The following is a 517,694-nucleotide window of genomic DNA, read 5'->3' on the forward strand; positions in this document are numbered from 1 at the left end:
AGTGGTAGAACACACAGTCTGGGTTCAATCCCTAGTAATAAAAAAAAAGTCTCCATCTTTCTTTCTAGTCTACCATACTCAGCTTATTGGCATATCGCTCAGGTTTTGCCTTACATATTTATCAGAAGGTGGCTGCAAAGGCAAGCAAGATAATGCCTTTCTGTTTTTGTGTGTCCCGTTGAACAGCAAGGAAAACTTTCCTAGGAGTCCCCCATCAAAGGACTACTCACTGGTCATGCACAGTGGTGCATAGTCATGGCTAAACCAGTCGCTAGCAAGAGAAAGGTGATTGACAGAATTAGTTTAGATCATCAGTTCACAAAGTAAGATATAGATCAGCAACAAGGCCTGGGATTTGCTATAAAGGCAGTTATTGGGCATGACTCCCCAAATCAGGGGTTGGGCGTTCTGCAATCTGTCAGTTTTTTAAATAAATCCTCCAGGCAATTCCAGTGCAAGATAAAACTTGATTTAGAAAAATCAGAACTCACACCTGAGCTGGAAGTAGATCTACCTTTTCCAAGGCTTTTGAATACCTGAAGAAAAATCAGGATTCTCTAGCAAAAAGGAGGACAGTAACTTTGCGATACTTTCAAATTCTTGGAGGCTACATAGAGTCATCCTCAGTCATACCCCCCAACCCAGTGACAAGGTCTCCAAAAGTCCCACCCCCATGACTGTAGTGTCATGTCTAATGCAACACCGCAGACAACCATCAGCCTCATGAGGACAGGACTCTGGTCTGCTTTACTCATCATTCTACCCAAGCCCCCACCTGTAGTGTGCCGAGCACAAAGTAGGCACCCAAGTTTTCCTAAATCACAAAAATGTTCTATTTTGGTCCAATGGAAGGGAGGGGATTCTAGAAGCAGGAAAATCTGGAAATGCACATTGACTCTTGCCCTCATTTGGAACTGTACCTAACATCAACCCCTTAAGCTTTTCCTTTGGAACTAAACCTCCTTAACTCACGTAATCTTCAACATATTCTTTCCTTTTACCCAATAGGAATGATTAAGATTCAAAAAAACTCCGTCATTTTAGTCAGCTTTTTCACTACTGTGACTTAAAGACCCAGAACAACTGCAGAGAAGGAAAAGTTTGTTTGGGGGTTCACAGTTTCAGAGGTCTCAGTCCATGGACCATCGGCTCCATTCCTCAGGGCTTAAGGTGAGGCTGAACATCATGGCAGAAGAGTGTGTCAGAGAGAAGCAGAGAAAGAGATCACTTGCCAAATACAAATATATTCCCCAAAGCCACACCCCCACTGACCCACCTCCTCCAGCCATACCCCACCTGCCTTCAATTACCACTCAATTAATCCCATCAGGTGATTAATTCACTGATTGGGTTAAGGCTCTCACAACCCAACTTTTCTCCTCTAAACCTTCTTGCATTGTCTCACACATGAGTTTTTTGGAGACACCTCACATCTAAACCATAACATTGTGCCCCAGACCCCACAAAAGCTTATTTATGACCATCTCACAATGCAAAACACATTTTGCTTATTTCCAAGAGTCTCCATAGTCTCAACAATTCCAAGATTGCCCGAATTCCAATCCGAAGTCTCCTCTGAGGCTCAGGGCAAGCTTGCATTGAGAGTGCCTGTAAAAATCAAGAGCAATTTACAAGCATCCAGTAAATAAAGGTAAGAGTAAACATTTCCATTCACACATACACACAAAAAAATAGGGGCATAGAAAGAAGGGATGGAACTGAAATCCAGCTGGGCAAACAAGTCTTGTAGCTCCACGTCTGGCACCTGGGGTACAGGTATCATGATGTTCTGCCAAAGGGCTTGTGTACTTCTGCCCCTGTGGCTTTGTTGGTTGCAGTCCAAGTAGCCTTTCTGTTGGCTTGTCTGCTCGATTCCTGCAGCTTTCCTGGGATGATGGCCCACGTTACTGGCATTTCTTAATCCCGGGGGTTTCCACTGCATCTTCGGCTTCCTCCTCACATCTCCACACTTTGCCCTCTCAGGAGGTGCCCGCAAGGACTCAGACCCTGCTACACTTTGCCTGGCCTCTCAGGCCTTCCTTTGAAATCTTGGTGGAAGCCTCCATGATCCCCTAAGTCCAGCATCCTGCATTCCTGCAGAACCAGCACCACGTGGTCAACACCAAGGTCTACTGTCATCTCGAACAGTAGCCAAGCCTCCAGGGACACTGGTTGCATCAGTGTCCATGTGCCTGGGTAGCTGAGCACCTTGAAAAAACTTCCTAGGCCCCTGTGCAAGAAGGGTTCCTTCTCAAGAGAATTTTTACTTTTAATTCCTTGAGCCTGAGATGGGTGTGCTCTTGCTAGCTCCTGAGATGCCCTCAAGCTATATTTTCTTATTTTCTCTGGGCAAAGTCTTCAGGATTTCTCTAGTGGCAGTAATGTCTTTAAAACTGCAACTTCCTCAGCCCTAGTTTTACTTCTGCCTTTCAAGTCCAAGTTTTTCAACTCTTTCTGCTCTGCTTTCTGCTCCTGATTATCACAATAAACTTGGCTAAAAGTCGCTAGCAATACCTATACCACTTCCTGAAAGCTATGCTGCCTAGATATTTCTTCCACCAGATTAAGAAGTTCATTGCTTTTAAAATCAACCTCACAGGACACATGCATAATGCAGACAATTTCTCAGTCAGAATATAACACAAATGGCCTCTACTTTAAATTCCAATAGAGTCTTCCTTTTCTGAACCCTCTTGAGCCCTGTCTTCACTGTCCACAATTCTTTTGGCATTCTGGCCTGAGTTCCCACAGAATCAGCCATTTAGCTCCACTTACAACAATCGAAAGCATTTCCAGCTTGCAGTGCTACACATCTCAAAATTTACCCAACAAGTTCCGTAAAGCTCCAAATGCTTATGAACCACATGGTCAGGTTAGTCACAGCAACAACCCCAACTCTTGGTACCAATTTTTGTTTTAGGCAGTTCTTTTGCTTCTATGACTAAAAGATCTGATCAGAATAATTGTAGGGGAGGAAAAGTTTGTTTTAGGGCTCACAGTTTTAGAGGTCTCAGTGTATAGACAGCAGGCTCCATTCCTTGGGGCTCAAGGTAAGGCTGAACATCATGGCAGAAGAATGTGGCAGAGGGAAGCTGCTCACATAATGATCAGAAAGCAGGGAGAGAGATTGACCTTGCCAAATACAAAAAATATATACAAATGCCCACCTCCTCCAGCCACACCCCACCTGCCTCCAGTTACCACTCAATCCCATCAGGTAAATAATTCACTGATTGGGTTGAGGCTCTCACAACCCAATCCTTTCTCCTCTAAACCTTCTTGCATTATCTCACACATGAGCTTTTGGGGAACACCTCACACCCAAACCATAACATTCATTTAAAGAACATAAAGATGGAAGTCTCTAGTTTGATCACAGTTTACATACAAAATGGTAGCCTGATTTGGCTAGAATCTGTTGCAATGTAGATAGGAGTTCAGTGCTGGGTCCTGTTTAGACTGCATTTCTCACTTTCTAATGGTGTGGCTTTGGGAAAGTAACTTTGCTTTTTAAGCCTCTGTTTCCTTACCATTAAAATGAACTCACACCCGTTCCTGTTCCATGAGATTATTGTGAGGCTTAAGATAATCTATGGATGGCACTCAGCATGGAGTCTGGAGTCCTGAGTAAGCCAGCAAATACGTTTCTGGAAAAAAAATCAACAACTTGGGGAAATGTTGGTGAGAATGCTTCGAACATGAGTACCCTTTCTTCAAACTTATAAGGCACTGTCACCGTCTAGCTAATGAGAAAGTTCAGAGGATGTTAGCAGTTTACTGCCCAATGAGCTTGGAAGCCAAGCCATACTTTTGCCATGTAGAAGGACATGGTGGAAAGAAAGTATGGTGTCTCTATAAGAGCATGGATTTAAAGCCCCAAGACCTGGCTCAGTCACAGATCAAGGCTTTTTAACCATTCTGAGCTTCAGTTTCTGTGTTTTGAAACATGAAAATTAATCTTGCCTGCCTGCTCACCCCACCAAGCTCACAGGCTTAACCCTGAAGCCAGGCAGCTTGAGAGCCGGATCCGAGTGCCATCACACACCCTCTCACTGTGGTATCACTCTTCCCCACCCTCAGGCTCTTCTGTCCAATCTCTTTATAATGCACAAGACTCTTGGTGCCTCCAAAAACACTTCTTGCCCTACTTTCTCCTAGGTAATCACATCCACTCTGGCTTCTGTCAACAAATCCAAATTATCCACAAGGTCCTGTAAGCTACCTAATGCGCTGTAACAAATCCCTTGTGCTTAACCTGGCCCATGATCTAGTACCCTAAGTCAGGTCCCTTGACTCCACCATTTGGCTTCATAAAACTCTCACATCCACTGTACTAGCATCACATTAAAAGATTTTAAAAATTCAGATTAATTAAAGGACTTCATCCCATTTTTCTTTATTTCTCTCCGTTCCTCGACACATTTTATAGTGTTACTACATGAATTCAATATACCATGTTTTAAAGACAGTATCATACTCTATATTGTTATTCTACAGCCTATTTTTTAAAAGAATTCACATTTACACATATAGATCTACTTCATCCTTTTTAACTGTGCTGAAATGTTTTGTTTAGTAATTAATCCTTTTTTGCTACTAGTAGGAATTAGAATCATTTCTTTCTTTTTCACTGATATCAACATTTACATGGACATATTCATTAAAGTCTGGAAATGGAATTCCTAGATCACAGAGGCACACAAAATCAGTCTTATTAGATGAAAGTTCCTGTTACTCCACATCCTCATCAACACTTGGCATCAGTTTAAATATTTTTGCTCAAGAATGATCTATTTTTCTTTTAGTTCACATTTCATTGATTACTGTTGAAGTTGAATGTGTTAACAGCAACTTAATTATCTTCTATGAATTGGTCATTCATAACTTTTACCTTTATTGAGCCATTTCCTCTACATCTACTAATTTTTTGACTATTTTATTTTATTTTATTGTTTTGTTTTGTTTTATGGTGCAGGGGATCGAACCCAGGGATTGAGTCGTGCTAGACAATCACTCTACCACTAACCTATATCCCCAGCCCTATTGGAGTTCCTTATAAATTCCAAACTGTTTCTTCATAGTCATGTGCAATGTATGTATTTTCTTCCACTATCAATGGTCAATTGGTTCCTTTATAGTTTGTGCTTTATATATCTTATTTATACAATTTATCCTAATGCCCAAATCATAAAGCTATTTTCCTTATATTTTTTGTAAAATTTCCACACTTTTAACATTTATGCCTGGAATTATGAACCAAAGTAGGGATTAGTGTCATTTATTGAAAAGAGTAGTGCTGTCAATATTGTAAGCCAGAAAAACATATGGCTGTTGAGCACTCAAAATGTGATTTGTCTAAAACCAGATGTATTGTTAAGAATAGATACATACCAGACATCCAAGACATAGTACCAAAATGTCAAATATGTCTATACTTTTACAAGGATTTACATGTTGCAATATTTTGAATATTTGATACTAAATATATCGTGAAAATTTATTTCACATGTTGCTTTTTACTTTTTGAAATGTGTCTGTTAGAAAATTTTTAATTACAAATGGGGCTCACTTTATGTTGCTATTGGATAGCTTGGGAATAGATCATCTTTCCCCAAAATGAGAGGGCTCTCCTAGTTTGTCATAAATGGAACTTCCATAATTTCATGAGTCTGTTTCAGGACTCTCTACTTCGACCTCTTGGTCATTTTATCTACCACTGTACCAGTACCAAATTATCCTAAATTTTATGACTTTATAGAGAGTCCTAAAATCACATTGCCATTCTTGTTTCTTTTCTTCAGTACTTTCTTTGTTCTTAGTTGGTTCGAATTCATATCCCACATGAATTCTAGGACCACCTAGTCTAGACTTATCATCCCCTCCCCAAACAAGACCTACCAGGATTTTAATTAAAATGACACTTGATTTCAATATGGGGGAGAATGGACATTTGAATTCACAAATATGGTAGTGTTCTCCTTTTATTTGGGTCTCCTCTTGCACTTATCAATAGCATTTTATGATTTCCTGAACATGATATATGCTCATCTCTTACAGTATTTATTCCTAGATACTTGATCATAGATTATTTCTAATACACTTTCTAAAGGATTGTTATAGATATCAGGAATTCTGCTAATTTATGTATATATAATTAATCTTATACATATTAATCTTAATCTTATATTCTGCTAATTTACATATATATGAAACTGAACAAGCTTATTAGTTTTAACAGTTTATCTTAAGATCATCTCGGATTTCTATATAATTAAATTGTGGACACTTTGTCCCTTTCTTTCCAATTCTCCTGCCTTTTTTCTTCTTTTTGTCTTACCACAGTGCCTAGTACCTCCAGAGACGAAGCAGCTGACCTCACCTTGCTTCTGACTTGAATGAGAATATATCTAAAATTCCAGTTAAATGGTGTGGGTTGTAATCTCCACATTCATATTCCTCAGACTTGGTGTGTGTCAGAGTCACCTGGAAAACTAAAAAGAGCACAGATGTCAGTTTCATTGAAAACGAAGCAGGCCTGGACCTCTGTGTTCTTAGCAGGTTTCTCAAGTGCTTCTGCTGCCCACCAAAGAAAAAGAACCTCCCTCTGTTCTTCAAGAACACACTTAATGGTATGAAAGTGTCTTGGGCACTTGACTAAGGGCTTTTTTTCTGAAATCTCTTAAGATAACCTTTAGATCACATTTTCTTCTAACCCTGCATATTACATAGATTTTGTCAGGTTAAGTCACTCTTACACTTTTAGAAAATATTTTACACTATAGTACTTAGTCTGCTTTTTATATGGTGCTTTAAACATTTATGTATCTAGTTCTTTCTTTCTCTCTATTTTATTTTTAAATTTTACAACAGAGCTGGGGACATAGCTCAGCGATAGAACCCTTGCCTCGCATGCCTGTGGTCTTGAGTCAGATCCCCAGCACTGCAAAAAAATGAAAAATTACATCAAGCTTCATATATATAATTGGTTTATGACCACAGAGGTGCATGGCTTTCTCTATTTTTGCTTTTTCTGAAAGAGTCTGAATAAGATTGGGGAAGTAGCTCGGACGGGGTTCTACTACAAGTGTCAGAAAACCCAAATTGCAATAAATGAAACAAAACAGAAGCTTATCTCTACTCGTGTAGAATTCCAAAGCAGGTGGTGGGGTCTGATGGGGCAGTTCCACAGCACCAGGGACCAGTTTCTTCTATGGGGTGGTCGCTCAGGAGGTCACCTGCCTGCGGCTCCCTCACCAACACTGCCTCCTCCTACCACCTGCATTTAACTCTCTTCACCATCCCAGATGCTGGGACCTCCCAGCCTGAACTGGGTCTTCTTCACATCTAAGCCCTCTGGGGTTCCACTAGGCCCACAGCAACGCACACACTCTACACCAATAGTGCCCCCACCACCACGGCCCCCTACTCACTCCACCAGCAAGCCCTGTGCCTTAGACTCTTCCAGGCCTGAGTCAGGCGCCTCCCTCTGCATCCCCCATCCTCAAGAACACACATCAAGCTCTCAGACGAGCTCTGAGGAACCTCCAATCTTGGGCTTCCCCTCACTGAAGAGCACTACCATGGTACTCAAAAGAAATCTCTCTCAAGATAAATGCCATCGAATTTCTTGCTCACTCTTCTACTTTTCCCCTTATACACTCTCAAGGTGGACAAGGAGGCAAGCATCACAGAAACTGTTTTCATACGCTCAGTTCTTTCACAGTTGGGCTCCCATCTCTTACCCTTGCTCTTTGGGGTCTTAGCTGAAACTTGGCTACGACCAGAAAAGTCCCATTTAAACGCCTATAATGAAAATATATCATTAATGGGAATAGGTTATCCTGAAAATCAGAGAAAAGTAGAGTTTTAAAATAAATATTCAAGCAAATTTTAAGACAATCTAGTTGAAGGAAATTAACAGAAGTGCAAATTTGCTTGATAAATTACTATCTACTACCAAATGCTATCAGATCACTCAATCATTTTGAACTGATCATTTCAGAAAAAATCTGAAAATAACATAATGCCTATCAGCATTGGACTTATTAAATCACTCATGATATTGTACATGGTGGATACTAGTCAATCATTTAAAAAATATTTTTCTATGTTTATTAACTTAGGAATGGTTCTCAATTTTAACAATGAAAGAACATGCAGATTATGACTCTGTCCTTGTGTTTAAAAGTGCCATCCCGTGCACCTAGTTCTTGCAATGTGAAGGAAGGAATAAGCTCACACAGCCATCCCGAGAGGTCCTGGGAAAAGGCCTACCCCTTAGGGGTGTCAATCCACCCAGGGTCCTCACAACACTCCAGCCCATGCCCCTTCCTGTGAGGGAAAACTGGGTCATCTTGCGGTTAAAGGGAGGAAGCCAGACAACCACAAGGGGAATTCAAGACCACAAAAGGAAAAGTCCCCAATGTTGGGCATGCACAATAGCCCAAGGGACTAACCTAAAGTTAACTTGCTGCTAGTTAACATATCATTAGTATTGTGGTTTGCTCACCTGTGCATTTTCCCAGGGAAAAATAGAAACTTATCTATGGGCAGTAGAAAAGAAATTATATAAAATTCAGCTGTCAATCAAGGTGTCAATCAACCCCAGATCCACCCAGGGGAGAAGGGGGAGAACTAGCACAGCCCAATAAAAGCCAGCTCCACTGTAAACGGGGCCCTGAGCTATTGGGCAGCTCAGCCCACTCTGCTCTCTGAATCTTACCTTCACTTTGAATAAACTTCTACCTTGTCTGTTAAGCTCCCACATCTTACTCAATTCTTTGTTCCACATACCAAGAACCTGGATATGGGACCCTCTAGGAACCACTGCCCTTGCAATGGTAACAATCCTTGACCCTTTCAATTCTCCTGCATACCATAAGCAGACCATCAGCAAAAGCCTAGTGGCTTTCTGTACTTCAGAACATGTGGAGTTCCTCGACTTCCAATGGGGTTATGTCCCAATTAGTCTATGGTATCTTGAAAATGTTGTAAGTGGAAAATTAATTTAATCCTCCTGATCTACCCAATATCACACCTTAGCAACTCGGTACCTGTGTGTTCCCTCATAATTGTGCAATGACAAGGAGATGCAGCTGGATACTACTGCCAAGCATCAGGAGAGAGGATATTCTGCCTAACACTAGCCTGAGAAAAGACACAAATTAAATACAGGTTCTACTAAAAGCTTGTACTATTGTAAAGTCAAAAAAATTTAGGTTAAACCATCATAAGTTGGGACCATCTATATTCACAACCTTACCATTTTCACTGTTTCCACTTTCTATTACCCATTTGGTCCAAATCACCATCATCTCTCCTGCGATACATGTAACACCCTCTTAACTTAGTTTCTCCCTGTGTTAGTCAGATTTCTGTCACTGTGACAAAATAACTGAGAAAATCAACTTACAAGAGTTATCTTGGTTCATGGTTTCAAAGGTTTCAGTTCATGGTAACTTGACCCTTGAACCTTGGTAAGACAGAACATCATGGTGGGGAGCATGTGGTGGAACAAAGCTTCTCACTTCATGACAGCAGGAAACAGAAAGAGAGGGAGCATGTCCAGTACAAAATAGACCCTTCAAAGTCACACCCCTACCTCTCCCAACTTGATTCCTACTCCTCAACTTCCCGCTATCTACCAAAGGCACCACCAGCTAAAGACAAAGCCTTCAACAAATGAACATTTGGAGAACATTCCAGATCCAAAGGACACCTCTCCCTTACCCCCCATTCTGCCCCAAGAGTTGATGTCAACAGTGAGTGGAGGGATTAGCTTAAAACTTATCAGATCCTGTCACTGCTAGCCTAAAACCCTCTACTGGTTTTTCATCTCCCTCAGAATGAAAGTCAAAGTCTTCACAGTAGTACCCAAGACCTATGTACATGACTTCTCTGGATCCCCACAAATTCTCCGACCTCCTCTCCTACTTTGAGCCCCCATCACTGTGTCTCAGACTCATTTAGATCCTTCTGCTGCCTCTCAAACATGCTAAGCACACACCTGCTTTAGCGCACCTCGCCCATTCCTCTTCCTTCCACCTGAAATGCTCTTCCCCCATTTATAGTGATTACTCTTATGGTTTAGATGGGAGGTATCCTCCAAAAGCTCATGTGTGAGACAATGCAAGAGAGTTTAGAAGAGAAATGACTGGGTTATGAGAATCTTAACCTAATCAGCACATTAATCCACTGGTGGGTCACTATGGGCATGCTTTTGGGGTTTATAGTTTGTCCCTGTTGAGTAGAGTGTTTCTCTCTCTCTCTCTCCCTCTCTCTCTCCCCTTCCTAGTGCTGCCGTGTCCCCAGCTCCTTTCCTCCACCACAACTCTCAACCATGACATTCTGCCTCCTCTCAGGCACCAAGCAATGAAGTCAGTCATCTGTGGACTGAGACCTCTGAATCAAGATCTCCTTCTCAAAGTACCTAGTAAAGAGGCATATTGGCCAGCAGCCCAGATGGATATGCTACTGGTGGGCAGGGAACGGCCCTATGTTGCTCTTTGTTTTACAGGAGAAGGTGAAAGTGACTCCTATGGTTTGGATGCTGAGAGGCTTCCAGAAGCCCACATGTTAAAGCTTATCCCCCAGGGCGATGCTGTTGGGAGGTGGTGGAAACTTGAGGGATGGGATCTAGTCCTTAGATCATTGGGGGTGTGCCTTCTAGGGAGACTCTAAGACCCCCAACGCCTTCCTCTTCCTCTTCCTACTTTTTGCTCACTGGTCATGAGGCATTCTAACTCCATTTATAACTAAGAGCTTAGTTTGTAATAGGCAATGAGATTTAAGACAGTACAAAATGTGAACACAGAAACAAAATTGCTAAGAAAGTCAGGACCTTTGAAAAGAACCACAATCCAGGTAAACAAAGACTAGGAAAAATGTTGCCTTTTGGAAAAAGAGTAGGTGGGTTAAAAAAAAAAAAAGTAGACTAGCCACCCAAAATCAAACCTGTGACTCATGCAGTTTTGAGGTTTAAATTTATACTCCCCATTGGAAGGAGAAAACCTAAGTAGAGAAACCAATACAAGAATGGGCCTGGGCTGACGGTATTTCCAAGTCCCAGAAAAAAGAGGGATACATAATGATATAGACCACACAAAACTCCCATGGGGGCAGAAAATTAGCCCTGTCAATGATAAGCTCACAGGGCTGGGGATGTAGCTCAGTGGTAAAGTGTCCCTAGGTTCAGTACCTAGTACTACGAAACAAATAAATAAATAAGCTCACAATAAAAAATCAAAACTGAGAAAAAGAGCTAAAATGAGCACAGCACGAACAAGCAGATACAGTGAATTGTAGAATTAACCCTCGGCAGAAGAAAGTTTTGGGATAACAATCCTAAACATTGTAAGATAAGTACATTGAAAATGATCAAAGATATAACAAAAAAATAGACCGTAAGAGAATAAAAACATAAAACGGGTAGAGTTGAAAATAGTGAATATAATTCTTAAATAGTGAAATTAAATATTTAATTAACATATTAAACTGAAGATTGACCTTTAGTGAAGAGGTGGATATGAGGAAATGAAACAGAAAGCAAGATAGAGGAACATAATGGAGGGTGTAAGCCAGGGTATGAATAGGATATAGGATACAAAAGAGAGAAAGAAGAAGAAGGAAAAGGAGAAGGGGGGAGGAGGAGAAGGAAGAGGAGGTTTAGGAGGAGGAGGAAGAGGAAGGAAGAGGAGGAGGAGGAAGAAGAAGAGCAGCCAGGTGAAGTGTTGCATGACCTTAATATCAGCAGCTTGGGAGGCTGAGGCAGAAGGATCACAAGTTTGAGGCCAGCCTCAGCAACTTAGTGAGGCCCTAAGCAATGCAACAAGATCCTGTCTCTAAATAAACTATATAAAGGGGGTGGGGATGTGACTCAGTGGTTAAGTGCCCCTGGGTTCAATACTGGTACCAAAAAAAGAAGAAGGAAGAAGAAAAGGAGGAGGAGGAGAAGGAAAAGAAGAAGAAGGAGGTGGGGAGGAGGAAAGAAAAGAGAAGAGAAGAGAAAAAAGAAAAGGAAGGAAGGAAGAAATGAAGGGAGGGAGGGAGGTGGAACTCAAAATCAGAAGAGAAGCAAAGGAACTTTCCAAAATAAGGGGTAAATGAGATCCCAGGAAGATGACTGGGTGCCTGCCTGTCGTGGAGGGCAAACAGTCCAGACAGGAACTGTGCAACCCAAGGGTCAGACGCATGGACCATTGCCACGCCATGCCTTCTGCTGCTCCACCTGATAATGTGCTCCACCAAAACAGGTGAGTCCACCAAGAAAGAGGGAGGCTCAAAATCCAGGAGCTAGTGGATCCAACTGAAGGAGCTACCAGGGAGAAGATGGGCAGCCAGCCAGGGGAGAATCAGCCCACAGTGGAAGAGAAAGGAGGTATCTAGGAGCCACGTTCCCAAGAAAACCAAAGTGGAGCACGGAGGTTGTGAATGTGACTGAACTTGTAGAAAAGTGAACCAAGAAGCCCCTGGAAGGTGTAGAAAGAGTGAGAAATAGGACAAAGATAGACTAATTGAAAGGAAAACAAGACCATTGTTAATTCAAGAAAAGAAACCAAGTGAGAAAGTAAATGTACATTTGCACAGCAGTGTTTAGCCTGAACAATATTTGCATAAGCACAAAGATATAAACACGGACTCGTGAAGTCAACAAGAGCTGACATACAATATTCTCCAGTGGGCACATGGGAGGGGGAGCAGATGTCATGGTGGCGCAAGAGATCGGAATCCTTAATGCGCAATAGAACACTCACCAGATGGTTAATATTGGTAAATCAAAAGAAAGCGCAATACTCCTATTATTGAGAAATATGGAGATCTATAAGTGCAGAAGTAAAAAGCCAAAACCATTGGAGGTGGCAAATAAAGAGGATGGAAGGAAGGAATGAGTAAGAAACCTCAGTAATTTGCTATAAGCCATTTAATGACAGCTGACTCTTACACTTATGTACATATATCTCTTTAACGAAATTTTAAAAATTGGAAACAAGAAACAGGGCCATGTTGTCTGAAACGGCAGAGTTGTGACACTCATGTTCCTTCCCTCCCCAGGTGTAACTTAGCCATGCAGGTTATACATTGAGATGCCAGGAGTTAATGGAGCAGCACATTCGCGACATATTCCCTGGCTCGTGCCCTTGGTCACAGTCTGGTAGTGACCTCACTTCTAAGGGGTGCGTCTCGCAATCTGTTGATCCCTTTCTTGGAGCGTTGCTTTCAAGCTTGACCGAGCACACTTCCTCCTTTAACTGTAGGTAATGCAATTTTGGTGCTGAAGGATAAATAGCATTCTTGAATCGCGGACAGAAAGCTTCTGTTTGATTTGATTTAGTCATTCAGCATGTTCCTGAAAACAGATTCAGAACAAATTGTTGTATATTAAATGTTCTACAGTAAATTTGAACCTTATGTTCTTGAGGGTAGGGGACAATGCCTTTCAAGACTTTCTGCCATTACCTATAAAGAGCCCCCGAATAGAACTGACTGATAAAATGACAGAATTTCCCAACACAACCAGCGAAAGAAGTTAGTGAAGGAAAAACAAGCATTTATTTACTGACTATTATGTGGCAAGCACTCCACTGGACACCAAATTAAATGTATTGCCTATTAATCCTGGCCACTACCCAGAGGAGGGGATAGAATTATCCCCACTTTACGAATTAGGAAACCAGAGCGTAAAGATATCAACTAATTTTCCCAAAGCCACACAGTTAGTAATTCAAACCAACCATCAAGTCTATTCACAAGAAATGTATATAATTATAATTCCCATAGTTAATTTGAGCTTTGAGTCTTCTGTTATTCCGTAGGGTTTAATATTTAAGCAACCACATGTGATTTAGCATTGTTTTAAGTAGAAAAACTAGAAGACAATGACCTAAGTAGAATTTCTAAAGTATGGCTATCTTTATTGATATAATAGCCTTGATACCAACAAATATTTACTGATCTAATGATTAATTAAATGGCAATATGAGATTTAAATAGCCATATCAGAAGAACACTCTATTATAGGGACAAAGTAAATCCGACCAAATCAAAATAACTCTACCTCTTATGTTCTATAACCTTGAGAAAATTACTTCAGCTTTGTAAGATAAAACTGTAAGACTAATAGTACCCATCTCTCAAATTGGTCATTCAAAGTGAAAATAGCTGCTGGATGTGGTAGTGCACACCTGTGATCCCAGTGACTCAGGAGGCTGAGGCAGGAGGATAGCAAGTTTGAGGCCAGCCTCAGCAGTTTAGCAAGGGCCTAAGCAACTTATTGAAACCCTGTCTCAAAATGAAAAAGAAAAGGGACTGGAGATGTGGCTCAGTGGTTAAGAACTCCTGGGTTCAATCCCCATTACCAAAAAGAAAAAAAAAAAGTGAAAACAGACCACAGTAAGAATTCGAAACGTACTATTATTATAAAGGATTCATAGCTGAAGCTGAAGTAGTTCTTCTTAATATGTAAGTGAAATTACATCAAGTTCATAGCCTGAAAATTCACCACCCCAAGTGCACATATGACATCTGCCTGTGTTTGAACTGAGCAGAGATGAGCTCCCCAAACTTTGCTATGCCTCCCCTGACATCCATGGACTGGGAAAGCAGCTATCCTCAAGGATCCCTTGTGCTGTGAGTTTGACAATGGCCTTGATAAAGGTGAGGAAACCAAAAGATCACTTCCTGCATCATGTTACCCATTCATCAGATATCCCCCTTCTACCTGTGCTCAGGTGACGTAAGGTGCTGACCCATCGACCAACCACAAAAGAGAAAATACAACCTGGCCGATGGAGCATGACCAGACCAACACTTTGAAAAGGGAAATTAACAAAGGCAGAGAGCAGGTCACCTCTTCAAGGAGCGAGGCTACCCCGTCCTGTCCTGGAGTCAGGTGACCAGTTAGAGAACATTGCCTTAGATGACAGCACATGACTTTTACTTACATCAGTGACTTTCTAAAGTAAAAAAGTTGAATGATCTCTGTTTCCTAAGAGAGCCCGGATGTCTTGTGCAGCCGTGTTCCAGGATTTCATGTCCTCCAGCTTATTCATTTATTCCCAAGTTTATTATTTAATACAAATTCAGCAACCATCCTCTGGTCTCACATTATTCTACCCTGTCAACCTCCCACCACCTGACTGCTTCTCCTTCAAAGGGCATTTCAATATGAGAGTGTTTTTCCAATGTGCTACCAACAAAAACAAAAACTTACCAGGTGCCTGGATCTAGCCACTGTGCTCATATGTCGGAATTGAAGAAAATCAAGCTATTGTTACACAGAATGGCAAATCTGAATTGCACGTCATTGCCACTGTTATTGCATTCATAACTACGCACTCTTTGGTAACTCCTTTGACACTTCTGAGCACTACTATTGGTGGGCACCGTGTCTGGTGTTCAGGGTTCATTGGTGACATGGTGCTTATGGAGGGACACACAACCTGGCTATGAGACATGTCCCTGCACTCTGAAACCAGTCTTTTGAGGTGAAGTGCTGACTCTGAAAATGACAAGCTAAGTGATTTTGGCAAAGTTCTTAGTATCTCAATTTCTTGTTCTATAATAATAACACTATCTATTTCAGAGGGCCTTTAGGAGGACTAAAGAATTTCATATTTATATTGTGCTTATTAGGTTTATGTAGCTTACTATGGGACTGTCTGGTACATAGGAAGTTTTATCAGATAAAATGAATGATCATTAAACAAAATGGAACTTATTTTCTAGTGAAGTCAAATGATTAAATAAGAAAGTTCAATTGGAATGAACAGCAAGCAAACCATTTGCAATATAATTAAAACATACTCATTTTTGGTAATGGCAGACTAGATTATTTGGATAAATTCTCCCCCTGAAAACAATTGAAGACAGAAAAAATTTCCATTTTGGTAGCCTCTTGGAGCGAAAGGGAAAGAATTTTAAGCCTAGGACTCACCCACAGTACAGAGATTCATTGAAGATTCTGCCCTCACTGAGTTAAGGTCCCAAAGGGGCATGATGACTTCCCCATGAGCAGAAGTACTCTATGCCCATCTCTCCATGGGTCTGCGTGGACAGCTAAGTTGCTTTGGCACAGAAAAGACCTGGGGGTAGAGAGGGAATACATTAGTAGACTTGCCCCTGGGTGGCAGTGACCATGGGCCAGTATTCACATGAATCTGTTGTTTTCATCACCAAAAAACAAAAAACAAAAAGAACCCTCGAACTATGAACATAAATGTCTGGTTGGTTCCCTAAGCTCTTGAAAGTTCTTTATAGAGTAATTCATTTTTGTTGAAGGCCTTCAGTTTTCCCTACAAATAATTCTTTGAGTAAAATGAGAAATACACAATTGTATTCAAGAACACCAAGAAATAGGACCCTACGAGTGGGAACTGGCAGAAGAAAACGAAAGAAATAGACCTTTAAAGACTTCTGATTTTTGAATTATCAGATACAGAGCATACATTAACTATGTTTGTTATGTTTAAAGAAGAAAACCCAAGTTTAAATATCTTCAAGGAATAGAAAATGGTAGTGAACTGAATATTTGAAATAAAGCTAAATAGAACATTTAGAAGAAAACTGTCAAAATGCATAAATTAATGGAGAGACTTACTGTTTTAGAAATAGCAAAAGAAAGCTTTGGTGAATTGCCATATAGATCAAAAGGAATCATCTAGAATGCATCACAGTGGGTAAAAACTGTGAAATAAAAGGTAAGTTAAGAAGCATGGTAGGGCAGACTAAGGACAATCAAATGTTTAATTGGAATTCCAGAGAGAAAGAAGAGAGACTGATACACAGATAATATTTGAAGAAGACAGTGACTAAAATTTTTCTAAAAGCAACAATCCCAAACATTATAAAAATAAAAAGAAATCCACAAGAATACATATCACAATGATCCTGGAGAAACCCTAAGGCAAAAAGATAAATCTAAAAAGCAGCAGAGTTTTGTTTTGTTTTGTTTTCCAAAGACCAATTATCTTCTAAAGAAGGGACAGATTGACAGTTAACATCTCAACAGAAAAAGGTAACTAAAAAACTGTGGAATAATATATACTCAAAGGAAGGAAAGAAAATAACTGCCAACCTAAAATTCTATACAAACAAAGATACCTTGCAAGAATTAGAACAAAATATCAGGCAAAACATGAAGAGCTTACTACCAGCAGATTTTTACTAAAGGAAAATTGACAGGCTGCATTTCAGAGAGACATGTCCCCAGATAGAAAGTATGAGATGTGAGAGGAAATAAGAGTGAAAATAGAATAAAAGTAAACCATCAATTGGATAAAACAATGAAAAACAATCTTAATATAATAATTGCACCATAAAAGCATAACATAGCTTGGTTGGGGCTGAGGAAATTGTGGAGAAAATAAAAGATTTCATTGAGGTAACAGAGTTGGGTGTGGCTGGAGGGCAGAGACTGGTGGAGTCAGGAGGAATGAGGTGGAACTGAAGAATTAGATTGTGTAGTTCATGCAGAATAACATCACATGGGCCTGGAGGGTCATGCCAGGTGTTCATCCCAAGTACAAGAGGGCATCATTGTAAGTTGCAAGCAGGGAGGAGGTTGTTCAATGAATACTCTGGGCTCCATACAGCTACAGGATGAAGCGGGGCAGGAGTAAATAGAGGGTGTCCACTTAGGTTACTTTTGAAGTTCTGATTGGGAGATGATGACAGTTTAGATTATGGAGAACAATGAAAATGGGGGATTGTGGATGGGAGCAAGAAGCATTTAGGACATAACACTGACGGAGTTTGAGACACACTGGATACGAGAGCGAGTGGAGGAAGGAACTGAAGACACTGCTATGTCCACCCAAAACCCACATGTTGAAACCTAATCCACAATACAGTGGTGGGGCCTCTGGAGGTGGAAACTTTGGGAGATGATCAGGTTGGTCTTCAGGGCTGAGTCACAAATGGGATTCATACCCCTATGAAAGAGACCCTAGGGAGCTCCCGCACCCTCTGCCACACGGGTACAGTGAGAAGATACCATCTATGAGCCAGGAGTTCACCAGACACTATACCTGGTGGTACCTGCTCTTGGACCTCCCAGCTTCCGGAACTGTGAGAAATAAATTCATGTTATTTATAAACCATGGAGTCTGTGTTATTTTGTTATAACAGCCCAAAGGAACTGAGATGGACACCTTGGTTTCTGGTTTGTACCACTTCATAGATGCAGAGCCCTTCACTCAGACAGAGCATTCTGCAATAAAGGCAGTGATATGCATGGGAGATGAGGTTGGGAGGATGTATTTTACACTTATTTAGCTCCATGTGCCCTGAAGATAGTCACGCAGAAATCCCAAAGGACTGTGTAAATACTCAGGCCTGGAATTCAGAGGTGAGTCCAGAGCTAAAAATACAAATACAGAGTCACCCTCATGTACGTGGTACCTGAAGCCTTGGGCACAGCAAAGGTGATCAGAAAAGGACTTGGGACTTAACCTCAAGAAATCTAACATCGTGAAGTGTTTGTAAGCTCCAGTTCTTGCATCAGGTTGCCTCATCCTGAGTCCTGGCTCTGCCTCCAGGGGTTGTCTCGCTCTGACTGTCATGGCACTTAGAATAGCTAGTAATTGCTGTGAGTGTTGAACAAAACAATACATAGGAAGTACCTATCATGATATCCATCTCAAGGTAAGAGCTCAAAAATCTCAGCTTGTGTTGACAATATCAATGAGAAAGAAGAGAATGAACTGGCAAAGGAAATAGGAAGGAACAGCCACGGTGACAAAGAAGAAAATTTGGTATAGTGAATGTTTTAAGGAATTGTCACCTGCATTGACGTTGCAGAGGGGTAGAAAGGATGAAGACTGATAAATGGTCTCAAAATCCAAAATCCAGGAACTTAGAGAAGCCATGTTAGTGGAAGCGGTGGGCAGATGCCAGATAGCAGTAGGTCAGAATGAGAAAAGTTTTATCTCCAGGAATCGCAGACAACATATCTGAGACCTGGGCTAACTAGGATGATGGGTTCCAACAAGAGGGTGGACGGCCAAGGAGTGTGCTGGAAGAAAGAGGCTCCAGCAGATACACACCACCACTCTCCTGCAGAATGGCTGCCTGGAGAAGTAGCGAGGTCCTGGACACCTGCACTCTTTATGAAGAAACTGGATGGCTATTTGGTGAAGTGTGGACAGAGACACTGAGAACTTCCAAACCTACGATTCATCAAAAGGGACTATGGAGACAAAAGGACAAAAGGTGTGCCGGCAGAAAGAGTCAGCTGGTGTGGACCAGACAGTGAAGAGACTGCACTGGATCACTCTGCAAATGCTTAGACATGTGCTCAGGGCAAATATGGACAACTGAAATGATCAGCAGCACTCTGTGACGACAGTTTGGGAACTTCTAGCTACACATTCAGTTAGTCTAGAGAGTACTGGGGGAGATGCTATAAGAAGTGGATCCCAATTCTATGCTTGGCTGCGATGCCTACTGTCTAAAAGTTTATAAAGTTGCCCATTCCCACTACAGAAGTTTCAAAGTAAGATAAGTGATTTCCCAGCCTCTCATACACGGTCAGTTTTGCTAGGAGAGCAAAAGCCAGGACTGACCTCTAAAAACTTGATTTTAATTCTTAGTAATCAATGCTTCCTTTCCTAAGAATTCATTCTCTATTGTCTTTGAGGGCAATTATTTATTCATTTAGAGGTTTATCTGGGAAAGCTGTGATTTAATTTAAAACAGAAGAAAAGCCTCCATATTCAAATCAGCAACACATTTTTGAAAAATAAAGAGGACAAGACAAAATATTTTAAAATGTAAGCCATGTCCAGTCTGAGCCTACTATTAATTGGATAGATAAATCAACTTTTAAAAACATCTTCCCTGTGGGATGTCTGACTGAACAACACAAAACTGTACGAACAGACCAAGCGCTCTTTCTAGAAATGGCCAGTGTGATTCCTGGATCTGCAGCTAGAGAATGATAACTGTATTTTTAACTCCATGATCGTGTGTGTGCGTGCACACACCTTGAATGCATGTGTGTATATATTTTGGCATAGGGAGGTTATGAAAAATTTTATGGATTCAAATAGGTCCAAATCGGACACAATGGTGCATGCCTATAATCCCAGCAGCTCAGGAGGCTGAAGCAGGAGGATCACAAGTTCAAAGTCAGCCTCAGCAATTTAGCAAGGCCCTGAGCAACTCAGAAAGATCCTGTCTCTAAATAAAATATAAAAAGGGCTAGGGTTGTGGCCCAGTGGTTAAGCGCCTCTAGGTTCAATCCCTGGTGCCAAAACCAAACAAACAAAAACCAAATTGCTATGATGCCTGGACAGTCTGATGCTCACCTTTTGGACTTGCTCCAGGCTCCTTCTCCCATGCTCTGCACCCTTTCTTTTACCTCTTCCTTCCCTAACCTACACACCTTTCCAATGACAGTGCCCTGTTTCACAGATACTTTCTCTTCCTCTATAAACTTGTCCTCCACTAAATAGTTCACTAAATCTTCCATCTATTGTGAAGAAAATTTCAGAATGGTCTCCAAAAATGTGACATTACTTTTCCTCTTTTTTTGAACAATAGCATGTTTTCTTGTAACTATACTAGTCTGTATCAAGTGGGAATGTGTTTGGCTGCTACTAACTGAAAATTGTGTTAGATTTGTGGTTAAATCAAAAAGATAAGTACTATCTCACTGAAGAAGGAATCAGGAGTAGGTGGTTCTAGGGTTCTTTCAGGGGCTTTCTGGTATCATGTAGGACCAAGATACTTTTCATACTCCCATGCCATCATTCTTAGACATGTTGCCTTTGGCCTCATTGTTGCAATATGGCTGCTGCAATGCCCCAGACTCACATCTTTACACAGTGATTAAATGCAAGAACCGAGCATGTAGCAAAAGATGTTTTTCTTTCTGCCTGTGTTTGAGAAGAAGCATTTCCTTAAGTCTTTCTTATAGCTCCATGGCCAAAACTGGATCTCATCACCACTACCTTGCAAGGAAATTTGTGAAAAATCTCTCTTTTAAGTCTCTAGTTAAACTCAGTCTCCTCTTTTGTATGAATCAAATGAAATAGTGTTCTATTTATTGTATATCCAATAGCTCTTTGCATCCATCTAATTCTATTCACCCCCTACTGCCACCACTGTCCTGCAGCTATCAGTATATCCCATGTGAACTATTCCAACAGTTCCTAACTGATCTCCCTCTAGCTCCACCTCTACCTGCTTCATCTGCCCTTAACACACAACCACCTACTGAGATGTGTTCATGCAAATCTCATAATGTCACCAGCTCCTTAGCGGGTATTGATCTGAATGATCTGGTCACACTCAGCTTTCCAGCCTCATCTCCCAGCTCTCTCAGCACTCAGATCATACCTGCCTGCTCTCTGCCCCTCAAGAATCCCCATACCTCAAGGCTTCTGCACATGCTCACTCTTCCCTACCTCAGTTCATTTCTCCTTAGCTTTATGTCTCCATGTAAATGTCTTCAGCATATGCAAGGGTTATTTCTATAACAATGTCTTTCTGCTATGCCTAGATTGCAAATTATTTGAGTGAGGCATTGCATCTTTCACTACTTTGGTACTGCAGAAAGTCCTCAGAACAAAGATATTCAGTCATCAGTTAGTTGCTCCATACCCAGTCCCTAGGAGTTATGCTCACACGAATGGACGCACAAGGAACATCAAAATAGTTCTTCGAAATAGAAGAGCTTCTTGCAGGAAGAAGCTGCACCGCCTTTCATTGGCAAATATGTCCGAGGTCAATACCTCCTGATAAACTAACAAAAAAGCTGATACGTGACCAGGAGCCAAAGCACCTCGTGGGTCCAAGCCGGCTCTGCCACGCATCAGCGGGCACCTCCGAGAAACCTTTTAACCTTCTCGAGCTGGAGTTTCCTTGCCTGTCAAATGAGGATAATAATAGGACTTACCTCCTAAATTCGTGTGAGATTTAAATGAGTTAATCTACAGAAAGCGCTTGGAACAGCACCCGGATGGCAATAGCAAGCTGGTTAATGTTACAGCTTTTTAACTAAGGGCGCCTGAAACTCCCCAACATTTTGCCCAAGTGTGAATCAGCTCCTGTGAGTCACAAAACTTGGGACTCCTGGACCCAGAGAGCAGTGGACCGGGGCGGGGTAGAAATCCGGGTAGGGGCAAAGGGAGAGTGCCGCTGCATGTATTCAGTGGAGCCCACCTCCTGTCTCGGTCTCCGGTTCTCAAGCCGCCACCATTTACTACCAAGAAGGAGTGGGTCCAGCAAGCGGCGCAGCACAGCTTTTCTCCAATCAGACTCCACAAGGGTGGCGCCACGTCTGCGTCCTGATCCAATCTCGTCCCCTGAAGGGCGGGAACGCGAAGTGCCTACCTGCACCTGTGGCAGCGGTGACCGCCTCCTGTTCCACCGCCCCCCACCCTCCCGCTGCCGCTGGGTTCTGGTTTCTCCAATCACTTGGCGAATAACCAGCAGGTGGGCAGATGTCTTTTCGTGTTCCTACCGACGCGTAGGAAGGCTTAATGCGCCAGAGCGAGCAGCTGGGGTCCCACCTCTGGGCGCTTCCCGAACGGTTCTATCCGGGAAGAGGGACTCGCCCAAGAATGTAAGGCTACTAATCGGGAAAGGCTACTTAGGTTTTCACCTGGGGCAAAGAATCTGACAGTCCCTCGGACCCGACCTGAGCCCGAGGCTGCCTCGGCACCGCGCAGAAGTTAGAGGTGCCAGAGGAGACCAGCAGCAGCAGCACTCAGCTAAGCTTCGCTGCAGAGATTCTATTTGATACAAATTTCCAGCTGCTGAATCCCTCCAAGACCTTGCGAAGGGACACCGCGCCCCAACTTCAGGTACCCACGAGCGTGCCTTCTTAGTGCTCTCGGTCGTGAGTGTTGAGCCGGCGCCGGGTGTCCAGGAACCAAGCAGGTGAGCTACCGGGGCGGTTTTGCTTCCGCCCAGACAGAACCTGGAGGCTCGATATCACCCTGGGGTGCTGCCCCGCGCCACCCAGTCCTTCGCCTCCTGGAACCGAAGGAGAAATTGTGAGCTGAGCGCGTTCAAGAACTGCACTCTTCAGACCTTTGCGTAATTTGCAAATTTTTCCTTGCCCAATTTACACAATGCTTTTTCGTGCACACAAAGTTGATAGTTCTGGAAATTCTGAAGAAAAAAGTGTAGAGGACCGAAAGCTGCGCCGGGACCGCCCACCACCACCATTAGTAAATAACTTGGGGGAGGGGGTACTTTTCTGATCTGCAAAGTTGTAGGGAGTAGGATGTTTGCAGATCCCACTGCCAATTGTGCTTGAGGGCGTGGGTGCCTTCTGTACCGAAAGAACTTTGGGGCGTTTTTTCTTATTGTTTTCAAAGTCCCAGCCCAAGTGTGCCCTGGGGGCATCCTGGGGAGGCGTTGGTGGCCACGGTTTTGGGGAGCATCCGAGGCCGCTGCGCCGCCTTCCACAGGCTCTGGGACTTCCTCTCCCGGGCAGTTCCGGGAGGCGAACGACTAAAAACAAACAGCTGAAGTTTCTCCTGCGCGCTGGCAAATCCCAGGAGCTCTGGGCGCGTGGGCTGGGAGCGAGCGGAGCAGAAACCTGGAAATGAGCCGCGGCTCAAGCGAATCCTACGCATTCGTGGTAGTAGTGCTGGATAGACAGTGTACAGAAAGTGGGCAGAGAATTCTCGCTTCCAATATTAGCAGCTAAGTGTTAATCAGCAGCTTTTTTGCTCCGCAGAGGGGCTATTAAAAGCTTGGAGAGAAAGAAAATCGTGTTGGAGTTCGTAGTTGAGCCCTCTCTGCTTTGGAGGATGAAATTGCGCAAGGAAAAGAACAGAAACCTTTAACTTGTAACTAAAATTCTCCATAGTTGAGTTGCATGGTACAGACAGACAACTCGGTGCGTAATTGACACAGAACTAAGGGAAGAGGGAGAAAGGACGTCTGCCTCTTGACCTCATCTCAGCCGTAGGCGGTGGCGACCTTTATGAAAACGCCAGATTGGTCACTGGGGAATCAAAGGAAGAGTAGGATGAGAGTTTTCAAGGGAAGTTAGTCTAGACATGCTACTCTGAAAATCACAAGGCAGAAGTGGTTAAAAGCTGAGTTTTAAAGAAGCAAAACAAACAAGCAGTATGAGCTTGTCCTTTTTCTTACTGGGATATAAGTTCCCCGTATTATCACATCGAAAAAGATTCTGAAATAAGAGTGTATAGGGGAAAACCTTTGAGGGAAATTTGGGTCTATTTGATCGTGGAATAAAAGCTCATTATTCAACTATAGCCCACTGCTCGGTTCCGAGCGCCCTCCCTCTCCAGGTGCTCCTCCCAAGAGAGGTCATTAGCCAAGGTGGATCGCTAATGGGCGTCCATCTACAGTCAGTGTGGACAGGACAGGCCATTTTCCCTCTCGAGCCGGATTGATCCAGATGGCTGGGACATGCCCGGGTGCCCTTCGCACGGTGACCACTGCGCTCTCCCTGGAGGTGAGGCAAAGGTTGAGGCCGGGGAGCTCAAGGATCTGCCTGGAGATCTGGTGGTAGTGCCCTGGAGGTCAGTAGTCCGCCGGCACCGTAGGAGGGCGCGGCGGTGCCTCCTGTGGGCTTTGCGGCTCAGAGCTTGGGGAGCTCAGAACTCCACCGGGTGCCATGCCGAGCACAGGGGAGAAAAGGAGATTAGGGACAATTGTGACTTAGACCAACCCAAAAACCAAGTTTTGTTTTCTTCCCCAGTATAGGAATTGCTTCGGCTCCCATCCCGCAGCCCGCGTGGGAGAAGCCTGGGAAAGAGGTGGGGAGAGACCGTCGGGAGAGAGGGCCACTGCTGTTGAAGCCCTTCCCCAGGCGGGACGCCACAGTCCCCCGCCGGCGGGCCATGGCCGACAGCGGCGGCACGGGTAGCTCTGGGCCCTGGTGGAAATCGCTAACCAACAGCAAGAAGAAAAGCAAGGAAGCCCCCGTCGGGGCGCAGCCTCTGGCTCAACCGGCCCCCGGGGAGGCCAGCCCGCCCAGCCTAGACTGGACTAGCAGCTCCCGAGAGAACCAACACCCCAACGTCCTCGCGGGTGCTGGCGAACCCCCCAGGCCAGACAAATTGTGCGGGGAGAAATCCGGCAATAGCCGCCGCAATTTGAAGATCTCGAGGTCTGGCCGCTTTAAGGAGAAGAGGAAAGTGCGCGCCACGCTGCTTCCGGAGGGAGACAGGTCCCCAGAGGAGGCGGACTTCCCTGATGACGCCCAGGAGGACAAGCAATAGTCGGAGTGAGCGCTCTAAGGCTTGTCTCTTTCCCACTATGACCCCAGTTCCCAGTTCTAAACCTGAGAATTCTGACCCGCCCTTCTACTTGGTGACTCACCCCACCAAATTCATAATATTCACCAGAGGCCTCCAAGATTTTATTTTTCTGGAAATTGAAGTGTCAATTGAGTTCTCAATATTTCATGACTCAAAGATGCATTAAGTATTTATTTGTGGTAAGAGAAGATACATGCCTCTGAGGAAGTTGGCGTAATTATTTTTTTCCAGGGAGATGTTCTGGGGCCTTGCCCTGTTCTTGTTATCTGTGGGAGTCAGAGTGATGGAGGGGGTCTTCTTTCAGAAAAAGTAGCCGAACTTGAACTCTGCAGCCTTCAAATGAGGCTGCTCTTACTGAAGATTTTGAAGACTTTCGTGAAGGGCAGACTGCAGTGCTGTTTTTAAGGCCTGAGAAATGTACTTCAGGGATACTTCCATAGACTTGCATCTTAAGTGAAGGGGTGGGGAGAGAAGAAGCATTAAGTAGAAGCATTTCAAAGTGAGGCAGTATTGCTTCAAAGATGGAACTACAAAACCCTACCACCTGTTTTAGTGTGGACTATTAAAATTGTTGCACTGTAAGCCTTAAGGTGACTTTTGTATTTTTTTTTCCATTCCCAAACTGAAATTCATCATACTTAAAAGCAGGCATGCAAAGTCCGGGTGACAGAGTTAATCATTTGCCACACAACATAGCAGCTACTGTAGGAAAACTGCAGGGAAGAGAACATTTCGAGAAACTAGCAACATCCGAACTGGAACCAGTAAACCAGATATTCCAATTTACTAACCAAATTCAAGGAAGGGAGTTATTGATTCCTTATTCCTAAATTCTCCTTTTACTTCAGTGCATTTTCATAGAGTAAGTCACAATACATTCTTTTCAGCATTCACTCTTAATCTTACCAACAATTGTCTGAAAGTATTTAAACAAATGGACTAAACTCAGTTTGTGCAAGGCTACTTTCCCCCTACCCTTTCACTTCTAAAGCTTATTTCTTTAAAGTCTGTAATTTATCTAGTTTCAAGGGCTTTAGATCTAGCAACCTAAATATTCTTAATAAAAATCTGCAGGTTTGCTTTTATTATGAACTTCAAGAAGAAGGGTAAATGAATATGATTTGCTTTCAGCAAATTACAAGAGAGTTATTATTGTGGTTGTTAAGGGGCACTAAGATCTTTTTCGATTACAATTCAGTTCATTTTTAAACACCCAGAAATGCATACCACAGAAATTACATTGATCAAATGTATGTCATTTTAGACAATGACAAGCTGCTCACTTTGTATGTATAGGGAAGCTGGTTTTTGTTTCTGTCTCATTAATAATTTATAAAATAGCTAAACATGTTGATTGTTTAAGGGAATTTAACAAAGAAATTTGATGAGGATAGCTAAAAGGAATTTAAATTAATGACTCAAGATTGGATACCAGCAGAATAATAGAGTGAACCATTTGATATGAGAGTTTACACATACCAAAGAACTTACTCTGGAGGAAATTGTTTACCTGGAGATTATAAATACCTTATATTAAAAGAGAAAGCATGTGGGAGTGTTTTGTTTTGTGGTGGTTTTGTGTCTGTGTGTTTTTAGGCATGAAAGACTTTTTTTGTTATATATTTAGACCCAAAAGTATGTGACCAAATTCTCATCCGGGTGGAATTTCTGGATGAGGAAGACTTTACATTAATTTTAAGTGGGCCTATGGTCCCTAGACTCTGATGAATGAGAACTTGGAGTGGACAGAAGTAGTTCGCGGTCAAGTGGGGAATTGTGGACTGGGAGCAAGGACAGCAGACGTTATATTAGGATCAAGAAAACCTTAATAAGGTATTTTAATTTTACTCCATTGAAAATAATGAAAAGGAGTAGGTAACTATCCAGAATGTTCTCTCTCTCTCCAGGAAGACCAATAGATTAGTACAGTACCTTTGAATAAAATTAAATCTGCAATTGTCTAATTTTAAAAACTTATACTAACTCTTTAATATACCATTTTATTGTTTAATTTTTTTTTCTTCAAAATTCCTCTAAATCCACAAAATATTGGTATTTTCCCAGCTTCTGTGTCTAGTTTTGGATCCCATTCAAGTCTCCAGTTGCTGCAGATATCCAATAGCAGACATTGAGTAGTGGAACTTATTAACATGACATCTTTACCCCACTCTTCTGAAAGAAAACCATGCTAATGGCAGTTATGACAGTGAATGCAATTCACAGTCTGCCATTGAGGTTTGTAATTACATCGTTTTAAAACAGTCCTAAATTATGCAGCGGGAAGAATACACTGATTTAATCCCAACTCAGGGAAATAGGAAACCAAGCGAAATTGGTGGGATAATAAGATAACATAATTTGACTAAGTGTCTTGCTGGAGATTTATGTGCTTTACAATCAATTAATTACATTCCCATAATGATCATAGATTTTTAAGACTTTTAAACCTTGAGATAATTTATAGTAAGTAAACATAAAATGTTGGTGAATTAAAATCAGAATTCATTAAAGAATTTTGTTTTCTTTAAACCCCTTTACACAATGAAATTTTACTCACAAATTTGGAAAACATTAAGGGGATTTCAATGCTATGCTTCCAAATGATGTAGGAAAAAAAAAAAAAAAAAAAAAGACAAAAATCCAGTGGTCTGTTTGCCAAATACTGTTATAACTATGATGATTATATACACAGGGTACTTTTTGCCTCATTGACTCTGCTTGTAAAGTTGGTGGCTGAGCAGTGACTCATGTTACAGGACACCTGAATGTCCCTTTGTGTTTGTGCTTAAGTTGTTCATCCCATTCGGACTTGCATTTCAAGAGCGCAGACTCAATTTTGCATACACAGAATGGTCTGGTTCAGCGTTAACATCTGGATTTTTTTCTTTGAAAACATGATGTGAATTCAATGCTAGGCCTGCCAGACCTTAGAAGGGAAATATAAACCTAATAAGCACTGGTTAAGACTTGTCAAAAAAAATTATTTTCTTGCGATACAGAGAACATCATTTTGTTGACTCAAAATAAATAAATGATAACAAATGAACAGAAAAGATTTCAAATAAAAGTGAATGGACACTAATAGCCAGGAATCGCAAAGACCTTTTATGAAAAAAGAGAAAGTATATTGTTTTCCCTAGCTGAGAAGTATCGGCCATATCAGAAGCCAGCACACACACACACACACACAAAAGAAACTAGCTTGACAGATAGAGTAAAGAAAACTAAACTTTTAAAACCTATTTTATTGCTGGCGGATTTTACTTTAACTCTACAAAAATTTAGGGGATTTTTTCTTGGGGTGAGTTCAAGTTTATCTTGCAGCAAGTAAAAAGTGAGATAAGAGTATCATTCACTGGTATGTTCACAGAAGAGACATCCAGTAATAGGAGTCTGAACCTAGACTAACCTAGACTAGAACCTGGTCTGAACCTAGACTAGGACAAGTATAGCACCCAAGGCAAAATTTGTCATCGATGAGCTGGCTGTCATGCTGCATGGTTCTCCTTGCCTGTTCGCTGTACTCCCTGGCCCCATCTCACCTTACCCCTGAGCCATCGCACATGCCTTTCTCTGAGGTTCAAGGAAGTGGAAGATGGAGTGCCAGGACGCCCAGGGGCCTTCCCCAGCCTGCTGTAGGCACCACAAGCATTTTGCCAACCTCTTTGTGAAAAGATGACCCTGCAGATTTGAAACATGGGATGCTTCCTTCATGGTGAACAAAGATTACCACTGAAGAGATGGAATGTCGGCAGACCTCACAGGCCCTACCTTAGCAGAGGACAGTTGAACATTTGAATAAAATGAATAGAAGGGTAATAGCTGGAGACCATGATAAATAAGACTGATGGCAGAATATAAGCAATCCTTACAGATAGGCAAAGCAAGGAATGTGACCGAATTGTTCTGCAGCTGAAACTATAGGCTCATAATCATCATGTCGAAGTTGTTAGCATAACCTCATGCAATAATAAGATCCAGAGTGCAGTGTCTTATCTCTGGGGTGTGGGACACAACTGTTTACCCAAGAGATAAAAATTTCTGGCCCCAAACCACAAAAGATTCAGGTTGGAGAAGCTGAAGATTTCTAGCCCTGAGTAGATTGACCTGCTTGTTGAATAGAGGGTTGGAGATCAATATGAAGTCTCCTGTGCTTTTTTTTTTTTTTTTAAGAAGGAATTTCCTCTGAGATAAAAGCACCCTGGATCATACATTACTTTCTAGCAGTCCGTTGATAAACACAACTGTTGATTCTCACCCTCTGAGGATGGCAGTAGAAAGCTCCTGCACTTTCTAGTCCCCTCTCCTATTTGCTCTTGAAGAAGTCTTAAGTGACCTGGGTGTTTGTTTACAATATAAAATAAAGGGATGGAGTTTATATTGCAGCACTAGAACTGTCTTTTAGTATGCTGCTGTTTTAAGCAACTGGTTGTAAAAGTTAACTCCTACTGTGTTCATTGTTTACTTTAAAACAGAAGGCTCCAGCTGTCCCATACTGATTGCTCAGCAGGGAGGCAGGAGGGAAGGCCAAGAAATACACAGCGATGATACAGATGCTGCCACCGCCATGTTGTCATTTGATCTGGCAGTTGAGGTAATCCTGCTACATAGGAATATTGAGCTCATCAATCATGTTCAGAACCAAACCATAGCAATGACTTCTCATTATAGGGTATTTGTATTAAAAAAAAGTGTGCTTTAGGGCTGGGGTTGTAATCCAGTGGGAGAGCTAGTAAGCATGCAAAGTCCTGGTTGGATCACCGGGCCTGCAAAAAACAAAACAAAGTATACTTGCTTATCTATTTTTTCATTTTGTCCTTATAATTAGTTCTCAGACAATCCAAAACCTGGTTGTCTATTCTTATTTAAACTAAATTTTTCCATTCCCATTGATGTCGTCTGAGGTCAGAAATGCATTCCTTTAAAGCACAGGAACCTGGAAACATCCATTTCTTTACTCTTGTTCATCCTCTGTCTAAAATCCTGCAGGGTAAGGCCAAGCATCCATGTCAGCCATTCAGTATGACTGACACTTCCCCCAGAGTGGTTTTGCCTTGTCATGTCTGAAGACGTCTGTCTATTTTGTTGCCTCTGTTTAGCATATTCTATCCCTGCCTGGAAAGCCCTTAGTCAGCCGTCAGGACTTGGAGTTTCTTCGCATTAGCTGTGGTTTGGAGCTCCAATGCCTCCCAGAAGCCCGTATGTTGAAGGCTTGGTCCTCAACATGTGGTACTTCTGGGAGGTGATGGAACTTTTAGAAAGTGAGGCCTACTGAAAGGAAGGTCACTAGGGAGCATGTCCTTAAGGGGCTATCGGGACCTCAACCCCTTCCTATTTCTGTCCCTTTGTTTCCCAGTCACCGAGATGAGGAACCTTTTCTGCCACAAACTCCCCACTGTGATATGCTGCTTTGCCACAGTTCTAAAAGTAGCAGGGCTAAACGATCAAGGACTGAAACCTCTGAAACCATGAGCTTTGCAAAATAAACCTTTCCTTTCCTCCTTAAAGTCAATTATCTCAGGTATTTTGTCACAGTGACAGAAAGTTCACTGAGAGACCACTTAACTCTCACACACCTCCATTCTTCCTGGCATTGCTGATGGCTTTACTGGACACATTCAAACCTGTTCACCCACCACCAACAACCACATTCAATGTGTGGATAGGGACACATGTCTCCCTGTCCTTTTGGGTATGAAGCTCAGGGAAATTTAAGAGACAATGATCATTCTTTGTGTACCTTCATGAACTCCTGGTTAATCTACAGGGGTCCATTGATCCTTCAACTAGTACAAGCAACTAGCACATAGATCTCAGAAGGGCCACCTTCTTTTCTTTTCTCTGGGGAGGCACCTGTGTTTGACAGGTAGAAGAAATTTCTGAGAATTGTGAATCAGTGAGAGTCCAATTAGGAGAAAGAAACCACACAGTAATCTGAACCAGGAATATTTAATATAAAGAACTATTACCCATAACAGGGTTTGAAGTAACAAGGGTTTGGTCACTAAGAAGTAAAGGGAACCCTAAAGAATATAGAAATAGATGTCAATGAGAAGCCACTGTCCCTTGGGCTGAGACATAGCACTCAAGGCAGATCCCCCCATCCCTTCATCTCCCTAGGTCTTTTTGGAAAAGGCACAACCATGACTCACTGATTGGTGGAGAAGTCTCTGTGGTGCCCTATCAGCAGAAGTTGCTGGAAATCCATCCTTTAGACCTGGTGACTAAAGCTTTAATCACTGAATGATCTGAACGCTGTGGAGAAGATATCCTAGGAAACATTCCTGAGTGAAGACAGCTGGGGAGGACATTGGTATTTCTTCAGGCTAGCCTACATCATTTCATAACTTCTCCTTCTGGTTGATACCCTCTTAGGAAACGGTGCCCTCGAGATAGTCTGAAATCATTGACCGAGCTTTACGGGCTCTTTGCTAGGCCAGCCTCTGCCCATTTCTCCCATTCTCTACACTCTCCACTGCAGCCAAAGCAAGCTCCTTTCAGTTCACTGACCACTGTTCTCTCTTCCACCTCCAGGTTTTAGAACACATTCCACCCGCTACCCGGGAACCCTCCTGGGGATCAGGTTCTCAGGGGCCTGGGAGTCAGGGACTCTTCACATATGCTTTTTCTTTGCAGACTCTCAGTGATTTTGAGGATACTTCTGCCGCTTGAGCAACCATAAGGAAATGGAACTTGCGTGGAGTTACATCACTTCTCCAGTTCCTTTGGCTTAGTCAGTCAGTGGAGGAGAGAGCAGCAGTTCAGTGTTTGCACCAACCAAGTGCACATGCAGAGCCTGTCTGTCCCTGAGATACTACACAGGCTAGCAGAAGCCCCAGTAACACCTGCTGCTTTTATTTTCACTCCTGAATAATGAGTTGAGGGTGCCTAAAGGAATTATTTCAGGGGTTTCCTCTGAAAATAATTTGAGGACTGTGGATACAGCTCGCAGGCAGAGTACCTGCCTGCAAGCCTGAGGCTCAGGGTGTCACTTCTAATATTGCAGGAAAAAAAAAAAAAATTCAGAATTTAGAGATCCTACTTCCTAGGCATCCCAAGAAGTCTGCCTTTAGAAAACTGTGGTTATGTCTTAGCTCCAAAAATTCAAGGACAGGTAACACAGAGGAGGGTCTAGGAGATAAAGAAGGAAAATAGACCACAGATTCTGACCCTGTGATGACAAAGGAGAGTTGGATTCTGGACTGTCATCTTTATGCTCAAGAGTGGATTCTGAGTCTGGGATTGTTTAATGAATGTTTGAAGTGAATACACTGGTTAGTGAATCCACCCCTACAGGAGGGTGAAATAGAGACATGAAGAGGCATCTGCTTGGGGGGGAATGGAGTGGTAAGTTTCAGGAATGCCTGGGGCTGACTTGGGGTACTTAGTGGGATATTACCTTGCCAGTTATAAAACCTCCAAAGCCCTGGGAATGACCATTCTCCTGGCATTTCTGATCCTAGAGACAGAAGTCCAGGAAGCAGCCTCATCCTCCCAATCTACAGGTTTGCTCAAGCTGTCCATCTCTGCCCAGTGGGTACGGATTTGGCAGTGGGAGAGGTTTGCAGAGTCAATCAGGGTGGCTAGTGAGTCAGGGTTCAGGAAGCTCCTTGATGGTTCCCTGTGGGGTTTTGAAGCTCTTGGGCTTTGGTAGACCATCTTTTACAGGAATGCTGTCTCAGCCTGAGTTTGCAGAGGGCTATGGGATTGATTGAAGGCAATCACTCACATCTTTACCCTTGGATGTATTCTGTGTTTTTTACACTGAGGCCAACTCTCAGGGATTCCATGGGGAAGTTCAGAGATTGAGAGAGAGGGAGCACAGGCAGACACAAAGTTGGAGGAACAGCCCAATAAGGACTCAAGAGGCCCAAGAGTTCTGAAAGGAGCCAGGCCCAGTGACCCATGCCTATAATCCCAGCTACAGGGGGAGGCTAAGGCAGGAGGATCATGAGTTCAATACCAATTTAGGCAATTAAGTGAGGCCCTAAGCAACTTAGTAAGACCCTATTTCTAAATAAAATATAAAAAGGGCTGGGGATGTGGTTCAGTGATTTAGTGCCCCTGAGTTCAATCCCTGGTATCAATAAATACATAAATAAGTAAATAAAAATTTAAAAAGAGGTCTGAAAGGAAGTACCTTAGCATCCACACCTTTCCCAATTAGCTGTAACCAGAAAAGTAGGCTGTCTCTGGACCTGCCACAACCAACACTATTAGCACCAGAAAGTACTCAGAGGAAGGAAGCCACTTCTTTTTGGTCCACAGAGGCACAGAGTTAGGGGTTCTCAGGGATTAAGAATAGAATTTTACCCGTTGCACCCTTTAGTTGTAAGCTCATTTAGTTATTTTATTTTTGTAATATAATATCTAATTTCTGAGTTCTATAATTTTAGTGCAATTCAGCAACAATCCATTGAATACACAGTACGCAGAAGACCCAGGGAGAGAAAAATGAAGAGGACAAAGATGTTAGTGTTTCACATTCATCATAAGTTTAAGCCCTAACTGTATCATTTATATATTCATTTATTTACTCACCAAATGTTTACTGAGTTTGTTTATTCTTATAATTATTCTATGCACCTATTAGGTACAACAAAATTAAAGATTCAGAAAAACAATAGGACCTTAAGTTTGCCCTATAATGCAGTACAATAAGAACAATAATAGTTTGGAGACTGGTGTCCACCCCTCAACCTCTTTGACTTCTCGATGATTCCCTGAAATGTGCTGCACTGTGCAATTTGCCTTGTTCTCAGATGGGACTGGCCAGTCCATCTGCTCCCACAGCCTTCCCTCTCTTTATGACAATCGTCAATGAGGGAGTGAGGCTGCTCCTTGTAAATTTTGTGTCAACAAAGGTGATCATGGTGTGCTCCTCTGTCAACCTGTTGTAGAGGAAGGTCACTGAACACTGATCCATTTTTAGGATCCATGAAAAGTTTGTTGCTGAAACTACAGATCTGCCCACCCAGGTGGCTCCTCCCCTGAATCAGCAGCCCACCTGCTCCCTTGGTCTTTTGGGGAAGTGCTGAGTATGGGTGACACGTCCTCCAAACCCAGCCTGATTTGCATCCCTTCTTTCTTCTATTCATTCAACCATCCAACTTCCTGTTTTTTGAACTCACTGAATGGGGCACTCATTCAAATATTTATTTTCAAGCTCTTTTTGCTATGAAAATGCAGTGTTGCCATCTGAACCATGACTGCTTCTCTGGTTAGTCATAAGATTTACAGGCCTTCATGGGAATTCCATGGGGGAAATGTGCCATGTAGAGGCATCTACATTCCCATTCTACTTTACTTGCTACCTAAGACATAGTCAGTGCTGCCACAAAGCAGGACAGAAAGCCAATCATAGTCAACATTCCATAGGACTTGATGGTTCCAGAAGCACTTTCACATGCATGATTTTATGTGACCCATAAAAAAGCTGCAGTGTTAGATTATTATTCCTATATACATACCCCTTTGATCCATGACCTTAAAGATCTCCCTTTCAAGATGTGGCATCTGTTTCTCAGCACTAATCTGTGGGTTTAGTCTCATAAATTGCTGTGACCAAAAGAATGTGGTAGAATTGATAGTTCATGTGTATTAGTCTGCTCTAGCTGCTATAACAAAACACTACTGACTGGGTGAATTAAATAACAAAAAATGTATTCTCTCACAGTTCTAGAGGCTGGAAGTACAAGATCAAAGCATCACAGGGCTGAGTTCTGTTGAGGCCTCTCTTCCTGGCTTGCAGATGGCTGCCTTTTCATTGTGTCCCACCCTCTGTACGTGTGCCGAGATCCCTGATGTCTCTTCTTCTTAAAGGATATCAATCCTATTGGATTAGAAGTCCAAACTTATGATCTCATTTAACCTTTATTTTCTTCTCACCAGTCCCTGTCCCTAAATACAATCACATCAGGGGGTTAGAGCTTCCACATACTGATTTTGGGGTGACGCAATTCTGTAGCTAATGCCAAATCTAGGTTTCAAGGGGATTTGTCAGCTTCCACTTTCTCATTATCCTACCCCCAACTTGAGACAACACTGCCAGAGGAGAGACGGATAAGTTGCCCGTGAGGCCCTCTGACACTATCTGGCTAGAGAGTACCTAGATGAGACCAGAACCACCCAGCTGAACCCTGTCTAAATTGGTGAACTGCAGAATTGTTCCCAGATTTAATTGGTGGCGTTTTAAGCCACTAAGTTTTAGAGTAGTTTGTTAAGCTAACTGATTTGCCAAATGTAACTTTTCATTTTGTTGACCAAAAAATGGAATCTCAAACAAATTCAGTGATCACCCCAAGACTTTATTGCTCATTGATGCTAAAAGGTTGAGTCTATAGAATTCCTAACTTTACTTTCCTCATTCTCCTCTGATACCACTCCAAGAGAGACTTAGAGTCTGGAAACACAAATACATTGAAATACTGCAGCTGATGATGAAGCTTTTCCTGGCAAATCAATTCCATTGCTAATTGGTTGAACTTTAGGGAAAGTGAGTGAGTGAGGAGTGAGAGAGAGAGAAAGAGAGAGAGAGAGAGAGAGAGAGAGAGAGAGAGAGAGAGAGTGTGTGTGTGTGTGTGTGTGTGTGTGTGTGTGTGTGCATGGTGAATGCATGTACCTGCATTTCCTCTTTAGGGTACCCAGAGTTTGTCAGGCTCTTGGGTGCCAAGTGCAGGCAGGTTCCTGAGTCTAGCCTCGTAACTGTATGTCTGTCCATGTAGCCCCTCATGGGCAGTGAATGGCTATCCTAGCTGTGTTGGATTTGGGCCTGCATGTTTATGTCAACTGGACATCCACCACCTCTGGGTAAGAGTGAACTTTTGCTTCAGTATGCCCCTTACCTAACCTTTCCATGACTTGCTGATGCTGCTAGAGAAGCTGAGGCAAGAAACAGCAGCACTGCAGAGAAGCACTCACTGTCTGGAAGACGATGGCAGTTTGAGAAGAGTGACAGTCAAGGACAATAAAGGAAAGTTGGAGTCACAGGACCTTGTGAGGATTTCCAGTCCATGGAGCCCCTTCCTCCACTAACAGTCCTAACCCCCGCCTCCTTTACAGCATTTTTGGTTACTTTTAATATTCTGCTTCTTACTGCTTTATACAATAATATGAAATAAAATCCTAAAAGTGAGCATGTTGGCTCAAAGAACATATATTTCACAATTTCTATAGAACAACTGTATACATACTGTCAAATTGTCTCCATAAGTTTGTACCCATACACTCCATGAGCAATGTATGAAAGTGCTATTTCCCCACAGCCTCATCAAGAGAGTTTTGATTTTTAGCTACCTAATAGGTAAGACCTGTCTGTGCTCTGAGACATACAAATCCCAGAGAAGTTTTACTTTGCATTTCTCTTATTATGAGCGAGCTATAGCATCTCTTGAAACATTTAATTTCTGTGACTTTTTATATGAACTCTCTGTTCATACCCTTTATCCATTTTTCCAACTTTATTGGTTTAATTTAATCATGAGATGGGCCAGTCTTGTTTCATCAGCTAGTTTCCTTTTAACCACATTTACTACATTAATATTGTTATTGTTATTATTATTGTTATTATTTTGCAGTACTGGGGATTGAACCCAGGGGCACTCTACCACTGAGCTACATCCCCATTCTTTATTTATTTTTTATTTGAGGCAGAGTCCAACTAAGTTGCTGAAGCTGGTCATGAACTTAATATCCTTCTACTTCAGCCTCATTAGACACTAGGATTAAGGCATGTATTACCACTTACATTATCATATTATTACATTATTAAACTTACATTATTACTTTATTCTTTACCTTTTCTGTAGGGTGGTGTTTTGTGGGGTTCTGTTGCTGTGTTTGTTTTAGAATGTGTCGTGGATCTCCAGTGGGATCATCAGCTTCCTAAGTACAGTACCAAAGGACTGTGCTTACTTCTTCCAGGTTCTGTTGTCGTGTGAGGTTAAGTAACATTCATCCCAATAGCTACTGAGCTTACAAATGAGTGAGTGAAGAACTGAATGTGATCTGGAAATCAGAATCTCATCCATAAGGCTCCCCTCCTCCGCAAAGATACATCCTTACCCCCAGAACCTATGAATATGACCTTTCTTGGGAAAAGAATTTTTACAATTATAATTAAGGATCTTAAAATGAGCTCATTCTATATAATCTAAGTAGGTTCTGCATAATTATTCCAACTGTTAGCAGAGGACAGATGCACAGAGAGCTGCGGAGAAGGCCATGAGCTGGCGGAGGCAGAGACTGGAGTTCAGCATCCATAGCCCAAGGAATGCCTGGAGCCATCAGATGCTGCAAGAGGCAAGGACAGAGTCTCCCCTGGAGCCTTGAGAGAAGTGTGGCCTTGCCAATACATCAGTGTCCTCCAGAACTGTGAGAATAAATTTGTGTTGCTTTAAGCCACCAAGTTTGTGCTAATCTGTTACGGCAGCCCTAGGAAACTAACATATCACCCTTCACTTTTTTTGTCCCCTCTTTGTTACCTTCAGTAAGTATTTATTATTCTGCTGACTAGCTGTGAGAGGAGGAAAGGAATAAAGGAGGCAGAAAAAGCACAAAAGAGGAGGGAAAATGTGAGGCTGGGGTGTGGTGGAAAGTTCCCATTAGAAGAGAAGGAAGAAGGAAGAGAGGAAGAATGAATGGAAGGAAGGAAGGAAGGAAAGATGGGAAGGAAGGAGGGAGAGAGGAAGGAAGGAAGGAAAGGATGGGGTTGGCCCTTTCTTTGTCTTCTTCTTGTCCCCACAGCCCCTCTCCCTCATCATCTCCCAGTCCACTTAGACAATATGCCACACTAAGCAAGTTCATATTTGTGCTCTTCAGATTTTCTTTCCCATGTCACTTTTCTGTATTCCAATCTGCAGGCACCAGTCAAAGGGTTAGGAGTTGAACAGAGATATAAGCCCGTCCCAAAAGCTCCCCCTCCACATTCCACCAGTTACCCTGAAGAGTGGCAGAGACCCACGCCATTCCCCAGGGCAGGGTCCCGCAACCCAGGCAGGCACCCAAGCTGACGCCGCCTCCAGCACCCACTTGGAATGCTTCTGCGGTCACATCGCCCCACTCTCTCTGCCACCCACAACGTGAGTGAATTAAACAAAGACAGCGAATTGCAAAGCGAGCCCTCCAAACAAATCCAGGGTAGGAGGCTGTCCCGATTTTTGTTTTTCTGGGTTTGACTGGAGGGCCTCTGCGCTGCCTCTAGTGGTCGCTGGGAGTAATGCGTCCCTAAAGGACCACAGGTGCAATGGCGGTTGGTTGACTTTATATCTGTGAACACCACTTGGGGGTCATATGTGCCATCCTCTGCCCACTGGACATTGCAAATACCCACCGTATTTTGAAAATTTCCTTTGTATTTTATCTAGGTTTTTTGATCATTTTTACAGAGAGAAGATTTTTAACCATTTTAAAGTCAGTTTTATTTTATTTGGTAATCTCCCACTATTTTTTAAAATTATATTTAAGTTTATATACCATAAAATTCATCTGGGGTGCTGAGGATGTAATTCAGTGGGAGAGTACTTGCATAGCCCGTGTGAGCCCTTGTATTCGATTTCCAATACTAAAACTTTAAAAAAAAAATTTTTTTTTAAACTCTTAAGGTGTACAGTTCTGTGAGTTTGGGCAAATTCAAATGTTGTAACAACCACCCCAATCAGGAAACAGGACAGTTTTCACTCTACAGAAAATTTCCCCACCCTGCATCTTTGTAGTCGAATCCTCCCTGTTCCCTCAAACCCTAGTAATCACTGATACTATTTCTTCACTATAGTGTTGTTTCTTCCAGAATGTCTTATAAATGGAATCCTACCATCTGCTACTTTTTGAGCCTTGTTTCTTTCACTTAGCATACTACACAGATTATCATAATACATCCATGCTGAGAGTGTCAACAGTTCTTTTTTTTTTTTTTTTTAATGTTGGCTGGTGGTGTTCAGTTTAGTGGATGTATCATTGTTGATCCATGTCCCATTGAAGGGTATTTGGATCATTTCCAGGTTTTTGCAATTATGAACGATGCTGCTATAATTATTTTAGTACAGCTTTTTGTCTGAAATGAAGTTTTCATTTCTCTAAAGTAAATACATAGAACAAGTACATGTTTAAATTTATGAGAAATTGCCAAACTGCTTGCTACAGTTGCTATACCATTTTGTATTCTCACTAGTTACGTATGAGAGTTCTTTGCCAGTACTTGATATTGTCAGGTTTTGTAGTAATATTTTAAAAGACATGTAAAGGGTTCTTATCTCTGTAGTTTAAATTTGCATTTCCCTGGTGACTAATAATGTTGAACGTATTTCCATGGACTTTTTACTATATATATCTTTCTTGGTAAAGCGTCCAAATCTTTTGGGCACTCCCTCACACACATTTTTTTTTTTTTTTTTTTTAGTTTGTTTTCTTCTTGTTGAGTTTTAAAAGTTCTTTGTATATTCTGGAAATAATTCCTTTGTCAGATATATGATTTGCAAACATTTTCTTCCACTCTGTAGCTTGCCCTTCATCTTCTTAACAGTGTCTTTCACAGAGTAAAGGTGAATTCTGGTTCAGCAAATTTTTCTTGTTTGTATTAGACTTTCAATGTCATTTCTAAGAACTCTTCACCAAAACTAACCTTATGAACATTTTCTCTTATTTTTTCTTCTAAAAGTTTTGTACTTTAAGAAAAAAAAAAAGTTTTGTACTTTCATGTTTAACCTTTAGATCTAGGTACCATTTAAATTACTTTTTCCTCGTGGTAGGAAGTATACATTGACATTATATATATATCTATATAAAGATGTAGATATATAGATATGTAGATACCCATACATATATGCCTGTTTGTTCAATTGTTCTAGCACCAGCTGCTGAAGATCCTGTGCTTCCTCAATTGAATTATCTTTGCTCCTTTGTCAAAAGAATAAGTTGGAGCTGAGCATGGTGGCACATACCTATAATCCCAGCAACTCAGGAGACTGAGACAGAAAGATCACAAGTTCTAGATTCACAAGTCAATCTAGGCAACTGAGTGAGACCCTCAGCAACTTAGCAAGACCTTGTCTCAAAACAAAAAATAAAAAAGACTAGGGCTGTAGTTCAGTGGTAAAGTGCCCCAGGGTTCAATCCCCTATACCAATAAATAAATAAGTAACTGGACACATTGGCCAGGGTTCAATCCCCTATACCAATAAATAAATAAGTAACTGGACGCATTGGTAAGAGAGTACCTTTGGACTGTATTCTGCTGGTTGATCTATATTCTTTTGTCTATCCTCTTGTGAATAACATGTTGACTTATCACTATGACTTCATGTAGATCTTAAAATCAGGCAGCATAAATGTCCCAACTTTTTTTTCAAAGTTAAAATGTTTATTCTAGTTCCTTTGATTTTCCATACAAATTTTAGAATCATAATGTCAATAATGAAAAAGAATTCTGCTGGGATTTTTATTGGAATTATAATAAAGCAATAGATCAATTTGGGGAGAATTAGTATATTAACAATATTTAGTCTTCCAGAAAAATAGCACAATCTCTCTTTATGTTTGAGTTCTTTCCTTAAGTGGTTCAACATTCAGGTTTTGCAAATAATTTGTTATATTTATAACTAAATATTTTGGTTTGGGGAGCTATTGATAAATGTGATTTTTAAATTTCAAATTATTCATTAATATTGTATAGAAACATTACATCCTGTGGCAGCCTGTGACTTGAAGACTTCAAAATTCTCTTATTAGTTATAGAAGTTTTTTATTTTCTGTTTTTTATTTTTTGTTTTGTTTTTGTATATTCCTTCCTTTAATTTCAGATGTAGAAAACCATGATTTTTACAAATAGTGAGAATTTTATTATTTCTTTTCCAATCTATATATCCTTTCCTACCCTTTTTTACTCTAACTTGGATTTCTAGTATGCTCTTAAACAGAAGTGGTGAGAATCTTATTCCAATTTTAAACTCTGCCCCAATCTTCAGGCAAAGTACTTTTCACCACTATGTGTGATTTAGTTGTAGTTTTAGTAGGTGCCTTTTATCATGTTAAGAAAATTCCCTTCAAGTTTGTTGATTTTATCATCAATACGTATTGAATTTGTCAAAATTTCCTGCATTTGTGGATATGATCATGTCACTATTTTTCAATATAAATCCATATTACCTAATATTTGAAGGACGAACAAGACTTACATTCTTAAGATAAACCCTGTTTACTCATGCTCTTCTCTTCCTGAGCTACCTCCACTCCTACTCCCCAAGCTGACCTACTCCAGCTCCTTCTGTTTGGAGACAGTGACCTGAATGGTTAATGATTTGCCCAGGATCAAGCAGTTAGTGGAATTGTTGATTTTAAAACCCCCTGTCCTACAGAAAGAAATAAAAATAGGCATTGGGCTGGGGATATAGGCCAGTGATAGAGTACTTGCCTAGCATGCATAGGTCCCAAGTTTGATTCCCAGCACCATTAGAGAGAGAGAAGAGAGAGAGAGAATGGATCTCCTTCAAGATCCACTTCTTAGCCGGGTGCGGTGGTGCACATCTGTTATCTCAGCAGCTCTGGAGACTAAGGCAGGAGGAACTTGTGTTCAAAGTCAGCCTCAGCGATTTAGTGAGGCCTAAGCAATTCAGTGAGACTCTGTCTCTAAGTAAAATACAAAATAAGGCTGGGGATGTGGCTCAGTGCTTAAGTACCCCTGAGTTCAATCCCTAATACAAAAAAAAAAAAAAAAAGAAAAGAAAGAAAAAGAAATCCACCTCTTCAGAGAAGAGTCTGCCCAAAGATTTGAAAAGCAGTATAGTGTAGTGGTTCAGAGCTGAGACTCTGAAACCAGACCACCCTGTTTTAAATCCTGACTGTGTGACCTTGGGCAAGTTATCTACCTCCTTAAGTTTGTTTTCCCATGAATAAGTTCTAGATTTACTGGAATATCTAATGGCCACCTAAAACTCAACACGACACAACAAAAGGCTCTTTTTCCTTCAACCGAAAACTACTCCTCCTCTTCTGTTTCCAGTTTCAACAAATGCCAACCTCAACTCCCAGGAATCGGAACCAGACACTTGGTAGATACCTTTCTCCCTCCATCTTCCTCACCCCACATTTGATCAACATCAAAACCACCAAGTCTATATCCTAAATATCACTCGAATCAAATCACATGTTATCCATTTCCAGGTATTCCTCTAGTGTCAGGCTATGGTTGCTTTTTGTTTTTTTCCAAATGGCTACAAGTTTTCTCATTGTTATTATGATTAAAATAAATTCATGATTTACAGAAAATGTTAAGCATAATATCTAGACAATAGCATTAATTTTTATTATTTAATACTCATCAAAATATTTATGAACACATAAATCTACAATGTAACATAACAAACAAAAACATAAAATACTGAGCATTTACAGGTACACGTGGATTTCCTAATGTTTTCTGCCCCAAAGTCTGATATTCTTAGGGAAGAGCAAAAACTTACTGAAAGTGACTCATGTACTCTGTTGATTCAATACAGCAAAGGTCAAAGATTACTCTATGTATTTAAAAGTTCTTTCTGTGAGCAAATCATTTAAACTTCAACCACACCTTAACAATCCCAAGAAAAGATACATTCTTGATTGATAAGCAGCTTGTAAAAGGGATCCTTATCTTACTTAATTCTCTATCTTACTTTGAACACAGCATTAAATGGCAAAGTTCTTGTTCTGAGAATGATTCGCTCTTCTATTAAGTTTGGAAAAGCAAGTTAATTATGATTGAGTTTTAAGATGATACAAGATCACACTAAGTGACCCTTGATTTAAAGTCTTGACTTTCTGAAGCAGAAAAATTAGCTAAACTGTTTTGTGAAATATTAATTTCTTTAGACTAATGCAGAAACATACTTAAGATAAATACTGAAGACTTCTTTTCCATGGGGGAATAAGAACTTGAAATTTTCCCTGTTTAGGTATATCTAAGGAGAAATTATAGATTTGGGATTCACAATGGACTCCATCGGAATTTATTCCCCATTGGCATAACTGAATGATAAAAATAAATCATAAAAAGCACTATTTCTATACAAACTCTCTTTTGTTTCACAAGAAAAAACTTATGTTGAATATTCATAAAATTTGTCTTATTAATTTGACTCCCATGAAGCAAGATTACAGGTATGTCGTCTTTTGTTCCATACCTAGAACTCTGAGTGATTTGAAAATGTTCTTTTGTGGAACCATAACCTCTACATTTCAAGACCCTTAGGAAACATTCCTCCTCAAAGTCATGTATCTATAGGAATGCCTCATTTTACTAAGCTATAAGTTAAGGAACATCTGAATGTATAAAACAGATGGCAGGGACAGATTATTTATTATTACCAAAAAAATTCTTTACATTACAAGTGTCACCAAAACTATTCTTAAATTTGAACTACCACAGTTTCTGTCGGTGCAAAGAATATATAGGGGTGAGGGCCCCAAAATGAAGAGAGCAAAGCCCCAAGTTGTAGATGAATATATAAGTAAATAAAAATGGTTCGACATTATAATGTAAAGCTATTGGGAAAACATGACTTGCTTTGTCAAATGTTGATTTGCATAGGAGATGGTAGAACATCTAGTGAAAGGAAGTACATAATTCTTTCATAGCAGATTAAATGTTTGGAAGATTTTGCCCCCTGCTAAAAATCCAAATCTAATCAGGAGAAAAATATAAACACTTTAAAAATAGACATGTTCCGATGTTTATTAAGCGAATAGTTTATTTCTACCCAATCTTGTTTTACAAAGAGTGTTGAAGAGCTTGTAAAAATTTTAAGAATAGGCCAGGAACAGCGGAGCATGCCTGTAATCCCAGCTACTTGGGAGGCTAAAACAGGAAGATTGGCAAGTTCAAGGTCAGCCTGGGCAATTTAGCAAGATCCTAGCTGGGGATAGAATGCTTGCCTAGCACATGCAAGGTCCTGGTTTTAATCCCCAATACAAAAAAGAAAAATTACAAAAACCATAAAATAAGCATTTAGGCACCTAGGGAGAAACAATCAGTGTTATAGTGATCTATTTAATAAATGCTTTCTGATTTCATTTGGTAACTGATTACTGAAAGAAAAGTAACAGACTCTAATCTGCAGGACAGACATACAGGAACACATCAGGGGTTGCTGCTTATGAGGGAGGGGCAGTTTTTATAGTTTCTAAAAATGATTCTAAAACAAATCAATAAAAAATATGATATCAATTAACTCGGGTCGCCACACAATTCTCCATCTAGTTCGTAAAATATAAATTAGTCTTTACCTTTGAGTGACATGGAAAGACATTTATTTTCTCATTTCCTAAAATGTAGAGCATAGTTTTCAAGAATATAATTTGAGAATATTAAATTATTAACCTACTTTGAGCTCCAAATTATTATCAAACTCAGGGTGCCCGCACACCCTTGTTCTGTCTTCTAGGCTGTGTGCCTACAAAGGAACAGGGGCTGGATGATATTTTTTGAATGCATGAATTGATAAGTTACCAATACCTAAAATCTCTGAGAATGGCCAGGAGAAAAACTAGCAAACAGAACCGGAAGTGACTATTATTCTATCCAGAGTCGGGTATATATTCCTTTGGACATTTTTCAGGGTCTCAAGCACTTGAGAAGTCTTGCTAACATCAAGATGACTGGGAAAACCTCAAGATGACCCTTAGCCGTCCAGCTAGAAGCATGGAGTCTGGGAATTTTCCGCCTGAGAATGAGTCTAAGGAATACTCTGCCCCACCTCAACTTTTACAGATAGGAAGATTCATTCCCACTTGGGTGGTTTGCCTGCTTGACGTATTTATTTACCATCATGGGTGAAAACAACCTCCTCTATCCCCAGCATCCCCTGAATCTCCTCACCACATATGCTGCTTTTTATAAGGTGATTTAACTATGAAGTTGACTAAATAAGAAATGACAACATGGTCTTTTTTATTTCAATTATTTTTTTTAAACTGATACATATCTTACTTTGTGATTACTTCTGTTTACTCAATGTCTTTCCCAGATTCAAGATAGATAGCAATCTGTCTTGTAAAGTAGATAGATCTGAGAAATGGAAGATGCCTGGAAGCTCCTGGCGGGCAATTGCTGTGCCTGATAAATGAATCTGACAGGTGTCTTGCTCTGCAGGGAGTGAATTTGGGAGGATTCAGGTTGGACTTCCAGAAAGGCAGTGCTAGTCTGCAGGAGGGTCTGATTCAGGCAGTTTGAGTTGGTGATTAAGGGAACTGGTAAGTTGCTTGAAGATATATTGCCAAAGCAATTTGGACCAAATGTTATGGTAAAAAGTCCATTTATTAAGGAGATAACAAACTCCTGGGCAGATTTCTGGAATGAAAATGTTGCTTGGAATGTAGTCATAGTCCAAGTAAATGTTTTGCGGTAACATTCGCAAACTATTACAGCCTACATACTCCCACTCTTCCAAACAGTAGTTAAGTAACATTTTTATGTTGGTACAAATTAATACTAATCAAAAATATGGCTAGCTGAACAAAAGATCAATTATAGGATCTTTCAGCCACATTTAATAAAAATGTACTTTATTGACTGGTGATTGTTTTCTCTAAGTATTATTATCATTAATTATTATTTGGTACTGAGGATTGAACCCAGGGCTACTCTACACTGAGCTCCATCACAGCCCTTTTCAGTTTTTATTTTGAGACAGGGTCTCACTAAATTACTGAGGCTGGCCTAGAACTTGCAGTCCTCCTGCCTCAGCCTCCTGAGTCATTTGGATGACAGGCACGTGCCACCACACCACCTCCAAGTATCATTTATTAATGAATAATATACAATTAAGTTTTTAAGGCCTTGATGAATTAGAACAGGACATTGTACAAATACTTCTATTGGTATATGTACTATTTCATATAAACATGCACCTGATTCTTGCTTCTCTTAGTAGTTATGTTCTAAAAGAGGACTGTCTTACTGAAAAAAGGGTTAGGTTCCTGTGTGCCTTTTGTCACAGCATGTTGTCAGCTGATTAATGCATAACTTCCTTTTATGTGCACTTTCATCTAAACAATTCCTATTCCCTATACATTGTTGATTTGTTGACATGGAACTCACAGCCAGCAGCACTAACCCGTGCCTGAATGAAGCTCATGTAGCACATTTTTCTCTTCGAGGCCCATGGCAGCCCCCTTGCTCTCTGGAGCTCTGGTCTGCACTTTGACATTGTGCGTGGGGGCCACCTGAAACAGTGAAATCACCCGCAGAAAGCACAAAAATGTGAATCGTGAGGCACCAATAAACTAGGAAAAAGACATTTGTTTCTCCTACGGGAAGTGGTACCAGAAAGCAGAGCCCCACTTGGCCACCCTCAGCACTGGAATGTAAGTGCACAGGGGTGACAAATTTTTCAATGCTCTGCACATGTCTGTGAATGACTCCCACAGGGCCATGAGAATGGACTCTAGGGCTACAAATAAAGTTTAGCAAGCAAGTGAATTCACAAATATAGGGTCTCTGAATAATGAGGATCCACCAAACACATGTACTATGTGCATTCAGTTATGTGCATGTATTTTTATATGGATATTTCTCTGATAACCAAATAACTTTGGGTCAGTATTATTGGCAGTTGTGATGATTTGAGCCACAGTGTCATTTCTAAAATGTAACAAAAGCTTGTTATTCTTACCTAGCAAGTGGAATATTTGTGTACCCCCTGCCTTTGGGGAGCAATTGTGGAGCTATAAAGTGTCCACTTCTCCTATTCCTGAAGATTCTTGAGCCCCTCAAAGACCACCCCATTTCTCTATGATATGCTTCAATGAAAAAATGCTAAATTTCTCTTTTTGAAAGTTGAAGAAAATCTGAAACTCAAAAACCTCCTCTATCTTGCCCTTGTCAGAAGCTGACTGTGGCTTTTTGTGTCTCTTGGCATGAACCCATGGGGACAGGGTGGGGCATGTAGACTTTGGATCTACTTATTGCCTGGATTTCCTGAGTGATCTTCAGCTGTAAAGTGAGGATAATAACATCTATCTCATGGTGGAGTTGTGAAAAGTACCAGCAATTGTGCATTTTATTCTTTTCATTCATAGAAGCAATAACAGTCACACTCAATATGGATCATATATCGAAGTCAACCCCCAAAGGAATTCCAGGGCAATTTAACAAAATAAACATCTCTGGTGGTCACACCAGAGTTGAACTGCTGAGCTGAGTGTCCAGCACGGCGGTCCAGCGCTACTGAAGCACCTTGCCATCCATGTGCTCCAGCCGTGGCATGCCACAGTCTCCTTAGCACACTCATGTCCTAATCACCAGCAGGCCATCAAAGCCATCAGCTCTCCCCAGAACATTAACTGCTGCCCCACCCTCTGCAGAGCTCTGGTGGTCAAGGTCCAAGTAAAGGACTCTTCAAAGAACTGATCACAGGCTGCAGCGGAGGAAGGCAAGCTCGGTGCCAGCGAGACTCCTCCCATGCCCCTTCTCTCCGTCGCCCACTCCTCTCGGTTTTGCGCCACTTTTTGCTTTCACACCACGGTTCCCAGCTATTGAGTCTTCATCTGCTCTGTTGGTAAAACACAGAGGATAGAAAATGTTGAAGCCAAAGAGTTGTGATGGGAAGAGAAAGTTATCCAAAAAAGGGGGCAGAGATTGGAAGAGAAACACATACAGACACATAGAAATACATAATATGCTAGCAAACATATGTCACCAGGTATAGAATAGACATAGAGACTGGGCCAGGCATTTGCTATGGGCATTTACCAGAAAATAAAAGTTTACAATGACGTGAAGTCACATTCTCTGCGCAAAGGTGGGAGGGACCCACAAACAAAACAGGTAGCAGCCTTGCATGACCCTGAAAGGCCGGGTGGCAATTTGATCAGCATGCAGCCCTGACAGTTCATTCTGTCACAGAATCACTCATCCATCACAGGCCACCTGTGGTCTTTGCTTTTGGCGAGCTCATTGTCTAGAAACATCAGCTTTTTCTTTTTTTATTGGCACCAGGGAATGAACCCAGGGACACTCAACACCTACCTAAACCGTATCCCCAGCCTCTGACCTTTTTTTTTTTTTAAATTTTGAGACAGAGTCTCACTAAGTTGCTGAGGCTGGCTTTGAAATTCTCCCTCAGCCATGATTTCTTTAGAGACTTCCAGCATTTCCCACCTCAAGAATTCTATAATTCTTTAACTACATTTGGAGTGAACAGACACTTGGCAGGCACACTGTGGTGCAATCCTACTTCCTCCTTAAATATCAAAATATCAAAATGGTAAACAGCCAGCGTGAACCCTATCATGAGCCCTTAACTCTCCGGAGCCCAGGACCTCCCCAAGATCCAACAACTGAAGAGTTAACGTCTGTCCCAGGCCAGGACCTCCAGGAGCTGCCTCCCATCACCAGCAGCATCCAGCATCCTTCCATTTAATTAGCCCCAGGGTTTTACCTATCGCTAAATACTTTTAATATCACTCATCCCTATTTCAGTATCTCTCAAACTTGTTAAACTTCATGAAAAAATGCCCTGCCTATGTAGTCTTTGACTCCCACACTATTTTGGGAAGGAATTCAATGAAAACAATTGAGTATTTTGTATGAACAAATGAGAGGGGGAACAGTCGTGTATTTGTCCACCTACAATAGAAAATTAGATGATTGTTGCATGAAACACAAACACAACACGCGTCTCAAAAATCTAGTTACTAGAGTATCATACACCCCAAAACCACTGATAAAAATATTCGCCACACTACTCACTGTGGAATTAACTAAACTACCTACAACAAACTAAAACTTGAAGTTAAACAACAGTAATATATAATTAGAAAACAAAAATATCAATTAAAAATTACAATTGCCTCTAGACAGAATGCTACTCAGAAAGTCTCCTCTCTGAATTGTGGGAATCTTCAAGTTCTGCATGCCACATTCATGGCAGAGGCAATTTCCTTGCAAGCATTGTGTGGCAATGACTTTGACAGAGGACTGAATGAGAGTACTCAGTCAACCGGAGTAGGAGGAAGGAAATCTGCCATTCTAAGTACCATCGATGTTTCTGCTCCACACTTGAAGCGGGTAACTATGGAATTCTTCTTAGGATAAGACAATATTTTGATGGTGTTCCGCTTACTCTTACTGTGAGTCAGGACGCTTTGAATAGAGCAGGGCTAGCATTTCTTCTGTGATTAAAGATGCACATTTGTCATGCTGAGAGTTCCTGAGGTTTCCCTAGCCTGCGTAAGATGTGGAATTGGGGACCAGGGAGTGGATACTCAGTAAAGACTGAATCTGGGAGAAGAGGCTCTGATCTGCAGCTAGCAGATCCTGGCAACTTGAGGAAAAACCACACCGACAAGGAGAGGCACAATGTTTGTGACAGTCACATGCAGATGCTCTATTGCTGGCTTCCCTTTTCTGCCCTGGGAAATCCCTTGTGAGCTCTGATCTTTAGTCAAGTCTATTGTGCCACAGCCTTGCTCGGTGTTCCCTGTGGACTCTGGAAGGGGCTGTAGAGAGGTCCTCAGCTTACAAAGTGGTGGTCTGATGGCCCAAAGGAACCATCAAGAAGTTGGAGCAGCTGAGCAAAACGAAAGGTCATATGAGACAAACAGAGACTCTTGGGAGGACCTTCTGAAGGGACTTGACTTGGATTTGAAAGACTGGAAAACATGGAGAAACTTGAATATACCTAAAAATAGTCCAATTTGATTTACAAATATCAAATTGTAATAAGCCATAATTTATGTAAGTTACCTGTTGCATGGAACTAAACTCTTACATAAAAACGAAAGAGCATGGAAATCCACATCAGTCTTCATAAACACCAAAACCCAAACCAAAGTCTTCCTTTTCTTCTCCTGGTCAGTGTCCCTCAGACCTGCCATTTCACAGATGGTCCCCCACACACTTAAGGAGCCATTGGGATAAATACCTTAGTCCTAGCCATCGTGAAGAGCAGAAGAGGTAAGTGCTGAAGTCAGCCATGACCATAAAACCATAGCATTTTTGTTTTTTCTTATCACTAGGTAAATATACTTTCTTATAGTTTTGAAAAATATTAAAATGTATAAAGAAAGTTTTGAAATCACCTATAAATTTCATCTCCCAAAGTCACAATAATATATCTGTACATTTCTTCCAGGCTTTTTTCTATTTTAAATACAAAACCAGTAAGGTATATTTTTTTCTTTACTTACTATGTAATGAATGTTTCTATCAGTAGAAATCCTTTGGAGGGCTGGGTGGTAGGTCAGTAGTAAAGTGCTTACCTACCATATGCAAGGCCACGGGTTTGATCCCAATATGACCAAACAATTAAGTAAATATAAATGTAAATATAATTTTTAAAAATTCTTTGGAAATAGAATTTGCCTTGGCTATGTAGTATTTTATTGTATGAAATTTATTGAATACATAGGTTACTTCCAAGTTTTCAGGATTACAAATATATCCATAAATATACACAAATAACATGAAACAGGAGCTCATAGCATTTGAAGTACAAACAATAAAAAAATCCAAATTTATTAATACGAAAGAATTGCACATTAAAAATACAAGTCATTACTGTCATTCATAAATTGTAAAACTTAAAACATCTGAGTATCTCTCATGTTCATGTAGAAATGGAAAATCAACAGTCTCAAAAACTAGACAGAAAAAATGGGGATGTAGTTCAGTGTCAGAGTGCTTCCCTAGCATGTGTAAGATCCTGGGTTCAACCCCCAGTATCACACACACACACACACACACACACACACACACACACACACACAAATCCAGAAGAAAAAAAAACTAAATAGAAATATATATTAATATATTACAACTGCAATGTTGTTTGTAAATAGAAAACTGGAAATAATCCGGGAGGTCCACTTATAGGGGATTTGATCAATTTAAATATTTAAATTATGGTACATTCCTACAAACAAACATTATGGAGTCTTTAGAAAGAATAAGAGACTATATATACACACAAACACACACAGACACACTCACATGGAAAGCTATTGATGCATTATATATTGATACAAAGTTAAAAATTAAAAGGATAGTGCAAATACTTTGTACTCTCCACACAAGCTCCATTTAGTGTAGGGAGCTGATTAGTTCCTAGAAATGGGAACCCTAGTTGAATCAGCTGATTCTACAAGTCAGGACAGCCCTGCCTTTAGGGAGAAACATGTCTTGCATTCTATGCCGACAATTGCTTTTCTTGCTCCTTAAATTTCCTGAATTAATGGCAGGGTTCCAGCTATGGTTCATGTAGCTTAAGTCCATTCTTCCAAGTTAAGGTCTGGTTTATGATGCCCTTCACAATGTCAAAGAATTTCCACAATTACTAATTTTCCTGTTCATGTTGGTCCTGTTTCCTCTGCCATTTCTATTAAAGTACCTTGAACACTTGCAACACTGCCATTTGATAAGCCAGCATGATTGTCTTCTTTTGCTTCCTTGGACTAGGTGTGACAATTTCACCTGTAAACACTTTGCTAATCAATAGCAGAAAAAGAATTGCCGTATTATATAACAGTTATGGAGCTTTCACTGGCCGAAAGCAGTTGCAATAAGAGGTCTCACTGGCCAAGAATGTGCAATCAAATCTGCTCTTCTGACTCTCCGTGGCTGAGAGCATAGAACTATGCAGAGTATGGGAAAAGTCCATCATAGCATACTGTAATGCACATATATATTTATGACAATATTTGAGAGACAAATAATTTTATTTCAATTATACTTAAGGTAGATTAAATGAGATGTTTCTATAACCCCACTTTTGGAAAAATATATAGTATTACTTAATGTTAACTTGCACAACATTTGGAGAAAATCATGTCAACCAAATAGTTCTTATATCTACATTATGAGAATATCCCACAATTTTGCTTTTTACATTTTATATTGATGTACTATTTGAATATTTTATAGTGAACGTGATTACTTTTTAATTTTTTTTTTAATTTTTACAGACTGCATTTTGATTCATTGTACACAAATGGGGTACAATTTTTCATTTCTATACACAATGTAGATTATACACAATGTAGATTCATACCATCTGTGTAATCATACATGTACACAGGGTAATAATGTCTGTCTCAGTCCACTATCTTTCCTTCCCCCACATCCTCCCACCCCTTTTCCCACTACATGATTCAAAGTTCCTTCATTCTTCTCTTACTCCCCTGCCACTGCCCGCCCCCCCCCCCTGCCCCGTTTATGTATCATCATCCACTTATCAGAGAAAACATGCGGCTTTTGGTTTTTTGGAATTGGCTTATTTCACTTACATGATATTTTACAACTCCATCCATTTACCTGCAAATGCCATAATTTTATTCTTCTTTATGGCTGAGTAATATTCCATTGTGTATATATACCCCAGTTTCTTTATCCATTCATCTATTGAAGGGCATCTAGGTTGGTCCCACAACCTAGTCATTGTGAATTGAGATTTTATAAACATTGATGTGGCTGTGTTACTGTAGTATGCTAATTTTAAGTCCTTTGGGTATAAACGGAGGAGTGGGATAGCTGGGTCAAATGGTGGGTCCATTCCAAGATTTCTGAGGAATCTCCATACTGCTTTCCAGAGTGGTTGCACCAATTTGCAACTCCATCAGCAATGTAACAGTGTGCCTTTTTCCCTTTATTCACATCAACACTTATTCATGCTTGTGTTCTTGATAATAGCCATCCTAATTGGAGTAAGATGAAATCTTAGGGTGGTTTTGATTTGCATTTCTCTAATTACTAGAGATGATGAGCACTTTTTCATATATTTGTTGATCACCTGTACATCTTCTTCTGTGAAGTGTCTGCTCAATTCCTTAGCCCATTTATTGATTGTGTTCTTTGTATTTTTGAAAGTAAAGTTTTTTTGAGCCCTTTATAAATTTTGGAGATTAGTGCTCTATCTGAAGTGTGTGTGGTAAAGATTTTCTCCCACTCTGTAGGCTGTCTTTTCACATTATTGATTGTTTCCTTTGCTGAGAAAAAGCTTTTTAGTTTGAATCCATCTCTTTTATTGATTCTTGCTTTTATTTCTTGCATTCTGAGGGTCTTGTTAAGGAAGTCTGGTCCTAAGCCATCATGACGAAGATTTGGACCTACTTTTTCTTCTATTTGGTGAAGAGTCTCAGGTCTAATTCCTAAATCCTTGATCCATCTTGAGTTGAGTTTTGTGTAGGGTGAGAAATAGAGATTTAATTTCATTTTAATGCATATGGATTTCCAGTTTTGCCAGCACCATTTGTTGAAGAAGCTATCTTTTTTCCATTGTATGTTTTTGTCTAGTGTGAGATTTCTATACTTACATGACTTTGTCTCTGTTTCTTCTATCCTGTACCATAGGTCTACCTATCTATTTTGGTGCCAATACCAGAGCATGATTACTTTTAAAAGCACAAAAAGCAATAAAGATTCTAAAACCATCTTCTTTTTTGTGGTACTGGGGATTGATCCCAGGGCCTTGCACTTGTGGGGCAAGAACTCAACCACTGAACTAAATCCCCAGCCCTTCTTTCTTTTAAATTTTAAGACAAGGTCTCGCTAAGTTGCAGAGAATGGTCTCAAATTTGCAATCCTCCTGCCTCAGTAGCTGGGATTACTGGCATGCACCTCTGGGCCTGGCTTTTTAAAACCATTTTCATAAACAACCTTGTATAATTCTTTGTGCCCAGTTCTGATTATTTCATCATGACAAATTCCTGAGAATGGGATTTTGTATTCAAAGATCAGCAATCTGAAAGGCCCCTGATACCTCGAACTGGTGTTTTCCACGATGTGGGCCACTTCACACTTCTATAAGCAGTTATCCATTCATTCATTCACTTATTCATGCCCTCAACAAATTTTTTATGTCTATTTATTAAGCCTCTTGTGTGCCTGCTACTCTGCCTGGAGCGGGGGTTACCGTTACATGCAATTCAGACTCAATCTGGACTTTGTAGATTACAGAGGTTTTAATCAAATGTAAAAATTTTAAAACTGCAATACATGCTAGGAAAGTAAAAATGCTATGAAAACCCATGATGGAGGTGATAGGGAGAAGGGTTGAATCCAAGGAAGAAGGATCCAGCCCCCTCAAAGTCCCTGAGTGCGGAGGGAGCAGAGTACATTGAAGAAAGGGGGATCCTGGGGCTAGCATGCAAGGGGCGCAGGGACTGATGGAACTGATTTGATCAGATTAATGTTCAGCAAGTGTTCATTCCCAGGTCCTCAGGCTGTGGGATGCGCTATATTCCCCTGCCCGCTGCCCGTTGCTTTTGGTCATGTGGCCATGCCCTTTGACTAGCAGTTGTGACATACAGTGAAGGCTCAAGAATGCGTCTGGAGGGTGGAGTTTAGATCTATGAGGTCTCTGTGAAAAGAGTATGCCTGAACGGCCAGTTGTCCACAAAAGAATGAGAGATGTTGCCATCGCTGTTGACCTGAGGCATAGAGTCTGGAGCAGAGCCACCCAGCTGTCCCACAGACCTGTGAGTCAGTTTATGCTATGGAGTATGAGGACAGTTTGTTATGCAGCAATAACTGATTGATACAAGACCTGAGTTCCACATTTAATAGGATATATACTATATATCTCATATATATCATGTATCATCTATATATTTATCATCTAATGACTTCTCTGCTTAGTATATTTCTTCAGATTTTTTTAAACAATATGTTCTTGTTTTGCTTTTTTTAAAAAAATATATTTTTAGTTGTAGATGGACACAATATCTTTATTTTTTTGTTTATTTTTGTGTGGTGCTGAGGATCGAACCCAGTGCCTCATACTTGCAAGGCGAGCATGCTAGATATATCTGTATATATGTTAAAATCATATGGCTGCTGGGTGAGCCATATTAGAGGGATTAGAGGGGTCTAAGAGAAGCCATGGAAAATGAGAGAAGAAGCTATAGCTATAGTCCAAATGAAAGGTGATGATGATTTGTTGGGGTTATCATGCCTATTGTTTTACAATTATGAAGATAGCAGATAATAGTTTTTTCTAAAATTGTTGTTGTTTTAAGTTTTTTCTTGCTCCTGTCCACTGAGCTACACTCCCTGCCCTTTTCATGTTTACTTTAAGACAGGGTTGCATTAATTTGCCCAGGTGACCTTGAACTTGTGACATTCCGCCTAGCCTTTCAAGTCACTGGGATTATATGAGTGTGCCACCACTCCTGGCTTGGTTTAATTTATTGACTTTATGAAATTAAAATCGGGAACCCTAATATATTCCCTAAATTTGGGGAAAGATGTTTTACTTACCTATGAAGCCCCAAATATGACAACCCTTTAAAATTTTTGTAAATTTAATTTTAATTAAAAAATAATTGGGTATAATAAGAGGTTCAATGTGATATAGGGAAGCAAAATAAATATCTACCAATGGAAGAAAGAATAAAGAAAATGTGGTGTAGAGACACCATGGAATGCTGCTCATCCTTTAAACAGAAGGGAATTCTGTCATCTGTGACAACATGGATGAACTTGGAGGATGTCATGCGAAGTGAAATAAGTCAGGTACAGAAAGACAAACACTAAGACCTCAAAAGATCAAAGATCTCTTTTAGATATAGAATCTAAAAAAGTCAGTCCTGTGGAAACAGAGTAGAAAGACAGTTATCAGAGGGATCAGGAAGAGGGAGACTTTGATCAAAGGCCACAGAGTTTTAGCTGAGATGGAGGAGGAAGTTTTAGTGACCTATTGTACTCCATCATGATGACCATTAATTAAAATATGTTGTACATTTCACAGCCACTAAAAGAATAGAATCTTAAGGATCAGTTGATGAGGTGATGTGTATGTTAAACATCTCGATCGCATCTCTCTGCAGACTCTACAAAGACCAAAACATCCCATGACGCCCCACAAGCCTCTGTCTTTCCACTTCCTGTCTCTGTCTTTTCTTGGCCTGTTCACTGAAGCGTCTTCCCACACATCTCTCACGGGGGTGGTGTCAAGTCGTTTTCTGGAGTTTTCTCCTGTTGATGATATATTATTTCACAGTCAAGGTGTTTCCCAGACTTGTGAGAAGTGTGTCCCTTTTCCCCTGCTGCCGTGTACTTGAGAGACCAGGAGGTGTCTTTAACAATGGTCAGGTCCTCAGATGAATTCTGGTCCTGCACAACGTCACATTGGATGCTGGGTGATGTTCTTGGCTCCTGCACCATTTCGCATACCTTGTACCTATTTACCTTGTGTCACTCTGCCAGACCTCAGGCTACCTGGCCCTGTCCTGGTTCTTGCTATTCATCTCAGAAGGTGTTGCCTTTGCATAAAGGAGGCACTTGATTTTCTCAGTTAAGTTGCTAAAGACTCCGATTTTCTGAGTTGGCGAGCAATTATGTGACAAAATGCTTTCCTGCTTCAGTGTAGGCTGGCTGGTTTGCTGTTTCAGAAAACACAGCTCCATGGGCCTTGAAATTAGTACAGATTCCGGCTATTTTGGCAATACTGAGACAGGCAGGCTTAGTTTTGGGTTGTTTTCCACATTTTTGATGGTAAAGGAGTAAGATTGCATCAGGGACTTACAGGCATTTAAAAATCATCAACTCCTTTCCTTTGTTTGATGGGGAACTATAATCTGATTGCATCTGTCCTGAACCTCTCCAGCAGTTTAAGTGCCTGGCATCCATTAATATGGGGAGATAGGTTTAATGTAAGTAAGGTTCACTTTTCTTTCATTATCCCAATGGTGTAGGACACATAGGACTGTCAATCAACTGGTGCACATATTCGAATTGTTTCCTGTCAGTCTGGTGCACGGGAAGCAAGTAACCCATCTACTGGGTAAACTGGGTAACCATCCAGCACTTATATCCTTCTGGGACTTTGCCCAGATATGGAGTACCCACTGTTACTGTGTCACATAGATCAGTTAAGTTCTTTTTTAAAATAAAATTTTTTTAGTTGTCAATGAACCTTTATTTTAATTTGTGTATTTATATGTGGTGCTGAGAATCAAACCCAGTGCCTCACACATGCTAGGTAAGCACTCTAGCACTAAGTCACAACTCCAGCTCTCAGTTAAATTCTCAATGAGTTAGTTTAAATAAAGATTATGGGAGCTGTAAATATTTTGATTCAGGTTCTCGACTGAGGAATTAAGGCTGCAGAAAAGTAGCCTCTGAAATGAGCACTTTTTAACCATACTTACCCTTTTATTGAGCTCATACTAAGTACCAGGTGCCAAGCATATGATATATGCATTACACCATTTAATCCTGAAAATAAATCTGGCTGATTTGTATTATTATCTCCAGTTACAGATAAAGAACAAAGATTCAAATCAGATAAGTCTCTTTCTAAAGTCACCCTGCCTATAAATAGCAGAGTGGGAACCACATTATACTCATGAGTCTTCTTAAACTCTATCCCAACTTATTCACATTTTAAAAAATGTAATGGGGGCCCCATTTTATCTGTGGATAGAATAGGAGTTAAATAAAATGGGATGCTTCTTAAGAGTAAGATGGCAGACCCACAGAACCAGCAGGCAAGTGGAACGGGCCCTGTACCTGCAGTGCTCTGTCTAACCTTATTCCAGTAGAGAACTGCGACCTGCATTGGCACTCAGGACAGATGTTTAAAATTACAGCACTGGGAGCAAAGTTAGAGTGGCCTCCGACAGAGTCATTTCATCTTATGGCTGAGAACACTCAGAGACAGCAATGTCAAGGAGCATGCTAAGGCATGTTAGCTAGCGGGTGCTGCAAATGAAAGAGCTCAGACTAGAGTTCACATCTCCTGGCCCCCACTTGGGGCTTATCCACAGTGCCGTACTAACGCCTCTGAAAGGAACCTTTCCCTTTGTTCTAGTTCCAACTTCTTCCTAAAATCTGCACGACAAATGCACAAATGATGGCTGATTTCCTCTTCGCTTTTGTGCGCTAGATCCTAACCAGGTTACTTTCCAGCCTCACAAAAAGCAGGTACAAACCAATATAAACCGAATGCTCTATTTAAAACGAGATGTTTGCAGAAGAAGAAGAAATTTATTATGAAGCCCTGAAAAGAAACACACGCCTACAGTACACAGGGTGAGTCAGAGGGTGTGGTGAGAGCAAAACAGAAAACTGCTAATCACTCAGCAAGCCAAACAAAGCAAAGCCGCTCCGGAAACGCCATTCTTCTTGTTCAAGGACAAAGGCTAATAGGGATCTGGTGCTTCGAGGCTGGTGCTTCATCCCCTGCAAGGAAGAGGTCATGAGTGGAGCTAAGTGCACAGTGCTGACAACATCGCAGTGGCCCCTGGGTGGCCTGCCCTCGCCTCCACTCGGCCCCCTCTGCTTAGGCCTGGGCTACATCAGGCCTGCGTCCCTGCAGTGGCCTCGGAAATGGCCTCCCTGCTAAGTCATCATCCGCAACCGGGGATTTGTCAAATTAATGCTGATTTGTCAGGTCAAGCCAGGCAGCAATATTTCCCTGTATCTCTCAGGCAAAGTCCACGATCCTTAGCTGCACCAAAGAACTGCTTTGGTCTGGCCGGCTGGTTTATCATTTTCTGATCCAGGAGTCCTCATTCTACTGATTGGTCTTCTCAGTGTGTGCAAAGTGTGCATTGCACATTGCTGTCACCACTCTACTGGAAATTCCCAACACCCCACCCCCTGCCTCTGCATATTTCTGTGCCCTTCCCAAACACTCAGGCCCATCTCAGCACCACTTATGAGGCTTTCCCTGAGCATCCTAGCATGGGGGAGACTCCTGGAGCATCCCAACTCCTGGCACTTTGCTGCAGGTTCCCTCCCACCTACAGCACCTCATTAAATCTACGCAACAATCCCGGGGGCAAGTGTTGATATCTTGGTGCAAGTGACAGCAACCCCAATTCTAGCTGGATTAACACATGAAAAAGTTCTTGTTTCACTGAAGTGAAAATTCTAGGGAAAGGGATGGCTCCATCGATGCCACCAGCAACCATCTGTCTTCATCTCCTGGCTCCGTTTCTGCAGAGTGTCCAGAGAAGCCCCGGGCTGTCATCCCGCAACACCCAAGCTGGCGGGACGCAGTGAGACTCTTCCCCAGACTTCCCAGCTGAGGTCTCATTGTGATGCTATGTCTCTAAATAAGTCATCAGGACATATCCGAGGCAGTCATTGTGACCAGAGGAATGGGATTTGTGATTGGCTTTGCCTGGTTTCCTCTGTCCTGCTCCTGCGGCCCCCTCGAGGGACAGAGCCCAACCTGGGGGAAGAAGCGATTCTGGAAAGGGAAAGAGTTGCTGGAAAACCAAAAAACATACTTCATAAAGGATCCAGGGAGAATTTTGACATTTAGTGAAATAAAGTAGACCAGCAGGGACTTTATTTTACTAAAAATAAAGTGATTCCCACTATCCAGATAGCATGGGAAATATCTATAATAATCAGTTGAATAATAGGTAACCAGCTGGAGGTTGGCTACCAGCAAAGGTTTCTCACAGTTGTCTCCAGTTGCATTAGACATGAAACAAACTCTTGTTTCCAGGTCAACTCAAAAAGCATTCTCCAAGACCTTCTAAACTCAGATTTTCTTTTAGTGTTGGAATTAGTACAAAAATAGAATAAATTATAAATAAATTTGGTTGTATACCTCAAAGAATTATCTGAAAATCTGAGAAGATTTTTAAAAATTAATTCCAATCTTCTATATAATAGTCCCTCTTTATCTGCAGTTTCAGTTTTTGTGGTTTAACTACATGTAGTCAACCATGGTCTGAAAATATAAAACAGAAAATTCCAAAAGAAAGCAATTCATCAATTTCAAATTGCATGCCTTTCTGAGTGGTGTGATACAATCTCATCCCTCTCCACCACCCTGGATGTCAATCATCCCTTTGTCCAATGTATCCACACTGTATAGGCTACCTGCCTGTCAGTTACTCAGTGGCCATCTCAGATATAAGGTCAACTGTTGTGGTATCTTAATGCTTGTATTCAAGTAATTCTTTTTGAGAGAAAGAGCAAAAAAGGAAGAGAGACCATGTTCACATAATTTGTATTACAATATAGTGTTATAGTTTTTCAATTTATTATTATTGCTATTAATCTCTTACTAGGTCTAATTTATAAATTAAATCCAATCATAGGTATGTATCTATAAGAAAAACATAGAATGCATAGGATTTGTTATTATCCACTGTTTCAGGCATTCACTGTGAGTCTTGGAAACTCTAAGAGGTAACTACTGTATTTGGAATCAGAGTTTCTGCCTCGTTACCCAGCATAGGGCAGTTGCGAAGTCAATTTGCATGCCTTGGGCTTTGCTAGTGCTTCTTGCCAAGAGGGGGTGGTTCTTTCTTTACTTGTATATGTTTTACTTTTGTTTTTGTTTTTGTTTTGTATTGGGGGTTGAACCCAGGGATGCTTTACCACTGAGCTACAATCCCAGTCCTATTTATTTATTTATTTATTTACTTACTTACTTATTTTTGCAGTGCTGAGGATTGAACCCAGGGCCCTGTGCTTGGGAGGCAAACACTCTACCAACTGAGCTATATCTCCAGTCCCTATTTTTTATTTTGAGACAAGGGGACTTAGGTTGCTGAGGGTCTTGCTAAGTTGCCAAGACAGGCCTTGAACTTGTGATCCTCCTGCTTCAGTTTCTCAAATCACTGGAATCACAGACAGGCACTGCCATGCCCAGTTCTTGTGTGTGCTTTAGCTTCTGACTAATTCAGCACTTTTTCTTGTGGTTGAGTCAGATTTTATCACACAATTTCTCATCCCTCTGCAAATTGCCTTTCAAAATTAATACTAAATTGACTTGTATAAAAAAGCACATGAATTAGTTCATATGTTCACAGACTAATATATTTGCTAAGGGTTCTTGCAAAATATTGCAAAAATGCAAAACAAGTCTTCTAAATCATAATGATGGAAACACTAATGGCTCTGTGTCAGGCACTGGACTAAGCCCTTTAGTCTACTACTTTTTTACAGATACCTTCTGAGGTACATGCTTAACTCGACTCCACCTAAGAGATTAAAGAACTATTTGCAAAGATTAAATCAGTTACCTAAGTCCACCAGGCCAGGATTCAAATCCATACTGTCTGCCTTCTTCACAAATATTCTAGAAAATGTGTCAGTGCCATCTGAACCAGCTTTCATGACAATGACACACACGGAAACAATAACATCCATGCAGTGATGAAGATAATGGGGAAGAAAAGTTCTGCGATGTTCACACACTGGCATAAGCAGCTTGCTTTCCCCCAGACTCAGGAGAATCTGATCCTTCATGCTCTTAGACTTAGTTAATTGCAAATATTCAGACAGTCACAAGTTCGACCCATTCTGCAAGTGGAAGCAAATAAAGTTGGCCTCCTTTCCTTTTTTGACTTCGATTTCCCATGCAGTAAACGCCCAGTCTCTCCTCTTCTCTCCTCTTCCACCACCAGCACTGAGGAGGTGAAATCTGCTAAAGGGAGTGTAAGAGGCAGGGGTGTGGGTCGCTGCCTCTCTTCCTTGTACCCACCTTCAGCCACCCATTCAGACCACAAAGGGAGGGGGTGTCAACAAAGAAGGCCTGGAGGCTTATCATAGCTGGGCCCATCCTTCATGCTTTGAGAAACATGGTAGCATCAGAGGAGACATAAGGTCATCTGAGAGACCTTCTTGCTCAGTGCAGGACACACCCTTCTCCTCAGCATACTAACAAATAAAGCATTAAAACTATGGCCTACGTCCTTCCAGGGACAGGCAGCTCACTGTCTTAAAGCATTAGCCTTGAGTCTTAAAAGTACTCATAACAAATTTGGATGGTGTAGAGGAAAATGGGGTGGGAGGGTGTGGGGGACAGAAAGATAGTAGAATAAAACAAATGGTATTACCCTACGTATATTTATGATTACATGAATGGTGTGAATCTACATCATGTACAACCATAGAAATGAAAAGTTGTACCCCATTTGTGTACCATGAATCAAAATGCAGTCTGTAAAAATAAAAAAATTTAATAAAAAAAAATTTTTTAAAAAGTACTCATATCCCCTGCCTTCTTCCTCAAAATGATCAGTGTGAAAAACATACTCCAGACCTGTCAGTGACCCTCAACTGTGCTCTCACTTAGCTACTTCTGCAACACAGTGTGGGGAAGGGATCTGAGACAGTGAAAAGTAACTGAGTAAGGTGCCCATCTTTACCCAACTTGCATTTATCTCCAGCATTCACAGGCTGGGTGGCCAGGCACCTTAGCCAGCTCTCTCAGTACTGTCCTCTAAGCTCTTGGTTTGCAAAGGAAAGGGGTCCTCTTTTGGCTTCTCAGCATGTTTAACAATTTTTGTTTAACAAAAATTAAGCCCTTGGTTTTTTAGTGGAATAGGAACTCACTTCCCTTCCCCCTCTCCCCACCCAGCTCCTCTGCCTTTCTCCACCCCTCCCTCTTTTCTCAGAGGCCCTTCCTTTGTTACCTATCTCTCTCCTTATTCTCTTTCATCTCTCTGTCTTCCCATAGATTAGATTCCATACTGCTCATCCTGCAGATGTAGGTGGAATATGTGCTTTGGTGGTAGAGTGATGAAAGTTCTAATAATTTGTCCCAAAATGACTGGACCTAAGCCAGTGAGAGTGGAATCCACATACTGGAACACTAACACTTAGAAAATCATAAGGAGATGGGATGGTGGGGAATTCCAGGACATCTAAAGATGGCAGGTGAAGGATTCCCCCAAACGAGTGCCACCTAGTGGCTTGCTGGAGTAAGGCAACAGCAGCTAGGGGAAGGTCCTGTCTTGTATTGTAAATGCATTGTTCTCCTCAAAGAGCTGCAGGCACAATCTGTCTTGAGTGAGGCATGGTGGAATTAAGGAATGTGTGGGGCTGGGATTCTAACCCTCACCTATCTTACTCCGAAGCTACTACTCTGCATAACACACACCAAAGAAACTGCAAAGGTACACATTTGCACTTTATATGATTTCTGTGCTAGAATTTAGTAGGAGTAGTATTTACTTTTTGATGATTTTTGAGTAGATACCCAGATGATCAGGAATGGTGTAAGAGGAAGATTTCACAAATATAAATTTGGACAGTAACACACAGTGTACATAAATGGCTATTTCCATAGTTTAAATTGACAGAAATAATTCACATCCGTTTATAGAAAAAGTAGTATTTGCCCGATTCATCACTTTCCAAGAGGAAAGAATTTTGACATTTCTGGTCCCAGAATTGGGGTAAAATGTTGTCCATGAACAGTGAAAAGAATGTGCCCCCTCCGCCATTGTCTCTTTTGAGACTACTAAGTTCAATTAAATGTCAACATGTATCATAAAATAATCAACACACACCAAAAAAGCTGCTTTTGAAGAAATGCTGTTGAAGTGTATTAAATTTAAACAGCAAAAGTCTGTCACATAAATGAAGCCAGCGATCCCCTCAGAAGACCCTCAGGAGGATGTACTGGTGTCCCCCACAGTCTTTGAACTAAATGTGAGAGTCATTCCTTTAAGGGACCCGCCTGAGATAAGAAAGGGGAGGAGAAAAAGCGGATGGGCCCTCCAGTCACCACCATGAGGTCTCAAGGACTTGTCTGACTGGCCTGCACAGGCAGACGCAGGAATGGCTCTTCCATCCAGCAAAAACCAGCAAACTTGCAGGGCCTCAATGCATATTTGCAACTGTTCCCTGTCCCCCGGGGAGGGCACATCTTCCTCGTTATGCTTGTGTTAACAGCGTGAAGCAGGGGGTTAGTGCTATTGCTCTGCTTGGAAAGGAAATTCACCCATTGATGGTGGGAAAAATTCCTTACAGATGGATTCTTTGGGTCTTGATTTTCCAGAGACTCCCTACCAGGGTGAACAGAAGGTCACTTTTCTTCTACCCATGTACAACAGACTTTGATATGACATGAAAAAGAGACTACTGGTAACTTTCATTTTCTAAATTCCAGGGAAATCCAGACCTGATTTACTAATGATACCATCACGCCACACATCAGATGAACTTTGATGCTTGAAATAAAGTTCTCCAATTTCTCACTGGTGTGTGAGAGAGAAGGGGGAGGGCAGGGGGAAAAATTGAGAGAGACAGAGATCAACAGAGAGAAAATGCAAGACAATAATCCAGCTGACTCGTGAGATTTAATAAAGGGACGGGGGGCAGGATGCAGAAAGAAACAAGCATAAAGAAAACGGCCAGCATCTCCTGGTGGGCAGTGACCAACCGGGGTCCATATTGAGAATTCACTGTGATGTGCTCATCTCCTTGGACAGGTGGTGCGTAGGCTGCTGATTTTGAAGCCCCTGAGCACCTCTTGGGTAAACCCTGCAAGCAAGGCCATGGGGGGCGGGGGGAGAAGGGAAGGGAAGGGAAGGGGAGGGGAGGGGAGGGGAAGAAGAAGGGAAGGGAAGGGAAAGAGAGAGGAAGAAGAAGGCAAAGAAGGACTAGAAAGATATGGGAAGGATGGAGAGTGTGGAGAGAGGGAGGCTGGAGAAGAAAGGGAAGGGGAAAGCTGAGAAGAAGAAGAAAGGAAGACACATAAAGAGCGCGAGGAAGGGAAAGCGGGAAGGAATAGAGGAAAAGAAGCAAAGAGAGAACCAAGAAGCCTATGGCGCCCCTCTCTTGGACAGTCACCCTGGCGGGGCGGGTGTCCCAGATGCATGGTAATGAAGCCTGGAGGCTGGGAATCTCGGTGTCCTGCAGGCGGACTGGTCTCGGGTTTCCCGTGCTGGCTGGCCGTGGCCTCTGGGGTCCCTGGGAGCAGGCACGCTGCCTGGCCTCCTGTCAGGCCTCCCTTGTTCTGGTGCACTGGACACGCCCTCCTGGGCTTCAGGATGGCCAGGCCGTGGGAAGGCAGTGAGAAGGCCCCCCGGTGTGGGGCTTGGGTTTCCAGCTCCGCCGCCCAGGTTGGGAGAACCTCCGTGGGAGGGTCGGGTGTCCAGCCCTTGGGAGGACGCGAAGAGGCAGAAGCAGAATGGCAGGCTGACCAAAGAGAAGCTCCTGGGCTTTACTGTCTCCGCTTTCTTCCCATCAATAAGAACTCTTTCCCCCTTTCATTGGTGTGATCAAAATGAGACAGATGCTGCCCCGCCATGATTTGTGTGGAAACAAGAACTTTCTTCTTCTTTCTTCCCACGCCCCGCCCCCAACAGTTTACAAGAACTGTTGGCTCAAACCTTCAGAAAGTTTATTCAAAAGCCAATCTGACCACGAATCAGAGAGAACAAAAGATATTTAAAAGGAGAGAGGTTAAAAGAGAGACAAAGAGAGTAATTTGTCAAAAGGTTAGGACACAGACTATTTATATATCAGGTACCAGCTTTAGCCACACAGAAAATAAGGCAAGGGGAGAGGGATTTTTCTCCAGTCCTGTCTCTTTTGTGCATTAAATCCCAAGAAACTATTCCATCGAGTCCTAACATTTCAAAGCCAGAAGGGACTTTAAGCTTTTCACGTTAAGGTTATGAAAACTGAAGCCAGGAAATAAATCTGGGGCAGAACTGCTTTCCCAAGATGGTGACACTTCAGTGGGACACTCCTTGATTGCAAGGACTCAGGTGGCTGAATGGGTCAGTGTTGCAGTGACAGTGAGACTGAATTCCTCAGACCACTTTTTGTTTTGAGACAGACAAAGGGAAGGAGAGGGCAAGGTCTACTCACATGGGCTCTTCTACTCTGCAGCAGAACATCACAGAGCCTGCCTGCAGTGCCAGATACCTACCAGCTGCTAATGGTCTGTAGATCCCTCTGGGGCAAGGGGGACAGGGGCTTCCTTTATGCACCATGTGACCTTGGGGAAGTGCCCTAACATTTCTGACCTCAGTTTCCTCATCTGTAAAATGATGCCATTGGACTCCTATGGGGGCAGTATGGATGCTCTTCTACTTATGAGGGGTCATGTCCCAGTAAACTTGTCATAAGCTCAGAAAAACGAAAATGCACTTAATCGACCTGACCTACAGGATATCACAGCTTAGTCACGCAGCACACCGTAGGGTGTCGTTTTCCAGCATGGTGATCTTGGGGCGACAGGGTGCTGCAGCTCCTGGTGCTCCCAGCATGGAGATAGGGGCCATATTGCATATCACCAGGTAAAGAAAACCACAGAATCCAAAGTGCAGTTTCTTCAGAATACCTGCTGCTCTCACACCGTCACAAAGTCAAAAATTGACATGAATCCAAGACACAGCATTTTAATTGTCACATAAATAATAAACATTTAGTCTTGATGCCAGTCGCTTTCCTCGTGAGGGTGCCAGCTCCTTTTACTTGGAATGTGGTAAGGCCTGTTTGTATTCCCTGTGATCCATATATGCCTGCGAAGAATGAAGGAATTTTAAAATCCTCAGGCCAAGTCCTTCCAAACTGCCCTCTATATTTTGCTTTTACTGAGGCTATCTATAACTAATATTTGGCTTTTAATGTCTCTTCACAGAAAAATTTGGCATGTGACAAAATGCCTATAAAGTGGGAAAGGGGGTAAATATCAGTCAGCCTCCACTGGCTCCTGTCTCACTGGGAGTAGAAGTCCAAGCCATGACAATGGCCTGAAAGGCCACACAGGATCTGCTGAGCCCCCACCTGGAGCTCAGCTCCTGTTGCTCTCTTTTCTTCTCCACTCATGCTATTGACTTAACTCTAGCTCCTCACTCTTCCTTGGGCACACCTGGCAGGCTTCCACCCCAGGACCTTTGCACCTGCTGTTCCCTCAGCCAGAAATTCTATTCCCCCATTGGCTCTTCTCCCTCACTCTCTCATATCACCATCTCAGTAGTGCCTCCTATGTACATCAGGTTTAAAATGGTTCCACCTTAACCCCCAACCCCCAGCACTTTCTTCTCAGCTGTAGATCTCATCTCTTCTAATAGACCATATATTTTACTTATATTGTTGCTGGTCTACCCCTTCCTTCACTGGAATGTAATTTTCACGAGGTCATAAAGTTTTGTCCATCATATCACTGCCATTTCCCTGGCAACCAAAACAGGGCTTAGCATACAGTAGACACTCAACACACACTTAGGCTTAGCATACAGTAGACACTCAACACATACTTAGGCTTAGCATACAGTAGACACTCAACACATACTTGTTAAATGTATGAGCCTTGTATTTATGACACTGCTTATTTTGTCTCACTCAACTCCATAGAGAATCAGGTGGAGAGAAGGAAGGAAAGAAGGCAGACAGGCAGGTTGGCTCACATTTATTGAATAGTCCCAGGAGCTAACTGGATGTTCTGGTCTGGATATGGTTCCTGTGTTGGAAGGTTGGTCTCCGGTGGGGTGATGGTACTGAGTGGTGTATGTGTAGGAGGTGGAGTCGAGGGAGAGTGGGTTAGGTCACTGGAGGTGCCGCCCTGAGAAGGGAGGAACATAGTTCCTGCAAGAGCAAGTTGCCCCTCTCTACTCTCTGACTTCCTCTCTCATCATGTGATCTCTTCCTCACACATGTGCTCCCACCATGATGCCACCATATTGTGGTAAGTCAAAGGGTCCCTCATCAGAGGCCAAACAGATAGGGCCCACCAATCTTGGAATTTCAGCCTCTAAAACTATTAACTAAACAAACCTCTTTTCTTTATAATGTTCCCAGTCTCTGGTATTTTATTATAGGAACACAAAAGAGACTAATATATTCATTCATTTTCTCCTTAAGACAGACAGTTCTAAAATTAAGATTATAATTTCCCTTTCTTTGTTTCTTTCCTTTGAACCCTGGAAGGACTTTGGGCCTCTTCTTTTTTGTAACTGTACTTAATTCTGAAGAGCTCTCATCCAGTCTTGTGGCCTCAAATGTCATCCACACCTTGATGATTACCAAATAAACCTCAAACTTTACATATCTAAAATCAAACCCTTGAGTCGAACACCACCACCACCTACCCTAAAACTTTTCCCTCTCAGAAAAGATGAAATCCATTCTTTGGGTTATTCACACTCAAAATGTGGAAGTCAGCCTTGATTCCTCTCTTTTCTCAGTCCCCATACCTAGAGGTGTCAGATTTAGATTAAAAAAAAAAAAAAAAAAGACATCCTGCATTCTACCTCTCCTCCCACATCCAAAATCTGGGTAATTCTATGTATCTACAAAATATGACCTGAGTCCAACCACTCTCCACCACCAACACCCCTGCCATCTGCTCCACCCCAGCCTCCCAAATGGTCTCCCTACTCCTACCTTTGCCCTTGATATCCATCTCCTGACAGCACTCGGAGTGATCCTTTTAAAGGGAAAATGAAATCATGTCACTCATCTACTTAATCCCTCCAGTCGCCTCCCATGTGGCTAAGTTAGAATCCAAAGTCCTCATGTCCGCCATGGACACGGCCTTTGTGCTCCGCCCCCTCCCCTGTTCCTCTCTGGTTTCATCTCCCACTACCTGCTGGTGCTAACAGGCCTCCTGCCATTTCCTGAATGCAACAGCCACCCCTTCCCTCCAGGCTTCTATAGCAACTTTACCTTTCCCTGGCCTGCAGCCCTCTTTCCCCAGATGTGTCTCCATGGTTCTTGCCTTCATTTCATTCTCTGCTCAAATGTCACCTCCCTGACCAATCCCACTCCCTTTGATTTATTTATTTATTTATTTTTTTAGATAGGGTCTCATGTCTGCCCAGGCTGACCTCCAACTAATAGGCTCAAGTGATTCCCTGTCTCAACTCCCACATGCTGGGACTGCAGGTGCATGCTGCCTAATCGTGCCCTCTTAAATAGCAAAACCCTCCGATCATTCGTTCTTCTCATTTATTATCCTCTGATTCTTTGCTCTTTCATCCCAACATACGTTTCTTTGTCTCCTGTTCCAGAATATATCTGTGGCAATAACAGAGATTGGTGGTTTTATTCACAGTCTCCCTCCAGGGCCAAACCAATGCTGGTACCTAGAAGATACTCACTTAGCCTCTGTTGAGTGATTAAACCTTCACGCCCTTGTGGGAAAACTGAAGTAGAGAAAAGCTGATTGTCTTAACTAAAGTTGGTAAATCCTCAAAGATCTCTACTCTTGTCAAAACTTTCAGTGTGAGATCTCATTTGTTTGCAGCAGGTCTCTGAATTAAGGAAGGACAGTCTTAACCCCATAGAACAGATGAGGAAACCGAGACCCTAAGTTTTCAGATCATCACCCTGATAGTAAATCCTAGGCTGTCTACAAGTCTAAATCCTTCTTGTGTGCTTTTTTCACTTTCTTCAATCCCCATACGTGTTTTAGGTCTTGTATTTTTCTTTAAATTATATTCTCAAACCACCCTCTCGCAGGTCAAAGGTGAAGTTGCCTGGCCAGGAGCATGCACGTCCATTTCACCTTAGATAACTTGAAACCCCTTCTGCCTATCCAAGATTCCTTAAGCCTCAGATAACATAAACATATCACCGTGAGCAACTCCTCGGTAATGCCTTTCGCGTGCCTAGTGAAAGCAAAAACTACTCTCCAAGAGAACATGCTAAGATTCCTTCTAAGTGAGTATGTTCTGGATCTGTTTGCTGCTTGTTTGTCCATTCTATCAAGCACTTATTATGTCTACCAGCTAGGGTGAGAAACTGTCACAGTTTGCCCAGAACCCAGGGACTTACCAGGGACACTAGACTTTCGGTGCTAAAGCTGGGAAAGTTTCAAGCAAACCAGGAAGAGTTGATCATCCCAATAGGCTGAGCTTTTGGGGAATTTTCTTTTTGTCAATTTTTTTAAAAAATTCTACCTTAGGGTGAACGAGGGTTCTCCAAAATGTCCACATCTCAATCCCCCAAACCTGTCAATACATTATCTCATATGGCCAGATGGACTGTGCAGATGTGATCAAGTTATGGATCTGAGCTGGGAAGATCATCCTGTACCATCCTGGGGGCCTCGAGTGGAAGACAAAGCAGACAAAGCAGGCAAAGCCATGGTGGACCAGGGTGAGGTAGGCCCTGTGACCACAGAGCAGAGGCTGGAGTGGCGGCCTTTGAAGATGGCGGCCTCTCGAAGGCGAGAAGGCAAGGAAACACCTTCTTCCCACACGTGCAGAAGGATCAGAGCCCTGCCAACGCCATTGTTGTAGAGTTCTGACTTCCAGAAAAGTAGGAAGCTTAATTCATGATGTTGTGACCTAGCAACCGCACAGCGCGTCTCTCTGCACCTTTTCTAGCACAGTTCCCCCCTCACCACAACTAGGAAATGTCCTCTGCTTCTTAAAAAATTAATTTTTATTTGTTCTAATTAGTTATAATTGACAGTAGAATGCATTTTGACTCATTGTACACAAATGGAGCATGACTTTTCATTTCCCTGGTTGTACACGATGTAGTCACACCATTTGTGCAATCATACGTGTACCTAGGGTAATGATATCTGTCTCACTCCACCATCTTTCCCACTCCCCTGCTCCCTCCCCTCCCCGCACTCACCTCTGCCCAATCCAAAGTTCCTCCAGTCTTCTCTTGCTCCCTCCTCCCATTATGGATCGGCAACATCCACTTATCAGAGAAAACATTTGGCCTTTGGTTTTTTGGGCTTGACTTATTTTGCTTAACATGATATTCCCCAACTCCATCCATTTACCTGCAAGTGCCATAATTATATTCTTCTTTAAGGCTGAGTAATATTCCACTGTTTAGTATATACCACAATTTTTTTTTTTTTTATCCATTAAGGACATCTAGGTTGGTGTCCTCTGCTTTTGAGGACTCATGTGATTATATCAGCCCACCAAATAATCCAGAATGATCCTTTAACTTAAGTTAAGCTGGTTAGCAACCTTAATTCCATCTAAAAATCCAGTTCCCTTTTGCCATCCAACATAACATAGGCACAGGTTTTGGTGATTGGGAGGTAGACATATGGAGAGTGTGGAGGGGTATAGCTGCTACCCTACACAGAAATCCCAAGCAACACCCTTCACCCTGGTAAGTGAAAATGCATGTCCAGATGAAAAGGTATCCTTACATGATTATAGTATCTTTATATGCTATTATCAAAAGCTGGAAGCCACCCGGTGTACTTCTACTGATAAGCAGATTATTTTACAAAACTGTGATGCAACTTTGCATGACACTGTACTCAGCTCAAATGAGTGGATCATCAGTACATGCAGCACATGGATGGAACACGGGTGCATGATGCTGCGGGAGGACCCCTTGAACATGCTATTCTGATAACTGTGAGACTACGCAGGCAGCAAACAGGACAGTGGTTGCCAGGAGCTGGGATTGGAGTAAGATTGGGGTGACTGCAGAGGGACTTGAAGGGACATTTGGGGATGGTAGAAATGTTCTATATCTTGATTATGGTGATGGGTTCACAAGTGAATGGGTTTGTCAAAACCCATAGAACCATACGGTAAACAGGGGTCATTCTGCTATATGTAAATTAGATATCCATAAACCTGAATTTTAAATGGGATATTTTGGTGGGAGGGAAGGAAACTCTGGATGACATGTGGTACTTGGGTGGGTGTCTGTTGTCCTGGAGAGGGACACACCAGGACTATTTCCTAACGTGTGTGATAAGAGGTAGAGGTGATTGGCTGCACTGTGACTTTCATGGGCCACCTCCTCCGTTAAAAAAAAAAAAAAGTTAAAGATTATGTTTTATGACTACATGGATGTAACTTTTGCTTCTGATTTTAGAAGAAATTAGAACTTTTTCATAGATCCCTAAAAGTGGTGAACCTTCCCACTGTGCCTGGTGGGAAAGTCCACCCTGGGTGAGACCCAACAAAATGGCTGAGCAGGCGTGGGAATGGTACACTCAGTTCCTAGAGCTGCCATGGATTTTTCAATAGTTCCCAAAAAACTAGCTAACCTCTCCCAGTCTCAGTTCCCCAATGAGCAAAGAAGGAAGAAAAATTCAGCATTCACTTAAAACATATTCCTAAGGTCACAGATATTAAAAATTTATTCAACAAATATTTGCTCTGTATCAGGTACTATGTGCTAGATGGGGAAATCCAAGATCAATCCTATGCAGTCCCTAACCTGAATTCCCTCGAAAGAACACTCTATCATTAAATATGTACAAAACAGGAGATTCTTTAAAAATCACTTGCTTTTCCTTTGTTTTTTAAATTGTTCCTTCAAATATGGATCCGTCTACATGTATATATTCAGGGAATGGCCACAAAGGTTTAGTTACAAGTATAAATTCTGGAGAAATCGTGCATTTCTAGTGGGAGATTTCTTTCAACAGTTCCTGTGATATTTCCTACAGTGTTATGTGTCCATAACTGTTTATGAAATGTCTCCATAAGTCAGTGCATGCCATATATTATGGTTTAGACACAAAGTGTCTCCCAAGAGCTCATGTGAGACAATCAAGAAAGTTTAGAGGTGAGATGATCAGGTTATAAGAATCTTAACCTAATCAGCTCATTAATCTCCTGACAGGGATTGAATGGGTAGTAACTGAAGGCAGGTAGAGGTGGTTGGAGGAGAAGGTGATTGGGGGTGTGCTTTTGGGGTTCATATTTTGTCCTTGGTGAGAGGAAAAGTCTCTCTCTCTCTTTCTCTCTCTCTCTCTCTCTCTCTGCTTCCTATCACCATGTCCTGAACTACTTTCCTCCACCACACCCTTCTGCCATGATGTTCTGCCTCATCTTGGGCCCAGAGCAATGGAGTTGGCTGTCTATGGACTGAGACCTCTGAAATTGTGAGCCTCCAATAAACTTTTCTTCCTCTAAAATTTTTCTTGTCAGGCCTTTTGGTCACAGCAGCAAAAAGCTGACTGTAACACCACATTGACATTTCCTTTCAGTCCATTCTTTGAGAATTGAATTAATGATAGTGGTAGTGGGCACAGAACATGCATGATTGAAGGAAAAATCTTTTACCTAAGAAATATCTCCTTTGCTGGCCTCGACCCACCCCTGACCTGCAGACCATCCTTTCATTTGAGTTAAATATTGAATTTTCCCTCTGAAATCTCTTTGAAAGTTCAGATACTCCCTCTACCTCTTAAGAATTGAGAATTGAGAACCAAGAATTGGAGAGAGAGCAGGACCACAAGAGGAGGAAGCACCAGAAGGAAGTCTGAGACAACCTTCAGCCCACCCACCACCATCAGAGCCTCATCCTTGTCTTGACACCAATTCCTTGTGATTTAGCCCCAAATACTTAACCCTTGGCACCTGTGCTGAAGATCTGGGTTGTCCGAGGAGTCTTCTGTGTCAATCTCATTTAAAACCTTACTGTCTTAATGCAGCAATAACAAACTCCTTAAATCCCATTTATGGTGTTTCATCCTATTGTGAGAAATCCTGCAATATGTATAATCAGAATGGGAGATTACACTCTATTTATGTATGATCTATCAAAATGTACAAATGCATTCTACTGTCATGTACAACTAGTTAGAACAAATAAAATAATTTAAAAATTTTAAAAAAGAAATTACCTACGTGTACAACTTCTGCACACACTACTTTTATGAGTTTTTTCTCCAGCAAATATAAGTTTAGAAGACCTCAAAAAGTATAGCTTATTTTTTTTCAAATAGGTAACACCTTAAATAGTTGATTCTTCTATTACTTTAATCGCTAATCTGTTTCTCTTAGTAATTGATCCCTTTGAAACTCATACTTTTACACATCAATCACTCATTTAAAATTATTCTTTTCTTTCCTGCCCACTAGTTATCACGTCCTTGATTTCTTCAGGTGAAGCAGAATGTTGCTGAGGCCGGTTCTGAAGGTCTTATTACATGATATGCATTATGCTCAGAGCAGAGTTTGAAACTTTTACCAAAACAAACAAACAAAAAAAAGTAGTATTTCTCATCAGACAAGTTTTATAACCCTAACAACTACAAAAGTATACGTTTAACTCTTCTTAATAGAACAGCTCTTTATATTTCTTTGTGGCCTTTCAACTCTTCAGGCGTTTGCACGGTTTCAACTTCCGTAACTGGAGATTCCCAGGCCACTGCAACCTGAGCGGGAATGAGAGGGCGTGGCTTAGTCCGGACTGAGATTTTCCAGCCCTTCTCCCTAAATCATCTGGCCTTGAGACAGCTCCTGGGGCGAGGCGGGCCTGTTTATGGGCTGCTGGCGAGAAAGTCTCCTTTCTACGGCTGGTGACCCATGATCTGTGTTCCCAGGCTGATGACTCAGGGGAGCAGATAATGACACTCGCTGCTGCTCTGGAGGGCTCCTGTCGGCTTAATTAGACAGAGAGAGACGCAGCGGGCGGGAGGGCTGCACCTCATACTGGAACAAAGCGGTTAGGTGAGCTCGGGGAGGAAGGAGGCGCTGGCTTGGACTCCAGAAGAGAGAATAGAGGAGCTGGGCCGTGGAACTGGCCCTAGGCAAAGGGACAAACAGGGAAAGGCCACTCTGTACCATTCCCTCTGGCCCTGATTGAACATTATGTTCACCTGGGGAGATCAAAAAAAAATATCAATGATGACCCAACCTCCAGAGTTTCTGGTTTAATTGGCCTAGGTTGGGGCTGGACAAAGACATTTAAAAATATTCCCCAGAGAAGGTTAGAATGAAGCCTGTGGATTCGAGTTGAACATATTAGGATGGATTTGTTTATATTAAAATAAACACAGATTCATATATGGATGTGCTCATGGGTGGATAGGCATATGTATTTCCTGGTTTCATCCTCCGAGTGGACCCAGAACCAGTGACAACCCAGTGTTAGGAGACACCCTCCAGGGAAGGAAGCAAGACTCCCTGAAGAAATGGTGAGTTCTGAGGACTGACACAGGGAAACTACGATATTAATCTGGAGCATCTTTGTAGTACCGTGGTCCCCTCTCCCCTGGGAAGACAGCTTCCAAGATGGCAGGGGTGCCTGAACCCAATATATAAATGTATAGTTTACAAATTAGGCACATAAAAGATTAACAACCAAAACAACACAAAACCCTGTGTTCAAACCCCAGCAATGCCAAAAATAAAATAAAATATAAAATAAACAATCACTAAAAACAAAACAGAACGATTATAATAATGGTCTGTAATAAAAGTTAAATGAATGTGGTCTCTCTCTCCAGACATCTCACTGTATTGCACTCACCCTCGTTGTGATGATGACGTGAGATTATACAGTGCCTAGGTGATGAGATGAAGTGACATGAAAGACCTAGGCACTCAGATGTACTGTTAAGCTACTCAGGATCACTTGAACACAAGCACTGTGGCACTTCGACAGTTGAGATTTCATAACCAAGATGGCTACTAAGGAACTATCAGGCAGGTTGCATATACATGTGGACATGTCACATAAAGGGAAGATTCATGTCCCAGGTAGGAAGGAGCAGGATGTTGAGCGAATTTATCCCACTCTTCAGAAAGGAACACAACTTACAATTTATGACTTGTTTGCTTCTGTGATTTTCCATTTAATATCATCAGACTGTGATTAACCACGAGTAACTGAAACTTTGGGAAGTAAAACTCAGATTAGGGGTGACTACTGTACCAGAAAGCAGTTTTTTAAAAAAATATATGGGGACGAAAAGTGAGCGGCACAGGTCAAGAGAACATCAGGGCCAGCCTGAAAGAGCTCCCAATGGCCTAAGTTGGAATAATTTGAGCAACAAAATTTAAAAAAAAAATTTTTTTTAATAATAACCCAAAGCCTAAAATAAATATCACTGAGTTTATACAAATCTAAATACATGATTTAAAAAGTAAATAAGTGGGGAAAAGGGGAAATTCTTCCTTACAAACAGAATTGCAAATAATGAATGTGAAAAAATAGGGGCAACAGGAAACTGCCTTTCCGACGCCAAAGTAATAATTGCTGTAGACAAGATTCATAGGCGAATGTTAAAATCACTGGGCAAAACAGGGTAAACCTCAAAGTGTTTCCCTAAAAATATTTATTAGCTATTGTGCTGGATTTAACACATCACAGTTTTTAACTTATTTATGTATCCCTCCAAAAGGGGAGGCTTAGTTCCCTATCCCTGGAGTGTGGGTGGGACTTGAGGACTCACTGACTGGTATGTATGGAAAGGAAAGAGCAGTAATCTGTAGCAGAGAAGCTGGGACACACCATGACCAAGTGACCAAGTGAACATCACCAGAGGTAAGCAGTACATGTTGCTGATATAAGGCACCAGGAAGGGCACGTAACCTTGGTGGTATTCTTCCCCCAAGTCCATAACCCCAGGCTAGCCATGAGAATTCATCAGACCAATCTGAGGGAATTGCACATGACACCTGAGGAGTGATTCCAATGAGCCTCCAGGGTCGCAAAGTCCTGTGGAAGGAAAAGGCAGAAATGTGAGCTGAGTCACAAAGTGATGAAAGGCCATCATCCATTTGAGGAGAATGATGAGGAATTTGTTATGGTAACCTTCTTCTGTAGTGGACACCATGAGGGATGGTGGAAAAGAAGGGAAGAGGGGCAGCAGGATTTGACTACAAATAGTCTTTTTTGTTATTGTTGTTAATCAGCATTTGTTTACAGTAGTTGAATAACAATATCAAACTACAATAAGGAATGAGCAGTTAACATTGAAAAAAAAAAACTGATGACATTCAGTTTCATCATTTGGCAGTTGGTGGAAAACACAATTCTTTCAGAGGTGTAGAAAGAGAGCCACTCAAGTCTGTTTAGGTGTAATGATTTCATTTGCTTTGTCTTATAAATAGTCTTATACACTGTTGGTCTTGGGAAGCCATTATAATGTTTTAGACAAGATGTCATTGAATCTCATATTTGGAGTTAGTTTTTAAATTGTTCTACTGTTACTTAAATGCTTCATAACAGCAGTGATCATTTAAAACATCATGCACATTTATTCTTTGAAGGATGTGGATTTACGTGTGGATGACATCAGAACAATATTTTGGAAAACATTTGTGTTTTTCTTTGTATGTTTCTGCAGAGTACCACACTGACCCTAGTTAGATATCCTAGGAAGGGCCTGGGAAGAGTTAGAACTATAATAGAAATACAACAGGAAAGGAAGAGTTGAAGATAAGCTTCCTACAGGCAAGGAAGGATTTTGTAAAATCATAATTTGCAAGCAAGACTGAGTCAAGACTGGTTGGCGAGACCATGGAGTTCATTGTAATGTAACTCCAGCCCAGAAAGGAAGAAAAAAGACATGTCCAGCCCTGTAGTCCCAGGAGTGACCTTTCAGTAGCTAGTTTTAAATTTTTCCGGAAGCAGATCTCTAGTAGAGGTGTGATCTTCCTCTGAGCCTTTACGACGATGTTTCTTGGGAAAGACGTGGGCAGGATCAAACAGTCATTGATCCTGTGTGCTGGAGTTGCCTAGAATGAGTAGATATGGGTCAGGACAACTCAGTTTCCCAAAGAAACAAGACTCCCTTCCATATCAATTCCCTCTCACAGACTGAATCTTGTTTTTCTTCTCTCTCTCTCTCTCTCTCTCTCTTTTTTTTTTTTTTTTTTTTTGGCAACTGGGATTGAACCCCAGGGTACTGAACCACTGAACCACATCCCCAGCCCTTTTTACTTTTAATTTAGAGACAGGGCCTTGCTAAGTTGCTTAAGGCCTGACAAAGTTGCTACAGCTAGCTTTGAACTTGTGATCCTCCTGCCTCTGCCTCCCAAGCTGCTAGGATTAGAAGCGGGCACTGCCACACCCAGCTTTGAATCCTGATTCTTTCTTTCTTTCTTTCTTTCTTTTTTTTAATATTGTTTAGTTGTAGATGGACCCAATGCCTTTATTTTATTTATTTATTTTTATGTGGTGCTGAGGTTCAAACCCAGTGCCTCACACATGCCACAACCTGAATCCTCTTTCTTAAAGGGATGCCCAGGAGCTTCTTGTTGATGATATCAGACAACTATTGCATGACTGGTTCCTGTCTAATTGTTAAAAGTATCCATCAACAGAAATCTAGTTAACTCAAACTGGGGCCAAACATACAACAGAATATTACATAATCATTATGTATGATGATAGGGATAATTTTGACTTGGAAAGATTTCTATAAATATCTTGAGTGAAAAGAAATAAATTCCACATAAGTACGCACTAATTCATGGAAATAATATTATATAAATTGTGCCTGAGAGTGTGCCTACATACGTGCACAGAGGATCATATGGAAAGATACTCATTAGCTTAACATCTGGTACCTCTGAGAGATGGTGTTTTGATTTGGTTTTACTTTTTCCTTTGGGCTTTTTGTACCACTTTTTTATTATAAGTTTACATTTTTTAAAAATATATTTTAGTTGTAGATGGACCCAATACTTTTATTTTTATGGTGCTGAGGATCAAACCCAGGACCTCTATCACTGAGCTACTACCCCAGCCCCTATATTTTATTTTTATTATCAGAAAAACAAACTATTTTCATTTTGAAGCAAAGTACATCTCAAAAAACTCGTAGTATTCTGAATATTTCTCATGTCAACAATTATGATTTCAAATAACTACTAACATTTTTAAAATAAAACTTAAAATTCGATCATTAAATTAAATATATAATTAAAAACAGTATTTTTATACAGTTGCACTATAGTTTATGTAAGATGTCTCTAGCTTCAGGCATTTGAGTCATTTTAAATTTTTGATAAGTGAATGGATACGTTTCTTGATATACATATAAATCCTTGAGTTTCTGACTAGCTCATTGGAATATAGAGAAAAATTTACGGAAATAAAATACATTTTACAAATATGATCAGATTGTCTACGTTCTAATTAGAGGATTTTTATCTAGCTTTATTTGTATATTATCTTTTTAAAAAACTTTGCCATTCATAATTTAAAAAATAGCTACTCAGGAGGTTGAGGCAGGAGGATCATTTGCACCCAGGAGTTTAGGGTCAGCCAGGGCAACTTGGCAAAATCCCATCTTAAAATCTGAACTAAATGAACAAACAAAAAAAAACAATTTTGTTTTCATGTGGGTTTGTTTAGTTCCTGGGGAGGCCGGAACTACTATTTTTTTTTATAAAATATTAAATTTATAAATTATCTTTTCATGGCCTTTATTAATTTCAATTTAAATTGAGGAAGAAAAGTCATTGATTTATATGAAATCTTTTCTATCCTAAGGCCATGAGCTCACTTCTATAATTTTGCAAACATTTAGTTGATTTTATAGTCTTTAAATTTTTTATTGTGTTTGATATAGTTTTAAAAATACATATAAAAGCAATACGTGGCTTTTGTGGTCAAATCTATTGCATATTTTTTTTTTCGTAATATTTTTCCATTGATTTTTTTATGCCTGAAAAGTCCTTCCACATTCCAGACTCAGATAGTCAGTGACATAGTCTTCTTCATTTGACAGCTTACTTATTTCTATGCAGTTTTTTTGATATACATTTATTTTGATGTTTGCTATGGGATGAGGGTCTAAATTATTTTTTCCCAAATAGTTAACCTCCTTTGAGATACTCAGTTATTATTTCTACTATGTCTATTACCTAGGTGTTGGAGTTATATCTTCCAGAATAATTTGGAGCAGTTTATAGTTCATTGTTTGCTAAGAGCAGCTTATAGAAAAATTCAAACCGCCATCAACTCTTAGCCCCTCACTTTGTTCCACACCTGTGCTACCTGCCTGTTCCCAACTACAGTGAGCCACACTTCAGCACTCTCTTTCCCTGGGTGGATTTCAATATTTTAAATTGCAGCCCTGGAGTAGAGCAGAGACAGTACTGAGTGGGAGTGCAACGACTGGCTGCCTCAGAGTCGTCCTTGTGCCTTACAGAGGGAACTCACAGGTGTCCACATTGAAGATTCCAAATCTCGGCTTGCATGGACTCCTCATAGGCATCAGTTCTCTTAGACATTTGGGTTCATAAAACTGCTTGAATGGGACAGAGCTATTGTGTTTTTTATTTATTTATTTTATTTTTAATTTTATTATTTATTTATTTTTTATTTATTTATTTTATTGTGTTTTTTGTGTGTGTTTATTGAATGGGACAGCTATTGTGTTTAATTCCTGGGCAGTGGTAATTTGCAACTGATTTCACAAATAGTTTTCTGACTAGTTTAGAAAATATGTGCTTTGGGGAATGGGGGATGTGGGTCGCACATCTCTCTGCCTAATTACCTTCTTTACCCAGAAGTCCAGTAATATTTTCATACTTAACCTATTTATTTCATTTGAATCAACCCTTTATAGAGTCCCTCACACTTGTTTTTCCAATGACCATGTACTAAACCTGATCTGTATGTAAAATATGCAAAGCATCCTACAACTCTTTTGCTTTGCTATTCATAAACTTGGAATTTTTAACCTGGTATTTTTGCCTAAAAATTAACAACATTTTAATCCTTATAGGTACTGTAAATTTACTTCGAGGTAATTTTATCAAAGGAGACAAAGCAGAGATTCCACACTTTAAATGATAATTCTCTTTATTTCTTAAAGGGCTTTCTTACTCAAAATAACTCTTCATCATAAATTTTCCAAAAAACATAAATTTTTGTGAAAAAAAATGTGTGTTACATTCTAATGTGGGTCTAATTCTTCATGAGTCTTTAATAACTATCCAATTCCAGAGGTTGCCAAAAATAACGCATTAGCACCATGGCATTGTTTTGCCTCAGCAGGATCTCCTGCACTCTGTGGCTACTTTTCTTCTGAGTGGAGTACAATTTCTCCTTAGTGAATTCATCTTTTAATGGACTTGCTTGTGTACTCTAGCAAAATAACCCAACTCAGCTCTGATCCACCCTCTGTAAGTGACTAGAGATAAGTGCATCTTAATGCACTTGTGAATATTCCGCTCTAATGTGCTCATCAGTCACAAATAAGCAGCAGAATCAACCTGCCCTTGGGACTGCAAAGTCCAGATTTTTGACTCTATGCACAATCTTGTGTGGCTCTTGATTCACCTGACTCCTCAATGACTCTAATTAGCCTTGTAAATGGACTAAAGGTAAAAGAATTAACAGGCTTTTCTGACATCTCTCATCCGTGGTGTGTTCCTTCCTTCCTCTCACCAAATGTTGAGAAACTTAACTGAGTTGGAAAAGTGGCTTCAGCTGTTGCCCCTGGCACTGTGCTCCATTCTCCTTGGCTCTGGATTCCTGTTTCCTTGGTCTTTTTCAAGACACCTCTCCAGGACCCCAACACCCCATCCAGTGCATATATCATTGCCTCTGACCCTGAGCCTAGCTGGGTGTCCACCCATTATGTTCTTGCTCATCCCAACTCTGCTTAAGAGGCCACAAATGATGATAATGGACATGCTTTCAAGGCCACAAGTTGTGTCAGAGCTAGATATGCATCATTTCTTAAAAATAGATAGTATAGGTTTTTCTATTATTTAGGAAAGAAAGAAAACCCAAAGTGCTTCTCAGACAAAAAGTATACTTTAAAAGTTGGCATTAAAAGTAAAATCCATATAAAGCTATAGAGCTAGACTTGTGTAATTTTTTTTAATCCAAACAGGTTTTTGTATTAGAACCTGTCGTTCTGGTCGGTAATAATCAGAATACCTAGTTGATTTCTAATTATAGAAAGTTACACTTATTTTTTAATTTTAGAAATTAATCCTACAAATGACTTAGAGCAGTCATCTTCAAAGTATGTTCTGCAAGCTGGTGCCGACCCAGAGAAGTACAGAAACTGAGAGATGATACCAAGTTTTGGCAAGGATGTGTAGCAACTGAAGCTCTTACCTCCACATAGCTAGTGGAAATGCAAGCTAGTAAAGTCACTTTGGAAAACAGGATTGGTAGTTTTTTACAAAGTTAAAAAGTACATGTATCATACAGCCCGGCTACCCTACTCAAGAGAAGTAACATTATATGTGCATACGAAGACATATATAGAAGCAACTAGCAACAACCCAAATTTCTATAAACTGGTAAGTGCATACCAATTGTAGTATATTCATCTTATAGAAGATTGCACAGCAATAAAAGGGAATGAAATGATATAAATGACTACATTGATGAGTATCAAAGACATTATTTTAGGTGAAAGAAGTCAAACCCAAAAGTCTACATACATATGGTATTATTCCATTTATGTGAAATTCTATTAAAGGTAAAATGAAGACTGGGGATATAGCTCAGCTGGTAAGAGTGCTTGCCTTGCAAGGCCCTGGGTTCAATCCCAAGCACCACACACACACACACACACAAAGGTAAAACAACAGTGATAGAAAGCAAATTAGTGGTAACTAGGGTGGGAGAGCAAGGTGAAGGGAATAGATTGCAAAGGGACAAGAAGGACTTTTTAGGAAGATACAGGAATTCTACATCTTGATGTTGGTGGAGATTAAATGTCTGCATACAATAATCAAGTTCATCTGACAGCACTCTTAGAGTGGATGCATTTTTTTGTACATACATTATACCTCAATAAAATCAAGAACAAAGGAAGGGAGGGAGGAAAGAAGGGAGTATGCACTGAAAATAGGAAATATTTCCAGAAGTAAATGAGCTGATTTGAAGGGAAGAAAGAAAATTTCACTAGGTTCCAGTAGGAGATAATTTTGAGTCACGATCAATAAGCCTGAAGTGGAATGTTTTCATTTTATGTTCATCACAATGAGTTCCAAAACATCTTTGTAACACAAACGTGGGGTGTCAGGACCAACAGTACATTTCATTCTTGCCACATTATGTCAGACCCTGTGAGTCAGGAGCCCTGCTTGACCTGGGGATGTTAGAACCTTATCCACAATGTGCTATAGATGCCTTCAGAGCAAACCTTCAGGACGTGATCCTCTCTGAAAACAAAATGTTATTCTTACTGTAACACTTATTTTGTTTTTCATTTTACCAGCACCTCAGAGATTAGCAACAAAAACTTAATGTTTCCATCGATGGATCAAGGCTGTTTCCATGGCAACACCTCTAATTCTCATGAATTGCAATTTTATGTCAATTTACTATTAATGGAAGACAAAACAAAAGCAAGCAGTTAGAACCGAAAGCTTAGTGCCATGATTTATCAGCAGAGTAAGGACAAAGGGGACTCTGTCATATGCAAGGATTTTAATGTTTAGTGGACCATGAGATTGTTTAGCACTTAACCATTTCATACATATGATTGCATAGAGTCTTTGAGCTAAAACAGACCTCAAAAGTCATCTAGAGTCCGTTGTCTTAAAGTCACGCAAACTCAGTCTCAGAATAGGGAAGAATTAAATGAAGATCATTGACTGGTAAGGGGCAGAGTCAAGACCAGAATCAGGATGCAGAATTTAAACCTGGGGTTTGCATTTCTCACAACATATTGTCTCTTCCTTTTGTTAACTCCAACAACTGAAGCTTAGCTAAATACTTTATTTGTGGAAATCCACTGGGCTGAATACAAGAGTTTCTCAACCTGTTCTTCCAACAAGGAAACTGATCCCATCAATCATGGCCAAGCAGGACCATTGCCTATAACTGAGCAGTAAAATTAGCAAGCCTGTGTCTGCCAAGTCCCAACTGCGGAAAGCAGACCCCACCCTAGGGATTTTATTCAAATTGAGATTTAATATAGAGTATTAGATGCGTATGAAATTGGTGGAAGGACTGGAGGAGCAGACTCAGGGCAGATCCTCAGGGATGATGCCCAGAACTTGGCAGAACAGATCCAGCAGGGAAGCCTCTGTTCCAACCAGGAAGGCAGAAAATCAATAGGCTGCCACTGGAAGTATTGATTCCAAGAAAATGCCAGTACAGATAAGATTCAGGATCAAATAAGAGTCTCTGGTATCCACACTACAACACGAATCTGAAGGCCAAACATTGACCCACCTCTGGGGTAAAAACAGAAACAGAAATAAAAAAACCCTGGATTCTATGACCATACCTGACATCAGAAAACAGCCCAAAAAAGCAACAGGAAAATGCCTCAAACTAATTTCTACCTTTCTGTTTCCAGAGAATACATCTCATTGGTAGGACCTAATTTGCACCCAGAACCTTAGCTGCAGGGAAGTTTAGAATTGTATTTGTTTCTATCTGTTTATTTGCTTAACCTTCCAATATCTTCTGTACTGGAAGGTCACTGAAATGAGGAGGGAATAAATGCTGAGTTTCAGTTGACTATATCCGTGTGATGGAATTTTCTTGAATATAGTCCAGTTGTCTAGTTAGTATAAATTCACAACAGTTTGGAGCATTAGGGAAGCAGAACACCTTGAGTGGTAAGAGTCAAGTCAAAGAATACCCTGACCCACCTCCAAAAGGAGGGAATATAAAGTGACCCAGACACCTCAGAGAGCATTTGGCAGAGTGGATTAAAAATGTTAAAGCATGTCATCTATGGCTCAGCAATTCTCTTTTTCTTACTTAGAGAAACAATTGCACACATGCACAAGAAAGCATGCACGAGAATGTTAAATTCAAATCATTTTCAGTGGTTAAAAAAATAAGTTAGGGTTACCATACTATTCATCACTAAGATAAAGACTGTATAAATGATATAAAACCTTTCCTAGGAAATTAGTGTAACAGTTAAAAGATGAGATGCCCTACCACTGAAGGACCTCCAGGACATACTGTAGAATGTAACAAGTTAGTTGTAGTATATGCTCTGCGTTGTTATTTACACTGGAAAAAAAGAGAACAACTCACAAAATGATTAATGAAGTTTTACAGGCACATATTTCTGCTACTTCAGTGATTTACCAAAAAAATAATTTACAAAGAACTGGTCAGCACCAAGTCCTAGGATCTTGAACCTCAGACAGATCAAGGATATGATGAGGTCAGAGTGATGGAGGATTCATGAAATTTACAGGGGAAAGGGAATTCCTGTCCTCCGTAATCCTCTACAGGTGTAATGGAGGGGCTTTGACAGAAAACCTGTTCAGGGAGGGAACAGAGCAGACCAGGGTACAAGTCATACCCAGGAAACTTCAGGTGGAAAACAACTACCTAAAGTGCTTTGTGCAGGAGCCAGAGAAACTTGCTGCGTTAGGAAAAGCCCCTGTCTCAGTATGTGGGGGGGAAAGGATGAATGAGAGTTTTCTTGATCTGGAATAGCAAGGTGGGAGAGAGAGCTTTGAAGTTCTGCCCAAGCAGACCCACCTGTAAGGATGAGGGTGATAGATGTGAGTGATGGGAACATAAGGCTAAGGGAATAATTCTATAAAATGAGCCCACTCTGCTGGCCCCCACATGATTTCTCTTCCAAGAAGCAATTTCCCTGCACCTCTGCCTGGCCTAAGTGAACAGGATATATCACATTCCTCAGCAAATCACCTGTTATCTGCAGGAGAAATGCCGGCCCGAAATAATGTCAATAAGAGGAATCCAAGTTACCCTGAAGGGAAGACTTTTGTGACTTCTACAGACCAGATCCCAGAACCCAGGGAGATAAGGATTATTCCTCCTAACCATAAAATCTGTAAGAATTTATGGTTAAGAATCCAATTAGAACTCGTCAGCATGGGCCAAAGTGGCCTAGAGTTTCCATGGCAGTGGGGACTTGAAAGTTGGATATCATCTTGATGTCAGTCAAAAGGCAAGAGGTGGGCCTGAATGGAGACTCTCTAGAAACTTCTCTGGGATCCCCAATAAGCTGGAGTGCAGGAAAGGTACACTGCCCTTCTCTCTGAGAGGACCCACTGTCTCCCTTCAATAAATTCATTCCTGTTACTCTGAGCAACATGTCTGAAATCCTTCTGACTTGATCACAAGAACGGGGTTTGAAGAGAGGGAGTTTTCATGCTGCCTCGGTTTTTGGGAAGGCCCAGCCCTGTTACAGAGGAAACATGGTGGGAAGAGGCAACCCAGGGAGCAACACCTGGGGCAGCAGGAGAGCCGCTCCAGATCTCTGGAGGGTTAAACCAGGGTGGATTCATTTCTTAGGGCTGACATAACAAAGAACCACAAATCCAATGACTTAAAACAAGAGAAATTTATTGTTTCGCCATTTTAGAAGTCCAAAATCACAGTGTCAGTAAGTCCATGCTTCCCTCCAAAATCTCTAGGGAAGAATTTTTCCTTGCCTCTTTCTAACTGTTAGTGGCTGCCAACAAAACTTGGTGTTCTTTGGTGGCAGAATGACCCTAATCTCTACCTCCATCTTCCCCCAGCCTTATCTCTCCTGTGTGTTTCCTCTGCACTTTCAAATGTCTTTTCTTCTAAGGATACCAGTCATTGGATTTCAGACCCATCCTAGTCCAGTAGGACCTCATTTTAATTTGATTATATCTGCAAAGACCCTTTTCCCAAATGAAACCACACTCCTAGATGCTGTGCCTAGGATTTTAACATATCTTTTAGGGAGACAGAATTCAACCCCAAATGTGAGGAAAGTTAGCCAAGTCAGGGAGAGCCAGCTGTGAAGCTAGCCTGGGTGAGCTCAGGAACACCCAAGAGGGGACAACTATCTAGTCCCCTTGTATTTCCTCCCTGAAGCAGATGGGGACTGGTAAGGAGCAGGACAGATTGTTGCACATCTTTTCTCCGAGGCGGACAACCACTAACTACAGCTTTAGTGGGAGAAAGAAGATTCGTCTTCAAATGAAAACTAAAGTGTTCATTAATAACTTGTGCTGACATTCCAAAAAACTTATTTTGGAAAATTTCAAGCATACACAAAAGAGAAAATAAAAGAGTGAATTCCATCACCTATCTTCAGCAATTTAATAATAACCAGTTTGGGTTTGTTTTTTTTTGGGGGGGGGGAGTGCTGGGGATCAAACCCAGGGCCTTGTGCTTACAAGGCAAGCACTCTACCAACTGAGCTATCTCCCCAGCCCCCAGTTTGGAGTTTTTATTTAAATCTATACGCTCATCCACTTCTCCCTCCCCCCCAGATGATTTTGAAGCAAATCCTAGATATTCTATAATCAGAGAAAGTTCATCCAATGCTATTTCAACCTATGACCCTGAAAAATAAAAACTTTTTTAAAAAACAAATCATAACCCAATATCATTATTACACACACAAAACTTAATCTCTTAATAACAGGAAATATCTGCTGAATGATGAAGTGAACCTCTTGACTGTATAAAATGTTTCATATATTTTCTTTGTTGAATCTACAGATTCCTCTCTTCCCCTTTTTCCCTTTAATTTTATTTTTTTTATAAAGAAACCGAGTCTCTCCCATCGTGGGTCCCTTGTCTAGGTTACTCATTACATCCCCATGGTGTTATTTGACAAGTTCTTCTCCCCAAGTCCCTGTGTTTGCTATAGTGTGGATGTTAGATCTAGAGGCCATTGGAATCATTTGAGAGCTCTTAAACTGAAGCCCCGGTGAACCCCAGACCTTGTGGGGTTGAAGCTGAAGCATTAGAATGATGTTTCAAATCACACCAGGGTGCGACTAACAATGAAAACTACTTATCAAGAGTTTTGATGCTATTTAGATTCAGGGGTTTTTTTTCCTTGTGACATAGAACGTTGTTTGTTGTGTACTTTACACAGGACTGTTCAAATTTCCAAACTGATTTTCTGTTTTATGACAAAGTGAATTTAGAAGTATCCATTACCTAAGACTGATCAGAGAGCCCTGAGGGTAGCCCTGTTTTTTCATCTAGTGGCAGAACGATTACCCTCACTGGACAAGTTCTAACGGAGCAATGGGAGGGAAAATAAAATGCGTTTGATCATGTCACAAATTGTCCTTGATCAATGAGCCAGTACCACATAAATGGAGAGAAAATTATCTAAAAGGGCACACACAAAACCAATCCCAGTGATTTACTTCTGGAAAGTGATGGGTTTTGATGTGGAAGCAGTAGGTGGTGTGTAAGTGTCCATGAGAATTTTAACTTTATCTCCAACATTTAAATTTTAGATATTTAAATTAATATAAGCATATATTAATTGCATAAGTAAATTTGCTGAAAACAAAGAAATATATTTTTTCCATATTTTTATTGGTGCATATAATTGTACATGATGGCAGGTCTCATTGTTACATTTTCCTATATGCACACAATTTATCAATAATTAGGCTAATATCATTTCCCAGTATATCCCCTTTCTGCCCCTCTTCCTCCCCTGGTCTCTTTCCTCTACTCTACTGATCTCCCATTGATTTTCATGAGATCCCCTTCTGATCTTTCTTTTTCTTTTTCTTCTTTAGCTTCCACATATGAGAGAAAATATATGACCCTTGACTTTCTCATTTGGCTTATTTCACTTAACGTAATGATTTTAACTTCCATCTATTTCCTGCAAGTGACATGATTTCATTCTTCTTTATAGCTAAATAAAATTCCATTGTGCACACATAGCACATTTTCTTTATCCATTCACCTATTAACAGATACCTAGGCTGGTCCCATAGTTTGGTTATTGTGAACTGTGCTGCTATAAACACAGGTATGCTTATATCACTACAGGATGCTCATTTTAATTATTTTTTGACTTGTTTATTTTTCCACATTTTTATTGGTGCATTATAGTTGTACAAAATGGTGGGATTTGTTTTTAGACTCACACATGTATACAATATAATAATATAATTTGGTCAAAATCATCCCCCAGTATTTCCACTGTCCCTTTCCCAGATTTTAATTCTTTAGGATAAATACCAAGGAGTGGTATTTGGGGGTCATATAGTAGCTTCATTCCTCATCTTTTAAGGACCGTATATACTGATTTCCATAGTGGTTGTACCAATTTACAATCCCACCAACAGTGTACAATGTTCCTTTTACTCCACTTGCTCTCTCACATTTATTAATATTTGTATTCTCAAAGGCTACCATTCTGACTGGAGTGAGATAAAACCTCAGGGTAGTTTTGATTTGCATTTCCCAAATTGCTAAAGATGTTGAATTTTTCTCATCTATTTGTTGGTCATTTGTATTTCTTCTTTTGAGAAGTTCCTGTTTAATTCATTTGCCCATTTATTAATTGGGATTTTGGGGGTGTTAAATTATATATATATATATATATATATATATATATATATATATATATATATATATAAATCCAGAATATATATATGTATATTCTGGATGTCAATCCTCTGTCAGAGGAGTCACTGGCAAAGATTTTTCTCCCATTCTGTAGGTTCTCTCTTCACATTCTCAATTGTTTTCTTTACTGCACAGAAGCTTTTAATTTGATATCATTCCATTTGTGAACTCTTGTCATTATTTCCTGAGCTTCAGGGGTCCTACTGAAAAAGTTGTTGCCTGTGCCTGTATGTTGGAGTGTTGACCCTTTCTCCTTCAAGGAGTTCCAGAGGTCTACTTCCTAGGTCTTTGATTCATTTTGAGTTGGCTTTTGTGCAGGGTTAAGAGATAAGGGTCTCGTCTCTTTTCTTCTACATAGGGATGGCCAGTTTCCCCAGCATTATTTGTTAACAAAGGAAAGATTTTTAACTTTTAACTTTCTTACTTTTACAATATAAAAATATTATTATATTATATTTTTATATTATTTTTATATTATTATACTTGTTATAGAAAATCTGAAAAATATGGGAAGAAAAAAAGACAGCTACAAATTCCCCTTCCAAAAATGACCATTGTTAACATTTGATATACTTCCTCTAGACTTTATTTTTACATATTTTTAAAATTAATTTATTTCAAACAATAACACCTTCCTTGATTTTTTAATCATCCTCTTCCTGGCCACTAGTCCTCTGCTTGGAAAATCTCAATAATGCCTAATAATTATTATTTTGTTAATATATTATAACAATTAACATTTATCTTAAATGTTTTGTTAGGTAAAATTCTCACAAACACTTGAAGCAATGTGTTGTTTTATTGATCTCATTTTATAGGTGAGGAAACTGGTGCTTGGAGAAGATATGTGGCTTGCCCACAGATAGCAATGTCCTATCACTTTTTCTAGCTAGAGGCTGGGATGACGCTGGCCCAGGAAGCTTCTCCTCCCTGAAGTTGCCAGTCTTCCAGAATCAAGAGCCCTGCAGGTCTTGGTGTGCAATTCAGTGGTAGAGTGCCTGCCTGGTATGCATGAGGTCCTGGGTTCCAATCCCAGAACCAAAAACAACAACAGAAAAAAAATAAATAAAAATAAAAATGAGTGCTGCAAAGTCCTAAGTTAAAGTGAGCCAGGAGTAATTACCAGAGAAGGATGAGAGCTCAGAAGCTACTGTCAAACGCCACCAAACAGTCAAGAGATGAGAGCAGGGATGAATTGTGGAAACCATGGAAGTTTCTAGCCTAACACTTGGGGCATGACTGTACTTGGTCTTCCCAGATGGGCCAGATGTGAGTGGAGGAATCAGGAACTGAAGTCCATCCATCTCAATGTACTGCTTAATACAGAGGCCAAATAAATGCATCCCTTTTTCTTTGATTCTTTTACCATTGAATTGTCATAGAACATCTGTTGATCTGTCCTTCCTTCCCTCCCTGCCTACTCTCTAGGAAGAACCAAACAGCTGACTATAAAGGATAGTGCCTTTTCCTGGGTTCTCTGGAGTACATAAAGCCATTTCCTCCTGCCTGTTATGATGAACTATTGCTGGTGACTTCTGACCTATGGATTTGACACCTAGCAAGAGATTTATTGTATTTATTTAAGAGTTTGAAAGATATGCTTCTAATTATATACTGTAGCACTAGCCAATGTCTGTTTTTTTTCACCCATATTTGCATTACATTTACCACTGAAAGAATAAAAACAAATTGAAAGATGAAGAAAAGAAACCTGAATCTATAAAAAAAGCAGAAAACTTCAAGAATATTTGAAGAAATAGAGATGCTACTTATTTGAAGATAATTTTATTTTTTAATATGGGCAGCAGCTAGCCTACCAGTGTTTTAAGGTGTTTTCTCTGTTGTCAAAAGACCTATTTCATACAACTGGCAGCAGAGGGCGCTCGTCTTACAGGTTAGTTTCTATCTGAACTTTTCATAAAGAAAAACACTTGTTAAAATGCCTGTGTATGTTAAAGTTTATAGCTTCTTAAAATGTGTGTGTGTGTGTGTGTGTGTGTGTGTGTAAAACCAAAGAGAGAAGGTGATAGATAGAGAGATAGATAGATGATAGACCCATAGATGAGATAGAGATTACTTTTGTGGCTCCTCCCCTGTCCAACAACTCTGAAACCATGTGTTGTTTTGCTCAGCTTTTTTTCTGCTTTCACCAAAAGACCCGACAAGAACAGAAGGATTCGAGGAGGAAAAGTTTATATTGGTTTGTGGTTTCAGAGAGCTCAGTCCATAGACAGCTGACTCCACAGCTTGCACCCCAGGTGAGGCAGAACATCATGGCAAAAGGATGTGGAGGAGGAAAGCAGCACAGGACATGACAACCAGGAAGCAGAGAGACGATTCACTCACCCGGGACAAAATATAAACCCCAAAGCCATGTCCCAGTGACCTACCTCCTGCAGCCACACCCTACCTGCCTACAGGTACCCCCCAATTAATCCACATCAATGGATTAACCGACTGATTAGGTTACTATTCTAATGATCTAATCATTTCACCTGTGAAGTTCTCGCATTGTCTCACACATGAGCTTTTGGGAAACACCTTGTATCCAAACATAACAATTATGTTCCCTTGAATAATCGACGCTTTCTGTTTTCTTGTTAAGTATGTTACTTTTCTGTTTCACCATGGAAACTTTCCTTGGTGAGCTCAGAAAGCTGGAGCTCTGGAGAACTGCCCTCCCACTCTCCAGGGCATGCACTTTCTCCTGGGGTCTTCTCTGGAGGGCCACAGTCATTTCTGGAGCTTGTCCAGGAAAGAAAAGTAGATCTGTTTCCTCTTGCTATGGTTTTTGTTACGCTGTCTGTGCAAGTTGCCCTAACACACCTTCCCCCTTTCTTTTTCCTTGTCTCCCCTCTTCTCCCATATCTCCCTTCTTCCAAACCTTTCTTCAGTGTTCCATGCTGTCATGTTCTCTATCTCGAGTTCATATGCATCACCAGCTAAGCTGTATGCCTGTGGCAGCCAGCCTACAAGATGCCCCATGGCACAGTCAGCTTTTTTGCCACTGTGACTAAAAGACCTGACAAGAGAAATTTTAGAGGAGGAAAAATTTATTTTTGGCCATGGTTTCAGAAGTCTCCATCCGTAGACAGCCTGGTCACTTCCTTAGGGCTCAATATAAGGCAAAACATCATGGTGGAAGAGTGGGTGGAGGAAAGTAGCTCAGGATATGGCCAGAAAGCAGAGAAAGACTCCACTTGCCAGATAAAAAAGACATACTGTGATGGACTGACAGATCTGGCTCCATGAGATTGTTATAGGCCAGACAGACTCCATTTTGCTCTGAGACTCCATGTTATGTAGGAAATAAACTTCTCCAGTGGGAACACCCCACCTCTGTCCCCATCATCAGTTACTTAGCACGACATGTTTAGCAATACAAAATGACAATTCTTATGTAATGAAAAATTGCTCTCTTTTTATCCCTATTGCTCCTATCCAATGTAAATGGTAATTGTGTGGATGTTAGTAACCCTTCTTTGGTTTGTACCTAGGTGACCCTCTTCCCCCTCTGTTGATGATCTCATGATGTTAGTCTGTAATTTCAAATCATAGCACCAGACACTTATGATTAATGTAAATTTTGGTATAAGAACCCCTACAACCCTGTGGTAGGGGCTGTTCTCCCAATAGCCATTTTTTCGGGGCATTGTGTGAGATAGTCAGCCAACTGGCTTAATAAAGACTCTCAAATTTGGACTTCTCAGTGGTGATCAGTTTGTTCTTAAGTTGCACCCCATAACAATACCCCAAAGGCACATCCCCAATGGCCCAACTCCTCCAGCTACAGCCTACCCACCTTCAGTTTCCACTCAGTTAATGCTATTAGGGGATTAATTCACTGATTGGGTTAATACTCTCATAACCCAATTGTTTCTCTTCTAAACCTTCTTGCACTGCCTCACACATGAGCTTTTGGGGGACACCTCTCATCCAAACCATAACACTCCATGATCTCCACGTTCTTGTTCGTACACCCTTAAATATTGCCCTCCTACATGAAGCAGAGTTAACCTGTATTACCATTAGGATATTATGGGAATGAAGGCACGTGACTTCCAAAGTTAAGATCACAAAGAACATATGCTTTCCACCTTGCTCTCTCTTGGATCCCTGAGCCTGCTACCATATTGTAAGGATGCACAAGTAGTCCTGTGGAGGGTCCATGTGTCAAGGAACTAAGTTCTGCCAACAGTCAACAGTACCTTCCCATGTGAGTACCAACCTTGTGAACAAGCCACCTTTAAATTTCCCAGCCCCAGGTCTTTAACCCTAAGAAACCCTGCAACCTCCTAAGAAACCCTGAGCCAAAAGCACCCAGCAAAGTAGCTTCTGAGTTTCCAACTCACAGAAACTGTGTGATAATAAATGTTTGTTGTTTTAAGATAGTAAGTAGGTTTGGCATAATTTGCCTTGCAACAATAAAAATTAAGACTCTTTTCATCATGGTTGACAACACTCATAGCACCGCCTGTCTGTGGTTTCACATCCTTGTGGTTAAAGCTCTCCAATGGCTTATCACTAATTTTGGGATAAAAAAACCAAACCTTTCCACATAGCTTAAGTCTTTCCAGATCTGGCTCCTGCGTGCCTCCCAGCCTCACCCGGCCCACTCTGCCTTTCCTCCCCCATCTCTCTGACTACTCTGAAACACACAGCATCTCCCTGCATGTGGATGGATAAAATTGCCAGATAAAATAGAGTTTGCCCAGTGAAATTTGAATTTCAGATAAACAACGAATAATGGGTATGGTTATACAATATATGGGACATACCTATACTAAAAATATCATATGGAACCTACCAATTCTATAAAGCTATCCTGTTGTTTATCTGAAAATCATATTTCACAGGGCATCCTGTACTTTTAGGTGTTAAATCTGGCAACCCTGCAGATGTGAGCTGATTTCTCTCAGCTCCTACTCATTCACCAGCTGGGTTGCTGCAGCTCCCCTGGTTAACTTCCTGTCCTGTAAGATTCTAGAAAGAAATCTGCACCTCTAGAAAGCCCACACTGGTTCCCCCCACTTCACACAAATCCCTAGGACAGTTCTGATGAGCCTGTTGCAGGTTCCCACCCGAGCCTATCACGGCTTCTCACATCACATATGCCATTACGGCGGTCTTCCTCATCCAGGAGGGGTACATTCCAAAACCCACCAGGAATGCCTGAAACCACCGATAGCACTGGATCCTATGTAGACTGTTTCTTGTATGCATACATACCTATAATAAAGTTTAATTTATAATTTTGGCACAGTAAGAGATTAACAACCACAAGTGATAAAAAAAAGAACAAATATAACAATATACCATGATAAAAATATGTGAATGTGGTCCCTCCCCCTTTGTTGGATCAAGACTAACATTTTCTGATTGCAGTTGTCCCTGGGTAATTGAAACTGTAGAAAGTGAAACTGAAGATCAGGCAGGAACACTGTGTTCATTTTCTCATCTTCGGTCCTAGATTCTGAACTCTTATCTTACCATACTGCCTCTGTGTGAAAAGCATGGTGTGATCGTGTTTTACAATTACTGAGCATTTACTGTAAGCTGGTCACTGTTCGAAGATGTTTCACATATTAATTTGTGAATCTTCATATCAAGGCAAAGGTGATGCCAGGCTGGGCTCAGGATGCTGAGGCAGGAGGATAGTGAGTTCAAAGTCAGTCTCAACAACTTAGCAAGGCCCTAAGCAATTCAGCAAGACCCTGTCTCTAAATAAAATATAAAAAAGGCTGGAGATGGGACTCAGTGGTTAAGTGCCCCTGGGTTCAATCCACAGTACCAAAAAAAAAAAAAAAAAAAAAAAAAAAAAAAAAAAAAAAAAAAAAAAAGGACAAAAGAAGTACTAGTAATTACCCAGTTTTACTGTGAGAAACTGAAGCCCAAAGAGGTTATGCACCTTCCCCAGGGGTATTCAACAATGGCACCAAGGTTGCTGTTCAAACCCAGGTGTCCAATTCCAGAGCCCAACTTCTCATGATAAGCTAAAGATACTGCCTCTATATGGTGGCTGATGAGTGTTTGATGAATGAATGTGAAAACTAATTATCTAAATCAGCTAGCTAAGTGCCTTCAAAGAAGACTCCTCTGCCTCTACCCCTCCCAACTCTCTCCATCCCCTACTGCCTAACACAAAGATGGTACTTCCTCAAGGGTGAAGGGCAAAGAACTCTTTTGGTCTGTTTTTCCATCTTCAATTCCTGCCCACAGATCCAGGGTACCCCTGTGTACCACACTTCCCTAAGGAAAAAGGGATCTGAGCTATGCCTTAGGAATATAAACCAAGAGAGTGCTGTGGTTAATAGCATGAATTCTAGAGCAAAACTTGCCCAGCTCAGATCTCAACTCTACTATTGACCAGCTGGATGATTTTGTACGAGGCTCCAGGACTTAGATTCTTCATCTGACCAGTGCAAACGATAGTTTTTAATTCATAGAGTGTTGTTAAGGATTAAATGAAATTAAAGAAAGAAAACACACCAGCACAGGTCCTGAAACAGCATGTACTTAATAAATGTCCACTGTGAGCATTGTAATTATTATTCCACTCAGCCAGAGAGCAGACATCTGCAGACTCAGGCACCCCCATGATCTTTCGTGACTTCCTTGGCCTCCTTCCCCTATGCAGTTTCAGACAGGGGTTAGAGAGCTGGATCTGCATCCATATCCTTTGGAGTTTTAAAACCAAGGTCCAGGGAGGAAGGCTGCCACACAGCCCAGAGGCAGCTAGACTATGGCAAGAGTAGCCTGCTTCCTGCCCTGCTGGGTAGAGCTGGGTGGCTGCTATTTGATCTAGAACCACAGGTCAGAAGCTGCTGTGATCCTGGGCAGCTACCCCAGGAGAAGCCATTGTGTCCACAGAGAAGCAATGCATTCTCACTCTTAGGGGCATTTTTATTGTCATATTTTAATTATACATAATTGTGGTATTCATTGCAACATATTCAAACATGCATCTAACATAGTCTGGTCAATTTCATTCCCCAGTATCTCCTTCTTCCTTTCTCTCCTTCTTCCCACTTTTCCTCTTCCTCTACTATATGAATCCCTTCTATTTTCATGAGACGCCCCCTATTGGTTTTTTCCCTTTTTTCTCTCTAGATTCCACATATGAGAGAAAATATATGACCCTTGACTTTCTGAGTCTGACTTATTTCACTTAGCATGATATTCTCCAGTTCCATCCATTTTCCTGCAAAAGACATAATTTCATTTTTCTTTAGAGCTAAATAAAACTCCATTATGCATATATACCACATTTTCTTTATCCATTCATTTGTTGACAGAGACCTAGGCTGGTTCCATAGTGTGGCTATTGGGAATTGTGCTGCTATGTATATGGGTATGTATGTAGCACTATAGTATTCTGACTTTAATTATTTTGAATAAATACCAAGGAATGGTATACTCCTAGCCTAACTTAATCATTGGGATACCCATGATGAGATTGATGGTTAACATTTTTTAGCATGCTAGATACTGTGCTGACATGTGTAACCTCGCCTCACTTAATCCCCATAATAATACTGTAAGATTTGGTACCATTATTATCCCTATTGTATGGATAAGAAAACTAAGCAATTACTGTAAGTCAGGCAACTAGTAAGGGAAAAACCAGATTTTTAATTCTACACTATGGTATGGACATAGAGTCTTCAGTGATCCCAATACCTGCAGCCCCAAGTTCCTGTGACAAACCTACCTCACAGTTCTTCCAGTGGATCCTGATGACAAAATACATTTGCAGAGTTGAGACCCTTGTCTATTGCAATGTTGGCTGCACAGGTGATCACCTGGGAAGCTGATTTACTGAGCTGCTCCAGATAAAATGAATTAAAATTTCAAGAGGGTCGAACAAAAAAGCATTGGCTATTTTGTAAGGTTTTTCTAGATGATTCCAACAGGCAGCCAGAGTTGAGAGCCACTCTTCTTGAGTCATTTCCAATGGATGTTGATGCAGAAGAATCTGGTGTAAAAAATTGACCACCATAGCAAGAAGGTGCTGTGAAGTCACATAAAGAGACAACAGATCCAGAATTACACAGAGGGCCAAGTTGCAGGGACTTATGGATAGAAGCATGGTCAAGAGTAGCATCAAGACCATGACTTGGGTCAAAGGCACTGAGCTTAGATAATGGTCAGGATAAAGGTGGCTTTCCTCCAAACTAGAATGTACCGGGTTGTACTGTGATAACATAAACATGTAGGACATGTTCCTGGCTCTTGCCACGGTGCAGCCACAACGATCCACCTACCCCTCTATGCTTTATAGTATGCTAGGAAACTACGTGGGAAAAATAGACCAGGGCTACTCAGTGGGCAATCATGGCAGTTACAACTCAAGATGGCTGTAGTCATGTCAAGCCTACTGTCTACGGATGTGTTTAAACAGAAATTCCTAAGACCCTAATATAAGAACTCTAATCAGAATAGTTTCTGCTCCTCCCCCTCCAACAGCAGTCTCTGAACAAATAGTGGAGGTAAGGATATTACATAGGTCTCAGAACTTCCCTTTATGTGTCTATCATACATACATTGTATAATTGACTCATACTAAGGTAGATGTAAGTGCTTCCCTCCGATCCTTAAAGAAAAAACACCCCCAGGTGCCTCCTGCACTCGCAGGAAGCTACAAGTCAACACCTCAGACACCAACTTGACTCACTGTAGCCCCAATCCTGGGAGGTCACACCAATGGATTATAATAATTTCTATTTACATAGGTATAACTTTCATCTGTTATGGGTTCTTTGGATACAAGCAATAGAAATCAACTCTGGCTTAGGTTGAGAAAATAAATTATTGAAAACACATGAAGTGGGTCATAGAATCCAAGGAAAGGCAGTGACTTTGGTAAAGAAAAGAATTGGGTGCCTGTAAGAATCAAGGAGACAGAACCTCTTCAAGAAACCCATGCTGGTTTCTACCATCTGACCCTATTCTCAAGATTAATTCCATGATAAGAGACTAAATTTGGCTCCTTGGCACCATGGCTTCCCAAAGCGCAGCTGGGATGCTGTATCAGAGGGACCTGTTACAATGCTGGGCTGGCAAAGCCATTGGATGTTCATTCTAGCACTGTGCCATTTACAAGGAGATTTTACATATTGAAAGTAACATCCTGTGAGACGGGAGATGAAGGGCATTTTCAGTCCAGGAAACCTATGTCCTGATGGCTAATTCCTTAATATTAGTGATAAGTATTTCATAAAAATTCTAAAAGCACTATACATATATAGTTTGTTATTATAATGTGGGTTTGCAAATCAGAGAGATCATACCTATTTGAATTGCCTATGACTATATGTGCAGAAGCAGAGCCAGGAAGAAATTTGTGCAGCCTGAGTCTCTATTATGGTTTGAATCTATAACATCTTCCAAAGGCTCCTGTGTTGAATGCCTGATCCCCAATGGAGCAATGTTCAGAGGTGGGGTTCTTGGAAAGTGATTGGATCATGAAGCCTCTGACCTCATGGATGGATCTGTCCATTGACAGGTTCATAGCTTGATGGCATCATTGGGAGGTGGTGGAAACTTTAGGAGGTGGGGTCTATTCGGAGGAAGTAGGGCCCTGGGAGCATGCCCTGGAAGCATGTATGCTGTCCCCAACACCTCTCTCTATCTTCTCCCTGCTTCTGGGGTACCATGGGGTAAACAGTTTTGCTCTACCACAATCTTCTGCCATGATTTCTGCCTTACCACAGGCCCATAAACAATGGAGCCAGTCAACTATGGACTGAAATCTCTGAAATCATGAGTCAAATTAATCTTTCATCCTTTAAATTGATTTTCTCAGGTATTTTATCACAGCAATAAAAAGCTGACTAACAAAGTCTCCAAGTTTAGCTCCTACTTGTGTCACCATCATCTGTATCTTATCAAACACTTCAGGTCAGACCATTTCTTAGCAGTCAGTCTTACACTGAAAGGCAACACAGTTAGTAGTTAAGAACACAGTGCTGGAGCCACACCACCTAGGTTAAGCACCTGGCTCTGCTATTTTCTATTTGTGTGACTTGGAGAAGATGTTTAACCTCCCTATATTTCAGTGTGACATAAATGCAAAATGAAGGTGATAATAAACTAATACTTGCCATACAGAAATATTGTAAATGGTAAAAGAGTTAATATCAACGAAGTACTTTTTTTTTTGGTATTTGATCCCTAGTAAGTATTTGTATTAGTCTGCTTTTTGTTGCTAGAACAAAATAACTTAGACTGATTATTTTATAAAGAAAAGAGGTTTATTTAGCTCACAGTTTTGGAAGCTGAAAGTCCAAACACTATGGCATTGGCTCCAGTGAGGTCCCCTTTAGTTACATCACAACAAGCCATGTGCAAGAGGGAGAGATTACATGACAGGACAGAAGTCAGAAAGCTTCAAGGGTTAGGCTTGCTCTTTCGTAACAATGCACACTTGCAACAACTAACTCACTCTGAGAGACCAACATTAATCCTCCTGTGGGCAATGCTCCCAATGACCTAATTACCTTCTACTAGGCCCCACCTTTTAAAGTTCCACCCTCTCTTAAAATCACCACCTTGGGGACCAAGCATCCAACACCTGATCCTTTGGAGGACACATTCAAAGCATATTGAAACCATGGTATTACTCATAAGTGTTTGCTGTTATTAGTATATCATGGTTCATAGTTATTCATGAAGAGAATTTCCAGGAGATGATAACTAGTAACCTGTTCCCATTTATAAAGTTGGATGTTTAGAGCAAACCTTTCCTGAGGTCATATACCAAAGTTCTCTGGGAGTGGAGTACAGAGTTGATGATTATCCATTGCTCTTTCCTTCATCTTTCCCTCACTTCTTTTGGCCCATCCCACTGCCTTTCTGCTGTGATTAACTAGTATAACATGACAATTCCCAAAGCTGATCCCAGGTGATGGTTCACAACATATATAGCCTATTTATCTATGAAGATAAAGGTCAGCTAAAAGCCTCCTCCTCATGTGACCAGCCCCTTCTGCCTTGGTAGTTCCATGATTTAGAGGGACGAGCACCCTGAAGTAACATATAGTCATTACCTCTCTTCCTCCCCTCCATCACTCTCTCCCACAATCTTCCCAACTTCTTCCTCCACCTGGGGTACCATAATTATAAAATAAAAAATTCAGGACACCCTGTTAAGTTTGAATTTCAGGAAAACAATGGTTGCTTTTGTATGTGTAGTTTATCTGGAATTCAGATTTATCCAGGTGTCTTGTATTTTATCTGGTACCATTACACTAACCCACCATGAACACAAATACCAATAGGCTTTCTAAATGATAGGGTAACTGCAGCCCTACCCAACCCTATCTAGGATCCAGGATGCCAAAAGGCTTACTTCTGTTGAAGTCATATCTGCCAAGTGAAACAAAGCACATTTCCTGGCAACATAATCCCACAGGATGCTAGTAAATTAGCGACTTATGCTCAAATAAATTTGGGAAACTCTGCATTCTCTTTAACTCCAGTCACTTCCAGTCCAGCAGATTATTCTTGTCCAGTATTTTGGTTCTATCTTGTTTTATTATCTATGTAATAATAGTAATAGTATTTTGTATGCTTTATTACATGTAGTATGAAATGATAAATAACAGATTATATAACATATACTGTTATCTACGTAATAAATATAAATTTCACATTACAGATTTATGCAGTAAAATGGTTTAGATTTACCACCTTTTTAACCAATTTCTTTGCTCATCATTCTCTCTTGAATTTCAGACTTTTTTTCTAAAGTCAGTTTTTCTCTTTGAAAAATGTATCATTTTAGTGAAAAAGAAATAAAGTTCCTTTCAGTGAAAATTTGCTGGGGGCGAAAACTTAGTTCTGTATATTTTTAAATATCTGTATTTCACCTTCTTTCTTGCAAGATAGTTTGAGCACACAATTCTGTGTTGATAATTGTTTTCCCCTCACCATCTCACTCAGCTTTCCATTGTTTTCCAGCTTTGGTGTTGTGGTTGAAAATTCTGCTCTCATGCTGCCAATCTGATTTGCCATTTCTTTGTACATAAACCTGTATTTTATCTCTGACAAATAAAGATCTTTTGTCTTCATAGTTGTTCTGTCCAGCGGAACCAGCACAGAGAAAAGAGACACCACCAATCTTTAGTTGACAACATTTATTGCGTCCTCCCTTTTTTCCTGCCTCCTTAGTTCTGCCACTATCTCCCTTCTCCTGCCCTCTCCCTCTCTCCTCCCCTAGGCTCCTAGCTTATCAGTCAATTATAGCAAAGCTTTCTCTCACGCAGGAGAGAATCCAGAGGAATGTCAGCATAGCACTATATGGATCACGAGCTGTCCACGCCCGGCATGATATTGGATAGCCAATCCTAGAGCCTGGCGTTAACACGTCATAAGTCTCCAAGGAACTAGTAGGCAAGCAACCTTTTTGGGTACTTCCTTATTTTGGTAGCCAGTGCCCTTTGGCTCACTGCCAGGCACCATCTTGTCCAAGATGGCCCTCAACACATACTCTCATTATTATAGGTTTAGGCATGGATTTATTTAGTTAAGTATGCTTAGGATTCATTCTGATTCTGAATCTATAGATTAGTATCTTCCATTAACTCCAGATTGTTTTCTGCCATTGCCCATTCACATAATATCTTCTTTATCTATTCTCTTCCTATATACTCCTATTTGACATAGTAATGCGTACACATTCTCTTTTCTTTTTAAATTCTCCATGTTTCTGTCTCTGTGCTGTGGCAGGATAGTTTCTTCGGATCTATCTTCTTGTTTACAAACTCTATTGTTAGCAACGTCTTACCTGCTGTTCAATCTGAACATTGGATTTTGATTTCAATAATGATGTTTCTGATTTCTAGAAATTCTATTTGTTTCCTTTTCATATCTGCCTGATCTTTTTTAAAGCACATTTTATTAGCATGTATTAATTGTGAAAATCAATGGGTTTCACTATGACATTTCATAATGCATGTATTGTGCTTTGATCATATCCACCCTACTTTCTCTCCTATCTTGTCCTTCCCTCTTTAATCCTCCTTTCAAATTCATTTTATTCCTTGTTCATGCTTTTTACTCTCTTTTCTTTCTTTAAGTAATTTAAATATTTTAATCTTACATTTTATATCCAATTGTTCTAATATCTAAAATTATTGAGTATAAACGTTTGATGCTAATCATTTCTGCACACTCACAACAGATGGTTTCCTTAAGGGTTTTGTAATTTTGGATTTTGATCTCTTATTTAATGGGTTTTGTATGTGTGCATATTTAAAAACTTCCATAGAGAATTAGTCCGTTCAGAAGGAATTTTTGTTTGGTTGTTCCAGGCACTCTAGAACTTTACAATCTGAAAGCATATTGTTAAGTTTTTTGCCTTGTGATTCTCAGATGATAAAGGTTGTCCATGATTATGAAATACATTGGGAAACTTTTCCCCATATCTATAATATCAATCAAGACAGAAACATTTCCTCATCTTCCACCTTTTCTGTCAAAGAATTTCTTCCTAGTTTTCTCTTTCACCTGATAAAGTAGCCATATGAAGATCCAAACTTAGCACAGAGGTCTCAGTACCAAGCCCTATTCCTCATGCAGCTACAAAAACTCAGAGTGCTGGATTTCCATGATTGAAAACTCTCTCAGCTCAGACACAACTGTATACACTAGTTTACTATACTACTTCCTGTCTCTTTTTTTTCCCCTGAAAATCTTCCTAGTTTTGCTCAACTGTGCATATAAAATCATATATTTATTCAGAACTTTTCAGTATGTTGTGCAGTGGATTTTTTTTAGGATGCCCAATTCAATGTTACTGGAAAATAGAGTCCTAAATTGCATTCTGTACCTCACTCTTAGAGGTTTGTTGATGGCAGTGCATTGTGAGGTACTGAAGTCAATAAACCAATGAAGCCTTACGTCAGTATTTCTTGAATGTTTTGTTGACCCTGCAACCTTTTGTTCAAATAATACCTACCCTTAAGAGCTAGTAATTCCTGGAACATTCTTTAGGAAACACTGATCTAATGATTTAAATAGAGATAGTAAGTGAGTCTGCCTGCTAATAGACAGAGGTCCTTCTTGATAAACTTGGGGAATTGCCAAGAAGAACCCTGCAAACTAACTGTCTTTTCATTCATGTAAGTTGTGGGGATTTTTGTTATGCTATGGGTTGGGGAGTTTCATTTTGTTTTGTTTTGTTTTGGTCCTAGAAGCACTGTGCACATTTGCACCCCTTTGGCCAGTGCACAGAGCTAATGTTATCTTTCTTTACACAGGAAGGAAAGGAAGTACTTTCCATTCTAGTCCTTGTTTTCATACCCAAAAGTTTCCATGGTTTTATTCTGGGTGCTAAAACTTTCCAAACCCAGTGTCATGCAGTAAATTTGGTGGAACAGTTGTATAAAATCTGTTCTGCCATTTTTGAATAAGGAAACTTATTATATTTATTTTTAGACCATAAAACGTCTATTTTTCTGACAGCTCAGGAACAACCGACATTGAAATAGAACTTCACATAGAGCTACTTCTGATTGAAGGACAGAAGTTAAGCTAGCTCTCCAAAAGTTGAAAAAGTTTAAATGAGCTGCCTAAACAGAACATAATCCTACACAATGCTCAATTGAGTCATGGTGAATTAATATGGACATGTCATAAAATTCTTTCAATGTAGAGCACAGATATTCCAAGTGCTCTGGGGCAAGATTTTTCTAAATTATAGAGTTACGCAGTTAGGGAAATTCATTCTATGCAGAAGAACACATTGCTTTGGAACCTAATATAATGTGATGCCAAAATTTAAATTTATATAGGAAATAAATAGGAAAGACCATATTTTATTAAGAAATGTTTTAATTGTTTGAATGGTTACAGTAAAAGATATCAGAAGGCTAGAGAATGAACTGGAGGTCTTTTTAGACCTAGAGTCTGCCTTTAAATTTTCTTCACTGCATTTATACTGCAGATTTACTAAACAAGCTTCTAGAAAAACATAATCCCCAAAAGAAAGACCAATAAATAGCCAATTAATTAGTCAACGCCTATTAAACAGTTTTGCTCTTCAAGGAATTCAAGAAGCGATGGTTCCTCCCTTAGAAAGTTTCCAATGTAATTTTGGAAGTATGTATTTGTGAAAAGCTAAAAAAAGAGACATCTCCTTTTTCACAGGTGTTGGTATAACACCCCTGACAAAGTTTCTCTGAACTTCCAGTTGAAATGCCTGTGAAGATGCAGACATCTTCATAGACAAGTGAAAACTCAGGACACAAAGAAAACCAAAAACCAAAAACTTTCAGCATATGATCCTCCAATTACTGAAAATAATACTAAAGCTACAGTTTTTTAGAAGTGCTTAGTTGTCTTCCTGCACTCCATTGCATGAAACCACAAAAACAGCCCACTCAAAGATGTCCCACCTTGGCCTGAAGAACCAGAAGCATAGGATCAGGAAAACACCATGAAATCCAGGCAGCCCTGTCTAGTGGGTGCATATCCCCTTTGGGATTGATGAGAGTACCATTACCAACCCCCAACCTCACCCTACCACTTGTCTTTTAAATGCACCTGACATTGCAATTCCAAGAACACAGACAGCAGAAGAGGTAGGAAAGAGCAGCCCTGGTACATGCCATCCTGGGAAGTGTGATGTCCAATAGTTGTGGGAATCCTGACTGTAATTGAGGCAGGAAAGTTATGTGTTTCATGTGCTCCATTGGAGACTCAGGCAGTGAAGTTAGGCAGTCTCTCCTTAGGGCGGAGAAAAATAGATGTAAAAGATATAGGCCTACTAAATTCTAGGATTTAGACAGAGAATATTTTGAAGATAGGTAGATGAGGGGCAAAGGGATCTGAAAATGTAGTATAAAATAAAGGGAAGGCTTTGATGGCCAGGTGAACAAAGGCAAATATAGTGATCACCCTATGTCCATAAGTTCCACACCAGGTTCAACCAAACTTAAATGGAAAATACTTGGGGGAAAAAAATGCATCTGTACTAAACATGTACTGACTTTTATTCTTGTCATCTTTCCCCAAACAATATACTGTAACAACTATTTATATAGCATTTACATAGTATTAGGTACGGTAAGTAATCTAGAGATGATTCAAAGCATACAGGGGAATGTGCATAGTGTATATACAAATACTATGCCATTATAGAAGAGACTTGAGCATTCATAGATTTTAGTATCCCTGGGGATCCTAGAACAACCCCCCCCTCAAATACCAAGGAAGGACTGTACTAAATATCACGTGATATGAATCATGGAACAGGCTTTCATGGGACAAAATTACATGTCCAACAAAAAGAAGCATCAGTTGCCCCTCCACCCCGTTCTCTTATCATCCTGTGGAGAGAAGCAAGGTTGCCAGACATATAACAAACATATTTATGGGCTAGAGGAGGGACTCTGCCTCTCTGCTCCTTTATCTTTCCATAATGAAAATATGAGGAAAATCTTGTAGGTGAGGAATAAACTATTGGGGTATAAGTGCCAAACATTTTGTATGCAAAAGCAGTCCTGCAGACAATTGTCAGAAAACTCAGGCACTCAGTACCAGGAAATCTTGTGAGAAGTTAGATTCGGACTGCTGGAAGAAAGGACACCCAGTCCAAAGTGAGACCAAGTTAGCCCAGTCCTAGGTTTCCCACTACCACTCAGCCTAAGCTTTTGGGGTCTTATAACAAGTAGCACTGTTTGTCTTTCTTCAAGAATCTACCCTGCAGTGGGCGTGGTAGTACATGCCTGTAATTCCAGCAGCTCGGGAGGCTGAGGCAGGAGGATTGAGAGTTTAAGACCAGTCTCAGCAACTTAGCAAGGCCCTAAGCAACTTAGAAAGATCCTGCCTCAAAACAAAATTTTTAAAAGGGCTGGGGGTGTGGCTCAGTGGTTAAGCACTCCTGGATTCAATCCCTGGTAAAAAAAAAAATATGTATATATAAAAGATACCCTGTGACCCTAGACACAAATGAAACATAAACCTGTCCACTGGAGAAAGAAAAATGAAATTTTCAATGAGGTTTTCCACATTTTTAACACCGACAAAGGAGACATTTGCGGAGAGAATTTTTCATTGCATACCATAATCCTTCTTGGCAGTTTTGAACCGTGTTGAGCTTGTATTCAGTAAGCTACTGTGGGCATGAGAACCACGTGGGTCTGTAGATTTCTCATCTGAATATTCTATTTAGGTGTGATCTTTCTCTTCATATGGCCATGTGCATAGATCAAGCTCATGGCTGAGTTGTATTTGTTATCATAAGGCATCTCACTTGTTGGTGCCCTTAATGATTCATTCCTGATTGACGTAGTGGTCTGATTATACAGCAGGTCCTCCAAGAATAACTCATGAGCCTATGTAGAGGTATATTTCAGTCAATATAGCTAGGAGCATCTCTTAAAATTCCACCCATTTTCCAGTTCAGTATTCCACGGGACTTGTCCACATGGAGAGTGGCTGTCCTATTGTTATCACAGCTTTCTTGTCAGGAGATGAATCCTGCATTTGAGACTCCCACTCCCACAGCTGCTCCAGGTGGGAACATCAAAATGTCTACTGGACGAATAGCCACTGGCTCATGGATTTGACTGAAGACTTGAGACCAGATTTGACCTTCAGTTGGATAAAACATTCAATTTCATAATGGAATTTTCTTGGCATTTTCTCACTTCACATGTCGTAGGTTCAAAAATAGGACGGGTTGTCAGTTCAGAGTGTCACTTTTTTTTCTTTAGTGACACAATCTGTCGCTATTAAATGAAGTTCAGAAATAGGGTTGAACTATTCCACAATGGAGGGAAGTCTCAAAGTGTGAAGAGTTAAAGACCAGAAAATACTAGTAGAAAGTAGAATCTCATGGCCAAAAGCAAGAATCTGTGAGATAAGTGCTATCGTTTGGACTTGTCCTTCAAAAAGCAGGGTCGGCGGGAGGAAAGGGCATGGGGAATTACTGGGGAATGAAATCTACCAAATTATGATATGTCCATGAACAAATATACCACAATGAATACATATATGAATGAATGTATGTATATATATTCAATTATAACACACTAATTAACAAAACAGTAATAGAAGGGAGATCAATAGAGTATAGCAAGTGGACCTGGGGAGGGCAGAGGAGAGGGAAAGGGAAGGTACTGGGTAATAAAATTGATCAAATTATGTTATACGCAAATACAAATAGGGTATAATGAATTCCACTATTATGTATAATTAGAATGCACCAATTTAAAAAAAATTTTTTTAACTTACACATTAAAAACAATTCCCCATGCAACAGTGCTGGGAGGTGGGGCTTAATGAAAGATGGTTAGGCTCTGCCCTCAACAGATTGATGCCATTTTCACAGGAACGGGTTCACTGTAAAATGAAGAATGCAGGTTCCCTCTACCCGCTACTTCCCACCCCCTCACCCCTGCTCTTTCAGCTCCCACTGTGTGACTAAGTAGCAAGAAGGCCCTTGTCCCATGCCAGCTCCTCCCTCTTGGCATTCTCAGCCTGTGCAACAGTGAGCTAATAAATTTCCATTCTTCATAAATTATGCAGCCTCAGGTATTCTGTTACAGAAGCACAAAATGCAATCAGTTAAGGGTGCATGTAACTTCCAAGGTCTGGAGGGCCCAGGAGCAGAGATTGTGTTAGTGCTCCCTAGACTGCCTCTGGGACTTCTCATTGCAGGGAGACTTTTTTTTTTTTTTGGTACTGGGGATTGAACTCAGGGCGCTTAACCACTGAACCACATCCCCAGCCCTATTTTGTATTTTATTTATAGACAGGGTCTCACTGAGTTGCTTAGTGCCTTTGCTGAAGCTGACTCTGAACTCATAATCCTCCTGCCTCAGCCTCTGCTGCACGGAGTATGTAAATCTGCCTGTCTGCCTGGTGAAGTGTCACAGATGACTTAGTAAAATCATCTATGTGTGATGTGTTGTAAACAACCCAGGTATGAAGGGTCTTTCTTTGCAACTCATAGCTGTAAAGTTGACAGTGTGTCTCTGGCCATTGTCGAATATCTTTTTGCTCTGCTAAGTCCCCCCCAAGAAAGACACCTGGAAACTGAGGTTGTGCACTATCTTCTGAGTCAGGGCCCAGCCATCTATGGATAGCATCGTTTGACCAGCAAAAACAGTTTTCATAGGGGAGCCATGATTAAGATGTCATGAATTTAGTAGACTACGTGAAACTCAGATAGCTGCTCACAGTATTAGGAATCGAAGCTATTTCTAGGGAATGCAAATGTCTTCGTAACGGAATAGGAAGAGTGCACTACACGCCCTGTTAAATAAAAGCAGAGTGCCTTCATCTACTTCCTAAAGACATAGGGAGAGGCAAAATCAGCATTAAAAGTTGCCTACAAAACATAGATAGTGGCTTCAATCAGTTGGATAATTCTTACATGACCTGCTCTTTATTTAGTTCTTGTTATCCACAGCCAGGCATTAAACCCCATCTCATCTCCAGCTTTTTTGATCAACCAAACCAGACCGTAGAGAGTGGGCATTTAAACTTAGCCTAGATTTACACACGTACGATTGTGATGGTAATATCAGACCTGATTGTGAAATGAAATTACAAAAACATTACGGTACGAGTTCAATGCCTGGGGAAAGGGTCAGTTCCCCTCCCCTTTCTTAGGCTTTCCCAGGAAGGTCCCTACCTTTCTCATTGTCAATAACTGCCCTAAGAGTCTGACTACTCCCTCCTGAAATATAATAGATGTCTGTGAAAAGAGCTGTTTCCTCTTATCTGTTCTGTGAGCATGCTTTATGTTAGAGACCCTGCACAGGACTTCAGCCGCATAGATTAGGAAGTTTTTTTTAAAAAAGAGGAAAATTCCCAATGATAGGATGAGTCTAAGATGACATCAAATAACCTATAAATATTGTAAGAAATTGTGGATCAGGGCTCATAATTTGGAGTTTTTATTTTCCTCTGGCCTGCCGGCATAAAATAAAGTTCTAAGTGCTGCTTGCTGCTTCTCTAACAGTCCATTTCCTGCAACATGAGAAGAATGATTCCTTTATCCAGGTCAGCTATGTGATTCTGCTTCAAATGCAGTCTCCTTTTTAGCATAGTGTATAGGTAACTTCCAGGAATAAAAACAATGGTAGTGGCCATAGAAAAGCAATTACATGGGTGCTCACTTAGCACCCGTGCCCATTCCACTTATACAGCGTGACAAAGAAATGGCAAATATGGTTCAAATAAGCAGGCATACTCAGTCATAAAAAAAGAATGACTTTATGACTTTTGCGGGTAGATGGATGGATTTGGAGACAATCATGCTAAGTGAAATAAGTCAATTCCCAAAAACCAAAAGTCGAATGTTCTCTGTGATACGCAGATGATAACAAGTAACAGAGGGTTGGGGGGAAGAGTGGAAGTTCAGTGGATTAGACAAAGGGGAATGAGGCGGGTGGGAATCAGAAAGACAGTAGCATGAATCAGACATAACTTTCATATGTTCATATGAAACTCCACATCATGTACAACCACAAGAATGGGATCCTAATTAGAATAAGTTTTACTGCATGTATGTATAATATGTCAAAATATACTGTACTGTCATATATATCTAGAAAGAATAAATAATAAAAATAAATAAATATTTTCTAAAAGTAAAATAAAATACATTGGTTGAAATTCAAAACGACAAAAACAATTCTATTTCTCTGGAGAGCCCTAAATAATACAACCTCTTTCCCTGTTGTTACTTCCATAGATTAAAAAAATATATATAGCGATAAAATTAAAAACTGGGCTGCTATGCTGAGGACTCCTATTTCCACATTCCACTTTAAGGTGAAGCATATATTGCCTAAAAATATTATTGCACACTTTAAGTACTCCCAGAACAAAGGAGTAGAGACAGGTTTGCCATATGGCGACCTCCATAAATATTTTGAGTGGATGAATAAATAGATGCTCGACTGCTCATAAGATATACCTCTCCTGGACATTATTTTGGGGGGAAGGGAATACTTGAAGACATATTCTAGCCAAATCATAGATTAATGAAAATTAGCATAGTGAGAATAGAAAATTATATTTTGGGATGATAAGGAGATCTGCCCTTCAGATTCATTTGAATTATGTATTTCCAGATACATTCCACAGTCTCAGAACAACATCTGCCCTTGTGTTATTTCAACTTACCAGTCTTCTTATTCCTCTCTTCCTTGTTCAGTATGAGGATACATGTCTTGAACCATAGTCTCTACCCAAAAAGACCGATGGAATCTCTTGACTTGTTTGATGATTATTTAAAACAATAGCTGCTATTGTTCTTCCAGAACTTGCTAACAATGGCTAAGTTTTTACTCTGTGTCAGAAGAAGTACTCAACAAAAAGTCTTTTTCCCCTCTCCAATAAAAGAAGAATTACATAGAATGACATAATGGACATTTGTATAGCTGAGCAATTTGAATAATGCTATTTTGCAACTTCAAAAGTTATTGTAAATGATTCTAAAGTGTCTTTTAATTTGAGAAAATTCAACAAGTCACCCAAGGGCAGTTGCCACCTGCCATCAGATCTTTCTCCACACCCTCTGTGGGATTTTTCAGTACTTCCTGGGTAACTGGACTTTAAAATACACCAAATATGATCTTGAGTGTGTAAAATCTGTGAAGAAGAAAGAGAAACATATCCAAACATGCATGGAGCAATTATTCCTATATATTGGGAATTTGGGAGATTAAATATTTTTTTCTACTTTTTTATTTTCAAATGAACATTTTTTGCAATCATTACAAATCAGTGTTCTTTTAACAAAATCAGAACATATGTATGTTCATATTAACCAAGGGGAAAAAAAGAAATATATTAACAGAAAGAGGACCAGAAGGAAATATTTCAGAATTTAATGTTCTCTGCATGATTTAATTTTGTTTCTGTCTTTACATGTTTTCCAAATTTTCTATAATTAACAGAGTATGTACTAATTTTTAATGTGAAAAAAATCACTCTGTTTTCTTAAATAGCAATTGATTAATATAAGGCACCAAATGCCAAAACATGGGGGGAAAGCATTCAAAAACAAGCTAGCTTATCGGAGGGATGTTCACTGTGGCCTATGTATGAGGAATGGCCTCCTGGGAGACAATTTTTGCTGGGATTGAAGTAGGAACAGGTGTGACTGGAAGAGAAGGGAATAGGGTATCCCAGGCCAGTGTAGTGTGCTGCTCACAGGGTGCAGGTAAGACTTTTTGACCGGAGCAAAAGCTCGTTCAGGGCAATGATGGGGAATGAGCATGAAGCTGGGCTCCATTTACCTGGGCTGGACTGTGGGACCCAGTGAAGCACCTTGAGTTTATTCCAAAAGCACAACATTACTTTATGCCATGAATGCCCAAAGCAGGCCAGGAGATGATCTGCAGCTACATTCAGGTAGTTGTTTCCTTCAACCACTGACCCAGGTTCAAAGTCAACAAGACATCCTTTCTACTCTGAGACCTATATTCCACCTCCTGCTGCCTTCTCTTTAGTAATTCTTCCTCTCTGCCCAAGGCACTTGACTTCCTGGCTCCACTCAGGATTTTCCCCCTGTAGTAAGTTCCCTTCTTTATAAAACCATCCCATGCGCTTCCTCCCACCCACCCTCATCCAAGAGCAAATTTTCTTCCCTTGGTGTTATTGATGGATAATAAATTACCCAGTTCTAGGTATTATGTTATTCATAATAACAGAGAAATTACTTATAAGGTTAACATTTACTATTCATATTTTTAAAGAGGTGCTTGTTAACCGATTGTGTTTAGAACAACAGAGGAAGGGAGGTAAACATTTTTGTGTTATTTGCCTCATCTTCAAATTAATAAAGCCACCAGCTCAACAATAACTTTTAAATCCTTGCAAATTCAAGACTGAGGGCTGTATGAAGCAAGATCCAAGGGAGCCCCCAAGTCCATGCCTATTCCAGGTAGGGCTGATGCTGGCCCATGAGAGTCTCATGTAATAACTCAGCTGATCAAGGCTGGTAAGTGGTGGTTTTGAAAAAAAAAAAAAAAAAAAAAAGTGCCTGCAGTTTAAGGGTCCCAGACAGAGAGAATTGAGACTTCCTTTGACCTCCAGAGGCAGGTCATGTACTTTCCCACTTACCCTACCACCCACCTGTTCAGAGTGCACTCCATCTCACCCTGGGCCCACAGCAGGAAGGAGGAGGAAGGAAAGATGTGTGTGGGACAGCACTCTGTGAGCTGGAGGGGGTGGCAGGGTGATATGTGGAACAGATGCAGGGGCTGGTTATTATTAGTGCCCTCGGTAAACAGGAGAGCTGCTTATACAAGAATGGAATCAGCTGTTTTTGAACTGGGGCAAGTTCCAAGAATGACTGCCTCCACTCTCCTCCCAACTTGATCTGACTCCCTGAAACTTGGAAACCACCTCCCCTGCTTCTAATTTCTCCATCCTCAGTCTATTTGCTACAGCCAGATATGATAATAACAACAACAATAAGAAGAAGAAACATACTAATAATTACTGCTGGGACTAATCATTCCAGAAACACTTCTAAGACTTCATATATAACAATTTTCCTTGCAACCAACCTCTGATGGAGGGGCTGATGTTGCAACTGTTCTACAGATGACAATCCTGAAGCCCAAATAGTTTAGGTGACTTGCCAAAGACCACACAACTGATAGGTGGCAAGACGGATTTGAATCTGTGTGCTGTTCCTAACTATTGTGATATACCACCTTAATTGCTTAGTGCCATTGAACTTTGCTTTCACCGTGTGTGCAAGGAACTTGGGCTTCATAATTCACAGGGAGCAGAGTTCAAACTTCCCAGGTTGAGAGTAAGGTGCTTTCCTACTCTGACATCATCCTACATATCCAGCCTCTTCTCTGGCTCTCATGCTCCGGCCAAATGGAGCTCTTCAGAATCCCCTGGCATCCTTGCAAGTTCGGCTCTTTCTCACCATCCCTTCTCCTCTCCTGCAGCTCAGTGGAAAGCCTGCCTTCCCCATTCTGTCCCCCCGGGTCTGGGACCAAGCTTTTAAAAAGAAAAGCTACACACAAAGGACACTCTGTTATTATTCACTTACTTTATCTTTTCCTCACATCTGACGGCTCATGATTCCCCACATTGAGAAACCCTTATCTGACCCCACCAGACTGGCTAGGTATCTGGCCCTTCCTCCAGGAATTAAATTGGCAAAACTCTGTATCTATTTTAGTACAATCCATTAAAGTCCTTTTAAAACATGATGCCTCTAAGACTCTCTGGACAAATAGATCAATAAAATCTCAAGAGTTTGATTGAACCATCCCCATCTCAAGAAACACCTTGATTGATCTGTCAACAGTATCTATCCAATCATTTGGGTTTCTGATTCCTTCCACTAATGTCTCGCTAGGACTCACATTACAGGACCCTCTGCCACCTGCTGGGTATCTCCAGATTCTTTGTCTTAACTCTGCATCTGAGTCACTTGGGGATTCTGATTAAGGCAGTTTGGGTGAGGCCTAAAATTCTGCCTTCCTGTCAAGCTCTCAGGTGATGCCAGTGCTGGCCTGTGCACCAAAATCAACATAATGCCAACTCAGTATTGTGGAACCAACTCTGTTTTGCTCTGCCAGGTTGGGCACAATTAAGGGGCTGCCCCCAGGTTGTCTCCTGGATGACCCTGATCCACCTGGGAAAACCCTCTCATTTGGTAAAATCTGTAATCCCAGTTGCCACCTTGTTATGGTTTGGATCTGGAATGTGCCCCAAAGTTTTATATGTTGAAGACTTGATCTCCAGTGCAGCAATGTTCAGAGGTGGGGCTTTGGGCAAGTGATTGGTTCATGGGTACTCTAACCTCATCAGTGGATTAATTCACTTGACAGATTCATAATTTGTATGGACCATTGGGAAATGGTAGAAACTGTAGGAAGTGGGACCTAGTTGAAGAGATTGGGTCTTGGGGACATTACCTTGGGGACTATATCTTGTTCCTGTTCCTTTACTCCCACTCTGCTTCCCAGCTACCATGAGGTGAGCAACTTTCATCCACCATGTCATTCCACCATCTTGTTTCTCTGCCTTGGAGATGGCTGATCATGGATCAAGACCTCTAAACTTATGAGACAAAATAAAGCTTTCTGCCTATGAGTTGTTTCTCTCAAGTATTTTGTCCTCGTGATAGAAAGCTGACTAAAACACTTCATGCCTTCTCCTTCTGTGATGTCATCCTCCTCCTACAACAGCACCCAACCACCATCTATGTTTCCCCTCTTTGTGGTACACACTTCCCATGACAGTGAGCCACCATCTATGGTTTCTCTTTCTACAGTTTCAGTTATCATTATAAACTGTGGCCTTAAAGTAGTAAAAGAAAAAATGCAGAAATAATAAATTCAGAGGTTTAAAATTGTGTGCCCTTCAAATAGAATGAGGAAATCTCTGCCATTCTGCTGGGGACATCAATCATCCCTTTGTCCAGCATATCCACACTGTGTATGCTGCCTGCCTGTTAGTCACTTAGCAGCCATCTTGGTTATGGGATTGACTGTGGCATTGCCGTGCTTGTGTTCAAGTAGTGCTTATTCTACTTAATAATGGCCCCATAGCGCAAGAATAGTGATACTGGCAATTCAGATATGCCAAAGAGAAACTCTAAGGTGCTTTCTTTAATTGAAAAGGTAGACATTCATTATAGGCAAATAAGTATGGCAAAAGCACAGTTCAGTGTAGATAAGGTTTGTTACTATCCTCAGTTTCAGGAATTCACATTGTTCTCAGAACACGTCCCCCTCAAATAAGGAAAACTACTTTATTTCCTCTCCTCCTTCTGCCTTTGATCCATAACAGTCAAGAACCCACAACAGTGCTGGTCGGATGGGCTCCCCACTAAACAAGTGCAGTATGTGTTTCCTACTACCCAGAGTCTGTGATTATAATAATGTCTACACACAATTTTTAGCCAATCTGAAGGTTGCTTACTCTCGTGGGATGTGTGTACCACAAAGAAGGGAAACACGTGGGAAGAGAATCAGCAAAAAAGCTCAGGAGAACATTCTGTACTTCATGTTTTATTTGATTATTTATTATAAGCATCATTATTCTTCCCTGTAATCTTGAGAGAAAAGAGAACATACAATTGGAACTGAGGGATGTTAACAGAGTCCTGGGGAAGCCTCCAGGAGCTCACCACCAGGAGGACTGTCACGCTGTCGAAGACTGGGGAGTGGAGGACAGCCTCGAAAACTCCCACCACCTCCAGCTGGGCTGCCCACGCCTGGCAGCCAGCGAGGTCACCTCAGGGGTTCCTCCTTCATTACCACCTGACACTGTGATGCTGAAACTTTTTTAATTTAAGGAGCCCTTTTGGTAATCTGAATCTGAGGAAAGGCAGATCCTCGGTAGGCCTGAAGGCTCAGGTAGACACTGTCTCCTTAAAATTTTAGGGGTTTGCAGGCTTTTCAAAGACATGAAAAGCAAATTTAAAAGTAGCCATCTGAGGGCTGGGGAGATAGCTCAGCTGGTAGAGTGCTTGCCTTGCAAGCAGCCATCTGAGACAAGTACAAAAGAGCAATGCTCAAGGAAATTGTCTGGAAATGAGAAGTTGAACCATTTAGTGCAGAGAACATTCAGTGTGAAGTTATAAGGTCTGAATTCACATACAGATTCACCATTACTAGCTTGTGAATTTGAAGGTACCTGCTAGATATAGACAAGCAAAAAATGTTAGAGGAACATAGCACTCTGCTCTGGGATGCACCATGGCCTCCTAAAAGGAAGGCTCTTTCTCAGAACAGGTAACTGCATGTCCCTGTTCAAGTAGGAGCAACTTTGTCCTTGTCATGACTCCTGGCTAGTTAACAGCAGGGTCATCTGCCTCATTCAACGGGTCCTGATTGGCCTGGGGCAGACCAACACACCTTCCTCAACACCCTGGGAAAATCACTTGTGGCCAGACTGTCCTGTAAAGCCCCAAGGAGCTGAAGGCCTAAGGTGGTGGAGAGATTTTCTTATAAGTACTATATGAAGTCCTTGCTAAAAATGCAACTGAAGAACAATTGTATTTCTATACCAAAGGTTTTTTTAAAAATACTTCAAGTGGGAAAGTCAAGGTTTCAAAGAGCATAATGATTGGCTGTTTATCTCCATTACCCTCTGCTTCTGCTACATCTGTGAACATGTTCTGACCTCAGACTGTGGGTGGGAATGCAGCAAGGATGCTGCCTGTGCATTAGTGTGTGTCTGGAAACTAGCCTGGAGCGCTTTGGAAACTCTGCCAAGATGACACAAATAGCATATAGCCTCCCTTGGAATCTCAACTTGAAAATGGCACCGTAAATCTTTGAATTAAAAGATTTGAGAATGTTTTAAACCATTTGACAGGTTTTACTAGAAAGAGAAGTTGCAATGGGTAAATGAGAAAAATTTATCTGAGGTAGATTGTAGACTTCAGTGTGAAAGCAAAACAAGTTTCTAGAAGAAAATAGAGGAGATATCTTTATGGCTACCTTAGTCTGTTTGTGCTACTAGAACAAAATATCACAGATCATGTGATTTATGAAGCACTAAAACCAATTTATCATAATTCTGGAGGCTCAACTCAATTCAGCGAGTTCAAGTGGAAGGCACCAGCAGCAGATTCAGTATCTGGTGAGAGCTCAGTCTCTGCTTTCAAGATGGTGCCTTGATGCTACACCCTCTGAGGTGACAAAGGCTGTTATCAGAAAGTGAAGCCTTGGGGAGATAATTAGGTCTTGAGGGTAGAGGTCTCAGGAATGGGATTAGTGCCTTAGAAAAAGAAACACAAGAAAAAGGATCCGTGTCTTGGCTATGTGATGATACATCCAGAAAACTGCCATCTACAAACCAGGAAGAGAGCCCTCACCAGATACTAAATTGGCCAGTACCTTAAACTTGGACTTCCCAGCACCCAGAATTGTGAGAAATTAGTCTGTTGCTCAAATTACTCTATCTGTTGTATTTTGTTATAGCAGCCAGAACTGACTTAGACTGTAAGGATTTAAAAAAAAAAAAAAGTGAGCAATGGTTGGGGAGGTGATTATCAAGTCTCTCTTACACTTGAACCCATTTAAGGCTATTTGTTAATGCCTAGAAACTCTAGCTTGCCTTTGCACAGTCCTTCTCTCCTTGTTACATGTTTCTTTATTTCCTTCTTTCCCTTAACTTGAAATTTCTGGGTCTGGAGACATTGATGTGGTTCAACGGCCCCCTCCTCAAGTTCCTAATCAATTTTTATTAATTCAGGGATATAAACAAAGACATACAGAAGCAGGTCAAAGGATTTATCCTTTATTACTGCAAGATGCATGCCTAAGCAGTCTCTTGTCATGGTGATACAAATTTCTTTGTCAAAAGATACTCAGGATTACTATAGACTGAAATGGGATCTTTTACTCTATTTGCTCTTTCTCAAGCATAAATGCTCATGACTATTATCTCATTTAGTAAATTACCTTCGTTCCTTCCTCAAACCCATCATTTGGTTATTCTGCAGCGCTCCTGGTGCTGAATTCCTCCTGCCGTTCTTGATGCCCCTGCACCTGCACAGCCTTTACAAGCCACTGGTGCTCACAGTGACATGAGTTCCTGGTTCAGCTAATGGCATCATCTGCCAAGGCGTTTGGGAATATTGGATCGCAGCATCCTTTCACAACCTGTGAGTATGTTCTGTGCTTAGGGTTAGAGATACAGTTTTAGAAAGTAATATTTCAAATCCAGTTAATCTCAATTTTCTTTAGATTTCATGTGTAGTGTGCTCAAATTCATGTGGATTATCTTCCTGAGCAGGTCCTTCTGTTTTGGTAATGCTTCCAAGCAGTGGAAGGAAAGATAAATTTGTACACAAGACCATTTCTGGGAAATTTATTATAATTTTTTTTTGCATCTCATACATCTTGCTGATCTCCATCAACAAGCAGAACCTGCAATCCCAAGTAGAACTTTCTTCCTTCTTGTTTTGTTCTAACCAGATTTATAAGAATTGGCTCTCCCCTCTGGCAGACACCACTTACTGTCTACTCAGTATTCATTTTCCTGTGACACCAACCCACTCCTTCTCTGAAGGCAATACGCTGATTTTGCTCCAGGGAATACAGTAGTCTCTCCTTATCTACAATTTTACTTTCTGCAGTTTCCCCCTAAACTCTTTTCCTTCATTAACTGTTCTCTGAAAATATTAAGTGGAAAATTCCAGAAATAAATCGCAAGTTTTAAATTGTGCACTGGTCCGAGTAATGTGATGAAAACTCTCCTGATCCTGCTCCATTCTCCCTGGGATATAATTATCCCTTTGTCCAGATTATCTACCCCACCCACCCATTAGGCACTTGGTAGCCATCTTGATAATCAGATTGACCACTCCAATAACTTAGTGTCTGTATACAGGGTCTGGTACTATTCACCATTTCAAGAATTTGCTGGGAATCTTAGAATGTATCCCCTGCACATAAGAGGGGACTCTAGTACTATGCAGTGCATTTACACCAAGCATAGCAATTTCATTCCCTCTGGCCTTTGACGGGTCTAGGGCTGGCCAAGTGGCCCAGTTCTGCCACTGTGGTATACACGACATCTGCTTGATGGAGCTTCAGGAAGAGTGGTTTTTTCTTGTTAGAAAGATCAAGCTTGCTTGTCATGGTCTTTTGCCCCTTTGCTGTAAGTTTTCTTCCTTTCTCCTTTTTCCTGTCTGGAACACAATGTGATGCTATAGCTGTAGTAGCCACTATGTGACCAAAAGAAAACAACCAGAGAAATGTGGACATATCAGTCTTAATATTGTCAAACTGTTAGGTCAATATCAGGGAACTACCTAACTCTGGACTTCCTGTTATGTGAACATCTAATGGTTTAGGCCTCTCTAGGTGGTCTTCTGTTACCTGCAGTCAAAGGCACTCCTAGCAGATGTGGACATGAGGAAGGAATTCACATTGAGCACCTTCTGAATATCAGGGAGTGGATCATTTTCTACAGGTCAGTTCTTGCTCCTCAGCCCTATGAAATGGCTCTTAGTATTTCTGTTTACAGAGTATGACACAGAAAAGATAGACCCCAGATGAAATCCAGCCCTGTCTGACTCTAGTGTCCCTGGTTACCCCAACAGACTTCCAGCTAAAGTAGGTGGAAACTTGTCCTATTTTGGCTAAAATTTGAGCCTATGTGTATAGTTTGAGGTAGGGAAATGTAGATATCAGTTTTTGTTTTCTTTTATTATTATTATTATTATTTCAGATAGTGATAAACACTGTGAAAAAATTTAGAAGAAATTACAGATGGAGTGCTCCTGGAGAATGACCATAGTGACTTCAGATAGGGGCATCAGAAAAGTTTATATGAGAAGATAGTAATTGAGTAGAATCCTGAATAGTAAGAAGGAGCCAATCCGTCAAGATTTGGAGGCAAGTATTCCAGACAATGAAAACAGCATGTGCAAAGGCCCCAAGGTGTTAACAAAACTGATGTGTGACTGTATAATGAGTCAGGAGGCAGGAGATGAAGTTGAGAGGCAGAAAGGTCAGATGACCTAGAGTCTTATGGACCATGGAAAAGAGTCTGAAAGGCACTGGAAGGTTTTATGAAGGTCGGTGACTTGAACTGATTTATCTTTTGAAAAGACTAGTTTGCAGTTTTGTGGAGAATAACAGTATGGAGGCCAAGAATGGAGGCAGGGAGGTGAGAGATGAAGGTGTCCCAGAACAGGGCAGTAAATAATGAAGGTAGGAAAAGTGGTAGAATTAGGGTAAATTTTGAAGGTAGAACTAACAGAGCTTGATTTGGAGCCAGGGGGTTAAAGAGGAAGCAACGATAATCCCTAAGCAGCTGTGGGAAGCAGAGAGAATAGTGACACACAGGAAGAAAGGGAAAAGTCAGCCTCTTGGCTTTGCGTTTATCTACACAGAACAGTGTGAGCACATTCCCGTGATCTCAGGAGGCCATGGGAGGATGCTAGGACACTCTTTGTATCCTATTTGCTGGGCTGAGAGAAGGCTAAGGGACCTTTGTGGGAGGACACTGTGAAAGGGACAGGACTTAGGAACAAGAGTTCCCTTTGGGACCTGTAATCTTTGAGATGCTTATAAAATGTTATGGCTTGGATGTGAGGTGTTCTCCAAAAGCTCACGTGTGAGACAGTGCAAGAAGGTTCAGAGGAGAAATGATTGGGTTGTGAGAGTCTTAACCCAATCAGTGAATTAACCGCCTGGCAGGGATTAAGTGAGTGGTAACTGAAGTGGTAGGGTGTGTCTGGAGGAGGTGGGGATGGGGGGTGACCATAGGGTATACATTTGTATCTGGTAAGTGGGTTTCTCTTTCTGCTTTCTGATCATCGTGGGAACTGCTTCCCTCTGCCAACTTCTCCCGTCATTCCACCGCACGGCAAGCCCTGAGGAATAGGAACTGGCCTTCTATGGACTAAGTCCTCTGAAACCATGAGCCCCTAAATAAATCTTTCCTCCTTTACAGTTGTTCTGGTTGGGCCCTTTCATCACGGCAGCAAAAAAAGTTAACTAAAACTAGAAAACATGCATATGGAGATGCTGATGGGGAAGTTAACTAATGTAACAACATTATTAGACATAAGGCTTTTTCTTAATTGTTTCTGTGCTTCACACTCATCTTGTGAATTCAACAGCTGCTACTGAACAGTTGCTGTCACCAACCTCAGAAATCCAGATAAAGGAAACTTATCCAAAATAGAGTCACTTGCCCCAGATCCCACAGTAGGGTACACAGGTAGCAACCAGAGGCATGAAATAGGGACTTGAAATTCTAAGCCCAAGGCTCCTCCACGCACCCCCTGGGCCCACCCAGCACTGGGTTCCCTGGGGAGAGCTTCCAGTCACTTTCTCTACAGGTGCAAATCCAGAGCAGAGGAAGGGACTGCTGTGGAGCCCTGGGACTTACTCGGGCCAGGCCACTAAGCTTCTCTGGGGCTCTTCTCTGGGCAACCTCAATCCCTTCTTAAGGAGAAGAAGACGAGATTTTTTTCTTATGGACTAATGAGATTTTCACCTCTGTTTTAAGTTATTAAATCCAAAAAGCTTTCAATTTTAGAGCAAAGATTGATTCTTTCCTATTACAGCTCTTGAGGCTTTTTGTTTTTTTGTTTTTTAAAGTTGACACTACCTGACCATAAAGAAAATATGCTCTAATGTTCTTGTGAAGAGGAAAGAGAAACTGCTCAGTTTTTAGGTTGGAGAAAGAGCAGCTGCCAACAAGCCCATTAAGGCTCCTGCCTGGGGTTATTTAACCTATAATGATTTCTTTAAAAGCTCCTGGATGCCTCTGTGGTGGAAAACCGTGAATCCTGCCATTACTCAAACTGAGACTGAACCGTGGTTCCATCTTCTGAGGGCAGCTAGGCAGAAATAGTAGCAGATAAAGATGGATGTCAGAGCTGGGAGCAGGCTAAGGTCTTCAGAAGGAGGAGAATGACACCCAGGAACAAAGAGAAGGCCAGACATTTATCTTCTGGTTTATTTTCACAGAATGGTGTAAGCAAAGTGCTTGTGATCTTAGGGGGTCTATAAAAGAACACCAAGACACGGGTTACACCCCCTCAGTGGGTGGATATTCCAAGAGGGAAGGTAAACAGCAAACTGGGCAGCATTTGAAGCTCAGTTTCAAAGGAACATTTTTCTTTTACACATTTCACTGGGGTACACAATACAGATTTCCATCCTCTGTTCTGTCTTTTTCCCTGTTTTTCTCCCAGATAATTTCAGTGAGAAAAAAATCTGACTCCTCTAACAAAATGCACTGTGTTGATGTTCTAAGCTTGAAGAGTGCTTCTTTCTTTGGCTTTCCCATCTCTCAATCTTGTCTTTTGAGTTATACAAAACCTGCTATTATCCAAGGGATTTTTGCTCATTGAGCTTTAATCTTTGTGCAATTTATGAACAATTTTAATAATGTGTCTGATTCACTGGGTCAGGAAACACCCGGGTGTTGCCCACTGAACAATCCTGAAGATCCTGGATTGCTCTGAAGTTCTTTCCTCTTCTCCTGCCCTGTTTGTTTCAGAGGGGAGGGAAAGGACAATCCTATTCTCTGGATTACAGGTCACATCTCCCCCCACCAAAGAACTCAAAGTTCAGAAACACCAATCAACTCTGCAAATTTTCGCTTGGCACAGCCTCCTCAATCAAGGAAAACTTTGTATGAAGGATGGGTGAATAGGGAATGGAGAAGACACTGGAGGAATTGATTTCCATTAATCCTAAAGCACCCAAGCTTCTATGATTTTTGGATAATTATTTGTAAATAACCATAAATATGTTATCAAGATGGAAGCCCAGCAATAACAAACCTAAGTGAGCACTTGTGTTTTTTAAACGGGGCACAGATCATTTGTTAGGTTGGCTAATTCACTGCTGCCTCCTTGGCCCCTTAGAATTTTCTCCTCACATTAATTCAACTAACTCATGTGAAGACTGCATTGCCTCTCACATCTACTTCCCGTGTGCTCTCTCATTTCTTTATCGTGACATTACAGGGGCCAACATTATCTGTTTCCTAGATGAGCAAATCAAGGCTCAAGGAAGTGATACCCACCAGTGATGAAGATCAATCAGGGCCTTGTTCCATTTCACCCAGATGTGAAGATTGAACACCCGAGAATCGCCGAGGCAAGTGTAGAAAGCAATTTTTGTTTAAAGGATAGAACAGAGACAGACTTCTCTGCAGAGAAGGGTTTCAGAGCTGGTATCCAAAGAAGTGGGGGTGTCCTGCCCCTTTTATACATTTTATAATTCCTTTGTTCTCATGCTTTCCTTCTCCCGTTTGTCACAGGAAAGCAGGGAGCTGAAACTCCAAGCCTCGTTTTTATGTTCTGACAAAATAAAATTGAAAGTCAGACACCAAAAGTCATGCAAGAGGACTGTCAGGGCTGGGTGGCGCATGCCTATAATTCCAGTGGCTTGGGAGGCTGAGACAGGAGGATGGAGACTTCAAAGCCAGACTCAGCAAAAGCAAGGCAGTAAGCAACTCAGTGAGACCCTGTCTCTAAATAAAATACAAAATAGGGTTGGGGATGTGGCTCAGTGGTCCAGTGTCCCTGAGTTCAATCCCTGGTACAGAGAGAGAGAGAGAGAGAGAGAGAGAGAGAGAGAGAGAGAGAGAGAACTTTAGGCAAAAGTAAAGTCAAAGCAAAGTGAAGCTTAAGCAGAAAGCACTCTTAAGACAGAGAGTGGGCCCCATCTTGGAGCACACTGTCTCCAAGTTTATTACTGTTTGATGGTTACCAGGGGAACTGGGGACCACATTCTGTACTCTTTGCCAATCAGGTTTTCAACTCCTCCTTCACAGTGAAGTTTTTGACCTTAGTTGATCCTCTTGGAGCTGCCTGGTGGCCATCCAATTTAGGGGGCTCCATCTCCAAGTCAATCCCACTTTAATGTAGGCACTGGGGTCAATAACTGGTCAGAAAACATTAGTGCACCTGTGCTGCTAAAGGAACCTCCCTCCCCAGCTAAATGGAGACACCTATAGCCATTATTCCTATCTTCACATCAACATCAGTGGACCATGTCAAGAGTTAGTCCCATTAATCTTTTTCTCCTGACCTGCTTTTCAACTACCTTTCGTCCTTCTGTTTATTTTCTACAAATTAACTACCATGAAGACCCTAAAGTAATTTAAAGAACACGTGTGACCTTGCCTTCATTGCACTGCTCATTGCTAGCTTCTACCTGACACCTTGTCTTGCCTCTCTTCTCCCCATCCTGTCTACTTGACCGAAAGGTGGGTGGGCCAAAAGGCGAAGGTGGAGTGATCCAGGGGCTGGAGTGAGGCTTCCCAGGGGTAGCCAGCAGGAAGGGACCAGCTCAGGAGGCATTAATTGACAATTTTTACAACTCTCTGCATGGAGGAACAATTCCTGGGGCAGGTTTCCGTAGCAACAGGTTGGAGGAGGAAGGAAAGGGCTTTGGAGATGTCAGCATTTGATTTCCTTTCCTTTCCAACCAGCCCCCATCTTCCTGATTGGACCCAATTATTGATTACCTACGTTGACTGCCGTTTGTCCCCTGAATTCAGAAGGACTGGAAATTAAGACAGAAACCAAATTTTAGGTTTCGATGTTGAAACCTACATGCGTCTCCTCATTACATGGAGTCAGCTAGGTACAGTTTCAGCTTGTCTGAAAATTCTTTAATAAGAGATGTTTTTGAGACTTTTTTTTTTAAGTTCAAGCTAATATGGTGATGGTTGGTCTCATTCCTTAAGAGGTAGAGTGCACTGATTGTAAGTCTGCAAATTATTAATTTCATAAAAATAAGAGCAGGGGATACTGTGAGGTTTATTGTACCCAAAGACTAGCAGCTGCCTGCACAGGAAGGTAAGCAATCAATATTGAATGAATGAATGAATGGGTAGTTACTAAAATACAGCATTGTCGTGGTTTGGATGTAAGGTGTCCCCCAAAAGCTCATGTGTGAGACAATGCAAAAACATTCAGAGGTGGAATAATTGGGTCATGAAAGTCTTCACCCAATCAGTGAATTAATCCCCTAATGGGGCTTAACTGAGTGGTAGAGTGTGGCTGGAGGAGGTGGGCATTAGGGGCGTGACTCTGCGTATACATTTTGTATCTGGCCAGTGGAGTCTCTCTCTGCTTTCTGATCATCATGTGAGCTGTGTCCCTCTGCCACACTCTTCCACCATGATGTTCAGCCTCACTTCCAGCCCTGAGAAATGGAGCCAGTTGCCTATGGACGGAGACCTCTGAAACTGTGAGCCCCAAAATAAACTTTTCCTCCTCCACAATTGTTCTTGTTGGGTCCTTCAGTCACGGCAGTGAAAAAGCTGACGAAAACAAGCATTATTTTCTTTTAAAAAACAATTGAGATAAAATTAAATCCCATTTTGAAAAAATATAAATATTAGTAAATATATATAAGGGAAATAATATAGAAAAATATATTCCAAACTTTTAACATCTGATGCAACAGGATTAAGAAGGCAATACAAATAAAAATAAAACACATTAAAGTATCTTTGTGCTGCAAATGGACCCAGAGATATATTTTTAAATCCCAGATCCTCACCATCCATAGTATGATTTTGAGAAAAGTCACCTAACCCCTTTCTCTAATTTTTCTCATCAATGAATGGGGACAATGAGCACAGTGTACACTTCACAGTATTGCCATCACTGATGGAATGAAACAATGCCTATGACATGCCCAGCACACAATCAGTTATCCTTGCTATTGTTATCACTTTATGACCATCTCCTGCCAATGCACATCTCTATAAACAGAAGGTCACCATATCATGACTCACCTCCACCAGCAGATATAATAGAGAGTTTATTGCAATTGCAAAAATCAATAGCATTAAACACAGGAAATGTGAGAACTAGAACATTGGTCTCTTCATCTCTTAACCCCCAAAAGAAGAGGCAAGGGAAGTGCTGAGATCATAGTTACATGGAAGAGGAAGAAGGTGACCTGCCTCCAATTCATCCAGCTGTGCCAATGGCAGACCGAGAGATGGCACCACTAACTGCCTTTGGTTTGACCCCGTCTACTTATTTTCTGGCTTATGTTTGTGGAGGTAGGAGACCAACTTACATTTTACCTGCCAAATACTCTCCAGGTATTTAAGGTTAAATTATAAATAAGTCAATCCCAAAAAACCAAAGGTCCAATGTTTTCCATGATAAGTGGAGAATGATATATATAATGGGGGTGGAGGGTGGAGGGAGTGAGAGAAGAATGGAGGAACTTTAGATTATGTAGAAGGAAATGAGGGGAATGAAAAATGGTGGAATGAGACAGACATCATTATCCTATGTACATGTATGATTATACGAATGGTATGAATCTACTCGTGTACAACCATAGAAACGAAATGACGTACCCCATTTGTGTACAATGAATCAAAATGCAGTCTGTAAAAAAATCAAAAAATAAAGAAAGAAAGAAAAAAAGGTTAAATTATTTTTCACTAACATCTAGAAGCAAATCAAAAAAGTATAGTAATGAAATTTAATTTCATTATTTTCTGTTTTTTAATGATCAAGAAAATCAGGGACATTCCAGCATTGGGACAACAGACCCCATGGAGGGTGGAAGAGAAGGTGAGAGTTTCAACATAGTGGGAGGTTGGTAAATCTGCATATAGAACAGTAGGGTGTCCCTTTCCTCCTCAGATCCCAGAATTTCCGGTCAGGTTGACTTATTCCCATGGGAGGTTGGAAGACCTTTTCTAGAAAAATGCAACAGACTTAGAGAAAAATATCTTCAAATGATGATATCAGGGGATCATCCACCTAAGGACTGCATTCTTCCTGGTCCCCTGCAGAGAAAGACTCACTCATTATCAAGGCTTACAGGCAGAAGCGGAGCTGCCAGCTGGCACACAGACTTCTTCAATATGACTTGACAACAAAGGTAGCCTAGTATTCCAGGAAGGCCTCTAAAGTGAAAAAAAGAGACACACAAAAAACAGCAAAAAGGATCTTGGGAACATAGAAGCAATGCTGGAAACAGGAGAAAATTTGTCCTGCCACTCTCATGCACACCAAAAAATAAAACAAAACAAAACAAAAAAATCAGAGGTAAAAGAAGATATCACATCCAAGAAATAAAAGCAATCATGTAACCAGAAAAAAAAACTCTGAGAAATGAAAAAGTTTCAAGGAAAGCCCCAGGAAAATGCACCAAAAAGCAGAGAAAACAATGTTAAATGTTAAAATTACAGTATCTGTCTAGGTGTCTGTACCAAATAAAACTAGGTTTGTCCATATATGTATATATGTGTGTTTGTGTGTGTGTATTATTACTTATCAAAGGTACAAGAGTTTATTTTCTCTTAAATGAAGACAGGTAGGCAGAGGTTAATATGGCAGCTCCACAGAAACTTCTAGGCAAGTATTTTGTTCTGCCTTTTTTGTGACTTCTATAATCAAATTCACTTAATAGTTTAAGATAGCTGCTGGAGCTCTGGCCATCATGTCTACTTTCCATCATCAAAAAGGAAGAAGTCTGGAAGGACACTAATCTTAAGTGAGCCAGTTCCAAAGGCAATTTTCCAAGAAACCCTGTATCAATGCCCTGTATCTTTTGTCCAGAATTTAGCTACTTCATCTCATTTAATTGCAAAGGAATCTAAGAATGTATTCTTTTATCTGGAAACTTTGGCATAAACACTAATAAATATTTTCTGACAAAGGAAGAAGGGGATGATTTAAATACTTAGGCAATTAGCAGTCTCTAACAAGTTCCAATTTTTGATTAATAGGAAGTCTACAAAGGGTGAACTGAGAAAATGGATGGGAAGAAATCACTCACAAATACTCAGAATTAGGATCAGGAAATTGTTTCCATATAGATTACCTTGTAGCAAGCATAGTGAATGAGAAAGGAGCCCACCCAGGCCCATGTTTGCAATATGTCAGATTGTTGGACTTAGAAGATCCAATGTAAGTTCACAAACAGAGAATCAGGGCTAAGAATGGCAACAGACTTCTGCACCATACCACTGGGAACCAGAAGGCAATGGGGGAAGCACTGTCAAATTCTGAGAAAACTGACTTCATCCTAGAGTTCCATATCTGGAAAAACTAATGATCAAACATGTAGATAGTTTCAACTATTGAAGAATGTGCTGGGGGGAAAAATCAAGAAAGGGGAGGATATGGGATCCAGGAAACAGGAGAGCCAGCATGGGAGGCGGGGCAGGGAAGTTCCAGGAGGACAGCTGTTCAGCAGACCCACAGAGCAACCATCCCAGATGCAGTAGGAGAAAAAAATGGACAGAGAATTGAAAATTTGCACTGAGAAACTGTAGGAGAGCATAAGAAAGTTTTAGAGTAGACACAAAGAAAACTAAGCAAACATTTAAAAAAGTGAAGCAATTACGAAAGTTAAATCCTCATCTACCATGATGGAAGTCAGCATAACGTCTGAAAGATTAACTGAGAGATGGAAGTTTATGCATATTTTTAAAAATGTGGACACAGTCAAGAAGATAAAAGACTAAAAGAGTTGAGAATAGTTGCTTCTGCAGGAGAGGAAGAGGGCAACCAGAACAAGGAAATTCTTGTTTTTTATATAAGCACATCAGCACTCTTTAAACAATGTGCATTATCTTTGATGTTTTAAAAATAAATTTTTTAAAAATACTTTTTTTACTTGTTGATGGACCTACACTCCATTCATTTATCCATATGCGATGCTGAGAATCAAACTCAGTGCATCACACATGCTAGGCTATCGCTCTACCACTGAACCACAACCCCAGCCCCAGAACAATTTTTTTAACAATGAAAATAACCATGTTGTTGTTCTTCTACTAAATTATCCGAACTACTTCAATGCCATTCTCCATTGGAATGAGATTAATAAAATAAATTAATAGATGCAGTACCATTAAGCTTATCTGTATAAGGGCTTCAATGCTCTATCCACTAATCCTATAGATTCTAGAAATCAAGATTTTCTCAAGTTTTATTTATCTCAATCTCAGCACCCACAAGAAATGCCATTTTATCTCAGAAAGGCAGGCACCGGCAGCACACACGCATAAACAGATGGCGTTTCTATCCATTTTCACTTATTCAATTTGAAGGTTTTAGAACAAAAGATACACTGGAATGGTTTACTAAGCACCAGACTGTTAAATTCCTGAGTCCTTAGAAACCCAGTTTAACTGCTGATGGGGTGGGGGGAAGCCAAAATGCATTAATGAGATAAATCGTAGAGAGAAAGAGTCTGTCAAATTGAAACAGGGAAGGAGACAGCTAACAAAACATCTCTCCCAAGATAGGTATTATTTGAAAACTCATGGTGTTAAGTTTGTCACTAAGAAATTCAGCTAGTCAGAGAAGCATTTTGCTGATCTGACAAAGACAGGCCCACACGTGTGTACTGGGTTGTTTTACTTGCGCCCAGGTGCCCAGGTGTTCCCTTTCCTTCCTGCTCTCTCTGAAAGCGCAGGTGATTGAAGAGTCCAGGGAGATTTCCTCCCATTTCGCAAGGAACCAAAGACTCTCAGTGGGCCTTTGAAGAGGTGAGCAACACCCTGTTTCTAAGTTGGGGTTCCATGCTGATCCCAATCAGGAGAAAGAGCCGGGAGGGTTCCATTCTACCATAATGGAGCTCCATGCCCTTCCTTTCCTTCTGGCTTGTGACCTGACCCCTAGTGAAATGTTTTATTTTATAGATGCAGACTTTTCTTTTGCTACTAGGAGCTAGCCCTCAGTCTCAGTTCAAATAAACACTGGAGTTTTAAAATCAAGGTGCCCTCAAGAATAACAATCATTCCCAGGTGAACCATCAAATGAGGAATGAACTTTCACAAAGCTTTGGGTTCTTGAGTCTCCCCATTCTCACCTTTGGAGTCTGCTCATGCTGTGATATGAAGCGAAGAAACCAGAACAGGTGTGTTTGGATATATTATATAGTTGGTGTGTGTGTTTCAGAGAAAAGCATTCAAAAACCGTCAATGGAACTGAAGATGTAGTTCAGTGATAGAACACCTACATAGCAGGTGTGAGGCCCCAGGTTCAATCTCAGCACCACAAGTGAAAACAAAAGCACTAAAACAACAGAAAACCAATGTCTACATTTACCTGTGTATTGTGGGATAATTACGTGTTATACGTAAATTTGCTTCTTTGTAATTTCTGAACTTTCCAAATTGTCTCTGCAAGGAGACAAGAAACATATATCACTTTATCATGAAAAACAAAATTAAACATACCTTGAATGAAACTTTTTTTTTTTTCTATTTAAAGCAAAAGCAGATACAGTCCCTGCCTGCCTGGGGAGTAGGAGGAGCAGGAATGGGAGCTTGTTAATGCAGTTGCAATCATACAGTTGTATTAGTCCATTTTGTGTTCCTGTAACAGAATACCTGATGAAGGGAAATGTATAAAGAAAATAGGTTTATTTGGCTTACGGTTCTAATGGTTAGAAAAACCAAACAGCATGATATTTGCATCACAACATGCCAAATGACATCATATGGTGGCAGCACACACAAGAATGATCACACGGTAAGAGAGGACTCAAGAAAGCAAGTGGGGTCCAGGATTGATCTTTTATAACAATCTGCCCTCTTGAGAACTAATCCACTCCAATGAGCCTTAAATCCTTCTGCAAGACCAGCATTAATCCCTTCACAAGGATGGTCTTGCCCTAATCACTTTCTGCTGGGCCAAACTTTTAAAGGTCCCACTACCTTTCAGTACCATTCATTACAGTGGGGACCAAACTTCCAGCACGTGTGGAAAAAACACTTTCAAACTACAGCAATGTCTTCATTCGCCCACTGAGTTCTGTTCTCAGAGGCAGCGTTGGGGAGTGGCTAAGAGCAGAAGCCAGGGCTGACACTTGGCTACTGTGAGAATGAAATCAGTCGACACAAGAAAGGTGCTTAGAACAGTGATTGACACCTAGGTAGGCACATCTGTCTGATCGATTTAGTTATTATTTTCATTACTCTAAATGGCCTTTCCCCACCCCTTCAGTTCTTTTCCTCTCCAAGACCATGAGCAATTGTTTTTTTGCCCTAAAGGAACTTCCAGGTACATTTTAAACCTGTTCATATCTATGTTATAATGCAGCTCTTGGATGTGTGGAGATATACTGGAAGTTACACACTGAAATTCCTTTGCATTTTTTCTGCAGGACCACATGGTCTTTGCTATCATAATCTGGCTTGGCTGCTGATATTTCATTCCTCACCAAGCTTTTCCAGGGTCATTCCTTCCCCCTTCTCCTCTAAGTGCTTCCTGACTATTCTGCTTGAACGGCCAAGAAGAAGGATAAATATTTTCAGCTGATTAGCATGTACTTTGATTTATGATCATCTCCTTTCAAGCATTTTCAAAATACAGTCTCTATTCTTACTAAGCTGTAGAAACAAGTGGACAATGCCATTGGACAAGCATGCTATTCTTTTATTCTATGTGACACAATATCTTCCTTCAACCTTATATGATCTCTGTACAACGCATACCAGCATTGAGGTGGGGGTGAGGCTGTGACAGAGAAACACACAGCTAAATTTATATTTGAACTTGCTACCAAAATGTTAAAATTTGTCTTTTTGAGAACTGACAGACCAAGTCCTGGCTCTGTCACCCGGAAGACCCACCTTTCTAACATTCTCTGTTGTTGTTAAGTAATAATTGAGCACCATGTGACCTGCCGCCCTTGTTATCATCTTAATGTGCAGAATGCCAAGACATTCAAGAACAGTTGATTCCTGACCATCCCTACAAACGCATCTCTGTTTAGGGAGTTGAAGCACAGACAGCCCCAAATAGCAGAACAATCTCCAGCGTGTCTGTTTAACCTTGGTCTAGTTTTTTGTTTTAACATTTGGAATGTGTGGGGCTGTTGTTCTGAACTTTGCTCCACTATTAAATAAAAAAAAAAGCTACAAAGTTACAAAGTAGAGATCTGGTTCAGGATTGCTCAGAAAGGATTTGCTTTCATATTCTATTACTCTGTTCCTAGGGGCCCCCGCATTACTTCACACCATGCAAGGCCAGTTGGAGTCCCTTCTTACCAATGGAAATAAAGCATCCACTTCAGCTGACTTGTCACCTCTAAGCTGTGGTCTTTCTGGTGCAGGATTTTCTTGAATGTGTGAGAAAAAGAGGGCTAGATACTCAATTCAAGATTTATGGATTGTTGACTTATTGAGTGATACCTAATATGTGCCGAGTGCTTGTGACACTTGGACCTTGACACCATTTCTGCCCTCAGGATACAAATCAAAAGTCATGAGTCACGCTATGAGTGCTGAAGTAGAAATAGGGAGAGAGTGTTAAGAGCTCAGAGGGCCATGAGGTTAAAGCTTTCTTGGAGTAGGGAGCCTTGACATTGAAGGAGGAGGAGGTTTTACAGACATGGGGATGGCTTGGGTAAAAGCAGAGTCAGGAGAGCACAGGTGAATCCAGAGGTTCCTGTCCTTGGGGACAGTGGAACCCAGTGTGATGCTGGGAAGAGAGAAGGAACCCAGGATGAGACAGGGATCCGTCTTTGGGGTCTTTATAAATAACACTAAGTACTTGGGCTTTATCCTGAGATCAAAAGAAAGCAATGGAAGAATTTTAAGCAGATGAGTTAGATGACTAAACTTTCACTTTAGAAAGATGATTACAGCTGCAGATAGAGCAAATGGTTGGGAGGATGGGCTAGAACACTGGAGCCAGTAAGCCTAGTGTGGAGGTGATGGCAAGAGACCAGCCCTGAATTAAAGCAGTGGCTGCAGGAGACAGCATGGAACAGAGGCATCTGGGAGGCAGAGTGAGAAAGGTTTTGTGATGAATCAGAAGGCAGTGGTCAACATCAGTCCCACCTGGTTTGGAACTTGACAGAATCAGTGTTAGTGTCACTAGGAGATTCGAGGAATCCAGAAGAAGGCTGGAATCCTCTTAAAAGGGCTTCCATCATGACATGATAGCTCCTACCAGGATGGAGGTCACAGTGGGCACAACAAAGCTGAGATGTCATAAGGCAAGCATTCACTCGCACATCCAGTGACTGACCCCAGGCTGTGCAGGGAGAGGACAGGCTGGCGCATGGTGGCAAAATAAGAGGATTGGTTTCCATTCACAGTCTTTCTCACCAGCCCTAGGATTTTTGCAAGCCTATTAATGCCTGAGTTTCCTTTTCCTGATTGCATATGGCGACCAAACCCTCCACTGGTGGTGTATGATCACTGTGATAACCCGAGAAAAGCCCTTAACAACTGCAGGTCACTACAACCCAAACAACCATTTCAACCAAGAAGAGGAGAGGAAAGTTTACCTTGTGGGCAATGGACCAGGACACTACAGCAGAGCCCCAAAATGACAGGTGAAGAAAACAAATCTTAGAGGGTGACAGACCTGTAAAGAAGTGAAGAGAGGACACAGGAATCCATCACCCCTTATTCCTCCACTACACTGACAATCCCTTTACCATGCTGTAAAATGAGATGATCTTTTTGTAGAGAAAGAAAAATGCTCTGAAATAGCACAGGTTGTAATGTGGAAATAGTTATCAGGAATGTTTCTCATTTTAAATAATAATTATCTTTTAGTAGGTGTTTATACTGAGTGCAGATTAATTAAAACAGTTAGAGCTCCTTACGTTTCTGTGACCCCTAATAGTAAAACGAAGTGCATTCAATTTTAGGAATTTCATAGAATCTACCTCTTAGTATTCAGCCATTGACACTCAGGCGCAGTAGAAATTATCGCACCCAATTCAGAAGAGAGAACTGAGATTTTGAGGATCTAACAAGCTATTGATAGAACGAAATTCATGCAGGTAGTTGGCAACAGCTTAATCCATATCTTTTAAGGTCCACACTTTTATGCTATTTTATGTTATTTGTTTAGAAGGATCAAAATTCTTGAAAACTTCATAAAATATTGCTCACCAAATCCTTTCTCAGTTTCTCTGAGAAGGAATTTCAGAGAATTCCTTGTTCCATGTGCAACTCTCTTGGTTTCCTAAATTTCAAAACCCTTTTCTCCACTGGCTATTTTCTCTTAACCACATGTTAGGAGCAACACTTCCTTTTGAGTCTTCCTCCCCTTGTGAATATGACCCTGCCTGCCTTTCTGTTCTTGGTCAAGGTTTTTGTAAAATCAGTGCACACCGCACCCAGTGTGTTCCCAGCTTCCCCCATTCCTTTTCACATCACAGTCCCCTAAGGTCAGGTTTCTGCTCACTGTGCAACACTGAACTTATAAATACTATAACTACCAGTGACCTTTTCCTGTTATCACAGTATTTGACCATTGAATGTGGCACCTTCATGCAGCATGATACTATGCATAGGTCATGTCTTCTCTCCTCCTTGGTTTCTGCAGCCTCATTCTCTCTGGGACCTTCTCTTTCTCTCTCCCATCTGCTGTTTCTTTCTTTCCTTTCCTTTCTTTTTTTTTTTCTTTTAGTATCAGGGATTGAATCCAGGGGCGCTTAACCACTGAACCACAACTCCAGTCCTTGTTTATATTTTATTTAGAGACAGGGTCTTGCTGAGTTGCTTAGGGCCTCACTAAATTGCTGAAGTTGGCTTTGAATTCATAATCCTCCTGCCTCAGTCTCTGGAGTTGTTGGGATTACAGATGTGCCCCACCACACCTGGATCTCCCATCTTCTTTGAAGATTGATTCCTCTCTCCCTGCCTTTTCAGTAAACTTCTGTGTTCTCCACAGTTTTCTACCTTCCTATCTTCTCACTCCATAAGTGAGCAAGGTAGACCTCAACTTTTGTATTCTAGCACATTCTGGAAAAATAGAATTTTTGGAAGCAGCATGGTGAAATGAAAATTGCATCCAAAATTAATGAATTACCCGCTTGGTCTCCTTTTGGCACGGAGCTGCTGATTGAGTAGAATCCCTGCTCTCTTTTGTCTCCTGCACTCTGAAGTTAAGTATCTCAGCCCAGGAACCTGTGCAACCTCAGCCTGATGCTCAGTGATGGCCTCCATGGCCCTTGACTCACCAGTCGAAGATGGATCCTTCTCTCTGTGCAGGCACTTAACAGAAGGCTCCATTCTGCATTCTGCCTAGCAGGTTCCCTGTACCTGGGTTGTGCTGCCTGGAGAGCCACTTCCATAGACACACTCCTCAAAGGTTTATTATCATTATTATTATTGTGCAAAATGCACATAACATAAAATTCACCCTTTAAACCATGTAAAAGCGTACACATAAGTGGCACTAAGTACTTTCAAAATTAGTGTGCAACACCACCTGTTTACAGAACACTTTTATTCCCCTCATTGGAGACCCTGTTCCTTTGAATAGTCACTCTCTGAAGCCCCCACCCCCGTTCCTAGCAGTCACTGTCTCTAGTGAATTGCCTCTTCTGCACACCGGGGCACTTCATGTAAATGGATTCATACAATGTGTGCCTTTTTTGATTGACTTTTCTCACCTAGCATAATGTTTACAAGGTTTATCCATGTTGGAGCACATATCAACATGTTTTCTTTTTATTTCTGAATAATATTTGATTGCATGGACATATTATATTTTGTGAAGCCATTCATCTCCTGATGGAAATGTGAGTTGTATTCACCTTTTGGCTATATGGCTAATGTTGCTATGAAAATTCACATACAATAGTTCCCATTATCTACAGTTTCCCTTTCTGAGGTTTCAGTCACCTTAGTCAACTGCAGTCTGAAAATACAAAATGGAAAACTCGAGAAATAAACAATGCATAAGTGTTTGAATAATCCTTATTTTACTTAGTAATAGCTCCAAAACACAAGACTAATCATGTTGACAATTTTAGTATAGTATGTTGTTATAACTAATCTGTAAGTTATTATTGATAATCTCTTATTGTACCTAATTTGTAAATTAAACTTTATCATAGATTTGTATGTTTAGGAAAAAACATACTAAATATAGGGTTTGATACTATTGCAGTTCCAGACACTCACTGGGGGTCTTAAATATATCTCCCAGCACTATGCTTGGACTTTCAGCTTCTAAAACCATGAGCTAATCAATCCTCTTTTCTTGACAGGTACACAGCCCTTGGGTTTTTCATTATAGTGAAGAAAACCAGACTAATATTCCTGCTAAGAGGTTTCTGTGGATGGCCTAAAGGGAGGCACTGTGCTCTGGTTCTGGCAGTGCAGACAGACAGATTCAACACATAAGGTCTGACATCTAAAGTTGAAATGGGTGGGGAGATGGGCAACACTGAAGGTAGGTTAGGCTTGGGAGGAAGACTGTAAGTTTGGATTTAGATATGGGCAGTTTGAGGCTCCTTGACCATCAAGCTCTTTCAAACTCTGTTCCCTGAAATGCTCTTCCTTCCCCGGTTTTCCAGTAGGAGAAATGTATGTTCATCCATGCAAGTTCAGCTCAGATATCACTGTCTCCCTTCTACCTTACCTCTCCATTCATCCAGAGCAGATTCCTCTACATAGACTTGCAATACTCTATTTGCAAGCTTGTATCATCTACTAAGCTGAGGGCTCCCTGGAGGCAGGGCTGTGAATCCATCTTTACACCCTTGGCACCAGTGCCCTATCACCGTGAAATAGCTGATTTATAAATACATGAGGAATGGAAGTGATACATGCCAACATTTAAGACTTCTATAGTGTGTGCTCTTGAAAAGCTCAAAAAGTTACAGAACAGACATAAGTGAGCATTTGCAAGCAGAAGGTGTGGAAGGTGAGCTATCGCAGGTATCTGGTGGAGGAGTATAGGAAGATTTTTTTTTTTTTTTTTCAGGAAGCAGAGGTTTATTCTGCAACACGGAGGAAATGTACTTTGCCCACCTGATTTTGCCCTTTACCAGGTCACTACATTTTGTTGCAAGGTTAGAGACCCCAATTTCCATAGCATAAATAAACAGGAGCTATATTTTCTCACATAAGGAACAGTCCAGAGGTGGAGAGTTGCTGGCTTTGGTTCAAGTATCTAACAACCACACTGACTCTATTTTCCTCTCTTTTGTCCTGATTATATTGACCTTTTGGCCTCATGTTCATTGCCTTGTGGTTGCCATTTGGGTTTGAGGCATAAAGTGATTGGGAAATGGAAGAATGGAGCCAGAAACCCCAGCCTAGCCTCTCTTTCAACTCATTGGCCCAAACTGGGTCAATGACTTCCTTAATTTTAAGAAAGGTTTGGCAATCAGGAATGGGATTGTCATGGTTGTCTTTGACCAGTCATGATCCAGGGTTCTGGCCATAGAGAAGAAGCAGAGAATGGTTTAGTTATTGGGAAGGTGACTCCAGGGTCTGCCACTGAACAAATATCTACCAGGAATAGGTAGGGTCTTCTCAAAGTAACATACATGCTGGTGGAGCTAGGTGGGAATCAATCCTCCTGTAACGTCCAAGAGGCTATCAGCAGGAATACTGCATATGGATATGAGACACCGGGCACTTGAATAAAAGGTCTTGTGAAGCTCTCAACCACAAATGACCCCATTTTCTGGATCCCTCACTTACCCCCTTTCCATCCCTTTGAACCAGGTATTTAAAAAAATAAATCAATACATGCCAGCACCTATTCATTTCATAAATAGCAGCCTTCCCATTCAACTAGCTCATGGTTGGGCTGCTCAGCAGAAGACCTGATGGGAACTCTCCAGGCCCACAGAAATAACTTCTCTGCAAATTCACCTTTTCTTCCTTGTTGAATCAGAACACTAGTAGTTAAGTCTTCAATGAGAATGAACATTAAGAGCCCAGAGGAGAATTCCTAGATAAATGCTTTGGATTTTTTTCTCACCCAAAATGGCTTGTGACTTTTCGATTGGAGCATGTTCTTCAGGTTTCATGTCTGTGATCATGTAGTATGGCATACAGGAGGAAGGGACGGGAGGGGGACAGGACAAAAGGAGGGAAACAGGTGCCCACTCACTACTGCAATATGCCCTTTTCACCTAAATCAAGAGAGAAAAGCACGTTCTTGGCAAGACAGGAGTGAAAGACATCCTGAGTGTAATATTAATCTTTGCTATAAACATAAGCCTACACACTGTCAGGCTATAAACATGAGTAATTAAGAAAGTAGTTGAGGGCTGCCTGGGGAGCATGCAGTGACAGCAGCTGCTACACTTCTGAACCTGAAGACAGGTTGCAATTCTTGTGTGAGAGCCCTGTTGTTGGCATTGATGGCTCCCTTACATGTGTTCCCAGGAACTTCTACAAGCCTCCAAGGAGCATGGAGCTCAGGTCTCTCCTCCACTCCAGACCTTCTCAGTTAAGAGTGAACTTCCCTCCCACACCAGCACACCCTGATGGCCCTGTAGGACATCTGGCTCATAGATACTCAAACACTCAAGAAAGAGTCAAGAGTCCAGAAGCACACCCTTAGCTGGCAGGAATGCCCAGGAGATAAAAGACAGGGAATGCTGACCAAACCTTTAGTGCACTTGGTGTAATAGAGTACACACAGCTTCAGACACAGACCTGCATCCTGCAAGGGTTTGAGTGAACATGAAGTGTGACAGGGATTTGCTGGACACACCCAAGTTTCTCTGGCTCCTCAGGCTTACTCGAGTTTTCAAAGTGCTTTCTCTTTCCTTTTACCCGAGTCCAAAGACAACTACCTCCTCAATTCACCCAGTTAATTCCGCTCACCCTAAGTTCTTGGTGACATCAACTCCTGAAGAAGTCTTCTCTGACCTGTCCCTTCTATGTGCGCTCAAGAGACCCCTGGACCAACCCCGTTTGATTCTGTCTTCTAACTACCTATTTGTTGATTCCCCTTTCTAGACCTCGAACTCCGTGAAGGCAAGAAGCTACCTTGTTCCCTCTTTTGTCCCCATTCTGGAGCTCAGTAAGGGCTCGGAATTTTTTTGGAATAAATCGAAGGAGTGGCGTGTCCCTAGAGTGGCGGGGCTGGGCCCTGGGTCTTTGGCACCAACAGCCCCTATCTGGGGAAGTCCAGTCCTAGGCCCCCACTCTCCTCCCGGCTCAGACTTGGGACTCTACCTGGGAGGCGCGCCGCGCGGCTGGGACCCGCCTCCTGGGTGCCACAGCGACCCCGCCTTCCCGGGCCGAGTCTCTGCACTAGGCGGCCGCGGCTCCCGGGCAGGAGCCCCCGAGCAGGTGGGGGCGGCGGCCCCGCCTCCGCGTCCCGGCAGCACCAGAGCTGGCGGCCGGGGAGCGAGCTGGGCGCACCGAGTGCAGCACCGAGCGCCGCGCGGCCTCAGCGGCGTCGCCTGGAGCACCGGCGCTGCGGGACGGAGCCCGGAGCGGGAAGGCAGCGGGGAAGGCGGCCCCAGCTGGAGTCCAGACTGGTCCCCGGCACAGCCATCGACAGGTAGCGGCTCCGCGCGCGTGTCCGGGTCGGTGCCCGAGGGGGAAAGGGTGAGTCCTCGGCGGCCGCTCAGGCCAATCCCGAGGCGGAGTGGCCTCGGGCGGAGGCAACGGTGAGCGTGTACGCCAGTGCCGAGGGGACCGCGCCAGGCTGCAGCCCCCGGTTCGGGCCGCCATCTGGGCGCTGCTCTGCGCTGCCCTAGTGCCCGCCACCGTCTCCCCGCCGCGCCACTCAAACCCGGCCAGAAGGGGACCGCGGAGAGAACAAGGTCACGGTGGGGTTGCCTGCTGACCTCCCGGGACCCGAGTCCCCAGTGAACAGCCCCTGGTACTAAGGCCTCCTCGGCCTGGTCCTTCGAGAAGCTCTTGGTTCCCCGCTTCACCCCCAGAACAAAAGACGGGACTCGCTGGGGTGGGGGTTGTCGCGGGAAGGCTGGGCTGAATAAAGAAGAGCTAGTAAATTGCAGAGCCGTAGGTGGCTTTGAGAATACAGAAGTAGCCTCCAGAAAGAAAACCAACTCCGGACACGTGAAGTGACTTGCCCAAGGTCACACAGCTCGTGGTGACAGCGGGGAATAACGCTCAGGTGTCCGGACTCATCTCCCGAAGCTCATTTCCAAGCTTGGGGCCAGTAGTCCGTCTAGTCCAGCGGTTTACATCTGGCCACAGTGGAGCTTTAAAGTCCTCTGGAGGGGTCAGGGAGAAGGTGGCAGAAAAAAATCTCCCACTATATCCCACCGGGAGCCTAGAGGGAACAGAGTTGGAGCAGGGCACCCGGGCCCAGACCCCGTGTGCTGGTAGCCACTGGCTCTCAGAAACAGCGCCTTGTAAGGGTGGCTTGCCGGGTGCGTGGGTGCGCCCGCGGGGTGCATCGGGGCAGCGTGGGGACCATCCGGGCAGCGTGGGGACCGAATGTGCGCTGCTCCCTGGAAAGTAGTTCTGCTGGAAGAGGCCAGGAGAGCTGTTCCAGGAGAGCTATTCCAGGAGCTCTGGGACAGATCAGCAACATCCCTGACATTCAGGGCGCTTTGTGATCCACCGCATTCGGAAGGAAAGTTACTATGTAGCAGGAAGTTGGGTGACATTCGCTTCTCTGAGCTGTAAATGAGGGCCTTTGTTTGGCACGACCTGTATGATTTGGAAAGTTTGTGCTTCTCAGTCTTCTCCTTGTCAGAATTTTTTGTCACTTTATAGAGAGAATTAGAAGCGTATATCTTTAAGTCAGCGTTTAATAGTTATCACAGAGACTCCAAGCTTCTCAAAAACATTTGGGGTGGGAAGTGCCGCTGGAGAAGTGGCTCAGTGGTAGAGCACTTTCTTGGCATGTTTGAGTTCCTGGGTTTGATCCCCAGCCCTGAATTTGCGGTGGGAGAGGGGCGGGGGAGTGAGGTGTTGAGTGGGGGGTAAGCGCTAGACAAATCTAACACATAGCAAGTAGAGGTCAGAAGAGGGGCTGCCTTTGGACTTTGTTATTGACCTGGGCAGGGCATAAGGGAGGCTCCCTACCTTGACCTAAGTAGTGGTCACACATGAGTGCATGTAAAAATTTATGAAGTTATGCCTTATGCCCTTGAGACTTGTGCATTAGACTTTTGTAAGTTTACCTCAAAACAAAGTAAATAAAGATTTAATGCTAAAATCCACTTACTATGGTAGCACAAAGATTGCTTTAGTTTTCCAACTAATGTATTTTAGAGATACATTTAAAAACTACAAAATCAACTCAGAAAAAAAAGGCGGGGAGATAACAAGGAAGTAAAGGAAAGTTAAGAAATAACGGGAAATGGCACATATAATGTAGAGTGCTTTACAAATGCCTGCACACATTACCTCATATGATTCACAGCAGTTCTCCTTTTGTACAGAAGACAAAATAAAAAGTGACAGCGGGGATAAGAATCTGAGGATGTGGACTTAAAAATCTAGGCATGCACCATAAACAGGCAATTTGGGGGCACCCCCGTCAGGGCAGAGTGTTAAGGGTGACAGTGACTTGTAGGCCAACTTCTAAGGGCTGTAGGACTGCCATGCCCCCTCTTTGAGTTCCTTCCAGGAGTTTCTGTTTTCGGGCAATTGTGAGTGTAGCATTGTGTTACACGAAGTTAGCCAGCAGCAGAAGGGATGGAGGAAGTGTGTGTGTCTAAGAACATACAGTTTTAGGAACAGGAGAAAGCCAGCTGGTCCAGCCTGGCACCGCTCTTTTTTGGAGATTTATTGTTCAGAAATCATATAGTACAAGTTGTGATTTTGCAGTCACTCCAACACACACACACACACACACACACACACATACACACAGAACAAAGACCTTGAAAAGAAAAGATCTGAGAAATCCAAAAGGGATTAATAATCAAGGAAAATATGGAATTTTCACCAGGGAGCAACAGTCAACTTTTCCTGCATTTTAGAAATTCATAAATATATGTTTATTAATGCTAAAGTTTTAAAAATCGACAAAAATAACTGAGCAGAAGGAAGGAAATTTGTTTTCTAACAATTATGTTATAAATATACATTAACTGGAGTGCAGAAATATTTGAAACTTTAGGGTACACAACATTACATCTAGGGAGAAATCCTGAGAAATTTGTCCTAATGTGTATTCTAATAATTTTATTCTTCTGCCTAAAATATGGAACTTAAAGAAGTAGAAACATGTTAGTTTTACCAGCCAGTTTCAAATTGCAGAGTTGAATGCTTGGCTTAATCCTGGAATTAAAAGTTTGGTGTAAAGACCCTAGGTTAAGTGGGGCAACTATAGTGGTATCTCTGGGTGAGTCCCCTCAGCTGAGTGCCATCAAATGTGATCATGCATCACAAAGTTATCTTTAGGAAAGTTTTGCCTTGTCACTGTAGTGTTCCTGCCATCTGGCTGCTGGAATATTTAGAAAGGAATCGTAATATTTGACTGACTTTGCTGATGGCCTGACAAAACAAACTTGAAGAGGGAACTATTAAATAAGAGTTCAAGTTGGTGAGAAAATGATTAATTACTTCTAATTTTGCCACTGCACAAAACCAGAGAGACACATAACTCCCCAGCGGATGCCAGGCAGGTGGAGCTCATAAATGTTCTCAATGGCTTCAGCCACTAAGGCACTGGGAACTCCCCTTTTGCAATTTGAGGAGACTCTCCAACTGTTCAAGGGTGAATCCCCCTCTGTTAGGCAGCCAGGCATTGTGCGATGAACTGCAGCATTCAAGTGCCAAAGAGATAAGGTGAAACAGAGCAAATGGGGCAAAAATACTGAGCAGGCATTATGTGATCCAGGCAGTGTGGGGGAGGATGTTCCAGTGCATCTTGAAGGAGTATTCATCCTGTGTGGGCGAGATATTCCAGTAAGTCTGTGAATCTAGGTTGGTGGATCCAGAGGAGAGGCCTGCCTGTGGACTGTAAGTTAGAGTCAGCTCCAGGGTTAGCTGAGAGGAGGCAGCAGCCAGCCTCAGAAATTTGAGTTCCTGGGAACCGGCATCCATGTGAGTACATGTGTATATCAGAGCAAGACCCTGGCTGCCATCCACTGATCCTTTAGAGCTAATGGCTAACTGATATTTGGGCTAGGCTAAGAGCTTCTTATGTAGAAAATCATCACAAGGGAGCTAAGTCTTCTTATTCCTGTTATTAAAGGGAACCAAGAGGCCAAGGGCTAGACTACTTTCAGACTGATCCTGTCATGCCCTGTTCTGTTCTCCTGTCAGTCTTCTCATCCTAATCCCATGATGCCCTTAACCTCCCTGGCTCTCCCTTGTAGCACTTGAGTTCCTGGAGGGAAGATGCTATGTCCACTTTTTCTCTGTTTCCATCTCTTGCACCATGCCTGGCAGATGACAAGTACTCCCTAAAAGCTATTGAATGAATAGATGAGTGAGCGAATGTATCTTTAACAGTGTTCCAAGATCAAAAGCCAGTTATTTTTTGGACTATCTATTGTTTTGACTTTCACTGTCTCATCCTCTCTGTTGATATGGATCCTCTGGCATGATTCTATGGATGAGATGGATAATATGTTTCTCCTGAAAATGCTGAGCTCAGCCTATAAAGTCAGAAGGCCTCTACTTCTTTAAGAAATTCAACATTATTTTTCTTTTGTATAAGTTACATAATTCAGATAATTTGAGTTTGAGTCTTGCATTTATCATTTATTTGCTGTATGATCTTAGATTATTTAGCCTCTGTGTGCTTCAGTTTTCTCATCTATAAAATGAGAATAATAAAAGTACTCAATTTAAGGTAAATAAGATAAGCTCAAGTCTTAGAGCAGTGCCTCATTCATAGCAATGTTCAATAAATTAGTAATATTTTTGTTATGATGATAAGCTGGTGCTTTAAAAAGTTATTTGCCGGGGCTGGGGAGATAGCTCAGTCAGTAGAGTGCTTGCCTTGTAAGCACAAGGCCCTGGGTTCGATCCCCAGCACCGCAAAAAAAAAAAAAAAAAAAAAAAAAAAAAAAGTTATTTGCCTAAATAGTCTTTATTCTATAAAGCCTTTAAAGAGTTTATAAAATTAGACATTAAACAACCTAAACTTAATAGATAATAAACTGGACTAAAGAGAATACCTGAGTAGAAAGTGAGACAGAATCAGAGATAATTTAGAGAACAAGAATATACGAGGTGAAAATAGTTTCCAGAAATGGGATTAAAATTTTGCCAGAGCTTCCCAGCAGCCAAAACAAAAAGGGAAACACAAAAAGTTACCCGATCCACAATGACCATGAGATAAAAGCAGCAGATCGTTTACACAGGCTTTTTCTGGTCCTGAAACCTGGGATAGCTTTCTCCTGGCAGGTCTTCAAAGCAGTCGCTGTTGCCATAGAGATCCAAGTCTTCCACATCATCCCTGTCTAATGGACAATGAAAGTTTTGTGGCAGAAGACAGTGTTTCCTAAAATTTTATTCACATAATCCCACAGCACTGACCCATAAAGCTCTTCTATGAGGGACTGAAACACCATGGGCCAGAGGCTTGCTATTTTCTTAGCTATGCTTACTAGGTGCCTGAAAGAATAGGATAAGTCTTGCAAAACAGGTGGACAATCTCATCTTCAAGAACCTTTGTCTGACCGAAGCTATTTAAATAAGCCAGATTTGCTTATATCATCTACAAAAAGCCGGAGGGTGTCATTGTCATATATACTCAGAGATAGATGGTCGTGTATTCATGAATGTTCTTGATACTGGTAATTCATAGTTTCCCTTTAGATGCAAATTCTTATCACCCTATTTGGAAAAAGAATACAATGCTAGTAAAAGAAATGATATTGAATTTTTAAACATTTTTTATAACTGAAATAATAATGATCCTGTTGTTTTAGCCTGCTTCTCCCTTTCTCTGTGTATCTTTCTATCTATATAGATGTATATGTAAATACATTTAGAGATATTTAGATTCCTATCTATATATGTGTGTGTGTATCACCATATGATTCATATCCCTTGTGATTGCATTCAACTGCCAAAGAAAGCAAAAACAGTGTACACATCTGAATTTACCTTCAACAGATAAGAGTTTATTTGTCACGTGGAACTAGACTCTCAAGAGTGGAAGTCTGGCTGGTGCAGGAGTTCACATGGTGCTATCAGAGATCAGCCCCTTTCTTCCATCTTCCTATTTCTCCATCCTTTAACCTGTAGGACTTAATCCTAAATCTGGTTGCTTCATGGTCACAAGATGACTTCTGTATCTCTGGGCTTATTTCTATAGTCTAGGCAAGAAGAAAGAGAAGATGCAAATAGCTAAAGAGCAAAGGCCATTCTAGTAGGGAATTTTTCCTTTTATTGAGAAAATAATATCCTCTCCAGACTTCCACTTGTATTTCATTGGCCAAAGCATTGTCACAGGGTTGCTCCAAATGTAAGACAGTCTGAGAAATCGAATATTTTTAGCTGGGTAAACTGCAACACCCCCAAATTAGGGACTCTGTTATGAGGAGGAAGAGGAAATGGTTATTGAGAAGGCAACTAGCAGTATCAGCCACCTGACTGCCATTATTAGCCATGTTCCTGACTTAATTAGAAATTAAAGAAGGTGACTCAGTAATTTTAAATGTTATACTTTTATAGATCTTCATGGAATTAGCACTAGAGAAGGAAATAGACCCCTCTGCATATGTGAACATTCCTGAATCACCGTGTGGGTCCTGTTCCTTTTCTGAATGTCAAATCTACATTTCCATTTGCCAAAAGCACCTCAAATTCACTGTGTTTCTAATTAAACTCACTGCTCCCTGCCGGTTCATCACCAACACCCATTTTCTCCTGCTTTTCCTTGGTTAGCACAGAATTGTTTTGCAAGGAACCCTGGACTTATCCTGGGCTCTTCCTTCTCCCCCATCCCAGATGTCCAATCTGATTTCCTCCTTGATTCTGGCCCATTACTGTTAATCTAATTCAAATTAACATTCCGCTTTGCTTATGTGGATCCCCCAATGGGTCTGTTTGCTGTTTTTTCTCCCTACAATTCATTTTCCATGGTAGCCCCCAGGATGCTGATTTGAAATCATAGATGTCTAAAAATGTCTGTCTTTTTTGAAAGAAAATTATTAACACATATTGATTGTGCAAATTAGTGGGATTCCCTGAAATACGTCTATGCACATATACATTGTCCACTGACCTAAAACCCTACAAAATAAATCCCAGACCCCAGCTCCATGATAGACTGGCTGTGGTCCCCGCACCATAGACCCTTCCACTGGTACCCAGCACAGCACTTCTAGTGGCCCTCTGCAACCCCTGCTGTCATGGAGGTCCTGGCCCAGAGGGTCCTTTCTTGTGCTTTTTACCTGTGATCCATGGAAGCAATTACTTACCTTTTCATTCATGTGTCCGAAGCACTCTATATTTCTATTGATATTTTTTGCTCTGGATTCTCTTTTGCCTGCCATTAATAATGATGTGCCCATTTGTTTGTTGTTTTAAATAACAACTTCATTAAGATAGAATTCAGATACCTTCCAGTTCATCTTTTTCAAGTGTACAGTCTCAGTGGTTTTTAGAATATTCAGTCTTACAGCCATCACAGTGATTTCAAGCCATTTCCATCCCAAAGAGAAACCTATGACTACCAAGAGTCTACTTTTGATTTCTATGGACTATTCCAGATATTTCATATAAATAGAATCATACAGATGTGGCCTTTTGTGATGGACTTCTTTCCCTTAGCATAAAGTTTTTAAGCTCCAGGCATACTGTAGCAGGTATCAGTTCTTCATTTCTTTCCTTGCCGGAAAAAAATGCCATCGTGTGACCTACAGCATTTTGCTTTTCCAGTTGCAAGTTGAGGAACAGCTGCATTGTGTGCATATTTGGTTTATTTTGTAGAATGCTCTTGTGAGTGTTCAAGTACAGGTTTTTGTGTGGTCATGTTTGCACTCTCTTCAGTAGATACCCAGGAGCAGAATTGCCTGAGTCTCATGGTGACTCTGTTTCATGTTGAAGAACTGCCAATCTTTTCCAAATTGACTGCACCATTTACCAGCAGTGTATGAAGATTTTGCACCAGTATTTAGTGTTTGAGTATTATTTTCAACTTTTAAACATTATTTTGTTTTAGCAGTGTTTCTTGTAAAGAAGATATGACTGATTTAAGAAAAACAATTTAAATAACTCATTTTAGTAAAAGAATCTAATTGTCTGCAGTTATTGCAACTGCTGATACAATGGGATTTATTTTGGTTTTGCCTACTATTTGCTTTATTGTTACATCTTTTTTCCTCCTCTTTTAAAAATATTTTTAGTTGTATATGGACACAATACCTTTATTTTATTGATTTAGTTTCATGTGGTGCTGGAGGATTGAACCCTGTGCCTCACACATGCTCAGCAAGTGCTCTACCACTGAGCCACAACCCTAGCCCTCCTCCTCCTCCTCCTTTTTTTTTTTCTTCATTTTTTTTCCTTTTTCCTGGGAAAGTGCCCAGCACATAGTAATTCTCAATAAGTAAGTGTCAACTGTTACAAACTGTCATTTGTGGACAGAAACATGTATTTATTAATTTATTCATGTTTATTTATTATCTGCTAATCAAGTCTGTAGGTTCACTTGGTGACTGGTACAGTGCCTAACATACAGAGTTCTGTAAATATATGTTGTATACATATATCAAATTACCACACTATCCTCCCTAAATATGTACAATTATTATATATCAATAAAAATAATAAATATTTACTGTTTTGTGTGAACTACCCAGAGACAGATGGGCTTGGCTAGGGGAATAATGGAAAGAGCAGACCTGGGATCAGACTCACTCAGTTCCATCTGGTTTTGTCACAGCCTGGTTATCTGAGCAGGGTGGGTATATCTTTGAGTCCTCATTTCCTCATCTGTGAAATGGAAATGATAGTATCTGTCAACCGAAGGTGTTTAGAGGGATGAAGGTGATTATGCGAATGATGATCAATTTGTGTAGGGAGCATAGTCTAGACCATGTGAGCTATTGTGTTTGTTGAACTGTCCATCAGGTTTTTCTTTTGCAGTGCTGGGGATCAAACCCAAGGCTTTTCTCACACTTGCAAATCTTTTACCCTTGAGCTATCCTTCCAGCCCCAGTGTCCTTCAGTATTAAGACACCAACCAGGGTCTGCCCAGGGAATAAAGTCATAGAGAAAAATGAAACTGATCCCTTTACTATATGTTTAATATAAATTACAACTGCCATATGAGAGGAGGGGACATTTCCTCTCTTGTGTGGGAAAAGTCAGGGGAAAAACCAAAGGTGTGCTTCCTGTTTCTTCTTAATGTTACAAAATGTTAAGTCTCCAGTGTGTTCCTTAGAGCTGTTTTCTATTCTAACATTCTTTCAAAAACTGAATGAAATATTTTTGCTTCAATTATGCTGCTTTACAGCAATTCAGAGGAAAGATAAATAGCTTCAGAAATAGGTAAGATAAAGAGAGGAAAAGTACAAAACACACACACACACACACACACACACACACAAAGAAATATGTAAGACGATTACCTAAAACATGACAAATGAGCAAACATTTTTCCTGAGTTTAATTCACCTTCCTCACACTTTAACAGCTTTTGCATTCATTGTTGTGCTGGTTTTTACTGGAATGTACATGCCCTACGGTTTCAGAACTTCACCGGCAGACTTCTAGAAGGAAGACTAAGTATCCCGGGTTCAGGCACAATGTTGTGCCTTCCTGGTGTTCACGGATGAGCAATGAGTTTTAAATGATGGTGTTTGATATTATTTACATTAATCACATATGCCAAAGAATGACAAGCCAGAATACCTGCCTGTAGGACCTCCAGTATTCTTGTGGCTGGGGAAACAAAGCCACCAGTTGTTATTTCAGTCCTGCTCGCCTCTTGGCCATCATCCGTTCTTGCATTTAATGAATGGCAAGGATCAGTTACAGCTGGAACCAATTCACAAATGATTCATGCCCAATCAAGAAGCATGTTTTAAAGCCATTCTAACTGTGTCTTAGCCATGTGTTAACAGAAGAGTTAAATCTTAGGGGTTGGTTTGGGAAGAATTATTTTATTTCACTCTTGCCTGTTTTCTAGTGCACTTGGTCAGCTGCCTTTGACACTTGTAGGGGGCTGTGGTGGTGGTTTCAGATGGTGCAGAAGTCTGTGCAGGGACAGCACCATGAAGCCCACCCTTAACTCGTGCTACTGCTCTTGACAGCTCTAGCAGACCAAATCCTCCAGACAAATTTCACTTCTTTCTTTATTCATTTGTGTTTACGTTTTAGGCATGCAGAGGTCTCCTAAGTCAAGTAGCACAAAGCATTTTAAGCAATTGTTGACAATTCTTCCAAAGAAGTAGTTCTCTGAATTATCAATACTGAATTTTTAGGTTCCTAATTAATTTTTGGAATATATCATAGTGCACATGACGCATACTTCAAAAAGTGTGATAAGAAGGTACACTGTGAAGTCTTTCTCACACTCCATTTTCAGGCCACCTAGTTGTTAAGGGTTTTTCCAGATAATTTCTACGTTTATAAGTATACATACACACACATGTACACACACACACACACACACACACACACAAATAAAGAAACACCCAGTTTATATACATTTTCTGCTGCCTGCTTTTTTCACTTAATATAACCTGGAGACCGTTTCATACTGGTACACATAGAGTTACTGCATTCTTCTGAACACTATCTAATATGCCATCCTAGGGTATGAATTGTAATTTAATATTTTGGTTCCCAGTTGATAGGAATATAGATTATTTATCCTCTTACACTGTTAAAAATACTGAAATGAACATCACTGCATTTCTCACAGGTCTAAGTATATCAGAAAGATTAATTCCTAAAATTTAAAAGCGCATGTTAAAATTTTGATACATTTGTCCATTACCCTTTATACAGCTTTACTAATTTATATTTCCATTAATAATTATGAGAGTGATTCCCTACGCTCTCTCCAACACATATTTATCAGACTTTTGAGCTTTGCCATTCTGATTGGTAAAAAGGGTATTTTATTGTGGTTTTGACTTGCATAATAAGGTAGAACATCTTCAATGTGTGTTAATGCCATTTATATGTCCTCAGCTATGAACTGTTTAGGCCCCTTGTACATTTTTATTGAACTATTGATCTGTATTATAGGGTTTACAGGAACACCTTATATAGGAAATAAAACATCCATTTTACTATAATTTTTAAAATTTACTGTAATTGCCTTCCCACTTGTGGTATGATTTTCCTCCAATTTATAGTGTGACTTTTAGCTTTGTTTGTTGTTTTGTGTATGTATATATTAGTTTGCAGAAAATTTTTATAACTTTTAGAAAAGTCATTTTGACATTGAGGTTTTTTTTTTTTTAATTCACCCATATTTTGTTTTAGTAGAATTATAATTTCCTTTTATAGAAATTAAAATTTTGATACTTTGGAATTTATTTTGGTATAAGGCATAAGATCTTTACATTGATATCTAACTTTATTTTTTCCAGATAGCTATCCAGTTTTCTCAATAATTTATATTGAATAACTTCCTCCCACCCCCACATACTATTTTTTATCATAGCCAACTTCCTAAAATACTTAGATCTATTTTTGGGCTTTTGGTTTCATTACCTCACCAATTCTTAATATACCAGTACCAAATTTTTTTTTTTTTTTTTTTTTTTTTTTGTGGTGCTGGGGATTGAACCTGGGGCTTTGGTGCTTGCAAGGCAAGCACTCTACCAACTGAGCTATATCCCCAGCCCCATATTGTTTTAATGAGTGTGGCTTTATTATTTGTTTGTTATTCAGTGATTTTAGTTTTCCATGTGAACTTTGGAATCCATTAGCCTACTTTTAAAAAGCAAGCAAGTCGGTATAGTTATTATGTTCACCTTAAATTTATAGATATAGAGAAAATTAGCATTTGTATGATTTATTCTTTCTAATCGAGTAAAATATGTTTTTTTCCATGTTTTGTTTCTCAGTAATGTTTTAAATTTTTATTTCACATATTTCATTAAATTTATACTTAGGTATCCTTTTTTTAAAGTTACTATTATGAACACAATTATTTCTTCATAATATTATCTAGCAGTTATTGTTTATATACAGAGATAAATTATGGATTTTGTTTATTGTTTTCGAAGAGCCACTTTTAAAATTCTATTATGATTTGAAATAATTTTTCTATTGAGTCTCTCAGATTTTTCATGTACATTGCCATATCATTTTGGGAAAAATGATAATTGAGCCTCCTTCTTTCCAATTAGTATGTATTTTCTTTCTTTTATCTAATTGAATTGGCCACTGTGTCTAAGATGATGATATATAATTGTGGTAACAGTCTACATTCTTGTCTTGTTCCTAACTTTAATTGAAACTTATTTAGTCTTTCCCCATTTACCATGATGTATTTTGAAATATGTCATACATATCTGGGGCAGCTCTGGAGATGATCTTACGATTTTCTTTTACTATCCCCAGCATGGTGAATCATATCTGTTTTAGTCAGCTATTTTGCTGCTGTGACTAAAGGACCCAACCAAAACAACTGTAACGGAGGAAGGGTTTATTAGAGGTCTCATGGTTTTAGAGGTCTCAATCTGTAGACAGCAGTCTCCATTCCTCGCGGCTCCAGGTGAGGGAGAACATCATGGTGGAAGAGTGTGGCAGAGGGATACAGCTCACATGGTGATCTGGAAGCAGAGGTTCTACTCGCCAGATATAAATATATACCAAAAGCCATGCCCCAATTCCCGCCTCCTCCAGCCACACCCTACCACTTCAGTTACCACTCAGTTAATCCCTATCAGGGGATCAAATCACTGATTGGGTTAAGACTCTCACAACCCAATCATTTCTCCTCTGAACCTTCTTGCACTGTCTCACATGTGAGCTTTTAGGGGATACCTCACATTCAAACCATAACAATATCAGTAGATTTTCTGGCAAGAAAATACCCTTGCCTTTGAACTATAGTTAGCTGATGTGTGTTATTTTCAGTGTGTTGCAGAATTCTGGGTTTGGGCATTTTTTGGGGCAGGGTGGTGCTGGGGATTGAACTCAGGGCACTTGGTCACTGAGCCACAGCCCCAGCTCTATTTTGTGTTTTCTTTAGAGACAGGGTCTCACTGAGTTGCTTAGTGCCTTGCTTTTGCTGAGGATGGCTTTGAACTCTCAATCCTCCTGCATCAGCCTCCAAGCCACTGGGATTACAGGTGTGCACCACCATGCCCTACAGAATTCCGATTATTAATACTTAATATTTTGGTCCTTTATATTAATAAGTGAGATTGGTCAATAGGGTCTTTTATCTTTTTCTTTTTCTTTCTTTCTTTCTTTTTTTTTTTTTTTTTTTCCTTTTCTTTTTCTGTTTTGTCTTGGTTCTGTTTTTGCCAGGTTGGGGTCTGACTGCTGACTGACTGTAAAGGAACTTCTCGGTATAGGCTGGGTGGAATCCTGCTCCTGGGGGCCCTTATGCTTCTTGGTGGTGGATCTTGGACCATTTTCGCTGTTTCTTCTGTTGAGATTTTCTCTCTTGTCTTGGTCACTTTAGTAAGTCACATTTCACTAGAGAGTGGTCCATCTCAATCCAGGTTTTCTGATTTAAACCAAATCTTAATATCTTTTATAGCTGTCATTACTTCCCCATTCTTGTCTTATTTCTGTATGTTTGCGCCTTCTCTTTCTTCCCATTTTTTAATTAGATGATTACTTATTTTATTGTTTTCTGTTTTTCAGGGAATTAGCTTTTGGACTTACTAGCTCTAACATTTGTCTTTTTCCTAATGCCTAAATATCTTGTTTTCACATTCATAAGTAGAAGTTAATTCCTTCCTTTCTTATGCTTCCTTTAGGTTATATTATTGTTATTCACACTTCCTGGGAGATTTTCAGTCTTTGTTTTATAGATGGCATTACTTATAGCTAGGACTTGCTCTGAATGTTACCTGAGCTGTGTTCCAAAGTACGCAATGTTTTTATTAATTTTCTCCAGTGTTTTTTTAATTTTTGCTTTTACATCTTCTATGTAACTAGGAGTCATTTTATCATTTCAGAGTTTCTAGGTGATAGTGTTTTAAAGTTTTCCTTGCATTTTTTTCACTTATTAGGTTTCTGAACACAATGTTATCAGTTGTTTCTAGTTTTTAGTTGTCAAATAGATTTTCTTAGTGCTGTTTACAGCTAATGTATAGTATTTAGGGGACTGCTTTAGGAACACTGTAAAATAACACAAATCTATTTTCAGGATATACTATCTTCTTCTTTTCTAACTTTCAAATAATTTATCTCAGCATTTTGATGTGAATGTTATTTTTCTAATATTTACATCTTGATCTTTCAGTTTACTTGACTTAGACTCGCAAATATGCATGATTGGTTAGATATTTTCACTACCCACTTAATAGCTAGGAAATAAATATACATTTGTTCTCTATTTTATCTTCCTTTTTACTGCTAATTCTTGCTATTTATACCTTTTTATTTTGCCTTATTAATAATTGTATTTTTTCTATTACCATAACTTAAGAGGTGTTTTAGTCTTGGTCCTATGGTTAATTCAATACTCAGAGCCCTGTCTTTGGCTTTTTTCCCTTTTCAACTCTCACTTGGGTAAGGCTTTTCCTATAGGAATATCATCAATAAAAATTCAGGAACATGAAGGAGGATTGGAAAAGGAAAGACAGTGGAATGTATCTGACATAACTTTCCTATGTTCGTATGTGAATACGCCACACTAAATCTCACCCTCGTGCACCTCCACAAGACTTGGGTCCTAATTAGATTAAGATATATTTCCACACTTGTATAATTATATCAAAATGGACTCTACTGTCATGTAATAACTAAAAAGAACCAATTCAATCAAAAGGATTCAGAAGCATAAATTCTGCATGTTGCATGTTTAAAAGCATTTACCACTTACCTTTTTACTATAATGACAGTTTGACTAGGTATAAACTTTTGGTCTTATTTCCCTGGATTATTACTAATATCACTGTATTACTTTTCCCAGGTATCATGTACTTTTTTAATGTATAAAATTATGTCTTATTTTTGAAAAGGTTTCTTAAATTTTGTATTTGGAATTATATATCTTTTCTCTTCCAATGATTTTTGTGTTTTATTCAGGAAAATCAAGGATCATTGTTGTTTGTCTTCCATATCTATCAGTTTCTCTCTAAACTTTTTGAATTCCCCGTCCATTTCCATTCCATCCTCTTGGTTTTCCTCAGTGGTACCCAGTATGTCTTCAGCACCCACCGGTGTCTTTGGGCTTCTTCTAGTGTGGTCTTCATTTTTCTCTCTCACTTAGGCTGCTTTATGTTTTATCTTCTGTTACCTTGTTTATCTTACCGGAGTCCTTATCTCTTTTCTTTGAGTCCTAATTTTCAAGGGTTAATTGTTTTATTAAATTCTTTGGATTAATAATTAGATGTCACAACTTTTATCTGCTTCACTGTAGTATTTTTCCTGATAAGAGTTCCTCACCTGTTCTTGGTCCTATTCTGTTCCTCATTATTTTTTCTTAGATTCTCTGCCTAGATCTCATACTTGTTCCCTTTTTCATTATTCATCTTAGGAGATGAATTCTTCTTGGACCAACTATTTACAGATTTACTTGAGGGAAAGACCAGGGCAGGTTCTAGATCAGCAAGAATTCTCTTTGGCTCAGGAAGGTGCTCTTTGAAACAAAGTGGGGAGCCAGGAGAAGGGAAGGGGGCAGGAGGAGGTAAAGAGGGAAGGAGAGCGGAAAAGAGAGAAGAGAGGGAGAGAGAGGTGTTTATTACAGGACTCTTATTGAAATGTGTATTTATGCTGGTGTGGTGCTGCAAACATGCCTGTAATCACAGCTACTTGGGAGACTGAGACAGGAGGATGGCAAGTTCAAGGCTACCCAAGCAACTTAGCAAGACCTATCTCAAAACAAAAGGTAAAAAGGGGCTGAGGATGTGGCTTAGTGTTTACCCCTCTACTGGGGGGAGGCAGGAGAAGAAATGCAAATTTGTGTGTGTGCATGCAATTAATTTTGGACCTTCTGGTGCCCAGCCAGCAGACAGATGTGGGCAGCTTTGAGGATGCTCATGATCCATGCTGTCCTTAGCCTGCCTCATTTCTAGGGTGTACCTACTGAAATCGCTTGCCTTTGTCACTGGCGTGCTCCCTGGGGCGGGGGGGTCGAGGGTCTGATTCTCTCCTGCTGCATCCCACATACTCTGCTCCTTTATTCTAGGAGAATAGTGCTGTGCAGGCTTTGTCTGAAGCCTGAAGCCACAGGTGCACCCTCTGCCTCTTACCCATCCCCATGTTTTATCATCCCAGGCAACGACAGGCCTGGCTCATTTACTGAAGTTCACTCTTAATAGAAATCTAGATTACCAAAGAAAGTGAGTTTATAGTTCTGATTTTTCCTTCCCTTATTATTTTGAAATGATTTTTAAGAAAGGGAAGGGGACAGGGATATTTTTACTCCAGCATCATAAAATAGGAAGACCTTCTTGAATTTAGCTTTATTTTGAAAAATGGGCTTCTTTCATTTAAAAGGCAAAATAAAGCAAGCTGCCTCCTCTCTGCTGCCTTTTTAGTCGACCACTTTCATTTCCACAAAGCCACCACATCATGTCTTAGGAAAATTATGTTTGAAAGAACTTAGTTTTTAATCAAGATGCTGTGCTATTTTTAATTTCCTTACTATTTATGTCGGGCCTGTATTCATTTGCTTCTCACACCTCTGCAAATTAGGAAAGAAGAAAACTCTTTGCCTTTTAAGATGGAGAAATAGCTGGGCATGAAGGCCAGAACTAGGTTCTGTTCTCCTGTACCTCACTCTTCTCTTTGATTACATTGTTTTCCAGTGTGCCAGATGAGTCCTTTGTAGTGAGAGAACCCAATATTCAAAATACATTTCCCACACTGATAATCAGGCCACCATTGGCCAGGAACTTCTGCATGTCTCTTGCCTTCTTACTGTAGTATACCATAACGTCTCTAATAATCACTAAGATTATTTTATCAGTAGACTCACAGGTAGAGCTTTCATAATGAGATGCTGCCAAGTATAGCTCCATCTTTTGCTATCTATCTCTCTCTCTATATATATGCACACACATATATCACGGATGTTTCATTGCCTAGATTTATAAATATCTCAATATCAAGGCAATTAGATTTGGCATTTGGGCATTACCTTTGGCCTTGGCAATACCAAGATACTTAAGATATAGTCTCCATCTTTGAGCTGTTGAGGAACCCATGGTTCACTGAAGGGAGATACACAGAATTAGAAAAAGACTATATCTGCTTTGCACCATAATAGAAGTGTCCAAAGAATACTGTAGGTTCATTTATCTCTGCCAAAGAGAGAAAACAATTTGCACAAAGAAGCTGGCACTGGAGCAGGGTTTTAAAGGGTGATTAGGAATTTTCTGGGTGGTGAAAGCCATGACATGCAGGCTAAATAGCATGGACAAATTCATAGAGAAAAGGTATGAGTCTTAGTCCATTTTCCATTGCTCTAACACAGTACCTGAGGCTGGATAAGTTACAAAGAGAAGAGTTCTGGAGGCAGGGAAGTTGATGATCAGGCAACTGTATCTGACAAGGGCTTCAGTCTGTGTTATTATATGGCAGATGACATCACATGGTGAGAAAGCAAGTGGACAAAGGAGGCTGACCTGCTTTATGACCTTGCTGTCACAGTAACTAATCCAATCCCACCGTATCTGATGCATCTCTGTGAGATGGGCATTAATGCCTTCAGACGGCAGTGCTCCCTTAACTTACTCGTCTTCCACTAGGCCCCATTCTGAAGGGTCCCGCCATGTCCTAATACCATTACACTGGGGACCAGGCTTCCAACACACGGACCCTTTGGGGCAGACCATATCCAATCCATATCAGTACCTATGAAAATATCAACATTGTATTGTGGGTGAAGTGTAGAAGCTCCAAATGGAGTAGAGAACGAGATGCCCAGTTTTACTCCAAGGCAAAGAGCCTGGAGAAGAGAACATTTCCCACCTGGGTGTGATGTCTTGGAGTCTGAGAGGTGACAGCTGCCAATCAGGCTATCAGGCTTTGCTGTGGATGAACTTTGCTGGCTGCCACAGGAAGGAATCTGCCTAGTGACTGAGATGAAGGTGGCTCCCCATGGCAACCTGAGATCCTAGCATAACTTCAAACTGGATAAGGGACCGGTGGTGCCAGATTCTCCTTGGTCCTTCTTTGGCCCAAAGCAGGATAATCAGGGATAATGAGAAAGCATGCAAGCTCATCTAATGTCCCATGTGTAACACTTGAAAAGAAAGATTTTGTCTTTTTATTTTTTTTCCTGCCTGGGTACTGGGGATTGAACTCAGGGGCACTGACCACTGAGCCACATTCCCAGTCCTATTTTGTATTTTATTTAGAGACAGGGTCTCACTGAGTTGCTTAGGGCCTTGCTAAATTGCTGAGGTTGGCTTTGAACTCTTGATCCTCCTGCCTCAGCCTCCCGAGCCGCTGCAGGTTTTGTCTTTCTGTACCCTGTGCCACAGCGTTTACTCAGTGGTTCTCCAAAGGGCATTTCAGGAGTACTCACAATCCTAACTGAAGGGTACCACTTAGTCTGAAGAAAATAGAAAATACCCTCCTTATAAATCTAACATGGTAAAATAAAGAGGCGACCTTTCATTTTGTAAAGTGACTCATTATGTTGTAATATTGATTGTAGATTTCCATTGAAAAAATCCACCTCTTTCTATCAAGGTACACCTCTACTTTCCAAAACTAGAATTGCCATTTTTTTGGAGGCATAGTTGTTACGTAAGACAAAGCTTATTTATAAATATGTGATTAATACCATGTATTTTTAATAAACCCAGTTCCTCTTTTAGTTAATTTAAGGGCAAGGGGGAAAAAGACAGGAAACCAATATTTTCTCCTTTTACCCTTGGGAACTGCACACACAATGATTTTTATGGCTTTCTACCTTGATTTAAATGCTTGAGTCAGTGATAAATATTATCAATATCTCCATTACTCCCTTCATCAAATGCTGTTCAAATATTATAATGAATTCAGTAATGAACTGGGAACAGATTTGCATTTCAGGAAGTCTTATAAAAGGAAACGAATTTGTAAGCTCCTTATGGGTGTGACACAGGGTTCACATTAGATCATGGCTGCCATGTGTCTTTGTTTTGGAATTCACACGGACAGTCCCATCCGTCCCTGGCACGGCGGCTGATGAATGACTACAGCACCCGGGTAGCGCTGAGCCGATTTCACTTCAGGACCCTGTGTCTGGGCCAGTGTTTTTTTAGGAGTCGCTCCTGCCCTTTGCGTGAGAGGAGGGTGGGCACGGGCACTCAGCTGGTTTCCCTTTCCCTGTCATAGGTCATTTCCAATTCAAAGTGCAGTCTGATATTCTCATGGACCCAGCCTGCTGAAAGTAAATGAATCTTTTCTGTAGAGGACACAATTGCTGACTTATGGGGCAGAGGTTTCATCATCCTAGATATTCCAGAGCAGGAACCCTTAGTTGGCATTCAAATTCCTTGCTGGTAAGATATTCCCAAAGATTCTGACTGTGTGGGCTGGGGTGGAGGAGCCTGTGCCCTTCTGACAAGCTTCCACCTTCTAGAGCTTCTCCAGGGGTGGTTCCCAGAGCAGCTGTGTTGGCCTCACCTGGGGGAGCCTGTTGGAAATGCAGAACTCCAGGCCCACCACAGACCCACTGGTCCCACTGAGTTGGAACCTGCTTTTAACAAGCCCCCTGGGGTGTTCTTCCTCCATTAAAGATTGGTAAACGCTGCTCTGGATCCTTCTCCAGAGCTCTGCTTAGCTCCACGGGGAAACTTGACAGGGAAGGTGGGTAAACATTTTTATATTAATAATTATTGTTTATGTGTTTATTTTATGTATTTATTTATTTATTTTGCTATATTGGGGATGAGACCCAGGGCTTTACAGACACTGGGCAAGTGCTCTGCCACTGAGCTACATCCCCAGCCCTTTTTTATTTTATTTTAAAAAAATTTTATTGTTTCATTTTAGTTATACACAACAGTAGAATCCATTTTGATGTAAGTATGCAAGAATGGGATTTATCTTATTCTCATTCAGACCCTGTACCTCTCCTTGCCCGTACCTCTCCCCACCCACTGCTCCCTTCCCTTTTATTGCTCTTTCTGCCATTTACCCATAGTTGTTATTATTTTTAAATTAATTTCTTGTGAATGTACCTGATGGTGGGATTCACTGTGGTGTATTCTTACATGCATGTAGGGAAGAGATGTCAGATTCATTCTGCTGTCTCTCCTGTTCCCATCCCCCTCCCTTCCCTTCATTCCCTTTTGTCTACTCCACTGAACTTCTCTTCTTTCCACCTCCCTTATTGTGGGTTAGCTTCCATGTATCGGAGAGAACATTCAACCTTTGATTTTTTTGGGCCGCCCTTATTTCACTTAACATGATTTATCGGCAACTATCATAACATCATTCTTCTTTATGCCCAGCCCTTTTTTAAAGAAGTTTTATTTTGAGACAGGTTCTCACTGAGTTGCCACTGGTGTCTTCAAATTTGCAATTCTCCTGCCTCTGTCTTCCGAGTAGCTGGGATTATAGGCATATACCACTGTGCCCGGCTATTGTATTTATTCTTATTATTACCTTCCATTTATGACAAATGGTGTTATTTTACCATTTATGGTTGAAATTTAAAGTTTCTTTTTAAAAATAAACTTATTTACCTAAAAGCATGAGTTTACTTGCAGTAAGTGTTAAATAAACATAAGTTCAGGTGGTGTGTGAATGTCACAGAAACTATAAGTCTTATGTTACAAGTGACTTAAATTAGCATGGTGCTTAGGAGCCTGGTTTCTGGAGCCAGACACCCTGAGTTTGAGTATCAGCTCCTCCACTAATTCACTGTGTGACTGAGGGCAATATTCTTAACCTCTCTGTTCCTCAATTCCCTCATCTGAAGAATGCAGATAATCCTCACATCTATCTCACTGAACTCTACAGTGTTTAAATGAGTTACTGTGTAAAAAGCGGTAAGCATGGTGCCCATCCCGAAGTAATGGTGTGTCCGGGATAATTCCTTTTACTATTGTTGAGAACAAGAATGCTCTGGGATTTTTTTATCCTGCACTTATTTCCCTCTGCTCTGTTACCTATACTCAGGCCAATTTGCCCCACTTCCCAAAAACAAGTTCAGGATTTTTCTACCACAGAGGGTGAGAACAGCGGCTTCCACATGGCCAGGGGAGGACAGTCCCACCTGGGAGCAGTGGCAGGTGGCCGAGGCTCCTGGGTGGGAGTTGGGGAGCCTGCTGCCTCCGAGTCTGCTCACTGAATGCTGAGGAAGTGACCGCTCATGTCACTTTCACCATCACCTGGAGAGAAGGTTTAAAAGATAAAACTCCTTTATAACTTGTAATTTTGAAACTGCTACATGTATTCTGAGAGGCCACGTGCTTTGCACCTGGACTTGTGGGCTGTGCTTTCCTGGCTGCAGGGCACCTTGGATAAATACATTGGAACGACTGATCCTTAATGTGGTGGGACTCTGGGAGACATCACGTGAGCTGGGGATGCCTGGGGTTCATTCACCTTGGTTAGTTTAAGGGCGAGAAAACCTCTGTTCTTTTCTCTAATTTCACAGCCAAAAATACCAAGAACTCGGCAGGACCCTATGGAGCTATAAGAAATTAGAAACGCACTGAGGACCTTAACTTCAGATCCCTGTTGAGATATATTTTTAGAACCAACAAAAGATGCTTTTGTGAAATGGTAGCCATAATTTTTCTTGCTTTTTAAAAAAAAAAAGCACATGTTCTATTTGTGAGCAGCTGTAATCTGACAGACTACTCTTGGGGAGAAAAATTCTTCAACATTTTGATGAGAGCAACCAGTGTATAAAATTGTGTACTGTGGGTTATTTCCTTCTGAGATAGCTCAAAGCACAGTTGGAATAGAGATATTTATAACTTTCTATATTAACAAGCTTGGCAAGCCCAGCCCACATTTATTTCTGAATGGGCATGGATGGGCTGATCAGGTAGGGAAAGAAGGAAACCAGGAGAGTAAGAGGAAGAATCATTCATCACCTGCATCAAGAGAGAGGGTTCACACCCCCCATGCCAAAAGAGCTCCCAATAAAGAGGTCACACTACGGCAGTCTGTGAGCTCTGTGTGACCTGTCAACATGTTCCGTTAGCACTCTGGGGCTTAAAAATGCTTTTCAGAGCTGGCAATGTAGCTCAGTGACTGAGTGATTGCCTAGCATATATAAGGCCCTGGGTTCAATCCCCAGGACCACCAAAAAAATAAAATAAAATAAAGCCAAATAAATGCTTCTGGAGTTACATGGAGATGCCCTTCATATCCTTGAGTTTTACACCTGCTGATTAAACCAACCATGAATTGAAAATACTTGGAGAAAACATTGCATCCATACTGAACATAATGCAGACTTTTCCCCTTATCTTTAGTTCTTAAACTATACAGGGCAACAACTATTTATGTGGCATTTACATTGTATTAGGCATTATAAGTAATCTAGAAATGATTCAGAGTATATGGTTGAATGTGCATAGGTTATATGTAAATACTGTGCCATTATAGAGAAGGAATTTGAGCATCTGAGGATTCTATTATCTGTGAGGGCTCCGAGGACCAGTCGCCCAGAGGTACCAAGGGACAACTGTACTTACCCATATTTAAAAATTGAATTTTACATAAAAATCTGGATATGGAACTTTTCCTTGGGGAAAATAAAAGAGAATTGGCCAAAACTGGGCTTGCATTCCCATGGAACATCACGTCAGTCTGCTCCAGACCCAGGCCTTGCCCATTAGCCTCGTCCCCTCTACCCTGTTCATTTGTAATCTACCATACCCCTGGGTCAGTGCTCCTCCACTGCAGGGGATGCTGGGAAAAGGAACTCCTCGCTTCTGGCTGGCTCACAATGTGAGAAATTCCTCAGGTGTAGGAAAAGCGGCTAAACATGGTGGGTGGCCACAAGACAAATGTCCACCCCAACCCAAGGAAGGAGACACTTGCAGAATAGTTGAGCACCATCTAAGCCCCTGTGTTCCCAGCCTTCTCCTCTTCTTTCCCCTACGTGCAGAGCCCTGTAGCTGGCCTGTGCACTCGCACTTCTGTCTCTGCTTGTAAACCACTCCTGCTAACTAGAGCAGAACCCATAGACACCTGTGTGCCTGTTGAAAAATGCAGTGGCTTCGTTTATTAAACCCCTTCTCCAGTTTGAAATGATGATGGCATTCCTCAGCAACCCCTACCTCTCCAGTGGGTGTTTATCCTACTCCTACTTTTATTCTGGTTATTCATGGTGGTGATGGGGATTGATACGGCATCCAGTGAAGTGCCTGCTGTCAGGACCTGCACTACCTTCTCTGCAGAGAGGATTTGTACTATGGTCTTTATTGAAACCTGACAGCGAACTATTAATTAAACATTCTAGCTCCTGTTTTACAAAAAAAGTGAAGGCCACTAAACTTAAGTAACTTGTCATGCTACTGAGAATAAGCAAGGAAACCCAGTTCTTTCTGACTCTAAGACCATCACTGTCCCTGTGTTCAGGCCCTCACCTGGGAGTGTGTGTTGGTTGTTCCCTTATCATTCTCTAATAGTGCTTAAATATCTGATGTGCATTTTGATGCTGTTTTTCAGTTATTTCATGAGTTTAGAGAAAGTACAAAAGCCTTTGAGAATCTGGCTTTTTAAAAAATCCTAAACATTTTAAATATTTCAGAACAAAATAATATTTTTAAATGGGTCGGTAGAGCACAAAGCATCAGAGAGCTCATGGGTACAGCCTGTAACTTCCTGGAGCTCTGTATTCTTGTCAGATCTTAACAAATACTTCTCTAGATAATTGCTTAATTATTATATCTGTCAAGAAAAAAGCTTTCACAGCCATCAAGTACTGCATATAAAAATACCCTTTAATCCCAGACATGGAAAAACCATTCCCTGTGATTTCAGTGAGACAGAATCCCAGTGGTACCTAATCATTCTGAGATTCCTAAGGACAAAACTAGATGGAGAACAAGGGCCCATGGGGAGAAGTGAGGGGAAAGATTGTTCTCACCTTTGTGTCCTTTCCATTGCATGGACCCCCCAAATATTTTAAGTTTTTGCAAAATGGAAGCAGAGAAGGAATGAAGTCTGAATAATGCCAATTTAATAAAATAATGTGGTGCCATAGAAATGAATTCAATAGACTGTACTTTCAACTCAGCTTTGCTGCTGCTCTCTCTGAAATGTATTAGAGGAGATAAAATGTCCTTATCTGTTACATGGAAATGTCAGCACCTACTATGATTGATGAGAGAATTCAATGAAACAATGTATTCAAAGTCCCTAATGCTGTGCTGAGCACTTACTAGAGGTTCCAACTGTTATATAGCTGATCCTCATTTGCAGATTTCATTTTTGCAAATGCACCTACTTGCTAAAATGTTTTTGTGACTCTAAAATCAGTGCTTATGGTGCTTTTGTGGTCATTCACAGACATGGGAAAAGTGGTAAAAATATAAGTCACCCAACATGCATATTCCCAGCTGAAGTGGGACAAGGTGACACTCTGTCTTCTTGCTTTAGCTCTTATACCATAAACAAGCTCTCAGGCTATTTCATGCCTCATTTTAAAAATGTTTGTGCCTTTTCTGTTTAGCAAAGCATAGTGCTGATGTGCTGCCTAGTGTTGTAAGCCCAAGAAAGCTGTATGTGCCCTAGGGAGAAAAGCATTCAGACATGAGACATTGTGCTGTTGGCCATGAGTCCTGTTGTTCTGCTCAGGTCCCTAATTCAGATGATGCCCACCCATATTGTTGAGGGATATCTTTGTTCAGTCTGCAGATTGAAATACTAACCTCTTTCAGAAAGAACTTCACAGACATACTCAGAAATAATGTTCTGCCAGCTATCTGGGACTCCCTCAGCCCAGTCAAGTGGACACATGAAATTAACCATCACACTCAGTGTTTTTTATGACTATGGAGAGAGTGTAACGAGGGTGACCAATAAGAATTGACTGTATTCTATACAGTTCTATGTTAGATAGGTTAAATATTAGTGACTAACAAATTAACTCCAACATCTCAATGGCTTAAAACAATAAAAGTTTATTTTTTCACATCTATAAAGTCTCATCAGGTGTTTGAAAGGTGAAACAGGAGCCCATACTCCTTTCATCTTGTGTCTCTGCCAACTTTGCTTTCAGCCATGGATAGAGAAAGGAGTCTCGGGTAGAAGGCCTTATGAGCCAGCCCAGAAGTAGAGCACCTCACCTGTGCTTGCATTCTATTGGCCAGAGCTCAATCACATGGTTACACCTACCTGCAAGGGAGGCTGGGAAATGAAACTGAGCTGTGTGCTGAGGGAGTTTATGAATAGCTCTGCCTTAGTTTTTCTTAGAAGTTATTTCCTATGGTCATTTTTCCTGAGGTAAAAGTCAAAACCCTTAGGTAAACAGCCTTTAAGTTTTTTTTAGGTTTTTCTTCACTAGGGAAAGCAGATCTGGCCCTCTCATGTGTCTTAGCTAAAAGATGAAGTCCTTACGTAATGAGACCTCTCTATAGTCCTTTATTCTATTAATATTTCAGTCAAACCTTTAATCCCTGACTGAAAATATTTTTGCCACCGAACAAAAGATTATATAAAGAATATGCCCAATGTCTCTGTGAAAGAAAATGTCAAATACAAATAGCTGATAATGTATACTTGTTTCAATTAAATTTTGAGCCTACATCCAAGTTGCTTTAGTTGCTGCAAAATGGTAGCTTCATCTGACCCTATATTATTGTATTTATCAGGTTGTGAAAAAAATAACATTGACACTCCTTAGAAAAAGCATGCACTACCTCTGATCTCCCTACTCTGTTTTACTATGGCTTTATGCTGTGGACTATGATAATTTTTTCCGTCTTTCTATTTTCATTTTAATATTGACGAAAGAGGCAGTAACAATGTTTATCAGGCACCCACCTCCTCTTTAGAGTGAATATTATATGAGAAAAGTGTAGTCATAAATGATCACCTACTTGGAATTCTTAGGAAATTCCATGCATCTCCTTAGACTTCTTAGGAAAATTATCATGAATTTTCCCCCAAAGTTGCACTTACCTGTATATTTTATTTCATTTATAACTTTTATATAATTTTAGAGAATTTTTAACCCTGCTGAAAAGAGGCCAATATCATATGATCAGCAGTTCCATGCCTGGGTATAACCTAAAAGAATCAAAATCAAGGTCCTAAGGAGATATTTGTATACCAATGACTGTAGCAGCATTTTTCACAATGCCAAAAAATCCAAGCAATCCAGGTATTCACCAGTAGATGATTGGTTAAACAAAATGTGGTATCGACATATAATGGAATAATCAGAATGAGTTTCTGATACATGCTACAACATGAATGAACATAGAAAACATTATGCTAAGTGAAATAATTCAGACTCGGTCAAATATTGTATGGTCCCACATAAGTGAAGTACTTAGAATAGGCAAATTCATGGTATGGAAAGTAGAACAGAGTGCATGGGGAAGCCAATGGGAAGTTATTGTTTAATGGGTAGAGTTTTTCTTTGGGATGGTGGAAAATATTTGGGAAAGGATAGTGGTCATGGTTGCAAAGCCTTGCAAATGTATTTAATGCCACTGAATGGTGTACTTAAAAATAATTAAAATAATACATTTTATATTGTTTATATTTTGCCACAGTAAATAACATATTGGAAAGAGACTGGACTTTGAGCCTTTAAGCCTGGGTTCCAGTCCCAGGTCAACCAATGGATATGACTTTGGGCAAAGAACTTCAAGTCTCAGAGTGGCATGTTGCTTACCTATAAAAGTGGAAATGTTACTATTGACCTTAGAGGATTGTTGTGGAAATTAATGTGATTGGCCTGTCACATAATAGGTACTGTGTAAAAAGATAAAGAGAACTAACATATTAAGCAAGCAAAATCCAGTAGACTGTGTTAAGGTTACAGTGTCAGAATTGTGGGGGTTCTTTAATATAGGTTTTTAGTCCTTACAGTGTGTCTTGACATGGGTTCCAAGATATGCATCCAGACACACATGTGCTTGCAGACAAGTTCATTTATCTGGAGGTTAGATAACCAACCATATCTACTATTTGAATCAGAACCTTATTTGCAAAATCACTCCAAAAGCCCTTGGTCTGGCAAATGCCAGATTAAAGTCTATGCAGAGGAGAGGTGCATGCCCATATCAAGATGGTTGTGCAGAAACTATGACACAGGGACAACAAGGGAAGTCAGATCTGACAGGAGAGAAAGAGGCAGGAGAATGACTAACGCCCCTCCTAAGCCTTGCTTCAGGCTGGAGTCACGAGTAATGTTAAGCCTGTGACATTCAGAAAAGGTTAAATTTCATTCTGTTTGCTCTGCTTAGGAAGATAGGAACCTATGCAGAATGCATCAAAAAGGATAAAACTGCAGGTTCAATGCTAATAATGTAGATTTCAGTTTTCCAGAAAAATCATTATAGAATGAAGTGTGGCTGTTTATATATTCAATGTTAATTGAGACACAAATAGCTAAATTCTATCAGCTTTATCACCTAATTATCTCTAGAATCCGGTCAGTTTTGTCAGTTTCCAGCATTTAGCAAGAGGCCAGCCTTGTAGGGGGTCCTGTGAATGAATGAATGAATGAATGGATGGATTGAATTGAACTAATGAACAAGCGAAAGAACAAAACCGTCTAAAATATGCATGTATTTGCATGTAAGGAAAGGCATCCATGTTTAAAACTAACCCTCCCCCCCCCCCCTTTTTTTTCTTTTTCTTTTTCAGAGCAGAAACCTTTCTCTTGGGACCATTCATAAGCAAGAGACACCAACACTGCCATGCCCGTGCCGCCGCCACCCCCCACCTCCTCTGCCTCCACCTCCCCCGCCTCTGGGAGCTCCTCCCCCGCCTCTTGGAGCTCCTCCCCCTCCCCCACCACCAGCACCTCCGGTAAGACCAATTTATTTTCTGTCAGGTTTGCTGTGGATCACCGGCTGCTTGGATACACAAGAGGGGAAGGTTCTCAATGTTCAGAAGCAGCCACTGTCTAGCTCCACTGTGGCAGCTTCAGGATCTGATTCCAAACCAACCTGGGCCAGGTACCTGTCTCCCCAATTCCTGAGCAACACCCACCTCCACTGTACTGTTGGCTCATGTTCCCATCATTTCCCTCTAATTCCTGCTGCTTGGTACAGGCTTCTCAAGTCTCCCTAAAAGCCTTTCCAAATCACTGGGAGGTCTCACGTGCGAGGCCTTGCCAAAGCACACAGCTGAGGACGCATTGCAAAATCAAGTTCCGGTGGTAATTGGGAAGGTGATAATGATACGTTGGCCTTCAGTCCACTGGTTCTAGGTTCAGACAAGTCAAGTGTCTTGTGAAATACCACAATGAAATATAAATCTCTAAGTAAAACTTCCCTGTCTTCACAAGACTGAATTCCTTCTGTTTCAGTTTGTGCTGCTGGACACTCTCTTGGTTTCACAGTTTGGTTTAGATTAGGAAGGGCCACAGAGGGTGGTCCTTTTGTTTTAGATCAAGGATTCTCAATCTTGGCACTACTGATATTTGGGACCAGATAATTCTTGTTGGAGGAATGGGCTGTCCTGTGCATTTTAGGATACTTAACCACATCCCTAGCCTCTGCCTACCAGATGCCAGTAGAACCCCTCAAATGTGGCAATAAAAAATGTCCCCAGATAGTGCCAAATGTCCCCTGGTGGGGGACAAAATATATAGAAAGAACAGGAATAAATATTAAAGTTTCACTGCTGAATTCAACCCCACACAGTGGAATTCAGTCACCTTACATAAGGTCATAAACAGTTTATAAGTGAAGGAAACATACATAAATTATCATATGGATCCTAAACAGACTTGCTACCACTGAGGAACAGCCTATAATAATTTAAAATATGATGATACAGGGTGAATCATCAGAATAAATGAACTTACCAAAACACGTTATTGGTGATTTGCGGAAATGATCTATTTTAAACCTCGATGGTGACCCATAAATACCTGGGACTCAATAAATGTTGAACAAGTCTTTCTGCTTACATTTTTTTTTTTTTTTTTTTTTTTTTTTTGTGGTGCTGGGGATCGAACCCAGGGCCTTGGGCTTGCAAGGCAAGCACTCTACCAACTGAGCTATCTCTCCAGCCCCCTGAACAAATCTTTCTGGAGTGTTCTCTAGTAGATAAAATAAGCCTGAATGAATTTCCCCTGATTTTACTTTTAAAATTAATTTAAGAATTTAACCCTAAAAAAGCTAAAAGGAATTTATACAAGGATATGGACAACAATGTTCTTTATTCTAGTGGAAAAAAAAATAGATCTTAAGTGGTTTATGAGAACTAAATGTGTTGTTATACTATTAATTAAAAATTTCATTATGTGATGATGTTAATTAAAAATTACATCTATGCTGATTATGAAAAGGTAAGATAAAATGATGAATTAACAACATACTTTTGCATATAATGAAATCAGCTATAAATACCAAAGATCAAAGAAATTCAATAATGCTGATAATAAATTTTAATATTTTGTTAGGGACTCTGTTTTCTTTAAAGATGCTAACATTCAAAATAAATAAACATAACTCTATTTGATTAGCATTTTGCATTCCCTTCCTTATTTTTTTTTCAACCCTCCCCCATTTTGGGCCATCTATCTTATAGAGGAACAGGTCAACTTAGGAGAAAACTAACCACATACATTTAAATATTCTTTGAAACATTTTTCTGCAAGCTTGGAAAAATATTTACAATACACATTAAAGACAAAAATTAATGTCCTTAGTATATGAAGAGCTCTTACAGATCAGTGCAAAAAGGGTGAATAGAGAAATGGGCGCAGAATATGATGGAGCAGAGGAGAAACAAATATTTTGACCTTATTATGGTTGAATCAATGCAAATTAAACCTGCAAGTTGAGCTTACCTAATACAAAAGCCTGGTATCCAAAATGCTCCCCATGGAAATTTATGTCATTTTTAAGCATTATCATGATGCTCACAATGTTTTGGGTTTTGCAGCATTTCAGATTTGGGAATTTTTTATTAGTAATGCTCAACCAGTATAGTCTATGCAAATATTTCAAAATCTAAAAGCATCAGAAATCTGAAACCCTCTGGTCCCAGCATTTCAGGTAAGGGATGTTCAGTTTGTAATGAGAAACTATTTGCCTCTATCAGTTTGATAATAGTACATCTTAAATGTTCACTGGAGTGTTAGGAACCAGGCTCTTATAACTCCTAGTGGGGGCAAAAAATGTTATAATTCCATAAGACACAGTGTATCAATAACGACCAAACCCTTCAGAAAATGAATATACTCTATGACCTGGTTTCACCTCAAGCAGTTTTTCTTTAAGTATTAATGAAATCATTACTTATAATAGGAACATAAAGAAAGAAAAGAACCTAAAATTCTAATTTCCAATTAAATAAATAAATTATCATATAATCCACAAAAATGGTCTGTATCAGGCAGCCATTAAAGTCATATTCAAATTATTTTACAACTTCCAGTGTATAATTTATTCAGCAAGGACCATCCATGAAAGCTGAAATCATTTCTTGAAAGGTTGTTTGGGTTTTCAGGATGTTCTCAGGACCCCAACTGTCAACCACAGATGGCTTTTTTTTTTCTGTGTTGGAGATCCAACCCAGTGGCCTTGTGTGTATGGGAGCCCAGTACTCTACAGCTGAGCTATGCCCCGGCCCCTTTTTGGGGGGAAGGGGTTACAGATTACTTCTAATGACAAAGGGGAAAATGTCCCTTTAAAATGGATCAAACTTAGTGTCAGCTGTAGAGGAATGACTGATAGCACAAACCATTTGCTATGATACATTGAGAACTACACAGCATCTCCCTGTAGTAATCTGCCAAAAATGAATGTACTCAAGAGCAAACATTTAGACACATCCAGAATATGGGACATTCTACACTAGAGTCTGGCAAGCTGGAGCCCATGGCCCAAATCCATACACATCACCCATTTTCTTACAGCCCTTGAGCTAAGAATGGCTTTTACATTTCCAAATATCTGGGGAAAAAAATCAAAAGAAAAGTAAAATTTCATGGCGCATGAAAATTATATGGAATTTCAGCCCTTAAATAGAGTTAATTGGAGCCCAGCCATGCGCCTTCATTTACATATTGTCTATGGCTGTTTTTATGCTACAGAGGCAGAAATACCAATTAAGGAAAACATGTTTTCCCCTCCCCAAACAATTCCATTCTTCTAACTAATAGACATTTATTTTAAAAACTGACTCAATTATTATTACCATATTTTGAATTTTGTTGATAAATATTTTGTGGAAATTTGTTTGCTCTTTTGTTATATAAGTATATACACATTATCCTTGATTTTGCCTCTTGGCTGACAGTGCCTAAAATATTTACTGTCTGGCCCACTCCAGAAAAGGTTTGCCAACACCTGTCCCACAGCCAGATGGCCTGGCTCAGCCTTCCACACATCATTAGCAACCAGCGGTCTTGGTATACTTGCATCAAATCTTGTGGCTCGTGTGCTTCTTGTCTCAGGGGCTTTCCATTCCCTCTCAACTGTGGCCCACCCCACCCTACCTGCGCTGGCCCCTGCCTGCCTCTCCTACTGAGCCCCTCTCCTGGGGTCTCCCACCTCAGATCTTTGGCATGGCTGTCCTTTCTATCTGCAAGGCCCTTTCTGCTGCACTCAGCTCAGAGGTCACTTCCTCCTAGTCCACAATGGCTTTAAACATATTTTTAAACCCTCCTTTGGGGCAGTGGCCCCTCTTTAACTCTGGTTTTATTTGATTGCTGTTTGCATTTGATGTTTTGTCATCTTTTGTGTCCCTTATACCTGGCTTGAAATAAGCAAGAATGAACGAGTCTCTGTGTGAATAGGGTTTGGAAATGGAGTTGAAGTTTTTCATAATCAGTGTTCAGGACTTCAAACATTGATGCTGTTGAAGAAATGATTACTCAGTGGTACTTGTTAAAGCACAGTAAAGAAGCACAGGGCTGGGGAGATAGCTCAGTTGATAGGTGCTTGTCTCACAAGCACAAGGCCCTGGGTTCAATCCCCAGCACTGCCAAAAAGAAATGAAGACTGTATTCAGACCATAGTGACAGGCACCGTTGCAATGTGCAATGGGTGTTTCCCATCAGAGAGAGAGAGATTGGGCTCAACTGAATACAGCGTGAGCAAGTGGGAATTTGTGAACAAGGAAACATCAGGATTGAGAGAGTTTCAGGCTTAACCAACCTAATAGGATTCTTGCTGAGGACAGGCCAGGTTGATCAGACCCCAGCGAGGGGAAGGTAGAGACTGGAAGAGCATTGTCTGAACTAACTTAGCCAAGTTCTTAGCCCAAACTGGATTTTGCAGGGTAGCCTGACCACAGTTGGGGCAAGCAGAAAATTCCCCCCACCTCTTCGCTCCCCACCTTCCTGTCTCCATCCTCCCACCTCTGATGCACATCTTCCCTTTTCCCAAGAATGTGGGAGCAGAGGAGGGAGAAGGGTCAGGGGGCCTGCTGGAGCTCTGGGGTGAGTTCTCTAGGGCCAGACAGCTCTGCCATCCTGTTTCATACCTTTTCCTGCAGCTGATTTCCCTGTCTTTCCAGCACTACTCCTTTGTCTCAGGCTTTCAAAATCCAGTAACAACATCAAAATTGCCCTCATGGTGCGTTGGTCCTCTTATACTTAAATTATTGTTGCTTTGTTACCAAATTTTAGTTTTTAACATATCTAAAGAAAATATAATGGGTTTGATTTTTAAAATGCAGCAGAATTTTACTGAACTTTTGCTTTCAAATGTTCTTTGACCTCTCCTGTTCAAGTGTCCTTGGACCTAGTATGCAAGCTGGGTGAATCAGCTCCTTGAGGGCCTGAGTTGTTTTCTTGCCAAAATCCCATTTGACACGCGTCAAATCCCATTGGTACACTCTGTCCAAGAGGAAGCAAATGTAGTCACACATCAGCTGATAAATTTTGGAGTTGGTTTGCCCAGGCAGAACCTGACAGGTTCATGGTCACAGCATGTGTGTTTATTTATAAAATAGATTTGAGGATTTGTGTGGTATTATTTTTTAATGTTGCTGTTCAGGCTTAAATATCCTCAGAAGGAAGCGGTTATCCTAGGGTTGGCCATACTTATTGTTAACTGGCTTGTAATCACTGCTTTACCATGAAAAGCAGCACTCTAATGAGCAGGACACCATGGTGCTGTATATTTCTGCCTGCTGTTTTGGGGGATAATCATTAATACAGATGCTGAGGAGAAATTACAATGAGAGGTCTATCCTGGCCCCTCACTATTCTGCTCCCTCAAGGTGTTTGCCAGTCTTTGTTTGCATTCAGGAAACTCGGTGGCATAGCTTTTCTCCATGGAGTCTAAGAATTGCATGATTTATGGGAAAAGTAGATTTTGCAGTGCTGGAAATACCAGCTGTGACTTGCATAGGGAGGTTTTCCCACCACCTCTAGCGTGCAGAGGCTCATGATATAGGACAACATGCCAATCTGTGAAAGGCATTGTGGAAAATGCAGTGTTCTCTGAAGTCCCGTGGGAGACTTGGAGGCTTGTGTTCACTCTTGTTAAAAAAAGAAGTGGAGGTGAAGTGCGCTCAGTGGAAGGGCGCTTAGCGGAATTGCATATTATACTAAGTTCTGTAATTTGCATGTTTACTGGTGCATGTGGAATAATGAACGGCTTAAAAATTCTTAAATACTGTCACTCACGTAGGTTCTCCTGATGCTCCGGTGCTTTGGTGAGTGTTGCTAATGAGAGATTGGAGATGCTTACCAGGGATCGACAGTGGCCATTGGAATGAGGTTTTTGCATGATGCTATGCTATTAAGATCATATTAAGTTGACGTTTGGTCTCTGCTTACCAGTTTGCAAAACTATCCCTTTGTCTTCAAGTCATTTTAAAACCTGATTCTCCCTCTCTGTCAGCTTGCTCCGGGAGCAGCAACCCTGCCTTAGTGAAAACAGAGCCTGTCTTGGCAACAGATCGCCTGTCTGTAAGAGAGAGAGGTGTGTCAGGACCTGTCACTCATACTTCCAAAGGGCCATTCAGGATGGTATTGAAATGTATTTTTCCTGTCACAGCTGTGAGGTGGGCGGGGTGGCAGGGACAAAAAGGAAAAAGCTTCCAGTGGGTGTAGGAGGCGGTGATTATGCACTAATAATGTCTAGGACTCTGCCAGAAAGCCTGGGCGCCCTTGTGAAAGGCCTTTCTCAAGTGTCATAGGAGCTGTGGAGCAGGAGCTGCTCTCACGCATCTGAGCAACCCAGGGCTGTGGCAAGAAGGTGACATGGGGTACGATGCCAGAGGGTGACCCTTGGAAGTGGCCCGGTTCTGAAGTGATGATTCCTGGCAGCAGCTTTTACACCTGAACCTTCTGGCTCTTTGCCTTTGAAATGCCTTTAAAATTCCAGCACAACTAAGGATTCTTGGACAACTGCCGGGAGCCTTTCCTCCCTCCTCAAGTGTGATTTTTCAATTGTGCCTGGTGCTATTAGGAGGGTCACCATGGTTTGGAGCCCAAGTCTTTGGGGCCACATGTCCTGTCCCCCAACTGCTCTTGCCTCCTTCACCTTTCTTGTCATAAAAAGAAAAACAAAGCAAAACAAAAAAATCCCACGAAGCGCAGGTTGCCGCAAGCAAAGAGCCAGGCAGCCTCAACCAGGTAGAAGAGACTGCAGTGAGACAGGGGCACTGGCTCACCAGGCTCATCTGTGTGGACAGGACATCTCTGCTGCCAGCAGTCCGTGGGTCCTATCTCCTAGAATGTTGAATAAAAGGACAGGTATGTGAAGTGAGAAAAACAGGGTACATTAGAGCAATGTGGCCCCAACTGTATACAGGAAAACATACCTGCTCAGGTGAGCTCAGATAGACTGTGAGGACATAGAACTTTGATGTCCTCGCTGGGTTTCCCAGGTGGGAGAGGAGCATTAGGTGATTTTTATTTTCTTTTTTGTGTGATTCTGCATTTTTCAAATATCTACATGGAATCTTTTTAATTTTATAATTTTAAATTTTTTTTAAAGAATGATCTCTTGCCAGTTGACTGAGTTGGACTGAATTATAGTAGTATACAGCAATAATCATAAACATGACCTAAATAGCTATTGTGCCTCAGGTACTATGCTAAAATTCTAAATTCTAAATTTGTATTTATACACCAGTGAGGTCAGCACTGATAGTGCCATTTTACAGATGAGGGAACTGAGGCACAGAGAGGGAGGTGACTCACAGAGGCACACAGCTAGTAACTGGGCAGAGTGTGGTTTGAACTCCAGCAGAAGGGCACCAGCTCTGAACTGGTAGGCCAGCTGCTCTTTGATATAAATTCAAAGGGCATTGAGTCTACTGGGATTCTCAGGGAAGCAATTCTCAGGCATTTCTTCTACCTATTTGAATCTAAAAACCAGAAAATCAGTGGATCCCATTCTCCAAACCCTGGACACATCTTCCAGATTTCCTTCCTTTATACCTAAGCTGCTCCTATGACTGTTCTTTTCTTTTTCTTTGTGAATCCATTGTTTTCCCCCACTTGCTCTGTTGGTTTCCCCCTTTAAACAGAAAAAGAATCGCAAGTTTCCATTTGAATTAAACCCATGGTTTACAGCAAAGAATCAACATCCAGGAGTGACCACAATGCAGAGGAACTCAGTTTTATCTTGTCTTCAGCTTACAGCTGCCTGGAGATGAGCTCAGAAAGATAGGGTCTCTGATGCTAGTAATGCTGGGCACACAGTGGGGACAGTAAATGCCACTTAAGCTCAGTTCAGAAGACCATGTTCTTAACCTTGACCGACCATCATGCAAGCTTACTGAGCTTTGGTTGCACAGAATTCCTGGGTCTCTGCCTTAGAAGAGTTTAGAACCTGAATCCAGATAACCCTGGGCTTGTCATGGATTACTGCTCAGTCATGGAAATGTTGAGTAGAGAATTGGATTCTCAGACCAGGGTTTTGAAGGTTCTATTGCCTCTTCATTGATTCCCTCCTGAGAGTTTCTTGAAGTGTCATCATTAAAGAGCCCTCTTGACCTCTGAATTAGCCATCTCACATCTTCCTATATATACTTGCTTCTTTGATCATTTGAGCTCTCTCCTGAACAAACAAATCAGATGAGTAATGAAAGAGGGTCTTGGGGCCAGTGGTCACAAGTAACTAGAGAGTGACCCGGGTCTGTGCCTAGGTCAGTGCCGGGGCATAGTAGGAGCTGACTTCCTGAGCTGCTAAGTTTGCTGAAGACCCTGTAAGTCTCTAGGCAAACCTGCTATGACCAAGCAGCCACTACTTTATGTCTTCCCCTTGACTAAGGCTCGAGAGCCAGTGCAGGTTCTGTGCTATGTTACATAAGGACACCCTCAATACATTCAAATTGCAGTAAGAACATTTTATGAAGAAGTTCAATTTAGGGGCAGCAACAATTAGCATTTAGAGCTTTTATTTTAAAAGCTCTAAAGTATCCTTTGGCACAACTTCCCCATTCCAATCTGCTATTGTTCTCTAAAAGAGTAGATCCTGTACCTTTGCTTTTCAATAGACAGTTAAAAACTCACAGAAAGTACACAGTGTACCTGATTTGTAGATGGTAGTAATAGATTTCCATCTGGTAGCAATAGATTTCCATTTTAATAAGACCTGCTCACAATAGAGGAGTTGTAATGTGTTTTTCAGGCTGGTGGAAGCAGGAGTCTACCTGTGCAGTGTATAGGGTCTAAAACTCAAAGGAATAAAAGCATGTTTGTGTCCTACATCCCACGGTTCAGCACTTCCTGTTTCAGTCAGGATCATGCAATGAAGCAGCATAGTATGTTTAAAAAAAAAAAAAAAAAGACATAGAGTTTACAGTTATGCTGATTAGAAATTGAATCCCAGATATGCTGTTATTTCCTATCTATATAATATCAAGTGAATTACTTAATAACTCTGGGCTTAAGTTTCCTCATCTGTTAGTGGGAATTATAATGGCCACTTACTAGGGCAGATTGCCCCTAGCATAGAAGTCTCATGAAGGGAGGCACTTTTGTCTGTTTTGCTCACAATGCGTCCTCAACACTTGGGTAGCACCTGTCTCATGGTGACCTCTGAAAATAGGTGTGAATAAAGGAATCATGGCAATTTTGAGAGGATTCAATAAGCTAACAAGAGCAGCTGTTGTTTACAAAGTGCCTGCTTAATAAATGGTAGCTACTATTATTTCAGAGACCAGAAAACAACTGGACAAATCTTGGACTGACACACTCAAATCAAGAGGTCAGTGCAAGGCAGAGGTCAGACACCAGAAGTGAAGATCAAGATGGGGAGCTTGAGTTATCTACAGAGGGAGGGTCAGTTCAGTGTTCTAAAACTAGCCCCAAAACAGGGAAGCAGAAGTTACCCCCTGCAGGTTTTCTGGGCTTCCAAACCCACTCTGCCAATACCTGCTCCCGCAGGCAGAGTCTCGGGAATTAATGGTTTCCCTTCTCTTTTATTCTGTGGACTAAACTGAGGGGACCTAAGTCCACAAGAATTGCAGGAGCGACGTGGAATCAGCCACAGGTCAGAACACCTGGCCTCAGCTGGGGTGACCCACAATGTATGCATGGATATCTGGGGTGTCCTTTAGCGTCCACTTCAGAGAAATAATTGCATGGTTCAAATATTTAAAACATTTGAGGAGGCTTTGCTTTCCCAGCTGCCATTAGATTTGTCATTTGATGAGCAGCTTTGGCAGCAGCAGACCAAGAGGCTGAAGGGAGGGACACACATTTCCTTGGAAGGTTTAATGGTGACGCCTGTGGAGAATTCTAAATCGCTTGGCTCCCAGCCCCTCTCTAAAGCAGAGGACGTAGTTGTTCGGGTCTCATGGCAGCTCCAGGAAGCTGAAATTCAAATGCTATGGCTTGGTCTGCTCTGCCTGAGCAAAACATTCATTTAAAACTAATCAGGGAAGACAGTAGAATGGATCGGACAGAACTTTGCTATGTTTATATATGAATACACAGCTAGCGTAACTCCACGTCATGTTCAACCACTAGAATGGGACCCTATTTAGAATAAGTTACACTCCATGTATGTATAATATGTCAAAATACACTCTGCTATCTTGTATATCTGAAAAGTACAAATAAAAAATGTTTAAAAAGTTTGTAAAAACTAATCAGGAAAATTTGAACACAGGATATTTTCTTTATATTGGTTGATATAAGGAAATTAAAGTTAATTTTATGGCTAATTTTATTTTATTTTATTGAATAATATTGTTATTGTTTAAGAGTTATTTTCTTTTATAATAAACACTTAACTATTTGTGGAAGATCCAGTGTTGGATGTATGTTTTGAATAAGCAGAGATTTGGTGGAGGGAAGTGATTGGTTGCGAGCTGATAACCATTGACACTGGATGGTGGTACCGGGGGGCAATCATACTTCACACCATTTCTGTATTTTAACAATTGTCTGTAACTAAGAAAAAAACTTTAATAAACATTAACAAACTCTCATGTAGTTCAAAATATAGGTGAATGGACAGAACCAGGGAGTTCTGTGGCAAGCTTTCACTAATTCAGAAGGACATTTGAGATCGAATATTACAGGCTTTTCAGTTTTACAAAATGGCATCCACATTAGCAAGGGTTTTCTGCTGGAAATTCTGTAGGACACTAAGATTTGTTCCCAGTACTCCCCTGCACCATCTGATTCCCATTTTGCTGGGAATTCCTAAGCGGGTTTTAGCTCTACCTACAGCTGAAGGGTTGGCTCCTCTGGGTGGAGAAATGCAGGGGCTTGGGTTTCCCTCCCAGGCAACTTTGAGCAGGAATTCCAGAAGCTCTGGGCTCCCTATCACAGCCTCCCCTTTTTTATTCAAATAAACCTTGAGACCAGGCGAAGCTCAGATAACAATGTCTTATGAAACTGTTGCATTTCCTGTTCTCTGGCTGGTCCGAGGACATCCAGCACTAACTGGTGTTCTCTCCTTAGATAAAGCATAGAGGACAGGGGAGAAAATCATTAAAGCAGTTCTCCCCGTCAGCAACTCTCCTTAAGCCCAAGGTCGCCGAATATGGAAGAATTTTCACCTTCAGCATTTTCTCATTTCTGACAAAATGCCTCTTGTGACTGGTTAGTGGGAAAGCAAACTGTGAGATAAAACCTCTGAGGGTAGAGATAGCTGGCATAAGTGTGTGTTATGGAGGTGTGTGTGTGTGTGTGTGTGTGAATGCATACAGTATAATTATATATATTTTACATATATAATGTTAATGAAGAACCTGAGGCAATCATCAAAGGGAAAAGAGGTTCCTGATTGTGCTGGTGAAGGATCTTAGCATGGATGGATGTATATTCCAGAACAGATACATAGTAGGAGAGTTTTCTAGGAAATAAATCTAAGGCAGTGCTTAAAAATTACTTAAGAGCTAAGAGATATCAGAAAAATATTTTGTATTTTCTTCTGAGTTGTTTCCCCCTACCCCCATTTTCCATCTTGCTCATTTTTCAGCTACGTGTAAACTCACATACTAGTTCCTCTTTACCTTTTGGGGTTGTCACTTTAGCTCAATCTCCTCTTCCTTTCCTAATCAGGTTTTCAGTTGAATCATCCATTCCTGCCTCATGTGGGAAAAACCATGACTGCTCCTCCTCACCAGGACCATTCAACACCATTCCCTGCCCACCACTGGCTCGTGTCCAAATGAATGATAGAGTTTTGTGTTCAAGGCATAAAATTTCCATTGGCGACAGTGCTGGTCTTCCCTGTTTGTCTTGGATAAACAGTACTCAAGCAATGGACCTGGAAGGCACTGTCAACTTTGTGAAGTTCAATGTTATTTCTTCTGGCTGTACTTTGGCAGGACCAGCCATGTGGCTATATGTGCATGAAAGCTGGGCCAACTCTCGTGTCCCAGGAGCTGAGCTTCCTCACATGAGCCTCACCAGTGCCCTCTGTGTAACCTTGGGATTCTCTGACCTTCGCCTCTCAGGCCCTGGCTGTAGGACAGATGAGGGGCACTGTTGATTTTCTTTTTGCTTCATTCTGCTTGGATTCCATTTCATTCTACTTGTTGCTAGGTAATGCTTGAAGAGAAAAGCTATTCTAAAGCTTTAAATGTGTTCTTCATAGACTGGATTCTAAATTGTAAAAATCAGGGGAGGCTGGATGAGGGGAGAAGACGTGAACACAGTACACTAGCTCCTAGGCTTGTGTGAGAAACCGTGTGAAAACTCTTTAAAACTCATGCAAATTCACACATGCTCTTGTTCTCTGGGGAAATTAGCTAAAATATGGCAGCGGTATCAGGACACATTATTCTGGAACATGTTGCTTTATGGCCCAGATGCCAGGAGAACCCAAACCAGCAAGAATCAACTCAGCCTGGGTACCCTGATACGCTGCTTTGATTGATGCCCAGAGCACTAACCCACAGGGACTTCTGGCCCACTATAATTTCTGGAATGTAGCCATCTTACCTGAAGGCAGGGCATCTTACCAAGCCTCTTGTTCTCTTTGCTGCCAAATATAGTTACCCTGCTCAGGGTTTCTGACACAAACCCACTGATAATTCTGAGATAAGAATTTGAATGCATGTCGTTTATTTGGGGACTCCATCCTGCTGGGAATCCCTGGGTGACTTTGCTGAGCCTTCCTTGAGTGCCCACCAACTTTGTCCCTCCACAGCACTTCCGGCAGTCCATCTGTCCATCTAGGAGTTCCTCTGGCAGAGACCAGAGCAGTTAGCCCAGAGGGCCATTGTCCAAACCAGGCTTGGGGCTAGGCTGGGCAGCTCTGCATGGGACACCCACAGCATCTGCCAGTCACACTTACCACCAAGGCAGATTCAGAGGTGGGGAAACCAAGGCACAGCAAGGTTAAGTACTGGCTCAGTCACCCAGCTGGTAGAATCTTTAGGATCCTTCCCCTGCATTCTGTCCCTTCTACCTCATTGTCTCCTGGACTGCAGTTGTGGCAGAGATGGCTAGGGAACCCCCTAAAACTGGGAGTAAGCCTGGCCACAATGGCCTTCTCTGATAGTGCAGCTCCAATGGGACCTTTGTATGGCTGATATACCCCCTTCTTTCAGCATAGTGGCTAAGATTTCTGAGAAGGCTGCATACGTTTCCATCCAAGTTGTGTGGCCTTGGAAAGCCAAATAACTTAAGTTTTCAGTGCTTAGAATGCTTTCTATTATGTTATGGTCACTATGAGGACAAATCAACGCATGTGTAGTGCTTATCAGGAAGTAAGGAACATAAAAGTGTTCATTGTTGAGAATATTTTACATGTGGGTGCTCTTTTCCATTTTGCTAATATTTTCTTGGCTTTGGAATTAATGTGAATATGTGTAAAAGTGCACACGTCACTGTAGCAGGCATGTCTGACAGGCATCTGGCCAAGACCAAACACCGTTACACTTGAGATGACTTATTGATCGCCTGTCTTCGCTGCTGTTGGTAAACTCCCTGAGGAAGGAGCTTGCCTTGCCCTTCCCAGCATCAGCAGTGTGAGTGAGTCGGGGGCCCAGTCTGGGGAGCTGCTCAGGAGATGAGTGATGGATGACTGAGAGCACTTCCCCTCCGGTTGCTGGGGATCCCAGCGGTCATGTGGCATAGCCACACCACTACTACTGGTGCCACCAATGTAAAAGAGAATTTAAGGGGTTACACCAAAAATGCACTTCTCCTACAATTTTCTCTGTATGTGTAGAACACTTTCCTAAAGCTCTGAACAGAATTTTTAGCTGTGGCTGAATTTCAATCTCAAGTGAGATGAAATTGGAAGCTAAACTAAGGAGGGAGGCATCCATATGTGCAGTGTTGACATCTACCACTAACTCTCAGTACTAATGTTTTATTATGGGGTAGCACTGTGTGGTAAGAGGGGGACTGATTTTAACATCTCTTTGAACCCTTGATACACTGTTGACGATGGGTCAGTTACAAATTGAAGGATCCAGTCTTACAGATGAGGAATTCAGACCCACTGAGGTGTGCAAATGACACCACACCAGAATTAACCTGGTTGAGCCGCTTATTCACAATTATCAAGTTCTTTTCGATCTATGTCAGAGGCACCAGTAGTGGCAGCCTCACCACCATGTCGCAGACCCCACATGTTATGGGCTGAAATTATGCCTTCTTCCATCAACACATTCACATGTTGAAGTCCTAATCTCAGTCCCTCCAAATAGGACTGTATTTGGAGATGAGGTCTTTGAAGAGGTAATTAAGGTAACATAAGGCTGGTGGGGGAGGCCCTAATCCACCAAAACTGGTTTTCTCCAGAGGAGACTCGGACATATACACAAACACACAGGAAAGATCCCGTGAGACCCGAGAGAAGATGGCCATCCACAAACCCTGGAGTGTGACCTCTGAAGGAATTAACCTGGCTGACACCTTAATCTTGGACTTCTACTCTCCAGAACTGTAAGAAAACAAAAATCCTGCTGTTCAAGCCACCTAGTCTGTGGTGCTTTGTCGCAGCAGCCCAAGCAGAGCACCTGGAATGGCAGACATGTGCACACCCACTCCTGATTCCATCAACTGCTCCGGACACCTGAGGAAAGGCCCCCTAGGGCACCTGTGTTTCCAGATATGGCCATCTCAAACAGAAGGTGCAGCTTGTGTGTACTCTCCTGTGCTGCTTTGTGTTCAAAACCCCAAGTTTCTGTGCTGTTTTGTTGCGTTTTCTTATTTTACCTAATGTTTAGAAAAATGCAGAATCTCTGATTCCAAGACCAGGTTCAGGCCTTTGTTTCTAATTACATAAATGCTGAGTGTATTGCAGCAGTAATGCATTTCAGAATTAATGGACAGATAGCTGCTATTTCTAGAAGCTTAAATGGAGAGTCGTGTCAATTCCTTGCAACCCGGTATCACTTTAACATCCATTATAGGATGGTCTTTCAGCAAGCACAAAGCAATTTGCCTGGTTTACCTGCCACACCGCAGCTGCTGCCTCCCTTCTTGAGGCTCCCTGTTCTTGACGGATGTTGGCTGAAGTGATGGGGCTGGGCTGCGGCTGGATGGGAAGGGCAGAGCCAGGGGAAGCTTCAGCAGGTCATTCTGCAGACCTGGAGTTGCAAAAGTACAACACGTACCGCAGAAAACTTGAGACATGAGGGTAACCTATCTGCTTTTTATAAGTGATCTCACTTCTTCCATTTATATTTGTATTTTTGTCTCCTTCACCTTTCTTCACTCTTCCTAGAGTTGCTTTACTGCCTTATCTCTGTTGCCAGAGATAGCAAATTAAAAATGTAGGACACTCAGTTAAATTAGAATTTCAGAGAAAAATTATTTGAGTGTAAATATGGAGCCAATGTGTCATAGTTATACTAAAATTTTTTTATTGTTCATCTGAAATTGTAATTTAGCTGGATATCTTATATTTTACCTGGCAACCTGATCTGTTTCTCAGTATACCACTTGTGTGTTTCTCTTATGTGAATGTCTGTAGAGGTAGCTATAGAGACAGAGGGAAAGATATCTTCTTCACAGACCAGTTTCTTTCCCCGGGAACCTATAACACATTCCCCACTTTCAGTCTTCCTCCCTTCCTTCCTTCTTTCCTTCCTTCCTTCTTTTCTTTCTTTCTTTCTTTCTTTCTTTTTATTTATTTATTTATTTATTTATTTATTTATTTATTTATTGGTACTGGGGATTGAACCCAGGGGCACTTAACCACTGAGCTACATCCTCCACCCTTTTTTGTATTTGATTTAGAAACAGGGCCTCACGAAGTTGCTGAGGCTGGCTTTGAACTTGCAATCCTCCTGCCTCAGCCTTCTGAGTCACTGGGATTACAGACATGCACCACCATGCCTGGCTCCCACCTTCATTCTTATCCTGGAGAGACTTCAAACATTTCTCCCATCTGTTCAATTATTTTCATTCCTTCCCCTATTGAATATCTCCTTAATCAATCTTTTAAACTATAATTTGAAGAAGTTTGAGAAATAAATGTTTTTTCACTCTCTTCATATTCCCTTAATAAATCTGAAAAATCTACCAATTTATGGGCATAATTTATTCTAATATCTGGGGTTTGTTGCAGATCATGATGGTAGGCTGCAGTTTCTACCCTCAGATTAGACATATTAAAAGGCAAGAATACAAAATAATATATATTAGTTACAATCAAGAATGAAGTGGAGGGAGAGGGGGACCTGGGTCATAAGGGACTTCAATCATTTCTGTACCTGGTTTAAATGACTATCTTCCTCACCAGAGTGGAGGGCAGGGCAGGGAGGTGAGGGCACTCACTCTGGGTACTCACCTCCTTAACTTTGCTCCCTAAGCACCTCCCTCACCTCACCTTTGATCCAGCCTGTGACATAGTACAATTGAACTTTGTCCCCCATAACCTGGCATTTCACAAGCTGAATGAAGCTGTATTGAAAGAAAGAAAGAAAGAAAGAAAGAAAGAAAGAAAGAAAGAAAGAAAGAAAGAAAGAAAGAAAGAAAGAAAGAAAGAAAAAAAGAAAGAAAGAGAAAGAAAGAAAGAAAGAAAGAAAGAAAGAAAGAAAGAAAGAAAGAAAGAAAGAAAGGAAGGAAGGAAGGAAGGAAGGAAGGAAGGAAGGAAGGAAGGAAGGAAGGAAGGGAAAGGAAGAAAGATAGGAAGGATAGAAGGAAGGAAGGAAGGAAGGAAGGAAGGAAGGAAAATCATGGCAACATTTTGGAAGATTTACTTTTCTTGATTTTGATTTATGTTCCACCTCATTCCACAAAAAGCTGAGACCACCATTTTTTAAAATTCTCCTTCCAAAAGTTCTTCTAAATTCTTTCCATAGCACGCGCTTCTACAGATTTTTTTTTTTTTCTAGCTTGTGAGTTTTCTGATTCACTTTTTAACGAAATTAATCAGGAGTCCATCAGTTCAGCAACAGTACACACCTTCCAGATTTCCAATTCTCATGGACCAGCTTCTGGCCATTGGTATTACCTGGGATTTCCACCATCCCCCTGACCCAGTGACTTCAGTGACAGGTTGTTTTCATATTACACTTTGCTCTAATATGTTTCCAAATAAACATTGGAATGTACCTGTGTGTATGTGATTTACTTTTAGTAGACTTTATTTTTAGAACAGTTTTAATTCACAGCAAAATTGAGCAGAAAGTACAGAATTCTCACATACTCCCTGTCCCCCACGCACAACCTCGCCCACCATGAACATCAGAATTTTTATCAAAAGGAAATGTAAATTCTGTGTTTTGTTAAAGAGTCATCAACTTCAAAACCATTCTTTTGATGGTGTTTTTACTCATATGAATAGCATAAGTACAAAAGATTACTAGGATTTTTAAAAATGTGGTTTCTTTAAAAATGTGTGTGTATTACTTTTCTATAATTGGTGTCTTATATTTCTATAACATAGTCATGTTTTCTGCCAGTACAAATAGTTTTGGTTCTTGAAATTAAATATACTAGAGATCAGAATAGTAGCTGGCACATCAAAAGTAGTTGATGTTTATTCTGATATTCTAATACCTTAAGATCTTGGGACTTCAGAGGCTTAAGTGATGTTTTTCCCACGAAGGACTATACCCTCTTCCTTCCAGGGTGGGGTTAACCTCACCAACATGCCAGGAAGGCAGAGAACCATTGGAAGGACCGCCAAAGAGGACATGTCTCTTTGGGGGAAGTGACGGTTTCATCAGCATGCCAACCTGGTTACATACGGCCTCAGTCAGCAGGTCTAATTTTAGGAGGTGCAAGACAAAAATACAGTGTAGAGGATTGAACTAAAAATAGCCCCCCCCCTTACCCTGCTACCATCCACTTCCTCAGAGGGTTGGAGTGTTCCCAGGAAGCCAAGTTCTCTCCCTGCTACAGGCATTCCATGATTACAGAGAACAATGAAAGCCTCGACCTGAGTCACTGCAGCTGTCTCGACCTTCAGTTTTCTTCTGCTCTCCTCCAGAATTGAATCCAATTGAACAGCTGCTTCTGTATTTTTCAGGGAGGGTTTGCACTGGCCCTAGTTTATTAAAAATATACAAGGAGTGTCATTAATGAGAGTATGTTGTATGAGGCACATTTGGGGTGTAACCATGAGCCCCTCCTGCCATTCTTCAGGGAAAAATATTTGTTTTTATTTTTAATTTACACTGTATTTTTCACATTGGAGAATGAGTTTTATTTTAGTCAATTTTTAAGGGTTAAATATGCATAAGACATTGTGCTGAGTACTGGAAGGATGGATTGAGACATAATTTCTACTTCATGGAGCCTACATGGGGGAGCCAGATGCATGTCAAGATGGGAAATAGATGCTCTCTGCAGCTGCAGCAGAATTGCTCAGGGGGCTGCCTTTGGAGAAACATCTTAATAAACTGCAGGAGGGAACCATTGGAACCTGAGGGCTGCAGCAGGCAACAATAAGGACAGCTTATCTGCACCTCCCGAGGCAAAGGGGGGAATTTGCTCCTGGCATGAAAGGTGAAGACAGTGAAGAGAGGGTAAGAGAGAGGAGTCTGACACTGATTTGAGGCTGGTGACTGAGAGGATCCTGGGCCAGATGAAATTCTCCTGTGTTGGGATGATGATCAAAGGTCATTTGAAGGTCAGGGATGCCCCTTGCTTAGTGGGAGATTGTTGTTGATGCCTGAGGTGGAAAGCTTTTCTCCACCCATCTGGCAGTAAATCTCCTATGCTCTATGTGGATTTTTTTGTCGGGGGGCTTCATTTTGTTTAATTTGGTGGGAGGAGTATCACTGAAGGCTTCAAGCCATGTTTCTGAGACCATAAGTAATAGAGCAGAGACCGGTGTTTGAAGGTAGGAACCTGGAAGCAAACATACCCCTGAAACATAAGTCCCCTGAACTTGCAGAAATCTTTGGAGACTTTGGGCTTCCTGAGGACATCCAGTAGGGCATCTGAGCAAGCCTCCTCTACCTCTCAGGGTCAGAAACTCCAACTCTATCTGCTTTACTGGATTAACGTGTGAAATATGAGACTTATAACAAGAGAGTAAGAGTGGAAATGAGAAGAAGAAAATAATTCATTCTAACTCTTGGATCAGTGTTAAGTTCTGTCAAAGGGCCTCTGTACCTGGGCCTGGGAAGGTGAAGGTGATTTCAAGATACAGAGTTGGAGGAGGAGGCTGTATCAGACTGAGGAAGTGCATGAGAATTGGCCTTGAGACACCAAGTGTGTGAACAGCACAGGGAATGAGCGTGTGACTGGGATGTAGTGTAGCGGGGTGGCTGGGCTATGATCAGATCCAGGAGCCCTTCAACACTCTGCCAAGTGAGTTTTACCTAATTCTGTGGATGACTGATCTAGATCTAGAGAAGAAAATTGGAGAAACAACATGAAAGTTTAATTGCAGGGATAGGAGAACATTCAACTCCATGACTCCCGGCCTTCTCACTTCCACCTACGCTCCTGAAGGACGGCCTACTTGCCATGACTGAGATCTGAGCTGAGGTTTAAGTGGTGTGGGTGAGAATTGGAGAGAGTGAACACAAGAAGCAGTGGCGGGACTAGAGAGGGTGGTAGGAATTGGAGATGTGTTTTGGAGAGAGTTGATAGGAGGTAAAACTGACGAATTATTGATACAGGCAGTTGTTGGTTTCGAGTATTGTTGGTTTCAAGTGTGGTCGACTGAAGGGATATTGCTGAGATCCATATTACAAGAGGAATAACAGGTGTCAGGAATGTGTGCATGTTGTGAATGTATGTGTATGCATGCACATGTGTTTGGTAGGTTGTGTGGTGGAGATGATGTGTTTATTTTGGATGTTGTTATGGTTTGTATGTGAGGTGTCGCCCAAAAGCTCATATGTGATACAATGCAAGAGGGTTCGGAGGGGAAATGATTAGATCGTGAGTGCCTTAAACTAATCAGTGAATTAATCCCCTGATAGGGGTTAACTGAAGTGATAGGGTGTGGCTGGATGGAGGAGGTGGGAATTGGGGGTGGGGCTTTGGGGTATATATTTGTATCTGGCCAGGGGAGTCTCTCTCTGCTTCCTGATCACCATGTGAGCGCTTCCCTCTGCCACATTGTTCTACCATGATGTCCTGCCTCATCTTGAGCCCCAAGAAATGGAGCCTCCTGTCTATGGTTTGAGACCTCTGAAACCATGAGCCCCTAAATAAACCTTTCCTCCTCTACGGTTGTCCTGGTCGGGTCTTTCAGTTGCAGCAGCGAAAAAGCTGACTAAAACAGATGTGTTGAATTTTACAGTGCTAGTGGGACGTTTATTTGGAGATGTTCAGCAGCCAGTTGGAAACATAAACCCAGAAGCTGCAAACTCAGCTCCTTCTGAAATGAATTGTCTGTGTTGCATAAATGCCATTGAGGCCCAAAGATGGCAGAAATAGACTTCAGGTGTCTCTATTCTGCTGACGTATTTCCAGTCCCTACCCAGAAAGTAGTGCGCAGAGGTGTTTGGCTGCCCTTGTTCTTGTCTCTGCCCACAGGAGATGCTCAGCAAATACTTTTGCGAGTAAGGGAGAACGATAACCTCAGTTTGGCAATGCTAGGAGGAACAGGAGAGTTTATACTTTTCTTGCATATTCTGCATGGAGCTATCTAACTTATTATATTTACTTGCACTTGACCTTCCATATGGACATATGTATATGGATGTACCAAATATTCTTTTAAAAAGAAAAGAAATACAACTCTGCAAAATAAGTTTGAAAAAATACATAAGGAAAAAGGATGGGGGGTATTGCAATCTTAAGCCTGCCTTCCTGCAGGTTTCCTTTTTTTCTCTTTGTTTTGACCTACAAACATAAATTTGTGCTACCTTTCATTTGTCATATGTTGTATATTTTTATAGATACTTCCCTCCTAAAAAAACAACAATCTAAGGCTGTTTGTGGAGAGAACTTTAGAACAAAACGTTGTGCTTAATAAATCCAGAAAGTCAAATAAATATAGACTGAATTCCTGGTGTCCCTAGGCTTCTGTGGTGGAAAACAAAGGAACTGACAATTGCCCCTCTGGGCTGTTGTGAGACCCATATGTCATATATGTAATATAAAGCTGATACTCCACTTCCCAACCACTTGTCAATCTGTGCTCTGCCCGCCTCCTATGTTACAGGAATTCCCAGCCTCCCCACCACCTGTCAATCTGCGCTCTGCCCGCCTCTTACATATAGGAATTTCTGGCTTAAGCTGTCCCCATTTTCCTGCTTCCCACGTTAGGTCCTAACATGCTAAATAGCTATTGGTTCATCAGTCAGCTTGCAAGTATTCTCCTCCGCTACTGGTTCCTTCCAGTCCGGGGGATTCCAATATCTGGGAGAAGCGCACACGCCATCTTTCTCTTTTTTCCTTTCTTTTCACCCTGGAGCAGATGTGTTAGTTGTCCGCATAATAGCGGTGCATTTTTCTGGGAGCTATTGGCAAGCCGCAACTGAGACGAGCGAGCGGGCAGCAGTTCAGCGGGATTGCGGCCTTGGGTCCCAAGCTGCCTTACAATATACATATAGAAAGACTTGGAAGCTGCAAATGTTTATATAGGGCTGTGTCACTGTTGTTTGGAAAGAATTGGCAGGTGAAAGACCCCTAGAGTTTTCAGAAAGCACTTCATGGAAAAGGTATATTTGAGTCCGACAGAGCCATTGTACATCCTTAACCAGAGGAGGGACTGATGACATTCATGGAAGATTTATCTGGTTGTTTTGCAGTAATTCAGCCACGTAGTGATTGAAGGATCTGGGGGTTGCCGGATGGGAGCAAGATGTCATTCTAGTACCCCTTGGTGTCCCTGAAGGACATAATCCCAGGAGATGTGTTCTTCCCAGAGCACGTTCATACTAACTCCTTGGCCAGTGGTAACTTCTGGCCCATTAAACTGTTCCACAAAGGCCCCACATGCATATAGATGAGACCTTTAGGCAACTGATTTTAAGTTCAAGATGAGGATGGAAAATGTATGACATGGTTGTTTTGGATGTTGAAATGTTAATGGTTCACCCTGACCCTGGGACACTGGTAAGGGTGGTCACTTGGGCTGGGAAGAACCTGACCATTCATTGACCTGAGATTATATTTATTATATTATATTATATTATATTATATTATATTATATTATATTATTTTCACTGTTCTGCAAATGAACAGAGATCAGAACTTAGTGAATGGCCCAGTGGGCATGGCAAATCAATGCATATCCATGGTTTTTTTAAAAAATGTAGTAGCATAGAAAGTGGTAATGACGGGGAACAAAAGTATGTAGTTGAAACTATTTTGAGTGAGTTAGGTGTGTGCTTTTTTTGACTTTTGGAGTATAAGAGATGATAAACTTGTTAAGGTGTGTAGAGTTAAAATTGTAATCTCTAAATAATACAGCAACACTGTTCTTTATTACACTGAGACACCATCTATTGACTTGCTGCTATGAGAGATGAGGATTTAACTCCCTTCTATCACCCCTCACCTGCTCCTCCCCTCTTCTTCCTTATTTTGGTTCTTACAGCACTATTTTTGACTTCCTTTCCTGGTTGCCTTTGATCTTTAAATAATGCACTTAAACCTCCATTGTTTGTAGTCAGCATTTGACTGTGTGCTCTGACCCTTTCTTATGTGCCCCTACCCTTTGCTCCATCTCTTTTCCATTTTCCATTGGCCAAATTTTCTCAGCTATATATTCTTTTTATTTTTCAAATTTGCATATGGTAAGATTGACTTTCTCAGGGAGGGTAACAGGTCTACGAATTATAATGTATGCATGGATTGGTGCACTGTAAGTATACAGTACATTTCCATGGCTCCCAAAGCTCTCTGGTGCCACCCCTTTGAAGTCACACCCTTCTTCCATCGGTAATCCCTGGCGGCCACTTGTCTTCCTTTTTATTTTCTCATTAGTATTACAATGATGGACATTGTCCACAGTTTGTTAATCTATTTACCTGCTTAATTCATTCAGGTGATTTCCAGATTTTGGTGATTATGAATAAAGTTAATAAAAATATTTGTGTATAGGTTTTTGTGTGGACCTAAGTCTTTATTTTTCCAGGGTAAACACCTAGCAGTGAGATTACGGGTTATACATTAAGTGTATGTCTAACTTTATGAGAAAATGCCAACCTGTTTGCCAGAGTGGCTGTGATGCTTCACAGTCCCACCATCGATGTTTGAGGGTTCCAGTTGTGCTGCGTTGTTTTCTGCACCTAATAGTGTCAGGCGCTTTTCTGTTTCTTTGTAGTTTTGGTTAATTGATTTGGATTTTACTGTTTAGCCATTCTAATAGGTATGCAGTAGTCTCCCATCATGGTTTAATCTGCATCCTTAATGACTAATGATAGCAAACATCTTCTGTATATCCTTTTTGGTGAAATATCTGTTTAAGTCTTTTGTCGTTTATGTTAGCTGGGGTTTTTGTTTTCTTATTGTTGAGTTTTGAGAGTTCTTTATATATTCTAGATACAAGTCCTTTATTGCATACAAAATTTTTTCTTCCAGTCTGTAGTTTGTCTTTTCATCTTGTTAACAGTCTTTCCCAAAACAAGTTTAAATGTTTTATAGAGTCCAACTTTGTAATTTTTTTTCTTTAATGGGGTGTGGCTTTTATGTCTTATCTAAGAACTCTTTGCCTAACTCCAAATCACAAAGAATTCTCCTTTATTTTCCTCTAAAAAATACTACAATTTTATATTTTATATTTAGATCTGTGATCAATTTTAGGGTAATTTCTACAAGGTCTGAGGCTTAGGCTGAGTTTTGTTTTTTTGCATATGAGTGTCCAGTTGTTCCAACCTTTGTTCTGAAGTCTATCCTTTCTTCATGAAACTACTTTATGTCTTTGTCAAAAATTCATTGACCATATTGGGGTGGCCCTATTTCTGAACTCTCTCATCTGTTCCATTGATCTGTGTGTCTATCCCTTTGACAGCACAGGATCACCTTGACTACTGCAGTTTATAGTTAGTCCTAAAATCAGGTACTACAAGTCCTCCAACTTCACTTTTCTTTTGCAAGCCATTTTGTCTATTCCAGTTCCTTTGCCTTTTTATACACATTTTAGAGTCAGCACACCTACATATATTTTAAAATCTGAGTGGGATTTTGATTAGAATTGCATCGAATTTATAGATCAACCTAGGGAGAATGAGCATCTTTACTATGTTGAATCCTCCAGTTCATGAACACCACAAGTTTCTTCATTTATTTAAGAATTCTTCCTTTCATCAACATTCTGTGGTTTTTAAAAAATCCATGTCCTATGTCTCAAATGCATTGGAGTCTTTTAAGCTTGTACATTATTATTGGATGCAAATGATGTTCTTTTTCACTTGTAGTTGGAATTACCTGGTGAAGTTGTCCCTTCAGAAGAAGGCTATAGTAAAACCATAACATTGCATTGTTAAAATCTTATGAAAGATATGTATGGAAAAATGTACACCCTGAACATTCTGAAAAGAATCATTAAAATAAATTTACAAGCCAAAAAAAAATCCATGTCCTGTACATTTTTTGATTAACAATTTTAAGTTTTTTTTAAAAAAATTGATTTCCAGTTGTTTATTTCTAGGATATAGAAATATGATGGATTTTGTGTTGACCTTGTATCTACTCTAACCTTACTAACTCACTAGAAGTTTCCTAAATAGAAAATCATGCTGCCTGAGAACAGCTTCAGTTTTTATACCCTCCTTTCCAATCTGTATGCTGTTTATTTCTTTGTCTTATCTTATTGCACTTACTAGAATTTGCATTATGATGTCAAATAAGATTGATGAGAGGGAACATCCTTGCTTTGCTTCTGGTCTTAAGAGGATATACTCCTCCTTCAAGTATGATGTTTTAGTGTTTTCATTGATGCCCTCTATCAGGATGATGAAGTTCCCTCCATTCTTTGTTTGGTGAGTTTTTATCATGAATGGATGTTGGATTTTGTCAGGTGCTTTTTCAGCATTGGTTGATGGAATCATGTGATTTTTGATTGTCCTTCGTGGAACCAGATATTCCTATATTGCATTCCCAGAATAAACCCCACTTAGTGTAGTCTATTGATCTAAATATTGCTGGATTCTATCAACTTCTTTATAGTTAAGGATAATAACATGTGTCTTCTATCATAGTTTAGTATTTCCTGCTTTGTCTCCAAAAGTTGAAAATTCCTGAAAAACAGCATTTTCAGGATTATAAAATACAAATATTATGCATATGGAACCCAGTAGGATTGTATACTTGCATTTCCCTCTGTGTGACCTAAGTACTCTTAACGTTTTAATCATATGGTAACTCCTTTCTTGTCCTATTAAGTTGCTCAAAGTCAGTGTCTTTCCTGGACAATATCCTCGTTTTCCTGGAATTACGAATTCTCTTTGTTTTAACTAGGGGAAGAGAGGAGACAGTCTTTCTTCCTTTGATACCTAGCATCAGCCAGTTTTTTACACGTTCTCTTGCTTGGAATCTATTCCATTCTTTTCCCATCTAAATTGGTTGTTTCCTAGGCCTGCTACACAGCTGTCATCCAGTGATTTCGTTTTTCTTTTTTTAAATCCCTGTCTTTATTCCAGAGAATGTGAGCTTTAAAACAGGAAAAGGTAGGAGTGTGTCGGGAACTATTAGAGCTGATATTAATAGCTAACATTTATTAATTACTAGGTGCCAAGCACTGTTTTAAACTCATTATATGGATTACCTCATTTAATCCTCACCACAATTTATGTGGCAGTTGTTATTCTCTTTCCAGTTTTACAGATGAGAAAATGGAGGCCTGCAGAGGTCAGGTAACTTACCTTAATTTATGCCACTAATAAATAATAGATCCAGGATCTGATTCAGGATGGTGGAACTCCAAGCTGGGCTCCGTGGTGCATGCCTGTAATCCCGATGGCTAGGGAGGCTGAGGCAGGAGGATGGTGAGTTCAAAGCCAGCCTCAGCAACTTAGCCAGACTCTAAGCAACTCAGCAAGACCCTGTCTCTAATTAAAATATTAAAAAGGGCTGGGGATGTGGCTCAGTGGTTAAGCACTCCAGGGTTCAATCCCTGCTACCAAAAAAAAAAAAGATGGTGGGACTACAGAGTCCACATTTTCAGTGCAAAGGACTGTGTCTTTTGATGGAAAACTGATGGAAGGGGTTGTTTGTTTTGTTTTCTTCGGGTACTAGGGAATTAAACTCAGCAGGACTTAACTACTGAGTTGCCAAGGCTGCCTTTGAACTTGCAACACTCTGCCTCAGCCTCCTGAGTCACTGGATTACAGGCAAGCACCACTGCGCCAGCCAGGGGAGGGGTTCTTAACCCACCAAGAACACTTGACAACTGGCAAACTGAACCCAGTTGCTTCCTTAAGTGAAAACTCAGTGAGAAGAGTAAATAAAGGACCTAAGCTCTGCTCTTCCCCCTTACCACACTGCCTGCTTAACTGCTGGCTGGCAAATATGTTGTCAGCAGCCCAAATAGCACCCAGAGCAGTGGCTCAGGAAGACCAGAGGAAGTCTAGGCGCAGATCACGGCGACAAGAAGGGGCGTGGAGGATCACCTGAAAACAAAAGGACGGTGTGGGGCCAGATAGGAAAGGAAGGCCTCCATTCTCTTTTTTCTTTTTTCCTTTTCCCCTTCTCTCTCCTTTTCCCACCCCTGGTCCCTTTCTTCTGCTCAACCCCCTTTGATTTTTCATAATATCCTTGTCACCCCACCTTTCTTTTCTTTTTTTCCTCTCTAGCTTCCACATATAAAACATACAACCCTTGACCTTTAGCATAATGTTTTCAAGTTCCATCCATTTTCCTGCAAAAAACATAATTTCATTCTTTTTTATGGCTGAATAAAATTCCATCGTGTGTGTGTGTGTGTGTGTGTGTGTATATATATATATATATATATATATATATATATATATATATACCGTATTTCTTTATCAATTTATTCATTGATGGACACCTAGTCAAGTTCCATAATTTGGCTATTGTGAATCGCACTGCTATAAACACGGTTACATGTATCACTATATTATGATGACTTTAATTCTTTAGGATAAATACCAAGAAGTATAGCTGGGTCATATGATGGTTCTGTGCCTAGTCTTTTGAAGAAACTCCATACTGATTTCCATAGTGGTTGTACTAATTTGCAAATCCACTAACAGTGCAAAAGTTCCTTTTTCTCCACATCTTCTCCAGTATTTATCATCATTTGTATTTTCAGTGACTGCCATTCTTACAAGTGTGAGGTGAAATCTCAGTATAGTTTTGATTTGCATTTCCCTAATCGCTAATGATGTTGAACATTTTTTCACATATTTATTGACTATCTGTATTTCTTCTCTTGAGAAGTGTCTGTTTAGTTCACTTGCCCATTTATTAATTGAGGTGAGGGGTTTTTGGTGTTACGTTTTTTAATTCTTTATATATTCTGGTTATTAATCCTCTGTCAGAAGAGTAGATAGCAGAGATTTTCTCCCATTCTGTAGGTTCTCTCTTCACATTCCTGGTTGTTTCCTTTACTGAACAGAAGCTTTTTAATTAGATACCATTCCATTTATTAATTCTTGTCATTATTTCCTGAGCCTTAGAGGTCCTACTGAGAAAGTCGTTGCCTATGCCTATATGCTGGAGTGTTGACCCTACATTTTCTTCCAGGAGTTGCATAGTTTCTGGTCTAATTCCTAGGTCTTTGATCCATTTTGAGTTGATACTTGTGCAGAATGAAAGATAAGGGTCTAATTGCATTCTTCACATACGGATAACCAGTTCTCCCAGCACCATTTGTTAAAGAGGCTGTTTTTCTCCAGTAGTGTGTTTCGGACACCTTTGTCAAGGATCGTAGGACTGTAGAGATGTGGGTTTGTCTCTGTGTCTTCTATTCTGAACCACTAGACCATGTGTCTGTTTTTACTCAAGTACCATGCAGTTTTTGTTACTACAGTTCTGTAGTATAGTTGGAAGTCAGGCATTATGAGGCCTCCAGCATTGCTTTTTTAACTGAGAATTGCTTTGACTATTCTGAGTCCTTTATTCTTCCAAATGAATTTTAGGACTGTTGTTTTCTACCTCTGTGAAGAATGTCATTGGTATTTTGATGGGGATTGCACTGACTCTGTAGGTTGGAAAGGCCTCCATTCTTCATCAACAGTGCCCAGAACTGGAGTGAGAACCCAGGGTGATGGCAGAATTTCGAAGCATGTGTGCCGGGCAGTCCAGATCTGTGGCTCCAGGGGGCTAGCCCAGAGAGGTCTGGAATCAGGCTTTGAAACGGATGAGAATCCCACGGGTGCCAAGAATCCCTTCTTGGCAGAGCTACAGATCATTATTTTGCTAGGATCCAATCCAAGCCCAGATTCAGAGACTTCTATTGAATTCTTCATGCAAAAGACCTAGAAAAGTGACTGTGAGAAAAAGAAGTCTAAATCCACTTACGTTAGCATCTCTAACTGACACAATACTTTGAAAACATCTCACACTTGCCAGAAGTTCTGAGATTTCCCCCCACTTAGTTATTTTTGTTGCCTTTGTCTCCTTTTATGTGTGAGCAATGTTCATGATCCCCATTATTTCAGAATCAACATGAGGAAGCTTTTGCTGAAAGCCCTACATTTTACCCTCCAGCCAGCAGGGAGGGTTGAAAGGAGAATTGGGATCCAACTCTGGAAAGAAAGAGGTGGACCAGTAAGGTTGGTGCATAAGAGGTTCTGTGATACCTGACAAGGGAGTTTCAGGTACAGATGGTTTACAGTCGAGGGTATCAGCCACACAGTATAGGGTTACTCTGTGCAGTTTCCATTTGAAGTGCCCCCAGTCCTCCCTGGCCAAGGTAGCTGCTGACTCACATTTAATGCATTAACCAGGCTCTTTTCCTTTTTGGCCATCCATTCTGACCCTGGAAGAGGCTAGCACTTAGCTCCTGTGGTCCCAGCTGCTTCTCTCTCACTCTCTCTCTCTCTCTCTCTCTCTCTCTCTCTCTCTCTCTCTCTGTCACACACACACACACACACACACACACACACACACACACACACAACCACAACCCTTCCTTTTCCTTCTCTGATGTCTCCTCCCTGCCTGCTCCTTCCTACTCTGGCTCCTTGTGAAGCAGCATCTTCCCTGGTTCCAGGCCAGAAGGCAGTTGTTCTTTTCCATGCACCCAGCTGCAGGCCTGCCCTGCATTTCCTGGGTGGTGACATTGCAGAGTTAGTGGTTAAGAGAGCTATCCTGACCCCGGCTTACCTCTCAGCTCTAGGCTTCCTCCCGGTAGGTAGTCTGCTTCACCTCTGTGCCTCATCTGTCAAGTGGACAGAATTCTTATCACCAGGACCTCCATCGTAGGGTTGATCAAGGGCTTTCATAATGAGTTAATTCTCTCAAGGAACTTGGGGCAAGGCCTGACACATTCAAATGCCTTCCCATTACTTTTTGTTATTGTGATGTTGTCATTGTCACCCCTTGCATGTCGCCGCCTGTTTTAGTCAACTTTTTTGTTGCTGTGCCAAAGGACCTGACCAGGACAACTATAGAGGAGGAAGAGTTTATTTGGAGGCTCAGGGTTTCAGCGGTCTCAGTCCCTAGATAATAGGCTCTATTCCATGGGGCTCTAGGTGAGGCAGGACATCATGGTGGAAGAGTGTGGAGGAGGGAAGCAGCTCACATGATGATCAGGAAGCAGAGAGAGAAAGAGATTCCACGCACCAGGTACAAAATATATACCCAAAGGCCACACCCCCAATGACACTCCTCCAGCAACACCCACCTGCCTTCAATTTCCGCTCAGTTAACCCCATTGGGGATTAATGCACTGATTAGGCTAAGGCTATAACCCAATCATTCCTCCTCTAAACCTTCTTGCATTGTCTCACACATGCACTTTTGGGGGACACCACATCTAAACCATAACACAGCCCCCTTGTTAATGCCCTTCCCCAGACTCCAAAACCACCTGTGTGTGCACACTAGAGTAGAGGAGGAGCTGGGTCCTCCCAAAAGCTTGGCTACTTCCAATGAGAGAGAGGAAGGAGCCGCAGGTATCCTCGAGGGTTCAAGCTTGGATGAATGAGAGAGACGTTTAGAAGTGGGAATGCTGGAGCTGGAGCCAAGAGCAGGAATTAAGGACGGCGGTATTATTTCATTAGTTTGAAAATTAATCAGCCAGGAGTGGGGTGTGTTTCTTTGTGGTAGCACTTTTTGCCTGAAGCAAAGAAGAAGCTATGGAACCTCACCAGTTTTTGAGATACTGTTCAAACTGTGACTTATTTATTATCTCTTCCTCATGCTGTACCTCGACTCTTAGCCTCAGCACTTTTGAAATTTATTTTTTATTTTTTTATTTTTTGAGTTAATGAGGTGGTTCTTTGCAGGCCCAACATGGGTTTTTTTATTCAAATTTTACTCATAATTTAAAATTTAGACTTAAAAACCTGGGAATATTGCCATCATTGAAAATAAGAGTGATGACAAATTGAATTCACACTTGCAGGGGTAGAGTGGCCAAGGGAGGGAAAGTGAGAGGACCATCTGGAAGAACCAGGGCTGAGATGCCCTCACAGGACAGCAGCTTCCCTTCCCACACCTGCATGTTTTGTGGGAGCGGAAGGGTGTCAGAGTCAAAGATCAGGGGCTAAGGGCTACGTGGAATTCATTTCAATCAAACACTGATAGATTCTGCATGTAGTTAAAGGCACGGGGGCTGCATTCCCTGGCAGTAAAAAAGGCAAGTGGCTTAGTTTCTACTCTTAAAAACAAGGGACAAGACCAATATGTAAAAATTGTAATATTGGACAAGATATGAGTACTGTCATGAAGAGTCACAAATGATGTGCTTTGGTAGTAGGAAAAATTTAATTGAGGAAGTTTTAAAAAACAGACTTTGTAAACTGGTCTTGCTATGGAGATTAAGAGGGAAGTAAAAGGTTTGGGAAATATGGCAGGACTAGGGTGAGGGCGTCCCCAGAAGAGACAGGAGCCTGAGCAAGGACTGCAAAGCAGGAAACAAGAAACACTGGAGGAATCTAGAAGGGAGGCCTGTCACAGCCTGGGAAGGCTACCTGGGGCAGTAGGATTGGTTCCTCATTTTGGTTAACAGTGGAGAGCCACAAGGGCATTTTTGGGAAGGGAAACCAGATGATCAGTGCTTCAAAGATGATCCTCTGAAGGCAATCTCAAAGGTGGATTGAGATTCTAGTTTGGGAGACCAGCTTGGATCAAAAAAATAAAGTATGAGAAACACACACACACACACACACACACACACACATGTATAAACCTATATATATCCACAAATATATATATAAATGTGTATATGTATATATACTATATAAAAACACAAATGGAATACCACACATACACACTCATGCACACATGTGTACATACACTCTCTGAGAACAAGATCCTGGCAGTCTTACCCCTACACACCCCTGGCAGTCAGCACTCAAATCTTAACTATTATTGGGTTACATCAGTAACTAAGTAGTTTTCTCTACTGATTTCTATTAACCATCATTCAAGTCCCCTCTCTCCAGAAGTTTCCATGAACTACTTATGAATTCATTTTATCATTTAAAACTAATAACCATCACATGAATTTAAAGACGTGCTCTTGTCTGGTATCCTACCCACCACCTATATGTTTATTGCCTTTCTGAATTTGTGGCTCTGAGGTAGTTGAATCTTTAATCCCTGCCTCTTACCCTGTCTCTGCTGGCCTTGTTTGTACAAGGCCAAATCCCTCTCCATACATCTTCATTCTATTCTTTCCATCCCTGACATGTATTCTCCTACTTTTCTAATTATTCCCCATTGAAGGGAGTTTGAATTCGTATTAGAATTAAAATTCTCATGGTTTCTAAAATTAAGTGCTGAAATTTATCCCCAGAGTGTAGTTTGTTTTTAGAGAGGGACTGCAAATGCTCCATAACACTAGTTTATAACATGAGTTAGAAAAATGCCATCATTCATAGATAAACACAGGGTAGCAAGAGAAAACGGGGGTCAAGGCCAGCCAGTGATGTGAATGAGGACTTCGCATGTGTCATTCTGAGTGAGATGGAAAGCCACTGCAGGGCACGAGTGGAGTGACATGACCTGGATGGCAGATGCTCTGCTGAAGGTGAGTGTTGCTCCAGGAACAGACAGGGCTCTTCATCTGGCCTTCCTGGAGCCACAGACTCCTTGGAAGATTGCCAAGAGACAAGTGTGAAAAGAGCAAAGAGATTTGCTCGAGCCAAGTTCCAGAGATGAACACCAGTGTGGAATGGAAAGTCTGAACTGGTCCCTAAAGGCCTTATGCAGCTTGAGGGGATTCCAGTGAGTTCCTCAGAGCAGGGCGGAGCCAGCAAAGAGTTTTGTAGAGGAGAATGACATGGTAAATGAGATGTCCCTTAAAAGAATCAGGCTGCTATGTGGAGGAGAGCAAAACAAGAGGTAGGAAGAGCTGGTGATGGACCGCATCATTAAGACAGCATCACAGGGATGGAGGAGAGGGGCCAGAATCTGGAGAAATCACTCAGGAAAAAGGAACCCGAGTTTGAGATGGGCTGGCTGCTGGGAACGAGACAGCAAGAGGTAGTGCCACATGTAACAATCCAAGTCGTACCAGTGGCTGAGATAAACTGGATGGACTTTTTTTTTTTTTCTTTTATGGGTGTAAAGAACAGGACCAGACTTACCTATAGCCTGCAGCCTCAGTGAAGAGCCCCTAATTCTGCTTTACCTCCAGATAAGAGAAGCAGACCAACATGAGAAAGCTCTGCTCACAGGTCTGTAGACATATTGCTTTAAAACATCAGGCTTTACAAAAGGAGGTTAGAGGGTCCATTCATTTCGCTCATGGATTTGAATTGCAACTTGAAGTTCTAAAAATGAGACACAGAACTGTTAGATCTCAATATGCCTTATTCTCGAACAGCTTGACTCCTGCACATTTGGGACACAGGGAACATTCTGTCAGGCCCAACAGGAGAGAGTTCATTTTTTTTCTGAAAATATTTCAGTCTCTCTTCTGGATCCTAGGTTCCCTGTGTTCTATGTAAAGACAGTAGCAGCAGGCAGGAGACTCTGCCATTCTGGCATGTCCTTGTGATTCAGACTCAGGAATGAACTGCAAGTACCCTGGCTGCTGACACCAGTCTGTGTCAAGTGTGAGAAGGGGTCGACTGAGGGTAGGTGATGAGCAAGCCACATGCCTGGAAACCCAGGCACTCATGTTGGGTTTAACAGCCACCTTGGAGACCGTGAAACTGTGTTAGACAGACTGGGTTTGGATCATCTTTGAGAGCAATAACCTGCTTGATTTGTATCAACTGGCTCGATTTTTATTAGCATTTTTCACAGAAACCAGTATCAGATGCAGGAATGGCATATGGTGGCAAGGTGGCAAATAGCAGGGGACATGCATTTCAAGCAGTATGGTGGCTGACTCATTGGTTGGAATGACAAGCCCTTATAAATGCAAAGGCCTTATAACTTGTCAAGATAAGAGGAAAGGCACATTGCCAATTAATCCTACCCTTGGCTTTGTTAGTGATGTCATTTGATTTCGATGTTTCTAACCTTACTGACTCACTTCAGTTTTTCCACCTTTACACCAAAGGGGATGAGCTAATGTGCATTTTTTGCATCTTTTCAAATCCTGGGCTGTTTCTTTTGAAGCTTGTTGTAGGGAAACTGAGTGAACCAAAGCTTCGTGTGGAACCCAGCAAATCTTCATACTCAATAATGTTAACAAGAGTAACCTCTGAACTAATGTCTTGTTTTTTTATATGTTTTTGTTTTTTGGTGTACATAGTTCAGTGGGAAAAGTATCCCAGAGTGGCTTTCTTTCCCTTGATGATGTTTGGTAAATTTGCCAGTGATCAGAATTTGCATAGAATAAACATCCAGGGAATATTTAGGAATCTTCTCTTATGTTTCTGCATCCTGTAACCACAGTAACAAGAATTCTTAGGGTTGTAGAAGATTTTTTTGAAAAGAAAATTATGGTTGAATTGTTGATAAATATTACAGGTGGAGTAAGAACGACTCTCATTGGGTATTATGATCTTTGATGTGAGAATGAGTACGTCCTCTTGTAGAAAACCCCTTAAGTCTAAATATCCATGGACACCTTAGCCACAGAGTTCTTAAGTCTTCCATGCCTCACAGGGGAGGAGAGGGTTGAAGGATACCAGGTGATGGGGAGCCCCCTAGCGGGAAATCACCAAGGCAGACTCTGGAGCAGGAAAAAACTAGAAGTCAAAGGAGAAGGAATGTTAAATTTAGGGCAGAGCTGAACTGGTAGTGTAAAGGTGATGTGACTTCCATGTATTTCTGCTGATGTTGTGGTACAGCAAAATGGCGACTTTAGCAGTTTAAGAGCTGCCAGGCTGTGGTTTTGCATACTGACACACAGCAGCTCTGCATACTGACATTTTAACCATAGAAACTTGCAGTGGCTAACGGGTACCTGTAACAGATAAGGCAATAGCAGAAGCAGGAAACAAAGCAACAGGGACAGAACAATACCCCTTTAGGCTTAGTGCAGTTCAGTTCCCTAAGCTGTGTGAGCTAAGAATCCCTAGGCTGTTGACAAGCTTGCATTCGTATAAAGAATGTAGAATGCACCCTGTAATAGAACTGCACTCCCTTGCCCAAATTTACCCAAAATTTGCTTATGTATTAAAGTAAAAGCCCTGCTGTGCTCAGGGCTCAGACTTTGGGAATTATCCCTCTGGGCAGTGGCACCACAAATAGTGTTGATTCCAGGTCTCTGAGTCCTGACCCCCATTTCCCTCTACAGTGCGGAACATGTTCAATAACAAATTGGTCATGTAGAACCACCAGGAACTTGCTGAGGCATGTTCTCAGTGGTACTAAGATAAAAACCACTATTTCCGTGCAGCATTCCTCACAGCCCTCACCTGCAACCTGGGAGGGGCAAGATCAGGGATTGGGGCACACTGTGGTAAGAAACAGGCAATTGAGGGTGAGTTGGACGAGGGAACCCCTCTCCCAGGGGCAGTGACAGGTGGGGTTTTCTCTGCATTCCAGGTGCTTCTTTAAATAGAAAATGTGCCTTGTGAACCCTGGCCTGAGTTGGACCATGAATATCTTTATAATTCACTGCCATCTGTCTTATGCCCAGGAAGAATCTGATGAAACACTGCCTCTACTGTGTCCCTGACCATCATACACAGGAGATTGTAATGCCAAATTTATACAAAACAAAAAATTTAATACCCTCTTGCTGAGGGTTATGGTATTTCTGTTGATCCCTTACTTAAAAGTAAAATGAAAGAAGAGTTTTAAAATCTTAAACTTTGCAGTGCAAAAATGACTTCTGATATCAATGGTTTTAGAGGATATTTTTAAAACATGTTGTATGGAAAATACCCTGCTGTCTGTGTGCAGTTAGATATTCATTCTATACATATCTATGTCCATATTTAAATCTGCCCAACAGATTAGGGTCGGACCATTTGCTCAGAGGTGTCTTAATGACCATCATCTATAAGCCCATCTCAAAAATCATGTTTGCAGGCGACAAGATCCATACGGCGAAGCTCGTGCCTTTCAAAGCCAGCATAAGATTCATAACCTGAACTTGGTCAGCCAGTGAAAATGTGGACTCAGCACATTTAAATCCAAACCACACTGGCCTTTACTTCTAGTCTGAGACACTACAGGGTCCCTGAGTTTCTAGTCAGCAAGACTGTTTTGCCCTTTGCTGAACAGAAAATAGCTATAGCAAGGATTTATAAATCCCAGTTACATGTCAGGGGCCATCCTAGGTTCACATCTTCCCTGAAGACTGCTGGACCTGATACATGTGGCCATATCTGAACCCTCTGTGGACTTCCTCTCTGTGGGACTCAATGGGTGCTCTGTCGTATGCTGCATTATAGGATGGCTAAACTCCGTCTGTGCCTGTGACCTGTGTCCTTGAGACAAGGACAGTGTCTTACACCTCCTGGGTGGAGTTCACTCCTTCATTCATTCACATGAACAGAAAACAGTTCTTGAGCCTATCTCAGGCCAGGTCTTGTTCTACTCTGTGCGGATATACTAATAGAGAGAGTTTAGGACTAATGAACATTAAACTCAACCAGGACTGAAAATTTTTCACAATGGAGAGATAACTATAAACATGTATGCCCTGATAAATGTGACAGAGGAAAATGAAACAGCACCCTAAGACAGAACAGTTCATGATCCTGTTTAAGTTGGGGAGCCGAAAAGACTTCCAAAATGGTAATATTTAAACTGAAACCCAAAGAAACATGGTATTCCCTTCAGTAGAGTCTAAAAAGTATTTCTTGCCTTGAAAAGTGTTTAATGGCCTCTAAGTTCTCATGGTATAAATGTCCCAAGAGCAGCGAATCCTCCTGGCTGTGCCTCTCAGTGCAGGCCCCAGCCCTCCCCTTTGCCAACCTCCCACACCTTTTATCTGGCACTTACTGGTTCTGACAATCCGTGGACACTCCTGCCTTGTGTCAGCTCAGGTGGTGACTAGAAGGGAAACTGTTGGATCTCAGGACTACTTGCAGAATTAGGACAAAGTTGTTCTTGCTAAGATACTTATGAAGCATTTGAGCAGTCTCTAGGACACATATCCTCAAGATGACTGGTGACCTTGATCGCTAATGTTGCAAAGTGAAAAGGACGTGGCCTTTGGGATTCAGCCCATTTAGGGTTGAACCCTAATCCCAGAACCTCAAACAGATGATTTCATAGACTGGGTTTCTTCCTCTGTGAAAGGAGGACAAGGTCTCTTGAAAAGCACAAGGATTTGTAAGGACTGATATGACACATCCAGGCACAGAGAAAACAGTCACTTAGTCACTGTAGCCTTGCCCCCTGCCCCCGCTTTCTCTGACCCCTCTGGGCCCCAGTTTCTGTGGAACTCCCCAGATCTCTCTGCTCCAAAATCACATGAAGATCACCATCACCCTCCTCAAAACCAGTTCCCAGAGTCCAAATCTGCTTCAGTTAAGGGACATAACAGGCCCATGATGGGCCACCTGGGCCCCAACAGTGGAAGGATGTGAGCACTGAAGTGCTGAGCAGGCCCTCAGTACTGCTCAGGGTAGTCCAGGGCCAAATGACACAGGAGCATCTCTCATCAACCAGGGAGGGAAAGTCAAGAATTTGGTCCAGTGGGGATCTGGGGACAACAGGTTGAGAGATCATTCAGAACCTGGGAGCAGGGAGTAGAGACAGACAGACGGAAGTCCAAGTGTGTGGGTGGGGCTTACTAGGAAGGGGGAAAGGGGGCTATGAGTGAGGGCTCCCTGAGGCCTCCAGGACCTCATGCACAAGATGGGCACATGACTTGAGCCCACTAAAAGAAAGAGGCCATGCTAGGCTCCGGGGACAGAGGTGTGGGCAGGGCCGAGGCAGTCTCCAGTGATAGCTGCAGGTAACCACCTCAATAAGGTCAGCTTTGGGGAGAAGGGATGGAAGTGGGAACTCCCAGCAGACAGTGTGTTGTGCTCCTCTGCAAATATTATATGCCATTACGGTCAAACCTCTTCTTCCTTTACAGGTCAGCACCGACACTTCGGGCTTGAGAAAGCCAGATCTGAAAGGTCGGAGTGCCCTGTTGGCTGATATCCAGCAAGGAACTCGCCTGCGAAAGGTCACACAGATCAATGATCGCAGTGCCCCACAAATTGAGAGTAAGCAGGCAGTTCAATCAGGCCTACCACGAGCCCAGAGCAGGGCTGCAGGGCAGGACACACCAGGCCGTCTCAGACCTGCTCAGTGGACAGGCAGAATGGGCAGGAGAGTCAGAGATGGTTTAGAGAGCACCTTCCATCACTTTCCAAAGGCTAAAAGTTAAAAAACAAAGCAAAACAAAAACTCCATGGTAGGTTAACTTTTTTTTTCATTGTTTAATATACACATAACACAACTTACCAATTCTATCACTTTAAAATGTTGAGTGGCATTTACTATATCCACAATGCTGTTGGAATCATTCCCTACATCTAGTTCCAGAACATTTTTATTACCCCAAAAAGGAAACCTCATACTCACCATCAGTCACACCCCGCCCAGCCCCTGGCAGCCACTAACCTGCCTTCTGCCTCTGTGGATGTGCCGCTTCTGGTAATTTCACAGGAATGGAATCATGTCCTGTGTGGCCTTTTATGACTGGCTTCTCAGCACAGCATTTTCAAGCTCCATCCATATCACTACTTCAGTCCTTTCACAAGTTCTTCGTATGTATATACCACATTTTGTGTATCCATCACGGGGTAACATAAAGATCACTTACCCTGTCCCAACATGGTCCTCGAAGTTAATGATAGAAGATAAAGATCTCAACATAAAAAAAGTGGAGTTTTTGTTTTTCATAAGGAAAAAGATGTGTTCAAAATTCTATCTCACAAGCTCATATGACTGTAGCCTTCCATTCCAGAACATAATAGGAAAAGAAGGAGACTGTGCACAGGTCAGATAACTCATGTTGAATTCTGCTTCTGCCACCAGGGGACCTCTTGTTGTTGGGTTTTTTGTTTGTTTGTTTGTTTGTTTGTTTGTTTTTGATGCTGGGAATAGAACCTAGGCTCCACCACTAGAGCACCCCCATGCACCCCCAGCCCCAGGGAACTACTTTGAGTCTCAGTTAGTTCATCTAGAAAATGAAGGAGATAATAACACCTGCTCTTTTTTGGAGGAAGGGTCAAAATTACAGAAGGTTGAATTAATAAATGCAGAATTATTTAGTAATGTAAGGTATTATGTCTTCATATATTTTGCAATGATGTAAATGAAGGTAATTCTCAAAGCTAGTCCTAAAAACCTAATTGTATCTCATATGATAATGCACAAAGATAGACACGTTTTTAAAGAAGCATTTTCAACATTGATTATAATAAAAATTAGTTTCCATTTAGACCCACTGTCTACTTGGCTAAGCTCAATTAACAGATTAATCCATTTTATTGGAACACCCACTTTCTAATGACTCCAGTAAGTAACATGGATTTATTGATACTCAGAATAATCTGTCCACTTTGATCCACCAGTGGGCACTGTGTCCTAACTTCTCCCTGCTAATATTAGTTTCACTGTCTGCCAGTGATTCTTGCCTCAGCTGAATATCTTCTCAGGTTCTGCAGTTGGCAATCACACACATCTAGAAGGCTGGAGTTAATGATGCCCAGGCTTTCGGGCTTCCTGATCCACAGAAAAAAAAGTTTAGGCAGGCATAGGGTGGGCCCAGCTCCTGAGAACTGGGGGAAAGGAATATTCTGAAGCAGAAATCATTGCAGACCTTTACTTCCCGCTTGTACTTCTGGTCAACACCCTGTGTTGAAGTTAAGATGGCTGATTGAATCAAATCAAATTTCTGTCTAGTCCTCCCAATGCCAAGCTGAAAACAGAACCAACTCGGCACCTGCCCTGTTCAGGTTTTCTAATTTGCAGTGTACTGCTGCTGCTCCCGTGGGTATCCACCAAATGGTAGAGTCCAGGTCCCTTTATTTGTTACTCTTCAGGATGGTTGACCACAAATGGTCAGCTCTTTGGCAGGGCTGGAGAGGGCAGCAGACATACCTAGGCACATAAGTTTGCCGAGTATCCAGGCACTTGGGGAATATGCTGAGTGCAAGGGTGACACTAGGGAGGGGACAATGGGAAGCTGCTGAAACAGTGTGAAACCATTGACCAGAGTGAGAACAAGCTGCTCAGCCCTGCTCAGAAGTCCTCTCTACTTGCCTCTTCTCTCTGAAGGTTCCAAAGGAACCAACAAAGAAGGAGGAGGCTCTACCAATTCCCGAGGAGGAAACACACCCCCAGCCCTGGGAGATCTCTTTGCTGGTGGCTTTCCTGTGTTGCGACCAACAGGCCAGAGGGATGTAGCAGGTAAGGAAGAATTTGAACTAGCTACCTCATAATCTAAATCTCCTTAACTTGTGGAACTGGGCAATCCACATGTGCCAGTAAGTGACATATGTTTTATAACAGTCATATTATATATTCGGAAACTTAAAAACTGGAAGTTTCCAAAGCACAGAATTGTTCCTGAGGAATCTTTCAAATTATCACCCTATTTAAATTACTGCAAAAATTGAAAAGCAACTTGTATTATTTAGTAATGATGTGATGATGGCCCAGACTATACAGACAAAAGGTGCAAATCATACTAGATCATAATGACATCACTGTGGACTCAGTAACAACGTGTGAGTTGTAATGGTTTTCAGTCATTGTATCAGTTAGGCATAGCTATGTAACAAAACACTGAAACTTAAGAGTCTTGAATGACCATTTATTATTTAGCCTCTAATTTGGTGGGTTAGCAATCTGGAATGATCTCAGCTAGACTCCCTCAGCATCTACAAACCTGCAGGTTAGGTAGATGGCTTTGCTTTATCATAGATTTCTCCTGTTTTTCCTGTCTATGAAACTTCAGCTGTAACAACTGGCTTGACTCACCTCAGATCCACGTGGTCTCCTAGTCTCCAGCAGGTTGTTCAGGGACTTATCATGGTGGTGGCAGGATTCCAAATGAAAAGGAAGATGTGTATAAAGTCCCTTGAGGCTTAGTCTTGGAAGCTACTGAGAAGTAACTTGGAAGTCTAGGAAGTGTTAATTCCTATCACATCCAAAGCAAGTGACAAAGATGGGGAAATAGACTTCATCTCTTGATATCATATTTGATCATATTAAAAGATTATGTTAATAGTCAATCATATTCAAAGATTGCAGAATTAGGCATGAGAAGGTAATTGAGGCCATTATTGCAGTCAGTCCATGGCAGTTATGTGTGCTTTAGTGGGCACGGGATGTTTATAACGTTTGCATTTTCCTGTTATTGTGCTCTTTAGTCAACAAGCTGAATAAACTCCAGGGATATCATTAACCCAGGGAGTGTCAGGCCCCAGACATTCCTGGTACCTGATCTTCCACCATGTGAGCAGAAAGCAGAGGATTTTGTACTCCTAACAGACTCACTTTCAGGGTTTTTGAATCTTGGATAATGACATCCTCAATCAGTTAAAAAGTTTGTATTGGTTATTCAGGAATAAACTCTGTTCTGTGTTTTAAATGTATGATTTTAAATCTCCTTCAGCAACTAGGCATATAGGTAGACCCTGACTCATTTAGGGAGCTGCCTGGGTTCTCCACCATCATCTCTGTGTACTATGGGAACAGGTTTCAGAACTTTTAGGCTGCATTCTCTGAGCTGATCCCTGCCCTAGACAGCACATAAAATGTAGATCCTGTCCCTGGAAAGACCAGGTAGGAGCTTTCTACTCCTGGGCATGGTTAGCCAGCTATTGTGGTAGTGCCTGCTGGCCTCTGGAATTAAGTTCATGCATCACTACAATGATATGTCTTCCAGAATCATCTCAAAGAAAATCTTCAATAGAGGTATGACATCATCATCTGCCTTAAGAACAATTGTGCTGTAGTAGTATTGTCCAGGTGACTGTCACATCATAGCCAGAGGGCCACTAGTGTGAAAACCCAGATTCTGCACTCCTGCCCACTTAGCTTCTGACCCCAGAGGCACTTCTTCCAAGCCTATTGGCCTGGCTTTTGACATCAAGTCCTTTAGGAATGATTTGTACCTGTTTGGGGGAAACACTGGAGATTAATATGGAATGAAAAGCTCCAGAACCCCTCAATAGACACTGGGGTTTATAATCTGAAACAAAAACTCCTGTGCTGCAGCACCCAGGAAGTTGTATGTGTGAGAAGCAAGCATTTTTTTCAAGTGTTTTCCACCTATTGTCATATAAAATATAGGGGTACTGAAATAGGGGGAAATGAGTTCCCCAGAACTCCTTTGAGGGAGTACTATATTTGGAAAAAATATTTGAATATGCCTCCTGAGAGGACAGTGACACTCCCTCTGATAGCAGCCTCCCTTAAGACTATATTTAATGTGGAGGGCAAGTGTTTCCCTGCTGATTTCCCTTATGTATTCAGGGAATCATGACTCTTAGATTTGCAATATAGAAACAAAGGATGTCCTTCATAAAATGCTGGCAGTAAGGAAAACCTCCCTAGCCAGGAGTTTGGACTTGGTGTACCTAAGGATCCAAACTAGAGCACAAGGGCCACTGTACCTGGCAGGTAAAGGTGAATGGATGTGTGGAGTCTTGAGATGAAGAAGGGTACAGGTCAAATCAGTCTTGTGCCCTGGGCTGGAAGCTGGGCAGGCTATTGGCAGGTGAGGACAGAAGAGGAAGACTACAGTTAGACCTGGGCTTGTCTGGAGGACAGCTCCTTGATGCTCAGAAGGACCTTGGTGCTCATCCAGCTGGCCTTTATTTATGACAGGTGCTGCACCTGAGGTTTCCCAAAGAACTTGCAGAAAAACAACCGTGCAGCTCTCTGACATCCTGGATAAGGGTGTCCTGAGTGCCGCCCACACTCTTGAGGCTTCTTCCTTCCTCTGCTGCTGAGCTAACCCAGAATTTGTTTCACTTCTAGGTGGCAAGACAGGGCAGGCCCCTGGCTCAAGAGCACCTTCTCCCCGGCTTCCCACAAAAACCATCAGTGGCCCGCTCAACCCCCCTGCATCTCCCAGGCTAGGCAATGCCTCTGAGGCCCACGGCGCTACCAGGATAGTCCCTCCGCGCCCCAATGTGCCCGCCCCACCTCCGCCTCCTCCGCCCCTACCCCCACCGCTACCACCGTCTTCCCCCACCAAAGCCTCGCTGGTGTCCCCACCCGGCCCACCGACCAAAGGGAGCTCTCCTGCAGCTGCACCCTCTGTCCCGTGTCCGCCGCCGCCACCACCGCCTCCGCCACTTCCCCCGACCCCACCCCCTCTGCCCCCGTCGTCGGTGCTGAGTGACAAGGCAGTGAGACCTCCCCTGGCCCCCTTGCACCTCCCGCCCATCCCGCCCCCGCTCCCTCTCCTCCCACCCTGTGGGTATCCAGGACTCAATGCGGAGCCTGCCAGCCCCGCGCAAGAGGTGCCGGAGCCTCCCGCCCCTCCGCCACCGCCACCGCCACCCCCACCCCCGCCGCCCCCGCTCCCCCTGCATGCTTCCTGTTCGCCCAGGGCTTCTGTACCAGCGCCCCCCTTGCCCGGCGCTAATAACAGCAGCGAAACCCCTCCCCCGCTGCCCCCCAAGTCCCCCAGCTTTCAGGCCCAACAGCAGAAGGCCAGCGTGCAGGGCTTGCCGGCACCGCCCGGCCCTCCGGGATCTCAGCCGCTCCTGCAGAAGAGGAGGTTTTGCCGAGGCCCAGGTAAAGCAGCCCTGTCTGTGGAGCCACATGGGAACCTTGGCATGGCCCCAATCTTAGAATCTTGTTTAGTGCAGAGCTACTCAGTGTCTCTGGTAGGACACAAGAAAACCTTGTCCTTCTATGGGACTTCATTGTTGGAGGTTTTCATTATAGAGCTGCAAAGCAAGGGCAAGGGGGAATAGGAGACTTGCCCCAGATCATGCAGATGGTAAGCCAGGGATTCTGGCTGTGATCCTCTTGCCATCACTGGCTGGGACCCTGGGCAACCACTTTGCCTGTCTGTGCCGCCTTCTCTGTAAGATGGGGACAGCAATCTTTCTACCTCCTGGGGTTGTAAAGATTGAGGCCTTGTATGCATAGTGCTTGGAACAGGGAAAGAAACAGTGACCTCTAGAGAAGGGTTTTTTGTTCTTACTGTAGACCTTCTGTCTCCAGATCTACTCCTTGGGATGGGGCAGCTTATTTCCCAGCCCAGGTCTCTGGTGTAGTCTTCTCTTGAGCTATTCCAGTGTGGCTCCCAGCCTGAATCTTCACCGACCCTCAGCAGATTGGATTCACATTCTGCCTTTTGGCAGGTTCCTAGCTGACTGGAGAAAACAGAGCCTGTATCTTCAGCCAAAGAGTAAAAATAATTCTTCACATACAGAGCAGGGAGGATTGTGAATTGAGTGTTGATGGCTCATGACTGACTTCACTGGTCCCTGTGGTGGTAGACTTCATGCACCACAGGAAAGTGCCACCACACATCCTCACACGCACGTGCATCCACATACACAGCTCATAAACACAACCACACGCACTCTCTCAACCTTACACACAAATACCCTAATAAATGCACACTACATACACCTATATACATACATACTTAACACACATACAACTCCCCCCCACGTATCCTTGCACATATTTTTTGTTCTGTCAGTAAATCTTTTGATGCAGCAAGTTTCAAAATGTATTTTCCTGAATTAAAAACAATACCAGCTTATTGTAAAGCAAATAGAAATAACATCACCTAGAGAGGAAAACTGTCATCTGGATGTCATTGTCATTTTTTCTGACTACACGTACATTTACATGCTTAATACCACTTTGTACATACAATTTTGGTTTTTTTATTTAATACTATATTTTAGTTAAAACTGATTAAACTGATTAAGTTTTGTCAAATTATTAAAATTTGTAAGTAAATTAAAATGATAATGGGTACGTACTAATGCTCTTAGTTTTGGATATTAAAGTTGATATCCATTTTTGTTATTATGAATAATATTGTAGGAAATACTTTTATAGAGATTTTAATCTATATTTTGGATAATCTGTAAAGGATAGGTTCCTAAAAGAGATTTCCTAACACAAAGGGCAAGGATATTTTTAAGACTATTGATCAGAAGATATAAGATTTTTGTTTTTTTGTTTTGGGGTGTTTGGTTTGGTTTGGTTTGGTACTGGGGATTGAACTCAGGGGCACTTGACCTCTGAGCCACATCCCCAGCCCTCTCACTGAGTTGCTTAGCGCCTCGCTGTTGCTGAGGCTGGCTTTGAACTTGTGATTCTCCTGCCTCAGCCTCTCAAGCCACTGGGATTACAGGCAAGCGCTGACTAAGATAAGGTTTTAATCATTCTTCTTTTAACTGACTGGTCACGAGGAAGCCCTTCATTAAGAGTGGTGAGCCCTTCTGATATCTGTGATTTTAAATGTTCATGATGGAGTGGGAAGAAAAGCATGTTTTGGATTTGGAGAGATTTGAGTTCAAATCCTGGCTTCCCAACACACTCCTGTGTGATCTGATGCTGGTTACTTGGTGTTTTTGTTATTTTTAATCTCTATTTAAAAAAAATTTTTTTTTAGTTGTAGATGGACACAATGCCTTCATTTATTTTTATGTGGTGCTGAGGATCAAACCCAATGCCCCTTACACATGCCAGGCAAGTGCCCTACCATGGAGCCACAACCCTAGACCTCTTGATTTTATTTTTAACACTGACAAATGGGAATAATGATGATAGCGCCTTTCACAGGGCATTGCTGTGACTACGCAGTGAGGGCCTGCATGTCGCCGGTGGCAGCCTGTTACTTTCTTCCTTTCTTCTTCCTTCCCACAAGGAGGGGCAAGTTCCCATCCAGAGGAGGGTTAGTAGTTCCTTTAGCCCTTTAGTCTCCTTGTGGGATCAAATAACTGCTAGGTGCTAGGAAGAGAAGAGGGAGGGAAAGGAGTCTGGGAAGGAGAGGGTGGATGGGCAGGCCCTGCGGAGAGAGCAGAAGCTCAGAGATCACCACAGCTACTGCCGGCACCCCATCTGCTCCAGAAGGCTTGTCGGGCCTCTCCCTCGGTGTCTTCTGGAAGTGAAACTTGATTTCACATATAAAACGAGGATAACGTCTACTTCAGCCCAACTTGGGGGAAGGGAAAGAGGTTGTAAGTGTGAGCTTCTAGCACCGGGAATGGTGGCGTACTGGCATTGTTTCAGGCAGCTGAGTGATGGTGGCAATGTCACTGAGGAAATGAGCAACTGTGGAATACCTGTAGGGAGGAGCTGGACAGTGGGCTGTTGACTACCAAGGGTCACACGGAAAAGCATTGGCAGAGGAGGACAGGAGCCTCTGACCAAGTGACCAGGGAAGGCTTGAGGATGTAGGTTGGATTTGAGTTGGGCCCTGGTGATCGGAAAGGATTTAGATTGGACCTGCAGGAGAACCAGCAGTTTGCAATGCAGACGAGCTGGTGGGGGCAGAATCGAGGGTAGGAACATGCCCCTACCACTCATTCTTCTGGCTTCCCTCTGGGCCCTACATAGCAACTACCTTTGCTGTTCCTGTCACTCTGCAGTGGGTCCCTTCCTTCAGCTATACCATCTTTTAATGAGGGTCATATCATCATTAATATTATCACAACAACTATTGAGCACTTACTGTATATCACTTGACTCAAATCTACTTATTCAGTCCTCTTGACCCTAGGAGATAGGTGTTCTAGTATTCCCATATTACAGATAAGAAAATCGAGGTACAAAAAAGCCGTTATTTATCCCAGTGGGAAAACCAAGATCCAGTCCCAGTTTGATTCAAGCATTTGCCCTTTCATTCATAATATTGTAATATCTCCAGAGATCTAAACATCTAATCTCTCACATAAAGTTATAACCTCACTGTCCTCGTTCCTAACTCTGAATGCCCTGTCATCTTCCATATAAGGGACCAGTGGGGGAAAGCTAAATCCACCTCCAGCACCCCCTGCAAGATCACCCACCACAGAGCTTTCAAGCAAGAGCCAGCAGAACTCTGCCTGGACGCCCACCCAGCAGCCCGGAGGTCAGCTGAGGAATGGAAGCCTACACATCACTGGTAAGTGGGGTGCACACCTGTGGGGTTGGTGCCATGAGGACTTGATTTCCCCTGGCCCCCAGAGAGAGCTCGTGTGCTTTCCAGTGAACTGTGGGCTCACACAAACACAGGACAGCATACAGGGCCTATGAATTAGGGTTTCTTCCACCACTTTCTGGATGGTTCCAGGGCCCACTCTCCAGACTTTTGATTCAGATTAGAGAACAGAAAGAAAACGAGCATTTAAGCCATGCACGTGGGTGTGTGCATGCGTGCGTGCATGTGTGTGCAGGAAGGATACATGAGCCTGAGAAGCCAGAGTGATTGGGATATGGGCAAAGAGTGCGTGGAAGGCCCACGAGGTAGCGGGACAATTGGAGCAAAACTATGGAGGCAGGAAGTTAAAGCCATCTGGAGTCAGATGTAACCGCAACCTCTGCCCCACCCTGTGTGCTGGGCTATGGTCAGACACAAGACCCAGGTCACGAGGCAGGAGTCAGCCCATGGAAGAGCAACGTGACCACTCCTCTCTGCACCAGGAGCTCACTTCTGTCCCCTTAGGAGCTTCCTTAAGCTGTGGGTTGGAGTAAGTTTGGTGCGTGTTGGGAAATGACTGTTGATCTCACTCTCCTGCTTGCCCTCCTCCCAGCCAAGCAGTAAATGTGCAAGGTGGATAGATGTCTTTGGGCAGAATGGCCCTGCCATCAACATCTTCACACCAAGCAGGCAGAGCACAGTGCATTCGCTCAGAGTGACATGTGTTCTCCTGGAATGATCCAACTTGGGGCCCGCCAGTAACCCAAGTAAACTTTACCATTTCCCGTGTGTGCAGATGACTTCGAGTCTAAATTCACGTTCCATTCTGTGGAAGACTTCCCCCCTCCAGACGAATATAAACCATGCCAGAAGATTTACCCCAGCAAAGTCCCCCGAAGTAAGTACCACCTTGACAAGACTCCCAGCTTTGCCTGACACTCCAAAAGTAGGTGCTCTGTGTGTATTGATTGACCAGATACTGCCTGAAGGATGACATCATGATTTTACTGTCCTGCTGCAAGGATGCAGTAAGTGTATACTTCTGGAAGTTTCAGAATATGTATTTGTCCTTGCACTTAGAGTTCATTTGGAGGTTTTGTTTTTGTTTTTGTTTTTTACACAACACCAGGGTTAACTGTCATCAGATTTGAATGCCTAAATTTACCATACATCCCTGTCTTCCCTGGGACTTTCGACTAGGGAACTAAAAACCCCCAAACAACACTGAAATGGGATACAGGGACTTTACATGAAAAGCTGGGAAAGAAATAGAATCCCTCCAATTCAGAATTCTGACAAACCATGAAAAGGAAAATATCCTTAGGTCAATGGTTCTCAACCATGGCTACCTGTTAGAATGACCTAGGAGCTTTTTCAAAAGTCCTGAACTCCAGGCTGCCTCTAATCAAAATATCCAGGGTAGGACCCAGATGTCACTATTTTTTAAAACTGCCAGGTGATTCTGGTGTACAGTCAAGACTCAGCCAGGAGAAGGCTTCCTGCTGACTTCATAGTGTGATCAGGCTCCAAGAGAGGCTTTACCTCAGCTTACCTGTTCAGCCTTGGGAAGAGAGGAGGAGACTGAGGTCAGAACAGCAGGGAAGCAAGAGAAAAGCAAGGGTGGGGTATTGACCACAGTGTTGCTGCCCGCTACTTAAATTGAGCCAGTTCTTATGTAGTGCTGAGCCAGTCAGGTTGGGCAAGCGGTAGTAGGAGGGGGCAGATTCAACAATATGGGGTGAGAGTTGGATGTGTTCCTACCCTGCCACCTAAGTAAGGACCCCATCCCACTCGCCTGAGCACCCTAATGAAACAACATTAGAATCCAGGACTAACTTGAAACCAGGAATTTGGGACCCAGGCTCAGTGACCTTGACCTCTCAGAAGGGCCTTGGTGAGGTCCCTTCTGCAGCTTCCTGAGGAGCAGAGATGCTCCAGCCTGCTCTCTTCAGAGCAGGTGGGCTTGCAGCACCAGCCTAAGCAGAGTTTCCTCTGCTGGCTATGGGACCGCATGTCAGAGAGGGGGGCCTTGTGTCCTCTTTTATTTATTTTTTTATTGTTTTAAAATATTGTTTTAGTTGTCAATGGATTTTTTATTTTATTTATTTATTTATATGTGGTGCTAAGTATCAAACCCAGGGCCTCACATACACCAGGCAAGCGCTCTACCATTGAGCCACAACTCCAGCCCCTTGTATTCTCTTTTAATCACATGTAAATACCACTTTTCTGACTTGAGAGAAAGGGAGAGGATTGGTATAAGGCACATGGGGGAGAAACCCTGTCCCTTTAGGGTTCAAAAGGACTGAAGAGCCAGCAGTGGGAGGAGGCAGGTGCTGCATGGGTCTCCCGTTCCTGCTCAGTTCAGCAAATGTGTCCACACTGCCCTTGCGCAGCAGGCACCCTGCAGGCACCAGAGGCTGCAGTCAGAAGCAAGGTTCCCACCGTGCACACTCCTGAGAAATGAGTGAGAAGTAGGCACAACACATGAGAGCGCCTTCCTGACTGACGGCTGGAGCTGAGGGCACTGGGGGAGGGAGTAGAAGGCAGGTCACACGGCCTAGAGAGAGGGCACTGCTTGCATGTGCCCAGGGGAGAGCATGATGGCACCGGTGCATTTAGGAACCATTAAGTCCCCCAGGATACACTAAGCATAAGGTGCCCCACTGGGTAAGGCCACACAGGCTCCCAGAGGTGACAAGTTGGGGAGTGTCCTTAAGTAACACCCCTTTCCTCATCTTGTGAAATAAGCAAATAATCTTGTGAAATGAGGTATCCGAGGAAGACTTCGGGGTCTCTGTTCTCACTGGGCATGACTTAGGAAGTCAGCAATGGCAGACATCACCCTGCCCACTGTGCCTGAGAATAGGACAGCTGTACTCCATGACCCCCTTCAGGGCACAGTTGGCAGTCTAGGCTCTGTGCCCTGTCTCGAGAAATGTTTGCATCAGTGCCCACCCCAAAAGTAATCCCCTGTTGTTCAGAAAGGAACAGTAAAAAAAAAAAAAAAAAAAAAAAAAAAGCCTGCTAAATAAACTGACATCCTACAGACTAGAAAGGTAAACTGCAATTTCAAAAATAAGGTAACTAAGGATATTATCCCTTTTGTCACATTCCTAGTTCCAAATGTGAGTACAGATTAAAGACATATTATGGAATTAATGTTTAATACCTTGAATTTTTATTAATCATTGATTGAAGTTAAAAAACCAGCAGACATAAGCATATTTAGCAGAGAAAATTTGAAAGGCTAATAATCATTGAACTAGTGACATAAAATGTTGATGTAAGACATTGAATGAACTATTTTGTTATAAAGACAAAAGATACAGAAATACAAGTTAGTTTCCTTGAAGATGCTGTTATTCATAGTTGTATTAGTGAAGGTTCTTTTTCATTAGATCTTTACCTGATAATTAAACAATTTCTTACTAAATTGTTTAAACCCTAATTTGTTTGTAAGTAAAAATAAAGCATTACCACCATGACCAAAAAAAAATAATAAGATAACTATTTTAGATTGATATGGAATCAGTGGACATGAAATAATTCAGTAGACTCCCTCAAAATTAAATGAGCATAATTCCTGCTGTCCCTGTGAGCCACAGGGGAGAGCCTTGTTAATGATGTTAGTGTGAGACAGCTGTGGGTTACACCCATCTGATCACATTTCTCTGTTTCTCACAAGTCTTCCTCTTGCTCACTATTGAACTGATTCCCCCAGATATTAGAATTTTTAAGGTCTGGGAGTCAGTGTTGTTTCTGTGAGATGCATAGGTTCTCATGCTCAGAAGTGGTGGTGCTCACTCTGTCTCATCCTGCTTGTTTTCTCCCTGTCCTTCCAGAGTACACACACACACACACACACACACACACACACCAGAGTACACAAATACCCTAATACTTAGCTTTTCCAGTAGACATATTCACTGTCTCTGCTCTGCAGTTAATGGCTGTTTTTTCCCCCACTGGTAAGATGATTTTGTCTAGTTATTTAAATATTTTAGTAATGCATTAGTGTTCTCCAGTGATTTAAATATAAAATAACTATATGACCTGTGTTAGTCAGTTTTCCTTTACTGTAATACAGTAACCAAGATAATCAATTAAAGAGAGAAAAAAATTATTTGGCTTACAATTTCAGAGGTTTCAGTCCATGATTGATTGGTCCAGTGCTTTTGGGTTCATGGTAAGGCAGCACATTATCACAGGAAGCTGGTGGTGGAACAAAGCTGCTCCTCTCATGGCAGCCAGGGTCTTTCTCAAGAGACCAGGGTCCATAGTCCCCTTTAAGGGCACACCCTTATGACCTAAGTCTTCCCACTAGATTTAATCTCCTAAAGGTTTCTGCCAAACCCCAAGAACACCACAGGCTGAGGACCAGACCTTGAAGACTTGGGCCTAAGTGGAACTTTCCATATCCAACCCATCAATTATCATTATAGAAGGACCCATCAATTCCTCTCCTGGGTATATACCCCAAAGAATTTCAAGCTAGTGTTAAAAAAAAAACACTATGCTATGATTGCTGTACAGAAACATTCATAGCGACATAATTCACAATAGCCAAAAGGTGGAAACAGCCGATGAATTGATAAACAATGCATGATTGTCCTGTAACTAGAAATGGTTCAGCAATAAGAAGGAATGAAGGACTGAGACACGCTACAACATGGATGGCACTTGAAAACATGCTCAGTGAAAGAAACCAAACACGGCCACCACAATTGTAGGATTCCATTTATGTGAAATGTCCAAAATAGGCAAATCCATAGAGTCAGAAAGTTAGATTAGGCATTCCAGGGACTGGGGGATGGAAAATGGGGAGTGACTGCTAATGGGCATGGAGTTTCCTTTTGGGGTGGTGAAAATGTTCCAAACTCCAGAATGCTTTTCATCTTATAGAACCAAAACTCTACACCCATGGAATCATGACCCCACATTTCCCTCTTCCCCAGCCCCTGGCAACCACCATTCTACTTTCTGTCTCTATGATGTTGAGTACGCTAAGTACTTCCCATAAGCAGAATCATACAGTATTTGCTTTTTTGTTACAGGCTTTTTGACTTAGCATGATGTCCTCAAAGTTCCTCTATGTTGTAATTTGTTAGAATGTCCTTCCTTTTTAAGGCAGAACAATATATATGTATATATATGTACACATACACAGACACACTCATATACGTACACATATATACCACATTTTGTTTATCCATCCATCTATTGCTGGACGATTGTGTTCTGCTACATTTTAGCTATTGAAAATACTATTGCTGTGAACAGAGCTATACAAATATCTCCTTAAGACCCTGATTTCAAATTCTTTTGAGTATATATCTCAAAGTAGAATTGCTGGGTCATATGGTAATTCTATTTTTAATTGATTGAGGAACCGCCCTACCAGTTCCCATAGCAGCTCCCCCATTTTACATTTTCACCAAAAGCACATAAGGGTTCCAATTTTTCCATATCCTCATCAGCACTTGTTTTCACTCTTAAATTTTAATTTTATTTCATAGTAGACATTGTAGTGAGGGCAAAGTGGTATCTGATCTCTTGCCTCTTCTTCTACCCCGACCCTGGCCAAAGCCACTAGAATTTCCTTCCCAAATTACCACAGGAAACTGCTAACAGGCTTCTCTGCTTCCCACTGTAGCACGAGTGATATGTCTAAAGCCCAGGCCCAGCCAAGCTGCCCTCTGCCCCAGATCCTCCAGTAAATTCCCATCTTGCTCTAAATCAATGAGAAATTTTTATCATGGCTCAAACTGTCCCTCTCCTCTTTCACCATTATTCTCCCACCTTACTTTGTTCTAATACCACCTCAATTTCTAGAACATTCCAAGCACAATTCTACCTCTGGGTTCTTTGCATCTGTTTTTCCTTATGTATGAGACATTTTCCTAAGATAGCCACAGACTTATTCTCTACTTCCTCTGGATCTTTGATCAAATGGTACCTGTCTCTATCAGCTCAGGCTGCCAAAACAAAATAGCATAGACTGGCTGGCTTAACAGACATGTATTTTCTCACTGTTTAGAAGCTGGAAAGATTAGGGTGCTGGCTGATTCAGTTTCTGGTGAGACCTCTCTTCCTGCTTTGCAGAGAACCACCTTCTCACTATACGCACATGGTAGAGGAAGAACACACTTTCTAGCATCTTGTCTTGCGAGGGCACTAATCCCACATGGGACCCACCCTCATGACCTCATCTAACCCTCATCACCTCCCAGAGGCACATCTGCCAATACCATCCCACTGGGCGTTGAGATTTCAGCCTGTGATTTTGGGGGGAACACAGTTCAGTTCATAGCAGTCAGTACCTTATCAGACAATCTTTGCCTGATGTAAAATTGTAGCTCTCTCTGGCCCATCTCTTTTCATTCTCTTCACACTGTTTTTAAATAGTCTTCAAGGTATTTATCACCTCCTGTCATGTGCTGTGTTTACCTGCCCCTTGTCTGTCTTCCCAGAACAGACCTGAATGGCAGAGATGGCACCAATTTTGTGCCTTATGCCCTGGCCCATCTCAGAATGGAGTCATGCATGCACTAAGTAAATACTTGTTGAGTAAAATAAAAAGGCTCACTCGTATATACATTACTAAACCATTTACAGAATAAAACATTTGGATATATTACAAATCTCCATCAATGGAGTTTAAAAAATTAAAACAGAGCCACAAGATGGAAAACCAAGAAACCATTAAAAAAGTGTTGCCAAATATTCAGCAACACTGGGAAAATGTTAACACCACCTTGTTGAATAAAATAATACCAGAAAGTATACAAAAAATAAATATAATTTGTTTGTTTGTTTTTGAACACAGGGGCAGTTAACCACTGAGCTACATCCCCAGCCTTTTAAAAAGTTTTACTTTATTTTATTTTACTTATTTTATTTTTTTATTTTATTTTATTTTATTTTATTTTATTTTATTTTATTTTATTTTTTTGCGGTGCTGGGGATCAAACCCAGGGCCTTGTGCTTGCGAGGCAGGCACTTATTTTACTTATTTATTTATTTATTTGGTAGGGGAGTACCAGGGATTGAAACCAGGGCACTAGACCACTGAGTCACATTCCCAGTCCTGTTTTTGTATTTTATTTAGAGACAGGGTCTCACTGAGTTGCTTAGCACCTCACTTTTGCTGAGGCTGGCTTTGAACTCGAGATACTCCTGCCTCAGCCTCCCAAGCTGCTGGGATTACAGGCATGTGCTTACTGTGCCCAGTTTACATTTTTTATTTTGAGACAGGGTCTCATTGAGTTGCTTAGGCTTGACTAAACTGCTGAGATTTTGAACTTGTGATCCTCCTGCCTCAGCCTCCTGAGCCGTTGGGATTACTGGCGTGTGCCTCCACATCCAGTTTATGGTCTCAATTTTTTAAAAAATAAATTAACGTGTGTCTGTGGAGAGAAAGAGAATTTGATCAAATAGAGAGACCAGAAATATGAACGGTGCTTGTCACTCAGTGGTTGTCTGTGGTTCTGAATTCTTTTGATAAGTGAATATTGCTTTCAGTAATCATTAGAACTTTTAAATTGCAAATTATTGGAAAGAAGAGGATTAGCCCACCCACAGGTCCAAGCACCTGTGGAGGACCAGAGGCTTGTGGCATGTAGGGTGACCTCTCTCAGGGTGGGCGGAGTCCAGAGGGATGTGCTCAAGGAAGGGACAGTGAGTCTCCTGGGCCAGTCAGTTCTATGACAACAGTGACAGTGGGAAAGGATGAAAAAGGCCAGATGGAAGGTCTAGATCCAATGGAACCCATCATTCCCTTCGCTTAGAGATTACGGGGAGGCCCTTTGGGGCCACCTGCCTTCATGTACAGCTGGAGAAACCGAGGCAGAAGTACAGCGGCCTGCCTCTGCTGCCTGTGGTCAGGCTAGTTCAGATCTCCGCTCCACGTCCAGTGCTCTTTGCATCTCAGCACACTGTCTCCTCTCTTTACTGCCATGGTGGACCACGGTGTGGACAGATCATTGGCCCTGCGCCCATCATTTGGTCTGCTCCTCACAGGAGTCTGCCTTTCTCAAGTCCACCTTCCCAGTTCCCGGGAATTGCACTCCAAGGCCAGTAGAAGAATCTCCAGGAGGCCCTGCCTTAATGGCCAGCCAAGTTTGTAAATCCTTTCTGGACACTCTCCAAGGCCTACGTATCCATCCTCATATCACTTGGCTACAGAATGGATTTTGGAGAAAGGTACAAGGCATGCTTGGTTTGCACATGAGAAAGAACAAGTCTGGACGCCGTCTTGGCCCTGGGTCCTGTTCCTTCAGCCCCAGCACAGACCTTCCCTTTTCAACCCCGCAGGGCAGCACAGAGCAGCCTCTCCCACCAGGGCTGCTGCTCCCGTGTTCCTCCCAGCACTCTCGCATCCCCAGTTCATTAGCAGGGAAGCAGAGCCTTCTGTTTGCAGGAGATGGCAGCAAAGGCAGCAGCATTCACTGCGGGCTCTGCCAGTGCAGGGGACTGGAGATGGGGAAGAAATGTAGAAAGATTTCTTTTCTTTTCTTTTCTTTTTTTTTTTTTTTGCAGCGCTGGGGATTGAACCCAGGGCCCTGCTTGCTAGGCAAGCACTCTACCAACTGAGCTATCCCTCCAGCCCTAAAAAGATTTCTTATTGTGAGCTCTAGTACCAAAAGTTTGAAAACTGTAGTTTGGGTGAATATGAAATGCCTTTCCATGGAGAATAACTCGTGTGATACACTGTTTCAGCAGAATGGCCCCACTTGATGAATTCCAGAAGGTTCTAGTGGCATTTCATAAGGGGAAATCCCTTCAAAGCCATCTTTGAATCCAAAGCGCTCTGTCTAACCTGACAATATCCCCGCCACTGACTTCTAGCCCCAGTGAAATGCCTCTTGCGTTAAGACCCGAGTAGCCCTTTCTGTTTTATGGAGAAACTGGTTCTCTTTTAACCTCTCTGCTCTTGTTTCCAAGCATCTTTATGAAAACAAGGAAGAACTGCTTACCTGGGGAAGTCTGTTTCACTGCCCAGTGATTTTCAAACGGGGAGATGTTGGCCCCCAGGGGCCAGTCAGCCATGTCTAGAGTCAGGTTTGGGTTTACAGTTGGGCATGGGCTTGGGGCAGGGGTGGACAGGAGTTTCCTAAATCAAAGAACAGTCATTTCCAAGGTTGTCCTCGCTCAGTGAATTAGATCAGGGGCTGTCTTGTCAGTACCTTTTTACTCAAACTGTCTAAAAATCTGAGATTCCTACATTGTTTGCTCCAAAATACCTGTATTCTAGAACCAGTGCACTCATTAATTTAAAAAATGTTTTAATGAAAGTTACAGTTCCCATTTTATTAATGTTTTGTTAAGTTTCAGAGACCCCTCTGAGTGATAGCTCATTTTTAAAACCATACCTTACAAAGTTGTCACAATGGCTTATGTATGCTCATCACAGAAAACTTCGGGAATATTTCTTAAGGGGAATTTTTAAAAAATAATAATTCTACTCAAGAGGAAACATTTTCATTTGTTAGTTGTGTTTTTAGTGAATTTTAAAAATAATTGAAGGCTTCTATTTTTAAAAATATATATATTTAGATATTGATAGACCTTTATTTTATTCATTTATTTACATGTGGTGCTGAGGATCGAACCCAGTGCCTCACACTTGCTAGGCATATACTCTAACACTGAGCCACAAACCCAGCCCTAGACTGTTCTATTTATATAGTTTTGTCCCACCAAATTAAGACTTTGTAAAAAGATAGCTGCCTAGTACTCCATTGTATGTTACTGAACCCTAGATTACCTAGAACCCTTTGTTGAACACAGGTTATTATCAGTTTTTCAGTATCATAAATAATTTGTGATAATTGTTTCTTCATTTCTTGCTGCTTTTCAAGTAGCACGGGAACTTGGACTGTCCTAGGGGTTTTGGGACATGGGTATAACTGACCCTGGCATGGTACCTGGCACACTGCAGATGGGTATAGCTGGAGGTCATGGGGTGCCATGAGTCAGGAAGTACTAACAGGTTTAAAGGTGATGGGCCTCACGTGGTACTCTGCACAGCGCATAGGATAATAACAACCCTGTGTCTGTGGCCTGTGGCCTAGAACGCCAGGCGGAAGCACACTCTAGGACCAGAAGCCCAGTGGTCTCAGGTTTGGGGGCTCATGTTGTCCTGGTGCTCAGCGGGTTTCTTGGTGAAATGCGCACAGCCCTCCCTGGGCCATTTGATGGTGAGATCTTTCTTGTTTCTCGCAGGCCGCACACCTGGTCCCTGGCTCCAGGCTGAGGCAGCTGGACAGAGCCCGGATGACATCAAAGGCAGAAATGCTCAGGTAACACAGCCCTCAAGGAAAGCCAGGAATTCTCCTGGGGAGCACAGAAATGCTGGGAAGAGTTCCTCAGACTAGTTTTCTTCGGGAAAAGTCATTTTGGCATGCCTTTGTTTCAAGCCAGAATGAAATACTCAGAATTCAAGCTGTGCAGTCTGGAAGGGGCCCCAGGATCACCACCACATGCAGAGGCAAGCTGAGCCTCTGAGAACCCCTTTGGACTCATTCTGTTGTCATCACCACTGTCACTGCCCATTCTTCCCTGAATAGAATGGTTTGAGAAGCCTGTGAGAAAAGCCCGATAACATTTATAAAATCGAACTCAGTGTTCCCTCTCACCTGTAGAACACATGGTTTCTTTTAGTGCCCTTAGAGTTTTTCCCTCCGTCAATATTATAATTGATCTTGGCCAGATTTACTCACAAGCCAAGTCCTGGTGACTAAAGGAAATTGACACAGCCAGGAGGGAGACCACACCAGTGCTTGTGTGCTAAGGCAGTCTTGGAAGAAATGCCCTTGTTCTCACCCCATGCGACTGAGACAAAAGTGTCTCCTAACCTGGGCAGAAGTGACATTTCTCACTGTACAGAATGGAGTTTCACATTTAAAAGTCCTTTGTTTCTTTGAAACCTGTACACTCCTCCTCTAGCCACCTCCTCTTTCAGAGTTCTGTGTAACAGACCACAGGCTGGCTTGCTGTTACCCTGGGTCATCTGCAGCTGTATGGAGCGTGAAGGAAAGTACCTAAGAAGGAAGGGCCTAGATTCCCAAAAGCCAGGGTAGTCCCTGGGACAGGTGGTACTTCCTCTAGCAAACAAGCATTCCCCTTTTCTAACAGTAGCTAACCCAAGAGTAGCAATGCTGGTTCTCAGATGATCCCAGGTTTTAACAGGTGTACAATTGTAGCTAAAGAAGCATGTGTACATAAGAAAGAAAGAGAAGAGGAAGAGAATGCACAGAATTGTTAATAGGTGGAGAGGATTCTGGGGAATGATAGGATAAGAAACACTGGAATCTGTCTCCCCACCTGGACAACAACTGTACTGGCAGAATCCATCGGAAGGAACGGTGTGGAACTCTGGGTCTACTGAAGGCTTGCAAGGTCCAGGGGATGTTTGGAGAATAAATCAGAGTTGCTTTTGGTCAACTTGTAACAGTAGCAGTTGCCCGCCCCCACCCGGCCTCACAGCAGGCAGCCATGCACGTTCTTGGAGTAACTTGCACACAGTTTGGGGGAGCCAAGAACGGCAAAGAAAGAAAAAGAAAAAATACCCCCATTCTCCACATGTTGTGGATCTGGGCTTGATGGCCCACTGCTGCTTCTGAGAACAAGGGTGCAGATAAAGAGGTAGCATCCACCACTGCACCTCCTCCCACTGCCTCAGGTCCCTCTGCTCCTGGCTGAAGCAGCTTCCAGGAGAATCTTCTTCCCTTCATTTTTCTCTGTTTCCACTTTTGGAGGCAAAACCTTAAAGACCATGACCTTCGAAAGCAACTTCATATGTGGGGGAAATTAGGAATAACAATGTATGCTCAAGGGAAAAAGGCACAGGCTCCAAAAGGCCCGAGAAGACCTTAAATTGACACCTTGAGCTGATTTTGGGTAGGATAACTTACAAAATAATAAGATAAAAATAAAATAAAAATGATAACGAATACCCCTAGCAAACTCTGGGGAAGGAGAAGGATCTGCTTCCCAGTGTTACAGCACTGTTTGATTCAAATGTATAGTTTCCAACAACAACAACAACAACAAAAAATCAGCAAAAAGCATCTTTGAAAACCAGTTGATGATAGATCTATTAGACAAAGAGTTTAAAACACCAGTTTTAAAAATGTTCATACTGGGCATGCTGACACATGCCTGTAATCCCAGTGATGTGGGAGGCTAAAATAGGAGGATAGCAAATCCAAGGCCAGCCTCAGCAACTTAGTGATGCCCTAAGCAGCTTAGTGAGAACCTGTCTCAAAATAAAAAATTTTAAAAAGGGTTGGGGATACAGCTCAGTGGTAAAATGCCCCTGGATTCAATCCCCACTACAAAAAAAAAAAAAAAAAGGCAACTCTTAAATTGCTCAAAATGGTAAAGGAAGATGTAGAGAAATTCAAGCAAATCATATATGAACAAAATGGAAATATCAATAAAGAGAAAGAAAACAAAGAAATTCTGAAGATGAAAAATACAACTGAAATGGAAAAAAAATCACTAGAGGAAATGAAAGGCAGACTTGAGCCAGCAAAAAAAAAAAAAAAGAATCAGTGAACTTGAAGAAAGGACAGTCAAAATTATAAAGTCTGAAGAACAAAAGGAAAAAACACTAAAAGTGATCAGAGCCCATCAGAGCTATGTTCCCAGGAAGAGGAGAGGGGCATAGAAAGAATATTTGAAGAAATAAAAGCTGAAACTTCACAAATTTGATTAGATGCATGAATATAAACATCCAAGCAGCTCAATAAACTCTAAGATGAACTCATAGAGTCTCACATTAAGACACACCATAATAAGACTTTTGAAGAAAAGGAAATCTTGAAAGCAATAAGAGAATTGACTTGTCACATACAAGGCATCCTCAACAAGGTTATCAGCAGATTTCTCATTAGAACTTCGGAGGGGAGAAGATGGTAAGCTGGTATATTGAAAGTATTCAAAAAAGAAAAAAGCTGTCAAATAGTCAACTAAGAATCCTATATTTGGGAAAACTGTCTGTAGAAGATGATCACTGCTTTTTACTTTCTTCCTAGTGTACCTCTGCAATTTTCACATTTTCCACAAGGAATTTGTGATCAGAAAAATAGAGTCAGCATCGTAATCATAGTCCCATATATTTACGTGACTCTTTACAGTTTTTAGTTGGTTTATATACATTATCTCATTTGATCCTTTTAATAACCTGGTGATCAAGCTTGCAGAGACACTTTTTTGGGTTGGTGACGGGGAGGTACCAGGGATTGAACTCAGGGGCACTCAACCACTGAGCCACATCCCCAGCCCTATTTTGTATTTTATTTAGAGACAGAGTCTCACTGAGTTGCTTAGCACCTTGCTGATGCTGAGGCTGGCTTTGAAGTCTCCATCCTCCTGCCTCATCCTCCTGGGCCGAGCCGCTGGGATTACAGGCGTGCACCATCACGCCCGGCTGGAGAGACACTTTTGATGCTATTTTTTTCTTTTCAGTTCTGGAGATAGAACCCAAGGCCTCACATATGCTAGGCAAGTGCTTTACCACTGAGCTACACTCCCAGCCCCAATGTCATTTTTACAAAAGAGAAAACTGTGCTCTAGCAGGCTGAGGGGCTTGCCCCAGGTCACATGCCCAGACCTTCTGACCTCCCTCTGGTGTTCTTAACACTATACATCACTGCTCTTCCTGGCACCGTAGAAGAACCTTTCACACTGTCAAGGTGCAAGGCTAGGTGGACCATCATGCAGGATTTGGTCCCCACACACCTAAATCACTCCAGACTGACGCTTTTTGTCTCTGCCATGACAGTCCATTCAAGGGCGGATTAAAAGTCTCCTTTGGGTATCCCACTGAGATCTCTCATGGCTCCCTGGAGATAATCCTCATTCATTTTCACTCTGGTGAGACACAAAGCAGTGCCCAAAGAAACCTGTGGGCTTTAGCCAGCAAATAGTGCCCCAGGGAGTGCTCTCTCCTTTATGGATGCTGGGCTGCAAGTTGGAGGGCCTGAATCCCCCTTTTCCGGTGCCCTGACCTGGTACCTCCAGCATGTTCGTGACTTTCCCTGAACTTTCTGCAGTCAATTGCTGGTTCTTGGTCCTATAAATGTTTGTAAGTCAGCATTAGGCTGCCACGCATCATCAACTTCATATCCTATTTGCCACCACGACACCTTGGGTAAAAAACTGCTCCTTACACGTGATGGGACCTTCTTCCCAGCTTTGGTGGCCTTGGGTGGATGAGGAAAAGCTGTTTTGTTCACCCTAGGGTGCAGTGAGTCTTCTAGCCTACCTGTAATCTTCTGTCATGTTTCCACAGTTATCTCTAAAAACACTCCGGTGAGAAGATGGATGAAGCCAAGGTCCAGGGGTTCCATGTCACAGGATGGCCACCCCCGGAGAATGTGTCAGGCCCCACCATACTCACGCTGTATTCAGTTGACGAACAGGCTCTGAATGGAGCACTTATTTATTGTAAATACGTGGTTTGCACGGGCTTTAAAGCAGTTGACTTTGAGTTATTTGAGTAATATTTTTAAAAACAACCACCATTTCCCCATTATTTAAAATGTATCTTGGCATTTGTCTGTACAGACAGAGCCCTGTCCCACTCCATTGTGTCTATCCTGTGACTGTACATATGCTTGCAGGCTGGCCCTTCCTAGATTCTGAACCATTTTAGAGCGTCCTTAGTTTGTAGGTGATCCCAAAGTCCAGAGTATTCACAACAGCTTCTTATTGGCATGACTTTATATCCTCATTGCACCAACTGCAAAATCAAACCAAATAATGCCTTATAAACGATGCAGCTCAGAGGAAGTAGTGTGTGCCCACACCCGACGGTGCCGCGCAGCCTCCGGTGAGTGAGATGTCATGTCTCACTTGCAGTCTGCAGTACAGGGATGTCTTTTTGCTGCCTAATGTAAATATACCACACTGTAAAGGCAGGAGAGGGCTCGGCCCCTCCACTGCCTTCCACAGGGCCCTTTTGTAACTGAATTATCCTACAAGTAGCCAATGCTCTTACTGTTTACAGTGCTCCTAGTGCCCATGTCTCTGTCACTTCCCTCCTGTTCCTCCAAGTTCCCAGTCCCATCCTGGTAGCCCAGAGAAGGTCAGCTTTAGGAGATTTGGGTATTTTTTTTTTCCTTTAGGAAAAAACATACACTAGTCATGATTATCGTGAACTGCTAATTCTATCCCAGAGGTGTCCAGCCCCCCAGCCAAGCAAAGATTTCCTTGGAAAATATGACAAGGGTAGAACAAAATGTCTGGTGAATTATATGCCTCAAGTACCTGGCCACCACACCGCCACAACCCGAGGAATCTGGGAACCACCGGGGGCCACACCCAACTCCCTTCCCAGCAGAGGGAGGATGTTACTGGCCCATAGCTTCCCTGAGATGAGTGCACATTCAGCTCCTTGAATATGCAGGTTCCAACTGGGCTAGAGCTACTCCTCACCTTTTCCTTGAGCAGCAAAGGCACCCAGGTGGGTTTTTGCTGACCTCGAATGCTCCCTATCCTTGAGGCAGCGAACACTGAGACAGATGAAGGAGAGAGTAGGAGGAAACAGGGGAGGGAGAAGAAGAAGGTAGTGGAAAACAGGTTTGCTTTGGAACAATCCACTCAGTTCCTCATGGCTTCAGGATGCAGGTGAGCAGGATTTGGCCAACGTGACTGCAGACACCTTGCTGTGGTCTGGAGTCAGTCAGGCTGTGTCCTACATCAGTGTGTGCTTTCCCGTTCCCCACAGGAGAAACGGAGTCAGCGTCAAGTTCACATCTCTGGGGATGACTCAGGCCAAATAGTCTCAGCTAAAATCCTTGATAAAGAAGCTTTCTCAGGCTTTTTGCATTATTGACTTGTTGTATTAGTTCTGGAAGTTTACCAAAAGGTCAGGATATCATTTTGGGGACAGTATCCACTCTGCCTTCCTTCCAGTTGCATAAGATACTTTTAAGAGCTTTCATTTTCCTGATGGAGAAGGCCCTAGACGGTTCCACTTTGCCGTGGACTGCTGGCCCCGGTGAGGCGTTCGTAAGTTCTTCTGCACTACTGGGATAGAAAGTTAAAATAAAACCATTCAAGGACAGAGGGAAGGAAGGAGCAGAAACCAAAAATGGCAAATAAGGAGCAACCTCAGGAATCTGGCATCATGCGTGTCCTCAAGACCTGTCACTGAACGCACGCCCTCCAAGCTCGGGCAGTGTACAGGCTGAGCCCCTTGACCGTGGACTCATCAGAGAGGCGTCCCTGCCACCTCCCATATCCTCACTGACCCTGATGTCTGTGACTCTCCCTGTGTTTCACCTGTATTTTATATTTATTGATGCCTTCCTCTGCAGATTCCTTTCTTTGTACTTAATAAACTGACTTTAATAAGTGGAAATGCTTCTGAGGTCATTTCCTAGTGAAAACCCATCTATGGTCACCAGAACTGATCTAAGCCAATTTTTTAATAGTATGTGTTTATGTGTAATGATCACATTTGAGTACTAAGCCAAACATTTTTAAGGATTAGAAGGACTTCTCAGAACACAAAGCAAAATGGATGTTTACTTGGGCCCAGTACTTGCTCTAACACACTGTGTTGGAAACAGATCCTTTCTTGGTTGAGCTGACTAATTTTCTGAGTGTTTGGTTAAACCAAGCTGGGGGCAGGGGTTTTCAGATGTGTTTTATTTTTTAAATTTTTTGTAGTTGTAGATGGGCGAATGCCTTTGTTTTTATTTGTTTATTTTTATGTGGTTCTAAGGATCAAACCCAGTGTTAAGGATCGAACCCAGTGTCTCACACATGCCAGGCAGGTGCTCTGTCACTGAGCCACGACCCCTCAGAGTGGTTTTTAAAAGTAGGTAACACTAGCCAAGTGTGGTGGTATGCACCTGTAATTCCAGCAACTGGGGAGGCTGAGGCAGAAGGATCTCAAGCTTAAGGCCAGCTTCAGCAACTTAGTGAGGCTCTAAGTAACTCAGCAAGATCCTGTCTCAAAATTAAAAAATAAAAAGGGCTGAGGATGTAGCTAAGTGGCAAAGCTCCAGGGTTCAATCCCCAGTACCAATAAATAAATAAATAATAAAAAAAAGTAGATAACACTGTATTTATTCAGTTTTACTTATATAGAATGGGCAGAATGTACTGCTTTTAAATTCTGCTAATGTGTATTAAAATGGAAAAAGCTTTCAGCACCTGCCCTCCCCTAATTCAGCAAACCCCTCCAAAGAGCCTCCTGTGTGAAGCAGAATCATCTCAATTTCCATTATAGTGTTTTAGGTCTGGATCCTGCTACAGGAGAGATGTGGTTTACCTGCTAGGTGAGCTGGCTCAGAACAAGAGCTTAGTAAACAAACACAGAACTGGGTCTCTTTCATCTCTTATGAATTTGGGGAAGCAAATTACTTTGTGCTTTTGTTGCATCATATGAAGACATGAATGCATACCTGGGCCTATAGAGGTGAAGTCACATAGAGGTGAGCAGGCCCTGACCTTTGGGGTCACAGCAGTCAGGGAAGGGCACACCCCACCCTCTGAGGAGCCACCAGTTTGCGCATTTCATGCTCGGTCACAAACAGAGCTTTGCTGGCTGTATCCCAGCCGCTCCCTTTAGTCATTGGCTGAGCTGCTAGGACCACGCTTCGCTAGCTCTGCTGTTGGATAACAAAGCAGGAGAGGTAATTAAAATTCATAGATGTTCCAAAAATAAATTTCATCTAGAAACTAATTTGAAAGCTAGTTACTACACACTTTGCATCCTAATGAGTTAAGGAGCTGACTTTTTTGTCTGCTGCCATATTGGTGGAGGCACCAAGAAGCTCTTTAGTGACCGAAAAGGCCAGTGTGCATGGGGAAGAAAAGCAAGGGCCCAGGAGAATCTACAAAGTAGACGATGAACTCCAAAGTCCAGGCAGGTGGTAAAGGAGCTCTCCACTGAGGCACCTCTTAGGAGATCAAGAATGGGAGAGGTAGGCCTCAGAAAGGTGAGAGGAGCAACTTCATGAGAGAGCTGTTCATTCCAGGAGCTCTTCCAAGAGTGAGTTCCGGATTCTCAGACAGTGCCTCAGAAGGCTTGGCACCCTTCATGAACCCATTCTGTCACGGGTGAATTGTGTCCCCACAATCCTGACCTCTAGTATATCTTAGGATGGTTTCTGATTTGGAAATAGGGTCACTGCAGATGTAATTAGTTTAAATGAGGTCAGACTGGAGTAGGCCCTAAATTCAATATGGCTGGTTTCCTTATAAAAAGGGAAAGTGGGACATAGCCACACACAGAGGATAATGAGGAACAAAGGGAAAGCAGCACTTGTGGTAATGCCAAAGACTTCCAACAAAGCAAGAGAAGCTGGTCAAGCGACATGGAACAGATTCCCTCTCATGGCCTTCAGATGACACCAACCCTGCAGACACTAGGATCTCACACATCACATCTAGGCCCCAAAGCCATGGAACAATAAATTTCTCCTGCTTACACCACCCAGTCTGTGGTACTTTGTTACAGCAATCCTAGCAAACTCATACATACTCTTGGAACTTCTCAGGAGTGTGTTATGTTAATGAAAAAAATAGGTGGGAATAAAATTTAAAGTAGCAGTTCCTTATGTCAATGGAGCAGTCATGTAATCCAACCTTGTCCCAGGTCACTTGTTGCAAGTGTCTTAGTTCCGTTTTCCTGAACAAGACAGTTAGTTGTGTTTTGTCTGCCGTAAGAGCAGAGATGACTTTCTTCTTGAGAGGCATCCTTGTGTCATGGAGCTACTAACCTTTAGAATAAGGAGAGTTGGCATAGATAGCACCAGCTTTTTTTTCTTTTTGAAGAAAATTGTGGTAAAATACACATAAAATTTGCCATCTTGTTTTTCGTGTTCAGTATAACTGAAGTGCACCCACAGTGTTATGCAGCCACTACCACCTCCCAGCTCCAGAACTCATCTTGTAGAGCTTTAGCTCTGTACCCATTACACAACAATCCCCTCTTTCTTCCTCCTCCCGGCTAGAAACAACCATCCTTCCACTTTCTGGACCTAGATCTGACAACTCTAGGTACTTCATGTAAATAGAATCATATACTTCCTCCTGTAACTCATTTATTTTACTCAGCATAATGTCCTGAATGTTCATATGTGTGGTAGCATGTGTCAGAATTTCCTTCCCTTTTTAAAAGCTGAGGAATATTCTATTGTGTGGTTATACCGCATTTTGTTTATCCATCCAAACATCTATGGATATGTGACTACACCTTTCAGCTATTGTGAATAATGCCACTATGAACTGGAAGGTACAAATATCTTTTTTGGACCCTGCACCTTTTGTAAAGATGCTTAGAATTGCTGGGTCACTTGGCAGTCACTTTTTAAAAAAGACTTTTAGCAACCTCTGTACCATTTTGTACAATGGATACACCATCCTGCATTCCCATCAATAGTGTACAAAGGATCCTGTTGCTTCACAACCTCATCAACACCCGTTACTTTTTTTTAAGTTGCAATCCTGATGGGTGTGACTTGATTTCTCACTGTAATTTTGTTTATTTTTAAAAAGTGAATTTATCCAAAGAATGGTACCTAATTACAGGAAACTGCTGAACTGATTGGTTTTTCTGAAGATCTCCTGCAGAAAACATCCCCTTCCATACATTTTCTGTGTTGTGACTGATGCCAGCATTTGTTCATGAAACACAAGACAGAAGAGGCCACTAGACATTAACTTCAGTATTTTTTTTATTGTATGCTTGATGCATTTAGAGACAATCCCAAGGGCAAGCACTGGATAAGGGGACATTACCTGGTTTGTAGATATTTGTACAAAAGACTGTTAAGACTACATGGTCAGTTCCCACCACAAGAAACAAAGACTTTCTTTTTATTATTCCCTGCCAGTAGCATTTTCCAGCTAACACATTTAAACTCTCACAACATGATTGCAAACATGTATGTATTGGTTCCCACAAGAATTCTGCATGTGATATCTCAAGATGTTTGGCGTCAATCAGATAAAGCACATTTTGACACAAACCTTAGGAGGGGAGTGGGGACTTAGGACTGTGTGGAATGAAATGTCACAGCTACAGGAAGCATACAGAACTGGGACAGCGGGCATGTGGCCTGCTACTTGTCCCCCTCCATGAGAGTGTGCCAGTGAAGTGGGTCCCCTCACTTTCTTCTCCCTGTGCTTCCTAAAGCTAAGAGCTCAGCTGAAGACCTCTCCAATAAAGGAATACAGACCTCATGACAGACACAGGGTCCCACCTGACTTCCCTGCTGTCATTCAGAGCTATGTGTCACCTGTACTGAGGTGGGTTGTTAGGACACACAGTCATCTGCCTGGTCGACAATTACATTTTATACCTAATGACTCACCCAATAGTAAAGGAACTTCGCTGCTAAGATCTAAGAGGTATACACCTACTGTTAGCTTGTAGGGTAGCTCCTAATAATAACACCGGGTCTTACATTACAGGGCACTAATGAATCTCCATGATTTTGATTACGTCCTTATTCTACCTAAGGTTCAAGTCACCTCCAAAAATGAAAGCACTATTATTTCTGCTTTGCTCATTTACTTTCACTGGAGTGTCTGCCCTTGATCTGAGGGCTGTCTTCACCTATGGTAAATCCCACCTAATAGACAAGACTAACTAGCTTATGATAGGTTACAGGGGAGGTGGGGGAGAGATTCTGTCCTTTATGGCCATGACTTCTTTCTGCACAAAGCATGCACTGGTGCCCCCACCCATCTTAAAAGATATTGAAATGGTATTTAGGAAGCTATTTACACACGGTGACCTTTAAACATTAGTTTCACATTTCATCTTGAATATTCATTTTCCCTATATAGCCTTCAGAAAAGCAATCCCTGGAAAAGAAATTATCCATGTACTAAGCATTCTTCCAAAGCAAAATCTTTTAAGAACATTTAAAAGCAAACATTCCCCCTACAACAACCTACTCAAAATTCAACAACATATTTCTGACTGGTGTCACTAAACGTGAGTACAGCCACATCAACAGATTCCTTGCTCTCATTGTCTTTTCCCACCCTTCCCAAATGCACAAAGAACCTGAGCACTGCTAATCGGGTTTGACTGTTCACATACCACCTCCATTGCCTGATGGGAGGCACCAGGCCCCACACAGAGGACGTGCACGCCCTCTAGTGGTAAGATGCAACATTACAGCTGTGGCTGATGTACAGTTGGCCCTTCCCTGCTATGTCCAAAACAGAAGTAGCCACTGTTCCCCCACTGCATGACTGGCTGGGTAATGACATCAAGTTGCTAGGGTCATCTGTGACCTGGGTCATAGTAATGAAAGAAGGTCTTGGTGTATTTGCACTAGACTTCAATCAAATCCTGTATCACCTCGACTATCTCAGACAGGTCAGGTCTGATAAAATGTTTCCTAAGATGTGCAGGTGAGACCATGCATTGAAAGAGAGGCTTTCTGCAACACCTTGTTTTAAATAACCACTCGTCAGGTAGACTTTGGAAGGGATAGGTGCCTACATCATTCTCGAACTCTATCCTTTTCACCCTTAGCAGCTACAGACAGTTCTACAATGGCCACTCCATCTAAGAGGAGACCCTCAATTCATCAACAGTGAAAGCCCAAGTCAAACCTACACTACAAGCCACCACTACTAGCTGCCATAATTTTTGTCAGCTGAAACAGTCTTCCCATCTGCAGTTAGTGATTTTACATACAGAATTTACAAAACTGCTGAACGGAAAATTCAGGCAAATCTATAACCACACTCTTAAAGGAGAGTTGGTAGAAAGAAAAGATTGGTTCCCATAAAACTTCTGAGGTTGAGGACAAGGCTCAGTGGTAGAGAGTGCTTGAGAGTGTTTGCCTCGCATGCTCAAGGCTGCAGGTTCCATCCCCAGCACAAAAAAAAAAAAAAAAAAAAAAAAAAAAGGAAAAGAAAATCATTAAAAATCTCTGATCCTTGACATTCCCAACCACATAATGAGAGGCTGTATCTCTTCCATCCCTCATGGACATAGCTGCTGAGGAATGACTAATCGAGTCATTTCCAAGTCTACTGATTCAATATTCCCATTTGCTAGAATCATATCAAGGATGATGAAGCATTATTGGGCCCAAATGGCACTCTCCCACTGGCTGCCCTATTCACACACACTCCTATCAGTCATCTCTGTCCCCTTGCCATTTCAGGAGTTGCAGAAGAGTTTCAATAAATGTAGGTAAGCTCCACCACCTCCCACCCACTTCCACTACCGTCTGGAAGAAACTGCAGGGCATGAGGACTAAGGGGGAAGATCCAGGAGGTCACCTGCTTCAGACACAACAGATTCTGACAGGCTGGGCAGGAGGGTTGGGGTTGGACTGTGACCCTGCAGAAAAGTGCTCTTGTATCTGTCTGTCACCTTCTTGCCCTCTGAATGCCCACTCCAGAGCCCACCTGGTCTTCCTCGCATGCTTTTCTATGCTCTATAGTGGGTCAAATCCTTTATGTGGATATGATGTTGGAAGCAGATCAGCTTAATTAGAGTCTCTCTGCTGAGATAAAGTAGCAACTGCTCGAATTCCAGCGACTTCAACTGCAATCTAAACAGTCAAGTTTTTTTTCCTTTTCTTTCCCTCATTAGCTGAGAGTCACAGTTGTATGGGGTGGGACTGTGCCGCAGGTCCACTGAATGAATCCTGGATTAGATGTTGGTAACTAGACCAGGAGTCGTCCCTACACAAGGCCACGCGTACATGGTGGGTGCACCACTCTGTAGGGAGAGCAGCATGCCTTTGGGGAGACTCACTTGGCGATCCTTTGAGGTCACTGGCATGGCTTCCTGCATCTCTAAGGTGTAGGCTCTGGCTAACAGGGCTGCCCAGCCTCCTGCACATGACGCAGAGCTGGGTTCACCATACGCGAGTACAACACATGCAATCTGCCCTTTGGGGATCATGGGCACTGTGACAGAGCTGGGGCTGCTTAGAGGCCCCTTTATTCCCTCCCATTGGCTTTGTTCCCCAGGGAACACCTGTGGAAAGTGTAGTGTACACAGGCATGTGCCCAAGTGAAGGGCAGTCAGGGCAGTTCTCCCTCCAGTCCACACACAGGAGCCTGTGTGGGCAGACAAACACCTTTTGTCAACCTGGAAGAAATGGGTACTGAAAGACTAAGACTTCAAAAGAGCTTGCTTTTCCCACCAACTCAGCACTGTGGAGCCTGTCTTTCAAGGCTCCATGAACTCTAGTCCTGCAAAAGGCTAATGTGTCCATTGTCACTGAAATACAAGAATAGCAGCTTCAGATCCACAATTTGTCACACAACTGAACGAGAGGCAAGGGGGATACATGTTACATAGCAAAGGAAGGGGACCTACAACGACTGAGAAGGGGACATTTAGAGAGACAAGGTAACAGTTGGATCTGGCTTCAGAAAAGGAGACCACCTGATAACTTTCTCATTTTACTCAAACAGGAGAGTGGTTTGTTTTGCTGGTAATTTAGTCAGGTGGGAAGTTTTAAATAAGAAGGGGAAAGGGAATGCTTACTTCACTTAAAGAACTTAATCTCTGTGTCAACACAGTCATAGAAAAGGTCCCCCACCTCGGCGGGGTCTGGGGGCTCGGGACTGCTCAGGATTTCTTCCATGGCTTCCAGGCCTTGCTTCTCCAGCTCCAGCATGGTCTTCCTCAGCACTCGACCCTGCTCCTGAGGAAGGACATGGCCACGTCACAGTCAGCAAAACAGTGGGGATCCTGGTCGTGGACATGGAGCCCCGGGGGTTCAGCTGACTTCCTGCTCACAGTCCCATTCGCCCACTCTGATCCATTCCTAAACCACTGCCACAAGGACTGTTCTAGAATGTGGCTCTGTCACTAGCCTGCTCAGAACACTTACATAGCTCCTCAATGCCTTCACGATAAAATCCAGACTCCTGACTGGCATTCAGGGAAGGCCCTGGTGAAATTGGAGGTCTTGTGGCCTGCCCTCTTGCCTAACCTCTTCCTCTTCTTCAGCCAGACTGAATCAACTGCACTCCTCTATCCCATAATACTTCTTCCCATGGTACAAGTGACTCTGCCTTCTAGTAGGTCCTTCCCTTCGTCAACACCTGGGCAACTTGTGCCCATCTTCAGACCTCCCTGGGAGGCCTTCCCTCTGGACCCCACTGGACGGTGTCTTTGCTCCTGCCATGGCTGCCATCTTCTGTCTTGTGATGGCTTCCCACATGGCTGTGTCCCCCATTCAATTATGATCTCCTAAGGAGCAGGAATTGGGCTTACTGGTGCCATCCAATGGCTGGGAGATAGCAGATATGCTGCAAAGATGTTTAATGCTCAATGAATGTCTATCCCCTGGCCACTCTTTTTCTGAGATGGTAAGAGCTCTTTTTCCAAGTAGGACTCTCTCATTCACAGTGGGTGACAGTGAAAGCTTTCATTTGCCTAGTTAATCCTAGAAGTGAGAAGAGAACCACTCTCCTTACTCATCCACTACTTCCTGACTCAACCCTAGTCATTTCTAAATTTCAAAACTCACTAATCTCATGGGTTCATCTGAACACACAGTCCTATCTACCCCTACATTCTCATTGCTCGATAGCCACAAAATCAGATACCAGTCAGTGACATTTTGAGTCTACCTGGGGCTCACTGTCATCCACTTAGAAAATAAGCCCTGTCAGAAACTTTACTGACTAAGCTTTGATGATAGAAAAAGTTTCACCTTAAAAAAGTACTTTTTTAAAAAAACCTGGGAACTTAGCCAGGCATGGTCCCACATGCCTGTAATCCCAGTGGCTTGGGAGGCTGAGGTAGGAGGATCACAGGTTCAAAGACAGCCTCAGCAATTTAGCAAAGCGGTGGCGGGGGTGGGGAATGTGGCTCAGAGCTCAGTGGTTAAGAGCCACTGGTTTAATCCCTGGGGAAAAAAAAAAAAAAAGAAAGAAAAAGAAAGAAAGAAAGAAAGAGAAAAAAACAGGGAATTTGAAAATCTTTTTCTAAATAATATTGGTAGTATAGAAAAAGAGACCCAATATAAAAGTTAGTACATTTACACTGTCATGCAACCACCACCACCAACCATCTCCAGAATGTTTTTGGAGAATTACTTTTGGAAATGACAAATGATTGCATCTTTAAATAAAGCACTGCCAATCAAGCATGGCTTCCAGCCCTAAAAGTTTGCAACGAATTTTTAGAAAGCACAGAAGCAGTTTTCCCTTCTAGAACTGCACATCTCTATTCCTTCTAAGTCAACAGTAAATGAGAAAGAGAGATTCTTAGCCCACTGAGTTCCAGAACATCAAAAGTAGAGGCTTTGTTTTACTTGGCTTCAAGAGACTGGGCAGGAAAATGAACACCAGCGTTCTAGGAAGGCCTGGGGAAGCTGGCCTTCTGGAGACCTTCCAAGCAGGAGAGGAGGCTAAGAGCCTCTCTGCCTCCTTCCTTCATGACCTCGCCACCCCCACCCCAGACCCTCACCCAGGCTCACCTGGTCACTCTCGATGACAGCACGTGCCCACTCGTGGGCCTTGTAGAGCTCATGCCGGCGGTCAGGTTTCTCCTGGAACCGAGGTTCCTTTTTAGCAGGGTCTTCGTCCCCAAAACAGGGAGACTGTGCTTTGGGAACGAGTTTTACATCATCAACAAAGATGAAAGGCTTGAAAATGGACCTGGAGAGAGAGGAGAGCCAGCCTGAGCTTGGGGCGTGAGGATATCCAGAGACTGTCTTTTAATTCAGCAATCATTTTCAGAGCCAATGCGTGGTGCGTGTACGTGCAGCTTTTAGTAGCTATTTTAATAAAACTAACTGCCATTTACAAGTTGCAAATTTTTCTATTTACAGAGAGGAGATACCAAAGCAGACTTTTCTGTCCTGGAAAGAGCACTTGAGAGGACTCTTTCAGTTGTATAAAGTGAGGCAAAAAGAGATGCATGGTGTTCAGGTAAAAGGGTGGAATGGGCCATCCATTTGAGACAAAAGGTCTGCCCCTTTCTCTTCTGGAAAGGAAGGATCTTTTGGCTTTGAGATTCTCACTGAAAAATCTTTGTAATATCTCTCACAGTCTCAAGGAGGGGGCAGATTAAGAGAGATGAAGCAGAAGTTCCTGGAGACCCCGAGGGGACATCTGCAGAGAAGCAGAAGTCCAGTTGTAGGGAAGCAGGTGCTGGACTTAGTCGGGGGCTGAAACCTCTTTACTCTTTGATCTAGCTCTTCTGGCAGACAGATGTGTCTTGGGGCACATTGCTGCATGCAGGCGTGCATGTGTGAGTACCCTTGTGTATGTCTCTCACAAGTCATCACACACACCCCCACCAAGAGAGCCAGGCATGTCAAGAGCTGAGTGTGGCCTGGTATTCCAGGCCAGTGCCACAGCTGATTAGCACTGGGAAGGAGACTTGTTCTCCCCTCTCCACACTCAGAGAAGACACTGCTGGGCAGAGGGGCACTGCTGGTAGGTATGGGCACTGCAGGATGCGAGGGCACCCTGATGTCAGTGGAGCCGTGAGGCAGCGCCTGCAGTAACAATAATCACACGCACATCCCACGTGTGATCCATTTATCAGTTGGACTTTTCTTCTCCCCTCCGTGGATACACCTTGTCCCAGTCTAAGGAATTTCCACTGGGTTGGAAGTGAGCTTGGATGTTGACTCCCTCAGCCCGGAGGTGTATGGGATGCGAGGTAGCCAGAGCAACCTTGCCATTGGGTCCTGCAAATACTTTCATGTGCACCATGATCTAAAAAGGATGGGGGATCGGTTACTTTTGCTCCCCCAAATATAATTCTGCTGAAGCAGAATCTGCATTTTAACAAGATCCCTGGGATTCAGAACATCCAAGTCTGAGAAGCACAGCAGAGAAGGTAGTAGGAAGTAACCTCCATGTTAGTTCCCTGAGGTGACCATGCAAAAGGGCTTGAGAGAGCACAGACACTGGTCACAACATCTAAATGAACCTGAATGTCAAAGGCAATGAGAATTTGCACCCCAAGGTGATGGAGTAAGTGGTACTAGTTAAGGATGCCTGTCAAGGACTCTGTCAGCCTCTGCACGTGATATGCATACATATCGTACGTATGGGAGAATGGTCCCCTCCTCAGTCCTAATGCTGGCAAACACAAGGTATGTCAGGATCAAGGCACATCCCTCCCTAGCCACCATCAAAGAAGTCACCCAAGGCATAGGGAAGCTACTTACACAGAGGGAAGACACACTTCCACCTCCTACGGCCTCTTGGAAACAGATTGCTCCTTTTCCCTTTTACTGACTGTTGGATATGAAAAATGAATTAATGCAAAACTTCAAACTATCTAAACCAATTCTAATTACCTGGGAAGGGGGAGAAAGAGTGTGCCCAGTTTAAAAGGGCATCCAGAGCTGTCTCTGGGTACCTCTGGTCTAGAACAACACAGCGACATCACAACAAGCAAGAGTCCTATCCAATCCTGCAGGACAAGACAGCACTAGGGGTGTTCTGAAAAGCCAGTGACCACCACACAGGAGTTGGCACACAATGGTGAGTGGGCTCCTTGGCTGGCAGAGAGACTCTTCTGCCAACAGGGGCCTGGAGGCCTGGTCCCAAGCCCATTCAGTCCGCACCTACTCGGGCCCAGGGCTCTGCACTGGGCAGAGTTAGTGACAGCGTGGCTCCCCGGGGCATGGTGCTCTGCAGTGGTGCAGGCCCCAGCACCAGCAGCCAAGGGAGTTGCAGGCTCCAGCAGAGCCCACTAAGCCTGGGCTACAGGGGGCGCCTTGGAGAGGAGTCCCCTGTCTCCCCACCCCAGGCCACGATGATGTTCACCTGTGACACGCTCCTTACAGGCTCCCACAGCACCTTTGTTCTCTAGCATTTAAAGCTGGAGTGGGAGTGACCGCCTCTCTCCTGCCTTGTCATTTCTGGAACCCAGTGCCTGGCTAACCATGTGTCTCTTCTGACACACTGACCTCAAGGGAGAACCCTGCCTGCCACAGGGGCTGGAAGGAGACATCTTGGCAGCACCTGCTGGACTGAGCTGCCTTATAACAGGTGGGGCAAAGAACGAAACTGGGACAGGAATGGGGACATGAGTACTCTTGCTGCCTCTGACCAGCTGGGAGCTGATGTTTACCTTTTCCAGCGCTCACCCAGACTAAAGTGATCCCTGTGGTCCCTTCCAGCTTCTATATCATGAGACCTATGAACTTGGGGCTCCAACTTCAAGTTCATGTCCCCCACAGTCATGGTCTTCTGTACCCAATATATAGGATACTGGTAGTAAAGAATCAGAATGCTCTGTTTGATAGAATTTCAAACCCAGTCCATGCTCACTGGAATATGGAGATTAGTTTAATTAATGACAATGTCTAGCAGCTTTTCTAAAATAAGAGGTACTTACTGTATGTTCAGCCCTCCCATCTATCAGTTCTATCTTAAAAATAAAAATATAAGCAGGTGCCCATAATATTTTAAGCAGCCAAAACTTTCCAAAAACTTTTTTCAAAGTCCATAAGGAAGTCTGCATCCTCAACTGCTAAAAATACAAGGCATACATTTGTCAAGGTGTTTGAAGGAAGAATTTTTGAGATTCAGTAAATTATACAAATAATAAAATTTTTAAATAAAATTATTACAGAATAAGTAATAAAATGATTGTTGATAATAAACTGCAATAATATTAGTATGAATTTCAATGAGAACTTGGAGATTATCTGTAATTCAGGTTTGATCATTCGTGCCTATGTACTGTATCCCCAAAAGGGGAACATGGCTAACTCTGTGGCTCCAAACATTGTGACTTCTTTCCAATCCTTATTGAAAATCATATTAAAAATCCAAATACATCAGCTGGGATTGTGGCTCAGTGGTAGAGCGCTTGCCTAGCACGTGTGAGCCACTGGGTTCAATCCTTAGCACCATATAAAAAATAAAGTTATTTTTAAAAAGACATCATTAACAAATTTTTTTTAAAAATCCACATCAATAAGGAGCTACTCTGGCATGTTCCCAACTTGAACCTCAGATGACAGCCTCTTTGATTCCACTTAGATGTATGGCAACTGACGACCCAGAAAATGACTTGACCAAGGTCACATATCCAACTAGTGTCAAAGCTAAAACCGGGTGGTGGCCACTCCTCCTAGCCACCTTTCCAGGAAGAGGCCCACTTCATCGTATGTGGAGTAACCCAAAGGGTCCTGTGGTTGGCCCTAAGGTGGGACACAGCAGAGAGGGCTCCAGAAAGCTCACTGTGCTTCTGTCCACAGGGCTGACTCTGAGAATGATCTTCAGAAAGGTCACCTATTCGGGAGCTCATCTTGTCACTCAGTCCCTCCACAGTAGAGTTTGACATGAATATAAGATGTTAAGTTCAAAGGGAGAAAGTGCTTCCAATGGCCAAGGGCGTCATAGGACTGGTTTATGAGGAGGTTTGAACCAGGGGAGCTACTTTAAAGAGACTCTAGCGAGGGACACTCAAGCCAACGAGATCATAAGCAACATTAAAGGGAGCCATGTTCATGTCACCTTCAGCTCTCAATGAGACAGGTCTGAGGTCTGAGGCACACAGTCTCATGACACCCAGCACAGCACGGTTTTACAAGATCTGACTCAGAGATGTGCCGAAGTTTAGCTTTGTGTGACACTTTGAACCCAGTCAAGAAACATCTCCACTGATGGCACCTTTGCCTTATCTGCCTATTTTTCCTTCCAGAACCTTTCAAAGGATGCACCAAACCAGTGTTAAAAAAAAAATCTGTTTTCCCATAATTTTTCTCATTTGGAAGAACACCAAAATTATGATGAAAATCCCTAATATTTTACAGCATAGCACAATTTTCAAAGTGTCCGCATTTGTGTCCAACAGCTCTGCTCTTCACGAATTCATCCTTCCTTCATTCAGCAAATATGGGTTGAACCCAACCAGTAGTCACCAGCACTAGGGATACAGCAGTGAACACACGGGGTAAAAACTTCTGTCCCATTTTATACGTGAACTTGCAACTCACAAGAGGTTCACAGAAACTTAGTGCTTTGTCCAAAATCACATTTCTAAAAAGTAGCAGATCTACAACTAAACTCAGACCTTCCAAATCCAAAGTCTGTTTTCCCCACCACCTCCCACCCTTATATATTACTATTGATGTTTTTCATATGCATTGTGCTACTGCAAAAAAGAAGGACTTTTTGTGTTCTGGGACTTGGGATTTTATCATCTGCAGTCAGTCAACTCTTGTAGCTGCAAATGTGGCTCTGTTCTTGCTGAAGATGCGGACACTCGCCAAGCAACAAAACTAGGCTGGTTGTGTAAACCAGAATCCCTGCAAATCCACTGAGGGTCAATAGTCACTGAAGGAAAAATATAGGCTCCCACTCAGATGAATCTGCTATACCCTATGGAAGGAGTTTGTAATAACTGGTTTCCCATAACATGCAGGTGTCCCTCTGAGTGGTTCATCTCTGGGCCATTCCAGCTCTAGTGTGACAATACATCATTTGAATCATATTGTCAGAGTCATACCTGGCTGAGAGCAAAACCTGTCAGTGAAGAGAATTTTAGAGAATTTTTTGGAGCATAAGATAACCTTGGCAATGGTGAGTTGCATCCAGAAGCTTGAGAGGTTTGGAAAGTCAAAAGTGGAGGGTGGAGAGAGAAGCAGCATGGGAAAAATTCAGAATGAAAGGAGGGGAGGGAGCCATCTGCACTGGGCTCTCAGGTACCCTCTGTCTATCTGCAGGTCATGCCCCGTGTGGCTGCCAAGGCTGAACTAGGCTGCCCCAGCCTCCCAGTGTTTTCTTCCATAACAAAAAGGCACTCCCTGTAGCTAACATTGGAAAGATCCAGATGAAACAGTCTTCGCCCATCTGATTTAGCCTCTCAAGGTGAGTGCACCGGGAGAAGACAATGAAACAAAGAAAAGTCAGAGGGAAAGAGAGGGAGGGAGGGGAGACGCCCGCCACCACCACGCCTGCCACCAGTTAAAGTAGGTTAAGTTACCTTTTCTAACCCTTTCGATTTACCAATCCTGTATCTTTGATTATTAATAAGTGAGGACCTCTCAGTGCTGTGCTGGTCTGACAACTGCATCTCTGAAAAAAATAAGATTTATGGTGTTTTTTGTTGAATTCTTTGGTATAAATACTCCCTCTGTGACCCATTTCAAGCTAACGGTGGCATCACGGAACATGATCAGCTCTCCTTGCCTGGAGCACACTCTAAGACGCTACCTCTTACACTGTCTCAAAATGGCAAGCCACCTCTCTGAGTATTCTCTCTCCCAGTTCTTCACATCAACAAAACTCCCACAAGTACTGGCTTCCTATACAATGGCTTCCAAAGGTCAGAACCAGTATACTACATTCTCTCAGTGTCACTGTATTAGTGATCAAGGCACCAACTGACCCAAGAGAATATGAATATGATGGAGAATGATGGGGTGTGTCTTCTCTATAAAGCTGATTCAATAACTTTTCCTGTCCCTCAATCATTCAAACTCCAAGTTTTGTATATCTTTCCAACTCTCAAACTTGCAAGGTATTTGGTACATAATAAGAAGGAAGCAGAGCCATGTGTGGTAACACACACCTGTAATCCCAGTGGCGCAGGAAGCTGAAGCGGGAGGATCGAGAGTTCAAAGCCAACCTCAGCAATTTAGCAAGGCCCTAAGCAACTCAGTGAGACCCTGTCTCTAAATAAAATACAAAATTGGAATGGGGATGGGACTCAGTGGTGAGTGCTCCTGAGTTCAATCCCCAGTAACCTTCCCCTCCCCCCAAAAATAAAAAGGAAACAGAAAAGGAGGAGGGGAAAAGTAGACATGGGAGTAAGTCATTTCAAGAAAAAGATCTATACTGTGAGCAAAGGACAGAGACGTGTCCAAGGAGACAGAATAATAGAAGATCATGGTTCTGATATTAACTGGGAAGGATAAACAAAACAGTCTTGCTCTTGATCTAATCTTCTGCAAGTCCACTACTTTGAAACTATCTCCCTGAAATGTCTCTCTTACATTTTTAGCACTGGCAGGAGTCAGCTAAGACCTCCTCAAAATGTTACTACCTAAAAACCTAAGAGTAGGTAATTATGCTTCTGCCGACAAAATGCACAATGTTGAACATGCCCAATTACACAGAAACATCGAAATGTTGAATAGGGAAAAAAATAACCTATGACAGTTCTACAGTCACGGTAGGAGACACAGCCCATTTAACCAGGGAAGATAAAAATGAATGTCTTCCAGAAGGGCCTTAATCTTCTACAAGGTCTTTTCAATTAATTTAACCATGAATAATTTTCTTTTTGAATTACTTGAAATTTTCCATGTTAAATATCAGAAGGTTATTTGAGAAATAGCCCATTTCTGTAATTAGATTAAGCCCTGTACTTCAGCCTGGGAAATAAAATTCCTGTATATTCGTGTCCTGACAACACAAAGCCCTGGATCCTAAGTAGAGTTAAAGCAAGTATCTGAGACATCAGAGACAAGAGGGGGTTGGTTCAGTCCAATCAACTCATGTTTCCGAAAGAATAATGTCCAAATACTTTAGCAGAACATTCCAGATGCTTCGAAATAGAACCCAAATGCTCTCATGTACCCCGTAGACCAGTAGAGCCCTCACAAGACACCTCTGAGACATTGGTGCTAAGGGAGAAAACAGGTCAGTCTGTCAGCCGGGAGGGAGGCAGAAGTCCCAAATCTGGAACCAAGTTGTGGGTGGAAGGTGGGCCCATGGAACCAAGGGTTCAGAACTGGGAGATCAACCCAAGAGAAAGCAGTTGGGATCAAAGAGGAGGAGCACCCAGAGAGGTTGCCAGAACACTGCAGAATGGTTGAGGCTCACTGTTAGAGGCCAGTGTAGGGACCACATGAGGGCGGCTGGACTTGTTTATGGAGGAGGAAGAGACAGTAACCTGATCTCAGGTCTCATCTACAAGAAGAAGCACGTCCATCAGCCTGTGTTATGAACCTTCATGCTTCTGTACCTTTGCACATGCAGTTCTTCTACCCAGAATGCTATTCCTGCTTTTTGTACCTAATAAACTCTCACTTGTCCCACAGGGCTCACCACTCCTCTGTGAAGTTCTTCCCTGCACCACCACATCTGTGCACCTCTTTCCTTCTACACATCTCATTCCTAGTACTGAACAAGCACAATATTTGGTATGCAGTAGTACTTAACAAGTTTGTGTTGAGCAAATGAAAAATTTAAATTCAGTTTACACTAAATTCAATCGTCTATCTTGTTAGAAGGTTCTACTGATATTGGCAATAGTTTAAAAAATGAGGCTAAGGGCTGGGAAGATAGCTCAGTCGGTAGAGTGCTTGCCTTGCAAGCACAAGGTCCTGGGTTCGATCCCCAGCACCGCAAAAAAAAAAAAAAAAAAAAAAAAAAAAAATGAGGCTAAAGGGTCAGAAGATGTGCTTCCCTCTTCCCCTGAGTCATCTAAGAGAAAGAGAGAAAGAAGGAAGGAAAGAGAAAAAGAAGAAAGGCGAGAGAGAGAGAGAAAGAAAAAAGAAAGAGTCCTTTGCTAGACACAATCCTTGTCTTACATTCCTGAGACAAGAGGAGAATAAATATTTTCAGCTGCAAAAGGAATGAAATTTAACAGCAGCAGATTCTTTGTGGAAGTGAATTCAAAGGTTTAATAACTGACATTCAAAAAATGATAATAGTTCTTAGCCAACAAAACACCTGAAAACACCAGAGAACTGAGTGAAGCAGTCAATCTTCTGGAGTTTTTCATGCTGAGAATCGGACTTACCTGACAGATTCAAGGTCCACCTTGAAGATTCTGATACAAGAGGTTTGGGTCAAGGCATCTGTGTTTTCCAACCCCCCCCCCCCACAAGCTACTGTAATAGTGAATGGAGTTGGAAGGCACTGAATGATCACTTCTAAGCTACTAATGATGTGACCGGTGGTATACACAACTGAACATTAAAGGGGGTAGATCAGAGATAACCTTCATTAACAATAGTTAAGCCTATCATGTCCTTACTGGGATCACCTCATGTGGTCTTCCCAACAAGCATGTAAAGGTAGGGGCTAGTATTATTCCCACTGCACAGTTATAGGAACGGGAGCTTAGGGAGGCTAAGTAGCTTATGCAGCTACTAGGTGACAGAAGTGGGATTCGAAATCCTGACTGATCATTCTAGAGGCTGTGTTCTTATAACCATTGTACAATATTGTCTTTTTGCTGAAGTATTTGGGAAGAAAGCAACCTCCTAAAACACAATGTTTTAATTAAAGTTGCTTCAATCTGTATCACCTCTGGACCATTCTGTCCAATAACTCACAGGAACTGTTCTTTTGATAAGTCTTGGCTATTCCTCTTTCTCTCTGTCCCTCTCACTGTCTTTTGCTCATTTCTGTATCCCTCATCTATAGCACAATGTTTGACCCATTACACATACTCAGTAACTACCTGATGAATTTAAACACAGTTCTGTGATTGCAATAAATACTATGTGACTAAGCACTTCACTTATTCACAGCTCCTGTGCTACCCTACCCACATGGAAACTGACTGAAAACTGTGACTGAGCGACCCCTGAGGAAGACACGGCCAGCATGAACACACTGACGAATGAGCTTCCAAGGGATGTACATGCTTTCTGACTCTGTGACTGTGTCTTGAACAAACCTGGAAGGATCTGGGGTCCCAGTGAAGTAGTGAATGCACGGTGAGCTTCTGTTCTGAGGCAGGACAGATACTATACTGGCTGTGGTGAGGAAAGATTCAGAGTCTATGCAGACTCCACTGGCTTTGTCCCGTAAGATGTCAATCATTGTCTGTACAGTGATGCTTTCTGGAAAAAAGAGATATGGAAAGCAGGAATGTAACTGTGGCAGGTTGCTAACCAAAACCCATTCACTCCTTTTTTTAATTAATAAGTTCCTCAAATTAAAGCTGGGAACATAACTACCCAATGACAGAATATATTCCCCAGCTTTCTTTGTGACTAGGTCTGGTCATGTGGTCAATTCTGACGAAATGGGAGGTCAGTAGAAATGGTGTGTGCAACTTTCTGGTCACATCCACATCCTTTTCTTTCACTTTTCTCCCTTCTTGCTAGCTGGAAGATACCAAATCAGACCACAAATGGAAGTCCAGTCCTAAACTCTCCATATATATCTGGACTATAATATGGGAAAGGAAGAACTTCCATTTTCTTCATGCCCCATTAATTTGGAGTATCTCTCTTACAGCATTTAGCTATGCCTTATCTAGTACAGTAACTCAATATATATCCATAAGGAAGTGTATTCAGTCTGGACACAGACACCCAAGCTAGTGCTGTTTGGGGTCAATACTAAATTTGGAGAAAAACCTCTCTGTAGTCAAAAATATACACACAGAGAGAGGCATTTAGAATATTTGGAGGCTTTAAGATTATTGTCTCTGAATTCGGATGAATGAATAAACAAGTCCTTGAAATGGGTGTGGTGACACATGCCTATAATCCCAGTGGCTTGAGAAGCAGAGGCAGGAGGATTGAGAGTTCAAAGCCAGGCTCAGAACTTAGCAAGGCCCTAAGCAACTTAGCAAAGTCCTGTCTCTAAATAAAATATAAGAAAGGAGCTGGGGATATGGTTCAGTGGTTAAGTACCCCTGGGTTCAATTCCTGGTACCCCCCTCAAAAAAAAAAATACTTGCATATATGAGATCCCACATCCACATATTCCCCTCTGGTTATAATTCATTAAAATACTACTTCAGTTCGTGTTCCCGAAGATGGAATCAAAACGTCAAACAGGAAGAGAATTTGCAAGTGCAATGCCTATCCTCTTTATAAATCTCTATTTACAACATGTCACAACTAAAAATATTTTAAATGTCTTTGATTTTTAATTTTTTAACTATCCAGTGTTCAAACTTTCTTACTCAAAAAGAAGGTATTAATTTGGAGTTTTTCATTTGTTCGTTGTGGGGGTTGCAGGGCTGGAGTTGGACCCCAGGGTCGTGAGAACGAAAGCTAAGCATGGGCTCTACCACTCTGCTACATCTCCATCCTGGTGTAGGATTTGAATCGGAATCCAACAGGTTGGCAATATCTCTTGAATATTTTAATCCCTGCCTCTTGATTTCTCTTCTTGCACCTTATTTGTCATAGAAATCAGGTCATTCTTCCCGGAGAGTTTCAAACAGGCTGGACTTGCAGATGGTATCCCCCGGGTGTTACTGAAGATGTTTCTCTCTCCTTTGCATTTCCTATACCTATAACCTGGAGGTTTCCTATAACCAGAAGTTTCATCAGATTGAAGGATGCTGTTTTGGTAAGAACTACTTAATAACTTTTATCAAGCTAGTTTTGATTTAATTAAAAATCTTTAGAATTTCTTTTTCTGATTCCCATTTTAAAATGAATACTTTCTTACCTTCCTATTCAGAATATATTACTTAAGTTTCACAGCAAAAGCCCTATAGTTTTTTTCAAGATTAGAGAACAAGAAACTTTCTTGAAGGACCAAATAGATATTATTTTAGGTTTATGGACCATATGATCTCATTTTAACTTCCCTATTACAATGGCTCATATTCACCATTACAGCATGAAGTCATGTATCATTTATGTCTATAAACAGTACATAAAAAACTGGTGTGCGCTCTAGCTTGGATCTTGAATGTCCCCAAAGGCCCTTGTGTTGAGGGCTTGGTTTCCAGCCTGCAGTGTTATTGGGAGGTGGTGGAACCTTTAGGAAGTGGGGCCTCATGGAAAGAAATTAGATCACTGAGGGCATGCCCTGAAAAGGATATTGAGACCCTGACCCCTCCCCTGTCATGACTGCCCCATCAACACACGCAACACACAAGCATTTCCTAGCTGCCATGAGGTGAGCACTTGCCATGTGCTCTCACATCGATGTGCTCTCACACCAACAAAAGCAACACCAAAAGCAACAGAGCTATAATGGTTAATTTAAATTGTCAACTTGATTGGATTAAGAGATGCCAATGATTAAGAGGCCTCCTGGTATGTCCATGAGGGTGTGTCTAGGAATGACTGGAATGTGGGAAAGTGAACAGAAGTGGAGACTTTCCCTAAGCGTGGGCAGCATCACCCAATAGGATGGAATAAAAGCTGGAAGAACAAGAAAGCAGATGCAGATGCAAGCTCGGCTCTTCTTGAATGGGTTCTTGATCGCTGCTTTGATTGTCTGAGGATATCATACTCTCCCTTTGTCACTCTTCCAAAGTGGATGCTGCTAGGGATTCTCCATGGAATTTCCAGAAGCCTTGGTCTTGGACCAGGGTTGATACCTGTTGATCCTTCTTGTTCCGGGGCTTCCATGTCTTGTACTGCACCGCTGCTGGTTCCTCCAGTTCTCTAGCTGCAGACGGCCATTTTGGACTATCCAGCTTCTGGTTCTGTAAGCCAATCTAATAAATCCCCCTTTTTATAATCATACTTCCTGTTGATTCTGTTCCTCTAGAGAACCCTGACTAATACAGGAGCCAACTGACCATGGACTGAAACTTCTGAAACTACAAGCCAAAATAAATCTTTCCTCCTTATAAGTTGTTTATCTCAGGTATTTTGTCACAGTGACAAAAAGATGATTAACATAGTGTGACTGTGTTCTAGTTAAATTTCATTTACAAAAACAGGTAGCTGCCGCAGGATATAAATTTGCTGACATCAGTTCTAACTGATCAAAAGTTTGACTGTCAAAATATATGTACAACTAGGAAATATAAAAGGTGACCAATGTGGGTGTTTTGGAAAAGTTTCTTCTCAGGCACAAAAATGATAAGCTATCTAATCACCACACTTACCTAAATATGGATTCTGATTAAGTCAGTAACTGGGTGGCAGAGAGAGGGTTTATGAAGAGGATTCAAGACAACTCTACTCAACAAAGGTTCATAGAACCAAGGACTATGCAAGCATCAAAGAGGATCCTCAGATGAGTAAAAGATAACACCCCTGCCATCAAGGCCCAGCAGACCAATGGGGCTGAGAAAGCAGAAAATATGAGGGGCAAATAATCCAAATATATAACTGAGCTATAAGGAGTATACTTACGTGCAATAAGTATCACAAAAGACCACACGATAACATCAATGTTCAAAGGAGAAATAACATCAATAAAATAAGGACCTCCATGGGCAAGAAAGCATTGTGTAACGATAAGTGCAAGTTGCCTCCTTGCTAGGGGAATTTTGGTACAAGTTGGTCTTTACATCTAAAGTCTATCCTTCACCCTCTCCTCTTTGCTCACCATTCCAAACCCAGACTCGTGCTCCTCAATAGCTATAAGCCAAGTGTGAGAAGAGGGATGGTAAGGGGCAGACCAACTCACCTTCTTGCTTTTCTAAGCTGTCTTTGCCTGCACAGCAGTCTAGATGGTCATCCGCTGGAGAAAAAATCTGGGAAAAATTGAACTCGTCCTCTCCCGTCCACCAGCCTTGACTCTGAGCGTAAGTCCTGAGTTCAGGATGTTCCGCGTCCATCTTCGTAGTGAGGGAAAGCTGATTGCAGATGCACTTCACTCCCTCTGCAGAGTGTAAAGCAAGTACCCGTAGGAAGACTTAATCATGATATGGAAATTCATAGAGAATCCTTCCCTGGAATACTGACTTTACAGGAAGGAATCAATTCAAATTTTGAAGTGAGAAACACAATCCTTGGTTCTCTTTCTAGTTCCACCAGTCCTGAGCGGCATCATCAAATTTTAAATGAGTAACAACTTTATTGCTCTGAAATTCACAGTCAAAACAAAATACACAAGGCCCTTCCTTCTAAGTAAACACAAGTGTGCATTACCTACAAGAGAAGTGAAAGGTTCTTTCAAAGAGGTAGTGCTAACAAGACTTAAAATTTTCTCCACAGAGATGCTCTGTAGCATCCACAGATTCCCCCTCCCCAGATACTTCTTTGTTCAAAATTTTTCAACATTTAGAAAAACATGTGGCAATGATAATAAATCATTTCAAAACAAGGGAATGGCTGGACTCAGTGGCACATGCCTATAATCCAAGCAGCTCGGGAGGCTGAGACAGGAGGATCTCAGGTTCAAAGCCAGCCTCAGCAACTTAGAAAGATTGGCAAGACTGTAAGCAACTGAGTGAGACCTGTCTCAAAATTTAAATAAATAAAAAAATCTAATAAAGTACTAGTATCAATCCTTGGTACAAAAAAAAAAAAAAAAGGCAAGGGAATGTACTTGTAAACATATGTGTGTCTGTGTGAAAAATCTATGGAAATTCTTTTTCTCATAAATAAGTGCATAGCTAAATGAACTCAGAATCAGAAAGGCCTGCCCTCTGACTATACTCTCCCTTAATGAATGAGGGTTAGGTGAGAAATCCTCCCAACTGGCAGCCTTGCTCTGTTTCCTCCATTTCTGTATTTGCAGCCTAAGCTGCAAACACACAGAGAGCGACTTGGCCTTCAAGCTTCAAGATGCTGTTCAGAGTGCAAATGCTAAGTTATTGGGGATAGTGTAAAAGGCCCATTCATAGTTGCTGCTCCCAAGGAGCATGCTGAGCTTCCAAATTCTTGGATAACAATGTGGGAGAAAGCAAGTCGGTCTAAACTCTAATCTGCTATACGGTCATAACTTCCTGAAACCCAGTCCCTAGAGGCAGGATCAGTGCTGGGCTGAGTACTCCCAAAATGTTTGCTTCACTGATTGACACTTTCAAAATAAGCACTCCTGGCTGATAGGCACTGGTCCTTTTCCATTTATTTTTTCAGAGGGTACCACAAATGTCCAATTATAAATAATTTAGGGATTTTTAAAAATTATGTTAGCCTAAACTGGTGATTTTTATATCATTCATACTAAGTTATTTTTTTAAAAAAGCTCTTGTAAACAACTCCACAGATGTTACTTTCCTAGCAGGCTAATTTATAGTAGACATTTGCTTTTAAGAATCACCATTTGGAGAACAGAGTGCATTAATCCTACTGCAATCGATCACACTGCTGCTGGGATCAGAGGACATGAAATCGATGAGTCCAAGAAATGGTTGTGTATTTTTAAATTTAAATGTTTGCTGAAAGACAACATTCATTTTGTGGAGATGGATTTTTTAAGCTATATTTTGAAGGGGCTCAGCTTTTGAAATGCAGCTATTGATCAAAATATCTTTGATCCTACTTAAAAGCAATATGACTGCTTTGAACCATTCAGTAGGAAAACATCATCTTAGGAGGTGTTATGGTTTGGATGTGAGGTGTCCCCAAAAGCTCACATGTGAGACAATGCAGGAAGATTCAGAGGAGATATAATTGGGTTGTAAGAGTCTTAACCCAATCAGTGGTAGGGTGTGGCTGGAGGAGGTGGGAATTGAGGTTTGGCTATTGGGTATACATTTTGTATCTGGAAAGTGGAGTCTCTCTCTGCTTCCCTCCACCACCCTCTCCCACCATGATGCTCAGCCTTACCTTGAGCCCTGAGGAATGGAGCCAGCCTTCTATGCACTAAGACCTCTGAAACCATGAGCCCTCAAATAAACCTTTCCTCCTTTACAGTTGTGCTGGCAGGTCATTTAGTCACAGCAGCAAAATAACTGACTAAAACAGAAGGGTTTTATAGAAAGAAGTTCAAAGTTCCTGCACTGAGGGAGAGGTGGAGACCTGATGGGCCACACACGTTGCCTTTGTTTTAAAAATACTGAAAGAGCTGGGCAAAGTGGACATAGGACCTGCTGGCTCCCTACTAGGCACAGAGGGTGGAGAAATTCCTCGTGGTTGCTGATGGGACCCCTAACCCATTCGATTTCCTTATGGGAATAAGGAAATGCCACTCCCTTATCCGGGCAGACTCAGCCTTCACACAGTTTGACCAGGAAACCACAGTCCAGATTTCTCTGCCTCTATGGGGCAACTCTGTAAGGAGTTCAACGTGTCCATCATCCAGAGAAGCCCTGATGACTGGATTTTGTGCACAGCAAACAAGCTTGACTTCCAATTACTGTGCCAGCTCTGCTTCTAACTCAGGTCAGATTTAGCTCCATTCACCCCTAAGGCAAACAGGTTTCACCCCAACATCATTTCTGATTAACTGGTAAATTAGGTTGAAAAAATACATAAGCCAACTGTAGGTTCAATAAGAGAAGTGTGCGGGAATCGACTAGCCATGTCTTCGTGGGCATATGAGGGCAGTGCATGGCCATGTATTTCTCATTCTGTCCTAAGGAATGTAAGAGCATGTCACCAGTCAATTCTCAGAACTCTTGGGAGCACTTTAACCCATTCTGGGATCCCATCCATCTAGAATGTAATAGTGCTGAGATACTGATTCAAGTCACCATTCCCATCTCTATTGCTGTACTGTCTTAGAAGCCAGGGCCATAGAGCAGCAAATTTATGGGCACAAAATTCTTTTGTGAGGATCACCAAGTTCTCTGCTGTTTTAGGAACACTGCCTCAGAGAGAAATGGCCTGGTTGGCCCAGAGTCTTCACTCAATGGTCCTTACATAGATCCAAACTCCTTTTTTAGAGGAACATTCTAAGCACAAACAGCTACAAGGGGCTGTACCTGCTTCTAACTCAGGTCAACTCCCTGTTAAAGGGATTCGCTGACCTATTCTGAACGACTACCATTCCCTTGGTTGATAGAGTAACAGTTCGAGTCATGCAACAGCCTGTAGTCAGAATAGGGCCCTGCCCAGAAAGCAAACAGGAAACAGGAAATGTTAGGGATGTGCTTCCCAAGTGCGAGCATCCCTTCACTCTGGATTCAGGAGACTCCAGGTCCATCTTCAGAAACAGATACCCAGAGTGAGAGGTGTGCCCAGTATGAAGAGCCAGCACAGATAGGCTCTGCATGGTAACATGATTTCTCTGGGTCTGGTACTGTAGGTTCAGCAACATCCATCTCAGTCTTTCATGACCTCAAAACTTGATGATGCATAACCACTCACCTGTGATTTTCTCAGCAGCCCAGTACTTCCCTACGGTCTCAAGCACCCAGGCTTCTTCCCGATCCACAAGCAGATACGCACTTTGGAAGCTATGGCAGGAGTTCGCATCTTCATAATAATTCCCACCTTGTCCATGTTCTTCCAACAAAGAGACGATGACATCTAAGGCTTCTTTAGCTGTTGCCCCTCTTTCTAAACCAAGCCTGAAGCAAGGAAACGAGAAGCGTGCCTCAGTCATTTCATACCACTTGATTACTGTCATAGCAACCAAAGACCAGGACAAGGCTCAGGCATGAAGCGCGCCAATGCCTCTACTCAGAATATCTCTACCACACATTTGGTTACAAATGGACAAAACAGCCCCCTTCTGCACAGACAGAATCAAGAACCAGTGTCTTTTCCCTCTGAAAGGAAGGTCAGTCCTCTCTTTCTCTGTGCTGACTCTGTCTCCCATGAATCTGTCTGAACCTTAGTAAGACCCCTTTTCTGTGCCCTATGCTGCCTCCTGATTCCTGCCCAGGCAAAAGGAAATCTCTGCCCAGTCCAGCTTTGCTCTCCCTCATTCTACACCAGGTATTTTGGTTACTGCTATGTCCTGTTTTTGTCCTTCAAAATTCATATGTTGCAACCCTATCACCCAATATGATGATACTAGGCAGTGGGGCCTTAGGGACCTGATTAAATCATTGAGGTGGGGGGCTGAGATTAGTGCCCTATGAAAGAGGCTCAGAGAGCTGCCTTGCCCCATCCACCATGTGAGGATACAGCAAGAAGGCACTATTTATGAGTCAGATATGAGTTCACACTAGACACCAAATGTTGGCACCTTGAACTTAGACTTCCCAGCTCCCAAACTAAGAGCAATAAACTTCTGTTGTTTATAAGGATCCTATTTATAGTATTTGTTTCACAGTCTGAATGGCCTAAGACAATTAGATCTCATTAGAAACGGGTATCTGGTTAGGACATGGACCATCATTTTTCTACATATGTTCCTCTTATTAGCCTACTTCTATTAGTGTGGCTTACAACTTCAGTTATCAAAAGAACACACACTCCTTCTGAAGTGAGACATCCATCCTGGTCCTTCCAATTAATAAAACTTTTAGAGAGAGTACAGATACTGCCCTGTGTTTGACCACAGGCAATCTACATAATATATTTGAACTTCAGCTTTATAACATCTGTAAAATCAGTTCCTATGTCACTGGGTTACTATGAAGATGGCTTTCATGAGATAACGAATATGAAAATAGATGGCTTGGGGCTGGGGATGTGGCTCAGTGGTAGAGCATTTGTCTGGCATGCATGAGGTCCTGGGTTCGATGCCCAGCACTGCAAAAGAAAAAGCAAATGGCACTAGTTCCTAGGAGCAAATAAGTGATGAGTAGATTTCAGGAGGCAGAACATCATGGCAGAGAAATCTACAATTCAGAGATAAAGAATCAACTTCTAGTTGTGGTGTAGCTACTCACTGGCAGTATGATCTTAAGTAACATCATCTTTTCAAACCTTTATTTTCTTATTGGTAAAGTAAAAACAGTCCTACCTCCCTCCTTGGGCTGGTATGAAAAAAAATGGTATATCATATGTACTCAGTTCATTTATTCATCTCATCATTCAAAGTGTAATTCTGCGGGCAAGAACTCAAGAGTCTTACAGCAAAGCTACTAAGATGGTAGTACAAGCCTATTCTTTGTGAATTTTCAACATGAGAAGTAATAGCTATTAAAATTCACCCAATTCAGTGTTTTCTGAAGGAGCATGCCACTGTGCTGTCACGGAGAAGAAAAGATAATGTAGCCACAAGCTATGGACTTATTCTTGTAACAGGCTTACTTTCATAGTCGATTTATTACATACCAATTCATTTGAAATTTCTCATTCTAAGCTCACCTAAGAAGACTTGGCTGCAAAGCTCTGATCTACAAAGCTGAACCCTAATGCCTTAGGAGAGTGATAAAAAAGAAATAAATAAACCTGATCCTTTTGCGGTTCATAAGCATGGGGATTGGGTTTGCACACTGCTGTCTGAGATGCGCCTCCCTCAAACCTTGTTACCACATTGGCACATTACTTGTCTCATGTGAACAAAAGAAAAAAAGAGCAAGCTCACTGGAAGATAGAATTAAGCTGACTTTTCCCTGGTCAGCATTGTCTCCTTCAAAGAGGAGCAGCAAGAGTGAGTGCTCATCTTATCTGGAGGATCCAAAGCCAACCAGTGGGCTATGAGACCTTCGTCACCCAGAACTGCACTCTGGAGGACCTCCTTCCTCCTTTCCAGGATCCCTGGTGGGCCCTGGTCACAATGCTCTCTACACACTCTCCAGCAGATTCTGCTCCTAGGACCTTCGCAGGGCCCCAAATGACTCATGCAAATCTACGTAGGGACATGAGAACATCTAGCCATGTGCGGTAGCCCTATCTGTAGAGGCTGCGACCTCTCTAATGCTCTCTGGATATTCGGCCCATTTACATTCCTTGGAAACCCCCAATATGTGCACTTGCCTTCACCCTGCCTTGGATGCCCTACATGCAGAGCAGGACCTCAGCACCCCACTACAGACATAATTGTGATCTCACCCTCCTACTCCTCTGACCAGGACCGTGGGTGCTCCTTGGACTCACATGACCATCTCCAGCTGGTCTCCCAACCATGGGATGAGAACAGGACCACCAGCTCCTAGTGCAAGGCCATGAAGAACATCAGGGTTCTGTACTCTCCCCCTGAGATTGAGACACGCAGGTGAATCCCATGTCACTGAGTGCAGAGGAGATGCCGAGACCAGACTTGTGATAATCCCAGGACACACATCACCCAACATCCAGAGGCCCATTTTAAAACTGTTTTCAACTGTCTTGCCTCCTAGATGGAGTAGATTCATGTGATTCCAGATGAGAAAAGCACTTTTCTAGCCCCAGGGCCTGATTTCACTTCCACTGCCACCCCTTAGCCTGGGCAAGACCAGGATGGGGAAGAGGATAAAATTAAATAAGCCCAGGTTATAGTCTCATTCTGACATCTACTTTGAGAGCAACTCAGATCCTTCCAAGCTGTGTGCTTTGTCCAGGATGTTCTGGGTCTGACAGTTAGCGGCTCCTAAATGTAATTCCTAGTTTTATGGGGAAATCTTTATTTGGGGCCTATGGTCTTCTCACAGATATGTCATCTAGCCCCACCCAATCCTAATAGGTTTACACCTCTCATTGAGGAAGAAGAGAAACACCTGCACTTTCTCTGCTTAAAGGCCCTTTGTTTAAGAACTCTGCATATCTTTTCAATATCTGTGCTTCTAGAGATAAGAGGAACCCTGTCCCTTTGTATGCCAAATAGGATAAAACTAAATTATAGCTAAATTTACTATGGATGTATAATTGTTGCCCTGAGGAAAGAAATGAAAACAGTCGATACCCCTCCCCTTAGCCTGGTGTTCTTAGAGGACTCTGCCAAGTACCTTCCTTCTTCCCACAATCAACAAGTCCAGGTACCCTCTGGGGTCATAGCTGCTACGGTTTATATGTGAGGTGTCTACCCCAAAGCTCATGTGAGACAGTGCAAGAAAATTTAGAGAAGCAGTGATTGAGTTATGAAAGCCTTAACCTAATCAGTATGTTAATTAAGGCTGTGATATGGATTAACAGGGTGGATTAACTGGGTGGTAACTGTAGACTGAAAGGGTGTGGCTGGAGAGATGGGTCAATGGGGGTGTGCTTTTGGGGGTTTATATTCTGCCCCTGATAAACAGAGCTTTTTCTCTGCTGCTAGTGGCTATGTCCTGAGTTGTTTAGTGAGCCATTTATGGACTAAGAACTCCGAAACCATGAGCCAAATAAACTTTTCCTCCTCTAATTGTTCTTGTCAGATCTTTGGGGGATAGGAGCTAAAAATCTGACTGAACAATAGACTTCTGGACACTGGAAAATTCCCAGTCTTCAGCCAGAGGGCCGGAAGTAGGAAGGTAAGGTTGTGAACAGAATGTACATGTCTCCCTACCCCCATTTGTATGTTGAAGCTAACCCCCAATGTGATGGTATTTAGAGGTGCCTTTGGGAGGTGATTAGGTCGTGAGGGTGGAGCCTTTGTGATGATATTAGGGCCCTTGTCAAAGAGACACCAGATCTTTTCCTCTCTCTGCCGTCTGCCATGTAAGGGCACAAAGAGCAGACAGTGTCTGCAAACCAGAAAGTGGGTGCTCACCAGACACCGGATGTGTGGGCACCCTGATCTTGAACTTCCCAGCCTCCAGAAGAGAAATAAACATCTGTTGTTTAAACTCCCTAGTCTATGGCACATTTATCACAGCAGCCCATATCAACTAAGAAAGGTGACATTTAAGTGAATGTTAAGTGGTGCATTGATTTGGGAATTTAAAACTTGCGGAGACTCATGGTTTTGGACTGCATTCGTGCACTAGGCTTCACCAGTTCAGACCAGACCAGAAAAACTGAAAGCAAAACTGAAGATTTGATGGGCGCAATAGGGCACACCTGTAATCCCAGCAGCTCCAAAGGCTGAGGCAAGCAGATCACAAGTTCAAAGCCAGCCTCAGGAATTTAGCAAGGTCCTAACAATTCAACAAGACTCTGTCTGTAAATAAAATGTCAAAAAGGGCTGGGGATGTGGCTCAGTGGTTAAGCACCCCAGGTTCAATTCCTATACCAAGGGGTGGTGGGGGGCGGGACTGAAGCTTTAAGGGAGCACAGAGGACACAAAATAGTCTAGTTTTTCATTAAAACAATAGATTCCAGTCTGCCTGAATCAGCAAAACAAGGAAGTCCCTTCTGCTTTCACACTTACAAAAAAGTAACCTGAAATAACCTAATAATAACCAATCCATTTTTCCCCTGCTGTTCTGTTTCCTTGTTTCCATTTTATGAATCCCACTGTTCTGCTATTGCTTCATGGGAACTCTTATTCCATTTTGCAGAATGAAGACTGCCCTGATTCCTGCATCACAAATAAATGCCAACTCGACCTAAAACTAAATTTGCCATAATTTTGACATTTGGCAGAGGGAACGGTGTGTGATCTTTAGCCTCATCTCCACTTCTCAATGTCCTGAGCTTCCTGTCTCATTAGAGGGGGACTGTGATCTAATGCGGAGAGGAGTGATCCACCTGAGGTTAGCAGGTCCTGGTATCTCTCGCTTAGCCACCTTCTAGCTGTGGAGCTGGGGGCAAGTCCTTAAGCTCCAGTTTCCTCACCTACCAAATGTAAGTAAACAGACCAACCTCAATGGTTGGTTGTGAGAAAAGAATGAAATATATGCAAGTATGTCTTCCTAGAGTGGTCAGGAAGGAGTAACTAATGGCCGTTTTTCCTCCTACGGACAGCGACTAGCCTCCCTTCAAATCACCTGTGTGTTTCCATGTTTGTGAACAACCTAAAGATAAACTACAGGCCTTTCCAAATTTTCACACTGGTTTCTTTCCAAGGACTTTTGTGTTTTTCAACATGCTGAGGGGCTGATGGGATGTGTCCAGAATTATAAGATGTTCTGAAATACTGAGATTGACTGGGGTTTTGTGCCAATGTTAAACATGAATAGGAGAAGCAAAAGTCGATCGGCAGAAAAAGAAAATAAAGGAGTTATTGCAAAGGGAAGAGACTTGGAACACTGAAGGAATGGGGTGACCTGCCCAAACCAGCCGTATCAGTGTCACCAAGGAAAATGCTAAATAAACCCTCTACTTTTGCTTGCTCTTAATTGACTTTAAAAAACACAGTAATTCTGGAGGACACGCAGCTAGGCAATAACATTATTAATCTCCCATTGGCTTTGCTGTAGATAATACCTGTGGGTTATGATGGCAACGGTTGTCTAGATTACCCTTCAGGGACCCAAGACCCACTTTTGCTGAAAGCACCGACTCTTCACTTGGGCCTACAGATATTGGATGGGTAACTGGGATGGGATTAAAAGGACTGGCATCTCTGTCTTCCTATTGCATCTCTCTCCTTTGTTGCCTCAACTTCTGAGCCTGATTCTACTCAGCCCTGCTGAGAACATTGGAGAAAAGTTTTGTGCAAAGTATAATACAGGGTTGGACTAACCTAGACTTGCCTGGTTGCTCTCAGTCTCTCCACTTAAAGGCTAAAGGCACCTATCAATACCATGACCAGAAGTATTAGATCACGAAAGGAGTGAAAAGAGGTAGCACCCGAGTTCCTGGTAGATATCTCTGCCTATTCCCAGAAAATAAAGGAATATTCCTCCCCTTCCTCATCCTATCCCTCTCTCTCATTATTCTTCTTATATCTGTAGCCCCTCGAACTTGGAGTTGAGAAAATGAATTGTGAGCAAAGCCCCCTCTTTTCCATTCTTGGTCACTGAATAAAGTCCTTCTCTCTCCCCAGCAGTCAACTCTCAGACATGATTCTTCCATGGGTCCAGCCTCCAAAGCTGGATCCAGTAACACCAGCTCAAAGAGCAGACGGTTAAATTTCAGGAATTTTGAACCAATTGTTAAGCAACTGATAGCTTGAAATCTGTCCTGGTGGGAGCTTTACATCACAGGAAGTAAAAAGGCCACAAATCAGGGCTGCCCCTCCCCTCAGTTGATTATTAAACATTTCCCAGCATACATCAGACTAATGGATCCTAAAAGCTTCCAAGTCCTCATAGGTGCAGAAGCCCACATGCATTATCATGACAAACAGACCCTGGATTGAAAGAGACATGTTGACATCCAGAAAATAAATTCCCATCTTCATGTTAGCACCTGTCAGCTGCTTGACACTTAGAACCAACTTCACGAACATGCAGAAATGTCTGTGTCTATGAACCTGTTCTCGGGGTTGGAGATAGGAATGGGGGAACTGGTTGACAGAGTCTCACAGAGATCTGTGGATAGTAAAAATAAAAAACAAAACAAAGAAATAAAAAACAAAGCTTGGCTTTTAGCATCAGCTTCAGTAGAGTATTGAAGCTACTGCCTAATGCTTGCATTCCCTCGAGTCTCTAAGAAACACATACGAACTGTACCTTTATTTTAAACCCAGTGTCTATTAGAATGCTACAGTCATTCATTTATGTCTCTTTGAACTGAGGTTGAGGAGACCTATGGGGGAACTGCTTTATTTTGTTAATATTCCACCACAGTCTAGCAGATACTTGGAGCGTAAAATGGAAACAGCCTCCTCTCACAGGAGCTGTCCAGGAAAGAAATGGCATCCAAGCACAGAGGACATGCAAGGACAGAGGAAGTGGGGTGATACAGCGTTACCTCATACAGTAATACCTAGGGGGACACTGAGTCTGACATTGAAAGGATGGAACCAACCCCCAGCAAGGTCCTCCTACAGCAGGGCTTCTCTGTCTTTGTTGCGCTTCAGACCCTTCTGGGGTCTGATTGCTGGCCCCACCCCCAGATTCAGCAGAGGTCTGGTGGATACTGTTAATATCAAATAGGTTCCCAGGCCACATGTGCCCACCGTTCACACTGAGAACCAGTGCTCTAGAACCTGGCCACTCAAACTGTCATTGGTAAATGGTCAGTGGTCATCGTTAATATCTCCTGGAGCTTCCTACAAATTCACACAGGAACACTTCTGGTGCAGGAGTCACTTCCAGAATTTGGTTGGTCTGAAATGGTCCCTTAGAATCTCACCAGGCTTGGCTGAACTGATCCTAGTCAGTTTAAAGCCGAGACCAGACCCTGAACTTGAAGATCCATGCAAGGTGCAGATAACAGAGGCCTCACTCTGAAGATCCCACCTGTCACAGGATCCTCATCGCTCCTTTTTACTGCAGAAGCTACACATGGCTAGCCAGGGCAAGAGTTAAAATTAAATGGCTAAAGTTTAGCTCTTACCCTGTCATCTACTACTGCCATGTTATTATTCCAGGCCTTGCTAGCTATCACAACGCCAATTATGTACCAAATTTATCTTCTCTGTCTATATCCCTCAGTCTTGCAGAGAGATCCAAGTCAAACACACCTCCTCAAAGCATCCCAAATGTGCCCAGTCTGTGACAATCTCTGAACATCCGGCAGTGCTTGCTGATCAGACACACTTTGAGAGCCAGTGCCCTAGAACCTGTTTCACTGCTTGTACCCTGGAATTCTGTGCCACCCATGTAACATCAAATCTCAGATCTCCTGAGTCACCTCTCCCATGCTGTCATCTCTAACATTGTTCATACAATTTGCATTGCTTAATTTTTTATCTTCTTTCTGAAACCACATTAAAATCTCATTGAGGCTTTGAGCTTCTTTATGTACTCAGAGTTTAGCACAAAGCAGATATTCAGTAAACTCCTGTTGCCTTATTGGTTGATAATCTTGAAAAGATCAATCTGAAGCTTGCAAGAAAAAAGCATTCTCAATGGCACTTGCTGGTAAATGGATGGAAATGGAGAAAACCATGCTAAGTGAAATAAGCCAGACTCAGAAAATTAATGGTCGAATATTTTCTCTCGTATGTGGAAGCTAGAGTCAAAAAAAAGGAAAGTTTAGTCACTTATTCAAAATTCAATTGTTGATCACCCATTAGGTGCAAGACCCACAGTTCCCACTGCTTGTGGTGTGGGGCCAATAGTGGGGAACAGGCAGAGGACCAAACAGACAAAGATCCCTGCCTATCCAGCTTCCACATCCAGTTCCTTCTGGTACATGCTGGCTGGGAGAGGGGGGAAAGAAAGAAAAGAGACAACTGAGAGTTAGAAGGTGAAGGAGGGAAGGCATCTCTGTTGTTGTTGTTGTTATTGGTTTTTCTTTTATATTTTGTGTGTTTCATATATCTTTTCTTTGACACATTATATATTTCAAATACAATACAGTTTATCCATTTAAACTATATGGTTCAATGGTTTTAGTCCATTCATAAAATTGTGCAACTATTGCCATGATTCAAGTATAGAACATTTTCAAATGTCCCCAAAAGAAACTTCACACCCCTTGGGAATCACTCTCCACTCCTCACCTCCACCCCAACCTAGGCAACCACTAATCTACTTCCTGCATCTGGATTTCCCTCTTCTATATATTTCATACAAATGGAATCATACAACATATGACTTTTGTGTCTGGCTTCTTTCACTTGGTACATGTTTTCAATATCATCATGAAGCATAGGATGATACTTGATTCTTTTTTATTGATGAAAAATATTCCATTTTAACCTATTCTTTTTTTCCTACCATCTGAAGGTTTCTATCAAAAAGGACACGTCATCTTTGGGAGGGTTATGTTACCAAATATGAAATTCAGGAGGAAGTAAATCCCATCCCCATTGTTCAGTCTGGGCAGTTGTTTCAAAGAATCACCATGCAGTACCTGACCAGATCCATCCCCAGTAAGGCTTCCGTCTCAGCAGCTGGTTCTCTGGCGTTGACGGCTTCATTGGCTATGCACACACCATGTTCATTGGCTCCCATTTCTGCCCCCCAGAGCCAGGCAGGTCTGCTTATCACTATGGCATGTGTCCTTGGAACTTGGTCAATTGAAATGTAAGTGCACTAAAAAATGAACACAAGAAAGAAAGCACCATCACCCATTGGGTAACACGTGGTTTCCACCTTGACCCTCACAATGGACCATGACATCAGTCACAAACAGAGCCAAACTATAAAAGACCTTACAAACACCCAGCTTTAAAAGATACGTGGAGTTGCAATGCAGCTCAAAGGTTTCCATGGTGAGCTCAGTCTGTTTGGTTCAAGCCAATCTATTCATAGTGCTTCCATATCTGTGATCATCCTGCACCAGGTTGCCAGTCAATCTCAGATACTCTGTGTCTGGCCATCTCCATAGCCACAGATGACCACCAGCATTTCAAATGAACATAGCTATTAATTTTCATTTGCAAAAGTCCTGACGGATCTGGGGTTTCTAAACTTTTTTGAAAGTAAGGAGCTCTTTCTTCAAAAGAAACCTCACCCAGAAGCCTGGCACAGAAAGCAGCTCAAAGGGAAAATGCTTTGTTTAGAGAAGGAAAATTCCCTGAGACCCCAACAATAATTCCTAGAATTTCCCAGAACACAGTTTGACAACCTACATTATTGTAGTAGTGGCAGAAAACAGAGAAATGATAATAATATTGGCAAAGAACTATGGCATTACAACATCCACCTCCTCACACACTCTTTTCAGTCTGTGCCACTGGATTCTCACACTACGGCAGTGAGCAGGCCCACAGAGGTGTGTCTCTAGCTACTGTCAGCAACACAGTACGTGCCACTTAGACTTACACATCTTAACCTTCTCCGGACTGCCGTGTCTTTACCTATGGGAGCTAATTTAGATTAAACTATTTCTTCCAAAATATTTTAAACTGCAAAACACTTGCTTCATAAAAACTCTTACACAGAAGCAGAAATACAAAAAAAAAATTGATCAAAGGTGAGCTGTGGCAAAAAGATGAGAGGTGTGGGACCAGTTCAAGTGGGGACATACTCAGATCCTTGCTTGCTTCTTCTTCCTTCTCCCCACCCTGTGGCCCACGGGGCATTAGGCTGTCTAAGGCCCCACATGACTCTGGCATTCTGTGAGCCTATGACACATGACACCCTCTCTGTGTAGTAGATGCAGTGTGAGCCACTAAATTGCAAAGAGCTCTTGAACTCCCAGGGCCTTGGCCTTTTTTTTTTTTTTTTTTTTTTTTTTTTTTTTTTTTAGTTCAAGACAACTCTATCGACTGAATGTAACCCAGAAAGCTATTCTGCATTGATTTCCTGTAATCTCTGCTACTCAGGTAAAAGCTGAAATCCACATAGCACACACACTGGTTGGTCAGGTGACATCTATATCTACACAATCCATGTCATGGGTTGCTCTGCACTGGGGGGATGTTAGTTCACTTGATGCATAGTTGTAAACTGCAAGCTAATTAAGTCCAGGGCTTGCCAAGAAACCCTTGAGGTTTTTGGTGGCAAATGGACAATAAAACATATTCTTGAAATGTTTTCCTCCATTCAGTTCCCAAAATTTATTTATTTTCACCTAGAGAAAAAGGCCAGCCAAATCAGGAATTACAACTATGTTCCTTGAGATTGTGTAAGTGGAACTGAAGTTTCTATCTTAAATTTGCATTCCTCTGTGTTAAAAAAATAGTAATAATTCAGGCATTGCTGTGGTTTGGATGTGGAAAGACCCCCTAAAGGCCCATGTGTTGAAGGCTTGATCCCCAGGGTGATGCTACTGGGAGATAATGGGACTTTAAGAGGTGGGGCTGATGGGTGGTCTTTAGGTCACTGGGGGTGTGCTTTTGAAGAGGACTGTGGGACCCCATCATCTTACTCTATCTCTTTTGCTCTCTGGCTCTTGAAGTAAGCCATTTTCCTCTGTCACACCTTCCTGCCATGATGAGTTAGCTGTCTTATCACAGGCCCAAAGCAACAGGGCAAACCAATCATGGGCTGGAGCCTCCAAAACTGTGAGCTCAAATAACCCTTTTCTCTATAAAATTAAGTGTCTCAAGTATTTGTTATCGAGATGAAAAGTTGACTAAGACAGGCATTGGCCAAAATTTTCCAAAATCCCTGTCTCCCCAAGGAGCACAAGGGACAAATTTTGTCTCAAAAAGAAAGAATAGGGCTGGGGATATGGCTCAGTTGGTAGAGTGCCTGCCTTGCAAGCATAAGGCCCTGGGTTCAATCCCCAGCACTGCAAAAAAAAAAAAAAAAAAAAAAAAAAAAAAAAAAAGAAAGAAAGAATAGGGAAGGAATCACAGCTTCTTAAAAAAGATTTATCATAATTTTTTGAAAGGCAGGAAAAAAAGTAGAAATAGGAAATGGTTTTACTGATTTGTCCTCAAATTCATTTGTACACATTTATACCCATTTTACCAATTATTTATAGAGCACCCACTACACTCAAAGTATTTTGTGCCAAGTGTTGCTGGCAGAAAATCAATGAGGATGGCCAGTTTCTGTCCTTTGGTTGGGAAAGGAGGAGAAAGAACACACACACAAATTGTGTAACTGCCACAACAACTCCAGTGTCACTGAAGCCTGTCCTTTTCATATTCACGGGATCTTGCCCCCTTCTTCTTATCAACCCTATTCTGCTTTGTTTTTATTTTTCCCATTCCATTCATTCCACTTACCCACCGGTAAAATATTACAGAGCTGACCTATACTATCTCCCCCAGCTAGAATGTAAGCTTCAGAAAGAAGGGAGAAGTCTTTGTCGTTTAGTTCAAGTTCATATCAAGGCTGGTCCACAGTGGGCACCAGTAAGATTTTTAATGGATGGATGGGTGGGTGGGTGGGTAGATGGATGGATGGATGGACGGATGGATTGTAAAGGTCTAAAGGAGTATGATAAAGGTCCAAAGGAAAGAGGGAACACATCTAAGGGCCCAGAGGTTTTATCAAGTGGTGACATTTGAGTTGATCTTGAAAAAAACGGGTCAGACATCAAGATATTCCAGACAGTCAGGCGTGGTGGTGTAAGTCCATAATCCCAGCAGCTCTGGAGGCTGAAGCAGGAGGATCTCAAGTTCAAAACCAGTCTCAGCAATGTAGCAAGGCCCTAAGCAACTTAGCGAGACCCTGTCTTAAAATAAAAAATAAAAAGGGCAAGGATGTGGCTCAGTGGTAAAACACACCTGGGTTCAATCCCTGGTACAAAAAAAAAAAAAAAAAAAATAACCCGGATATATTCCAGACAGAGCAAAGCACCTAAGAAAAGATAGAAGCGGGATGTTTGCGGTACATTCATGGTCCCAGGAGGTCTCCACTGTGCTGCAGAGGGCAACATCTCTGACGACACTGAGGCACAGAACTGCAATGGCTCAACAAGGATTGATAAAAATGTTGCACATTGAATCAAAAGGACCAGATGGCCCTTGTGGGAGTTCAAACTGTATGCAGCCAACCTGACAATTTCCAGGCCAAATTGAGAATGATGAGGAAGGAAGGGGATCCCCGAATAGCCAGATGGGCCAGATCAGCCCCTCATAAGCCACAGAACTGAAAGCCAAAGTGGCCAAATCCCCCTCACGAGCTGGGAGCCTCAGGGAGCCTGTAACACATGCCCCTGGTGGCCTCTTTGTCATGGACCACAGAAGCCTGGGCCTAACAAGGGCCCTTCTGTGACAGTTATTCATGCCCACTCCATTGTGTTTTAAATCTGGCTAATCACAGTCACCTCTGGGGACTGGGGGCAGGGAGGGGAGGGATGAACATTTTACCCTCATTGCATGGCTTACTTAAAATCCCACTTTCGGATCAAATCTTACCAACTGCTGAAATTTACACCAGAGGTAATCAGCTAAACTTTGTAAAGCCAGCCATCTAGAACATAAACTCCACAGTCTTTTCTTTCTTTCTTTTTTTTTTTTTTTTTCAATAATTCACTGACCTTGGCAACTGCTACATTATTAATGAGGCAGAGACAAGTGGGATTTGAGGTAGCAGAGGAGGTTTCGACGGGAGAAAACATTCATCGAGCACCTGAAATCTTTCAGAGTGGAAAAAACAATTGAGTGCCCCAAATCAAAATTCCTAGATAAAAAAAAAAAAAATTCCTAGATAAATTTCTATTACCAAAAAAAAAGGAAAGTGTTCAGCACTTAGATGAATCTTTAGAGGTGGTTGCCATCACAGCTCTGGTTATTAATCCATTCAAGTGAACTGTGAAAAGGGATGAGCAATTTGTCTTGCTTTCCCATGGCTATTCCCTGCCTTTCAGAAAACAAATCTGTCAGCAAGTGTGACTTTTGGGTGCCAGAGCCTCATAATAATGTAAGAATGCCCACAGCAGGGAGGGAGTGTGGTAAGGTATACCTCCAAATGTCAACTCTACCTAATATGAACCCTGGGATTTTAAAGGACTGTCCTGTCCTGAGCCTGCCCCTCTCCTGTGGCTGCAGGGGACACCTGCCATGTTGGATGGTGGAAAAGATGAGCTTTGAAAAGGCCCTACAGACAAAGACAAAAGCCATGACCCTGCAGAGCAAGCCCTTTATTGTTCTTCCGGATTGGGTCAAAAATGAAAAGCAGGATCAGCTTCCTGCCGGCGCCTACAGTGCCCCACGTCCCAGCCACACTATTTGTGAACATCGCCCAGTGAAAGGCGGAGTAGATGCTCACACAATAGGCGCTTCAGCTAATGAAATGCAACCATTGTGCCTCTCCTACTGTACTCAGATGGTGAACACAACCCTGGCACCACCAGCGAAAACCATCATGGGATGCATTGATGAGTCAGTCAAACTTCTTAGAGTGAAAAGAGAACAGGCAGGGGCATGGGAGGCTTCAGAGAAATGGCTCTAGTGTTAGGAAAAATTCAACTCCAAAGCAGCCTGCTCATGATCACTGAGGGTTTTTTTTTTTTTTTTTTTTTGCTGTTCGTTTTTAAATTTTTTATCCCTGTGTGTGCCCACTATTTGACTGGTTTTGTGTCCTTAAAGTTTATAAGAGTCTAAATAAAAACTAAAGAAGGTGGTGAGATCAGAGAGCAACACCATTGACTACACTTTAGAACTGCTTTCTATTTCACTAAAGCTTTAAGAGATCTCTGGGAATGGGCCGTGCAGAGTCCTGGGGTCAGGAGTAGGTTTGGGAAAGGAGACTTGCTGCCAAGTCACATTCTCATAGAAGTCAGACAATGCTTCTGGTTTCACACAGCTCCTGGTCCAGGTGCCGAAGAGCAGAAAACAGACAGAAAGGAAGAACAGTATATAGTCTGCCCATGGAGCTCTGCTTAGCTCACTCTGATACTAGAACCTCTGTGCTTTTCCATTGTGAGAAATATTCGGCTGGGGAGATAGCTCAGCTGGTATAGTGCTTGCCTCACAAGCACAAGGCCCTGAGTTTGATCCCCAGTACCGCAAAAAAAAAAAAAAAATTCCCTCAGAATTAAAATTCAGGACTCTACCCCCCCCCACACACACACACATCCCACAAATACAGCCTCCATCAGAATAATATTTTTCTAACAATGCTTTCAAGTCATTGCTAATTCTAAATTTTCTATTCTTCTCATAAATATTTTCACTGGTGAAAAAAAGGGAAATGACCTACCAAAAGCCTGCATCAAATCATGAGAATATGAAGTCCACAGAACACTTCATATAGTGAAAAACAGACATAAATTAAAATTAATTTTCAAGGAATGGAAAACAATGAGGGAGGAAAATAATGGAACTGAGATTTATTAACAAATAGTAACAGACTCCTTCAAAAAATACTATGTGTCAAAACTAACCTTGCTATCAAGGGTTCTCTCTGTCTCCATAAACTGGTATGATTAGCCTCTTGGGCACCAAGTGTAAAAAATGTAAACTTTAGCTGAAATCCATTGCTTCTCTGGAATAATATTCTAATAATGGTTCAATGTGTTTTCTAAATGGAAGGTTTAACCACATAAGAATAGACCTATACCATCTGTGGGTGTGTAAGCATGTATGAACACACATGCGCGCAGGCGCACACACACACACACACACACACACACACAGAGCACATCATAACCCAGGAAGTTTTCATCTGCTTCCTCAACTTCCCCACATCCAGAGAGAAGAACTGTAATTGGAGTTAAGTTGAGGTGAGTTTTGTGATGCACAGTGGTACAGCATCCTCAGAAAGAAAAGACAGGCTTTCAAAGCTAGATACATATTTATCCATCTGACTTGAAACCCAAAAAGAAGTTGTTAAAAAAAAACAAAACAGAATTCACATGGGAAAGACTAAAGAATATAAAATTAAGACGTTCCAATCTGCCAACTCTGCAGCTGAACAAAAACACACGGTGTAATTTTAGAAACTGAGCAACTCGGTGCTGAAGGATCTTATTGCTTGTTCTTCCAGTCTCAAGCAAAGTGAACTTGACATATGGTACGTGAGGGGGCTGACGGATGGAGGATGAAGGGCGGGTGAGTGGTCAAGGTGGAAGGGATGCCACCGGAAGGATGGGCCAGTGGGAAGGATGAGTGGATGATAAGCCATCAGGATGACTCTTTGCGTAGGGCTATTCTCTGTATATGAGTTCCTGGGACCGCAACAGTCCAGTGTGAGTTTTTGAGGGAATTCTCAGGAGCTGTGTTTAGAGTATCATGAAATGATTGAGGAATATATGGGTTCTTAAGGGAAGTTCTTACTGCTCAGAGTTTTTAAAAAATGTGTATGCTAATGGTGCTTTTCTGAAAGTTATATGATAGTAACTGTGGCTCATACACCCAAATATGGAAGGAACCCATCCATCATTTTGTCCTTGGGACAGGACAGAATGGAGACAGATGTAACTATAAGGGAGTTAAATGGTAAGATTAAATTTGAAAAGCAGACTCAGAAGCATGTGCTAAAGATACGAGTTTGGGCACTGACACCTGGAGTCACAGAGTCTCTCAGGACTAGTCAATTATTTAAAAACAAAAGAAAAAAGAAAAAAATCCCTCTCTTCATAACATTTTCTTTAAAGCTTACAAATTGCTCTCACATGTCACCTTACATGTCTCACAAAAACCCAATGCAAGAGAGCTATTAGGACTCCCGTCTGGCAAATGAGGAAAGTGAGTTTCAGAAAAGTTCAAAGGTCCAAAACACAGTAAGAAGGAGAGCAGGATAGGAACCCAGGACCCCTGACTGTGGGTCAGAACTCATGCACCTGGTTTTGGGTCCTGGTAAATTTCAATTGCTTTATAATATTAGGACATGAATAACATGCTGCATGTTCTCAAAGAGGTGGCAGGCTAGCAGAAGGAGGGTAGATTAGTGATGGGGCCTTGAAGGATACCTAGGAATCTACCAAGTGGACGAAATGAGGAGAGGAAGGACTTTTTCAGCAAAGGATAGAAAAAGCAAAAGCGCAGAGAAATGCAAGTATGCTGTTTGTTCTAGAAATGGCAAGCAGTTAAGCATAGCTGGGGCCTTGGGTACAAGCTAGAAGAGAACAACTAAGAATGAAGATAGCAAAGTAAGCAGGAAATTATACAACCTTTATCGAGGTCAATTATTACAAAAGCTCTACAGTATGACCCAGTACCAAACTACCCCTAATCACATAAGAGAGCAAGAGTTAGCCTAGAGCACACCTGAATGATAATACAACACTCGGTAACAGGTAAAGGAATCTAGTGTATTCCCTAAGATGACTGCAGCCATGAGAGTAGAACCTGAGGTGCTATTTAGCCTATTCCCCCCCACCAAAAAGGAGCAAACTTTTCCGAAATACTTATTTCAGACATGATTATAAATGGCCTATGTATAAAATTGTAGATACTATGACTACTTAAAAAGTATCCCAAAGTTTAGAGGTATAGAACAACCATTTATTAAGTTCAGGTATGCCATGGGTCAGAAATGTACACAGGAAACAGCAGGGATGGTGTGTCTCTACTCTGTAGAGTCTGGGGCCTGGAAACATCCAGAAGGTCTTTCACTCACACGTCCAGCAATTGATGCTGGTTGTTGACTAGGTAGGGAACCTCAGCTCTTCTCCAGGTAGGCCCCTCCCTGTGGTTTATATATATGGAAAAGTCTGTGTTCCCCCCACCATGTTAAGACAATAGTCCAGAGATACCAACAGACAGTTAGATGGAAGCTATGTCCTTTACAACCTAACCCTGAAAGGTACATAGCATTACCTTCACATGCTCCACAGGTGAGAGCAATCACTAAGGTATGTGTGGTGGGAGTGAAGGATGTAGACCCCATCTGCCCTTCTCCCTAGGAGGAGTGCCCCTCACACTGTAAGAAGTGCTTGTAAGATGAGATTTGGTGCAGTCGACTTTGGGAAATTAAATCCGCCTGTGTGAAAATAAGAGTTTGTTTATATGTTCTCTCAGGGGCAAAAATAGAATTATTCAGGGAAGACAGGAAAAGTCAGTAACAACTCAAGTCAGCAAACTTCACTCACACAGAGTCTACTCAGGGAAAGAGGAACACTACACCCAAGTGACACAGATATTCATATACGGATAAAAACCCACTGAACCTAACATGCTCACCAAAGAACCCAGCACTCTTTTCCCACATCAAAGACTCGCTGCAGTCTAGGGGCTTGGACTGAGTTAGCAGCTTAACACAAGAGGCATGCAGTTCTGGTGAAAGCCCTGTGGGACACAGTCCGCCACTGCTCCGTCCACAGACAGCCTGCACCTAGTCACCCTCAACTCTGCCTGTTCACTCCAGTGTCTTTGTCAAATTCATCCAAAGTAAGCAGCTCTTCATAGAATTCTGTTGCTCTTAGGTGCTGATTTATGCTTTCAAAGGATCGAAACAGTGATTTAATATTCAGAAAAGAAAACACTGTACACATTGATGCACTCATTTAAAACCGAACATGATGACCAGAAAAATCCATTTATTTTAAAAGTCATAGGACACTAAAGAGTAGAGGAAAGGAAAGAGTTTATTCATTTACTAGCCCTAATATTTTTCTCCAAATTCTCCATCCTTAAAAAACAACAAATGCTTATTTGTTAGTTGTGTGTGCTCATGCATAAACACACACACACACACACACACACACACACACACACACACACACACCTAAATAAATATACCATAACTGGAAAGTTATTTCTTGAATCAAACATGGCTCAATTTACCAGATGAATAGAAAGAAAAAACTAGGTTATTAGATTATTTCCTTAATCATGAAAAGATCTTCAACAAAACTTAATACATATTCCTGAGTTGTTGTTTATAACACTCAAAATAGGAGTTCATGTAGATCTTTTAACATGATCAAACAACATAAATCTTGGTCCCAAAGTCATCATCTTACTTAATAGGGAAGTGCTAGAGGCAACCCCACTCAGTTCAGGAACAAAAGCAAAGACATTCACTATCTCCATTACTATTTAACATGGAATTTAAGATATGAGTCAAAGCAATCAGACAAGAAAACAAATAGAGATGAAAGAGAACTGAAGTATCATTATTTGGAGATGATATAACAATACACCTGGAAACCCCAAGAGAATCTGTAATAAAAGAGAATACAACCAATAAAAGAGTTTGGTAATATAACAAATTAATTAAGATAGCCTTCATGAAAACTTGACAACACACTCTAGGAATATGCAAAAACAGGTGCTGTCATACATTACTGGTGGGAATGCAAAATGGCAAACTTTCTGAGAAAGGAAGTTTGACATTATTTGACAAAATTACATACTTATTTACCTTGAAACCCAGTATTACCATTCCTAGGCATCTATCCCTCAGAGAGACTGATAAAAAAAGTATATTTGTTAAAGCACTCCAAACAGGAATTGATGGATAATTTTTAACATGACAAAAATAAATAAAGCAAGACTAGATACTATGGTAGATGCATATGGCTATTTTTCATTTCAGCACTCTTTATAAAAGCAAAAGAATGGAAAACAACCCAAATGTCCAGCAGCAATATGGGGTGGATTAAATGGAACACTATGCAGCTGTAAATAAGGAATGAAGAATACATGTATATACTGTATGCCCTAATCCCCAAGATAGGATTTTAGTTGGAAAAATAAATGGATAGAAGTGTATATGACACACTACTGTTAATCTAAGAAAGGAGGAAAGGTACCTGGAAAAATATGCATGTGTAGGTATGAATTTTACATATATGTAAATTTTTAATTAAACAGATAAACCAAAAATCTTCTAAAACATGGTTAACTGTGGAGGAAAAAGAAAATGGACTAAAAGAGACAAGGATAGTCATTATTCTTTAGTTATACCTTTTTAAAGATTTGACTTTGGAACCATGTAAAATTGTACTTCATTATAAAACAAGGACCACAGGGAACACAGAATTCTCCACTAACCCTTGTTTTTAAGACTGTGAGCAAACGTGGATGAAAAGGGAATCAGCAGAAATAACCCGACAATGTGACAGATGAGCAGACTTCTAAGAAAAAAGTTGGTGACTGGAGGTAGAGCCAAAGTGTCAGCAAGGGGGGAAACCAAGATGGCGCGCATGACTTACCTCAACCTTGCTCTCTGGTTCATGATCAGCGGCGGAGAAATATACAACCTCCTGCACCTCATCTCTGGGCCGGGCTGAATTTTTCCCAAACACCACCAGACCATCCTTAGCACGCGGCGGGAAGGCCACAAAGCAGTAACTTGGAGGAGCTCCGGCCATCCTGAAAAGAGAGCAACGTGAGAATAGGAGCGGACCTGACCGGGAACCTTCCAAGGGCAAGTTCCGCAAACGCATTTCACCAGCCGCGACAGAGTCACCCTGTACGCAGTGAGCTCATGAATAGATCCCAGTTGGCAATGAAGGCGGGGTGCCTGGAGTCGAACCACAGAGTCACAGAGACCAGATATTGTTGCTCAGACTCGCAACACACCACGGTGGCAGCCAAAAGTGCAGTGGCGTAGGAGAAAGGAAAAGGGGTTATTGTTCCAGGCAGCACACACACACACACACACACACACACACACACACACACACTGCAATCTGTCACACGAATATATGAATTAACAAGTATACAGTCATCCCTGAGTATTCAGGGGAGTTGGTTCCAGGACCCCTCACTGATAACAAAACCAAAGCTACTCAGTTTCCTTAGATGAAATGATGTCTATTATTCGCATATAACCGACCCACATCATCCCGCACATTTGAAATCATTTCTAGATTATTTATAATACCTAATAAGATGTGGATGCTATGTAAATACTTCATATACTATATTATGTAAAGACTAATAAGAAAAAGAGCCTTTATGTGTTTATTGAAGATGCACAACCCACCAATGCTGTATTTTGGATCCACGGTTGGTTGAATGCACAGATGTGGGAACCTACAGATACAGTGGGTTGGCAGTAATCTGTCACAGTGCACTACAGGGGTTCCTCAGATCTAGGTCAGATTTGGGGGTGTGATGAGGAAATGGATCTGATGATAAACTGAAAGATATCACCTGCCCCTTTAAAAATACAGTATTATTCTATCTCAATGACATAATATTCAGTGGCTCCTGGGCTGGCTAGGTCTCTTCTAAATGACCACTGTGCATCTTCACTTCTTCATTCCTCCTTCCTTCCTAAATGCTCTCCTCCTTGCCCCAAGGAAAAATTCTTCCATGCCCAGAGTTTCTCTTGTCAACTATATACCAATAAGCTACACAGTTAATTTCAACTCAGTTCTCAATCTGAGTTCCCAATCCACAGACCCAACTGTTTCTCTGATATTCAAAGCTGATTTCATCCTTTTCCCCAAATAGGGGCCCTTTCCAACCTTCCCTCTCAGAGGCCAGCTCTATCACCTATCCCATTAGAGTATCTGGAATTCAGGAATCATCTTTGCTATCTGCTTCTCCCTTTCCAACCTGTCACCAAATCTCATACATTCAATCTCCTAAATCTCTATGGAAACTAGATACTTCCCTCCATCCCTACTGCTACCATTTTACACCAAGTTACCATCATTTCCAGTCTGGATCACGCAGTAGCCTTTTAAGGGGTTGCTTATAAAACATCTATTATTCCCCCTCCAAAACATCCTCCACATTGCAGCCAAAGAGATCTTTGCAGAAGGAGGATTTGATCACGTATTTCTGCTTAAAATACTTTCCGAGGCTGCCCACCACTCTTAGAATAAACAAACTCACTCTCACAACTCCAGAGCACAGGCCTTTTTCCACTTCCCCCATTACCCTCAGGGCCTTTGCACATGCTCTGCATTTTTACCTAAGGATTTCTTTCCCTGCTTCCTTACACCAAAACAATTTACCTAGTTTCTTCTGCAGGCTCACATACCAGTTCAAATGTCACTGTAATTTATGTCACTATACCATACAGTCTCACAGAATATTGTTCTTTTCCTGTGCCTGAATTATTTGTGTAATTGCTTTATTACTAAAAATTAATATTCACTTTCTCCTTCCTCCCCTCTCCAAAAAAACTCAGCAATTTGAAAGCAGGAACCGTGTCTTTTCTTGCACACCCCTGTAAACCCAGCTCTACACAGTCTTATGCAGAACAGATGTTCAAGAAAGAACAGATTTCCTAATATCTCACAAACTGAAGATGATTCTACAACTCTCTTTCCTCACCACCATGCCTCTGCACCTGGCCTGAAAGCCCTTTGCTTAGTCTTTATGTCATTCAGAATCTGATTCAAAATGGCTTTTTTTCAGGAAGATTTCTATAAAAGACTCTTGTTATTTATTCAGCATCCATAAGCACTAATGCATTCCATTTGTTCTAGAATAATGCACTTTTTGTTGCTTGTAAATATATGTCTTTGTTTCTAAAAGCTCCCTGAAGGCAGGACCTATGCCATCCAACTACAGAAGTCCCTTCTCCGACCCCACATTATAGGCACCCAACAACATTCCCTATTGAACCAACTATATTGTATTTCCATCATCAATTACTCAATTGGAACATTTTTCTTCTTTTCTTCCTTTTTTTTCTTTATTCCTTTCCTTTTTTTTTTTTTTTTTTTTGTGTCTGTGAGTCCAAAATAGAAGTGATCAGTAAATCAGTGTTTTCAGAACAGTACTAGAGGGCTGGGGAGATAGCTCAGCTGGTAGAGTGCTTGCCTTGCAAGCACAAGGCCCTGAGTTTGATCCCTAGTACTGCACCAAAAAAAAAAAAAAAAAAAAGAACAGTACTAGACTGGATCCAAAGCTCAGGTCCACCACCTACTAGCTGTGTGACCTTGAGCAAGTCATTTTACCTCTCTGAGCCTGGGTTTCCTCTTCTGGAAATGTTTTGGCCCGGCCCACAGGTTCCTATGAATATCAAATAAAATTATATTTGAGAACGTATCTTGCAAACTTTGGAGGCTTTATAAGTGGAAGATACTCTGGGTTTTGACTTGTAAAACGGGGCAGCATCTCAAGATTTCTGCTAAGCAGGCCATCTAAAATTGACTTGCCTCATTCATACCTAGAGTAGTTACCAAATCGTAGAGTTAGCAACAGTCTGTTTGGAAACCTCTCTGTGGGAACAATTTCAATGTCCAGGTGACTTCAGGCTCATCTGTATATGTCCATACAGGGCTGACAGTTTCCCTCCTCTCACATTGTTTATGGAAGCCTCCTCCCCAGGGTGCAGAGAAATGGTAGAGCCCTTCCCCAACTCTGAAAACCATTCTCTCCTAGCTCAGAGAAATACTCCTTTTCACTCTGTGAAAAAGAAAAGCCAGGAAGATAAAGTCTTCTCTTAACCTTCCCCAGGTGCACAAAAAACTGCCTCATCTGAGAGTGATAAGCCAAGAATCTGCATGTGGGGGCAGAAGGCAGTTGCCTTGCTTTAGGCAAAGCAACAGAACTTCCCTTCCTCCCATCACCGAGCCATTTCAAAAGGGCTGGTGTCTCATCCAGGAACAGAGCCTCATTTTATTCGATCCTGAAAAATGGTAGGAATCCACTGGTCTTGCATTTACAAGAGTCATCTGTAGAAAATAAACCAAACCCACAGGGTCTTTGACAAGCACCTATTCTTCAGCTGGCATCTGCTTGGTCAACAAATCAGCTAGGTCACTTGACCAGGACAAGGACATAGGCAGCAGAAGCCCAGGGACAGGAGGAAGCAGGATTTCAAAGTCTGTTAGGGGAAAAAGAAAACAACCTTAGATAGACAAGCAATGTGCATCACAACCAGCCATAAACTAGTAGAGTCTAACAGTCCATTTGCTTTGGCTGAGTCCCCAGGCTACTCACTGACTAACCTCAGAGATGAGCTTTTTTTTTTTGACTCTGGATAAGCATAGTTCAAAAAAACTTTCTATGGTGATGGAAATGTCCAATCTCTGCTCTCCAATATGATGACAACTAACCTAATGTGACTTTGGAAGTGTTATTAGTATGAATGAGGAACTGACTTTTCAATTTTATTCAGATCATTAATTATTTTACATATAAGTAGCCGCATGTGGCTTGTAAGAACCCAACTGGGCAGGGCAGCAATACCATTTCCCACAGAAATTCAGAAATGAAAATTTCCATAGACAGGCTTCAGAAGATCCCAAAGCACTTATTTGTGAAATCCCCACTTTCTCTAGGAACAAAATGTACTATCATCCACAAAAACTGAATTAGCAAAGAGGAGGGAACACACTTCTGGAAGACTGGAAAAACTAAGGATTAGGAAGCAGCTACTGGGTTCACCAAGCCAAGTTAGTTTACAGAAGCTCCTTCCTTCAGGAGCTAAAAGTCGTAACTCTAGATGCCAATTCCATTTCTCCTGATATGAGTCTCCTAATTCTACCTCTGAATCTACCAGGAAAGTGGTTCTCATTTCCTCCTGGAAATCTTTTTTTACCTCTTCAGTCAATTCCTCTCTCTGGTTCCTAAATGAATTTTGGATACCTTCACTTTTCTTCAGGATCTTCAGCCATCTCCTCAAAGAAGGTATCTCCCTTCCTAATCCACAAATGAAAGATAGGTGAGGGGGTGGGAGACTGTTGCAGGAAGAGGGTGTGCAGGTGGGCTGCAGTATTATGCTGTAGGCCTGACGCTTAACCTCCAAGTCAGCATCTTCCAAACTGTATATTACAGCCCTCATGTGGGTTACAAAGTCCACTGAGTGCATAAGAATGATATTTTCTTGGAAAAATATTTTTAGAAAGAATATAGGTATCTGCTGGGCACAGTGGTACACACCTGTAATCCCAACCATTCAGGAGGCTGAAGCAGGAGAAACACAGGTTCAAAGCCAACCTCAGCAATTAGTGAGGCCCTAAGCAAGGAAGTGAGACTCTGTCTCAAAATAAAAAAAATAAAAAGGGCTAGGGATGTGGCTCAGTGGTTAAGCATCCCTGGGTTCAATCCCCAGTACCCAAAAATTTTTAAAAAGAAAGAGTATAGGTATCTCACAGAGTGAGGGCTAAGTATTGACATAAGCAACTCTATGTTAGGCTATATACATCTGTTTACATGAATGTATGTAAGATAATGGATAGAGGCTAAGCATTTTTCTCTCTTACTGTGGGTCTCAAGGAAAAAGCCTTAAAAGCAGTAGATTTAAAGGGCAGGCCTACTGAATAAGGCTGCTTTGTGGAAAATGCCAATTAGGATTCTTGCCAGGTTAGCAATAAACTAACAGTTCTAATTAATGAGACACTCCAATTTAACTTCCAGCAGTGGTTAAGCTGACAGGAATTTCCTAAGAAGTTCTCACTGAGCATGTTTGAAAGTGCATTTCTCTGTAATTTGGACTGTATATTTATGTTCTCTAAGTTCTGCAACTGAAATTATTTTTAATGTTGCATGCTCTTGGAGGAGGGGGGAGATTAAAAGATGGCAGGTTGGGATAAGGATGTAAATTGGAAATAAGAAAACATCTTGTTGCTGCTATCATTTTTGTGGAGGACAAAAGAAGTCAGATAATTCATTAGCTGGCAGGGTATGAATAAAATATCTACCAGTCCCCACCCCCAGTCCGTTTTCAGGGTAAGCCACCAGTTTTTTGCACTAACCACTTTCTGAAATGTTAGAAATATTCTATCTGTGCCATCTAATATGGTAGCCACTAGCCACCTATGGCTACTGAGAACTTGAAATGTGGCTGGTGCAACTGAAATACTGAATTTCTTCTTCTCCTTTTAATTATTTTCGTCATGCTGGGGATTGAACCCAGGGCCTTCTGCATGCTGGGCAAGCACTCTACCACTGAGTAATAACCCCAGCCCAAGAACTGAAGCTTAAATTAATTTAAAACAGGGGTCAGGGTATAGCTCAGGGGTACCATGCATACTTAGCAAGTGCAAGGCCCTGGACTCAATACCCAGCATGGCAAAATGATAATAATTAAATTAAATGAAACAGCTGCTACAATTTGGATCTTAAATGGCCCCCCAAAGGCCTATGTGTTAAAGGTTCAGTCCACAGCTTGGGAAGTGGTGAAAACTTACGAGGCAGAACCTAATAGAAGGTTTTAGCTTATTGAAGGCATGCCATCAAAGGCTCCATGGGACCTTGGTCTCTTTCTCCCTCTCTTTTGTTTCCCAGTCAAGAAATGAGTAGCTCTGCTCCATCATGGGTTCCTCACCATGATGTGTTGCCTCACTACAGGTCCAAAAGTAACAGGGATGACCAACCATGTACTGAAACCTCCAAAACCATGAACCAAAATAAATTTTCTTTCTCTATAAGCTGATGATCTCAGGTACTTGTGAGACTAATGGAAAGCTGACTAACACAACAGCTGACATCATGCTGGGTTAAACAGGCCAGTCACAGTACAGGTTGAGTATCTCCTATCAGAAATGTCTGGTACCAGAAGTGTTTCAGATTTCAGATGTTTTCAGAATTGGGGATATTTGCACTTATACATTGGAAGTATCTTGGGGATGGAACCCAAGTCTAATACAAAGTTCACTTATGTTTATTTACATAGCCTGAAAGTCATTTTACACAGTGCTTTCGTGTGCCAGTGTTTTGGCTATGACCCATCATCTAAGGTCAGGTGTGGAATTTTCCACTTGTGGTTTTGTGGCAGAACTCAAAAAATATTAGATTTCAAATTTCAGATTTTTTAGAAAACACATACAACCTGTACTATGTGCGTTCATCTATAGAAGCTACCTAGAGGGGTCAAACAAACAGAAACAGAAAGCAGAGAGGTGGTTGCCAGGGTCTGGGAGAAGAAGGGAGGAGGGATTTGCTATTTAATGGGTACAGAGTTTCAGTTCTACGAGAGGAAAAAGTTCTGGAGATTGCCTTTACAACACTGTAAATATATTTAACACTACTGAATTGTACAATTAGAAATGGCTAATATGATCAATTTTATGTTATGCATTTTTTATCACAATTTAAAATTTAAAAACATTAAATAGTGACATATGGCTAAGAGTTATGGCATCGGACCACACTGCTTCCCTGTGGTAGTGTCTCCCTAAGCTCAGTCTCTAACCACCATGGACTTACCTGGGGATTCATGGCTTCCTCTGGGAACAAGGTCTTGGTACTCTCCTGGAGTTCACTGCAAAGGAGCTGCTGCTCCAACACTCACCCTGACTGGTGGCAAGAGGATTGCCTTTGGGCTTGTGGGACTGGAGTGCTGTACTCCTGTAGCTAGGAGACCACTGGCAGAATGTCTAGACAAGGAGGGAGGAAGCTGCATGGGAGAAAAGGTCTTTGTCCTCAAGTTCAGTGAGGAGTTATTGAAGGCAGGAATGCTCTGGGGCTGGGTAGGGGTTTTCTTTGCATGACTGCCAAACTGCCCTGCCCCTTTATCTCAATGAAGCTAAAGTGACCCTCATCAGTAACCTTAGTCAGTAATAAGAAAGCGTTGAGATGCCAGAGAGGAAGAAAATGACTGTCTATGTGAGCTATGGTCTTGTTAACGGCCCTGCAAATAACTGTGACAAACTTCCTTTCCTGACACAAATGAAACCAACTCCCAAGCGAGGATTCCCTTCTTTCCATCCCCGCAGCTGTACTAAGTTTAAGTTCAATATCTGTGAATTACCACTTTCCGGAATAGTAAAGCAAGGATTTTATTTATTGATAAACTCACTTTGAAAATTATTCACATCCCTGTTGAACTGAAAATGAGACAAATGATACTCATTTATAAATTGATTTTTCTGTCATATAGCTGCTATTGAAATCGTGAGGAATAATCAAGTGTTTAGGGAAGAAATTATCTAACTAAAAATTGGGATATAAATGCCAGCTGATGAAAACTGTATATCTAAATTAGCTCAGACTCACAAAGCACCGCCTAAGTCAGCTCTACTAAGTATTTCTTTGAAAGTTAAGATAGTAGAGCATAAAGTTTTTTGTCTCTACAGCCAAGAATTTCCAGCTCTGAACAGTCAATCCCTTGATTGAGGAACTATCAAGAGAAACCATATAGGATATTAAGTAATGTTAGTTCTCTGACACTAACAAATACTTGAGATAATCAACTTATAAAGAGAAAAGTTCTATTTGGCTCACAGTTTTGGAGGTTTCAGTCCAAGATCTGTTGGCCCTGTTGCTTTTGGGCCTCTGGCAAGGGAGTGCACCATGGCAGGAGCATGTGACACAGCAAAACTACTCACTTCATGGCTGGGAATCGAAAAAGGAAAGACAGAAGGGTTGGATTCCCATTATCCCCCTCAAGGGCACACCCCTGGTGACCTAAGACCTCTCTCTGGGCCCCAGCTCATAATGGTTCCACCACCTCCCCGTAGCACTGAGCTGGGGAATTAGTCTTTAAACACCTGGGTCTTTGGGGAACATTCCATATGCAAGTCATAGCATTAAGCAGATGCTGGAGCCCCCCTGGGTTCAAATCTCAGCCATGTCCCTGTCCCAAGCCTTTCATAAACAGGGACAGTGAGATTGCGCACTCCTCCCAGGGTTTCCATGAGATCTAAATGGCACTTGCTAGTACCAAGAGCTCCAAATACCATCTAACCACATGGAGAAAGTGAGGGAAGGATGCATTCCACAGCCTGTTCCGGTGTCAAAGTCTATTTGTTCAGATTTCAGAAATACTGTTTTTCCTTGAAATATCTAAGTGCCCCTTCGCCTTCTGAATGTTTGCTTCATTGTCATTCCCCAGCATCAAGGGCAATAGCCACCTGACGGTTAGCCTCTGGGTCTTACATGCAAGACTTCAACAGACATACCTCCCAGCAACCTGGTATAGGATAGGGGGAAGAGGCAAGCTGTAGGTTTGCTTGGCCCAAAGTGTTACCCTAGATAGTGTTCTTAAGAAACCTGAATTAGCAGCTACCATTTTAAAATCTAGAGATTTCTCAAAGACATTAAGTATTTGTCCTCTGCTGACAACTCAGAGATCTGGCAACACCAAGGCACATCCTGTGTGACAGTAAGACCATGTGGGTAGTGGCTCCTCTCAACAGGGCCTGTACTTGTCCAGACTCTGCACTCTCTGACACTGAGGCCAGAGGACTAAAGTTTATCACCTGTGCACAGTTGTACTTATTTATTGCCTGCCTGGCTCTTTGCCCCAGGGGCAAAAGAATGTCAGGCTTTAGAGACACAGACCCTAGCTCCTAAACTGACTCAACCCACTAATTTTGAGCCTGAGTTTCCTCATGTGGAAATGGGACTGAGTACCTGCATACAAATACAGCACTTGGGTTTATATGTGAGCATATGGAAAGCATCCAGCCCTGTGGCTGTATACAGCAGGCACTCAAGGAACATTTGCATTCTCTTCCTACTCCTCATTGGTGATGCATTTGCCAGGTCTATACCAATCCCTGCTACCATCCTTCCCCACTCTCACCATTGGATGGCCCTATTCACATTCCCAGGTACAACTGAAATGTATTACAAGGCTCAACCTCTCGATCTAATTATCAACTATCAAAGTCTACAGATGACACCCTAAGATGCCATCAACAAAATCAAGACTATGGGAAACTACAGAACAAAGCTGGCTTCTTCTTCAACAGCAACAATTAAAAAAAGAAACCGCAGGGGGAAAAAAAAAAAAAAAGAAAGCGTCAGAGAACAAAGTTATTTAAGAGACACACCAACCAATTGCAACGAATGGAACATATTTGGATCCTGATTTGAACAAACCGAACAAACGTTTTACAAGGCAGCTAGGATAATGTGAACATTGGATAGGTATTTATTAGATGATTAATATTTTAGATAGGAACATGACGTCCATGAACGAGTCCATGTCTTGAAAAGACACACACTGAAATAGTTCCATGAGGAAGAACACAATGGAAGTAACACAGGGTGGGGTGATGGGGTGACAGGGCAAGGTCACAGATCAAACAGGACCGGTTATGAAATAAAAACTCTTAGAGTTGGGTGATAGTTGGGGCTGGGGTTGTGGTTCAGTGGGAGAGCCCTTACCTGGAACGCGTGAGGCACTAGGTTCAATCCTCAGCACCACGTAAAAATAAAATAAAGGTATTGTGTCCACCTACAACTAAAAATTATATATTTAAAAAAAAGAGTTGGAGGGTGGGTAGGTACACGGGGTTTACTCTATTGTTCTCTTTGCTTTTGTAGATTCTTGAAATTTTCTATTTCAATAATAGCACACAAGATGCTTACAGTTATTTTAAGGTTGGAGATAGTACTGGGTATTTTCTTAGAATGTCCACTGGCAGCTTACTTGTCGACTCAGATACTTGAGGAAGGAAGCTAGGGCTCAGAAGGATGGGGTGAGGTTCTGGAGGGACTTGGAATGTTCCTGCACTAGAAGAGACGAGCCTCAGTTCTCTTTCTAGTTGCATTTCCTTTTTTTCTTAGAGTTTTAAGACATTTATCTCTGCTCATCAGACCACAAGCGCCATGAGGCAAGGATCATGTAAATCCTTACTTCCCAGGCACCTCACACAGAGACTGGCACAGAACAAGATCAAACTATATGTTTGTCGAGCAAATGAAAGAAAGAACGCTATCTATATTTCATCTTCAGTGCAAGAAAAAGATCAGCAGAATCCAGTTTTGACAAGGTGTTCCAAGACTGCAGTTCAGTTCACGATATTCAGATCTGGCCAAGCATCAAGTGGTCTGGGGAGCTTGTTAAAATGGCAGATTCCAAGACACCTCTCCTCGGGATTCTGTTCAGCAGGTCTGAGCTGAGATCACAGGAAGGATATTTTCAACAAACCCAAGTTATTCTGAGGCAACCAATTCAAACTGGTGTGTAATATCCTCAGACAGAGGTTTTTAACATCTTTGTCTTTCAAAAGTATTATTCATTTTTTCTGCTTAGTTCTTTTATTCACTGTAGAAACGTTCGACACAACAAAACAGAGAGATCCAACAAATCCCCTAGAGGCATCCAGCAACCTCAAGAGCCACCAGCTTATTTTAAGGAAACCTTTTAATTGTATCTGAATTCGGAAATAGCCCTGGCAGCAATACCCTCTTAGAGATGGACGTGGCTGAAGCCTTGACCCAGGTTAATTTAAAAAAGAGAGGTTTGGGGTTTTATCCCTCTTCTGGTGTGACAGAGTTGCAGTTGTGTTTTCTCCATCCCTGTGGCTTGAGAACTGGAGAATTAAACTACATAATAATCAGGAAGATTTGCATAACTGTTATTTGAATGTCTTACATTACTTTCTTCACTATTTTAAAGACTCAACGTCCTGTTTGACCTTTTCTTTTTTCTCCCCACCCCCATGGAACCTAGGACTCCACACGGGCAAAGAGCATGCTGTACCCCAAACTCCACCCCAGCCCTCAAGCCCCCATCCAGCTCTTTAAGAAGGCCTTTTTGAGTCGGGCATGGTGGCGCAGGAAGCTGAGGCAGGAGGACTGTGGCTTCAAAGACAGTCTCAGCACTTAGCCAGGCTGGAAGCAACCTAGTGAGACCCTGTCGCAAAATAGAAAATAAAAAGGACTGCGGGGCTGGGGAGATAGCTCAGTTGGTAGAGTGCTTGCCTTGGAAGCACAAGGCCCTGGGTTCAATCCCTAGCACCGCCAAAAAAAAAAAAAAAAAAAAAAAAAAAAAGCCTTTTTGAAAAACATCTCCCTTTAACATAGATGCCAAGTAGATACTTTGGTGACTACCATGACTCTCCTGCCTTGGACAGAAAGTAAGAATTTGAGCTAAAAAAAAGATTTAATACTATTTTAAGTAACCAAGAATTTCTAAATGGCTTGGACTTAACAAAAACTATTCTTCAGATACTGGTTTTTTGATGATTAAAATCAAAACTAATTCGTTATTGAACTCCAAAAATATAATCTGAGAAAAGGAGATATAGCTCAAAGGTCGAGTGCTTGCCTAGTAAGTGCGAGGTCCTGGGTTCAATCCCCAGGACCATAAAAAAACAAACAAAAAATCCTATAATTTAGATGATTAAAGACAGGAAAATCTTTAAACTTGAAAAACCAAAATACCAGGAAATCAGTGACTACTCAACTTGACCATAACCCCTGATAATTTAATGGATTCTGTTAGTATTCCTCCACACCCTGCAAATACACCCACTTACACGGTCATAAGAATAGAAAATATATTTATGATATGTAATTCACTATTTATACATATTGTGGAAAGTTAGGACATATATCAACACATGAGGGAAAGCTAATGAAATGAAAAGAGGTCACACAAATGTACATATGGTATAAGTTAATTTATGCATGTTATCTATAAAGATGCCACAGAAAATCATAACAAAATGCAACAAAAATATTTGGAATAGTAATAAGATCAGTGGATCATAGTTTTGTAAACAATTTCTTAACCTCTATATATGCAAGCGTTTTCAAATTTTCCACATGAAAATAAAGAATCTATAATAAAAATAATTTTAAAAACCAGGACAGTTGCAATCAAAATAATCTGTCATTCAACTCACTGTAGCTAACAAATATGGCCCTATAATAGGGCAGAGACTTAGAGTTGGAGGATAATTCCCACAGCTCAACTAGGGCATATGCATGACATTTACTTTTTAGCCACATTCAATTCTGCCTAATTTGCAAGATATGGCCACAATGAGAAATTTAAATTAGCAAAACATCTAATTTAATGTCTCGTTTCAAGTGACAGACTACTAACTAAGGAAATGTAGTTTTCTATAATACAATGAAATGTTGTGCTTCAAAATCTATTATCTAGGGCTGGGGTTGTGGCTCAATAGCAGAGCCCTTGCCTAGTGTGTGAGGCACTGGGTTCAATTCTCAGCACTGCATGTAAATAAATAAATAAGATAAAGGTCCAAAAAATAAAATAAAGGTCCAGGGCTGGGGTTGTGGCTCTTTAGTAGACCACTTGCCTAGCATGTGTGAAGCACTGGGTTTGATTCTCAGCACCACATATAAAAAAATGAAAAAAAAAAAAAAAAAGGTCTATCAATATCTAAAAATAAATAAATAAATATTTTTAAAATAAAGTGTATCAACAGTAATAAAAATAGTTTTTAAAAAAATCTACTATATACTTGTAGGTAACTATTACTTTACCAAAGTATTTTTCAAGTCCACGAAAATATTTTGTATGATGTTTCCCAATTTTTCAAAGTCAATTTTTTTATGGTCAAAATAGACTCTACTGTCATGTATAATTATAAAGAATAAATAAAAATAATTTTTTCGTGGACACACCCATAAAGTCATTGCACATGGCTAGGGAAAAATATGTAATGAAAATATGTAATGTAGTGACATTTTCAATGAATTTGTATGTACTCAATGACCACAGAATCTCTATATACTTGAAAAATATCTGTCTCATTATTCTGTGCATATCCAATGTTGGGGCAACCTGAATTCAAGGATCACAGGCAAAAACTCCCCCACCTCCTGTGCTCCTCTACCCACTCTCTGGTGCACTTAAAATATGATTCCATGTTTTAAAAAGGCAAGCTGCATGAATATCCACCACGCAAGGCTCTTTTAAGAGACTCTGAAGTGAAGGAAAGAGAAGAGATAAACTGAATGACATTCATTCCTCCTGAATACTTTTTTTTTTTAATTCAGGAAGTAGACAACTTAAGTAGGATTCATTTTTCACTCAAGCCAGCCAAATTAGAAAAACATGGTTAGATCAAGTTCACTGCAAGGAAGATGCTCTCCTGCAAATGACAGGTTGAAGGACAGTTCTCCATCTTTCACAGGAAATGAAGGAACGAAAGAAAACAGGAATGAAGGAAGAGGGAAGAAAGAAAACCCTTGTACCACATTAGTGATGTAGTTAGTCGTACAGGGTCAGGATAATCACTCTAAGAAGCTACATGAAGGCTGAGAAAGTCAGGGAGACGCACATTATGGGTGCTCTTCCTCCATTACTCAGTTCTTCATCTGTGAAATGGGGCTATGATGTCTACCATGCCTACTTATGGAGATTAAATGAGATAATGTGTAAAGAACATATGAAATAAAGGTACATTAGTGAAAAGTTTGTTCCTTGATCTTGTTCTTAAAGAGCAGAATCCTGGAAGTAAAGAAAGAAGAATGTGTGTTGAAAATAGGCAGGCCTGTGGTTAGCTGCCAAAAGCATTCTCTGTGGGAAAACTTTGGGAACTACTAAGGGAGCTGCATCTAGGGTCCTTTCATTTCTCTCTGTTCTCATTTCTGATATTGCTGCCACTGTGTCCACTAATCTGGCAAGGGTGCTTTGAATTATGACCTTCCTCTCCCCACCATCTGTTTTCCTCTCCCATCTAAACAGCGCATTGTCTATTCTGATCTCTTTCCTTTAATGTGATTTGATATGTACCTGTTAACTCTGTGAAATGGGATTTTAAAACCATCTTCCCATTCCCTCTTAAAATGGAAGTTGATTATTTAACTCTGTCGCTGTAAAAAATATATATAGCTTAAACATCCATTCCCCACAGAAGAAATAAAGTAATAAATTATAAATCCTGCTGGTATAAAACCAGAGGATTACTTTATGTTTAGCAGAATGAAATTAAAAACCACTTTGTCAAGATCCATTAATGCTCGAGCTATTTGCTGTGTTTTACCATGAGCAAATTTATCCCGTTTTATTATGAAAAAGGACTCCATATTCACCCGTATGAATATATTAGTATATATGAGCGTACTTGTGATTTATGAAACTACAATTATATACAATGTATAGGTAGGTTGACAGACAAGGAATTGGCAGTATTAACATCTCATTGAGAGTTGGGAATGGGAGTGAGGGTAGGGATATAGAAATAGAAACTTCAAATTTCACTGTATCTAGTTACATAATTAAACATTTTTTACAGCAAGGTCATATTACTTAATTGGCTTTTTAATTATTTTTTAATCTGATAATTTTAGTGACTGAGAACACTTTAAGACATTCATTAACTCTTTCAGGTCACTGGGGCCTTACTAAGTACAATAAAAAATACACTAAGGCTTCACTTTGAGAGAGAAAACAAAGCTATTCGGGAGAGTTTTGATTACTATGAAATTTTAATTAGGATTTCTAAGAGGTCAGATGAATTACCCACATGTATTTTGAACCTCTAACCATGTACAAGCACTGTGCTCAACGCAAGGGGAAATGGGCTAAGAGGTTTTCAGGATCCTTAGAAAGAAGAGCTGCTCACTACTCAACCAAGAGAGGAAGGGGTCACCAGGCGTAAAACATTGTTATGAACGTCTGTGGGAGCTCTCCAGATGCCTTGCCCAACTCAGGGGCGCTTAGGCACTGGGAGATTGAAGTTAGCTATACAATCAGTAAGATAGAGGAGGGGCCCTGAATCATTCCCAGCTTCAGGTGAGGCTGGAGTTAGGAACCCCCTCCCCCCTCCCCTCCCTTTCCTGGCTTCCTGACATTCCATCCAGTCACTTCAGCCCCTGGGTGATGACATGGGGAGCTTCTGAGTAAGGGAGAACAGGCAGATGTGACTAACACACAAGTCACTTCATAACCATGCCTAAGAGCTGCTGAGAAGAACCCTGCACAAAAGGCTCAGACCCATCTGGGTGGAGGAAAAGTCCTGAACACCACTCAGCACTGGCTAGGTGGAAGTGCTAGGGGCTGTGGAGGATCTATCTAGGACACAAAGCAAGTGATACTCTGCCTCACCCCAATGACTCTTTGCTACACTTCCGGGCTCTACCATTGGTTTATTTCCCAAGCCAAACTGTTTCTGTTATGTGTGCGGGGATGGGGATCAAACTCAGGGCCTTAGCACATGCTAGGTAAGTACACTACCACTGAGCTAGAATCCCAACCCAAACTTCTCTTTAAGTTGGCAAAGTACTTCCAGAGATCCTCTGGACCTGTAAGCAGAATTAAACTGAATTTATAGATTTGTTTGATGGGGGAAACTAACATAACCATTATCATACAATCTAAAATTTTACCTTAGAACGTTAAGTATTCACTATGTGCTTAATGATATTATACTGCTAAACAATATGTATAAATAAATGTGTATAATCACTTAATCTTCATAATAACTCCATTCTGCAGGTGGCATTTCCACTTCACAGATGAGAAAACTGAGGTTAAGAATGGTGAAATAACTTACCCCAGTTATATTAACAAGAAAGGATTACAGAGGGAATTCAGACTCCAAAGTGCCCCTAACAACAAGGCTACCCAAACTCCATCCAGCCAAGAGCAGGAAGTGTTTTATCCCTAATGTAAGTTTTCCTTGGGTCCATCATTAGAGTTCTGCATTTCTCATTATCTCCTCATGTGCTGATAAATTTACTGGAGAGATGCTCAAATCCTCAATGAAGAAAACTAAGGCTCTATGGGGACAGAGAGGATCTGAATGGCGGGGAAATATTCCTGTTCTTTGCTGGAAAGAACCAGTTACAAAGAAGTGTCAGTCCTCCTTAAAGTAATCTGTAGAGTCAATAGGGCAGCAATCAGCACACAAATAGAACTTTTGGAGAAAATACGTCAAAAATGATCTTGAGGGCTAGAGGTATAACTCACTGGTAGTGGACAAGCTTAGCATGTTCAAGACCTTGAGTTCAGCATTGCCAAAAAAAAAAAAAAAAAAAAAAATTCATCTGCAAAAGATATGTGGGATTAACCAACAAGTTTCAGAAACAAAATCGATGAGAAATGATTAGCCCCACATGACATTAAACTACACTGCAAAGTTTCAGAATTTCAGTATTAAGATAGTTTGATACTGTGGGTAAAAATACATTAACAGAGTAGAAAGCCCAAAAATAGAGCTATAAAACATAGAAAATAAATATACAATGAAGTCCAAATTTGAGGTAAAAGGTGTATGAAACAAAAGGATGATGCTGGGAGATGGAAACAGGGAAAGAATTTTTCCCAGTCACAAACTCACTGTCATCCAAACTAAGTTACTCTAATTCAAAAATTTTAATTTTTACAAAATGAAGCTATACAATGTAAAACATCTGGATAAAATTTTAAAATACTATTAGGAAGGGAAAAACCCTACCTAAGCAAGCAAAAATAAATAAATAAATAAAACCAAAAACTCACAAAGGAAAATTATAAAGACTTAATTGTAAAATAGTTTAAACTTCTTAAGAAATAAAACTTTTTAAATGAAATACTGGGAAATGCATTTGTAACATCCATCCAAAGGAAATACTTTCCTTTATATATAAAGAGTTCTTGCAAATCAGTAAGAAAAAGATCACCCCAAAGGAAAATTATGCCAAGTACAGAAACACTACCAGGTAGTGAAGCACATCTGTAATCCCAGGGACTCAGGAGGCTGAAGCAGAAATATCACAAGTTTCAGGCCAGCCTTAGCAACTTACCAAGACCCTGTCTCAAAATTAAAAGGGTTAAGAATGTAGTTCAGTAGTAGTGTGCCCCTGGATTCATTCTCCAGTACTGCACAAACCCAAACCCACACACAATTTCTAGCTCTTTCACAGATCTGGGGTTACTAATTTATGACTCAGAAAATTCAAATTATAAGGATTCAAATTATAGAAAAAGCATCTGACTTCAGTACAGCTTCAAAGTTATTTTAAAATAGGCTTATTATTTACTTTAAAATTAGATACATTCAAAAAATTAGATATATATGACCCATTTTAGGTTTTTTTTTTAAGAAAAAAAATTAACTTAATGGTTCTCTCCACAAACACAGCTATTTTTTTAGTCAAAGAATGCACTTATTACCATAAAGATTTTGGTTAAAAATAAGGTTGTGATTCTTAACCACAGATGCAGACTCATCACTAAAAAACGTGAATGTGAAGTAGCTCAAGAATTTAAATGGGCTTGAATTAAGAAACTAAGGCATGGTGCCTTTAAATACCTATGGGTTTTAAAATTCAGGTTACAGTTTGCTCAGTGTTCGCTATCCTAATAATGACAAATTTGCCCTTTCCCCTCAGACTTTAAAAGGTGGCATAAGGAACTCTGAACTGAGAGTAACAGGACCTGGATTTGAGTCCTTCTGGTCAGCTGCCAGCCAACTATAAGGCCTTGATGGTCCATCAGCCCTGCTTCCCTATTGTAAAAAGGAGGTTCCCAACCAGCTTGCTTAGGATGCCTCCCGCTCCTCCACTCCTGACCTTCAGTCTCATCTTCCCACCTGCTTCCTCATCTCCTTCCTAAAAGACAAGATGGCTGGCAGAACAGTAATGAAAAAGGAAAGGAAAGCTACTTTAAAAAGAGAGAGAGATCCTAAAATGAGTCACCTTTCAAGAATTTGCCATTCTCTGGTGCCTGGGTGCTTGCTCATGATGCTATATCAGCTGTTCCAAAGAAACTTGCTATTTGTATTTGTTTTGTGCACTGTTCTTGGATTGTGTTTACACTACACATCCATTTCTTTTAGGAGCATCTTGTAGGTACAAGACATTTAAGTTATGCATCAAAAAGACATCAGCAGCCACACAGTTGTCTTTAGTTAAGCCTGAAGAAAATCAAATCAAAATCTGAGTTATGGTTAGGTTTTGTACCAGTTTTTGACAAGTTAGGGGAAATAATTACCCAAACTTCTCCCTTTCTCCCTAGGACCCTGCCACATGCTAAAATCTTAACCAGTTCTATGAATCACTTACTACCTGATACCCAAGAGAGCCTCCCCTCTCGTTGATTCCCTCACCAAGGCTTAAGTCACGGGGCAGCTGCTGTTGGCTGTGGTCTGTGCTGCTTCCCCGCCTGGCCTGATTTTTCATGCTGCCATTTTAAATTAACATAGGTTTCATCTGCAAGTAATGCGTCTTCAAGTCAGGCCTGTATCACAGTAGACACCCACCACCGCCGCCACCACCACGAAACTGGACACAAGCCTAATTCAAGACACCTGCAAACTAATACTAAACACAAAAGCCATGTCATTTAACAGAACCCTACTGAGTCAGTTTTGTGTCACAGAAAATAACAGTTTCCTTAGATGCAAATGGGGGTAATGGGCATTTTTATCCCTAAATACAAGTTCTCACTAATTCTCTAAAATTCAATCGTCTCCCGTGCTTTGCAGACCTCACGAGTGAGTGATATGCCCAGACAGAAAAGCAAAAAAAGTGATGTGCCCAGACAGAAGAGGCAAAGATAAACTGAGGTGGACAATCATCTCAGAAATACACCAGTGCCCTTCACCCGTAGAGGCTCTGGAACCAGCACGTTAACCTGCCTTGACTCCTCTCCCACCCAGGAACGCCCGGGTGCGGCTCGGGGGAAGTTGAGTCAAGAGCTGCGCACCGCCAGCCTAGACAAGAGCGACAGCGCGCGCAGGCCCTTAAAGGGAGGACAGATCCCGACACCGTTCGGCTGTAGCAGACAGGGTGGACGCAGGGGGCAGAGCTGGGCCAAGGGCAGCCGCCCCGCCACGCAGTCGTGTTCGCAGCCAGGCTGCCGGCGCGGCAGGTGCGTTAGCTCGGAGAAGATGCCAGGCTCGCTCCTCCACCCACGCTGCGACGGAGCGAGCCCGGAACCCCGAATCCCCGAATCCCGCGAGGGACCCCAAGGGTGGAGAAATGGGGGGCGCACAGTCACACATGCAGGGGGTTGCAACTTGGTTGCCAGGAAAGAAAACGGGAAAAGCAGCCGAGAGATGTTATGAGTTAAAGGCAGGTGAAGGGAAGGAAAGGATTGGGGTGCGGAGGGCGGGGTGGGGGGCCGGTTCCAAACAGGCTGCCGTGCCTGCACCCCGGGGTGGGGCGTCCCTCTCCTTCGACTCCGCATTCCCCAAGCCGAAGTCACCTCGACCCTTAGCCGAGGCCACCTCTCTTCCGATCCCCGAGATTCCCCAGCCTGAGCCAACACTGGAGGGCAAAAGGCCCCGGGTACACTACCAGCAGGCTCGAAGGGGCAGCGGCAGGCGACCCGACGCTGGGGACTGCGATGGCGGATGGGAGTGAAACCCGCCCGGGGAAGCGCCGCTGCAAAGGCCCTGAGCTCCCAGTCGTGGCCCGCCGCAGCTCTCACCTGCGGGGCCGCGGGATCCGGCTCGGCCCTGCGGTGCGTCGCTGTGACCGCGGAGGGTGCGAGTGCGCAGCGGCCAGATTACTGCGGCGACATCGGGGGCTGCTGCTGCAGTGTCGGAGGCGGCCGCCGGGCGCTTCCCCCTTCTTAGACTCCCGGCTCTCAGCCCAGCCGCCCCTGCTAACAGCTGGCCGGGATCACGTGACTGTTGGGGCCCACCCTCCGCGTCTCAGCGCTCTGGGCCCTGGGGCCCCGCCGCACCCGCCACGTCTTGCTGCGGGGGCCGCAGCGCTGAGCTCCACCTGGGAGGTGGGGGGCCAGGGAGCGGGCGGAACGACTGAGGGGTCAGATAACGCCCCAGAGAGTGGCTCCCTCGGCTTGATTTTTATTTCTTGATCACAACTCTACCGAAAGGAAGAACCCGGGCTTTAAGAAGACAGCTTCCTCCCGGCCCCTTCTCCCTGACCCCGCGGTTTGGTTGCAACATCCCGGCCTCTGCACCTAAGCAAGAGTTCCCAGCGGAGGAATGTGTTCTGCAACCGCTTGACTCCACCAAGTCGACTCCCTGGTTTTAAGGAATCATATTGATAACGGCAGACTTCATGAAGCCTGCCACTTGGACACTGTGGCCCAAAGAGTTTAATTAACTCTTTCAAGGTAACATAGCAAGTAGGAAAGCCAGAGTTCCATGCTGGGGTTAATAAATTTGTACGGGGCCGGGGGTGCGCGTCAAGGTCGTGGTCAAGACATGATAATCCATCTGTTGCCAAACAAGACTCTACGTTTTTTAAATTAGTAAGAAAAAAACACGTCTAAGGATATGAAAAGAATTCACAGGAAAATGAATGTGATACGACCCAGTAGCATGAGAAGATAATTGAGCTCATATACCTGCAAACCAAATATAAAAAGTAGGATTTCCTACCTGTCAGATTAGCAAAAATGAAAGTTTTATACCATCGAGGGCAATTTGGCAATATCTCTCAAAATAACAAATGCATGTATAGTCTTTGACCCAATTATTCCACTTCTGGAAGTTATCCTCGGGATGTACTGGCATAGGTGTGAAATGAGTGCAAGGTCATCCATTGCAACAGTACTTTGCTAGCAAAGATCGGAAACCCAAGCCCATGAAAAGAAGGCCGTTCAAATAAATTACTGCTCATCAATACCATGGAAGGCTATCCTGCTTTAAAAAAATTTTTTTTTCCTTTGAGGATGATCTCTGGCTGATTAAAAAAATTTTTTCAACCTATACTAAGCGAAAGGGTTTTTTTTTTTTTTTAAACAAAAATGGTGCAGAACATAGAACATTGTGTGTCTTAACATTTGTTAGAAGAAAAAAATCTTATGCCTGTACTTTTATATTCAAAATCAGAGACTGTCTCCTGTGTTTTCAAATGGTAGAATCTCTTTGGAAGGATACATAAGAAACTGTAAGAGTAAATGGGAGGAGGAGGGAGTTGGGTGAGAGGTTGCTAAGGAAGGAGGGAGACTTTTTCCCATGTGCTTTCAATATTGTGCCTTATTTGAGACTCGCCCACAAGTAAACAGATAATGGGAGAGGACTGAGGAAATGAGCGTAGATACTACAGACAAAGCACTCTTAGAGCACAAAGGTGTCTTGGTTGTTCTTTTACCCCAACCAAGAAAATTGAACCCATTAACTTTAAATAATCAGCATTAAAACTACAAAAGGGCTTGTTCCTAGGGTCTGGCCCAGATGTCCTGAATTCAGAGTCTCTAGGGCTGGAGCCAGGGAATTTGCATTTTTTTTTTTTTTCCGAGTTCTTCAGTTGTTTCTCTTACTCATTAAAGTCCCAGGGTCACTGTTTTAAATGTCCAGTTTAAAAGCATGCCATAAGTCACCATCACTATAAAAGCAAATGCAATCTATGCCTTTCTGTGTTCATTGGGTGTCACTTCTCATGAAAAGGACAGCACCTGCACACCATGCTGTCCTTTGATGGCAACCATGACCTCAGGACACACACAGTGAGGCTGGCTAACCTACCTCCTTCCCTGAAATCTTTAAAGCCTGTTGCTGTGTCCCCACGTGTCTATAGAGGCTAAGGCCAGGAGAAGAGAAAACATAGAGGCAGTCCCCAGGCTCAGCACCAGGAAGCCTATTGCATGGTATTATTAACATTTATTAAGTAGCAGCAGTAGCTTCTCATGTCTTAGAATAGGAGATACAGACCCTACTGCCATTCAAGCCACACAAATGAGAGAGAAGAGAACAGAACAATCCCAAACCTACGAAGAACATCAAGAAATATTAGTGAGGGTTTTAATGACTGGCCTCTATCCATTATGTGAGGTTTATCTACAGGTAGATTACAAGGTTTTGTGAGCTAGATTGCAAGGAAAAAATTGCATTCAAGAACATGCAGTTGTTACACAGTCGTTAATATTCCATCTAGCCATGTTCAAAGACGTAAGAGCTAACAAATAAAATTACACCACATTTTCTTTTATTTTTTTTCCCCCCACACAAGTAGGTAAATATTTCTCTTTTTTAGGGATAGGATGGTGATTTCAAGCACAGTTAGGGATACCCATAGAATCTCCTTCTGGGGAAAACTGTTTGGATTATTTACAAACAGTATGGTGAAAATAAGATTACTGGGAAAACCTAAAATATTTGATCCTGTCAGGTTTGAAAAGTATCAGAACTATGTCTTCCTATATCCTCCCTCTTCCCATTTTGGATGACTTAAGAACTTACATAAGCCAAGTGCACGCCTGTGAGGCGACTCTGGAGCCTGAGGCTGGAGGATTGCAAGTCCGAGGCCAGCCTCAGCAACTTGGTAAGACCCTAAGCAGCTTATTGAGACCCTGTCTCAAATTTAAAAACAATAAAGACTGGGGATATAGCTCAGTGGTAAAGCACCCCTGGGTTCAATCCAATACCAAAAACAAAAGAAAAAAAGCCTAGAAAAATTAAAGAAAAGGCATTGACACTAATGGAAACTGTCTATGCTAAAAGAAAGTTCTTCATAAATGCCATTTATCATGTTGAGGAACTTCTTTTCCTACTTTGCTGAGAGATGTGTTTGGATTTTTTTCCTTATGTTTATCACTCTTAGGGTTCATTGAGGTTCTTGGATCTGCAGGCTTATAATTTTCATCAATTGGCCATTGGTTCTTCAAGTATTTCTGGCATTGCAGCATCTCCTACCAAATTCAGGGATTCCAATGACACATATATTTGATATTTTCTCACAGGTCACTGAGGTTCTGTTCTGCCTTTTTTTTTTTTTTCAGTTTCTTTTTCTCTCTCCTTCCTTTTGAATAATTTCTCTTGGTATTTATTCAAAGTTTACTTTTCTTCCATAGAATCTTATCTGCTATAAATATCATCAATGAGATTTTTATAGTAGTAGTTTATTTTTCATCTCCTGGGGTTCTATTTGGTTCTTTTTATGTCACCCATTCTTCTCACATTATATGTGCTTTCCTTTAAATACCTGTTCCTAGTTATACTATTTTAATAGCTGTTTTAAAGTCCTTATATGCAGGCCAGGGCTGGAACTCAGTGGCAAAGCACTTGACCAGCATGTGTGAGGCTCTGGTTTTGATCCTTAGCACCACATAAGAAAATAAGTAAATAAACAAATAAAATAAAGGCATTCTGTCCATCTACAACTACAAAGAATTTTTTAAAAGTCCTTATATGCTAATTTTATAACTTCTATCAATTTTAACCTGTTTTTATTCCCTCACTCATCTTGTAATTTAGATGCCAGACTAAGTGAATTTTGTGTTGTAAATGATAAGACTTTTTTAAAGCGGTGTTGGTGTGGATGTGGGGGAAAAGGTACACTTGCACATTGCTGGTGGAGTTGCAAATTGGTGCAGTCACTCTGGAAAGCAGTATGGAGATTCCTCAGAAAACTTGGAATGGACCTACCTTTTGACCCAGTTATCCCACTCCTCGGTTTATACCCAAAGGACTTAAAATCAGCATACTACAGTGATGCAGCCACATCAATGTTTATAGCAGCTCAATTCACAATAGCTAGATTGTGGAACCAACCTAGGTGCCCTTCAACAAATAAATGGACAAAGAAACTGTAGTATATATACACAATGGAATATTATTCAGCCATAAAGAAGAATAAAATTATGGCATTTGCAGGTAAATGAATGGAATTGGAGAATATCATGCTAAACGAAATAAGCTAATCCCAAAAAAACAAAGGCTGAATGTTTACCCTGATAAGTGAAGGATGATACATAATGGGGGTAAAGGGGTTGGGGGTAAGAGAAAAATGGAGGAAATTTGGATTAACGTAGAGGGAAATGAGAGGGAGAGAGGGCAGAGGTATGAAAAATGGTGGAATGAGACAGATTCATTACCCTATGTACATGTATGATTACATGGATGGTGTGAATCTACATTGTGTACAACCGTAGAAACAGAAAGTTGTACGCCATTTGTGTACAATGAATCAAAGTGCAAACTTTAAAAATAAAAAAAATATATTTTGAAAGGTGTTGGCCTTTTTCTAGTTGTCTATTACTTAAGAATTAGCTGGATCCATTTGAAGCTTGCTTATAAACTGTTTAGCTTTAGTCCTACTACAGTTCAACTCACTTAGGGTCTCTTATGAATGTACCACATGATGAGTAAGTTGATTCTGGTTGGCAGAAATTTGAACATTTCCCAGTTTTGTGTGAGCTCAAGGAATTATTTGATTTATAACTCCTACTAATTATTCTTTACTCAGAAGTTGTTCTTTGACCAGCCTGTAGAGTTTCACTATATGCAGGTTGCTAGTTTGTCAGTGACTCCACAAAACCCTTAAGCAGGGCTGGGGAGATAGCTCAGCTGGTAGAGTGCTCACCTTGCAAGCACTTAGGCCCTGGGTTCAATCCCCAGCACCACAAAAAAAAAAAAAAAAAAAAAAAAAACCCTTAAGCAAATTTCCCAAGTTCTTTCTCTGTTTAATCTTCTCCTCTCCTGGCTGCTGCCCACAAATTCTAGTTGCCCTGACTTCCCTGAACCCTAATCCATTTCTTCAACTCATCCAGACAATAGGGCTCTGTTTAGTTTCCCTTTCTTTTATTTGTCCATTTCAGGTGTTTTGTTTTGGCATTTGTGTGTTTTGCGACTAGGTCTAACTATGTTGCCCAGGCTGGTCTCAGATTCTTGGGCTCAAGGGATCCTTCTGCCTCAGTCTCCTGAGAAGCTGGGACTACAGTTGTGCACCACCACACCTGGTTCGTTTCCCTTGCCCCCAACGGGGGCCATTGCTGGCTTTAACTCATTTGTCTTTTCTCATTGGAATCACAATCCCTCTTTGCCTGTTGTCCAGCATCTGACAACAGTAGTTTCACATATTTGGCTGACTTTCTAGTTGTTCATAATAGCTAGTCCCACGACTACTTTTCCTTCACAGCCAGATGTGAAAGTAAAGAAATACAAATTTTTTAAAAAATTTATTTAGTGCATTATAGCAATGCATAATATTAGAATTTACTTTGGCATAATTATACAAGCATGGAATTTAATTTGCTCCAATTTAGTCTCTAGTACTTTCCATTTTCCTCCCTTCCTCCCTCTCCCTATTCCCTTTCCTGTATTCTACTGGTCTTTCTTCTATTTATTCATATATTTTTAAAAATTAGTACATTACAGATAGACATAAGGATTAAATTCACTGTGGTATATTCATGTATGTATATAGATACCATAGTTTGGTCAGTTTCATTCCACTATTTAGGAACACTAATCTTAATGCCTTAAATGGAAGCAAATATTCTGATGTAGGCTCAGATCCATTATTTTAAGAATTACAAATTCATAGTCCACTTATGGAACTTCTCAACATTGCAATTTAATAAGAAATGTTTAGCCAACACTTAGACCAGGAATTGCACTATTGCTACAAGGATTTTAAAAAAGAATACCACATGGGCTGGGGATATAACTCAGTTGGTAGAGTGCTTGCCTCACAGGCACAAGGCCCTGGGTTCAATTCCCAGTACCACCAGAATAAAAAAGCATACCATAACCCTTCCTCTCAATAAGTCAAAGATAAGCCAGGAAATTAATTAAGAGTAGAGGTAGTATGACCATCCCTCAGTATCCATGGGCAATTAGTTCCAGGACACCCCACAGATGTCAAAATCTACAAATTCTCAAATCCCTTATTTAAAATGGCATATTATTGCTTCTTGGCTTTTTGGCTAACATCAAATATCGGGTCTGTTCTTATCAGTTTAATAACTGATACAACTTCTACCTGAGGACAATATATTAAATAGATTTTTTAAGCAAGGAGATGGAATGTTCCATGCATTGACCTGGTACTTCAGTACCTCCAGGAATAGTGCACCACACCTCACTCTTGTGTTTGTTAAAAGCAGGTTATTATCTTTCCTTCTTGTCTTCATGTCTCCTTTTTCTGTCATTTTCCTCTTCTTGTGATCCTTTTCTCACTTCAAGCTGACAGGGTTTACGAATGGTTTGTTAGTAGGAGAAGTTTAAAAAATAAAATGGCATAGAGTTTGCTATACACATTTTCCTCTATACTTTAAATTACATCTAGACTATAATATTTAATACAACATAAATGCTATGTAAATGTTGTTATACAAGCAATCAGCAAACATATGGAAAAATGTTCAACATCTCTAGTAATAAGAGAAATGCAAATCAAAACCACCCTAAGATTCCATCTCACCCCAATTAGAATGGCAATTATCAAGAATACAACCAACAACAGGTGTTGGCGAGGATGTGGGGAGAAAGGTACACTCTTACATTGCTGGTGGGGCTGCAAATTAGTGCAGCCACTCTGGAAAGCAGTGTGGAGACTCCTTAGAAAACTTGGAATGGAAACACCATTTGACCCAGCTATCCCACTCCTTGGCCTATACCCAAAGGACTTAAAATCAGCATATTACAGAGATACAGCCACATCAATGTTCATAGCTGCTCAGTTCACAATAGCCAGATTGTGGAACCAACCTAGATGTCCTTCAATTGATGAATGGATAAAGAAAATGTGGTATATATATACAATGGAATATTACTCAGCCATAAAGAACGATAAAATTATGGCATTTGCAGGCAAATGGATGAAACTGGAGAATATCATGCTAAGTGAGATAAGCCAATCTCAAAAAACCAAAGGAAGAATGATATCGCTAATAAGTGGATGATGACACATAATGGGGGGTGGGAAGGGTTAGTGTTGGGGTTGGAGTTGGGTTTAGGGAGGGGGGCAGGAATAGAGGAAGGAAGGACTGTATAGATGGAGGGGTAGGGTGGGAGGGGAGGGGGGGGAAGGGAAAAAATGGCAGAATGAATCAAACAACATTACCCTATGTAGATTTATGATTACACAAATGGTATGCCTTTACGCCATGTACAGACAGAGAAACAACATGTATCCCATTTGTTTACAATTTTATAAAAAAAAAAAAAAAAAGATGTCATAAAAAAAAAAAAAAATAGTTGTTATACTCTATTGTTGAAAGAATAATGGCAAGAAAAGATCTGTATATCCTCAGTACCGAGTTCTAAAAATAATTTCCATCTTCAGTTGGTTGAATCCAAAGATATTGAATCCAAGGATGCAGAGAACCAACTCTGTATGCATATATTTATTATGTATTGCTGTCAGAGTAACACAAAGAGTTATGCATAGATAAAGACATTGATCTAGCATATTGGGAAATGTAAACATGTTTAAAAGGAGGTTGTAAATGAGGTCGCCCAAACCCAGACCATTTAAAAAGTTATTAACGATAATTTTACCTTTTCTTCTAATGAGCATTAATGATGGTCTAAAGAACCCTAATGCATTGATTTTGAGGAGCTTGAAATACATACGTGTAATTGAGAAATGCCTTTAGCATATTGCATACAGAGGTGTTTTTCCACTTACTGCTTCTTTTAGCATATAATAGTAGGAGGAAGAAAAAAATATCTGTCATTGAGCAAATCTCCTGGGGATGAACTAGACAATGTTATGCGAAGGAGACACTTAAGGTATGGGTAAGAAAGCTTTCTAATTGCCTTGCGAGTAATCTTATGAGAATCAAAAGAAGGAGCTGACAGTAAAGCCAGGGAAAGATGAGAAAAAAAAGCACTAGTCAAGATTAGTCAGCCACCTCTCTCCATCCTTTGACAACCATGTTTAGGAGGTTTTTTTTTTTTTTTTTTTTTTTTTCTGAATTTGGTTACCATAGTAACAGACCTTTAAAATGCCCTCAAGTCAATTTACAGAATTGCTGCCCATGTTGAGTATAGGCAACACAAAGAGATTAAGTTGTTAAAATCTATTTTTAAATTATCATATCATTTAAATGATCCATCAAGTTTTTGGATATATAATTTAGACAACCATGAATTGCATTTTGGCAAAAGGAATTTTAAAATCCTATCCATTATTATTAGATGATGGTTTTAGAAGTTCAATTATTAAAATATGTCATTTCAATGAATGACTCCTATTTAATTTTAAATAAGATAGAGATCGTGAATGCTCTGGACCTAGTTTTTAAAAAAAATACATTTATTATTATGCTTCATAGTCATTGGTGCACTTTTAGGAGTCATTCATGGCTTTAAATAATTGTGCAGATGATTTTAAAGGGAATTGCGGAGACTTGATCTTGTGATCATCAAAAAGCAGACTAAATGGTCAGACTTTGGAGTTTCAACCTAACCCTTCTTGGCATCACTCTTGCTAGGCCAGTACTGCATCTCCAGTCCTGATTTTTTAAAAAATGTGTACACATGTGGAAAAGGTCTGCCTAATGTATGTACAGTTGTAAAAAAATTTTTTTTAAAAATTTTTGAAAATTTAAAAATTCTAGTTACATTTGAGGCTGCTGTTTTTTTATTTATTTCATTGTATTTATTTTGGTACTCAGGATCGAACACAGGGGCACTTTACCACTGAGCTACATCCCTAGTCTTTCTTATTTTTTATTTTGAGACAAGGTCTGGCTAAGTTGCCAAGGCTGGCCTTGACCTTGTGATCTGCCTTAGCCCCCCAAGTTGCTAGGGGATTACAGATATGTGCCAGTCACAATGTCTGGCTGCCATTTTTAGCAAATGAAAGTTTATTAAGAATTGTACAAGTTGAACCTCTTTTATTGGCAATTTTAATATCACTGCTCACTTGAGATTTTATAGTGGTTACTATTAGTTAGTTTCAAGTTCTTCAGAGAACTAAACTGAAGTTCTGTCTAAATTGGTGTAGGAATTTGGGGTTCAGTAAAGGAAAAACTTCTTTCATGCTTTGAGTGATTAAACAATGCACCCACCTATTTGGAGAATTATGAAATTTTTCTGACTCTAGAGAAAGAGTATTTTATATTGAGCACTCATTTATTTTCCATAAATCACCAAACAACTGATATTATTTTATTTGAATTACCTGACTCTGAGAATTGTGAGTAACATAGATAAATAGAAATATTTTAGTTTTGAAGTTCCTTATTTTTCCTTACTTTTATTTTCATTGACTTTCTACCTTTAGTCATAAACCTAGCCTTGGGTGATGAAAGTGTATTATAATTGTGTTGCTACATTACAATTTATTGAACTATAAACATCACTGTAATTCATATTAACTTTATAAAAATAAAATAAATTCACTCCCCCAAAAAAGAAAAATTTGAAAACTATTGAACACACCCAGCTCAGAGGAAATTGGTGAGTGATAGAATTAACAGTCTTGAAGGTGTGAGTGCTATAGTAACAAAGTATTAGAAAAAAATCCAAGTAGAGTTGATTTTCTGCTCAGTCTCAATTAACTTGAGTAGGCTGCTTAATTTTATTTACAGATTATGACACGAAACAGAAAACCTTGGCTACTACTAGACTTTGCTACCACTATGTGACAAGGGGGAAAATAGTTCATGACATCCCATGAGGGAGTACATACCTTAGAAAATGTAACCAAAATAAAAAAATAAAAATAAATAAAAAAAAAACTTAAGTAAATATTCTCAAGAAATTCCTTTTTTTTTTTTTTTTTGTGGTGCTGGGAATTGAACCCGTGGTCTTGTGCTTGCAAGTCAAGCACTTTACCAACTGAGCTATCTCCCCAGTCCTCAAGAAATTCTTGAGATGAAGACAGCAGGAGAGAAAATTATTCTCTGGAGAAAATTGGCAATTTCAATTGCGAATTTCTTTGCAAGATCTTTTTAAAGTTTTTTTTGTTTTGTTTTTATTTTCTTGTAAGTAAAATGGTGCCTCTTATTTAAAAGCAAATCTCCCTGTATTTGTACTACTGTTTCTCTTGGTTACGCTACATAAATTTGGTTACTGAGTCAATTAAATTTAGCTACTAAAGAACCACTTTAAAATCAGAAATGTCTTAAACAGAAGAAAAATAGTGGTGCAACAATTCTAAGGGATACAATCATAATGGGAAAGAATCACCAATATGTGGTTAGATATTGTAATGTCCTACTCTCCTAACCAGAAGTAAAAGAGAGGTTGAGTTAAATTAACATAACATGCACTCTGACAGAGTAAGTACAATAAATAAATGAGAAAATGCTGTCTATGAAATTGGAACTGAGCCCCAAACGTTCTCCTGACCCTTACTTCATTCTTTATAGTAATGGAAACTATCCCTCAGTACCTCAATTTATATTGTGCATGCATCTAGTTTTACTGCAACTGTTTACAAGAGAAGAAATTATCTTTATTTTACTGCAGGGTGGAATTTTTAATTAATGAAATGACTTGTAAATGCCCAGAAATCCCCATGTGGGATATAATTTAGCTGCTACTAGAGACCAAAGGGACACCATTCATTTTATTCAGGAATTTTAGAGAAAACCCTCAGCAAATATCTCATGTCACTTGTTTTAAGATCTCAGAAAACAAGATTGATGTTAGTCCAACTTGCAGGCAGGCACTTAGATTGGATTTATAGATTACAGGCTGACTCATACTCATGAGAGTCATCCTTTTTATTCCAGAGTCTTATTAGCAGTTCAGGAAAAACACACACACACACACACACACACACACACACACACAGTGGTCAACAAATGAATCCAGGTGTGTATGCTGCTGGTCTGCCAGACTTCAACTGTTTTTATCTCTTTCCTTAGCAATAATCTAATGATAACAAAATGAGCCATTGAATTTCTTCAGTAAAACCCAAGCTAAGGCAGGGACATGGGTGTTGTTGGTTTTATATGAAGAACTACCTGTACTAGGAATTCTACTTAGGAGTGAAACAGAAATGTGAGCTAAGAATAACAGGCTCCAAATGGACACAAGGAATTTTAACTGTATTTTAACTGATTCTGATTAATTCTTGGATCTGACCCATGAATTTGCATTTTAAACCACTTACTAGTTGAAGCTCCAAAGAAGCTCCAAAAAACATAAAGATACGTTTTCAGAGAGGGAGAATCATGGACTAGAGAAAGTATTTCAATTATCTTTGGTACAAAACTACAAATACATAGTATATACACAGGATATGCTGCAGTTTGGACATGCCTTATCCAAAATGTTTAGGACCAAAAGTATTTCAAATTTCAGTTTTTTTTGTTTTTTTAATGGTAGAATGTTTGTATAGGTTTTACTGGTTAAGCAATACTAATCTAAAAATCACAGGTCCAAATGCTCCAAAATCCTAAACTTTTTGAATATCACGTTAACACATTCTCTCTCAGGAGAACAGCTTATTTTTCTCTTAAATCTGACTGTACAAATGACTGGATTACAGATAATTCTGAAAAATATTGAAGAGTAAGTTGGGGGAAATTTTGGTGTTCTTTTCTCTCTCCTAGTAGGGAATATGTCCACAAAAACAAACTTACTGACCATTTAACTTTTTGCTCTATGAATTTAGTCATAGAAAATTTATTACTCTGGGAAAATAGTTATCTCCACAAAATTTATCTTTTTCACTGTATATCCATTTTTAGGTATAATTCATTGCATAAAGCTTTTTGAAAGAAAGAATATTCACAGAAGAGTAAAATAAAAAATACTATATTCAAGGGCAGGAAACTACTAAAGTTATCTTTCAAATGAAGGTTTTTGGATTATCTGCATCAGCTTCAACTAGTAAGTGGTTTAAAATGCAAATTCATGGGCCAGATCCAAGAATTATTCAGACTCTCTGGGGAGAAGGTTTAGCAATCTTTTTTTCACACGTCCTGTGTGATTCTAGTATATCCTAAACTGAGAATCACTGCTACATTTCTGCCACCTTAGGAACCAAGGCATACCTTTCTTTGAATTTGAGGACTGAGCTATGAAACCAATGTTTGCTAAGGTATCTTTCCACAGTCACCCTGAAGTAAGGAAATGGAGGGGGCAGAGGCAATGATGATAAAAACCAAAAGAGTATTTTATGTTATTTGCATTGTGGGGGATCAAATGGCAAGCATTCCATCACTAAACTACACCCCAAAAGCAGAGAGAAAAGAATTTCCCTTCAAATGAGACTCTGCATTCATAGGTAAGAATATGTGAATTATCATGTAACGCCACAAGAATGGGAAATTATACTCCATGTATATATAATCTGTCAAAATACATTCTACTGTCATAGATAACTAACAAGAACAAATAAAAACATTTAAAAAAATATGTGGATTTTTGTACTAAAACGAGTATAAAAATTCTAAAAATAAGAATACTACGGAAATTAAGTGACAAAAGAACTATAATACTAATGTTTTCAAATGGGCATATGAATTTATAATCATGTTTGAAATTTTAGATTTTGATTCAAATTGAAGTGGGCGAGAAACAAAAACAAAACAAAATTAAAAACTCGTGTTCAAGTGCTCTGCATCTCTGAGAAAAAAAGTAGTTCTTCTTTATTTTTTACTAGGTTATTATGACAATGCTAACTTGCTTTTTTAATATAAAGGTGAGAGTATTTTTTCCCCCAGAGCGAGACATCAAATTTCTTCTCCTCTTGCAATTTCCAAGCACTAAGAAGTCACCCACACTCAATTCAGAGGGGGAGGACAGCATGTGGATATTTAAATAGCATTATAGATGTAAGCAATATCCTGCATCATGAGTAAGAAGCAAAGTACAAATTCATTTACACATGAAAAGATCCACATGGCTGATTGCTTCATCTGAACCAGACATCAGGTTTTTTTATTAGTTTTATGACAACCCAGCATTTCAATTAATCATATAAGACATTTTATAGCACTAATTTTTTCACTAGGCATAAATCATCATAATGCCCACATGCTATACATACAATAAAATCTCAAACCAAAATAAGCACCATCTTCTCCTCTCCCCCAAAACTAACCCATGCTAAAAATTCACTCAATTAACACCCTTAATGCCCAAGGTTTAATTCTAATTTCAAAACAACTTAAACCATGGCTGACAAAATACCTAAGCAAAGTAGATAATCAAAAGCATACTCGGTCACTGTACCTCTTTCTTCCTACTATCTATCCATCTTTCCTCACTTACTTGACATAAATCCCAGAATGACAACTAAGAGGGAATGGAGGTGTAGATCAGTGATATAGAATGTGCTTGGCATTTTTTTTTTCTTTTTAAATTTTTTTTTTTTTTTTTAGCTGTAGGTGGACACAATACCTTTATCTTATTTTTGTACGTGGTCCTGAGGATCGAACTCAGGGCCTCACGCATGCTAGGCATGCGCTCTACTGCTGAGCCACAACCCCAGTCCTGCTTGGCATTTTTTGCAAGGCCCTGGGTTCAATCCCCACCACCAAAATAAATAAATGAATGAATGAATAAATAAATAAATAAATGAATACAGGAAAAAGAGAATTAATAAAGTTGCTGAAGAGATTGGTCCTTTAAGAATTTTTCATGCCTGACATGGTGACCTATCCCTGTAATCCCAGCAACTTAAACAGGAAAATCATAAATTTGAAGCTAGTCCGGGCAACTCAGTGAGACTCTGTCTCAAAATAAAATTACAAAAGAAACAGCTAATGGATGTAGCTCAGTGATAGAGCATTTGCCTAGCATGCACAAGGCCCAGTACTGCAAAGAGAAAGAAAGAAACATAAAACAAAACCCAAGAATTTTCCCAAGTCAATTATTTCCCAAATAAACTTTATTTTGAAAAAATACTACAACATAGTCATATAAATTTAAATATGACACACAGAACAGTATCAGTGAGTCAAATTATATACATGTGAAGTCACAGTTCATGTCTGATCATTCCCACTTAATCGAAGGGTACAAAGGTATAGCTAAACCCAAAATGCAGACAACTTAAACACAACCAGTCTTGTGTCCAAATGTTTAGATGAGAATTGAGATGAATTCACGCAAGATAAAGAAATATGCTTCCCAAATAATCAAAATTCATCTTACTTTTCTTGCTCTCACATAGATGGCATTAGTAATGTCTATACAAAGTAGTGCCATAGGACAAGCTACTTTTCTTCCTCTGTGATACGACATAACGCTTTCTGTGTCTTGACTCACAACCTCTCCAGGTGCAGAAAATGACTTAATAATTTTCAAGATAGAAGTGATTTATTCAGAGCCGGGCGCAATTGCCCACACCTGTAATCCCAGCAGCTGGGGAGGTTGAGGCAGGAGGATTGCGAGTTCAAAGCCAGCCTCAGCAAAAATGAGGTGCTTAGCAACTCAGTGAGACTCTGCCTCTAGATAAAATATAAAATAGGGCCGGGGAAATGGCTCAGTGGTCGAGTTCCAGGTACTAAAAACAGAAGTGATTTATTAAGAGAAAGTTGTTGTAGTTTATATTCTTCTAAGAATTCCATGTGTTATTGAGAAAAATATCAATATATAATCAGTGAAAGCAGTGGATATATGGTGTAATTGTTCATAATCCTTTTAAAAAGTGGAAGTAAATAGGAATAAAAGAACTAAGGCAATATACACCTGGAACTTCTCATTGTTTGGGGTGTCTGAGGCAATTCAGAGTTAACCCCATGATTATTCTGTGAAATCAGAGTCATTCCTGAATCATGGGGGAAATTCTAATGCTCCAAAAACAATCAGGGAACCAGTTTCAAAGGATAAGGACCTAAAGACAAACAACAGACAAACTTAAGAGAATTAGGTGCAATGGATTCAAACAGACTTACCACTTTTTCATTAGTAGAGGGCAGTAGAAAGACACTGAACTTGGAGACTGAAAAATGGTTCTACAGATTAACTGTTGACCTTGGACATAATAAGCAATGTCTTGGAATGACAATTTTCTTATTTCTAAAGTAGAAACTGTAAGATACACCAGTCTTTTTCACAGACTTCAGAGCAACAAGAATCAAAGACAACATAATGCACTTGAGGAAAGGAGAGTAAAGCTCAGTGGCGGAGAGCCTGCCTCGCATGTGGACATCCTGGGTTCTACAACCAGCACCACACATGCAAACTAATAATAATAATGCACTTGATGATTTTGTAAACTATGAAGGATTATTCCTAGTAAATGGAGATCTGGGGGCTTCTTTCTTAAATATTAAGGATAGAGGCCAATTTGAGATAATATTATAAAATCATCACTTTTTAAACCCAGGACAGGTGTCTATTCAATAGTAGCTGCTATAGGTTGGCCTCATTTTTTGATGAGGCAGAAATGGGAAAAATTTGGTTGGCTTATTAATTTCTCTCATAATACAATATTATTACAGTATAATAAAATAGCTGTACACTGTATTCATTAAAGAACCAGGAGAGGAATCTGCTAGCTTTAAAAAGTAAACTTTGGATATAATACAAACTTTTTACCACAACTACAGTATTTTGATACATTTTATTACAAATAAACAAACATATACATGATTTGTCCATTTATCTTAATAGGCCATTAGTCACTAGGAGCCGGAGTTTATGAAGCCTGGGCCCTGGACAGAATATTTCAATGCACACCTATTCCTAAGTAATTAACTCTTACTCACTTCAGCATAGCACACCTCCTTAGTAAAACAGCAGCTGTTAACAAATAAAAGTTCACCATTTTCATTCTGTCCTCAAGCAGAGACTCAGAAGCTGTTAAAGACAAACAATTTCATTATAACCTATAAACAGCAAGCCTTGGGTTATTGCAAAAGGCTTTGCAAAAATGTCAGTGTCCAACTTTGAGAAAATAGAGGGAAGCAAAAATAAAGGGTGCTGATTTGTACTATAGACTGGTCTCATGCTGTGCCATGTTCCCAGTTGCAATATTTTAAAAATTGCAACTAAGCGAGTAAAAGGTGGCTTCCTATGTGAAAGTGCAAAATGGCCCAGAAGTCTTCTATTCAAATAGAAGACAAATTAGTTATTCCTTCCCAATAACTGACCCCAAAGAAATGGGTACTTAGAAACCCTAAGGAGGGCTGGGGAGATAGCTCAGCTGGTAGAGTGCTTGCCTCACAAACACAAGGCCCTGAGTTCAATCCCCAGTACTGCAAAAGAAAAAAAAAAGAAAAGAAACCCTAAGGAGTTCTTTATATCAGTAAGAAAAATAATATAAAAATAAAAAAAGAGAACAGAATATTGTTAAAAAATAAACTTTTCTGGACAATAGCCTTCTCTCTTTTTTTTTTAATTTTTAGTTGAAAATGGACACAATACCTTTATTTTATTTTTTTGTGGTGCTGAGGATTGAACCTGGTGCCTCACATGTTTGAGGCAAGCGCTCTACCACTGAGCTACAGCCCCAACAGCCTTCTCTTTAAAGATGGATGTTATACAACATTGGCAGACACATCTCTACAACTCGTCATGTTTATATGTAAATTCTCTGGCAGATATAAATCCATCTTTGTCTTCATCTTCTTTATCAAAAATATCTTCCACCAAAACATCATGATGACTTTCATTCACCACTGCACCATGCTTTTCAAACTCCTTCTTTAAATACACTTTAACCTACAAAATAACAGATCCCGTAAGCAACTTTGATTCAGAAGATACCACACCGTGCTAATCAATATCATAAACATTGACTGCCAGTTCATTTAAATATATATACAAAGTGACAAACAATTTCTTTATGCTTTATTGCACTAGTAAAAGAATTTTAAGAATTTTTCCCCTTAAAAACTGTTGTTACACTACAATAGCACACACACAAAATATTGCTCAGAGGCAAAGATAAAGCTTATACATACAAACCTTACATCAAATGTAAGGTTTTTATTATCTGAAACACACACCATGAACACATATTACCTGCTTTTTTGTTTGCTTGTATCAAGCTGGAGAATTTTATTCCTATAATTTTACGCTAGAAAGTTGATATTTAATTTCTTGGTTTTTTTTTTTTTTTTTTTTTTTTTTGGTGCTGGGGATTGAACCCAGGGCCTTAAACATGTGAGGTAAGCACGCTACCAACTGAATTATATCCCCAGCCCAACATTTAATTTCTTTTTTTTTTTTTTTGGGTGCTGGGGACTGAACCCAGGGCCTTGTGCTTACAAAGCAAGCACTCTACCGACTGAGCTATCTCCCCAGCCCCAACATTTAATTTCTTAATCCACAGTTAGCAACTAATTTATAAACAATTTTATTTGTTGTTTTTAGATATACCTTGCAGTAGAGTGCATTTTGACATATTATACATATATGAAGTACGAACCATTCCAAGTAGGATACCATTCTTGTGGTTATACATAATGTGGAGTTTCACGGGGTTGTGTATTCATATATAAGCAAAGGAAAGTTATGTCTCATTCATTCTATTGTCTTTCCTATTCCCATTCCCCTCTCTATTTTCTTCATTCTCTTTTTCTAATTCAGTGAATTCCTATTCTTCTCTCTCTAACCTCCCTTGTTGTAGGTTAGTATCTACATACCAGAGAGAATATTCGGGATTTGGTTTTTTGGGACTGACTTATTTCACTTAGCATGATATTCTCCAGTTCCACCCATTTACTGGCAAATGCCATAATTTCATTCCTCTTTATGGCTGAGTAATATTCTACTGCAAACATTTTTAAACCTTAAATTGTACATTAAGATCCTATGACCCCAAATTTATCACTCCCCTTCAAGTCTGAAGAAAAATATTAATTTATTAAGTTCCATACACAGCACAGTCCCACTGACATACATTAAGTACTGAAGTCCTACATTTATTCTTATAATTAAGAATCATTAGTATCAAACTAGCCTGAAACCTGATTATGTTCCTGGCTTAGGATATCTGTAGTAAATCTGTAAATCCACACTAAGACACCACATTAAACTAGGATGTATAAAACTTATTAAAAATATTTCAAAACAGTAAAATTGACATTAAAATTTTATGAAATTTGGGGATTGGGGATATAGTTCAGTGGGAGTGCACTTATTTAGCACACTCAAGGCCCAGCTCCACAAAAGAAAAAAATTTTTTACTAAATTTCAGCTTTATAATATTTTATTCAACTAAACTTTCAAAATATCTGAATTAATTGGTAAGAATAACAGGTTAGTATTTTTTTAAGTTTGACTAGCATTTAAAAATGGTTATGAAATTACTATAACTTTTAAAATGTCAAAGTATGCTATGGATTTTTCATTTTTCTGCTCGACTTGGCTAATACCATCTATGGAAAAACACCAAAACTGTTGAATAAAATATACTTTTAACTCAACAGGTACTTGGTTAATTTCCCTGAACTTCTCTACATCACTACCAAAATCTTCCAGGAATTTTTCATTTGTTTATTTTTAGTTCCGGGGATTAAACCCAGGGGCCCACACACACTAGGCAAGTGCTCTACACTGAGCTACATTCCCCAGCTTTCTTCTAGGAATTTTTAAGATTTGATGAACTATAGTTCTAGTTCACAAAACTGTAGTTTTATAGTTTAACTTATGAAGAGGAAAAAAATGCTCATATAATAACTTCTTGTGTCTTCTTTTGGACCCTCAATAACCAAAGAAAATTTTAAACAAATTATGCGACATGTTTCCTGACTTAATAAAAAGCTACACTTCCCATTATCCAAACTAAGAAATATTATAGAAATCAAAAGTTATTCATTCTGAAGTATCCATATATGTCTGTTGGTAGGTTCTCTCAGAATCTTTCCAAATTTTTATGAACAAGAGATTTTAATTACCTATGTACAAGAATCAAATTAAATAAGGAAAAACTTATTTTGCAAAAATAGGGCTGGGAGTGTAACTCAGTGGTAGAGCACTTGCCTAGTATGCATGTGGTTCTGGATTTGATGCTCAGCACTGCAAAATACAAAATAAAAATAAAAATTAATTAATTAAATTAAACGGCTTTCCAATATGTTTGATAAAAACAAGCTATTCATTTTCATTTGCGTTCCCCTGAAGACACTATTGAAATTTGTCCAATTTATTTTTTCCTATGTGGTCAACCATGGAATTCTTTGGAATGGTTGGGAGGTGCGTTTGTTTTTTGTTCTTATTTGTGTATTTTTTTGTTTGTTTTGGTGCTAGGGATTGAAGCCAGGGCCTTTTGTATGCTAAACATAGGTTCTGCCCCTGAACTCTGCCTGAACTCCAGATTTTTTTTCTTTTTTTTTTGATGTGTGTGGGATTGAACCCAGGACCTTGCACAATGCTAGACAAGTTTTCTCCCACTGAATTACATTCCTAGTCCTTTTAATATTTTATTTCAGGCAGGGTCTTACTAAGTTTCCCAGGCTAGCCTTAAGTTTGAGATCCTCCTGTCTCAAATTCAAGATCCGTCTGCCTCATCCTCCTGAGTAGCTGAGATTACAAGTGCATACCATCATCTTTGTTTTTTTTTTTTTTTTTTTTTTTTTTTGAGTGCTGGGGATCGAACCCAGGGCTTTGTGCTGACAAGGCAAGCACTCTACCGACTGAGCTATCTCCCCAGCCCCTATACCATCACCTTTGGATCTCAAAATGTTTTAAAATTGGTTATGGTTAGAGTTATGATGTCTGTTTGGACCCCGCTCTCCTTTACTGTTTGGAAGTGGTTTTGGTATCAGCATCTTACTAAGAATAGTAGTCTCGTTGCCAGGTCTTTTCTCTCATCAAATTCTTCTACTGCTCATATGGTTTTAAAATAATACTGATTAGCCAGGTATAGTGGCACATGCCCATAATCCCAGCAATTCTAGAGGCTAAGGCAGGAGGTTCACAAGTTCAAGGTCAGTTTGGGTAATTTAATAAGAACCTGTTTCAAAATAAAAGGGGCTGCAAGGAAGCTCAGAGGTAGAGCACCCTGGGTTTTATTTCCCAGTACCACCAAAAAAAAAAAAAAAAAAAAAAAAAAAAAAAAGCCTACTATTTCCAGAATCTTGTCCACATCCACAGAAAGCTCAGCAAACCACTGTCTGGTATCCTTCTGCTGTACAACCCTGGCTACATGTATGTAAGCTAAAGCTATGATGAAAGGAGGCCCAGTAGGCAAGGATTCACTCTGTAAGCATTGCTCACTATCTTCCATGCAAAGGGGGCAATATGTCTTCTTGGCCCATGTTCTGCAAAGGTCTCTAAGGTTGATACACTATCAAGAATAATCTATTGGGCCTGTAATCCCAGTAGCTCAGGAGGCTGAGGTGAAGGATGCAAGTTCAAAGCAAGCCTAAGAAATTTAGTGAGACCATGTCTCGAGAGGAAAAAAAAAAAAGGCTGGGGATATAGCTCCACAATTGAGTACCCCTCAGTTCAATCCCCCATACAAAACAAAAAGAATAATGCATTGGTTCTAAAAGAAAGAATTTACATTCTAATGTATGATTCATTCTATAAAGAGATTTCTTTGGAAAGGCATATGAAAATATGATTTTGAATACAGAAGTAGCAGCAAAAATCAATCTTGTGTGTAAGACTACTCCACATTACTTTCAGTGCCAAAAACACACATGTAGGAGTCTTTAATACAGGATCTACAATTTTTAGAGAATATCTGGCACAGAACCTCTTGAAATAAAACATTGTAGTGGCAATAACTTTTTTCTTAATTTAAGATGTTCCCCTAATGCTTGCATAACATGTGTAAAATATATTTACAATTTCCAATATTTCTCTGAAACGTAAAGATCTTTTTGTATTCCTTCAACAGATGGTGTTTATCCAAAATCCACTGCATAAACAGGAGCTCTGCTAAAAGGCACCTGCCAAGGAGTGGCCTGCAGAGTGACCATAGACCCAGCCTGTCCAGTAACGCTTCTCCTCTACCAGCTTGGCTTGGTGACAAATCCATAGTGCCTGTTCTTAATCTGAATCTAAATAAAGCTGAGCATTTGGAAGACAGCTGTCTTTCGATCCATTGAATTAACTAGATCTTCTTTTCTATCAAGAGTCAGAAGTTCAGACGCTCCTCCTAAAAGCAGATTAAATGTGACTCTTTTTCACTTGAATAAGTAAGTGTCTAAGAATAGAAGGAACTGTGGGCCTGACTGATCATGCAGTACTGACTGAGCCTAATCATGATATTCCAGTCTCAAAAATTAGAGCAAAGTCTAATCAGATAAGTGCCTAGGCTATAATTTTTCATTTTCATTAAGATGTTTAAAAATATAAACAAAACACTGCTCCCCATGCCTCACTAGATTCACCATAATGCAATTCAACCTGTATTATTATTATTATTATTATTTTTTTTTTTTTTTGTGGTGCTGGGGATCGAACCCAGGGCCTTGTGCTTGCAAGGCAGGCACTCTACCGACTGAGCTATATCCCCAGCCCCCAACCTGTATTATTTTTAATAATACATACTCTGCCTATGTAGACCATCAGTTTCAACTCCTTCTCGCTGACCCCCAATATGCAAACATATGTTGCATGTTTAAGTGGCTTAAAACGGTTTACAAAAAAGGAAAAAGGATGATGAAACTTGATGGATTAATGTAGACTCTATCTCCAGGGTATATTATATGAATAAAACAAATTGTTAAACAGTATGTATAATGTGCTACCTCTGATGTTAAAAAGAGGAAAATAAGAATATGCATTTGCATAAAAGAACACTGGAAGGATGCACTAGAAACCAATGAAATTAGATGCTGTGGGGAATCACAGGGAAGAGGAAGACAGGGGTAGGGAGAGATCTCTGATTAAATATTTTACATTGGGTTTATTTTTTAACCATGTGAATGTGTCATATATTCAAAAATTTTAATGAAAAGGATTATAATTTATCTTGGATAGGAAAAAAAGGGCATATGAATGATAGCACTAAGTGTGTGATAAATTTAGTGACTGCCAATCATGACTCCAGGGTTCATAAAAATTTGACTTATTTGAGACTTAATCATTTCCTGGCCATTAGAATAAAATTGACCAAAGTATAAAAAAAGACTTGATATCTGACCAGCTGGGCCAGCATGGAGGGTGTAAGTAGGTAGAAAATAACAACAAAAAATAACTCAGGGACAAATATCTACCTCTACTTCTTCTGTGGCATCCAGGTTAAGACAGGTATGTGCAGTGATGACTGCAAAAACAGAGGTACAGAGGGAATCCCCTTCCTCCCACTCAAATACAGGGACTTGGGGTAGCTGAGGACAGTCCTATGCTTGGGAAAACCCAGCTCCTTTTTCCAGGTGCAAAGCTGAACAAAACTAGACATACAAATTGCTTGCTGCTAATCTCAAGGAAATTACTACAAAATGCATTTAACAGTCAGTCTGCAGTTTTAAACAGAAACGGTCCACATGAGATACTTTTCAAAACATCTGTTTCCTATGCAGTAACTCCAGATTGGAACTGTGTTAGCAACTTTCGAAGACTCAAGGTGAGAACAAGACACTGAATTCCAAGCACTAGGGAAAAAGAAAAAAGCAAAAGATTGAATGTTTATTTTTCTTTTGGCAGGAGTGGGGATAGAATCTGGGCCATCTAGCTTCTACCCCTGAGCTACATTCCCAGTCCTGAATGGTGCTTTTTAATTCTCAATATATTTCTTCCAAAACAACAATTTTCCGTGAAAAAGTCAACTTTCACGGCATGAGTATTTTAGACAACTTATAAATAAAATTTTACCTGAATAAAAATAAAATTTCCTTAAAAATATATTTACAAAAAACTGAGCCACCAAAACAAAACAAATAAAAAGTAGACGTATAGGCAGAAGGAAGGGTCACCTCATGTTTAGAGAGTTTCCAGTCATCATTGAGATCCATTTCTTGGAATGATTCATGTGATCTTGGTCCATTTCGAATTTCTAAGAGATCGATGTTGAATATCAATGTACTCTCTGGGGGAATTTTACCTAACATTAAGAAAGAGATAGGAAGATTTTATTTAAAATATATAAAAGTTTTAATAACAGGAAAGTTATGGTACTGTACAAAATATTTTTTAACTGAATTAAATGAAAAACTTACCTAAGATTGTCACATATAATGAATATTACTTGTACTCTAGTTAGATTTCACTCAAATAGAATAGAGTAAGGAAGGAATAATCAAAACTATAGCCAAAGCATCCTATTTTTGGCTTAACATTTAAAAGGAAAAAAGCATATATATGTACATATATGCACATGTACCCAATAGCCTGGAAACTAAATTTAAAACATAACTAAGATATTATGTATGATATGTCAAGAATAACTTAAAGGGCCTTGAATAATTCAAGTTAATTATTTTACAAGTGATTTACTAACTTCTAGGTAAGAAAGTCCTGACATACAAGTTCCTACTATGGTCTATCATTTTTACTATAGGAAGACAGTTTATAATTGAGGGAGCTCTGGTGTCAGACTGTCTGAAATTGAAGTTTACATCAGCTCATCTCTAAGTCTCAGTTCCTGCATCTGTAAAATACAGATGATTATATCATCTACCTTAGAAGTCTGTTGGGAGGATGAAGGGAGAAAATCCATACAATAAAATAAAATATTCAACATTATGCTTGATAAATAGTAAATTCACAATGCATGTTACTAGATATAATTTTCTAACAGCCTTTAAAAAGAATGCAGGAAGGTTCAACATTTTTAAAAAGTTAGGAAGCACCCCCTCTGATATAGAACATCATACATAAGTTGCAGACATGTTGAAGAAATTAAAATGAACTTTTGAGAAGGGAGATAACAATGAAAAGATAAAAGTGAAAAGAGCTTTGTTAAAGTCTCAGGGTACTGAAGAGCAATATCAAACCCTGTTGGGAAGCAGGGACAATTGATTTTTGAAACTTATTAACTTTTCACTATATTTAACATAAGGGTTTGGGTCAACTTGTTAAGAGTTTCTTAGTTGCTCCCCCAACTCTTATATTTCCATAAAAGAGCATTTGCAAGTTTTAAAGAGACAACATTTACATTGTTATCATTCCAGCTTACCTTTCCAGCTGGAGACAGAGAAGGGACATGCACTACTAGATCGGTGAGAAAACTGGTATCTTTCCAAGGAGGCATGCAAGCATGTACTAAAAGACTAAAAATTAGTGTTAAATACATATTAGGTGAATTAGTTTCACAGCACTCAGTTTGAAGGAGATGACTTAAATTTAGATCTCTACATGTTATGAAACAAAGTTGAGTTAAATACAGTATGGAGAAAGAGTAATAGACTAATTCTACATATATAAATATTAAAGTTGAGTCAATAAAGACACAGGATAGTGAAAGAATATTTTTAAGCATTAGAGAAACATTTTCTAGATACTGAATTTTCTTCTCTAAAGAGGGCTATAATTAAAATAAAAACTGAGTTTGGCTAGTAAATCCTATCCTATGAGTATAACTTCCATTTTAGAACATGTCATAATTCAGATCAAGCACCTATAGCTTCCTTCTCAAGACACTGAGGATAGGAACCCTGATCCCCACTTTAATGGTTAAGCTTAGACCTAAGAATGCTTTGAAATCTATATCATACCAGAGTGGTTCTCTATTTGGTTCTGAGAGCTACTTAATTTTTTTCTTTATTATATAGCTCATACTTGCTCATTGTAGAGAAATAGGAAGAGAGAACCAGAAGTAAATATAACTCCCAGTATCACAGTCCATTGTTAACATTTTTATTTCCTTATAATTCTTTCTTTGTGTGTATAGTTTTTCCTATATTATTATTATTGTAGTATATATACTATAGATTTTCTTTCATATCGCATACATGTTGATATAATTTTTAAAAAATCTTGGAAAATGCCATTTTTTAGGAACTGGAGTATATTTAATTTTGTTAAACTCTTATCATTACATACTTAGCTTGGTTCTAATTTTTTGGTACTAGAAACAGCAGTGATGGATCCCTCTTTACAAATCTTTCTTTTAATACCTGATTATACCCTCAGATCACATTCTAACACAAGAATTATAGAACTAACACATACAAACATCTAAAGGCAGCTTGGTACAAATCACCAAGTGGCCCTTTAGAAACTGTACGGGTTCCCACTTGAACGCCACGTGCATGTATCTGCCCTGGAACAAACTGGTAAGAAGAACAAACTTGGACCAGTCAGTTGACTTTGCTTCTGCTTTGTGACAGAGAGAGAATTGATTCACTTCAAGTTACACCTTTATTTTTAAATAAATTACTAAAACTTTTATAAATACATTTTCAAATGAGAATAAAAAGAACCCCTAATAATTGCTATGCTGTGGAGACTTACATATGTATTGTTGTAAGTCACATACAATCCATATGTAAAATTATAATCAATGCCTTCATAATCTATATTTCAAACGTTGGACTCATCAAAACACTTATGTTAAGTGGTATTTCTTTTTTCAATGTTAAACAAATTGGTGAGTTTCAGTTTGGGAGGATGAAAAAGTTCAGGAGATACATAGCAATGATATTTGCACAATGATGTTAATGCCATTGAACTTTGTACTTTAAAATGGTTCAAATCGTAAATTGTGTATATTTTACCACAATTTTAAAAAACTACCATATTGGTGGTTTACTATTAGTATTAATAGAGTTCAAGGTTCCAGAACTTCATTTCATCGTTAGTGCAGTTGTCCATTTTGATGTTATGACCTTAATTGGTCATTTCAAGTGACTTTCAAGACATAATCATATTTCATAAAGGAATATAGATAGCCCTCTATTTCTAGGGAAAAGAAAAACACATAGTAGTTACTCTAACTTCTGCCTCCGAATGCACAGAAGAACTCTAGTGCTATAGGAAGAAAAGTCAAAACGTTATTACCTTTTCCTTCTTTTCCATATCCTAGGGCAGGAGGAATGATGAGCTTTCTCTTCTCTCCTACACACATTCCCTTTAAGCCCTGGTCCCAGCCTTTGAGAGCCTCCAGGATGCCCAAGGTAAACCAAATGGGTTGACCATTGTTATGTTTATGACTATGAGAGAAAGAAAACACATTAGATTTTTTTTTCTCCCAGTTCTGGGAACTGAACTCAGGACCTCATGCAAACTAGGCAAAAACTCTACATATTAGAACTGGTTAGTAACTCCTTTAAAAAAAAATTGTATGATTCACTTATTCCTACTAAGCATCAGAAATTAATAAAAACAGCTATTCTTTATTTGCCTACACACATCCCTAACTTCATAGTAATTCAATCTACTACCCATCTTTCTTGATGCAAATTTCATACAGTTGACTCATCTTGAGAAGGGCAGAGGGAATAATAATAATAATGAACAACTGTTTGTACATTTACTGTATACAAGGTTTTATTCTAAATTTGCCTCTTTTAATTCTAACAATGATCCCATAATTGATAGGTATCCTTGGGGGACTGCTTCCAGGACCCATCCCTCTACCTCTACCTTCCCCCTGATGCCAAAGGATGTTCAAGTCTGTAGTTTTTGCATATAACCTACTGTATACTTTAAATCATCTCTAGATTACCATAATACCTAATAGAAACATAATGCTAAGTAAATAGTTGTTATATTGTATTGTTTAGGGAATAATGACAAGAAAAAAATTCTGAACATGTTCATACAGACCTACTCTTTTTCATATATTTTTGATCCATGATTGGTTTAATCTGGGGATGTAGAACCTGCAGACAGGGCCAACTGTACCATTATAACCCCCTTGTATAAAGAAGGAAATGGAGGTTAAGTGTGCCAATATTTGATCTTAAATATTCCTAACTCCAAAGATTAAGGTCTTAGCCACAAAGTTATGCTTTCCAGGAAGGCCACTGGGTTGCAGTGGAAAATGGCTGCAATGGGGAAGGAGGATAAGAGCCTAAGGACAATTTGCCACCAACACATGTGGGTCCCTGTGCACATGGACACAGAGAGAGACAGGAGCACAGCATTTTATTTCCTGCCTTCAAATCTGGAAGATATGCAGCCTCTCATGGTTCTGATAGGTGGGAAAAGATGCTCTTCATCCCCGAGACCTCGCTCACACCCAAGCCTAATTATTTCTCCAAGGGTCCACATGGGGCTTTGAGAGGAACCAGGAATGGTGACTCCTCAAGCTCTGGAGAGGAAGAAAATAGTAAAGATGTTTGCTACATGAATCATCAGACAGGCCAGCCTAAGAAAACCAACCTTCTGAGCTCCGGAGAACCTCAAGGGCTGAGTATGTCTGAGTCCCAAATACTCCCTTTTAGTACAATAAGCAAACTGCTCTATTCAAAGATAATCCCATAGGTGGGAATAATAAGTCATTCTACTAGGTTTGTGGGTACCATGGTTGCAAAATCTTGGTAAATGCCATTTCTTCCTCTTTTCTGGTCAAAGAAACAAAATATCAACTTTAGAAAATTTGGAAAGGCTAGGAAAAGAATAAAGAAGGAGGAAACAATCTACTATGCAACTCTTAACTTCATTTGGACACATTTCTTCATAAGGCTAAGCTATTTACTGTATATACTATGGTTCTAGAAACAGCAAACATGCTTTACAGGCTGATCATTTCATAACAGAGTTAGCATCTTCTGACTACTTATATGTAGGCTGTAAGACAACAATCCTCTCACCAGGTTCTAGAACATTAATAGTAAACTGCTAAATAATGTCTCATGGCTACCACCAAAATCAGCCCCAGTTTTTGGTCCTATGACCTGAAATAAATTAGACCAGGTCTAAAAAAAAATTAGGCTAGAAATAAGATGTAACTTAAGGCTGCCTCCACCACCTCAGGGATGGGAAGTGAGCCATAGGGGTCCCAGTGTGAGTGAGTCTGTGAGAAGGGCCAACAGCCATTGGCACTGCACTGGGGTAAAAGCGTGGTGGCCACCAAGGATTTCTGATGGCTTATATATCTCATACAGACATACATTTAAAATCCAATAAGAGATACTCTGGTTTCTCTTCAGATCGTATTAATCTTTCGCCTTTTACTAAAATCCAACAAGACACAGCAAAATCCATCTTGAGTACATGAGAGAGCCAGGATAAAGAGGATGTAAGATGAAGCCGGAACCAAGGTGGCTTTAACTAAGGGAGCAGATCCAGCTGAGCTCAGAACAAGATATTTGAAGCCATGGAGTCCTGTGAGGCAGCCTCAGCAGGAATGACACTCATGCATACCAGATACCTCACAAGCTCGTTTTCTTGGTTTCTTAGACTTCTACTTACTTGGTGGTGGGCAGTGAATGATTAATATAATAAAAGTCTCCTTCAAGTCAGCATATTTAAGTTATTGGATTGAAATTACTCAAAAAAAGAAAAGTCACTTTTATAAAGATAATAAAAGCAAAAAACGTGGACTTTTCTAAATTTTGAAAAGGCAGTCATGCTGACTGGAATGGGGAGTCAAGATATCAAGTTGATATCTTGATGTTTACAGATGTGGGCTAGAAGGTTATTAATTCTACGAGCCTCCCTTTTCTCATCAAAATGTGTTAGTATTAAAAAGAAAATTGAGGGCTGGAGATATAGCTCAGTGATAGAGCCCTTGTCTGACATGTCCTAGGCCCTGGGTTTGATCCTCAGCACTGCAAGAACAAAATGGAACAGCAAGAGCAAAAAGATGGAGACATAAGGGAATTCAAATACTGACAGGATATTTGATACTAAAGTATTCTATTAATTGATTTTAAGCTGAATAATGACATTGTTCTGAGAAATACAGAGCCTATCAGAGAAAGACACTGAAACATTTTCAGATGATACCATGATGTCTGAGGTTTGTTTTTTAAATAATCCAAATTTGGTGAGGTAGAGAGAATGAATGGGCATTATGATAATAATGTTTGAAATTGGAAATTAGAATATTGGGATTATTATCCTGTTTTCTGTACTTTGCATATGTTGGAACATTTTCATAATAAAAAGTTACAAAAACTAAAAAAAAAATGTAACTTAAAATTTAAAATGCTATATTACAATGTTGTTTAATGTTCACTGTGGCACTGGCCTTGTTGAGAAGAAAGAACAGTTGAGAATTCTATGCCAAGCCATCTTTTTACAACTTTTTATCTGAGTTTACAGGATTCACAGAGGACAGAGGAGTGTCATTCAATTTCCTGCACAAGAGCACATCTGAAGGTCCAGTAAAAGCAGGATATCCAAAACCAGGACTAGGATGGGCCTTTTAGCTTCGCTGTTGTAGTTCATGTTATTCCTTCTGCCTGCAATGTCCTTCTCTTTTCCTTCTTCTGGTAAACAGCCATTTTTCAAGGCCCATCTCAATTATGGTCTCTGGGAAGTCTCTCCTCCCATCTCCTAGAGTATAACTAATTTCAGGCTCTCCTATACTTGTTAGCACTCTGAATGTTTCATACTCTCTCTCACTGAGTCATTTGTCTTCCTCTCCTTTGTATACTACTAGAGGGCAAAAACCTGCTTCTAGTAATCTCTGCATCTCCAGGACCCTACTTATAGCCATTCAATGAGTTTGACAGATGGATAAATGAATGAATGGGTTAGGATGATTAGAGGTCAACATTTTTGAATTGTCTTAGTCTGTAGCACAGGGCCTGACAAGAAGGAAATGGCCACTTAACACTTCTGGAATGAAACAAATGGAAGCAATGCCTAATTGGAAATCGTTACACTCGGAAACCTGTTCCATGTTGCAATTTGTTTATGGAACAGACAAGACAGTGTAACCAACTGAAAATCCTTCATGTAAGACTTTCATAATTACACCTGCCTCATAACTAAGGTCTGATTTTCAGAAGCAAATGACTATTGAAATCATGGTCCTTGACTAAAATGTCATCAGCGAAAACAAAAGTTAAATAGGTCAATGAAATAGCATTAGTATGTTTTATAAACAGGCAAATAAATGATTGTGTATTTGACTCTTGAAGCTGCAATGAAGTTTTAAGCAACTATCACCCGCACCAAATTAAAAATGGAATCGATCCATTTTCCCTAAGGAACACATTTTGAGACATGAAAATTCTTTTAAGCCCAAATACACCCCTGGACATTTCCGCAAAATTTCAGATTCTAGTTATAATTTTTGTAATAGAAAGTAAACAGTTTTATCCAGACCACATGTTCCCAATAAGTCCTTCAAAGGCCTCATTATATAGAATTGGCTTTAGACAATTTTCTTTCTCCAAAGAAGGGAATCAGACATTTCGGTTTTTTGAAGAGAGAGGTAGAATCAACTACACCCAACCTTTCCTGCAGGAGAGCTGGAGTAGGTCGGTGGGTTCTTTATTATTTTACCTGCTAGGCATAATTACTTACGTGGAGTGAAATAAGGAGCCGTCCTTTTCTAAGTAGCCCTCATAGTGGACCAACATCAAATCCCCTCCTTTCGTTTTGCGATGGCAGATGAACGGCTTCTGGAGAATTTCAATTTTCACTTCTGGCTCAGGGATCAGAGCCCCACTCAAAGAGGTGACCAACAGTGTCAAGACCGCATTCCTCAAGAAAAACCTCATGTTGGAGCTGGAAAGAAGTCCCTACGAAAACAGAGAAAGGGCCCCTGACTTCATGGAGTTAAAATACAGCTGAAGGATTAGGGCCAAGGACCTCTGGCAAGTTCAGGACTCCCCCCTTCTTCGAAGACGTGGCACTTTACTACCAACAACTTTCCCACGCACTGTGAGCTCACCTTTAAAGAGTTAAACCCTTAGCGGGACCTGAATGGTTCTTACAATGCGTCCTTTTGGTGAGGGCGGTCTCCCATTGGCTAACCGTACTGTCGCTCAGTCGCCTCTCAAGCCAATGACGAGGCCACTGTGTAATTCACAGTTTGGTTGAGCCTGGCAACCACCAGGCGGCGAACCTTCCCGAGTGGTCCTAGAACCTGGAGAATCCAAGAATTCAATTATCCCTGACTTTGGGAGAGGGGTGCGGCGCGGAGCTAACCAGAGGAGGTAATATTTACCTCTGTAAAGTAGCCCTGCTGAGCGAGGTAGGAAGCGTCTGGGGCCAGGTGACACCATAGAGGTTTCAGGAAAGACTCGTTTACTCTCGCCGTTGGAAAGCGGCCCCCGCAAGATTCCAAAAATCTAAGTCTCCTGCTATTGCTTATTCATTTTCCGTATAAATTGTTAAGACTTACAAGGTGCTTTAGGCTATGTAAAGCGCATTCCCGGCGCATGACTCTTACTACAACCAGTAAGACAAGTTCTTTTTTCCCTACCTAGGAAATAAATTTAGGCTAGGAGAGGTTATCTGTGATGCTTAAAAGTCACTAGATTCCAGAGCATTTGAGCTCCGTCTTCAAACTGTATCTGATTCCTTCCACAACACCGCATAAAGTTATGGTTGCTAACAATTTATCATGTAAGTGATCTTAGTGTAGACAGTAAATAATGGATAAGGACGTGTAGACTTACATTTTAAAGAATAAATAGTAATCACGGTTAGGAATTACACACCCTCCTCTTAGTTTAAATAATCTAGTTCTACATAATTCGCCTGATTCAAATGCAATACATGTTCATTGTAGTCAATTTAGAAGAAACTGGAAAGTACCAAAGTAGGATTTTAAGATAAAATACAGGAGACGAATATTTGAATTTCAGATAAGTAACCAATAATTGTTATGTATTTTTACTAAATCTGGCAACCTCAGGCTAAGGGAAAAGAATCATCCACAATTAATCATTTTAACATTTTGGTGCTTGCTTCTGTGACATTATAATTAAAGCAATATATGGATAATATTGTACACATTTTCTCGTTCCACTTGGTCTATGATTAGCATTTTTCCTGGTCAAATATTCTTAGAATAGTGCATTTTCACACTTTTTTTTGGGGGGGGGGGCGCTGGGGATCGGACCCAGGGCCTTGTGCTTACAAGGCAAGCACTCTACCAACTGAGTTATCGCCCCAGCCCCATTTTCACACTTTTATGTACTAAGAATTCCCCCAGGGAGATCTTGTTGACATGCAGATATTTTGTTTCCGAAGGTCTGGGTTAGGTGCAACATTCTGCATTTCTAACAAGCTCCTAGGTGGTGTCAAGTCAAGGGTACAAGGACCACACTTCCGCACCTATTTTACACTGACCTAACAGTATTCTATCTTGAAATTCCCATATCCTCGGCCCAGGAAATGGGTCATTCGCCCTATTGTTGGGCACCTCAAGTGTGTGCGGAATCAGACAACCTTGAAGTTAAGAATTGGACCATTGGGGAGTAGAAGTCAGGGGATAGCCTAAGGAGACCCTCAAACATGGCAAGCTGCACCCTACCCATGTAAAATGCATTTAAAATCAACTTTGTCTCACACTGGTCTCAGAGACCTCTCTCCTCAACCATCGCCGGCTCGCACGCCAGCCCTCCCGCACTCAATTTCCCTGCGAGCCTCTCCCGCAACGTCAACCCGACGCCACCGCCGCGGCGAAATCCCGGAGTGGATTTTGGGATCATGCGCACGAGCGGCGCACTGGGCATGCGCAAGCGCGATCCGGCCGGGTGGGTCGCGGGCTCAGGTAGCGCGCGGTGACTGCCGGCTATAGCCGCGACCCGGGTCGTACTCGCCGCACATTGGAGGCTTTGGCCGCCGCTCGAGCCTGCCCGACGCCTTGGCCCCCTTGTGGACGGCGTTCCGGCCCCACCACCTGGACCCACCGGCCGGCCGCTACCTCTGGCACCCAGGCCGTCGCAGTGACCCCGCCCCCGGGCCGAGGATGTGAGGCGGGCCGGGCGTCCCCGCACCAGGCCCGGGCGCCGGCAGTGGGCGTCTGGGCCTCGCCGGGCAATGGCCCTGCTGCCGGTTCTCCTCGCCTCCTGGGCCCGGGGCCAGTGAGGCGGCCGGCGGGCGTGGGCGAGCGGCCCCGTCGCGGCGCGGGCGCCATGGAGGGCGTGCTGTACAAGTGGACCAACTATCTGAGCGGTGAGTGGCCGGGCCGGGGGCGCGCCAGGGGCCGGTCCTTTGTCTGAGCGGCCGGGGGCGACGGGCGGACGCGCCTTGTGGGGTCGCAGTCGCCGCCCCTCCGGACACCGCCGAGAGTGGCACGGACCCGGCGTCTCTCCCAGAGCAGTTCTCTCATAGGACCGTGACCTCCCTGCGGTTCGGATACGACCCTCTCCGGGGCTGGGTGAGAGCTTCACGGAAAGCTACAGAAGACCAGGCTTTGAGGTGCCTTGAATGGCACGATGCCACCGGGAAGAAGGCGCTAACAGCGGTTCTGGGATCCTCTGGGAGACTCCCGCATTGTAGCCAGGGAGCAGGAATCGCCCGGCTCCCAGCCAGATTTCACACAAATGCCATCAGTCACCTGGAATTCCAGGGGTGAAAGGTCTCACATAAGTCTCCAGTGCATGCACTTTGACTTTGTCACCGTTGGAGTCATCTGCGATTACCCGATTGCAATTCAACAGTATGCCTGAGGTTTTTTATTTTCTCACTGAGCATTTCCTTTGTTTTTACAGACTCAGAAACTACCCTAAAATGAATGCAAATATGAGCAGGTGTTTCCTTACCCTGCTGAGCGGAATGGCTTAAAAAATGGTACACTCTTTCCAGTTTCTGGAAGTACTTTATTCATGTCTCAGAAAGGTTGGAACTACTGTTTAGCTGTGAATGATGATTGAAAATGAGCACTTTTATTATTTGAGTAACCACTATTTAACTTAAAAATTAAATATGCTGGAAACTGTTAGACTCTTCTTTGCAGTTAAACGTTTTGTTTTGGAAAATGGGCAATTTTAATGCCAATGTGTTTGAAACCAGATATGTTCTCAGTTTCTGGTAGAATAGGGGAGATTTCCCCACTTTTTCTTGGGACAGTTGTTTAAAGGTTGTAGTGTGTTGATGCTCTGGGTGTTTTAAGAAAGATGAGTGTGCCTGAGGGGATCGATTGGCATGTAAACTTTGAGGAGGTCACAGCACACAGCACAGACAAAAGTCCACCTGTTGGGTGTACCCAGAATCTTTTCCCTTTGCATAATATGTAGTTAGTAGTGAGTTCTGTTTATTCTTCCTGTATAATTACTAGAGAGATCACTAGAGTGAATATGTTTATGGCCTCTTCTTCAAGGACCTCCACTCATGTCAGCTTTTAGATTAGATGAGATGTGAATAACTCAAAGCTGGGCTTCAGTTTGGTGAACACCAGCAGCTGTTTAAGCACTGTGTTAATCTAAGAGGAGGAGGCTTGGCCAGGCAATTTTCCCTTTGAAGTCTCCCTAAGCTGAGATGTGTGGATCTTATGTCCTTGAATCAAATCAAATTGCTGGTCCTTGACCCCTTTCTCTCACACAGGTTTTTTGTCTTTTTTCTTTCATTCTCAGCATTCATCCTTTCTTCATACCTTTCTTCCACCTCCCTTTCCTTTTAAAAGCTTTTCTTCCTTTTTTCCCCTCTTCCTTTCTCTATGAAAAGTTATGTCCCTTAGTACAATACCTATATCCTGACAGTGAAATGCCTTTTACATTGTTTTCCAGATTGTCCTTGTATAACCCTCATTAAAGCAAGATTTCTCTAAAAGAATCTTTTGGAATCTTTGTCACACAATGCGCATATCATCTGTTCTGTTGGAAAAGAGTTCATGTTATCAGGTGCCAGGGTAGAAACTTTAAAGGGGCTCTGGAGCCATTGCCAGAGGTAGCTGATGGTTTGCTCTATTTTGGGGGGTTGCAGGAATCTAGTGCTAGACAAGTGCTCTATTACTGAGCTACATCCCCAGTCCTTTTTATTTTAGAGTCAGAGTTTTGCTAAGTTTTCCAGGTTGGCCTCTGATTTTTCGGCTCATCTTCTGGAGTAACTGAGATTACAGGCATCTGCCACTGAACCCAGCTCAGAGGCAGCTGTCTTTACATTATGCTGCACGTTCCTTTGACTTACGTGCCCACTTCTTGTGGCCATGCTATTCATACAAGTCCATCACACCATTGGCTACTTTTCTGGATGTACTTAGAATAATGGTTCAGCACATTTTCTTTCATTAGGAGATAAATTTACTTTGGAGAAGATTGGTAATAGCCTAGGAGGATCATATGAATTCTTGTTTATTCCACTCTCCTTTGCTAGTGGGTCTCCCAAAAAGAACATGCTTGTCAGTGACAAACTTTGATGGCAATATCACTACTTTTTCTTCTTCTGAAGCTTATTTTTTAAATTAATTTTTTTCTTGTGATTTTGTACACAGTAACTTTAAAATGTATATAATCCAAGTCCAAGATTATGTCCATTCTGGATTTTTTTTCTCCAAAGGATTATAACCTATGCTTCTTTTAAAATAGCTTATATGTTTCTGTCATGTGGATAGCTTAATATGGAATACTTTGTGTCAAATTGGAGTGGAGAAATTAAATCAGTTTATCACTTGATCCTTAAATCCTTGGAGAATGTTAGCCCCCCCCCTTTTTTTGGGGGGTGCTGGGGATCGAACCCAGGCTTTAACGAAGAACCTTCCAAGCATAAGGAATGCCAGTGTCAAGTCCCCAAACCAGGACAGAGATCAGTGGATTTGAGGAAAGAAAAGCAGACCCATCTGACTGGAGAATTGAGAAGAGCACAAAAACTACACAGATGCCGGGGTGTGTGGGAGACCCAATATTATGGGGCCTCATTGGCTGATTAAAACATTGTGGTGTGATTGTGTATACATATTGTGTACATATGTGAGAGAAGAGTGGTGAAATTTAAACAAGTTTACTCTTTTTGCAGTGTAGAAAGTTTTGTGGTCCCTTCTTTGTATCTCTCCTGCATTTATTATGTTTTACCAAACATTATAGTTCTTTTGTGAGTCTTTTGAATTAAACTTATAGGTATTGATTACTGAAAGTTAGAAACATTAAACCCTAAGAATGGCATCTAAATAGTTTGCATGAATATACCTTTAAAGTGCAGAAACAGATAAAAAGTAGTCTCCTTTTCACTCAGTTGCCAGACATATTTATGTATACCCTGTGCTCCTTCAATGAAAAATGGAAAAGAAGAAACAAAAAGCAACTTCTTAGCCATCTGTCTTTTGAAGGGCAGAATAGTGGACATTCTGGATTTAGTTTGAATGTCTCTTCAGATGTTAGATCTCTCAGTCTAAGATGCAAAGGAAATAAATTAAACATTTTACAGACACCCATATTTTGTGACATACACAATATGCTACTGTAGCTACTATATGCTTATTTATTTTTTTAATATTTCAAGACCTAAAATTTAGTCAAGGAATATTATATGTGCAAGGCTATACATTAATGCTGTAGAATTCTGGCCCAGGAGTCAGAGACCTGAAATTGAATACTATCTCCATCACTGCTGACTGCTCTCACTTTATCATTTTGAGCTGTAGTGTTTTCCTACATAAAAATAATAAATTTACCAGTTCATGATTATTAGCACTTAAGAGTGTGCCAGCCACTATTCTAAACATTTTACATATATTAGTTAATTTGATTTTTGTAGCAGTTTTCAGAAGCAGTTGTCTTTATTATCCCTATTTTCCAAATGAAGACATATTGAGTGACAGAGCAGTGGAATGAGCCCCGGCTCACACATAAGTGACTCCAGAGTCAGTGCTCCATTACATAATACTTTTAATGGTCCTTGCTGCTAGATCATTATATAATTCTTGTTGATGCATAATGTACCTATATTTGAAGTATGTTTGACCTAGAATATAAGGCTAGTTGGGGATAGGAGGTGGAGAGGAGTTCAGGAGTGAGGAAGGCTTCGAATGCCCAATATTGTGCCTATGCTTTGCCACAAGGAGATTTTTTGAGTTGGGTTTTTCACTTTGCAGTTTTAAGTCCCTTTCCTGCAGACAGGAGGGCTGCTGCTAAGCACTCCAGCCAGTTGCATACTTCCTGAGTGTATCTAGCAGATTAGGGCACAAGTACATTGTAGCACTGCATTTCAAACATAACAAAAACTTCAATCATGCTGACCAGGTGTTTGTCATTGAGAAGGTGCTATAATTTTGCTCCCCACCCCCCTGCAGCTGGAGAAAGGTGTCACTTGTCCTATATGTTTGTGCTGTGTAAACAGTGCCAGGAATACATCTAGAATATGAATGATTCAGAACAGGATACAACTACTGGTCAATGTTTTCTGTTGTAGTTTTAGCATCTTTATTGAGTTAATAATACAGGTATCATAAAATTGACCATTCTTAATAATACAGGTACCATAAAATTGACCATTTTATATATGCAGAGTACAAACCATTACCACAGTTTTAGAGCATTTTCATTGTTCTAAAAAGAAACCCCATTAGAAATCACTCACATACCCTGCCCTTTTCTCTGAGCAGTCTCTAATCTGTTTGCATCAATTTGCCTATTTTAGTATAAATGGAATTATAAAACATACATATGGTCTTTATCTCTAGTTTCTTTTCCTTGGCATGATTTTTTTTTTTTTTGGTTTACCTATGTTGGAGCATGTATCAGTACTTCATTCCTTTTTATTGCCAAATAATATTCTGTTGTATATATGTATACCACATTTGCTTATCCATCCTTCAGTTTATGGACATTTAGGTTATTCTCTTTGGGGGGCTATTAAGAACAGCATTTCAGTGAATATGTATAAGTTTTTATGTTTTCATGTCTCTTTGGCTATGTATCTAGGAATAGAATTTTTGAGTCATATGGTAACTCTTTGTTTAACAATTTGAGGAACTGTCAAATTATTTTCCAAATAATGGTTTATTGCTAAACCATTTTAGCAGTCAAAGATTCAGTTTCTTCATATCCTTGATGATACTTATTATTGATTTTTTTTTGTTATAGCTTATCAGTGTATATGAAATGGTTTGTGGTTTTGATTTATATTTTCCTAATGATATTGATCATCTTTTCATTTGCTTTTAAGCCATTTGTATATTTTCTTTGGTGAAATGTTTATTCACATCCTTTGCCAATTTGTTAATTGAGTTATTTTTTCATTGTGGAGTTGCAAGAACTCTTTATTCTAAATATAAGTTTTTTATATAATATATGATTGTGATACAGTACATGATGTGCAGGTATTTTATTCTGTAGGTTTTTTTTCATTTTCTTGATAGTATCATTTACAGCACAGAAATTTTAAATATTGAAGTAGACCAATTTATAAAATTTTTCCTTTTATTGCTTATCATATATTAAGAAACCATTGCCTCATCTGAGGTCATGAAGTTTTAGTCCTGTGTTCTTTCTTTTATAGTTTCAGCTTTTGCCTTTAGATCTTAGATCCATTTTGAATTAATTTTTGTGTATGATGTGTGATGTGAGGTTGGAGTACAAGTTCATTTTTATTTTATTTTTTATTTTTTGGTACTGGAATTGAACCCAAGGTTGCTTAACCACTGAGCCACATCCTTGTTCTTTTTTGTATTTTATTTAGAGGCAGGTGCTCACTGAGTTGCTTAGGGCCTCGGTAAGTTCCTGAACCTGGCTTTGAACTTAAGATCCTCTTGCTTCAGCCTCCTGAGCCACTGGAATTATAGGCATGGGCCACCGTGCCTGGCATGAGTTCATTCTTTCCGGTGTAGCCATCTGGTGGTTAACTTTTACCCATGGAATTCCTGGTTTTAGTGACAGTAAGTTAGTTAGCTTTCCAACACTATGATGAAATGCCTGAGAAATCAACATATAAAGAGAAAAGATTTATTTTAGTATTGGAGGTTCCCATCCATGATCGATTGTCCCTATTGCTTTAGGCCTGAGGTAAGGCAGCATGTCATAGTAGGAGCATGTGGCAGATGAAAACTGCTTACTTCATGACCAGTAAGTAAAACAAGAGGGAACCAGGGTTCCACAGTCTCCTTCAATGTCATGCCTGCAGGTTTTCACATGCCCCCTTGGGGTCCAAGCCTTTGTTATGTGAACATTTGGGATCATTGAAGAAGCAAACTAATAACAGAGTTACAGGCCAGAATATTGAAGTGTTTATGTGCAAAAGGTTGAAGTCAACCCTGAGTTCAGACCTTTGCTTTACTATTTTCTAGTGCTGCCACCCTCACCAAGTTACTTAATCTGCCTGAATTTCAGTTTTAAAATAACAGCAATAATAATAGGCATACCTAGGTTTGTTAAGAAGATGAAATTGATAGTATATATGAACCTGCCTGGTACATAGTTCACTTAAGGATAGGTTAATTAAATAATTGTTTTGATTAAAGATGCCTGGAAAATTCAGTCTGTGTATTCAGCTTTCTCTGTGGAAACTGTGGCTCATGACTTCTGAGACTATATATATCCTGAATTCCTTAAATATTCCCTTGGAAATCAGAGCTTTATAAATTATAAAAGAAAAGATCCAAATAAACCATCAAAAATTTGTACTTGACTCTACAGTTATGTGACAATCATATGATTCTCTTTGGATGACTCATAATTATACATCATGTAATTTCACATTCCATTGGTTTGTGCTTCTGCCTTCAGAAAAAAATTAATAATTTAAGGAACTTAAGAGATGTGATACCATGGTCTCATTGTCACCCCATCAAAAGTGGCACTAGTTTTCCCTCTGATCTGATGTGCGATATGGTCAGATGCTGGGAATGATCCATAGATTCCTTTATGTTCGTTGCAGTGGTGAAGACTGGGGATCTTTGTTCTTAGGCTGCACCCTCAGTGTTTTACCCTTACCACTTCCTGTTATCATTACTTTCCATTAGGAATAGATTTGAGACAGTCAGAAAATCAAACTTTGGAGCTATTGTTGTACACAAAATAGATGAATGAAACAACAGGGAGGGCATGTCCAAAAAAATAGTGTGATGCTTAGGTGTTTCTCTTCTTGGATTCAATTTCAAGTTTGCCTGTGAATTGTACGGCAGCACCAGAGAAGATAGAGATGATGGAAAATACATAGAGAGTACTCATAAGAGAGAGGGCTGACCTTTCTTAGTATTAAGTCACATCAAAGAATGCAAAATATTTGCTTGAGAATCCACTCCATTTCCTTCAGATAGAATTGTTCCTGTATAATCCAAGACAAAATTGCTCTGTGTTGATTTTTAAATGCCAGAGAAATTGTTTTACCAATCTACTTTCAACACTGACTAGTATCCCTTTTCTTTTATTCATTCATTCAAGAAATATTCAGCACCACTTGTCAGACCCTGGATGCATGTTGGAGATACTGCTTGGAGTAGAATGTGATCTTTGAGCTAAAGAAGATTGTAATCTAGTGGAAATCCTTCCAAAGAATGAAATGCACTTCCAGTTAAATTTTGTGATTTTGACTTGGCAATGACTTAGAGGGAGTACATTGCATATAACTGGTCCCTAGAGGAGGTTAGGTGTCGACTTTGACCTTCTGTTGCCTTTACTGGAATTTTAAAGGCAAATTTGGGGCACATTCTGACAGGCTGGAATGTTAAAAGTCTTTAGTCATCCACCTTAACATTGAAGATGTCCTTTTGCTTTTATCCCTGTATATTGGCCTGTATATTTGACTTGGACGGACTTCAGTCCTTCAACATTTGAGGCCAGTGTAAGCATCCATCTCTCTGTTTATAAATTGGAAAATAATGCCCAAAGGAATTAAGTGACTTGCTCAAGATGGCACATGTGGATGCTGTAAGTCTAAACTTGAACCAAAGTTTTCCTGACTCTAAGTAAGATGCTGGTGGGACATACAAGAAACACGTTCCAGAAAAAAATACCCAGTTTTGTTGTCCAGAGTACATAGAAGTGATTTTACAGCACTCTCTAACAGAAGGTTCTGAAGAGAATTTCCTACAATCATAATTATAGTCTCCTCACCATCTGTAAACCTGACTTCCCACTAGACTGCCAATTCTTGAGGGCTAGAATCCTCTTTTCTCTATTCTCCCAGCCTAGCGAATTATAACTGCTCAGAGAATGCTATGTGTATTAATTAATGTAAGTTAGAAGTCTGTAATTTAGCTAATGCTTGGTTACATGTTATGATGAGGGGTGTTTCTTCTTTCTTCCCTCTTCCCTAGCTATAGTAAAAATGTTACTGACTGACCTGGCAAAGGAATCCAAGTCTTTGCTATCCACTGCCTTGTCCAGCTCCACTAGGATAGCTGAGATGGAGGGAGGTTCTGATGCCATGAGGTGTGACTGAACTCCAAGGTTGGACTTTGGAAACCAGTGCGGTGATGGAAGTCAGGGGTCACAGTATATCGATAACTGTGCTTTTCTGCAATTTGAAGTGGTAGGTTTTGCTGGGTTCAGTGGTACATGCTTATAATCTCAGCTAATTGGGAGGCTGAGGCAGGAGGATTGCAAGTTGGAGGCCAGCCCCAACAATTTAGCAAGATCCTGTCTCAGAATACACTCTGGGGAGGAGGGGTAGGAAAGAGGAGGCACTGGAGACTGAAATGGAGCAAATTAAATTCCATGTGTGTATGATTGTCAAAATGAACCCAACTATTATGTGTAACTATAATACACTAATAAAAGCATTTAAAAAACATTGGGGGTATTTCAGCAAAGGAATAGCACAAGGGAATTTGGGGAGTAGTAGGTAATGGAATTTTTCTGTGTCTTGATTATTGTGGTACTTATTAGAGTACTATGCATTTATTGAAACTTGGAATGGTTTGCCAAAGAATGAATTTTATTTTATGTAAATTTTAAAATATTTTAAGTATCTGTTGTCATGAGCAAGCTGTGCCATTAACATGGACTGGAAATGTTTGTGTCTTTCCACAATGTCAGAATTTGTTGAATAACAATAAATTCACAAACTATATCACTCATTGGTTGTAGTTTACCAAGTATTGAGTACTCATAGGTCACTTGGTAGCTATGAGCTGGGCAATAGCATCAATAGCATATTCTTTTATTCCAGTATTATTAGTTTCTGTAAAGAACAATTTACATAATGATATATAGGTTACAGAAATGCTAAGAAAGGGTTAATAGTGGCCACAGAGTTTCAGGAGGACATAATGAGTAAAGGCAAAAGAGAGAAATGCAAAAAATGTCACTGCAGGTGGGCAGAGAAGATTAGGAACCGGTCAGAACTTGTTCAGGGCACGGAGCTGTCAGGGTGTGGAATTTATTTTAGACCAGCATCTGGACAGCAAGCATTTTCAAGGTGGGCCATGTCAAGCATGAGATGGAGATGAGCTGAGCCTCACCCCTACCTGAGGACAGAGTTGGAAGTTCCTTTTTTGTCAATCTCCGAAGCATTCACTTGATGATCTGAAATTGGTTGGTGTGCCACTGGTATCCATCCAGTCCTGCGGTGTTTCTCTTTTTATAGGTCTCAAGTGAGGGGGTAGCATCAGTTGGTTGTTTGGTGTGTTCAATAAGCTCATAGGCCTGGTTTCTCTGATATGGGTTTGATATACCCATGTATTCATGTGATTCTGATTTAATTTGAAACGTTTACAGGTGCTCATTTTTTAATAGCACAATTAATTTGTCAGATTGTGCCTTAAGATTATACTGTGCAGCTGATGGTTGTTTACTTGTATAAACAAGGGGTACAGTCATTCTACCTTGGCATGTATCCAGAATGAAATAATTCACAGCAAACTACTGCTTCATAAAGTAGAGTAACTCAGGGTTAAGCACAGCCTGAAAACTGCTGTTCTACACATCGGAGCAACTCAACAGGGCACAGCCTGCTCTCCATATCTATGTAATGGAGTCCATATGTCCCCCTTTATAGTGATGTGTTTGGAAGAACTACTTGTCACAAGGCTGCTGGGAGGGAAAAAAAGAAGCAAATCTACAGTATTTTTTAGTCATAAGTGGTGTGACTCATAAGTCACATTTTCTTTAGGAAATAAGAACATTTCTATTTTGAAATTTTGATTTTAAAATAGTAGTTTTTGTTGGGAATAAAAACAAAGAAATTTTAGTACAAAATGAACGTGAGCAATACCAATTTAGATCCAAATATAAGTGCATAATTTGAAGAAAATTATGCTCATTGAAAAAAATACATATTGTTTAACACTATTTGAATTTAAAATCGTTTCTGGTTTAGTGACAGGTGCCTGTAGTCACAGTTACTCAGTTCCTGGGGATGCTCAGGCAAGTGGATCACTTGAGTTCAGAAGTAGAAGACCAGCCTGGGCAACATAATATGACTCTGTCTCTAGTAAATTTTGCAAGTGGTTGCTAGTGGTATTGTAGAAAGATATTCGCACTATGTGAGAAAAGAACAAGCTTGTAGCAGTTTTGAAATAATGATCTTCAGATATTTCTAAATTTCATTAATAATGTTTGAGGATGTTTTGTCTCTTTCAGAGTATTTATATTTTTCACTTCTTTTGTTAATTTTTTTCTGAATAGTATATTATTTTTGGATTATTATTATTTTGGATTTCTTTTTTTTAAATACTTTTTTAGTTGTTAGTCAACCTTTATTTTCAAAATTTATTTATTTATTTGCAGTGCTGAGAATCGAACCCGGTGCCTCACACATGCTAGGCAAGCACTCTACCACTGAACTACAGTCCCAGCGCCTGGATTTGTTTTCTTAAATTTCATTTTCAGATTGTTCATTGCAACTATGCAGAACTAAAATTGATATTTATATATAATGTCTTGCTGAACTTGTTTCTAATTATTTTGTTTTTAGTAGATGGCATGAGTTTGTTTTTGTTTTAAATATATAGAAGAATGTCTGTGAATAGAACTAGATTTGCTCTATCCTTTCCAATTTGGATTAATGTCTTTTATTTCATCTTTCTTGCCTACTTGCCCTGGCTACACCTCTAGTCAGTGTTTAATAGAAGTGGTGAGAGCAAACATCCTTGTCTTGTTTCTAATCTTAGGAGGAAAGATCCTCTCTTTCCACCATCATATGTGTTAGCTATGGGTTTTTTGTAGATGTTAAGGTTGAGTCCTTTCTCTCCCTAGTATGTTGGGTGTTTTTTATTATGAAAAGAGGTTACCTTTTGTCAAGTGGGTTTTTTTTTTTGGTATATGTAGTGAGATGATTATATGATAATTTAGAATTCTTTTGCTTGAAGAAAACACCCAGTTCAGACAGTCTTAAAATAAAAAGGGGCATTTATTGGCTTACTTAATTGAAAAGTACCAAAGGATTTCTTACCTTCAGGCATAACAGTGTGATTGAGGGACTCAATCACTGTCATCCAGTTTTGCCCTTTTCTCCCTCTGCCCCCCAAATCCCCCAATTCCTTTTTCTTTTTATGTGCAAATCATGTTTAGGTCTCATGTGATGGCACAATCACTGCCAGCAGCTCCAGGCAAACATCCTTAAGACCAAAGAAAAAAGAGACTGTCTCTAGTTCTTTCTGTCTTTCCCCAGTCCAAGCAAATGTCTCAGCATTTTCTCTGGTTGCCCATTCTGAGAGTGACATTGAGGCCAGGCTGGAGCTGCTCAACCCCACCCCAAACTACATGGATGAAGTGTGGAGAGGGGGTTTTCAGCAACAGAAGTATGCTGGGTGGATGCTGAATTACCATAAATAAATGTCATGTATACTTTCTATAGTGAAATAATCCAGGATAATAAAAAGTATATGAAATCATCATTTATATGTTTTTAGTTTTCCTTTATGCCATACCTGGCAGTGGTAGTTGATATGATCTAAAATTATTTCTGCTTATTATTGTTTCCTGTCTAATCCTTCCAAGCAGGAAGTTTGATATCACATACCATCTTTTTTTTTTTTTTTTTGGTACTGAAGCCAGGGGTGCTTAACCACTGAGCCATATCCCCAGCCCTCTTTTATATTTCATTTAGCGACAGGGTCTCACTAAATTGCTTAGAGCCTCACTAAGTTGCTGAGGCTGACTTCGAATTTGAGATTCTCCTGCTTCAGCCTCCTGCGGGTTTACAGGTATGCTACCATGCATGCCCAGTCATATTCCGTCTTTTAATAGAGGATAGCAATAAAGAGGGTGGGGATTGAATAGGAAGCTTTCTTAGTCCAGTGGTAATCTAAGGGAGCAGGGACTGGTACTGATTCACAGTTTTCATATGCCCTTTTGTTACCTTTAATATTTTATCATTTCCAAGGTAACTGCAGATAAATTTAAAACAAGAAGTAGATTAATGGCCTCTTTATCATCCATTCCCTTTTTCCTTTGCTTTTTTCATTGCTGGACTGTATTCCTGTTTGCCCAGTATAACACATTACAAAAGAACTATCTCAGTACTAATCTGGACTCTCTATCACTCTGCATTTAAATCTTGTCTAATGAGAATGAGAATTCTGTGGTCTCTTTATGTGCTTTGGAAACTCTAGGAACTTTTTGCAGAAAAGTGTTTTCTTTTTTTTTTTTTTATTGTGAACAAATGGGATACATGTTGTTTCTCTGTTTGTACATGGCGTAAAGGCATACCATTTGTGTAATCATAAATTTACATAGGGTAATGTTGTTTGATTCATTCTGTTTTTTTTTCCCTTCCCCCCCACCCCTCCCACCCCTCTTTTCCCTCTATACAGTCCTTCCTTTCTCCATTCTTGCCCCGCTCCCTAACCCTAACTCTAACCCTAACCCCAACCCCTTCCACCCCCATTATGTGTCATCATCCACTTATTAGCGATATCATTTGTCCTTTGGTTTTTTGAGATTGGCTTATCTCACTTAGCATGATATTCTCCAATTTCATCCATTTGCCTGCAAATGCCATAATTTTATCATTCTTTATGACTGAGTAATATTCCATTGTATATATATATACCACAGTTTCTTTATCCATTCATCAATTGAAGGACATCTAGGTTGGTTCCACAATCTGGCTATTGTGAACTGAGCAGCTATGAACATTGATGTGGCTGTATCTCTGTAGTAACGCTGATTTTAAGTCCTTTGGGTATAGGCCAAGGAGTGGGATAGCTGGGTCAAATGGTGGTTCCATTCCAAGTTTTCTAAGGAGTCTCCACACTGCTTTCCAGAGTGGCTGCACTAATTTGCAGCCCCACCAGCAATGTATGAGTGTACCTTTCTCCCCACATCCTTGCCAACACCTGTTGTTGCTTGTATTCTTGATAATCACCATTCTAATTGGGGTGAGATGGAATCTTAGGGTGGTTTTGATTTGCATTTCTCTTATTACTAGAGATGTTGAACATTTTTCCATATGTTTGTTGATTGCTTGTAGATCTTCTGTGAAGTGTCTATTCATTTCCTTAGCCCATTTGTCGATTGGATTATTTGCATTCTTGGTGTAGAGTTTTTTGAGTTCTTTATAGATTCTGGAGATTAGTGCTCTATCTGAAGTCTGATTAGCAAAGATTTTCTCCCACTCTGTAGGCTCTTTCTTCACATTGCTGATAGTTTCCTTTGCTGAGAGAAAGCTTTTTAGTTTGAATCTATCCCAGTTATTGATTCTTGCTTTTATTTCTTGTGCTATGGGAGTCCTGTTGAGGAACTCTGGTCCTAAGCTGACATGTTGAAGCTCTGGACCTACTTTTTCTTCTATAAGATGCAAGGTCTCTGGTCTGATTCCGAGGTCCTTAATCCATTTTGAGTTTAGTTTCATGCACGGTGAGAGATATGGGTTTAGTTTCATTCTGTTGCATATGGATTTCCAATTCTCCCAGCACCATTTGTTGAAGAGGCTATCTTTTCTCCATTGCATATTTTTGGCCCCTTTGTCTAGTATGAGAAAATTGTATTTATTTGGGTTTGTGTCCGTGTCCTCTATTCTGTACCATTGATCTACCTGTTTATTTTGGTACCAATACCATGCCGTTTTTGTTACTATTGCTTTGTAGTAGAGTTGAAGATCTGGTATTGCGATACCCCCTGCTTCACTCTTTCTGCCAAGGATTGCTTTAGCTATTCTGGGTTTTTTATTCTTCCACATGAATTTCATAATTGCTTGCTCTATTTCTGCAAGGTACATCATTGGGATTTTAAGTGGAATTGCATTGAATCTGTATAGCACTTTTGGTAGTATGGCCATTTTGACAATATTAATTCTTCCTATCCAAGAACATGGGAGATCTTTCCATCTTCTAAGGTTTCCTTTAATTTCTTTCTTTACTGTTCTGTAGTTCTCATTGTAGAGGTCTTTCACCTCTTTTGTGAGATTGATTCCCAAGTATTTTATTTTTTTTGGTGCTATTGTGAATGGGGTAGTTTTCCTAATTTCTCTTTCTGAAGATTCATCACTTATGTATAAAAATGCATTAGATTTATGTGCATTGACGTTATATCCTGCTACTTTACTGAATTCACTTATGAGTTCTAAAAGTTTTCTGGTGTAATTTCCTGGTTCCTCTAAGTATATAATCATATCATCAGCAAATAGGGATAGTTTGAGTTCTTCTTTTCCTATTCGTATCCCTTTAATTTCTTTGGTCTGTCTAATTGCTCTGGCTAGAGTTTCGAGGATGATATTGAATAGAAGTGGTGAAAGAGGGCATCCCTGCCTTGTTCCAGTTTTTAGGGGGAATGCTTTCAGTTTTTCACCATTTAGAATGATATTAGCCATGGGCTTAGCATAGATGGCCTTTACAATGTTAAGGAATGTTCCCACTATCCCAATTTTTTCTAGTGTTTTGAGCATGAAGGGTGCTGTATTTTATCAAATGCTTTTTCTGCATCTATTGAAATAATCATGTGATTCTTGACTTTAAGTCTATTGATATGGTGAATTATATTTATTGATTTCCTGATGTTGAACCAACCTTGCATCCCTGGGATGAAACCCACTTGATCATGGTGCACTATCTTTTTAATATGTTTTTGTATGCGATTTGCTAAAATTTTGTTTAGAATTTTTGCATCAATGTTCATTAAGAATATTGGTCTGAAATTTTCTTTCCTCGATGTGTCTCTGTCTGGTTTAGGTATCAGGGTAATATTGGCTTCATAGAATGAGTTTGGGAGGGTTCCCTCCTCTTCTATTTTATGGAATACTTTGAGAAGTATTGGGATGAGCTCTTCTTTAAAGGTTTTGTAGAACTCGACTGAGAACCCATCTGATCCTGGACTTTTCTTTGTCGGTAGACTTTTGATGACTTCTTCTATTTTGTTACTTGAAATTGGTCTATTTAAATTGTGTATGTCCTCCTTGTTCAGTTTAGGCAATTCATATGTCTCTAGAAACCTGTTGATGTCTTTGAAATTTTCTATTTTGTTGGAGTATAGATTTTCAAAATAGCTTCTAATTATGTTTTTTATTTCAGTCGTGTCTGTTGTGATATTTCCTTGTTCATTCCGAATTTTAGTGATTTGGGTTTTCTCTTGTCTTCTCTTTGTTACTGTGGCTAAAGGTTTATCAATTTTGTTTATTTTTTCAAAGAACCAACTATTTATTTTGTCAATTTTTTGTATTGTTTCTTTTGTTTCAATTTCTTTGATTTCAGCGCTGAGTTTAACTATTTCCTGTCTTCTACTACTTTTGGTGTTGATCTGTTCTTCTTTTTCTAGGGCTTTGAGCTGTAGTGTTAGGTCGTTTATTTGTTGAGTTTTACTTCTTTTATTAAATGCGCTCCATGAAATAAATTTTCCTCTAAGTACTGCTTTCCAGTGTGGAGATTCCTCAGAAAGCTTGGAATGGAAACACCATTTGACCCAGCTATCCCACTCCTTGGCCTATACCCAAAGGACTTAAAATCAGCATACTACAGAGATACAGCCACATCAATGTTCATTGCTGCTCAATTCACCATAGCCAGATTGTGGAACCAACCTAGATGCCCTTCAGTTGATGAATGGATAAAGAAACTGTGGCATATTTATACAATGGAATATTACTCCGCAATGAAGAATGATAAAATTATGGCATTTGTAGGCAAATGGACGAAATTGGAGAATATCATGCTAAGTGAGATAAGCCAATCTCAAAAAACTAAAGGACGAATGATCTCACTGATAAGTGGATGAGGACATATAATGGGGGTTGGGAGGGGTTAGCATTAGGTTTAGGGTTAGGTTTAGAGTTAGGCTAAGGAGAGCAGTAAGAATGAAGGAAAGAAAGACTGTATAGAGGGAAAAGAGGGGTGGGAGGGGTGGGGGGGAAGGGAAAAAAATAAACATCATTACCCTATGTAAACGTTAAAATAAATAAACAAAAACAAAAAAAAAAAAGTACTGCTTTCATAGTGTCCCAGGGATTTTGATGTTTCTTTGTTCTCATTTACCTCTAAGAATTTTTTAATTTCCTTCCTAATATCTTCTGTTATCCATTCATCATATAATAGCATATTGTTTAATCTCCAGGTGTTGGAGTAGTTTCTGCTTTTTACTCTTTCATTTATTTCTAATCCATTATGATCTGATAGAATACAAGGTAGTATCTCTATCTTCTTCTATTTGCTAACATTAGCTTTGTGGCATAATATATGGTCTATTTAGAGAAGGATCCATGTGCTGCTGAGAAGAAAATGTATTCGCTCGTTTGGATGGTATATTCTATAAATGTCTGTTAAGTCTAAATTATTGATTGTGTTATTGAGATCTATGGTTTCTTTGTTCAATTTTTGTTTGGAAGATCTGTCCAGTGGTGAGAGAGGTGTGTTAAAATCACCTAGTATTATTGTGTTATGGTCTATTTGGTTTCTAAAATTGAGAAGGATTTGTTTGACATACATGGATGAGCCACTGTTTGGGGCATAGATGTTTATGATTGTTATATCTTGCTGATTTATGCTTCCCTTAAGCAGTATGAAATGTCCTTCTTTATCCCTTCTGACTAACTTTGGCTTGAAGTCCACATTATCTGAAATGAGGATGGATACTCCAATTTTTTTGCTGAATCCATGTGCATGGTATGTTTTCCCCCATCCTTTCACCTTTAGTCTATGGGTATTTCTTTCTATGAGGTGAGTCTCTTGCAGGCAACATATTGTTGGATCTTTCTTTTTAATCCAATCTGCCAGTCTATGTCTTTTGATTGATGAATTCAGGCCATTAACATTCAGGGTTATTATTGAGGTATGATTTGTATTCCCAGTCATTTGGTTCATTTTTTAAAATTTTATTTATTTATTTATTTTTTTGATACAACTTGGTTCCTCCTTTATTTGACAGTTCCTTTAGGATAATTCCTCCCTTTGCTGATTTGCTTCTTTGTTTTTTATCTCTTCCTTATGGAATATTTTGCTGAGAATGTTCTGTAATGCTGGCTTTCTTTTTGTAAATTCTTTAGCTTTTGTTTATCATGGAATGATTTTATTTCATCGTCAAATATGAAGGTAAGTTTTGCTGGGTATAAGATTCTTGGTTGGCATCCATTTTCTTTCAGAGCTTGAAAAATGTTGTTCCAGGCCCTTCTAGCTTTTAGGATCTGGATTGAAAAATCTGCTGATGTCCGTATAGGTTTCCCCCTGAATGTAATTTGGTTCTTTTCTCTCACAGCCTTTAAAATTCTGTCTTTATTTTGTATGTTAGGTATTTTCGTTATAATGTGCCTTGGTGTGGGTTTGTTGTAATTTTGTGTATTTGGAGTCCTATAAGCCTCTTGAACTTGATTTTCCATTTCATTCTTCAGATTTGGGAAATTTTCTGATACTATTTCATTGAATAGATTGTTCATTCCTTTGGTTTGTTTCTCTAAGCCTTCCTCAATCCCAATAATTCTTAAATTTGGCCTTTTCGTGATATCCCATAGTTCTTGGAGATTCTGTTCATGATTTCTTACTATCTTCTCTGTTTGTTCAACTTTATTTTCAAGGTTAAATATTTTGTCTTCAGTATCTGAGGTTCTGTCTTCCAGGTGTTCTATCCTATTGGTTATGCTTTCTATGGAGTTCTTAATTTGGTTTATTGTTTCCTTCATTTCAAGGATTTCTGTTTGGTTTTTTTTTCAATATCTCTAACTCTTTATTGAAATGATCTTTTGCTTCCTGAATTTGCTCTTTTAACTGTTGATTGGTGGGATCATTCAATGCTTGCATTTGCTCTTTCATCTCATCATTCAGTGCCTGCATTTGCTCTTTCATCTCATCATTTGCTTCCCTTATGTTAATTATGTACATTCTGAACTCCCTTTCTGTCATTTCTTCTGCCATGCTGTCGTTGGATTTTATTGATGTAACATTTATATTTGTTTGGGGCATTTTCTTCCCTTGTTTTCTCATATTGTTCAGGAATCAGTGGGTCATTAAGATATTGCAGATTTCCTCTATTGACTTATAATGTCCCTGAATATTGCTAGTATATCCCCTCTTATCCTTCAGTAACCTGAAGTCTTGGAGGAAGTTGATAATGCGGTGCTCCACAAGGAAGCTGCCTCTCTAGGGGTGGTGACCTTCAGGTGGGGTATATTCCCTGATAGTGGGCAGAGGTGCCTCCACTTGTTGACCAATGGTCATCCAAAGGGGAACTAGGCTGCTGGCTGAGGCAAGGCCTGTTTGTGCCTGTGTCTCTGGTTTTACCGTCCTTGTGGGAAAACCTCACCCGGCGGGGAAGACTTACCCGGTAGGGAGGTCTCACTGGTCAGTTCCCCTCCTAGAGGTTCCCCTCAATCTATAACTACCGCCTCGGCTGGGCTGTCTTCCTCTGCAAAGTTCCCAGGGGCCCGGACCTACCTCCTGGGCCTGGGAGCCTCACCCTTCGCAGACGCGTCTCCTTAGGCTGCCTCTCCTCAGAGAATCTTCCCACAGTCCTGGAAACTTCACTCCGCCCTAAGCGTGTCTCTGTTTGGCTCTTCCACCAAGAAGCCGCCTAGGTCCTGGGACCTGCTCTGCACCTAATCACCTGGCTATGCGGCCCCTCCTCTGAGCAGCCACCTGGAGCCCCATACAGTCACTCCGAGTCCCAGCGACCTGCCATACGCCTCTTCCTCTGGACAGCTGCCCGGTGTTCCAGCGTGGTCACTGGGAGTCCAAGCAACTCACTTCACGTCTCCTCCTCCTGCCAACCACCCCTAGCCCTAGGCAGTCATTCCGAGTCCAAGTGACCCGCCCTGTTCCTCCTCCTCCTCGGGGTAGCCCCCCGGGTGTTCAGGAGCGGTCGCTCCGAAACCAAGCGACCCACCGCGCTCCTCCTCCGGGCAGACCACTGGTGTTCAGGAGTGGTTGCTTTGAGTCCAAACAACTCACCACTTGCCTCTTCCTCTGAGCAGCCACCCGGAGCTCTGATGCAGTCACTCCTAGTCCAAGTGACCTGCTGCGCTCCTCCTCTTCCTCCGGGCAACCCCCCGGTGTTCAGAAGCAGTTGCTCCAAGCGTTGTGCTGAGCCGCCTCCTTGCTGAGCAACTCTACTTCACAGAGTTCCCTGCGTTCCGAGGCTACCGCCCCATTCGGGACGCCTCCCCAACGGGAGAGACTCACCCGGCGGCTTTGAGTTGGTCCCAAGTCTCTCACTATCTCCTCTTTTGAATCCTGTGTCCTGAAGCAACATGAAATGCAGCCACCCTCTAGTCCGCCATCTTGAAAAAATGAAAAGTGTTTTCTTGATCACAGTTTCTATAGTTCCAACCTATAGAATAAAATAGTGATGTATTGAACTTCCCCTTGTACGATTATAACTTCATCTAGATAAATATAGAACCTGTTATAAGGAAGGTATTGTTTCAGTTACTATTATAGTTTACTAACTACTTTAAAAACTTCCTGTGGCTGTGTTTTGTCGGGGAAATAAGGCCATTTAGCATTTTTCAGTTTTCTGAGTTTAATACATTTTTTCATTTTTAAGACACTTTCTCCCTACCTGTCAACAATTGAAATTGCATCTTGTGATCAGTACCATATCGTTGTTTAATTGGCAGGGCTTTTTTCTTTCTTATTACATAAAATAATGGTATGTCTTAAAATTGGTGATGTGATTGTTAATTTTATATGTCTGTTTGACTGGACCACAGGTGCCCATACATTTGATAAACATTATGCTGAATGGATCTGTGTTTCTGGATGAGATGAACGTTTGATTTAATAGACCAAGTAAAATAGATTGCCCTTCAAGTGTTGATGGGCCTCAACTAGTCAGTTGCAGATTAGAACAAATAATAAAAGGAAACTCGTGCCCAACTGCCTAGAACTGGGACCTTAGACTTCGTTGTAAACTAAAATATTGGCTCTTTTGGGTCTGTAGCTTGCTGACTTAGATTTTGGGGCTTAACCTAAAGTTGTATATGAGCCAGTGTTTCATAATAAATCTGTTTATATGTATTTGCATGTACATCTTTTTGGTTCTTTTTCTCTGGAAAATGCTAATACAAATAAAATTTGATAAAATACAGTAATTGAGGGACTGAAAGTATAGTTCACTGGTAAAGTACTTGCCTAGCATGCAAGTGGGTGTGGGTTCAATCCCCAGAACTCAAAACAAAACAAAACAGTAATTGAGGATGCTCTGAATGTCTTCTACACAAAAGGTGTGGTGGATTTGGAGAGCATTCACACCAGCCAAAGTCATGGAAGTTGAACTGTGAGGGAAAAGATACTATAAAGATGCTTTGGTTCTATTCCAGGGTAGTTTTCTGGAAATGAGGAGCCAAGGTATAGGAGCTTTTGTGCCAGAAGGGGCAGAGTAGACAGTTTTCTTCCTAGCACTGCAATATAAAATACTGGGTGTGCTGGGTTAGATTTCTTTATCTATGAATGAACTGGTTGGACGAAGGGTTTTTGAAGATCTCTTCCACTTACCAGGTTCTCAGAAATCAGTTTTTTTTTTTTTTTCCAGTGAGTGCAGAGTACTTATACCTTATAGTGTATTTATACCTTATAATGTATAAATAATCAGACTCTCTTGCACAAGGCTGAAACATCAATAATATCAGATTCCAGGGCAACTGACTCTGCATAAGAACATAATCTGATGATGGATTGGGTTTTCTAGGTTGCAATGTTTGTGCCAAAAATGGTGGCCTTCGAGATTGAGTTTCTGTTGAATTTGAAGCCATGTTGAAGAAGCAGCATTTTCTGAAGTAAAAATTTACAGGTTCATCCCAAAAGGTTTGCAAGATAAGGACTGACTTAGATCAGTATGGAAATTTTAAGGCCGTAGGGCTTTTGACATCCAATAAAGGATCTAGATTCCCTAAGAAGGAAGTCCTCAATATAAAATGTGACAAGAGGGCCATAAGCTTTAGAAAAGATTACTTTTCTTTTGTGAGAAAGGGTTATGGGGTAGGATATTTCAGTCCAAATATTATGGGAGAGTAGATGTTGAAAATTAGTGTTATTCAGTTTTGTTTAAGGAAGTGAGAGACATGGTACCTGGCAGGCCTCAGTATTCTGGTTCCTAGAAAAGCAGACTCTGATGAAGGAAGTGGTGAATGGAACATCTTGCCTGCCCATCTGACTCACTTTAGTATTGACCAATCCGCCTTCTGATCACAATTGTAGGTTCCCCAAATCATAATCTTAGCCCAGGGATGCTCCAGAACATACAGTAATCCCCTGTATATAATTATAATAAACAGATTTCAATTGGACCTCAGCTGGTATCTTACCCACTGTTGTGTGATGCTGTTCCCAAGGGTCCATCAGATGTCTGTACCTGCACAGGACCTGGGGCTCTGCTTATAGCCTCACTGACTTTCTCTCTGGCTGCATGAGCCACAGTACAATCCCATGAGAGAAGTATATCCCTAAAGGGCTATTATGGCATTTCAGAGAGAGGAAAAAAAAATCTATGCCTGAACAAAGACCTAAAAGGCTTATGCAGAGATAGTTAGAAATGACATTTTATGAAGAACCATTTCAGAATATACAAATTTTATTTGTTTGGATATAACGTGTGAAAGAGGATTAGATAAGTTGTTTGTTTTTACTGTATGTGCTTTGTCCCTAAATTCTGTAAAATTGACATGATTGGCGTTAACCTTGAATAATTTAAGATCGGTCTGTTTTGATGGATCAAATACTAAATAGTTAAGTTCAATGAAGTTACTTTTTGCAAAGGGTTGTTAAGACTCAAGGCAGGCTTACAGGTCCACATACTGTATGATCTTTGTTGAGAGGCGTTCTTATCTTTGTTGTCTCATTTTTAAGTTGTGGATGTTTTCTCTTAATCAAAAGAGAGGTGATAACAATGATGTTCAGGGCACAATAATATTTGCTTTAGAAAAGTTAAAAGTCATATACTAAGGGGTTAGTGGTGTTCCTCTATTGGTAGAGCACTTGCCTAGCATGCACAAGTCCTTGCTTTCAATCCCCAGCACTGGGGGGAAAAAAGGTCACATTACTTGTATTATATGAGGAAAACAAAGAGAATAAAACTCACCTGTGAATCCTGTTACTGAGAAAATCATCACTATACCTTTTACTGATCTTTCCAGACTTCTGTGCCTCATGTGTCTAAAAATATGCCTTGAATGGGTGGGGGGGGTCCTCTGTTTTTAATTTTACAAAAATAAAGCGAACATACAGGTCTTTTAAATCTACATCTCTTAGAATTCCCATTGCAATAAAAGGCTCTTTTCCACTGAGACCTGGTATTTTATGTTAGGCCCTACTTTCTGTGTCAAGGTAGGTACTTCACATGCAGGCATTAATTACTGTGGTGCTCTTGTTTCTGCTTTCAGGTTGGCAGCCTCGATGGTTCCTTCTCTGTGGGGGAATATTATCCTATTATGATTCTCCTGAAGATGCCTGGAAAGGTTGCAAAGGGAGCATCCAAATGGCAGTCTGTGAAATTCAAGGTGAGAAATAAGCAGCTTGCTAGTTTTTTCTGTCTCCCAGAAAAAAATAAAGCACTAACTTCTACCTGCTTTTCTCTGTGCTCCTGCAATAGAGACCAGCTATGTAGTGTTATGTCCCAAAGGAAAGGCTTGCAAATACAACTTAAAATTGCAGTCAACTCTTGCAAGGAGATTGGTTAAGAGGTGGTCACAATAAATGAGAACAAAGGTATCAGCTAGCGCTCATTCTTTAGTCACCTGCCCACTTCAGGCCAGTGGCTATTTGCAGAACTTATTTAAGTCTTTTTACTGCAGCATCAAACACTTCTGTGTTTAACAAGATGAATACACACACACATATGCATGCATGCATACCCATGCCTGGTCTGTGCTTAGCACTCAAAATAAGCAAAAGTCTAACAGACTGGCATACATCTTTATGTCTTGGTTTTGGAATCTTGAAAACTGATGATCATATCTGACTAAAAAGAAAAACAGATGAGAATTGGGAAGGAAGGATGGAGAATGTGGTTAAAATGTGGTTTGTATTTCTTCTTCTAAAAGGTTCTGAGAGAATTTGTGTGTGTGTGTGTGTGTGTGTGTGTGCGTGTACGTGTGCGTGTGTGCATGTGTGCATGCATGTGTGCGTGCGTATGTGTGTATGTGATGTGTAGTATTGAGAATTGAACCCGGGGTGCTCTGTCATAGAGCTACATCCCCAGCCTTTTTTATTTTTTATTTTGAGACAGGACTTCACTAAGTTGCCCAGACTGGCTTTGAAATTGATATCCTCCTACCTCAGCCTCCCAAGTAGCTGAAGTTATATGAAATGCCACCATAATCTGCCTGTGGGGGAATTCTTACACTTTTGGTCTGACTTGTCAAGAGAAGTAGAAGACAAAAAAATTATTGTGTTCTTGATTTCTTCCCAATAAAACCAGGAATATAAAGAACATACCCTTGCTCATTGGCATGGTTTTTTTTTTTTGTTTGTTTGTTTGTTTTGTGGCAGGGGAGGTTACTGGGGATTGAATTCAGGGCACTCAACCATTGAGCCACATCCCCAGTCCTATTTTGTATTTTATTTAGAGGCAGGATCTCACTGAGTTGCTTAGTGCCTCGCTTTTGCTGAATCTGGCTTTGAAATTGAAATCCTCCTGCCTCAGCCTCCCTAGCCACTGGGATTACAGGCATGCCCTCTTGCCTGGCATGTTTTTAAATTTGTTTTATGTGACTTTAACAAAATGCCTGAGACTAGGAATATATAAGAAAAGAGATTTATTTAGCTAACAGTTTTGGGGGCTGGAAGTCCAGAGTGTCATGCTGGTATTGGCAAGGGCCCCCTTAACTGCATCACATCATGGTAGGATCTTGTACAAGAGGAAGAGATCATATGGTGAAATGGGAAGCCAGAGAGACTGGGAATGGACAGGTTTTGTTCTCTTGTAACAACCATCTTGCAATTACTGACCAGGGTATCATGAGAACTATATTAATGCCTTCTGAGAGGATAGTTCTCCCAGTGACTTCAATTAAGTTCTACTTTTCACTGGTTCTACTGTCTCTTAATATCACCATACTGGGGACCCAGGTTCCAACAAATGTACCTTTTGGAGACAAATCACATCTAAACTATAGCATGCAAGTCTTTTGGGCCCTAAAGTAATATACTTTACACACATACAAGTAAAAAGAAAGATTCCCTCTCAATTCTGATAAATGATCAATTTAACCCAAAAGTTAAAATACATGACTCAAAAAAAAAAAAAAAAAAAAAGATAGGGTGGAGGCTACCTAGACTGGTCTCTGACTACCTAGACTGGTCTCTGACTTCCTTCTGCCTTGCTCCCAGTTCATTCTGTAGATAATACGCGCATGGACCTGATAATCCCTGGGGAACAGTATTTCTACTTGAAGGCCAGAAGTGTAGCTGAGAGACAGCGGTGGCTGGTGGCCCTGGGATCAGCCAAGGCTTGCCTGACAGACAGCAGGACCCAGAAGGAGAAAGGCAAGTATGGATTGAACTTTAATCTGGGAACCTTAGAATCACCTACTGGCATCTCTGGGTTCCTGTTATTTGTTATCTTGCCCTGATCACCTAGGCAACATTTTGTGTCACTTAAATGCTGTGTTTCTCAGTAGAGCTTAAATCAGGGTCCATACCTAACGCTTTTTTCTTGGCATGTGGAAAGAGTGCAGGCTTTCAAGTTAGACACAACTACATTCAAATGATGTCTTCATAGTTTATTGACTGTGTAACTTGGCATGATCACTTAGCCTTTCTGAGCCTCAATTATCTTATTGTTTAAAAAGAGGTCATATCTACCTTAATATGTGAGGATTAGTGATATGAAATGGTGTAGGGTCCTACCAGATACAAAGTTGACCTTGGGGAAGAATTACTGAGCCAGAGATACTTTGGTTGGTTCAGGGTGTTTTCTACTAGTTATACCCTGCTGTCTCTTACCTCTGCCTAAGGTGGGATGGATACTTAATCGTGAGATTGCTGTTACTGATGCTCATTAACTTGACATGATTAGACCTCCTGAGAACTGTGGTGCAACTTTCTTTTTCTACAGGGGCAGGAGTATCAGGGCTTACTGCCTAAGTCCTGGGTGCTATTGTTCCAGCCTTGTAGCTGTGTATGTACAATTGAAGAGAGTGACTGGGAGAAGAGGATGGAAAGAAGTATATCAGGCAGTGTTTCTGATGACAGTTGTAGCAGATATGTCTCATTCTTCATGTAGACCTCGTAAAATTATCTCTTTATTTATTTTTTTATTTTTTATTTTTTAGTTGTAGGTGGACACAACATATTTTATTTATTTTTATGTGGTGCTGAGGACCGAACCCAGTGCCTTGCATGTGTGAGGCAGTCGCTCTACCACTGAGCTACCGTCCCAGCCCCTTTATTGGTTATTTTAATGCTAAATTCTAGAGGCTGTCAGCTTTGACTCAGAGCAGGTGGTAATGTGCAACATTTTCATGGAGAGGGAAGAGAGGTGGTAGTAATTTTATCTGAACCCTCAGTGCCAGGGTGGCTAGATATGGCCTTGCTGATAATGGCTGAGTACAATTAGTGTTGACAGGTAGCATGGTGAACCAGTCCTCAGACAGAATAATAAGCAGTGTTCTTGGTGGTAATTGGACATTACAGATCTTTGTTTCCCAGTTAATAGCAGAGCAGTGCAATAGCAGGTAGATTGCTCTGACCCCATCTTAAGCAGAGGGAGAACACTGTTTTACAGAACTGAGACTAAAACTCTGAACCCTAACTATGCTCCCAGTAGTGATAGGAGTGGGTCAGACAAAACGTTGTCCCCTCTTTTTGTACTAGTGATTGTTAATGTGTCTGAAAAATAATGCATATTACTAAAAAACTGGATATGTCCTTTCTCTGATTTTCTTGCTTCTAAATCTTTACCTATCAGATCTGTAATTCATACTTAAACCTCTGATTTAGGGCACAGGTTATATATTCCACTTCTATACAGAATACTAACTAGGAAATTGGTTATTCATTCTGGTAACTACATTACCATCATTTCATTATTTAGAATTTGCTGAGAATACTGAAAACTTGAAAACCAAAATGTCGGAACTAAGACTCTACTGTGACCTCCTTGTTCAGCAAGTAGATAAAACAAAAGAAGTGACCACAACTGGTGTTTCTAATTCTGAGGGTAAAATATTATCTTAGTAATATTATTGATAGTATACATGAAAAATAGCACCAGATTGCTTACAGGTGATGCTTATTTTCATGTAATCCCTGACTACCTTGTTATTTACTATTTTAGGAGAAAAAGTACCACAACTCAACACAGAAATGTATGCATTATAGCATATGGGATCATATAGTTTTTCTTACTGGAATTTCTTCAGGATAATTAATTGATAACATTTGGAACTTTTACCTTTAGTACTGACATACTAAAGTATGTTTCTCCCCAGTTTACATGACTTTGTTGTTGTTGTTTTGTTTTGTTTGGTACTGGGTATTGCACTCAGGGGTGCTCTACCACTGAACCACACCCTCAGCCCTTTTTATTATTTTGAGACAGGGTCTTGCTAAGTTGCCCAGACTGGCCTTGAACTTGGCAGTTCTCCTGCCTCAACTTCCCATGTGGCTAGGATTATCAGCGTATGCCACCATGCCTTGCCCCACTTTACATCCTTTGTAAAAATGGAATCTTACCGTCTTGCAGAACCATATTGTAGTTGTGTCTACTAAGATGTCAGCATAGTGTCTGTCAGCAGTGTGTCTGTCTTCTTTGATGGGAGTGACAGGATTTTACATATCAACAGTAAATATTGTCTTTTGGAATAGACCAGTACTTTCAGAGATGGAGACACAGTTTGGTTCCTCTCTATCATTAGCAAGAACTGCATTTTTTAACATTGATTAATAAAATTGTCATTCACTTACCTTGAAACATAAGTGATCTCTCTTGTGTTAAGCTATTAAATGGCCTACATAAACCAGAGAGCATCTCTGCTTTGCTTTCAAGTTATAATCTGACAACTGATATCTACAACGTGAAGAATCTGCAGATTATTTAGTGGTTTTAATTCATTTTTTTAGGTAATAGAACACCATGCTACTAGTAATACATCTTTGAGGTCTTTCTAAAAAAAAAGGCTATTTAACTTACTTTCATTCACTTCCTTTTGGGCTCTCTCATTTATTCATCAGCTGCCTGTTATGTATAGATGCTTTGCTGGCAGGGGGTGGGAAGGGAGGACCAAAAACCATTTTAGTCCTGTTCCTACAAAGTTTGTAGTTTAGAGCAGTGATTGTCAACTCAGAGCAGCTGTGCCCACCAGGAAACATTTGGTAATATCTAGAACATGATTGAAAGAGTACCACTGGCATCTAGTGGGTAGAAGCCAGGATGCTGCTTAACATCTTTAAATGGGCAGAAGGGTTGTGCCCTGCCCTTGTACACACAGGCCCCCCAAATTAGCCAGCCCAAAATATCATTGGTGCTGAGTTGAGAAGCCTTGGTTTTAGAGAAGGGAAAATATGAATGTAGCAGTCTTTAATTTCAAGAAAGAAAGTGCTTATGGAAGTGCTGTGGGAACTTGTTTATGAACAGTATTGTCCACAACCAACATCATCACCTGGGAGCTTATTAGACATACAAAGGCGAGAAAAATAGACCACTAAGATGTCTCCTGATTCTCCAGATAGTGTGTGGCCTCATTTTCCAGAACAACTTACTAATACCAATATCCAGAAGAAAAATGCCCTGAATAAATAAACTTTACACTGAAGAAATAAACTAACTCACGGGAAAAAAATCAATTAGGTTTTTAAAGGAATTCTAATTGTTGAAACCTTGTGGATTCTTCCATACTGAAAGCAGATGATCTGTTTTACTGGAAGCTCCACAGTACTTCTGTGCCCAGCACTTGGCACAGTGCTCTTATAATGTTATTGAGCAGAAAGAAGTTCTTGCCTTTATATGGAGCAGTGGTTGAGTGTGAAGGGTAAAATAGAACATGAGGTCTGTGTATGGTAAATAGATAAATTGGGCTAGCTCAGAATTATTTTTAAATAATTGACACACATTTTTGTTCAGCAAAATAAGTGGGTACATTATTATTATTTTGTGGATAAAAATCTGTAAAGGCATAACACAGTTGGACTTTGTCTTTTTTGGCAAGACAAAACATCTCTAGTAATTAGAGAAATGCAAATTAAAACAACTCTAAGATTTCATTTTATTCCAATTAGAATGGTTATTATTAAGAACACAAGCAATAATAGGTGTTGGCGTGGATGTGGGGAAAGAGGCACACTTGCACATTGCTGGTGGAGTTGCAAATTGGTGCAGCTACTCTGGAAAGCAGTATGGAGAGTCCTCAGAAAACTTGGAATGGACCCACCTTTTGGCCCAGTTATCCCACTCCTCAGTTTATATCCAAAGGACTTAAAATCAGCATACTACAGTAACACAGTCACGTCAATGTTTATAGCAGCTCAATTCACAATGGCTAGATTGTGGAACCAACCTAGATTCCCTTCAACAGATGAATGGATAAAGAAACCGTGGTATATATACACAATGGAGTATTATTCAGCCATAAAGAATAAAATTATGGCATTTACAGGTAAATGGATGGAATTGGAGAATATCATACTAAGTGAAATAAGCCAATTCCAAAAACCAAAGGCTAAATGTTTTCTCTGATAAGTGGATGATGATACATAATGGGGGTGGGGGGTAAGAGAAGAATGGAGGAATTGATTATGTAGAGAGAAAGAAGAGGGGGAAAGGGGCAAGGGTATGAAAGATGGTGGAATGAGACATACATCATTCTCCTATATACATGTATGATTACACGGATGATGTGAATCTACATCATGTTCAACCATAGAACGAAAAATTGTACCCCACTTGTGTGATGAATCAAAATGCAGTCTGTAAAAAACAAATTAATTAATTAAAAAAAAAAAGAGTCTTCCACTTTGGTCATTTTGTAGGAGGGAATTGATGTGGGAACTCTGCTGAAATCGACCTGCAATACTTTTCTGAAGACCTTGGAAGAATGCATGCAGATTGCAAATGCAGCCTTCACCTCTGAGCTGCTTTATCGTACTCCCCCAGGATCACCGCAACTGGCCATGCTCAAGTCCAGCAAGGTAAAAAGTCTAGTTCAGTTTGGCTGCATCAGCGTATAACGAAAAATTGAAAAGTAATATCCTTTGGTGACTGATGAAGACTTTTTAGAGGACTATTTTATTTCTAATTTTTGTATGTCCTCAGTCCCCCATATCTAGTAAGTTATTTTTGGCAGTTTGACCACATGTGCACAGGTATCTCTAATTTAGCCCTTTCTCTCCAACCCCCCTGTAAATGAGTCTTGCTAGAATTGTGGTGGCCTTCTTACTACCTTCAACCTGACTCTTCCAGTCAGCTGACAATATTTCTATTAATGTAGTATAAATTGGCCTGTTTTACCTAAACTTTTCAGTGATTCCTTCATTGCCTTTAGGTTAAAGACAAAACTTTTTAGCCCCTTCTCACATCATCAACCTCTTTTCCTAACATTTCCTGGCATGAGTGTATTGCCTGTCATCATCCCCACACCTTTATGTTGTTTCACATTTCTGAGAATGCCCATCTCACTCTTTCCCAGGACAGCTCCTATTCATCTTCCCAAAATTCCTAGGTTGTCTTAAGGGTTCCTCCTTCTCATATCTCCCTATTTTAGCTCTGTTCTCTGTTGAAGCTACCTTAAGGGAAGGGATTGCCTGGTGTTTGTTTACCTTCCTACTTCATATGTTGTAACAATACTTTGCCATAGTTTGCTGTGTATTAACATTTAATTAGCATAGCTGAAATTTCAAAGAAACCCACTCACCAGGACTTTGGCTCTGATAATTAGGACTTTGAAAAAGGCCACCTTTCTTTTCCTTAAAAATTCGGGTACCTGTGTTTCATTTAATAAGATGGGCTAGTTGGTATCAACTCCATTTTAGGAAGACCTAAAATGACTATTGATAGGTGGGGTGATATTATGTTATGGTCATATTTAGCACTTTTGTGTGTGATAGAATTCTAAATGATACTCCATTGGAAATAAACTTTATTTCTTTGCTTCTTTTAAAGATGAAACATCCAGTTGTACCAATTCACAATTCATTGGAAAGGTATGTAACATTTTTTGTTCTTTCAAAAAAAATAGTTATTGTTATTCTTTGTTTAAAAAAAGGGAATGATTTTTTGATCTTATGTTGGTTTTTCTTGTGATTTGAGATGTACCAGACTTTCTTCTTTTGGGTGAGCCTGAAGCAATGCAGACATTTAGCACTAATGGGAAAGTGTTGGTATTTGCTCTAGGATATAGATCATATTCAGTAACTTTTTAATCTTTCTGGAGTTAATGAAGGTTAGATCTTCTTTTTAAGAGGAATTAAATATTGACTTAATATTTGCTTTTATCCAGAAACATGTTATTCTGTTTCGTTTAGAAATAAAAAACCTTAAGTGATTTTTATAGGTTGAAAACTTCACTTAATATCAAAATCTAAACTATTTCTATTCTTCCAAATGCTCTTTCAATTAAAAAAAAACTTAAAAAAAAAAAGTACACTCTGGGCTGGAGATGTAGCTTAGCAGTAAAGCACTTAACTTGTCTGGCATGTGTGAGGCCTTGGGTTCATCCTCAGCACCACAAAAAAAGGTACACATTTACATAGTCACTGGGTCTTTATTTATGTTGTATAGGCATTCCCATGTATTGATACAATCCAGATATTTGTCCTTTCAAATTATTACTTAATAGTACATCTTTATATACTGTTTTTTACTTCTTATAAGAATTATTCCCAATTTGGTTGTTCTCTAGTTTTCTAAATTTTTCTACTAGAAAGCTCTCTGTAGATTTTTTTTAATTTTATTTTTTAGATATTGCCTCTGCATACCCCCATATTTTTAATTGCTAGATTGAAATAGTGGTTTTTAGAAAATAACAAATGCTTTCCTAGAGTTACCGTAGCTTGAATCCTTTCCCGTTATTTTTATATTTTTGTTCTGATTTCTAATTTGGTTAAGTATAATTCCCTATAATAAGATATTAACAGAGAGAAATAATTATTTCATTTGAATGTTGAATAACTTATTCTGTTACCCTAAAATGTGACAGATCCCTCAAGATGTGTTTGGGTCCTCCTTGAGATGTAGGTTAAGGAATACTCTCTGCTGACCCCAGCATGTGGCTTCTAGACAATAACCGCTAAGCAAACATTTGGAAGTGGTTAGAGGTGTTGAGAAAAAGCCTCCCAGCAGGGAGTTGAAGAAGGTCGAAAAGTGTTAAATGTGGCACCTGGAGAAAGCTGATTGGAAACCAGAGAGCTGTCAATGACTATTTCCTGATGCTGGTAGGGACAGAAAGATTGGTTCACTTCAGGGTACAGGAAGAACCATTAGTGACTCTTTGATTTCTACCACAGATACTTGCCTTGATGTCTGTGGGAGGCTAAGAGGTTTGACTTTGTTTAACAGTTCTTTTAATCAATGTTGAAAGGATTTGGTGATTGTGAACCCTTCCCCCATCCCTCAGAATTAACCTATGGCCTGGGCAACCTATGACAAATCACTGGACTTTTGGTTTTTTTTCTTTATAAAAAATTTTAGGCAAATGGAACTGAACACTTGTGAAAATGGATCTTTAAATATGGAAATAAATGGTGATGAAGATATCCTAAAGAAAAATAAGAGCTCCTTATATTCAAAATCTTCAGAGATAGACTGCAGCATATCAAGTGAAGAAAATACAGAGGATAATATAACAGGTAAAAACAAAAATAAAATTTGAAACAAACACTGAACAATAGAAGATTTGGGGTTTTGATTTATAGCCATGATGTGGCACTTGATAGGGATTAGCCTCAAGGCGGTGTGCTGGGTATTTCTTAAAGAGCATGTTCGCTCAGTAAGACAGGTCACTTGACTGAACAACATTCTGCCATCCCATCTGAGCAGTGTTGATGAGAAAACAAAGAGGAAGTTTCCTGCCTAGTGTTCTTAGCTGGGATGTTCATTGGCTTCAGTGAGCAGTTTTAGATGGTATGAGTATTTCATTGACCCTTCATGGTATGTCTGAAAGTCTTTTGAACTTAGACTATAATGTCAGGCTTAAAAGTGTATGAAATTAGGGAAGTTCAGGTTTTCATTCTCCTGGTTTCTGGTGGGTCTGAGGGTGTCAGAATTCACCAAGCACCAGTCTTTCTTTCTTCTTAAGGCCCAATTTAAGGCACTGTCCTTGCTTTTAAATTAGCTAATTTCATTGGCATTAATCACTAAAAACTCACTCTTCAGAGCAGAGATAAACCATATTAAAGGTTTTAACTGTTTTAAGTGCTTATTAATAATTCAAAAATACAATTTAAAAAACATTTCTTCCCAAATCTGTCCTGAAATAAGAGACCAATTTTTTTTCAGGTTGTTGGGAGAAAAGAAAAAGATGTTAATCCTAGAATGTCTTTTTTAAAAAAAATTTTTTGTTGTTGTAGATGGACACAATACCTTTATTTTATTATTATTTATTTTGTATGGTGCTAAGGATTTCACATGTGCTAAGGATTTCAGTGCTTCACATGTGTTAGGCAAGTGCTCTACCACTGAGCTACACCCCCAGCCCCAATCCTAAAAAATCTTAGTTGTTAATTTAAGAAAAGTAATGCATACAACATTGAAGTCTTATCTCTTAAGTAAATGATAAAGAGAAAAAAATTTTATCAGAACATTGTCATATTTTGTACCCAATAATTTTACTTCTAGGAATTTGTCTTTAAGAAATTATCAGATTTAAGGGCAAAGATGCATAATGTTCATTATGACATTGCAGTCAATTCTTATTATTTGTTTTATAAAGTAAGGCAAATACTGAGTTTGCAAATAGTTCTATTTTTCATAAGAGAAATACAGAGTTAGCTTTCTGCAGGCCTCTAGTCACATTTATATCAACCCATCAATACATAACCATGTTTTATGTGTATTTCTGTTTAAAGACACTTTTTAAATATGTATTGTTGATTTATTAACATTGAACTCACAACCAATAGCACTATGAGTCATGCCTGAATGAAGCTTATCTAAACATATATTTTTGTCCATAAACTGCATCACAGCTTATGTACAACACTAGACTGTGTTGTATTTGGGGGGCCCTTTAAACAGCAGAATCAACAAAAAATACCCTAACATGCAAAAAACATGGCACTAAATAAAGATATTTGTTTATAGTATGAGAACTGAAATAAGGCAGAGCATCACCTTGTTTCATCTCAGCCTGGAATGTGCATATTAGGTGACAAGTTTTTCACCACTCTGCATATAACCACAAATGACTGAAAAAGTGCTACAAATATTGATTTAGGAATTACATGTGGTTTTTATAAGTAGGTAAATTCACAAATAGAATATGTGGATTATCTGAGGATTGTCTACATATATAATAGTAAAATTTTAGGACTACCAAAATGTCCTTCACATGGTCATGATGCAGAGTTACGTGGTCATAAAAATCAAGTTTTTGAAGAATATTAAATAATGAAATGTTCATAAAACACTGTTCATTGAAAACAAGCAGGATACCAATCAATTCTTTAAGCCCAATTTTTTGTTTGTAATAAATATTTCACTAATTTTTATTTCTCTACATTTTTCCAATGTACCAGAAATTTTATACCAATGTCTTTGTATTTTTATAATAAGTGTATAATGAGTAGTAATAGGTATCCTCTACTTTGCATTCCAAGGTGAAATAATGAAGAAAATGGAGAGAAAAACCTGGGAAATGACAATGATTTAGCACAACCTGGATCAGATTCCTCAGTTGCTCTCCAGAATCCCTCTGGGAAGAAGGCAAAGAAGTTTATCCCAACTTTCTTTAGTACCATGAACACCAGGTACTACCTCCCTCTCTAAAATCTCTGACACCTGAACACCAGTTTCTCTTCTGTAAAATCAGTCATAGTGGTCCTTTTGGGTGATGTGTGTTCTAAGAGAACAGAGTATGGTATATTAGGTATCTGCTTTACTATTTACCTTAAAAATGAATGAGAAGGAATTGGATTGTGTCTAATCTTAACAAATTTTAGCTTGCTTGGTGAGTATCTTTGGAAAATTATTTTAATGGACCACTTATAATTACAAAAAAAATCACTGTGGCATTTCCATGAAATCAGACCATGTGGTTTGCCCTGTAGAAAGCAGCTGTTTCTAAAACTGTCTCTGAACTGCAGAGTACTGATGTTGTATTTTCAATCTCCATATCACCAAATTGTTTAGCTTTAGTGACATTGAACTTCTGGAAGACAGTGGGATTCCCACAGAAGCATTCTTGGCATCATGTTATGCTGTGGTTCCAGTATTAGGTAAGAAGATTGTTGCAGTTACCTTATTCATTAGCTTCTAGAATTTGTCTCTACTTAACATTGAACTGACAACCAACAGTACTATTAAGTCATACCTGAATGAAATGTATCTGAAATACACATTTTGTCCATAAGCCACATAACAGTCTTCTTACGCTTATGTACACTAACAGCACTGTATTTGGGGGCCCTTTAAACAGCAAAATCAACAAAAAAATACCCTAACATGCAAAAAACATGGCACTAAATAAGGATTTTTTTATAATATGAGAATCGCAGTTATTTTTCAGTAGAAATATCCTGGACTGTATGTAAAATAAAACATGTATGGCCTTAAGCATTATTGCATACTCTCATTTCATTTGTAATTATGATCAAATAGTGAACTTAGAATAGTGTAATAAAAAAATTCTGCTTTTTGGAAAGTACACCTAAAAGAGAAAGTAGTTGAGGAACAGGCCTTTAAATTTATTGGTACTATGAAAAAAAAAATTTTACCAGTAAAAACATTCTTTCGAAGATTAAAAAAATATTACATATATAAATTTGCTTAAGCTCAAATTTGCTTAATATAAAATTGGTAATACCAGGGATCACTAATGTGTTGAAATTTGCTGTATAACCCACTTAACTATGTACATTTTTAAATTGAGGTGTATCTTCCATAGAACATAAAAGCTATGATTCAGTCAGTTTTCAAAGTGCACCTAATCTATGAAAAAGCCACATCCCTATCAAAATAAAGAACATTTTCATCACTTCAGGACATTCTTTGTGCCAGTTTGTCCTCTGTGCACTACTCAGCCCAAGGTGATTGTTTCATTGATTTCCATTGCCATGTTAGTTTTGCCTATTCTAAACTTTATATAAAAGTACTTTTTTGCATCTGGCTTTCCCTGCTTTTGTGTAGTTTTTGAGATTCATCTTTGTTGGATTTATCAGTTGTTCTTTGCATTTCATTGCTAAGTAGGACTCCTTTAAATGAATACACAATTTTTAAAATTCCTTCTATTGATGGACATTTGGGTAGTTTGCGTTATAAGTAAAGTTGCTCTGAACATTTTTGTGTCTGGGCATACATTTAATTTCTCTTGAGTAAATATCTTGGACCAGAATTGCTGGTTACTAAGTTTAACTTTATTATAATCTGCCAGTTTATACAGTGGCACAATTGTACACTTCCAACAGCAGCGGATGAACATTCTAGTTTCTGTACATCTTTACTAGCTTTGGGTGATGTCAGTATTTTTGGTTTTAGCCATTCTTGTGTTTAATACTATCTCATTGTGACTTTAATTTGCATTTCCCTGATGGCTAATGATGTTGAATACTTTTTCATGTAATTATTGGCAATTGCTGTATCTTCTGTGAAGTTTCTTTTTGCATCTTCAACCCATTTTAAACAGTTAGCTATTTTTCTTTTCTTATTGAGTTGCCTTATATATTCTGAATAAAATTTCATTGTAGACCTATACTTTTTGAATATTTTCCCTCAGGCTATGACTTGCCTTTTTCTTTTTTATGATATCTTTGAAAAGCAGAAGTTTTTAGTTTTTGACGGAGTCCAACCTGTTCTTTGTAGCTAATGTTTTTCAGTGTCCTAAGAAACCTTACTTACCACAACCAAAGGTCATAAAGATATTCTCTTATGTATTCTTCTGGACTCTTTAATTTTTACATTTGTATCCCTAATCCATCTTGGAATTACTTTTTGTATGAGGTAGGGAATTGAGTTTCATTTTTGTTTCCTCATGATAATCTGGCTGTTCAAAAATCATTCATCAAAAACCCATTATTTCCCTTTTACATTGCTCTGGCATCTTTGTTGAAAACTAGTTTGCCTTATAAAAATCTTTTTCTTGATTTTTTTTCTGTTCCAGTGATCTATTTTGTATTTCGTTATGCCAGTTCTACAGTGTCTTAATTACCATAAGCTTAAAATCAGAGGATTTTCTTTTCAAGATTGTTATGGCAATTCTAGGTCCTTTACATGTCTATATAAATTTTAGCTTTTAAACTTGTATTAAAAAGCCCTTCTGGGTTTTGATTTAGGATCACATTATATTGTAAACCATTTAAGGGAAAATTGATACCTTGAACAACACTGAGTCTTCTAGTCCTTGGGCATGCCATATATATATATATATATAATGTCAAGATTATGAAGTTTATTTCATAAAATTATTTAGAAGCAAAAATTAAAGTTGTTGGGGAAAATCTTTTAAATTTATGTTACCATACGCACACACACACACATACTCACATCTCCATTAACTTAAGTCATCTTTGTTTTCTCTAAAACTGTTTTGTAAAGTTCTATCTTTATTAGGAATAAATGTTAGAATTTATGTTTTGATGCTGTTATAAAAATGTTTTATTTCATTTTCTGATTATTCATTGATAGCATGTAAATAGATTTTTGTATGCTTTAGAGTTATTTTTATAATCATGAATGAGCTAATTTTATCAAATACTTTAGTTAATTGTAATCATTGTGTATTTTTCTTGTTATTTATTATTGGGATGAATTACCTATTAGATTCTTTAATTCTATTGCTGTTTCTATTATCTTGCTATTTATTTTGTTTTCCTATCTGATCTTTGTTCCTTGTGTACTTTCCTAATTTTTTGCCAGCAAATCTTTTTTTTTTTGTTCTTTTAGTATACTATTTTATTCCTCCTTGGGTTTTTTTAGCTACCTGTCTTTTTTTGGAACTCCATTCTTTTCTGACTTTTTAACTATACTCCTTTGTAGTAAAAATTTATATTTGGTAAATAGTTAAATTTAGTAAATTATACTTAGCAGAGTTAAATTTATTAAAAATATTTCATCTAACAGAAATAGTATTCAAACCACATATGTAATTTTAAGTTTTCTACAAGGTACATTAGAATAGTAAAGTAAAAGTTAATCTTAATAACATATTCTAAATATAGTGTATCCAAAATATCATGTCAACATGTGGTCAGTATTAAATAATCATTAATGAGATATGTTGCATACTTTCTTCGGTACTAGGCCTTCAAAATCTGGTATGTGTTTTATATTAAGTATAGACTAAGCTGCATTGTAAGTGCTAAATATTCACATATCTTGTTAGTTACCATATTAGGCAGTGCAGCACTAAGGATTTCAAATATGTATTCTAAATTTATAAGATTATCTTCATCTCACCTGCCACTTAGGACCTTGTTATAGGTATTCACCTCATAGTAGTGAACTAGAAAAAGATGATAAGTGTCAAGCTTTTGAAGTTTATATTTAGAAAATGATTTAGAAGCAAAAATTAAAGTTCTTGGAGAAAAGACCTAAATTTATTATTACCATAAAATATTTCCTATGAAAAATTTTAAAAGATACTTTTCACTTGAAAAATTACTTTTTCAACATGTTTTTATTCTTCTTCCAGACAAACTTGGTCCGACAGTGTTTGCTCCTGTTAAATGGATCTTGTCGGAAATATTAAGGTGAGTATACTGGCTGATCTCTGAGAAAACTTGCAAACATTTTAAATACTTTTGTGTTTGCTAAGAATAAATCAAAAGTTTTAAAAGGTAATCTAGCTCTTTAACAGAGCAAGTATCTGTCTACTTCCAGTTGGAATGCTTAGTAAGGGAATGAAAAGTAAACCTTTATTGTATATGAAAGCAAGTTTTTTACAGGTGGAACTAGATTTCCTTTCCATACCTGTAGCATGGATTAGTGGAGAAATACTCATATCTCAACAATGATTCTGTGCATTTTAGATTTAAACAAGATAGTTACGTATTTTTTTTCCAAAAGTTTATTACTGAAAACAGCTATTAATGGTCTGGTTCTCAATAGGCCCAACTTCCAGGTTCAGCTGTGGAAGCATCAGCAACTCACTGATTCTTTTTGAGCCTCCTTCCCAGTAAATTGAGGGAATGGTATATATGACTTACAACTTTTAAAGTTCAAATCCTTTTTTTAGATATAGATTGAATATTACCTTCTGAGAATACAGTACCCAATAAAAATCTGTGGTTTTCATCACTCACTAAGATACTGCTCTTTGAGGAAGCAGTGTAAGGAATTTCTGTAGTTAAACATTTCCTTACTGTCATTTGGAGGGACTAGTTGCTTGAAATCTCATTCAAACAAATGATTATTTAGTTTTATACTCAAGATGAAAATTTTAATCAAACACAGCTGTAAGGGAGATTCTGAGGCAGGAAAAAAAATTACTTCAGGAATAATACTTCAAAACCTTGGGACTGTTTTAATCCCAGCATAAGCCTTATAGAAATCTCAAACAGAAAAGCAAACAAAAAACCCACATTGCTTTGAAAACATAAGGAAGGGGGTCTTATTTTCATTTCTTAGAGCCTTCTTGACAAATGCGTAATTCTTAATAACTATACTGATTTGCTTGACAACTTTAATATTTTTAACTTGGGTTGTTTCCATTTTTCCTTCAGAAAGTAAATCAGAAGTATATAACCAACAAGGAAGAATTTACTACCCTCCAGAAGATAGTGCTACATGAAGTAGAGGCGGATGTAGCTCAGGTTAGGAACTCAGCTACTGAAGCCCTCTTGTGGCTGAAGAGGTGAGGCAGTTGCGGTGGGGCAGGAAATAAATCCAGCTTTGTTAAAATGTTACCAGCAAGAAAATTGTTGTATAAAGGATACTACTTCAGAATAAAGACTCAAATCAAATTTTATAGGCTTTTTTAGAAGGGCTAATGAATAGAACACCAGGGTTTTTGTGTGCATCCCTCTTGATGATAATAAGTATTATAATATTAATAGTATATATAAGATAGGAATCTTAAAGGACAGGAAAGCCAACTGATCTATCTTGCAGTTGTTGGCTTTCCAACTTTAGTGACATTAGAATCTCCTGGAGGGTTTGTTAAAAATACTGGACTCAGAACCAGAGTTTTCGATTCCCTAAGTCTGAGGTGGGACCCCAGAATTTGGATTTCTAATAGATTTCCGAATGATGCTAAAGCCACCATCCTGTGACCACACATTTTGAAGACCACTGCCTTAGTTTTATCAGATGGGGTAAGGGGTCCAGAGCATCCTGAAGAGAAATGTCAGGGGAGAAACTCAGAAAGGATCACCATATGATTTTACCTATTACTGCTATGCCCAAGATATTACTGAAGTAGAAGCTGGTGTCTGCCATTTCTTTATACTCATTCAATGTAAGTGAACTTCAAAAATAATAATTTTTCCTCTTTTTTTTATTTTAGAGGTCTCAAATTTTTAAAGGGGTTTTTGACAGAAGTGAAAAATGGAGAAAAGGATATTCAGACAGCCCTGAGTAAGTGATGTTGAATAGGCTTTGGAATTGAGACCCCTGGAAGAAGAGATGGGGAACAGGGAGAATTTCTGCTTTTCAGGATTTGACTTCTCTTTTCTTATTTCATTATTATTCATTGTTTACTTCCTATATGTGTTATTTAAAGAAGACCCATGAGACTTAGTAATCTAGTAATCTTGGTAATTTAGTAATCTAGTTTTAATTTACTAAAAATCAATGCTTTAAGGAAGCACTGAATTGATGGAAAGCCATTCTGTAGTCTTAATGGGAATCATGGAATTTGCTCTGGTGTGAGATTAAGGGCTGGTTACCTCCTGTACTCCTCAGGCATTCTATGTGTCCTATTTTGTCATGGTAGAACTGAGACTGAGAGGAAGGAGACTTGGTTGTGGTAACTGCAATAAGTTGTTTAATAAACATTGGATAGAAGGGTGGGTAGGTGGATACATCTACCAGGCCAGTTTTGGAAAATGTTAAGATTTGGAAGCGTCCTTATTAAGATCCTAATGGAATGCTGAACTGTCACCTTGGCTTATAGGAGATTCTTCCAGCATGGACCTTGAGGGAGAAAATGAGATTCCATATTATTTTGAAACCCCTATTATTATAATGTAGAGATGTACACAGCCAAGTGCTAAAATAGCTATGATTATAAACAGTGAAATGAATCAACTGATGCTTCTGGAGGGGAAGGGGAGTCAGTGTTCTCTGACGTTTCTCAGTTTTACAGATATCTTCTGCCTCCCTCTGTTAATCCTCCTCTGGGCCGTGAATCCCAGGATTCTGACCTGTTTTGATTTCCCCAGACCATACCATCTGAAATGCTGGTGTACCATAAAACAGTCAGTGTTGACATCTTTGTAGAAGATAACTTAATCCTCACATAAATCTGTTTTTGCATAATAGGGAACCAGAATTATTAATAATTAAAATGCTTGCTTCAGGTCCCCAGGTCACTTTGGGATCCTTGCCTCAAAAGACTGGAAGATTTCTCCTACAAAGGGTCTTTACCATCCCTGTACTACCTGCGTATTTGAGTTCCCCACATATCCCTGAATTTCTAAAATAGCCTCAATTATTTTCTCCCCTGTGCATCCCGATTTTAACTAATAAAAGTTTATTCACCATATCTGTGCATACCACCTAGCCAGCATCTATAGAACTTGATGGCATGTGGAACTACTAGGATCATGGGTTTTGGAGTGACTCTGGATTCTACTGCTTATTAGTAGTGCACCCCTAGACAAGTTACTTAATCTCTCTGTGCCTTAGTTTCCTCATTATAAAATTGGAACCACCGTGCTATTGCCCTAATAAGATCGTTGTAAAGAATTACATAGGTTCATGCATATGAAAAAATTAGGACAGTGTTGGGCACATAGTAGGCACTCAGTATAGTTAACTTCTATTATTGTTTACATTTTTATCTTCCTTGTCATCACATAAGTTGATAATCTACCAGGAAATGGGGCTTATTTGTCCCAAATCAGTTTATAAAACTCAGATACCACACTAGAAAGTTCTTTTCAGAACAATTTCGTAGTATGGAAACATTGGAAAGATGACTTCTCCACTGGTAGGATTCTGACCTGTTTTGATTTCCCCAGGCCATACCATCTGGAAATGCTGGTGTACCATAAAACAGTCAGTGTTGACATCTTTGTAGAAGATAACTTAATCCTCACATAAATCTGTTTTTGCAGGAGGTTTGGTATTCAGTACTGTGTGCTTCTTGCTTTGGTAGGGCTGAGAGGAGGAGGGCATTGCTAATCTCAGGTGGCCCATGTTGGAGCTCTGGTAAACTAGTACCCAGCTTAACCCCGGGACGCTAGTAATGTAAAGAAGGTCTTTGACTCTAGAGGTGGAAAGGAAATTGAGGATATACCTTGTTTGCTCTACTCCTACCCCTGTCCCAGTTTGGTACCTTTTTCTTCTCTAGTTCCTACCTTTTACTTGATTTGGAGACTAATTCCATGCGATGTTGACTATGAAAAGAGGGAAGATTTTGAAGGGCAAATGTTGCTTTGTGCTTGAAATAATCATAGCTAATCTTTGCTCTTTCTTCCCTTTCTTCCCCTTCAGCAGTGTTTTCAATGGAAAGGAAAAGGGGATTGTGAAATTGACATTTTCATCCTGATGTTCAGGCTCACATTAAAGAAGATTTTCTTTCTTAAAATTGTGTCTTTGATTTTAGTATCCCAAATTTCTTGCCCCTAGTCAGTGTGTGGAGATAAAGGGCCCCTAACTTACCTTCTTCCAACCCCTCCAGATTCAGGCACATAAGCTCTGTGCAACTGGTTTTTATGAAAATTGTTTATGTAATAGCTGTTCACACCCCATAGGCTCCTTGCACATATTTTTTTCCAGGATAATGACTTTTCCTCATTTTAAAGTCAAGTCTTTTACAAGTGGAACTGATATTTTTTCTAAAATGACAGAGTGTTGGTATATAGGTAAAAGAGAGTACATGTGCAATTTTTATGCCACATATAGGCAGATTATCATGCTTTTTAAAATTCTGTAATTGATTATTGTGGTAATACTACTGTTGAAGACTACCACTTATAACTACTACACTAAGTTCTTGGTAAACATTTCATTTAATCTTACAAATAATTCTCCCTTTATAGTGAATAAACTGAGGTTTTTGAAAAGAGAAGTACCTTCCTTAGGGTTTCTAAATCTAGATCAGTGGTTCTCAAGCTGGTCCAAGAACAGTAGTATTTTCATTACTTTGAAACTTACTAGAAGTACAGACCATCAATCTCCACCCCCACCTGCTGAGTCAGAAACTCCAAGGTGGGACCTAGTAGCCATGTGTTAACAAGTCATCCAGGGTAATTCTAATCCGTGCCAAAGTTAGAGACCTACTCATCTAGGCAGGCTATTGAAGTTCACCTGCCATTTGGCTACATCTTGATTATTTGGGAAAAAAAATTTTTTTTTCTACCTCTGAGAGATTAATAAGCAGGACTTAAAGTGCTAAAGTTAGTCACAGCATCAGTCAATTTTGCCTCCTTTCCATCATAATTAGATAGCTTTCCAATAAAAGACTGCTTAGGATAGGTTTTGAGGTATATGCTCATAAAACTTGTAGTCTTAGTGGTTTTAGAGATGGGAGATGATATGTCAAAGTTCTCAATGACACAGTGGAAACCTTAATTTCTGTTACCTTTCTGGAAAAGGCATCCGTTTTTACTGTATTGCTGCAGTGCTATGACCTGGAACAGTTCCCAGCACCCGAAAGGACGCCTTAGGCTTTACACAGCTCCTTTGTACACTTGAGCCACACTTGAATCCCCATTATGGTGATCAGAGCAGAACCTTTGGGTAGTTGCTCTGTATCCTTAATACCCCATGCCATTCACTGGAAGTCTTTTTAAGGAAGGAATTCAGTTCACAGGGCAGATATGTTTAATAGTCTGCCCTATGACTGAGACTCTTCATTTGCAGATGCCACATCAAAAAGAGGTTTTGAAAAGCATCCTTGTAAGTGGAAGGAGCAGAAGTTGCTCTGGCATTTCATGCACCATTGTATTAAATGTTATGTGCTCTGCACTGTTCATTCAGCAGGATAGCATATTGCCATGTCTCTCACCTCAGAATGATTCCATAAATGTCAAGTAAAAATTAACCAACCAAGATCTCTAGCACAGAACAGGAAAAAAAATTTTAAAGGATGCTTAGTCATGTATTTAATGTGAAAAGCTTTCACAGACAAAGAGAGCTAAATGAGAGAAAGAACTCAATCAGATATTTAACATTAGAACATAACTTGACTAATTATTCCAGAAATACTGAGGAATGTGAATCAAGTTATGTCCAGAACCACTCACAGTATGTGCCTGACCTGGTTAGATTGGCTTAGTGCACAAGTTTTAGTCTTGATAGTGTCTGAAATTAGCAAAAAGGCATCTCTGGACCATTGTTTACATCTCTCCACTGATTATTGAGTTGTTTCTTCATACAACCCATTATAAGGAATTCATAGGGTACTTTCTTAGCTCCTTGGTTTTTTTAAAATTACAACACATTCCAGACATTTAACAAAATCTGTACCACTTCACTAATATATTATTCATGTGCCCCCTTTAAACCCACTACTTTCGTTGTTTTCAAGAGAAGATCATCTTAAATTTGGTTGTGTATCATTATATAATACTTTTTATGTTTTTATTATATATTTATGTGTTCACAACAGTGTCTAGAATTGGGCTCTGTGTTTTAAGCTCATATATATGGTGTCATGTTGTACCCATTCTTCCTTTATCACTTGGTGCTGTTTTTTAGATTCATCCACTCTGTGCTATAGTCCTGGACTCATTCATTTTTTCTTCTATCTGACCTTCCATTGTATGAATACATCACAGTTTAAAAAAACTAATATACTGTAGATGGACACTTAAATTTTCATGATTTCCAGTTTTCATGATTGCAAACAGTGCTACAGTATACATATTCCTTGTATATGTGTTCTTGGTCATATAGCAAGTAATATCTGCCCAGCATAGTGAGTATGCTTATTACTAAGGGTGTCCAACGGCAAGGGGTGGGGTGATCTGACTTTCTGCAGACCCGTAATTCACTGGGCTTTTCTGACTGAGAAACTGTGCTGCTAGAGTAGTGGTTCCCAAACTTGACAGTATATTAGCATTGTGAAAGGCTCTTTAAAACATAGAGTGCTGCCAGGCATGGTGTCACACACCTATAATCCTAGCTACTTGAATGATTGATGCAGGAGAATTGCAAGTTCAAGGCCAGCCTGGGCAACTAGTGAGACTGTCTGCAAAAATTTTTTTAAAAAGTCTGGGGATGTAGCTCAGGGGTAGAGCACTTGACTAGAGCATGTGAAGACTGGGGTTCAATTCCCAGTACTAAAAATAAAAAAGTACAAATTGCTCTATAGGTTTGGATTGAGGTCTAGACTGCATTTCTAACAAATTCCCTATGATGCTGAGGCTGCTGGTGTGGGAACCACACTCTGAGAGCTGCGCTCTAGTATATAATAGAATTGAAATGGACGAACCACATTGCTAGATACTGTCAAATTGATCTCCAAAGTCTGTCATTACTACCACTAGAGTAGTCAGGGTTTCCCATGTTCTTGCTAACACTTGTCATTGACAGACTTTTTAATTTGTGCCTGATGGTTATGGTTATAAAATTATGGATATCACCAAAAATAGGGCTAGGAAATAGTCTGGGGTCAAAACTGTTCTTAGATTACTAATAAGGTTGAGCAGCCTTTATATTTTTCACTGGAAATTTGATTTCCTCCTCAGTGGATTGTCTGTTCATATACTTTGTCCATTTTTCTGTTAAGTTTTCTTTTCCCCATGGAAATTTGTTATATTTTCTCAATATTGGTCTTTTTCAAGCTATGAGTTATGTCTTATGTCCATCTGTGGCATTTCTTTTCTCTTCATTTAGAATGTATTTTGTTATACAGAGGTTTTGGATTTTATGTAACCAAACATGTAATTCATTTCATTTATGGTTTGTATTTTTTTTTTTTTTTTTTTTTTTGGGTTCTGGGGATCGAACCCGGGCCTTGTGCTTACAAGGTAAGCACTCTATCATTTATGGTTTGTATTTTTATATCTTGTGTAAGAAATTGCCTTCCTTCCTTAAGGTTCCAAAGATGTTCTCCAATACTCAAAAGTTTTGCAGGTTTGCTTTTCATCTCTGGAATTTGTTTTGAGAATTATGTAAGGTAGATCTGTAATTTGATAATTCCCCATCAGAAATTCACTTGTCTTGGCATCCATCATTTTATTAGATCACCCCTCCTTTCCCCATTAGTATATAATACCAGCCCTGTCATACATGTAGATCTGTTCTAGACTCTGTATTCTGACCCATTATTTTTCATCCTTGTTTTTTTGTAAGAAGAATTCTCACAGAGCAAATGTTCATAGTGTTTTTTATGTTTTTTTTTTTTTTTTTTGCGATGCTGGGGTTTGAACCCAGGTCCTTGTGCTTGACTGGCAAGCATTGTATGAACTGAGCTATATCCCCAGCCCATTCATACTGTTTTAATTGAGCAACTGGACTCATCTGTGTAGTAGTTTTAGGACCTCAGGGCAGATTCATTTCCCCAGGGCCCATGTGTTCCCATCAAGACTCCTGGCATGCTTGTCTGCCTGCTTTCAGACCTCTCCTACTTCCTGATTTTTGCCTGTGGACAGTCTGGTTTAGCACATTTGCAGAGCTGAGATGATTGTTATTTCCTGAGCTCAGAGAATAACTCTACCCTTCCTGGCTTTGGTTTTCTTCTTTCAGATTCCTTAAGGTTAGATTTGTATTTCTCCTTTGACCTCCCTACAACTCTATGTAACTTTACCAGTTACAGGTTTACAATAGACAAGTACTCTCCTGTGTACAATTCTTAGACAAAGTAGTTGTCTACTCAGAGTAAGTAATGAAAGATTATTCTCACTTAGAATACTGTAAAAAGTTTTTGGCATAGTTTCATAAGTACCTTGTAAGATGTTTCTGAGTTAATAGTAAAGAAATCAAGTCTCTGCTGTTTCCATGACCAGAATAAGGTGTTCTTTCTGGAAATACCTAGGGAAAACCTTCTTTGTAATTTTCATTATTTCTTTTCACAGAGAATAAACATTATTTTTTTGGGAGACTGGTTTGGTTTTACACAAATGCCCCAGGTTCTCATTGCTTTTAGCTTTGTGATCTTGGGCAAGTCACTGCCTTCTTGGTCTTCTGTTTTTTCATTTGTGAAAGAAACAGAATTGGACAAGGTGATCGTTCAAGTCTTCCTCCTCAGAAATGTTGATTCAGTCTTTGGGGAACTGACATCTCTAAGAATTGGAAGGAAGGTATCATTTATGTCTTCAGAAGCCAAAAATAATCTCAATTATAGAACATGCATTATGATAATGAATGGGTATTACAGTGAAGATTAATGTATTTCATTATCTAATCTTCTGAAGGTAACCAAAATAGGTCAGGCTTAGACTTCATCTTATTTTAATGCAGCCTCATGTGACAGGGATATTTGCAGCCCTAGAAACCAGCTAAGTACTTTTGGCATTTAAAAAAAATGAGTTTTAGTTTATTTGTTGATTTTTAAATTTCAGTAGTGGCCTTCTTGGATCTGAATTAAGACTCAGACTAAATTCTACGACTCCGTCTTCTGTTAGGCCATCTCACTCAGATCTTTCATGTGGGACTTTCCTGTGTCAAGATGCAGACATAAGGAACAGCTGCTTCTTCTGGTATGGCCAGTTGGAAGGGCACAGGGCACAGGTGGTGCTCTGTACACACACACATTCCCTTATCCTTAGGCCAGGCTTTCCACACTGGATCATGATACCCTGTCATCTTCCTATCCTTTTCAAGCAGGGCATGGAGAAGGGGCCCCAGGCTTTTGAATGGTTGACCTGAATGGAAAAGTGTAGCAAAGGTGTAAAGTCTCTGAGGTTGATGTAGCACTGAGTCAAGACCCTTTTTCACAGGCAGTTTGTCTGTCAGGTAGCTTTGTAGCTAAAGTCTCAGAAACTAGACAGCCATTTCTTCTACATACTATAAAGAAGTGTGTCTCATCTTTTGACTTCCTTACTACAGTTCCAAATCAGAATGATAGTGACTTTGTTAACAGAGGAAATAATACTCTCTATAGGAAAAAATTTTCCTATAAAAAAATATTTCCCCAGAATGCCCACTGTGGTTAAGTCTGAGAGAAATGGTTATAGGCTTCTTTAGTTCCCTCCTATTTTTGCACTTTGCATATTTTCTACAATGAACATACATTACTTGTGAAATTTTTTTTTAAATTATATTTTTCAAAACTGCCACTATGCTTTAGGTAAAAGTTCAAAATTGTTAACATGGTAGGTAAAGGTCCTCACAGTTTGGCCCCAGCCTACTTCCCCAGCCCCAATGCCCAGCATGCCATGAGCTGTCCCAACTCCATGATGCTTCCTCTGTCTGCAGCCATCTACTGCCTTCTCTACCCTACCCAGCCTTCAAGACTCAAGAATTCTCTGTCCATATGCCTTTAGACTGTGTTAGAATCTGTTCCTGCAACATATGTACAAATCTGTACTGTAGCAATTAAAACTTTATATAATAATGATTTGTTAATGGCCAGCTCCCTTATAAATCCATCAATTTCTTGAATTCAAGAGATTGACTAGGTTTAAAGCTGCTGAGGATCCTGTTGCTTTGCACAGTATGCAGAGGGTAGTAGGCTCACACTAAATTTTTATTAAATGAAGCAGCTGTTTGTCATAGATAATGTAGCAGATTTTAGTGTATTTATAATGGCATTTAATGTCCTGCCTGGGTTAGGAACACAAGAAAGCAAGGAGTCCCACTATCTTACCTTTAGGATGTTTTCTTTTGACCTATATGCTCTCTTGCCAGCCCAGTTGGCTTCTCAGATGCTTGAAATGGTTGGGAATTATGGTTGTCTTGCTGGTGTTTCTCAGTGGCTGTGTTTGATATTCTCTATCTGTATTACACACTTGTGTAATATAGAAATCCTTTTCTCAGAAATCCTTTCCTCAAGTTTTTCTTCACTAAGGTCCGTGTACCATTGAAAATTTCCCTGACACCATATGTCTCATAGAATCAGCTAGATGAGCAGCTTACATTGAAGATGGACGTTTTCAACCATGCCCTGGTCTACTCACACTGCTTTCCTAAAGAAAAATAAATAAATGTAATCTTTGTTTCTCTTTGAGCTGTTTCTAAAGTCTTTTCCACACTTGAATTTAATTCTTTATCACTTCTACTTGAGCTTTACCACAGTGAATGCTGGCATTTCAGCCTGTTTCTAATACCTTAGATGGCATGGGAAATCTGTTGTTTTAGTTCAAATATACAGTCTTCATATAAAATACATTGCAGCATATTTAAATAGAGATTCTTTTACATAAAATGTAATTGTGTTTTATGAAAATTCAAATTATGTTAAATTGAATAAAGCCTTATCCAAATTTTTAAAGTAAAAGTTGACTGGAATTACATAATTTCAAACCTGTACGGCTTGAGTAAACTGTAAAGTATGTAAACTGTGACCGCATAGCAGTAAGTACCATTTTAGCCAGAACACAAATATCTGACTTCTTTAGCAGTGTCCTGTGAACTACATTACTTTTCACTGCTTAGAAACTTGTACCTGTGGTTATAGTGTTTGCTTTTCTATGATTTTAACATCTACTCTGGTTATAATTGAAAATACTTTTAGCTTATTACAGTCTCACCTGGGCACTCATTAAATCATGGTTAGTACTTGTGCTGATGCTAAAACTAACACATAAAAATAAATAAGTTTAGAATAGAGAATTTAGTTGTAGTAGGGTAAAACATGAAGAACAAGAGGGTCAGACAGCCCCCATGATATACTGTACTATAATTTAGAAATGAGCATTCCATAAACTGTTGGAGAGGATACTCAGAAGTAAGATAGAACATTAAATAAAAATAGATGCCTCCGGAGAATGAATTCATTCCTGCGGGGAAATAAATTTTGAATTTTGCACACATCAAATTATTCAAATCTTCAGGAACACATCCCTTGTTTAAAATGCAGTCATCTTGTTCCTAGGATTCTCTCTCTCTCTTTTTTTAATTAAAATTATTGCATACCAGTTTTTAAGTCTCATTTGAGACAAAAATAATAGGTTGTTATCTTTAAAGTATGAAATATTAATGACTTTTATTAATAGGTCTCACCAGTTACTTCATAACTAACTTAATAACTTCAATCCATTCTTCCCATAACATTTTTGTTTGCTTCATTTTTGTTGTTGTTGTTAGTGGTGGTGAGACAGGGTCTTATTGTGCTGCTCAGGTTGTCTTCAGATCTCTGAGCTCAAGTGAACCTTAGGAAGCTCGAACTAGGGGCACACTATCACACCTAGCTTTTCCATGACATTTTAAAAGGTTTCTACCTTTAGTACTGTATATCCAGGGTTTTAGGGGCAAACATTTGGCATCCCAAAATAGCATATTAGAATTAAAAGGAACCTTAGAAATCATTTTGTAAAAGAGGAAACAGATGGTTAAAAGGGCAGCTAAGGGATTGAACTGTATTTAGTTTCAATTTTTCAATATCCTTTCTTCCCTCCTTATTTATTTGTATGTATTGAACTTTCCCACTATGATAATAAACTAAAAGTTAAGATATGTTGATCCAGGATAAGAATGGAAGTATCTATTTTTCTTTAAAAAAAAAAAATGTGAATCTAAGGAGGAAAAAGGAAAAGAAATGTGGAGGGTGGAGTGAATCTCATGATAATCTAAAGGAGATCAGATCGTAGAATAGAGGAAAGGGACCAGGAAGAGAGAGGAGGGGACGACTGGCCAAATTATATTGTTATGTTGTGTGCATGTATGAATATGTAACAACAAATCCTACCATTATGTACAACTATAATGCATCAATAAAATAATGTGAAAATTAAAAAATAAATCCACTGGGTTTTAGCCTATGTATAAACTTTTGGGATACAAAATCGTATGATTAGATTTTTTTTCATCAGTCTTAATACCAATAGGATCATGATACAGCATGCACTAAAAGCACATTATACAAATATCACATCAAATTCCAATGCAGACATTTCTTACTGAGTTGTTTTTCTTTTCAAGATAACGCGTATGGTAAAACATTACGGCAACACCACGGCTGGGTAGTTCGAGGGGTTTTTGCGGTAAGTGGTCTCTCTACCCCCTAATGATCATGTGGTCAGAAGTGAGATATTGTGTTTGTGTGTTGGTGTTTCTGTTTGCTTTATTTTTGAGAATAATAAATTTTGCTTATTTATGTTTATAGGCCTTTGGTTTGCAGAAATGTCAGCAATAAAAAGTGTCTAGAATACCAAAGACTATTAAAAATATAAATAAAAGAGTATGTTTTGCCCAGTCCAGTTCCAATGACCTTGTGGAGATTTGTCTCCAAAGCGGTTGCCTTTCTGGTAAGCTAGTAAAAAAGCTCCAGTGTTCATGCAGAGAGAGGTACACAGCAAATGATGCATTCAAGATGACGAATTCAAGCTAATAGCTCCCTCTGCTGCTTGGTGTATTCAATCCTATTAATTCTCAGATCTTAGTTGTCTTTTTTTCCCCCAAAATTTTATTTTTGAATTTTAACTTCATTGGGTGTGCCAGCAGGCTGGGCTAGACACATCTTTTGCATAGTTATTTATTGTGAAGATATTATTATTCGTGTGTTTTGGCTCCTGTTGCCTACCCTCTTCCTTCCCAGCATTTTTAACTAGAAAGAACATAAACCTGAGACTCACAGTACCCTGGACAAATCACTTAGCAGGAGTAGGTAGTCCCTTTATGTCAGTGATAATGCTCATTCTCCCTACATGGAGGAAGGGTCGATCTTAGTCAAATGTAGTCGTGAAAAGGCAGAGTCGTGTGTTTGAACATTAGGAAATTTAGTAGATTGTGAGTGTTCTGTGGAATGCTGGGCGAATGAAATAACCTTGCAGATGATGTCTTTTACACATTTAAAGCATACATCATTTGCCTAAGATAAGAAGTTTGTCATAATTTATTCCTTCCCCTTTCTTTAGCAAAGAACGTAGAAAGAATGTACAGTGCAAGAAATCAAGTATTAATGGAAATAAGATATTTTTTGAAAGCATGGAGGTGCCTAGTTCCATTTCCTGAATTTCAGTGTTCAGCACTGAAATAGGTGCTGAACCATTTGCAGCTACAAACTGCCCACACTTACCTTCAGTGCATGTTTAATAATCATAATAATAACTATCCCATAGCTATTGGATGCCTGTTATCTACAGGCAATGTGCCAATTACTTTCTCTTTCATGTTCATTATCTTTGTTAATCCTGAGGATTAACTCCCACTATTTTGTAAATTCAGAACAATTCATTCTAGTCCCAAAGTGAACTGTGGGAGAGCCTATGTCTAAACCTAAGTCTGCTATCTCCAAGGCTAGTACTTATTCCCATCACAGCCCTCTGCAGGGAAGATCAAATAATTGAGAAACTGCACAGTCCTGACTCCTGAGTTCTCTTAGTGAGATGATTAAATTTTTACAAGAAACAAATGTTGGGTGTTTGGTGTGGTTTTTATTTGTTTTGTTTTGTTTCAGCATAAAAGGCAAAGTTTAATCCTGAAATATTGATGATTCAAGAGATGTTGACAATAAGAAGATATCTGTAGTTAGAAATTTATCATAAGCATGAGTCTTTTAAAAAGTTCTTTTTAACTTATTTTTTCAAATTTACACTCAAAAAAGTTTTAGAAATCATGGAAAATAGAAAGGGAAAATTTTAAATGTCCTATTTTTCATTTTTAAGATGTTTAGGTTTTATCTACTTAGCTTTTATTTTCTTATGTTTTAATTTATGTATTCTTTTAAATATTGATCTATTTAATCTAGATAATATATTTCTTAGATAATATATTTACTATTACTTAGATAATATTTTTCTATTATAGGTGTTTATATATCTACCTGTATATCTCATATGTAATAATTTATGTACTTTGTATATGTATATATATTTTTTCTACATTTAGCTTGTGTAATTTTGTATCCTTTCTCCCCACTTAGTAGCTTGTCATGACTATTTTAAATGCCATAAAAGTCTGAGAAAGGCACTAACTATTCTTAGTGACTGTGAAGTCACTATAAGTATAATAGTTTATTTGCCCAGTGCTCTATGTTAGAAACTTAAGCTTCTTCTGAGTTTCTTCTTAGAAACAAAGCATCTGTTCACATAAAATTTTGGCTAAAACCCTTGTTTCCTTAAAGTAGGTCTGTCAAAGAGTTTCTGTCTAATACCAAAACTGCATCCACAACTTAGGGTTTTGAGCATTTGCCATACACTCAATGCTGTTTTAAGTAGTTAGCAGACATAAGGTTATTAATCTCCTAAGTCTGAGATCAAGTTTCTTTTCCCTGCTATAGATAGAGAATCCAGAGACACGGAGGTGAGATAATATGCACACAGTTGTAGAGTAATAATATTTCGAAGGGTTTTAAAGTTGTTGGTTTGTAAGAAAATAGATTATATTGAGCATTTGGAAACAGCCTTATGAATAGAGGAGTTAAATCTGTAGCTTGATTGCCCACCCTTTCAGCCTACTATTATTCCCCATATCATCCCTACTTTGAAGGTTTATTGAACTTTATAACATGCTAATTAGCATCACTGAGTTCATCCTAACTCATCTCAGTTGTTCAGGGAAACCTCTTTTCCATTTAAGGAATTTGACTCATTAACCAGCCTAATAATGAACTTTTATTTTCAAGCAATTAGTCTCCTAAACTAATGCCAAACCAGGCTCTGCCTCCAACTTGTTCACTAACCAGCCATCATTTGATCTTTTCTGTTTCCTCTTCAGCCAGACAAGAAAAGTGAACTCCAGCATTAACTCTGTCTTTCCTTTCTAGAATGTTGTTTTGTCTGGGTGTAGAAGTCTTGGTTAATAATCATTCTCCCTAAGAACTTGGAAAGCATTATTCTATTACCCTCCAGCTTCCAGTGTCACTATTAGAAAATTTGATGTCATTCCTATTCCATTATATAGAAACTGTTCTTTGTCCCCTTCAGAATGGTTTCAAAATCTTTTGTCTTCACACCTTAAAATCTCATGATAAACCTTTTTTTCTTTATCATTCTTCATGCTCCAAACTTAGTTAGGATGTTTAAATTGGAAGACTCCTTCAGTTCTGGAAGATTTTTTCACATTGTGTTTTTGGAGAACTGTCTTCTCTTTATTTTCTGTTCTTTCTCTTGTACTCATACCATTATTCAAGTATTTATTATGTTCCAGGCCACGGACCAAACACTTTATATATATCCCACTGATCCTTAATATAAGGAAAGTGATATTAACCTTCTTCTACAGGTGAGAAAAGTGAAGTTCTAGGAGTTAAGCATTTTTCTTGAATTCCTCAAGCAAATATGTGAAAGTTTTTTAGATTCAGGTCCAGGTCTACCTCAACTAGGCCTATGCTTAACCACTCCATGATTATGCCAGTCATTCTCTTCCTGCAGACATGGGGAGGATCCATTGTCAAAGTCTTCCAAAGTGTAAGGAAGATCAGGAGAGCAATTATAGAACAATAGTTGTGAATCCCTATTCATCTCAGGACAGCCAACCTAGTGGATATCAGAAAGCAAATTTTAGCAAGCTTCAGAAATGAACTCCTAAGGGAGGGAGAGGAGAATAAGGAGCCTGGGAAATATCTCATTAGGAAGTGGCATGGTGTGGTGGTGTGTGGCACAGAGCACAGAAGTGATCCTAAGGTCAGATCCTGGCCCAGGTACTCATTAACCGTTTGATGTGCATCTGTAGAATGAGGATATAAACCATGTAGAGTTCTTACAGAGATTAACTGGAATAAAATATGTTAAAGCATCAGTACATAAATAAACTTATCCTCCTTTTTAGAAAATATTCAAGGTGGCAGAGAAAACATTTTCCATGTGGGGGGAAATAGGAAATGTACAAAGAAATGCATAGGGTTGTGTGAGATACAAGCAGGAGAGTGAGGGGCCCTGGAAAACTGAAACATGGGAGCAGAAACATACAGCTACATACATACGGGTCAGTTTTGAGGATTTGAGGTGAATGGTCTGGATCACACTGTGAACTAGAAGGGAACTTTTCTCAAACTTGTTGTCTCTTGATATTCACTTTCTTGGTATTATTCATCATTAAGGACTGCACAAGTACCTATTTGCCTCTTCTAGCCTTAAAGTTATATGACTTTGAATGTAAGACGTAGTTTAGAGAACTCATGAATTTGAAGGATGTCATATTTCTTTACCCTTTCCCTCCTCAGCTCTTTGTACATGTGTGTATGCATGCATGTGAATGTGCATAAATATATGAGAGATAGTCCTGATGCAGATTCTCACAGGTGATTCTTTTTCAGTTAGCTCTGAGGGCAGCGCCATCCTATGAAGATTTTGTAGCTGCTTTAACCATAAAGGAAGGTGACCACCAGAAAGAAGCTTTCAGTATTGGAATGCAGAGGGACCTCAGCCTTTACCTCCCTGCCATGGAAAAGCAGCTGGCCATACTGGACACTTTATACGAGGTACATGGACTGGAGTCTGATGAGGTGGTGTGACGACTGCAGGACAGCGCCTCCTAACTTCAGGGAATAAAGTTTGCTAAAGAATTGTGTTGCCCTACTTAATTTCCAGCAACAGCTTCAATCCTCTCCAACCCCTTTCCTTGGGGGGATAGAGAAGAGGAGGCAAAACCCAGTGCTTTTTATATATAATTTTTAAAAATATATGTGTTTTGTGTGTTTAAAAATCGAGGTGCTATATATTTCAGTTCAATGGACCTACTGGAAACCAAATCATAGCTGTTACAGACTTGAACAGCAAGTAATAAGAGCAGATTTGACAATTTAGTTTGTTGGCATTGTTTTGTATTGTTTGTTTTAGTTTTAAAGGGACACCCAAACCTAAGCTATAAATGAGCAAATTCTGTACCAAGGATAAGTCAGTCAATGTTTAAATTCCTTAGAATTAGAATGAGCACTTGGAGTGTAAGCCTCTTTGTTGAAGCAATTACAATGTAGAATTTGCTATCTGTAGATGTTTTCAGTGAATTCTCTTCTCAAGTGAAAAGGTTCAGTCATTGCTGTGACCAGGAGATTGTTGGAAGACACAAACAAGGACTGCCATCCCCATTAATAGGTTAGAAGACTGTGGCTCCATGAGCTGAGTGGTGTGCCCTATGCCCACTCTGGATGACAGTGGTAGTGGTGGGCCAGGTCATTCAAAATGACACCTACCTAGTGCCCCCCTCTTTGCCAGCCTGTTTCCTATGCATTATCTCAATTGGACATTACAACACAAAGTTGACACATCAGGGAATTTTTTTCCCACTTCAAAAGTAAAATTTAGAGGTAAAAGGATCTGTTTATGGTTGTCTCTTAAGTAGAGGAGCCAGATGATTTCAAAGTGGACCGCCTCTGTATTAGAGTCAGATGTAGAGTACTTATTCAAGAACATTCCCAGGATACCTGAAGAACCCAAATCTGGGGTTAGGACTGAGGAATCTGCATTTGGATAAATTTCCCAAGTGATTCTTATGCACACAAAGTTGAAGACCATTCAATTAAATTCGAGTTTTCATAATTCCCAGTCTTTTTCAAGAACTACATTTGTCCTTTGTAAAAGAGAAAAAGGCTCATCATTTAAGTAATGATAGTAAATAATAGTTAAATGGAGAGCAGGTTTACTCAACAACATTTTTAACTGAGCTAGCATTAGCACCGAATCTTGGCCTAACATTCAGTGGCTATGACTCTAGAATCTCCTCCCTCATTGAGTTCAGCTTAATGACCAAGAGTACGGAACAAACTAAATGCAGCTGCTTATCAATCTTAAAAGCTTTGGATGATGTCAGAATTTACAGATGGGACTTGAGAATTTCATAAAACAACCTTGGGTGGACATTGTTCTACAAAGTGTGATCCCCAAACAGGGGCCCTCATCTCCAAGTGGTAGGCCAATCTGCTTGGATTGTGCATAGGAGAGAAGCCATGAGTGCCTTCTCCATCAGAGGCTACTTCCTTCTGGTAACAGAAAGGGAAGTTCCAGCACAAGGTAGTTCCCATGATGAGGTCCTTTGAGGGACATAAGTGAATGGAGCAGCTGTGGATGATGCTCTTCTTGCTATAGACCCCTAGTGCAGGAAGATCATCTCCTTAGCAGAGAGCTTCATATATGAAGGGGTACTGATTTCATCTGTTCATTAATTAATTGAAATTAATGAAGCAAGTAGGGTTCTCTGATAGACTGAGGTAGGAAGAGGATTGCTTGAGCCCAGGAGTTAAAGACCAACTTGAGCATCATAGCGAGACCCCACCATCCCAGAAGAAAAGTTAAATCAGATTTTTTTTAAAAATTAAGCAGGTATTTCATCTACATAAGAACTTTTGGAAAATACTTAAATTTAGAAAAGCAGCTTCATATGTTTTAAGACCAGGGATAAAAAGGGCGATAAAATGATATTGATTGTATTGTATTTTAACATTTGCTGTCAGCAACTGCTAAGGTGTATACATTATTTTCCTCCACTTATGTGAGTTCTTTGTATGAATCTCATTCTCTGACTGAGATGAATAAGAGGGTGGGGTTAGGGGACAATTTAGACCTCCTGTGATTGAAATAACTTCCTAAAAGGGAAAAGAAAAAGCAGTCTTTGCTTGTACTCTGAGGAAAGATGCTTTAGGCACCATGCCAGTTGATGTTGTGAAGTACGACTGTTCTAAGCAACTGCTGGTGCTCCTCATCACCTCAGGTGAACTCTTGTGGTCTCTTGGAAAGGAGGTGAGTGCTTTGAAAATAACCTCAGGTTGTTGTCAAGGCTCTGAGTGCACACAAAGGAAAGCTGCTGTTTCACATTTTTATAGGTACTGTATAGGTGTTTATGACTCAGGTTTTGGAGGAAGAGGAGTTTAATATTATCTCGGGCCATTGGGAACCCAGATCAGACAGAATAGCTTGTATAACTTGAATAAGTTCCAGCTTCCAAACACCCCTTTTCCAGCCCTGTTCCTCACTGGAGCATTAAGTTTGCTAAGATGTGTAAAACTTAAATAAAACAGTATTTTATTTTTTGGTAAACCTCATAGTAAACAACAAATGCAGCAAAATTGGAACTTCCTCCTGGATCTGTGGTATTTGTTTCTTCATTTTAGTTAAGATATAATTTATACTGATTTGCAATTATTTTTCTAAGAAGGAGACAATGAGAAAAGATACTTAAAGTTTTCTCCCATAGTACTACAAGAGTTCTGGAACAACACCTAAGCTTTTTTTCACCCTGACAGTGAGAGATGCAAACTCTAGTATATTTGTTGAAAGAGTAGTCCTTCTTTTACTGCTCAGAACACTTTTAGGATTACTATTCTAGTATAACCTTTAGAGAGAACCTAAAGAAAAGGAGGTGTCTTACTAGATATTAACAGAAGCAAATAAGCAGCATTACTGACCTGTTGTTGAACAATTCACACACTCGATTTCATCAATCCTCAACTCGTGGAAGCCAACCTTTGCCTTCACCAGGGATCAGTGGTGTTTGTAGTGTTGAATAAAGCTTTTTAAGGATGGCAAGTCTTATCCTTTGAAAGCAAATCTGATTCATTACAGTTAATACTGTGAAAAATGGTAAATTGAAGGGGTACCTTTTGGGGTCTAAACCAACTTTATCTATAAGAAGGAGGTGATTTTTTGGTGAGCTCTTGATCCAGCTCTGAAGGAAGTTCCAGAAGGGGACTCTAAGAATACTGAGCCCCTTGGCCCCATGGAATGGACTTTAGGAATTTACACATCCACTACACATTTGGGAATTCACACATTCATTAGGATATATAAGTAGTGGCTTGAGTTGCCTTCTCATTATTATTTGTGTATCATTCTGAAAATGAAAGCTTCCCCCATTATTCCTGATGGAGACATCTGAATTCCACAGTTCAATCTTGTGGCTTTTCTCTCTTCTTTAATACTAAAAATCCTCAGCAGTGCTCCCATTAACATACCAAATCTATCCCCACTTCTAGTTGTTGGACCAGTAACAGTTTCTAGCCTAGGGAGGCATTTGGCACTAATCTAGCCAGGCTGCAGGAACTTTGGGCAGAACCCCCTTTCCATTTATAACTGTAGTGCAGCTAATGCCACAGTGTGTAATACCTGAGAGGCCAGCTGGTATCGGGTGGTGCCACTGGGGAAGTTTGCATCTTTTGATTATTCCAAATACATCACCAGAAAGTTAATGCTTCATATTTTTAGAAGTGTTTTTAATTAAGAAAATGTGTGCTTGGGACCAGTAAATAAAGTATACATCGTTAACTTTGAGGAAAAGAGCTGAAGTAAGAAGTTTTTATAAGCCAAGCATATGTATGCCTGTAATCCCAGCTACTCAGGAGACTGAGGCAGGAGGCTGACAAGTTCAAATCCAGCCTGGGCAACTGAGCAAGACCCTGTCTCAAAATATAAAGGACTGGGGATTTAGCTCAGTGGTAGAAGAGCACTTGCCTAGCATGTGGGAGGCCTTGGGTTCAATCTCTATGACTGAAAGAAAAAAAATTTTTAAATAAAGGAAACAATCTGATGAAAATCATCTATGAAGAACTGTCAGATAAAGCAATAGAGTCAGAGGGTCATGACACACTGATGTGAGGCATTTTGGAAACTTTCTGAAGGAACTTTTTTCCTTTAAATTTTTTCCCCCTCTTAGATTACCATGTCCTATTGGAACTTGGTTATATAATGGTGCATTTCTGAATTATTGATTAAAATCAGTTGCTTCTGATTTTAGTCATGGGTTTTACAACTGTTCAGCTTCCTTACCCTCACATTTCATTTCTTTTAAATACCAACCTTTTTTAAATGTTAAAGTTTTTAGATGTAGAATTTATAAGTAAGTAAAGCAAATTTTAAGCCATTGTTCAGTTAGGTGAGCTAATGTGTTTGGTCTTAGAGGGCCTGACTTTAGATGCTTTGTGATATTTTACAGTCTGTGCACACTATTCGGTGTGTACAGCACAACCTCTATCCCTGTGAACTGCATATAGAATGCTTTATTTAGAAATACATTCTTCTTCTGTATGACCCTTTGTAATCTGCAGTTGCTTACTCAGGGGTTTCATAGTAGTGACAAAATATATTCACTAGCTATCTAATGGTATTTTTAAGACTGTTTATAGTACAAGATCACTATGGGTCCTTTCAACAATTCTATAAACATACTGTTCACTAGGCCTTCCTTGTAAATGTTCCCAGTTCCCATTCTGTCTCAGTCAGTGGTCCTACGGCAGTGACCATTTGCATGATTTCTTGTTGCATTGCTACATTCAGGCATTCCAGGGCATGATGAAACAGTCATTGATGGTGCCTCTCTGGTACAGTTGACGCATGCATTGCTCTCTTTCCTCCACTGTTTTTATATAGCTTTTAATTAAAAGGAAAAACATACCACTAATCTGCAATACAAAATTTTTCAAATTTCTTTGGATACTATTATGAATCATTTCTCTTTCAGATTTAAAAATGTTTTCATCTAAGCTGTGTGAGAACATAAGAACAAAATCCTGCTTGTTTTAAATGTTTTGTATATTTAAAGTATGGTCAGTATTTTCTCCCTGTACCTTATAAACAGACCACCCTGGGGTGGTCACTGCCCCTTGCATAGCTAATCTCATCCACACAGATGCCTGTGTATGTGTCTATTCACAGGTGTACATGGAGTCAGTTATGATAAGAAGGGTGATCTACAAGGCTGATGAGCCAGTTTCATGGCATGTTTAATGTATAACTCCCTTGTGTCATGAGAACTTCACTAGAATGTCATTAAACAGCCCAACTACCTCATGTGAAATCGGCTGTGGACAATCTGTGTTAGATGAGAAATGTGTTCAAATAAATTTATTCTGGTTAATAGATTGAACAAAATGATGTCTATATAAAGAAAAAACAGGTTAGACCAGATGCCAAAGGCTAAAAATGTACATAGATTTCCTTGGATTAATTTTTAAGTCAGTATTTAATTTTACACCTAGTATTTGTATGAATGTTTGTGGTTTCATAGATCCGTGCACTTTGAATATCTGTCACATGCAGTCTTATGTTACCGTACTTGTCTTTTCAGCATTTTGAATGAGCATCGTATTGCCAGTAGAAAGCAAGATAAACTACAAAAGTGTCCAATGGATTGTTGACCTTTTAATTTAATGGATCTTGACTTAGACTATAACGTGTTGGAGCCTTTTTAGGACCAACTGATGAATGAGAATTTCATGTTTAGGTTTGCGTTGCCTCTCTGTCCAAGTTATTCTGTATCTCATGGGGAGGGGAAACCGGGGAGGGCTTTCCTTTTTTGAAAAATGTTTGAAACTGTGTCAGATTTTATATTGGTTAGTTATAATAAACTTATTTTTAAAGTATTTATTAAGGGTTTCTCAAATATTTTTGTGTGGTTTTTTGCTTACTTGAGTCTGCCAATAAGTATCATTCATGGAATACACATGCCTTGGGGGCCTCATCCTAAGACCTTGAAAATATAGCACAGTTGCTTTTCCTCATAACTCTGTAGGGCAAGTACTGTTTTTATCCTCAAGTTACAGGTGAGAAAAGAGGCACAAATTGGGAAACTCCTTGCCTAAGACCTACATCCCATGAATCCTGGATCCAGGCTACAAATCCAGGCTGCCCAGCTTCAAATCTTGATAAAACTGTTTAAAACCTCAACAAAAGATAATTTCAAAGCATCAAACAGCCACCGTAATGACATTGCCTTGGGTATTCTAAGCATTCTGGTAAGACTAGCTCCTTTCAAGGTAGTTCTGTCCTTTGGCCTGATTTAATTCTGTTTTCAGAGAAACCACAAATGCAAAACAAATAATAGATGAAATTGCTAAGCATAGTGTCTGAGTGATTGTGTGTTTAGTTTACATTCAATAACAGACACTTTTTTTTTTTTTCCTGAATCATTTGAATGCCAAAGTAGTCAGTAGAACCTGTTCTCTGAGTAGATTCTCAGAGAATCTTCCTACCATTGCCCACTTGGGTCCTCTTTAGACACCTCTTTAAGAATTAGGGATGGGAGGGATTAAAGAGAGGGAAACTGAGGAATCAGGCAGAATTAGGTACTTGAGAAAAAAGGGCATATTAAGTTTGGGGCTTGGGTGGCCATGTGCCCAAGAAAAGAGAAAGCAAATAGAGGATGCTGCAGCAAGCAAGAAGCAAAGAGAAGGAACCTGTAGTCTCAGGGAGCCATTTCCCTTCCTGGTTCCAGCCTTCAGGAAGCCATGTCCCCTGTCCCAGAATTCTTTTACTGGGAAATGTGTACCTTACAATATGCTGCTCTGACCTTTTTACTTGTTCTGATTTTAGTGGTCTTCTGCCCCTTGAAACAATGACTATAACAAACTTATCATTGTTCCACATGGAGTATGGGCAGAATTTAAAGAAAAATTAAGATGGAGTACATCGAGGAATCACCACCATCCTCCTCACTATAAAATGGAAGTGCTGAACCTGAAGTCAGTGTATATTGATTTTGCTTATTCTAAGTTATGGGCAGCCTCCCAATACACACTGAACCCCACCATCTTTTTTTCCCAATGATGTTAATGTTACTATCAATACTGTCAGCACAAGCTGTGTGAGAACTGGCCTTCTACCTCCTGCTTCTCCATACCTGGGTGCAGTCGAGATGGTAGGTACCATCTTGAGAACCATGCAAAGACAGGTTTTCAGGAGGATGGTTAGAGCTGATTTCAGAAAGAACACGATTGAATTTCTGTCCTGCCTTTCAGTGGGGAGGGGTAATGAGGGACCAACTAAGAAAATTGTGGCTGTATTTGTCACTTTCTATTACTCTAGAATCTGCTAATACTGATGCATTTCCTGTCTATCATCATTCTACAAGAACTTGGACACACCAGGAAAATTTGTGCTCTATGACAGTGATGGAGAAACTCAAAGAGTAAGACAAATGGAACCATCCTAGAGCTGATGTCCTTACATTCATATAAGCAGATCAGAAGAGCTGCCCGTGACCCTTTCTTTCTGGGCACGCATTACACATCCCACCACTGTCAAGGTTGTTCTCTCCAGAGGCACAAAATGGAGTTGGTGCCTCTGGAGCAGCCTGGTTCAGGTTAATGGAGAATTGATGAATATTGGTGATTTGACGAAAGCACTGACAGATCACATTTCAGGTGGTTTACTGTATGAACATACCTCCTTCCTTAAGAACAGAGTTGTCATATCTTTGCTGGCACTTGTGCTTGGGCAGTTGTAGGACCTTTTGTTTAGGCTTGAGATTCTAATTTGTTGAAATGATGTTTAGGTATTTTAAATGCCTCAAATCCTTTATGAGATCACCTTAGTTGGTGAACTCTAAGCCTTCTCTTTTTCCTGATCATCGTGCTTCACTGACCAAACCTGTTCCCCAGGGGACTATGGGATGACCTGCACCTAGCACTTGATTTAGACCTGGCTCTCCACAAACTTGCTAACTCTGTGACCACATGTCTTCAGACACCAGGTTCCCTGCAGACTACCCTGACGTTACACTTGAGGTGCAGGCCACCTGCCTTCTGATCATCTTTCCTTAGATGTCCTTCACCAAAACACCAGCTTCCAAGCCAATGGCATCACCATTATTCTAGACTCTAGGGCAAAAATTCAGATGCTCCACAATCCTTTCTTCCTTCCTTCTCTCTGTACCCACTTTGTCTTCAGAGCCTGCCTCAGCCTCCACTCTCAGCGCGATGGCTACAACCTTGATCTTTGAATTCTCTGCTTTTCCAACCTGACTCTGAGGTTGCCCCCTTGTGACTCCATGCCATGATTCAAGTCCTTTTATAAATTTGGAAGGCCCCATAAGCTTTCCCCTTTCCCATTCCTGGAAGCACTTCAAAAACTCCCTAGACACCCAAAATCTCAACCATCAACTTAACCTCCAAACACCCACTTCATTCTAAATGATACCTGTAAATTAGAACTTAGGGGCAGGAAAGACTCCCAGGTGATTGGACTAGTTCTTTTGTGTTGTGTTCTAGTTATTGGCATAGCTACCGCTCCCATTAAATTGTGAACTTCACCTTCAAGTCAGTGAACCCAGCATCTGGCAGTGCCTTCCCTGTTCATGGTTGGATTCCAGAGCTGTTTCAGAAGTTGGGGTTCCCCAGACAGTGTTCCCTGGTTCTGTCAGATATATTGGTTATCCAACTACATAAAGATATCCTGAAACAAAGCCAGGCACATCTCTTCTGTTCCCTCCTACTTACTTGGTCAAGAAATGCTTAAAGTGACAGAGTACTCAGAGTATTAATAATTGTGTTTTCAAAAATACTTTGTTGTTGCACATATAATGTGTTTGTATAAGTGATGCTTATAGGTATCAAACTATAAAAACTTAGATATTCAGGTCCACATCAGTTCTTAGCTGTATACAGTTAGAATTACTAGAAGAACTTTTAAAACCAGCAAATCAAAATATGGTGATGTCTGGACCTCTCCAGGTTGAATCAGTCTCAGGAATGTGGCCTGTCCCTAATTTTGTTAAAATTTCCCCAGTGATGCTAAAGTGCAGCCCAGAGTGAGTCCCCAGGGCTAGTTTAGTCCTTTAAAATTGTACCCTGGGATCTTTTCAGGTAAAAAAGGTCAGATCACAGAATCCCCGCCCCCGAAAGCCTAACAAAACAACCAAAATAAATAAAAAGTTAAAGTAAAAGCCAAAGTCAAGAATCACATGATTATTTCAATAGATGCAGAAAAAGCATTTGATAAAATACAGCATCCCTTCATGCTCAAAACACTAGAAAAAATAGGGATAGTGGGAACATTCCTTAACATTGTAAAGGCCATCTATGCTAAGCCCATGGCTAATATCATTCTAAATGGTGAAAAACTGAAAGCATTCCCCCTAAAAACTGGAACAAGGCAGGGATGCCCTCTTTCACCACTTCTATTCAATATCGTCCTCGAAACTCTAGCCAGAGCAATTAAACAGACCAAAGAAATTAAAGGGATACGAATTGGAAAAGAAGAACTCAAACTATCCCTATTTGCTGATGATATGATTATATACTTAGAGGAACCAGGAAATTCCACCAGAAAACTTTTAGAACTCATAAGTGAATTCAGTAAAGTAGCGGGATATAACGTCAATGCACATAAATCTAATGCATTTTTATACATAAGTGATGAATCTTCAGAAAGAGAAATTAGGAAAACTACCCCATTCACAATAGCACCAAAAAAAATAAAATACTTGGGAATCAATCTCACAAAAGAGGTGAAAGACCTCTACAATGAGAACTACAGAACAGTAAAGAAAGAAATTAAAGGAAACCTTAGAAGATGGAAAGATCTCCCATGTTCTTGGATAGGAAGAATTAATATTGTCAAAATGGCCATACTACCAAAAGTGCTATACAGATTCAATGCAATTCCACTTAAAATCCCAATGATGTATCTTACAGAAATAGAGCAAGCAATTATGAAATTCATGTGGAAGAATAAAAAACCCAGAATAGCTAAAGCAATCCTTGGCAGAAAGAGTGAAGCAGGGGGTATTGCAATACCAGATCTTCAACTCTACTACAAAGCAGTAGTAACAAAAACGGCATGGTATTGGTACCAAAATAAACAGGTAGATCAATGGTACAGAATAGAGGACACGGACACAAACCCAAATAAATACAATTTTCTCATACTAGACAAAGGGGCCAAAAATATGCAATGGAGAAAAGATAGCCTCTTCAACAAATGGTGCTGGGAGAATTGGAAATCCATATGCAACAGAATGAAACTAAACCCATATCTCTCACCGTGCATGAAACTAAACTCAAAATGGATTAAGGACCTCGGAATCAGACCAGAGACCTTGCATCTTATAGAAGAAAAAGTAGGTCCAGAGCTTCAACATGTCAGCTTAGGACCAGAGTTCCTCAACAGGACTCCCATAGCACAAGAAATAAAAGCAAGAATCAATAACTGGGATAGATTCAAACTAAAAAGCTTTCTCTCAGCAAAGGAAACTATCAGCAATGCGAAGAAAGAGCCTACAGAGTGGGAGAAAATCTTTGCCAATCAGACTTCAGATAGAGCACTAATCTCCGGAATCTATAAAGAACTCAAAAAACTCTACACCAAGAATGCAAATAATCCAATCGACAAATGGGCTAAGGAAATGAACAGACACTTCACAGAAGAAGATCTACAAGCAATCAACAAACATATGGAAAAATGTTCAACATCTCTAGTAATAAGAGAAATGCAAATCAAAACCACCCTAAGATTCCATCTCACCCCAATTAGAATGGTGATTATCAAGAATACAAGCAACAACAGGTGTTGGTGAGGATGTGGGGAGAAAGGTACACTCATACATTGCTGGTGGGGCTGCAAATTAGTGCAGCCACTCTGGAAAGCAGTGTGGAGATTCCTTAGAAAACTTGGAATGGAACCACCATTTGACCCAGCTATCCCACTCCTTGGCCTATACCCAAAGGACTTAAAATCAGCGTTACTACAGAGATACAGCCACATCAATGTTCATAGCTGCTCAGTTCACAATAGCCAGATTGTGGAACCAACCTACATGTCCTTCAATTGATGAATGGATAAAGAAACTGTGGTATATATATATATATACATACAATGGAATATTACTCAGCCATAAAGAATGACAAAATTATGGCATTTGCAGGCAAATGGATGAAATTGGAGAATATCATGCTAAGTGAGATAAGCCAATCTCAAAAAACCAAAGGACAAATGATATCGCTAATAAGTGGATGATGACACATAATTGGGGGTGGGAGGGGTTAGTGTTAGGGTTAGAGTTAGGGTTAGGGAGGGGGGCAAGAATGGAGAAAGGAAGGACTGTATAGAGGGAAAAGAGGGGTGGTAGGGGTTGGGGGAAGGGAAAAAATAACAGAATGAATCAACATTACCCTATGTAAATTTATGATTACACAAATGGTATGCCTTTACGCCATGTACAGACAGAGAAACAACATGTATCCCATTTGTTTACAATAAAAAATAATAATAAATAAAAAAAAAGTAAAAGCCAATTTTAATAAATTCACCAGCGATTAAGCAATGGAAGAAATCCAACCTTGTCCTTGTGCCCTAAATCTCTTCTACAGATAATAGCCAAAGAGATAGACCCAATTTTCTAGCAAGGAAGAACAACTTACTCCCATCCCCCACTAGGGAATTGGTAAAATCCAGAATCTTCATTACAATGTCAGGTTCTCGAAGTTGATTGATGAGTTGGGGAAGGATGGGAATCCTTATCTCTTCCTTCCTCTTGAAGGGACTTATTGTGGAGCAGGTTCGAGGTGGGGTGAGAGTGTTTTCAAGGTAGGTGGGAAGAATTTACCAAGAACAGATGGATCAAACAAGGAGCAAGAAGTAGCTCATTCCTGAATCAAGAGAAAACCTTCATCCAAGGGTCTCTCCCACGTTATGTAGTCAGTATCCTTCCTCTCCATTCGGCATTCACTCTGATGCAAGATTTAATGAGAGTATTAGAACATGGTGGAGTCCAGTCCCTATGGCAAAAGCCTTTTGCTGTGGTTTAGATCTTGAATGTCTCACAAGGCCCACATGTTAAAAGCTGTTGGGAGCTGGTAGAATCTTTAAGAGGTGGAGCCCAGTGGGAGATTTTTAGGTCACTGAGGGTGGGCCCTTGAAGGGGATTGTGAGACCTCGGTCTCTTCCTCTTCTCTGTTCCCTGATTTGTGACTGCTTCCTGCCTCTGCTCCACCACACACTCCTGCCTTGATGTGCTGCCCTGCCACAGGCCCAGTCCAACAGAGCCAAGCAACAATGTACTGAAACCCTGAACCAAAAGAAATCTTTTCTCCTTTTAAGCTGTTTATCTCAGGCACTTTGTCACAGCAACAGAAAGCTAATGCACTTTAAAACTCCTGTCAAGTTACTTTTAATTTTATCTCACCACATTTTTTTCACTGATAATTTCTTTTATAAGCTGCCATTCCTTTACCCACACAGAGATATTACTCATCTAAACATCCCATTTTATATAACTCAGAAGTGTTGTAACATTTTTGGGGGGCCTAAGGAAAAAAATTGAACACCCATATGATACCTAGAGACTTGCTGAGTGCTCTGAAACAAATGAAAAGTGGGGATGGGGGAGCCATTTGGAGTAGCTGACAGCCCTCTTAAAAGAAGCCAGAAAGACTCTTAGCAACATGGGAATTCTGCACATGAATTGGCTGCAGTCCATCGGAGGAGCTGAAAGGTTTCTTTCTTTGTGCTGCTGTGAGTTTGGAAATGAAATGTCAGCCCTTTCCCTGCCCAAGTGAAATTGCCAGGCAATAGAGCTGTAGCTCAGGATCCGCTTATGCTGATCAAACCCAGCCAGCCGGCCATGACTGATGAGAGAATGGAGCTGTGAGCTCTGTTCAGTGAGCATTTGTTCCAAGACCATTTGGCATTGTGTTTGTGAAAAACAAAGGAAGCCCTATGTTCTCTTGTAGCATGTGTAAGAGCAGCTCAGGACCCTCTCTTTCTCTGTGTCCCACAAAGTTTTAGAAAACCCCCAATTCTCACTTTGGAAAATCCTAAATCCTCATCTTGACATGGGTATGGAAAGACAGAATGTGGGACTGCCAGACTTCCTCCTCCACAGCGGGACTCACAGCTATCATGAGGCTGCAATACGCATCAGACTGGGAGTTGAGCGTGACATGGTAGCACAGTGCCTGCACAGGGTGAGAGCTCTGGAAATGGTACCGGCCCCAGTGGCCTGTGCCTACGGTCCAAGCTATGTGGAGGCTGAGGCAGGAGGATCTCTTGAGCTCAAGACTTGGAGACCAACCTGGGCAACATAATGAGACCCTGTCTTTAAAAAAAAATAAAATAAAAAAATAAAACCTCAGAAAACCATGGTGGTGGGCTGGGGCGATAGCTCAGTTGGTAGAGTGCATTCCTTGCAAGCACGAGGCCCTGGATTCAATCCCCAGTACCGCAAAAAGAAAAAAAAAAGAAAGAAAGAAAACCATGGTGGTAGTAAAAACAATTACTATTCTACTATTATATACAAAGGAGGTACAGCTCCATCATGCCTGGGGTTTTCCTGGCCGAGTAAGTCTTTTCTTATTTGGGTCTCTTGTCCCTGCTCTTACAGAGCACCACTGTCCTTAGACTCTCCACTCTGCACTACATGTCATGCCACCTTCAAGGACAACCTCACCTAATTAATCCCTATGTGAACACCACACCTCCTCCTTGCCTGAGCCTCAGAGCCAGCTATGATGCCTGACAGCTGTATCCCAGTTGAAGGAGTCCAGAAGAACAGCTAACTAGGGATGAGTAGGCCTGACACTTTCCTCAGAACTCTGCTCTCTGTGTTCCAGAGGACATCTGATGTATTTTGTGTCCTCTCCTCCCCTCTCACCCTGGAACACACTCCTTTCTTTGAGTTCGCCCCTTCCCCACTCCTTGAGTTCAGATTGGCCTACCAGTCACAGTCCCCAGGTCTCTAGCAGCAGTGGGCATGTAATCCAGAACAGGCCTGTCCTGGGTGTTCCCGGGGACCGCATGTCTGGAGACCAAGAGAGGGTGTCCTTTCTTCTAGGGCTACTAAACTGGAGTGGCACAACCCATCTACAGCCTGCCTGCTCTGCTCCACAGAGATCTGCGGGAGGAGGAAACGAAGACAACATGAAGAGCTGAGATCGCAGCCCAGAGGAACAGCAACCTCGAGCGAGGGAGCATGTGGATGTGGAGCAGATCCTGCGTGGGGCCGGCTGCATGCCTCCTTCCCAGTTGCATAAGTCCACAAATCCCACCTCATTTAAATCTCATTGTAATGGGGTTTTGTCAGTTGTAACCAGAAGAAGTCTGAAATTTTTTCCTGTTAATCCAAGGCATTTGCTTTTGGCCAGGTTAGCAAATTCTTTCTCCATCTTTCTACCTCCATTTAATATATGGCCATTTTTTTTAATGGTGGAATTAATAGAAGAAAATTAGTGCCAGCTGGGGATCTGATTTAAGTAACAACTATTTGGTTCTGCTAAACTGGGCTAAGTTTTGGGGTTCTGTAAATGTTTGCCTCCTTTCTAAATAACAATTATATTATTCCTGAATACTTAGATACTATCAAGCATGTGAACACCTTTGTAAGATTATTTCATTTAACCCTCAGTGTGAAGGGAATACTATTATTAACTGCATTCATAAGTACAAAAGGACTTAGCAATGGTGCTTGTTTTGCCCAAGGTGAGTGCCACAGCTCATGAGGTAGAACAGACCATGGTGGGAGTCAGACAGGTGGCTCTAGAGACTGTCTTTACAGCTGTGTTGTAGGATATAGGATAGTACAGAGACTTTGGAATCAGACAGACTTGGGGTCAAATCCCAGCCCTGCCACATCCTCACTGTGGGGCTTTGAGCACATTAGCAAACTTCTCTGAGCTTCACTGTAACTGAGATACAAGCTGAGCATCCCTAAGCTACAAACCTGGAATTTAAAATACTTTAAAATCTGGAAACTTTTGAGAGCTGACATGACAACCCCAAGCAGAAGATTCTCCACCTGACCTCATAACGATTTTTGCAAGGCCTAAATGAGGCCATGTTGTCAGGGGCGGGCTCTGAGGGCCCCAGAGCCACACCGTGGCCTGATCTCTAAGATGGCGCCTGGCAGCTTGCCAGACATAGCTGCACTCATAAACAAGTTTTAGGAAGTAACTCTGGTTGGTTTGTTGTACATGAGGCGATCCTGGTATCTGCCTGGAGACTGTTCCTTGATAGGCTGACTTTCCTGGTAGTCTACTCTCTGATAGGCTGATGTTCTCAATATAAGTCTGAGACTTGTGGAATAAAGCTTCTTTTGGTTCCTGTGATCAAGAAGAGCGTACGCGTTGTGATCGTCCCCGCGGGCAGTGGGCGATCATACCATGTATGTGAATTCCTGGGTCTGTTGCCTTTCTCACCCAGACAGGCAAAAGCATGGTGATTTCATCGTGGACCCCCATGCAGTGGGTGCCGAGCTGTACGCAGGTCCTTGGTAGTTGTGAGGGTAGAAACTGCACTGGCTGTGGAATGGTCAGAACTGGATTCTGGTCTTTCCCTTGTCATCACCACATGGGTCACTAACCCATGATTCTGTGCCTGGGACAGGGGAAGTAGTAGTTAGGTTGTGATGGGGGTGGTGAGGGAGGGCTCCTGCATGTTTCTCAGAACACCCCATCTGCAACTAGACACACAGGAAATGACACTCGCAGGAGAGACATCTTTGGATTCGTCATGGATGTCATCCCTTTATTACACTTAGTGCTTTTCTGAGTTCCGTTTAGTCGTTTGACTTCATCTGCCAAATATTCAGGATTGGTAGGAGAGTAAGTTTCTATTTTTAAAAATTACTTAATTATCTCAAATTTTAGAATAAAATATTTAATCACATATCAAAGCAGAGAATTTTCTCTCTGAAATAGACCCTTGTCAGTTCCCTGCATTTTAAGACACATCTGTCCACAAAGGTATCTTCACCCCAGGCAAGAAATGACACTGTGAAAAAATGAATACCTCTGGTCTGTGGGTCCCCATGTCAGGTGGATTGCAGACACAGGAATGCATTAGAAACACCTCACACTCCAGGAATTTGCAGGCTAATGATGGGCATACACATGTTTTTTAATGACTGTGCTATAATAGGATATGATGCAGACTTAGAAGTAAAAGCTTTGGGAATCCAGAACAGTGAGTATGACCTTTTAATTGAGAAGCATAGAACAAATGCTCCTTGTGCATTCGGAATGGTGTGCCAGTTAGACTTTCAGCTGCAAGGGACAGAACACCTGAGCAACACTATTAATTGATTCAACCTCATGGTTGTTTGTAGAACAAAACACTACATCCATTTGCAGAATATGCTTTTTTTTTTTTTTTTTTAAAGTGGGGATTGAACCTAGGAGTGCTCAACCACTGAGCCACATCCCCAGCCCTTTCTATTTTATATTTTGAGACAGGGACTCACTAAGTTGCTCAGGGCCTCACTAAGTTGCTGAGGCTGACTTTGAACTTGAGCTCCTCCTGCCTCAACATCCCAAGCCACTGTACACATTCTTTTCAACTACACGTGGAACACTCACCAAATTAAACTATATGCTGGACCTTAAGAGTTTGAAATGCTGCTCTGAAGAAGAATTCTGGAAAGAGGAGAGTGGCTGCAGCGTAATTCTGAAGGAGATGGAATAACCAGATAACAAAACCAAAAATTCATGAACAACTTTTACTACACATCAGATATTTATTTCCTAAGGCAATATCAAACTGCCACAAACTAGGTGACTGAATACAAAAGAAATGTATCCTCTCACAGGTCTGGAGGCTAGATGTCTGAAATCGAGGTGTTGGGCAGGCCCATCCATCTCTGAAGGCCCCAGAGAAGAATCCTTCCTTACCTCTTTTTATCTTCCAGTGTGCCTTGGCTCTCCTTAGCATCCCTTGGCTTGTGGCAACATCGCTCCCATCTCTGTGTCCATCTTTACATGACCATCTTCTCCCTGGCTCTCCAAATCTCTCTTCATAGGACATCAGGATTGGATTTAACCACACCCCCACAATTCAGTATGACCTCATCTTAATTTCATGGAAGTTAAGATCAAAAAAGAAATTCTTATATTTCCAAATAAGGACACATTCACAAGTACCAGAGATTAGGGTTTAAATATATCTTTTGGAAAGACAACCTAATCCACAACACTCAGATGTCATTAAACCCAGCAATATAATGAAAGTTTTTCTCCCCAAATCAGGAACAAGGTAAAGATATCTGCCCCTAGCACACCATTTCTATTCATTATTAAGTTCAGGTCCTAGCCAGTTCAGTAAAGTAAGAAAAGAAAAGATACACAGATTGAAAAGGAAGAAATAAAACCTTTTATTTGCAAATTTTATGTATAAATAAAGGCCTGAAGATTGTACAAAAACTACTAGAGCTAATAGCTGAATATAGAATGTTTACAGGATATAAGATGAATGTAGACAATAAATTGTAGGAGCCAGGCATGTCCATGCACGCCTATAATTGTAGGCACTCAGGAGGCTGAGGCAGAAGGATAGCATGTTCAAGTTTAGATCAATCTGGGAAATTTAGCAAAATTTAGCAAAAATAAAATAAAAAGGGCTGAGGACATAACTCATTGATAGAGCACTTGCCTAGCATGTGTGAGACCCTGAGTTCAATCTTGATACAGAAAGAGAGAGAAAAGAAAAGAAAGAAAATTGCATTTCTATATACTAGGGGGAAAAATAAACAATTAAAAATAAAATTTGGGGGAAATGCCATATTAAATAGCATAAAATCCTTCTAAATGTTTGGACTTTCATAACAAAAGAGAATAGACTGGGTGGCTTTTCAAGAACAGAAATTTATTGCTCATGTTTTGGAATCTGGGAAGTCTGAGATCAGGGTGGCAGCATGTTGGGTTCTGGTGAAGGCCTGGTTCCAGCTCATGGGGTGGCTGTCGTCTCTGTGTCCTCACACAGAGGAAGGAACCAGCAAGCTCCCTTGGGTCCCTTTCATAAGGGTATACCCCCATTCGAGACTGCTCTGATCCAATCAGATCCCAAAGGTCCGGCTCTTAATACCATCATGTTGGAGGTTAGCATTTCAACATATGCATTTGGGAGAAAGCAAACATTCAGACTATGACAAAAATCCATAAAATAATCAGGGAAAATTTAATAAATTATATATAAAACCACTGTGCCGAAAGCTATGAAACATTTCTTAGAGAAGTAGAGAAGACGTAAAAAAAATTTAGAAGGTACACCACACTCATGGGTTAGAAGATCCAAACTGATAACGCCTGTCTGTTCTTCACCAATCGATCTAAAGATTCAGTGCAATCCCAATGGAAACACCAGTGGGTATTTACCACACCAAAAAGGCAACAACTGAACAAATAAGTTGGACCTCATCAAAATGAAAAACCTTCGTTCATCAAAGGACATTGTCAGAAAATGGAAAGACAATCCACAGAATGGAGAAATATTTATGACTTAACATTTCATAAGGGACTTGTATCCAAAATGCAAAGAACTCTTGTAACTCAACAACAAAAAGACAAACAACCATTTTAAAATGCCAAAGGATTTGAATAGACATTTCTCCAAAGAAAACATACAAATGGGCAATGGGCACATGAAAAGATGCTCCACATCATTCATCATTAGGGGAAATGCAAATTAAAACAATGATCAGATTCCACTACACACCTACTGCAATGGCCATACTAGTGAATTTTAAAGCAGAAATGCAAGTATTGATGAGACTCTGCCGAAATTGGAACCCTTGTCCATTGCAGGTGGGAGTGTGTGAGATGGAGGCATTGCTGTGGAGCGGTTCAACAGCTCCGCAGAAAGTGAAGGCTGCAGGTGGAGCCCGGCGGTAGAGCAGGGCTGTGGCATGCGTGAGTCTCTGTGTTCTATCCCTAGCAACACAAAAAAGAAAGACAGACAGAAAACGGGAATACTGTCTCACCTAGCAATTCTACTCCTCAGTATAGGGGTAGGGACTTGCACAAATACTTGCACAATATCCATAGGCACCATATTCACAGTAGCCAAAAGGTATAAATCATGCAAGTGTCTATCAAGAAATGAAAGGATAACTACAATGTGGTTTAGACAATGGAATATTATGTGAACACAGACAAAGAATGAAGTTCTGACATATACTGCAGTGTGGATGAGCCTTGGAAAGATGAGTGAGCCTGGCACGAAAGGGCATTGCTATGAAAGGATTCCTCTTTCACGGAGTATCTGGGGGGCAAGTGCAGCAAGTCAGTGACAGGTTACCAGGGGCCAGCCAGAGGAGGAGTCGGCGGTGCTGCGTGATAGTGACATTTTTCTCTTTGTAAGTCAGTTATCTCAGGTATTTTGTTGTAGTGATAGAAAGCTAACTAACACGGAGAAATTGCACCTCTGATCAATGAATATGACTCTTCTTTTTAAAAATTAAGAAACAGGGTCTTGCTGTGTTGCTCAGGCTAGAATATGGTTTGTCATTCCACCTATTACTGTATTCTTCAATAAAGTTTTATAATTTTATTAATAAAATTTTTATTCTTTTGTTTTAGATTTACTTTTCAATGTTATTACTGCCATTGAAAATATTGTTTGAAAAATCACATTTTCTAATATTGATTGCTGATTAATAGCTTTGTTATTGATTTTATATATTTGTTTTGCATTCAACAACCATTACAAACTCTTATTTCTGGTAGTTGATAGTTTCTTTGTATTTTGTAGGTTTTTTCCCTTTCTTAGCTTCATAACTTTTATTTCTTTTTCTTTTTCTATTGCATTAACAAAAATCTCTAGTACAATGATAAATAGAAGTGATGACAGAAGATATTCTCATTCTTCCTGATCTGAAAGAGAATGCTTTCAATATTTTACTACTATACATAATCCATCCTATGGGTTTTTTTAATGGCAACTACTTACCAGGCTAAAGAAGCTGCTTTCTCTCTCTAGTTTAATAGGGAGATTATGAAACCATGTTGAATATAGAAAGGTTTTCTATGTTTATTGAAATGACCACAATGTTTCTCCTTAAACCAATTAATGTGGTAAAGCTCATTAGGAAATTTTTAAATTATAACCATCCTTGCATTCCTAGGATGAATCCAATTTGGCAGTATTTTTAATAGACATTTCTAGATTCAGTTGCCTAATGTTTCATTTAGGATTTTTGCATTTATAATTAGAAGTAAGATTAGCCTTTAATTTTCCTGTCTCATACTGTCTTTATCTGATTTGCCTGATTTGCCATCAGAATTAATGTACTTCGTAGAATTAAGGTCTGCAGTGTTCCTCAATTTTATATACACTGGAACAGTTTGCATAAGATAATCTGTTCTTTGAAGTTTGGTTCTGACAGTTAAAAACCTTCTGGGCTCGATGAATTGCTTTGTTTCACCTTCTTTTTTATTTGTTGCTTCCTTTTTGAGTGGAGAGAGGATAGATTCAGAAACTCTTGATTCAAATTACAAATCTTACCGTAAATTGTTTTTCCTCTTGAATAATTGTTAGGTTATGTTTTTCAAAGACATTGTGCATTTGGTCTATGTTTTCAATTTTGTGATTATTGGTGTTAGGAAGAATTGTGCATAAGGGCCCTGAGAACTAACTCTGCACAAGAAACCAGCTAGGATTAGCCCTCCTTCTCCTGAGACAGAGACTGCCTGAAAGCTCAGCTTCCCACAGACCAGTAGCTTCCTTTCATCAGAAGGGCCTTCAGGTTCCCACAACACCCTCCCCTGACACCCCCACCAGTGCTAGGCACTCAGTCCATATCCCTCATGCCAAGCAGGCCATTTGCCTCCCACAGAAAAGATGAAGTCCTGTTCTTGCAGTGTAAGGAGACAGAGGAGCCAGGGGCAATGGTTCTCCATGAGATGCAAGCCCACTATGGTCTTGTGCGTCATCCTGCTCCTGCGCTGGCCCTGGCTTTCCATGCAGAGGATCACATCTGCCCACACACACTGATGTCATAGGTTCCCCCAACACAGCCTGTGCCTTATCCTCATTGGGTAACATTTTGGGATTCACCCCGAGCCCAGAAACCTGACAGGTGGTGACAGTGAAGGAATCAACCTTGCCCATCACTTGAACATAATTGTTGTTAGGGTCATTTTTCCACAGATCTCCACAATTTTGCAGTTCACGGTTGTCATGCCTAATTGTGTGATCTCTCTCTTTCTCACTCATCTCTCCCTCTTAATCAAGTGCACTAAAGGTTTGTTATGGTTATGATTTACTTTTATTTTGGAGTAATTTTAGATTCATAGAAAAGGTACATAGTATAAAATTCTTGTCTACCCTGCATTCGGTTTTTCTAATCTCACATAACTATATATTCTTATTAAAAGAAACTTTTCACTCATGTTCCTTTTCTGTTCCAGGATCCAATACAGAATACCACATTGCATTTAACGCCATCTTTTTTAATCTTTCAGAACACAATTGTATTGAGAAAAAATTATATGCCATAAAATTTTCCCAATTAAAGTATACAATTCAATGGTTTTTACTATACTTACAAAGTCATGCAGTTCTCATTAAAATATAATTTTAGAATATCTTCATTGCCCAATAAAGGAACTCTGTCCCCATTAAGCAGTCACTCACTGTCCCAGTCCTAGAACCTCTTATCTGCTTTCTATAAGTATAGATTTTCCTACTCTGGACCTTTCATATAAATGGAATCATACAGTATGTGGTGTTTGATGACTTGGCATTTTTCAAGGTTCATTGGTATTGTAGTATATATCAGGACTTTATTCCTTTTCATTGCTGCATAGTATTGCATTGTATGGTATGTTAGCTTTTTATCACTGTGACAAAATATCTGAGAAAATGAACTTAACGGAGGAAAATTTTATTTTGACTCATAGTTTCAGTTCACTGTAGGCTGGCTCTGTTGCTATGGGCCTATGGTGAGGCAGAGTATGGCGGTGGAGCAAAGCTACTCACCACATGCAGTTGGCAAGCAGGACTGGGGAGACTAGGACAGGGGAAAAGACAGTCCACAAGGGCATGACCCCAAGGACCACACCCTTCAACTGGACCCCACCTCCTTATAGTTTCTGTCACCTCCCAGTGGCTCATTCAGCTATGAATCCATCCATAGATGAATCCATTGATGTAGTTAGTGCCCTCATGATTCAATCCCTCCCATCAGCCCCATCTCTGACACTGGGGACCAAGACTTCTACACACGAGATTTCGGGGACCTTCCAGATCCAAATCATAGCATATGAGTATTCCACATTTTGCATCCCATTCTCAGCTGATAAGTTAGATTACTTTTAATTTTTGGTTACTGATAATAATGCTGCCAGGAATATTTACATACTGGTTTTTGTGTAGATATATGTTCCTTTTTCTGTTGGGTATTTATTTACTTAGGATCAGAATATGGGCATGTGGTAACTCCATATTTAACTTTTTTTAGTGTGGGGTGTTACTGAGAATTGAACTCAGGGATGCTTTGCCACTGAGATATATATCCTTAGGTCGTTTTTGTTTTTGGTTTGAGGCAGATTCTCCCTAAGGTACTGAAGGTCTCACTAAGTTGCCAAGACTGGCCTCAAACTTGCAATGCTCCTGCCTCAGCCTCCCAAGGCACTTGGAATTACAGGTGTGTGCCACCATTCCTGGCCATATTAAACATTTTGAGGAGTTGTCAAACGATTACTAAACTAGTTGCACCATTTTACAATCCAGCAGCGATATATCAAGGTTCCATTTTCTCTACATCTTCATCGACGCTTATTATCTGGTTTTTGTATTGTTTTGTTTTCAATTATATAGTTATTCTAGTGAAGGTAAAATGGTATCTCAGTGGTTTTGATTTGCATTTCCCTCATGACTAATGGTTTTCAGCATCTTTATATGCCTATTAGTCCTTGGGTATCTTCCTTAGAGAAATGTCTGTTCAAATCCTTTGCCCAACTTCTAATTGTTTTATTTTTTAGTTGTAAGAGTGCATAATACATTCTGGGTGCAAGTTCCCTTCCAGATATGTAATTTTCAAATATATTCTCACAGTCTGTGGATTGGTCTTTTCACTTTTTGATAATGTCATTTGAAGGACAAATGTTTTTAATTTTGATGAAGTCTAGTTTATCAATTTTTTGTTTTATTGCTTGCACTTTTGTTTTATATTTAAGAAGTCATTGTCATATCCAAGATCAGGAAGATTCACTCCTATGTTTTCTTCTATAGTTTTGGATCTACCATCTATTTTGAGTTAATTTTTGCATATGATGTAAGGTTTTGCATGTAGATACCTAATTGTCCCAGGTACCATTTTTAAGAAAAGGCTATTCCTTCCCACACTGAAAGTCTTAGAACATTTGTAAAAAATGAGTTGGTCATTAATGTACCCATTTAATAATACCATGCTAGCTTGATTTTGTTACAGAAATCAGAATGTTTAAGTCCTCCACCTTTGCTCTTTTGCTAGATTGTTTTGACTATTCTTTGTCATCTCATTTAACTGCTTTTATTTAACAACTTTATGTTTGTAATTTTTATTTATTGTTTCTCAGTTTTATGTTTCATTAATTTCTGTTTTTATTTTTATTATTTCCCAGCTTCTAGATTCTTGAGGTTGTATATTTGTTTTATAATTCTAAGAGCTACATTAATCTAATTATTTTCCAGGCTTTCTTCTTTTCTAATATATTCAATTAAGGTCACAAATAACAAGCTCTGCTTTACTGTGCCCTTTGGGCTTTATGACATGGCATTGTCACTGCTTTTAAGTGCCAAGTGTGTACTTATTTCCCTTAAGAATCCTTTTTTGACACAAACTTTAATTCCTAAAAATAATTAAAATCTCTTTAATATCGACACAATTACACTGTCTTCTGGCCTCTGTTGCAGCTATTAAATCATGTGTTATGAATTATTTACCTTGTACAATTATTTTGCCATTCCATTATTTCGGATCTTTCTAGATCACTGGGTTTTTAAGTGTGTCTATTGTGAGTGGCGTATGGTTGCGATTTAGTGTCTAGTATCTGTAAGCCTGTTTAAAAAGTCATGGATTTAGAATACATATGTAATAGATGTATATGTGCGTGTATACATGTGTGTTGTATGCGTGTATATATGTATGTGTTAATTACTGATTCAGTTTAATTCATCTATACCACCTTCTTAAGCTTTTTGTTTTCTTTTGTAGTACTGAGGATGGAACCCAGGACCATGGATATGCTGGACAAGCACTGTACCACTGAGCTATAACTCTAAGCTTTCTGTTTATCATGCTTATGCTTTTTCTTCTTTTTTCCCTTTCCTTCTCTATCTCTAGTGAATAGATCCAAAAATCTTCCCTTTCTTCTTGACTTAGAAGTTATATGGCATATTTCTATTCCTGTAGTAATTTTCCTTAAAATTTTAGCATATATGCTTAACAAGTCTAAAGTTTACCAATATCTCTACCTTTCTCTCAAAAGAATAAACAACTTCAGGCTGGGGAGATAGCTCAGCTGGTAGAGTGCTTGCCTTGCAAGCGCAAGGCCCTGAGTTCATCCCCAGTACCGCAAAAAAAAAAAAAAAAAAAAAGAATAAACGATTCACAGCACCTCAGTACTAGCCCCTGCCTTGTCTTACATGTTCTTATGCTCTGGTGTCTGTGACCCTCCTTGCTTCTCTGCATCTCAAATTAGTCATCATCACTCCTAGTAACCACAGCAGTTGTAGAATTCAGTGGCTGATCAGGTTTACCCACGTTTGGTGTTTCTTTGGAGATTGCTATTTTTACATTCTATTTCTTCTGGTTTTGATTTCCTTCTTTCTGAAACACACCCATAATACAATCTCTGTGAGGGTCTGAGTGGTAAATTCCCTCAATCTTTGCCTTAAAAAAAAATTCTTGTTTTCTATCATGCTTTTGAAATATAGGCCAGGCACAGATGGCGCACACCTGTAATCCCAGCAGTTTGGGAGGTTGAAGCAGAAGGATTGCAAGTTCAAAGCCAGTCTCAGCAACTTGGCGAGGTACTGAGCAACTCAGCAGGACCCTGATTCGAAATAAAATATAAAAATGGGCTAGGGATGTGGCTAAGGGGTTAAACACCCATGGGTTCAATCCTTAGTACCAAAAACAGAGGGAGGGAGGGAAGGAAGGAGGGAGAGAGAGAGAGAGAGAGAGAGAGAGAGAGAGAGAGAGAGAGAGAGAGAGAGAGAGAGAGAAAATATCAATAGATTAGCAGGCAGGTTAGAAAAATTCTAAGTTGTCAATTATTTTCCCTCTACATTTTGAGGATATGTTTCTGTTGTCCTTGGGCCTCTGCTGTGACTATCAAGTAAATTGTTGTCAACCTAATCTTGTTCCCTAGTTTGTCTTTCTTGTCTGGTTATATTTAAGACTTCTTTGTTTTGTATTCTGTGCTTCTGTATGTGGTGTTCAGGGTAGATTTACTCATTTCTCTGTCTTTTTTTTTTTTTTTTAATAATTTTGTAGTTGTAGATCAACCCAACACCTTTATTTTATTTATTTATTTTTATGTGGTGCTAAGGTTCGAACCCAGTGCCTCACCTGTGCTACGCAAGTGCTCTACCACTGAGCCACAACCCCAGTCCAAGATTTATTCATTTCTTATGCAAGGACTCAGTGTGTGCCTTTATTCGGAGGATTCTTCTCTTCTGGAAGAGTCTGAGCTATTATCTCTTTGAACACTGTCTCTCCATCATTCTCCCTATTCATATTTCTAGAATGCCTAAATACATATTGGGCTCTCATTCTTTGTGTCTCTTAACCTCCTTTCACCTTTTCCAGTTTTTTTCCTTTTGCTGTATTTTGCATAATTTCCTCCTATTTCTCACTTATTAATTCTCTTCCTTTTCATGAACTCACTAACTTTCAGCTTCCTTTTCATCAACTCACTAACTTTTTTATTTCACCTATTAGGGATGGGGTTGTAGCTCACTGGTAGAGCACTTTGCTAGCATGTGTTTGACCTGCTGGGTTTAATCCCCAGCACCACAAAATAAACAAGCAAATAAATAATGTCAATGACTCTAACTTGTCAAATTTAGACATTCTGTTCTTTCTTTTCAAAATCTTTTTTTGTGTTGTTATAACAATAACTGTGTTACTCCTCTGTCACTACAACAAAATATCTGAGATAATTAACTTATAAAGATAAGTGATTTATTTTGGCTCACAGTTGTGGAGGTTCTAGTCCATGAAAGATTAAAAAAACAATTAGAGAAAAAGAGGAAAGGATTACAAAAGCTGACACTGACAAATAACCCTGCAGAAAGTGGAGATGCCAAAACAGACCAGGTACAGAAAACTGAGGTGCTAGAGATGCCAAGTGAAGTGTGTGCACTGTTGATAAGCATGAACTTCTGGTGACCGTACAGTTTGAAATACTATTTTTTATCAAGTTTTATAAAAATGCAAAATTTTGTTTTACTTTGTTTTTTTTTCGGTGCTGGGGATCAAACTCAGGGCCTTGTGCTTGCAAGGCAAGTGCTCTATCAACTGAGCTATCTCCCCAGCCCTTGTTTTACTTTTTTTTAAAGCTTTGTTTTTAGCACACAAAACACTTCATTGTTTGGCGGGAAGAGCAGACATCATTGATAGAATGTCTCCAAAGATGGACTGCTCTGGGAAACAGCTTTTCCTGTTGGTTTTGAGAGACTTCCTCTTGGCTCCTAGGAGGAGGGATTCCCTGATGTTGGCACACAGGCCACCTTGGCACAAACGCCTTGTAGTGTGGAAGCACTCACTCATCTTTATATCACCATCTTCTTCTCTGCCTTGGGCATAGACTTAACTCCCCTAAACCTAGAGAACTCTTGAGACCTGACTCCTAACAATTGGTTTTACTAGTGTGCTTGGGCAAGCTGAACTTTCCAGTAACATCATTGATACACAGCTCTGAAAAGAGTAGCAGCTCCTTTTCTAGACTGTGGATCTTCAGGTTAATAATTCTCCCATTTGCATTTTATTTCCTGAAAGTCAGGGTCAGCTCATAGGAAGGTGTTTATTGACCTGCTAAGAGTGAAATATCAACCCTCACTCTAAACTTTCCCTATTCAGAGCATCAAATGAAGACTTCATTGGGTTTAAAAAAATTTTTTTTAGTTGTTGATGGACCTTTATTTTATCCATTTATTTATATACAGTGCTGAGAATTAAACCCAGTGCCTCACACATGCTAGGCAAACACCCTACCACTGAGCCACAACTTCAGACCAGCTTCATTGGGTTTTACAGTGGCTTTCTGATTTTGGTAGTCCATTCAAAAAGGGAGTTTGAAATTTGTTATATACTGTTAATGATTGTATCTACCCACGTTCTGCCTGAAATACCAGGATTATTTAGGAAAAGTATCTTTAATAAAGCTGGATACAGTTTGACTTGGGAAAAAAAAAAGAATAAGGGTTTAGGGACCCACAATCCCTTTCATGAATCTGACCCCAGTGATATAAAGACCTTTCACTAGGCCCTACCTCTTAAAGTTTCCACCACCTTCCAATAGCACCACCCTGGGGACCTTTGGGAGTCTTCAACATCCAAACTACCACAATAGCTAATTTCAAATATATATGCCATCTTCTAGGCACTTTACATATATTAGTACATTTAATCCTCACAACCCACCAATGTGGGTTCCATTAGTAGCCCCACTTTACGGATAAGAAACCTGAGGCACAGAAAATACTAAGTGACTCACCCAAGGTCACCCAGGTCGTAGGTGGTGGTGCTAGCATTTGAACCCAGCACTTTAGCTCCAGTGACCGCGCTCATAACTATCATTCCAGAGTGCTTTCATGGGTTTTGTACTTCCCTGGTGTTTAGTTATATCTTCTAGAATTTTAATAATTTAAAACATGATTATTTTACATTGTCTTTCAAATTATTATTCCAGAATGTGAAATTTGGGGGAAGCTTCCAGTGCTACTTACTGGGTCATCTTTTAGGTTTGTGAGCCCTTCTTTAGAAAGACTTGTTTTTCTCTGAGACTCCCCTGTGGCCTGGGTGGCCGATGAATCCCTCAAGAGCTCTTTTACATTTTCCATAGAAAGATCATCACCCCTGGACCTTTTATTTTTTTTTTCGTCTGTCTTCTTGGAGGACGGAGGACATTTGTCATCTGGGTTCCTGGACCACCTGCAAATTTGAATCTCCACATTTAAGGAGGAAACAGATCCGAAGAATTTGTTTTTCAGATGAACATTATTCCCCACCTAGAGGCAGACGAATTCTTCCTCTGTGTCTCTGTGTCAGTGACGTCTGTCCCCATCTACTCTTTGGTGTGGGTGCAGCCTGACGGAAACCATGGCGGTTTTCCACTAACTCAGCTGTAGCAGCATCTCACAGACTTACCTGCTCCTTCTTTTGTTACTGACACCCTCAGAGCCTTCCTTTCCTCTTACCAATTCATCCTTGCATTTAAAATTATTTTTGCTAGATTTTATTGAGCATTTCCAGGCAACATGGAAGGAGAGTTTTCAGATGATCTTCTCCCTCTTATTCTCTTTTGAGAATTAAAGGTCTCATACCAACCTTTAAAAGTATATTATTTTCTCCTCATAAGAGCAATAAAAAAGTTGGGGCCATGCATAAAAGAGAAGGAAAACGCAAACTCTTCATGATACCACTACCAGAAATCACCCCTATGTGTTTCCTTCTATGTGTCTAAATATACAGACACACATGTATCTGTGTAGCTGTATGTACTGTGTGACTGGATTCGTATGTGTGCATCTGTTTACACAGGACTTTTCCACCTAATATTATGTTGCATTTTTCTTATATCATTGAAATTCATTTAAAAACAACCAACCACAATTCCAGCTACTCTGGAGCCTGAGGCAGGAAGATCACAAGTTCAAGGCCATCCTGGGCAGCTTAGATCCTGTCTCAGAATAAAATAAAAAGGACCAAAGGTAGAGTGCTTATTTAGCATGGGCGAAACCCTGAGTTCCATCCCCAGCACCACAAACAAAGAAAAACTTCCATCTCAAACAACTTAAGGATAAATGGAAGGCATCTTCATGCATGAATTTGACTGACCATTCGGCAAATTTACTATTATATGCCCTAGAAATAAAAAAAAGGGTGGCGCGAGGGGGAGGGGGAGGGGGAATACCTATACTAAGAGCTTTACAATCCTGATCAGCTTTGTGCCACTAATAGATGCCTATATTTAAAGAAGATATTGTTGTATCTCTCCCACAGAAGTGATTTTCATTGACTATTTTGAGTAACTTGATTATATTTCTAGTCTCCAATTGCTGCACATCTTAAATACTCTGACACTCCCCCATCCTAGCTTTTTTGGTAGAAATTGCTCTCTCCGTGGAGCTGGGAATGTCTGAAGTAGTCCTCTAACACAGCTGCTATATATGGACTGTGAGAGAGCAGAATTTAATAGCAAGCCTCTCCATAGGCCAGAGTAAAAGGATGACCCAAAACCAAGGCTGAGGACTGACAAGTACACTGCATGGGGTGACACCCCCCACACACAAAAGCACTTTGATTGCAAGATCATGGCACTGTGTTTCATTAGGTCTAGCTCTGGCACAACCCTTCCATCTGCCTCCTGCGTCCCTTGCAACCGTTGATAGAGGGATTGAGGAAGGCAGATTGAATATTTGGGAGGAGACAATCCTGGAAATTGTAAGAGGCAGGCAGGGTTGAAGGATGAAAAGCATCCTTGAGAGACTGGGGTTCTCTGCTCACAGTAATCAAGAAATCAGCTCAGGGCTGAGCATGGTGGTGCACGCCTGTAATCCAAGCGGCTCAGGAGGCTGAGGCAGGAGGATCGTGAGTTCAAAGTCAGCCTCAGCAAAAGCGAGGTGCTAAGCAACTCAGTGAGATCCTGTCACTAAATAAAATACAAAATAGGGCTGGGGATGTGGCACAGAGATTGAGTGCCCCTGAGTTCAATTCCTGGTACCAAAATGAAAGAAAGAAAGAAAGAATAAATAAATAAATCAGCTCAGACTCATGAAGCTTGATGAAATTACAAGTGTGTGTTCCTTTCATAGAAGTTGTTCCATGGCCCTTCCCAGTTGCCAGTGCCGTGCAGTGTGTCAGTCATATGGATTTGAGTTCCAAGTTAGAGTGTTTTTTTTTAAAATTATTCTTTCTATGCAAGTTAGATTTTTTTTCTTTTTTTAATTTGTTCTTTTTAGACATACATGACAGTGGAGTATATTTTGATATGTAATACACACATGGAGTATAACTTATTTTAATTAGGATCCCATTCTTGTGGTTGCACAGGATGTGAAGTTTCACTGTGCAAGTATGGTTTTTGAAACTCAAATTAATTTGAGATGAGATTCTTAAAATTTGTAGTAGAAGATCAACACACAGAGTTTACATTGTTAGCATATTAGAAAGAATAACTAGATGACTCTCCTGCAGATTAAAGTTTGCCTAGACTTCATTAAAAATATTTTTAGTAAAACAAAAAATCATATATTAGATAATGGTAAGTTACTAAAAGGGGCACAAAAATGTCTGAGAGTGACCAAAGACCTATAGAGGACTGTCATTCAGAATAAGGTGGGTGAGGGGTGACCTGTGAAGACATGATGACCCAGGATGAGATGGGACACATCAATTCTGAGTTACATCTCTTTGCAGGGTGATGATCCTGGACTAAATGCCTCCTGGTGCCGGGATGTCCAAGAGACCCTGAGGTGCCATTCCAGAGAGAAGAAAGCCTGTGACAATAGCCTGCACTGAGTGAAAACTAAAATCCTCAGAAAACGTAAAAACAACCAGTCTATCTGGAGCCTACTTGATTGTTTTTCTGCCATCGGTGGAATGAGGTCTCAAAAGGGACATTAAATTATGTTACAGGAAAATAAAGTTCAATTGCTTGCCTATTTGAGTTTGTGGCCTGTGAAAAATTTGCCCACTTAAGTAGGAGAAGCCACAGGAGGGCGTTTATGATAACCATGTAGGTGAGTCTCGTGGGAGTCTAGGCAAAGAATGGGGCTGAATTCAGAAAGGGGGAGAACCAGGAATTGGAAAACAACTGGGATCTTTCTCAGCTTTCATTGCTGCCTCTCGCTGCACATCTGCTTCCCTCTTCTCTTCCTGGGGACCAGCTTTCTCTGCTTCTCTCACTACATGCCACATTACAGTGGCATCAGATCCTAGGTAATGTGACATAGTTCCAGTCTCTTGACCTCATTTCCACTTTCTTGGACAAGAACCTGATTGACCCATCTTAGTGCTATTCCTGGCTTTCTCTGTTCAATCAATGGTGGCCTGGGGGCACTGACATGACTGCTGTATGTCCGTCACCTTGGGTCAGGGTGTAGTCACCAGGGAACTGGAAATTGCTGTGGGGTAGGAAGACACCCCAAAAGATGATGATTTCTCCATCACTGTGGGACTGCTACCCTTTTCCCATCTGCAAAATAAGAGGAATACCGTCTGTGATGTCCCTACTTTTAAGTGAAAACAAAGGGAACTCACATGTATTGACTTCTCTCCAGGTACCAAATATTATAAGAAGTTAACAAGATTACTTAAGTGCATCCTCAAAACAACTTTGTAAGAGATGGGCGTTTTAATTTCCATCTTTATAGATAAGGAAATTGATGCTCACAGACATTAAATCTCATAGCTAGCAAGTGGCAGAAGTCAGATGTGAACCCAAACAAGGCCAGTGCTACAGCCTGGGAAAGAGCTATTATTAAGATTGAGATAATGTCTGAGAGCTGTGCATTACATTCTCAGCTATTAATAAATTCCCTGGGAGAGTGTCTTGCATGTAGTAAATGCTGAGCATTGGAAGTCTCATTAACAAGAGCATCTCACCCTTCAATTAGAGCAGAAGTCTTTAGAGAGTGTTTTGCTCACATTAATCCACCAAACACCTCTGAGAAGTGGGTACCCATCTACCTTAACAGGTTTCTGCCAAGGCACATTTTATCAAAAATGAAAAGGAGATGAAAACCACAGCTGATACCCATTCTAACTGTAATTGACCTTCAGCCACCATTTGGTGCAATGGATTGGAGAGCTTCTAAAGCTTTGTTGCTTCATGTGGAGGTGTGAATTTGCCAGCTTAGGAGCCTGTTGTTACAATCTTTAGGATGCATTTATGTGCTCTGATCTTCTGACTTAAATATAACTCTTTTTGGTACTGAGCTGATACACAAAGCTCAGGCTCTTTTTAGGAAGAGATATTTGTCAACAGGCAATGATTAATCTCCTTCTGTATTCTCAGCCCTGAAGATTGAGAGGTTTAATATCTTCAACCAACAAAAGCTAAGAACCTAGTCATTAAGAAAGTGCAAATTGAAGCCACAATGAGATGCCACTCCATACTCACTACCATGGCTATAATTAGAAAAAAAAAAAAAAAAAAAAAAACCCAGACAATAGCAAGTGTTGGCAAGGGTGTGGAGAAATTGGAACCTTTGTGGATTGCTGGTGAGAATGTAAAATGGTGCAGCTGCTGTGGAAAACAGTCTGGCAGCTCCTCAGTAAGTTAAACATAGAATTACCATATGATCCAGCAATTCCACTCCTGGGTGTATACCCAGAAGAATTAAAAACAGGTGTTCAGACAAAGGCTCATAAACAAATGATCACAGCAGCTATTTGTAAAAGCCAAAAGCTGGAGGCCACCTGAGTGTTCATTAACTGATGCATCTATAAACAAAATGTGGTATATCTGTGCAATGAAATACTACTTAGCCCCAAGAAGGAATGAAGTACTGATATGTACTACAACATGGAAAGAGCTTGAAAACATTCTGCTAGGTGAAAGAAGCCAGACACAAGAGGCCACATACTGTACAATTCTATTCATATGAAATATTTAGAATAGATAAACCCATTGGGATCAAAAGAAGACTAGTGATTTCCAAGGGCTAGGATGAGAGGAGAAGGTGATACTTTCTGGACTAGTGACTGATGAATGGATGTGGGGTTTCCACTTGGGTAGATTAAAATGATCCAGAACTCTTTAGTGGTGATGGTTACGACATTGTGAATGCACTAAATATCCTTAATGGTAAACCTTATGTTATGTATATTTTGCCATAATTAATTTTTAAAAAAAACCACCTAAAAACCTCTCTGCAAAAATCACCAGCGATTTTCCTTTCTCCTGTGGGCATAGGAATGAATGCATGAGTTTAGAAAGTATGTTTCAATGTTTCACTGAATTCCTTCAAGTTCTTAAAATTCCTGTCTTTGTGTACCTTCAGCCCCTCATTCCTGGCAAGTTTTGTGGTTCTACCATTGCACCTCAAAGATTTTTCATTCAATCTGATCCTATCAAATATATGATTTCTGACATTTTCTTTACCAAAGCCAACCATGGTCCACTTGATGATAAGTCTGTTTTAACAGTGGGAAAAATGAAGCAAAGAGTCAATGACAGAGTCGAAAGATGCACACCATGATTAGACCAACGATCTAGACAGCAGGGTTTGCACGTGAAAAAAGACATGTCTCTTCTTTTTTAGGTCTGCCTCTTCTTTGACCTGCACATGTTTCCATTTCCTTCTGTGTGAGGCTGTCAGAAACTGGTGGCTCAGGGCAGATGTCAGAAAGATGCTGGTCAGAATCACTCAGAAAGGGATGGGAGTGGCCAAAGAAATGAAGAATTCATTTTACTGATGTCCCTTACTTTACATGGAAAACGAGTTGGCTGCATATCTGGCATATTTTGTGATTTTTAAAAATCTTTGTATCTCTGCCCAGAGTCACATTTTGAAGAGGATGATGTTTAAACTTCCAAATCAATAAATAATCAAGGTCAAAGATCCAAAACCAGCTAACTGCTATTTCCAGGGGAAATGTTGGCCTGCTCAGTGTAGGTCTGTCCTACACATACAGGGTACTCATGTTTTTCCTACCTAAAGCCTCAAGCTGCTTGGTTTCATTCTGCAGGAGTTCCTTCCACCTAGCTTGCTATAATTGCTGCAGGAATTTTTGAAGATGGCTGAGCCAGGCAGGCCTCAGAGACCTGTAGGGGAAATCAATATGCTTAGATTTATAGATGTAAATATAGCTGGTCCCTGACTTGATGGTTGGACTTACCCAGGATGGGAAGCAATACACATTCACAGAAGCGATACTTTCTGGACCAACCCTCTCTCTTTATGCCAGTCAGTCACACAATCACAAGGGGAAACCACTGATCTACAGAGTGCTGTGTTGCTAAGCTAGAATGTTCAGTAGGTTGGGTGGATTTCAATTCCCAATGGGTTCATTGGGAGGTAACCTCTTTAGAAGTCAAGAAGCATCTACATAAAGAATCCAAGAGGTATGACCAAAGAGAGGAGAATGTCAATATGAAACGTGTGCTTCTGCCTGCATGTCCATCAGATGGCCTTTCTTCTAAGACGGAGAATCAGAACACATTGTCTTGAGAACTGCTGTAGGAAATGGTCCATCTGGCTATTTTAATTGGGCTTGGAAAAGAATTACCATCAGATCTATATATGGATCTCTCAGTGTCCTTACTGTCACGTACACATAAATCATCCAAGATCCTAAACCGTGTTATACTTTGGGCTATACTTTGCAGTCTCCCCACCACCCCACTTAGTTTCTTAAATAGGGTGACTATGGCTCATGTTCAGCTTTGTGTACTCTGTAAATCCACCCTCTTCCAAGGTGTTTGTTGTCATTGTTGTTTTAAAATCATGATTACCTAACAGCCTTATCATTGTAAAGTCATTCTTTATGGTAGTCTTCTGTGGGTCTATAGAAATATTACTCTAGCTCTTGAAATAGATGCTGTTTGGGGTGCCTTCCCGACTCCCTGACATTGAGAACATTTCCATCTCCACAAGGCAGCCATGTTTGTGATTGACGACTCTGCCCTCTTGGCTATGAGTGGACACCAGACCCAAGGGAGCCAATCAGGTTGGGGCTGGATCCAGAGGTGGTGGTCTGCCCATTAGCTGGAATGAAGGCCGTAGACACTGTGAGTGGAAACTGCCACCATGGGGACATATTCTCCTCCACGTGCCTGGAGAAGCAGAAAAGTGGACACTTAAAGAGAAAGGGGAGACTGACAAGCAAAGAAAGGGACAGATGAAAAAATGATAGAGTCAGAAAGAGGAAGATGAACTGTCAGATGAAGAGAGAGAAAGGAGGGGGAAGAGAGGAAAAACAAGTTCCTGGTGTGGTTCCAGGTCCTGATTCTTGGCTCTCCTGAGACTCACTCCTGTCCTTGGGTTCTGTGATTTTTTTTTTTTTTTTTTTTTTTTTTTGTACTAAGGATTGAACCCAGGGGTGCTCAACCACTGAGCTACATCCCCAGCCCTTTTTTATATTTTATTTTGAGACAGGGTCTCACTGAGTTGCTTAGGACCTCAATAAGTTTCTGGGATTATACTCATGTGCCACTATGCCTGGCTAGATTCTCTGGATTTGGATACAGAGTTCCCTTGACATTTTCCCCCATGCTAGCTTCAGTGAGTTTCTAGTATTGACAAACTGGAAGTCTTTTATTAAAACAATTAGTACCTGCTTTTAGTTACTTTTGAATCCTAGAACAGAAAATCAAACCTGATTCTCTCTGAATCAATAAATACAGTAATGGAGATTTACATCCAACCCGTTTGTTTCATAGTCAAAGCAGTGGTACCCAAGGAAGTCATGGCTCACCCAAGGTCATGGTTAGAGATGGTAAAGCCAGAAGTAAGCCAGAAGTCTTTTAATGGCTTTCTGGTGTCTTCTCCACTAAACAAGTCTGCCTTTGTGTGACATTATTTAGCATCATATTTAGTGCAAAGAAAACACAACCTCTGTTCTGAATGATATAGTAGGTCCAGCATAACACAGCCTCTAGTATCAGACTTTTTAGGAAGGATAATCAGAAACTCAGAGAGAAAGAGAGAATATAAATCTCTCATTTTCTGAGCTCCAAGAAAAAAAAAAAGCATATGAACTTAGAGCTGCTTGGGGTTGTCTTTTTAGCATGAGAAGATAGCTTGCTGAAAAACAGGGCCAACACAGAGGAAAACAGAACTAAGAGATGGAGAGGGATAGATACCCAATAACTCTACATAGGCACCTAGATTCAACCATGCCTGAAACTGTTCTCAGTCACCAGACTCAGGCATTTCATTTTTCACTTGAGTTAGTTTGAATTGCCTTTCTAGTACAGTTATCCCTCAGTATCAGCAGAGATTTGTTTCAGGACCCCTTGTGGATACCAAAGTCTACAAATGTTCAAATCCCTTATATAAAATGGCATAACATTTGCATTTAACCCATTCACATCTTCCTGTATACTTTAAATTATCTTTATATTACTAATAATACTGAATACAGTGTAAATGTTATGTGAATAATTCTTATATTGTTTTATTTAGGGAATGATCAAACATGTACTGTGAGTGGAAACTGCATGTATGGATGCAATTTTTTTTTACAAATTTGTTTTACATGGGAAACCCCTCTTATTTGATTAAACAAAAATAAACTGCATAGGAACAAATTTTAAAATCCAAAGAGACACCAACTTTGTTTCAAGATTGGAGTAACTGATGCAACATCTCCTTGCTACCTTCTCCAGCCTTCTCTGTGAACTGCAACGATGCATTCAGAAGCCTGTTAGCCAACACAGGAGCTTTTGAACACTTTTCCATTGGTTCTTTGCCTGCTTATTTCCTGTCATGCCTGCAGCTACAATATTAATATTTAATGCCCGGAGTGGTGGAACACACCTGTAATCCCAGCTGCTCAGAGGCTGAGGAGGAGGATGGAGAGTTCAAAGCCAGCCTCAGCAACTTATTGAGGCCCTAAGCAACTCAGTAAGACCCTGTTTCTAAATAAAATATAAAAAGGGCTAGGAATATGGGTCAAAGATTAAGCCCCCCTGGGTTTAATCCCTGTACATAATAATAATAATAATAATAATAATAATAATATTGAAGATTTAAAAGTAAAAGCCAAAAGAGGGAATAAAGAAAAACCCACTTTTGCCTAAAAGTTTGAGGGAAAATCCTTATTTCTCCAACCATCCACTGAAATGACGTGCTCAGCAGTACCAAGGCCAAGACCACTTACAAAGTGGCAAGGGGCAGTCGGTATCCCACATGGGCTGACAAGGCTTTCTGCAGCCAGGGAAGTTATTCTGGTGGTACATATTTCTCCTATCAGTTTTCCTGGAACACATAATAAAAATTAGAGGCTTAACTTAGTCATTATGACTAAAATCAGACATGAGGCCTATCTTAGAATCCCCAATCCTGCATTTATTTTTTCACCCCCCCCCCAAAAAAAAAACCCATAAAACAAAAACGGACCTCAACCAAATCACATATTCTTTTTATTTTTTTTTATTTTAGTTTTTTTGGTACCAGGGACTGAACCCAGGGGAACTGAAGCACTAAGCTACATACCCAGTCCTTTTTTTGTATTTTATTTGGAGACAGGGCCTCAATAAGTTGCTGTGGTTGGCTTTGAACTTGGGATCCTTCTGCCTCAGCCTCCCGAGCTGCTGGGATGAAAGGTGTGCATCTCTGCACCTGGCCCCAAGTCACATATTCTATACAAAAAATTTAAAGCATTTTGCTACCCAGGCATAAGAGCTAATGAACAGTATTAAACACGATTCATAAAAAGAGTAGCAAGAACCCTGATACTCAACCAACTCTCATGCTAGTTAAAAACATCCCTTTACCCACCCACCCTCACCTGCATTGTCTTTAAGGAAGGGAGAAAAGATATCTTACCACTTTAAACACAAGAAAACCCCATAAATGTGAAAAATCTTCCTCAAGAAAGACACCAACACAGATCGCTTGAAACATAATAGACTATTACAGAACTGGTCATTTAAAGAAAATAAGCACTTTGCCTCACACACCAACATTCAGGTAGCATGCTCTGAGATAGCCTTGATAGACTTAAGAAAAAATCCTACCTGTGCTCATAAGTTAATACAACCTTTAAAAGGAGGTCTAAGTTCATGGGGATACACAAAACTTTTTAGAACCATTACTGGTTAAATGATGATGGGAAATATGCCACCAGGCTGGTTTGTTAACCTGTAAGATCAGTTTTTAAAATAGACGTCACTGAGGTATTTCTTCATTATGACATTTATAAACCCAAGTCTCCTCACTACAGTGGACCAGGGAAGAGGAGAGACAGAGGGTCAATGCTGTATGTCTTGATAATATGCTTCTCAAACTTACCAAGTATTTTTCAAATATTTTTGATTCAAGATTGAATCCTTGGATGCAGAACCCACAGGTATGAAAGCCAACTGTATATGCAATCAAGGTAGAATACCAAAACATTGATTATTAACCATCATTTAATTTTGTGTGCTTTTTGAGGGGGAGTACCAGGAATTGAACTCAGGGGTACTGGACCACTGAGCCACATCCCCAGCCCTATTTTGTATTTTATTTTTAGAGAGGTTCTCCTGAGTTGCTTAGCGCCTCGCTTTTGTTGAGGGTGGCTTTGAACTTGAGATCTTCCTGCCTCAGCCTCCTGAGCCACTGGAATCATAGGCATGAGCCCCTGAGCCCGGCTAATTTTGTATACTTTTGCTTCTTGTTTTTACATGTTACAGAGATATATTTGGGTCATTGCAAACAGATGTTAATAATTTAGGCTAAAAGTTTAATGAACAAGAGTTATTAAAGCTAACCTAAGAGCAATGGTGACAAAGAAATACAACAGCATATGCACTTTTGTTTTCCAAAGAGAAAGTAATTTTGTCCTAAAGCAGTAGGTCTTAACTGTGTGTGGGGCGGGAGTGGGAGGATAGGGGGTGAGGGCTGGGGATTTTGAATCCAGGGTCTTGCATATGCTAGGCAAGTGCTATCCCACTGAGCTACCTCCCAGGCCATTTACTTACTTACTTATTCGTTCATTCATTCAGAACTAGGGAATGAACTCAGTGTTGCTTTACCACTGAGTTATATCCCCAGACCTTTTTATTTTTTCTTGAGACAGTGTCTTGCCAAGTGGCTGAGGCCGGCCTCTAACTTGGTATCCACCAGCCTCAGTCTCCTGAGTAGCTGGGATTACAGACGTGCATCAGGTCTTGGACTTTTTTGTTAGGGTTCTGACCTCTTTTATTCTCTTAGAACTTATTGAGGACCCCAGATAATTTCTGTTTGGTAGATTATAACTGTCAATATTTAACATATTAAAAATAGAAGTCGATTTTTTAAAAATTATTTAAGACAGCAGTGATAAATGTATTGCATGTGAACATAAATAACATCTTAGTATTATAGGATTAGTTTTGACCTTGCAAATCCTCTGAGATCTATTCTAAAGAAAAATTTCAGAATTGTAGAATATGAAAGAAGGATAAAGCTTGAAAAGTGAGTTTTATTTGCCTTAGTTTATAACATTTGATCTAAAAAATAGCTCTGTAATGTGTTAGAATCTCAGCAAAGTTTGCCTAATTTGGGTGGATTGTCTCCTTGGTTTACTGATCACTGCCTTCACATACACCATTACTTGCTGTGTCATTGGCCTGGATGGCAAAGATTCTAGGTCTCTCCAGAACAATTTTCTACTCTTTCTGTTGACTTTATTATAGCCCTCATTTAAGGAAGGAAAAAGACAAAAGCTCTTTACTTATGGAAGAGTCAAGGGTCATTTAATCATGTTACCTTCTATGTTTATATTCAAATGTTAGATCATGTCTCTAATTAATTAGATAATAAAATACTGTTTCTAAGACACCCATGATCTGATCTTGTCTTAAGTATTCAAAGATCATCTGACAAATACTCCCCCCAAAATTAGATCTTTTTTTTTTTTTTTTTTTTTTTTTTTTTTTTTTTTGCGGTGCTGGGGATCAAACCCAGGGCTTTGTGCTTGCAAGGCAAGCACTCTACCAACTGAGCTATCTCCCCAGCCCCCAAAATTAGATCTTAAATTGAAAAAACAAAATAAAATCAGGATTTTTCCATCCTTTAATTGTATATATGTGTGTGTGTGTGTGTGTATTATATTTTATTGTGGCAAAATATTTGGAAAATAAAATAATTTTTAAGTGTACAGAAAATCAGTATCTTTTTTACAAAACCGTCTTTGGCGTCAGGCGTGGTAGCGCATGCCTGTAATTCCAGCTGCTTGGGAGGCTGAGGAAGGAGGATCACAAGTTCAAAGCCAGCCTCAGCAAAAATGAGATGCTAAGCAACTCAGGGAAACCTTGTCCCTAAATAAAATACAAAATAGGGCTGGGGATATATAATAGGCTCAGTGGTCGAGTGTCCCTGAGTTCAATCCCTGGTATCCCCAACCCTCTCAAAAAAAAAAACATCTTTGGGATTTTCCAGTGGGCCCCTGGAATACCAGCAGGCCTTGCTCCTTCACCCTAGCAGGATGTGGATGCTGGCCTTCTCTGCTGTTGCAAGAGTCTTGTGAAAGGGCTTGAAGTCAGAAGAGATGCTCAGCCTTCCCTAAATATATTTGTATGGATAGAATATTGTTGATATAAGTATTTCAGGAACCATGTACTTTAGAGGAGATTCGTCAGTGCCTGATTGTCCGTGATTTGTTTTTACCCTCTAGAAGATGCTGATGGGAACTCTGCTGAAATAGTGTTGTGGTGTTTTCCTGTATTTATCAGAGTCCTGGCAGCACTTTGCCTGATGATATTAGACACCAGGAGTGTAGCTTTCTCAATCCTAACTTCAGATACTATTTAAAATGCTCCCTTGGCCTGGTCATAGCTTATAATTTTAATCTAGTATTGTTTTGTACCAAATTTTTTTATTTGTTCTTTTCAGATGTACATGATAGTATAGTGTATATTTTTAAATTGATGGTCCTTTATTTTCTTTATTTATTTATATGTGGTGCTGAGAATCGAACACAGTGCCTCACACATGCTAGGCAATGCTGTACCACTGAGCCACAACCCCAGCCTCAGTACAGTGTACTTCGACATATAAGACACACATGGAGCATACCTTATTCTAATTAGGATCCCATTCTTGTGGTTGAACATGATGTGGAGTTTCACTGATGCTGTATTCATATATGAGCACAAGAAAGTTAAGTCTGATTTATTCTACTGTCTTTCCTATTCCCATCCCCCTCGATTCTAGTATTTTTTATTTGATTTTAGTATCTCCTCACCAGTGTTTTGCAAATGGAGATGCCTGTCAGACTTACCTATGGAGCTTTCTAAAACAAAAGGTGCTGCAGCCCTCCTCCTGGTTCTCTTCATTCATAGCCTTGTCCTCAGGACCATTATCATGATTATCTTCCTCTGCAAAAATCATATTCCTTGCCAGACTCGGTGGTACATGCCTATAATCCCAGCAGCTTGGGAGGCTGAGCCAGGAGGATCACGAGTTCAAAGCCAGCCTCAGCAACAGTGAGGTGCTAAGCAACTCAGTGAGACCCTTGTGTCTAAATAAAACACAAACTTGGGTTGGAGATGTGGCTCAGTGGTTGAGTGCCCCTGAGTTCAATCCCTTATACCCTGGAACCCCCCTTAAAAGAGTCCTGATTCTCCATTTTATGAGTCAGAATTCTCTAATATAAGCTTTATTCTTTTTTCATTTTAGTTTTACAAATTGCATTTTGATTCATTGTATACAAATGGGGTACAACTTTTCATTTCTATGATTGTACACGATGGAGATCCACACCATTCATGTGACCATACATGTACATAGGGGTAATGATGTCTGTCTCAATCCACTCTCTTTCCTTCCCCCATCCCTCTTACCCCATTTTCCTCTATACCATCCAAAGTTCCTTCATTCTTCTCTCCCCCACCTGGCCATCCCCGCTCATTATGTATCATCATCATCATCATGTATCATCACTTATCAGAGAAAACATTTGACCTTTGGTTTTGGGGGATGGCCTTTTTCATTTAGCATGATATTCTCCAGTTCCATCTATTTACCAGCAAATGCCATAATTTCATTCTTCTTCATGGCTGAGTAATATTTCAATTGTGTATATATACCACAGTTTCTTTATCCATTCATCTATTGAAGGGCATTTCACTTGGTTCCATATACTACCTATTGTGAATTGAGCAGCTATGAACATTGATGTGGCTGCATCACTGTAGTATGCTGATTTTAAGTCCTTTGGGTATAAACCAAGGAATGGGATGGCTGGGTCAAATGGTGGGTTCATTCCAGGTTTTTTAAGGAATCTCCATACTGCTTTCCAGAGTGGCTGCACCAATTTGCAACTCCACCAACAATGTGTGAGTGTGCCTTTATCCCCCCATGCCAACACTTATTATTGCTTATATTCTTGATAATAGTCATTCTAATTGGAGTTAGATGAAATCTTAGGGGGGGGTTTAATTTGTATTTCTCTAATTACTAGAAATGATGAGCACTTTTTCATATATTTGTTGATCACCAGTATATCTTCTTCAGTGAAGAGCCTACCCAGTTTCTTAGGCCATTAGGACTGGGTTCTTTGTATTTTTGGTGTAAAGTTTTTTTAAGTTCTTTATAAACTTGGGAGATTAGTGCTCTGTCTAAAGTGTGTGTGGAAAAGATTTTCTCCCACTCTGTAGGCTCTTTTCACATTATTGATTGTTTCCTTTGCTGAGAAAAAGCTTTTTAGTTTGAATCCATCCCATTTATTGATTCTTGCTTTTATTTCTTGCACTCTGGGGGTCTTGTTAAGGAAGTCTGGTTCTAAGCCAAGGTGATGGAGATTGGGCCTACTTTTTCTTCTATTTGGTGAAGGGTCTCAGGTCTAATTCCTAGATCCTTGATCCATTTTGAGTTGAGTTTTGTACAGCGTGAGAGATAGGGGTGTAATTTCATTTTAGTGCATATGGATTTCCATTTTTCCCAGCACCATTTGTTGAAGAGGCTATCTTTTCTCCATTGCATGTTTTTGGCACCTTTGTCTAGAATGAGATAACTGTACAAGTGGGTTTGTCTCTGTGTCTTCTATTCTGCACCATTGGTCTGCCTGTCTATTTTGGTGCCAATACCAAGCTGTTTTTGTTACTATTGCTCTATAGTAGAGTTTAAGGTCTGGTATTATGATACCTCCTGCATCACTCTTCCTGCCCAGGATTGCTTTGGCTATTCTGGGTCTTTTGTTCTTCCAGATGAAGTTCATGATTGCTTTCTCTATTTCTGTGAGAAATGCCATTGGGATTTTAATTGGAATTGCATTAAATTTGTATAGTGCCTTTGGAAGTATGGCCATTTTTTAAAATATTAATTCTGCCTATCCAAGAACACGGGAGATCTTTCCATCTTCTAAGGTCTTCTTCAATTTCTTTCTTTAAGTTCTGTAGTATTCATTGTAGAGATCTTTCACCTTTTTGGTTAGATTGATTCCCAAGTATTTTTTTTTTTTTTGAGGCTATTGTGAACATAATTGTTTTCCTCGTTTCCCTTTCACATGATTCATCGCTTATGAACAAAAATGCTTTAAATTTATGTGTGTTGATTTTATATCCTGCTATTTTGCTGAATTCATTTCTTAGGTCTAGAAGTTTTTGGTAGAGTTTTTTGGATCCTCTAAATATAGACTCATGTCATTGGCAAATAGTGACAGCTTGAGTTCTTATTTTCCTATTCATATCCCTTTAATTTCTTTGGCCTGTCTAATTGCTCTGGCTAGTATTTCAAGCACAATGTTGAATAGAAGTGGTGAAAGAATGCATCCTGTCTTGTTCCAGTTTTTAAAGGGAATGCTTTCAGTTTTTCTCCATTAAGAATGTTGTTGGCCATGGGCTTAGCTTTATAATGTTGAGGTATGTTTCTACTACCCCTATTTTTTCTAGTGTTTTGAGCATGAAGGGGTGTTGTATTTTGTCAAACACTTTCTCCGCATCAATTGAAATAATCATATGATTCTTAACCTTAAGTCTATTGATGTGATGAATTACATTTATTGATTTTCAGATGTTGAACCAACCTTGCATCCCTGGGATGAACCCCACTTGATCGTGATGCACTATTTTCTTAACATATTTTTGTGATTTGCCAGAATTTTGTAAAGAATTTTTGAGTCTTTATTCATTAGAGATATTGGTCTAAAGTTTTCTTTCCTTGATGTATCTTTGTCTGGTTTTGGTATCAGAGTGATACTAGCTTGATAGAATGAATTCTGAAGAGTTCCCTCATTTTCTATTTCATGAAATACTTTGAGGAGTATTGGTATAAGTTCATCTTTGAAGGTCTTGTAAATCTCAGCTGAGAAACCATCTGGTCCTGGACTTTTCTGAGTTGGTAGGCTTTTGATGACTTCTTCTATGTCATTGCTTGAAATTGATCTGTTTAAATTGTGTATGTCCTTCTGGTTCAGTTTGGGAGGATCATATATCTCTAGAAATTTGTCAATGTATTCAAGATTTTCTGTTTTGTTGGAGTATAGATTTTCAAAGTAGCTTCTAATTATGTTATGTATTTCAGTGGTGTCTGTAATGATATTTCCTTTTTAATCACAAATTTTAGTAATTTGAGTTTTGTCTCTCCTTCTCTTTGTTAGTGTGGCTATGGGTTTATCTATTTTTGTTTACTTTTTCAAAGAACCAACTTTTTGTTTTGTCAATTTTTGAATTGTTTCTTCTGCTTTGATTTTATTGATTTCAGCTCTGATTTTAATTATTTCCTGTCTTCTTCTACTTTTGGTGTTGTTCTGTTCTTCTTTTTCTAGGGCTTTGAGATGTACTGTTAGGTCATTTATTTGTTGACTTTTCATTCTTTTCTTGAATGTGCTCCATGTGATGAATTTTCCTCTAAGATCTGCTTTCATAGTGTCCCAGAGATTTTGATATGTTGTGTCATCATTCTCATTTACCTCTAAGAATTTTTTTATCTCCTCCCTGATGTCTTCTGTTATCCATGCTTCATTCAATAGTGTATTATTTAGTCTCCAGGTGTTGGAGTAGTTTCTATTTTTTATTTTGTCATTGATTTCTAATTTCATTCCATTATGATCTGATAGAATACAAGGTAGTATTTCTATATTTTTGCATTTACTAAGGGCTGCTTCATGCCATAACATATGGTCTATTTTAGAGAAGGATCCATGTGCTGCTGAGAAGAAAGTATATTTGCTCATCGATGGATGGAATATTCTATACATGTGTGTTAAATCTAAGTTATTGATTTTGTTATTCAGTTCTATGGTTTCTTTGTTTAGTTTTGGTTTTTGTTTAGTTAGTGGTGACAGCAGTGTGTCAAAGTCATCCAGAATTATTGTGTTGTGGTCTATTTGATTCCTGGAATTGAGAAGGGTTTGCTTGATGTACATGGATGTGCTGTTGTTTGGGGCATAAATATTTACGATCATTATGTCTTCCTGATTTATGGTTCCCTTAAGCAGTATGAAATGTCCTTCTTTATCTTTTCTGACTAACTTTGGCTTAAAGTCCACTTTAAGGATATAAGGATGGAAACCCCTGCTTTTACTGAGTGTGTGTGCATGGTATGTTTTTCCTATCCTTTCACCTTTAGTCTATGGATGTCCTTTTCTGAGATGAGTCTCTTGAAGGCAGCATATTGTTGGGTTTTTCTTTTTAATCTAATCTGCCAGTCTATGTCTTTTGATTGATGAGTTTAGGCCATTAACATTCAGGGTTATTATTGAGATACGATTTGTATTCCCAGTCATTCGGGTTTATTTTTTATTTTAAATTTGACTTGGTTTCTCATTTGATTGGTATTTCCTTTAAGGTAGTTCCTCCCTTTGCTGACCTACATTGTTGTTTTTCATTTCCTTCTCTTGGAATATTTTGCCAGGAATATTCTGTAGTTCAGTCTTTCTATTTGTGGATTCTTTTAACTTTTGTTTATCATGGAAGGATTTTATTTCAACTTCAAATCTGAAGGTTAGTTTTGGTGGGTATAAGATTCTTGGTTGGCAACCATGTTCTTTCAGAGCTTGACATATGTTGTTCCAGGCCCTGCTATCTTTTAGAGTCTGGGCTGAGAAATCTGTTGATATCCATATTGGTTTCCCCCTACATGTAATCTGATGCTTTTCTCTCACAGTCTTCAAAATCCTATCTTTGTTTTGTATGTTAAGCATTTTCATTATAATGTGCCTTGATGTGAATCTGTTGTAAATTTGTGCATTTTGGTGTTCTGTAAGCCTCTTGTATTTGATTTTCCATTTCATTCTTCAAGTTTGGGAAATTTTCTAATATTATTTCATTGAATAGGTTGTTCATTCCTTTGGTTTGTATCTCTGTGCCTTCCTCAATCCCAATTATTCTTAAATTTGGTCTTTGCATTATGTCCCATAGTTCTTGAAGGTTTTGTTCATGATTTTTTACGATCTTCTCTGTTTGGTCAACTTTATTTTCAAGATTAAATATTTTGTGTTTATTGTCTGAGCTTCTGTCTTTCAAGTGATCTAGTCTGTTGGTGATGCTTTCCATTGAATTAATTTGGTTTGTTGTTTCCTTCATTTCAAGAATTTCTGTTTGGTTTTTTTTTTTTTTTTTTTTTTTTTTTTTTGAGAATCTCTATCTCTTTGTTGAATTGATCTTTTGCTTCCTGAAGTTGCTCTTTCAACTGCTTATTGGAATGATCACTGATTGCCTGCATTTGCTCTCTTACCTCATCCTTTGCTTCATGAATCATTTTAATTATGTATATTCTGAACACTTTTTCTGACATTTCTTCTACCATACTGTCACTGGATTCTATTAATATAGAATCTAGGTTTATATGGATCATTTTCTTTCCTTGTTTTTTTATGTTGTTCACATATCTTCCCCTCTAGCAGTGCAGATCTGGGGTATTGAAGTTCCCCCCATAGGCTTATAGTGACCCTACAGGTTTCCACAACCTCTTCTGACAATGAGCTTCCAGTCTCCAGCAGGCATCTCAGGATGGGATTTGCCCCACCTAAAGATGGGAGCTTCTGCTTCCAGGATAATCCAAGATGGCAGCACTGGCTTCCAAATGTGTTGGCAAATGGGGACCTGCAGTTCGGGGCATGGGCTCTGAGTCTGTGTGGGGTGCTGTCTTGGAGGCAGGGGTCCTAGAGGTGGGGTGCCATCAGTCGGGCTGGTGGTCCTGCAGTTTCTGGCTGTTGTCCCAAAATGGTGACAGCCATGTGTAACCAAAGTTGCAGGTACTGTGACAGTAGACTTCCAGTCAAGAACAGGCAGCTGGTGATCTGCTGGCAGTCCGAGGCCAGTCTGTAGGGTACCAGCAGAGGATGGGCAGGTGGGCCTCGGGTGGTGGGTGATAGGTAGGTGAAAAGCAGGCTATGGGCAGGTAGGAGGCAGGCAAATGGGCAAATGGCAGATGATAGGCAGCAGTCAGTGAGCAATCTGCACTCAAAAAGTAGTGCAGACTGCAGGTGATCGAGGTGAACAAAAGTAAACAGCAGGGGATCGGTAAGCAACAAAGACTTCCTCACAGAGAAACAGATTTTCCTCTGCTTAAAACCTGAGTTACAGAGCGACAAGGAACGCAGCTTCCCTCTAGTCTGCCATCTTGGATCTCCCCATAAACTATATTCTTATACTTACTAATAATTTGTTTATTTTTTTCTTTTTTGGAATGACTTCATTATCTTAGTTTGGCATGCCTCATGAGCAATCAGATTTCCTTCCTGGTTACTTTACAATTATGCAGGTACCGTCCTACCTTCCAATTTGATGGTTACTTGGTTATAAATTAACCACAACTGTTTTAAGTCTCTGCCACCTACAGGTAGTTTTTGTTTCATTCTGATGCTTGCCTGAAGGCTCCCCTGTAAGCTAGAAGCCATATTTTGTCTCTAACTAAGGACAGAACCTCATAGAAAAAGGACTGCCTCAGATAGCAAACCACATAGACCCTTGGGCAGAGGATCCTAAGCTGGTGTTTCTTGCTTAACTTTCAAGATGTGCCATGGACTGAATCAAGCTCTTCAGGACTCTTCAGCTGAGAGAACTGCTAACCCAACATGCATGGGATAAGAGTTAATTTCTAAGACTGAATGATTGGATGAGGGAAATTTCATTGTGTATGTGTGTTTCTTTTTAAAATATTGTTGATTTTGTTTCAAGGTTTTTTACTCTGCTTATGAAAAAAAAAAAAAAAGCCCATTTCTTTCTTCTTAAGTTTTCTGTAACCTATAGAATTTAGTAGACTCTGCTTTTGTAAACTGAAATGAAACATCTAAAATGATTTTTTATTCTCATGAATCCCACATAATTCAGAAACTCCTAATTAACCTCCTCACTTTTTGTGGTAATACATTTATATGCAAAGGTTCTATAAGAATCTGGTTTGGGGGCTGGGGCTACGCACAGCGGCAGAGCGCTTGCCTAGCACATGTGAGGCACTGGGTTTTATCCTTAGCACTGCATTAAAAAAATGAACAAATAAAGGCATGCAGTCCATCTACAACTACAAAAAATATTTTTTAAAAATATTCATTTTTCTTCTTACTAGAATGTAATTGCATCCCATCAACTGTGAAATCAGGGCCTTAGCTAGAGTGCCACTTTGGGAATGCTGCTTCCTCTAAGGCCAGGAAACTGGAGAAATTTTGGAGAATTTAAAAAGAAATTCATCCAAACTTAGAAATGCTGCTGGAGGAATTCAGTGGTAAGAGTTTCCTAGCCACAACATATATTTTTAAACAAATATTTTTAAAAGTCATCCTGGAACTCCTTAGGAAAATGAGGCAGAAGTTGATTTCAAAATTGGTCAATTCTCTGTGGACCTGGTGTAAATCCAAGTTAAGAAGAACAATCTTTCTTTCTTTTTTTTTTGCGGTGCTGGGGATTGAACCCAGGGACTTATGCTTGCAACGCAAGCACTCTATCGACTGTGCTCTCTTCCCAGCCCAACAATCTTTCTTTGAGAGTGTTATGATCACAAAAGGAGAGGAAATACTAGAGGAAAGTTGTGAAAAACTTTGAAATAGACCAAAAGATGCATTGGTGTTTTCAGTGGAAAATCGTATTGTTTCAGAACTCATCCTCTGAATGCTGTGATTCTAAAGTTTGTGTCTTTTGTTGTCTTTGAAATGTTTTATTGAAAACTACTAATGGAAATAAAAAGTGCATCCAATGAAATGCAATCATTATTTTCCTGTGGATATTAGCTAATTTTGCATCTATTTATGCAACCTTCTCAACATTCCTGATTCAACTACAAAAGTACAGTACTTCAAATTCTCCTTTATAGCATCTTATAGGTTCCCTCATTAACTAAAGAGATAATTTTTTTCTCTCTTTTTGGTACTGGGGATTGAACTCAGGGGCACTTAACCACTGAGCCACATCCCTAGCCTTTTTTTGCATTTTATTTAGAGACAGGGTCTCACTGGGTTGCTTAGGGCCTCCATAAATTGCTGAGGCTGGCTTTGAACTCTCTATTCTCCTGTCTCAGCAGCCTCAGCTGCTGGGATTATAGGCGTGAGTCACCACGCCTGGGGAAAAAATTTCTAAAGTTTCATTTTGTATTTGTATAAGTGTCCTGATATGCCTTTCTGGGGGGAAAAAAATAAGCTTTAACAGGAATTTTCCCATTAGATAGTTTCTAGCTCTTCTGTTACAATTTAAATGTGTCTCTTGTAAATGGCATAGAGATGAGTTTTGTGTGACTTACCCTATCTGACAATCTGTTTCCATCTCTAGTTCAGTCTCACATTGGCTCCCACATTTGCACTGATTATAATTACACTTAATTGCAATTATTTATTCCATCTTATTTTGTGCATTTTCTTCATGATGATTTTTCTTGGTATCTTATTGATGTCAAAATCTCTTATTCTTTTCTTAGTGTTTCCTGGGTCAATGGAATTTTCTTTAGTCCCCATTTTCTTTTCTACTTGTTTGGAATTTTTTCATTCTAATATTCCGATTCAAAGTTCCTGATATTTGGTGGTTGTCCTCATGGCAGAGCTGGCAGGTCACCCTGCAGGAGTCGCACTCCATTTCTTCTTTAACAGTAAAACGCTGAGAAACATGCCATGCCCCAAAACTCCATTTCTGAGTTTCTCCTCACAGGTAGAAGAGAAATAATAATACATAGGGAGAAGTTGTTGGCTAAGACTTCTGGAAGGCTCTTTAAAGGGTAATAACAGACGGCCTATCATCCTTTGTCCTTCCATCCTTTATCTTGCTTGGAATGTACCTGTGATGGCTGGAACTCCAGAAACCTTTGTGAAACATGAGGACAACTCTGAGGATAGAAGACTGACACTAAGGATAATGGAGCATGAATAAGAGGCACTCACGTACTGATCAAGGAGTGGCCAACTCTGTCCTAAACTGCCCACCTCTAGATTCCATTCATGTGGAACAAAAATGCCTATCTCGTTCAATCATTTTAGTCAAAATTGTTATTATTAGATAAAATTTTATTATTAGATGAATGAATATCTTAAAATTTCAGCATGCATACTTAATCTGGCAAAATCTCAAATTAATTTGTACTCTATTCACATTATAGAACAAGGGTCCCCGCTCTAAGAACCTTAGGCATATAGTCAAATCTACATTTTTAAAATGTGTGTGGATTCTCTGTTCCCTTCCCCTATAACATAAAAACACACTCACCTACACTCACATATTTATATTCCCAAATCCTTACAACAGGGTCACGGGCATAGACCCATTTTTACAGCTGAGGAAACAGGTTCCCAGGGATTAGGTAACTTACCCAAGGCCACACTGAAGTCTTTTCTGACACGGGACGCCTTTCCATCGTGCCACAAATCCACCTGCACTCTTTCTTGGACCTTCCTTCCCATCATGGTAGCTGGTGACAAGCACACTGGAGGGAGGCACGCCCCCTGCTGCTATCCAGGTCACGGTGGCACTGTGGTGAGTGGATGTGCCATGAAAGTTAACCAACCAGCTCTGCACACGTACCTCTTCTAGAGGAAATCCCACATCCTCCAAGGAGCTCCTGGGTAAGGCGCTAGGGACCTCTCCCTGGAGCGTGAGCTCCATTGCCTGGGTCCTAATTAGCCTCAGCACACAAATAAAATAGAGGCAGCACTGTAATCACGATCGCAAGGTGAGCAGAGGAAAATGCTGAAAGTACGGTTCTGTCACCTTGGAGTCTGTGTTTGCCTCTTGGCACCACCTATGAGATATTGCTGGGAAGGAAGTTTCCTGCGTCCTGCTTGGCTGGACCAGGCCCAGGTGTAGAAGGGGAGATGGGAAACTATTCTAGCTGAAAATAAAGGCCAGCGGGGAGTGATTGAACGATAACAGTATCCAAGTGTGCGAGTGAATAACAAGGAAATAAAAACTCATAAGTGAATATTTCTGTTTCTTGACATATATTCAAGGAAAATATTTGCAAGGTAAATTTGATCACCTCAGTCATGTTTGAAGGCAAATGTAGTTAAGTCCTGTAACCTATATATTCTTCAAATTCTAGATCCAAACCTTAGAGAGGAATATAAAAAAATAATAATCTGTAAAAACTATTATCGGCAGTTTCAGAAACAAAATTCAGAATGAATTTTCCCAGCCAGAGGGTAGAAACACTGAAGTAAATCCTTCTCCTGAGCTTTATTGGCATTTGGGGTAAATCACAATGATTCATTTATGTGGATTTAAAATTTTTGCTGATCTCTCAATTTCATTTTTCTCCAGACTGTAGTTACAATAAAACATAAATTTTGGTACAAGCTTAACTCATGTGTCTGCCCCCTACTTACCCTCCCAGGTCCCCATTCCTGTGTCCTGGACGCAGGGCTGTCTCTCATAATTCCAGGGGTGCCCTCTTGGGCCTTGCTTCTCAGATCCTAGTGTCCTTTCACTTCGCCGTCACCTTTACCCTCTAGGAGAATTCGCACACTCTGGTGCCCTCTGCCTCCTGGAGCTTGGGGTCCACACAGCCAACTTGGGCTCAGACCAAGGGTGAATGTGGAACCAGCAGTTCCTCCCTTTCTAGTTCCTCTGCTAGATAACCAAAGGACTGACTAGGGGAAGCAGATTTACCAAAGAGTAGGGCTCATTAAATGGACTTACAACGTAGGAGGGAATAAAGGGTCACATTGTGTGCCCTTACTCATACTGGAATAAAAACCACACAGAACAAGGGTGGATGGGGAGCCGATGTTAGCAGGAGAGACTGCATGGCACCCTGCACTCAGCTCCCAAGACCTCCCGGCCAGCGGGGTTTTTGCACATATTCTCTTCTTCCTAGCACACATCTTCCAATGACAAATGGAGGTTTTCAGAGATAGCAAAGTCCAGATTCATATAATCACGCACATGTTTCTGAAGATGCAACAAAGATTGGGCATCTTTTCTCCCATCCAATGGGCTAAGTTTTGATTTCCCTTCTACTTCCAAGCCAAGACCAAAAGTTTATGGGAACATAAGAAAAAGGATTTGGGGAGCCCCTGATATTCCTTTACCCACCGGCAACACAAAAGACCCAAAGGAAGTTCTCAGATGAACACTGTCCTGCACCTAGGACCTGAGCACATCCCTACATGGGCTGCCCCATAGGAATACCCCCAAGGCAGACCGAGGCAGGGTGAAGACTGATCTTCTCATCTACGTAACGGAGGACTTATCCAGCTGCTTTATGGAAACCAAGGTTGGAGAGACTTCTATAGAACTTTCCTGAATGAAAGTCAGTTACTGTATATGCACATACTTTCTGATTGTTAATAAGAATTACCAAATGGAACTGATGGAAGACTTTTCTAAATCTGTAGTTCTCAAGTGGGGATAATTTTGTTCTCCAGAAGGTATTTGCCAAGGTCTGGAAACATTTTTGGTTATAACAAAAGGGAGAAGGGAAGGGAGAGTGACTTGTTACAGGCATCTAGTGAGAAGGGGCCAGGCATACTGTCAACTTCTTGCAATCCCAGGATTGCCCCTGCAATGAAGAATTATCCCAAGTCAAGTATCAATGGTGCTGCCATTCAGAAACCCTGCTCTAAAAGTTTGGAAAAAATGAGATTTCACTGCATCTGTGACTAGTACTCATCACACCACCACCCTCATGTCATTCCTGAATTGTACATGTGTGTGTTTGTGTGTATGTGGGTGTGTATTTTAGGGGTCAGTGCTGAGGATTGAATCCAGGGGTGCTTTATCACTGAGCCATATGGCCCACCCTTGTTATTTTGAGATAGGGTCTCACTGAGTTGCTTGGGGCCTCGCTAAGTTGCTAAGGCTTGCCTCAAACTTGTGGTCCTCATGCCTCAGCCTCCCCAGTTGCTGGGGTTTCAGGTGTGCACCACCACACCCAGCTTGAATTGTACTTTCAAAACTCATCAGCCTATCTTCCTATAAGTAATATCTAAGAAGCAGATTAAGAGTAATGATAACATTTACTGACTATGTTCAGGAATAAGGACTTTACATATTTTATTTCACTATTGTTCCTGTTTTCAGAAAAGAAAACTGAGGCTTAGGGCAAGTAAGTAAGTTGCAGATGTACATAAAACAATCAAAGGCAGGACTCGGCCCAGCTACGTAAGCCTAGACCTTCTGCTCTTTATCTTGATCCCTTCTTAAGGAAACCCATGGAATCTTCTCTGCTTTGTACCCAGCACATTATTTTTCATCTTAAGAACTTTTTACTTTTTTGACAAAAAGTATTTGTTAAATAAATATAACTTTGTAATTATGGTCATTCATCCCTTGGAGATGACTTAATAAATGGTTTTTAAAACCTATGGACTTAACTCTCTCTTTGCCAAAAAGGATAAAAGTCATGTGTTTTACATAATTTTCTCTCAAATTTAAGAAATTTTGCATTTTTGGGATTTCCAAACTAACACATAATATGTGTTAAATGGTAGAACCGGGTAAAATGACAAGGAACTTTATACAATCTTGAGATGCCCATAGATACATTTTTAAAACAGCATTCTGGACACTAGAATTTTATCTCTCACTCTGCACAAAATTCAACTCAAAATGGATCAAAGACCTAAGAATTAGAGCAGAAACTACGCAACTCCTAGAAGAAAACATAGGGTGAACACTCCAGCCTTTAGGTCCAGGAACCCACTTTCTCAATAGGACCCCCAAAGTTCAGGAAATAATGCCAAGAGTTAATAAATGGGACAACATCAAATTAAAAAGCTTCTACACAGTAAACAATCAGGAATGTGAAGAGAGAACCTACAGAATGGGAGAAAATCTTTGCAAGCTACTCTTCTGACAGAGGATTAATATCCAGAATATATAAAGAACCCAAAAAACTTTACACCAAAACGCAAATGACCCAATCAACAAATGAGCAAATAAACTAAACTAACACTTCTCAAAATAAGAAATATGAATGGCCAACAAATACATGAAAAACTGTTTAACATCTTTACTAATTAGGGAAATACAAATCAAAACTACAATGAGATTTCATCTCAGTCCAGTCAGAATGGCAATCATCAAGAATACAAACAATAATAAATGCTGGAGAGGATGTAGACGAGAAAGAACACTTTTACACTGTTGGTTAGAATGTAAATTTGTACAATCACTAAGGAAATAATAAGGGAGTTTCCTCAAAAGACTAGAATGGAACCATCTTATGACCCAGCTTATTATGGTTTGTTTTTTTTTTTTTTTTTTGGGTGCTGGGGATTGAACCCAGGGCCTTGTGCTTGCAAGGCAAGCACTCTATCGACTGAGCTATCTCCCCAGCCCCTTATTATGGTTTGGATGTGAGGTGTCCCTCAAAAGCTCACATGTAAGATAATGCAAGATGGTTCAGAGAAGAAAGGATTGGGTTATAAGAGTCTTAACCCAATCAGTGATTTAATCCCCTGAGAGGGATTAACTGAGTGGGAACTGAAGTGGTAGGGTGTGGCTGGAGGAGGTGGTAATTGGGGCGTGGCTTTAGCTATATATTTGTATCTGGCGAGTGGAGTCTCCCTCTGCTTCCTGATGATGTCAGCAGCTTCCCTCTGCCATACTCTTCTGCCATGATGTTCGGTCTCACCTAGAGCCCCCAGGAATGGATCTGGCCTTCTATGGACTAAGACCTCTGAAACCTTGAGCCCTCAAATAAACCTCTCCTCATTTAAAATTGTTCTGGTCAGATCCTTTAGTCACAGTAGTGAAAAAGCTGACTAAAACACAGATACACCGCTCCTCAATATTTATCCTAAAGAATTAAAGTCATCTTACTACAATGATTCATGCATACCCATTTGTACAGCAACATAATCCACAATAGCCACATTATGGAATCAGCTTAGGTGTTCATCAGCAGGTGAATGAATAAAGAAAATATGGTACATATACACAATGGGGTTGTATTCAGCCATAAATAGGAAAGAAATTATGTCATTTGCAGGAAAATAGATGAAACTTGAGAACACTGTTAAGTGAAATAAATCACACTCAAAAAGTCAAAGGTTGTATGCTTTCTCTCATATGCAGAAGTTAAAGAGGAAAAAGGGAAATAAAGATGGGAGGCAGTCTCATGAAAACAAGGGAGATAGTAGACGAGAGGAAAGGGACCAGGGGGTAGGAGGAAGAGAAGGAAAGGGGAAATACTGGAGAACTATATTGACCAAATTATATTGTTCTTGCTTGTGCATATATGAATCTATAACAAAAAATTCCACTATTATGTATAATTATAATGTGCCAATAAAAATATGGAATAAAAATCAAATTGTAAATTAAACTAAAAAGTGAAAATCATTTAATTTTGTTATTTGGCATTATAATCAGGTTTATTATCAACCATCCTATTGATAAAATTAGTTGCAATGTTAAATGCAAAAATCAGATGAACCACTGGGCACAGTGTATGCCTGCAATCTCAGCATCTCAGCAGGATCACAAGCTCAAAGCCAGTCTTGGCAATTTAGTGAGACCTTGCCTCAAAAAAAAAAAAAAAAAAAAAGGACTGGAGATGTGGTTCAGTGGTTAAGCACTCCTGGGTTTAATCCCTAGTACTAAGAAAAATAAAATCAGACTAACCGAATTTCTGAATTTTACTTCTATTCTGCTGGAATCATATAAATTTACGTAAATGTTGATATCCTCAAATCCAGTACTTGGCTTTTATCCAGCCAGTGTTTACATTCCAAAAGACAAACTTTCTCAATATAGTTGAGTAAAAATTAAGTTTTGTCTTTTAATAGTAGCAGTATATATTGTTGGTTGTTATTAATACTATATAGTTAGGATTATAGCCACTTCTGTATTAAGGTTTGCAAGAAGGAAAAATAATCATTCTGTAACTGTACAATGGAGGATAAATTTTTATACTCATGTGCCTGTATCCTTCATTGCCCCATGTTTTAGTTTTTCACTTCTACAGGAGAAATTTAAACAAACTTAGAAGCCTAAAACAACACCCATTTATTGGTTTACAGATCTGAAAGTATGAAGCCCCAGTACAGCTGACATAACTGGGTTCTCTGCTTAGGGTATCCTAATGCCAAAATCACAGTATCAATCAGACTCAGTTCTTGTTTGGAGGATGTGGGGGGAAATCTGTTTAAGCTTAGTTAGGTCATTAACAGAATTTAGTGCCCCGTATGGCAAGACTGAAGTTCTGTGTCCCTGCTGGCTGTGAGCACCGCTTACTGCTTTCAGCACTTGGACACTGCTCTCTGGTTCCTGCCAGGTGGTCCCTCCATCTCTAAAGTCATCAGTAGAAAACTTCCCATGAGATGATGAATCCGCTTGGTGCTTTGAATTTCTCTCCAGGAAGAGCCCAGTGTCTTTCAAGGGATCACCTGATTAAGCCAGGCCTGCCAAGGATGATCTCCCATCTCAAGCTCAATTGATTTGGGTTTAATTGCATCTGCATTATTCCTCAGAGCAGCATCTAGATCGGTGTTTGATTGAATGATTGGGAGAATGTGTGTGTACACCAGTGGGGGGAGAGGGATCTTGGGAGGTATCTTAGAACCTTGCCTAGTTTTCAGTCTGGAAATTCCTCCATGGCAAAAAACTGGGCCTTATGCATCATGTTCTGGTACCCAATCGATGCTCCATTGATAGTCACTGAGCTAAATTGTTTTAAAGGAAGACAAGGTCAGAAAATTGTTCCAGGGAACTATGAAGTTCTAGGACAGGTTATGGTTTAGTTATGAGATGTCCTCCAAAAGTTCATTGTGAAAGACTGCAAGAATTTTCAAAGGTCAAATGGTTAGATTATGAAAGATGTAACCTAATCAAGGGATTAATCCACCCATGTGAATTAATCAGACAGTAACTCTAGGCAGTGGGGTGTGGTTGGTGGAGGTGGGTCATTAGAGGTGTGCCTTTGGGGCTTATATTTTGTCCCTAGTGAGCAGAGTTCTCTCTGCTTCCTGGTTACCAGGTCCTGAGCTCCCTCCCTCCTCCACATCCTTTCACCTTGATGTTCTGCATTGCCTGGGGCCCAGAGCTGTGGCGTCAGCCCACCATGGACTGAACCTGGGAAACCTTGAGCCGAAATAAACTCTTCTTCTTCCAAATTGTTCTTATCAGGTATTTTAGTCACAGCGAGAAAAGCTAACTAAAACAGGACAGTTCCCAGCAGGAAAAAGATCAGAAAGGATGCAGTGCCCTGGATGCCTTTGTGCGCATCACTATCCTACCTTCTCCCTCTTCCAAAAAAGTAACTAGAGTTTCTACTTTTACTACGGAAATATAGTTTCTTATTCAGTGGGGAGGGGGATTCAAGGGAAAAATTCGTACTCCAGAAATATGGAAGGCAGACAATTTTCCAGAATCATGTCTAGCCCATTGAATCAAAGGTGTGTTCAGCGGGATCATGATGTCATGATTGTCCCCTTGGCAAAAGTACCAGCTCATTGAGAGTGGAGATGCATACTGCTCGTGCCTATATCCTCAGGGTTAGCAAAGTGCTGGGCACAGCAGACACACTTCAAAGATAAACGCTGACTGAAAGTTTATAGAATGAATGTTATTTAACGTGTCTCTGCTGGTAGTCATTCAGGTTCTGTGCGCAAGGGCTCATTTTCTGTAATTCAGTAATGTCTGTTGGATCCTGGGCAGCCAGGGAGCATTCAACAGGTACAATCGCTGGGCCGTGTGTTTTCTCTTCTTCTAACCCAGCAGTTGACCATTTTAGGTTATGCAATATGAATTCAAGCTGAAAAATACTAAGTCTAGACTTATGAAGCTTATTCCTAAGAAATATTCAGCGTTATGTAACGCAAAAAAAAAAAAAAACCCAAAAAACAAAAAACTTCCTTTCCAAAGACATTCATATCCATGTCTGGTAAACGCATTAACGGAAGACATTCCTTTACATTAAAGACGGAACTTTAGTCTCTGCAAAAAGAAAAGCTCCGTTTCCCTTAGATTTTCTCAGCTCCTCCACTCTTTGCCTCAGCCAAGGTTCACGTTATCTGCGGTTCTACGGGCGCCCTTGCATTTAAATCGCAGTCGGAAAAAAGCTTCCCGGACTTCCTAACTCCACATAAACACTAACCGGGCGCCAGGACAGCGCCCGCTTTTCCGTAAGCCGCGGAGCCGCGGGTGCCGGGCCCGCGCTGTGATGTCACCGGGCTCGCGGGCCGCGGCGCGGCCTCAGGTTCCGGGGATTGGCCAGGGTCCATGACGTCACGGGCCGGGGCGGCCCCGCACAGGCGAGGGCCCCTGGATGCTCCAGTTCGTTTAAAAATAAAGGGGTAGGGGAGCGGAGGAGAAGAACGGCCGGCCCGCGGAGTCACCAGCGCCCCGCCAGGCTCCCCGCGCTCCCGCCACGCCAGCCTCGCCGGCGGCCCGAAAGAGGCGGGGGTAGGCGGGGCGGAGGAGGAGCCGCGGGCGCGGCGCCGCGCCGTCCGCGGCCGCCGCCCGCCCCCGTTACACACCGCATGTAAACAGTCCCCGTCGGCGCGAGCCTAGGACCCGCAGGGAGTCCGCCCGGCTGGCCCGCCGCCGCCCCGGACCCGCGCCTAGCGGAGCGTCGCGCCGTGCTGCCCGCCCGGGAGGAGGGCGCCGAGGAGCGAGGAGGGCGGCGACGGGAGGCGGAGGGAGCGGGGCGAGCGCCGCGGCGGAGGGAGCGGCGGCGGGCGCGGCGGGCCACGATGGATTTCCAGCAGCTGGCCGACGTTGCGGAGAAATGGTGCTCCAACACGCCCTTCGAGCTCATCGCCACCGAGGAGACCGAGCGCAGGATGGATTTCTACGCCGACCCCGGCGTTTCCTTCTACGTGCTGTGTCCGGACAACGGCTGCGGCGACAATTTTGTGAGTGCCTGGGGGAGGGACCGCTGGAGCGGGTGGGAGTGTGGACGCTGCGGCCGCGTCGCTGCGCCGGAGCTCCCGCGCGGTGGGGAGGCGTAACCCGCTGGCCGCCGCGCACCCGCTGTTCCTAGCTGGGTTGGGGAAGCCCCGGGGCCGGGCGCGGCGGTGTCAGCGCCCCGGGTGGGGCGGGTGGGTGTCGGGCTGGGCGCCCATAGGATCCAGGGAACAGGGCTGGGGCGGGAGGTGTGGCGTTATCCGGAGTCCACCCCTTACCCCTGCGGGCGCTATTTCGGGAACGCGACCCCGCAGCTGGTGCGCGGTATCTGGCTTGGAACATCCTGGGGGTGTCAACCGCATCGCACTGACCGGGTCTGGGGCGCTCGGAACCTCTTGAAGAATCCGAAGTCCGGAGCTTCCTACACCCGGGCGTCCCGTCCGGCTAAGGAATCCCGTTCCCCTCCCAGTGCGCAAACACAACTCCACGAATTGCCCGGTTCGGAAGAACCCCCAACCCCCTCCCTGTTTTTCCCTGCGCTGCCTGTTTGGACACAAAGCCTCTGTCCACATTAACGATGCCCGATCTCCTGGACCTTCTTTGCGGAATTACACCCTGGATCTTAAAAACGAACGCGCGCGTGCGCATACATCCCAGTACACACACACACACACACACACACACACACACACACACACACGCGGGCACGCCTATCCCCCTTTTCCTGGTGCTTCCATTGCTCCTCTATGAGCCGCCAGCGAGGTGTGTGTGACCCGGGCGGGTTCTGTCGGCCCGGAGGCGGCAGCGGCCCTGCCAAAGCCCTTGGGCTTTTCCAGGGGCAGGGGAATCCCCTACACCCCTGGCTGGGAGCGATCTGGACCAGAACCTGCGGTGTCTATACCTTCGACTTAGCATCCTGCGCCCACTTGGGATCTTGGTGCTGACAGTTTAGGAAGAGGATGCGGAGGGCAGGGAAGTTGCAGTGGAAGGGCGTGGAGACCAAGCGAGGATGGCGTTCCATGAAGTGTTTGTAAGCTCGGGGAATAAATATGGTCCCCAAATGTAAGATGGAGGCGGCTGTGGACGCGGGTTACCGTGTGGTCGCCGGCCTGAGCCTGGAGCTGGCGCTGCTGCCGCCCCTGCCGACGGAGGGGGCGGCGCAGAGGCGCGGCCTGGCGCAGGCTCCTCAGGTGGGGTGAGACAAAGCTGGGCCCTGGCTTTTACTGCCGCGCACCCCAGTCACCCGCGGGAAGTTCGCGAAGGAGTTAGAGCAAGAGTGCCTTTCTTGGACCTGGAGAGGTGAAGTCTGGTGCAAGCCTGGTGATGAAGCCGGCTGCTCCCACCATCCCCACCTCACCGAGGGGTGGAACCCACCTGAGCCCCACCTTGCGTCACCCTAGAAGAGGGGTGACTTTGGGTGACAGCCAGATTTGAGTGCTGGCTGGGCGGCTATGACCAGTTGTCCTCCCCTGAGTCCAGTTTCCATAGCCACAAAATGAGCTTAGTAATATCAGTACTCTGATAATGTAATCATGTCGATAGAGCACCTGACAGCCTCTCTTAAGCAAGGACTCTACAAATTTGGGATTCAGAGACCTGGTGTTTTCCAGACTTTAGAGCTTGTCTATTTTTAAGAGCCTCATTTTTCTCACCCGTAAAGTGGGCTTTCACAGGGTACTTGTAAAGAGAAGTAAGCTATTAATACATGTAAGCACAGATTAATTGTACTGGGAAGAGTGGGAGGACTTTAAAAAGGGATTCACTCCATTGGAAAAGTATGTGAAAATCCCAGGGATATAGTGGAAAGGGAATCAAGATCCAACTAACCATAAAATGTCAGGGTGTGATTAGGAGTCCCTCCCAGCTCCCGGCTTCCTTAGTTTGCCAGTGCCCCTCCTCCTCCCTATTGTGTGAAATAGGATATGGTTCATGGATTTTATAGGGAGGGTTCCACACAGCCTTTCACTGGGTCTGCAGGGGACAAATCCACAGAAATGACTCCAAAGAGGGCAAGTAGGCGGAGGAAGGTGGAAGGCCATTCTCTTGACTGGAATGTGTTAAACCGTCGTCATTCAGAAACATTATTTTTATTATGCCCTTTTCCTGAGGCCACCCACATTGAGAGTGTTGACTGATAATTTAAATGGAATAGATAAGGAAGATAGAAGGTGGGGTAGAGGGTAAATAAGAAGAGAGAAGATAAAAACAATTCCTCAGGTAGACTGGAACTTCTCAAAGTTTCTGGAAGCCATAGTGGACAAGATGCCAATAGCAGTAGTTTTCTTAGCCAAACTTTTTCTTGAATTCACTCCAGGCCAGGTGTGTCTAACTGCTGTCTGCATCTAATAAGTGTCCTACCCTAGTTCTTTTCCTTTTTCCCCAGAAAATATGTTAAGCATTAGAAGAAATTTGAGTTGAGTGGAATCCCTGTTATTTGAAGGATTTGTTAGCGTATTTACATAGTCACCTCTCAATTTAAGTTATTTTCACATCATTCGTTTATTCAACAAATTATTGAGGGCTTGTTCTTTGCTGGGTCAGGGCTATCTAGCATATAAATAGCCCTCATACCCCTGGGGCCAGTTTTCCTAGCTAAGTAGTGTAGCACAGTGGTTAGCACAGACTCTGGGATCAGACATCTGAACTGTGCGGGCCCTGGGGAAGTCATTTATGCCTTCTATGCCCTGGTTTCCACTTCTGTAACCTCTCTAGCAGGATTACTTGGGATTGGTTCTGAAAGTGGGGATCATAGTTGTAGTGGTATCTGCAGGGTTGCTTGAGCATAATGCCTGGCTTATTCTGAGCACTCCATTGGTAGCCCATTGTGCTGTTAGCTCTGTAAATCACCACCATCCATCTAGTTGCTGGAGCCAAAAATCTAAGGGAGATCCTTAACCCCACTCTACCACTCCCTGAATCCAACTCACCAAAATTCTGCCAGAATCGCTTTCGAAAGATGTGCAGGGTCCACCTGTTTTTCTTTACTCTCATACACTCACAGTAGCCTAAGCCACTATCATTTTTCATCTTCTCTCCTAACTGGTCTCCATGCTTGTAGCACCTGCCCCCATGCCAAGCCAGTCTCTAGCCAGCTGTCACTCCAGAGCTATTTAAAATATGGTCTGGATCTGTATAAATATAAATAGTAGTGGTGGTGGTGATATCACTACCCATTCCCCACCTCACCTTAAACTGACTTCCTGTCCCTTTTGCATTAAAACCCAAGACCTTGCCCTGGCCTCCAGCCCCTATTTAATGTGTCTCCTGTTGCCTCTCTGACCATCTCTGGGACCATTCTCTCTTGCTTACTGTGTTTCTACTATACTGACCTTTCTGGTCTCACACACACCAATCTCTTTCCTGCCCCGAGGCCTTTGCACTTGCTGTTCTCCCTGCCTAGAACATTCTGGCCCCAGATCTTTACTTGACTGGCTCTTTCATGCCACGCAGACCTGGGAGAAGCCTTCCTGACCTCCCCTCCCTCACTTCACCCTCTTTTGTTCTTACCGGCGCACATTAGACTGGATATTCTCTTTTTGTTTTCTATGTTCTCCACTAGACTACAGATTCCATGGAGGAGAGACTTCATTTATCTTATTCATCACTGTATCACAGTACCTGGAACAGTGTCAGACAATTAGTTTATGCGCAATACACATTTTTAAGAATGAATGAATGAGCTGGATGTGGTTTCACAAACGTGTAATCCAAACTATTGGGAAGCTGAAGCATGATTGCAAGTTTGAGTCCAGCCTGGGCAACTTGGTGAGACCCCGTCTCAAAAAAAAAATAATAATAAAAAGGATGTAACTCAGTGGGAAAGCAACCTTGGGTTCAATTGCCAGGACTGGAATAAAAGAAGAAGAAGAAAAAAAAATGAGTCTAGTGTAGAAGACAGATTTTAAATTTCAAGACTTCAAAGAAGCAGCAGTGCTACCTCTTATGTTCAATTTACTATGTATCTGACACTGTTCCAGACAATTTGTGTATTTGAATTTGTTGAGTCTTAGTGATATCACAAGGCATGCTGTATAATGTTCCCTGTTTTACAGATGAGGAAACTGAGGCACAGTGAGGTTCACTGACTTTCCCATGGTTAGCAAGTAGTAGAACAACCTGAACCACAGCCTCAGATTGAATACAGAGCTTCACAAGGGTGACAGCACGGCACCCAATCCAGTTGGGGTTCAAGGGTGACTTGTTCTTGGGCCTCACAAAAATCCCTTGAGGCCGGTAAATATTATCACTGTTTTATGGGTGAGGAAACTGAGGCTCAGTGAGAGTAAGAGACTCACTATACTACTAAGAAGTGATAGGGGCAGGACCTGAACTTAGGCCCAGATGCCTGCTGTCACCAGGTAGAATGGCTGCAGGCAGGATCAGGTCAGGAGCTCAGAGGCCCAGAAGCAAGGACTCATTTTGATCGTCCCTTCACTTTGGCAGCTCCAAGGTCCCTCATACACCCTTTCACAGGCTGTCCCAAACATGCTGTCCCTTTCCAGACTGCCTCCCTGATTGGGGCCACTCCCTGTGAATGGGCAGTACCTTGGATAAGAAACTGCTGGAGTGCAGCTCAGTGGTGGCATGCCAGCCCAACACACCTGAGACCCTTGGTTAGGTCCCCAACATCAAAAAGAAAAGCCCCCCAAACCAAAAACCCTCCAGTTTCTTTTGTGGAGGGAGTTCAGGGCGGGGCCACCCTGCCTGGCTTTACACGTGTGACATCAAGGGCTCCTGGGTCCTGACAAGAGGAGGGCGAGAGGTCCTGGGCATGCTGGTGTGCCTGTTCCTCTGCAACTTGGAAGTTCCAAGACTCGATCAGGCCTGAGGAGTGGAGTGTTGCAGCCGATCTCAGCACTAGGTACAGCTGGGCTTCTTCCTTGCTCTGGTCCAGGAGAAGGGAGCTCTGTCCTGCCCCTGTGGACCTAGGTTGCCCATGACTGATTGCAGGAGGGAGGGGCCATTTTATTGCCCCACCCCCTCGCTCAACTCAGAAACCCATTTGGATCAAAAATTCTAGGTCGTTTAATCCTCTCTCAATTCAAAAGCAAAGATAACCATTGTCATAATTAAAAAGATTTTGTATGGAAGGACTGTGTAATTTGATTTTATGTATGTGTGTTTGCTTATTGTATAGATGTATATTTCCCCCCTTCGTGTGGTCTAAGCATGTCTCTATTCTTAACTATTTAGTTTGTTAAATAACAACCTTTTCATTTGACAGAGAGAAAATATAACTTAGTTAAAGGAGATCACATCATGTTTACGTGGTGGTATAGATGAGAGAAAAGACTTTCTTTTCTACTTTATAGCTACCCTCATTTTCCCCATCTCTCAGACTGGGACAGGCATACCTGCATTGCATAGTCACCATGAGGATTATGTGAGTAGCAATATGAAGATGCCTGCCAGCATGTGACATTCCACAGGGACTGTGCGTTGTCCATACAGAGAGGCTACTTCTGGGAAAAGATGGGCGATTTGTGTTTGTGGAATGGTAATCCTGAAGAGAGGCCAGTTATGTTAACATGAGCCCAAATAGGTGGGATTAAGCACTTACTAGGTTCCTGCTAAATGAGAGGCAGTCTACAGGTGATCCCTATAATCTTCAGAACCCCCCTGTGAATATAATTATCTTCTATGACTGAGGCTTAGTTAAACATCTTGCAAAGTACAGTTGAGAGTGTGTGGACTCTGTTGATGTTCAGCTCCCCCTTGCTCCTGGTAAAACCACAGGCAAGTTACTTAACCTTTCTGAGCCTCAGTTTAGTCTGTGGTAAAATGGATCGACACAAGGAGCAGGCTCTCCTTAGATACAGCCTATCATGTTGGGTGGCATGTGACTTTTATGTTCAGCTGTCTTGTGGCCAGAAATCAGTTTTGGATTAAACTGCACCAATTCAGAATGGACTGAGAAAAGCCACACCTTTGGTGTCCTTATTGGACTGGTTCCAGGTCCTACCTTGGATACCAAAATCTGAGGATGCCCAAGTCTCTTTATATAAATGATGTAGCACTTTTCATACAACCTACACATTTTCTCCTGTAGACTTTAAATCATCTCTAGATTACTTACTACCTAATACAATGTTAGATACATTGTAAGTGTTATGTGTACTCTTGTTTAGAGAATAATGTCAGGAAAAAATTTTGCACATATTCAGTACGGTTTTCTCCCAGTATTCTCCTCGGATGTGGAATCCACAGATACAGTACTGTGGATACACAGACTGACTATACTACAATGAGAGAAGCCCACAGCAAGGGCCCTGACTCAGGTAAGTGTCCAGAGAGGAGAAATGGGTGTGTTCCTAATACCCCCCAAACCAGTACTAGCTTAAGCACCTGGAGGCCCAGCAGCATGCCCACCAGAACTTAGAGGAGTAGGAGCACACAGCTTATACTCAAAACAATTTTGTAGGATCAAATTACCTTAATGATTTAATACCATTTTCTGGATTAACTGGATATTCTCATCTACACTATAGAAAAGAGGAAAGTGTTCATTTTCCTCTTTATAAGCGACATGGTTTTATTGTCTTAGCAGGGTGAGCTTTTGTAATAAACTGTAGCCCACCTTAACAGAAAGAAGGCCGGTAGATCACCTGTACTTCTGTGGGCCACTTAATTGTGGGTACAGTGGCCTTCACTGAAACTCACACCAGTGTGAGATTTGGAGTTGGCTGTAGTCAATAATGGCATTGCTTGAGGTCTTCCAGAAATACTTTAAACATAGCACCGCCTCCACCTTGTCCCTCTAAATAGGGTTAGCCAAAGTTCTGCTCTGCCCCTGGTTCTCAAAGTGCAACCCAGAACAGCTGCCTGAGCATTTCTTGGAAATCAAAATATTAACCAGCCTAAGGCGGGTGCTTGGTTATACATGCTTAAAATATTTTCCCAGTTGGAGTTACCATGGCCATGTGGCCCAGTACTCTTGGTCTTCACCCACCCACTTGTCTTTCTAAGACACTAGACCCTCAAATCCTGTTTTCAGAGCCATCAGCCCTGCCCCGTGCATTCTCTCTGCCTTCCTTGGTTTGAGTGTAGACCCCTGTATTTTCCTGAGAGAATAATCATTCTGCCCTCAGTCCCTTGTCTGTTGATTGTCCTGAAGAGCCTGAGTATCTTCTCTGGGGACACTGAAAGGAAGTGGTGCTTCTTTCTTTGTGTGGGCTGCTTAGGAAGTGTTAGCACCAACCCTGTGTCCCCTCTATAACAAGTGGCCAGGCCCTCCTATCTTGTTCTGTTTGTCCTCTTCTCACTCTTGGTTTTAGCTTATTTTCCTTTCGTTATTTTCCCTTTGTCCTTTTTTTCCCCAACTACAGACTTATTTTTCAGTCCATCTTGTCTTGTTGTCTATGACTCTTTGCCACCTGCCTTCATTAGTTTTGGAAAGAAGCAACTTAAGTGAAATTGTTTTTGCTCTGAGATGCAGCGGATATAAAATTAGTAGTTAGCAAATGGAGATGTCTTTTAAGTGGCCATGTCCACCTGGGTCTGTCTAGTTCCAAACCCCATGTCCCTCATTTTATCATGTGGCTGGAGATTCAGTTAAAATGTTTTTTTAAATTCACAAAACTGGGAATCCAGGGAGAGGTAGACACCTAAATAAAGGAAATTAGGCACAAGGCCCTTTGGTGGGTTTTAGATTTTCCTTCTCCAACATATATTCATAAGTGAATGAGTCCAAAAGTAGAGACATGGAAATTGCAGTATGAACAATCTCATCACGAGATTAGAGATGCCTGTGAACACTTATCTACATAAACTGATCACTAAGGTAGTGGATGCATTATGATTCTGTCAAGTGATAAGCTTTCCTGTTCACTTTGTACTTTAAAGTCCAAATGCACTTTCAAAAAAAGTATGTATAACCAGTTTTTCATAGATCCTCCTACTTCTGAATTCACAGTGAAGTCACACTGGGTATCTGGTTTACTCATCGAGGAACCTTAACTACATGGAAGGCAGAAAGTTCAACTTGCCATTTCTCCCCCATCCTGCAGATGCAGAGTGGAAAGAAGGTGTACTCTATATATCTTCCTGGCACTGTGCAAAGCACTTAATAAAACTTTGACTTTCACTCTCTAATCTTGACACTAAGTCTAGGAAAGGCAGGCTTAAAATTGTGTGATGCTAGATGTTAATCTCAGTTCCAGCTTGCGTACTAATTTGAAATTGGCTGAAACGTCACAGAGTTGAGGGTAAAAATGAATGCGGAGTAGAACTTTGTTGTCCTTGCTGAATCTCCATTGATTAAGAATCAAGTGAGATAGGTAATGGATATAAAAGTACTTTGTACTATTAGACTTTTGTACAATGTAAGATATTATTACATAAGTGACATTTCAGTGGCTTGACAGCTTTAAGGGTCTCTAATTAATAGGGAAGCACATTTGAGCTCTTCTCGAAAGCTAGAGGGCCTGGCGGTTGTCTTTATTAGGTCGAGGAGGAAGCTCTGGAAGTCTGCTGGAATTAGAGCAGCGGGTGTCGGAAATGGACCTTTACAACTGCGAAACACAGATAATTGGGGTATGAAAATGGCACATTAGCACCTAGTTATCCTCACTTGGATCTTGGAGCACTTTACGTGTGCAGCTCTAGTTCTTGGAAATCCTGCAGTGAGAAGGAAGGCAATGAAATGTGTTTATTGAGTGTCAAGCATAGAACTTTCTAGGGTGTTTCTTTAATCATTTGCATGAATAGAAGGAGGTGAGTGTACATCTGACATGGACCATTTCTCCAAAGGGATCTAGTCCCCTGTGGCCTAGCTCCTGTGACTTGCTCCAGTCCACCAAATGACTTCCACTCTCCCTGGCCTTATATGGTTTTATTAGTGTTGAACTGTCATTGAAATAGAGCCTTGTACCTGGCAGATTCCCTGTTACCCTGGAAGCCTGATACTCAGATCTCACTCAGATTTGCAGAGCTGGGACTTCCGTATCCAGATCTCTCCTGCCTGATTCTTGGGTTTAGTCCAGATCCTTACAAAGTTTGGGAAGAGGTTTGCCTAGTCTTAAAGATATACTCACATGGAGGAAAACTTTCTCTAGCCTTAAGAATAAAATAAAGCCTAAAACTCATTTCCTCGATACTTATGTTACCTTGCTTGGTGATGCTTGGGTCCAATGCTCTCTTAAAGCACGTTCAAGGTGGTCAGCTTTTAGCAAACCTTTGTTTCCCAGTGACTTTGGACTTTTTGTGTTCTCTTAAGTTCATTTCATTTTAAAGAAAATTTACCACCACCCCCACTCATAGGCTGATCTGGGTAAGGAAAGCCTTGTTCCAAGTTCAGACTACAAACTATGCTTAATTATTCCTTCAGCCATAGCTGAAGGCAAAGTTAAGGAGTTTGAAGGCAAAGGCTCTGATTTCTCTGCCTGTCTTAAAACCACCTTTAGCCTGCTGGATCAGGTGAACTGTGGAAATTACAGGTGAGGAATGTCTGCCCCCCCCCCCCCACCTCTTTGCTACCTCTGAATAGATGGGGAACAGAGCAGGTGAGAGCAGGAACCGGAGCTTGGGGCTTCTGTGGATCAGACATTTTCTGATCCCCTTCCATGCAAACAGACCAAGAATCAACATATGGATTCCACTCTGCACTGGAGGTTGTCTTCAGGGTCATGTAATTAAAAAATCTGCATGGCAGTGGGTGATTCACCTCGAGGATAATGACCTGTGTGTCTTTGTTTTCTCCTTGCCCTCTTGTGGGCTTGCAGCACGTGTGGAGCGAGAGCGAGGACTGCCTGCCTTTCTTGCAGCTAGCGCAGGATTACATCTCCTCCTGCGGCAAGAAGACGCTCCATGAAGTCTTGGAAAAAGTCTTCAAGTCCTTCAGACCTGTAGGTGCCTGCTTGGCCTCTAAAGCCAGCTTGTTTTCTGCAGTGATTGTGTTTTGAATAACTCGGGTGGTGGGGAAAGTGGGCAAAACCCGGATGACTAATTGTTTTTCTCTTGTCTGCCCTGTGGCGTAAAGATAGCAGCCAGTGTGGGGAGGCTGGGGTCGGGGGGAGGGAGGGGACGGGATGTGACACAGCTGCTTGTTACAAGGATGATGGTTATTTCTAGCATCACTTGAGTTGAGAATCCCCGATAGGGAGGGGAGCAGACAGATTCTATATGAGACAGTGGAGTGTTGCTGCACTCGGCCGGCAGACTTCAAACCCAAAAGCATGGGAGCAGTTGGGAGGCTTCATTTAATTGGTGGGGTCTGTATTGAGGGTTTGCCGTAAAGAATAGGAATGTTCTACCTCCATGTTTATGGGTGGAAATGAGAATGAAATTGGATAGTGGTTCTATTTCTTTCCCTTTTTGTAAAATCTCTTGTGCAGAGCTTGCTTTTCCCCTCCCTCTCTTGGGATTTTGGAATCCATCCTTCTGTGGCTGCTGACAGGCTGTTTCCCTGCCAGCAGATAAACATGTAAAAGGAGTGCTCACCCCCATTTTGAACATTTCTATTTCCCCCTGTCTTCATTGGAAGATAAGGTCAGATGACCAACGTCACAGCGTTCCCCCCAAATTCAGTTCCCTGCCTACTGTAAACATTCCACATGTTCAATGGTATTTGCTCTCAAATTTCTATTTATTTTTCAAATTGTTTTTAATATGATTTATTTCTCCACTGAAAAATTCAAGCTTTTAGTTCTTTGAACATAGTAGCTTGGTTGCATAATAGGCTGTGTCTAACATTCCAGTGTCTCGAGGTTTCTAAGTCTGCTTGGCATCTATCTTTCTTTCTTTTTTTCCCCCCTTTTGCTGCTTGGTATCTTGTTTCTTTGTGTGTTGGATCATCTCTGTGTGCCATTTAGCGTATCTGAAAGTTTATGTAGGCAGGCACAGTGGTGCATACCTGTAATCCCAGCAGCTTGGGAGGCTGAGGCAGGAGGAGCACAAGTTCAAAGCCAGCCTCAGCAACTTAGTGAGTCCCTGAGCAACTTAGCAAGACCCATTCTCTAAATAAAATATAAAAAGGGCTGGGGATGAATGATACAAATCAGAGAATGTGACAAAAGTCACTGAAATTCCATTCCTTATAGTGATGGCCTAAGGGATGGCTCAGTGCTTAAGCGTCCCTGGTTTCAATCTCTGGTACAAAAAAAAAAAAAAAAAACTTATGTGTAGGGGTAAATTTCAACTTCAGATGACATTACCTTCCTCCAGAGAGAGTTTCGTTAGCTCCTGCAGGACCCGGGACTCCATCAGACTGAGACCACCTGTCCCAGGTGAGGGATAACCAGACTTCAGGACTGGTCTCTTCTAGTTCATCCTTGTCCTGGAAGTGTCAGTCTTTGGAGGTCCCAGCTTGGAGTGAGGACAGGTTATCATGTCTGTTTCTTGGAAGACCCTGGCCTTTGACTTAGGTCCCCCCATCTCCTAGAATAAGCTGAGAATGCAGTAAAGTTTCTAGCTGCTTCTTCCAGGTTCACAGAAGCCTGCAGGACAAAAGCAGCTCTAGGTATATCTCTCTAGAGCATGTTTTCCATATTTAATATGATTTTTTTCATATTTTACTTGTTGTCAGTGGAACAGTTGGACCCATCCCTTAGGCCATCACTATAAGGAATGGAATTTCAGTGACCTTTTGTCACATTCCCTGATTTGCATCATTCATCCAACCAGTTCTTTTTTTTTTGTTGTTAATTTTGTAAGCCAGTTTGGCTCATTCAAAATAGGTGTTTGGGTTAAAAGTACTGGTCTGTCCTGATTTTAGTCACTCAATAAACATTTATTGAGCAGAAGGGGATGTGATCTGACTTCACTTGGCACCACATACTGCTCTGGTCCCAGCACTGGAACCAAGTGAGTGAACATCTTGGATCCCACAGAGCTCACGCTCTGGACTGGGAGGACGAGATGAACTAGTTCAGCATGTAACATGTCAGTAACAGGTGCCAAGAAGGAAGAAAGAAATCGGCGATGGGGCTAAGAAGTGTTAGAAGTCCTGAAGTTTTTAATTAGGAAGACCAAGGAAATCTTCACTAAGAGGTTAACCCTGGAGTAAAAGCTAAGTCAGGAGGAAGCCATGAGGAAATCTAGGGGAAGAGCAGCACAGGTAGAGAAGGCCTCGGGTGCAAATGCCTGTGTTCCAGGGACAGGAGGCACCAACGTGGCCGAAGGGGAGGAGAGGCGGGCAGAGTGAGGTGAGTCGAGGGAACACAGGGCCTTGCAGCTGCACAAGCAGGCCATCGGAGGGGTTCAAGCAGAAGGGGATGCCATCTGACGTCAGGTTCTGAAAGGCTGCTCTAAGGACTGTGTTGAGACTGGACTCTCAGAGGGGAAAGACGGGACCAGCAGGGAGTCTGGTAGTGTCTTCCAGGCAGACACGAGGGGACACAGCATAGCAGAGATGGAGTAGAGGGCTTGGATTCTGGGGACACCTTGAAAGTAGTCCCAGCTAGACTTGCTGGTGGATTGGATGACACCTGAGTTTCTTGCCTGAGCACTGAAGGGACCTGCACAAGCTGTTGACAGACAGGGCAGGCCGTAGGATCTGGGACGTGATCCTGTCAGAGCTCACTTTTGGACATACCACTGTTTGAAATGCCCACTAGACATCCAAGTAGGTCTATCAAGTTAGGCAAATGTTTTAAAAAAAATTGATATCTTACCATGTACAGTGGTACAAACTATAATTTCTGCTATTCAAGAGGCTGAGGTAGGAGAATCACAAGTGTGAGGCCTGCCTGGGCCCTTAGCAAGACCCTGTCTCAAAATAAAAAATAAAATAAAATAAAAAGGACTGGGATTATAGCTTAGTGGTATAGCACCCTGGTTCAATCCCCAGTACACGAAAAAAGAAAAAAATGATCCCTCCAAATCTTAACTAGAAAAAAGGACCTATTAGCAAGGAATGTCCCCTCTGCATCTGATTTCCTCCTGGGTGTTCGTTCATTGGCCTACCACCCAGTTTTCTTTACACAGATGTCCTCTGTGCTGGAAAGCAAAGCAACTGCAGAACTGGCTTATCTGGAGAAGGTAAGCTCTAGCCAGAATTTGTTTTGCTGTTTTTCTTTACCGAGTCTGGATGCATTCTGGCAATCAGGCAGTCATGCGTAAAGGGAGGAGAATAATGCAGTCCAAAAAAATCTAGATGTGTCTCTGAAAGCAGTCGGCTTGGTTGAGTATTTTCTTTGGGTTTGAGCTGGATGTGTCGTGGAGACAGATCCGATTCAATGGTACTGGGCTTCCAGGTTCCATTAACAATGTGGAGCTTTACATTTCAAGCAGGGATGTCGTTCCCCAGGTGCAGAGAGCCTGAGCTGGCAAAGAGCTCCTTCTGTGAGGGAAGGTTATGCTTAGGAAGCTGCCTGGCTGGGTCTCTGCCCCTCCAGGAAAGGCCAGTGGGCGGCCGCTTTGCAGGGTAGGGAAGGGCAAGTGCCTTTGGGCTTCAGTTTCTCCTGGGCAGGATGTGCACCAGGTTGGATGGAAAGGAATGTTACCAACCTGAGGAAAGGACTGTGGAGATGAGTGGGGAAAAGGACCCACTCGCTCTCCATTGAGCAGTGTGCTTCTTCCTAGAGGTGCTGTTTATGTTTGTCCAATAGAAAGGAGATTTGGGTTGAGCAGACAGACAGGAGGTTTTGCTGCTGTGGTCGTAGTTGAAAGTACTTGGTGAAGACACGCTTAGCCCAGTGCTCCAGGGCTCTGGGTCAGCGAGACCAGTGCATCGTTTCCCTGGAACTTTGTAGTGACTGAATCAACCCATGCAGCTGTGCTGCTTTGCAGGGTAGCACCCACAGCAGGAATTTCTAAACACGAATCTTAGAACAGCTGATCCAGGACTTCAAATCCCTGTCTTTGTATGGTCACCCCATCGCCGCCTCTGCCCTGTGCAGCCTCTCCAGAGAGAGAAATACCTGATGGTTGGCAATCCTCAGCTGCCCAATGGGGCCCCCTCCAGGCACATTCACTTGACCTTGCTGGAGACTGGGTACCTTGCATCCGTGGACAGAAAGAGCAGTCACCTGTGCTGAGGAAAACCCCTGCCAAGGCCATGCCACCTCGTGCTCTGTGTATGATGACATCCACACTTTGTGGCCTGTGTACCTATACCCCTCCTCTCTGCCTTGTTTTCCCCACGCTGAAACAGTCAGTGTCACAGGGTCCCCCCTCCCTCAAGAAAGCTTTTTTGTTTTTTGGGTGCTGGGGATCGAACCCAGGGCATTGTGCTTACAAGTTAAGCACTCTACCAACTGAGCTATCTCCCCAGCCCCTCAAGAAAGCTTTTGTTGGATTTTTTTTGTTGGGGGGTACCAGGGATTGAACTCAGGGGCACTCAACCACTGAGCCACATCCCCAGCCCTATTTTGTATTTTATTTAGAGACAGGGCCAAACTGAATTGCTTAGTGCCTTGCCTTTGCTGAGGCTGACTTTGAACTCGCAATCATACTGCCTCAGCCTCCTGAGCCGCTGGAATTACAGGCGTGCACCACTGTGCCTGGTTGTTGGATTTTAAAGGAAGGAAAAAAGGTATATATTTTTTCTTTGTAGGCATCTTACTCCTTGTTTTTCTTCTACTTCATCACATTTTCAGTATACCAATCTACTGTTGCAAAGCCCTGTGGAGGGTGCAGGGCAGGGCACAAAATGGCCAGTTCTTGCCCTCAGGGAGCCAACTGGTAGGAGAGACAGCTGCATAAACGGATGGAAACCCCGTCTCACAGGATGGGGCATTGATTTTGGTTCAGACATTCTGCTAGATGCTATTCTGGACAAGTGACCAGTTCCATTCCCTGCTCAGCTTATCCTACTTTGTGGGTTCTTTGGGGGAAATATTTCTAAGAGGATATTTGTGAACAGGTCCTACATAGGGTGTTGTTTGTGGTTTCTTAGCCCAGTTATGTGGGATCAGGATCCTACAGTGATGAAGAATCCAAGCTCTGTGGATAGGAAACTTGGGTTTGTTTTTGTCTGTTTGTTTTTGGTACCAGGGATTGAACCCAGGAGCACTCAAACACTGAGCCACATCCCCAGCCCTTTTTTGTATTTTATTTAGAGACAGGGCCTCACTGAGTTGCCTAGGCTGACTTTGAACTCTTGATTCTCCTGCCTCAGCCTTCTGAGCTGCTGGGATTACAGGTGTGTGGTACCACGCCCAACTCAGGCCACTTGGGTTTAAATCCCAGATCACCTGCTGTCTGGGCACCCTTAGACAAGTTACTTATACTCTCTCTGTTTCTCAGTTTTTCATTTATAAACTTAGGAAGCTAACGATAATAGATACCTTAGGAATTCTGTGAAGATTAAACAGCACCATTTTGGTGGGCTACTTGTGTAGAGCTTCGTACGTGGTAAGCACTAAATAAATCTTAGAATTGATCTCTATGGGGTGAAGACACAAGGCAAAATACTGTTGAGAAGTGAGCAGGACTTAATGAAAACTTTGGTGGGAGCCTTAGATTTTTGGTGGAGAAAGAAAACAATTTACTAAGTAATTTCATCACGTGCTTGACACAGCATCTGGCTAGGGCAAGAGATTTTTAAAAGCATTAGAGGATTAAGGCAGAGTTTATCAATACTGGTTCTGGCAAATATAATAAACACTCTGAGTGTCCATGTTGATCACTGCATTAGGTGCTAGGCTACAAGGAAGATGCATGGATGTTCCTGTCCCCTTCCAGAGGGCATTTGATCAAAGAGCTTTAGGGTCATGAGTGATTTTTTTTTTTTTTTTTTTTTTTTTTTTACAGTGCTGAGGATTGAACCCAGGGCCTTGTGCTTGCAAGGCAAGCACTCTACCAACTGAGCTACCCAGCCTCATGGGTGACTTTTATTTTATTTGTTCCCACATTTTCTAAGTTTTCTATGATGATCACATAATCAAAAAATACATTATACTTTTTAAAAGCTATTTGCTTGTGATGTGTTAGAAGTGCTGGGAACATCAGTGTGGGAGGCGGGTGGAGGCACTCAGGGCCAGGAAGTGGTTTTGTGAAAAGCTTCCTTTGTAGACATGCTCAGAGCAGGAGGCTGTCTAGCCAAGATAAGGTCCAGAAAGAGCCTGCTGCCTCAACTCAGATCCTTAGAAATGTCCCCAGGTGGGGGACTGGAATCGGCTACCCTATCCTGCTCCCACGTTGTGTGGCCTCCCAGAGGTTACTCAGCCTCAGTTTCTCATGTTTAAAATGAGAACAACATCTATTTTACTGTGTTGTGGATTCATGGGGAGTTTGGAAATCAGACTGAGAAACACAAAAGACTGTCAAAGTCCAGCCGCCCTGCTGAGGTTGGTTTCAGTTTCTGCCTCATGGCTGGTGTTGGGGCATGCTCACTGGATTCAGCTGACCATCTTCCCTCCCAGAGGGGCCCACATCCCGCTCCACTCCAGGGGCCTAGAGGTGTGGTTCATTTTCTCTTGCACTGGCCCATCATATCGCAGTGGTACACGGATGGAAACAACAGTGTCATGCAGGAGTTGTTGCCATCCCATGTGCAGGCCCTGCTCCCCATAAATGGCTTCAGAGACTCCACCAATAACTGGCAGATGCAAGTTATTGGAACCCTGCAATAAGTGACCCTCATTTGACAGGAGCTGCTGTCATGTGATTGAGCTAGATAATGAAACAGTGATTATGGGTCTCAATAATGGTGATTGTGCCATTCATTTTTTCCTCAATGTTTTCGTGTCTTTTATTTTGCGATGATTGACAGATTGACTGAATAAATGAGAGAAGAGATAGCCTACTATTTCCAATTTTGCTGCAAAACTCAACCTCATCTTTGCCCTTGCAGATCCTCTCCAAGTTCTAACAGGAGACTACTCTTTCCTAAAGGATTGTCTTCCTCTCCTTTCTGTCCTTTGTACGTCAGGGTCTCCAGGAGCCTGTTGCTCTTACAGTGCAGTGTGCTGCTTTGGTTGATGCTGCTGGGATGGCTCCACCTGGCATCAGATCCTGTGACACCTGTGGTTTCTCCCTCAAAGTGACCCAGGTCATTTTGCCCTAAGTTGCAGTGCTATTCTGTTTCTTCTCTCAAGAAGCAAAGATGCTTCTGTCAGAAAAAAAAAAAAAAAAAAAAAATCCCCTAATTCCAACTCACTGACACGAGCAAGATTGACCAATAATGGCTGAAGACTCAGTGATCAATCCCAATAGGAAAAGTCTGTGGCCCAGAATAGTTCAGTTCTTGCTTCTGCTCCTGTTGTCTAACAACCTCCTGGAAGAAGAGAAGGAAGCCACCTGTGTGGAGCTGCCCCCATGAGTCAGAAAGTCCCATGAGAAAAGATTCTGTACACTTATGGGTTTGAATGAACAACATTGAGTGTTGAAAAGTTTAATTTTATCATGGATTTTGTTTTCTGCTCATGTTGGAAACATTCAAACGCTTGTTGGTTTTTTTTGTTTGTTTGTTTGTTTTTTTAAGAATATTGGCCCCTAAAAGTAAGATACATCTACCATTCTTGCCCATTTGGCCCTTTCTTGCTGCCTATCTCTTTTTTTCCTAGTGTCAAGGAGACTGAGCTGGGCACAGTGGCGCACACCTGTAATCCCAGTGACTCAGGAGGCCGAGGCAGGAGGATCAAGAGTTCAAAGCCAGCCTCAGCAACTTAGCAGGACCTTGTCTCTAAATAAAATATAAAAAAGGACTGGGAATGTAGCTCAGTGGTTAAATACCCAGTTCAATCCCCACTACCAAAAAAAAAAAAGACTGATGATCAGGATTCCATCATGTGTTTCCTGGTATCACCATGGTACCAAATATCATGAATCACTTAAGATCTATGGTGTCAAATTACCCAAGTGCTTTAGCATCTCACTATTCCGAGTAGCTCCTGGACTGGGATACTCTTCAAAATACAGAGTTAGGCCCCACCAGAGACCCACTGAGTCAAGCTCTGCATTTTAGGTAGATTTCTAGGTGAATCACCTATACAGTAAGGTGCAAGAAATGCTGAGGGGAGCCTTTGGAAGCAGTATAAGGGACCTCTGAAGGCCCAGGGCACCTACTGTATGCACCAGAGGCCTCACTGATCAACTGCTTTCCAAGTCAGAGGCACACCTCCCTCTGATAAAGAAGCGAGCTGCTGTGCAGAGTGAGTGCCCCCTTCTGAGTGCCAAATGTCAGCTGAATGTGGCCTCAGGTAGATTATACCATTGTCCAAGGCCCTGCCATCGGACCCACAGGTGACTGGTGTTTCTGGGTCTGAAGACTTTGGCAGCATCCCTTTTATGCACAACCTGCTTGGGGGGGGGTGGGCCTGCAGTCCCGTGGGACAGGAGGTTACTCCCAAGGAGCTTTGTGGGCAGCAGGGCTCTGGAAATGCCAGGGCTCCTGCCAGAGGAAGCAGAAATTTGTTATTTCCCAGCTTTCTGAGAAAAAATAATCACTGAAACTGGAGTATATGATTATAACTTTTGGGAATAATTTAAATATACCAGCACTTAAGCTTTTTTGACCAGTCCCCTTTTCCATATAAGAATGTATGGGCACAATAAAAGGAAGGATCCACCAGTGTGTACTCCTGTATCTGAAATTGCTGCTGCTTCTCCTCCTCCCCTTCCTTCTCTCCTTCCTCCTCTCCTCCTCCTCCTTCTGTACTGGGGATTGAACTCAAGAGACACTTGTCCACTGAATTATATTCCCAGTCTTTTTTTGTTGTTGTTGGGAGGTAGGGGGAACCAGGGAGCCACATCCCCAGCGCTTTTTATTTTTTATTTTGACACAGGATCTCACTGAGTTACTTAGGGCCTTACTAAGTTGCTGAGGCTGGCTTTGAACTTGTGATCCTCCTGCCTTAGCCTTCTGGGTTGCTGGGATTACAGGTTTGTAGCCACCACATCCGGATCTGATATAGCTTCTCGACTGTGGAAGATTTGGATCCAGGAGTTAAATTTAGATTTGGCTTCCATAGATGGTAATGAGACATAGATGGGAATGCTAGATTATTTTGTATCTGCATGATATCCTTGGAATTCTAGGCAAATTCTCATTCTGGTATTTTTTTTTCTATACGCGCTTCCAGACTGTGCATAGGTATGCATAAATGTAGACATCAGCATTGCACATATTCTCTTTATTTTTATTTTTTTTATTATTTTGTGGTGCTGGGTATCAAACCTAGGCCCTCACACATGCTAGGCAAGTGCTCTATCACTGAGCCACGCTCCAGCCCCCAGCATTGCAGATTTCAAAAACATATATTTCTCAGTAAAAAACACTGAAACCTCCAGCTGTTAGGCACAGCAATCCAGGTAGCCTAATGGTTAGGTGTGGAATGTCTGCAGTCAGATCACATGGGTTTGGATCTTGGCTTTGCTATTACCAAGTAACTATGGCAGGTTACTCAGCCTCTCCAGATCTTTTACCTGTAAAGGGGGATAATAATAGCACCTCCCCTCAGGATTATTATGAGGACCAAAGGAATCAGCATATGTAAAGCTATTCAAGATCATACCTAGCAAATAGTGAGTTAATATTCACCATTATTTTTCATCAGAAGTGTGAGATATCGCCTCCTTCAGTGGAATGCTGAATACAAGCCTGGGAATCAAACAAAAAGTCTGACAGATTGAGGTTCACCACTTCTTACTTCCTAGAGTGCTGATTCACAGCAGGGGGTCCAGAAACCAGCACAGCAGGAGAGAGGCAGAGCAGCCCTGCTGGAGCAGTCTACTGAGGCAGCAGGAGCTCCCTGAAGATCTGAGCTGACTGTGCTTCACATAAGGGAAGCAAGAGAACCTGGCTAAGTGTTTCCATGACACTGGACGGTTTGCAGACCACCGTACCTGCACTTCTCCTTTGAGCTCCATAGTTCCTCTGTGAGTTAGAGCAGGCGTCATGGTTCCCTTCACAGAGGAAGATGCTATGGCTCAGCAGAAGCAATGACTTGGCCGACGTCCCCGCTAACTAGAGCCCTGGCTTCAGGACTCCAGCTCCAGTGTCCTCCCTTCCAGCATCTCAGTGGATCTGCAGACCCTGCACTGAGTGCCTGAACAATCCAGAAAGCCATCAAGAATGGCTTCTCTTCTCCAGCCCCCCAGAATGTAAGGGCTGAGCAACTCTTCAGAGAACAGTCACTGTGCCCCCTGCTAAAGTGAAGGGCTTTCCTTGTGGCTTTCTCTAGGACCTATGACTGCGTGCTTTGAAGTCATGTATAAGGTTAAGGTAGGGAGCTAGCAAGAGGAGGGCGAGGGAAGTGGTCATGGCTTCATGCTTGTTTTGCTGGGTCCTCTCAACAAGGAGAGCTAAACTGATGAGCCAGAGTGTTGAGTGCTACCTACAGCTCAGGTCAGTATGGATCACCTGAGTCCCAGCAAGAAGAATGGTTGATGGCGTGCCTATTTGGGACAAGGAGGCTCAGCTGCACCCTTCTTATGTGGCAGTCATTGCTAACTGACTTTAATGTTTCCCCCTGAGTCTCAGAAGTCTCCTGAACCCAGGACTTCAGGCAGCTATTACCAGTCACATCCGTTAAGTGAGAGGGACCCCGTTGGCCATTTCTCATTTAGTGATATCCCTAGTGCAGTGAACAGTTAATTTCTTTTGGATTTTGGCATCTTCCTTTGGTGTTTAGGTGACTCTGGAATTCCTGGTCATGGCAACAGTGTATTTTACCAGCTACTGCAATGTTACCACTCTGACACTTCCACTTTGCTGTGTCATCAGGCAGCTCTTCAAATAAAACTTGGCCACCTCACTGGCCACACAGTGGTCACCTGTGTTTGTTGTGACCAACCATCTTTTATCTCTTGGGAGGGAGGCAACTCTTTTATTCCATCCACTAAAATCTGGATGCGAGACAGTAGTAAGAAAAAGAGGCTTCTCTTTTCTCCCATGCACATATGAGATTAACACACCCTGTCCAGACAAGCTGAGACCTGCCCTTCCTGCCCTGCCTTTCCAAGGTAGCATGTGTCTGCATGCTGGGTGGGCTGTGTCCACCCTAGCAGACGATGTACATTGTATGACCAATAATGCCTCGCAGATGATTTTGTCCTGAGTATGTCAGTAGGGCACCGTGGGACCTGTGAGAGTTGCAGTTCTAGAACTTTAGAGCATTGGCACTACTTCGATCGGACCTCTGCTTTTACTCTTTCCCCATTTGATCAATTAGGAGGAAGTTGGGGAGAAGGAGTCAGGACAGTAGACAGGCAATACAGAGTAAACAGAATGGTCAGGCCAACTTTTCAAGTCTTAATGCTGTTCATGTCTGAGCCATTAGGGCCACTTGGTGAAGTGGCTTGCAAGTGATCCACCCTGGGCCACTATGTAAAAGTCTTTTGGTCACAGATAAGTTCAGGAGCCCTGAAGGCCAAGGCTTCCTTCTAGCACAAGAGCTTTTGATTCAGACTGACCAGGCCTGGCAGATGGCACTATTTCCAACCACAGACCAGTCAGTGCCTTTCGAAAATGTTTATCATGAATTCACTCTGAATGTTCCTGATCATACTTATAGTGTTTGGGAGACACAAAAAGATGGAAAAAAAAAAAAAATCATCCATAATCCCACAATCTAAACAAACATTTTCAACATTTAGATATATTTCATGAAGTCTTTTTTATGCATCTTTATACAGATTTTAAGAAAACTCTCATGAAAATGAAATTTTACCACGTTCTTTTTACACTTAAGTACCAATTTTTATATCTTAAATAATTTGAAAACGCCATTTTAAGAATTCTTCTTACTGACGCACCATGATTTATTTAACTGTTTTGCTGCCAAACATTTTAGTTGTCTCAACATTTTTATGAATGTGCTGTTCATTATAGCAGCATGTGTTGTGGGGGAGAAAATAGAGTAGGGAATAGAGCTTTTGATGTCTCGATGGAATGTCAGAGCTGTTCATCATATGCTACCACTCACCTCCCAGATGATCACATGTGCACACAGATATTATGTCCTTGTATAGACACACAGAGTGCTTTTTAAAATAGTTTGAACAGCATTTTTGTTTTGTTTTGTTTTATTTTGTTCCAGGGATTGAACTCAGGAGCACTTAACCCCTGAGTCACATCCCCAACCCCTTTTTTTTATTTTTTGAGATTGGGTCTTGCTAAGTTACCTAAGGCCTCACTTAATTGCTGAAGCTGACTTTGAACTTGGGGTCCTTCTGCCTCATCCTCCTGAGCCTCTGGGATTACATGTATGTATCACCTCCCCTGGCTAAAAAGCATTTTTTAAATTAGAGTTTTATGGGTATGCATGGTAGTTGGGTTCATCCTGACAGACTCATACATGCATAGAATTTGATTTCAGTTCATGATGCCCCCTTTTTCCTGCCCTCCCCCCTTCTCCTTCCTCCTCTCTACTAGGCTTTCTTTCACTCTTCTATTTATTTATATTTGATTGGTTATTTTTACTTACACATAAAGGTGAAATTCCCTGTGATATATTTACATATGCACATAACATGATTTTTAAAGAATTCATTCATTCTGCATTTTTGCCTAACATGTTTTTTTATTTTGTTTTTGTTTTTGTATCAGGAATTGAACTCAAGGTCACTCAACCACTGATCCACATCCCTATTTTATTTGGAGACAGGGTCTCACCAAGTTGCTTAGTGCCTTGCTGATTTGCTGAGGCTGACTTTGAACTCAAGATCCTCCTGCCTCAGCCTCCTGAGCCGCTGGGATTACAGGCGTGCATCACCGCGCCAGGCTGCCTAGCATGTTTGATACTTTAAAAGAGACTCTCCAGGCTGCCCAGAAAAACTAAGCCCTTGCAGCACTATTAACAGAGGATTAACATTCTCTTCCAGGAAGTTTATAAAAGAAAAGCAATGGTAGTGGGCGAGGCACAGTGGCACACTCCTGTAATCCCAGCTACTTGGGAGGCTGAGGCAGGAGGATTGCAAATTCCAGGCTAGCTTGGATAACTTGGCGAGACCCAGTTTCAAAAATAAACAGTGAGAGAGCCTGGGGATGTAGCTCAGTGGTAGAGCGCCCCTGGGTTCAGTCTTCAATACTGCAAAAAGCAATACAAAATTAGCAATAGGAGTAGTTGGGTCTTGGGGAGCAAATTGTAGCTTCTGTGTTGAGTCGTGTGAGGTGCTGTTTAATGGGATATGATGCCTTTGGTTGTCTTCCTGCCTGTGGTCCATTTGGTGTTTACAACTGCTTCTTTCTTGTTCTCTCCTTGTAGTTACTGGGGCTTCCGGATGCAGATGACGATGCATTTGAAGAGTACAGTGCAGATGTGGAGGAAGAGGAGCCAGAGGCGGACCACCCCCAAATGGGGGTCAGTCAGCAGTAAACCTCCAAGGGCACCTTCCGGAAAAGGAGAGTGAGCCTGCTGTACCCTAGGTGGGGTCCTGTGCTCCTGGGTTAGCATTTTGCATTAGCACTTCGAAACAGGACGTCTGGCTCCCAGCATCCAAATTAAAATGAAATACGTTTTTAATGACCACACAATATCTGTGATGAGCTTTGCTCAGAAGTGACCTGAATTTCAGTCCCGCTTCAGTGGGGTTTCTATGGAGTTGTCTTGGTAGCCTTTGCCACTTTGAATTTAGAGTCTCTTGTGGCTGCCTATTTTTTCTTGAGTTTATGTTGGAGAATTAACGTTCACTGACTGGAATGTAGAGAACTCTGAATGTATTAAGGATGTGTTTTGAGTCCTCGCAGGTGACCTGGCTGAGGAGCAGCATGGCAGAGAAGCAATGCAGTCTGCACTTTTTATGTACCTTTTAAGTGTCCGTAAGTGAAAGGTTTTGCTTATAAAGCATGAGTTTAAATATCTAGTCGTTAAACTGCACAAGTGCAAATACAAAGGCAGAAAAGGATGCTCACTTAGCTTTGGATTAAGAGGGTAAGAGAGGCAGAGAAGCCTGGAAAGTGTCGCCGTCACTGAGCTGGTTACCTGGTATGTAGCAGCTGGTTCCTGGTTAGATGTAAATGTTACTTGCTTGTTCAGTTGTTTTAAAACATGCTAATTCCAAAGCCACTTTTTAAGTCTAAGAGTGGAAAATATAAAGGGGTGAAAGACAAAAGCTAACAATTTCTTTAAGCTGTTTATAAACCATCCCACACATAAAATGAAACATTACCTTCTCTCTTTATAATGAGATGGCCACCTGTTAAATCATGAAAACACCCAGAATCCAAGTAAGTGCCACTTAAACTTTGAAGCCATAGATCCATAGATAAATTTAGTAGGAAAATAAACCAAGATAAAAATTTTTTAAAAAGTATAATGGAATCCTTTACTTTCTTAATCATTTATTCTTAAAAAAAAAAAAAAAAGTCAAGAAAAGGCTCCCCGTTCTATAATTTATTTAAAATTATAACAAGTACTTTAAGGGACCTAATGGTAGTGAATTTTTAAAGTCACATGAAAATAGGCATCTTGATCATCGGGTAGCTTGGTTAAAGGGGACACTTTTAATGATCAAGATACTCAGACAACTCAGAAACAACTGCTGTCATCATTTAGCCAACAAATGCTTACTGGGGACATCCTCTAATGCCAGGGTGGAATTATTTGACACACTTGTTTTCTTGGACCGTGTGCATCATCTCTGGTTCTAATTATTTAGGATGAATGCCTCCTTTATAGCACTTGACTTCCCCTAGCATCTCTGCTGGGAATGTTCCAAACATGCACACATGTGCCCATTAGATCATTAGTATTTTGAATTAAAAAAAAAAAAAAAATTCGTAGCAGAGGCCACATGGGAGTCTTGTACATCTTCCAGGCATGTCGGTGTGAACCTGATCGTCTTAGCATTTTCTGTTTAATTGAGTGGTGCTGTGAGGAGTTTGGCTGCTCATGGTCTAATAATGTGCTGTACTTTTCTGTCATCGGGTAAATAACACGGTGGTCTCCATCCATGCTCCGGTGACCCATGTCTTATTCTTTTCTTGGAAAAGCACATTAAAGGTAAATTTCAAGTCAGATCAATTTCCCTAGAGTAACCTATTAGCAAAAGCAGACTTAGTGTTTCATCCATTGGGGTGAGTGTGTCCTGCCCCTGGTGGCCCTGCCCATTCCACTGGCTTTGCCCTGAGCAGAGGCCATCGTGAGCTCTACAACTGCAGAGAGAACCCAGGTTTGGTAACCTTGGTTTTAACACAGTGACTGCAAGAATGACTTCTGCACCGAAAGAAAAATGGGTGATTAGCTTGCTCCATCCTAAGGTGAACTGGAATTTACACACAGAAGGTTTCACATCTAAGTTCATATATGTTTGGAAACGGAATGGATGTTAACGGAAAATGTATTTTATCAGAAAAGTGTTCAGATACAGTTTGTTATTATCATGTTAATGTTCTGTTTATAAAAATCGAGCTGAGCTAGTCATTCAGTGAGCCGATGAGAATTCTGGTCTCTGTTCTGCCCCAGGGTTGGGGAGAGAGATCACTGTGTGTGACTTACTTCATGGTAAAACCCCAAAGGTTTTAAGCAGATCCAATTGTTTCCTCTAAAACTTCCTTCTCTGGTGGTGTGTATGCCCCTCAAGTGCTCTGGCACGCATGCACACACGCTCCCTATAGCCCACACTGTGGGACACTCTTATTGGCACCTGCTGGTCAGTGAGATTGGACAGCCTGTGGCTTGTTAGGGAATCGATTCTGTGGTGCAGCAAGTGTGGGACCTTTCCTAGACACCAGGAGGTGCAGATGTGTGCTGGGGCGAGGAAAGACACCTAGGTTCTAGCCTTGACTCTGCCTTTTTTGGGGGGAGGTACTGGCAATTGAACCAAGGGGCACTTAAGCACTGAGCCACATCCCCAGCCCTTTTTATTTTTTATTTTAAGTTGCTTATAGCCTCGCTAAATGGCTGAAGCTGGTCTCAAACTTGAGACCCTCCTGCCTCAGCTTCCCCAGTCACTGGGATTATGGGTGTGCACCACCACACCTGACTTGCCTCTGTCTTTGACTGCGTGACCTTGATGAGTCATTGGACAGTGTCTGAAACAGGGGTGTTTGCTCTTCCAGCTTTTAACACTGTCCTTCACCTGCTTAACCAAGTGTATGCATGTGGGAGCAACCATCAAGGACACTTAGAGACACAGAAAGGAAATATGTTTGGAATCTTGCCAAAGATACTGTCCTGAGGATGCTGGCCACAGATGGGCTACCTTAGAAAGTGTTGACTTGTGAGTGTCCAAACCTCTGGGGCCTGGGATGGGCCCCAGCCTGGGTGGCTGATGAAATCCTGTTTCTCTTAGGAGAGGGCACAGGGAAGCCCCAGAAGATGTGCTCGCCTCAGCTGTACATTCACTGCCTGTGTCAGGCACAGCTTCTTAGTGCCCTGCCGTTGGGGACTTTGAAAGTGGTATAGTTTAGCTTAACTGAGAGGGGAGATTTGCATGAAGAACAGTTGGAAAACTGTGAAAGATGACTCCTTTGACTTTTACCCTGTCATTCAGGAGAGAGAAAGTGACAGTGAGAGTGGAGTGAGTGTGTGTGGGGGTGGGGTGAGTGTGGGGGAAGGGTTGATGGCTTGTTGATCCCTGTGGCCAGTTGTGAAATCAGAAATCATGCCTGTGATAATATGTAAAACCTTGATCCTGGGTTTGAGTGAACCATGGAGATGTTTTTCATGGCTGCCTAGTTGCTTTCCTCTGCCCAGTGGCCACATGGAGCAGGCTTCAGGGAATGGCAGAGATTGCAGGGCTGGGGGGGTGAAGCCCCATGCAGTGCCTGGCACCACCATGGTTCAGAGTGCCGAGGTGTCCACCCGTGTCTCCCAGGCCCACAGCAGCACATGGTACATTGTTTTTCCATGAGCAGAACACAAAAAGTCTGTTATGTAGGGAGATTCTCCTCATGTCCTGGGGCCAGAATTAGGCTTCCAGTGTCCTTAAGAGAAAACTTCTCTAGTAGCAGCCATCCTTGTTCACATATAAACAGAAACTGTTCTCTAGCACAATATGCATCTCTGAATATTGTTTCAGTTTCATAAGAGCACAAAGTGGATGGTCCGAGGGGAGCCGTGATCCCAGAGTATCAGTGCAGTTGATATTTTAGGAACCTGCTGGGCAAGTTAAAATTCATGATTTGGGAAACTAGTATGAACAAATCTGACTTGCCACAGCGAGAGGCATGTAGGAATAGACAGGACTTAATTTGGGGTGGAAGGTGATGGAGAGGCACAGTGAGAGAGGTAGGTCTTTAAGTCGGGTGTCTGAGTTGGGGGAGCACCCTTGACAGTTACCCCATGAGGCGCAGTTTTCCTGGCTGACTCTAGGGGCCTCCTTATCCTCAAAGAGAATCGACTGCCGAGAGGACTGAGAGGAAAGGCCTTGTGCTGGTGATGGCTTTGTGATTTTAAAAATCCCTGTACCCCCACCTCTCCATCAGGTCCCCAAGCCAAGGATGCGATAGGTGTCCTGCACATCTGGTGAAATTCCTTCCCTTAATAAAACCAGCTGCTGGCCAGAGAAACCTGTCTTAACAAGAGTGCCGACAGATCCAAGAGCAGCCATGATCACACGCAGGTAGAGCATGAACCAAACTTGAGTCTCGCCAGGGCTGCAAGAGGCCCTGGTCAGGAATGACCACCTGCTTCACCTGCTTCAGGGGTGCAGAAAGAGCACAATGAAAACCCCAGTGAGTGCTGACTCCAACGAGATGTCATTGCCTGTCGGTTGCTTCATCTTCAGAGAAGCCTAACATTTTTTTTTTTGGCATTAAAAAATAATCTTCCATAAAGACCAGTTATCTTGGTTTTATTATAACAGGTATGACACCAGAAGCTGAGGTCTTCTAGGTTTTATACAGAATAATTCTAAAACTTGACAGAATGCCAGTAGCCCATGGTGTCTGTGGCAGTGTGCTGTCAGCATTTCATGTTCGACACCCCACCTAGAGCACCAAAAGGCTGAATAGGCACAAAGAGTTCAAAGTGGGTTCCAGGCCACCTAAAAATTCATACTGCATTTGCTTAGAACTGTATTCAAGTTGTTTGGTACTAGAGAGAAAGCTGACAGTCTGTTCTTGGTAAACTGCCTTCCCTGGTTTTTTCTTTTGTTTTGTTCTGGTTTCTCAAGATTCATTTCTTTACCAGGTACTTTCTGATACAAGCGTCAAGTCACAGAGTACTCTGTACAAGAATCAGCTTTGTAGAGGAGGAAGTAAACCTTCAGTGCCAGGCAAATCGGAACCGATCTGCCTGCCAGTCCCAGTTGGTGTATGAGAGCACATTTAGCCATCGACAGGAGAAGCAGAAGCAAGGAACGATTGTTTTTGTTGGTTTGGGCTTTTCTCTTCTTTTCTTTCTTTTTTTTCTTTTTTTTTTTTTTTAAGGCAAGAAGTGTTTCCCGTAGGGTGTGTGTACTTTCTTTGCCTTCAAATTTCCTTTCAAAGAAATCTCTTGTAAATTACAAAACTGTGAAATGGGTTGCCAAAAACTGTTGCCCTTCGTTAGATGCCTCGAACAGTGTAAAATCTCTCCTGCACCCTGTCCGCATCTGCTCCCTCCTCCCTCCCCGGAGAGAGGATCTCATCCAACGATGTAATTACCATACGCTTGCTATTAAAGAGCCTTCCAAACCCTGCTGGACTGTGTCTCTTTTTTTACTCTCTCCACAAAGTTTGGTCCTAAAGGACACCTAAGGACCATGGGCAGAGGTGGAGGTGGGAGGAAAACTGAGCCCTGGGAGGGATTAAGAGGGAGGTGGTTACATAAAACTGATCCAGAGCTGGGGCTATGGCTCAGTTGGTAGAGTGCCTGCCTTGCAAGCACAAGGCCCTGGGTTCAATCCCCAGCACTGCAAAAAAAAAAAGAAAAAAAAAAAACTGATCCAGAGGTTAATTGTGTGTGTGTGTGTGTGTGTGGTGGTGGTGGTGGGTATTCATAGATCTCATTCAGCCCTGTGGCTGGTGTTTAGTAATTGTCTACTCTCCCTCTGAACTAGTATTTTAGTTTTGTAAGGACTTGCTTTATTTCTAACCTAGTTAGCAGCCCTTTGTGGCACAATCAGAAATCTGTATCCTGTGGCCATTCTCTGACACCATTTCCCCACGACTTTCCTCCCAGCTATCATTATTCACTAAACAGTGGCACTTAAATAATAAATCTGAAAGTTAGCTGTAAGTTTCATGATTTGATTAAGAGCAAGTTTCTTTTTCCAAATGAATTGGTCTCTATAGATCGTTAGATTAGATTGAGAGGGGCTTAATCGCTCAGAGGTCGTTTGTGTGTGTGTGTGTGTGTGTGTGTTATATAACTTAATTTGGGGTTCTTTGTTTCTGTTGCGCTGTTGTCAGTGATTTAGCCAAGTGGTGGGCAGTTCGTGAACCTAGACCTCGCTGGTCTGGAACTAACTGCATATGGATGCAGACCAAGCTTTTCCTACAAGGGAATCTCTTTGTTACTGCAATTTGATCACTCTTGTATTTTATTGATCATTTTATGTATTTTATAAAATGCAGGGACTGATATTGGACATATATTTCCAAGCTGGGTGTGGTCCTGTACTCCCATAAACCAAATTAAAAATATTTTCCCCTTTGTAGATAATCAAATCTGTTGATTAATCTGTTGGCAGGGGGAAAGATTTTAGCCCAGACTTGGCCCTGACTGACTGTATGACCCGTTCAGCATGTCCTTTCTGCCTCCACCCAGCCTTTGTTTCCTCATTTGTAAAAGGAAGAGTAGGGGATGCAATTCTGAGCCCCTTTCAGGCCCCAGCATTAGGAGTGCACCTGGACCTGGCTGTGGAGCCAGCAGGAAGGGTGGGCATGATTCACAAGGAAAACAAGGTCTCACAGCCGTGGCTGCTACCGGCATTGGCAAACTGCTCTCCGGTTGGAGCTCAGTGTCCAGAGGATCCCTTTTAGAAACAAAGGCCCCAGCTGGTGGCATGGATGTATAATGAGCCAAAATGCTGGTCCCTCGACATCTTCTGCCTTCCTGTGCTTCCCTTCTCTTTGTGGTCAGTAATAAGGAGTCAGAAACAATAACAAAATAGGAAGAGCAGGGTGTCTTGCTCAGGGATGTAATCGAGTGTCGTTTTCTTTAGAAATAAGCTCCATTTCCATTGCAATGTTGGGCCAAGTGTGATAACCACGCCGTCCCCAGTGCTCATTATGCACACGAATAGATAGATGTGCAACCCAAGAAATAAAGCACACTCCCCTACAGTGTTTGGACCTGCACCAGGGCTAGACCAAGGGGGCTGGTGTGTGTGTGTGCGTGTGTGTGTGGGGGAGAATCTGGGGTCCTGTTGAATTGGAGTGAATGAATATTCTTTTCTCCTTTTTGTAAGCTTGGCCATCTGGTAGTTTGGAAACTGGAGAAATGCAAGCTAAAATCGCTGGCACTGTACCTTTCCTCTTAGTATTGTACTAAGGGGAAAAACCCCCCAAAATCTTGCAATACTTTCCTATCACTGACCCACCTTTTCCACTGTTTGAAATAGAAAACCATGACACTTATAAAAATCTGGGCAATCTGTAAGTAGATAGCCAAAGGAAAGGTAGGCATTTCCTAGGAGAGAGTATTTAAGTAGCAAAGATATTTCCTCCTCCTTATTTTCTAGTGAAATACTGAAACAACCATGGAATGGAAACACCTGCAGTGAGATAAAGTTGGTCCTTTGGGATGCCTTTTAACTGGAATCCTCTAGAGGTCAGCACCACATAAGGAAAGGGCTTCCCGGTGCTGGGTACCCACGCCCTTCCCTTTGTGAAGGCTTTGGGAGAGGAGGTGCTGTCCCAGCGGGGCATAGGAGAGTAAAGTGTGTATTTTTCTTTATGTATAAACCCCTCCCACTTGACTCGTGTTGTTTTTTGTGTCTTCTCACCCATCTTTCTCCGCAGCTCCCACACCCATGTACCACGTACTGCTAGTTGATTGACCAGTCAATGAAGTGTGGCATTTGGCTCACTGGGAGAGGGGCTAGGGAACTGCCAAAGATGAGCCGGAGGCATGCTGCATTTTGCTTTGGGCAGGTGCAAGGTCGCTCTGCATTCTTTCTCCTGCTTGTTAGCCCACAGGCTTTGCTAAACCCTGCAGCTCCCAATGGACTTCAGGGACTACAGGTTTCTATTTAGAACCCAAATCCAGCTCCTTGATTTCTACATGGGGTTGGGAGGGGGAGGGGGAGAATTTGAGCATCTTGTAGAGACATGGCCAGAATTTTAGTGGGAGCCTCTAAAAAGTGTCAGGCACTCCTGGGGGCTTCCCAGGGACAAGATGCAAGAGCACCAGGCAGGAATGGTCACAGGCTTCCCAGACCACTTAGGTCCAGATCTGGAACCAGAGGCAACCTTGGGAGTCCCCAGAGGTTCCCAGTGTGGCCCAAGGTTTCCTGTTAGCCCAATAAGGAACAGGAAGGGGAAACAATGTAAAGACTTCTCTCCCTTTCTTTGTTGCCCCTTCTTCTGTTCAGGTCTCCTGAGGAGGCTTCACCCACACCACAGTCCACTAAAGGATATGGAAGGTTGTCCTTTGTTAGAGGATTGGACTGAGCCTAGGACACACTGAGAAGGGTCATGATGGAAAGGAAAAAACAGGTCACTAGCACATTGGAAGCCAGGGCTCCCGGGAAAAATTTCTTAATGCTTGGTGCCTTAACAACAGTTTCACTAGTGCCATTAAATTTCAAAATGATGAACCAGGTGTGGTGGCACACGCCTGTAATCCCAGTGTCTCAGGAGGCTGAGGCTGAAGGATCGCAAGTTCAAGGGCAGCCTGGGCAACTTGACTCTCACCAGTTAGACCCATTTGACCATGCTGGGTGGATTAGGATAAAAACTGATTCCCGCCCCCCGGCCCCACCTCCCCAATCCATGTGCTTTCAAAGATCGGACAATGGCTGGAAGAAAGAGTTGAAAGAAAGATTTTTTTTTTTCTTTTTATTGTAAACAAATGGGATACATGTTGTTTCTCTGTCTGTACATGGCGTAAAGGCATACCATTTGTGTAATCATAAATTTACATAGGGTAATGTTGTTTGATTCATTCTGCCATTTTTTCCCTTCCCCCCCTCCACTCCCACCCTTCCCCTCCATCTATACAGTCCTTCCTTCCTCCATTCCTGCCCCCCTCCCTAAACCCAACTCCAACCCCAACACTAACCCTTCCCACCCCCCATTATGTGTCATCATCCACTTATTAGCAATATCATTCTTCCTTTGGTTTTTTGAGATTGGCTTATCTCACTTAGCATGATATTCTCCAGTTTCATCCATTTGCCTGCAAATGCCATAATTTTATCGTTCTTTATGGCTGAGTAATATTCCATTGTATATATATACCACATTTTCTTTATCCATTCATCAATTGAAGGACATCTAGGTTGGTTCCACAATCTGGCTATTGTGAACTGAGCAGCTATGAACATTGATGTGGCTGTATCTCTGTAATATGCTGATTTTAAGTCCTTTGGGTATAGGCCAAGGAGTGGGATAGCTGGGTCAAATGGTGTTTCCATTCCAAGTTTTCTAAGGAATCTCCACACTGCTTTCCAGAGTGGCTGCACTAATTTGCAGCCCCACCAGCAATGTAAGAGTGTACCTTTCTCCCCACATCCTCGCCAACACCTGTTGTTGCTTGTATTCTTGATAATTGCCATTCTAATTGGGGTGAGATGGAATCTTAGGGTGGTTTTGATTTGCATTTCTCTTATTACTAGAGATGTTGAACATTTTTCCATATGTTTGTTGATTGCTTGTATATCTTCTTCTGTGAAGTGTCTATGCATTTCCTTAGCCCATTTGTCAATTGGATTATTTACATTCTTGGTGTAGAGTTTTTTGAGTTCTTTATAGATTCTGGAGATTAGCGCTCTATCTGAAGTATGATTGGCAAAGATTTTCTCCCACTCTGTAGGCTCTTTCTTTGCATTGCTGATAGTTTCCTTTGCTGAGAGAAAGCTTTTTAGCTTGAATCTGTCCCAGTTATTAATTCTTGCTTTTATTTCTTGTGCTATGGGAGTCCTGTTGAGGAAGTCTGGTCCTAAGCCGACATGTTGAAGCTCTGGACCTACTTTTTCTTCTATAAGATGCAAGGTCTCTGGTCTGATTCCGAGATCCTTAATCCATTTTGAGTTTAGTTTCGTGCATGGTGAGAGATATGGGTTTAGTTTCATTCTGTTGCATATGGATTTCCAATTCTCCCAGCACCATTTGTTGAAGAGGCTATCTTTTCTCCATTGCATATTTTTGGCCCCTTTGTCTAGTATGAGAAAATTGTATTTATTTGGGTTTGCGTCCATGTCCTCTATTCTGTACCATTGATCCACCTTTCTATTTTGGTACCAATACCATGCCGTTTTTGTTACTATTGCTTTGTAGTAGAGTTGAAGATCTGGTATTGCAATACCCCCTGCTTCACTCTTTCTACCAAGGATTGCTTTAGCTATTCTGGGTTTTTTATTCTTCCAGATGAATTTCATAATTGCTTGCTCTATTTCTGTAAGGTACATCATTGGGATTTTAATTGGAATTGCATTGAATCTGTATAGCACTTTAGGTAGTATGGCCATTTTGACAATATTAATTCTGCCTATCCAAGAACATGGGAGATCTTTCCATCTTCTAAGGTTTTCTTGAATTTCTGAAAGAAAGATTTGAAAACGACTGGCAACAGATTTATAAAATAGAATTTTCAGGAATGGGCAAGCCCTGGGAAGAAAACCCGCTTGCCTTCCTTTCTGGCTCCTTCCCAGGTCTTGTCCTCTGAAAAACCTCTAAAGCACCCTGCACATTCCCAGCCCTCTCCTTCTCCTCTCCACACCAAGGCAGGCACCCACAGCCCCTTGGTCCCCACTGGTGGTGTTCGGTGGCCACACTTACCGCAGCGCTGTGGAGGGAACAAGTGGAAGCCAGACACCACATGTCAGAGGACATTCAAACCCCAGTGTGCCCTTCTGCTTGTTAGGGTCATCTCTACCTTATTGCCTCCCTAAGGAATATGGGTGCCCAGATTCATCTTTCTTGCTTTGGGATCCTGAGTATCACCACGTACAGACAGCCCTGTGACTGGAACCCTCTACCGGTCGCAGGAGTGTGGGCTCACTGGGGAGCTGCTATGGGAGAGCGTGCTGAGCCCACAAGCTCAGCTTCTCTGGTTTCTTGGAGGTGAGAGGAGGGAACAGGCGAGGTGAGTTCAGAAGCCCAGGGAAACGGATACTGAAGGAGCACGAAGCTGTCCTGCCCTGGAAAGCCGAGGGAACAGAGTCACGTGGTGGGACGCTAGGCTTGGTTTTCACTTGAGTTTGGTCTTTTAGATCTTTATTTTGTTCTACGCAGCAATGTTAAAGGACCCTTTGAGCCTAAGCATATAGGGGACCCTGAGAATACAGACTTGTAGAAGATCAACTTTAGAATGGACCTGGAAAGCAGGAATTTAAAAAATTTTCTGACTCTAGTATCCTCTGACATCAGAAGTAGAAGTCTAGTAACTGGAAAGCCCACGAAGTATACAGTCTGCCTCTGAGGGCTTGCTCTGCAGGGGGTTGTGGTCACATGCTCCCCCTCCTCAGGAGCATCCTTGAAAGAACTGTCCATAAGTCTGTCTTTCCCACCCAACTGTGCTCCCTGCGTTCTCTCCTCGCCCCTCTTGCCTCCCGAGCGCTTCAGCAGTGCCTTCTGCATCTGTGGACTCCAACGAATAATCGGAGAAAATGACACCAGTACTGAAGATGTGCAGACTTTTCTTGTCATTATCCCCTAAATAACAGCACTACAACCATTTGCATAGCCTTTACATTGTATGAAGTATATGTAAATCTACAGTTTATTTAAAGTATATGGAAGGATTGCATAGATTATATGCAAATACTTCACCCTTTTCTTTAAGAGACTCGTGTATCTCAGGATTTTGGTCTCTGTGGGGGGTTCTGGAACCAATCCCCTGCGGGTGCCAAGGGATGACTGTAATTTAAAATCCATCATCTGAATTTAATATGGGGTATCATTAAATTCTTTACTTGACAACACTGACTTCAAAAACAAATCCATTCTGTTTACAAGGGGACTCAGTTTTCAAAGTGTACTGGGAAAAAAAATATCCCTGTATGAAAAATGACTTACTGAAAGCAGGCCATTTGCCAGCTGACTTACACATGGCAGCTGCCCAGCTGGAAAAAACACTGGACACCAGTGTTAGGAGTTCTTTTCTTTCCTCCCTGGTAGGAATGTGGAAGAAGAGTGTTGAAAAGGTGAGGAAGGAGATGAATGAAGTCATCTGTCGACTTACAGTTTCTTTGTTGTCTTATAGAGATTTCAGCTCCAGGGGCCTTGGGCTGTCATTTTAATTGGGTGGAAGCTTATTGAGCTCACCTAAGCTTTCAGGGTAGGGACACAAGAGGGCTTCAGTCACTCTTTTCAGATCTTACTTTTAGCCAAATGTAAGTAGAACTGATCAAAACCTCATAAAGGTTGCTATTATCAGGTCCGCTCTCTTTCTCCCAAGCTCCCTCCCTCTTCTCCCATTCTCATTCCTCTCCCTCATCCCTAGTTTAAAAGTGGTAATTGGGCCAAGAGATGGGTTGTGCTTGATGGAAGAGTGAGACCATCCTGATTCTTGCTCTCCCTTTTCTACAAAGATTCCATTACTGAGCCTGGTCCGCTCCTAAACAGCTTCCATAATTGGTTCCAGGGAGGGCTAAGTGTGATAATGAGTGTTAACAAATGGGAAGCATCTCTGTATATACCTCACCAAGCTCTTGAAAGCCTGTCGTCCTGAAGCAAGCCCCAAATGGCACCCAGTATGGTGCCAATGAACTCATCTAACCCATCCCCAAAGTCTGTCTCTTCAGAACTCTGGCCAACCCTTTGCTTGGTGTATGAAAGAGTGCTCCCTGGGGTGTGTTCCAAACCTTGCTCTCACCCATGCTCTTGAACTCTGAGAAGAGCACAAACAAAATTGGCCACATGCTCTTGAAAAAAATCAGTTAGGAAGCTGGCACTGGCGACTACAGGTAGCATTCGGATAAAAGAAAAGAAACACCCAGTTGCGCATGCTGCTTGCCTCCTTGGAGGACCGCTCCCTGGAGGAGCGTCTTCCTGCTGCTGAGGAAGAGCGTGACTGACGTCAAGTTGAGCAGAGAAGCTTCTGGGAAATACCATGACCTTGGGCTGTTATTCCATCATCAGAATAATGGCACTCTTGAGAATCCTCTGAAAATAGAACTTTTCATGTGGCTACACTGTGGGCTACACTTTGTAAAGTGATGTCACCCAGGAGGCAGAAATGAGGGGGCATCCTCTGGGGCAGGGCGATTCATTCTGTTTCCCGACTTCTGAATATTGATGTCATCCATCTTCCCCAAACCACACCAGCCCCGGGGGGTTAGAAGAGAACCACATCCACTGTCCCAATTCACATTTCTCTGACTCTGTCACTTACTTGGGGGATTCCCAGCCCTCCCAGTTTCTTCCCAAATGCTCTGGGGTGGGGTTGTCAGGGGCTTACTCATGTATATTTTAGAAACTCATCTTCTGGGGTTGCTGGTACTCTCTGGCTTTAGCTCCCAGCTCTCTGCCATGGCTGCAGAACCCCAGTGGCTGCCAGGTGCCAGTCCTGCAAAGGAGCACGTGTCATCCACCAGTGGGGCCACTTGCTGCTACCATCTGCTAGTATTTGCCCTAAGGCTGCGAGACAGTGACACTGAGTGTGGTCCAGGGTGTTGTTGCCAGTGACACAGAGGTTTTCAGCATCAATGAAGGTGACACCCAGTGACAGCTTTTTTACTTTATATTCATCTTCTATGCTCTCACTAATGGGGCCTGAGTCCACACACCTGGACATTGTGCCAAGTGACACACTCACCTTCTCATCCAGCCATGTCTCTTTGACCTTGAACCCAGTCTATGAACTTGACATGTTCCCCTTAGTTGAATTCTGCTCACAGAGCCTGCTCAACCTCCCCTGTAAGCTGCAACTGGCAGGTCCACCCTATTTGTGTCAGCATGTCTGGAAATGGCATAAACTGGCTCTTGCCACCCTCCTGAAACAGGGCAGATAATTCCTTTGGGTGACTCCAAGGTACTAAATGGAGGTAATTTAGCAAGCATTGAGGAAGGCTGAAGCCCTATGTGATGTGAAGTCTTGTATGTGGATCAGGTGACTCTCAGGTGCTGGGGATTGGAACCCCAGGGGCACATTACTACTGAGCTATATCCCCAGTCCTTTTTATTGTTTACTTTGAGACAAGTTCTCAAAAAGTTGCTTACGGCCTCACTAAATTGCAGAAGTTGGCCTCAAACTTGTGATCCTCTGGCCTCAGCCTTCTGAGTCACTGGGATTACAGGTGTGCACCACCATGCTGGGCTCTTGTTAGCCATCTTCCGCCTCAGCCTCTGGAGTTGCTGAGATTACAGGCATGCACCAGCACATCAAGCGACTCTTCACGCTTATAAAAATTATTTTGTGTGAAGCCAAATATTACAAAGTGATTTCTTGACTCTCAGAGTGACAAAAGCCTGCACCACTAATCAGAGTGGTGGACCAGCAAGCCTTAAGCTCTAATGCTCTTTAGAGCTGATTACAAAACTTATAAAACATGCAGATCCTTGGGCTCCACCCAGGTCCCTGCTGGACACAGGAGCTGTGGGTTTACAAATACTTCAGGCGGTCTTGATGTGGGTGGTCCATGAACCATGCTTTGAGAAACCCTGGGGTTTAGCCAGATGTAGACTCACCACATCATTCACCACGTCAAAAAGGAGCCAAGATTCATCACTAGGTTCCTGGGTGCCAGGGGCTGGGCAGAATGCCTTCCTACTTTTAACACATCTTGTTCCACAAGGAAAATCTTTATAGAGCCACCACAGTTGACATCTCAAGACTCGGAGGACAAGAAGGCCCTCCCTCTAAGCTCACACAGTGACAGAGCTGGGAGAAGAAGTTCTGCCTGATTCCAAAGCCTGGTCTCTTGTCACAGGGTGTTGTTTTGGTGGCATATGGGGAACAATAATGAGCAGAGGCCAAGTTATATTTGGCAACAGTGTTTTATTACAGCTGAAAACTACACTACCCTCAGCACATCGATGGCCCCAATAGGAAAGAAAGGGAAGTATTACAAAGGAACCAGCCAGTCTAAACTTGAACCAGAGGACTCTCTCCATGAGTTAAGTATGCCACCAGGTTGGACACTTGAAGGTCACAGCAGAAGAGGACGGAAGTAGGCTTCATTATCCAAATGTGCCATGATGTATTCATTTCTTTATCACCTATCTACCCCCATTTGCTGCATAAGGATGACTGGTTTTCTAGCTATCCCCAGTGCTAAGCACAGTGCTGGCTTTCGAGAAACCTTTGTGGAATGAATGAAGGAATGAATGAACGAACAAGTGAGTGGGGAGCGAGGAGAAGAAGGGCAAGATTGTGCTTTCTCCCTGGGGACACGGGGAAGCTGCTTTGCTCTCATTCATTCACAGGTTGAGAAGTGAGCACTGGAAGTCAGATACCCAAGTCACAAGCTGCCACGACCCTGCCTTTGTCCTCATGTCTCCAAGAGTTGTTGGTCAGTCTCAGAGATGCTCTGTTACGTCAGAAAATAGGAAGAGGAGTGAGAGGGTGGTGCGTCTCCCCCGCATCATGCCTGGATAGCCCTCCGGGAAATATCATCTGCAGATGGCAAATTCAGGAAGCACAGCAACCCTTCATGCATCCTGGTGAGAAGACCCAAAGTGTGCTGGGGGCTCTCCCTGCTTTCTACATCATCCCCAACCCCACCCCCAACCCAGAGGCCATCCTAGACACAAGAGCACCTTCTGGTGGCTGGAACATCTCGCCCAGGCTGCCAGCCTGTACACCCTCTCTGGGAAAGCTGAGAAATGGCCTTATCCCATCAGAGTGGTCCAGGGACAGAGTGGTCCGTGTGCCTCCCAGGCAGTAGTGAGAGTGGGTAGCAACTCTAATGAAGTCACCTGCCTTCTGGGTCTATATCCATATCCCAGTACTGCTGGAGTTACAGGGAGCCTGCCTGGAACCACCAGTCCTCTTTTTAAACATTCCCTCCTCACAAGCATCTTTCAGGAATCCTCGCTGTCTGCCATCAGGCCCCACGACTAACGCCATGATCATCAAGGGCTGGGGTGGGGGCCAGGAAGGAAGGAAAGGAGCCGTCCCAAGTCTTGGGTTTGGATTTCAGAAAATGAATTGCACCAAAAGACACGGACTGTCTGGCTCCAGTTGGCTCAGTAAGGAAATGGCCACAGGTCCTAGGCGGGGCTCCACAGAATCTGCAGGCACACTTAGGCGCTGTGCCTTCAGAACCGTGCCATTTCATACTTCCATCTGCCTTCCCTTTCCACTCGCTTCTTAATTGGTGCTCGCCTCCTATTTTGAGGTTCAACCCCCCCCTCCCCAGGACTGCTCAGACACACTTTGTCATTGCTGATTGCCAGGCCCGCCCTTCTTCCCTGGTGACTGTTCAAGCAGGACTTTATTACCAGGTATGATCTCCCAAGCCACAGACTTGACCCTTCAGACCCCATGGAACGTTGAGGAGCCTTACCCTACAGTTTCCAAAGATGTGAATGGGAATTTGGATTTGAGACACTTGCGTTAGAGCTCTGACACCTTCCCCACTGGGTGGCAGAAGTGGGTTCTTATTGGGATCACATTCTACCTGTAGCATCTTCTTCCAGGAGTCTGTTGACCTCAACCAGCCTGCAGTCATGTAATGTGTTTGTAAAGACACAAATGGTACCAGTGTCCAAGACGGGTCATTGAGTCTGGAGTGATGTAAAGAATCAAATTTGTTTTCTTGCCTGTAAACAAAATCCTCAATCTGCCTGGAGTCCCTGTGACACTGGTGGCAGCTGTAGGTACTGGCCTGTGATGGCCACAGGCCATTGAACTTGAACAGCTGCCTACCAGCAGCTCCAGCTCTTCTTCCCCAGCCATGCCTGCAGCTGGTCTGTGCAGAATGTGTATTACAGTAGCGATGCTGTTCCCGGCGTCTGCCCAGTAGAAGCCTGCAAATGACTTCTATTTATAGGGGGCATTCCTCAGGCCCACACGGCGCTCTCTGCCTGCTGAGCAGTCAGCAGAGTCCCTGACAGACAGCAAAGGGTGGGGCTGCAAATCTCCTTTGGCAGAGAAGGGCATTGTCCTGCCACAGACAATGGTAGGACGGCCCTGGCGTGATGTCAGATGAGTTGACAGTAGCAGCTGCCTGCACATTCCCTCTCCGCAGTGACAGCTGAGTCCTGCCAAATCCAGTGAGCAGTCCCAAGTCTTGGGTCTGGATTTTGGAAAATGAATCACACCAAAAGGCAGGGACTGTCTGGCTCCAGTTGGCTCAGTAAGGAAATGGCTGCAGGCCATAGGTCATTACTCAGTTCTGGCTGCCTGTGTCTTTAGAGGCAACGTGATTGCTAAAGGCAGTAGAAAGAATGAGCAGCAGGAGCCAACACAGGGCCCAGTCATGGCAGGTTGGCCAGGTGGTCTGGAGAGAAGGCCCTTCTTTCTCTCAGGCCCAGCATCCCCTGGTCTTTAGAGGCAACAGGATATCCTGAGAAAACAGGATAGCCCGCCTGCTGGTTGGGTGTGCAGCTGGTTGGATGTGCACTATGGAGAGACACTGAGCCACACTCGAGTCTCAGCTTAGCCCTTTGCTGGTTGTGGGACTCCAAGCTAGCTAATTTCTCCCTGCATCAGATTTTCCACTAGTAATTTGGGATAAATAACCCAACAGAAAAATGAACTAAGGATACAGAGAGGCAATTCATAGAACAAAAAAATGTGATTGGCCAATAAATATATGAGAATGTGCTCAAGCTGCAGCCATCAGGGAGCTGCAAATTAAAACAAGACTTCATCCTTGGGAAATTGAAAAAGATTGATAATGTGCAGTGGTGGCACAGAGGCACTGTCATACGCTACTGGTGGGATTGGAAATTGGTTCAGCCACATTAAATGTGTGCACATTAAATGCACTTTAGATGTGCAAGCCCTTTGGCTTCACAGTCCCACTTCTAAGAAGCTATCCTGAAGAACTAATGGCATATTATAGATCTGCAGTGTTGTTTTTAATATCTAAGAAAAAGGGAGACAAGAAAGAGAGGAAGGAAGGGAAGGATGGTGGGAGGGTGGTGGGCAGCAGGAGGGAGCAGGGAGACTTCCGCTTTTCACTCTATAATTAAATCTACCTGTAGCATCTTTTACATGGGGTATTGCATCTTTTACAATGTGTATTGCAAGGTTATTCTTGTGTTCTGTCACCCCCGTTCCTTATAAAGTTGTCAGAGCAAAACTGACAAGAGGAAGGTTGCAGCAGGAACAGAATTTGGAGGAAGTATCTGTTCCGATCTGGATGTGATGAATTCCGATGCCTGCTAGATAACTGAGCATGGAGGCTGAGTAGGACAGAGTCTGCAGCTTGGACAAGTGGAAGTTGGAGAGACCTGATGGAGGACCAGCCCCCTAGGACTTATGGACAATGGAAGAAGAGTTTCATTCATGAGATAGGGTGAGGCATGGAGCCTAGTATGGGGAGCACCCAAGCCCTGGGTTCCAATGCCCTAATGTGAATGGATTTCTGCTGTGTACCTAAATAAATAGCATCCTAATCAATTCTTCCTGGCATTGCTAGCATCTTAAAAAAGTTTCCTTCCATCTTCTTCTTAGCGCTGCTCCCTGCTCTCTCTCTCCAATTTACAGTTGTGTGTGGCTTCACTCTTTTGATGGTCTCTGGAGTTCCTGACTTGGCCCCCATGGTGCCCTGAGGTGGACCCCCTACATGCTGCAGAGAAGCCCTGCCCACCCCTAATCAGCCACTCCTCACCCATTCTTCAAGCTCCAACCCAGGCTGAGCCGAGACCTCTTAGGAGATTTCAACATTTGTACATTTTTTTTTGGGGGGGGGGCATGGTTTCTATTTAATTGCCAAAAGGCAGATATGTCAACATTGTCACTTTATCCCTGCCCTCCTGACAGACCATAAAATAGAGTTAAGATGGAAAGTATCTTATATTCTATTGTGGTGTGACAAATTGCCACAGACTCAGCAACTTAAAGCAACACACACCGATCATCTCACAGCCTCTGTGCGTCAGGAATCTGGACATGTCTCAGCAGGGTCCTCTGCAGCAGGGTCTCTCCTGAGCCTGCAGTCAGCATGTCAGCCAGGCTGGGGTCTCATCTGAAAGCTCCACTGGCCAAGGGATCCTCTCCCAAAGTACTCAGTGTATGTTGACAGAATTCAGTTCCTTTCTGGTGGTTGGGCTGAGGGCCTCCATTGCTGACTGGCTCGGGTCCCATACCACCTGGGCCTAGGCAGCCCTTCTAGTTACTTTATCAGTGACTGTGAGCAGAGAAGGCAGTTAGGGAAACTGAAAGCAATGTCTTGCAATGTAATCTTGGAAGAGACATACCCGTCACTGTCTCTGAGTTCAGGTGGTTAGAAGCAATTGCCAGGCCAGCCCACACTCAAGGGGAGGGACACCACAGGGTGTGAATACCAGGAGGGAGGAATCATGGGGGCCTGCTTAGAGTCAGCCACCACAGGAAGTAACACCTGGGGTTTAACTCAGGTCTGTGGGCCCCCAGTGCGCGGGTTCTTCCTTCTCTGCATACCTGGGCCTCCGTGCTTGTGCTCTGCTGGGCCTGAACAAAAAGATGACAGTACTGTTATTTTCCTAATGTGACTCTTGTAACCAGGGATATTGAGTAATCTTGTTTTAACAATCAAAAAACGGGACTTTCAAGTTAACATGCCTTTTCCAAACCACAGTGTGATTAAAGCCTGGTAGTGAGGTGACAGTGGTAGAAGTTCAAGGTGCCCTGTTCATGAGGGCAACTGATGACAGTGGCCATCACCTTTCAGACTAGTCCTGTACCCTGGAGGCTGCCAAGCCATCTCTCTATGACCAGCTACACCAACTGGGCCATTTATTCAATGCTGCCTCTCGGGGAAGGAGGTGGTCAGAGGAGCAGGGGTGAAAAGGCCCAACAGAGCAGCTTCTCTGTCACCTTCTTCCAAGCCCCTTGGGTGGGATGGACCATCCTTGACCAGCAGAATGTACTTTTGTAGTGGCAGCTGGAAGAGATGGGAAGTATCAGTCCTCTCTCCCCATCTTATTCCCAGTCCCGCGCTGCTCCCAGCAAGCCTCTGACTGGGAGAAATCTCAGTGCCCAGGCTTCTGGGTTAGGTGGACGCAGTCTCTCAGGTCTCCCTCTGTCCCCTGTCTGTTTCGCAGGCTGTGGCTGAGTGAAGCTCTCTGTCCACTGCCCCACTCCTCAGAAGGGTCACTTCAGCTCCCTCAACTCCCATTTATCTCCTCATCTGGTACCTTCTGTCTCAAGATTGACTCCAAGTGAATGTATTGATTTAATAAATATTTATTGAAAATTCACTAGAGGTCAGATAACATTCTGTATATTCTTTATACATAGGTATATCTGCACATAGGTACCTATAACATAGAGGCTAAGAGCACAGCTTTGAAGTCAAATAGATCCTGCCAGTTAGTAACAGTGACCTTGACTTTGAAAAGTTGTCTAAACACTAATTTTCTCTTCTGCAATATGGAGATGGTTATTCCTACCTCATGGGACAGTTATGAGGACCAAGTGATGTGATTCACGTGCAGTACTTAGCACTGTGCCTAACACATAGTAAATACTTAACAACACTCCTGTGTAGTCAGCATAGAACACATTCCCCACCCCCACCAAACTGCAGGCTTTGTGAAAGTTGGAACCACACCTATCTTATTCACCTTTATAGCCTCAATACCTGGCACAAGGTCTGGTAGGTGATGAGTGTCAAATGGGTTAATAAGTGAATAATTGTTACTGCAATAATGACAAAAATATTAAACCTGGTGCAAGTTTCCCAGGAGCTCAAAGATCTCTCAAAATTACTTAATTCAGTTTCAAAGTCCATTTTGGATGATAAATAACAAGCATGACCATTTACTTAAACATTTGACCAAGGCTTAAAGGGCTAAACTCGACTTGACTAAGACCACACAATACATCTAGTTATAAGATTGCATGGCTATAGGGTTGACATTCAGATTCTTGAACTCTTGACTTATTGCTTCTACACATCCAATATAAAATCATCCTTTCAGCCCAACTAACTTTAGCAAATATGGAAAAGTCCCTCTGAACCCCAGAATTTGTGGGCTTTCTAGTTCCTTGTGACCACAAGTCATTTTAGTGCTGCGCAGGTGTGGAACAAAAGCCAGCTGTCTGCTCCTTGTTGGTCAAGAGTGGGATCCAGCATCCCTGCAGAGTTGGTCCCGTAGCCCTGGGGTGATTTCCCTGCGTGGTGATGGATACTGCACATGACGAGCGCCACTCCTGCAGAACGCCAATGAACCTGGTATCAGGCAGTCTGGCTTGCAATTCCTAGCACCACTAGCTGGGCGAACTTGAACAAGATACTCAATTCTTTTCACATTCATTTTCTCACCTGGAAAAAAGGGGAAACAACACCTTGTAAAGACTTTATAATAAGATATATGACACAAGGTTCTGTGCCCAGCACAGTTACCAAAGAATGTTTATAGAGTTTGGGTCAGAATGCAGGGCCAGTCAGTATTCATCATCCTACATGGTGACAAGCCCAAGAGGAATTTTCTGATTCCCCATTCCTCCTCTATAGTCCAACCAAATCCCCATTGGCACTTTGGACACAGCAGTGATTTTTTAGATTTATCTCAGAACTTTTTTTTGTCTAGCAAACTTAATACAGAATGGAACTTTCTATGTGATCTGCCTTTCCACATTTTGTGGTGGTTTCCCATACATCTTTTTGAGCCCTGAAGTTTCCCAGAACTTAGGTGGAAAACATTTGAGCTTAGGATCCTAGATGGTCCCCCATCAAAGTAATAATAATATCAGCATATTATAATAGAAATGCTAGCTATTATTTATTATGATTACAGCTTACATTTACTATAGTGGTTCTCAAACTTTAACTTGCATCAGACTCACCTGGAAATCTTGTTGAGACACAGACTGCTCTGGCCCTGCTCCCCATTTCTGATTCAATAGGTCTGGAACGGGACCAAGACTCCAGATTTCTAACACCCTATTCGTGATGACTATGCTAGAATATGGGAACATTCACACTCAGAGCTACTGGTTTACTGTGATTAGGTGCTGAGTTAAGCGCTCCACAGGAGTGGTTTTACTAAATGCTTACAACCACACCATGAGGTAGCTCTTTACTGTTCAGATCCCTTACTTACAGATGAAGAAACAAATAGGGTTTAAGAAACTTGCTGAAGCTCTTGCAGCTATTAAATGGCAGATTCCAATCCAGGTCTGACTTAAACATCCTAACTCTTAATCATGCTGTTAAAATGTTAGAGTGAAAACATACTATAAGGGATGAGTACACTTATTTACACTCATTGAGCCAGAACAAGTTGATGAAATATCACCTTGGAGATATTTCCCCAAGAGACAGTACTTGTGACCAAGGATGGAAAGAATGATCAAAAGGACAATTTTCACTTTATTCATTTTTAATGACTTTACTAATTTACTTACAGGTTGCCTACCAGAAGCAGGGTGCCATTTGATGCAACAAGAGTCAAACAAAGTCCCACGTCCCTCAAAGCTCACAGAGCACTCAATGATACTAAGTCAAATAGCAATTTGCTCAAGTTATGAAACCTTAAGATTCAGCTTCGGCCCCATTCTTCTCTTGTCTTAGCCCTTTTGGTTCTGACTCTTCTGAGTCTTATTATCTTGTATTATTCATTCTGTCTGTTCATCTGATGAATTTCCATTCTGACTCATGCAATTCAACCCAATTCTGACATCCCGAGTCAAAAGCCTTCCTTGTCAATAGATTTTTTGTTGTTGTTCTTGATTATGGACAGGATTTGGTTGGTGTTTGACAATTGCTAACTTGCAAAAATGACTAATAGATGGAGGTTTTTTAATTGGTCTGCTCTTGTGTTCTGACTCATTACTGGTGATTACCCAATGTGTCTGATATGCCAAATGGGTGCTTAATGAATGGTCAAATACTTGGATCTGAAACAACATATTGAGGGTCAAGGGAACCATGGGCTTAGGAGGAAAGGAGGTCATGCAGATCCCCATTCTGCTGCTGGTATCTTTGCTTCTAGAAAGGTATGAGGAGGTAGAATTAGATCCTGAAGATCATGTGACTCTTTCTAAGGGAAATTTCTCTGAATTTAGGCTTTAACATATTTTCTGTGAAAACCCATTTCGAGGAAAACTCTCAGCGTTACTGGCACTAAGTTGAATGTACTTATCCAGCAGAGCTATACCTGTTTTAAAAAGCAATCATAGATTACTTTTCAGTTGAGTCTGGACACTCAGTCAAGTTTCAAGGAACCATGTGAAGAAAAGAAGAAGGAAAAAGGGAAGAGAGGAATACAAGGACTGTGGCAAAAATAACCATGATTGTTGGCAAACACAGAGTTTTCATAATGAGCCATTGAAAAGCTATCACTGTCTCCTGGAGACACACGATTCCGTCATCTAATCTGCAGATTTGTTTACATTAAAAGCAAAATGAAATTTAAGTTTTAAAACCCATATGAACTGTTTGCTTAAATGGGTGGTTGCAGCCAGTCCTCCCCACAAGCTGGCCCAGGGAACATTTAAGACACAGACTGTCACTATAGCAGGCACTTGGACATGTGGAATGAAAGAAGTGCTTTCAAAACTTAAAAACTGAAAAGAGAATGATAATAATAAGCCCACACAGTTCTTTTAGTGAATGTCAAATTTTACTCCCTCGTCCCTGCAGAGTCACTAGTGATTACTCTTATTTGGGTATTTCCAAATAAGAAAGGTACTCAGCTTTGTGAAGTCTCTGTAGACTGTTTTGAAGGACACAGCTTTCATTTTGGCATGAAACTAGACTGGGCTGAATTTACCCCCACCAAGATCATTCATGCCGCCTACTCATGCCCTGCTCTGCCCTTCCTCTTGGCAGGGTCTCTTACAGTATATCATTCAGCCTTGACCTTATCCCCAGGTTGCCTAGCCAGGACCTCATCCCAGTAAGTGATGGAGAAGGAGAGGGAGGAGGTGGTATAGCTGAGTGTTTAGGGGCTTCAGATCTGGAGCAGGAAAGACCTGGGTTCAGATTTCAAATCTATCTCTTACTATGTGTCCCTTGACCTCCAGCTTAAAATAAGTCTTGATGATGATGATGATTTACTATTTTTCAGTGCTGGGGATCAAACCCAGGGCCTCAAGCATGTTAGGCAAGCACTCTACCACTAACTCACACCCTCAGCCCAGTATGAGCTTATCATAACGACTCAGTGAGATAATGTGCACTGAGAGCTTAGTTTAGTGTGTATTAAAGGTACCTGTTATTACTGGCAGTCTTTGTCTTAGTCTTAAAACTCTTAAAAGAGCAGTCCTCTGATGAATTTGTACCAGATTATGAACTTTGTCAAAATTGGGTTCCAAATTCACTATACAGTGCTATCCAATGGAACATTCTATAAAAATAGAATTTTCCTTATCTGTGCTGCTCAATATAGTATAGCTACTTGCTGCAAGTAGCTATCAAGCACTTCAAATTTGGCTAGAGGAAGTGACTTTTCGAATTTAATTAACTTAAACATAAATAGGCATCCATGTGTGATCTGTGACTACCATGTTAGGGAGCACAGCTTTGTGAGTTAAAACTGCCAAATCTGTGTGTGAAAGAGCAAATACTATAACAAAGCAGTTATGTGGGAATATAAGGAAGCAGACAACTCACAAGATTGAACAAGTCAGAACCAAATTTTTAAAGGTGATGAGCATCATTCTTGTAAGTCCTTCAGTGTGAAAGCAAGTGACATCTGAACCATTTCTAAGGCTTCAAAGTCAAACAAGCTGGTTCAAATAACTGACGAATTGTAATTCCAGTGAGAAACTGAACTTTGACTTGAATTTGCAATAGCAAAGTTGGTGCAATTGGTGAACAGCCATAATGAACAAATGAGGCAGCATCGAATCTGATCACCAAACCCCATTAAGTGTGGCAGAATCCCTGAATGTCCTTCTCCAAGTGCACGTTGAACCTGTGCAGGTGAGAGCCATTTTTGGGGAACAATAATAGCAAACTAGTATTTATGTCACTCACTACTGAGTTGGCCATGGATTTCCTCATTGGCAGCCTAATGAAAAAGCCCATATGGGCAGAAATTAAGAAAGTTGGCAAGTGTTCTCTTCCTATTGGCACAATTCAAGATATAGGTATAAATGGTGTTTGTTCAGTAATAACTCAAACGTGTTACATGCATTTGAGAGAATGTTTAGTTGGATGATAAGTTTAAAAAAGAAGAGAATTACAATGCAGGGGCATTAAGAGTCCAAGATGAAAGAAATAATGTAGAAATAATGTTTCAAAAAGCACTGGTTTTACATAGCACTTGATAGTTTACATAGAAATCCTATGTGGTGGGAGGAAGAGTGGCCCAGCACTGGAACTGAAGAGAACTGATTTTGAGAGCGAGTTCTACCAACTACCAGTTGGGAGTCCTTCAGCAAACATCTGACACTAGCTACCTCATAAGATTCTTCTAAGGGTTACAAGAAAAGCTATAAAACACTTTGCAAGTGAAAAGAGTTATCATCTTCATCATCATCATCATCATCATCATCATCATCATCATGTTGATTTTCTCAACGATCCTCTGAGGAACTAGACAGCAGGTCGACCTTGTTACAGATGAGGAAACTGAAGCCTAAGGGGTTGAATGACTTGCCCAAGGTCACACAACTAAGAGGACCAGCATTCTTACTGTGGCCTCAGAAAATTGGGTAGAGCTCAAATGATGAATACAAAAGTTTGATAATTCTTTCGGAGTCCTTGTTCTAAAAATTCTTAAAATTATGAGAATGTAGATGGGAAGAGTCGAGAGTGCCTGACCCACAGGCAGGAGGAGAGGCCCTCCCTGAGGGCCTGTGTGTTGGTTATAAAAAACAGCAGTCAAGCAGACCCAGTCTGACCTGCACTGGTAAATGAAGTTGTATTACAACACAGCCACACTCTCACTTCTGAATTCTTTGGTTGCTTTGGTACTAAATAGCAGAGCTGAGCAGCTGCAAAGGAGACTAGTGATCCTCAAAGCCCAAATGTACTATCTGGCCTGCTCTGATTACTGCTCTAGAGATCAGTTTCACACATAAAATACATGACACAATGTATAATGTATACATTATATACATTATTCTTTGTATACATTATACATGGGTGTTCTGTCCCCCAGGATCTGTCAATCAGCACTGGAAGAGCATGACCCATACCCCTAAAATTGCCACTGTGATCAGCACTCCCGAGCCCTCAGTCCCAGATCTCCACATCTGCTTGTGTCCTGGAAGCAAAAAGGACTACATCTAGACACCAGGAAGGTTTGGGGCTTCTGTTATCACTCACTTGGGTGGACATGGTTTTGGGGTATACAAGAAAGAGTTGAGCAACAACGAGTAATTAGAAAACAAATGACAAACCAATCGATTTGATAAATCCAGCTGAAATGTAGATATTTTAATAACCAAATGAGACTGGAGCAAAGGATGAATAGATGATTATCAAAGGAAAGAAAATGGGTAGATTAGCCACATGCGGTGGCAAACGCCTATAATCCCAGCAACTCGGGAGGCTGAGGCAGGAGGATCACAAGTTCAAGGCCAGACTCAGCAATTTATTGAGGCCCTAAGCAACTTAGTGAGACCCTGTCTATGAATAAACATAAAGAGGGGCTGGGGATATGACTCAGTGGTTAAGGCCCTTGGATTCAATCCCTGGTACCTGACCCCCCCTCACTTACTGATGTTACAGTGTTATATAGGGTATTTATTCAATACCGTGGAATAAAATTGGGGTGTTTTGATACATTATTCTCTTAAATCCTATAAAAAACAAAAGTAGCACTAGCTTTTGTAATTGTCATGAGTTTGCTTTACCAGGGATCTTTCGTCTTCATCAAGATATCTGATTTCCTATCTAAGGTCCTTCAGTGCAACCTGAAAGACTCCCCTCACAAGGGGCATATCAAATGGGGACCAATTCCCTGGGCTCTTGTTTATTGGGTGCTCTGATCCCTGGTACCCCCCGCCCCATACGTGTCAAACCAGCTGATAACAGACTCGGGGGAGGAGAAGAATATAACTTTCCAACACAATCAATCACCCTCTGGATGGCTCTCTTCCTGGCTTTTGGTCACTTTTCGTCATGTGGACATGAAAAGAAAGTAAACCCAAAATCTATAAAGGGGCAAGACACCCCCACTCCCATGGGCACCAGATATGCTGGGTCCCCTCCTCTCCTCACTTTTTGGGCATGATCTACCAGTATTTCTTTGTGGTTCCCATAGGGGTTCCGTTTAATGTGAGAAAGAGATGCCTCTCTGACGTGAATCTATAGCAACACGACTTTTGTAGTATACAAATGCAGCTGCTGTACCTCTCTGACCCTTCCCCCTCACTTATTGATGTTACAGTGTTATATACAGTATTTATTCAACACCATGGAATAAAATTGGAGTGTTTTGATACATTATTCTCTTACATCCTATAAAAACCAAAAGTAGCACTAGCTTTTGTAATTGTCATGAGTTTGCTTTACCAGGGGTCTTTCGTCTTCATCAAGATCTGAGTTCCTAGCTAAGGTCCTTCAGTGCAATCTGAAAGACTCCCCTCACAAGGTGCATATCAAGTGGGGACCAATTCCCTGGGCTCTTGTTTATTGGGTGCTGTGATTTAAATATGTGTATCTCTCCAAAATTCCTCTTGACAGTTCAACCTCAATGTAACAGTTTGAGAGCTGGTCAGGCCAGGAAACGCCAACCCCAGGGACGGGAAGTGCACATTAAGAGAGCTTCTCCAGCATGTGCAAGGACCTGATGCAGTTCCCAGTACCCCCTGCTGCACACCCCACCCCCAACAAGTACATTTGTCAAGTTGAGTGCAATGATGTATGGCTGTGTTTTAATCAGCTTTTTGGTCATTGTAACTAAAACACCCAACAAGAACAACCTGGAAGAAGAAAAGCGTCTCTGGGGCTAACACTTTCAGAGGTCTCACTTCATAGACAGTTGACCTCATTGCTTGATTGGAGGTGAGGAAGTCCATCGTGGGGGAAGGGCCCAGGGGAGGAAAGCTGCCCAGTTCAGGGCAGCAAAGAAGCAGAAACCTTGAGTGTAGATATGATGAGGTCTTTCAAAACCACAAAGTTAATACAGATTTTCAGACTCAAAATGAAAAGACCACTGAAGTATCCTAAAAGTTTTAATTTCTAAACAAGTAAATATCAGCCTCAAGACACTAAAGCAAACAACCTTCCAGAGTTCTTTGTTACTTGCACTATGAAAGTGGAAAAGGTCCTGGAGGCCCCAAAGTGAGATGACACTGGGGGTTATGCCAGGTGTGACTGGGTCATTGCTTGCTCTGACCTCACAAGGAGCCATTGTGAGGGAATGTCAAAGGGGAGGTATATAAGAGAGTGGCCGCAGGTGGGTTTTTGTCCATAAGTACAGGAAGCTCTTGGTGGTGACCTGTCGGACTCCCAGATAGATAGCGCGTTTGGTGGTGGTTGGCGGTTGGTGGTTGGTGGCTGGTGGTTGTGGTCTTTGGAGATTGGTTTTTTGATTTGGGATTTTTTTTCCCTTTGTTTCTTTGCTTGCTTTCGTTTTTGGATTTTATTTTGGTTATTTGTTTTAGTTTATTATTTTTTTTTTAGCTAGCATCCTAAGATGGTGTTCCGTTTTAGGATAAGCAGCGAGAGTAGTGAGAGCAGTGTAGAGCCCCAGGGACCGGACTCCTATGAGCCGGCCCTCACGGACCATTATGAAGTTCTGCAGGGCATTGGGGAAGGCGGCTTTGCCAAGGTGAAGCTCGCCCGCCATCGCCTCACGGGGACAGAGGTTGTGGTGAAGGTCGTGGCAAAGAGAGTCTGGACCCTCCCCTTCCTATGTGAACCTGAGCTGATGGCGAGCTTGGACCACCCCAACGTGATCCAGCTCTTCCAGATCATTGAGACCAACAGGTATATGTACATTGTCATGGAACATGCAGGTGGGGGACATCTCCAGAGCCTCGTCCCGGAACCCGGAGGCCTGGCGGAGGAGGAGGCCCGCAGGCTGTTCCGAGAGATCGCGGGAGCCGTGCGGCACTGCCACGAGAAGGGCATCGTGCACCTGGACCTCAAGCCGGAGAACGTGGTGCTGGACGCCAGGGGCCAGGCGAAGCTCATCGACTTCGGCCTGAGCACCCGCGTCAGCCCCGGGCAGAAGCTGAGCAGGTTCTGGGGCACGCTCCTCTACTCCGCCCCCGAGGTGGCCCTGCGGGAGGACTACGAGGGCCCCCCGGCCGACGTCTGGAGCCTGGGCGTCGTCCTCTATTTCATGCTGACCGGGAGCCGTGCCTTTCTGGCCAACACGGCCCGCGAGGTGAGGCAGCGGGTCACCGAGGGCGCCTACGACGTGCCCCCGCACCTTTCCCAGGGCGCTCAGAGCCTCATCCGGGAGATGCTGACGGTGGACCCCGCGCAGAGGCCCACCCTGGAGCAGGTGCTGGGGCACCCGTGGCTGAGCCAGGGTGCGGAAGCGTCACCCGGTCCTGGCGAGGCGCCCCCACTCCTCCCGGACCCCGCCATCGTCACCACCATGTTCGACCTGGGTTACGACCCCTACGACATCTGGGTGTCCCTGTCAACTAAGAGGTATGACAACGCCATGGCTACGTATCTCCTGCTCAAGCGCCAGCGCAGCCAGGGCGCGGGCTGCCAGTGCCAGGTGAAGCCCGTGCGGCGTCGGGAGCTCGGGCCTCGCCCAGGCCCTGGGCCTCCCCGCATCCTCCTCCCCAAGAGGTGTTCCAGCGAGCCTGCCCTTCCCTCGCCCTGGGAGCAGCAGCCCGACGAGGCCAGGCGGACCTGGCAGGAGGGGGGTGGCAGTGCCAGCGTGCCGGCCATTCCCCTCCGCTTTTTCCACGTGGACCCACCCCCTCCCAGCCTGGCCTCCCAGCCCGACCCTGTGCCCAGCAGCCCCGACCCGTCCCTGAGCCTCAGGAGCGGGGTCGCAGAAGAGGGCAGCTCATCCTCCCCAGGCACCTCCCCAGAACAGTCACAGGATCGCATCGGGCGTTGGAAGAGGGTGAGGAGGAGGATCTCCAGCTGCTTCAGACAGCTGTGCTGCGTGCCGTGCTTCGGTCCGACAGTGCTCAAGAACAGAGTGGCTCCAGAGGAAATGCCCAGACAAGACCAGCGGAACCAGCGGACAGCCAGGAGACCCTGAGGTGTGCCCACTGGTTCAGGACTCTGCCCAGGAGCGCATCTGGATCCACCAGGAGTCTCCTCTGCCCCCACCTGCGAAGACGCCTCGTAGAGACTTTTCCCTGGGACACTTCCCCTGCCCTGCTCTTGGTCCTTTCTCCCGTGCTTTGGGAGAAATATATTCTTAATTTCTTTTCCTCCCCACGAATTGTATAATAAAATTGATATTTCAAATCACAAATTGTATAATAAAATTGATATTTCAAATCACAAATTATATAATAAAATTGATATTTCAAAGATTAAAAAATGGCAGTTTTGTTTTGTTTCTAAGAGGCGGTCCTCAGGGTAAAGACCCAGGCCCAGCTGCCAACCTCTCCAGGGCCTGGACCACTGTGCCTCTCTTTCCCAGTCAGTGTAGATATTCGTTCGCCTTGAGTCAGTGTAGACTTTATTCACTTTGATCTGATCGTCTTGGTCAGAAGGAATCCTTTTCCTGTCTTCAGGCCCCTCCCTGAAGTGTGAGGGGAGGGTGGGTGGCAGCTGTTGAAGACACCTGTGGCAAGACACTGGAGACTCCAGAGTGTTCTGTGGCTTCATCTCCATGATTCCATGTGCAGGGAAGGGAGAGGTGGGCAGGTGGTCATGTGGGTAGGGCTGGGTCTGCCTGCAGCAGTGGCTGGTGCTTCACCACATGCCATGCAGCCTGCCCACCCCAAAGCTGCTCCTAGTCAAAACTGAAGGTTGTGGAGAGAGAATACAGGGGATTTGGGGAGCAGAGATGGGAAATCTCAGGAATGCTTTGTACATAAAAGCATAGTGCACCCACATGGAATTGCTCTTATCTTTGGAAAATGTGAAGTGCTCACAAAAAATAAGAAAGGCTCAGTAGAGGAGGCTTTGTGCACCTTCCAGCTCTGGCATCTCTGCAGCTCTGGGACTCCAAGAGGAAATTTTTAAAGAAAAATACTCTAACATGCTGTTTTAAACATATGTTATATGTAGGAGTCAGGAGATGAAAGAATGAGAGTTATTATGTTCATACGAGGGTATTTTTCCATTAAATTTATCCAAAAAATTGCTTTTATCTTTAAAAGACAGTTGTGAGAATTCTAGTTTTTATAGTATTTTGATAATGACTTGGGTTGAAAGCATTTTAAATAATTCCAAGGTTTTTAGTTAAGTTTTTAAAACTTTGTCTTACAATAACATGGCTCCATTAAAAATTTTTGTCCATATCAAAATGTTTCCAAGGATCTCCTGAGGAGTTGGTAAGAAGACAGCTCCATAATGGGCCATGTGCTATTTCAGTGGAAAATGCTGTGTGCTTATCAAGCCCATGGTCATAGAAATAGCAACTGATCCCGCAAAATGGAAAAATGTTTTTGTCGAGAATATTTTTTTAACACTGCAGACTCTGGACTCCAGGCCCTCTGAGCTGACATACCTTGCTTTAACCTCCATGGGCCTCATTTTCACAAATGTGAAATGTGGGCAGTAGTAGGTCCCTCAGAGTGGACTACAGGTTCAATTTATGTTACAAGTTGGACATTGCCCTAGACCCATGATTGCCACCATCCCACAAATGTTCATGTATATAAAATTCAATGAATAAACTAACTTTCATGATTACACCATTTCCAAAGTAAGGACTGGTTTTGGGAAAGTGTTGTGTTTAACTAAGGCTACCTTTGCTTTATGTGATATGAAATTTCCTTCCTGACCTATCAAAATTCTTAAACATATGGTCATTTTAATCTGATCAGAATCACTGGAGAGTTAAGAAGATGTGAACTATTTTAATCACAAATGGGAGTTCTTCAAAGGCATTTGGTGGAATGAATATGAAGTTTTATAAAAGATGTATAAATGCTGCAAAAGCAGACTGCAATATTTTTATGATACCAGAAGGAGAGAAGGAAAGAAGGGTGTGTTTAGGATGCACACTTAGAAAAACAAATGGTGAGGGTTAGATTGCAGCTGGTATGGGTCCTGGGGAGTCAATACACCTAGTGGCTTTGGTCCCGGGGTCCATGTAGTGCTGCACTCAGGAAAGAGCCTCCACATCCTTGGAGAAGGTGGACACAGCAGAGGGGCAGCCTGGGAACGTCTCAGTGGCTCAGCATCTTTCTACCTAGTGCATGTGACTGGGAGTGAGAAGCAGGTGAAGCTCCTTGCTCTGTTATATCATCACAGCCCTCTCTGGAGAGTTTTAAAGTAGATGCCACACTTCTAAGAATAAACCATAGCTACTTTCAAGAGCTCCTGGTCATCCCTTGTATATTATGAGCATCCATTTTCAAAGACAGAAGCTTGAGTTCCATGATGGCTTAAACTCTACCTCTTTCCAAATGCTTCTTAGACCACTCCTCACAGGACACCATATTTTCTGTTAATTCACTTCTATACCATCAGCTCAAGCTTCAAATTTGTGTTCCTTAAAATACCCAGTTACTCCAAGTTGCTCTATGACTAAGTTATGTCAGAAAATTCTCCGTAGACTCCTTTCTTGGAGAATTACCATTTATATCACTGTTTAGACTATCAGCATTTTCCGGACTTATCAGTCACCATGAATTTATTGCATATTTAGCAGTACTCATGTTTGGGATATTTGATACTTAAGTTCAGGTTTGGCATGTTGATTAAAACAGAGAATACACATAGTTTCTAATGCATAAAACATAATCAGGGCTCAATAAAGGCAAAGTGATTATTATAATCAAGCTTAGCTAAAGGTCCTGCTGCATCCTGGGCAATGCACACAAAAGTAGACTACAACGGGATCTGCCAGCTGCTCCTGAGTGACACCATGGGAGTGGATATGGTCGTCACATCCTTTTTCTCTTACATGGTAATTCATTTGGGGTCACTGGATGAGATGATGTGACTCCAGGTAAGCACAGGCTTACTGGGCACAGATGACAGCCTGCAGGACACTGGGGCACATCGTTTTCTGGTGGGACAGGGAGGATGCACCACCTCTGGCACTCAGTCCCAGGTGTGTACACCAGCTCAACCAGGACCCACCTCTGATTCTCGTGGGTCACTCTGAATTGCTTCGATGTCCTGCTGGATAGGATGTAGGGTGTGTAGGGTGACATCAGAGTCCTGGTATTCCATATTGTGACCTCTTCAACTCCCCAGTGCCAGTGAGTCTCCAGTCCCAAGATCTCTGGGCCCTGAGCCAAGGCCCTGGCACCCACCCACCTTATTTTCTAAAGACCCCTGATGAGGCCCAGGAGTGTCTCACAGGAGACCTTTAGCCCCAAACACCATGTCCCAAATAGTCTGCAAGCTCAGGAACCTGCTGCGACTCCCTGGCTCTAGTCTTTGCAGAAAGGCCAGTGGATGCGATCCTAAGAAGGAGCGCTGTGGGGTAGATGGAGTTTGGTGCGGGTCACAGCTTTGGGCATGCATGCCCAGCTGTGACCAGTTATTCTGGGCCCAGCTGCTTTGCCTGAACAGAACATGGGTCTGTCAATCCTCAGAACTTTAGGAAGGTTCCCTGCCACTGGTCCAGCCAGTGCCAAGGGTTCCTCTCTCAAACTGGCATAATCCGTGAGAAGCACCTAATTCAGGAAAGGAGGTAGAATTTTCTGGCCACCATGTTGGCAGCACATTCCAGGCATGATGGGGAGGCCAGAGATCTTATTTCTCACAAAAAGTTAACGATATACATCAGTGAAAATGAGGCCCGAATGGGGATGAAGTTAATTGATAAGACTGCCTTCCTCAGGGATTCTAGGCTTCAGTTTCCAACACTCAAGGGTGCAGGATTTTAAAATGGCTGTAGAACTCTTAATACATGCTCCCATCGAGGTGTGAGGTGTATGTCTCCTGCCTGGAATTCCGGATGACCTGGTTACTACTTCAGACAATAAAATATGACCTCCGAGGCTGGGTGATAACAGGCAATGGGGCCTCGGCCTCGCCCACTGGGACACTTGCTCTGGAACCACAAGCTGTCAGGTTATACGTTCCACTAGCCTGAGGCTGCCACATCTGGGGGAAGCACAGCTGCCTGGACAGGACTCACAGATGCACCCTGATGGACGGTGCTGCTGAGCTCAGTGTGCAAGACAGCGCAGCCCAGGCGGCAGGCACGTGAATGGAGACTCCCCATGATTCTAGCTCCCTGTTGTCAATGCCCTCATGTCTTTGAGTCTTCCTAGATGAGATACCAGAGAACATGAAGCAGAGGCAAGTCATCCCCCCTGTACTCTGTCCTAATTTCTGACCCACCAAATCCCATAACCATAATTCAATCAATGTTTTTGGAGGCATTTTGTAATTCAGCAATGGTATCCAAAACAGATTTTGATGAAAGTGGAAGCCCCTTCCACTCCCACACTGAAAAAGCTAATGTCCTTGAGGAAAAAGTAGATCTGTTTATTCCAGTTTATGCCAAATGATTCTCTTTTTTTTTTTTTTTAAGGATTAACGCTTAGCATTGTGACATAAGATGGCAGGTTTTATGCAGAATGCACTTGTTGTGTGGTTCTGTGCACAAACAAAACACATGTGAAACGTGTATATTTTTTAAATCATGAGAAAAACAGTATTCCATGTACAGTATAAAAATAGACTAAATGAGTGGAAAGTTTTAGACACGAGTGTTTCACTATATGAAAATAATGAATTATATGCTGTAAGAAAACAGAAATATAGAGTTACCATCTATTATATGTATCAGGCACTGCTCCAGACTACATCCTCCCTCCCACCCATTCAGCCAGTCTGCCAACCAAATGAGACAGGGCAAAAGACAGGTATGTGATGTTCAAAGAAAAAAAATTAATAACTAGCTGGAACTTCCCCATCAGCAGGTTGCTAACACCTCCCAGGGAGGGGGAAGGACTGCACTTCCCAACACAGGCAATCACCCCCTGGATGGCTCTTTTCCTGTTTGGTTATGTAGGTATGAGAAGAAAGGAAACCTAAAATCTATAAAGGGGCAAGACACCCTTACTTCCATGGGCACCAGATCTGCTGTGTCCTCTTCTCCAAGGGTGCCAGATCTGCTGTGTCCTCTACTCTTTAGAGGAATCACTCTCTCTGCTCTGTCTCTTCAATAAAATTTACTCTTGCCTTATCATTCCGCTGGTGTTTAATCTTCAATACTGGGAGAATGAGGACCCAATCCTGATTTTCAAGACTGGTAACATAACCATACATCTAACTATTCTTCCTTCCAGCCAGTCAGGCCTCCACCTACTCGTTGATCTGACCATATATTTTTCCATTTATCCACCCACCCAGCTAATCAGTCAAAAAAAAAAAAAAACCTTAATCAACATTAAGTGAAAACTCCTAGGGATTAAGTTCTGTACTAGGTGCTGAGCATTCAAAATGAAATAAGATCCAGTCTCTGTTCTCACCTAAAATAACTCATAGGCATCAGGTGATATTAACTTCAAAGAATAAGTTTGGAAGGGTCCCCTCCTTTTCTACTTCATGGAATACTTTGAGGAGTATTAGAATGATCTCTTTTTTGAAGGTCTTGTAGAACTTGACTGAGAATCCATCTGGTCCCGAACTTTTCTTGGTTGGAAGGCTTTTGATGACTTCTTCTATTTCATTACTTGAAATTGATCTATTTAAAATGTGTATGTCCTCTAGATTCAGTTTGGGTGGATCATATGTCTCTAAAAACCTGTCGATGTCTTCAAGATTTTCTTTTTTTTAAATTTCTCTTTTAAGTTTTTACAGACTGCATATTGGTTCATTGTACACAAATGGGGTACATCATTTCGTTTCTATGGTTGTACACGATGTAGATTCATACCATTCGTGTAATCATACATGTGCACAGGGTAATGATGTCTGTTTCATTCCACCATTTTTTATACCACCTCCCTCTCATTTTCTACTACATAATCTAAAGTTCCCCCATTTTTCTCTCCCTCCCCACCCTCCCACCGCCATTATATATCATTCTCCACTTATTAGGGAAAACATTTGGCCTTTGGTTTTTTGGGGATTGTCTTATTTCAGTTAGCATGATATTCTCCAATTCCATCCATTTACCTGCAAATGCCTTAATTTTATTCTTCTTTATGGCTGAATAGTAACCACAGTTACTTTATCCATTCATCTGTCGAAGGGCATCTAGGTTGGTTCCACAATCTAGCTATTGTGAACTGAGCTGCTATAAACATTAATGTGGCTATGTTACTGTAGTATGCTGATTTTAAGTCCTTTGGGTATAAACTGAGGAACGAGATAACTGGGTCAAAAAGTGGGTCCATTCCAAGTTTTCTGAGGATTCTCCACACTGCTTTCCAGAGTGGCTGCACCAATTTGCAATTCCACCAGTAAAGTAAAAGTGTGCCTTTTTCCCCACATCCACACCAACATCTATTATTGTTTGTGTTCTTGATAATAGCCATTCTAATTGGAGTAAGATGAAATCTTGGAGTTGTTTTAATTTCATTTCTCTAATTATTAAAGATGTTGAACACTTTTTCATTTATTAATTGCCTGTATGTCTTCTTCTGTAAAGTGTCTGACCAGTTCCTTGACCCATTTATTGATAGGGTTCTTTGTATTTTGGGTGTAAAGTTTTTTAATTTATAAATTTTGGAGATTAGTACTCTAACTGAAGTGCATGTGGAAAAGATTTTCTCCCACTCTGTAGGCTCTCTCTTCACATTCTTGATTATAACCTTTGCTGAGAAAAAGCTTTTTAGTTTGAGTCTATCCCATTTGTTGATTCTTGCTTTGATTTCTTGTGCTTTGGGAATCTTGTTGAAGAAGTCTGATCCTAAGACAACATGATGAAGATTCGGGCCTACTTTGTCTTCTATTAGGTGCAGGGTCTCTGGTCTAATTCCTATGTCCTTGATCAATTTTGAGTTGAGTTTTGTGCAGGATGAGAGATAAAGATTTAATTTCATTTTACTGCATATGGATTTCCAGTTTTCCCAACACCATTTGTTGAACAGGCTATCTTTACTCCATTGTATGTTTTTGGCTCCTTTGTCTAGTATGAGGTGACGTATTTATGTGGTTTTGTCTCTGTGTCTTCTATTTTGTACCATTGATGCCAATACAATGCTGTTTTCATTACTGTTGCTCTGTAGTATAGTTTAATGTCTGTTATTGGGATACCTTCTGATTCACTGTTTTGGCTATTCGAGGTCTCTTGTTCTTCCAGATGAAGTTCATAATTGCTTTCTCTATTCCTATGAAGAATGTCATTGGGATTTTAATTGGAAATTCATTGAATCTGAATAGCACCTTTGGTAGAATGGCCATTTTGACAATGTTAATTCGGCCTATCCAAGAACATGGGAGATCTTTCCACCTTCAAAGGTTTTCTTCAATTTCTTTCTTTAATATTTTGTAGTTTTCTTTCACCTCTTTTGTTAGATTAATTCCCAAGTTTTTTTTTTTTTTTTTTTTTTTTTTTTTTTTTGAGGCTACTGTGAATGGAGTGGTTTTCCTAATTTCTCTTTCAGAGGATTCATCACTTATGAATAGAAATGCATTAGATTTACATGTATTGATTTTATATCCTGCTACTTTGCTGAATTCATTGATTAGTTCTAGGAGTTTTCTAGTGGAGTTTTTTGGATCTTCTAAATATAGTATCATGTCATCAGCAAATAGTGACACCTTTAGTTCTTCTTTTCCTATTTGTAGCCCTTTAATTTTTTTGGTCTGTCTAATTGCTCTGGAAAGTGTTTCAAGGATGATGTTGAATAGAAGTGGTGAAAGAGGGTATCCCTGTCTTGTTCCAGTTCCTAGAGGGAATGCTTTCAGTTTTTCTCCATTAAGAATGATGTTGGCTGTGGGCTTAGCATAGATGGCCTTTACAATGTTGAGGTATGTTCCTACTATTCCTATTTTTTCTAGTGTTTTAAACATGAAGGCATTCTATATTTTATCAAATGCTTTGTCAGCATCTATTGAAATAATCATGTGATTCTTAACTTTAAGCCTATTAATGTGATGAATTACATATATTGATTTCTGGATGTTGAACCAACCTTGCATCCCTGGGATAAACCCCACTTGATCATGGTGCACTATCTTTTTAGTAAATTTTTGCATGCAATTTATCATTATTTTGTTAAGGATTTTTGCATCTATGTTGATCAGGGATATTGGTCTAAGTTTTCTTTCCTTGATGTGTCTTTGGTTTTGGTATCAGAGTGATACTAGCCTTATAGAATGAATTTGGAAGGGTTCCCTCCTTTTCTATTTCCTGGAATACTTTGAGGAGTATTGGTATCAGTTCTTCTTTAAAGGTCTTGTAGAATTCAGCTGAGAATCCATCTGGTCCTGGGCTTTTCTTGGTTGGTAGACTTTTGATGGCTTCTTCTATTTTGGTGCTTGAAACTGATCTGCTTAGATTGTGTACGTCTTCCTGATTCAGTTTGGGAGGATTATATGTCTCTAAAACTTCATCAATGTCTTTGATATTTTCTATTTTGTTGGAGTATAGATTTTCAACGTAGCTTCTAATTATGTTATGTATTTCAATGGTATCTGTTGTAATCTTTCCTTTTTCATCACAAATTCTAGTAATTTGAGTTTTCTCTCTCAAAAACTAGGGGTTTATCAATTTGTTTACTTTTCAAAGAACAAACTTTTTGGTTTGTCAATTTTTGAATTGTTTCTCTTGTTTCAATTTCATTGATTTTTTTTTTTTAGTTTTTTTTTTCTTCTTTTATTGTAAACAAATGGGATACATGTTGTTTCTCTGTCTGTACATGGCGTAAAGGCATACCATTTGTGTAATCATAAATTTACATAGGGTAATGTTGTTTCATTCATTCTGCCATTCTTTCCCTCCCCCCCACCCCTCCCACCCCACCCCTCCATCTATACAGTCCTTCCTTCCTCCATTCCTGCCCCCCTCCCTAAACCCAACTCCAACCCCAACACTAACCCTCCCACCCCCCATTATGTGTCATCATCCACTTATTAGCGATATCATTCTTCCTTTGGTTTTTTGAGATTGGCTTATCTCACTTAGCATGATATTCTCCAGTTTCATCCATTTGCCTGCAAATGCCATAATTTTATCATTCTTTATGGCTGAGTAATATTCCATTGTATATATATACCACATTTTCTTTATCCATTCATCAATTGAAGGACATCTAGGTTGGTTCCACAATCTGGCTATTGTGAACTGAGCAGCTATGAACATTGATGTGGCTGCATCTCTGTAATATGCTGATTTTAAGTCCTTTGGGTATAGGCCAAGGAGTGGGATAGCTGGGTCAAATGGTGGTTCCATTCCAAGTTTTCTAAGGAATCTCCACACTGCTTTCCAGAGTGGCTGCACTAATTTGCAGCCCCACCAGCAATGTATGAGTGTACCTTTCTCCCCACATCCTCGCCAACACCTGTTGTTGCTTGTATTCTTGATAATTGCCATTCTAATTGGGGTGAGATGGAATCTTAGGGTGGTTTTGATTTGCATTTCTCTTATTACTAGAGATGTTGAACATTTTTCCATATGTTTGTTGATTGTTTGTATATCTTCTTCTGTGAAGTGTCTATTCATTTCTTAGCCCATTTGTCAATTGGATTATTTACATTCTTGGTGTAGAGTTTTTTGAGTTCTTTATAGATTCTGGAGATTAGCGCTCTATCAGAAGTATGATTGGCAAAGATTTTCTCCCACTCTGTAGGCTCTTTCTTCGCATTGCTGATAGTTTCCTTTGCTGAGAGAAAGCTTTTTAGTTTGAATCTATCCCAGTTATTAATTCTTGCTTTTATTTCTTGTGCTATAGGAGTCCTGTTGAGGAAGTCTGGTCCTAAGCCGACATGTTGAAGCTCTGGACCTACTTTTTCTTCTATAAGATGCAAGGTCTCTGGTCTGATTCCGAGATCCTTAATCCATTTTGAGTTTAGTTTCGTGCATGGTGAGAGATATGGGTTTAGTTTCATTCTGTTGCATATGGATTTTCAATTCTCCCAGCACCATTTGTTGAAGAGGCTATCTTTTCTCCATTGCATATTTTTGGCACCTTTGTCTAGTATGAGAAAATTGTATTTATTTGGGTTTGTGTCCGTGTCCTCTATTCTGTACCATTGATCCACCTTTCTATTTTGGTACCAATACCATGCCGTTTTTGTTACTATTGCTTTGTAGTAGAGTTGAAGATCTGGTATTGCGATACCCCCTGCTTCACTCTTTCTACCAAGGATTGCTTTAGCTATTCTGGGTTTTTTATTCTTCCAGATGAATTTCATATTTGCTTGCTCTATTTCTGTAAGGTACATCATTGGGATTTTAATTGGAATTGCATTGAATCTGTATAGCACTTTTGGTAGTATGGCCATTTTGACAATATTAATTCTTCCTATCCAAGAACATGGGAGATCTTTCCATCTTCTAAGGTTTTCTTGAATTTCTTTCTTTAGCGTTCTGTAGTTCTCATTGTAGAGTTCTTTCACCTCTTTTGTGAGATTGATTCCCAAGTATTTTATTTTTTTCAGTGCTATTGTGAATGGGGTAGTTTTCCTAATTTCTCTTTCTGAAGATTCATCGCTTATGTATAAAAATGCCTTAGATTTATGTGCATTGATCTTATATCCCGCTACTTTACTGAATTCACTTATGAGATCTAAAAGTTTTCTGGTGGAATTTCCTGGTTCCTCTAAGTATACCATCATATCATCAGCAAATAGGGATAGTTTGAGTTCTTCTTTTCCTATTCGTATCCCTTTAATTTCTTTGGTCTGTCTAATTGCTCTGGCTAGAGTTTCAAGGACGATATTGAATAGAAGTGGTGAAAGAGGGCATCCCTGCCTTGTTCCAGTTTTTAGAGGGAATGCTTTCAGTTTTTCACCATTTAGAATGATATTAGCCATGGGTTTAGCGTAGATGGCCTTTACAATGTTAAGGAATGTTCCCACTATCCCTATTTTTTCTAGTGTTTTGAGCATGAAGGGATGCTGTATTTTATCAAATGCTTTTTCTGCATCTATCGAAATAATCATGTGATTCTTGACTTTAAGTCTATTGATATGGTGAATTACATTTATTGATTTCCTGATGTTGAACCAACCTTGCATCCCTGGGATGAAACCCACTTGATCATGGTGCACTATCTTTTTAATATGTTTTTGTATGTGATTTGCTAAAATTTTGTTTAGAATTTTTGCGTCGATGTTCATTAAGGATATTGGTCTGAAATTTTCTTTCCTTGATGTGTCTCTGTCTGGTTTAGGAATCAGGGTAATATTGGCTTCATAGAATGAATTTGGGAGAGTTCCCTCCTCTTCTATGTTCTGGAATACTTTGAGAAGTATTGGAATGAGCTCTTCTTTAAAAGTTTTGTAGAACTCGGCTGAGAACCCATCTGGTCCTGGACTTTTCTTTGTTGGAAGGCTTTTGATGACTTCTATTTCATTACTTGAAATTGGTCTATTTAAATTGTGTATGTCCTCCTCATTCAGTTTAGGGAATTCATATGTCTCTAGAAACCTGTTGATGTCTTCGAAATTTTCTATTTTGTTGGAGTATAGATTTTCAAAATAGCTTCTAATTATGTTTTGTATTTCAGTCGTGTCTGTTGTGATATTTCCTTGTTCATTCCGTATTTTAGTGATTTGGGTTTTCTCTCGTCTTCTCTTTGTTAGTGTGGATAAAGGTTTATCAATTTTGTTTATTTTTTCGAAGAACCAACTATTTATTTTGTCAATTTTTTGTATTGTTTCTTTCGTTTCAATTTCGCTGATTTCAGCTCTCAGTTTAACTATTTCCTGTCTTCTACTACTTTTGCTGTTGGTCTGTTCTTCTTTTTCTAGGGCTTTGAGCTGTAGTGTTAGGTCATTTATTTTTTGAGTTTTACTTCTTTTATTAAATGTGCTCCATGAAATAAATCTTCCTCTAAGTACGGCTTTCATAGTGTCCCACAGATTTTGATATGATGTTTCTTTGTTCTCATTTACCTCTAATAATTTTTTAATTTCCTTCCTAATATCTTCTGTTATCCATTCATCATATAGTAGCATATCGTTTAATCTCCAGGTGTTGGAGTAGTTTCTGTGTTTTACTCTTTCATTAATTTGTAACTTCAATCCATTATGATCTGATAGAATACAAGGTAGTGTCTCTATCTTCTTGTATTTGCTGACATTAGCTTTGTGGCATAATATATGGTCTATTTAGAGAAGGATCCATGTGCTGCTGAGAAGAAAGTGTATTCGCTCTTGGTTGGGTGGTATATTCTATAAATGTCTGTTAAGTCTAAATTATTGATTGTGTTATTGAGATCTATGGTTTCTTTGTTCAATTTTTGTTTGGAAGATCTGTCCAGTGGTGAAAGAGGTGTGTTAAAATCACCTAGTATTATTGTGTTATGGTCTATTTGGTTTCTAAAATTGAGAAGGATTTGTTTAACATACATGGATGAGCCACTGTTTGGGGCATAGATGTTTATGATTGTTATATCTTGCTGATTTATGCTTCCCTTAAGCAGTATGAAATGTCCTTCTTTATCCCTTCTGACTAACATTGGCTTGAAGTCCACATTATCTGAAATGAGGATGGATACTCCAGCTTTTTTGCTGAGTCCATGTGCATGGTATGTTTTTCCCCATCCTTTCACCTTTAGTCTATGGGTATCTCTTTTTATGAGGTGAGTCTCTTGCAGGCAACATATTGTTGGATCTTTCTTTTTAATCCAATCTGTCAGTCTATGTCTTTTGATTGATGAATTCAGGCCATTAACATTCAGGGTTATTATTGAGATATGATTTGTATTCCCGGTCATTTGGTTCATATTTAAAATTTTTGACACATCTTGGTTCCTCCTTTATTTGACAGTTCCTTTAGGATAATTCCTCCCTTTGCTGATTTGCTTCTTTGTTTTTTATCTCTTCCTCATGAAATATTTTGCTGAGAATGTTCTGTAATGCTGGCTTTCTTTTTGTAATTTCTTTTAGCTTTTGTTTATCATGGAAGGATTTGATTTCATCGTCAAATTTGAAGGTAAGTTTTGCTGGGTATAAGATTCTTGGTTGGCATCCATTTTCTTTCAGGGCTTGGTAAATGTTGTTCCAGGCCCTTCTAGCTTTTAGGGTCTGGATTGAAAAATCTGCTGATATCCGTATTGGCTTCCCCCTGAATGTAATTTGGTTCTTTTCTCTCACAGCCTTTAAAATTCTGTCTTTATGTTGTATGTTAGGTATTTTCATTATAATGTGCCTTGGTGTGGGTCTGTTGTAATTTTGTGTATTTGGAGTCCTATAAGCCTCTTGGACTTGATTTTCCATTTCATTCTTCAGATTTGGGAAATTTTCTGATATTATTTCTTCAAATAGATTGTTCATTCCTTTGGTTTGTTTCTCTAAGCCTTCCTCAATCCCAATAATTCTCAAATTTGGCCTTTTCATGATATCCCATAGTTCTTGGAGATTCTGTTCATGATTTCTCACCATCTTCTCTGTTTGTTCAACTTTGTTTTCGAGGTTAAATATTTTGTCTTCAATATCTGAAGTTCTGTCTTCCAGCTGTTCTATCCTATTGGTTATGCTTTCTATGGAGTTCTTAATTTGGTTTATTGTTTCCTTCATTTCAAGGATTTCTGTTTGGTTTTTTTTCAATATCTCTAACTCTTTATTGAAATGATCTTTTGCTTCCTGAATTTGCACTGTTAACTGTCGATTGGTGCGATCGTTCAATGCCTGCATTTGCTCTTTCATCTCATCGTTTGCTTCCCTAATCATTTTAATTATGTACATTCTGAACTCCCTTTCTGTCATTTCTTCTGCCATGCTGTCATTGGATTTTATTGATGTAACATCTAGATTTTTGGGGGCATTTTCTTCCCTTGTTTTCTCATATTGTTCAGGAATCAGTGGGTCATTAAGATATTGCAGATTTCCTCTATCAACTTATAATGTCCCTGAAGATTGCTAGTATATCCCCTCTTATCCTTCAGTAGCCTGAAGTCTTGGAGGAGGTTGATAATGCAGAGCTCCACGAAGAAGCTGCCTCTCTAGGGGTGGTGACCCTCAGGTGGCGTATATTCCCTGCTAGTGGGCAGAGGTGCCTCCACTTGTTGACCAATGGTCATCCAATGGGGAACTAGACTGCGGGCTGAGGCAAAGCCTGTTTGTGCCTGTGTCTCTGGTTTTACTGTCCCTGTGGGAAAACCTCCCCCGGCCGGGAAGACTCACTCGGTGGGGACGTCTCACTGGTCAGTTCCCCTCCTAGAGGTTCCCCTCAATCTACAACTACCTCCTGGGCTGGGCTGTCTTCCTCTGCAACGATCCCAGGGGCCCAGGACCTACGTCCTGGGCCTGGGAGCCTCACCCTTCGCAGGCGAGTCTCCTTAGGCTGCCTCTCCCAGAGAATCTGCCCACAGCCCTGGAAACTTCGCTCCGCCCCTAGGCGTGTCTCTGTGCCGCTCTTCCAGCAAGAAGCCACCTAGCTCCTGGGACCCTGCTCTGCACCAATCGCCTGGCTATGCAGCCCCTCCTCTGAGCCACCACCTGGAGCCCCGTACAATAGCTCCGAGACCCAGAGACCCGCCACACACCTCCTCCTCCGGACAGCCACCCAGTTTCCGACGCAGTCACTAGGAGTCCAAACAACTCACTTCGGGTCTCCTCCTCCCGCAAACCACCCGTAGCCCTAGGCAGTCACTCCAAGTCCAAGTGACCCGCCCTGTTCCTCCTCCTCCTCCTCCTCAGGGTAGCCCCCCGGGTGTTCAGGAGCAATGGCTCCGAGACCAAGTGACTCACCACTCTCCTCCTCCAGGCAGGCCACCGGTATTCAGGAGCGGTCGCCTTTAGTCTAATCAACTCACCACTCGCCTCCTCCTCTGGCAACCACCTGCGGCTCTGATGCAGTCACTCCTAGACCAAGCGTCCCACCGCTCTCCTCCTCCAGGCAGGCCACCAGTGTTCCGGAGCAGTTGTTCTGAGTTCAAACAGCTCGCCACACAGCTCCTCCTCTGGCAACTGCCCGTGCCTCTGATGCAGTCACTCCTAGGTCAAGCAACCCGCTGCACTCCTCCTCTTCCTCCGGGCAACCTCCCGGTGTTCAGGAGCGCTCGCTCTGAGTTCAAACAGCTCACCACGCAGCTCCTCCTCTGGCAACTGCCTGTGGCTCTGATGCAGTCACTCCTAGACCAAGCGTCCCGCCGCGCTCCTCCTCTTCCTCCGGGCAGTCCCCCAGTGTTCAGGAGCGCTCGCTCTGAGTTCAAACAGCGCTCCTCCTCTTCCTCCGGGCAACCTCCCGGTGTTCAGGAGCGCTCGCTCTGAGTTCAAACAGCTCACCACGCAGCTCCTCCTCTGGCAACCGCCTGTGGCTCTGATGCAGTCACTCCTAGACCAAGCGACCCGCCGGGCTTGTCCCCTTCCTCCGGGCAACCCCCCGGTGTTCAGAAGCGGTCGTTCTGGGTCTAAACAGCTTGCCATGCAGCTCCTCCTCAGGAGCTGCCTGGAGCCCCAGTGGTTGCTCGAGTGCAAGCGCTGTGCTGAGCCGCCTCCTCTACGATGATCCCAGTTGTCCGTGTTTACCGCTCCAGCGGGGGGAGGGGCGTCTCGCCGGGCAACTCCACTTCACAAATTCCCTGCGTTCCGGGGCTACCGCCCCATCCGGGACGCCTCCCCAACGGGAGAGACTCACCCGGCGGCTTTGAGTTGGTCCCAAGTCTCTCACTATCTCCTCTTTTGAATCTTGCGTCCTGGAGCAACGTGAAATGCAGCCGCCCTCTAGTCTGCCATCTTGGCCCCCCCCAATTTCATTGATTTTAGCTCTGATTTTAATTATTTCCTGTCTTCTACTATTTTTGGTGTTGATCTGTTCTTCTTTTTCTAGGGTTTTGAGATGTATTGTTAGGTCATTTAGTTGTTGACTTTTTATTTTTTTAATGTATGAGCTCAATGCAATGAACTTTCCTCTTAGTACTGCTTTCATAGTGTCCCAGAGATTTTGATATGTTGTGTCATTGTTCTCATTTACCTCTAAGAATTTTTTAATTTCTTCCCTGATGTCTTCTGTTATCATTGCATCATTCAATAGCATATTGTTTAGTCTCCAGGTGTAGGAGTAGTTTTTGTTTTTATTTTATTGTTCACTTCTAATTGCATTCCATTATGGTCTGAGAGGATACAGGGTAGGATCTCTATTTTTTTGTATTTATTAATGGCTTCTTTGTGACATAGCATATAGTCTATTTTGGAGAAGGATCCATGAGCTGCTGAGAAGAAAGTATATTTGCTCGATTATAGATGAAATACTCTGTAAATGTCCATTAAGTCTATATCATTGATTGTATTAGTTCTATAGTTTCTTTGTTCAGTTTTTGTTTGGAGGATCTATCCAGTGGTGAGCACAGTGTGTCAAAGCCCCCCACTATTAATGTGTTTTGGTCTGTTTGATTCTTAAAATTGAGAAAGATTTGTTTGATATACATAGATGCTCCATAGTTTGGGGCATAAATGTTTTAAATTGTTTTATCTTGCTGTTTTATGCTTCCCTTAAGCAGTATGAAATGTCCTTCTTCATCCCTTCTGACTAACATAGGTTTGAAGTCCACTTTATCTGATATGAGGATGGAGACCCCTGCTTTTTTACTGAGTCCATGTGCATGGTATGTTTTTCCACATCCTTTCACCTTTAGTCTGTGGATGTCTTTTTCTATGAGATGAGTCTCTTAAAGGCACCATATTTTTGGTCCTTCTTTTTAATTGAATCTGCCAGTCTATTGTCTTTTGATTATTGAATTTAGACCATTGACATTCAGGGTTATTATTGTGATATGATTTGTATTCCTGGTCATTTGGGCTTATTTTTGGTTTTTAACTTGACTTGGTTTCTCATTTGATTGGTTTTTCCTTTAGGGTAGTTCCTCCCTTTGCTGACTTGTATTGTTGCTTTTCACTTCCCCCTCATGGAATATTTTGCTGAGAATGTTCTGTAGGGCAGGCTTTCTATTTGTAAATTCTTTTAACATTTGTTTATCGAGGAAAGATTTTATTTCATCATCAAATTTGAAGGTTAGTTTTGCTGGGTATAGGATTCTTGGTTGGCATCCATGTTCTTTCAGAGCTTGAAATATACTGTTCCTGGCCCTTCTTGCTTTTAGAATCTGGGCTGAGAAATCTGCTGATATCCGTATTGGTTTCCCTTTATATGTAATCTGATGCTTTTCTCGCACAGCCTTTAAAAGCCTATCTTTATTTTGTATGTGAGGTATTTTCATTATAATGTGTCTTGGAGTGGATATGTTGTAATTTTGTGCACCTGGTGTTCTATAAGCCTCTTGTATTTGATTTTCCATTTCATTTTTCAGGTTTGGGAAATTTTCTGATATGATTTCATTGAACAGGTTGTTCATACCTTTGGTTTGTATCCCTGTTACTTCCTCAATTCCAATAATTCTTAAATTTGGTCTTTTCATGATATCCCATAATTCTTGGAGGTTCCATTCATGACTTCTTAACATCTTCTCAGTTTGCTCAACTTTAAGATTAAATATTTTGTCTTCAGTGTCTGAGATTCTGTCTTCCATGAGATCTATTCTGTTAGTGATGCTTTCTATTGAGTTTTTAATTTGATTTATCATTTCTTTCACTTCAAGTATTTATGTTTGTTTGTTTGTTTGTTTTCAGAATCTCTATCTCTTCATTGAAGTGTTCTTTTGCTTCCTGCATTTGCTTTTTTAACTGTTTACTGAAATGGTCATGCATTGCCTGCATTTGCTCTCTTATCTCATCTTTTGCTTCATAGATCATTTTAAATATGCAGATTCTAAACTCTTTTTCTGTCATTTCTACTGCCATGCTGTCATTGGATTCTATCACAATAGCATCTTGGTTTGTTAGGGACAATTTCTTCCCCTGTTTTTTCATATTGTTTTTATATATTCCCCTCTAGCAGTGAAGGTCAGAGATACTGAAGTTCCCTGCCTGCAGGCTTATTATGACCCTGCAATTTTCCACTACCTCTCCTTTGAAGGGGAGATTAATACCAGTAGCACCCAATACAGAGAAAATGCAACCCTGAACCAGACAACCCCTATAAAGACTTTAATATTATTGTGATGAAAAGGATCAGTTTGATTACTATTTACAGTATTTCTAGTTATGAACAAGAGGATGGGGAAAGGGTGTAGGATGTAAGTGAGTAAATATAGGTACCTGTCAAAGGGCCTCCAGTCTCCTGTATGTGTCTCAGGAAGGGAGCCACCCTTCCAATGATGATGACCATGCCCTCAGGAATAATTCAAAATGCCTATACCAGCCTCCAAAGTAGCTGGGGAGCCCCAGCGAGGTTGTGCTGAGTCAGCATGGAGGTAGGCATAGTGTCCCTCAGCAGTAGGGGGGTAGGTGTACAGGCTCAGCTACTGGCCTCTGTCCTAGTGTGGGGGTGCAGGTTCAGTGATGGTGTCCAACCTCAGTTCAAGATTTTCTATTTTGTTTGAGTATAGATTTTCAAAATAGTTTCTAATTATGTTTCATATTTCAATAGTGTCTGTCGTGATATTTCCTTTTTCATCATGAATTTTAGTAATTTGAGTTTTTCTCTCTCCTCTTTGTTACTGTAGTTAAGGGTTTATCAATTTTGTTTATTTTTTTCAAATAACCAACCTTTTGTTTTGCCAATTTTTTGAATTGTTCTTCTGTTTCAATTTCATTGATTTTTAGCTCTGATTTTAATTATTTCTGGTCTTCTACTATTTTTGGTGTTGATCTGTTCTTCTTTTTCTAGGACTTTGAACTGTATGTTAGGTCTTTCATTTGTTGACTTTTTTTTTCTTTAATTGAATGCACTCCATGCAATGAATTTTCCTCTTAGTACTGCTTTCATAGCATCCCAGAAATTTTGATAATTTGTATCATTGTTCTCATTTACCTCTAAGAATTTTTTTATCTCAGTCCAATGTCTTCTGTTATCCATGCATTATTTAACAGCATATTATTTTGTCTCCAGGTGTTGGAGAGTTTCTGTTTTTTATTTTATCATTGATTTCTTATTTCATCCCATTATGATCTGATACAATACAAGGTAGTATCTCGAGGAAAGAAAACTTCAGACCAATATCCCTAATGAACATAGATGCAAAAATCCTTAACAAAATTTTAGCAAATCACATACAAAAACATATTAAAAAGATAGTGCACCATGATCAAGTGGGTTTCATCCCAGGGATGCAAGGTTGATTCAACATCCAGAAATCAGTAATGTAATTCACCACATCAACATACTTAAAGGTAAGAATCATATGATTATTTCAATAGATGCAGAAAAATCATTTGATAAAATACAGCACCCCTTCATGATCAAAACACTAGAAAAAACAGGGATGATAGGACCATACCTCAACATTATGAAGGTTATCTATGTTAAGCCCATGGCCAATATCATTCTAAATGGAGAAAAACTGAAAACATTCCCACTAAAAACTGGAACAAGACAGGGATGCCCTCTTTCACCACATATATTCAACATTGTCCTAGAAACTCTAGCTAGAGCAATTAGCGAAACCAAAGAAATTAAAGGGATACAACTAGGAAAAGAAGAACTCAAACTATCACTATTTGCCAATGATATGATTCTATATTTAGAGGAGTCGAAATATTCCATCAGGGCTGGGGAGATAGCTCAGTCAGTAGAGTGCAAGCCTTGCACAAGGCCCTGGGTTCAATCCCCAGCACCGCAAAAAAAAAAAAAAAAAAAAAAAAAAATCCACCAGAAAATTTCAAGAACTCATAAATTAATTCAGTAAAGTAGCAAGATATAAAATCAGTGCTCATAAATCTAATGCATTTTTATTTATAAGTGGTGAATTCTCTGAAAGAGAAATTAGGAAAACTACCACATTAACAATAGTCTCAAAAAAAAAAAAATAAGATACTTGGGAATCAATCTAACAAAAGAGGTGAAAGACCTCTACAATGAGAACTACAGAATACAAAAGAAAGAAATTAAATAAAACCTTAGAAGATGGAAAGATCTCCCATGTTCTTGGATAGGCAGAATTAATATTGTCAAAATGGCCATACTACCAAAAGCACTAAACAAATTCAATTCAATTCCAATTAAAATACCAATGGCATACCTCATAGAAATAGAGAAAGCAATCATGAAATTCATTTGGAAGAATAAGAGACCCAGAATAGCTAAAGCAATTCTTAGCAGGAAGAATGAAGCAGGGGGTATCACAATACCAGAACTGCAACTATATTACAGAGCAATAGTAACAAAAACAGCATGATATTGGCACCAAAATAGACAAGTAGACCAAAGGTACAGAATAGCAGACACAGAAGCAAATCCACATAAATACTGTTATCTCATACTAGATAAAGGTGCCAAAAACATACAATGAAGACAGCCTCTTCAAAAAATGCTGCTGGGAAAACTGAAAATCCATTTTTAATGAAGTGAAATTAGACCCCTATCACTGACTCTGCACAAAACTTAACTCAAAATGGATCAAGGACCTTGGAATTAGACCAGACACCTCACCTTATAGAAGAAAAATTGATCCAAGTCTTCATCATGTTGGATTAGGATCAGACTTCCTTAACAGGACTCCCAAAGCACAAGAAATAAAAGCAGGAATCAATAACTGGGATAGAATCAAACTAAAAAGCTTTCTCTCAGCAAAGGAACCTATAAGCAATGTGAAAAGAGAGCCTACAGAGTGGGAGAAAATTTTGCCATACATAATTCAGATAGAGCACTAATCTCCAGAATCTATAAAGTACTCAAAAAACTTTACACCAAGAATACAAATAACCCAATCAACAAACTGGGCTAAGGAAATGAACGGACACTTCACAGAAGATCTACAAGCAATCAACAAATACATGAAAAAATGTTCAACATCTCTAGTAATAAGAGAAATGTAAATCAAAACTGCCCTAAAATTCCATCTCACCCAAATTAGAATGGTGAATATCAAGAATGTAGGCAACAAGAGGTATTGGGGATGTGGTGAAAAAGGTACACTCATACATTGCTGGTGGGGTTGCAAATTGGTGCAGTCACTTTGGAAAGCAGTATGGAGATTCCTTAGAAAACTTGGAATGGAACCACCATTTGACCCAGCTATCCCACTCCTCGGCCTATACCCCAAAGGTCTTAAAATCAGCATACTACAGGGATACAGCCACATCAATGTTTATAGCAGCTCAAGTCACAATAGCCAGATTGTGGAATCAACCTAGATGTCCTTCAATAGATGAATGGATAAAGAAACTGTGGTATATATACATCATGGAATATTATTCAGTCATAAAGAAGAATAAAATTATGGCATTTGCAGGTAAATGGATGGAGTTGGAGAATATCATGATAACTGAAATAAACCAATCCCAAAAAACAAAGGCCGAATGATTTCTCTGATAAATGGATGATGATACATAACGGGTGTAGTGGGGAGGCAAGAATGGAAGAAGGATGAATAGTATAGAGGAAAATGAGGGGTGAGGAGGGGGTGGGTGAAGGAAAAATAATAGAATGAGACAAACATCATTACCCTATGTATATGTATCATTACGTAAATGGTATGACTCCACTTGGTGTACAACCAGAGAAATGAAAGTTGCAACCCATTTGTGCACACTGAATCAAAAATAAAAATAAAAAAATAAAGTTCACAGGCTTAGAGAAGTGCTTACAGCATAGAAGTTTTCAAATGTGTGGGACTTTGATGTTTATCATTACAGGGACCCTTGGTTCACTGTGGCACTGTGGTTGGAGAATATAATGCTAAGTGAAATAAGCCACTCCCCCAAAACCAAAGGCCAAATATTTTCTCTAAGTGAATTCTGATACATAACAGGGGAGGGGAGAAGTAAGAGAAAATGGAGGAACTTTGGATTATGTAGAGGGAAATGAGGGGAGGAAAGATGGTGGAATGAGACGTCATTACCCTATGTACATGTGTGATCTCACAAATGGTGTGACTCTGCATCATGTACAACCAAAGAAATGAAAAGGTGTACTCCATTTGTGTGCAATGAATCAAAATGCATTCTGCTGTCATGTATAACTAAAAAGATCAAATGATAAAAAAAGAAAACTGTTTATCACCAATTGCTGTATCTAAATGCCAGGGTCATCCCTAAAAATCACAGGTTAAAATACTAATCCTAAAGCCATGGTATCAGGAGATAGGACCTTTTAGGAGATGATTATGTCCTTTTAGGAGATGATTATGTCATGAAAACAGAGCTCTCAAAAAATAGGAAGAGTATCCTTATAAAATAGGCCAAGGGAACTCTTTCATCCCTTTCACTATAAGGATATAGCAAGAAGCTGCCATCCTTGAGAAAGTGAGCCTTTGCTAAACACCAAACATGCCCACAGTGTGACCTTGAACTTCCCTCTGTAACTATGAGAAGTAGATTTCTTATGCTATGAACTACCTAATTTATGGTGTTTTGTTATAGAAGTGTAAATGGACTAAGACACTAATCATTAGGAAATGCAAATCAAAACCATAATAATATACTCCCTCATGCCCATTAGGATGATTACCATTTTAAAAAAATGACAAGTGTTGGAAAGGATACGAGAAATCAGAGCCCTTGTGCACTGTTTGTGGGAATGTAAAATGACTCTAAAACTCTTACATGCCTCCCATCAAGGGGTGAGGTTTATGTCTCCTGCCTGGAGACCTGGGTAGACTGGTAACTACTTCAAACAATAAAATATGATGGTGGCCATACAATGTAACCACCAAGCCTGGGTGAAAATAGGCACGAGGCTTCTGTCTTGCCCACCGGAACCCTTGTGCTGGAGCCAAAAGCTGTCAAGTTATATGTCAACTATCCGAGGCTTCCACGTTTGGGAGAAGCACAGCTTCATGGAGGGGACACCTGTATGCACTCCAGCTGATAGTCCTGTGATCTCAGTGTGCAAGACGTCTCAGCCCAGGTGCCAGACTTGTGAACGGGGACTCCCAGTGACTCCAGACCTCAGCATCATGTCCTGCTCATGTCTTTCAGTCTCCCTAGATGAGTTACCAGAGAACGTGAAGCACAGGCAAGCCATTCCCCTGTACTCTGTCCTAATTTCTGACTCAATAGAAACCGTAACCATAATTCAATTGATATTTTCACTACTAAGTTTTGAGGTATTTTGTAATTCAGCAATAGTATCCAAAATAGATTTTGATGATAGTGGAAGCCCCTTCCACTTCCATGCTGGAAAAGCTAATGTCCTTGAGGAAAAGCAGATCTGTTTTTTCTAGTTCATGCCAAATGATTGTTTGGTTTTTTAAAGGACTAATGCTTAGCAGTGTAACATATAAGGTGGCAGGTTTTATGCAGAATGCACTGCAGTTTGGTTCTCGGCACAAAAAAGAAAAATATGTGAAACAATGTGTATATTTTTTCTAACATGAGAAAACAGTATTCCTTGTACAGTATTAAGTGGGATAGGTTAAATGTATGGACATTTTTAGACACAAATGTTTTGGTATATGAAAATAATGTATTTATATGCTATAAGACAACAGAAATATATAGTTACAATTTATGATATGTACCAGGTACTGCTCTAGACACTTTATATCCTCCTATCCATACATACATACATACATAAATACATACATACATCCTGCCAACCAAAGGAGACAGGGGAAAAGTCAGACAGGTGATTGTCAAAGGAAAATAAAGTAGATAGAACTTCCCCATCAACCAGTTGCTAACATCTCTAGAGGAGGGGAGGAGTCGCACTTTTCAACACATGCCATCAGTCCCTCAATGAATCTTTTCCTGCCTTTTGGTCATGTAGGCTTGAGGAGAAAGAAAACCTAAAATTTATAAAGGG

The 517,694-nt window shown here is 41.1% G+C and overlaps 7 protein-coding genes, 1 non-coding gene and 1 pseudogene across 17 annotated transcripts; 7 read left to right on the plus strand and 2 right to left on the minus strand.

The window, feature by feature from the left end:
- Positions 1-22,364: 22,364 nt before the first annotated feature.
- Positions 22,365-25,833, plus strand: Prr15 (proline rich 15). Of its 5 annotated transcripts, XM_047561629.1 has the most exons (3): positions 23,360-23,851; positions 24,235-24,436; positions 24,688-25,833. In XM_047561629.1, the coding sequence occupies exons 2-3, from the start codon at positions 24,391-24,393 to the stop codon at positions 25,203-25,205; spliced, it is 564 nt and encodes a 187-aa protein (XP_047417585.1). In that variant the 5' UTR covers positions 23,360-23,851; positions 24,235-24,390; the 3' UTR covers positions 25,206-25,833. The 5 variants fall into 5 exon arrangements, with proteins under 5 accessions (XP_047417586.1, XP_047417589.1, XP_047417585.1 ...); XM_047561630.1 differs by lacking the exons at positions 23,360-23,851; positions 24,235-24,436 and adding an exon at positions 22,365-22,881 and having other exon boundaries at positions 24,683-25,833; XM_047561633.1 differs by lacking the exons at positions 23,360-23,851; positions 24,235-24,436 and adding an exon at positions 22,365-22,881.
- A 32,341-nt stretch (positions 25,834-58,174) lies between these two features.
- Positions 58,175-228,934, plus strand: Wipf3 (WAS/WASL interacting protein family member 3). The gene is made up of 11 exons (XM_047562137.1): positions 58,175-58,242; positions 59,078-59,213; positions 138,362-138,610; positions 165,877-166,041; positions 203,514-203,646; positions 205,709-205,840; positions 208,421-209,185; positions 212,379-212,528; positions 213,340-213,441; positions 222,771-222,847; positions 226,846-228,934. The coding sequence occupies exons 1-11, from the start codon at positions 58,175-58,177 to the stop codon at positions 226,867-226,869; spliced, it is 2,001 nt and encodes a 666-aa protein (XP_047418093.1). The 3' UTR covers positions 226,870-228,934.
- Positions 228,935-234,437: 5,503 nt separating this feature from the next.
- Positions 234,438-294,202, minus strand: Scrn1 (secernin 1). Of its 3 annotated transcripts, XM_047562321.1 has the most exons (9): positions 293,995-294,202; positions 277,700-277,809; positions 274,229-274,388; positions 263,636-263,817; positions 254,357-254,559; positions 250,785-250,979; positions 247,123-247,288; positions 237,989-238,169; positions 234,438-236,203 (listed from the first exon to the last, which is right to left on the minus strand). In XM_047562321.1, exons 3-9 carry the CDS (start codon positions 274,385-274,387, stop codon positions 236,045-236,047), a joined length of 1,245 nt encoding a protein of 414 aa, XP_047418277.1. In that variant the 5' UTR covers position 274,388; positions 277,700-277,809; positions 293,995-294,202; the 3' UTR covers positions 234,438-236,044. The 3 variants fall into 3 exon arrangements, with proteins under 3 accessions (XP_047418277.1, XP_047418276.1, XP_047418278.1); XM_047562320.1 differs by lacking the exon at positions 277,700-277,809 and having other exon boundaries at positions 293,995-294,200; XM_047562322.1 differs by lacking the exons at positions 277,700-277,809; positions 293,995-294,202 and adding an exon at positions 281,136-281,216.
- On the plus strand, positions 256,340-256,443 carry LOC124992040 (small nucleolar RNA U13). The gene has a single exon (XR_007110044.1). It is a non-coding gene; the product is annotated as a small nucleolar RNA U13 (small nucleolar RNA).
- A 5,964-nt stretch (positions 294,203-300,166) lies between the features above and the next one.
- Positions 300,167-300,340, plus strand: LOC124992068 (uncharacterized; annotated as a pseudogene).
- Positions 300,341-310,520: 10,180 nt separating this feature from the next.
- Fkbp14 (FKBP prolyl isomerase 14) lies at positions 310,521-324,790 on the minus strand. 2 transcript variants are annotated; one of them, XM_047562940.1, is made up of 4 exons: positions 324,443-324,790; positions 320,018-320,169; positions 316,993-317,120; positions 310,521-310,840 (listed from the first exon to the last, which is right to left on the minus strand). In XM_047562940.1, exons 1-4 carry the CDS (start codon positions 324,637-324,639, stop codon positions 310,682-310,684), a joined length of 636 nt encoding a protein of 211 aa, XP_047418896.1. In that variant the 5' UTR covers positions 324,640-324,790; the 3' UTR covers positions 310,521-310,681. The 2 variants fall into 2 exon arrangements, with proteins under 2 accessions (XP_047418896.1, XP_047418897.1); XM_047562941.1 differs by lacking the exon at positions 310,521-310,840 and adding an exon at positions 315,447-316,671.
- A 1,840-nt stretch (positions 324,791-326,630) lies between these two features.
- On the plus strand, positions 326,631-387,634 carry Plekha8 (pleckstrin homology domain containing A8). The gene is given in 17 exon segments (XM_047561300.1): positions 326,631-327,046; positions 349,481-349,597; positions 351,429-351,584; positions 353,134-353,259; positions 356,068-356,225; positions 357,196-357,236; positions 358,723-358,898; positions 360,860-360,921; positions 360,924-360,965; positions 360,967-360,998; positions 361,381-361,466; positions 364,877-364,906; positions 364,909-364,934; positions 365,907-366,037; positions 366,689-366,759; positions 377,377-377,438; positions 381,653-387,634. Coding segments are annotated over 17 exon segments (1,554 nt in total). The 5' UTR covers positions 326,631-327,006; the 3' UTR covers positions 381,851-387,634.
- Positions 387,635-440,281: 52,647 nt separating this feature from the next.
- On the plus strand, positions 440,282-469,304 carry Mturn (maturin, neural progenitor differentiation regulator homolog). Of its 3 annotated transcripts, none has more exons than XR_007109888.1 (4): positions 440,282-440,868; positions 450,580-450,702; positions 463,948-464,108; positions 468,111-469,304. XR_007109888.1 is itself a non-coding variant. In XM_047562027.1 (3 exons), the coding sequence occupies exons 1-3, from the start codon at positions 440,707-440,709 to the stop codon at positions 464,056-464,058; spliced, it is 396 nt and encodes a 131-aa protein (XP_047417983.1). In that variant the 5' UTR covers positions 440,283-440,706; the 3' UTR covers positions 464,059-465,482. The 3 variants fall into 3 exon arrangements, 1 of the variants encoding a protein (XP_047417983.1); XR_007109889.1 differs by having other exon boundaries at positions 468,817-469,304; XM_047562027.1 differs by lacking the exon at positions 468,111-469,304 and having other exon boundaries at positions 440,283-440,868; positions 463,948-465,482.
- Positions 469,305-492,407: 23,103 nt separating this feature from the next.
- Positions 492,408-493,946, plus strand: LOC124991351 (sperm motility kinase 4A-like). The gene has a single exon (XM_047562138.1). The coding sequence runs from the start codon at positions 492,408-492,410 to the stop codon at positions 493,944-493,946; it is 1,539 nt and encodes a 512-aa protein (XP_047418094.1).
- Positions 493,947-517,694: the final 23,748 nt, after the last annotated feature.

Source organism: Sciurus carolinensis, chromosome 8 (assembly GCF_902686445.1).
Source record: "Sciurus carolinensis chromosome 8, mSciCar1.2, whole genome shotgun sequence".
NCBI classification, from domain to species: Eukaryota; Metazoa; Chordata; class Mammalia; order Rodentia; family Sciuridae; genus Sciurus; species Sciurus carolinensis.

Excerpts from the sequence above, each read along its gene's own strand:
- Prr15 (XM_047561628.1), top strand. The coding sequence starts at position 24,391 with ATGCCCGGGTGCCCTTCGCACGGTGACCACTGCGCTCTCCCTGGAG. Across the intron at positions 24,437-24,687 it reads CCACTGCGCTCTCCCTGGAG|GAATTGCTTCGGCTCCCATC; the intron begins GTGAGGCAAAGG and ends TCCCCAGTATAG.
- Wipf3 (XM_047562137.1), top strand. The coding sequence starts at position 58,175 with ATGTTTGCAGAAGAAGAAGAAATTTATTATGAAGCCCTGAAAAGAAAC. Across the intron at positions 59,214-138,361 it reads ACCCAAGCTGGCGGGACGCA|GCGGCCGCGGCTCCCGGGCA; the intron begins GTGAGACTCTTC and ends TCTCTGCACTAG. Across the intron at positions 212,529-213,339 it reads TGGAAGCCTACACATCACTG|ATGACTTCGAGTCTAAATTC; the intron begins GTAAGTGGGGTG and ends CCGTGTGTGCAG.
- Scrn1 (XM_047562321.1), bottom strand. The coding sequence starts at position 274,387 with ATGGCCGGAGCTCCTCCAAGTTACTGCTTTGTGGCCTTCCCGCCGCGT. Across the intron at positions 238,170-247,122 it reads GGGACCCCAGATCCTTCCAG|GTCCATTTTCAAGCCTTTCA; the intron begins GTTTGTTCAAGA and ends CTCTCTCTCCAG. Across the intron at positions 236,204-237,988 it reads CTGTCATCGAGAGTGACCAG|GAGCAGGGTCGAGTGCTGAG; the intron begins GTGAGCCTGGGT and ends GTCCTTCCTCAG.
- Fkbp14 (XM_047562940.1), bottom strand. The coding sequence starts at position 324,639 with ATGAGGTTTTTCTTGAGGAATGCGGTCTTGACACTGTTGGTCACCTCT. Across the intron at positions 317,121-320,017 it reads ATATGGAAAAGAAGGAAAAG|GTAAAATTCCCCCAGAGAGT; the intron begins GTAATAACGTTT and ends TCTTAATGTTAG. Across the intron at positions 310,841-316,992 it reads GGAAACTCTCTAAACATGAG|GTTAAAGTGTATTTAAAGAA; the intron begins GTGACCCTTCCT and ends GTTATTTTGTAG.
- Mturn (XM_047562027.1), top strand. The coding sequence starts at position 440,707 with ATGGATTTCCAGCAGCTGGCCGACGTTGCGGAGAAATGGTGCTCCAAC. Across the intron at positions 440,869-450,579 it reads ACGGCTGCGGCGACAATTTT|CACGTGTGGAGCGAGAGCGA; the intron begins GTGAGTGCCTGG and ends GTGGGCTTGCAG. Across the intron at positions 450,703-463,947 it reads TCTTCAAGTCCTTCAGACCT|TTACTGGGGCTTCCGGATGC; the intron begins GTAGGTGCCTGC and ends CTCTCCTTGTAG.
- LOC124991351 (XM_047562138.1), top strand. The coding sequence starts at position 492,408 with ATGGTGTTCCGTTTTAGGATAAGCAGCGAGAGTAGTGAGAGCAGTGTA.